Below are 576,716 nucleotides of genomic sequence, written 5' to 3'. Positions count from 1 at the left end.
TTAAGAGTTGAATGGAGGATCATATGGCCTTAAAAGGAACCCCAAGGTTAACAGATATTCTTTATACCTATTCACAAACCTATCCACAGCTTCCTATTTTCTGAGCATTACTGGCCTCTACTTTCTCTAATCACTTCCTTCATGTCCTGGCAGGTTGCATCTGTTTCTCTCTCTAGTAGGATGTCTGGTATTCTTCAAATCTGGTTTCAGCGGCATAAAACTTTGACATTTTCTTGCGCTTTACCCTTTGAGGATAAACTCCCTCACTCGTCCAGACTACATTCCATGTCTCTCGAAATCCCTAAGGGCAAGAAAATTAGGTACTGTGAATTGTGCCTTCTACACAGAGCATTCTCTGTTCTGTGTAAAATGTTGACCTAAAGGTGGGATTTAGCTTCGGCAAAGTAGGTCAGCACCAATTTATAGTCACTTTCTGCCAGCTCTCTCGCAGCGACAGGCCACGTGAGTTGGTGGGTTGGGGCAAGCATTTCAGACATCAGTAGATGCTGGCCTTGTGCAGTCACAGAATTTCGGCAATATATTAAAAAAAAATACAGAGAATTACCCTTCTATCATAATCCCGTAGTGGGAGCTTGGTTTGCTTTCTTGGTATTTCCATCACCGAGAGAAATCCCTTAAAAGCAGAGGCCAGACCTTGGGGAAAACTAAAAACCCAGAGACTTTTTAAGCTGCCCTGGCGGCGACAAACAACTCCAATATTTAATTCTGGAACGTGTGGACAGCGGGCCCACATCAGCGTCCAACGTATTTAGGAACACGTACACAACTTTGTAAGCGCAAGGCTCACGCTGTGCGAGATGCGCAAACGCCGCCTGCCGCCGTAGCGCCGAGTCCGAGCCAGCTCACAGCCTCGGAGATGACTCCGCACTTAAAACTCTGCCCTCCGTCCGAGCGCGCCCGGGCCCGGAAGCTGGGCCACGTGACCAGTAGTCCTGCGCGGCCCTGCCGACCCAGGCAGCCGCCACCGCCCCTTCCACATCCACTCGTTCCTCCACGGCGGGGGGGGGGGGGAGCAGGAACGCCCCACAGGAGGTGGTCCCAGCGGCACTGAACTCGAGTGTCACCAGTATTCACGCTTTTCCCGTGAGCGGTTTGTTTGCAAGCTCCTCAGGGCAAAAGATCTGCCGGAGACTTCCGCCTGGGCGCCGACCACGTGATCACGAGACTTGCGGAGCGAGGATCCCGGCTTCACTCCTCCAGTCCCTGGCTCCGCCCGCCTAGCGCCCTCCACGCGCATGACGACGCGGCTCTCGCGGTGTCTCGCGCTCGGCCCCGCCCCCTGCAGCCCCCGCCCTTTCCGCCCCTCCCTCCCCTCCGCCCTGTCTCTCGGCGGCAGCGGCGGCGGCGGCGGCTCGCGCAGCTCGTTGGCTCACTATATAAAGGGAAGACGCGGGCGGACCGGACGGCTGGAGCTGCAGCCGGTGGCGGCAGCGGCGGCGTGGGGAGCGGCGACCGGTGGTGGTTTCCCTCCTGGGCGCGGGGCGGGCAACGCCCCCCGGACCCCTCGAGGGTCTTGGCTTTTTTTTTTTTTTTTTTTAAAGGGCGATTTTCGAGGTTTTGAGCTTCGGGAGGACTGCCCCCTCCCTCCTCTCACCGCTCCCCTCTACTCCTTCAGGATCCGATTTTGTTTTACCATTTTCCCCCACTCCCCCCGTCTTGCGGTGGCTTGCTTGGGTCACCCTCCGGTGTTTTGGTTTCTTTTTTTTTTTTTTTCCTCCCTCTTTGGTTTTGTTTTTTTTTTTTAGCTTGTTTTCTCGGGGTTGCCCCCCTCTTGTTTGTGTTGTGTGTGGAAATGGCGAACTCGGCAAATACAAACACCGTGGTAAGGACGTGGTTCGGTGGCCGGCGGGGGTTTCGTTCAGGCGGCAGCAACGGCTGGACCGGGCGGGGGTGGGGACGGCGGCGACTGCCGGCCTCGGCTCTTCCCCAGCCGCCCGCGCGGCCGCCGCCGCCGCCGCTTCCCGCCTCCTGCCTCGGGCGGAGCGGGCCGGGGCGCCGGGCGGCGGGCGCGGGGGGGCGCCGAGGGCTCGCGGCGGCGGCGGCGGCGGGAGGGCGGGGGACGCCGGCGGGGCCTGGGGCCGCCGCGGGGCGGTCCCGGCCGGAGGCCGTTGGGCAGGGGCGGACGCGCGGCCCCGGCCCCAGACCCCGGCCGCCGGGAGGGAGGGCGGGAGGGGAGCCGCCGCTTCCCCCCCGAAGTCGGCCGGCCGCGCTGGCGCGAGAAGGGCTCCCCGAGTCGCCTCAAAAACCGGAGCCGCGCCTGGGGAATTGGGCGAGTTCCCGAGCCCACGGCGATCCACTTGAAAGCCGCGGAAGGCTCCTGGCGACTTGGGGCGTTACTTTGGGTGTTTCTGGCGGTCGTGCTTAGGGAGCCTTCACTTGGGGCCATTTTATGTTTTTTTGTGTTTTTTTTTTTTTTTTTTAAAGAAAGGACGAAGGTTGAAAAGCACTTATCTCGGTTCCTTCCGAGTCGGTAAAATGGCGAAGGGGAAGCAAAACCCCCACGGTATCTCCGACTAGCAAAAGCACCAAAAAAAAAGCAAACAAAAACAAAACAAAAACAAAAAAAAAAACCAGCCTACAGTGGTCCAAGTGCCCCCGCTTTCGCCTTGAAATTTGCCTACGTCTCCCCGTTTGTCCCTTTTTGGTTACTTGGCGATCACGTAGGTTTGCAAAAAGCAGTCACATCCATAACCTTTTCAGTCACCAACGCAATGCGATCACTGGTCCACCCCACTCTTTATTTTTATTGTGACAATAAAACACCTTTTCGCCCGGTCCCGAATGCCGCAGACCAGCCCGCGGCCGCCCGACTCCGTACCGTTGGCGACTCGGGTCGATCCATCATGGCTGCGGCCGCTTACCCTGCTTTTCGGTCCCTGAGCCTTGTGGTCCTCCTCCCTTTGGCTGCCCTGTTTATATAGAGCCATTGCCGCTCTCTAATATAGACTCTGCCAGGATGGGAAGGTGCTTTTCAGGCCTACGTCACCGCCTCTCCATTTAAACACCAGATCCGGCTTTAAATAGTGAGAGCTGCTGAGAGCGGGGCTGGGAGGTGCGTGCTCCCTAGGCGAGTGGCAGGCGCGTGCAGAGCTCAGCTCCTTTCTAGCTCCGCTCCTTAGCCTGTCATTTCGCACCCAACGCAGGCCGCTTTCACAGCCCCAAGTTTTTGTTTTAAATGCAGCATCTGGGGTGTGCCGTCTTTGTTAGGAGAAAATAAAGTTGCTGTCCCTTCTTTATATTTTATTAAGAATTTTAGCTCAGATGTCTAATCGCTTTTTTTGTATTAATTAGGGTATATGTGCATATTGTCGGGAATTTTTAAAATTGCTTTTCTTACGTTATCTGTTAGCTGCAGAGGGCTTGCCTTTGTAGTATTTTGTTCATCAAGCAGTCAGGAAATATATTAGAAATATAACTCGTGGTATTGCATTATGTTTTTCTGTAATAAATATAGAAGACATGAAGCTTTCAAAGAAATAGAATTAAGCGCCTAAAGCTTCAAATAAATAGATTAAGTGCTTAAAGGTAGGACTTTATGTCCACAATACATTTATGTCTGGGGAAATTGTGAGTAATGAGAGTGAGGCAGCTTTGTGCAAACTGGATTTAAAAAAATTAAAATTCTAAGTAGATGGTGTTTTATTGCACTGGATATTGATATATGCAATACAGAAATTAATTTATTTTCTAATATTACACTAGTGGACTAACACTTTTGAAACGAATCTTCTTATTAATCATTAGATAATGCACTATGGCCCTTTAAGCTTGGAATATCTGTGTATTGAAAAACAGGACAAACATCCTAAATTACTTTGGATTTCATAAAATGCAGAAACTTTGGCTCAAGTAAAGTTTAGCATTTTGAATAATAATTTGGAAATTACTTATTTCAAATAGTGCCTATGTACTCACATACTTTTATAAATGTAAGTATTTTGAGGGCAATTCTACTGAATTATTCTTTATGCAAATGCTTCATGAAGACTACACATTCCCCTTCAACTATAGTGCTAATGAATCCATTATGTTAAGTTGTGGGTAGCTACTTATGGGTAATCTCTTGAGTAACTACTTTGTAAATGTATTTTGTAATTTTGTAGTTAAATTGTTATGCTTAAGATGCTACTCATAGGCAGGTATGCTTTCCTTTTATATAGAATTAGATGATTAAATAAGGAGGCACTGTAGAGGTGCACAGTTTATACGTGAATAATTTAAAGTTCACAGAGGCATATTTAGCAAAATAAAGAAGCAAGTTAGTGAGTGGAGTAACAAAGACGAGAATCCAGATAAATGAATTGTTTCTTTGGTTGTAATGAAAAGGAAAAAATAGTTCTTAATGGTTGAGGCAAGTTGGATGGGGGAACTCATTATTTGTATTTTTGCTAGGCAGGGGCACATATTCTTAGAGGATTCTCTGTGATTATGGTATTGTTCATAGTGATGATAATGAAACATTTCTGTTTCAGGTTTGCTTACCAGAACAAACCATTGGTTTTATTGAATAGCCAGCAACTTTTCCCTTAAGCAAGATACAGAACACAAATAAAGAGGCCTATTATTGCTGGTATACAAACAGTTTAATGGGATAATCTTAAAAGTACAGACTATGTAAAAAAAACACAACAACCCGGAAGTTAGGTGATTTTAAAATTTGAATAGTCGTTAGGTTCCGATTATATCCAGGCAATAACTATGGTACATAAGGTTCTCAAAAGTCTAAGACTTAGTGACAAAATTATGATATATAATAGGGATCAAACTAAGTAAGGAATAATAGGAACCAGACATTGCAACCCATAAAGCATTGGATCACAATAGTTGTTTTGACTACAACATTGGAAATTGTATGGCCTTGTATGTGTAAGGACCTTTTCTGTATATGAATTGCAGTAAATAGTCTTGAACCTTTTTTTAAATATGCATTCATCAAATAATTCCGTTTAAGGTAAATGACATTTTCTAGGATGGCCATGTCTTTTAACATATCTTCTAAAATAAGTTGGAGATAGTTGAAAAAATTACTATTGTATTACCTTGAATTTGTGACAGTGTGTTACACATTTTAATATGTGAAAAGTTGATAGTTTTATTTTTATTTAAAAAAATTTTTTTTTAATTTAAAGCCTAAATTATACAGATCCGTGATCGAAGATGTTATTAATGATGTGAGAGACATCTTTTTGGATGATGGAGTCGATGAACAAGTTCTGATGGAACTAAAAACCGTGAGTTTGTACTTCCCCCCATTTTAAAAAATTCTCTTCAACCAGAGACTAATCCATAATTTTTCCATAGGATGGACATTTGACTTTGTTGTCAGATGAGAATAAGTGAAGGGTGCTGGTTTTAAATCCCAACTCTACTACCATCATTCTTCCTGTCACCTTAGGCCAGTGGTGGGCAAACAGTGGCTCGCGAGCCACATGCGGCTCTTTGGCCCCTTGAGTGTGGCTCTTCCACAAAATACCACGTGCGGGCGCGCACTACAGTGCGATTGAAACTTCGTGGCCCATGCACAGCAGAAGTCGGTTTTCGGCTCTCAAAAGAAATTTGAATCGTTGTACTGTTGATAATTGGCTCTGTTGACTAATGAGTTTGCTGACCACTGCCTTAGGCAAACTACTTATATTTTAGTGTCCTTATGTGTGAGATCGGAGTTAGTAGTACTTACCCTACAGTTTTGTTTTGAGGATTAAATGTAATAACCATATAAAGCTTAGCACAGTGCCTGGCAAAAGCATTAGCTATTATTAACGGGCAGTTAATCAACATTTATGGTCTAATTATTTGGCATATCTATAAGTTTTTTTTATGGCCTTAATGTACTGTATTCTAAAATGTGTTTATGTTGTGGAGATTGAATAAGTGCTTGAAAAAGAATTTCATGTTCTTGAGTTTGATTCTTTATATTGGCCAAATATGGGCTTATCATATATTTTACTTTGGGAGCTGGTTTTCTGTCTTTTGGATTTCCTTGAATTTAAGCAGAAATATTTAGATATTTTTATTTAGCATTTGTGTTTCCTTGATGGTGTAATGACTCATGAAATTGTGTAATATTTTGCCTTATTGCTCAGGAGAGTGGTTCTCAAAGTATGGTGTCTGGACTCCTTTGGTTTTCCCACAGGCTCTTTCAGGAGTCCAAATATTCGTTTGTCACATTGTGTCACATTGTGTGTAAAAGTTGTGTTCTGTGAAAAGTGATCAGTTCCACTCTCAAGTCAAATGCACATGTTCTTTTCCTTGAGATAATAATTCTATGTGCAACAAAATTTATGCATATTCCCCATATGATGCATTAAAATTAAAAAGGTGTTTGGCCTTTACCAGTTTGGCTCAGTGGATAGAGCGTTGGCCCGTGGACTGAAGGGTCCCGGGTTTGATTCCAGTTAAGGACAGGTATCTTGGTTGCTGGCTCCATCCCCATTAGGAGGCATGCAGGAGGCAGTTGATTGACGATTCTCTGTCATAAATGTTTCTATCTCTATTCCTCTCCCTTCCTCTCTCTAAAAAATCAATAAAAATGTTTTTTTAAAAAGGTGTTTGCTTAAGGTCAAGATGAGATCAGCGTTGATATTAAGAAATGCAAGTATTTGATATTCTATAATGAAATGGGTTAATATTTGGAGTATCTGCTTAATTCACTGAACTCATATTTCCAAATGACCAATGCATGATGTCGCAGAACCAGTTCAAAGTGAAAGATAGCCCTAGCTGGTTTAGCTCAGTGGATAGAGCGTTGGCCTGTGGACCAAAGGGTCCTGGATTTGATTCTGGTCAAGGGCACATACCTTGGTTGCAGGCTCCTCCCTGGCCTGGGACCTGGTCGGGGTTCCTGCAGGAGGCAACTAATTGGTGTGATTCTCTCACATCGATGTTTCTCTCTCTGTCTTTCCCTCTCTCTTCCACTCTCCCTTAAAAAAAAAAAAAAAATCAATGAAAAAATATCCTTGGATGAGGATTAACAAAAAAAACCAAAAAAGTGAAAAAGTAATGGATCTTAATTTAAGAGTATGTCAGGTTCATTGGTATATGTTTTCAGATTCTACATTGCAGCTAATTTTAAAGAAATCATCACTTAAAATACTTTTTCCTTTCCCAAATACCCACCTGTGGGAAGGCAGATTTTATTCATTTACTCAAACCAAAATGACAAAGTGAATGCAGAAGCAGATATGAGACTCCAGCTATTTTTCTTTAAGCCATTTCTCACTAACTTTATTTGGCACAGAATTATTTTCATTAAAAATATGTAATTTATGTTAACGTGTAATGGCTACATTACTTTTAAATGAGTAAACATTAAAAATAATATTTTAAAATTATCACCTGAGGATATGTTTATTGATTTAGAGAGAGAGAGAGAGAGAGAGAGAGAGAGAAGAGGAGGGAAGAGGAGAGTGAAACATCGATGTGAGAAAAATTGATCATTACCTCCCATACAGGCCCTGACCTGGGATGGAACCTGCAGCCTATGTATGTGCTCTGACCAGAAATCAAACCTGCAATCTTTTTGGTGTACAAGGATTATATCCCAACCAATAGAGTTACCTGACCAGGGCTAAGATTTTTTTTAAAAAAAATCTTAGTTATATTTCATAAAAGTTCTTTGAGTTCCTCAGTAATTTTTGAAAGTGGTAATGGATCCTGAGACCAGAACATTTTAAAACTGCTGGCTTAGAAATTGGGCATTGAGCTCATTTAGAGCTATGTACAAATAAGTTAATGAATGCTAAGGAACATTTGTTGTAGTCTTATTTATCTATTCAATGGAAGTGTAGAGGCTATAATTTAGAAACTTATAAGTAGATCTCACCTTTATTATGGCGATGAAATATATCTTAGAGTGTTTAGACAATATATTCTGGGCATGTAGAGTTTTCAATAAGAACCTGCCCATGTGGGGAAGGAAAAATAGATAGGTTTGAGTGAGATGAGATATTTATCTTGAGAGAAATGTAATGGTTACAAAAACTGAAGAGTAGGGATCTAAAAATATAAGTGAAAGAATGCCAACTTTGAGACATGAGTTGGAAGAAGAGCAGTATAAACTGCTCAAACTGCTTAAAGTATCTTGGGGAAATGAATAAGAAAATAAGTGTAAAAACAAAGGAGAGAAGAATAAGTTTAATTTGATACATGGAGTGAATATTTCACAATTTATGTTACACTTATCATTTTTTTCAGTTGTCATTTTCTTGTGACCTACGGTAGAAGATATGACACTTTTAGGTGTAGAAAAACAATCCCAAAGACTTTAATTTACCCCAATCCAGCCTCTAGTGGTCAATCCAGATTGTTTGTTATCTCTTATTGCTTTTCACAAAGTCTGGAGAATTGATTTTAGAATCAAGGCATTCTTTTCAAAGAGAATGAGCTGTCTTTGAGACCAAATAGCTCCACCTGCATTTTTATCACATTTGGCTTTTTAAAATATATATGCATGTTTGTGTGAGTGTATACATATGCACACATACACACATATAAATATATATGTATGTATAATATATTGTATAGAATATATAAATAATACATTTATATATGTTTTATAGGTTATGCACTGATTTTTTGTTTAATAGTTAGTGTTTGTTGTTGTTTTTTAATTGATTTCAGAGAGGAAGGTAGAGGGAGAGAGATCTAGAAACATCAATGATGTGAGAATCATTGATTGGCTGCCTCCTGCATGCGCCCCACTAGGGCTCGAGCCCACAACAGGGGCATGTGCCCTGACCATGAACCAAACTATGACCTAATTCATAGGTCAGCACTTAACCATTGAGCCATGCTGGTCGGGCTAATGGTTGGTTTTTAATATCACAAATTGTGACATCTTCAACTTCGAATCCCCAGCTTCAGTCACAATGCCTGGCATAGGTGATTGGCATTCAGTAAATATTTAATTTAACTGGTTAATAACAAATGTGACTCTAGTATCTAACTGAATAAAGTAGTTTAATTTTTTTTTTAATAGAACACACTTTCCTATTCTGGGTTGTACTAGTAAGTGGGTTAAAAATAAAACTTAGATTAAAATGAGTTTGTTATTTTAATTCTCTGCACTAATTTCTTCATCTCATTAGAATTTCTAGAATGTGTCCTAGTTTTAATAGTTTGACAGCCGCACTGTCTAATAGAACTTTTTGTGGTGATAGAAATGTTCTATATTTGTGCTCTGCATTATGGCAGCTATTAGCCACATGTGACTATTTAAGTACCTGGAATGTGGTTAGTGGAATTGAAATGAATTTTTATTTAATTATAATTAACTAGAGGCCCGGTGCACAAAATTCGTGCACTTAGGGGTGGGATCCCTCAGCCTGGCCTGCGCCCTCTCGCAGTCCAGGAGCCCTTATGGTTCTAGGGGGCCTCATCTACAGCATATATCCTATATAATAAAAGGCTAATATGCAAATGACTGAATGGTGGAATCACCGATCACTATGATGTGCACTGACCACCAGGGGGCAATCACTCAATGCAGGAGCTGCCCCCTGGTGCTCAGTGTGCTCCTACAGGGGGAGTGCCACTCAGCCAGAAGTCGGGCTCATGGCTGGCGAGCACAGCGGCAGTGGTGGGAGCCTCTCCCGCCTGCGTGGCAATGCTAAGTATGTCCGACTGACAGCTTAGTGGGCAGCACGCCCCCTGTGGGAGCACACTGACCACCAGGGGGCAGCTCCTGCGTTGAGTGTCTGCCCCCTGGTGGTCAGTGCACATCATAGTGATCAGTGATTCCACCATTCGGTCATTTGCATATTGAGGCTGCTGGGGAACCCTGCTGCGTGTGGCATGGTCCTGGGGCAGGGGGTCGGGGTGTGGGGAGCAGCTCCAGTAAAGTTTAGTAAACCCTGGGTCTGCGTCGGGATTCAGCTGTGGGGCCACGGGGGAGTCTGGCTGGGTGGGACAAAATCGCGTGAGACCCAGAGTCCTGCCCCGCGGCCCCACAGCCCCGCCCACCCTGCTGAACGGTTGTTATGTGATGGTGTCCCAGCTAATTTGCATATTCCTCTATTAGTATAGATTTTCATTTAAATTGCCATGTGTGGCTACTGTTCTGATCCTGTAGTTTTAAACATTTTTGCTAATAAAAATTAAAATTAATTTTGTATTTTATGGTGTATAAGGGACTTTGTCATTAGCCCTAGCCCCTTCCTCCTTTTTGGCCATTTCACAAACTTGCATTAAAAGCTTCCATATGGCTTTGAAGGATTCAGCGATTAATTAGATTATGAATTAAAATGAATAATGAGTGTGCATATAATTTGAAATTGATCTAGATAATGCAGGAAGGGAGGTGTTTAAAAAATTTCAACTTTATTCTTGAGGTTAACTCTTAAAACACTGTGAGCCTACTTTAGTGTGTTATGTATGGGAGATCGGAAAGACATAAAACATAGTCTTAATTTTCAGTAAATGTATATATATTTGAGTGTAAACTGTGTTTTGGATTGGTGAGTGACTGGGTGGGAATGATAGTCTAGAAATCCTCTTTTTAAAAGTGAATGATAAAGTCATCTTGATTTCTAGATTGAGAGCTACCCATATCCAAACAGCAAGCACTATAGGAGATAGAAAATATATCCTTTCTTCTTAGTAAAACAGAGAAGACTTTCCTGAATTTGGAGACAAATCTGAAACTCAGTTTATCTTCTGCTAGATCAGGTTTCTCAACCTTGGTACTACTGACATTTTGGACCTGTTAATTCTTTGTTGGAGAGGGCTATCCTATCATCGTAGGATGTTAGCAGCATAACTGGCCTCTGCCCACTAGATGCCAGTAGTACCCCTCCGTTCTCACAACCAAAAATGTCTCCAGACATTGCTCAGTGACTCTGGGGGGCAAAACCACCCCTGATTCAGAAACATTATTGTAAATATACTCTAATTTATAAATAAGTACTTGGATCATAGGTTGAATAATCTATTATTCCACTTCATTTGCCTTCAGGGAAAGCTCTATTCTCAAACATCATTTCTTATGTTTTATCCAAGAGCTAGATGTTTTGTGAATTAGGAGAATCCTTCAGAATTTCTAGCTCAGCATACTGCCAGGAAGCAGATCTAATCATTTTAATAGGTCAGAAAATAGACTTTCAGAGGGAATATGTTTTTATAAGGTCATTTAGCAAGCGATAGAGACTTGAACTTAGGCCTTTTGTTACCAGATGACATATATAATACTTACGAGTAAAAAGGAAGGTACCAGAGTTGTGACTAGACCTGTTCTGATAGCAGCAGTACAATTTAGAGATCATAGACATGGATCAGAGTTGGGATTACGGGGAGGCCAGTGAGATGCCTAGGATACAGTATTTGAAGGACCTTCATTCTTTACTCTTAAGGTCCATCCCTGACTGTGAACACTGGAGTCAGACTGCCTGGATTGTATCCTAGTTTTGCGTGCTATTAGTTGGTGATGTTGTATAAGTTACATAACTTTGTGTTCCTTGAGTTGTTTTTTCTGTAAAAAGATCAGAATAATGCCTATCTTATGGGGTTTTTTGTGTGAAAAATGAGTCTGTACATAAAAGTACTTACAAAGGAAGAATTTGGTATTAGTCTGGTTACTATGGTATACAGATGCACATCTGAATCATTTGGGAAACAGAAAATGAATTTTCTCCATGTCTGATTTCCGAGAACTGACAAAGATTGCTGAAGTCGGGCTGCCCAAAATAGTAGTAACTGTGTTGCGGAAAAGAGTACTATAAAAATGAGGAGGAAAAGGGTTTTTTCCTATTTTCTAAGCAAAATAAATAAATAATAATTGAGCATTCTTGGTGGTCTTAAGTGGTTTTAATATAATTACTGTTGCCCAAACAGTATTGCATTGTTTATTTTCAAACAACTAATATTTAAAAGTAGAATGTTTTGATAAATAAAATTATATAAAAAATGAAATTGAACATTTAACTAATTTGAACTTTACATTATTTGATATTACAAGCTAAATGCTAAATATTTGTGTGGTACTACTTTTGTATTTTTTTACATTACCATATTTTCCGGCGAATAAGATGACTGGGCGTATAGAAGATTTTCCTGGGTTAAAAAGTCATATTATATGCCGGAAAATAACGGTACTTAGAAAAGTATTTGGTACTTAGTAAATGTCGATTCTCAATAGACTGCTCCAACACCCCTTTCTCAAAACAGTTGAAAATGTTTGGGGCCATGCTTGATTGTCATGGTGACTCGTGGACACCTTTGGCATTTAGTAGGTTAGAGCCAGGAATGTTGCATTTTCTGTACACTTCCTATTTTCTACCTTGTACAATAAAGAATTGTCCTGTCCCATGGCTGAGGAGGAGCAGCTGCGCGAGCGGCCCGTACCCCTACCAAGGAGTAGCAGCCTTGTGCATATCCCACCCCCGTCTGAGGAGCAGCAGCCCTGCAAGCAACCTGCCCCCGTCTGAAGAGCAGCAGCCATGGGAGCAGCCCACCCCTGTCCGAGGAGCAGCAGCTGCACAGAGTCCATCCCCATCCGAGGAGCAGCAGCTGCGTGAGCAGCCCACCCCGGTCCGAGAAGCTGCAGCTGCGCAAGCAGTCTGCCCCCGCCAGCCAGAGGAGCCACCACTGCTGCGAGCAGCGCCCACCAGAGGAGCCGCCACCAACTTAGGAGCAGCTACTGCCGTGACCGCCCAAGGAGCAGCCACAGCCTGAGGAGCCACTGCCGCACAGCTCGACACCTAGATCCTTCGGAGACAGCAAAAATAGGGAGACAAACGCGCAAAGGAAAAAAAGAAGGAATCACCAGAAAAGCAGCTAAATGAAACGGAGGCATACAGTATGTCAGAATAAGAATTCAGCATAAGGATGAAAAAATCAAGAACTTACATAAGAATCAAGACATGAAGAGCAATATAGCTGCAATAAAAAACACTGTGGGAAATTTCAACAATAGACTAGAAGAAGCGGAGGACCGAATTAGCGAATTAGAAGATAGGGAAGCAAAACACATCCAAACTGAACTATAATTGGAGAAAAAAATTAAGACAGGAGGAGAGCCTAAGGGAGCTTTGGGACAACATGAAACGAAGCAACATATAAATAATAGGGGTGCCAGAACGACAGAAAGAGAAACGGGTTAGAAAACCTATTTGAAGAAATAATGTCAGAAAACTCTGATGTGGGGAAGAAAAAAGTCACACAAGCACAGAGAGTCCCAAACAAGATGAACCAAAAAAGACCAAACCAAGACACAATGTAATTATGATGACAAATGTTCAGGACAAAGAGAATTTTAAGGCTGCAAGAGACAGAAAGTTACGTACAAGGGATCTCCCATTAGATTATCAAATGATTTCTGAAGAGAGACACATCAGGCCAGAAAGGAATGGAAGGAAATTTACAAAGTGATGCAAAGGAAGGGACTGAATTCAAGAATACTCTATCCAGCAAGGCTATCATTCAAAATTGAAGGGGAAATAAGGAGTTTCACAGACAAAAAAAGGCTAAGGGAGTTTCACTACCAAGGCAGCAATGCAAGAAATGCTAAAGGGACTGGTGTAAAAGGAAGAAATAAAAAGGTAAGAAGGAACACAGGCACAAAAAATAAAAACGGCTACAAACGAGCACCTATCAATAATAACTTTAAATGTAAATGGATTAAATGCTCCAATCAAAAGACATCGAGTGGCTGAATGGATAAAAACATATGATCCATATATATGCTGTCTACAAGAGAACCACCTCAGAACAAGGGAATCACAGACTGAAAGTAAAGGGATGGAAAATACCTTTTAGGCAAATGGAAATGAAAAAAAAGCTGGGGTAGCAATACTTATATTTGACAAAATAGACCTCAAAGTGAAGGCCATAATAAGAGATTAGGAAGGCCACTTCATAATATTAAACCTTTGCACTTGCTTGCTTTTTTCTTTTTTCTTTTTTTTTAATGTATTTTATTGATTTTTTACAGAGAAAAAGAGAGAGGGATAGAGAGTTAGAAACATTGATGAGAAAGAAACATCGATCAGCTGCCTCCTGCACACCCCCTACTGGGGATGTGCCCGCAACCAAGGTACATGCCCTTGACTGGAATCGAACCTGAGACCCTTGAGTCCGCAGGCCTACGCTCTATCCACTGAGCCAAACCGGTTTCGGCTCGCTTGCTTTTTTCGATTCCTTTATTCTACTGCTAACCGTGTCGAGTCACATTCGACATCCGAGTGCAAAGGGTTAAAGGGATCGATACAACAAGAGGATATATCCCTGATAAACATATGCACCCAATGCAGGAGCACCCAAATACATAAAAAAACTCCTGGAAGATATCAAGGGAAAGATCGGCAATAATACAATCACAGTAGGGAACTTGAATACCCCACTGACATCACTGAATAAATCCTCTAGAGTCTAGACAAAAACATCAGCAAAGAAACAGCAATCCTAACTGACTCATTAGATCAGATGGACTTAATTGATATCGTCAAAACATTTCACACCAAAGCCATGGAATATACGTTCTTCTCAATTGCACATGGGACATTTTCAAAGATAGACCACATATTGGGTCACAGACAATGTCTCTCCAAATTCAAGAAGATTGAAATCATATCAAGCATCTTCTAAGACCACAATGGCATAATATTAGAAATAAACTACAATAAAAACATTGATACAATTGGAAGCTGAATAGCATGCTATTAACAATGATTGGGTTACCAAAGAGATCAAAGAAGAAATTAAAAACATCCTGGAAGTGAATGACAATGAAAACACAACAATCCAAAAATCTATGGGACACAGTGAAAGCAGTCCTGAGAGGGAAGTTTATAGGTCTACAGGCCTACCTCAAAAAACACGAAAAAATGGTAATAAATCAACTAACTCTACAACTTAAATAATTAGATAGAGAGCAACAAGAAAAGCCCAGAATGAGCAGAAGGAAGGAGATAATAAAGATCAGAATAGAAATAGATGACATAGAGACCAAAAAAAAAAAAAAAAAAAAAAAGATCAATGAAACAAGAGCTGGTTCTTTGAAAGGATAAACAAGATTGATGAACCTCTAGCCAGGCTCACCAAGAAGCAAAGAGAGAGGACCCAAATGAAATCAGAAAAGAGGTGAAATAACAACAGACCTCACAGAAATACAAAGGATTGTTAACCTTTTGCACTCGGATGTCGAGTCTGACTTGACACGGTTAGCATCGATAGCAGCTCGAGAAAAAAGCAAGCGAGTGCAAAGGGTTTAAAAAAAAATACTATGACCAACTGTATTCCAACAAACTAGACAACCTAGAGGAAATGGACATATTCCTAGAAAAATACAATCTTCCAAAACTCAGAAAGAATCTCAAAATCTCAATAGGCCGTTAACTATGGAGGAAATTGAAGCAATCATCAAAAAGCTTCCAGGAAACAAAAGCCCGGGGCAGGACAGCTTCATGGGGAATTTTACCAAACATTCAAAGAACTAAAACCTATCCTCCTCAGACTATTCCAAAAATTCAAGAGGAAGGCACATTTCCAAGCTCATTCTATGAATCCAGCATTACCCTAATACCAAAACCAGATAAAGATAACACAATGAAAGAGAATTACTGGCCAGTATCCCTCATGAGCATAGATGGCAAAATCCTCAACAAAATTCTAGCAAATCGGATCCAACGTTACATCAGAAAGATCATACACCATGACCAAGTAGGATTTATTCCGGCGATGCAGGATGGTAGAATATCTACAAATCAATAAATGTGATACATCACATAAACAAATTGAGAGACAAAAATCACATAGTCATATCAATTGATGCAGAAAAAGCATTTGACAAAATACAACACCCTTTCTTGATAAAAACCCTCAGCAAAATGGGAACAGGGATCATAACATAATAAAAGCCGTATATGACAAACCTACAGCCAACATTATACTCAATGGGCAAAAACTAAAACCATTTTCCTAAGAACAGGAACGAGACAGGGATGCCCACTTTCACCAATCCTGTTCAACATAGTACTGGAAGTGCTAGCCATAGCAATTAGACAAGAAGAAGAAATAAAAGGTATCCAAATTGGAAAAGAAGATATAAAACTGTCATTATTCACAGATGACATGATACTGTACATAGGAAACACTAAAGACTCCATCAAAAAATTATTAGACTTAATAAATGAATTCGGCAATGTAGCAGGATAGAAAACTAACACCAAGAAATCTATGGCATTTTTATACACCAATAGTGAACTTACAGAAAGAGAGATTAAAAAAACAGTCCCATTTACCATTGCACCAAAAAAATTAAGACACCTAGGAATAAACTTAACTAAGGAGGTAAAAGACCTGTACTCAGAAAAGTATAGGATACTTACAAAAGAGATAGAGGAAGACATAAACAGATGGAGGAACATACTGTGTTCATGGATTGGTAGAACCAACATCATTAAAATGTCCATACTACCCAAAGCAATATATAGATTCAGTGCACTCCCTATTAAAATATCAATAGCATATTTCACAGACCTAGAACAAACTCTTCAGAAATTCATCTGGAATAAAAAAAAGACCCCGAATAGCTGCAGCAATACTGAGAAAGAAGAACAAAGTAGGAGTGATCTCAATATCAGATATCAAGCTGTATTACAAAGCCACTGTTCTCAAAACTGCCCTGTACTGGCACAAGGACAGACAGACCAATAGAATAGAATAGAGAACCCAGAAATTGACCCAAACCACTATGCTCAATTAATATTTGACAAAGGAGACAAGAACATACAATGGAGTCAAGATAGTCTTTTCAATAAATCAGTGGTTCTCAACCTTTTTAATGATGTGACCCTTTAATACAGTTCCTCATGTTGTAGTGACCCCCAACCATAAAATTATTTTTGTTGCTACTTCATAACTGTAATTTTGCTACTGTTAATGAATCGTAATGTAAATATCTGTGTTTTCCGATGGTCTTAGGCGACCCTGCTAGCGGTTCTCAACCTGTGGGTCGCGACCCACAGGTTGAGAACTGCTGCTGTGGAGCCTAAGACCATCGGAAAACACAGATATTTACATTATGATTTGTTTATTTTCTCTTTAGTTCCCATACTAAACTCCCATAGCTCCCCTCCACCTGGTACCCACCCCACCCTCTGCCCTTACCTCCCCCCACTGTCCTCATCCATAGGTGTACGATTTTTGTCCAGTCTCTTCCTGCACCCCCATACCCCTTTCACCCCCGAGAATTATCAGTCCACTCCCTTTCTATGCCCCTGATTCTATTATATTCACCAGTTTATTCTGTTCCTCATATTTTTAATTCACTTGTTTATTTTTGTGTGCTAGGTGTTCTATCTGGCCCAGTGGGTCGGCCTCCCCAGTTACCTGAGGTGAACACTCTTGGTGCACCCCTTTGTGGAATGTGTGTACAGCCTTGTTGTAGTTAAGTCTTGATTGTTGTTGGTATCACTGGGAGGAATTGACCTCCAGGCCAATTGGTTTTGAGTATCAGCTGTGTCTACACCGGGAGACCTTCTGTGCTGGAGACAGCCTTATGGGACCAGACTTGCAAAATTGCAAAAGCCTCTGTGCTCACCTTAGATGGGGCGGAGTCTCAGGGCTGAGGAGACAGTCTTGGCTTCCCATCAGCCCTGCCCGAGGCCCCTGGGTCTCAGTGTCCCTCGGTAATCGCTGCAAGCACCTCTGAGAGAAAGCTGCCCTTGAGTTTCGCCCGCTGCCAGACAGTCCAGTTTCTCCCCCAATGAATCTGGATTCCCAGATTCTAGCCTGGCACTGGAGTTCCGAGCAGTCAAGAGCTTCTGGTTCCCTCCAGCCAGCGGCGCAGTCAGCAGTCAGTCCTCTCTGTGCGCACTTGTGCGCGTGCCTCCAGACCTTTGCCTTTCGCAGCTCCCCTGAGTTTCCACCTGATAGTCCAGATTCCCCTCATAAGAGCATAGGTCTCCAGGGCTCACCCGGAACTGGGGTTCAGTGCATTCGGAACGGGTTCAGTGTAGTCAGGTGCTTCCGACTCCCTTCCGCTAGGGAAAGCCAGCGGCAACCTCCGCAGTCAGTCCTCTCTGCGCGCACTCGCACATGCGCGCTTCCAGACCCCTGCCCGCTGCGGCTCCCCCAAGTCTCCGTGTGCCTTTCTCTCTACCTGACAGTCCAGACTCCCCCCGTATGAGCCTGGGTCCATGGGGTTTTGCCCAGAAATGGGGTTCACTGCAGTCCGAACTGGGGTTCAATGTAGTCGGGAGCTTCCTTCTCCCTCCCGCCAGAGAAAGCCAGCCAGGCACTCAGCCGCCCTTCTTCTCTGCGCGCGTGACTCCATACCTCAGCCCTTTGCAGCTCCTCTGATTCTCCGTGAGCTTTTCTCTTTCCTTCTAGTTGTAGAATTTCAACTCAGCCAGCTTTCCTGTGGTTCTGGATGATGTCCGTTCTGTCTGTTAGTTGTAGTTTTGAAATTGTTGTGCGAGGCAGCAGTTTAAGTGCTTACCTATGCCGCCATCTTGGTTTCTCTCTTGGTTGATTCTTATAATATTGCTGACCAGGGATCAACCTACGACCTTGGGGTGTTGGGAAAGTGTTCTAACCAATTGAATTATCCAGCCAGGGCTTGAAAAGTATAACAATATTTTTGAAAATGAGAAACATCTCTTACGGTATAGAGGCAGTGAGAGATTTCTTTGAGGCTATATAGTTTGGACATTTGCATTGTTTTGGGAATGATGAGGGAAGACTGCCCATCATGAGGCTCAGATAGGAGATGTGTATACTGTATTCAGGGAACTGCAAGTAGTTTGGCACCATTAGGAACTGTAAGTTATAGTAGCAGTTGGAGAGGTGGTATATACCATGTGAAGCTTGGTCTTTAGAGTGAGAAGGATTATCTGGGGTGCTAGTTAATATTCAGATTTTTGGACTACTGTTCCAGAGGGTCTGACTTGACAAGGGTACAGTCTGATATTTTCTTTTTATTTGATTGCATTTGCAAAAAAAATAAATCCAAATTGACTTTTAATAATCCATTAAAGGTTGTGATCTGCAGTTTGAAAATATCGATTTAGACTTTAAAGCAGTGGTTCTCACTTTAGCACGCATCAGAATAACCTGCACAGGTTATTAAAAGATATTTGTGGCTCCACCCCCAGAGGTACTGATTCAGTAGGTCAGGGGTGGCGCCTGAGAATTAGTATGTCTAACAAGTTCTTAAGTGATGTTGATGCTGTTGGCCCCAGGATTACATTTTGGGGACCACTGATTTACAGAAGACCGGCTGGAAGGAGAAATTTCCACTAGAATGTACTCTGTGAGGTCAAGGATTTTTGTTAGACTTGTTCACTGTCTGTTCTCAATGCCACTAACAGTGTCTAGCATAATTATATTTAGGATGTATGACTTGATGTGGGAAGCTCAGTGAGCTCAGTAATTACTTTGCAGTAGTGCTGGTGGGGAGTAAAGAACTTGAACCAGGGCCATAATAGCAGGGGTAGATTGGAACAATGCTTTGGAAAGGAAATTGACAGTAATGATGGGGATTTGGGGTGGATTCTGACTCATAGGTCATTGACTTGGAAGGTTAGGTGAGTGGTGGTACCCAGCAATTAGCAACACATAATATGTTTTGTTTTGTTTTCTACACATAATATGTATTCACTTAGAATTTGCCATTACCATGGATGCTTCATGAGATGGCGTCATATTGCAGTGGGTAGACCAATTGGAGGTGATAAAATTGAAGCATTAAATTTAAAAATTATGGTTTAAATTTAATGCTTAGTACAGTTTTTTCACTTTGACTTTTAGCTCACAGAAGCTGTTTTTGTTTGTTTGTTTGTTTTGTTTTTATCCTTATCCAAGGACATGCTTAGGGAGAGGAAGGCAGAGAGAGAGAGAGAGAGAGAGAGAGAGAAACATTCATCGGTTGTATTCTTTATGTGCCCCGACCAGGGATCAAACCTGCAACCCAGGCTTGTGACCTCAACGAGAATTGAACCAGCAACCTTGTGGAACACCAAATGACACTCAACCAGCTTAGCCACTCTGGCCGGACAGAAACTACTTTTTATGGAATGCATTATGTGCCTATTTGCTACTGTGTTCTGTGTTAGGTGGCCACTTTACAGAGATGAATGGCCACTTTACAGAGATGAATCAGGCACAACATGGGCTCCCAAAAAGTAGTCCTTTGTAACTTGGGAAGAACCCTAGCTGTTTTCAGTCTGGGATTTACAGAGACTTAGATTTATTAGCTGGAAGTGAGTTTAGTTTACAGAGACTTTTAGATTTATTAGCTGGAAGTGAGTTTAGAAGTATAATCTAATTCAACTTGTTCTCTTTTAGATGAGGAAAATGCTCAAGAAAGAAAAATTATTTGTCAAAGTCAATTAGTGGCCAAACCCAAACTAACTGGGTTCCTGACTTCTGGTGTAATACTCTAATATTACCATAATTGTAATTTTAATAATTAACATTTACTGAGCACTGACTATGCTAGACTGTGATAAATGTTTTACATAGATATCTTATTTAGGCCTCACAACAACCCATGAGATAGATATTGTCTCTTTAAGAACAGACTTCAGGCAAGGCTGAATACTGAACCTGATAGGGGAATGGTTGCTCTGGGAAATTGACCTTTAGTTTACTTTTTTATTAAGTCATTAGAGATGTGCTGGAATTGCTAGTAGCATGTAGATACAAATCTAGAACAGGTGGAGGTGTCAGGAGATTATAAAAATTCCTGTAAGTATGGCAAAGGGAGCTTCTTGAAGGATTTGATAGAAGCCTCTCAGGTGACTTAGGCAATATCCCAAGATTAGAGTCTGGGGGAGAAAACAAAGTGTGTGTGTGTGTGTGTGTGTGTGTGTGTGTGTGTGTGTGTGTGTATTTATATGTATATACAAAATGACTGAATTAATTTTCATATGTTTAAGGGACAGTGTGACTTTTTTATTCATTAAAAAATTTTTTTAATTGATTTGAGAGAGAGTGAAAAAAACACACATTGATTTGTTGTTCTACTTTTTTATGCATTTCATTGGTTGATTTTTGTATGTGCCCTGACCAGAGTTCTAACCCACAACCTTGGCATATCAGGATGATGCTCTAACTAACCGAGCTACCTGGCCAGGACTAGTTTGTAACTTTCTTTGCCAATTTCTTATAAGGGTTGAGGCTCTCTAGATTGAACACTACCTGATAGAGAAGAAATGTGTTTGGGAGAAGGATGGAATAGTTGTAAATATTTTCTTTTTCTTCTTTCTTTTGCTCACTTCTAATTTTTTTACTTGGTCACAGAAATTCTCTTAGGGAGCGATGAGAAAAATAGAAGTGGCTAAGCAGAAAAAGATTGTCAATCCTGTCATAATGGAAGAGGGGAGGGGAAGTTGAAGAAAGGTGGAGGGTTGAGAATACCACTAAAAGCATTAGGCATTTTGTTTTGTTTTTTCTCTCGTTACGTAGAATTGGAGAGATGGAAAGTTGGGCTTCTCTAACTTGAGGATTGCCTCAGTAATGTTTCTCATTGTTCAGATCAGATAAAGTGTATTTATGTTTTGTATGCTATTTAAGAGTTAGAAAACATTGTATTAAGGAAAGATTTCCATGGAAATAGGTAACAATAGATTTAGTTATAGAAAAGGATTTTCTTTGATTACTGAAAATTTGCTTATATGAAAATATGCCTAATAACTAATGAATTACCATAGAAAGTTTGTTGAAATATAAAAAGAAAAAAGAATTTTTTAGTACTCTAAGATAGCAAAAATGAGGTTAGATACTTAGAAAATTAGTTTTTATTGATGCATACACTTGGGTAAGAGAGATTGGTTGATTTTTGTAGTTGTATCAGTTTTGAAAATAGAAGGATTTTATAAACAGACTAATAAATAAACAAAATATGGTATGTCCATATGTCTGGAGTTATCTTCCCTGACTTTTACTTAGACATTTTTAATGTTCTTTGTCTTAGCTATGGGAGAATAAACTAATGCAGTCTAGGGCAGTAGATGGATTTCATTCAGAAGAGCAGCAGCTTTTATTGCAAGTTCAACAGCAGCATCAAACCCAGCAACAGCAACATCACCATCATCACCACCACCAGCAAGCTCAACCACAGCCTACAGTACCTCAGCAAGCGCAGACTCAGCAGGTCCTTATTCCTGCATCACAGCAAGGTGAGGAGACTAGATATGTTTTCCTACTTACAACTTGGAGATGAAATTTGTCATTTTCAAAGAAGAGAGAGACTCTGGGTTTCTCATTTCTATTGGTTGAGGAGGGTATATGTATTTGTATTAACATAAATTTATATAAAATGTGGATCCTGTTTGTATAATAATGATAAATAAGTAATTCACTAATTGAAAGCCTAACATCTACACTAATAAAAGAGAAAGATGCAAATTGACCATACCGCTGCAACACCTACCAGCCAACCAGGAGTGGGTATGCAAATTAACCCAACAAAGATGGCAGGTTAATTTGCATACGCAGGCCTGGAATCTTTGCTCTGGCCCGAGTGAAGACTGAAGACTGACGACTCAAGACGACTGAAGACTGAAGAGGCTTGGCTTCTCCGTTGCGGCCGGAGCGGAGAAGCCTAGCATCGAGGCTGGGCTTCTCCACTGGGGCCAGAGCAGAGAAGCCTTGAGGCTTGGCTTCTCCATTGCGGCTGGATCGGAGAAGCCTAGCCTTGAGGCTTGGCTTCTCCGCTGTGGCCGGAGCGAAGGCCTTGGTCCCGGGTGCCGGAGGAAAACTGGTGCTGGCAGCCAGGGGAAGGAAGGCCCATTCTTGCACGAATCTTCGTGCAACAGGCCTCTGGTATTCAGATAAGTCTATTGATACTTTCTTCTGAAAAGGCTACATAATGGTGGATTTCCTAAAATAAGTCAGATCTTTAAAGGTTTATTTACTGTTTCATTGTTTTATGTAGTTAAAATCATGGTCTGCTTTCTTTATGAAACTGACTTGTTCCTTCAAAGACATTTGAGTTTAAATTTTGTAAATAAAAGCAAATATTAGAAGGACTTAATTAAACAGTGGAGGATTTTTATAGCTATACTTGGGCAATATGAAATTTCAATTACTTAGTAATTTATGTAAGTCTAAATAGAATTAGATTTCTTTTCAGTGAAGAGTGGATATATAACATTTTAATGTTAAAAAAAATAAGTATTTACAGATTGTGTTCATACTACTTTGTACTCTGCAAGTCATTTTATAGATTTTGTTTCATTGAAGTCTTACAAAGGCTTTGTGAAATAGCTCTTACAACATTTCAAAGTTGAGGAATATCTGACCCTTGAAAAAGCTAAGAAGCTTGATTGCTACATATAGTAAGTACTAGAGGCCCAGTGCACGAAATTTGTGCACAGGGAAGGGGGTAGTGTCCCTCAGCCCAGCCTGTACCCTCTCCGATATGGGACATCCCTCTCACAATCCAGGACTGGTGGCTCCCAACCGCTCACCTGCCTGCGTGATTGCCCCTAACCGCTTCTGCCTGCCAGCCTGATCACCCCCAACCACTCCCCTGCCAGCCTGATCAATGCCTAACTGCTCCCCTGCCGGCCCGATTGCCCCTAACTGCCCTCCCCTGCCGGCCTGGTCCCCCCCAACTGCCCTCCCCTGCAGGCCTGGTCCCCCTCAACTACCCTCCCCTGAGGGCCTGGTTCCCCCCAACTGCCCTCCCTTGCAAGGATGGTCCCTCCAACTGCCCTCCCCTGCAGGCCTGGGTCCCCCCCAAGTATCCTCTCCTCCAGGCCTGGTCACCCCCAACTTCCCTCCTCTGCCGGCCCGGTCACCCCTAACTGCCCTTCTCTGCAGGCATGATAGTCCCTAACTGCCCTCCCTTTCAGGCCTGGTCCCTCCCAACTGCTCTCCCCTGCCGGCCATCTTGTGGCGGCCATCTTTGACCACATGGGGGTGGCCATCTTGTGTGTTGGAGTGATGTTCAATTTGCATATTACCTCTTTATTATATAGGATTTTTATCATGACAAATTGTAGATTTGTCCTCCCTTATAAGCAGTGTTGCTTTTTGCAGTTTAAGTTACCTGTGGTCAACTATGGTTTGAAAACATTAAGTGGAAAATTCCAGAAATAAATAATTCACAAGTCTTAAATTGTGTGCCGCTCTGAGTAGCATGATGAAATCTCGAGCTGTCCTGCTTCGTACTGTCTGGGATGTGAATCATTCCTTTGTCCAGTGATCTATGCTGTATAGGCTGCATATGTAGTAGCTCTCTCAGTTATCAGATCAGACCCCCCTCAGATGAGGGCAGATTACCATATTCATTTATAAAACAACCTGGGCATTTGAGTTTTGTAAATCTTGTTATTGGAGAGGGGAATGAAGGTAAATGAAAATATTATTTTACGGTAACTGTTTAGTTACCTATTTACCTCATTTGAGAATATATATATGGTGATGCAAAGCAGAAATGTCTGTTTGGGTTATTTTACGGATTATATCAAATAAGACTTCTAATATTTGCTTTTATTCTGTACTGTGCTTCAAATAATTTTATCCTTTCAATGTGTTTTGATGACTGTTCCTCCTATTGCCTTCAGCCCTGGCACTAGGATTTTAGGTCATCATAAATTAAAATTTGATTTTCTTCACTCAGAGAATATTAGGATGATGGGATTATCTGTTTATTCTCTGAAATTTGCGGAATCAAACACTTAATTCCTTTTACACTTAAATAATGTTGCCATTATTTTTTATTTGTATTTTTCAGAAGTTGATGGAAGTAACTAAGATTCTTGCCACTGTCAAATTGGGAGGAAAAGGGCTGTGTAAATTTAAAAAAAACACACACACACCTAATTCTTTAACTTTTTGAACTCACTCTTAAAGGGTTAATAACTCATTCCAACACTTATGTCAATAAAATGGTTAATGCTAAGTTAGCAAGACTAATTTAAGTTTAAGAATGCAAGAAATGTATATGTTTAGGTGTTCCCAGGTTTCTTGAGTCCTTAGGTATAGTTACGTAAGTCTTTTCTTTTTGTTAATTGCTGTCTTCCAGTAGAAGGTATTAACACAGCTGTTTTTTTAACATAGAAATTTATGACATTCTGAGATATCAGACGGTTGAGTGCAATTGAATGAAGAAAATGTGGAAAGCATTAAAAATGTTTTCAACATTGTTTAGCATTCTTATGATTATGAAATAGCCTCATAGTTCCTTGTTCACATGTATGCTTGTGTTTTTAATAGCTGCAGCGCCACAAGTTATTGTTCCTGATTCTAAGCTGATACAGCATATGAATGCATCAAACATGGTAAGATTCAGAACATAGCACTATGTTTGGCTCAACTTATTCTAACTGAAATTGTGATTATGCCTAGGTAGATTGTGTATTAGCAAAGTTTATTCAAGGCTTTAGTAAAAATGGCCATTTTATTTGGTTTTCTAAATATTGGATTTAGAAGTAAACCTGAAGTTCAGCTTGATACTTGGACCTTGAGGATCATAAAATCACGAGAGAGGAATATCAAAAGAGTGATGCTTTGTGGGAGCTATTTCCGTCCCTGCTATTTTTGGAAAAGAGGTTTAGGGGACCTACCAAACATATGCCAATTATAGTTCATTTGCAAAAGATCCATTGTTAAGATCCATTAATTGCAAGATGTCAGGAATGCTACGAATTAAAAACTTAAAAATGTTAAGGTACTTCAAAATGCTGTTTTTAAGAGCAAGCATTTTAAAAATGTTTCAAGATTTAACAGTAGCATAGCCTAATACATTTTATTATAATATATAAATTGCTACTTTAAAATGCATTTTAACCAGTTGCAGTTATTATACATTAGACTTTAGATACTTCTAATGGATATCCACAGAACTTCAAAGGTAGTCAAGTATTCAAATTTTATTTAGGGCAGATAGTATTTTCCATCAAAAGTAGTATAGTATAGCAGTAAAATTGAAAGACCCTCCCCCTTCAGATCCTTGTAAAGTATTTATATCCTTAAAAATTAAAAAAAAAACACAGTAGAGTAGTTGTTCTAGCACTTTCTCATAAATAGCTTTTCTTTGTTTTATTTAAAATATATAGACCGTCAGTGGTATCTCAGCTCTGGCATTTTATTCTTCAACTTAGCCAAATCTTTTATTTAAAGATAAGAATCATTATTTTTTTAAAAATATCTCTTAACCTAGTGCTAGCAATGATATATTTTTTCAGATCCAGTTTTTTGTTTTATTTTTTTTAAAAGAAAAAGCAATATTTTAAAAAATCATTTAGATTTGGTAAGTGATGAATAGTGACCCTCAAAGCTCAGTTGTGATTTATAGGCCAGATAGGAAGCATATACAAATGACTTCTTTATGTATACAAGCCTTACAAATTCATAACTTGGCAGAATTGCAAATTGTACATGGAAGTAGAAATTGTAATTTTAAAGTTCTCGAAAAATCAGGGATTCCTATTTGTGTTTTCAGTTTAACTTGTTGGCATCAGTTCTTCTGTATGAAAATCACAAAATCCCATGCCTAGTATTTCTCACAGTAATTTTTATTCTAAAAATATTTACTTTGAATTCAAGGCCCCAAGTTAACCTTCACCCTTAAAAATAAAAGTCTCACTGTAGGATTCATACTGCAGGTAGTACTATTGGGACTGTTTCCTAGAGAATAATTTATGTCATTTTATTTTTATTTATTTTTATTTTTTATTATATTTTATTGATTTTTTACAGAGAGGAAGGGAGAGGGATAGAGAGTTAGAAACATCAATCAGCTGCCTTCTGCACACCCCCTACTGGGGATGTGCCCGCAACCAAGGTACATGCCCTTGACCGGAATCGAACCTGGGACCCTTGAGTCCGCAGACAAACGCTCTATCCACTGAGCCAAACCGATTAGGGCAATTTATGTCATTTTAAAACAAGTTTGGTAAAATCACTTGTAGTAGTAGGCTCATCTAATTTTGAAGATTTTGTTTTGTTTTGTTACTCCTCACCCGAGGATATTTTCCATCCATTTTTAGAGAGAGTAGAAGAGAAAGGGAAAGACAGAGAGAAACATCGATGTGAGAGAAATACATCGATTGGTTGCCTCCGGCATGAGCCCTGACCAGGGCCCAGGCCTGGGAGGAGCCTGCAACCAACGTATGTGCCCTTGACCAGATTCAAACCTGGGACCCTTTGGTCTGCAGGCCAACGCTCTATCCACTGAGCCAAACCAGCTAGAGCTAATTTTGAAGATTTTTAAATTTTGTGGGAGAGAATGTGTTTAAAGAGACCTGGGCAAAGTCAGTGTCCTCTCTTACTGATTTGTTACGCCTCCTTGATTCTAAAGAGCATGCCTATTTTTAGATCAGAGTTCAGAAACTTCCATCAATAAAATGTATTAGGATTTATGTTGTATAGTTCAGCATTTTACTTGATGTTTTCATTGTTTGCTCCATATATTTGGCATGTTCTGAAGCATAATCAGTATAAACTCTTTACAGTAAAAGTTTTTTGAGTTTTTATTTCCATTATTATTTCTGATTTAAAGATATCCACTAAAACACTTTTGATTCTTTAAAATATATTTTTTATTATTGATTTTAGGGAGGAAGGGAAAGAAAGAGAGAGAGATAGAACCATCATCAATGATGAGAGAGAATCATTGATTGGCCGCCTCCTGCACGCCCCACATTGGGGATCGCGCCCACAACCCGGGCATGTGCCCTGACTGGGAATCAAACCATGACCACTAAGCCATGCTGGCCACACCCAGTTTTGATTTTTTAAATGACTGTATGCTTTGGAAATGAACATAAAATAAAAATCATGTAATTTTGTAAATATATGGGATAGTGATATTAGGTAGAGCACTATTTCAGGGAACTTAGAAAACAGTACTTTATATCAAACCAGTTTTGCAAGTTATTTTTTATGAAATGATTGCTGTAATGCATTATTTATGGTAGGGCTACTTCATAAAATACAAAAAAATTTTCAGTAGACATTGATAAAAGATGGTTTCTATATGGTACATCACTCAACAGATATTTATTAATATCAACTTGAATGTGCAGAGATGTGTGCAAGTGGCAATGCTGTCATGTGCTGCATAGAAACGATTGTTAGTTTGCCTGTGAAAGGAGATACATTAATCTTTTATGAATTATAGGCAATTAATATTTCTTAATAATAAGTGGTTGTTAATACATTCCTAAAATGTAAATTACCTTTCATTTGCTTATACAGACTAGATTTATTTGAAATTGGGTAATTGGATATCCTGCATTTGATAAAGAGAGCTTGGAGGGCTACAGCTGGATTCTAGGAACTAGTGGGAATTTCAGACCTAAGATGTCAAAATTACGTAGGCCTGTCAAGTGGCAACAACAAGCATATTTTCTTGGAGAGCTATACCTAGAGCCTAGACTAGATAGTAGTTGTATCATTAACCTACTTGAGAATAATTTTCCAAGTTTTGTTGACTTCTGTGTTAGCATCTCCTAGCCACAGTTCTATTGTTTCTTGAAGCTTATTCAAATAGAGGTGTTTCTAAAAAATGTGTAGATTAGATTGAGTTATATGAAGGCTTGGTATCTTAAAAAATTTGAAGGGGGTAGGGAAAATCTACCTATATATATTATAGTGAGGTACATGGAAATGCTTTGAGCACAGAATTGAAAAGCAGACTATTGTGTGATTCTTTTGGAGGAAGGGGAAAAGTCTCTAGGAGCAGTAAAACAAGAATTTTTCCTGAATTTAAAGAAATTCAGAGTATACTTCCATATATAATTTTTAATCCTCACCCAAGGATATGTTTTTATTGAGTTTGTTTTTTTTAAGAGAGGAAGGACGAGAGAAAGAGAAACATTGACGTGAGAGAGACACATAGATTGAGAGAGAGAGAGAGAGAGAGAGAGAGAGAGAGAAACATTGATTTGAGGGAGACACATAGGTTGGTTGCCTCCCACACATGCCCCAACCAGGTCGGGCATCAAACCTGCACTTGACCAGAGAATCAAACCTTTAACTCCTTGATGTGCAGGCTGATGCTGTAACCACTGTGCACAGTAGCCAGGGCTCAAGTATGTTAATTTGCAATAAGATTTTGGGAATATGGAACCAGAGTAGGAGAGGAAATATTAGAATGGATATTTGATATGTTATACAGCATTATTAGTGTGGGTGAGATTTATTTAGATCACATTGTCCAGGGAAAAACAAATCATTCTACTTAATTTAAGCTTGAAATAATTAAGTAGGGCATTTAGGCTAGGTGGTCTTTATTGTACCACTAGAGGCCCGGTGCACGAAATTCGTGCACGGGGGTGTGTCTCTCTCATCCCAGCCTGCACCCTCTCCAATATGAGACCCCTTGAGGGATGTCTGACTGCCCGTTTAGGCCCGATCCAGGTAGGATTGCGCCTAAACGGGCAGTCAGACATCCCTCTCACAATCCAGGACTGCTGGCTCCCAACTGCTTGCCTGCCTGCCTTCCTGATTGCCCCTAACTGCTTCTGCTTGCCAGCCTGATCACTCCATAACCACTCCCCTGCCAGCCTGGTCAGCCTTAACTGCCCTCCCCTGCAGTCCTGGTCACCCCTAACTGCCCTCCCCTGCAGATCTGGTTCCCCTCAACTGCTCTCCCCTGCAGGCCTGGTCGCCCCCAACTTCCCTCCTCTGCTGGCCTGGTCACCCCCAACTGCCCTCCCCTGCAGACCTGGTTCCCCCCAACTGCTCTCCCCTGCAGGCCTGGGTCCCCTCCCACTGTTCTTCCCTGCAAGCTCGGTCGCCCCCAACTTCCCTCCTCTGCCGGCCTGGTCACCCCTAACTGCCCTCCCCTGCAGGCCTGGTCCCTCCCAACTGCCCTCCCCTGCTGGCCATCTTGTGGTGGCCATCTTGTGTCCACATGGGGCAGTCATCTTTGACCACATGGGGACAGCCATCTTGTGTGTTGGAGTGATGGTCAATTTGCATATTATCCTTTTATTAGATAGGATTGTTAGAACTTTTCATTTTAGTAAATATTAAATAATAAACTTCAAATACTGTTAAAATATGCCAGAAATAAACTGAGTTCCTGGTTTTGATTTTTTTTTCCTTATTTTTTCAGAGTGCTGCTGCTACAGCTGCCACCTTAGCACTCCCTGCAGGTGTGACTCCTGTTCAACAGATATTAACAAATTCAGGTAATTAGAAATAGTGGAACCATTACATATGTATTACAGAAAATCTTAATATTTCTTTTACCATTTGGCTTATATTATTAAAATAAGATTATTCAAGGGCTATAGCACATATACCATAATTATTGCTGAGAGTTCAGTACAGAAGATGAGAACTGTACTTGTGATTTTGATCCTTGAATGAGAATTCTATGATTGAATGAAGTATGATTGTACAGAAATGCTTATTTACTTAGTTTTTTGATAAACTCATTTAACCTGCCAAATAAGTTAAATTTGAGTCATTAGAACGAATTTGTGATATCAAACTAAACACTTAATCCTTATGGTATCTTAAGAGCAAGTTTATTGCATTCTATTTTACAAAGTATCTCTGTGTAGACTGACAAAATTTACTGGGATTTTTGGAATATTAATGTTTGAAGAACTTACATGGACTTTAAATATTTTTCTCTATAAACTTAATTATGTAATTTCTCATTATTTTGTTAATTTCTAAATTTGTGAAAAACAAACTAGGGGCTTATCTTGCTATATCTATATTTATAAAAGCCTAAGTGACCGTTATGACCAAATGATCGGTTGATCTGTAGCTATGATGTGCACTGACCACCAGGGGCAGACGCTTAATGCAGGAGCTGTCCCCTGGTGGTCAGTGCGCTCCCACAGCCAACCTCCCACAGCTGGCCAACCTCCTGTAGTCCCTCCCCGATTGCCCCAATCCTCGGCCAGGCCGAGGGACCCCACCCATGCACCAATTCGTGCACTGGGCCTCTAGTATTTTAATAAAATATAATTGTTCATTTTTTAATTAATTCAAGATTCTGAGTCATTTAAAAGATCATATAAGAAAGATTCAGTTTTGTATGTATACGCCAGTCATGCTATTAATGTTTTGTGACAATGATAATTGGTTCAGCAAACTTTTACTATTTTTAAACATTTTTGAAGCTAAATAATGTGCTTTGGTTCAAAATATTAACTAACTAATATACTTTTATTTCTTTAAAGCTTTAAAAATGAAAAGCCTTGAAATGTCTGATCTGACATATTACTCTCATGATTCCTAACATGTTAGCAAAGATAATGTAAGCTTTTAATCAACTCTCATAATCTGCTGTTAGAATTTTGTTGGAAGACAGCTTTGTAAGAGTGATAAATAAGGAAAATAAAAACATTTTAAGCAATGTATTTGAACGTGGATGTAAGTCAGAGTAGTTAAGGATTATAGTTTACTGTGTTTGAATGACAGCCTTTAAAACTTAGTCTTTTGACTTGATAATTTCTAGAGCCTTTGGTGGTTAGACATTCACTGTGAATTCATTTATTTGAGATGATAACTTGGAATATATATTTTTTGCTTTAGGCCAGCTTCTTCAAGTGGTCAGAGCAGCCAACGGTGCTCAGTATATCTTTCAGCCTCAGCAGTCTGTGGTTCTACAACAACAGGTTATACCACAAATGCAGCCTGGTGGAGTACAGGCTCCTGTTATACAACAGGTAAAAGAATGATCAGCATGGGTTCTTTTTTCTTCTTCTGTATGAATTAGAAAAAGTCCACACTCATCAGCATGGTTTATAAAATCTTTTTTTGGATCTTGTTTTCTTTGATCTCTTCAGGTTTATTTTTTGTCATACTTACAGTTGTTATCTGCTTTAGCTGCTGTTTAGATCAAAGTTAACAAATCAACTATTTATTTGCTGGTATTACTGTGAGGACAAAGATGAAAGAGAAGTGGTTATTTTCTTGAGGAATTTAGGTACTTTAAAAAAGAAGATGATAAAGACACAATGCTCCTATATAATAAAAGTGTAATATGCAAATTGTCCCCTCAGCCGGGAGTTCAACCAGGGGGCGGGGCCAGCCTGCCAACTGCCCACGGCCCCTCCCCCCCTGACCGGCCCTGCCCGATTGGCCCCGATTGGGGTGGGCCGGCAGACCCCATCCGTGCAGGAATTCGTGCACCAGGCCTTTAGTGTCAATATCTACACTAATAAAAGAGAAACATGCAAATTAACCATCACTCTGCTACGCCCACCAGCCAATCAGAGCGAGCATGCAAATTAACCCAACAAATATGGCGACTCCCATAGCGGCCAGGCGGTGCTGGGGCTGCTGGGGGCTGGATCGCAGACACGAAACTGCAGGGAGGCTGGCACCCAGCAGCCCCAAGCCCCTCCACCACGGTGCTGGGGGGTTGGGGGGGGCACCGGAGACACAAACCCGCAAGAAACCTGTGGAAAGGGAGATAAACTATCATAACTTTATCTCCCTTTCCACAAGATGAGAAAACTGCCCCTGGTTTATTTAGTGATGTGGCCCACACCTTCTACAAGCACAGGGTATGTTATGACCACTTCCAGGAAGGTCTGGTCAGAATACTGTCTCCAGGGAATAACGCTGCTGTGGCAAATCATCTAAGAGAGGAAACAAGCTTTTGTTGGGTTTATTCTGAAGGTCAGAGAACATGCCACCCCAACATATGCTGTGTTGTTATATTGATGATCTTGAGCTGCAGATGCTTGAAAAACAGCAAATGCATGCAGAGGCTTTCCCTGAAGTCTCCTGATCTGCCTGAAATCAGACCCCCCAAAAGGAGCTTAAATGTCATAGGTCCTCTTGATGGGAGAAGTGTCATCAGACATAGAAGACTGACTCCTGTCACAGGACAGGAGAGTAGAAGTTGACATCACACCCAAACTTGGTTACTATTTCCCCCCCACCCCCATTCATCTTTCCTAAAAATCATTTACTTTCCTCTAAGGGGCCTACATCTCCCGTCCCCTTTCCCTAGGAAGAAGGTATTTAAATCTGCATTCTAAGCCACCTCAGGGAGTTACTCATTTTTCCCTGGGATCTCCCACATATACACGAGGTACACATGTTAATGAACTTTTGTTTTTCTCTTGGTGATCTGTCTTTCATTACAAGGGCCTCCACTAAGAACTCAGAAAGGTAGAGGAAAACTACTTTTCCTCCTCCATAAGTCTATCTTGGGAAATCAAGTCCCTAGCTGAACAATGAGGTTGGCTCAAGTACCAAGCAGTCTTGGCTGATGGGAGGGAAGCTTCTAGAGAGAAATCAATGATATTGGCATCAAAGTGGGACAGAGAGCACACGCATGGTTGCTGGTGGGAGTATAAAATGGTTCAACATTTTTGAAGGATGATTTGGCAAATTCGATAGAAATGCTCAAGGTACATCCAAGAGTCTTCTACTAGGAATCGCATCTGCTGAGATAAAGCACAAGTGCATAAGCCCTGGTCAGAACCCAGGATGCTACTGTGGGCTCCTCTTCCATGATAGGAAAACCTGGGAACAACCTGCATTTTTAGGACAAGGTGGCATCTATACTAATAAAAGGGTAATATGCTAATTAGACTGAACATCTTCGGATGACCTTCCGGATGACAAAGCCATGTAGGCGGGGTCAAGGCAGAGGAGGTTAGAGGCGATCAGGCAGGTAGGGGAGAGCAGTTAGGGGGATCAGGCCAGCAGGGGAGAGCAGTTAGGGCGAACAGGCTGTCAGGAGAGAGCAGTTAGGGTGATCAGGTCAGCAGGGGAGAGCAGTTAGGGGGATCAGGCCAGCAGGGGAGAGCAGTTAGGGGGGTCAGGCTGGCAGGCAGGTGAGTGGTTAGGAGCCAGAGGTCCTGACGGGTCCCAGATTGGAGAGAGTGCAGGCCGAGCTGAGGGGACCCCTTTCCCGTGCACGAATTTCGTGCACCGGGCCTCTAGTAATAGTATGATGATAGAGGTAAGATCAGAGGAGGAGCATTAATCCATCCTATTTATAGCTTTCCAAATTTTGTCCAGCTATTACTTCTGGGTTTCACTTTATGTCATTCTTCTATTTAGAATGCTGCGTTTGGCCTTCCATCTAGCAATACCCTCTGCTCCCACCAAACAAACAAACAGAAAAGCCTGGCTAATCTCCAAAAGCACAAATAGACACTTAAGTATTACCTAGTAAGAAGACTTCCCTGACCATGCCTTGATCTCCAAGCAGAATTTAGTCATCTGTCTGGTGTTCTCATAACATCATCTCATCCTTCTGTTACATCTTCTATCTTTTTGAGTTATTTCTTTGTCTATTGCATCACTAATCTGTAAACTTCTTAAGTGAAATACTATCTCATTATTTTTGCATTCCTTGAACCTAATGGCAAGTAGTTGCCATTCAGTGCTTTTTATTTATCACTGGACATTATCTGCTTATTGTTTATTAACTTTAGTTATAAAAATGTTAATTGTAACATACAATTAATATTTGTTAATATTTTCTTTTTTAAAAATATTTTTATTTATTTCAGAGAGGAAGGGAGAGGGAGAGGGGGAGAAAGAGAGATACTTTGATGATGAGAGTCATTGACCGGCTGCCTTCTGCACACACCACACTGGGGACTGAGCCCACAACCCAGGCATGTGCCCTTGACCAGAATCGAATCTGGGACCCTTCAGTCTGCAGGCTGACGCTCTATCCACTCAGCAAAACCTGTTAGGGCTATTAACCTTTTGCACTTGGATGTTGAGTGTGACTCGACACGGTTAGCATTGGTAGCAGCTTGTATGTTGAATTGTACTGAATGTATCAATAATTTGAAATATAAAAAAATTCAAATAAAGAAACTCCAGTTTTTTATTCTACTGCCGCGCTTTGTAAAATCTGGGGTATTTCAAAAATTAAATCCCAAGTAGAATAAAGGAATCGAGAAAAAAGCAAGCGAGTGCAAAGGGTTAATATGTTCTTTTAAAGTTGTGGTTTACTTTAGAATCTTAGAATGCAGAAGTTGGAAGGAACTTTAGACATCATCTGATCTGGTAGTTCTCAGCTGTGGATACATGATTAGGAACTTTAAGATGAAAAGATTTTATCTCACTCTATCCTATCTAATAAAGAGGGAATTTGCAAAATGACAGTCACACCGTCACAAATATAGCAGCACCCATAGCCACAAGATGGGGGTGGCAGGCGCGTGGCACCACTTGCCTACTGCCAGAGTCCCCCAGTCCTTTCAGCCCTGCCAGGGGTGCGGCAGGCATGTGGTGCAGCCAGACCCACCCTCAGGTGGGTCCGGCTGCTCCGGTCGCCTGCTGCCATTGTCCCCCAGTCCTTTCACAGAAAATGGGTTGCCTCAAAGTTGGTTAAGCTTCTGAGGACCAAAAGCATTCAAAATCTTTGAAAAGAGAATTCCAATATTTATAAAAGTTTGGACTAGACCCGTGGTCGGCAAACTGTGGCTCACGAGCCACATGCAGCTCTTTGGCCCCTTAAGTGTGTCTCTTCCACAAAATACCACGGCCTGGGCGAGTCTATTTTGAAGAAGTGGCGTTAGAAGAAGTTTAAGTTTAAAAAATTTGGCTCTCAAAAGAAATTTCAATCATTGTACTGTTGATATTTGGCTCTGTTGACTAATGAGTTTGCCGACCACTGGACTAGACAATTCAAGGTTATTTCCACTACACCTTCTGTGATTTTGTGATATTAACATTCTGAATTCACATAGTATCAGCTGTATTATATGTAAGCAGATATTATTTAAAGGAATGGCCATTATTATTAAAACAACTCATAAAACCACACTGTTTGTATGTCAAGGACATTCTGTGTGATTTTCCTAATGGCTGGAGTTAATGCCCCTAAACCAGCAGTCGGACTTCCCCGAGGGGTCCCAGATTGGAGAGGGTGCAGGCCAGGCTTAGGGACACCCCCCATGCATGAATTTCATGCCCTGGGCCTCTAGTCTTATATAATAAAACCCTAATATGCAAAGTGACCAAACGGAGGAACAACCCATTGCTATGACGCGCACTGACCACCAGCGGGGGCAGATGCTTAATGCAGGAGCTGCCCCCTGGTGGTCAGTGCATTCCTACATGGGGAGTGCCGCTCAGCCAGAAGCTGGGCTTGCGGCTGGCAAGCACAGTGGCGGTGGTGGGAACCTCTTCCGCTTCTGCGGCAGCGCTAAGGACCCCTCAGGGAATGTCTGCCTGCTGGGTTAGGCCCGCTCCCCCGGGACATCCCATGAGGGGTCCAGACTGTGAGAGGGTGCAGGCTGAGCTGAGGGTCCCCCCACCCCCAGTGCACAAGTGTCATGCACCAGGCCTCTAGTTAAATCAGAATATTAGGCATGGAGCCTATGTATCAGTATTTTTTAAGCTACCAGGTGTTTATAATTTGTAGCCAGGGTTACACTGATCCTAGTCTAACAGAAAGGTGACTAAAGCCAAGAGAAGTTAAATAGTTTGCCTCTGCTACATCTTATGTCTGTGATCTTATATAAAACTTGAACTCAGAAGTTCAGATATTCAGTGCAGCGTTCTTCATAGAGAGGCAGTGTAGCATCATAATAAGAGAAAAGAGTAGAAGCCTAGGTTCACATTTTGTCTTTTGGTGACTACAAGCTTAGAAAGTTATTAAACCTCTCCCTACATCAAGAAAATAAAACTACTAACTTGTGTAACTCTTGGCCTGGAATCCGTCATCCTATCTCACTCCTATCCTATCTAATAAAGAGGGAATAAATGCTTGACAAGTGAAATAGTTATCTGCAGAAAATCTTTTTTCCTAAGAAATTTGAATTGTAAAATGGAAAATTAGTGGATTGGTACACTAAACATTTTTTTGTGCTTTCTAGTTTTAACTGTGTACGAGATATGGCCATTTTTGCTGTTTCTTCAGCATTTGTATACCAAGTAATGAAATTGAGCTCCTTGATCCTTGTAATTAGTTCCTAACATTTGGTTTTCTTTTCCTTAGGTATTGGCCCCTCTTCCTGGAGGGATTTCACCACAGACAGGTGTCATCATCCAGCCTCAGCAAATCTTATTTACAGGAAATAAGACTCAAGTTATACCTACAACAGTGGCTGCACCTACACCAGCACAAGCACAGATAACTGCAGCTGGCCAACAGCAACCACAGGCCCAACCTGCTCAACAGCAGGCTCCATTGGTATTACAAGTTGATGGAACTGGGGATACATCATCTGAAGAAGATGAAGATGAGGAAGAAGACTATGATGACGATGAGGAGGAAGACAAAGAGAAAGATGGAGCTGAAGATGGGCAGGTAGAAGAGGTAAGTTTCTAGTAAAAGACTTGAAATTAGAAGCTATGCAACCATTTCTTCTTTTACGTGGTGCCAAACTTGAATTATATCCTATTTTTTCAGAGGCTGTTAGGCTGCCATACAACATAGGATTTTAAATATATAGTTAGATTGTTCTAACTTAGTAAGGTTTTATATTGTTCTGGTTGCATTTATCTTTATAAAATACTAGAGGCCCAGTGCACGAAAATTCGTAAACTGGGAGGAGGGTCCCTCAGCACAGCCTGCCCCCTCTCACAGTCTGGGAGCCCTCAGGGGATGTTCTTCTGACAGCTTAGGCAGGAGGCGACTGGGCTGATCAGGGAAAGGCGTTGCCCCCATCACTCTGTTGCTGCCACTGCTGGCTGAGGCAGCTGCGAGGCCTGAGCCCTGGGTCTCGAAGCTGCTGGGGCTCACGGCTGCCAGTCCTGAGCCCAAGGCTACCATGAGCCCTGGGCCTTGTAGCCGCCAGGGCTCATGGTTGCTGTGAGCCCCAGGGGCCTCACAGCCGCCGGGGCTCAAGGCTGCCTAAACCCACAGCTGCCTGAGCCCCGGGCCTCGCAGCTGATGTGGCTTTGTCCGGATGGATGTCTGCCCTAATTAGCATATTACCCTTATTAGTCTAGATTGTTCATAAAGCTGTTAATAAAAATGAATGTATACTAAAGTAAGTTTTATTTATAATGGTGATGGAGACTTCAAGTAATTCTAATCCTTTGATTTATGTATTCATGATTAGTCTTACACATAAGACATTGGTAGAACAGATATGTGTGGTTAATCTCTTGTTTCAGTAATTAAAAGGACGGCAACTTTTAGGAAAAAAGGAAACTTGAGAAAAAAGCTAAATGTGGCAGGTATTTTTCAGAACCTCCTTTTGGTCCACATTCCATAACATTTCCTTCGATAACCTCCTCATCTATTCTTAGTGTCTATCCTTAGTTGAACATCCTTTCTTATTTATCTTTTAGTTATGCATTAGAAGCATATAAATCCTTCTTTTTCTCAGTGTTGTAGCTTAGTTTTGTTCAAGAAGTTTGTCTTACCACAATTTTAATTGTTAATTACCCTCTGCAGCCTCAGATGTAATCCTCTTGCTTATCTCAGTACAGATTTCTTCTAAACTAAGTAATACTCTTTTAAATACTATTTTTATTAAATATTGAATATATGCCGAAACCGGTTTGGCTCAGTGGATAGAGCGTCAGTCTGCGGACTGAAAGGTCCCAGGTTCGATTCCGGTCTAAGGGCATGTACATTGGTTGCGGGCACATCCCCAGTAGGGGGTGTGCAGGAGGCAGCTGGTCGATGTTTCTCTCTCATCGATGTTTCTAGCTCTCTATCCCTCTCCCTTCCTCTCTGTAAAAAATCAATAAAAAAAATTATATATATATAAATATTGAATATATACAAATGAATTAAAAACATTTTAAAATATAAATATCATAGTGTCTACATTCAGTTAAAAAAAATCCCATTACTTACTTAAAATCCCCAATCCTCTTCCTTTTGCTATTAGAGTAACAATGCTCATGAATTTTGTGTTTACCTCTAACTTTCCTTATATTTTACCATATGCATTTATATTCCTAAAGAGCATATTGTTTAGTTTTGCATACCCATTTATACTTATAACTAGAGGCCCGGTGCACGAAATTCGTGCACGGTGGGGGGGGGCGTTGTCCCTCAGCCCAGCCTGCACCCTCTAAAATCTGGGACCCCTTGAGGGATGACCAACCGCCCTTTTAGGCCCGATCCACAAGGATCGGGCCTAAAAGGGCGGTTGGACATCACTCTCACAATCCAGGACTGCTGGCTCCCAACTGCTCACCTGCCTCTGCCTGATTGCCCCTAACCACTTCTGCCTGCCAGCCTGATCACCCCCTAACCAATCCCCTGCCAGGCTGATCGATGCCTAACTGCTCCCCGGCCGGCTGGATTGCCCCTAACTGCCCTCCCCTGCCAGTCTGGTCACCCCTAACTGTCCTCCCCTGCAGGCCTGGTTGTCTCCAACTGCCCTCCCCTGCTGGCCTGGTCCCCCCTAACTGCCCTCCCCTGCAGGTCTGGTCCCCCCCAACTGTCCTTCATTGCTAGCCTGGTCTGCCCCAACTGCCCTCCTCTCCTGGCCTGGTCACCCCCAACTGCCCTCCTCTGCTGGCCTGGTTACCCCTAACTGCCCACAACTGCCCTCCCCTGCCGGCCATCTTGTGGCGGCCATCTTATGTCCACATGAGGTCAGCCATCATACCACATGGGGGACAGCCATCTTGTGTCTTGCAGTGATGGTCAATTTGCATATTACTCTTTTATTAGATAGGATTATTTTCACTGCTGAGTATACCATAAGTTATCTTTTTTCTTTTAATGTGATGAGTTGTTTCTACTTGTTTACTGTTGTAAAATACTCTAGTATGTGTCATCTGGGGACACATATGCAAGAGTTTTTCTGAATTGCTGAATCCTAAGGCATGCACATCTTCAACTTTACAATAAAATGCCAACTGTTGTACTAAGAATACTCCTGCCATTCATTATATGACTTGAGGCCCAGTGCACGAAATTCGTGCATGGGGTTGTGTGTCCCTCAGCCCAGCCTGCACCCTCTCCAATCTGGGACCCCTCGAGGGATGTCCGACTGCCCGTTTAGGGATCAGGCCTCTCACAATCCAGGACTGCTGGCTCCCAACTGCTCGCCTGCCTGCCTTCCTGATTGCCCCTAACCACTTCTGCCTGCCAGCCTGATCACCCCCTAACCACTCCCCTGCCAGCCTGTTTGCCCCTAACTGCCCTTCCCTGCAGGCCTGGTCCCCCCCAACTGCTCTCCCCTGCAGGCCTGGGTCCCCCCAACTGCCCTTCCCTGCAGGCCCAGTCGCCCCAACTTCCTTCTGCCGGCCTGTTCACCCCTAACTGGCCTCCCCTGCAGGCTTGATCGCCCCCAACTGCCCTCCCTTGCAGGCCTGGTCCCTCCCAACTGCCCTCCCCTGCTGGCCTGATCGCCCACAACTGCACTCCCTTGCAGGCCTGGTTCCTCCCAACTGTGCCCTCCCCTGCTGGCCATCTTGTGGCGGCCATCTTGTGTCCACATGGGGGCAGCCATCTTGTGTGTTGGAGTGATGATCAATTTGCATATTACTCTTTCATTAGATAGGATAGAGGCCTGGTGCATGGGTGGGGGCCAGCTGGTTTGCCCTGTAGGGTGTCCCGGATCAGGGTGGGGGTACCCTTGGGGCGTGGGGCGGCCTGGGCGAGGGGCCTGTGGTGGTTTTCAGGCCGGCCCCGCCCCGCGGCGACCCAAGCAGAGGCCCTGGTATCTGGGATTTATTTATCTTCTATAATTGAAACTTTGTAGCTTTGAGCAGAGGCCAAGGCAGGCCAGGGTTGTAGAAGCTTGGCTTTGTCCATCGCCGGGGGCAACTCAAGCCTCCTGCTCTCTCCAGCTCCGTGGCTACCTCCATTTTTGTTGGGATTTATTTACCTTCTATAACTTTGTAGCCTTGAGTAGAGGGCAGGGCAGGCCAGGGCAGGCGGAAAGCTTGGCTTCCTCCATTGCTGGGGAAACCCAAGCCTCATGCTCGCTCCGTGGCCGCAGCCATCTTGGTTGGGTTAATTTGCATACTCGCTCCTGATTGGCTGGTGGGGTAGCGGAGGTATGGTCAATTTGCATATTACTCTTTTATTAGATAGGATGGTGCCTATGTCTACACATCTCCACCATACTTACTATTGTCAGACTTCTTTTGCTAGTCTGGTAGGTAGAAAATGGTGTTTCATTTTGGTTTTAACCTTTTGCACTCGCATGTCGAGTGTGACTGACACGGTTAGCATCGGTAGCCCATCCCTTCCCTCCCTCCAACCCTCCTCCTTTATTTGGGCTTTTCTTACGTTAAATAAATAAGTTTGTATGAAAAGAAACTCCAGTTTTTTATTCTACTGCCGCGCTTTGTAAAATCTGGGGTATTTCAAAAATTAAATCCCGAGTAGAATAAAGGAATCGAGAAAAAAGCAAGCGAGTGCAAAGGGTTAATTTGCATTATCTTGATTTCTGATGAGGTTTAGCCTTTTCAAATCATCATGTGTTCTTTGTATACAATCAAATCAAATATGAAAAATGACAGTTTTTCTTGCCTTGTTGGCTAAGCCCTCCAGAATGATACTTGTTACAAATAGTGATGGCAGGCACCCTTATCTTAATCTTAAAAGGAATCCTTTTTATAGTTCACTATTAAGTATATTTACCTCTAGAGTCCTGGTGCACAAAATTGGTGCATGGCCGGGAGTCCCTCAGCTCAGCCTGCACCCTCTCGTAATCCAGGACATCCCTCTCCCAATCTGGGACTGCTGGCTCCTAACCACTTGCCTGCCTGCCTGCCTGATCACCCCTAACCAATCTGCCTGCCTGCCTGATCACCCCTAACTGCTCGCCTGCCTGCCTGATTGCTCCTAACTGCCTCTGCCTCGGCCCCCGCTGCTGCAGCTTCGTCTGGAAGGACATCCGGAATGACATCCGGAAGGTCATTTAGCTGTCTGGTCTAATTAGCATATTATGCTTTTATTATTATGATAGCCTTTTTGTGGATATCCTTTATTAGGTTAAGGAAGTTCCCTTCTGTTTCAGATTAACTAAGAGCTTTGCTTTGTTTTCTAAACTATAATGATTGTTAAATTTTATTAAACACTAGAAGCCCGGTGCACGAAATTCGTGCACAGCTGGGGGTTGTCCCTCAGCCCAGCCTGTACCCTCTCCAATCTGGGACTCCTGGAGGGATGTCCGACTGCCCGTTTAGGCCCAATCCTGGTGGGATCGGGCCTAAACGGGCAGTCGGACATCCCTCTCACAATCCAGGACTGCTGGCTCCCAACTGCTTGCCTGCCTGCCTTCCTGATTGCCCCTAACCGCTTCTGCCTGCCAGCCTGATCACCCCCTAACCACTCCGCTGCCAGCCTGGTTGATGCTTAACTGCTCCCCTGCCAGCCTGTTTGCCCCCAACTTCCCTCCTCTGCCAGCCTGGTCACCCCTAACTGCCCTCCCTTGCAAGCCTGGTCCCTCTCAACTGCCCTCCCTTGCAAGCCTGGTCCCTCTCAACTGCCCTCCCTTGCAGGCCTGGTCCCTCACAACTGCCCTCCCTTGCAGGCCGGGTGCCTCCCAACTGCCCTCTCCTGCTGGCCATCTTGTGGTGGCCATCTTGTGTCCACATGGGGGCAGGATCTTTGACCACATGGGGGCAGCTATATTGTGTGTTGCAGTGATGATCAATCTGTATATTACTCTTTTATTAGATAGGATAGAGGCCTGGCACAGGGGTGGGGGCCAGCTGGTTTGCCCTGAAGGGTGTCCCAGATCAGGGTGGGGGTTCCCTTGGGGCGTGGGGCGGCCTGAGCGAGGGGCCTGTGGTGGTTTGCAGGCCGGCCACGCCCCCTGGCAACCCAAGCGGAGGCCCGGGTACCTGGAATTTATTTTCCTTCTACAATTGAAACTTTGTAGCCTGGAGCGGAGCCAAGCCTGCTGCTCCCTCCAGGGTGGCAGCCATTTCTGTGGCAGTTAATTCACCTTCTACAATTGAAACTTTGTTGCCTTAAGCGGATGAGCCCGGCCAGGGTGTGCGGAAAGCTTTGCTTCCCCTGTTGCCGGCGGCAACCCTGGCCTGCTCTCTCAAGCTCCATTCTGCCGCCATTTGTTTGAATTTGTTTACCTTCTATAATTGAAACTTTGTAGCTTGAGTGGAGGCTTAGGCCTGCAACGGCTATGGAAAGCTTGGCTTGCTCTGTTACCTGGGAAACCTTGCTCTCTGTGGCTGTAGCCATCTTGGATTGGGGTTAATTTGCATACTCGCCCTGATTGGCTGGTGGGCGTGGCTTGGCTGGTGGGCGTGGCTTATGTAGCGGAGTGATGGTTAATTTGCATATTACCAGTTTATTAGAGAGGACTAGGTAGTCATATGACTTCTTATTCGTAATTTGTTATTTTTGATGAATTGTATTCATTAATTGTTTTTCTATTTTGTATTCCTGGGATAACACAACTTGGATCATTACATATGACCCTTTATGAATTGCTGAATTCCCTTTGTTCAGGACTTTTGCAAGTATATTTATGAATGACACAATCTGTGATTTTCTATTCTCATAAAATCTGAGTTGTATCTTTTATCTTCTGCCACAACTAAGGTCAAGTTTAACATCGTTGGTCATTGTATTTATGATCTTCTTGGTCTTTAATTCTTTTTGTTTGAGTCTAGACTCCCCCCCATCCCCCAAACACACACACTCACTCTAAATTTAATGGCTTAATTAATTACACTCTAAGCCTTTGTGGTCACAATGGTAGATATGCTAATTTGTGTTTAGAATATTAATCCCTAATGTTAAGACAAACCAGACTGCTAGCCTATTTTATAGTACTTTTCCCCTGCAATTTCACCATTGTTTTTTTGTAAACCTAAGAAAGAAGATCCATGTCTAGACATATTTTAAAAATATATATATTTTTATTTATTTCTGGGAGGGAGAAATAGAAACATCAATGATGAGAGAGAATCATTGGTCGGCTGCTTCCTGCATGCCCCACACTGGGGATCGAGCCTGCAACCTGGCATATGCCCTGACTGGGGAATTGAACCGTGACCTCCTGGTTCATAGGTTGATGCTTAACCACTGAATAAACGCATCCAGGCCATGTCTAGACATATTAAACAGCTATTGCAGAGAATTATCTTCTTGTATTATCTTGGAAGAATAAAGAAAATAAAATTAAACATTATTTTAGACTTATAGCTTAACTATTTTAATTATTGTATTTAATTTCTTGCTGGAATTTTAGTAGCATTGGTTAAGTCAACACAGCCGATTAACAATATGTTAGTGCTATACATACAACTGAGTGGCCAGATTATTATGATCTCTGAATGCATAATAATCTGGCCACTCAGTGTGTGTGTGTGTGTGTGCGCGTGTGTGTGTGTGTGTGTACTGTGTTATTCATTGGTGAGTCAAAGATGAACAAGCTCTCTGATCACACTGAACTTATATTCTGGTGGGGTCAACTTGAAGGGAGAAATATCAAGGGTCAAAGCACATTAAGGAGAAATGTACCCAGATCCAGATATGCATTTCAGATGGAAAATATCTGAACACTGAATGTACAATAGCATTGCATCCTTGCTTGGAGATAGACACCGAGTGGCCAGATTATTATGATCTCTGAATGCATAATAATCTGGCCACTCTGTGTGTGTGTGTGTGTGTGTGTGTGTGTGTGTGTATACACTCAGTGTATATATACATATATACATTGAGTGGCCAGATTATTATGCGTTCAGAGATCATCATAATCTGGCCACTCAGTGTATATATTAGAGGCCCGGTGCATGAATTCGTGCATGGGTGGGGTCTGGCCAGCCTGGCCGGGGGGGAGGGGACATGGGCGGTTGGCCGGCCTGCCTGCTGGTTGGACTCCTGGTCGAGTGGACAATTTGCATATTAGCCTTTTATTGTATAGGATATACACTGAGTGGCCAGATTATTATGTGTTCAGAGATCATAATAATCTGGCCACTCAGTGTATGTGTCTGTTAGGCCCTTAGTTCTCAAAGAACATCAAGGTCATTGTGTTTAATTTTCATTGAATATTAGAGTTCTCAAAGCACATCAAGGCTATTGTGTTTATTTTTATTGAAGATAAAGGGCCCTTTGCTAATAATGCATGAAGTATGAAAAAATAAACTCTCTTTATTTGTAGGAGCCCCTCAATAGTGAAGATGATGTGAGCGATGAGGAAGGACAGGAACTCTTTGATACTGAAAATGTGGTTGTATGCCAATATGATAAGGTAAGGATTTTATCATCAGATTTCTGACATTTTTTCTGTTCTAATTACTTCGCTAAACCATCCTTTCTGCCTTGTTCAAATATTTGGGCAGCTGATTGATGCCTTTTATTTTCAGTATAAACAGTGAATGAGTGAAAACATTGTTATAGTTTAGTAGATAATCCTAACATATAAAAACCTTGGGCTGTAATGACCAGTAACGACCGAGGCTCGACCAACCAGAAGTCAGTCCTGCAGTCAGCGCTGGGTTGCCGGGGCAACCCAACGCTGACTGCTTCCGCTGCAGGCATGGTGCCCCAGCACTGACTGCTGAGGGAGCTACGAATCAGGGCCAGAGAGAGGCCTGAAGAGAGAAGCAGGGACTTATCCATTGCCTCTGAGGCAGCTTTTGATCAGCACTTGCCTCTCTCTTTCTCTCCCAGTCTGGCCAGCAGCTGCACCTCCATTTCTCTCCAGGCCTTCACCGGGGCTGCTGATCAGCCCCGCCTTTCTGATCAGGCCCCGTTGATAGGTCCAGAGATGTTGACTGGCATAGAAACCAACCAATCAGAACCAAATCTGGGTGCTGTGGGAAGCCAATGGCTGCCTAGAAGGCAGAGCTTTTGACGCTGACTGGCATAGAAACCGACCAATCAGAGCCAAGTTGGCCAGCAAAGGAGGGCAGTTGGGGGCGAGATCAGGCCAGCAGGCGAGGGCCTTTGGGGTTGAGATCAGGCCAGCAGGGGAGGACAGTTGGGGGCAACCAGGCCAGGAGGGGAATGCAGTGGGGGCAAGATCAGGCCGGCAGGGGAGGGCCATTGGTGGCGAGATCAGGCCTGCAGGGGAGGGCAGTTGGGGGTGATCAGGCTGGCAGGCAGAGGCAGTTAGGGGCGATTGGGCAGGCAGGCAGGTGAGCAGTTGGGAGCCAGCGGTTCTAGGTTGAGAGTGGGATAACCGGCAGTCGGACATCCCCCAAGGGGTCCCCAATTAGAGAGGGTGCAGGCTGGGCTGAGGGAACCCCCCACTCTGTGCACGAATTTCGTGCACTGGCCCTCTAGTAGACTGATAAATTAATACATGGAGAAATTAATTTGTATAGCTTTATATTTTAAAAATAAGGTATTAATGAAATCTTGGAGAGAGTTGTTAAGTCCCAACTTGTTAACAAAGTAAACAGAACTACTTTTGAATTGTCTTTTAACATGAACAGTAGCTCAGTGGGATAATTCTATTTTTTTATTTAGCCTAAATTACCTCAAAACTAAAAGGTTTTAATTAAATCTCTGCAACATTTTTTTATTTCTAAGGAAAGAACTAGAGTAATAAGACTGATAACTAACAAACATATACATTGTTACTGAAAATTATTTTAAAAGTTATTTAGCTCTACTGTATTTTGGTATCATTAAGGAATTTTTAAACTAGGTTCTGTGAGAATTGGCTCTTGACTCCTTGTTTACTTAATTCTTAAAAAGGGTGCTACTTTCCAAGTATTTTTATTATAGTTATTGGCATTATTGTTGAGATTTTTTGTTATTTATTAAACATTTAATTTGGATTTAAATTTCTTTTCTGGCTACAGTAATTAAATTTATAATAAATCTATAAATTATATTGCATTTATAATTAATTTATTAAAATATCCATACTACCAATCTACAGATTCCCAGTACATTCCCTATCAAAATCCAATGACATTTTCCACAGATACAGAACAGACAAACCTAAAATTTGTATGAACCACAAAAGACCCTTCAACGAAAGTAAATTTGAGAAAGAACAACAAAGCTTCAGTCATCATGCTCCCTAAATTCAAACTGTATTACACAGCTATAGTAATCAAAACAGTATGGTATTGGCATAAAAACAGACACATAGATAAATGGAATAGAAAAGAGAGACCAGAAATAAACCCATGCATATTTGTTAGGACAAAATAGCCAAGAATACACAATGGGTAAAGGACAATTTCTTTAATAAATGGTATTGGGAAAACCTATCACACATACACAAAGCCAACTTTAAATGCATGAAAGACTTAAGACTTGAAACTGCTAAAAATTCCTAGTTGGTAAGCTCCTTAACATCAGTCTGGTTTTTTATTTGACAACAAAAGCAAAACTAATCAAGTGGGACTACATCAAACTAAAAAGCTTCTGCACAACAAAGGAAATAATCAATAAAATGAAAAGGCAGCCTACTGAATGGGAGGAAATATTTGCAAATCACATATCTGATAAGGAGTTAATATCCAAAATACATAAAGGACTCATACAACTCAATAGCAAAAATACAGTCTGGTTTAAAAATGGGGAGATCTGAATGGACAGTTTTCCAAAGAAGATATACGAATGGCCAATCCGTACCTGAATAGGTCCTTATTAACATGACTAATCATCAGGGAAATACAAATCAAAACCACAGTGAGCTATTACCTCATTAACATTACCTATTAGAATGGCTGTTATAAGAAGAAAAAAGAAAGTAACGTGTTGGCAAGGATGTGGAGAAAAGGGAACCTTTGTGCACTGTTGGTGGAAATGTAAATTGGTACAGCCACTATAGTAAACAGTATGTATGTTCTTAAAAAAATTAAAAATAGAACTACCATATAATCCCACAAATACACTTCTGGGTATTTTTTCAAAGGAAACAAAAACACTAACTGGAAAAGATGTATGACACCCATGTTCATTGCAACATTTTTTTTTTTTTTAAATAACATTTTTTAAATTGATTTCAGAGAAGAAGGGATAGGGATAGAGAGATAGAAACATCAATGATGCGAGAGAATCATTGATCAGCTGCCTCCTGCACGCTCCCACACTGGAAATCAAGCCTGCAACTGGGGCATGTGCCCTGACAGGAATCAAACCGTGACCTTGTGGTTCATAGGTCAGTGCTCAACCACTGAGCCATGCGGGGCTGGGCTCATTGCAACATTTTAGCCAAGCCATGGAAACAACATAAGTGTCCATCAGTGGATGAATGGGTAAAGAAATAATGAGATATATACAGTATATAATAGCAATACATATAATGGAATAATATTCAGTCATAATAAAGAATGAAATCTTGCCCTAGCCTGCAGACCAAAGGGTCATGGGTTCGATTGTGGTGAAGGGCACATACCTCGGTTGCAGATTAAATCCCCAGCCCTAATAGGGGTGCGTGTGGGAGGCAACCAATCCATGTGTCTCTCACACATCAATGTTTCTCTATCTCTCCCCCTCCCTTTCACTCTCTCTAATGATCTCATTTATATGTTTAATCTTTTAAAACAAACTGAACTCATAGTTACAGAGGATAGAATGATGATTGCCAGAAGTGAGGGGTGGGGGATGGGTGAAGGTGGTCAAAAGGTACAAACTTCCAGTTATAAAATAAATTGGTCAAGGGATATAATGTACAGCATGGTGACTATAGCTAATATTACTGTGAAGTATATTTGAAAGTTGCTAAGAGAGTAGATTTTAAAAATTCTCATCACAAGAAAAAGTTGTGACTGTGGGTGATGAATGTTAAATAGACTTAATTGTGATTATTTCTCAATATATAAAAATATCAGATTATTATGTCTGTTGTACACCTGAAACTAATAGAATGGTACATGTCAATTATATCTCAATTAAAAAAATAATTTGCAAATGCAGTAATGTACAAGACAAAGGTTTTTTGGTGTGTGAATGGGCTTTTTTGTTGGTTCCTCTGTTGATCGTATCTCTTACATTCTTTCTTTGTTTATTTAGATACACAGAAGTAAAAACAAATGGAAATTTCATCTCAAGGATGGCATTATGAATCTTAATGGAAGAGATTATATATTTTCCAAAGCCATTGGAGATGCAGAATGGTGAAGAGTTGGTTCTTTTCTTTTATAAATAAAATGAAAGAAACTTTAAAAAAATTTAAAGTGACAGTTTGAAACTTGGGACATACTTCAACCAAAACTTAACTTCTGCATGTCAGAAAAAGTGCAGTGGAAGCAAAGCTACTGGAACAAAGAGACCTTGACAACATAGACACTACTTCTAACTGGCAAGCCATGGAACTGTAGCACCTGGGGTTGTTGGGGAAGGGGGCATTGGGGTTTTGTGTAGGAAAACCCTAATTGTCAATTTTAAATACAGGTACCTGCCACTGGTAATTAGCATGTAAAGCTTTGTCTATATTCCTTCCTCCACCTTGGGTTCAATCAGAAAATACTTGTTAGAATGAACTAAAGAAACTTCCCTTTTGATAGATTGAAATGAAACTGCTTATTGTATGTGGTTATATTTGGTAAAAATTGCGTGTGCGCTTTTTACAAGAGGGCAAGAATTATGGTGTTGAATTTTAATTGACTTGTGTAAGGAAACAATTTAGAACTCTTATAATAGGTCTTAAATATTTTTACTTGCTATTCTCCCTCAGTGATATATACCTCTTACTTCCCTGCTTTATGAAACATCTGTTTAAGAGTTAAAGGAAGTAATCAATGACCACAGTTTGGAGACAAAATTTGACCCAGGAATGGCTACTTATTTTAATTAGGTTTTCATACTCATTAAACTAGAGTCTCATCTAAGCAGAATTAAAATGCCAACTTCAGTTTCCTTACAAAAAAGTGTAATTGTTTCTTTTAGCCCCATACCTTAAAAAGAAACCGTAAAGTGGCTCCTTAGAAATATGGTTTTATTTCACAAAGGTACCATTTAGCTGAAATATACACAAGACTAGATACAGATTTTTTTCCAGTTGGGCCGAAGTGCATGCTTATATGGGTTGTTTAGTCTTTAAGCTAAACATACATTCAGATAACATTCAGTGCATTGACTGAAGTGTTGGGCAGGTGGTGAGGACCTGGGTTTTTATTAAACAATTTAATAATTATAAAAGTTTCTTGTCTTTACTAGTAAAGAATTATAAAACTATTATTTTAATTGAACAGATTTTTAAAAATTTAACTTTGTAATTTGAGGGGCAATTTTGGGGTAGGAGGAGGTGGGCCACTAAGTACATATTTACCTCTTTCATTTGGTGGCCCTTCCAGGCCATCGATAATATTAAATACATGGGCTTTAGTTTGCACATCGGGAAGAAAGCATATAAATTTGACTTTTATTGAAAATAATAGAAACTTAGTATGTATATTAAGAATACATAGCTCTAATTCTGTAAGGGGCTCTAAAATACAATATGGCAGTGCTGTGCTCAGTGTGCACGAGTTGCCTGGGAGAACTGTAGGAACACCTTGTTTCTTACAGCTAATTCTTTTCATGGTTTATTTGGACAGAATTCACATGTGTTTAACTTTTGTATATTGATTTTTTAAAAGTCTTCCATTTTTATCTTTTATTTGCCTTTGTGTTTCCAGAAGTAAAATAGAAACACTTTAAAGTACATTGCAAAGAAAAACTGTGAGCTTATTATATATTTCTTTTTCTTTTTTTAACACAAATCTTTAAAATTCTCAAAAAGGCTAATCTTTTTTTTTTTTTTTTCCACCTACTTCCTACCCCACATTACCAACTTGGTCCCTTTAACTTATATTCTGAACTTTGATATAAATGGTGGTTTCTGGCATGCTACTAGTTAGGTTTTATTAGATGCCATAACTGGTAATACGGTTTTTATTTTTGCTATGTTAATTTAGTTTTTTGGAGGGGAGATTTGTTTGTTTGCCCCATTACTCTGAAAGCACACATACGTTTGTTGGTTTGTTTTATTGAGATTGGGAGAAGAGAAGGGAGGGGGTGGAATCACAGAAGTCCTCTTGTTCAGTTGTCCTTCAGTATAGATGATAGTAGGTTGATATTTACCCAATGAAGAGTCATTGACCTGAACTACCTATAAAAGTTTAGCAGTGCTGCAGTGTTGAACGAAACCTTTTGGCTATCTAGTAGTTATTATGCTACTGAACCTTGTATTATTATATGATACTCAGCTCATGTTTTGGGCCCTCTATGTAGGCAAGCATTCGATATTCATAGTAGAATTGGATACTGGCCTGTTTTTATAATGTTTTTTCAAACATGAAAAACCACTGCTTTCAGAGTGATTCACTCGGGTTATTTTGAAGCAGGAATTAACTATTTGTAGTTGCACCTGTGTATTGCATATTAATTATGGCACACTTGGCAAATGCTTTTCTTTTACCTGTGAAAATCCTGAGAGCCAGATCAACAACACTGCATACCAAATTGTGCTCTTATGTATCACTGCATTGTGTTCCTTTTTAATCAAATAGCATGTTTTAGTTTTATTATGGTGGCTTGCTATAAGAATGCCACTTGCTTATCTTTTATTGTACTTGAATTCTTAATCATGCTTTTAACATTGTATTTAACAAATCATTTCATTAAGTTCTATAAAAATGTCATTCCTTTGAAAAGGCAAGGATTCCCACTTCAGAATTTTAAAATGAAAATGTTTATTCAAAGAGGGAAAATTGTTCAGACTTGGTTTTATGAAAACAGGTAAAGTTTTCAGAAGAGAAATTGTTTAGATTTGCACAGAAGGTGATGGCACCTTTTGTTAAAAAAAGATTAACATTAATCAACAGTGTGAAGGGAAATTTACACAAAATTACTTGATAAAGTGTGGAAATGTGTGCCTTTCAGTATATGTACTCTTTTTTTTTTTTTTTTTTTTTTGGTGGTCATTGGGATAATCAGACCACATGCATGCCTGAGAGCACAGTTAATTTCTGTGGAGAGCCACATTTTGCTAAAACAACTCTTTAATGTGCAATTAGTTTCTATAATAAAGTGTCTGTTATATAAGGGGGATCTTTATATTGGGCTTTTATATTTTTTTAAATGTTCACATTTCTTTCTGTTAATTAAATGCCATCATAATACCACATTTATATTGCCTCTCTTAAAATCAAAGCCACCTTGATGTTATTCTAGGAATACATCAAGATTTGAGCAGTGTGTATAGTAATTTTGAAGAGCATATTCTAATAGATTCTGGTTTTAGACATCAAGAACATAAAAATATAATAGCTTTTGTATAAAGATTTTCTTTTGCTATAGTGAAAATCAAGGATTTGGTTTTCTTATTTTTTCTGCTTTTTATGGAGGAATAAAAAGGGTTGTCTCCTCTAAGACTAATTTTTGATTATCTTATAGCAATAATGTCACCATTCTTTTCAGAAGGTAAATATGCCTTGTGCAGGAAAACAGACATAATTTCCTGTTGGGAGTTCCCTTTATAACTTAACATTTTCTTCCACTTAGAAGATTTCTATTTTTTTCAGATTATTTCATCTTGAACTTTTTTGAGATTTTGTGCAATGTAGTATTTTATTGAATCCATCTTTGTACATTTTCATTTTATTTCATTTGTCTGTCTTCCACCTGTCTGAATCAGCTATTCAGATTTTGAATTCATTGGTTAAAAAATAGTTGCTTTTATATAGTTCCTCATGAGTTTATGTTAAATAGTTTTGCATTTTAATCTATTATGCTATGGAAATTATTCTGAAGTTTATATTCCCCCTTTAAGCCTGCTTTAGTCTATTTTTTGTCATTTTTTATGGTTTAAGGAAGAACACACAAACTTAATATTTTTGTTTATTTTGTGGAACAAAAGAAACTTTTCCTTTTTTAAAGGAAGAACTCATTGAGTTATTAGTAACTACTAACTATTAGTAAGTTACTATTTACCTAGTTAATAACTATTTCTGTCAAGGTTCCTTAAATCAGTCCAGTATGCGTCAGGGCTACAATTTGGGGGAGGGACTAATCCTTTTTGCTGTTCTGAGCTACTGTTGTCAACTGCTGTTGTACATACTGTTATGTGTAAGGGCGTAAATATATTTATTATGTTTGTATAATTCATCTGTACAATTGCAGATCAAGGTTGCTCTTCTGTGATATACGGGATATTATGTTTTAAAGAACATCTTGGAATACAATTAGAGAACTTAGTATTTTGATGTACTAAGACCTATTTTAAGTTTAATATTTTACCTTTGCAAAACTTTAATTAAAGATGTTATTTAAAGTAATGTTGCTTGCTTTGCTTACTAGTGTATAACGTTATATAGATAACTGAATAAAAATTATACAGTTTAGAAAGGAAAATGCTTTACATTGTTAATGAAAGTAAGTTCCATTTATCTAAAAAAGGGGTATCATTATGTCCTATACCTTAAAATTAAGTAGGATGGGATATCATTCTGAGCTATTAAACTGAACTACAAATTCTAATAGCTTTAAAAAAGAATAGTTGTATTTCCCAGCACACAGGAATTTAAATTGGACTAAATCCACACCAACAAATTGTTACTAAAACTGATGTAATTAATATATTGTATTAAATGAGTATTTCTACTCTAAAGAATAGATACTTAGGATACAATTATTTCAGAATATACTTGTTTTTTAATTCATATGTTTAGCTAACTCTTTTAATTCAGTTTGTAAATAATTGCATAATAGGAGAATCAGATTTCTGAGGTCTATATTATATATTGAATATATTTTGTGTTATATTTGAAGCTATTAAATCATTAGCAGGCATTTTAATTCTATAGTTAATTCAAGTGAAACATTAAGAAGCTTGTCTTTTTGTAATTTTTTATCCTGTTACAGACTACTTTATCTAGGAAACATGCAAATTTTAACCATTAAAAACAATCATAATAAAGATTTTATTGCCAGAAAAATCTTGTAATTTTGCAGTTTAATACAGGCTCCTACGTTGATGATCAACCTTTTTGGCCTCAGTTTTTCTGTCTATAATGTATATGGTTTTGAGGATTAAGTGAGGTAATACATGTATAGCTCTTAGAATGGATTTTGACATACTTAAGTATTCAGATGACAATTCAGTTATTTACTTAATTTCATAATTATATTTGCATAATATAAAATGACTAGTAGAGTTGAAAAAAGCATTTAAGTGGTCAAAAATAGCAAAAGAGAATGTGGTCTGATTAATAAGGGACAGTGAAAGATTTGGTTACAACCCAACTAAGCCTGGGAGGTTGAGTTAAGTTAGGAAAGCAGCTCATCTGGCTGCAGCAGTACAGGAGAGGGGTCATGAAACAGTGAGAAGACTCTAGGCTTTTTCCTCCCCAAAGTAAACATTTCATACATTATGTCTAAAATTTCCCCAAAGTTCAAATTATAGTTGAACTAGAACATTTTGCTAATTACTTGATATTTCCTAATATCAATGGATTCTGCCCAGTTTGTTTATGGAGAAAAACAAAAATACTGAAATATGTATTGTTATTCAAAGAGATTGAAGCTTTGGTTACCTCACTGACACTGACCTGAATCCCTCTCCTAGCTGATTACTCGCAATCCTATTTCTGGAGGCAAATGACTTTTGTGTCAACCCTCCTACCACTAGCCAAGGAGGAAAGGCAAATAGAAGTAGTTGCACACCTTTGTTTCTGTTTTGAAATACAGTTTTTCTAGTTAAATGGGAAATTGAGCATACTAGTAGAGTATATATTAACTAATTCAACTTACTCTAGTGATCTCCCATGGACCAGGAATTGTGATCAGTATTATTGGAGGATCCAGAGATGAATAACACAGTTGCCACCTTTAAAAAGTAGTTAGGCCCTGGCTGGGTGGCTCAGATGGTTGGAGCATCATCCCTTGCACCAAAAGGTTGTGGGTTCAACTCCCAGTCAGGACACAAACCTAGGTTGCATGTTACCAAACCTGACTTCCTCATAGGGTTGTGAAGATCCTATCTAATAAAAGAGTAATATGCAAATTGACCGTCACTCCAACACAAGATGGCTGCCCTCATGTGGACACAAGATGGCCGCCACAAGATGGCTGGCAGGGGAGGGCAGTTGTGGGCGATCAGACCAACATGGGAGGGCAGTTGGGAGGGACCAGGCCTGCAAGGAAGGGCAGTTGGGGGGGGACCCAGGCCTGCAGGCGAGAGCAGTTGGGGGCAATCAAGCCTGCAGGGGAGGGCAGTTTGGGGTGACCAGGCCGGCAGAGGAAGGAAGTTGGGGGCGACTGGGCCTGCAGGGAAGGGCAGTTGGGGGGAACCCAGGCCTGCAGGGGAGGGCAGTTGGGGGTGACCAGGCCTGCAGGGGAGGGCAGTTAGGTGCAATCAGGCTGTCAGGGGAGCAGTTAGGCATCAATCAGGCTGGCAGAGGAATGATTAGGGGGTGATCAGGCTGGCAGTTAGAAGCAGTTAGGGGCAATCAGGAAGGCAGGCAGGAGAGCAGTTGGGAGCCAGCAGTCCTGGATTGTGAGAGGGATGTCCAACTGCCCGTTTAGGCCTGATCCCGGTAGGATTGGGCCTAAACGGGCAGTTGAACATCCCTCAAGGGGTCCCAGGTTGGAGAGGGTGCAGGCTGGGCTGAGGGACACCACCCCCCACCCTGTGCACGAATTTCGTGCACCGGGCCTCTAGTAGTAAGATAAAATGCATAGAAAAGGTGGATGGTGTGTACAAGGTGCCAAAGTTTACCCAAGAGGCTTGAGTGTACTGAGCATGGAAGAGGACAGGTATTTTGGGGACAAATTAAAAAGATCTATATTTGATATATTAAGTTTGTGGTACCCATTAGATATCCTAGTTGAGGTATTAAGATGACAAGAAGAGTTATGAGTGGATGGAGCTCTGTGGGAAATGTCTGAGCTGAAAAGTATCTTCAGGGTTTATTATCATAGGGAGAGCATTTAAAGCCATAGAAGTGACTCACCTAAGCAAGAACATAGATAAGAGAGAAAGAAGAGGATCCAGGACCCACTCTAACAGGACTGGCTACATAATTTGCAGAACCTAACGCAAAATGAAAATATGGGGCCCAGTGTTCAACACTTATTAAGAATTTCAAGATGGTGACAGCAGGGCATTAAACAGTAGAGCCTGTGTGACTGTACTTGTCATACACCCTTGAAGCTGCTCTTGGGACTCATTAAGGGAGAATGAGGAAGCAAGGCCAGTGAGTATTTGTTTGTTAATCCTCACCTGAGGATATTATTAACATTGATTTTTTTTTTTTTTAAGAGAGAGAAGGGAGAGGAGAGACACAGAGAAAAAGACATTGATGTGAGACACATTGATTGGTTGCCTCCTGCACGCACCCCAACTAGCCAGGGATTGAGCCTGCAATCCAGGTATGTGCCCTTGATGGGAATCAAATCCGCAACCCATCAGTCTGTGGGCTGATGCTCTAACCACTGAGAAAACCAGCCAGGGCAAAGAGGACTACAAGGATCAGGTCCTGGTTGGCTTAAGCCACTTACTTCCCTGGCTATAGTCACTGATTCAGGGGAGGGAGTGTGACCTAAGAAGTCTTATTTGGTGAATTTCAGGACTCTTGTTTGAAATGCTCAGACAAAAGATCTCTTTCTCAGATTTAAATAAGGAAGTATTGAAGCATAGTAATCTCCATCTTGTGTAAAAACTGCTGTTTGAAATTCTAATCCTGCTATTTCGGCTTCTGTAAACGCTTGCTTGCTTAAATAATAGGGAAAAATAAGACTACTCCCATTCCAGAGAGGCCATAAACTATGCCCCAGACAGAGTTGTCAGTGCTGGTGCCAGGCCAGGCCTTGAGATATAGTCTCACAGCCCTGTCCCAGCACACAGGACTTTTTCTCAGAAGGTCTGGAAGTCTTGTTCCAAATTTGGAAGACAAAGAGCTGAAAAAAGTATAAATAGAGAAGACTTCCACCATGTTGGGGCCCAGAATTTGACAGAGACATTCTACTCTGAGCACGCTAGTGCTAGCATAATAAAAAAAGACTCCAAATTAATCTGGCTTATTGATTAAGGCATCTTCTGATTTACAATATAACAGTATGTACCTCCTATGGCCTCAGCAGCTGTCCTCTGACCTTGAGGAGCATCAAACTTACAATAAACACAGGGAGGCAGAGCAGGTGATGGAAAGATAATAGGTCCTTAATGACATTCTATCTAATAAAAGAGTAATATGCAAATTGACCATCACTCCAACACACAAGATGGCTGCCACAAGATGGCCAGCAGGGGAGGGCAGTTGTGGGTGATCAGGCCTGCAGGGGAGGGCAGTTAGGGGCGACCAGGCCAGCGGAGGAGGGCAGTTGGGGGGGACCAGGCCTGTAGGGGAGGGCAGTTGGGGGTGATCAGGCCTGCAGGAGAGGGCAGTTGGGGGGACCAGGCCTGCAGGGGAGGGCAGTTGGGGGTGACCAGGCCACCATGGGAGAGCAGTTAGGGGTGACCAGGCCTGCAGGGGAGGGCAGTTGGGGGTGACCAGGCCTGCAGGGGAGGGCAGTTAGGGGTGACCAGGCTGGCAGGGGAGGGCAGTTAGGGGCAATCGGGCTGGCAGGGGAGCAGTTAGGTGTCAATTAGGCTCTCAGGGGAGTGGTTAGGGGGTGATCAGGCTGGCAGGCAGAAGCAGTTAGGGGCAATCAGGCAGGCAGGCAGGCAAGTGGTTGGGAGCCAGCAGTCCTGGATTGTGAGAGGGCAGTTGGACATCCTTCGAGGGGTCCCAGATTGGAGAGGTTGCAGGCTGGGCTGAGGGACATTCCCCACCCCATGCATGAATTTCGTGCACCAGGCCTCTAGTCCTATATAATAAAGAGGTAATATGCAAATTGAGCATTACTCCAACACACAAGATGGCCTTCACAAGATGGCCAGCAGGGGAGGGCAGTTGTGGGTGATCAGGCCATCAGGGGAGGGCAGTTGGGAGGGACCAGGCCAGCAGGGGAGGGCAGTTGTGGGTGATCAGGCCTTCAGGGGAGAGCAGTTAGGGGCGACCGGGCCAGCGAAGGAGGGCAGTTTGGGGTGACCAGACCTGCAGGGGAGAAGTTAGGAGTCAATCAGGCTGGCAGGGGAGTGGTTAGGGGGTGATCAGGCTGGCAGGCAGAAGCAGTCAGGGGCAATCAGGCAGGCAGGCAGGCAAGTGGTTGGGAGCCAGCAGTCCTGGATTTTGAGAAAGATGTCCGACTTCCCGTTTAGGCCCAATTTCACCGAGGGGTCCCATATTGGAGAGGTGCAGGCTGGGCTGAGGGACACACACATACCCCAATGCACGAATTTCATGCACTGGGCCTCTAGTCTTATAAATAAGCTTGTTAGTAGGTAATTTGTTCTATTTACCATAGATACCGTTCCAAATATCGTAGTTATTTTCTGTTTACCGTTATTTTTCTTTATCCTGTTATCCCCCCACCCCCTGCTTGCCTTCATTTATAGTTGCATATAATTTTCTGCATTTTCCCCTGCTGATTTGGTGGCTTGGTTTAAGCCCAGGTTATGAGACTTGTCTTTAAGCTCTTGCTTCCCTAGAGCTAGAGCTGCAGGGGCCAATAGGCATAGCCCTTAGACACATAGTGAAGAATACTATAGTGTGAAATAGCCCAGGCTTTGAAAACAGACTGATCCAGGGTCGAGCATCAGGGGTACCCACTCTCTCTGAGCCTCAAATTCCTCATCTATGAAACTGATATAATAATGGTTATCTTGCATCTTTGCTGTAAGGTATAGTGTATATAAAGTGTACGGCACATATTAGACTCTGAAAATATTATATTAGCAAAATAGGCTTTATGGTTCTACTGGTTTGATCTTCATAGTCTACAGTGGAGGACTTTAGGACCTGAAGAAGTGATGCAAATTGGCCAACCTTGTGCAACTAATAAAAGGTATAGCTAGAAGGTCTCCTGATTCCTAGATGAATTCCCTCTCCGTGTCCTGAGGCTGGCAGCCTACAGGCAGTGATGGGCCCTGGCCATGTTTTGTTGAACTTGTGTTAATGTGTATGATGGTTGTTTCTTATGCTTAGTTACAAAACAAGGGTAGCGCCTCTCCTTTCCCAACACCAGCCTGCATATTCATGCTAACTGCGTGAGTTTTCTGGCACTGAGTTGGTGCTCCCATGTGGCAGCCTGCCAACCCCTCCTCTTGGTTTTAAGAACAAATGCAAAATGATTTATAAAAAGATTCCATTCCATTCAAAGTCCAGAAGTTACCCTGTAGGCATTTCTGTTTCCTGGGGGCTTCTCAGTGAGAAGCTGCTGAAAGCCTTGTTGCCTTTTCAAAATAGAAGTAAATTGTATTCTGGAACCAGGAAGGCTGTTTGCTTAGTTCTGTACCTCCTTGTGTGGAAATACTCCTAACAGTAATGAGAGAAGCAGCACAGCTGGCTGCTTTGCTGTTTAAAATCTCAGGGAGGTCAGTTTAAAGGAGTAATTTCCATTCCTTAATAATCACCTGTTTCTCAGAGTTCTAAAATGTGAAAAAGCTCAAAATGCCAACACCTTACACATACCATGGGAGAGGAAAACTTGAGAGGTCATCAGGGTTTGTGTGTGTGTGTGTGTGTGTGTTTGAATAGCTGTTCAGAGAGACCATAACATTAATCAGAAGTTAGGCAATTATTAAAAGCCCCAAGAAAAGAATATGTTGTACTGCTCCTTAGGGGGGTCACTAGACTACAAATTCCATTAGGGCTGTGCTGTCTTTTACATTCACAACAATGTTTCCAGGACTGAACTCTGTGCAGGGCATATAGAAGTACAGATTCGTAAAATGAAGAAGTGAGTGAGTAATTAAAAGTGGTATGCTGGTTAATTTGAAGAAAGTCAGGGATCTGTCTCCTTCATTTTGAAAGGAGCCCACTGACTTTTCTGGGGCTGACAGAACTTCCGTACTCAGGATGCCACAGGTTAGGGTGGCAAAGCAGGGCAGGGCAAGGAGGGCCAGGAAAACTAAGAATTCCACCCAGAGGTGATGAAACAAACTTCAACAGGATGAATGAGGGACATTTGTTGTTTAGACTTCTCAGTATACCCTTCCTATTTTCCTTCATGCTAAGCAAGATGGAGGGAGGGCTATGCCTTTTTTTCTGGAAGTGGAATGGGGTAGGTGATTCCTCACCTTGTTGCAGAAGACCAGAGAAAACCAAGCAATGCTTAGAGAAATGGAGTTACACTTGATGATGATGATGATGATGATGATGATGATGATGATGATGCATGGCCCCAGAGAAAAATGTCTTTCAAATTCTGGGCCGCAACATGGAGGAAGTTGTCCCTTTTTATATATTTTTTTCAGTCCTTTGTCTCCCAAATATGGGGTTTTCCGGTCCCCTTTGCAAGTTCTTAAAGAGCCCTATGTGCTGGGGCTTTGAGACCTTAATCAAAGGCCTGGCCTGGCGCCAGCACTGATAACTTCGTCTGGGGAAGGTTTATGGCCTCTCTGGAATGGGAGTAGTCTTATTTTCCTTATTACTTAAGCAAGCAAGCGTTTACAGAAGCCAAAATAGCAGGGTTAAAATTTCAAACAGCAGTTTGTATATAAGATGGATGCTTCAACCTGCTTCTGCACCCAGAAACAGGGGCCCAAATCTCAAGGTAAAATAGACAAAATTTATCATCTTAACCAGTCTTAACTGTAGAGTTTATGGCATTAAGTTAATTCATAATATGCTACCCTTACCACCATCCATCTTCAGAACTCTTTCTATCTTATAGAACTGAATCTCTGTAACTTCCAGTTCTTTCACCCAGCCCCTGACAGTCACCATTCTATTTTTCTCTCTCTCTGATTTTGACTAAGTGGAGTTATGCAATATTTGTCCTTTTGTGACTAGCTTATTTCACTTAGTCTAATGCCCCAGGTTCATCTATTCTGTAGCATGTGTCAGAATTTCCTTCATTTTATTGATTTTTTACAGAGAGGAAGAGAGAGGGATAGAGAGTTAGAAACATCGATGAGAGAGAAACATCGATCAGCTGCCTCCTGCACACCCCCTACTGGGGATGTGCCCGCAACCAAGGTACATGCCTTTGACCGGAATCGAACCTGGGACCCTTGAGTCCGCAGACCGACGCTCTATCCACTGAGCCAAACCGGTTTCGGCAGAATTTCCTTCATTTTAAAGGCTGACTAATATTCCTTTGGGTGTGTATACCACAATTTGCTTACCATTTACCCATTGATGGATACTTGGGTTGCTTCCACATTTTAGCTATTGTGAATAATGCTTTTTACTAGTAAGACCCTGCTTCCAATTCTTTTGGGTAGATACCCAGAAATAGAATTGCTGCATCATATAATAATTATGTTTAATTTTTTCAGGAATTGCCATACTGTTTTCCACAGTGGTTGTACCATTTTACATTCCTACCAACAGTGCAAAAGGGTTCCAATTTCTCCACAACCTTGCCAACACTTATTTTCCAGATTTTTTTATAGTAGCCATCTTAGTGGTTGTGAAGTGGTATCCTATTGTAGTTTTTATGTGCATTCCCCTAATGATTAGTGATGTTGAACACTTTTTATGTGCTTATTAGCTATCTGTGTATCTTCTTTAGAGAAATGTCGATTCAAGTCCTTTGCCCATGTCTGAGCCAGGTTACTTTTCTGTTGTTGAATTTTAGGAGTTCACTATACATTCTGGAAATTAATCCCTTTTCAGATATATGATTTGTAAATATTTTCTCCCATTCTGTGAGATGCCTTTTTATTCTGTTGATATTTGTCTTTTGATGCATACATTTAAAAAATTTTATAAAGTCCAATTTGTCTATTTTTTCTTTTGTTGCCTGTGTCTTTGGTGTCATATCCAAGAAATAATTGTCAAATTTAATGTTGTAAAGCTTTTGCCCTGTGTTATCTTCTAAGAGTTTCATAGTTTTAGGTATTATATTGAGTTAATTGATTCATTTTCATTTGTTTTTGTATATGGAGTTGGGTAAAGGACAGTCTTTTCAACAAATGGTGCTAAGAAAACTTGATATCAACATGCAAAAGAATTCTTTTGCATGTTGATATCAAGTTTTCTTAGCACCATTTGTTGAAAAGACTGTCCTTTCTCCATTGAATAGTCTTGTGACCGCTGTCAAAAATAATTTGACCATGTATGTGAGGGTTTATTTCTGGTCTGTCCATTCCATTGGTCTACATTTTGTCTTTATTCCAGTGCCACACTGTTTTAATTACTGTAGCTTTGTAGTTAGTTTTCAAATCAGAGGACTTTGAGTTTGAGGGCATGAAATGAAGTTGCAATATCAGTCAGAGGTTTTATATACACATCAAGGCCCAGTGATATGACAGTGACTGCCTGGGCAAGGGTAACAGTGGCAGCCTTTTGCTGGGACAGGGCCTCCCCTTGCCCAATTCCTGCCTGAGCCTGGTTTTCTAGGCTTTCATTTCAATGGCAAACTACTCTACTCTTCAAATCTGCTTACATTAACCAGAGTCTGTTTTTGTTGCTTGCAATCAAGAATCCTGATAGTACAGCTCAGTTCATATGGGAATGAGCCACTTTGAACATGGAGCAATAAAAATAAAAGTCTTTACTAATCATGCAATCAGTCTGTTGCATGGCTCAATAGCAAGGTTCATGCTTAGTTGCACATCTATGCAATATTCAAATTCCTCTACATTTATCTGTTGGTAAGAGAGGGTAAACAAGGTTTGATTCAGCAAAACTGTGGAAACAATGGGGCATATCTTAAGAATCACCTTTTTTTTCTGGGAGTCTTCTACCTTCATATTAATCCCTTCTTCCTATTAGGCATTCAATATCCTGTAATCTTCACACTAAATACACAAAATAGCAGTGTATTTACATGATTAATATTATTGTTTATCAGTATCGGTTACAGTTGTGCTTGGATGACTAATTATCCTTGAGCATAAGAGTTTCAGTTTGATTATTTATTGTGGCATTCATGTATTGAGTACCCATATGAGTACCATGACAGCTAGACCCAAAATCCAACCGGATCCAGTCTTGGTGGAGTGACTGGTTGGGAGGCTGGCAGAGTCAAGTCAAGCTGCCTCCTCCCTAGCATAGCTGCTCTCTGTTGGCCAAATTGGGGTTTGCTTGGATGAGGCCACTCGAGGCCCATCTGTAGGAGCTGGAGGATGGTGGTTCCACAGCCTATTGATATCTCCTTTAGTCTGTTCTAGCACAAGTCTGCCTGCGCTGGGCCCCTCAACTCCAAAACTTCTCTTTTCTTAGTGTAAACATGTATCAGGACCCTGTGCCCTCTCCTGAGGCGGCACTTAGTTTGTAGGTTCCACATGATAAGTACTGTGTGTGTGTGATGTGGACTGAAGTTATTTTCATGCTCTCCAAACTCACTCTTTGACATGTTCCATATATTCTGGAGCCTCCCCATAGAATTCTGCTTCCCATGATCAACAGATCTCGTGTGGGGAGTTCTTGTTCTCAAACAAGTAGGCCATTTAAGATGGACGGAGGAGATATGTGGCCACTTTTATAGACAAAGCTCTTAGTGGGGCAGAAGAAAGTTTTGGAAATACAGGTTTTGTGGAAGGGAAAGAGACTAGGAGTGGATGTTTCTTGAGTGCCAAATACTTTGCCTGATCTTTTTAAATTCTCACACTAGCCTGGAGAGCATTTATTTTTAGCTTCCTTTTACAGATGGTTGACTGGGCTTTATGGAGGTCAAGTAATTTGCCTAAGATCATCTAAGCGAAACAATAGTGAAGCTTGGGCTGGTTGGTAGAGTGAGGCCAAGACTGTAGTTAGGATGAGCTAGGTCTCCCCATCTCCTCGGATTGCAGGAACAAATGGTTTCCACCTTAGTTACACCTGTGGACAGGCGCATGGTCCCTGCAGCAGCCTGGTCTTCTGTTTCCTTCACAAGAGGCATTCTGGGAACACTTCTGACTCTTCACTGCCTATACTCAGCACTCTGAAAAGACACTCTGACAGGGAGACAAACAAATACAGCGCTGAGTCACGATGGTAAGATCACCCTGGAGAATGGTTCTGTGCTGACTTGGGGATCAGCAAAATGATCCCCAAGTCAGCACAGACTATTCCCTCCACCAATAGTGTGAAGTTAAATGAGTTAAAGGAAAAGAGTGTTTTCAGAAAGAAAATATCTATATTTGTTTGCCTGAGGGAGAGCTGTCTACCCTCAGTTCACACCACTTCTCTGCATGTTTATTCCTGAGAGAGAGAAAGCTCCCTAATGCAATCCGAGTGGCCTGGCTTTTGAGCATTTCAGGGTGCAGCAAGGAAGTAGAAACCCAGAGGCTGATGGCCTGGGATCATTGAAAAACCCTACTTTCATTTTTCAATTTAGGTGCATGGGCATAATGGCCCTGACTCCAGGTAGTGCAGGCAGCCCTCCTTGGCATATTATGCAGCAGAGACATGCCCAGGGCGGGCTCAGTCTGGAGAGCAGGATGAAGGGGAGGACTGTTGGCAGCGAATGTAAACACCGTAATAAAGCTGATTGAATGCGGTGTGTTTTTATTCTTACCATGGACCAGTAATCCCAAACAATGTCAATGATAAAACACTTCCTACAAGAAATATTTTTTGGTGTAAATCCTAATTGATGCAAGTACCACAATTAGTGTTGAATTTTAATAATAATATATTTGTTAGCTTCACTCATATTGCATATCTTTTTTAAAAAACATTTTTACACTTTCTACGTTTCACATGAGTGAAATAAGACAACCACAAAAATATAAAGATTGCATGATTCCACTAATAGAAGGTCTCAAAAGTAGTCCAGTTCAGCCCGGCCAGAGTGGCTCCATGGTTGAGCATCAACCTATGAACCAGGAGGTCATGGGTTCAATTTCTAGTCAGGGCACATACCCAGATTGTGGGCTAGATCCCCTGGAGTGTGTGTGCAGAAGGCAGCCAATTAATGATTCTCTCTCATCATTGATGTTTCTATCACTCTCACTCGCCCTTCCTCTCTGAAATCAATTTAAACAAAAAATTTTAAATTAAAAAAAATGTAGTCCAGTTCATAGCAACAGAAAATAGAATGGTGGTTGCCAGAGGCTGGGGGAGGGGAAATGGGGAGTTATTGTTTAATTGGTAGAGAGTTGCATTTTTCCAAGATGAAAAAGATCTGGAGCTTAGTTACACATCAACATGAATCTACTTAAGTAACACTACTGAAATGTGTGCTTAAAATGGTTGTAATGGTAAATTTTATGTTGTGTGTTTTTATCATAACAAAACAAAGCATACATATCTTTAATAAACATTGTATTCAGTTTGGAAGTTAATTTGGACAACTCTCAGTTACACAGTTAGACCCTAACACTTGGGTCATAGCCATACTCATTCGTTTCAAGAGTAAACCCCCACGGGTTCAGAATTGTTCATACTCATGTAGAGCTCAGCTTATGCATCCAGCTCTTGTGATATATTTCTGTGTTTTTTTATTTTTTAAAAAAATACATTTTTTATTGATTTCAGAGAGGGAAGGACAGGGAGAGAAAGATAGAAACATCAATGATGAGAGAGTCATTGAGCGCTGCTTCCTGCACGTCCCTTACTGGGGATAAAGCCGGCAACCCAGGTATGTGCCCTGACCGGGAATCCAACTGTAACCTCCTGGTTCATAGATGGATGCTCAACCACTGAGCCATGCCAGTTGGGCTATTTCTGTGTTTAAACAGGAGATTAGAAAGGAACAGTTGGAGTACAATTGTAAGGAAAGAAATAGAATTTAGTTATTTAATCACTAGAGGCCTGGTGCATGAATTTGTGCACAGGTGGGGTCCCTTGGCCTGGCCGATGATGGGGGTGATCAGAGCGGGCCCGCCCAGGGGGTGAGGGGGACAGCGGGAGGTTGGCGGGCTACGGGAGATTGGCTGTGGGAGTGCACTGACCACCAGGGGGCAGCTCCTGCATTGAGCGTCTGCCCCCTGGTGGTCAGTGTGTGTCATAGCGACCGTTCAGTTGTAACAGTCACTTAGGCTTTTACATATATAGATATCCTTCAATGTGACCATTGGGGATTTTTATTTGTGCTTGAATATAAAACAGTGAAACAGTGCAAATTGTGAAGTGTGATCATTTTGTTTGGTTCTTCAGGGGTGATAGCAGGAGGAGGTGGCATAATTCATAAAGTGGGAAGAGTGAGTCTTTATACTGCTGCCTTCTCCTTAAAGATGTTGAGGAGTGAGGGAGCCACTTTCAGGAATGTGATCCTAGGAAGACGGATGTCACAGCTTCTGTTGTGTTGGGGCTGTAACTAGGCAGTAGGAAAAAATCAATGGCCCTTTATTTCTGAAGCACCTTAATGAGTTTCAGATGTCAAAAAGCAGGCTTCATTCAGAAGGTAAAGAACAGAACCTAATTTCGGGCCCACACCTTGTTTGGCTGTGTTTTTGTTTCCCTGGCCTGTGAAGCAGCGCAGAGCAATTAGTCAGTATCATAATATGCTGGTTGAGAGAATGACCTCTAAGGGTGAGGGGCATGGGACCCCTGTCAGTCCCACTTGGGGACAGCTGAGGAGGGGTGCCTTCCTTGCTTCAGCCGTGCAGCCTTCAGACGGAGAGAGTGCTGTCCTGGTGGGAATTTGGGGTCTGACACCAGTCACCTGTGAGTGCTTTGAGATGCCCCGATTCTTCTTCTTTTCTTTCTTTCTTTGAACTGACAATTATAGTAAATTTCAAAATCTGAGCAGCAACGTGCATTGTGTTTCGTGAAAAAACTACAGAGAACAGGGTGGGTGCTCCGCCCACGGCTACGGCTCAGCTGTATTCTGGCCCGGGCCCCAGGGCTCCCCAGCGTCCAAACAGGGACCACAGTCCACCACGGACTGCACGTGGAGCCCGGGGCTCGCAGGATCCCGCCGGCTTGGCCGACTCGTCACAGACCAGGGAGGCCTCCAAGTCGGGTGGCGCGGGTCCCGGCCCCGCACCCGCGTGGGGCTGGCAGAGGGGGCCATGCGGGAGGTGCCCGGGGGGCCAGGCTGTCAGTCCTACTTCTAGCGGCCGCTGGGTGCAGGCCTCCCCGGATTCTTTGGCAAGAGGGAAGGGGAGCGACATTTTCAAGCAGCTCCAGGTAGGAGACGGTGCCTCGTGTCTCAGCTCAAACCCACTTAAGGCGCCCTAGCCTGTTTGTAAGGCGCCCTAGCCTGTTTGCTCAGGGGATGGAGCTTCCGCCTGCACACCGAAGGGTCCCCAGTTCAATTCTGGCCAGGGCACATGCCCAGGTTGTGGCTCGATCCCCAGCAGGGGGCGTGCAGGAGGCAGCCGATCAATGATTCTCATCATTGATGTTTCTATCTCTCTCTCCCTCTCTGAAATCAATAAAAATATATTTAAAAAACAAAAAGGACAAACAAACAAACAAAAAAAACCTATTTAATGTCCTCCCTTCTATTTTTGTTCCACTGGTTGACAGTGACCCTTCAGCTTGGCAAGTTGTTGACCTTATCTACTGACCTGATTGGCAGCTCTTGCCATGTTTTGACTCTGACGCTGTGCCTGCCAGATCCATTTTGGATTACAATGGAAGAGCCCACCTGTCCAGCGACTGGAGTGACCTAGGACACAGGTGGGAACCTAGCTGAACACAAATACAGCATGTGGCGAGTCCAGGGGCCCTTTGATCCCAGTGTGGAAGCATGTGTATTTGACTCATGGGAGACCCTCTTGTGCTTACTTTATACAAAGGAAAAACTAAAATTCTCCCTCATAAAATCAAGCCGAAATTCAAGTTGGCCAAGGAGTGAAGCCTTCCACAAGAGAGGGTACCTGAACTTTAAAAGCTTCAACTTGTATTCTTTCTTCTCTGTTGCCAGCCTTGGAAGGCAGGGGATTGATTTTGATAAGGGAGTTGATATACATTACGGTTGGTAGATTTCATGGTTGGCTAAATGGGATTAGCCTAGTTACTGGGTGGCCCAGATTCAGAAATAGGAGTAGAAGCTTCCAGAAAGATCATATAACTGGCTCTACTTCCATGAAACCTTAGGTATCATCAAGATAGAGCCTACAGCTCAGTACAACAATATTTGATATGCAAGTACGGCTTTCATAGAAGGCCACGTTACCTACGGAAGAGCCAGTCAGTAGGGCTGAACAGTCTATTTCCTAGCTAAGAGGGACACAAAGACAGAGCAACTGGCAGGAGAGCTAGAAAGGTCCCCAACAAAGTAAGGAAGTTGGCGAGTGCCTTTGGGAGCATAACCAGCGCATTCCTTTCCTTCACCAGCCCTCCAATCCTGTGTGTCAGGCATGCTGGTTCCTCATCTTAATGGTATCATAGTAGCTTTGCTCATGCGTATGCCTCAGTCTGGAATGCCCTTCTCATCACCCTCCTGTATTTTTACTTTGGAAATCCTACTCATCTTTTAAGTCCCTGCTTAATGGTGACCTTCTTAAAGACTTCTCTATCCCCCAAGCAGAATCCTTTAGGCCAGGGGTTCACAGGTCTAGCAAAGCCTAGAATATTTGCTCACTGGCCCTTTGCAGGAAAAGTTGGCAATCTCTGCCCTAAACCTGTGCTGTCCACTAGGGGGGGCCAGGAGCCCCAGGTGACTGTTGCACACATGAAATGTGCCCAGTGCAACTCAAAAATAGAATTTTGAATTTTAACTAATTGAATTTCAAGTTAAAAAAAAAAACAATAGTCATTTAGTTACGGGAAAACTTTTAAATCTGTTTAGAACAACTTGGGTATGCAAACCTATTTTTTTCAACTGTACATTTCATGAACTTGGAATATCCGTCAAGTTTTTCTGAAGAAAACTTAGTTTCCAAATTGCAAAGTGACATAAGTACACACTGACTTTTGAAGACTTAGTAGTAAGAAACAAGAATGTAAAATATCTCAATACTTTTTATATTGATTACATGTCAAAGTGATCATATTTTGTATATGTTGGATTCAATAAAGTATGTTATTAAAATTAATTTTACCTTTAATGTGGCTACTAGAAAATTTACAGTGATGTAGTGACTTGCACTATATTTCTTTTGGGTAGCACTATTCTATACTAACATTCAGAAATTCTTTGTAATAATTTTTATACTGCTTTGAACACATCTGTCTTCCTCTCTAGGTGTTAAGTTTTTTAAAGACTGGGATGTGTGTGTTTTTTAAAAATCTCTGGCCTACATATCTTGCATGTAGTAAGTACTCAATAATTGGATGAGTTGAGCCAGAAAGTTTCTATTCAAATGCTTCTTACTGGCAATGGATGGCCACTTCTCTGGGTTTTTAAAAGGAAAGCTTAGACTGAATCTCAGCGATCTACAGGTGTTTTAGATTTGTAACTACAAGAGCATACTTACTGTAAAATTGATCCCTCAATAAATGAACTTCTTGCAGAGTAAAGGGTGTGTTCTGGAAACTTTTCTCATGGCTATAAAAATATATATATATGGCCATCTATAATTTTTAATGCAGACCATAATTATATTGTAAAGCAGATAATTGCCAAATAGTTAAGCTATGCCAGATATGCTGTTATATTTGAGAAGATGCATTTTTTAGGGCTTAGCTTCATGTCTATGATATAGACATGAGCAATGGTATATCAGAGATGCAATTCAAATCCAAAAAATTTTTATTGAGCCAGGGATTGTTCTAGACTCTTGGAATATCTGTCCTTGTGGAGCTTTTTCTATTATGTTTATTATAATGACTAGAGGCCCATCAGGGCCATGTCCACCACCCTGTGATGCCTTGCACACTCCGCTGATGCTGCCGGCACCCCGCGATGCTCTGTGGATGCTGGTGGTGCCCCATGACACTCTGGGGATGCTGCTGGCACCCTGCAACGCTCCACCCAGCACCCGGGGGGCATGAGGGGAGGGCCCGAGGGGTGCTCCAGCACCTCCTGGTGACCGGTTGTTTGGACGTTCCACCGTTACGGCATCACGACCACAGGCCTTTTATGATATAGATGATAAATAAGTTATATAGTACCAGAGGCCTATTGCATGAAGATTTGTGCAATAGGTCTTCCTTCCCCTGGCTTCCAGCACTGGTTTTTCTCCAGCACCCGGGACCCAGGCCTTCGCTCTGGCCGCCGCCTTCCATCTTCTCCGCTACAACTAGAGCGCCACTCCTGTAGCTCCCTCCATCCCCCATCGTCCCCCTCATCGTAGGCGTCCTGCCCACCCCCCCCAGCCACTCTGTGCCTGCATATGCAAATTAACCCACCATCTTTGTTGGGGTAATTTGCATACTCCTGATTTGCTGGTGGGCATCATGGAGGTATGGTCAATTTGAATATTTTTTTATTAGTGTAGATGTTTGGAGTTGATAAGTACAATATAAAAAAGAAAAATAGAGCAGGATAGGGGGAATCAAGATTCCCACATGAAATAAGCTAGAATTTTAAGTAGGGTAGTCAGTACAGGACTCACTAAAAAGATGTCATTTGGGCAAAGATGTGATATAGGTGAGTGATTTATCTATAGAGCTATTTGGGGGAAAGCAGTCCAGACAGGGATGAGCCAATGCCAAGGTCTGGTTAGGGAGTCTGTTGGTTAGGGAGTCTGTTGATCAACGAACAGCAGGAGGACAGAGCAGTTGGAACAAAGTCACAAAAAGATGAATTATAGGACATGAAAACCGTAAGGCAATCGGGGCCAGATCATATAGGCCTTGTTGGCTACTCTGAGGACTTTGGCTTTTGCTCAGAACTGGAGAGCCACTTAAGAGACTTTGTGCAGAGGAATGACCTGATCTGACTTAAGTTTTAAAAGGGCCATTCTAGCTGATCTGTTGAGAATACACCAGAGGTTGGCAAATTCTTCTGTGAAGGGCTGGAGAGTAAATGTTCCAGGCTCTGTGGGCTGTGCATCTCACAACGATTCAGCTCTGCTGTGGTAGCACAAAAGTAGCTTCAGACAATATGTAAATGAATGACTATGGCTGTGTTCCATTAAAAATTTATTTATGGACATCAACATGTGAATTTTATATAATTTTCATGTGCCTTAAAATGCTCTTCTTCTTTTGATGTCTTTAATCATTTAGCTCTTAGGAGGTACAAAACCTTACAGTGGGCTCAATTTGGCCAGTGGGCAGTAGTTTGTCAACCCTTAAATAGACTGTCAGGGGCCCTGACCAGTTTGGCTCAGTGGATGGAATGTCAGCCTTCAGACTGAAGGGTCCTGGGTTTGATTCTGGTCAAGGGCATGTACCTTGGTTGCGGCTTGATCCCCAGTAGGGGGCGTGCAGGAGGCAGCTGATCCATGTTTCTCTCTCATCAATGTTTCTAACTCTCTATTCCTCTCCCTTTCTCTCTGTAAAATCAATAATATATATTTAAAAATAATAGGCTGCCAGGGGAAAAGAGAGGAATAATGGAGACCATTTAGTAATCCAAGGAAGAGAGCTGATAGTAATCCAGACCAAGATGATAGCAGTAATGGTCTAAGAAGTGGTTATTTTCTAAATATCTTTTGAAAGTGAAGCCAAAAGGACTTGATGATTTGGATGTGGGGTGTTAGAGAAAGAGAAGAATCAAGGAAGACCTCACGATTTTGGTCTGAGCACCTTTAAGTATGCATTGCCATCAACCACTATGGAGAAGGCTGGAGGTGAAATGGGTTTTGGGGTAGAAGGTCAAGAGTCTAGTTTTGGACATGTCAACTTGAAACATCTAAGTGGAGATGGCGAGGAGGTAGATGGATAGACAAGTTTGGAGTTTGGAGAAAGGTCCGTTCTGGACATATGCTTTTGGGAATCATGACAAAGAGATAGTATTCGAAGACTGCACGAGATCACCTAGGGATCAAGTGTTGATAGAAAAGACTGAAGAACCAAGGACTAAACCCCAGGGTATCACACCATTATGAAGTTGATACAAGGAGAGAAAGCAGCAAAGACCACTGAAAAGCAGCAGTCAGTGAGGTAATTGTGGTGTTTCTCTGGAAGCAAAGGGAAGAAGGACATTAATGAGGATGTAGTGAACAATGTACCAGTACTGCTGATAGATCAGGTAAGATGAGGGCAGAAATGTGACTATTGGATTTAGCAACATGGACTCCTGGGTGACCTTAATGAGATCAGTTTCCATGGAGCTGTGGGATGGAAAACCTAGTTAGAGCAAATTTAAACAAGAATGAGGGGGATACAATTTGCAGTAACGATTAAAGGCAACTCTATTTTTCCTAACTTTGTGACAAAGGAGCCAAAGAAATGATGGGGGAGAAGTGGATCAAGAGGAGATTTTTTTTTTTTTAAATATGGGAAAAACAATGCAATGTTTCTACGCAGATCAGGTACCAACAGAGAAGGAGAATCCCAAGTATGGTAACTTTATTATTTTACAATAACTTAAGAAGGAAAGTCTAAACTCCACTTACTAGGAAATTGGCATCCTTGTCTATAATTATCTAAGGTTTATAATATACAGATAACATAAAAACTCTAATTTAGTTAGAATAACTACCTATAAAACTTTCTGATGTTTAATTGAACAATTTTATTTGCCACTTTAGAATTTAGAAGAACTTTTTCTTTTATGATAAATTGACCCAATTCTTTTAAAAAAACTGAGCTGACACCCGGGGGCACATGTAGGAGTTGACCAATGGCTACATAGATGGGTGGAGCAACAGGTTTATGTTTCCCTACCTCTCTCCTAAAACAATCAAACATAATTTTTTTAAAAAAGAAGCTGAGCTGATGCCTAATTTTCCTTTTTATTAAATTTTCTTATAACAGAAGCATTTGATATTATTTCACTGACCATAGAACTATCATCATTAGCCTTATTTACCAGTAATTTTATTATCAACAAAGTGATGATAATTCTTCCCTTGAAAAATGTTTCTATATGTTAAGGCCAATACCAATTTCTTCACTTTGTCCCCTTCTCCCCCTTCTTAGTTACTTCACAGCAAGCACAGTCAGAAGAAATACGATCTATTAGAAAACAAATCAGTTGTCAACTTCCAAGTTTCCACTTAGCACTTAGTTGACAGCTCTCAGAGGGCTTTGTAATTGGAAAGCCAAAGTAACAGAAATAGTTATTGGGTTCTAGCTGAGGTATTTCAAAAGAAGTTTCCAAACATCTCTGTGGAATTAAGACCAACATTTGATAATTGGATTTTCCAGCCTGTTGGTGTCTCCCTAAACTCAGTCTTTGAATAAATGGACAAATTGAGCTTTGTCTTTCAATTAATTATCATTTAAATTAGAACATTTCTTAATACATAAGAGTACTTTGTATAAGACAAAGCTGAGGATTGCCTTAGCATGTTTGAGAAGGTTCATTCAATAAAACCTAAATCCTGGCCGGTATGGCTCAGTTGGAGCATAGTACAGTATACTGAAAGGTCCTGGGTTCAATTCCTGGTCAGAGCACATACCTAGGTTGCAGGTTTGGTTCCTGGTTGGGATGTATACAAGAGGCAACCAGTTGATGTTTCTCTCTCTCTCTCTCTCTCTCTCTCTCTCTCTCTCTCTCTCTCTCTCTCTCTCTCTCCCTCCCTTTCTCTCTTTCCCCTTCCTCTCTCTAAAATTCAATAAACATATCCTCAGGTGAGCATTTAACAAAAATCTTAAAGCAAGTAGGTGGATTAGATACTTCTGGACATTTCCTCGAACCATTGATTTTGTTGTGGTTGTTATTAACATAGCAAAAATTAAGAATCCTTCCCTGTACATGGTGGACAATACTCATTGCTCCAAGAGGCACTCATATAAGTATGAAATTATTAGCCTCTGCATTTCCTTTTCAGCTATCTGGTGTGCTGCGCCAGCATGGCCAAAGATGAACCTGAGTGGGGGCGGTGAAGGATTGAGAAAAGACAGACAAGAGAATGAAAGCTGGGTTTTGGTGGGACGCTGTCCTCTCTGATGGAGAGCTAGCGATAGCGCCATGGACTACAAGCCGTGTCTTTATTTTATAGCCAGATTCCACGAGGCAAAGTAAGGGCGTGGTCAAGATGTTTACAACATTCTTGTGGGTTTTGATCCTACTCAATTACATGCACCTGAACTCTATCAAGCCCACATCACTCAGGCACTTGGGACCATGTGTTCGGACCATAGGTTCAAGCTTACAACTATAGCTATTGGCTATAATTGTGCTGGGAGGGCTCTGCCCTCCAAGCTGGGACTTGCACGTGGCCATGAGAGGACTGTGTCCTCTCATTAGTCCGAGGCTTGAACCTGTCCAAATACTGTAGCCGCTCTCCACAATCTGGGACACATGATAAGATGCACCAGCCATGGTTTATTTCTCATCATATATAATTACCTTCTGTACTCTGAGACATTCATCCATTCCTGCTACTATACTCTGCCCTTCTCACTGTTTCTGTTGCCAGTCTATGAAGGTGATTCTTGAAAAGGTTCTGAATATATCCTAGATGCAGCATCAACCACCACTGACCCCTTTCCCCTTTTTAATGGTGGCACGAGGGGCATAGCCATGTCATTTTTAGGATTCAGAGACTGGTAGAATAGCATGAATGGTTAGAGAGGATATTGGGATTAAGATAGGATGGAATGGTTGGTGTAAGTTGAGGGTCTTCCAGATGGTAGATAGAGTGTGGCTGCAGGGTGATTGGGTTTGGAGGCAACTCACGGGTACCTTGTAGGCTGGGTGGTCAAAGATTTAAAGAAGCAGAAGAAAATACTCTAATTCCTCCAAGTAATGCTCCCACTAGCGGCTCAGCTGCACTAATTAAAATGACATCAAGTAGCTACTTGGATGTCTGGGAGGACCTCTGAGTGCCAGAGGTGTGTGCTCACTTTTTCCCTCTCTCCACAGTGGCCTGCAGATGGTGAAAACAGGTGTGATGTCAGCCATCTCCTCTTCCATCTGGACGGTGGCATCAGTTGGTCAGGGTATCTCATTTCTCCAACATTTGTTGAAGCTATTACTACTTCCCCTCATTCTTCTGTCAGAGTGCTTAAGGAGCATTTTGAGAACTATCTGGGCCTCGATAGTGAAATGGTTCTCTTTGTTATTAATAACAAATCCTAGGAGTCCCATATTCCCACAGATCCACAAATCACTTGCCAGTGGCATCCAGATTGACATTATCTAAGTTTGTCCGCTATCATTCCAGAAGCCTTTCCACTGTCTGGGGAACTTAGGTGGAATGTAATGAAATTTAAGCCTGGGATTTGCTAAAAAGAACAAAAAAGAACACTGATGACACTATACTCGTCTTGTTTTTCTCAAACCTTTACCTCATCTATTTAATATGGCCCTTGCTGAGAAACTTTTGAGTGTAGTTTATTTTCCTCAAATGTCTGGTAATTGTGGTTCATTTATATTTATGAATGAAGATTGAGGATGGTTAAAGTGAACAGATGTTTTCTATCTTCTTCCTCAACACACCTTTCCCTGACAGGGGGCAGTGATGATGTGTCTGTGTCAATGCCCAGGCTTCATTTTGTGATGTGAAAGCAGGAAATGGAAAAGTGGGCTGGGTTTCTTGCCCCTTGTCCTCTGTCCCAGACCAGGAACTTAGCTCTATCTATACCAGTCATTCCCGGTTTTAAAAGATCAGTTTCTTTATTTAAAAAAAAATATTTTTTTTATTGATTTCAGAGAGGAAGGGAGAGGGAGAGAGAAAGAAACATCAATGATGAGAGAGAATCCTTGATCGGCTGCCTCCTGCATGCCCCATACTGGGGATTGAGCCCACAACCCATGCATGTGCCCTGACCAGGAATCGAACTGTGACCTCCTGGTTCATAGGTTGACATTCAACCACTGAGCCATGCCAGCTTTGAGAGTATTTTGAGAAGACACTCTTGAGCAACATACAAACTTTAGGACAAGAACTTGTCTTTTGTCCTCACTGATTTGAGTCTATTTTCAAGTAGTTGAAAGTCACCAGATAAAGTGAACTCTGACCAAGTTTTATAGATTTATTATCCTCATTGTGTGCTATTTATATTCCTAGGGTTAATACTTATCATATTTTTTCCCTTAGCCATCACTGCTGTCAAAGTATCATAATATATTATGAGTTGTTTCACATAAAGACCATTTAAAATCAGGATACAATGTTATACTGGTTATTGATAGTTGATAATTTATTTATTTATATGGATTTATTAGTAAATGTACCAACTGTTTTCCTATTTTTAGTTTTTTTAATTTTTATTTTATTATTATTTTAAAAAATTTTTTTATTGTCTAAAGTTTTACCCCAATTGACCCCCTCCCCCATCCCTTCCCAGCCCAGGCAAGCCCCCACCACTCCAGTGTCTGTGTCCATTGGTTATGCTAATATGCATGCATATAAATCCTTTGGTTGCTCTCTAACCCCCCGCCCCTACCATTTGTCTCTAGAACAAGAATAGATCGATCTAGAGTTTGTTTTTAATCCTCATTTGAGAATATGTTTTTATTGATTTTTAGAGAGAGAGGAAGGAGGGGGGGAGAGAGAAACATCAATGTGAGAGAGAAACATTGATTGGTTGCCTCTCATATGTGCCCCGACTGGGGATCAAACCCACAACCTAGGTATGTGCCTTGACTGGAAATCAAACCCACAAATTTTATTGTTGGGACGATGCTCCAACTAACTGAGCCACCTGGCCAGGGCTTCCTGTTTTTAGTTTTAATACATATAATGGTAACCTTAAAAAGAAGTTCACAAATTACAAAAATCAATACTCTAGGACCCAACATAGTCATTTCCCAGGAAGAAATTTTATTTCCTGTTGTGAATGCAAATTTTAGTAACAATTCTGTTGAAGTTACTTTTCTAGGACTGTTATCAAAGTATTTTTTCAACTACTCAAGATAAAACACATTATTTATTAGAATATGATATCTCAAAATGTCACAAGTGAGAAACCACTCGCCAAAAGGTAACGCATTTGTTTAATTTCACTAGTTACAAGTGAACTGGTGGATAAGTCATGATTTTAGGTGTGTATGATATTTCTATTAAGACATCCAAGTTACAGGGATGATCAGAAATGGGTATGGCTATGGAGAGATTCCAGGTGAATCAGTGTATCACCTCTGGGGGCCCATTGAGCCCACCAACCCTACTCCACAAACTTAAAACAACAAAATCTTTTAATTCATGGTGTGGTTTTAATTCATGGGTGATTCATGAGCACTGAGAACCAAATGCATCTCTTCTTGGGAAGAAATTAAGGGGCTGTGTTGACAGATAACTTGGAGAGTACATCTATAGATGATGATCTTGATTATTTTAAGTAAGGGAGCACTGCTGGGGAATAGCATTTCATGTCCAGTGATCAACAGGGTTGGAAAGAGCTGGTACTTTCTGGGAGAAGAAACTTTTCTTGATAGCTTTGGTATTGTATTGTGAGTTGGAAACAGCTAAGTAAAGAAACCAATCCCTGAAGACAAGTTAAATGTTTTCAAGTGAATTTGCATATGAAATAGTATCTCTCAATAACCAAAATTTGCAAAACTATTTTTTTTTCTATTTTATGAATGCAAGCTATTTTGGCCTGATAATTATAGCTGTAGGTCTAGTAATTAGATGAATGACTCAGATCCACCCCAATATGGTCACTCAATAGAATTATTAGTACAGACCAAAAATGAAACAAACATATTTGTTTCATAACTGAATATGAAATAAACAAAATATTTCCTGGGTTATATGTCTAGGCTCCAAAGAGAAGAGATGGCAGCCCTAAAGATAGGAAAAACAGAATCTTCTTTCTTATATTTTCCTTTCTCTTTGTCATGGAAACATTTTTAAGGGAAAGGGATGTACATAGAGTTTTAAAACTGGAAGAGGCCACCAAGCTCCTTCATTTCTACAGACTTCTGAGACCAAATGATTTGCCTGAGATTCAACAGTAACCTGGTATCCAGCCTGCTTTATTAATCAATGGGTGATTTAGTGTTCTCTGCTCATAATTCCTACTTGTTGCTACTTAGAAATATTTATTGAGTTCACGTCTTTTAGGCTATGAGATTAGCCAAGATGAGCAATTCTTAGTTTGCCTGGCCACATCAGCTAAAATCCTGCCAGTTTTTCTGGGCAACACATAACAGTTGGGTTACATCAGGTAGGTCCTGGTGAAGAGATGATTAATAGTTTCAGAGTCTGAAAAAACAAAGCTAAGCCTTCCCCCTCCTTCATGTCTCATAATAGCCATTTCTTGTGTGATGTCCTGTTTGACTTCTCACTTTCAAGGAACTCAAACTCCCTCTGGCTATATCAGGAAACATGAAGTTGGACTGAGCCAACATGTGGCTGGTTTTATGATTGCCAACCAAGTTCATCCTTTTGCCATTTGTTGAATCTTTAGTATGAAATGCTGTATAAAAGTGGGAAGCTCAGTGTTGAAATGATGAGTTGATGTTTGTGGAGCATCTTACACAATGTTATCTCTGCATTTAGCATCAAACAAGCCTTCCAGAAAGTATATCACTGGGGGTTTGAATATGCTGGTAGCCTCTCCTCCTTCTTGCGGTAGGGTAGAGGGGATGATTAGTTTACTAGTAATGCTAGCTCCCCTTGGGAGATGAACTCTTGCCCCATGAAATGTCACCTGCACAATAGTTAGGTAAGCTGGCTTGTGTGCGTCAAGGGGTTAGAATTCATGTTCAAGAAACTAGCCTTTCATAAGTCTCCTTACCACTGTGAGTAGTATAGGGTTAGCTTACAAAACTGTTTGCTTATACTCTTTTGAGATTTGGCCCTGCTTATTTGCAGTTAGATGGGACTTTTCAAGCAGTTCATAGTCCTCCTGTATGTTGGGGAGACTTTGCCTCGTGTCTTGGGTGATCTTTTGGACCTGAATATCAGTCCTGTTCTTTGGAGAAACCCTCTGGCCCCGGTATGCCTGAGCCTGACGTTTAAAGATGCCACACTTACTGAGTAGGATAAATACGTCCCGCTGGAAGGTCTTGGTGAAAATGGCATAGAGGAATGGATTGGCACAGGAGTTAAGTGGATAAAAGAGAACCAGTAAGATTTTGGAGTTGGTAACAGTGATAAGAGGCTTGTTCATAAGAGCTGACAGAGCATAAAATGAGATGGGGGCCATGCACATAAAGTCAGTGAAGATCAAAACAGCCATCCTTTTGGCAATTTTGGTGTCTTTGTCCCCTGGGTTGTACTGGGGATTTCGGACTGTGATGTAGATCTTCACGTAACAGAAGCAAACGATGATAAAGGCAACTATGTTGAGCAACAGGACAAGGATAATATATGCCAGGGCAAGAGGGGTCTCAGTGTCCATGGGCAGGCAGATGCTAACTTTGGCGTAGCTGCTTATTCCCACCAAAGGGAGCAGGGCGAGCAGGAAGCAGCAAACCCAGCCCCCAACCATGATGGCATATGCATGCCTGAGTCGGATTTTTCGGTCCAGGCGCATGGCGAAGGTGATGGCATACCAGCGCTCCAGGGTGATGACCGTCAGTGTATACACTGACAACTCACTAGCAAAGACGGTGAAGAAACCAGCCGTGTTGCAGCCGGGGCCTGTCTGCCAGTCGATGGCGTGGTTGTAGTACTCAGAATGAGTGTAGAGGTCTACGGAGGCAATGAGGAGTAGGTACATCCCCATGCAGAAATCTGCAAAGGCCAAGTTGCACATGAGAAAGCGCGGGACGGTCAGTTTGTAGTGGCTGGTGAGGAGGATGACCAGGACGAAGACATTGCCCAAGAGAGCCAGCAGACTAACAAACCACACCACAATTCTCAGGAATTTATAGCCCATGATGTCTTCACAGGGGTTGAACTCATCTGACTTGGGGGTACACACCATGTCTTCATTGCCCCCACACACTATGTAGTCATAATGGTTATCAAAGGCCTGTAGTGTCTCTTCCTGTGGGTTTTTGAGCTTCTGGCCAAACCCAATGATCTCATCTTCTTGCTCTTCAAAGAAGACATAATAATGAGAGTGGGTATCCTGGAACTTGTTTTCCCTGTACCCAGCACTGTGATCACCTGGATCCTCTTCATATTCCTGGTAGAAGGGACCATTCAAAGCATTCACAGACCTTCTCTGCCGCAGGCTCCGAATACTGCTGTCATTGCACATTAAGGAGTCAAGGATTCTGCAAGGCAACAGAAATAAGTCAGAGCTTGCTGAAAACCACTAATGGGCCCCACAACATGTAGCAAAAAGATTCTACATGACCTGGTTAGGTCCATCTCTCCTACGTCATTTCCTATTACCCTTCCAAAACTATGCTCCAGTGAGACTGGCCCTTATTTCTCCTCTGCAACCAGTTCAAGACCAGTAGTGAGAGAAAAAGCATGGATGCTGGAGCCAGTCTGCCTAGGTTAGGACCTGGCTTCACTATTTACTAGCTGTTTCACCTTGGGCAGGTCTATGAAACTTGGTTTATCAAATTTTAAAAACAGAATCATGAAATTACCGATTTCACATCTTTTTAAAGCTCTTATACAGCACCTGGAACATGGTTGGTGCTGTATCTGTGTCAGTCATTGTTATTATTCCTATTCAGAGCTTTAGAACACCATGTTCCCTTTGCCTGAAAAACTCATGACTGCTTCTACTCATTCGGTTTTAAACTCAACTGTCCTTTTGTCCCTGATCTCTTTATTTGCATTTATTTATTTATTTTTAAAAATATTTTTTATTGATTTCAGAGAGGAAGGGAGAGGGAGAGAGATAGAAACATCAATGATGAGAGCATGGAACCCTGACCTCCTGGTTCCTAGGTCAATGCTCAACCACTGAGCCACGATGGCCGGGCTGTCCTGATCTTAGATAAATTTTCCTACCCTTGTGTTTATTTCCTTCATAGCATTATCAGATATCTTACTTGTTTGCTTGTTTATTTTCTGACTTCCCCTACTGGAATGTAAATAAAATGTTTTTGTCTGTCCTATTCATTGAACAAATGAATAAATGGACAGTATCATGCAGGCATGCTCGTGGGAGTAAGACTTAGTTTATTGTTAGCCCATCAGACTGACATCAAAAGAGATTCTTTAACTTGCTGAGCAGATATTGACTCACCTATTGGGTTAAAATGCCAATGGGCTGCCTATTCCAACCTGTTTGGAGGTTAACAGGAAAGCTGGACCCTGCCCTTATGCAGTTCATTAGCCTCCCACCCATCCCTGGTCCTTTCCTACTCTGGGCCACATGGCATCAGTATAGCCTGCTATCAGCATCCCCCTACCCCACTCCTAGTTTTCTGTAGATGTTATGCCCGCCATTGACCTTTGCACAGCTGCTCAACTTTCCCATTTGCTTCTGCCCACTACTAGATCCCAAATTATTTCCCAATGCAAGTATGAATGCAGAATGTCAATCAATAGATATTTAGAGACAGAGAACACACTATATTAATAAATGACGGCAGTGTTAGGAAAATGGGATTGCATGAGTTATGAAGGGGGAAATAATGCAGAGTAAAAGTGTAGGTGAGGACAAGATTCAGAGAAAGCATGGAGAGAAAAAGACCATCCCTCTCCCAGCCGGTATTTCTCAGTGGTTAGTGTCAACCTATGAACCAGGTTCGATTACCAATCAGGGCACATGCCTGGGTTGCGGGCTCAATTCCCAGTGGGAGACGTGCAACAAGCAGCTGATCAATGATTGTATCTCATCAGTGATGTTTCTATTTCTATTTCTCTCTCCTTCTCCCTTCTCTGAAATCAATTTTAAAAAAAGACCATCCCTCCTTTGCAGCCTGATCATAAAATAATACACATTGAGAGCTTATAATATTCCAGGTTATTTTGATAGGTGTTTTCTATTAAGTTTCTCATGTAATCTTCTCAAAACCTTTATGAATGATAGCATTATGATCTCCATTCACAGAGGCTCAGGGAGGTTAAGTAAGTAGGCTGAGATAACACAGTTAGGAAGTGGCAGAGATGGGGTACAAACCCAGCTGATTCCAAAGTGCCAAGTGCCCACATATGTAACCAGTAAGCTGTGACCTTTGCAAAGCCCTAATTGACCAGGTAACACAATTGCTTGTGTTTCTAAGTTTGTCCTCAGAATTGTGGCATCTAATGCATGTTGCATCTGGAGGCTGTGCAATATAATCTTGATAAGATTTCTACATGATCTGGTCATTCCTCTCTCTCCTATGTCATCTCCTAGTCCCCTCCCCTCCCCTGCTGTGTTCCATTGACCTTGGCCTTATTTCTCATCTGTAGCCACATTGAGTCTAAGTCATTGTGTCCCATGGATTTCATGTTTTTTTGTGTGGATATTTCCAGTTCTTTCCACATGGTTTTCAAACCACAAAGCTTCTTCCCCGGACCCAGAAATAAATACAACTTTTCCCAAGCCCTTTTGTTGCTTATTCCAGACACCTGCCACTTACCCTCTGATTTTCTTCTGATTCTTAAAAGCACAGCAGTGGCTCGGATAAGAAAGGTCAGCCCGTGTGAGGTGGAGGAAACTCAAGGAAATTGGAAGTTTCTTTAGAGTCCAAGTATTTCTTGCTATCAGTTCCTTGAGGTGCTCCAGGCCTTTGGAAGGCAGGGCAGTAACACTGGTATAAGAGACGTCCCTGGTGGCGGGGGGAGGAGAAAACAGAGTAATACAGAGAGGTGGTGAGCACCCAGAGCCTCTAACTGTTGGCCAGAAAGTCAAAGAAGCCCGAGATTAATGTAGAAATCACAGGCTCCTTTCTGCTACCGAATATACACTCTGAGTTCTTTATATACAGTCACTGGTCTAAGAAAGGATATTAGGTTTCTAAGTGATAGGTGACAAGGTTCTCCCATTTTTATTGCTTGGACCTCTGGTATCCATCAATACAATAGCCGTTTAGCAGACATTTTATTTTATCCATTGCAATACATACAAACTCTTAGAGTCAGAGACAGACATCAATTCTACTCTGGAAATCATACCTATAGCTACTAAAGGGTTTCAAGAGGCAAGAGAAATATATTTGAACAGGCTTAAAGCGGCTGAAATTGCTCTCATTGTCTGTGGGGAATGGGATTTTGGGTTTAATGAACTGCTCAATGATATGGATCAACACCAGTATCATGAAAAACTCCTGAAGATGCAGAACTTGGGAGTCAAACCAGTTGCATGGTGAATTCAGGAGGGGAGAGAGAGAGAGAGAGAGAGAGAGAGAGAGAGAGAGAGAGAGAGAGAGAGAGAAAGAAACATTATGGTTGCCTCCTGTACACACCCCAACTGGGGATCAAACCCACTACCTAGGCATGTGCCCTGACCAGGAATCAAACCTGCCACCTTGGGTGTGTGGGACAATGCTCCAATCAACTGAGCCACTGGCCAGGGCTCTTTTATCATTTTTTTTTTTACAATTACATTGTAAGATATTTAATATAACTGTAGTGTCTGATTAGCAAGTGAATTCCAATATTTACAACTTCTCCCTCCACATCATTGTAACTGGACTTTGCTGGGGTTTACATCCTCAGGGTTCAAGGCTGCAAGAACCTACTGCTCAGTTTTCATAAACACGAAGCTCATGCATTTACCCCATTCTCACCACAACTGTGATTCTCAGAGAAGGGTGCCACATTTGCTATTTTGTTTTGTATTTAATTTAAAAATTCTAGCATTCAGTATTTCCCAAATCTCGCCTGGTAGTAAGAATTACCCATGGTGCTTGTTATTGTCTGATTCCCAGGAAAATTTTTTAACATTAAGGAAGTACATTTGGGAAAAAACTGGCATAATCAAATAACTTTTCAGGTAGTGGGAGAGTTGAGGGATTTGGGAGCCAGCCTTATAAACACAATTGTGAAGTAAATGCAGCTGGACCTTGCTCTCTGGCCTAACTGTCCTTCTGATGCGTGTCTTTCTTTTGGTCATGCTACCTCCAAGGTGTAGCCATCATTCTGCCTCTAGTTTTCTGGAAGCAACTTAGGTGTCTCATTATCCAGTGATGCTTTTTGTCAGTGTTGGATACACGGACTGTGCGTGTTTATTTCCAAAAGTTTATCCTTCCAAGCAATGTGTTTGTATTTTATTAGATTTTTAAAATTTTTCTTTTCTTTTTTATGTTTCAATTACAGTTTACACTCACTATCATTCTGCATTAGTTGCAGATGTACAGCAGAGTAGTTAGAAAATCAATTACTTTACAGAGTGGCCCCCTGATGTTTCAAGCACCCACCTGGCCCCACACACAGTTATCATGATATTATTGGCTATATTCCCAATGCTGTAATCTCTATGACTATTCTGTAACTACCAATTTGTACTTTTTAACCCCTTCGCCTTTTTCACTCAGCCTCCAAACCCCTCTCCCCTCTGACAACTGTCAGTCTGTTCTCTGTATTAATATTTCTTGAGAAAACACTTTCAGAACCACTCCAGTTACTGTGTGACAAAACATCCCCAAAACGAAGTGGCATCAAACAACAATCCTTTTATTCTAAGAGTAGTTTTTGTGGGTCAGGGATTTGAGCAGGGCATGCCAAGATAGATTTGTCTCTGCTCCGTGATGTCTGGTGCTCAGCTGGGAAGACTTGATGGCTGGCGACCCCATGGCTGGGGGTCGCAGGCTCCGTCACCTGCATGCTTGGTGTCAGCACTGGGACGATTCAAAGCTGAGCTCAGCTGGGATGATGCTGTGGCCTCTCCATGTGGCTTGGGTTTCTCACATCATGGTGGCCAGCTTCTGAGAGGGAGCTTCTGGAGAGAGCGTTCTGACAACTGGTAGATTCAAGGGCAGGGGACACAGAGCCCGTCCCTCAATGGGAGGAGTATCAAAGAATTTGATGCCTAATTTTAGAACTGCCATAGTGGTCTAAGTGGCAGGGATGTCACTGAGGCAGATATTTGGTGAAAACTGGTAACTCACCGATCTGCAAATCAGTGTTCCCAGTTCAGCCCCCACCGTGGACCAGTGTCAGAAGCACCCGCAGTATAGACGCCTGAGCTACCCTAGGCCAACGGAACTATAATCTCTGATGGCGTGGCCCAGGGATCTGCATTATTTAAAATGCTCTAGATCATTCGGAGTCTCATCTCGAATTCTCAGCATTTTTATGAAACAGGTGGATACTGAAGTTAAGACAAAGAAACAAGGCATGTTGTGTCCAAAGACTCAGCAAACCAAGGGTAGAGCCATAACTGTCATTTGGGTTTAGAGTCCTAAGATTCCATGTCCTACAAACTTTTCTCTAGCCTTTTTTTCTTTTTCTTTTTCTTTTCCTTTTCCTTTTCCTTTTCCTTTTTCTTTTTCTCTTCTTCTTTTCTCTATCCTTTATCCTGAGGTCTCTGAAGTCTTTGAACACAGATCCAGGCACAGCAACCCTCGAGAGACTCGTTTTGGAATCTGGGAGGGAGGAATTGATTTTGTGGTCTGAGTGTCTGCAATGAGTGTATCCCAGGTGCCTCTAGTTGGGTCCCAGTGAGGATGCCTGGGAAGGCACGGAAAACGCAGGTAATGGAAAATGTGTATAAACCTTATGACAGGAGCAACTGTAATGTACTGGGTCCTTGGCATATAGGAGTGTTCAATGAATGCTAATTCCATCCTTGCCTCAATTTAGTTTGTTGGGCTCAAGGGAGAAACAAGAAACCCGGCAAATATAGCCCTAGCCAAGATATTGACTTGCATATCCAACTGCTTGTCTGACCTGGCTACCTCACAGTCATCTCCAACTTACCAGGTCTATCTCCAACTTTTGATCTCCTCACCCTCATCCCATCCTTCTCCTTCTCTATTTAATTGGCAAAAGACCTGTAGATTTGAACTCCAAAAGACTCTTGAATCCATGTATTTGCATCTCCAATGTAAGCTCGCTAGTTTAAATTAACATCATTTCTTGCTGCAATAGCTTTCTGATCCACCCTTAATCTTTCCCAATCCATTCTCCACACAGCAGCTGGAATAGTCATAACACATCAAGTGAGAAAGTTCACATTCCTGCTCAGAAACTTGCAGTGACTTCCCGTTATACCACAAATAACATCTACTCTTCCTGCGGTGCCCCTTAAGGTCCTGTAGATCTGGCCCTTGCCTTCCTCTCCAACCTCATCTCAGGGGCCTAAGGCCACGTACAGCCCTAATTGGAACCTGACTGAAGCCATGTTCCTCCCCATTGGCATGAGCTACTTGATGTAGCTCTACGTATCCATTACGCCTGTTGCTGCAAAAGTGCTCCTGAGGTGCTGTCCTCTGCTGACCCAGGCTGCTCCGCTCCTGCTGCTTTGGCACTTACAGAGTCAGGTAAAGGGAACGATTGCATTTCCCCTCTTTTTGAATTTAACTTCCCTTGCAGAGATCTGCAGTTTTTTTTAAATATGTTTTTATTGATTTCAGAGAGAGGAATAGAAACATCAATGATGAGAGAGAATCTGATTGGCTTCCTCCTGCATGCCCACACTGGGGATTGAGCCCACAACCCTGGCAAAGGGCCCTGACCTGGAATCAAACCATGACTTTCTGGTTCATGGGTTGATGCTCAACCACTGAGCCAGGCTGGCTGGGTGAGATCTGCAGTTTTAATCAGACAGTCTGGGTTATCAGAAAGGAAGGAAGGAGCTCCTGTATGCTTCCCAACAGACGTAGCACAGCCTTCCACTCAAAGTAGCCCAGTGGAATGATTCTTCCCTCCAAGCCTACTGGTATTTCTTTATTTCCTAAATTCTGTCCACTCTCTTCCAGGGCTTGTATCCTCTTAGAGTCTCTCTTGCCCTTGCCATAAATATTTACAGTAAAATGCAATTGGGCTAACCCCCCTGATCAGATGTCAGCTCAACTGTTTATATGTCTACAGTCTCATGGTTCTCATTACTACCACCTTAGTTTAGGTCTGAATTGCATTTCATCTGAATTTTGCAAAAATTTCTTGACTGGTCTCCCAGAAAGTCTACTAATCCCACTTTCAGACTTGGAACAAAATGTTCTTTCTAAAACTTGGATCTCATTATATTGCTCCCTAGTTTGAAGCCCATGGTTCCTCAGATGTCTACAGAATGAAGTTCAAGCTTCTTAGAAGAGGAACCCTCCTTCCTCCCACATTTGTTTATCTTGGTTTCAGTCTTTCATTAGAAGCAATCATTGGCTAGTGATCGTTGGTGGCACATTCATGCTTAAGAGTGAGCCACCGAAAAGCAGATTGGGAGCTTGTCCATGTGCAGACTTTGCTTTAGGACAATTGTGTAGGGAGCTGGCCATTGTGCTGTTGGACCTAAAATATCAATGCAGAGGTCTTTTTGTTTTAGGGTTATTCAACTAAATAGACCTCAAATCTCAGCCTAGAGGAGATGTACTTGGCTGCTGCAGGCATTTTGTATGACTGGGGTAGATGATTAACATTTCCAGTTATAGACCTTCAATAAATTCTTCTGTTTTAGTCCCATGTCTAACTCTTGCCCCATGCCACACCCATCACCTCTAAACCTCATCCCCCTCAGAGATTCTGCAGAACAAAGCAACTGCCTCTGACTGTATGCTCTTATGAGTACTCCAAATTTCACCTTCCTTGTCCTCTAGCTTTTCTGTAGCTCTCCATACTATTGATGTGCCTCACCTGCCTCTTTGTCCTTGTGGATTTATGTATATTAAAATTTCATTTTCCATCTTTTTAGGGAGATTTCAGGAGGCAGAGGAAATAAAAGGTTATACTGAATGCATTATCTTTGACTTTTTTTTCCTGTAATAATTACCAGTTTTATTACTCTGGCTAAGATATGCAGAGGTGATTTGAGGTTTATATTTTAACTAGAGGCCCAGTGCACAAAATTCGTGCATGGGTAGGGTCCCTAAGCCTGGCTGGCGATCAGGGCCAATCTGTGGGGCCACTGGCGGGGCGATCAGGGGGCCCCTGCTGGTACCTGCCTTGGCTGGCCTGGGGCCTGCAGGCTGGGGGCAGCTCCTGTGTTGAGCGTCTGCCTCCTGGTGGTCCGTGTGCATGATAGCAACGGGTCATACCACCGGTTGTTCTGCCCTTTGGTCGATTTGCATATTAGGCTTTTATTATATAGGATAGTTATCTCATCAAGAGTTTAGGCACCCCCATTGCCCTTATAAGCTGGTTGCAAATTATTTGATTCTCTCACTTATTAAAAAATTTCACTCTGTGCGGTAAAAAAGAAGGAGTTCTTACCATTTGCAACAACATGGATGGAGATGGAGAGCATTATGCTAAGTGAAATAAGCCCGGCAGAGAAAAATAAATATCACATGATCTCACTCATTTGTGAAATATAATGAACAACATAAACTGATGAAAAAAAAAATAGATCCAGAGACAGAGAAACATCAATCAGAACGTCAAACCTCAGGGAAGGTAGGGGACAGTGCGGGTAAGGGGGAGAGATCAACCCAAGGACTTATATGCATGCATATAAGCCTAATCAATGGACACAGACAACAGGAGGGTGGGGGCATGAATGGGAGGTGGGGGGTAATGGGGGAATAAGGACACATATGTAATACCTCAATCAATAAAGAAATTAAAAAATTTCACTCTGTCTATGACATGTGTTCATTAAAAATACATATAAGCAAAAATAAAATGCACATCAATGGGTTTAATGAACTGCTCACTAAGCACAATTAAGTTTTTGATGTGTGTATGTATCCACACATGTATACACACACAAACTTTTACCCTACATATGTGAGCTATTACTAAACATGCCGCTTTGCAACTTGCTATATTTTACTTTACAATATGGAATAAACATTGTATTATTTATTATTATTATTATTTGCTGCAAAAAGCTTTATTGTTTCTATTTGGCCCAATATAAGGGAGAAGGCTCCAGAGTGGTTAAAAGAATGACTAGTGATTTCAGGGAGAGGCAAAAACCAGACACCAGGGAGAAGCAGAGGGGTCCCTCAAAGGCTCTGGGCTCTGAAGGCTCCTAGTCATGCTTGAGGGTGAGCCTTTGAAGAGACTCTCACCCAGCCCAACCTGTGGAGGTGAGTCAGGTGTCGCCCATCTTCTTGATGAGTTTCACTTGCTCATCCAGGAAGTGGTTCTCCAGGAAGCTGCTGAGATGGGCGTCTGCGTGGGCAGAACACAGGGCATGCAGACCCACAGGGGCCTAGTTCAGGTTCTTCTCCATGACCATGGAGTTTCCATGGTGTCCTGGGTTTTACCCTACTCATCCTGGGAAGGCTTGGAAGAGAATGCGGCCACCGAGCTGGTTTTGCATCTTTAAGAGAAGCTGGGCTCCCTCTCGCTTCTGCTCCACCAACCTGTGGAAGAAGTGGCCCAGGCCCTCCAGAGCTGCATCGTCATGGTGGAAATAGAAGCCCAGGGAGAGGTAGGTGCAGGAGGCCTGCAGGTGCTGGGGGACCAGGCTATTGACGGCAGCCTCCACCTTGGGGAATGATTCTGATGAATTTGGGAGCTCATGGTTGTTCAGCAATAAGGAGTTAAGGTAGAAAAACAAAAAACAAAAAATGGTGTTGCCTGGTCTCAGAGGCTGAGGATGGCTGAGGTGGTTCCCAAGGTGGTGACTGGAGAAGAGGTTAGTGGGTGGTTGAAGGCTGGGTTGGCGTCCCTTGGTTTGTTCCATTCAAATACTGTTGAAGCAAGAGACAGATCCGAGGGACCACCAGGGGCACTCTGGAATAGACATATTTTTATGCATTTGGGTGAAATTTCCCAATTGAAAAACAGACCTGGAGAATGAGTCAAAATACAAAATGCTGGCAACAAGGAAACTACCTAAAACCAAATTCCCAGATGATTAAAAGTAAAATGAAGGTAAAAGTTACCTCAGAAAATGTGAACAGAAAGAAAGCAGGGGCTAAATTTTACTATCCTACAAAAAAAAAAAAAAAAAAAGAGAAAGAGAATTCAGGCTTAAAGCACTCAGGATAAGGATCGTTGTGTGAATGTCTGCTTCAAATGCATCACCACCAACTTGTTTCTTACTCTTATTTTTTCCCCTAAGCCTTCTGCCTCCTGTGGTACCTCTTCTGAAGGGTGGTCTTCCTGGGTCGTTGGCATGTTCTGTGCTTCTCCTTCATTTTCTTCACAAGACTTTTGCATGTTGAGTACTTTTCTGTTATTTCCTTTTCGAACAAATTAATCCAGAAAGGATCCGGGGCAGTTCTCTCCTTCTCCAGCCATAGGGAGCTGCTCCGGGAAGCGGGCCCTGGACTACATGCCGTCATCTTCAACTTTTAATTACTTCATTTAACACACAAGACTGCAGAGCTTTGAACAAATACTTGCTGAGAACTGAGCCACTCTACAGAGTCTGCCAACTCTGGAATTGATGGAGGAAGAGCCTCAGCTGTAGAAATCCTACAATTCAATAGGGCAGGATCGTTTTAAATTATCTGAAGCTGAATTTTTTTCTCATTCATCTAAATTTTTGGACCACTTTGAATCTAGGATTTCTTATTAGTGTACCTTCTTTTATGAAATAATATCTTCAAAATGTAGTTAAATTTTGTTTTCAGAATAAAACAAAGGAGAGTAGCTATAAGCAGTTAAGGGATTTTGAATTTGTGAATGTAGCCACGTGGATAGAAACCTACAAGCTGGAGGGCCTCCCTCTCTCTCATTGACTCTGGCACTTTGCACAGAGTTCATTACGTGATGGGCACTAAGCTTCATGAGCATCTGTCTCTAGCAAGTATTGACTCACAAAACAGCATGCAGCGGAGCCTAGCCTGGCAGACACTTTGAAGTCTAATTGTCTAGGTCATGGGAACCATCTCAAGTTAAGTGTCTGATGAAACTAACAGGACCTGAATTTAGAGAGAGGGAGGCCTATAGGGTTACATACAAGGCAAGAAGGTCACCCAATTTTATGATGCTAGAAAATAAAAAAGAGTCAACTGATATTTGATGTCACAGGAAGAACAAATTGCTCCTCAGAAGCAATTATGTACAGTAGCATGTCCAAACGATAGAACAATTTCCATTTTCCCCATTTTTGTCATCATTATTTAACATTAACCTTTGATGAATTTAATTGCAAATGAAATAAGCACCAGTTGGCTTGCCAGTGTTTCTGCCGCAATATAAGTGTCTGTTACGCTTGCTTGTAATGAATGTGGGTTTCTAAAGGTCACTGTGTAGAAGCTGATCATTATGAACATGTAGCCACATCTGTAAATTGGTAGATGAAATGCATCTAAGAGCAGAAAGAAGATTAATTTACTACTTAAAAGGCAGTTTAATAAATTATTAATACTAAATTAAAAATAAGGGTGTAAGACCTGTAAGTTCAAGGCAGTGAGCTTATCTAATTATTTGTTTAAAAGAATTTAAAAACACAATATGCATTCATTCAATAAGTATTCATTGCTTTCTATGTCTTAGGTATAATTCTAGATTCTTGGGCTATAGCAGTAAACTAAAATGCAGATATTCCTATTCTTCTCATGCTTACATTCTACAGAGGAGAGAGAATTTAAAAAAAAAAAAGTAAAACTTGCAGAATGTTAGCCGATATCTATTAGTATCATGGGGAAAAGAATTATAGAGAAGAAGAAAGGAAGAGCGCAGAAGTGTGGTCATAATTAGAGATGATGGAGGCTGTCAAGGAAGGCCTCACTGAGGAGACAGTTAAGCAGAGGTCTGAAGGAGGTGAGCAGGAGAGCCATGCTGATACCTGGGGAAGAGCATTGCAAGCAGAGACACCAGCCAGTGCAAAGGCCCTGAGGTGAGAGTGCACCTTGGTGTGTTTGAGCATGCAAGGAGGCCAGGGTGGCTGGAGCTGAGACAGTGGTATTGGGGGAGGGGGTTTGAGGAGTTTAGGAAATGTGTGAGAAGAAGTTGGAGACGTAATGGGGGGCCATATCATGTGTGTCTTGTAGGTCATCAAAAGTACTTTGTCCTTTCATCAGAGTGAGATCATAAGCCTTCAAAGGAATGGTACAAACTAATTTTAAAAGGATCTATCTGGTTATTGCTTTGAAAGTAAACCAAAGAGAACAAAGAGTGGAAACAAGGATACCAACAATAGAGAGGATGATGCCTTGGACAAGAGTGATAGCAGTGGAGATGCTGAAAATGGTTGGTGTTTGTATAGCTTTAAAAGATAGAGCCAATGGGATTTTCTAATGGCTTAGATATAGGGTATGAAAGAAAGAGAAAAGTTAAGAATGACTCCAGGATTTCAGGTCTGCAACTAAAAGGGTGGAGTTGTCATTTCCTGAGATGGGGAAGGCTGCAGGCAAGGCGGGTTTGGAAGGAATGATCAGGGATTCAGTTTCAGACAGATCAGATTTGAGATGCCTATGAGACATCCAAATGGCATTGTCAAGTAGGCAGTGTATTGAAAAGTCTGGAATTTGGGAGAGCTGTCGGAATTGGAGATTTCTATTTGGGTAGCACAGGCATTAGGCAGTCAAAGGACTGGATGAGATCATGAAGGAAGTGAATGGAGACAGAGATGAAAAGAAGGCCAGTGCTCTGCAGAACTTCTATTTTTGAAAGTAAAATACTTTTGAGGATGATACTAGTTGTACTTTTAGTTAATTGAAGAATTGCAAAGGTTTGTATGACTTTGAGGATCTTTGCAATAGCTCCATTATCTCTCCCACCAAGAGCCAGCCCCCTCGTTGGGAAATGCTATGCAAATTTCTCAGTAGTTATAAAAAGTAACCTTCCTGTTTTTCTCATATTGGTGGCTATGGAAGTAAAAGATGTTGCTGATCAATTAACTTGAGTTGTCGACACAACTTCTCTGGTCTGAAGATTTCTAGGGCTAGACTGACCATCCTCTGGCTCCCAGCAAGAAGCCAGAATGCAGACAATTCTGGAAAGGTAATTGTCTGTTCTTCCTCTTCAAATTCTTCTGTGACCTCCCTCGAAGCTCTCATAGACTCCACAAAATGGTCTCAGGCCCTCTCCTTTGCTGGGCCTCTGAAGACATGTGACCAAGGAAGGACAACCTGCTTCGGTTGCCTCCTCGGCAACTCAGCCCCTTGGCATAGTCTGGCTGGTGCCCAAAGGGGAACTGCCAAAGTCTGTTTATCTCTGTAATTCATTTCACAGCCCATGAGCAGGGCAGCCTTGCAGACAAACCTCCTCTGGTTCCCACCCCAGGAGGTTCCCTTTCTTCCGAGAGAGCTGCTCTGAGGGCTCTGCTCAGCAAACAGAAAGGAAGACAAGGAACTCCAGGTATCAGGTCTTCAGGCTCGATTTTGATCTCCTGTCCCCTGAGGGAGGTCCAATGCCTGCCAAATAGCCGGGAGGCCCAGAGCAGTCCCGAGGCAGTGGCTGGGACAGAGGTATCCAGGACTAATAGAGTCAGGGCTGAGGGAGGGCAGAGGCGAGGGAAAGAAGGCATGGGGGTGAGTTGAAGAGAGCCACACACTGTAACAGGCTATGCAACCGTAAGTAATATATCCATGGTAACCCTTCAGTGGGTCAGCCCACCTGCTGAGCCAGGTCATACTCCTCACAATATGATTTCAGCACAACACACTTCGAGACACTATTCTTCAGCCGAAATTATGTTTTCCTTTTCTTTTTTCTTCTCTTTTTCCCAATTACAGTTTATATTATATTCATTTCAAGTGTACAGCCTAGTGGTTAGATATTAATATAACTTATGAAGTGATTCTCCTGATAAGTCTAATACCCACCTGACATCATTCGTAGTTATTAAAATATTATTGACTATATTCCCTATGCTGTTTATCCCTGTGACTATTTTGGAACTGCCAGTTTCTCTCTCTCTCTCTCTTTCTCTCTGAGTTCTTTGAACACATCCTATGTTTTCCTTAGATTTATTTATTTTTCTTTCTCTTATAATTCTATTAGAGGTTCGGTGCACGAAATTCATGTATGGGGGTGTGTATCCCTCAGCCCAGCCTGCACCCTCTCCAATCTGGGACCCCTCAAGGGATGTCTGACTTCCCTGTGGGATCGGGCCTAAACGGGCAGTTGGAATCCCTCTCACAATCCAGGACTGCTGGCTCCCAACTGCTCGCCTACCTGCCTTCCTGATTGCCCCTAACTGCTTCTGCCTGCCAGCCTGATCACCTCCTAACCACTCCCCTGCTAGCCCGATTGATGCCTAACTGCTCCCCTGCTGGCCTGGTCACCCCTAACTGCCCTCCCCTGTAGGCCTGGTCACCCCCAACTGCTCTCCCCTGCAGGCCTGGGTCCCCCACAACTTCCCTCCTCTGCCAGCCTGGTCACCCCTAACTGCCCTCCCCTGCAGGCCTGGTCCCTCCCAACTGCCCTCACCTGCTGGCCATCTTGTGGTGGCCATCTTGTGTCCACATGGGGACAGGATCTTTGACCACATGGGGGCAGCCATCCTGCTTATTACTCTTTTATTAGATAGGATAGAGGCCTGGTGCATGGGTGGGGGCCAGCTGGTTTGCCCTGAAGGGTGTTCTGAATCAGGGTTGGGGTTCCCTTGGGGTGTGGGGCGGCCTGGGTGAGGGGCCTGTGGTGGTTTGCAGGCTTGCCACGCCCCCTGGCAACCCAAGCGGAGGCCCTGGTATCTGGGATTTATTTAGCTTTTACAATTGAAACTTTGTAGCCTTGAGCGGAGCCAAGCCTTCTGCTTGCTCTGTGGTGGCAGCCATTTCTGTTGGGATTTATTTATCTTCTATAATTGAAACTTTGTAGCCTGGAGTGGAGGCCTGGGCCGGCCAGGGTGTGCGGAAAGCTTGGCTTCCTCCATCGCCAGGGAAACCCAAGCCTCCCTCCTGCTCTCTCCGTGGCTGCAGCCATCTTGGTTGGGTTAATTTGCATACTTGCTCCTGATTGGCTTGTGGGTGTGCCTTGTGGGCGCAATGGAGTGATGGTTAATTTGCATATTACTCTTTTATGAGATAGGATCTCTGTTGTCACTCTACCCCTCATCTGAAGACCATCTCAAATATCACCTCCCTAAATGAGGCCTTTGTTGGTTACCCTAACCAAAAATGATAATCTTGATTCTCTAATGTCTCTTATGGCTCTTTTTACATTAAATTCACAGTGCAGTTATTTATTCCCATTTCTCCAAAATTTGATTGTAACCTATTTAAAAGCAGAGGTTGTGTCTTACCCTTCTAACTTTCCTGGCATTCAGTAGGTGCTCAGTAAAATGCCTGTAGAAAAAGTGAGTAAATGCACATGTTGCACGTGTTTTTTTCAGATTAGCCATTTCTTCTTAGAAAGGGAAGAGAAAAGGGAGAGAGGATGGGGGAGAGCTAGTAGTTATGACTAAAACTGATTTTATTTAGGCCAAAAATTTTACCCAGGATAACAACTTAATAATGAAAAGACAAAACAACACAATTTTTAAAATGGTTAAAATACAGACTGATTCATTTGCCTGTCACCATAACCATTATTGCTTGTCTCATTTTCGGTTCTTATAAGTGTATTTCTAACTCATCTAGGGGAAATAATGAACAACATAGACTGATGAACAAGAACAGACCCAGAAACAAGGAGGCATGGATCAGACTGTTGGGCCTCAGAGGGAGGGTAGGGAAGGGTGGGGGTAAAGGGGAGAGATCAACCAAAGGACTTGTGTGCAAGCATATGAGCCTAACTAGCGGTTAAGGACAACAGGGGGGTGGGGGCATGTGTGGGGAGGGGTATGGGATGGGAATGGGGAGATGAGGACAAATATGTGATACCTTAATCAATAGAGAAATTAAAAAAAATGGTTAAAATATTTGAACAGACATTTGCAAAAGAAAATATACACATGGATAATAAGTACAGGAAATGCTCAACATCATTAATAATCAGGGAACACAAAGTATAACCACAATGAGATACCACTTTATTCCCATTAAATGGCTAGAATAAAAAAGATTGATAATGCAATGGGTTTGCCAACCTGCAACTCTTAGACCTCACCGGTGAGAACAGAAAATGGGACAACCATTCTGGGCAATATACTCAATATTTTGCAGTATTTCCTATAAAGTTAAATATACATGTATCCTGTGACCTAACAATTTTACTTGTAGATTTTTACACTAGAAAAATAATAAGCTATGTAGGTAGGTGTCTATAGGATGGCGGGGCATTAGGGGACTTTCTGGATGAAGAAAATGTTTTAAGCCTTTACTGGGATAGAGTGGCATAGTTTTGCTAAAACTCATTAAACTTTACACTTGAGAAATGTGCATGTTATTGTATATAAATTGTACCTCAATAAAAAATGAGCAACCTAGAAAGTCATGTATTCAACACTCCTGTGCACTTTAGGAATGCCCAAAAGAGCCCTGCTATACTTCTTCAGCCATCTAACAGTATGATCTTGTGATGATCATTGAGTAAGAAAGAAAAACATAAAAAGGATTATTTTTTCTGTACACCAAGGTGGCAGAGCCATGACCCTTAGATTTTTCAAATGATTAGTTTGATCAGCGCAAAGAACAATGGTTAATTTTGAAGTTTATTTTTTATTGATACATGTAATGCAAACTCAAGGATATTATACGAGATTAGAGGCCTGGTGCACAAAATTCGTGCATGGGGGTGTGTGTCCCTCAGCCCAGCCTGCACCCTCTCCAATCTGGGACCCCTCTCACAATCTAGGACTGCTGGCTCCCAACTGCTTGCCTGCCTGCCTGCCTGATTGCCCCTAAACGCTTCTGCCTGCCAGCCTGGTCACCCCATAACCACTCGCCTGCCAGCCTGATTGATGCCTAACTGCTCCCCTGCCAGCCTGATTGCCCCTAACTGTTCTCCCCTGCAGGCCTGGTCCCCCACAACTGCTCTCCCCTTCAGGCCTGGTCCCTCCCAACTGCCCTCCCCTGCTGGCCATCTTGTGTCCACATGTTTATCAGTGATTCTCAACCTTTCTAATGCCATGACCCTTTAATACAGTTCCTCATGGTTGAGAACTGCTAGCAGGGTCGCCTAAGACCATCAGAAAACACAGATATTTACATTACGATTTATTAACAGTAGCAAAATTACAGTTATGAAGTAGCAACGAAAATAATTTTATGGTTGGGGGTCACCACAACATGAGGAACTGTATTAAAGGGTTGTGGCATTAGAAAGGTTGAGAATCACTGCCCTACCTGACACTTGAGGGATAGTGGCCATCCTATATAATAAAACCCTAATATGCAAATCGACCGAATGGAGGAACAACCAGTGGAATGACAGGTGGCTATGACATGCACTGCCCCCCGAGAGGGAGGTGACTGGTGGTGGTGGCGGGAGGGTGGTGGGAAGGGTGGTGGTGGCGGGAGGGTGGTGGGAAGGGTGGGGCCAGCCAGCAGGTGGGTGCCAGTGGGGGCCCCCCAAATTGCCTCGCCTGCTGGTCACCCCACAGATGGCCCTGATTGCCAGCCAGGCCTAGGGACCCTACCCTATGTATTGGGAACAGTCTCTTACATTTAAAAATTAAAACCTGGCGAAGCTACTCTAACACTGAAAAAATACAGGATGATGCAATGATTACATGCATGGACTCCGGCTTGCACATTTTGTGGTCAGCCCTGATTCTGACACTTACAACTGTGTGACAAAGCCAATTACTTAACTTCTCTCTGCTTCATTTTTTTCACCCATAAGATGGGGAAAATGGTACTACTGCCTCAGAAGGATCATGTAATGTACTACTTTTTATAATTAGGGCAAAAAAAAGTAGATGCCCATACAACAGCAAGATGCCTTTCACCTGTATGAAAAGTATGGTCACCGGTGCATGCAGCATCCTGGATTGCGAGAGGGATGTCCAACTACTGGTTTAGGCCCGACATCCCCTGAGGGGTCCTGGATTGCGAGAGGGCGCAGGCTGGGCTGAGGGACGCCGCCCTCCCCCCCCAACCCTCACCCCTGCCCTCGAGCACAAATTTTGTGCACCGGGTCTCTAGTCTGTATATAAAAATATTATTAACACTTAATTTGTTCTTCTTTTTTAAAAGCATAAATATACATAGAGCCTCTACTATTTCCTTTGATCTCTACTGATTGACTGGTGCTTCTCCTGAGGTGCTGTGCTCCATTGGCAGGGACTTGACTAGATACTCAGTGAGTTTCTAAACTAAGGCCAAACCAAGGGGGGTGAAAAGACAGCACTGATGGAGAGGCCAGAGGAAGATGGAATTGACAGAACTTGATCAATGTTGGACATGGAGGTGTACATCAGAGGAAATTTACAAATAGGTACTTTTTCCATGATGTTTCTCCATGACGTTCACATCCCATCTTCCCCAACAATAAGTTCTTCCAGATATGAATACAGCTATCACCTATATTCTTCCTTCTTTGTGCCAGGCATTGTGCACCTAAGTTTTTGTGCAAACTAGAGTGCTTGCCACCTATTTGCAGACCTCATGTCTCAGAATTTTGAAAACAGCAGCTGTTCAAAAATGTCTGTTTTTTTCCCCATGAGAGGGCCTCCCAGGCATATCCACACCAAAGTGGCTGCCTGATTAGGCAGCAGGATGGCACGGTGGAGTGTGGGGCCTTCTGAGTCTCAAAGAACAAGGGTTTTCTTCCAAACAGTAGCCTATACAGCTGGGCAGAAAAGTACTAGCAGAAGTCTTTGTCCAAGTCAACAACATTCCCTACCCACAAACAGCTGCTCCTCCTAATGCCTACCTCTCGTCCAGAAAAAGAAAAGAAAAAATAGACGGATATATTCTTTTGTTCGTCTTACTCACAGCAGGGTTGGTCCACTGTATGCTCCTCCAAATGCATCTTTGTCAATAACTGACAGATATTTATTCTTGTTCAGGTAACTAGAGAAAGAGAGAGAAAATAGATTAGGTGAGATTAAGCAGATTAATCGAAATATCAAAACAAAATGTGAACATGGTCCCCGTAGCTATTAAGAATTGGGAAATTGCCCTAGCTGGTTTGGCTTGGTGGATAGAGCATCAGCCTGCAGACTGAAGGGTTCTGGGTTTGATTCCAGTCAAGGGCACAAGCCCGGGTTGCGGGCTCCATCCCCGGGGGGGAGGTGCAGGAGGCAGCCAATCAATGATTCTCTCTCATCATTGATGTTTCTATCTGTCTGTCCCTCTCCCTTCCTCTCTGAAATCAATAAAAGAATGTTTAGGAAAAAATTGGAAATTTAAGAATTACTTTCTATGGCTTAAGCACTCCAAATATATATATATATAGGTTTCAATTGTGCAAGGTTTATACACATTAATTATGGCATAAGTCTTTGAAAGTGAGCATGTTGTTTAGTATGCATATATAGATTTTACACAAGTTATCTAATTCCCTGTTTTCCCAGCCAGTGGCAACTGTATTTTTCAATCATCTTCAATACCAAGTGATTTATAATTTCTTCTCAGTATTTATCAGTATTCTCATTTACTTAAAAAGCATATTTTTATTTATTTTAGAGAGGAAGGGAGAGGGAGAGAGATATAGAAACATCAGTGATGAGAGAGAATCATTGATTGGCTGCCTCTTGCATGCCCCCTACTGGGGATGGAGCCCGCAACCCAGGCATGTGCCCTGTCTAGGAATTGAACCATGATCTCCAGGTTCACAGGTTGATGCTCAACCACTGAGCACACGACCTGGCTTCCCATTTACTTTTGAAGACTGGGCTTCAATCAGGAATGGAATGAAGGTGGTGAATGTGGTGAGTGGTGATGGGGACTGTGAGGGATTCAGAACTTTTCTTTGGGATAGGGTTTCCAGATTTAGCAAATAAAAACACAGACCAGATAAACAATGAATACTTTTTTAGTATAAGCATCCCCCGTGCAATTTTTGAAACAGTCTTATACTAAAAGTTAAGATTTGTTGTTTATCTGAAATTCAAATTTAATTGAGTAACCTATATTTTCTTTAACAATCCTATTTTGGGGAGTTAGCTTATGCACATGAGATTACAGAGTATATCTTTTGTGGAAGGGTTTGATGGGAACATTGAGCTTTCCAGTTTGAAACACATGGGGCATTTGATGTTAAAATATTTTTGAAAATATATTCAAGTCACAACGTGAGTCTGACACATAAAGTTACTTCCAAATGGAAAGAAGCTTCCAAGCGTTTTAAAACTGGCTTTCCCCGCTAGCCTTTTTAGAGAACAAAATGGTCTAAAAAGAAACAAAGCACATATATATCCTTGTTATGAAGTGATCTAAGTTTATGCCTGTTTAGAATAACTTACCCCATAGCCTAATCAATTGAAGAGTTAGTGAGTGAGCCCCTGTTGGTGCAAAATTAGTACAGTGCAGACCCTTAGGAGGTATGCTTAGATACAGATAATGCTTCTTTCATTCTGTTTATGGTGTTTGCTCTTCATGATGGAAAATTCTCAAGGATGATGGCTAATAATAATAATAGTATGATATGAGGACTCATGGTCAGAAGGATTCCCTTTTCAGAGCCCTCACAGAGAAACCTTCTTGGTTAATTGGCTGTTCCTCTGTTTCTCTGAATCAGGGGTGAGGAGAAGGAGGGTGGCTCCATTGGTGGCTGACTTGAGGGGAGGCAGCCTTGGTTGCTGTTCAGATGGCAAAGGCAGAAGCAGCGTGTCCATGGGGTTCCTGCCCTCAGCCTCTCCTGGTCCAGCAACTCCAGGCTTCTGTCAGGGATGGAACTTATTCTGAATGAGAGATGGAAGCCAGAGCCAGAGATGGGTCCCAACTAGAGCCGTTGGAGGAAGGAGAGTTTTACCAACCCCAATGAAGTCTCCCTTTCTTGGGCAGGATGAGCGATTAACCCAATAACCACGAGGTCTCATACTGACGTTGTAAACTTCCTAAAGTCGCTGCTAGCAGGTTTTCTCATCACACTCTTTTTTTTTTTTTAACTTTTAAAAACCAGTGTTTATTTTGCAAGCAAAATGCTCAAGAAACTTTAAAAAGGTCCAAAGGCCTAGAGATATCCAGGTTCCAGTTAAGATTATAGGCAGATGCTGACCGCTGGTTTCTTCATTGCTAATGCCTAAATTTCAATGTGCTCGATTCTGCACTTCAATATGCATGATTCTTCTATTTGGGGAGCAGTGAATTCCTCCGGCTCTCAGCATACAACAACATTTACCACAATAAAAATGATAAGAAAAACAGTGGCAGTAGCCATCATAGTCATTGCAAAGGGAAATATTTTATGACCCAGGGAGAAATCTGCCACAGCAAATCCAAGAATCAAAATCATTAACCTAGTAGAGAAAACAAAGTATCATTTTCAGAATCTATATGAACATTTTCCTTGGATTATTCTCTGCAACCAGGTCTGTTGACTATAAACTTGAGATGTCAAATTCATGATGAGTCTTATCTTGTATTAATACAACTCTTTCAAAATGAAATTTCATCACACTATTTGCTCATCATCTGTCTCCCCAACCAGAATACAAGCTCTTTGTCTTATTTATTGCTGCGTCATTGGTACCACATTCAATGCCTCTGTAATTATTTGTTGAATGAATATGTAAATGAAAAAAAAATCATTGCATCTGTCCTCCAAAATAGTGAGGTAGGTGTTGCTAAACTCTTAGTGTGACACAATATGATTGCCTTAAGGGAAAAAGAATGGAAAATGAAAGATTAGAAGACTCAGCATATGGCGTGGTGGCCAATTGACCTTCTTTGATGGCTGTGACAAGGCAGATGGTTTACAAATGCCATAGGGATGTGGCTCAGACATGGCCTTTACAGGCAGTGGCTGGACGCCAAGCTTCCCGGGCATTGTTAAATCTGAAATGGAAGGCTCAGCTCATCTCATACATATACAGGGCCCAATTAAGATGCTACAGCAGCCAATATGTGCTTTCTGGATGAACGGCTATCACCTAAGGTTCTCAGTCACAGGCTTCCTCTAATTATTGTCTGACTTCTTCAACTCATGTGTCCGCGGAGTTCCTTTGCTCAGTGATAGAGCAGGCAAAGAGCCAGCTTGGAGAAAACAACTGGAGAGAAGATCTTGAATAGCATGATTTCATAAAAGGCCAATTAAGCTCAGCGTAAGGGCCACGCTGGCTTGTGTCTCTTTTTGTATTCTTTGGACCATGCAGCTCGCAGAGCACATTCTGTCCCCAGACCGCTGAAAGTCAAGTAACGACTGGTGAGCTCATCTCAGTTTTTCCTCATCATCCCCAAGTGCCGCGAGGGAAAATCGGCTTGCTCTCATCATTAGGAATCACTGTAGAACTAAATAATTGCTTGTCCAATTCTGCAGTGTTTTTGTCTGATATTCAATATGCCCCCAAGGAGGCTGGTTGATAAGCGTTGTAGATTACCAGAAATGCTGCAGGAGATTTCAAACTGGGAAAGCCAGCCAGAGTCCAGGAGGGGAGAAGGAGGATGGAGGGAAGGCGCAGCCAACTTGAACGGAGATGAACTGAGTCTTGGGGGAGGCTGTGTTCTCTAAAACCAACATGATTGTTTGGGCACTTTACCTCTTAGAAATAATTGGGTGCTTAGAAATGAAACTGTCCCCCTGCCTTTAGCATGTGGAGGGCTGCCTTATTTAGCTTTTAACCTTGGGTTCAGATGGTTGATATACCTTCCATCTGAATCTAAAGGACTGGATGGGGGAACATCTAGATAAGCTTTAATAGCCAGGAAGAAGTGCTTTCATTGGCCCCATTTATCACATAATATTTCCTGGGAATGTCGGTCTAGTTGGGGAGCGGTGTTGAAGAACTCAGTATGTACTATGGATACAATGTTATGGCCTCACTCTTGGGACACACCAGCCATCCAGTGAAAACGAGGTGGATGAATCAAGAAAGTCCAGTTGCTGGGAAATTCCTAGCTAGAGGCACCCTCTGTATTATGTTTAGATGAGGAAGTGTGTCAGAGGGAGAAGTATGACACTGTGGCAAGGGAAGATGTGGTTGCTGCTGAGCATTGCTCTCTGGGACACATTCAGCTCTAAGATGGAATTTTAGCCTGTGTCTCCATAATTCCGGTAGGGGACACTTGGGCTGGCACCTGTTTGTGTTGTGAGACCCTCATGGGAACACTTCTGTGGGGAACCGTAGTTCCCAGCCATAGTATTTGTCATTTGGAATTAAAGGGAACCTTTGCCCAGCCCTCATTGCTCTGTGGAAATCCTTTGGTAGCAGAAATCAGGATACTTGTCTGTAAACAGTCACAGGTGAGAAAATACACAGGGTTTCAATAGGAAGAGAAAGCCAGCCTTGGAGCATCTCCCACAAGCTGTTCAAACACTTACTGAGAAATAATGGCTTGCTTAATCCTATAATCTTCTCTGTCGTCATCTTTTCCTCAGTGCTCCAATCTGCAGTGTTTTGCTTTTAATCAGCTAATATGCGATGCTAATTAGTACATGAATTGTGTTGACTTCCCTGTTCATAATGATTAGTGTTTCATTCTTAGCACATCAAAATGGTAGTCCCTCCCCCCCCCCCCCAAATGTGTACTGTCAGATAGTAGCTACTTACTGGAGTTTGACAATAGAAAATACAATGCAGAGAATTAGGCCTTTTGAGATAAGCAGCACATTCCCACACCAGATTGGGTGGAAACAGAGGATGGAAAGGAGGTTCCAAAGAATGAACATGTGGCTTTACTTGCAGTTCAACTTCTGTGGAACAGAAGATGCTCTTTTTCTTTATTAATTTCACACCTGAGTGATGACAGAGTGCTTGGTTCCATGTGAAATCACAGGACCACGTGCTCTTCCACGTCTGCCACTATTTTCGTGAACTTTTAACTAATTACCCAACTGTTGCAGAGGCACCAGCGCTCATTCTCAATGTGGAATTTGTCCAACTTGGCTGCAGTCGTGTTCTTCAGTTTTACTAACAAAAATGGGTCACAATGAAGCCAAAGCTGCTAATTTCAGTAAATTGGCATGAAGCGGATGATGGGGAATAAATGTTCTTTGGATGACATATTGTTTAAATTCGAACCTAGAGATATTTGAACACATTTTGGAGAATTTACCAAACTGTTAGCATGCTATGTGTGAGCTTTGAACACTAGGATAATCATGGGATATTGATGTGTGTAGATGAGTTTGAAATCACAATTAGCATTGATAACAGAGGCATCAGTCCTGTGTTAAAATCACAAAGTGAATACTATTTCATTATTGCTATGGAAACTTGACCTCCTTCTACAGGTTAACCCTTATCTTTCTCTAGTCCCAGGTCCTCCTTGTCATGATCATCTTGATTTTGTCTTGGATTTACATGATGCCTTTACTGAAGGGCTAAAGCTAAGAAAAAAATAAATTTCTATCAACTAGGAATCAGAAACTTAGGGTAGAATGATGAAGAGATGGAACATTGTTTTATAACAGGAAGAGAGTTTCAACTTTGGATTCAAAATACTGATTGGTGGGAAAAAAGATCTTTGTTTTTTATTATGATTTGATCTGAACGTTCAAACCCAAAAATATTTTTATCCATATACTTCTTATCCTTATCCCATGCTTGTCCATTAACCTTTATCAGGAATTGGGAGAAATAGACAGTATTTCTCATCACACAATGGCCATTCTCACCAAATATCTTTACCTAGACCAGAGGTTAACAAACTATGCCCATCCAGTCAAATCCTGCTTGCTGACTGTTTTTGTACATAAAGTTTTATTGGAACACAGCCACACCCAGTTTTATGTATTGTCTATGGCTGCTCTCATACTACAATGGCAGAGGTGAGCAGCTGCAACTGAGATCCTATAGCTCAGAAAGCCTGAAATGTTTGCTCTCTGGCCCTTTCCAGAATGAGTTTGCTAGTCTTTGATCTAAACTTTTAAAAATCAAGAAACAAATGATTTTTTATTAAGAAATATTTCCCACATTGGTTGAACTCCTCCAAATAACTTTAACATTTCACATGAAAATGCCAAAAAAGTATGGTGAGATGGTGCACTGCTTTCTGTGTTTCAAGAGATGGTTACAATGGCTAGAACAGACTGTAATTCAGGGCACCAGTGAATTAAAATCCATCATCTCCAATAGAACAACGCTCCGCCATCAGCTAGGCCTCTCCAAGAGCTCATGAGATGGTCTGAGGAGAAAGCTGGTGGGAATGTTGAGTCTCCCTACATAATTTGTTCATAGGTTTAATTTCAGAAGACCACCAGATGATCTGAAACTCTCATGAGCTCTCAGATTCTACACAGGCCACCTCTATAATCAACCTTGTTAAGTTTACCTGCCTTACAACAAGGTGGTATATTAAAAGAATCTTCTTGAGTAACATTACCCCAAAAGACCAGAGCTTCAAGAGTTTCCTAGGAAATTCTACATGCAGTATCCCCATCTTGAATACGAGTAATTCAGTATGCTTTATTAAAAGGACAAGCTAGTCCATCTAGATACTTTAACTTTGTACGGTCATGAATAGCTTATTTTTTATTTACTTATTTATTTTTAGTCCTCACCCAACAGTATGTTTATTGAATTTTTTAGAGTAAGGAAGGGGGGAGGGAGGGAGGGAGAGAGAGAGAAAGAGAGAGAGAGAGAGAGAAACATTGATCAGTTGCCTCCTATACTCATACTAACTGGGAAAATAACCCACAACCTAGGTATGTGCCCTGACCAGGAATCAAACCCACAACCTTTTGGTGTATGAGACGATTCTTTAACTTAGCCACCCAGTCAGGGTGGTCATGAATAGCTTTTAAAAAGAAACACTAATAAATTTACAATGGAAAGAAAGTTCAGTGAACACAGTTTGGGGACACTCCCTCCTACCCCATTTCTTCTCTTACCAACAAAAGAAGAGAATTGGGGACAGAGATTATTGTTTCTTTGTAAATTTTTCTCTTTTCAATAGAAAATGTCTCTAAACTCCTTTGATATTCTGTAGCTGATTTTATGGCCAAAGCCATACACTGAGATCCACTTAGCCCAGCAGAGTGTCCTAATTATAGAAGATACAATTTTGGAAATCTCTTAAAGTCTTTGTGCAGTTCTCTAATCATGACCTAAGGCTAATTATGAATAGGTATAAGATATTTTTAAGAAAATGGTCAATATACGTGGCCCAACTTCAACCCCAATTCTTTGAATTTAATAACTGTTTGTCATGCCAACCTTTCATTCAAGGTTGAAGGACCTTATTTGGAAGCTTGCTGAGTTGGTGTATGGGTAAAGTCAGGTCTTTACTGACTAATGACTGTTTTCTGAAACTTCTGGTTGTGTCTTGTCTTAAGTGGCCTCCTTTTCTCTCACATAAGTCCACTCTTCTTCCCAATTGCAAGATGTTTTAGCTTTCGTATTTCAGGCTGAGTTAAGAAGTATAAACATTCTCCTGGGCTAAGAAACAAGTGGTCAAGGTGGAGTTGGGTGAACAGGCCTTGGTGGTGGTTGGCAAGTCAGCAATGATGAATTATAGCAGGACACAGGGAAGAGTCTTGAACCAGGGGATCCAGGTTTTGGCTTTGGCTTGGCATCTAGACAGTTCTTTAAAATTTAAAAAGCCAGGTTAAACACACACACACACACACACACACACACACACACACACACACACAAAACAACAACAACAAAACAACAACACAAAACAAAACAAAAAAACACACACATTTAAAAAAAGCCACGTGTTCATTTTGGGCTTCATATGTAAAATGTGATGATTAGGCAAGAAGGTTGATATAGGTTTTCCACATTAGCAGTTCTTGGTGTTTGCTTTCCATTGATCACACTGGGGGAGTTTTTAAAATCCCTATGCCCTGCCTACACCTGGACTAATGAAATCAGAATGTCTGGTGGTAAAATCTAGGCACCAGTGTTTCCATATCTCTTCGGGTGATTCAAATTGGCAGCCAGTATTGAAAATCATTGCTCTGTAGACCTTAAAGTCTGAATTTTATGTACCAAATGTCTATCCTTAAAAAATGGTAACTGAAGATGATGGAGGGTGATTCCTTCCAATGACTAAATGTGGAAAATAAAGAAGCAAATAATTTAAAGCATAGATGCTAATCTTGGGCTTAAATTTTTTTTTTTCTGTAGAAGCAAAAGTTTTAGAAATGAATTATGTTATATCCATGGTTAGTTTCTGGTTCTTTTTCTCGTCCATCATTCTGGAAAGTCAGTTTTGGTTCAGACAATAGTCACCTGGACATACTGAATTCAAAAGCCATATTATCAGCTCTGTTTGAAGGTTTCTTCACTGTTCCTGCCCCCTTTCTTGCTAATGAGGTTCTCTGTTGCCTTAATGATAATCTCTTGATGTCCCCAATGTCCAGAACAATGTGACAGTCTTCTGAATCTTTATACCCTAAGTATTTACAAACTGCCTTAATTATTTTAAGAAGTCCCAATACCCTACTTCTGGGATGATCATTTCTCTCAGGGTCAGGCTTTCTAGGAATACTTGAATCAAAGAGGAAAATATTTGGTTAGATCATGTAACATCAAAATCAAATGCTAATAATTTTAAAAATGTAGTAAATCTAGGGGAAGTCATACTTATATCTCCAAGCAAGAAGGCAATGCTATTGTACATTCAGTTTTCAGATATTTTCCATCTGAAATGCATATCTGGATCTGGGTACATTTCTCCTTAATGTGCTTTGACCCTTGATATTTCTCCCTTCAAGTTGACCCCACCAGAATGTAAGTTCAGTGTGATCAGAGAGCTTGTTCATCTTTGACTCACCAATGAATAACACAGCACCTGGCTCATTGTAGGTGCTCAATAAATACGTTGAAAATGAAGGATTGTGTGAGATATGTATCATAAAGTTAAGTTGGAAGCAGAGTCTCTCTAATACTACAAATTTTGATATATAAGCATTCTTAGTACTCTACTGAGTCTTTTAGACTTCACCTATATTTATTTTTAAAATTGACTAAAATCAACCTAAATGAGCCCATAACCAGACAATGTAGAAAAATGTACTCTAACTCTTCATTTGATAAAGACTCTAGGAAACCCCAAAGCCTGGCAAAGATGACACCCCACTTCCAACATAACTGAGAAAGCCATGCAAAGGCAAAGGACTTCAAAACTTAGGAGCATTTGTCCTTGAAAATGGCATTATACCAGAACCCACCACTGAACCCCCAGACCAGAGCAGCACCACGACATGTGCGTTTTATTTGTTTGTTTGCAATGAGGGCCCCTGCGTATGGCTGTGCAGGTTATGGACCTCACCCTGCTACGTTAAGTGTGCTCAGTGGGTGAGGAGCACCAGCATTGCCTGGGAGCTTGTTAGAAATGCTCACCCCAGACCTCCGGTATCAGAATCCATTTGGTTTATACGTTCATTAAAACTTGAGAAGCCCTCTGCCACACAATAGATCTAGAATCATAAGCCTTTGGATTTTGCAAGGATTATTCTGGCAGTACTGATGTTCGCAGCTACACCTAAGGAATGGCACCCTTTGTGAACACTGACCACTTTGGTGGCAGCTCCTGATTTGTTAGGTTGTTTTATTTGCCTGTCTTGAAGGTATGAAATAAAATATTTGTAAGTTTTTTAAAATTTATGATGTAGTTGTTTTGTAGTAGGAGGGCCCTACAAATGAACTCGTCTACTGTACTGTGGGAAGCAGACACTACTAAAGCTATTTTTCATTTGTTAAATATCAGGTTAAAGCACACAGAAGTATGGCCAAACCAGTCTGCAAGCTCTTAGATACAAAATATGCCCTAGCATAGATCCTGGGGGCCACAAAGACCCTACAGAAAAACACAACAAACAGAAACTCATGTCAATCTCTATCTTTTTGCCAACAGACTGTTCTAGGCATTATTAATTTAGGGAGAAGGCAAAAGTTGGATATGTCTTTTCAGCTCTTTCTGAGTGAATCAAATATAAACTGATACTTTCCCCCAAAACATGTCAGAAAAAAGAATCTAAAAGAAAAATCTTACTCTCTGTACAGCTTTGGACTTAAAGATACTCTTTTACTTCTTGCACATAGTAGATAAACATTGAGACACACACACACACACACACACACACACACACACACACACACACTCCTACAAGATATCTGAAGATGACTCCATGGTGCTCCATTTTATTGTGGGTAAGAGCTTTGGGATTTAGAATTGGAGTCCATGTAAGTGTCCACTGAAGCTGGCTCTTGCCAAGTCACCAAGTCTTGGTCACACTAGCTCTGCAGTTAAGGAATGCGCTGGCAGAAACTATCTATCTCTAGAAGAATTCTAACCCATTGGATGGTCCTTCTTGGGGGTGGGAGGATGGGGGACGGTAGAGGTTTCCATAGCTACCCTTGACTTACACAGCATCCAGCTTTGTCCCATTGAAAGCATGTCCTTGGATTGAAGTAAAGCCATTGTTGTATAGTTTCCTGAAACAACAGAGCAAGGAGAAATCAGTGACCTATAGGAGGTGATGCTGGCCATTTTCTGAGGTTGGGCTTCAATACTTCATTCAGTATCAGAAATGTGCATGAAGGTTCTTGGGTCCCGAATCTGAGCCCAGAAGAAAACCCTACAGTATGTCTTGTTGGGGACATAGAATAATATTTCTCACTTTGAATTCCCATTCTCCAGACTTTGCTTCTAGTAACTTGACACTGTTTCTCAGAAGCAGGTTCACTTTGAGGAACAAAGATCTGCCATCATTTAAGACTTTTTTTAAAAAAAGTTGTACACATATTTTAAAAAACAAGGGTTTCAGTTAATAGTTAACCCAAAGTCAATAATGGAGAAATGGCCCAGCTTGTATGGCTCAGTGGATGAGCATCGACCTATGAACCAAGAGCTCACTGGTTCAATTTCTGGTCAGGGCACATGCCCGGGTTGTGGGCTCAATTCCCAGAAAAGGGCATGCAGGAGGCAGCCGATTGATGTTTTTCATCAATGTTTCTGTCTCTATATCCCTCACCCTTCCTCTCTCTCTAAAAATCAATTAAAAATTTTTTTAAAAAATGGATGAATGATTGCAGTTTTTTAAAATAAAAACTTTTAAAGACATTGTTCATTTGAATGCATAAGCTTTATTTTTCTGTTTAAAATGCTATTTCACATTTGTATTTTATCTATATTTTTATTCTCTGGGCTTATCATAGATTAAATCCTTACTTGCTGTGGGCTGAACTAAATTGAACTTCAAAGACAAACTTAAGGAAGTAGATAGGCCCTGCCCTTTTGTGGAAATTTTCATGTTTTAATTTGTTGCTATGTTTCTTTCTTTTTTCTTTTTTTATATATATTTTATTGATTTTTTTACAGAGAGGAAGGGAGAGAGATACAGTTAGGAACATCGATGAGAGAGAAACATTGATCAGCTGCCTCCTGCACAGCTCCTACTGGGGATGTGCCCGCAATCAAGGTACATGCCCTAGCCCAGAATCAAACCCGGGACTCTTCAGTCCGCAGGCCGACGCTCTATCCACTGAGCCAAATTGGTTAGGGCTGTTGCTATGTTTCTTCAACCAATTAATGTATATAATGATTCCAGGGGCTTGATTGAACTGCTATTTCCTAGCTAATGAAACATGGAGGTGACTTGCTGAAACCACATTGCTGCAGAGCTGTTGGGAATCAGGATTCTTAACCTCAAAAGCCATTCTTCCCACTCACCCAAAACACAACGCTTTGTGCAGGCGGAGCCCCAGCTGCAGGAACTCTGGTCTATAATGGGATGCATGGACATTATTGGGGATATTGACTTGAGAAAGAGAAGGCAGCCATGACCATAATCAGGCACAGCTAGTGGCAGTTGAGGGGGCACTTTGATCACTACTGTCGTCCACTATCTGTACACTGTGGTAACACATTAAGAAGCATAAATAGAGACTCCAAATTTGGAATTATACCTGGCTCTGACCCTTCATAGGATGTGATCCTGAGAATTTCGAAACCTCTATTATCCTCACTTTCCTTATCTGTAAAAATATGATAATAACTAGAGGCCCGGTGCATGAAATTCGTGCACGGAGGGGGGGGGTTGTCCCTCAGCCCAGCCTGTACCCTCTCCAATCTGGGACCCCTCCCAGGGATCGGGCCTAAACGGGCAGTCGGACATCCCTCTCACAATCCAGGACTGCTGGCTCCCAACTGCTTGCCTGCCTGCCTTCCTGATTGCCCCTAACCGCCTCTGCCTGCCAGCCTGATCACCCCCTAACCACTCTGCTGCTAGCCTGTTTGCCCCCAACTTCCCTCCTCTGCCGGCCTGGTCACCCCTAACTGCCCTCTCCTGTAGGGTTGATCACCTCCAACTGCCCTCCCTTGCAGGCCTGGTCCCTCTCAACTGCCCTCCCTTGCAGGCCTGGTCCTTCTCAACTGCCCTCCCTTGCAGGCCGGGTGCCTCCCAACTGCCCTCTCCTGCTGGCCATCTTGTGGTGGCCATCTTGTGTCCACATGGGGGCAGGATCTTTGACCACATGGGGGCAGCTATATTGTGTGTTGCAGTGATGATCAATCTGCATATTACTCTTTTATTAGATAGGATAGAGGCCTGGTACAGGGGTGGGGTCCAGCTGGTTTGCCCTGAAGGGCGTCCTGGATCAGGTGGGGGTTCCCTTGGAGTGTGGGGTGGCCTGAGCGAGGGGCCTGTGGTGGTTTGCAGGCGGGCCACGCCCCCTGGCAACCCAAGCAGAGGCCCTGGTATCTGGAATTTATTTTCCTTCTACAATTGAAACTTTGTAGCCTGGATCAGAGCCAAGCCTGGGGCTCCCTCCGAGGCCCGCAGCCATTTGTGTTGGGGTTATAATGGAAACTTTGTTGCCTTAAGCGGGTGGGCCCTGCCAGGGTGTGGGAAAGCTTTGCTTCCCCTGTTGCCGGCGGCAACCCTGGCCTGCTCTCTCAAGCTCCATTCTGCCGCCATTTGTTTGAATTTGTTTACCTTCTATAATTGAAACTTTGTAGCTTGAGTGGAGGCTTAGGCCTGCAACAGCTGGCAGAAAGCTTGGCTTCCTCTGTTACCTAGGAAACCTTGCTCTCTGTGGCTGTAGCCATCTTGGTTTGGGTTAATTTGCATACTCGCTCTGATTGGATGGGGGGCGTGGCTTGTGGGTGTGTCGGAGGTGTGGTCAACTTGCATATTTATCTATTATTAGATAGGATACCCAATCCAAAGGTTGCTGGGCTGACGAAATAGCTATATATTTAACCCAGTGAGAAACACTTAGGAGATGGCCATGTTAAAAGTAGTACCCTGAAGAACTGGATTTATCCCATGTGTAGAACTAAGAGGTAATCTTTGCTTGTTTTAGATAATTACACCATGAGTTTAATTACACAACTAAGGTGTCCTAGGTGAAGACTGCCATGCACAGGGACACTGGGCAGAGGTTGAGAAAGCATTGATAGTTAATTTTTTGTGCGAACTAGAGTTCTTTTATGAAGATGTGAGAATGATACACTTGAAGATACTTGAATACAAAATATTATAAGGCCTCCAGGCCAAATCTGGCCCACTGCCTATTCTTTAAATAAAACTTTATTGGAACATAGCCATGCTCGTTAGTGTGTATAGTGGGCCCTAAAATGGCAGAGGTTAGCAGTTGCTACTAAGGCCATGTGATTTGTAAAACATAAATGGCCCTTTATAGATAAAGTATGCAGGCTATTTCTATAAGGGAATACTGTTGTCTTGTCACCTAGACTATTTTGTCATCTATAGAGTCCCATACCACAGGGCCATATTCTTATTTATGTGAAACCCTTGGTAGATCATAGAGCACTTACTATAAGGGTGTATGGTTCTTAGATGGGCTGTGAAACTATGACAATTTTCATATCAAAATTCAGCTGTTGGCATTTGTAGAATGGAGAAATTATAACACTACTCACAGCGTCAAGGTTTCATTGCACAATCCCTGGAAAGCATTGGCAGGGATGGAAGTCATGTAGGGGTTGTCTGTAATTTCCCTGCAAGAGAGGGACAAAAACACTTGGTGAAAACAATGCTTTTATTTTATTTTATTTTTTTGGAGCTGGGCTCTTGCTGCACATCTGCATTTAAATAAATAGCCTGACACAGTTTAGTTTAACCTAGTTTCTTTTTAAGTTTCATTGACTTAGTCGCTCACTGGTGGCTCTTAGGTTAAGCGAGGTGATGAAAGCTATCCTAGATGGACATGCACTTAGAGCCCCAAATGTATAGTCAGTGAGTGAGTTTTGGATTTGGCTGAGGCCCCTGACTTAATCCTAATCTGCCAGGGGAGCTAGTGGGTCTCAGAGACTTCTTGTGAGTCTATGACAAATACTTTGTCCATAGCAAGTGGAGTGTTCTAAGTATATGGAACACCTAAAAAGAGTTGGAGGAATGGAATCAATGGATTTCATTTCATGAATATTTCTAAAGTGTTCTCCACTTGGAAAACACTGCCAGGAAGTTGCTCCAGGAGAGCATTCCTATGCCAAACTTGTGGCTGGAAGACTGCCTGTATTTTGAACTGAGCTCTTCTGCTGTAAAGGAGTGTAGTCAATTTTTTTTTTCTAGCAAAATCCCAACAGTTTGGATCCCTTCACTCCACGTTTTGCTGATTGTGGTGCAAACTCAACCTGTAACTCTCTCTGCATACGTCCTTTCACTTCTGTACAACTTGACTGTGTGTAACAGGTTTTAGTCAAGAGCACATGGCCAACAAGAAGTCACAGAAAGCAGTTGAAGCATCTCTAGTGACTACTCCTTGGGACTTGCTCAGACAAAATCACTTAGGTTTTCTATTCCTCAGTTTCCTCATTTGTAGAGTGGAATCATCATAACTTCCTTTTATGACTTAATAAAATGGTGGAGAGGAACAACCTTGATCATGAATTAGGAAGTGTTTAAAAATATTAAAAAACTAGATGAAAAATGAAGTGTCATCATCATCATCAAAATGTTCTCCTATTTAATCATTACTACCAGCAAACAAATATGCCATAATCTCTCCCATTAAAAGAGAACCACAACAAACCTTTTCTCCCAATATCCACCAACTACTGAAACATTTTCTGCTCTATTTTAACAGTAAAACTTCTCAAAAGAGTTTGTTATAATCACTCTTTCTAATCCTTCCTCTTGCTCACTCTAACCACTTCTCCATCACTGGAGCTGTCCAGATCAGGATCACCAATGCCCTACATTATTAAACCCAATGGCCATTCCTCAGTTCTTGCCACCTGTCATCTATCAGTACACCTGTCACAGCTGATCACTGCTCCTTTCTTGAAACAATTGCTCTTCTTGGCTTCAACCAACACTAATGGTTGCCTCTATTCCTTGTAAGGGACAAATAAAATATTGCCCAACATTGCATGTGTGCATACTTACAGTATAAAGAATACATCCATGGAATAAACTTTGGTCAGGTCAGGGAATATTTTAAGTCCAGTGTTGAAAATGCCACTAAGTAATGAAAAAGAAAAAGAAAAAACACCCAGAAATTAGCAAAGGAAATTAACACATAGGAAGTAGAATAATGTAAAAGCTTAAAGCATTGGTTCTGAGGTCAGACAGCAGTCAAATCCTAATTCCTCCACTAAATAGCTGAGTGGCCATGGGCAAGTTCTGATCCTTGGATGAGATGATGTTCCCTCCAGTGGAATAACGTATTCTTGTTCACCAGTGTCAAAACATGTTTTCTTTTTAGAAAAATCTTGGGATTATTTGAACCAAGTAAGATTCCTAGGAAAAGGAATTCAGGCTCTTCTCTCTCTCTCTCTCTCTCTCTCTCTCTCTCTCTCTCTCTCATTTCCTTATTTTAATCTCTCTCATTTCCTTATTTTAATTGGAGCACATTGCGGATGTGCCTGTGTGTGTCTGGGGGATAAAATAAATGGAGGATGGGAAAGGAAGACAATACCATTACCAACTCCAAGCAAAGCTTCCTCTTTCCAAATTGACATTATACGTATTGTGTTCATTATTTTGCCAAGAATGCTTTTCCCAAGGCAGTCACTGGGGGCACCATGGAAGCAGTACCATTTAACAAGTGTGTCCAGCCAAGGAAAGCAATCAAACACATCTTCACTTTCCATAATTTGTATCATCAGGGCAAAATGCCAAAATGAAAAGATGTGCATGAACAGCATGAATACAAACACTCTAAGGTTCTGATGCCTCCCAGATTTAGTTGGTTTAACATCTGTTGCAGCTACTAGAATGTAGGTAGTAGAAACAGATGGGGTGAGATCTACACACTATCAGTGAAGCTTTACAGAAAGTCTTCCAGTAGAGAAAACTCTAGTTCCACTGGTGTGTCTTCTCAGGCAAATTCTGACCTGACTTACTCTAGAGCAGTGGTTCTCAACCTTCCTAATGCTGTGACCCTTTAATACAGTTCCTCATGTTGTGGTGACCCCCAACCATAAAATTATTTTCGTTGCTACTTCATAATTGTAATTTTGCTACTGTCATGAATCGTAATGTAAATATCTGTGTTTTCCGATGGTCTTAGGCTCTACAGCAGCGGTTCTCAACCTGTGGGTTGCGACTAGCGGTTTAACTCAGAAATTAAACCACTCAAATGGTCCTGGCCCACATCATCCTAGGGAGAATTCTGGTAGATAATAACATAATCATCTAGAAAAAAATTTTTAAAAATGGGATTGGAATGGAGTTAATACTTACAGGAACTTCAGAAGAGGCAGCTCTTTTAAGGCACCAGGGTCTATGTAAGTTAAGCTTCTCGTATTCCGAATCTCTCTATAAAAGTTACAAGGAGCACATTCACCATAATACACCCATTTCTGTTCTTATCAAAGATAAAACAACGTAAGTCAGCTTTAACATGCGAGGAATACACGCTGACGTGGCACCCCACGGACGGTTCCTGCCGGGAGTCACGGGCAATAAAGGACTGCTGGCTCCTCACAGGGACACAGCAGCTGTTCAACCTCCTCACATCCTTTGCTTAGTTTTGGTTCCTTTGCATTCATGGGCAACTTTTCTCCTAATTGCAGTCTCAGAGCCCTTTCAAACTCTCAGATGTAAATAGGAAAGGAAAGCCTCCTCAGTGGCTTGTGGAAGACAGAAATCTTTATTGTTCACTGTAGCAAGTGTCCTGGCCCTGGGTGGGAGGTTGAGTGGATTAGATGGATGGCCGCAAAGTAATGAGGGTGATGAGAGCTCTCTGTTAATCCCTATTTCAGAAGCAGTAGATGTCGTGTCAACAGTTCCCTTGGGTTTATTTTCCTATGTCAGTCATTTAAGACTCTTCAGCACATGTGGTGTGATATCATGTATTTCTGTAACTTATATGGTGTGATATCACGTATGTCTGTAACTTACGTGGTTGGGTTTATATGCATGCTTATCACAGTTAGCATTAGTGAAATTAGTAGTTGTTAGAAATGGCTATCATTGATAAAATTAAATGTAGTCAACGTACTAGATTGGTTAAGAGTTTCAAGGTGCTCCTTGTGCTTGTATGAAGAGGATGGAGGGTCCCGCACACAGCCTTTCCTTAGGCTTGGTGCCTAAAGGAACCTGCATTTAGTTGTTGGTGGTGACAATTCAAAGACTTAGAATCTGGCCTCTGGGATTTTGTTTTTAATGGTTTTAGTGAAAGAGAGTTTCTGTAAGATTCATGCATTGCAGGTATATACCAGTAATTAGATGATTTCTGGTAAATTTGTGGAATTGTGCAACCATCGTCACAATCCAGTTTTAGGGCCTATCAATGACCGATCACTGGCCCATTTGCAGTTAATTCCCACCCTCTCTGCCATGCGAGAATCCACTAATGTGCTTTCTATCTCTATACATGTGCCTTATCTGGGCATTTCATATCAATGGGATGATAAATATGTAGTCTTCCATGTCTGGCTTCTTTCCTTTAGCATAATGTCTGTGAGGTTCATCCACGAGTAGCATGTGTCAGAAGTTGGCTACTATCTATTGCTGAATAGTAAGTTGGACCTGGGATTGAACCTTGGCTCTGCCACTGCTGGCTGTATAACCTGGGCAGGTTCCTTGACCTTTTTGAGCCACAGTTTCCTCATATGTAAATAGGGACAATAACAGCACCTGTTCCATAGGACTCTTGTTAGGACTAAATAATGCCCATAAGGAATTTGACATGTGACCTAGCACACAGTGAGGGCTCTATAAATGATTATTTTATTACTAGAGGCCTGGTGCATGAATTCGTGCACCAGTGGGGTCCCTCAGCCTGGCTTGCGGGATCAGGCTGAAACCAGCTCTCTGACACCTCCCCCACCCCCGAGGGGTCCCAGATTGCAAGAGGGCACAGGCCAGGCCGAGGGACCCCACTGGTGCATGATTGGGGTCGGGGAGGGACACAGGAGGTTGGCCAGCTAAGGAGGGACTGTGAGAAGGCTTCAGGGCATGTCCGGACTCTCTTGGTCAGTCCTGATTGGCCGGACCCCAGCAGCAAGCTAACCTACTGGTTGGAGCATCTGCCCCCTGGTGGTCAGTGCATGTCATAGCGAGCAGTTGAGTGGCCTTAGCATATCATTAGCATATTATGCTTTGATTGGTGGAACAGTCGACCAGTCACTGGATGACCGGACACTTAGCATATTAGGCTTTTATTATATAGAATATTTTTAAATAAAAACATTTTAAAGGAAAAAAACTGGGACTAGAATTAGGTAAATTAATTTTAAAGTAATATTTTATGATAGGTTTTTATCACATAATAAATCACCCATGTATTTTAACATCAAGTATTAATGATGTTAAATTAATTAATCTCAAGATTAATGCATATTGAAGGAAACTTTAATTTTTAAAATGTTTATTTCAACGGACTATACAGATAATGTATATACATGGTAAAAAGTTTTAAACATCATTCCATGATTCAAAGAAAACCAGCTGTGGTTCTCTCTCTCTATCTCTCTCTCTCTCTGTCTCTCTAGTAATCCTATATAGGATATAATATATCCAATATAATAAAAGTCCAGTGACCGAACAGCAGAATGATCTGAATGACTGGTCGACCAGTCACTATGATGCGCACTCAACGCAGGAGTTTTCCCCTGGTGGTCAGCGCACTACCACAGTGGGAGCCCCACTCGGCTGACTGGGATGAGTGGCTGCTCCCGCTGCAACCGCTCGGCTGATCGGGATGAGTGGTGCTCCCACAGCGGGCTAATCCCCGCAGGCCATGCTCCCCACCAGTGCATGAATCCCATGCACTGGGCCTATATAATAAAAGCCTAATATGTAAGTGTCCAGTTGTCTGGTCATCCGTTCAACCAATCAAAGCATAATATGCTAATGATATGCTAAGGCCACTTAACCGCTTGCTATGACGTGCACTGACCACCAGGGGGTAGACGCTCCAACTGGTAGGTTAGCTTGCTGCTGGGGCCCGGCCAATCGGACTGAGTGAGATGAGCTGGACACACCCTGGAGCCCTCCCGTGGTCTCTAACAAGCTGGCCAACTTCCTGCATCCTACCCCAGCCCTGATCGTGCACCAGTGGGGTCCTTCAGCCTGGCCTGTGCCCTCTCGCAATCTGGGACCCCTTGGGGTATGTCGGAGAGCTGGTTTCAGCCCGATCCCGCAGACCAGGCCGAGGGACCCCACTGGTGCATGAATTCGTGCACTGGGCCTCTAATATATATATTTTGCTAATTAGACCGACGTCCTTCTGGATGTTCTTCTGGACGTCCTTCCAGATGAAGCCAGGGCTGCAAGGGAAGCCCAGGTCCTGGGTGACTGCTGGTGGCTGGAGGGAAGCCCAGATCCTGGGTGCCAGAGGGAAGCCGGTGCCAGCAGCCAGGGGAAGGAAGGACTACTCTTGCATGAATTTCATGCATTGGGCCTCTAGTATATATATGTTAAAGTAGCATTATGTCAAAATCATTTCCTCTGGGATCAAATAGTCTATAAAAATAGAAATCCAATGGTTGCTTAGTGTTTCATATTAAACCATTCTCCTAGCTCAGCATTTGAGTATTTTCCAAATTTTTGCTATTATAGATTAACTTTGAGACAAATGGCTTTTTATGCAAACTTTTCCTCCTCTGTTTATTTTATTAGGGGAATTTATAGATATGAAATTACTGGGTCAAAAAGTATAACATCTGACAAAGTTCTTGGAATATATCCTTAGCTGCTTAAGTCCTGATTTTTAAACTAGCTCTCATTTTTAGTAATAGCCTATAAATTCACAGAATAAGTGATCTCCTACATTATCAAGGCTTTTCAATGAGAGAAATCTTAGTATTCTATTTTGATAATTATCAATGAGGTCTTTTACCACTAACACTCCATTATGTAACTGGGGGAAAATAATCTGTAACCAAAAGGTAATATTTATGATTTTGGTGCATCTTCTAATTTATTGGGGAATTATAAATAATAGACGTTAATTCAAATAGTTTGTAAATGTTCAAATTTTTTAAGCGGATTGAGGAAAATGTAAGTTTATCAGCAGATTTTCTACTAGAAATAGGACTTTATAAAAGTGATTTTTTCAAATGGTCTGGAAGATACATGTTGCTACTCTTATCTATCTAATAATAGAGGAATATGCAAATTGTCTGGGATGCCATCACAGTAACGGTAACGACCAGCAGGCTGCTTGGGGTGACAAGGCAGGCAGGGGGGTTAGTGAGGGACGACCAAAGGACTGAACAGCAGGCTGCGTGGGGCGACCAGGCTGTCAGGGGTGGTTAGTGAGAGATGACCAAATGAATGAACAGCAGGCTGCCTGGGGTGACCAGGCCAGCAGGGTGGTAGGTGAGGGATAACCAAACAACTAAACAGCAGGTTGCGTGGGGCAACCAGACTGGCGGGGGGTGCAGATGGGGATGATCAGGCTGGCAGGCAGAGGCAGTTAGGAATGATCTGGCTGGCGGGGGGGGGGGCAGTTAGGGGCAATCAGGCAGGCAGGCAGGTGAGCAGTTAGGAGCCAGCAGTCCCGGATTGTGAGAGAGATGTCCAACTGTCGGTTTAGGCCCGATCCCTGGGATTGGGCCTAAACCGGCAGTCGGACATCCCCTGAGGAGTACCAGATTGGAGAGGGTGCAGGCTGGGCTGAGGGGACCCCCCCACCCACCTGGGCACGAATTTCGTGCACGGGCCTCTAGTGATTATAAAATACTTCAGACTAAGACCTCCAATAAACCACTTGATTCAATTTAGTGAATCAGCAAAATGAAATCTTATCATACTATCTGCCAAAAACCACACATTTGACCTACCCAGCTGTAGAATTTTTATTTACTTGTGATTTTTAAAAAATTCACATAAAAGTAAAAACATCCTTCTGAAGGCAGTGGTTTCCTTAATTATGTCTGATTTTCATTAAAGAGATATTATGGGCTTGCATTACTTTTGGAGGCAGACACTACTGGTTTCAAATTCTGATTTTGATTTCTTAGCTGAGTAACGTGGGCAAGAGCCCTGTCAGCTGTGTGTTACCATCTTCATTTTACATGGGGGAAACTGAGGCTTAGTGAATTAAATGGGACAGTATATGTGAAGCACTTTCAGCAGAGTGCTTGCCTACAGAAGGCATTCAGTAGTTGGTAGATGGAAGTGACCAGTGTTTCATTTTACAGGTATAAATCTTTATTTATTTATCTACTTATTTATTTAATTAATTTATTTTTATTGCCTAAAGTTTTACATATGTCTTCTTTTTCCCCAATTGACCTCCTCTCCCCAGCCATTCCCCCACCGCCCCAGGGTCTGTGTCCATTGATTATACTAATATGCATGCATACAAGTACAGGTACAAATCTTAATCTGATACACACTTTGGGGTCCAAATAGTATCCCAGCTTAAGTTTAAAACTCAGGAAAAACTTGGTTTGTTTCCACTTAGGACCCTCAATAACTTACAAAGAGACCTGCCAGTCTTGCAGTTTTCTCTTGCCAATCCTCAGTGTCTTTTACCAATTGTTAACTGATATATAATGGCCTGGCTTTCAAATTACCCCAAACAAAGTGGCTAAAATAATAATCATTTTATTACAGCTCAATTCTGTGGATTAGTATTTCAGGCAGTGCTTAACTGGGCTGTTCTTCTGTTCCATGTGCAATCCACTGGGATTACTGGTTGATATTCAGCTGGTGTCTGGATTATTCTGGTGGGTTCAATGCCTGGGGATTGCTAGAAGGCTAGGTTCAGGTGGGCCCTTCTGCATCATCATGTAACCTAAGGATCTCCCCATATGGCCTTCCCATCAGCCATACTTGGACTGTCACTGCCATCTGGAACCCCCAAATTAGCAATCGAGAGGGGCAGTAACTTGGGTCTATGCTCCATTTTTCATTGTACTTACATGTGTGTCATTTTACTCAAATTGTAGAAGGAATGTGATTCCAGCCGCTGCAGAGTTGTATCTATGGATAAGTAGCTGAACATCACAAAAATATAAGACAAAGTAAAAAGTTAGTAGGGTTGTGAACTCCAAGAATACTGTTTTGATGTAATGTCTTTGTCAGGGGCCTCCCAGATCATAAAACATATGTAATCCTTATGGTTTCTTCCTAATTATGTTATAATTAGTTACTACTATTTTTAGATCTGGTGATACCTGAAAGTTTCCCAAATACATGAAGTCCTATTGATCTTTCAGGTTTCATTTAACTGATACTTCCTTTAGAAGCTTTCCCCAAATTTCCTGATTGGGTCAAATTTTCTGTAACATATCCTCATATTACCATGAATTCCTTTCCCTAATTATCACAGAGAAACTTGGCAACTGTTAGGATGATATTTGATTTGTGCTATCTCATTACACTGAAAATTCTCTGAAATGGAGAACCATGTTCGTTTCTGGTAGCCATTGAATCTTGAGTCCCTTTCACAGTGTGTGGCATGTAGTAGACTCCCAATAAATATGTATTAAGTGAATGCATGAATAGGTGAGTTACTCAAAAGAGCAGAACATGAAAGACATGGAAAAAAATGAATAAGAGGCGTTTTTAGTGGTGTACCTAAGAGCATGGAATTCGAGAGGTAGTTTCAAAGAAGATGAAGCAAAATCCACAATGCTCTAGTGGAAAATTCCAGAGGGTGGTGACTACATATTATCTCAATACTTCTATTCTTGATTTTGATGAAGTTGAAAATTCAAGGTTTGTTTTGAACTTTGGGAGCAAAAGATAACTCAAATAAAAGTTTTTAAGTACTAAAATGGGGGAAAGAGAAATGTCTAACTACAAGAACACATAAGGAATGACATTTCAAATAATCTCCTCAAATTCCATCTTGTAATGAGAATGACTAACACAGCCAAATTCAGTGACTGATTTTTATTGAGAGGCATTTCTATGACATTTGGGAAAATTAACAATTGACAGATGATGTCCACATGTAGCCTTAGTGAAGATTCTCAACTCTGGCCATACAATTGAACTATCTGGAAGGTTTTTAAAACATAGAAATGTCTAAAACTTGGTCCAGGACAATTAAGCCAGTGTTTGTGAGGGATGGGACAAACACTTTTATTTTATAAAGCTTTTCAGATGACTCTAATCTGTAGGCATGGTTGAGAATCACTGGCGTATACTGAATCTGTCGGTAAAATATTTTCATTAACACAGTGTTATTAAGAAGACCTCTGACTGATCCATTTGAGTTTTTACCATGGTTATTGTGAATATTCTAAAGGTCCTGTGATTTTTTGTTTTGAATGGTCTATTCTGTAAACAGTTATCCTTTTGATTTATCATGTCTGCCAAGCTATTGCCACTTGTGGATAACGTTACATAAATTATTTTGATCCAAATATCATCTCTAAAACATAGAGAAAGCAATATGTTGAAAATAATTGTGTAGAGATCGTGGGTATTTATAACAGATGAAGCTGAGCAATCTGAAAGACAAGATTAATTTTGAAGGCTGTGAACTTGTTCATCTAACTTAGCATCATATCCATTTGCTCCAAATTTTCTCTTGACTTTGCTAGTTCAGAAGTGCAGAGCTTTCTCAAGGTTTTATTGGGGGAACCAACATGTAGGAACCATTTATCAGGGGGAATGAAAGGAGTGATTCTCTACTTGCGAATCCCATTTTTATAACCAAGAAAAACCAGATCCTACTTCTTCCTCAAATTTTTTCTTACCATTTAAGTCTTATGTAACCACTGGGGCGAACATAACATTTATCATGCAAAATAGGATATTTTTGTGAGTTAAAACAGGGTGCTAATAGTATGTCAGAATAATAGGTGAGAATTTGTACTGTCCCAGGAAAACCTACCTAGGGTCTCTTTGGTGATCTCTCTGTTGCCCCCTAGATATATCACCTCTTTGATGATGATTCATGAATGTGTGTGTGCTTTCATTCAACAAATGACCAAAGAGACATGTTCCCTAGCTTCCAGAAACTCACAGCAATGGGAGGTATAGGCAGGTAAATGGGATTAACATATAGGGTGATAAATGCTTTGATGGGGTTCGGGCTCACTTAACCCAGACTGGAGAATCTAGCACAGTCTCCCTGGAGGAATCTTCAGCAAGACCTTCAAATATCTAAGTCAATCTGCTTTCTTTAATTGCCCATCACATTCATTTCAAACCTTTTCAAATTTCTAACTCTGCCAGCTCTACCCTCAATATTAGTACATACTCTTTTTATTTTTTTTATTTTATTTTATGGTTGAGAGTATGCTCTTTTAATAATTTGTAGAAAAGAAAGAAACCTTGAGATAAGGATTTCTTGAAGTCCCTTCCAATAAGCCTATTAATATACCTGCACCTGCCCCCTCTTACTATTACTTTCTTATTGCATTGTAAAAAGTCACCATCTTCTGTAAAAAGTCAGTCCCGCTCCTTGGTGCTCTTAAAAATTGTTCTTTCTTCACTTTTTTTTAGTCTCTCCCTCTCTACTGACTCCTTTCCCTGTTCAAAGTTACAAATACCTGATTATGACTCTCAAGTCTAGTGTCCACCCAGGTCTTCCCCCTGAGAACCCCAACATACCCACTTCTAGTCCTCCTTACTCTGCTTTTTTTTCTTTTTACCATATCCACAAGTCCCTTCTAAATTAGTATCTACACTAATAAAAGAGAAGCATGCAAACTAACCATCACTTAGCTACACCCACCAGCCAATCAGGAGCAAGTATGCAAATTAACCTACCAATGATGGCGGCGGCCATGGAGCTGGAGTGAGCAGGAGACTTGGGTTGCCCCTGGCGATGGGAGAAGCCAAGCGTCCTGCTTGCCCTGGCCAGCCCTAGCCTCCGCTCAAGGCTACAAAGTTTCAATTATAGAAGATAAATAAATCCCAGATATCTGCTTCCAGCTGGCCCTGGCCTCCGCTCAAGGAGGCGCTGAAAAAAGAAAAGAAAAGAAAAAAAGCCCCTTACCCAGGCTGACCACACTCCCATGGCTGATCCATGTAAACCAGCAGTTGGACATCCTTCGAGGGGTCCCAGATTGGAGAGGGTGCAGGCCGAGCTGAGGGACACGCCCCTCCCAGGCACGAATTTCATGCACCGGGCCTCTAGTATGTATATATATATATATATATATATATATATATATATATATATATATATATATATATATATATATATAATTTGTTACATTTTTTGATTCATTGTCTATTTCCTTCCATTCAAATGCAAGCTCCACAGGGGCATGGATCTTTGTCCATTTGTTCCCTGGTACATGCCTATCTCTTAGAACAACAATTGGCACATAATATGGACTGAATAAATATTTCTTGAATGAATAAGTGAAAAAATTATGTCATAATGTCTACTTTGATGTGCCAAAGGCATCTTAAATGTCATATGCCCCAAATTGAATTCCTAACTTACCCCCTGCATCTCCACAGCAAATGTACAGAAAACATCTCTATCTTGGCAAATATGCTCATCAACCACACAGGTGTCCGAGTCAGAAAATTGAATTAAATTCTTCTCCATCTCCCTCCCCCTCAAAATCAATCAACTTTCTAGTTTATTATGTATTCCTATTTATTTCTCACATCTGGTCACTTTTTCTTTATTCCCACATAACCAACATCATTCAGTTCTCCATCTCCTCTTCCCCAGGACCCTGATTCAACCTCCTCACTGGCTCCCTATCTTCAGTCTTGCTCCACTTCTACTTCTGTCCACAGCATAGTCAAGGGAAGGTTTCTAGAATATCTGATCTGTCACTTTCCTGCTTGTAACCATTCAGTAGCTTGGCCCTTAGGGAAGATTTCAAACTCCTTCCAGTGATTCACAGGCCCTGTACTTGCTTACCTCCTCCCAGTCTTATTTTTCTCTACTGTTCCTTCCCAGCCTCGAGAAATTTATTTTAATTTCACAGACAGCCAAGGCTTTTCTCTTCTGATTGGAACTCTCTTTCTACTTATTTTTTGTTCAATTATTTAGCCAGATAATGCAGATTGCAAAGTAGGTGCCATTTCCTCCAGGAAGCCTTCCCTGACTACCTCCCCCCGCCCCATGATCTAGGTAATACACCTCTCATATGAGTCTCCACAGACAAGTGAAGACACAGAATAGGAAATTGTATAAAGGAGATGAGGGAAAAGGAAGAGCTATAGTGGAATTTAAAGTTTTTAGCTTACAAGCCACTAAATGACAGTGCTGTTAAAAGGAGGAGTAGGGAAGGAGCAGTTTAGGGGAAGATGAAGAGTTTATTTTGGGTTATACTGAGTGTGTACTGCTTGTGGGACATCAAGGTCATGATATTTGGAAGGAAGGTTGTAATGCAGGCCTGAACTTTTAATAACAGGTCAGGACTAGATATGCTCACTTAGGAATTAGTTATATTAGGTAATAGTGAAATCAGACATCATTGGCTACATTTATGGCAAAATGTAAGCATTCATACTAGTGGTAAAAAGTGAATCAAGAATCGGTAATTAGGATAGATCAATTATAGACAGAGAAATCTGTCTATGGGAGAGATTCCCAGCTAAGATTTTGCCACATCCTAAGATATATTAAAATACATTAAGAATTATTAAATGTTCAAGACCAAATGAATTAAAATTTATTTTAGCTTTAAAAAATCACTTGGGAATTAGGGAATGGAGATGTAGCAAAACAAAATAAACATTTTATACATAAAAACTTCATATACATTATATACATAGATTATTTTTCTGGATAGAAGACATTTGGAACATAGCATGTCACAATTGCAAAATTTTTGATATTAAAAAAATGACTTACATCCTGGAAATATTGGGCAGATTTGAAAATGCATGACTGGGAATGGTTTTCAGATGAGTCTCTGTAAACTTCCTATAAAAATAAGTTACACAATTAAAGTTTTAATCATTGGACTTTTCTAATAACTCATCTTAATTATACAGAACACATAGAGGCATGATGGTTCTTACAATATGTATTTCATCATACATAATAAAATAATTAATACACAATGAAAAAACAAAATACATTTTTTTTATCAATAAAACAAGAAAGAAGAGTGAGAATCAAATGCAGAAAGTAAATCTTTCAACTTCATCTCTGAATTAGCAGTAAACTGGTATACTGCGTCTAATATCATATTCAGTTTGTTAACTAAAGGGCAACATCATACATTCATAAGTTTATCAGGACTACAGAATTCATATCATGGACTTGTCAATGGAAATGTCTTGGAATGCTATTAGAATATTAAGAGTAATTAAATGTATTTGAGCCCTGGACTGGTGGCTCAGTTGGTTGGAATGTCATCCCATACACCAAATGGTTTTGGGTTCGATTCCAAGTCAGGGCATATGTTTGATCCCCTGTTGGGACATGTAAGGAAAGCAACCAATTGATGTTTCTCTCTCACATCACTGTTTCTCACTCCTTCTCTCCCGCTCTCTTCTTCTCTCTAAAATCAATAAAAACCATATCCTTGGGTGAATATTAAAAAAAAAAAAGGATTTGCTATATCTTAAGGATTAAAAAATTTTGCCTGAATTAAGGTCTTTTCCACTAGTACCTTATTAAATATCTACTTGCTGCAGGTTGGAAACAGCTGACTGACAAGGGCTATTTTTCCTCAGGATCATGGTATCTTTGTTGCATATGAAATTGAGAGGTTGTGGCTTTTCTTCCAGTTTGCTTTGTTGGATACTTTTCAGAAGTCTGAGACTGTTTTTCTTATAGACACTAAGAGATCTTCATGCCTTCCAGTAAGTCTCTCCAAGAGAGCAAGGAGCCCATTTTTTACTTGCTTTCTTTGCTATAGCAACTGCTTGAATAGAATCCTGAATGAAAAAAAGGTGTACCTACTGTCTAGCTCACATTGCAAAAAGGTAACGACTCACTGTGCGCACCACCTTCCCCATGGATCCATTCTGCTATTTAAAAATTGGCAATAATACATCATTCATTTATTACCTTATTTGAAGATTTAGATGGAAATTATGTATTTTCCTCTCCAGGCTTCAGGGTTGTTTCTCAACAATCAATTCCCTTGATCTATGCATGCTATGAACTACTAATTTCTGCAGTGATTGAAATATACAGGGGTGGGCGAAAGTAGGCTTATAGTTGTTCATTTGGAAAATAATACAATAATTAATAAATAATTCAAGAATAAACTGTCTTACATACTCACAACTGTAAGCCTACTTTTGCCCATGCCTGTGTTTAGTACTTCCAGCTTCTATTCCTGCTTGTCAGGGCGCTGAAAGTCAGCCCTCCATCCTAACAAGGAAAAAGCTGATCAGACTGAAAAAAAAAAAAATCAACAACTCTTCTTGTACACATGAGGGAAGACATAGGGCAAACTGGGGAGACAGCCAGATACAGGGGGTCCCCCTTCCCAGAGCAGAGGCTCATGAGGGAAACGATGAGTGCCCAGTGTACGAAAACCTGAACTGTGATTGACAAATCACTGGAGGCCCAGTGTGGACAATTCTGAGAGTTGAAAACTCCAGAGGGACCCAGTCATAGAGGGACCTCCACAATTTTGTGAGATTTACCTCCATTATCTTGACCAGGTTTTAATAGTAAATATCAGAGAAAACCCCCCCTGTGCTTCTAGCAAAGAGAGGGGAAGAGGAACTGTTTGGAAACACACCAGAGCACTCTGTTCTTAGCAAGGCCTGCCTCAGGGGAACTAGGTAACCACAGCCTAACTGCCCTGGGGAAGGGAAATGCCCAACTCCAGCCCAGTGTAACCATTCTGTCCTACAAAGGGGAGGGGAAAAAACCGAGAAATGCTGTAAAGTTCACAGTCTAGGGACAGGCTCGATAAATGTCTAAGACCTAGTCACAGGGCAATAGAACCCTTCTCCCCCCCCTCACACACACACACATTACTACCACATTACTAGCAGCCCATTTGTAGCAGTTCCTTTTACTTGGTATATCATGTCTGCTTATTGAGCATTATATCTATGACTTTCCAAATCAAAGCCTCAGCAGGGCCAAATCTTATCTAATAAAAGAGTAATATGCAAATTGACTGTCACTCCAACACACAAGATGGCTGCCTCTATGTGGCCAAAGATGGTTGCCCCCATGTGAACACAAGATGGCCACCACAAGATGGCCTACAGGGGAGGGCAGTTGTGGGCGATCAGGCCAGCAGGGGAGGACAGTTAGGGGTGACTGGGCTGGCAGAGGAGGGCAGTTGGGGGAGACCAGGCCTGCAGGGGAAGGCAGCTGGGGGGGACCAGGCTTGCAGGGGAGGGCAGCTGGGGGGAGACCGGGCCAGCAGGGGAGAGTAGTTGGGGGAGACCAGGCCTGCAGGGGAGGGCAGTTAGGGGTGACCGGGCCAGCAGGGGAGGGCAGTTGAGGGGGGACCAGGCCTGCAGGGGAGGGCAGTTGGGGGGGACCAGGCCTACAGGGGAAGGCGGCTTGGGGGGACCAGGACTGCAGGGGAGGGCAGCTGGGGGGGGGACCGGGCCAGCAGGGGAGAGCAATTGGGGGAGACCAGGCCTGCAGGAGGGCAGTTAGGGGTGACCGGGCCAGCAGGGGAGAGCAGTTGGGGGAGACCAGGCCTGCAGGGGAGGGCAGTTGGAGGGGACCAGGCCTGCAGGGGAGGGCAGTTGGGGGAGACCAGGCCTGCAGGGGAGGACAGTTGGGGGGACCCAGGCCTGTAGGGGAGGGCAGTTGAGGGGGACCGCGCTGGCAGAGGAGGGCAGTTGGGGAGACCAGGCCTACAGGGGAAGATAGTTGGGGGGACCCAGGCCTGCAGGGGAGGGCAGTTGGGGGGGGGAGGGACCAGGCCTGCAGGGAGGGCAGTTAGGGGTGACCAGGCCATCAGGGGAAGGCAGTTAGGGGCAATTGGGCCGGCAGGGGAGCAGTTAGGTGTCAATCAGGCTGGCGGGCAGAAGTGGTGAGGGCAATCAGTCAGGCAGGCAGGCGAGCAGTTGGGAGCCAGCAGTCCTGTATTGTGAGAGGGATGTCCAACTGCCCATGGATCGGGCCTAAACTGGCAGTTGGACATCCCTCGAGGGGTCCCAAATTGGAGAGGGTGCAGGCTGGGATGAAGGACACCCTCGCCCGACGCACGAATTTTGTGCACCGGGCCTCTAGTTAGTTAATAAAAGGACCTATTCAATAATATAGCCAATAATATTGTGATAAGTTCGCATGGTGACAGATGATTACTAGAATTAGTGGAGTGATCACATTGTATGGTATAAAAATGCCAAATCACTACATTGTACACCTGAAGCTATTATAACTAATACTAGAGGCCCGATGAAGAAAATTCATGCAAGAGTAGTCCTTCTTTCCCCCGACTGCCGGCACCAGCTTCCCTCTGGCCACTGGCAGGCACCCGGGACCTGGGCTTCGCTCCAGCCCCCCGCTTTGTCTGGAATGATGTCCGGAAGGATGTCTGGTCTAAGCATATTACCTTTTTTATTATTATAGGTCATATTGTATACTAATTATACTTAAATAAAAAGAAATAAAAGAACCTATTAACTTGGAAGGCAGGAAGTGATGTGAATGACAAAAGTGTAGATTAATAGCCCTTTGCAAATCTTGGTATTTCAGCAAGAAGCCCAATGTTGCCTTAATATGATTTCAGAAATTCAGGTCCCATAAATCCCCTTCCCTTCATCACAAGTCTCACTCATGCTTACATTCTCTTAATTGGTTTGATTAAAAGCCAGTTGGTCCAGATCCAAGATTCTGAAGTTACAAAGATATGAGAATAACAAGTCATTTGACTACAATCTCTGAGAAAAATTGGGCCATGACAAAGGAAAACAAAGGATAAGATAAACACCTGTTGGGTATCACCCAAGGAGATTGAGTTTCTTAAACTCGAAGATAGTCTTACTTATAGAGCTTGTCCTGGGGCATGGGTCTTAGGGCATACTCATTGTTAGATCACACACTGCTTGTAGGTAATGTGGAACTAACTTATACCTGACATTCACTAAACATTTTGGGGTTTATTCTGTGTTCAAAAGTAAATAACATTTAATTTAAAATAAAATTCGAGTAATGATTTCTAAGATGGACAGGTACATGCAAAAAAAAAAAAAAAGAAAAAGAAAAGAAACTGTAACACCAACTTACACCACACACAAGAATAAACTTAAAATGGATAAATGACTTAAATATAAGTCATTAAGCCATAAAAATCCTAGAAGAAAACAGGCAGTAAAATTTCAGACATGTCTTGTAGCAATATTTTTGCTGATATATCTCCTATGACAAGGGAAACAGGAAAAAATAAATGAGACTACATCAAAACAAAAAGCTTTTGCACAGCAAAAGAAACCATCAACAAAATGAAAAGGGAACCAACTACATGGGAGAACATATTCATTAATGATACATCTGATAAGGGGTTAATTTCCAAAAATATTTAAGGAACTTATACAACTCAACACCAAGAAGACAAACAATCCAATTAGAAAATGGGCAAAGGACCTGAATACCATAGACACTTCTCCAAAGAGGATATACAGATGGCTAATAGACATATTAAAAAAAATGCTCAATGTTACTAATCATCAAAGAGATACAAATTAAAGCTACAATGAGATATCACCTCCCACCTGCCAGAATGGCTACCATCAATACATCAACAAACAACAAGTGCTGGTGAGGATGTGGAGAAAAGGGAACCCTTCTTCACTGTTGGTGGGAATGCAGACTGGTGCAGCCACTGTGGAAAACAGTAGGGAGTTGCCTCAAAAAATTAAAAATGGAACTGCCTTTTGATCCACCAATCCCACTTCTCAGAATATATTTTAAGAATCCCCAAACACCAATCATAAAGAATATATGTACCCCTATGTTCATAGCAGTGTTATTTTTTTTTCCCATAGCAGCGTTATTTACAACTAGAGTCCTGGCGCACAAAATTCATGCGCAGGTACAGTTTCTAGGCCTGGCCTACGATTGGGACGATCTTCCCCAGCTGCCTGCAGCTGGCCCCGTCCCCTGCCACCACCCATCCCTGGTTCCCCATTCGCCATCAGGTAATCGGAGCCTGACGGAGGGGGGAAGGGACCGAGAGGTCGGCTGTTCCTGTCCACTCACCAGCCCCGCCCCCGCCAAGGGTCACCGTCTGTGTGTGGGGCAACTGGCGGGGTGGGGGCCTTGGCCTGGTGCTGCCCGCATCCCCCGCCACCCACCCCTGGTTTCCCATTTGCCATCTGGTGATCGGAGCCTGCCAGCCAGGGAAAGGGACCAATAGGTGGTCAGTGCGCCTCATAGTGACTGGTTGAGCGGTCGTTCTGGTCATTCTGCCATTAGGATTGATTTGCATATTACCCTTTTATTATAGGATAGCCAAGAAACAGCCAAGTGTCCATTAGTAGATGAGTGGATAAAACAGTTGTGGTACATTTACACTATGTAGCTGTAAAAAGAATATCTTAACCTTTGAGACAGCATGGAGGGACCTGGAGATTATTATACTAAGCAAAATAAGCCAGCCAGAGAAAGACAAATACCATATGATCTCACTTATATGTGGAATCTAATGAACAAAATAAACTGATGAACAAAATAGAACCAGAGGGGAACATGGAACAGACTGACAACTCTAAGAGGGGAAGGTGTGTGGGAGGCTGGATGAAGGAAGGTGTAGAGATTAGCCAAAGCACATATATGCAAAGCCCATCAACCCAGAAAACAGTGTGGTGAAGGCCAGAGGGGGGTGGGTAGGGACTGGGTGGAAGTGGGCAAAGGGGGGTAGGAATGGGGGACATCTGTAATAGTGTTAATAAAAATCCCAAAACCAAAACCAAAAAGGAAATGTTACCGCTATTTACTATTAATGCTTCAGACATCACATATAACTCATCAGAAAAAAACAGTTTACAGCTACAGTTCCATATCCCAAGTGGAGTACGTACATTTAACAGTTAAACAAGTTGGCTTTGGGATATGGGACTTATAAGGGAGAGTAAATATTTAAGCTGATGATGCAATTTAATTTATTTTTTCTGTGACTTATTGAACTAAGCATGATCAGTGAAACTAGGACTTAGAGAATCAAATGTCTCCTTTGAGCCTTGCCGAGGCAAGATTTATATTTCTCAGATGTCTACACTTGGAAGACATGATCAGAAATAGAAATGCCTGTGAAATGCCACCGATTGACTTGCACCATTTGCAGAACAGGATCCAGTTTTAAATGCTGTCTTTCGTGTTCCTGCAGTGGCTGTGGGGGAGGAAACTCTGGTCCATGCAAGGAAAAGGAGCAGATAGCTCCCTGTTCCAACAAGAACAGTTTGTGCGATTAAATTTTTCACAGTCACCTTGCATGATAGATAGTAGGCTCATTTCACTGAACTTTTATCAACGTGTAAATCCCATCAGCATTCCAACATCCTGGTTCTTAGAAGGTTTCTGAAATCATAGCTCCACTGTGTGTGTGTGTGTGTGTGTGTGTGTGTGTGTGTGTGCGCACATGTGGATGTGGGTTGTCATTAATATGCCTGCTTCCCACTGCAGCCCCTGCTTGATAAAGAATGTGAAGTATGAGGGTGGAGCATGACTGAATTTTTCTGAGTTGAGAAGCCCAGTTGGCCTTCCCTGGCATGGCTGAGCTAAGCGTGTGTGGTCCCATTTGCGTGTCAGCTTCGGTCCTTTGGCAATCAGACTGAGAGTATTTTGTGATTCTGCATCAAGTTTATGTGTTTAATATTGTCACCTGCATTTCAAGGGCCTCCTTTTGCATTAAATAGCTGTGTCAAGCAATCAACTGGATTTCATTGAGATGTGCCAAGTGTATAACACTGAACTACCAACATGACCATAGAAATCCAGATACTTGTACATTGTAAAGTTGTGTATTATAATAAACTGGACAATATTGATATAATTTAAATGTGACATTTACCATTTGCCCCATGGTTTTACTTTATTGAGGAGAAATTATTACTGATAAATTTGTTTTACTATTGTGCAATTTGTTGCTGTTAATCCTCACTAGGAGATTTTTTTTCATTGATATTTTTAGAAAGAGTGGCAGGGAGGGTTGAAGGGAGGGAGAGAGAGAAATATCAATGTGAGAGAGGCACATTGATTGGTTGCCTGCCCATTTTGCACCTGTCAGAATGGCTATCATCAACAAATCAACAAAGGACAAGTGCTGATTGCTATGACATATGCCTGATATTTTGCTGCCTATGGATTCTTCTAGTTTCATTTTTTTTTGCATGTGTCTGTTCAGTTTTCCCAGCACCATATATTGAAGAGATCTTGACTCTATTGTATGCTCTTGCCTCCTTTGTCAAATATTAATTGAGCATAATGGCTTGGGTCGATTTCTGGGTTCTCTGTTCTGTGCCATTGGACACTGGGGCAGTGGGGCTTACCCTCGGGGGTGGGAGTGGTGGTGGGGGGAGGGTCAATTGGGGAAAAAGGAGACACACGCACACACACACACAAATTCATTCTCTCTTTATTATAAAGTGACCTAGGCTTACTGGTTATTTCTGCCTCCTTTGCAGATGTTATCCTATCTACCCATTTCTCTGATTTTGTACCATGAAACATACAAGACAATGGCTGACAAAGAGTCTTTCTTGTGGGGAAGGAAGGAGGCACAAGCTAATACATATTGTCTCTGCTGCAAATAATTTTAAAAATAACATCAAGATGCTTCCTGACAACAGTTAACAATCACTTTTTACAAAGCTACAAACACTCAGCTCCCTACATTATGAGACTCTCCAAGAGTAGTGTTTTCTAACAGCCATTTTCTGAAGTCATTTCAGCTAGAGGACACAATGAGTCACCTTAAAATGGCCCAAAACTCCTCCCTACCCCCCCTCCCCGAAATGATTTATTGTTACTTCAACCTTAGGGACAACCTTTCTTAGTATTACTACTGTGTCTGGTATCCAAGTAAGCAATATGGAGTAATGTAGAAAGAATTGCCCTTAAAATGTGTTTATTTTTCTGAATTGAAGCTTAATGTTTTTCCTAAGCAACACATTTGCTATTGTTACCATGACTCAAATTATTATTCAATTAAAAATAAGGTGTTTTTTTTTTTTATAAACAGATTTACCAAAATGTAATGAATGTGCTCAGTCAGAGACTATACCTACTTAGCTTCAATATGTGAGTTTCTCTATAGGACTCTAGGGACACAACTAGATGCTGATCTGATGCCCAGAGCAGAGTGGCAGGGCGGAGGGACATACGTGCTGTGTATGTCACTGACAGGTCAGCTTTCCTCTCCCCTGTCCCGTTGCAAGAGTGTGGACAGGCTTGTAAGGTCCAGAGCACACCTGGATACTCACATCTACAGAAGGAGACCAGAGCTTTCCTATTTGTTTCACTCATCAAGTCAATGAGTCAGAGCTTCCTGGTTCCCTATATACTTCGGCTGTCACTGACTGATCTAAAGTTTCATGGTGCTATAATCTCTATATATAAAGGGCTAATATGCAAAGTGTCCTCTCAGGAGTTTGACTTTGAGACCGTGAGTTCAATCACTCGCTGTGATGTGTGCTGACCACCAGGGGGTGGCATGGAATGAAGGGAGGTCCTGGCTGGCAGCCGACAGCCACCAGGGACCCTACCCGTGCACGAATTTCGTGCATTGGGCCTCTCGTTTTATATGAAAAGGAAACATGGTGTGTACCCCTGAAAAACCTTCGTGTCACAAAGGAAAAATGCCGTGACCAAAAAGGCACATTCGTTCCATGCATGTTGTCTACTGAAATCACTTCCTATTTCCAAGCGTCTTCATTAAAACAAAACAGAGAATAAAGCACTTACACATCTCCTCCCAACAATCCTCTCAATTAAAAAAAGAAATAGAGCCCTGGGTGGTGTTGCTCAATGGTTGGAGCGTCGGCCTGCATGCTGAAGAGTCTCAATCTAGGGCACGTAAGTTCCCTTGGGTTGCAAGTTCAACCAATAGATTGTCTCTCTCACATCCATGTTTCTCTCTGTCTCTCTCTCACCCCCCTCCCTCCCACTATCTCTAAAAATCATTGAGAAAAATATCCTTGGGTGAGGATTAACAACAACAACAACAACAAAAGACAATAAAAATGCAATCACATGATTTTCCATTTTAAGTGAATTAATCTAAGTGGATGGGAAATCCAAATGCATCAGAACCCAGGAGGCCATATTCAGATAGCTCCATTCAAAATGATTAGGAATACTTTTTTAGTAAAGTCGTTTTTTTGTGTGTGTTTGTTTGTTTTTGTTTGTTTGTTGTTGTTTTTTTTTTGAGTAATGCTGTTGGGTATAGAAAAGCTGCTTTCACAAAATGAAAAATCATTGGTAAAAGTAACTGACATTTATCTTCCAGCATGATTTTGAATAGTGTTTCTATATGTCTTAATTTATTGAGAAAAGCATCAATACCAAAATATTTCATTCCATATCATAAAGTAGAATGTCCTTTTAATAAAATTCAGAGTAAAAATTTCAGATGTTTAAAGAAAATGTACTTTGACATGATAATTAGAAGCTCTATCCTTGAGGTGAAAAAGGAATTTTACTAAAAGCACTATAATTTTTTTTTCTGGAAATTAAGCGAAGGATTAGTTTTTTGTGGTCTTTTAGCCAATGGACAGGGGGAAAAAGAAAAGAACTGGTCTATTCTTTTTAGAATCAGAGAGCAGGCAATTGAAAGTTCCCTGTGAAAGTAAATTTTTCCCCCTCAAGGGCTCTTGAGGGTTCACACTGAAATGTCAATGACCTTGTTTGTTCAGAGCTTGTAACAGCCATTTTCAACTGCCCTCTGTGCTTCGATAAGTATGTTCCAGTCATTGTAGGTTCTGTGTCTAAAACCGATCAACATCATTCCTTAAGCATCAAGGGGATGCTTTTTATGACAAAACAGGCTTTATGCAGGACTCTCACTGAACCCATGTGATTCCGAGAACATCCATCCCATGTTGTAGTCCAAAGTACAGCATTAAGAAATTACACAATATAAAATTATTTGGAGGCAGTTCTGGTGAATTATTTTTATAGTCTCAAGGCTTGGAAATTCCAGACAATCTCAACAAACTATGCAACAGACAACTGGCAAAGATGGTATATATTTTTAAGAAAAGCCAACTTATTATTTCACCCTCTTTTCTTAGGAAAGATCCCAAATGTTCTGACTAACTCTAGACCACCAGGTAGCCCAACTTAGAACAGTTTACCAGAAGGGCCATACTTATTTCTGCTACTTAGTACAGAAAATTTTTATTTTAGTGAAGTACGCATAAAGAGACTTTGGTTGATTTGGGATTATCCTCATCAACACATAGTAAAAACTAAAATTAAGTTATATGTATTTTATGGAATTCTTCTCCATCATAATCATAAATGAGAGCTACTATTTATATGAGAGCTACTATTTATGTAATTCTTCTATGTCATAGGCTCTGCAATAATACTGTTTCATGTATTTTATCATTTAATATTTACACTGATGTGTGAGGTGTTCCACAATGATCTTTTCTTATCACTGAGGAAATTGAAAATTAGAGGTTAAGTAATTTATCCAAGAATCTTGCTCAAGAAGTCCAAGACACACACATATACACTCATATCTTAACCACTTCGTCATATTGCTTCTTTGCATATCCTTTATGTTTAACTAGGGGCCCAGTGCACGAATTCATGCACCTTGAAAGGAACTGTGGGCCGCGAGGCTGCGGTGAGCACAGGGATGGGTCTCGGCCCATCCTCTGCACCCCCCCCCCCCAGGCCCTCCCGTCATGCCCCCAGTCTCCTGTCTGTTGGCAGCCCTGCTCCTGCCGCTGCTCCCACGCACTGACAGTGCCAGCCCTGCTCACACACACTGAAGGCGTGGAGTGATTGGGGCTGGCGCCAGCAGCAGCTGCTGCCCTAATCACCCCTCAGGAGCAGGGGGAGGTAGAAAAGCCCTTGGGGGTGATCAGGGCTGGCAGTCGCCACTTGCACCAGCTGATGGCACCGAGTTATTGGGACTGGCACTGGGCACTGGCAGCGGGTGCAAGCAGGGCTGGAGCTGACAGTGGGTGTGAGCAGTGGCTCTGGCACTTGTGGCAGGTGTGAGCAGGGCCGTCGCCGGCCGCAGGTGTGAGAGGCGGTTGCTGGCACTGATCGCCCCTCAGGAGCAGGGGGAGATGGAGAAGCCCTGAGGGGCGATTGGGGTCGGCAGCCACAGCTCGCACCCACTGATGGTGCCGAGCGATCGGGGCCAGCGCTGGGTGCCAGCAGCGGTGCGAGCAGAGCCAGCACTGGCAGCAGGTGCAAGCACGGGGCAGGGCCGCGGCATGCAGGAGCAAAGAATTTTCAGTAACCACCAGAGGCTCGTCCCAATGACAGCGACCAGTGCCCCGCCTTGGTCTGGTGCCCCTGCTCACCTGTTCCATCATCCCGCTGTGGCGACGCCCGCCATGTTTTGCACACGTCCCCTGGTGGTCAGTGCACGTTATAGCAACCGGTTGTTCCGTTGTTCCGGTTGTTCTGCCGTTTATTAAAATTAGCCTTTTATTATATAGGCTACTGTCCCAGTCCTTTTATGACTATTCTATGTCAGAAGGCTAAACATAGGCTGCAGAGGATATGGGTATAGAACTGTAAAAATCAGAAACACAATTCTCTTTTTCCTTCCTTTTCCCAGACCTCCCTTCTTCCTCTCTATTTTTCTTCTATGCCACATGGTCTGCCCTCCTATGGTTTGAAATATAATTGAGAAGCCAGCATATATAATCCTCAAAAGTAAAACATAGAAAAGTTTGATAACATTGAGTAAAGTAAGATTCCAAATAAAGGAATCCCTTCTCAAAAATAGGAAAATAAAGTTTTAAATAGAAAAAGTGAATGGAGTAACTGGGGAAATCACAATGTGCCTTTGTTACAGTTTATAATTCCTTTAAGTTGATTGAATGATTCAGATTTTCTATTTCTTTTTATGTCAGTTTGGGTAAGTTGTATTTTTTCATAGAAACTTGTCCAATTTATCTAAATTTTCAAATTTAGAAACATAAAGTTGTTAATAATAAATATCACTAAATGATTTTATAATAATTAAAAAAATGTCTGTAGGCTCTGTAGTGAGATATCCCTTTTCATTTCTGGTTCATTTTCTTGATGTACAGGACATTGTATATGAAAAAAAAAAGTTACAATTATTTGAGGCCTAGAATTATCTTCCTCCAAGGAGGACTTACATTTGCCTTTGGTAGGTGGTTAGCGCACCAGCAATCTTAGATCACCTTCATCTAATTATAGGGATTGAGCCCAGCTGGCATGACTCAGTGGTTGAGCATCAACCTATGAACCAGGAGGTCACAGTTAGATTCCCCATCAGGGCACATGCCCGGGTTTCAGGCTCCACCCCCAGTAGGGGGCGTGCAGGAGGCAGCCGATCAATGATTCTCTCTCATCATTGATGTTTCTATCTCTCTCCTTTCCTCTCTGAAATCAATAAAAATATTTTTTAATTATAGGGACTGTGATGATTTAAACTTTACTGCAGCCCCAAGTTTTTTCCAGTTACTCCTTACTCTTAGGTGGAGCCCTTTGGGATCCCATCTTGATGTGTTGACATTTACCAGAGATCACGTCTGAACAGAACTTAGATTTTTTGCTAAATTTTATACATTTTTTAATTTGCTTTTAACCATCTAGCCCTATGGGGCTGCCAAAACCTCTGCCCAAATTCTACCTTAATCATCTCTTCCAGAACCATCAACCACTCCTAGGATTCACCTCTCTGGTTTCCTTTTCTTCTTCTTTGTTTCATAATTCTTTACTATCTTGGTGGCTATAAGATTTAAATTATTTTTATCTTGCTTTGTTAATTTGTCTCAGCAGAGGTAGTTTATGTTATGTGAATGTTTTTTGTATTTAAAAAAAATATTCCTGCAAGCAAAGGTCCTTCACACTTTGTTTTTAATATTTTAACCATTGATCTGTGATTTCTTGGGGGTCATTTTGCATGTGTTCATATTTCCCCCCATAATATGGAAGTTCATTAGGGCTATGACAAGTGCTGAGATGGCTGGGATCACCCAATTGGTCCACCAACCAGTATTAGAATCAACAGTAATAATAGGAGCTTCCGAAGGCTTGGTTATCGTTAGTCTGTCTTCTAGACGAAGCTCCCTAATGCTATATGTTTTGGACAGTTCTCTGGCATCTGTAGAGTGCCAGGTGTCCTCAAAGTTTTTAGTAGCATCACCTCCAGCTTGTTCCCTCAGGACTTCTTCCCAACCGGGGTGCTCCTCCAAAAATATGGTCAAATCATGCACCTTGTGGTGCAGGATTGGTCAGGTGCTCCTGCTGTGGCCATGCTTCTGGAGCTCTTCTAGGGTGTATGTGTGACGGTCTTGGGAACGAGGCAAGCCTCTGGCCCTGCAGACACCAGTGAGCCGGGCAGAGCTAATAGCTGCAATTTTAAAGCCCACTTTCAGAGGAATGAACGCAATGTACCAGCTACTGAGTAGCATCACTTTCTGAGAAGTGAGGTTGTAAACTTAGAACAGAATCAAAGATCTACATGGAAAGTGCAGCCATACATTTACTGATATTGTTATCTAGAAAATATCTTCTTGATCATGAGTCAGACTGTACATTTCACATAATTAAAAGTGTGCTAAGTGGTTTCTGTAAGCTACAAAAAATATAGTAAACATAAAAAATTGATTCAAAACATTTTAAAATTGCACATTTCTTCCCAGAGTGGTAGAGCAATTATTGTCATTCAACAATGTTTTTGGAGGTTGCTTTTTGAAAATGTATCTTTATTGTTGAAAGTATTGCAGATGTCCCTGTTTTTCCCCATTGACCTCCCCGTCCCCAGGCCTTCACCACACTATTGCCTGTGCCCATGGGTTATGCATATATGCATACAAGTTCTTTGGTGAATCTCTCCCCACCCACCTACCCACCTCTGCCTTCCCTCTGAGATTTGACAGTCAATTCCATGCTTCTATGTCTCTGGATCTATTTTGTTCATCAGTTTATTTTGTTCATTACATTCTACTTTTTGGCCTACATTTATGTTTGTTAAAAACTGACATACCGTAAGCAACAAAAGCTGTAGAAAAAAATATCCCAAATCACTTATCACTCTGAAGCAGTAATCTTGAGAGACATTATCATCTAGGACCTCCTCTTCCTCTGCCCTGGCCATGTCCTCCTCCTCTTCCCCTACCTGGGCCTCTATCTGTAACAGTTTTGCTTTTCTTAGATTTCACCTTCGGTTTAACATCCACGAATAATGTATCCAGAGCTAAGCTTCCAGGCAGAATAAAATATCGAATGTTATTTCCTTGAATACTGTGTTTCCAGCTGTACGGGTTCTCGGTTCTTCAGGGTCATTGTCAGCTTTAAGATGAGGATTCATGCTGCATCCACACCTTTGATTGTTCCATGGATCTGGGTTCTGTTCTTTAATTCGACGGTTACAGTTTCATGACTTAATTTCATAAAAAATCTCACAAGCTTTGCCCTAGCCCATTTGGCTCAGTGGATAGAGCGTTGGCCTGCAGACTGAAGGGTCCCAGGTTCAATTCTGGTCAAGGGCACATACCCAGGTTGCGGGCTCAATCCCCGGTAGGGAGCGTGCAAGAGGCAGCCAATCAATGAAATCAATAAAAAAATATTTTTAAAAAATCTCACAAGTTTCGCCATCACGCTTTCAATCTGAGAGTAAGCAAAACCCGACAACCGAGGGCTGAGGAACTGGAGTAGGAATGGCCAAAAACCTGGAGGTTTTGATGATCTAAAAATCAGGCTACCTGATCGCTCATTTCCTTAGAGGCAGGAAAACATGATTTATTTCACTTTTCTCTCTTCCTCCCCTCCCTTTCTGTCCTTCTGTCCCTTACTCCTTTTCTTTCTCCTTTCCCCTACATTACTAGATTTAGGGAAAACAAAGATGCAAAAAACCACAAAAACCAACCAACCAACCAACCAACCAACCAAACAAGCAAAAACAAAACCAAACCAGAATCCTTTTGCTCTTATCTTAGTAAAGAAGACAAGCAGGCACAGGTGGGACAACCCGGAAGCTGATGGGGTGAGTTCTTCAGGGCTATAAAGGTTAGTGATGCTGACAGCAGTTTTCGAATCACAGGAGACAGGTAAACGGCCTTGAAGGTTGATCAGAGATGAATCAGCAAAGAGACACATTCTGTGTGACTTTGTGCTATGTTTCTTAACATTTTAAAAATAGGTGTTTATTGATTTTTATTTTTTTTTAGAGAGAGAGGAAGAGAGAGGGATAGAGAGATAAAAACAGCAATGAGAGAGAAACATCATTGATTGGCTGTCTCCTGCATGCCCCCACTGGGGACTGAGCTGGCAACCTGGCATGTGCCCTGACTGGGAATCGAACCTGAACCCGAGACCCCTTAGTTCATGGGTTGACACTCAACCACTGAGCCATAGGGGCAAGACTGTTCCTTAACATTTTTGAGCATCACTCTGAGATCAAGGATGTTGGGTCGATGCAAATTACGATCATCATGGTAAAGCAGTGTAAATTCTTGATTACCCTGCTCATTACATAAACTCACTAAGCGGTTACTTATACTTGTTTAAAATGTTCTGCTGTAGCCCATGTATTTTGGTGATATCAGCTTCAGATTGTTTTGGAATCTTCTTCGGGAAGGTCTACCTTTCTTGTTCTTTTATATCACTGGACCTAAATTTCATGAGTGTACTTGTCTGATTTGGTCTTTGCAAATAAAAGCAGGTTGATCACTTGCACTTACCTGGTATGGAAATCTGGTTTGGCCTTGTGATCTCTAGGTAGGCCTAGGACTATCTTTAACTGTCACCTTTATCTTCATGAAATGGTAATAGGTTTCTGAAAATTGCTCCCAAAGGAATCCTAATTTGATTGCTGGAACACCTGGAGTTGTAGTTGACTTCTCTATGTTAAATAAGAAGGGATTGTGCAAAATAGTGTAACATGAAGAAATTTGAATGCAAATATAATAATTTACTTTGGGGAGTGGTCACGCTTCATCTATTTTTTTTTCTTTAGGAACTGATCATTTTTGTAGTTTCTAGTCCACTGCTTCTGACTTTATATCATAATCTCAGTTCACAAACACATATGGGTGTACCCACCACCACCACCACCACCAGCACCACCCATATACATCCCTTCCCTCCCCTGCTTTGTCTTACTAAAGTGAAGTATGGTAGCTATGGTTGTTGTCTGCCTATCATGTCTTTCTTTAATCCTTGCTTCCTAGAAATAGAAACCCTCTTTCTCATAAATTTATTCCATGTGGTTCAAGTGGAGTTGAACCCCTTCACACAGCTGACAACCCACCACTCTCTGTACAGTCTTCTCAGAATTGTTAGCAATGGGGACAGGAAGCTTAAAGCTACTTGTGCCCATCTTGGCAAGGCTGTCTGACAATAAAGCCTATGCCCAGGTAAGAGAGGGTGGGCTAAAATGAGAGTGATAATGCCTGGGTGATATAGTCTTTTTCAGCTTAATTTTTTTTTTTTTTACTATTTTCGTAAGTACTCAACTATTCATAAAATCATCCTGTGCATATAAACTTTCTTTTTAAAAAAATATTTTTTTTTATTGATTTCAGAGAGAAAGGGAGAGAGAGAAATAAAAACATCAATGATGAGAGAGACTCATTGACTGGCTGCCTCCTGCACACCCCCTACTGGGAACTGAACCGTGACCTTCTGGTTCATAGATCAGCGCTCAACCTCGGAGCCACGACGAGTGGGCTCTTTTGCAGCTTTAAAATGAGGGGTTGGTCCACAGTCATGTCAGTGGCTACCATACACTGAAATTTTACTTTATGCTAAACCAGGGGCCCAGTGCACGAATTTGTGCACCTCGAAAGAAAACTGTGGGCTGTGAGGCTACCATAGGCACAGGGGCAGGTCTCAGCCCATCCTCTGTGCCCCCACATGGTCCCTCCCGCCGTGGCCTCCTGGTCCCCTGTCAGCAGCCCCATTCCTGCCACTGCCACTTCCACCTGCTGACGGCACTGGCGTGCTTGCACCCACTGATGGCATGGAGCAATTGGGGCTGGCGTCAGCAGTGGGTGCGAGTGGCAGCTGCTGCCCCAATCACCCCTCAGGAGCAGGGGAGGTGGAGAAGCCCTCAGGGCGAAAAGGGCTGACAGCTGCCACTTGCAACCGGTGATGGCGATGAGTGATCAGGACCGGCGCGGGGCACTGGCAGTGGGTGCGAGCGGCAGCTCCGGTGCCAGCTGCAGGTGTGAATGGGGCTGGCACTGGCAGTGGGTGCGAACGGTGGTTCCGACGTTGGCAGTGGGTGTGAGCGCCGGGCAGGACTGTGGTGCGTGGGAGCAAAGAATTTTCAGTAACTACCAGAGGCTTGCCCTGATGTCAGCGACTGGCGCCCCATCTTGGTCTGGCACCCCCCAGCCTCACCTGCTCCACCATCCTGCCGTGGCTGACGCTTGCCATGTTCCGTGAATGACCCCTGTTGGTCAGCGCATGTCATAGCGACGGGTTGTTCGGTTGTTTCAGTTGTTCCGCCATTTGGACTATTTGCATATTAACCTTTTATTATATAGGATACATTCCATGCATTAATTTCATTTAATATTAATGACAACTCTATGAGGCATATGTTTTTATCTTTCTCCCACTCCTATAACCAAGAAAACTGAATACCACTGAGAAAAGCAATGTAGTGTAAGCTAGTAAGAGAAGTTACATTCATCATTTTAAGTTTGTTTCTATCAGTGTCTGGCTTAATGGTGAGATATCAAAAAGAATTGGCCAGGTATATAGATAAAGCACGATCTCTTTGACTTCAAAGTCCATGCCCATAACCACCATCAATAACTTAAAACATTATTGACTTGAGCAACTATCTAAACTCACTGAGTGGTTATCTAGTGGGGGGTTCTAGGTCAACAAGTCCATGTTTCTAACAAATTGGAAATGATTAAAGATAGAAGCAAACATGAACTTCCCTCACCATTTCTAAACACAAAACTGAATGTACTCCTAGTTCTACTACAAGAATAGATGAACTAGGCTTTGGGGTTCGACCTGAGATGCTGACCATCCTCTGAAAAAAATGCATTTAAAAGTCTAACCCTCCCCCCCCAACCCCACAGATTTACAAGCAAACTTTTGGAATCTAGCCAACTCAGAAACTGAACACACAGAGAGAAACATCGATGTGAAAGAGACACACCAACTGGTTACTTCCAGCACGCTCCTGACTGGGGGCAGGGAGCGAACCTCAAACCCGGGTACATGCCCTTGACCAGGAATCCAAGGGCTATTATTTAAAAAAGCATTCTAGATGCAGTGCAGAACTTTATGGCAAGAAAACTCAGTGCTTATTTAGTTTCTCAAACAGAGGGATTTAGGTTGTTTGTGAGGTCCAATTTCTATGTTTCAAAAAATAACACGTGACTTAGAGAGGTTTTGAGTTTATTATCAAAACATAGATCATGATCCTAATACTCAGAACCAGACCATTTCTGTATTTATACCACATAAACAGATTCTAAGAACTCTATCCCCAACACTTAAATCACCGGTCTATGGAATTGAAATGAAAATTAGGATCAGGTGAAGGTTTATGTTTAAGGAACATCTGATCCAAAACAAAATGAAACTTAAGGCTTAAATTCTGTTCTTCCTGAGACTCTAGTTTCTCCCTGTCGTTGCAATTGGCCAAAACTCTCTGTGTGAAGAACCAGCTCTTTGGAAAGCTTTTAGGAAATAACTTTCTGAGACTGTGTTCTGCTAACATGCCATGACCAATAGCTGCAGGAACTATGACCAGGTCTCCAAGTAATTTATGCCTTCCACTTGGTGTGGGAATGCTACGATCAAATCCCTTAGCTTCAGTTTGGTTGCCAACCCGGGTCCCTTCCAATGAAATTGTGGCAATCAGAGCATGTTAAAGAGTCCAGTGGCACTAACTGTGTAGTTTGTTCAGTGAAACATTCAGGGCTTGTACTGACAAGTCCAGAGGGGTGTTAAGGATGAGATCAAGAGGACAAGTAGGAACTGGAGAAGGAATCTATTGAAAGCTATTTTTTTTTCCAGCACTTTGGCTGGCTTTTCATATATGTGTGTATACACACACACACACACACACACACACACACACATATATATACACACACTGTATATATACAGAGTGGCCAGATTATTATGATCTCTGAATACATAATAATCTGGCCACTCAGTGTATATCCTATATCATAAAAGGCTAATATGCAAATTGTCCGTTCGACCAGCAGGCAGACCGGCCAACCGCCCATGTCCCCTCCCCCTGGCCAGGCTGGCCGGACCCCACCCATGCATGAATTCATGCACCGGGCCTCTAATATATATACTGAGTGGCCAGATTATTATGCGTTCAGAGATCATAATAATCTGGCCACTCAGTATGTGTGGGGGGTCCCTCAGCCCGGCCTCACCCTCTCGCAGTCCAGGACACCTGGGGGGGTGTCCACCTGCTGGCAATCAGACATCCTTCTGGCAGCCTGGGAGCCCTTGGGGGATTTCCGATTGAGCGGCAGTCGAACATCCTTAGCACTGCTGCGGAGGCGTGAGAGGCTCCTGCCACTGCCGCTGCGCTCGGCTTGTGGCTGAGCGGAGCTCCCCCTGTGGGAACGCACTGACCACCAGGGGGCAGCTCCTGCGTTGAGCATCTGCCCCCTGGTGGTCAGTGCGCATCATAGCGACCAGTCATTCCGCTGTTAGGATCAATTTGCATATTACCCTTTTATTATATAGGATACACACACACACACACACAGAGTCTCATTTATCCTTCCTTTAATCTCCTAGACACAACTACCCTTGTCCCATTCTGGACTCTAACACCCATCAGAAAGATATTTGTGGCCGGCTGGTGTGGCTTGGTAAATGAGCATTGACCCATGAACCAGGAGGTTACAGTTCAATTCCAGGTCAGGGCAGGCTCCATCCCCAGTAGGGGGCATGCAGAAGGCAGCGATCAACGGTTCTCTCTCGTCATTGATGTTTCTTTCTCTCTCCCCATTCCTTCCTCTCTGAAATCAATAAAAACATTTTTAAAAAATAAAAGAGTGTTTTCTGTTTGTTTATTTTTAAAGATACTTGTCATCATGTGACTCGGGAGACTTCTAAGGTCGTGGATTGGCTGCTAATACCCAGCCACTCTCTGGTCTAATCCATAGGTTCAGATCATCTCATTTCCTCCTGGGGACACAAACACTCCATAAAGGCAGCTCTTCTAGGGCTCTGAGCAGGACCATCCTGACATTGTTTTCACTCTTCTTCCAGGCTGCAAGCAAATGAAAAACAGCTCCATCTCACAGGAGGGCTGCGGAACCTTGATATAGAACAGATCTCCAAATTGGCTTTTAGACTTAAATAATTGAACCAGTTAGATATTTTTGAAGGATTTATTTACTGCATTTCTCCAATTAAGATGAATTTTATAGGCCCATCTCCCGTGGGTATATTCATTTTAATCATGAATTAAAGAGTATACCCTGGCCAGTGGCTCAGTTGGATGGAGCATCATCCCAAACACCAAAAGGTTGTGGGTTTGATTCCTGATCAGGGCACATACCCAGGTTGCATGTTCAGTCACCAGTAGGGGTGTGTGTGTGAGGTAACCAATCCATGTTTCCTCTCACATCGATGTTTCTTTCTCTCTCTGTCTCTAAAAAGCAATTAAAAACATACTCTAGGGTGAAGATTGAAAAAAAGATTAGTGCACATTTTCCCCCTGCACAAACATCATGACCCATAAAGTTAACGCATGAAATCCTTTCATCACGAACTAGGATTATACTCTATTCCAAATCAAGCCACGTAAACATAGATGATGCCAGACCACCAAACAGTGTTTTCTCAGACTCTAAAAGGGCAGAGTAACTATCACCCCGTGGGCCATACGTGTGGTCCGGTGGGAAGAGCAAGCTTTGGAGGATGGAATCCGAGCTCACAGGCGGTGAGGTCCAGGTCCATCACTTAAGCTCCCGGGAACCCGGTGCCCAGTGTCAGGAGGACTGGTTAACAAAGCTCTTGACTCACAACAGAGAATAGTAGACAACAAAGAGAGGCCATACATTTTCACTGGCTTGAAAACTCCTAGAAGACAGGGCCTGCATGTTTAGCTTGTAGCAACGATGTTTATCACTATGGCGCTTATCTAATAAGTCCTATATTAACATGTTCATCAGAAAAACACCTAAATGTATCTACAGTCGTGTATACCTGTTAAGATTCTCCTTGCAAAAGCCACATAGGGGGGAAAAAATCTTAATTCACATCTTTCAAGGGGGCTTTATTCAGTGTCATTGAATCAAAGAAACATCTGTTTTCCTAGAAGTTAACTATATATGGCTAAATATTCTAATTAGTATTTCTCTTAGGCCATAAATGTTGTACCATAATTTTTAAAACTTGATAGACTAATATAAAAGATGGTTCTTTGAAAAAAATTAGTAAAACAGACAAACATCACAGCAAGATTAATTAAGAAAAAGACAGGAAAAAACACAATACTAGTGTATAATTGTATTAGAAATGAAAAAGAGGCTACAAATACTGTCCATATTTCTAAAAATAACTTGAGACACCAAATATAGATCTAAAATTTTTCTAAAATATATATCTTTTGTTTTTAAGAAGTGAAGCAAGATAGTGCCATGGTGAAGCTGGTATAGCTCATACTGCGAGGGCAGGTTGTTTACCTCTTTAAGCCTTTGTTCATTTGTAAAATGAAGGTGGTAGTGTCCTCACTACTTATTTACAGGGTTATTATGACATCGGTGGAATTAATACTGTACATGCAAAAGCAATTTAATCTAAGGACTTGCTATTGACCATTTCACCCAAGTCCCATAGTCATTTTAGGCAGAGGAAAAATTGTTTAGAACTCTTATCTGCTGTTCATTTAGTCCTCTTCCTATCATTCCTAACTGACCCCAAACTCAGAAACTTTAGGTGATTTGGCAAAGCACGTAACCAATGAGTGGCAGAGCCTATAGCTTGAAAACATCCTTACAGACAAAAATGAGCTGCTTGGGGGGAAATTAAGTCATGCTTGTTGGTAGTGGTGAAGGACACAGGATGATGGTGATGGTAAACCTAAGTGCTTACTACATGCCAGAAATTACTCTAAGTACTTTACACAGATAAAACTCACTTTAATCTTCGTAACAACACTGTGGTAGGCACTGTTATTATTCCCATTTATCAAAAGGGAAAACTGAGGCACAAAGAGCTTAAACAAAGTGAGCAAGGTCACACACAACTGATATCAGAGACAGGGTTGGAATCCAACCTGGGGCTACTGGGCGAATGCCCCTAACTTCTACACTTCACTAGAAAGATGAAGATGTAGGGAAACAGGGCATAAAGGGCCATATAACTCCTTATCCAGAAATTTTGGGGGCCAGATGTATTTTGGAACTCAGAAATTTTTAGACTTTAGAAAGAGAATATAATATTTTATTTTACCCACACATGATCTGGGGTCATGCCTTAAACACAATCTTACCGGTAATCAATAGTTTCGTAGTAAATGTATGAGCGAATAAAGGCTATCGATAACCTCACATCAATTTGAGCTAAGTTCTACTGCCATGAGTTACCGGAAAATGGTCAGTATTCAGAGTTGTTTGAATGTTAGACTTGCAGGTAAGGAGCTTTGCCCCTGCAATAGCCAAGCAAGTCTCCAAAGGAAGTGGAGAAGGGGGTGGGGATGGCTGTCTGGTCTTGGCCAAGGCCAGGAGCTCCTGTTCCCTTGTGAAAGAGAAGAGGGCAAAAGGAAGACCGACAAGCTTTGGTCCCAACTCCTCACTTGCAACTGCCACAGAAAGCTCTGTTCTGCTTTCCTTTAAGGTCTAGAATGGCCCATGCTGGCTTTTTCTGTATTTTACTTGTGACCAGTAGGGTCAAGGTGATTCTGTCTTTCCCTTCCAGGTGTAAGTGAGGAAGAAAAAGGGGAGTGAGGTTGAGGGATAGAGGATGGTACTAGAGAGACTCTTTATATAGGTCCTGGATCCCTTTTGCAACTGACAATTGTTCATTTATTCGTTTTGCTACCCACTGGGGGAAAAACTTAGAAAACTGTTAAAACCTTGGAGAGTGCTTAAGGGACAAGTGAAGCAAAACTGCAAGACTTTATTGTGAGATGTGGGAGGGAGGGAGGCGCCGGACAGGGTGGGGGAAGAGAGAGAGAGAGAGAGAGAGAGAGAGAGAGAGAGAGAGAGAGAGAGAAGATAGATATTGAGAGTAAATATGAATGAAGAGTCTACGAATCAGGCTGACTTGGAAGGAAAGAATGGAAATCTGAGTAGAACCGATAATGACTGAGAAGTATAGCTGAGCAGTATGCTTTTCCCCAGAAGGTCTATCACTAACCTCACCCTCCCAACCACCAGCAGGCTCATGTCGTAAGGAGCCCAGGTTTCTCAGTTTCCTTGACTGGGGCAGGGAGTCCTTAACTCACTTGGAGAGAAGGGAAGCATGGAAATATTCCTTGTGTTCCCAGTAGTTGCTTGGCATGTTAAACATAGTGCTGGGTGCTAGAATATTTCTGGTGGTGCTTAAGGGACATGTTAAATAAAACCTGAGAGTGAATTCTGGCTTGCAGCTGATTCTAGGATAGTATTAGATGCCTGGCATCTTAGGGGTTAAAAAGTCTTTGGTAGACCAGCCAGAAAGTTTAATAAGCATGTAAAATACATTCCAAACAAATGACTGCTGGAACATAAGCCTGTAAGTTGGGGACTGCCTGTTTTTATAACCTTTGCCAAAGTTACTAAAATTAGCAGCATAATTGAAATAAAAAAATTATATATTCTTATGACCAAACAGCATGACAGTATCTTCAAACCCAGAACTGAATTTTAAAGTCAATATTATTTTTTTGGGAATTTTCTAGAACCAAAGAGAATGGGTTGGCAAGCCACCCCCTCTGGCAATATGAGTGGAGAAATTCTGCTTTTATCTTTACAACTAAAGTAGCTCTGTGCAGTTTCATTCCTAGTGTGAACGGGGACACAGGTGGTATGCTGATTAATCTGCTGATGTTACAAAACAGAGAAATAGGAAATATGTTAGGTAAGAGACACAAACATTCGGTTTCTCTCCCATCTCCTTGATTTCCCAAACCAAAATGGTAACAGTTCAGAGGATCATTTTGTATATGTAATGGAGAAAAGCACTGGAATGTTTAGCTTAGAAAAGACTTCTTCTACTGGGAAGGAGGAAAGGCATTAAATAGAAGTGACATTCTTTCTGATTTGGTCTCTGGGGTCCTAGTGGACACATCTAAGACCAATGGTGGTAGATTTTCTCCAGTGTAGAAAAGGTTAACAGAATTCTTCAACAATGAAATAGTATGAATACATCCTTTAACTATGTATTCAAAGGATGACTATCATGAGTCAAATACACGAGATTCTTATCATACATTGGGTAGAAAGTTAAAGTAGATGGTCTACAAGTCCCTTTTCCAATACTAAAGCTCTGTAAGCTCATGAAAATCATAATAACTAGTCCCTCTTTCTTTCCCAAGCAATATGATATCCTCAAAATTGGATGCTAGTGAGAAAATTCAAGTGGATGCTAAGATCCCAGTTGGCCATACAATTGTACAATCAAGTTTTAAGTGTTCCTGATGGAGCCAGCCAACCTGAGACTGTCCATCTCCTTACTCATGGAGATGTAGTTTTGGAAACCAAAATCTGTAGTAGGCAAAAACTGGTCCAAGCCATGTGGCTTTCCAACAGGGTATGATTATAAAAGAGGCCAGAATTATTGTAGCCCAGAAGGGGAAAAGTCAGCAGAATTTATTATCCTTATAAAATATATTCTTTGATCCTTCCTTCTACCATATTGCACACCCTGTTTCTTGGACTGTCTAGTGGTCAGTGAGGTCAAGATAATGTTGTATAGATCTCATTGCCTTTATTTTGGCTTTAGAGAGATTAAGAGCCAAGATTAGTTTCTTTTTAGAATAATTATTATTTAGGAAATACAAATTTTTCATTGTTGGAAGCCATTTGGAGTGCTCTAATAGGTGGCAGTCGCCTCTGCCTGATCTTTGTAAGTGACAGCACCAGGGCATGGCAGTGTGTTCAGGAATAAAGTCATAATGGAAGTCTATTTGTTGTCTTTACAAACCCACCACACTTGTAATTATTTTTTAAATATATTTTTATTGATTTCAGAGAGGAAGGGAGAGAGAGAGAGAGAGAGAGATAGAAACATCAATGATGAGAGAGAATCATTGATTGGCTGCCTCCTGCACACCCCCTACTGGGGATCGAGCCCACAACCCAGGCATGTGCCCCCAACCGGAATCAAATTCAGGACCCTTCAGTCCACAGGCCGACACTCTATCTATGGAGCCAAACCAGCTAGGGCCACACTTGTAATTTTTTTGATCAACATTGGCCTTCCATCTGGTTTTCAATTCCATGAGAGTAAGGCCAAATTATCTTGTGCAGCATTTCATTTCCATTAGCTAGCATAGTGGCAGCACTCAAAAAATATTCAATTGAAACAATACATCTAGCAAGGAAATGATGACCCGCTTCCTCCAGTGCTCTTTATATCTTCCACATCAATTCCCCTCCCCCCCCCCCACACATGCACACACACACACACACATGCACACATGCACACAGAGTAACTTAAAAGAATAGAATAGAAACTGCCTACTTTTTGTTTCACAAATTGCATACAGAAAGCAGTACATTCTTGTCCCATGTCCTGGATCAGTGGAAAGATTCTGTTTCTTCCTTTCAAACGACTTCATTCATTTTTGTTATCAACTATATCAGTGGGCACTGAGACAGTTCACAGTGGTGTAAGGACACCTCACCTGGCTTTCAAGGTTTCCCTCTAAAGTACAACAATATTGCTTCTAGTCCCAGGCAGAGGCGAAGGAGCTGTGGGTGCCTTCCAAGGAGTTAATACCACCTCATGGGACAGTCGAGACAAGCAGCCTCATCATAAAATGTAGTTAAATATGGAAGATCTCCTGCCTCTTAAATACCTTCAAATGCCATTGCAGGCAACGTTTCTTTCTGAGAGGCAGGACAAAGACAGCAGGAGACCATGTGTGACCTGGGACTAGGGAAGTGGGGAGATGGGTAATGTTAAACACTATCCTGCCCTATCTTGCAGTTTTACCAGAAGCCAGACAATCTAGTTTTTACCCCAGGATAGTCCTAAGAATAAAATTATATTGGTTTTTATATTGTCTACTTATTCCATAAATACCTATGCATAATATTTCATTTGATCTTTGTAATAATACTGCAAGGTAGTCGACATAGGGGTTATTATTATTGCTATTCCCATCTTTTTTTCCATTTACAAAACTGCAGGGTTTAAATGACCATTTGAGGGTTAAAGTGCTAGCTAGAGGCAATGATCTCCAGGAGACAAAGCAGAGTGTGTAGCAATAGCAGGACTAAAGCCTGTGGAATTCCAACTCCATCTGTTATCTATGTAACCTCAGAAAAATCCTTTGCATTTTCTTAGCTTTAGATTTTTAAAAATATGTTGTTTTTTTTAATTGATTTCAGAGAGGAAGGGAGAAGGGAGAGTGATAGAAACATCAATGATAAGAGAGAATCATTGATCAGCTGCTTCCTGCCCCCGACTGGGGATTGATCCCACAGTGCTCAACCACTGAGTAACTATGGCCAGGCAGCTTTAGGTTTATTTAAAATATATATCTATTTTTAAATGGGGCTAAAGAGGTAAAAAGGGAAGGGCAGGGGCAATATTTATCCTGTTCACCTCATGGAATTATTCTGAGATGGGGATAATAAAGGTTATATGGTGTAACTGTGAGATGGTGTCACTCTAAGAAGAGTAATACTTCCCAACAGAGATGAATAGATGGGGCTTTGGAGCCCGAGGGTCCCAGCACCATGCCTTTCTAGCGGTATGACCTCAACTGAGTTCCTGAACCTTTAGTTTCCCCATCTTTAAAATGGGAACAATAAAACCTGCCTCATAGGGCTGACGTGTGGATTAAATGAGATTAAGTACAGAAAATAGAAGTTACTAACTGTATGATAATAGTGGTAGCAGAATAATTTAAATAGTAATAGTAATGTTTTCTCTCCAGTTGAAGAAACTGAGATTTAGCAGCTTACTAGATTTGGTTTCAGGGTACCCAGAGAGCAGAGCAGAGACTCGATAGGCCCGTGTGAAGTCTTGTATTTGCTTTGAAAGAAGAGATCTGGTGAGTGGAAGCTGGACGAGAAGAAACTTTTCTTTTTCTCTCCATCCCACCAGCTCCACCCACCTCAGTGCACAGGGTCTGTTTCTTTAGGATTTGGGAAAAAGGAGCCACTGGAGGGCCAAGGAGAAACTCAGTACAAGAGAGACTTCCCCTCCTTTATTGCTGTAAGTATCCCAAGAAACCGGAGACGAGAGATTGGATGTTTAGTGGCGCCATTGCTTAAAGCCCAGGTTTTCCCCAATTACCGGGACAGCATTTCCTTCCCTGGAGGACCAGGTCTGAATTTCTGGCCCCCTTAGGCAACTAGAAGTAAACCTTTGAGATGAAATCTGCTTGTCTCTTGGTGCTCCCTCTGCTGGTTGGCTGAAAGCTTACTATGACAGAGCAACGTGACTCAGAAAATTCTGCAATAAACAAATAATAGTCATTTCCTAGGTCATAGGAGAAAGTTTCCAAGAATAAAGAAGAATTGTGGTCACATGTGGCATTGTATTGCACAATAATTCATTTAACAATAGTTCGAATCTCCCAGGAAAGGGAGCAGATATTGGGGAAGCAAAGAGCATCTAAATAGTCAAATAGCTGGGCCACTTAACTGCTCTGAGCTTCCAGTTATTCTGTAAGTTGAAGATTCTCCATCAGAATTGTTTTGAGAATTAAATAAGATAAGATAATGTAAGCTATTCATAAATTCTAAACCACTATACAAATAGTAGCAATTATTTAAATATTTTTTCTTCTTTTCATGTTCATTGCCCTTTACCTCTGTTATAGACTTTAACATGTTGCATGAGGGAAAAGTTTATGTCCAGTTTCCTCACATTGACTAGAATGTGAGATACTCAAGAAGAAAGGCTATGACATTTTTTATACAACTCCACAAGCCAAAACACTGATTAGCACATAATGGGCGCTTAATAAGTACCTTTTCCCTTTTCCTTTTTAATTTTTAATTTTTTTAAAACCAGAACTAAGTGATCCTTTCTGGTCTAACATTTATTTCCCAAGATTCCCCAGAAATTCCACATAGTGACTTCTGAGATTTATGAGTTGATTGCTTTATCACTCTCTGAGCTTGTTGGTGTGAATTAATTTAGGGTAGCTTCTTGCTCTGGCCAGGTGGCTCAGTTGGTTGGAGCATCATCCAATGCACCAAAAGGTTGTGGGTTCAATTTGTGGTGAGAGCACATACCTGGGTTTCGGGTTCGATCCCTATTCAGGGTGTGTATTAGAGGTAGCCATTCAGTGTTACTCTCTCTCCCCCTTCCTCTCTTTCTAAAAATTAATAAAAATATGTCCTCGGGTAATAATAATAATAAAAAACCCCATAAAAAAATAAAGTAGCTTCTCCACCAATATGTCAGCTGATCTTGGTCTGCAATGCTCTGTTCAAAGTGTAAAGTTTATGAATAGACCTTCCTTAGGCTCCTGTTTGTCACCTGTTTTCATCTGCTAACTTCACAGTATCCCCTGGCAGTCAGCTGACCCTTCAATTACTCCTTCTCCACTCTGAACACTACTTCAAAAGTTCCCCTGTATGTTGAATTTTATCTTCAATTTCCAGACTTTTTTTTTTTTTTTGCTTCTCCTTCACCACTATCTGACATTGAAATCTGGAAAGAGTGGTAGCGTTAATAATAAAATGAAGCAAAATCCTTGGACCTGTCATCATTAATTGCTTTCAAAGTCTGTCCTGTCTTTATGAGATTTGTTTCTTTATTTCCTCTTTGAAAACAAACCTGGGTTATTGAACATCTGGGCTGGAATTTCTGCTGGGAAAAAAAAACACATTCAGAGGCTCTTGAAGTCTGTCCAAGTTCTTAAGTCTTTTTCGTAAGTGGATACAACCATTTGCTTGAGAAAAGAATCTCCCCGTCCACTCTCCCCGCTGCCCCCATTTCATTGTTTTTTTTTGTTTTTTTTTTTTTTTTTGTCATGTGCGTGGTGAGCAACTTTCATTGTAGGTATGTTACATATGGGGATAGAGAGTGATAGGCTAAAGGATGGACTTTTTTACTGTATTGAGTGATTTAATGGGAAGAGGAATTTATAAGTCTTTTAATTTTGAATCTTAAGGTCAAATGAGAATATATAGTTTTCAAAAAAGTGATGTATGGATTTGCAAATTATTCTTGATTCAGAGAGAAAAATCAGGATTGTTCAATCTGTGTTTTAATCTTCTTATTCATCATGGTCACTGTTTACTTGTATAAAACGTTTAACAATTATTCCTGTTTCAGGCTACTCTTTTAAAGAAAACTGCCACCAGTTTTGTGTTTCTAGCATCAGTGTATTTAGTGTATTTAAAAATCTAACCCAGTAAAAGTCACTACAGGCTGAATTTCAGGAATAGTTTGTTGGCCACATCTTACATGCACCTGTGTCCACTCTGGACTCAAATGAAAGGCCTCCCAATAGAGTATGGAAGCCATCTTTCCAGGGAGCCATGGAAGGGGCCAGATGACACAAAGAAAGTGCAAGGAGTAACTTGGATCAATGAGAAATAGGAGGTGGGTGAGTTCCTTCTTGTGAACTGCCGTAAAGCATGGCCTTCACAGAGTCTGTCCACAGGTACCCTGTGTGGCCGTGCAGAGGCACTTGCCACATTACCTGCTGGGGTTCTCGTGTCTCATTGGGAAGGAAGCACAGCCCTCCCTGCCTTACTTCTCTTGTTCTTCACTCTCACTTTAGCAAGTTAACTCTGCTTTCAGACTCTGTTTTCCAGGGAACCCAGGATAAGATGGCTATTGGTTAAAAATATCTACTTGCCAGCACACTGAAGGTTCATTTCAATCCTGGTTTTGTGAACCTGCTATGTGCAAGGCACTAGGTTAGGTATCATAAGGGAAACAAAGGTGAATACCATTCAATCCCTGACTTTAGGTGCCAATAGTCTAGAAGATAAAACAATTGCAAAGTCAGCATTGCCCTGAAAGAGGAATTCAGGACAGTTAGGCTCTCCTGAGAGCAATAGAAGCCAATGATCTGTTACACAGGGAATTGAGACCCCATCCATAGTACATTTTATAATTATTACTCTGGCTGCTGTGTTTAATAAGGACAGAAGAAACTCCATTTATAGTGGCTCAGGTGGGAAACGATGATGGTGTGAACTTTGATGGCAATAACAAGAATGAAATGGAGACAGATTGAAGACATATTTAGATTGGTAATAATTATGGATTTGATAATGTGTGAATGGAAATAGACAAGGTGGCTGGTGGAAGTGTGTCCTGAAAAGAGAACCTAAGAAACAACATCAAGTTTAACAACCTAAGAAACAACAACAACATTAAGTATTAGGTAGAGGAAAAGAAGCTTGTAAAGAAAAATCCAAGGAAGTGCAAACTGAACAGATTAAAAAAGCAAACAAACAAACAAACAAAAGGATGTGGCAGCTCTGGAGATGTGACACTCTGATCTCCCTCTAAGAAACAGCTTTCTGTTTAGCTGTCAAGAAGACATTTGCTACCAGCCTCTATCTATAGCACATTTGGGATCTGTCACACGTTTGAACCAAGGCCCTAATCTTCCTGGTAAGCCCACAGCTAATGGATGAGCATGGCAGGGGCACTAGAGTCTGGCTGTTATGCCCAATGTGGGGCCCCTCTCACAAGCAGTCTTCACTTAAGAGTTGGCCAAGACTTTGTCAGATTTGCAGAGAATGTGAGGCTGTGCCTACCAAGTCCTGCTTCCTCTCTCTTTATCTTTCACAGATGTTACCTCCTGCAAACCACATGCATTCCCAACTCTGTCTCAGCATTTGCCCAAGAATAACGGAACTGATACAGGTGGTACCAAAAGAGGTCTGAGAAAGTAGGAGGTAAAATGGTTCACTTTCTGTCAGTTGGTAATGAGGATCCCATATTGGGTAGTACGTGGGAAACAGACCCTGCACAAGGTGGCAGCCTAATTCCTAAAACTCTCACCAGTGGTGGCCTGGAAGAATGGCCTGCAGAGGGAACTTCCCTGGCTTGTGCAATGATTCATGCTAAAGAAAGTACACGCGTCCGAGTTGTGTTGGGGTGGGAGTGAGGGAAATGAAGGAAAGCAATGCATCCAAGGAATTAGCTGGCTTTCATTAAATTGCACTAAAGTTACTATTGACAGATAATGAAAAGTGGAGAGTAACAAACAATTGAAAACTAAATGTGAAGGCCCCAATCTAGTCCAGTGGGAAACCAGAAAAAGTTGAAGACCAAACTCAGGACTTATAGTTAAGAGTTATGCTCTCATTCATCCCTTAGTAGGAGAATGGACAAATAAATTGTGATTTATTCATTCAATGGACAACTGTACCAGGACTGCTCTGCCTATATATCAATTGACATGGAAGTTTGCCAGCTTGGAGTAGGAACTGAGCAGGAGTCTGCACACCAGATGGTGGAACTAGAACTTGGGCCATATGATCTGGTGTTGGAGGAGTCAATAGTGGAAAAAGAGGTAGTGTGGTGTGGAGTTGAAGGTAAGCCCTCACAGTAGAATCGCAATGTAGTCCAGTGGAGTTCTGGAGCAAGGCCCATACCACCTGCAGTGCAGAAAAACAGCTCTTAGTCTGCTACTGGGCTCCTGGGTCAAATGAGACTGAACATTTAATCATGGAAACCAAGTGACCATGCCTCCTAAGCTTCCCAAGTTCAGATGAGTTCTGTAGGAATGACTAAGTCATAGTATCAGGCAGACTCAGCAGCAATTAATCAGCAGTAATTATCAGATAGAAAATGGTACATGCCAATCATACCTGAGCAGGACTACAAAGCACGAGTAAACTGTATGAGCAGGAAACCCAGAGTCCTAAGTCACCAAGATTGCAGGACTCTCCCTTCCTTGGCTCACACCTATGGCTGTATGAGGCGTCCCATATATATGAGTAGCCCAAGCCCAAGGAAAAGAAAAAGGCAGAACTTGGTTAATGGGTCATTTGATTTGGTATGTAGATGTTCTTTCAGTATGTCCACCTAACATGGGCATCTGCTGCATGTGGCCTTGAAAGATAGCAGCAAGAGAAAATCTTCCTAATGGGAGGATTTCATGGAAAAGTTGCCTGATATAAGACTCTATATGGAATCATGAGCAAAAGGATTGCTCAGCTGGTCAGGAGCCTGGGAAGAAAAAGATGATAATTTTGCAGAGAAAAAAGGCTGGGCTAGTTGCATGTGGATGAATGGGTATGAAATGTGAAGGTCTTTGTATCATATATTAATGACCACCAGAGAATAGCCACCACAGAAGAAGCATTGAATAGCCAATACAAAATTGATTAGTTGACGGTAGACATCTTTTGTCATTGGCCACAGCAGAATTAGCATGATTGGCACATTAACAGAATAAACATTACATGTCAATAGCATGGACCCCCCCCCCACTTATCAAGGCTGATCTACTACTACTATCATTGAAAGTCCAACCAGTTTGCAAGTGAGATCAATGTAACACTATTACTTGAGGGGACCACATGGCCACTTGGTGGCAAGATGACCACTTTGAGCCCTTTCTTACTGGAAGGGCCAGTGATTTATTGTTATAGTAGTAGGCACTTATTCTTGGCAGCTGTCTACCTTTCCTGCCTCTAGAGCCTCAGCTATCACCACTATCTGGGAGATTTCAAAGTGTCTGATCTAGGCATATAATCTCATATACCATACCATCTGATCATGAGACTTACTTCACAGAGAAGGAGATAGGGAGGTGAGCCCATGGCCATACCAAGTACCACACAATCCAGAAGCAATTGGTTTTATAGAGCAATAAAATCACCTGCCAAAGGCACATGGAAGTGCTAACTTGTAGGTAATACTTCTGTCATGATAGGATGCCATTGTGCAGATCACACAATGATTTACAAACTATTTTGAGGTTGTGTCCTGTTAGCAAGAATAGATAGGTCTAAGAACCAAGGGACAGAAGCAGAAGTGGCCCCAGTTGCCATTATGGCCAATAACCCACCAAGGGATTCTGTGCTTCGCATCCCCACAATTCTAGGCTCTGCAGGGAACTACAAGCTATGACTCCTACCTGGACATTTTGGACTCCTTATGTCCAGGGACATAAGATGGCAGTAACTGATGGGAGTAACTGATTCTGATCAGCAGGAAGAGGTAGACCAGTTGTTATATAATAATTGTAGGGAGAAATATGTGTAGAATTCAGGAATCCACTTGGCCATGTCATAGTACTTGTTCAATTATGACCAAAATAGTCAAGTCTAGCAACCCTAGTGTGAGAAGAGTATGGTTGCCACAGGCTTAGACCTCTGAGGAATGAGATCTTGGATCATATCAGATAAGTCATCAAGGCCAGCAGGGGTGAGAGATGGGGAATTTAGAATGGACAGTGGAGGATAGAGATGGTAAGTACCAACTGTGGTCCTGAGACCAACTTCTGCTATTGAAAATGAAGATACTGTACATACTATAAAAAGAAAGCTGGCATCCCCAAGTCACCCTACTTTTCTTGGTCATGAGAGACATACTTTCTGGAAAGTGCCAAGTTTCTTATGAATAAAGGGAATTCATAAGTATGCTAGAACGTCTATTGTCTCACAGAACTGAATCAGACAGAACCTGAACGGATCCTTTCATGCTTCGTAGAGCACGTTTCAGAGCTTCTGGATTTGTTGTTTTAGATCCTGGGGATGGAGGCTGGTTGTGAAATGGCAACTTGGTTATGCTACCTAAGAAGGCCAGCCAAGCATTAAGTAGGGGCATCTGGAGAGTTTGGAAATACTAACAGGCTTTTCAGCCAAAATCTGACATTGAACAGATTTATGGACCCTATTGGGACAGAAAGGACCAATCAGGTCCAGTCAGAATTTCGGCCACTTTACCCTACAAACAGTAACTCCCCAGGGATAAGTATCTCTGGCAGAAGATAAGAAATCCTGTAAATCTTTAAAATGTCCCTTTTGCATGGAGGACATGCGTTTGCTCTTCTTACTAAGGCTGCACAGCCCTCAAGACTAACAGCTGCTGAATGGTCCCTGCATGAGAGCTTGACCTCTACAAACCGATGTAATGCCCACACTGCCAGCTCTGGGTCTCAGACCCACTACTGCATTAGTGATAATAGTTAACCTGTGATCAAAGCTTTCTTCTGGTTTACCAGGTATTTCATGTACGCGCTGCTAGCATTATCTCACGTGATCCTCGTAACCACTCCGTGACGTAGCTGCAGCCGATCTCATTAGTTTGTTCATCCTGTGAGTTGAGCAAATGGTCTCCCACAGAGCAAGTAGGTGGAGAGCTAGAATTTGAACACACATCTGCCTCGAAGCCCAAGCCCAGAGTGGGTTGGAAAGAAATAGCTGAGAACGGTAAACATAAGGGGAAGTCTACTCTACTTCTCTCATTGAACCTTTTAAAAAAAATTCGTAGCAAATGTTCTTTATTGGCATGTTGGTTAAATTTTTTAATGGAGAAGTAAAATAAGACATAGAAGCCAATATTATTATGAGAAAACCCATTACAAAAAGGATACTGATTGAGTTCTGCAGCTTTCCTAGAACAGAGAAAAGCCCTTTGAATAAGTATTGGCTCTTAAAAGGGTAAAGAGTTAACGGATAATGACTCATACATTGCTACGAAGTCACCTCTTTCTAGAAGTGTTAACTAAGATTGCCATGGGATGCAGAAGGGATAAGTGCTTGCTGTTCCTCAGCCAACTGGCTAGAAACACTTCACAGGCCGGGGACTCTTAAAACCTGTGACATGGCGGAGCAATTTCATGGTTCTAAGCCTCTGAGAAAAAGCATGGACATTCTTGGTGTTCAGATGGTTAGATCTAAGGGGTAAGGCATTTAGACATGGAGTGGGGCTGCTCTCTACACCAGAGCGTCAGAAATGAACCTGCCTGAAACTTCCTGAAAGTACCTAAAGCTTGGCCTCTTGACCTGTGTTTTCCCCTCAGGCCACCTGTCTGACTGCCCACACCCTTTTCATCCCTACAGTGTACATGAAACATGAACACACTGCTAAGTATGTAAAAGAAGCCAGGTACAGAGGTCACATGTGGTATAATTCCATTTATATAAAATGTCCAGAATAGACAAATCCATAGAGACAGAAGCAGATTAGTGGTTGCCTGGGCAACAGGCAGAGGGGGAATGGGAAGTGACTGGAGAGTCAAGTGCAGGGTCTCACCTCCTGCCCTGGAGCTTTTCTGTCACTATCTGGGAACTCTTTCTTCATTTATACACAAGAAACATGGAAGGCTGGTGCAATTAACACCCTGACCGTGGGGACTAGAAGCTGATGGATGTAATTTCCCTTTCCTCCCTCCTAGAGCAAAGGTCCTGAGATGCATAGCATAGGAATTCACAGGGAGTCCCGTGGGATCAGCAACTATTTGCTTCTAAGTAGCAGCCAACTCTCCCTCCCTGCCAACTTCATTCCCCCATCCTACCATTCTGCCCCCCCCCCCAACCCCCAAATCACACACCCCAACAAGAATTGTCACACAGGCTCTGCTTTCTGGAGAACCCAGGCTAAGACATTAACTCTTGATTTCACTCAGACTCCACACAGTCTGTTAGGAAATCCTGTTGGCTTTGCCTTCCTCATAAAATCCAAGATTCAACCATTTTTTACCTCCTTCCCTGCTGTTAAGCTGGTCCAAGCCATTGTCATCACTTACTGATTAACAAACACAGTTACCAGGATGACCCTAGTAAAATGTAAATCAGTTCATGTGATTTTTTTGGACTAAAAATCCTATTAAGTTTCTTATCTCATTTAGAACATATACACATTTAATGTCTTATAGTGTCTACAAAGCACAACATCATCTGTCCTACAACTTCTCTGATCTCATTTCCCACAACCCTCTCTGCTTCAGCCACATTTCTCTCCTTGTTACTTCTTAAATTACTATGCAAGCTCCTCCCATGTACTCCTACCTCGAGGTCTTGGCATTTATTCAGAATTTCTCTCCCAAGATTGATATTCAAATGTCACCTGCTCAGTGAGGCCTTCTCAGACCATTTAAAAGGAAACTTCCAGCATTCCTTCTCCCTCTCCCTTCCTTAATTTTTCTCCATTATACTTACCACCATCTGACATTCTATGTGTTTTATTATTATTATTATTATTATTATTATTATTATTATTATTATTACTAGAGGCCCGGTGCACGAAATTCATGCACGGAGGGGGGAGGGTGTGTTCCTAAGCCCAGCCTGTACCCTCTCCAATCTGGGACCCCACGAGGTATGTCCAACTGCCCACAATCCAGGACTGCTGGCTTCCAACTGCTTGCCTGCCTGCCTTCCTGATTGCCCCTAACCGCTTCTGCCTGCCAGCCTGATTACCCCCTAACCACTCCGCTGCCAGCCTGATTGATGCCTAATTGCTCCTCTGCCAGCCTGTTTTCCCCCAACTTTCCTCCTCTGCTGGCCCGGTCACCCCTAACTGCCCTCCCCTGCAGGGTTGATCACCTCCAACTTCCCTCTTTTGCAGGCCGGGTGCCTCCCAACTGCCCTCCCCTGCTGGCCATCTTGTGGTGGCCATCTTGTATCTACATGGGGGCAGGATCTTTTACCACATGGGGTCAGACATATTGTGTGTTGGAGTGGTGGTCAATCTGCATATTACTCTTTTATTAGATAGGATAGAGGCCTGGTGCAGGAGTGGGGACCAGCTGGTTTGCCCTGAAGGGTGTCCCAGATAAGGGTGGGGGTTCCCTTGGGGCATGGGGCAGCCTGAGCAAGGGGCCTGTGGTGGTTTGCAGGCCAGCCACGCCCCCTGGTGACCCAAGCGGAGGCACTGGTATCTGGAATTTATTTACCTTCTACAATTGAAACTTTGTAGCCTGGAGCGGAGCCAAGCCTCCTGCATGCTCCACCGGCAGCCATTTCTGTTTGAGTTAATTCACCTTCTATAATTGAAACTTTGTAGCCTTAAGCAGAGGCCTGAGCCCGGCCAGGGTGTGCGGAAAGCTTTGCTTTCTCTGTTACCGCGGGCAACCCTGGCCTGGTCTCTCCAGCTCCATGGCTGCCGCCATTCTGTTTGAATTTGTTTAGCTTCTATAATTGAAACTTTGTAGCTTGAGTAGAGGCTTAGGCCTGTCAAGGGCAGGCGGAAAGCTTGTTTCCCTCTGTTGCCTGGGAAACCTTGCTCTCAGTGGCTGTAGCCATCTTGGTTCGGTTTATTTGCATACTCGCCCTGATTGGCTGGTGGGCGTGGTTTTGGGGTAGCGGATGTATGGTCAATTTGCATATTTGTCTATTATTAGATAGGATTATTATTTGGCTATTTCCCCCTGCTAGAATGTCGGATCAATGGGGTCATGTATTAGATATCTTCAATGCCTAGAATAGTACCTGCGTATATAGGTGATCAATAAGTATTTATTGAAAAAAAGAAGAATGGTAGGAAGGAAGAAAAGCTGCAATAAAATGCCACCTGTCTAGAGGTAAGGTTTCTGGTCATCTCAAACCTTTGCATGGCCACGTAGCCAGAAATAACTGAGAAGAGTGTTGAGAAGGAAACAGAATAGTCACAAAGCCCACTAAACACTGATACAGGCGAGCCCCTCAACGGTGCCCTCCCTTTAGGTCCTGTTCATTGTCTTGTATAGATCCTTTCCCAGAGGTTAGGCTTCTCCTTTCCCACTTCACAAAAGATAGAAATAACAAAATACAGAGTGACAGTAGCTGGCAGTAAGAAGAGACGCTTTCAATCCCCTCTCTGGAGTAATTACAATAACACTTGGGTGTGGGTAAAATTAAGCTAATGCCTCCAAGATGTAAGCCAAAGGCTTCACATATCATGTAAATACAGGGATCAGGTTTTTTCAAAGAAAAACTGGGACACAGGGAACTCTTCCCAGGTGCAAGAGGGGTGTGGAAAATTGAGTTAAGATGATGACAAAATATTTGAATTCCTGGACTATCCTGAGAGTAAAATATTTTAAATAGGGCTGGGGCAGAAAAAACCAGGGCATATTTACATGTCACTACATGTAAGAGAACAACATTTATAAGATGGTTTAAAAATCACAACTGCTGCTTTGTCATTTTAAGAAAGAAAATTTGAAACACCCTGAATGTTCTTAAGGATTTAACCAAAATCAAGCAAAGTTAAGTAGAGTCTGATACCTAAATGGAATCCTTTAAAAATCCAATTTGTAGCTTTGAACACATGGGACCATTTTCCCCATATACAGTATTTCCTTCAACTGTGTTTTAATTGCACCAATTTAAGGCAATATGGTAATTAAGCACCCCACCCAGCGTCAGTGACAATGGAAACAGGGCCAGTATGAAGCACTTAATGTCAGATACAAGGCATTAGAAACTGTAAAATCTGTTTGTGAACTACTTTAAAATACATTTAGTGAACTTCTGCATGAAGAGCCTATTCAAGGGCTATGTGTGAGGCATCAGGAGGTAATACAGTGTTTCAGAGAAAAAAATATCACGTTTGAAGGTCAGGCAATTTTTATTTATTTAAAAATTATTTTAGTGTTCTTTATAATAAAATAAAAGGATTGAGTCACATTTAATACCAAATATGCAGTTATTAAACAAAAATGCCCAATTCTCCCAAAACAGAATTTCTTGACGTTTTTTTTTTTTTTGGGGGGGGGGGGAGGGCACCTCTGGAAACCTGAGGAAGGTTATAGATTCAGCAGTGCACTAATGTACTTGTATTCAAAATTTTACTTCATCACAGATTCCCAGGAGGACAGCATGGACCCCCACGAAGCCCATGAACCTCCAGGTAATCAATCTTCATCTGAAGGGTAATAAACATACTTTGTACAACAAGGAAATCCTATCTAATAAAGAGGGAATATGCTAATTGACCCTCATGCTATCGCAAAGATGGTGGCACCCACAGCCAATAAGGAGGGAATATGCTAATTGACTGTCACATCCTCAAAGATGGCGGCACCCACAGCCACAAGATGGTGGTGCCCAGTCCCCTCAGCCCTGCTGGGGCGGCAGGCGTGCGCCTGCCTCCAGAGTCCCCCAGTCCCCTCAGCCCCCGAGCGGCCCAGGGCCGGTCCGAGGCACAGGCAAACCTCACATGTCAGTTGCCCAGCTGCCCAGGGCTAGCCCAATGCGCTGGCAAGCCGCAGATGGTGGCTGCCCAGCCACCCAGGGTCGCCTGAGGCTCAGGTAACCAGGGCCAGCCAAAGCTTGCGCTGCTGGCAGTGGCAGCCCCAGAGGTGTGATGGGGTGTCACCTTCCGCTGGTCACCTTCCGCCCCTGAGGGCTCCCAGACTGTGAGAGGGGGCAGGCCGGGCTGAGGGACCCCCCCCCTCCAGTGCATGAATTTTCATGCACCGGGCCTCTAGTATTAAAATAATCAAATAGATCAATTCAAGTTAACAATTTCTCAGTTCTAGAGGGAAAAAACTTTTTCAATTGGTTGATAATGCCAGATAAAATTCACTCACTTAACAATACATTTTAAGTGTGCTGAGTGTCTCCTATGTGTGCTACTATGTTATCAGAGCTGATATAAGAAAATAGGTGCCATTTTGCTGCCTATGAAGTCTTGTAGAATTTTTATGGTTTCCCGTGTTACATTTAAGTCCTTTAGCCATTTTGAGTTTGTTTTTATGTATGGTGTAAGTTGGTGATCTAGTTTCAATTTTTTGTATGTGTCTGTCCAATTTTCCCAGCACCATTTATTGAAGAGACTGTCTTGACTCCATTGTATGCTCTTGTCTCCTTTGTCAAATATTAATTGAGCATAATGGCTTGGGTCGATTTCTGGGTTCTCTGTTCTGTTCCATTGTCTATATGTGTGTTCTGTGGCAGTTTTGAGAACCATGGCTTGGTAATATAGCTTGATATCTGGTATTGTGACCCATCCAAATTTGTTCTTCTTTCTCAGGATTTCTGTGGCTATTTGGGGGTCTTTTTTTTTTATTACAGATGAATTTTTGAAGAGTTTGTTCTAGATCTTTGAAATGTTTTAATGGGGATTGCATTGAATCTGTAGCAATATCTTTACTGACTCAGCTCCTAGGGCAATGGAGACTAAAGAGAAAATAAACAAATGGGACTACATCAAAATAAAAAGCTTCTGCACAGCAAAAGAAACCATCAACAAAACAACAAGAAAGCCCACTGCATGGGACAACATATTTGCCAATGCTATTTCAGATAAGGGTTTAATCTCCAAAATTTACAGAGAACTCATACAATTTAACAAAAGGAAGATAAACAATCCAATCAAAAAGTGGGCAAAGGACCTAGACACTTTTCAAAAGAGGACATACAGAAGGCCAAGAGACATATGAAAACATGCTCAAAGTCACTAATCATCCGAGACATGCAACTCAAAACAACAATGAGATACCATCTCACACCTGTCAAAATGGCTATCATCAACAAATCAACAAAGGACAAGTGCTGGCAAGGATGTGGAGAAAAAGGAACCCTCATGCACTGCTGGTGGGAATGCAGACTGGTGCAGCCACTGTGGAAAACAGTATGGAGTTTCCTCAAAAAGTGAAAAATGGAACTCCCATTTGACCCAGTAATCTCACTTCTAGGACTACATCCCAAGAAACCAGAAACCAATCAGAAAGGATATATGCACCCCTATGTTCATACAATGGCTAAGACTTGGAAACAGCCTAAATGCTCACCAGCAGATGAGTGGATTAAAAAACTGTGGTACATCCACAATGGAATACTATGCTGCTATAAAAAAGAAGGAACTTTTACCATTTGCAACAGTATGGATGGAACTGGAGAGCATTATGCTAAGTGAAATAAGCCAGTCGGAGAAAGATAAATATCACATGATCTCACTCATATGTGGGATATAATGATCAATATAAACTGATGAGCCAAAATTGACCCAGAGACAAATGGCAGAGGAGGTGGGGGGGGGGGCGGTTAGAGAGCAACCAAAGGACTTGTATGCATGCATATTAACATAGCCAATGGACACAGACACTGGGGCGGTGGGGGCTTACCCGGGGTGGGAATGGCCAGGGAGGGGGTGGGCAATTGAGGAAAAAGGAGACATATGTAAAACTTTAGACAATAAAAAAAAAATAGATGCCAGTCCTGTTCAGCATGGTTTGGTGGTTGAGCTTCGACCTATGAACCAGGAGGTCAGGGCACATGCCTGGGTTGTGGGCTCGATCCCCAGTAGGGGGTGTGCAGGAAGCAGCCAATCAATGATTCTCTCTCATCATCATTTCCAGCTCTCTTTCCCTCTTTCTTCCTCTCTGAAAAAAAATTAAAGAAAATAGACACCAGGATAGCCAGGGTTTGTTCATGCAGGTGAAATAACTAGACATTGTAGACCAAGGGATCTAAGAGCAGGACTGAGGGGGTGTGTGTTAAAAGAGGTTAACCCCTCTAAGTCTTTTTGTGCACAAAGCTGCCTCCACGGATTCACCTTGACGTGCAGTGTGTTATGAAGAAGGTAGTGACCAATTTTGTTGCCTATCAATATCTCCTCCCACCCCACCCCCAATTGTTTTTAAGGTCAGATTCTCCTTGCTCCTGTCTCTATCCAGTTCTTAGCCTCTTGAGCATCACAGACATCAGAAAGCACCTAACTAAACCCTCTGTTTTACCCAGAAGGAAAGTTGGGTTCTCCTACATCCATGATCTCACCTAATTTCACAGTCAGTGAGAGAGGGGTGAAGGGGATGCAGGTTTCTTTTTATTATTATTATTTTTTATTTTATTGATTTATTACAGTGAGGAAGAGAGAGGGATAGAGAGTTAGAAACATTGATGAGAGAGAAACATTGACCAGCTGCCTCTTGCACACCCCCTACTGGGGATGTTCCCGCAACCAAGGCACATGCCCTTGACCGGAATCGAACCTGGGACCCTTCAGTCCACAGGCCGACGCTCTATCCACTGAGCCAAACCGGTTTCGGCGGATGCAGGTTTCTTGACTCCTCCTCCATCACTCTTTCTCTGATGTTACCCTTTCTCCGCATCATTTGGTGGAATTGACAGGATGAATCCAAATTCACATCCACTGTCAGAGCCTCGTTTCTCTTCAATGACTTGAAATTCTGCCACCTTTAAAGAAGTCTCTGAAGAAGTGATCTCTCTGGCCTTCTCTATTCTCACAGCAAATAATGAGACTAGCATATTAATGTTCGGTCATTCACTCACTTAAACTTTTTTTGAACATCAAGGTAGTTCCAGAGTTGAATGACAGAGTTTCTGTGTTAGAGGAGCTCATGTTCTACTTGCGTAGGCATGCAAAGACATAAGTTATAAAAAAGCATGCCATGTTTAAGGGCTAGGATAGAGGTTGTACACAGAATGTTGCAGGGAGGGAGCTCACCCAGCCTAGGGGTCATGGGGTCAAGAGAGGCTTCTGGAAAGAACTGACCCCTAATCTGTATCTTTAAAAAAATATATGTTTATCAGTGGTTCTCAACCTTTCTAATGCCGCGACCCTTTAATACAGTTCCTCATGTTGTGGTGACCCCGAACCATAAAATTATTTTCGTTGCTACTTCATAACTGTAATTTTGCTACTGATAATGAATCGTAAATATCTGTGTTTTCGTGACCTACAGGTTGAGAACCACTAGCAGGGTCGCCCAAGACCATCGGAAAACACAGATATTTACGATTCATAACAGTAGCAAAATTACAGTTATGAAGTAGCAACGAAAATAATTTTATGGTTGGAGGTCACCACAACATGAGGAACTGTATTAAAGGGTCGTGGCATTAGAAAGGTTGAGAACCACTGGTTTATATTGATTTCAGAGAAAGGAAGGGAGAGGGAGAGAGAGATAGAAAGATCAATGATGAGAGAATCATCCATTGGCAGCCTCCTGCACGCCCCCTACTGGGGATTGAGCCCACAACTCCAGCATGTGCCCTGATCAGAAATGAATCATGACCTCGAGATTCATAGGTCAACACTCAACCACTAAACCATAACAGCCAGGCACTATCTGGATCTTGAAGTAGGTATTAGCCAGATGAAGACAGAGCAAAAACTGCTTTAAGCAATAGGGGTCGAATGTAGGAGGGAAGGCAAAGACAGTTAGTTGTGATAGCAAATAACTTGGAGGGATGAGTGGGAAATTCTGATCAGTAGGAGCTGGAATTCTGATGAGAGAGATTAGGAGCCATAAGGTTTGAGAGAAATACTGGACTAGGTCTTAAAGGATCTCAGAGGTTGTACAAAAGAGTTTCATCCTGGAGGCTATGAAGAGTCAATGCAGGTGTTTAATCAAAAGTAAAGAATGTATTTTATTCTGTGTTTGGAGCATGGAGAATAAAGTGGTATTTGGAGTTTACTGCATTAATCAATCCAGAAAGATAAGAAATGGAGGTATCTCAGAGCACAGAACCTGTACTGCAACATTAATCACCAAACAACATTCATCACTGTTTAATGTCCCTATCAGCTACAGTCCTGAGAAAATCCTGAAGCACAACTTCATCATTGCTTTTCATGTATCTACATTAATAACTTGTACTTTCTTACCTGAACTAGGTTTAACCAGCCTAGGTTGTTTTACTATATTTTTTTCTTTGTGCTCCATTTTTAACCACCTAAGAAAGCCTTTCCCCCTGGCTTTTGTCTGTAATTATCCTTTCAATGGTCATTGATTTAAATGTCTCTTAAGGAATAAGCATACCATAGAACTTGTTTACCATTGTTTCTAATTTGGTAACTTTTAAAAATAAATTTTATCAATTACAGTTGACATACATATTACGTGAGGTTCAGGTGTACAGCATAGTGATTAGACATTTATATAACTTACTAGAGGCCCAGTGTGCAAAATGCGTGCATGGATAGGGCCCCTAGGACAGGACATCGATGAGGACCAATCTGTGGGGCGACTGGCGGGCCTATGGGGGGGCGGGGCCCGCTGGCACCCACCTTGGCCAGCCTGGTGCCACTCGCCAGCCGGCCCCGCTCCTGATTGCCCCGCTGCTGCTGCCAGTCACCTCCCTCTGCAGGGTGACTGGCAGGGTGATCAGGAGGGGCCCCCACTGGCACCTGCCTAGGCTGGCCTGGGACCTGCGGGCTGGGGGCATCTACTGCGTTGAACGTCTGCCCCCTGGTGGTCAGTGCACATCATAGCAACCAGTCATCCCGCTGGTCGTTCTGCCTTTTGGTCGATTTGCACATTAGGCTTTTATTATATAGGATGAAGTGGTAACACCCCAATAAGGCTAGTAACCATTGGACAATTTTTGGTATCATTTTAATATGTAATTTATGAAATTTAACCTCTTTATTCTTCCCCCATGCCCATGGCAAAGGAAATTTCTGGATCCACTATGTCAGTGGGCAGTTAACCTTTGAGAAAGTAACTCAGGTACTTCATACAAAGTTACCTTCATGGAAAGTATAAAGGGTATATTTTAAAAAAGAATACCTGACTAAATTTTGTCAACTATTTGATGAACCAGCAGACCAGCTAAGATAATTTCCCATCTAGGAAGACTAAAAGGAGAAACACACTTTTTGCAAATTTTTATTACCCAATATCAGATAGAAAAGTCAGTTCTTGAATTGCTACTAATCTTATTCGTACCTGAGGTAAAAGGAGGATTTAGCCTGGGCGAGGAGCAGGGACTATGCAGAATAGCTCTTTAAAAATAATAACTCTCCTTTTCATCTTGTACCAAAGTTTTGTTACCGTTTCTTGCGTTATTAAATAACTATGAGGTCAGCAATCCCAAGTTTATGGGATTGAGTTTTTATTCATTGCGCACACACACACACACACACACACACACCCTCTGGCCTATTCTCAAGTTCTTTTTGTGCACTTCCGTCCACCTTTCCGGCTGCCCTTGGCCTCTGAGACCTACCCTCTCCTCTCCCAGGTACTCACAGAGTCTGTGTCCCGGGCGGTAGGACTGGGATGCGATGGATATCCTTGCAGGTGACTCTGAAGTCCTCCTCCTGGTGGCACTCGCAGGGCGGAGAAACACACCCTTTCCCCCCCAAGCTCCTGGGCAGGCCGAGAAGCAGCGCCAGCTGCAGTAGGGGCATCGGCCTCATTTTCCACGGGTCCGAGGCCATTTCTTCATCCTCCACTATCGCCTCATTCTCGGCCCTCTGCGCTCCGGGCTCCCCGGCTGAAGGAGAGAGGGAGGGGTGGGAGAAAGAGGACTCCTGGGGGTTGTGACTTCAGCACCAAAGAGGAGGCTGGAGAGGGGAAAGAAGAGGCTCTCAAGTGTTCCGTTTCCCTAGGCAACTCTCCACGCAAACAAGCCTACTGGCTTTACTTTCCTAGCCCGGAGCCCCGCAGCCCGCTCTGTCTGTTCCCTGACACTTAACACCAGTCCCTGCTGTCCCCACCCTGCTTTCCAGCCAGCCCCACGCCTTCCTCCCCTTAGCTCTTTCCAAAGCCTAGTTTAGAAGCCCCCTCCTTTCCTTGTCTTTAAGTCCAGCGGGCCACCTTTTCCCGTGGGTAGACTCCTAAAAGCGCTGCCTGCCAGGACCCCTCTCTCCCGCTTCCCTCCTTCTCCCCTCCCCCCAAGGCGCTCACGCACTCCGGAGAAAACTCCCCGCGGAATGCACCGTCCAGGGCAGACCGGGGTCAAGATCCTTCTGGCCTAAGGCGCCTCTGAGGATGCCAGCCTGAGGTGCGGCCGAAGCCGGGGCGCAATACCTCTGGCGGACCCTCACTGCTCCCCAACTTCAGCGCAAACCCGACCGCTTTGCGCAGAAATTGTGTAGAGGAGTCACCTGGCGGCGTCAGCTCACATTGCAGCAGGCGGACTTGGCGAGCTGGGCCGGGAACTAGGCTCTGGGGCCATCTGCTGGGAAGAACCGGGAATGGCAGGAACAGTTCTGGTGCTCTGAAGCCAGCCTTGAGACCTGGTTTGAAGCCTGAAGGTAAATTCTGGACTTCCTGGAATTTTATTGAGTCATACACCTCCGCTCCCCCCCCCAAGAAAGATGGAAGAAAAATAACACTTAAGTGGAACACCATCATCTACTTATCATTCTTCACACAGTAGCCAAAAATAATAATTTAAAAGATAAATCAATTTCCTTCTTAAAAGCCTTCAATTACTGACTAATTCTTCTTGGGATGAAAAGAGCATCAATTCTTCACGTACTGTGTAATTCAGTTTATGTGACTTTCTGGGAAGAAGGGGAGAACTATAGTGATGGAAATCAGAACACTATTTAGGGGAGTCTGATTCAAAAAAGATAGGAGAGAACTCACCAGGGTTATGGAAATGTTCTGTATCTTAGTTAGACTGGAGGTAAGAGAATGCATACTTGTTTTTTTCTTCAAAATTCATTGGACTGTATGCTTAAAATTTGTATATTTCAATGTTTTCAGGGCTTTATTCATAATTAACCCAAACTGGAAACAACCCAAGTGTTCCTCAACTAGTCAATGGGTAAACAAACAGTGATACATCCATACAGTGGAATACTATCCTGTATAATAAAAGGGTAATATGCAAAATGACCCTAATGGCAAAATGACTGCTGGACCAGTCACTATGAGGTGCACTGACCACCTCTTGGTCCCTCTCCCCAGCCGGCAGGCTCCGATCACCTGATGGCCCCCATGGCTGGGGCAGGGCCGGCGAGCGGGCAGGAACACCCCACCTCTCCATCCCTTCCCCTGGCTGTCAGGCACCGATCACCCGATGGCAAACAGGGAACTGGGGGTGGGTGGTGGCAGGGGGTGGGACCAGCTGTGGGCAGCCGAGGAAGATGGCCTTGATCAAAGGCCAGGCCTAGGGACTGTACCCATGCATGAATTTCATGCGCTGGACCACTAGTTTTTCAATAAAAAACAAAACAAAAAAACAGCCCTGGTCAGTGGCTGAGTTGGTTGGAGCATCATTCAGTATACTGAAAGGTGGATTTGATTCCACGTCAGTATACTGAATGATGCTCCATGGATGCAAATATCCATGTTCTGGGTTCAATCCCTGGTTGGGGCACATGTAGGAGGCAACTGATTGATGTTTCTCTCTCACATCAATGTTCTCTCTCTCTCTCTCTCTCTCTCTCTCTCTCTCTATATATATATATATATATATATATATATATATATATATATATGTATATCGCTCCCCCCTTCCTCTCTCTAAAATCAATTAAAAAAAAGACATAATCTTGCTTTTACTTTGAACACTTTTGTTAACATTTCTTGTGGTACAGATCTGTTGGGTATGCATTATTCCATCTTTTTTTGTGTCTGAACAAGTATTAATTTTGCCTTCATTTTTAAAGGATAACATTACTAGGTACAGAGTTATAGATTGAAAGTATTTTTTCCTTTCAGTACTTTAAAAATATTGTTCCACTATCTTGTTATTTCCAAGGACAAATGTTTTGTCATCATTTTCTTTTGCAACATGCTTTTTTCTCCCTCAGAATGCTTTTAAGACTAGTTATCGCTGGTTGAAAGTACTTTGATTATCACGTGTTTTGATGTACTTTCTTCATATTTCTTGTGCAGTATTTTGAGGTTCTTGATTTTTGCATTTATTGTTGTTTTTTAAAATGTTTTATTGATTTTAGAGAGAGAGGAAGGGAGGTGGAGAGAGAGAGAGAGAAACATTAATGAGAGAGAAACATCCATCAGCTTCGTCCTGCACAACCCCTATTGGGGATTGAATCCACAACCTGAGTATGTGCCCTGACTGGGAATTGAACCCACTATCTTTTGGTGTACTGGATGATGTTCCAACCAACTCAGCTATACTGCTAGGGTGAATTTATGGTTTTCATCAATGTTGGAAAAATTTCAGCCATTATTTCTCCACTTATTTTTTATGTCCCCTTATGTCTCTCTACTCTTTTGGGGGATTCCAATTATTACACTTATATTAGGCTAATTAAAGTTGTTTTACAAAAAAGCTCATTTATGCTTTTTTTTTTTTTGTTTTTTTTTTTTGTTTCACTGATGCTTTTTTAAATTACAAATTAATTTTCTCTCTTTTTCATTTTGCATGGTTTATTTTTTATATCTTCAAATTCAATATTCTTTTTTTTCTGAAATAATTAATCTGCCATTGATTCCATCAATATATTTTTTATGTCAGGTGAAATGTTCTTGTCTAGAAGTTCAATTTGGGCCTTTTTCATATTTCCCCTGTCTCTATGTAACTTTTGACATCTAAAGCACTTTTGATGTTTGTGTTAGACTCCTAGGGCTACTGTAACAAAGTACCACATACTTGATGGCTTAAAGCAGTGGTTCTCAACCTTTCTAATGCCGTGACCCTTTAATACAGTTCCTCATGTTGTGGCGACCCCCAACCATAAAATTATTTTCATTGATACTTCATAACTGTAATTTTGCTACTGTTATGAATCATAATGTAAATATCTGTGTTTTTCAATGGTCTTAGGTGACCCTGCTAGCCATTCTCAACCTGTGGGTTGCGACCCACAGGTTGAGAACCGCTGCTGTAGAGCCTAAGACCATCGGTGGTCATAATGTAGGTAAAATCTTCCATGCTTACTTGTTTCATTTCAGGAAATTGGACCAAGTCTTCAGGATAACCATCTATATACTAGAAGCCCGGTGCACGAAATTCGTGCACGGCAGGGGGTTGTCCCTCAGCCCAGCCTGTACCCTCTCCAATTTGGGACTCCTGGAGGGATGTCCGACTGCCCGTTTAGGCCCAATCCTGGTGGGATCGGGCCTAAACGGGCAGTCGGACATCCCTCTCACAATCCAGGACTGCTGGCTCCCAACTGCTTGCCTGCCTGCCTTCCTGATTGCCCCTAACCGCTTCTGCCTGCCAGCCTGATCACCCCCTAACCACTCCGCTGCCAGCCTGGTTGATGCTTAACTGCTCCCCTGCCAGCCTGTTTGCCCCCAACTTCCCTCCTCTGCCAGCCTGGTCACCCCTAACTGCCCTCTCCTGCAGGGTTGATCACCTCCAACTGCCCTCCCTTGCAAGCCTGGTCCCTCTCAACTGCCCTCCCTTGCAGGCCTGGTCCCTCACAACTTCCCTCCCTTGCAGGCCGGGTGTCTCCCAACTGCCCTCTCCTGCTGGCCATCTTGTAGTGGCCATCTTGTGTCCACATGGGGGCAGGGTCTTTGACCACATGGGGGCAGCTATATTGTGTGTTGCAGTGATGATCAATCTGTATATTACTCTTTTATTAGATAGGATAGAGGCCTGGTGCACAGGTGGGGGCCAGCTGGTTTGCCCTGAAGGGTGTCACAGATAAGGGTAGGGGTTCCCTTGGGGTGTGGGGTGGCCTGAGCGAGGGGCCTGTGGTGGTTTGCAGGCCGATCACGCCCCCTGGCAACCCAAGTGGAGACCCTGGTATCTGGAATTTATTTTCCTTCTACAATTGAAACTTTGTAGGCTGGGGCGGCAGCCATTTCTGTGGCAGTTAATTCACCTTCTACAATTGAAACTTTGTAGCCTTAAGCGGGTGAGCCCGGCCAGGGTGTGTGGAAAGCTTTGCTTCCCCTGTTGCCGCCGGCAACCCTGGCCTGCTCTCTCAAGCTCCATTCTGCCGCCATTTGTTTGAATTTGTTTACCTTCTATAATTGAAACTTTGTAGCTTGAGTGGAGGCTTAGGCCTGCAACGGCTATGGAAAGCTTGGCTTCCTCTGTTACCTGGGAAACCTTGCTCTCTGTGGCTGTAGCCATCTTGGATTGGGGTTAATTTGAATACTCGCCCTGATTGGCTGGTGGGCGTGGCTTATGTAGCGGAGTGATGGTTAATTTGCATATTACCATTTTATTAGAGAGGATATAAAAAGCCAGTGGCCGGAACACTGTAACGACCAGAACGACCGGTTGCTATGACACCCACTGTGGCCAGCGAACTAGCCCGATCTGGGGGTGAGGCCAGCCGGCCAACCTCCTGCAATCCCTCCCCCTGGCTGGCCCCGCCCCTGATGGGCTCCCACGACCCCGATCGGCCTGCAGCCCCTCCTCCTGGTTGGTCCCGCCCCTGATTGCCCCCCCCCCCCCTCCCCAATAAGGCGCAGGGCAGGCTGGCCAACCTCCTGCAGCTTCTCCCCTGACCTGGCCCCACCCCAGATGGCCCCTCACCCCGATCAGGGGCAGGGCTGCTGGCCAACCGCCTGCAACCCCCCTCCCCCTGGCTGGCCCCACCCCTGATGGGCCCCTACTACTCAGATCAGCCCACGGTCCCTCCCCCCAGCCAGCTCCGCCCCTGATAGCCCCCCACACCAATTGGGGGTGGGACTTGCCGGCCAACCTCCCACAGCCCCTTGCCTGGCCACTGACCCCTGATAGGCCCCTCCCACCCCAATTGGGGGCAGGGCCTGCTAGCCAATCACCCACGGCACCTTCCTCCAGCTGGACTGGCCCTGATCGGCCGATCGGGGCAGGCTGGCCGGCCAACCTCCCGCTGTCTCCTCCTCCTGGCAGGCCTGGCCCCAATCCACCCTGATTGGGGCTGGGCTAGCTGGACCCCACTTGTGTACGAATTCATGTACTGGGCCTCTAGTATTATAATAACCTGCTCAGAAAATTGCTATGATAATCAGAAAGGCACTTTTCTTTCCTTAGCCTAACTTTGAAACTGGGGCAAATAAAAACATGGGATGAGAAGATCAATCAGTTTAAGTAAGAGAAAAGTGTTTGCACTCTGATTCATTAAACACAAAAATGCTTTTAAATATAACAGATGAATGAGAATAACTTAAGAACATTACATTTTCCTTCTTGTAGAAGAATTATTAGCATGGTCCAGATATCAGAAAGTGGTATTTAGCATGGCATTACTCTGTGTTTTTATCCTCCCCCTCCCCATCCCTAGGTACCTATTAAAGTGGAACACAGACTATCTTAGTTAGCTATAATAAAAATATTTTATGGTTTTGGATTTGTGCATTAATAGTTGTTCATTTTGACCTAAATGCAAACAAATTGCTGTGTTTTACATTTGTGATGCTCTTGACAGTGACACATACCTATAACTAATAAGTGTGTGGCTGAAAAGAATATTATGGGATCAATGGCACACATGAATAGCTGAAGATGATTCCTTAAGTAGTTGGCAATACAATCTTTGCAACATCTTGTCTTCTATTTTAACTTTCCTAGATTTGTAGTTTGCTTGAAAAGTTGATGCAGGAAGAGTTAACAACCATTTATGATCATTTTGTGCTTTGGTTCAGAGAGTATTTTGGGTAGTTCCAATTAGGATGTTGGAGATTTCTCTTTAACCTTACCCATAGCATCCTGCTTTGGTGCTCTGTCTTCCTTCTTATCACTTACAACTGTCTGGTGACATTACAAGGAGGCTCGGCCATCTAGTGGCTAGATGGAACAATGTGGAATGGAACAGATGGTTATACTTGTGCTGGACAATCACTGTGCAAAATGCAGGCTGTCTTCTCTTCACACCAATGGGAGGACAGCTAGGTGCAGACTATGAATAGTACTCGCTTGAGTAGAAGCTGAGCATTCTATGGACATGGGCTTTCCTCCAACACCTTCAGGTCTGCACTGCACCCCCAGCCCCGAAATCTCCAACTCTCCATTCTGGGACTCTTGTCTCTGTTTCTTATCACATTCCCACTCAGGAATTCCTTTTTTCTTAGGCACTGGTCTTAATATTTTCTTGACTCTGAGCAACATGAGGGCAGAAGCTAGGTTGTTATTCTCCTCATTTTTATTACATTTCAAGTGTCTAATATAATGTCTGGATCCTAGAAAGATTCAGCATACATTTGCTGAATTAAATGAATGAGTACAATTGTTTTGAAAAATTAAAATGTAAACAAAATTACTCTAATGCTTCTGCATGCGCATGGGGCAATTTAATGACTGTTCCTAATTATGTTAACATTTGTGTCCGCTGGAGTGTATTCTTTTCTTTTTCTTTAAAATATGGAACGCTTCACTCATTTATGTGTCATCTTTGAGCAGGGGCCATGCTAATCTTTGTATCATTCCAATTTTAGTATATGTGCTGCCGAAGCAAGCATGAGTATATTCTGGAATACAGCTGTGAGCAAGCTAGTCGAAGACAGATGCAAATACATAGGTATGTCCTTAGAATAATAATTTTATGTTCAAACTGGTTATAAAAATAACATCTACCTCACAGTATTGGCCAGCCAGGAAAAATATTTTAATGCTACTGATATATCAAACCCTATATAATAAAAATGTAATATGCAAATTGACCATCACACCCTCACAAGATGGCTGCCTATGATGAGGCCAGCAGGGGGGTTAGCGAGGGACAACCAAATGACTGAACAAGCAGGCTGTGTGGGGTGACCGGGCTGGCGGGGGGGGGGGGGCAGTTGGGGGTGACCAGGTCAGCCAGGGGGGACAGTTGGGGGCAATTAGGCTGGCGGGGGTGGGGGGGCAGTGAGGGGTGACTAGGCTATCGGGGGGGGGGAGTAGTTAGGGGAAACCAGGCTGGCAAGGAGGGGGCAGTTGGGGGCGACCTGGCTGGCAGTGGAGGGCAGTTAGGGTGACCAGGCTGGCAGAGGGGGGCAGTTGGGGGCGATCAGGTTAGCAGGGGGGGCAGTTAGGGGCAATTAGGCCAGCATGCAGAGGCAGTTAGGGACAATCAGGTCGGCACTCAGAGGCAGTGAGGGGCAATAAGGCCGGTGGGGGGGAGGTGGGTAGTTAGGGGTGACCAGGCAGGCAGGCAGGTGAGTGATTAGGAGACAGCGGTCCAGGATTGTGAGAGGGATGTCCCACTGCTGGTTTAGGCCCGATCGGGCTTAAACTGGCAATCGGACATCCCCCAAGGGGTCCCGGATTGGAATAGGTGCAGGCTGGGCTGAGGGGAAACCCCCCCATGCACGAATTTTGTGCACTGGGCCTCTAGTATGATATAATAGGTCATAATTATTAATGAGAGAGAGAGAGAGAGAGAGAGAGAGAGAGAGAGAGAGAGAGAGAAGGGAGGATGGAAATTTTAAAAGGTTAGGTCCCTGTGTTTGAAAGGCTTAGAATGTAATGTAAGGGACCAACAGGGAAATGGATAATTACAGCACACAGTGATTAGAATAGGGAACCCATGTTGTTTAAATGATCTTGATCTTCTTGAGGTAGCCAGGAAAGTTTCACAGATTAAGTAACACTTGACTTTAGCCTTGAGGAGGAAAGCATCAGTGGCAGAAGGAAGTGACCATCTTCGTGACTAATTTGGATTTTCACTTCTTCTTAACTTTTCCAAAGCTCAGTTCCTTGTTGAGGTTTTTAAAATTTCTTTTTCGTGATTGAAACGGACTTCTCTGAGTGGACTATGTCTCTTTCAGGTTCCAAAATAAGTGGAGAGATGACACCCTAGCAGCAGCTTTGAAGTGACATTCTCAAATTCTACTTTTAATTTGTCATCAGTGAGCTAAATGAGATCTTACTTTTTCCAGGCCTAAAAGGTGTGACTAGATAATCTTCTGTTCCCTTCCGGATCTAAGAATTTGTGAAGCACAAGACACTGGGCTCTGATATTATTATACTAAGGGGATTTTAACATTTCTCTGCTGGAAATTACACCTGCCTATTTCCCAAGAAATAACAAAAAGATAGTCTATGTTTGTCTATGCAACTACTTAGTAAAGGAAATAAATATCTTAGACTGTTCTGATTAAATTACAGTCTGGGCCAAGGCAGCTCTCTCCCTAGCTAATGTTTGTCTTCAATATACGCTTCTGGCCCTTTAAAAAAAAAAAAAAAAACCAGGGAAAGAGGGCGCGTCCTAGAGCCTCAGGTGCCAACGAATCTTGCTTTTTCCGGGAAAGTCACCCGAAGGCAGTCGTTTGGCATCATGGGACTTGCAGTTTCTCTTAGGGCCAAGTCCCTTAGTAACTCCTTGCTTAGAGGATGATGCGGACTACAACTCCCAGAGGGCCAAGCGGCACCAGTAGGGTCCTGTACTCTCGCTGCGGCTGGGCGGCTAGTTCAAGTTGCCATAGCTGCGAGTCTGGGCACAGCTCAGTCGGTTGCGCCGCCGCGTAGGGTCAGTTGCACCTTCTCGATCACAGGTGGCCGTGGGAGCCGGGCGGGACCTCGGCGATGATCCGGCATTAAGGACCTGGGCTCTCAATCTCAGGTACTTGCCCCCCACCTCCCCTGGCCCGTTCGGTGCCACTTCCCTGTCGTGTAGACGTTTTAAGTCCCACTTCTCCTTGTCCCAGGGGTGGGGACGCTGGCCGCGCGGAGATGGAGCTGTGGGGTGGGGCCGCGGCTTGGTAGTGTGAGCGCCAGGGTGGGGAGAGACGGGGTGCACGGCCTGCGACCCCCTCCGCATGGGCATCCACAGCCTGGTCTGCGTCAAGCTATTCTGGGAATTTGAACTTCCTGGTCCTCCTTTTGGGAGCGGCATGTCCTGAGCTGTCAAGGTGATTGGCCTCGTTTGGAGGCGACTTGCCTGGCCTGGGTTATAGCTGGCCATTCTGTTTCTGTTCTCCAGTCACAGATGCTGTATCGCTGTTTTGGTCTCTCCTATGCTACCATGGGAGTTGCCCCAACGTTAGCTGCCTGTGATATGAGTATTTTGTAAGAACATCTGACATTGAATTCCCGCTGCAACTTTGATCGGTTTGTTGGGGCTCAGTGGCTTCTGCCTGCTCCTCCTAGGACCGCACTGTAATGTTGTTCCAAGAATGAAGCACAGTATCTAGCACAGGGCCTGGCACAGTATTTGTTATTTATATTTACTAATTATGCAGAACAGTGCCGTCAAATAGAAATATGTGAGCCACACACACAAGTTTAGATTTTCCAGTATCCACATTGTACCAATAAAAAGGAAACTGGTGATGTTAATTTTAATAATTTATTTAGCACAATATATACACAATGTTTTAATTTCAACATGTAGTCAATATGGAAACTTATTGAGGTATTTTACAGCCTTGAATATATATACATATATATATATTCAAGGCTGTGTGTGTGTGTGTATTATACACACACACACACACACACACACACACACACACACACATATTTAATGTTTCTAAGTCTTCAAAATCTTGCATTGTAGTATATTTACAGCACATGTGAACTCAAACTGGCCAGATTTCAAGAGCTCAGTAGCCACATATGGAGTGAATTACTGTATTGCGCAGTATAGATTCAAGATGAAAACTTTGGCAGCTTCATATTGGCACAGAGAAATTGGGGTGTGTCTGTGACCCAGCTCCTGGGGTAAAGGTTATGGTTTGCTAGAAGAGTGAAGTATGCATAAACCCCGAGTTCTCTCAGCATGTCCTCTCTGCCATTGCAAGACCTGTGTGGTTTGGAGCTCTCCACAGTTTATTTTGAGTAACTTTTCCAGAATAGTTTTTTTTTTCTTTCAAGTGGTTTATAGATGTAGATGTGACAACTACTAGTTCTCTGGATACTTTCTATAGATTCTTACAGGCTGCTTTAAAAGCAGTCACAAAGAATTGAAAATATTTCTGTCTACAGACTTTCTTACAACCAAAGACATTTTATGTTTACTTATTTAATTGCAATACTAAATGTGGGTGGTACTGTGCAGCTTATAAAACATATCCTTTAGGCGTACTGGCATATATAGTTCATTAACTGGCTTAGAAATTCAACTGGGTCATTAAATTCAGAAATATCATGTTAAATTAATTACTTGACTTAGTTTACCCTCTGATAGACATGCTGAGAGAGAGAGAGAGTACTTTTAGGTAGACTTGGGCTACAATTGCATGATCTGGCCAGCTCTAGGGATGACCAGGCATGGGCGGAAGTAACAAGTGAGGAGTATGTTGGTTGGGCACTTGGATGTAAAGAGTTTCTTTGAGTTCAGTGGGGCTTTTGCATGACCCAAGAAGCATTTTCTCTGTTCTCTGATATGCCATAAACTGTACATAGTGAGGGTGAGCTTATTTTCATCTTTTATTTCTTTAAAAAATTTAAGGTTGTAGGTTGTGTTTTAACCCTTGTTTCATTTATCTGTAGGTGGTTTGGGGAAAGTATAGGGGCAACAAAAGATTATCTGCTTGACTAGGCCTCTTGCCCTGAACCTCATGAAGAAATGATAGGAGGCAGACATATGTGCCTAAGAAGAGCACTGAGCTCAGTGGAGAGCAACACGGAGATTTGGGGGTGTGCTTTGTAAGTATGCTTTCTCCCTGTGTTTCTAAACATGTTTTTGCATATTTATAGTGGAAAGAGTATGTCAACAAATAAGCTTTTGAGAGGCAAGAAATCCCTTTCTAACATGTAGTGTAAAAATTAAATAGAATGGTTATGCGTGTTATAAAAATTCAAGGGAACAGACTAGATACCTTAACAAAAACAACAATGATGTAATTGTTTCTATTAGACAGTATTTGAGAACCTATTTTGTCCCAGGCACAGTAATAGAAATCTTTTATGTGATACATATATATATATACATATATATATATATATATATATGTATATATATATATATATAATATTTTTATTATACTATTCTTTTTAAAAAATATATTTTTATTGATTTCAGAGAGGAAGGGAGAAGGAGAGAGAGATAGAAACATCAATGATGAGAGAGAATCATGGATTGGCTACCTCCTGCACACCCCCTACTGGGGATTGAGTCCACAACCCAGGCATGTGCCCTGACCGGGAATTAACTGTGACCTCCTGGTTCATAGGTCGAGGCTCAACTGCTGAGCCATGCTAGTTTGACATTATTATGCTACTAGAGGCCCGATACACGAAATTTGTGCAAGAGTAGGCCTTCCTTCCCCCAGCTGCTGGCACCTGGGATGGGGCTTCCCTAGCAGAGGGAGGCCCTGCCCACCTGCCACAGCCCGCCTGTTGGTGGCCTGGGCCTCCCTCTGTGGGGCGATCATGGGGCAATGGCCGGGCCCGACCAATCACATCGCACCCTCCTTGGCTGGCCTGGCGCCAGTGAGTGTCATAACGTAGTCCCGGATGGTTGTCCGGATGGTAGTTAAGCTGTTCGGCCGTTTGGTTGATTTGCATATTATGCTTTAATTATATAAGATTCTTTGTTTTACAGATGAGACAGTTGAAGCTAAGATAATTCATGCGATTTGCTTGGGATTCTGGAGCCCAAAGAGTGGTTTTCATTCCCAGGTGTTCTTTCTGCAAATCTCAGTCCTGCCCAATATGAAGAGATGCCATTGCTGTCTAAGATTGCCCTCAGTGGGATCTAATTGACAGTCAGCATTTGTAGATTAAGAGTCCCATATAAGCAAAGTTTATTGCTATTTATCTTTTATTTATTTATTTAAAATATATTTTTATTATAGATTTCAGAGAGGAATGGAGATGGGCTATTTATCTCTTTAAATGTTCAAAGGGTTCTATTATCTTTCTTAGTTTTTTCAAGATATAATGGTTCTTACATTATTATTGAGGTAAAAGAGTTATAATTTGTGATTACTATAAAATGAACATTTTCAGCATGACTTGTCATTGATAATGAAGGACGTAGTATTAAAAATTCAAAGTTTTGCAATGTAGAGTTAAAACTCTGGACACTTTTTAGCATTTTCCTGTTGCATTTTGATAAGGGACACTTAAACCTATATAGGAGACCCATTGGGGCCTTGTAAAAACACTGTCCAAGATCTATGCTGCTCAAAGTTCTTAGAATTAAAGAATTTTAGAGCTGGAGGAGCCTGTTAAGGTCATATAATCACAAATTCTCAAATATAATCTTGACATATTTGGGAATAATATAAAAATAAACTAGAGTAGATTCAGTGGTATCCATATAGTATCACTGGGCTGATTCTAATATGAAATGTTTCAATATATTCATGTTATTCTGTAGTGTGTATTTATTTGTTGCAATAATGTAGTATTACATGTCAGTGCATAAAATTCTACAATGTCTCTTTTAACTGCTACATAATATTCCAAATAACTATATTTAATGTATCCCTTATCAGTAGATTTGTAATTCTTACTTTTTTTTTGCTATTTTAATTCTACAATTAAACTCTCTCTCTCTATATATATATATACACATGAAATGTATACATACATCTTAAACATCTCCTTTTGTCTTCCTAGGATATTATATAGGGTGGGGCAAAAGTAGGTTTATAGTTTCTTGTATGGAAAATAATACAATAATTAATAAATAATAATATAAGAATAGACTCTGTTGTGCATACTCACAACCATGAACCTACTTTTGCCCTACCATGTACATAGAAGTAGACTATCTGGGTCAAAACATATGCATATTACTTATTTTTTACTTGTCTTGCCAGATTGTTCTCCAGAAAAGCTATCTATTTCAGTTAATATTCTTACAACAAGGTGTGCCCTTGTCAATCCTGGAGGTGAGAGTTACTTTTTTTTATTTGTACAAAACAGATAAACAAGCATATCATATTATTATTTTAATTTGCAATTTTTTGATTAGGAATATAAAGTACATTCTATACTTGTTAGGGCCATTTGTATTCTGTGAATTGCCTGTTTATATACCCTTTGCATCTTTTGGTACTGGTCTGTTCTTTTAAAATAATTTTTTTAGAGAGATGATGAATCCTTTGGTTTCAATATAATGTGAATATTTTTCTGTTTGTCCTTCCCCCCCACCCCAACTTTGCTTCTGGTATCTTTTTATCAATAATTGTAAATGCTCCTAACAGACTACCAGGTCTTTATCAGATATTCACTCCTCCCTGAAATTCATGTAACCATTAACATCGATCAGTATAATGCTGGCATGTGGGGTGTTTGGGAGATGGAAGTATTTGTGTTTATATGAATCCATTTAGCTGATGAACATCTAGAATCTACACTGTACACAGGGTTTGCCATGACACAGGTGCTCAGGAATGAATGAATGAGTGTTCAGGAACAAATGGTTCATGGATGAATGGATAAGTGAAGAAGAGAGACATTGTGGAAGAAGTGAACGATGATTATTATTTTAAAGAAAGAAGAGATAAGCAGTTATAAAAAATTTGTTTATTTTTAAGTACAGTTTAATTCAGTATTATTTTGTATGAGTTTCAGGTGTACAGCATAGTGACTAGACAATCATATACTTTACAAAGTTCCTCCTAATAATTCCAGTACCTACATGTCACCATACATAATTATTACAATATTTTTTACTATATTTCCTATGCTGTACTTTATATTCCCGTAACTGTTTTGTGTAACTAGCAATCTGTACTTTTCAATCCCTTCACCTTTTTCACCCAGTCTCCTAGGCCCCTCTCCTCTGGCAACCACTAGTCTGTTCTCTGTGTCTATGAGTCTGTTTCTGTTTTGTTTGCTTGTTTGTATTTTTCTTTAGATTGACATACTCTGGTCTTAAATACATTTCTTGGGGGAGATGGGGTGATAAGAAATATGATAGGGATGGACAAAGAAAATATTTCAGTGATTGGGCAATGTATTTAGAATTTACACAGTTCTTCCGCACCTAGAAATGTAGTGGAAAAGCACTGGCTTAGAGACACAAGATATGGGTTCTAGTTCTGTTACTGTAACTTTTTAGCAAAGCAATGGTGGCCAAGTATTTTATTCAATTTTCTTTATTCAAAGCTTTGTTTTTCTTAGCAGTAAAAGTAAAGAATTGTAATTATACCCACTTTGTGGGATTGAATGGAAGTCAAAAGAGAAAGTGCTAAAGAAAATGCTTTGTAAGCTATAAAGCAACATACAAATTTGAGGTATAAATAGCAGTAAGAAATATTTCCCTTTCTTAAAATTTTTAGTGGTGTTTGTTCACTAGGAAAGTCAAGAGGAATTTCTGTTTCTACTTTAAAAAATAGGAGGAAAAAAAACAAGTATTATGCTTTATAATATATTTAAGAAACAGCTTGCTTCTTATGAAAATCTTAATGTTATGGGGAGTAGATTAAATAGCCCCAACTGCTATTTATGATTGCTTAGTGTGTTTTTTCCTCAGTAATTGCTAGCCTGTCACTTGTCATATCAATTGCTTATGCTCATTTTGTGTATCCTAATTTGAATTTGTCCTCCCCACTCCCGCCCCACCACTAGAAGACAGTCTGAAAACAACTTGTTTTCTCAGGGAGAGTAGTCTTGAGAGGAAACTTCAGGAAATTAACTATTTTCTGAACCCAATAAAATAATTTGTTAGTAAACTACATATTGTCAACAGATGATCATTGGTGCCATTTCAACAACAGGAATCCCCAATTTGGGGTATGGTGAAGAAGGAAACTTTATTCAGTGCGAAACAGCTCAATTGTGATATCGCATAGCCATGAAAACAGCAAGCCTATGAGGTGTACCTGGGGCCAGGCCCCTCTCTGCTAGAGATCTCTGTTCCTTGCTGGTCTGTTTAGCTCTGTGCTGGTCTGCTCTGCTCCATTCTGTGTTTGGTGCCTGTCTTCTCTGGCCCATGTTGGTCTGTTCGACTCTGCTCCAGCGAGACAGATATATCTTTGGTGTTTTATCTCCTCCAGGGATCAGTCTTTGGTCGACAGGGAAGGTGTACTCTCAGAGCCAGAGGGGAGCTGGCTTATATAGATAGACGTCCTTGCCTGCATCCTTGATTGGTCTGTCCTCATGCAAACAAGGACTCCAAATCCTTGCAGTTGGATTTGTCCAAAAGGTACTTTACTGATTGGTCAGAAATGAGCTGCTCTGATTGGTCAGTGAAGATGTTGATGGGGATATAGCTAGCAGCTCTGTTTGGATGGGGGAAGCCTCAGTCCCATTGGTTGAAATAGGATTCCAGGAGCTCCTTTATAAGGCCTGGCTCAGCAGACAGAAAAACAGTGCAGGCAGGCAGTTCAGTGCAGGCTTCTGTGTGAAGTGCAGTTGGTGTAGAAATGGTTGCTAGTCTCTGTTTTTAAAATTTGAGCCCAGTTAGCCACCAGGAGACCTTCTTGGTAGGTATCTTCTTTCTCAGTGTTCACAATATATATACCACTTAGCTTTTGCTGCATAACAAATAAAACATACAAGGCATCTAGATATATAAAAGCCTAAGCGACTAATGACCAAACAACTGGAATGACCGGTCGACCAGTTGCTATGATGTGCGCTGACCACCAGGGGGCAGACGCTCAATGCAGGAGCTGCCCCCTGGTGGTCAGTGTGCTCCCATAGCCAACCTCCCGCGGCCAGCCGGCAGCTTCGGCATCCATTCCTTCTGCACCTGGCTTGGCGACTGTCGCCTCCTCTCCTGACCCTGCTGGGGCCTTTGGCCCCGGGCTGAAACAGGTAACCAGGGGTGGGTGGTGGCGGATGTGGCCCCTTTCCCAGGGGGTCTGAGGGCTGGCTCGCTCCTTGGGGCTGGCGGCCAACCTCCCGTGCCCCATCTGTCCCTCGGCTGACAGGCCCTGATTGGCCCACGGTCCCTCCTCTTCTCCCTCTCCCTGGTCATCAGCCCTACCCTGATTGCAGCCAGGCCCAGGGACCCCACCTGTGCACAAATTCATGCACTGGGCTTTTAGTACAACAATAACTGTTTATCGCTTGTACATTCAGTCAGCTAAGCTGTCTGCTTATTATGACTGGACTCACATATTTATCTGGGTTCAGCTGGCTGGTCACCTGGTCTGCCGACTTAAGCCAGAAGCCTCTGGTGCAACTATGTATTCCCACATCTTCCAACAGGATATCCTGGGCATGCCCTCTTGGAGATGGGAGAGGTGCAGGGAAGCAAGTTCCAGTGTGTAATCCCTTTTCCTGACTCCACTTGTGTCATTTTAGCTAGAATCCCTTTGGCCAAAGCAGGTCACATAGCTGAGCCCAGGGGAAGGGGCCTGGGCAGGTAACTCAGCCTCTAGTGGGAGAGCAGTGCACATAGGGAGGGGTGAAGAATTGGAGCCAAATTATGAAAGGTACTACACTTTTAGTTTTTGATATACACAATAGTAGGAAAACATTCTAAGTAGATGGATTAAAATCAAACCCTTTTGTTTGTAGTGGTATTTTTTTCTGGTTTTGGAGTTAGTAGGCATGGCTGATATCAAAGCTGTTACATTAATTCTCAAGCATTTAACCCTGATTAATTCTTCTCAATCAAATTGGTCATTTTTAAGTAGGGAAACTCCTTTAAAAAGGTAAACTCCCTTTGTCTTGGTTCTTTATCCAAAATAGGGTTGCAAACTTTGCTAGTAAGTGGGGCCAATCAGTTAACACACTGGGTGAAGCAGCTGGTAGGAATTTGGCCAACAGGAAGGTACATGCCCAACTCCAAGGCAGTCATGGTTTATGTCCATGTTGCCATGGGAAAATTCATCCCCAGTGTTGCCAGATCTCTGGGTTTTTCAAGAGAAGCTGAAAATTAGAATTTTTATATGAAATTTAGTTGTTTTAAAATTAATGTTTTAGAAGAACATAGTGAGTGTTATTTTCAAATACATGTTAGTCAACTGGGTTTGGTCTATAGTCCTCCAGTTTTCATCCTCTGATTTAAGCAAAGTGGTGTCAGAAACTCGGGATTCTAGCTCCATCTTTGTCCAGGCTGATCTCTTGCTCAGCCTGGGGCAGTTTGGACAATTAGTAGAGGTTGTCTGTACCCCTAGAGGGCTTTATTCATATCTGCTATTTTAGGAATATTGTAGTATATATTTCATTTTCAATCGGTTAGCAAATGCAAAAGTCCAATTCCAGGGTGTAACTACAAGTAATAAATCCATCTCGAGTTTGCTAGCATTCATTTTCCTATAAATTTTCTTTTATTTTCTTGAGTTTTTATTTGTTATTTTTAATCTTGACTTTTTAAAAACTTTTTACTTAATTTTGTAAACTGCCTTGTTTATTTTAGAAGTATGTGTGGGTGTATAAATCTAAAATATCTGTGTCATTCTGCTTGTGAGACAGGGCGGGGGTTATTAAGTAACTTTCTTTTAAAATTGCACTGATCTTTAACAAGTGGCACATATTAATTATCTGAGCAGCAGCTAATTTTTTTCTCCATGACTGAATAAGGAGTCATTTTGTATGCTGCTTGTCCTTTTCCAGAAATGCCCCTGCTCCCTGCTTGGTGGGCACTGGTCCATGTGACTCTGCCCTTGGACTCTGAGGAGCTGCAGCAAGGGGAGCAAAATGCAGCTGGGAACTGAGCCTGATCCACTCCACCCATAGGATAGAGGGTGTGTGTGTGTGTGTGTGTGTGTGTGTGTGTGTAAGGGAGAGAGAGGGAGGAAATGGAGGGCAGCAATAGGAATAAGTGGAACATACAATATAAAATCAAATCTAGTGTATATATATTTAAAAATGTTAATTCTCTAAGTCAGAAGTTTCAAACTGGGATGATTTTACCCAGTCACCCCTTCCCACCCCAAGGACATTTACTAGTAGCAGTACTGGAGATGGGTTTAAATTAAGGTGACCAGATCCTCCCGCTTTTGGAGGGACAGACCCGATTTTTAACAATTTGTCCCGCGTCCCACGGCGTTTTAAAAAAGTCCCTATTTTTGGAAAGAATATAAAAATAAGCAACAGTATTTATGCCTTTAAATATTCTTTCCAAAAATAGGGACTTTTTTAAAACGCCGTGGGACGCGGGACAAATTGTTAAAAATCGGGACTGTCCCACCAAAAGCGGGACGATCTGGTCACCTTAGTTTAAATCCATTCCCTGATGGAAGAATGCAGGCGTTCTCCTTATTTATACCCTCTCTACTTCTTCTGAAAAAGAAGTTTTCTAACTGGATCCCCATCCTTGTCTCATCTATTTGTCAAACTTATGCTCATCCTTCCAGATGGGTGGGAGGATCCTGAACCCACTGCTCTGGCATTTTGTTGTAGTACTTTGCTCCCTGTAGAGAGCACTTTTACAGCTCTTTCTTGCCCATCAAGGACTGTGACTTAATTTACTTTCATCTTTCATTTCTAATGCAGATTTAATTGAGTAAATGAATGCACGAATGTGTTCAAGTTTCTCTTTCTCTTTCCTTTTAATCACCTGAGGATATTTTTTTAATTGATTTTAGAGAGACAGGAGGGGATAGTGGGAGAGAGAGAGAGAGAGAAAGAGAGAGAGAGATCGATTAGTTGCCTCCCAATGGATCCCTGATGATGATGATCAGGGATCAAACCCTCAATCTAGGTATGTGTCCTGACCAGGAATCGAACCCGAAACCTGTAAGAGATGATGCTCCAAACTGAGTCACCCAGCCAGGACTCATGTATCTCTTTGATTTTTCCCCCTATGTCTTACATTATCTGTTGATTTCACAGAGATTTGGCTGTTGACTTTGAACTTGTATTAACTTACCAAAAGGGTTTGAGGCGATTAAGTTACAGAGGAGTGTTGATATCAAGAAGCCAGGCATGACTGAAAATATGTTTGTACATGATAACCTTTCCTGGCTAGTTCACTTTGTCTCTTGAAGGAGGTAAAGCTCTCAAGACCTGCAGCTGTTGAAACAATGAGAAATGCCTTCTAAAATTTGAACTTTGATAATGATTAAGCTTAAACTACACTCCCCACCTCCTGCGATCCCCTTAAATATCAACATCATTACCTTGAACGTGTTCTTTGAGGACAGTTGCCTTGGACAGGGACGGCTGAGGCACTTGGAGGCCACAGAAGTAATCACCTACTTAATATGCACTAGTCAGCTTTTGTGAAATGTCACCCTTGATGCTGGGTGCTTATCTTTTATGGAACAGCTTGCAAATTCTAATTGTTTTAAACTGGCTCTGAGGAAAAGAGACTTGAAAATCTATAAATTACAGCTCTCATACATACAAATATGTATCATTATAATGAAGACAATCTGATGGCTTTTTAGGTCAAATAACAGAAGAGGTGGACTTGAGTTTGTACAGACTCACTGCCAGTCCTCTTATTACAGGGCCAAATACACTTACTCTCTCTGCTCACAGTGTTCAGGTTTGCACATGGGCATTTGTCTTTGATGGACAAATCCTCAGTGAGAGTGAATTGAGGAGCTTCATTGCTCACTCTGGTGGCAGTATGTCATCTTTATAAGGCTCGTTAAGGCAGAAGCAACAGTATTTATGCCTTTAAATACTGATGTGTTGGGAACAGCGAAATAAAGTAGTTTTAGAGTTGTACCATCTGGTTTCAGACCCAGAGCTTTCTCTAAGACTCTGGAGACTTTCACCCAAGGTCACCTGTCCTAGTCCTCTCTAGTCTTGGAGAAAGCTCAATGTCTGAAAAGCAGACAGATCCATGCTATTGCTTCCTGATCAATGAAAAGTTTTGTTGTACCAGTAGGTGGTAGTAAGAGAATATTTTCTGCTTTTTCTCCAGTTGAAGGAAACGCTTTTCTCGTCTTTAACCAGAATTTGGGTGATTCAGTTTTTTAAAATTGTTCTTTGAGTTCTTCAATCATTCTTCAAATTTAGCAACTCTTTCCCCCCCAACAGATGTCATACTGAAACTTCTTGTGATAATGAGAATGAATTTTTAATCCAACTGAACTTTTTCATTTTGAATCTTTAAAAAGAATGATGAAGATTTTCCTTGAACATACATAGATGTTTTTCTACCAGTCTTAATAATTATTCTTTGGGCTTCATATTGTAATTGTGGTTAATATTATCCATGAACCATTTAAATTTGTTTTTCAAAGCAGAATTTGATTGCATACGCTATGTGAGTACACATTGATGTGTTTTCACATAGTCCTTGAACTTTTAAGTTCATTCCAGTATTAAGAATTTTTTTTGAGCCCTGGCCAATGTGGCTCAGTTGGTTGAGCTTTGTCCCATGCAACTAGAGGTCACAGGTTCAATTCCAGTCAGGGCTCAATCCCTTGTAGGGGGCGTGCAGGAGGCAGCTGATTGATGTTTCTCATTGATGTTTCTCTCTCTCTCCTTCTCCCTTACTCTCTCTTTCTAAAAAAACAGCAACAACAACAACAACAACAAAATTCATTTTTTTAAAAAGAATATTTCCTTGAAAAGTCAGTTTTGAATCTAGTTAATCCTATCCTTTGGCAAAATTGCAAAGTGAGAATTATACATAATTTAAAAAAAGTTTTTTTAATTCATAAACTCATGATAAATAGTTCCTTTGGCCAGTTAGGACTCTTCAGTATGAAACAGAGATTGGCATTCTGATCCCATTTCTTTAGCTCATCAATTGGTGAGAACTAGTGACATGACCCTACTTAGGCAGATGTCAGTGGACTAGGAAGTATAGTCAAGAAGTTGTCAGGGAGGAAAAGGAAACAACTGCTAAGAAAAAGGGAGTTCTGATATAAAGCTTTTATTTAAATACATCCTCCAGGTTATCAGCCTTTAATTATTTTATTTTATTTTTAATTGTTTAAAGTATTACATATGTCTCCTTATTCCCCCATTGACCCCTCCTACACCACTCCCACCCCCCAAGACAAGCCCCCAACTCCCCAGTGTCCGTGTCTGTTGGTTATGCTAATATGCATGCATACAAGTCCTATGGTTGATCTCTTACCCCTCCCCCCAAACTCCCCCTCCCCAACTTTCCCTCTTGAGGTTTGATGGTCCGTTTGGTGTTTCTCTGTCTCTGGTTCTATTTTTGTTCATCAGTTTATGTTGTTCATTATATTCCACAAATGAGTGAGATCATGTGATATTTATCTTTCTCTGACTGGCTTATTTCGCTTAGCATGATGCTCTCCAGGTCCATCCATACTGTTGCAAATGGTAAAAGTTTCTTCTTTTTTAGAGCAGCGTAGTATTCCATTGTGTAGATATACCACAGTGTTTTAATCCACTTCTCTGTGGTGGGCACGTAGGCTGTTTCCAAATCTTAGCTATTGTATGAACATAGGGATGCACATATCCTTTCTGATTGGTGTTTCTGATTTCTTGGGATATGTTCCCAGAAGTGGGATTACTGGGTCAAATGGGAGTTCCATTTTTAACTTTTTGAGGAAACTCCATACTGTTTTCCACAGTGGCTGCACCAGGCTGCATTCCCACCAGCAGTGCACAAAGGTTCCTTTTTCTCCACATCCTCACCAGCACTTGTCATTTGTTGATTTGTTGATGATAGCCATTCTGATAGGTGTGAGATGGTATCTCATTGTTATTTTGAGTTGTATGTCTCGGATGATTAGTGACTTTGAGCATGTTTTCATATGTCTCTTGGCCTTCTATATGTTCTCTTTTAAAAGTATTTATTTAGGTCCTTTGCCCATTTTTTTTTATTATCTTCCTTTTGTTAAGTTGTATGAGTTCCCTGTAAATTTTGGAGATTAAACCCTTATCAGAGAGAACCTTGGCAAATATGTCCTCCCAGGTAGTGGGCTTTCTTGTTGTTTTGTTGATGGTTTCTTTTGCTGTGCAGAAGCTTTTTATTTTGATGTAGTCCCATTTGTTTATTTTCTCCTTAGTCTCCATTGCGCTAGGAGCTGTATTGGCAAAGATATTGCTACAACATATGTCTGATATTTTGCTGCCTATAGATTCTTCTAAGATTTTTATGGTTTCCCGTCTTACGTTTAAGTCCTTATCCATTTTAAGTTTATTTTTATGTATGGTGTAAGTTGGTGGTCTAGTTTCATTTTTTTTGCATGTGTCTGACCAATTTTCCCAGCACCATTTATTGAAGAGACTCTCTTGACACCATTGTATGCTCTTGCCTCCTTTGTCAAATATTAATTGAGCATAATGGCTTGGGTCAATTTGTGGGCTCTCTGTTCTGATTCATTAGTCTATATGTCTGTTCTTGTGCCAGTCCCAGGCAGTTTTGAGAACAGTGGCTTTGTAAGATAGCTTGATATCTGGTGTTGTGAATCATCCAACTTTGTTCTTCTTTCTCAGGATTGCTGTGGCTATTCGGGGTCTTTTTTTATTCCAAATGATTATTTGGAAAGTTTGTTCTAGGTCTGTTAAATATGCCTTTGGTATTTTAATGGGGATTGCATTGAATCTGTAAATTGCTTTGGGTAAAATGGACATTTTAATGATGTTGATTCTACCAATCCATGAACATGGTATAGTCTCCCATTTGTTTATGTCTTCCTCTATCTCTTTTTTCAATGTCCTGTACTTTTCCAAGTGCAGGTCTTTTACCCCCTTAGTTAAGTTTATTCCTAGGTATCTTAATTTTTTTTTGGTGTAGTGGCTTCATGGAGCTTGGAAGTGTACCTTCCTCTTGAATTTTTGGAATAGCCTGAGGAGGATAGGTTTTAGTTCTTTGAATCTTTGGCAAAACTCCCCTGTTAAACCGTCCAGACCAGGGCTTTTGTTTGCTGGAAGATTTTTGATTTCTGCTTCAATTTCATTGGTAATTATCAGCCTATTCAGGTTTTTTGATTCTTTCTGATTGAGTTTTGGAAGCTTATATTTTTCTAAGAATATGTCCATTTCGTCTAGGTTGTTTAGTTTGTTGAGAAGAGTTGTTCATAGTATTTTTTTTACAATCCTTTGTATTACTGTGGGGTCTGTTGTTATTTCACCTTTTTCATTTCTGATTTTGTTTATTTGGTTTTCTCTCTTTGTTTCTTGGTGAGCCTGGTTAGAGGTTCCTCAATCTTGTTTATCCTTTCAAAGAACCAGCTCTTGGTTTCATTGATCTTTTGTATTGTTTTTTTTGGTCTCTATGCCGTTTATTTCCGCTCTGATCTTTATTATTTCCTTCCTTCTGCTTACTTGGGGCTTTTCTTGTTGCTCTCTTTATAATTCTTTAAGTTGTAGGGTTAGATAATTTATTACCATTTTTTCTTGTTTTTTGAGGTAGGCCTGTAGAGCTATGAACTTCCCTCTCAGGACTGCTTTCACTGTGTCCCATAGATTTTGGATTGTTCTGTTTTCATTGTCATTTGTTACCAGGATGCTTTTTATTTATTCTTTGATCTCTTTTGTAACCCAATCATTGTTTAATAACATACTATTTAGCCTCCAAGTGTTTGATTTTTTTCATTGTTTTTATTGTAGTTGATTTCTAATTTTCTGCCATTGTGATCTGAGAAGATGCTTGATATGATTTCTATCTTCTTTTTTTAAAAAAATATTTTTATTGATTTCAGAGAGGAAGAGAGAGATAGAAACATCAATGATGAGAGAATCATTGATTGGCTGCCTCCTGCACACCCCCCTCCTGGGGATTGAGCCCACAACCCAGGCATGTGCCCTCAACTGGAATTGAACCCAGGACCCTCATTCCACAGGCCGACGCTCTATCCACCGAGAAAAACAAGCTAGGGCATGATTTCTATCTTCTTGAATTTGAAGAGACTTTGCCTGTGTCCAAATTTGTGGTCTGTCTTTGAAATTGTCTGGTGTGCACTTGAGAAGAAAGTATATTCTGTAGCTTTGGGGTGAAATGTTCTGAAGATGTCAATTAATTCCATTTGATCTAGTGAGTCATTTAGGATTGATGTTTCTTTGCTGATTTTTTTTTTGTATAGAGGATTTATACAGTGGTGTCAATGGGGTATTAAAGTTTCCTGCTATGATTGTATTGCTGTTGATCTCGCCTTTGAGATCTTCCAGAAGTGTTTTAATATATTTGGGTGCTCCTGTATTGGGTGCGTATATGTTCACCAGAGTTATATCCTCTTGTTGAATTGCTCCCTTTAGTATTATGAAGTGGCCCTCCTTATCGCTTGTTATGGCCTTCACTTTGAGGTTTATTTTGTCAGATATAAGTATTGCTACCCCAGCTTTTATTTTTATTTCCATTTGCCTGAAAAATTTCTTTCCATCCCTTCACTATCAGTCTGTGTGAGTTCTTTGTTCTGAGGTGGTTCTCTTGTAGACATCAGAAATATGGGTCATGTTCTTATCCATTCAGCTACCCTATTTCTTTTGATTGGAGCATTTAATGCATTTATGCTTAAGGTTATTATTGACTAGAAGCCCAGTGTGTGAAATTGTGTGAACCCGCCCACCCGCACAGCCTCGCTGTGATCACAGCCCTGCCCACCCTTGCCAGTCTTTGGTCGTTACGGCGTTAGGGCTACTGGGTTTTTATAATATAGATAGATACTTGTTTGTCGCCATTTTTATTCTTTATGCCTTTGTTCCTTCTTCCCTTCCTATTTCTTCTTTTTACAGCAGTTCCTTTAGCATTTCTTGCATTGCTGGCTTGGTGGTAATAAACTCCCTTAGTCCTTCTTTGTCTGTGAAGCTCCTGATTTCACCTGCAATTTTAAATGATTGCCTGGCTGGGTATAGTATTTTTGGATTTAGTCCCTTGCTTTGCACGACTTTGTATATTTCATTCCATTCCCTTCTGGCCTGATGTGTTTCTGTTGAGATACCAGTTAATAGTCTAATGGGAGATCCCTTATAGGTTACTTTCTGCCTCCCTCTGGCAGCCTTTAAGATTCTTACTTTGTTGTTGGTGTTTGCCAATTTAATTATGATGTGTCTTGGTGGTGGTTTTTTTTTTTTTTGGGTTTATCTTGTTTGGGACTCTGTGTGCTTCTTGGACTTGTGTGAGTTTTTCCCTTTCCAATATCAGAGAAGTTTTCTGTCATTATTTCTTCAAACAGGTTTTCTATTCCTTGCTCAGTTTCTTCTCCTTTTAACCCACTCCCCCCCCCCCCCCTAATATGTGGATGCTGTTTCTTTTCATGTTGTCCCAAAGCTCCCTTAGGCTCCCCTCCTGCTTTTAATGTTATTTTTTTCCAGTTGCTGCTCTGCTTGGGTATTTTTTTCTACCTTGTCTTCTGGCTTGCTGATGTGGTCCTCAGCTTCTTCTAGTCTACTTTCCATTGTGCTCTTTATTGCAGCTATGTCTTCATTTCCTCTTGCCAGCCTTTTATTAATCTGCTATCTCTGAAGGTCATCTTTACATTTGTTTTTCTTTTAAGTGAAGTGTGGGGTGGGAAGGTACTAAGACTTCATTTATAAAAAAGCTGTGGTACATATACACAATGGGATACTATACAGCTGTAAAAAAGAAAGAACTCTTAAGAAAGAACTCTTTGCAACAATATGGATGGACCTGGAGAGTATTAGGCTAAGTCTGTGGTCGGCAAACTGCGGCTCGCGAGCCACATGTGGCTCTTTGGCCCCTTGAGTGTGGCTATTCCACAAAATACCACAGCCTGGGTGCGTCTATTTTGAAGAAGTGGCGTTAGAAGAAGTTTAAGTTTAAAAAATTTGGCTCTTAAAAGAAATTTCAATCATTGTACTGTTGATATTTGGCTCTGTTGACTAATGAGTTTGCCGACCACTGGGCTAAGTGAAATAACCCAGTCAGAGAAAGATAAGTATCACATGATCTCACTTATGTGAAATCTAATGAACCAAATAAACCGATGAACAAAATAGATCCAGAAACATGGAAGGATGGAACAGACTGACAAATTTCAGAGGGAAGGCGGAGATGGGTGGGGAGTGATTAACTGGGGAACTTATATGCATATATGGACACAGACAATAGAGTGGTGAAGGCTGGGGAGGGGTGAGTATGGGGTGGAGAGGGTCATTGGGAAAAACCTACCAACCAACCAACCAACAAACAAACAAAGGAGACATCTGGAATACTTTTAACAATAAAGAAAAAATACTTCATTTATAGTATTCTAAATATTTTACTGAAAATATTAGAAGCATGAATGGGGAATAATAAAAATAATAAGAATATGTTCTTATAAAACAACTAGAGGCCCAGTGCATGACATTCGTACACTGGGGGGGCGGGTACCTCAGCTGTTTGGGACCCCTCGGGGGATGTCCGCCTGCCAGCTTAGGCCCTCTCCCCGTGGACATCCCCTGAGGGGTCCTAGTGCTGCCATCACCACTGCTGCGTTCTCCAGCTGTGAGCCTGGCTTCTGACTGAGCAGCACTCCCCCTGTGGGAGTGCACTGACCAACAGGGGGCAGCTCCTGCATTAAGCGTCTGCCCCCTGGTGGTCAGTGCACATCATAGCGACCAGTTGTTCCACCGTTCGGTCAATTTACATATTAGGGTTTTATTATATAGGTTAGAAATAATGGAATAGAATAAGAATAATAGAAATAGGAAAGAATAAGAAAAATTATATTTATTGTAGGTGGTAGATACATACTTGCTTATTATATTTGTCTCTACTATTTTATTTAAAAAATTTCCCTGAATCATTGAAAATGACCATACAATTATTAGTTGTAATTATTTGTAGTCAAGTTGAAATCAAATTGGCTGCTCCTGTTTCCTGAGGCCGGAGGGAGCCACATTATGGGCACTATACCTTTGTACCTGTAGATAGGAGAAGTGAGACAAGAACCAGAGAAGACAGCTGTGGTAGGAAATTGAGGTTCGGGCGGAAGAGAGGACGAGTCGGATAGGGTGTTCTCTAGCCCTGTCTCAGCTAGCATGAAGAAGATAGATCTTCCATTAATCTTTTTCTGGTGCTACAATGTCAGACTGTGTTTCACTTTGAAAAACCTAAATTCACAGCAAGATTCTTTGCTTGTTTATTTAGTTTTATCTAATAATTTAAAAACATGATTACTTTTATGCTTTCATTTAATGCCCTAGGGCAAGCATATCAAACTTGCGGCTGGTGGGCCGCAAGTTTGACATGCTTGCTCTAGTATCTATAGATATTTAGCAAGTTCCCCTTATCTTCCCTTTAGGTCAGGGGTGGGGAACCTTTTTTCTGCTAAGGGCCATTTGGATATTTATAATATCATTCTCGGTCCATACAAAATTTTCAACTTAAAAATTATGTTGCTTTGAAAAAAGCTCCTAGATTTATTGAATTTTGAGTCCCACCAGTGGTTGCCTTGGCAAGGCCAGACCAAATGATACAACCCGCGGGCCGGACGTTCCCCACTCCTGCTTTAGATGTATGGTCATGTACTTCCCAGATGCATACAGAATAATGATCCCAAAAGTCCAGAATATTCTAGATCATTAAAGAAAGATTTCATCACACTGGACTTAACAAGTCAAAAAAAAAATGACCATATAAATTTTAGGAAGAGTATAGCAATTAATGTTAAAAGTTATATTAACCCTTCATTAAGCAGAAAATAGAATTATTAGAATAGTCAATAAACTTACACTTTTGATCAATTGAGTTTTCTCTGATACTTCTTTGTCCCAAATACATTTGTTTCTTCAACTTCTATAAAAGGTTTTCTGAAAGTTTTGAGATTGTCCTTCATGAACTAATTTACTTTTGCACTATATAGAAAATTGAGGTAAAGATTGAAAAAAAAAAGCATATTTAGAAAATTGTTTACTGATTAAATTATACTCCGGATGTTTGACTTTCTAATTTGATGGAGATGTTGATGATGCCATCTTCCCACATATTGTTATAGAATTTTTACCTTTGTTATTGCATTTGTTTAAATCTATGTTGTAAATTTAGGTGCATGACGGTATTCACTGTGCACTGGGGTTCTCTTTAGATAATTCCGTGTGCGTTGTATTTTTGTTTAAAGATACAAATGTTCTTACAGTGCAGTAGAATGAACATCAGACTAATATTGAGACCTGCAGGTCCTAGAGAATCTGTGTTTAGAGAAACCAATCTATCTGTCCTATTTATCTGTTAGTAGGATTAAATAAGATACTGTATGTGAAAGTGCTTTTAAAATGTAGGAACATTGCACAGAACCAAGGGATTTTTATTATCTGGAGCTGTAAATGTAACTAAAATAATATTTGAGGATTGCTCTTTTTTAAAAAAAAATATTTTTATTGATTTCAGAGAGGAAGGGAGAGGGAGAGAGATAAACATCAATGATGAGAGAGAATCATTGGTCAGCTGCCCTTGCACATCTCACATTTGGGATCGAGCCCACAACCTGGGGCATGTGCCCTGACTGAGAATTGAAATGTGACCTCCTGGTTCATAGGTCGATGCTCAACCACTGAATCACACCGGCTGGGCAGGAGTTGGTCTTTTAAAGCAGAAAAAACAAAGGAGGGAGAATTATGTGAGGAAGTGACTTATGTTTTCAAACTGTATGTAACTATTACGATAAGCCAAAGGACTAATGTAATAAATACTTTAAAAGATCAAAAAGTGAATAGCTAAATTAATCTCTTATTTCCGTTCTCTTTACTGTTTGCTTCACCATGGCCTGAATTTATTTTTAAGGATTTGTGTACATCAATGGCAGAATCCTCCAGTGATTCAGACCACTTCCGCTCTCATGACCGGTTGAGTCGATGGGCTGCCAGGTCAATACACAGGGAAATTGGAAATCGTCCTACAGTCGATGTCACCAAGAAGGTCAACACTATAACAAGTACTTTACAGGTTAGTTTAACACTGGATGTTTTAAATTAATATTAAATAGTTAAGCTGAGTAATAGTTTCAGTCACTGTATTAGTTTTTTTGCTACCACAACAAATTACCACAAAATTAATGTCTTAAATAACAGAAATTTATTTTCTTAAAATTCTGTAGGTCAAAATCTGACACTAATCTCACTGGGCAATAATTAGGGTGTTGGTAGGGCTGCATTTCTTTCTGGAGGCCCTAGGGAGTTATCTGTCCTCTTGCCTTTTTCCAGCTTCTAGGCTGCCCACATTTTCTGTCTTGTGGCCCTGTTCATCTCCAAAACCAGCAGGGGTGGGTCGAGTCCTTCTCATAGCGCGTCACTCTGACTACCTCTCCTGCTTCTCTCTTCCACTTTTAAGGACATTTGTGATCACATTGAGTGCACCCAGGAATCCAGGATATTGTTCATCTCAACATCCTTAGTTTAATCACATCTGCACAATCCCTTTTGACGTGTTAAGTTTCAGGAAATAGGCTTTGTACATCTTTGGAAGCCATTATGCTTACCACAGTTAGTAAGGATATTTGAAATATATGATAGGTTGTGGAAAGTGTTATATTTCTAAATAAAATATTATAGGAATGAAACCTTTAGGGATTACCATCCTTTAGCTTCTTGTGGACATGTGCCTTTGGTGAAGTTGCTCATATTTTGGCTAATAATAATCAAAATATGATTATTCATAGATGAATAATAGTGAGAGTCCATTTTGATTTGGAGGCTAACTTTGACAGTGTTTGGAGATTTGAGTGGAGGCAGTTTTCATTCTTCCATAACAGGGGCTTGGGAAATGAGGTGGGGGAAGGTACCACAGTCACAATGGGAAAAAGAAAACTCAGAAATAGAATTTCCACCCCCCCACCTATTACTCCCTTATCTTTGTCTTACCTGGATAAGCATGGATTTTGGCTTTTTATTGCTCTGGGTTAATACAATTAGATAAAAAAAAAGGCTAATTTCTAATGGAGAGGCCATAATTTGATTTGATTTTTCTTTTTAAACTTAATATAACAATGAATTTTGGAGTACAAGTTCTTGTACTTTCCTACCACAGAGACACATTAGTGTGTGTGTGTATATATATACCCATATATATGTGTATGGATATATATATGGATATATATATATATATGTATATATATATATATATATATATATATATATATATATATATACTGTATATGTGTGTGTGTGTATACACACACACACACACACACACACACACACACACACATATATACATTGAGTGGCCAGATTATTATGCGTTCATAGATCATAATAATCTGGCCACTCAGTGTATATATTAGAGGCCTGGTGCATGAATTCGTGCATGGGTGGCGTCCGGCCAGCCTGGCCAGGGGGAGGGGACATGGGCAGTTGACTGGCCTGCCTGCTGGTCGAACTCCTGGTTGAGGGGACAATTTGCATATTAGCCTTTTATTATATAGGATATACACTGAGTGGCCAGATTATTATGCGTTCAGAGATAATAATAATCTGGCCACTCAGTGTGTGTGTGTGTGTGTGTGTGTGTGTGTGTGTGTGTGTGTATATATATATATATATATATATATATTTTTATATATATATATATATATATATATATATATATATATATATATATATTTTAATTATCACCTAAAGAGTCAGGATATTTTTCCCATTGAATTTAGAGAGAGTGGAAGGAAGGTGAGTTGGGGAGAGAGAGAAACATCATTGTGACAGAGACACATCGATTGGTTCATCCCACATTCACCCCGATTGGGGGTGGGAATTGTATCTGCAACTTAGGTACGTGCCCTTGACCTGGAATCGAACTCAAGACCCTCTGGTGGGCAGGCCGGCACTCTAAGCACTGACTCATGCCAGCCAGGGCAGTAAGTATATGTTTTTGAAAGAAATACCTCCATTAATCTCTCAGATGAATCCTAGCATATTTAGGTAGAAACCATTTTTGTTATGATTAGAACTAAATTTGTTGTTTATAGCTAAAGGTTAAAGGATACTTCCCCCCCCCCCCCCAACTGAGTTCTCAAGTAAAGCAATAATTGAAATAACATGGATCCCAATGATTTGCTTCTCTTGGAGATAATCTAGATTAGTTCTTTTAGCATTCTTTTTCATAAAGGGTGTGAATTAGTTGAGGTGCACAGGTTGATTATGAGGGCTTTTTTCAGTTTATGGTTTTGTTGCCAACTTATGGTACCTCAGATAATGATTTAAATTAGGTACTTTAGATTTCACACAAGTAAATTGCAGATGGTTTTTAGTTTCTCTCTCAGTTGTGTTAAGATTTATTTGATATTTATGAAATATATTGATATCTGACTTAACTATGATATAAATTGTACCTTTGCAAATGGTTGACTTAGCTATTTGACATACTACTACGACTGATTGGGAAAAACATTGTTTGGAACAACTAATAAAGTCTATTTTCTTTCTCAAGGACACCAGTCGAAACCTGCGACAAGTAGACCAGATGCTTGGACAGTATCGAGACTATAGTAATGGACAGGCAGGTGCTATAGTACACGTAAGATGTTTGCATGTTTGTATTTTCTCTTACCTTTTTGGGAATGCAGAGGTGAGGATTAGGGATGTGAGCTAAAGGAGATAATAATTGTTAATAGCTTTAACTTTTAGACTGCTTCACTATTTTGTAGTATAAATTTAGGTTAGCTCATCAGATAGATTGCCAACTAGCTTATATCATTTAGCTTCTATTGAATTTGAAAGTGTTAGGTCAGAGGGGGAAGAACTCAGGACATGAATTAAACTGAGAGTTACTAACTTTGGGCTAACTCTCATGGGGAGGTAAGAATTTTAAGGACAGTTTATTTTAAAGTAATACATGCTCATTGTTTAAATAAATAATAAAACTCTGATCTCATAGCTCTTTTGAGTCCCACTCCAAAAAGATAACAGTTTTGATAGTTTCTTGTATATTTTTCCAAACATTTTCTATGCATGCATAAGCTTACATGTGATTGCTTTATAAACTGGAATCATACGTAATGATATGCAAACTTTTTCATTTAGTAATATATGTTTATATTATTTTCCATATGACACATTCTTTTGAAATTACATTATACTTCATAGTATTGGTGTATTAATTTTTTTTGGTATTGTTGTAATAATGCACCAATGAACATTATGGTACTCATGTTTTTCTGTAATCATGTGTAATTCCTGGGAGCAGAGTTGCTGGGTTGAAGTATATGTATACTTACAATTTTCTAGATATTCAAAATTGCACTCTCAAGGATGTGCCAGTTTGTACTTACTTCACATGGGGATGTAAGAAGGAAACATATCCAAGAATTCTGGAGTAAAAGGAATATTTTTTATTAATATTTTGTTAATTTAATTTATATTATTTCCTCTTTTGAAATTTGTTAATTCATCTGCAAACTCTTGGAAATTCAATTAAATTTATTTCTCCATGTTTTCAATATAAATATACAATTTAATAAGACTAGAATTATATTTGTACTATGATTGCCATATATATATATGTATATATATATGTATATATATACACACACATATATGCTGTACTGAATTGTCACATAACTTACAAGTTATAATTGATGATTTGTTATTTTCTTTTTATAAAATAGAAGAATAGTTAGCATTATTTGCTTGTAATTGGAAACTAATTACTTGTACACAGGGAAATGTATCTTCTGTCATAAGGTTTTCCGCTACTATGATTTAGAAAATAAACTTAGATTTTTTTGCAGCTAAAAGATTTTCATGATTTATGATGTATTTGACAGATGGAGCTATAGATTTTGTATATTTGGGTAGCTCCTTAAAAGCTTTAGCTTAAAATACTTTATTAATAATGGGAGTTAATATTCTGCCTTTTAATTTTAGTGAACAATTAAAACCACTAATAGCAGAGAACAATCCTACTTTGTCATGTTGAATAGTAGATGCTTGCTTATAGTAGCAAATTTTCTTTGAATTTGCAATTGGGAAATGAAATTATGAATTAGAGAAACTTCTGTGCAGATAAGCATTTAAAACACAAAGTATGTTCTACTATGGCAGTAAGCCTTTGAGGTAGGCCTTGAGTTGAATAATGCTGAACTCTGGAGGCTTTATATATGGGAAGTAAATACATTCAACAGGTACTTCATTTCCATCTGAGTTGTAAGTATATAGTATGCAAAGCCACTTTATAAAAAATAAGACGCAGGAGAGCAAGAGTCTTTCTTTGGCTTCAGACTTTTTCTTAGTTTGATCTAGAGTCTCCTCCTGAATTTCTCCAAATTCTTGTCCTGTTAAAGCAGTTGGTTCTCAGTGATTTTCCCCTCCAGCAAGCCAGAGGAGTAATGTCACTCATTGCCTGGCATTATACTCACTTGATAGAGCAGTGATCTTCATCGCGCCACCTATAAGTTACCTGGGGAGCATCTGCCATAATCTATTGGAAGATGTGCAACTCAGGAAGAGTATTTCTCGCAACAACTGATTCTGATGGGCTCCTCAATGAAAATTGTTTTCTTAGCATTAAAATATTTACTGTTATGGAATATTTTACACCTAAAAATGAGTATATGTAATGTGCCAAGGATCATGTGATTTATCAGAATCTTTCTATTTATATTCCTTTTTTAAAAATATTTTTTTATTGATTTCAGAGAGGAAGAGAGAGGAAGAGAAAGATAGAAACATCAATGATGAGAGAGAATCATTGATCGGTTGCCTCCTGCACACTCCCTATGGGGATCGAGCCTGCAATCCAGGCATGTGCCCTGACTGGGAACCAAAATGTGACCTCCTGGTTTATTGGCCGACACTCAACCACTGAGCAACACCGGTTGGGCTCTAGCTATATTCTTGAAGTCCTTGAAATACATGGTAGTATTACCCATTTTTTCTTTTCTTTTAATCAATGTGTGCACTGTTTAGGGAGGAACCCTGGAAATTGATGTTTTTATTTTTGAGACTGTGCTGCAACTTATACAAGTCCTCTTGCTGTGAAACTTGTTATATATAAAAAAAATCCTGTCACAGCTTAATCCATTTTAAACAGTGCCCAACTGTTAAAAATTTCCTCCTTTTTAAATATCTATTGCCTCATTGAAATTAGCATTTCTTTTTTAAAATATAAGGAATTTCCTAGAAAATGAGATCAAATCTTTTGCTCTAGGGAAGACAAGAAATTTTATTATTAACTTAGATTTTATAAATGATTCTATTGCTAAGCCTCAGGACATGGATGTTATATATATATTTAACATAGTTATTTGATTGGGCTTTAATTTTGTGAACATAATTTGCCAGTTGGTGAGGGGGAATATAAATAATCGATATGGTGTTTTCCTCCTGAGATGACCCAACAAGAGAATTATGAGAATCATTGCTGTTGGTTTTGTGAGGTCAAGAGAGATGTTGGGTCATTTTTTTGACTACTTTTCCTTGGAATGTACATAATTTCACTGTCGACCCCTTGAATCGTTCTAACATAGATTTAATTCTTTGCTTATGAAATGTGAAGCTGAGCAGTGTTAGAGGGTAGCAGGGCATCTGTGGTGTTTTGTAGAGAAGCAGCACCTGCCTTTTCACCGTCTCTCTGGGAATTTCTCTAAAACTTAGCATATCCCAGGTGCTTTTAAACTATCAACTCACTTAATTCTCTCAACAATCCTGTTGGGTAGATACTATTATTTTCCTCATTTACGAGATAAAAAACTGGGGCACAGAATGGTTGCTAACTTGCCCACAGTCTCCCAGCTAGTCAGTGACAGAGTCAACCATTTTATCCTAAAACCTAGTGTCGGGATTCATTTACCTCATGGTTGCTCACATTTTTTTGATGTTGTGAATCTATATTTCTGAAAATTGGGGGTTTGCATTCAAAGCTTAAAGGGTTATATAATTCACGTTGATAAATTAGATTTTGGAGATTACCTTAACTGATTGAAAAATAGAAGCCCATTGTCACACAAGTCATTATGTTGTAGCTGGTGCTGTGTCAGAAATTAGAGTTAGATGGAACAAATACAGAAACAGAATTGGGAAGAAATCTGGTGCTGAGCTAGGACTGGCATGGACAGATTGTCAAGGTTGGCAGTTTAGCCTGGCACTTAGGCAACGTGGTGGATTCTGCAGCTTCCCTACACCAGCATCAATTTCCCCTTTCCTCCTAAGTAGCAACCATTGATTTTTCATTGGCCTTTCTTCCAGCCATTCCAGCCAATGAGCCATATTTAGTTGGATACAATGACATAGGATCTTTGGGCTCCTTGACTTTCATAACCTTAAAGAAGTGTCATTATTTCTTATTCTGTAAATTTCTTGGGAGGTCTGAGAACATTTGGGTCAAAGATGACCTGTGGGGAAGGTTTTAGTTAAAAGCTTATTTTAAACATTTGTTATATAGTGCAATTGATTATCTTAGTATTTAGAATATATCTAGAACTCTGTGTTCCTATTGATAAGACATCAGGGACTATTTTTGAGTTAATGCTATAAAAATGGAATGCCCTCAAGAAAGAATATTCAACATAAAAAGTTAATGCCTTCTGCAGTGGAAGTGTAGCTGATGATGCTAAAGTAGTTCATATTGGGTATAAAAGCAAAATACAGTTCCCTTGATTCAGATCAGCTGATTTATTCATTTTTAAGGGAAAGATGGGTGAAAATATAGTAATATCAAATTAAGCCTTAGAGGCTTGCACTAATAGGTAATTTTTCTCCTAATTAAGTGTTCTGTTTAAAATTTCCTTTGGGAGTAATATGATGTTACCATCTGGCACATGAACTTTGGAAGAATTTAAATGTTGAATAATAAACTCCAGGTTTTTGTTCTATTCGGTGGGTTTCAGTTGTCAAATGTACTGAATGACACCCTAGGAGGATAATGTTAATGGTTTAGAGCCAGGCACAAGCCACTTGTAATCTCGCATAGCTGAAGGCATGTGCCCCTTTCTCTCTGGCCGAGTTTTACTAGTTGTCCTGAAGTTGAGAACTAGTCATAGTCTTTTAATAACTTTAATGTTAAGTAGTAAGAGTCTACGGGTAAGAAATTGTAATTGAACAATTAAAGTCTGCTGTCTCCTTTATGTAAATACATTTTTCAAATCTTAGAAATTAGGTTCTTAGAATTCTATGTTTAAAATTTTATTACCAAGTCTCTCATGAAAAAGCTGGACAAGAGAATAATTTTTACAGACTTTTGCTTTGAGTCTTGAGGGAAAATGTAGATTTTGGAATCAGACTTCAAATTGAATCTGATTTTTCTGCTAGAAACCATTCAGTTACTTTGGGCAAGCTACTAAACCTTTCTGATCTTGAGCTTCATGAAAAATGAACCTAATCATATAATTCTCTTTATAACATTTATTGAAGTGGTCATACTGTTTTAGACACTTGTTAAACATGTATCTTCTTGTTATTTCTTTAATCCATCCAATAATACTTATACCTTCAAGCATTTGCTATGTTAATAGTGCTTGGTATACAGACATTCAGTAGTTTTCTTTCCTTGAATTCATTGGGTTTAACTTTAGTTTCATGAGGGTATCATTGTGACTATAAATAACAATGTGTTGCACCATTCACAGTGATATGTATATTTGATTATTTTTATATAAAAGCATATGCTAAATTTGATAGCATACATAATATTGCTTTTCCCACCTCTATGTTCATGAGTAAATTGTCTGCCCACCCAAAATACAGTAATGTACTATTAAGGGTACCTTTCATTTTACATAGTAACAATGCTTCAGTTTTTTTTATTATAATATCAAATGAGCAGAGGTAAAAGAACATGTAAATGAAGCATTTATAGCAGATTGTGAAAATGTCATTGCATGTTTTGTGATGTGGGAAAGATAGAAATGGAATCGTCACTTGGTCTGCGGTGATGTTGTCATGCTAGACTCTAAGAATCTGCACTTTTAAAAATACGTGTTGTTTTTTTTTTTATTTCAGAGAGAGAAAAGGAGAGGGAGATAGAGATAGAAACATTGATGAGAGAGAAACATCCATCAACTGCCTCCTGCTTTGCCCCCTGCTGGGGATCGAGCCTGCAAACCGGGCATGTGCTCTAACCAGGAATCGAACCATGACCTTCTGGTTCATACATTGACATTCACCTACTGAGCCACACTGGCTGGGCAAGAATCTGCACCTTTGGAATCAGTACCACAGTCTCATGTGGAGTATTATTTTTGTTTCAGCATAATAGCATACTGAATTAATGTTAAACTGAGCTTTATTAGTGTTGTTTTGTTTTCATTTAACTTCAAGTTTGGTTTGCTTTTGCACCTAGCTAGGGGTTATAATCCTAAAAAATTTGAAGAAACTTTTATTATTTTACATGTTATCTCTTCATCTCTTTGATTTTGTGTTTCAGGAGTGATTAGGTTAGTTTCATGCATCATGCTTAGATTTTGTGCAGTGTCTGTTGTGTTACTGTTACTTTAAGTGTATATTTTAATTCTGTTACATTTTTAGTTTTGTATTTTAGGTGGAGGATGTGTTTTTGCCTTGATATTAAAAAAAAAATCTTTATCCTGATTATTTACTTTTGCATTTCAATTTTTGGTCTTTATCAGCCTATTCATCTGTTCAATGGCTTATGCTATACCTTTTAAAGTTTAAAATGAAGTTGTCAAATAGTTTATCTTATTTCTGAAATGATTAATTTCTCTTGTTCTGCAATATTTTTCCCTGTGTTCCATGGTGACTTTTCCCCATTTTTGTTAACAGGGGTTGTGGGTGTGTGTGCCTGTGTGTGTAAGTTTATTTTATTCATCAGCTTTTAGTTACAGCTCAGGATTTGTTAGCAAAGAAGCCTACATAAAAAGGATGCTGGCATACTCTGCCTCTGGCATCGGTAGATAAGATTATTTTGGATCGACTCGCTTACTCTGAACAACTAGAAAGGCCAAAAAAAAAAAAAAAAAAAGGAAGTAAAAAATAGTATTACTAATGCATCAGAGACCTACCAAAGCAGTGAGGCCTTTTGTAGTAAAAATCTGGCATAAATGGGACTCCTTTCTTCCATCTACACAGTAGCCGATTTCAGAAGAGGCTGGAAGCAGAGAGGCTAAGATCAGAACTATCAATAGACTCAAAAGGCTGGCAGATCAAAACTGGAGTTCAGCAACCCTCCAGCTTTCAACTGGGACTCAGACAGTGAATGAGTAGGAGAAATGGTGAACTGAAAATAAGAGAAGTGATAAACTGAAGATAGACTAGCCCTTATAGAGACGGAAGCCCAGCTTTGGATCATCTTAATTCCTAATTGGATAAGGCGATTTGGGATTCCTAGTGACCCTAGCCTGACTTCCTGCTAGAAGAAAAACCAGATCTCTCCTGAAGGAAGTTGTCATCATCCAGAGCTTTAAATGATCTCTACAATTTTTAATATATAATGTCTATCACCTGATAAAAAAATATCCAGGCATATGAAATTATAAGAGGTGACTGAAAAACCAAGGGAAACAATAAACAATAGACAATAGAAGTATATATGGGACTGTAAAATTATTATGTTTAATCTGTTCAAGAAATTAAAAAGATTGAGAGTTTTGACAAAGAATTGGAACTGTCAAAAAAAACACAAATGATAATTTTGGAAACTGAAAAATATAATTTAAAAAATCAATGAACTAAAACCCTTAACAGGTGGATTAAACATCAGTTTGTTTACAGTTAAAGAGATAATTTTGAATTGAAAGATTGGCCAGCATACATTATCTGAAAAGAATGGAGGAATGAAATGATGAACAATATAGAAGCACATATGAAACATGATAAAAAGCTCTAACAGTCAGTGGTTCTCAACCTTTTTAATGCCACGACCCTTTAATACAGTTCCTCATGTTGTGGTGACCCCCAACCGTAAAATTATTTTCGTTGCTACTTCATAACTGTAATTTTGCTACTGTTATGAATCATAATGTAAATATCTGTGTTTTCCAATGAACCGCTGCTATAGAGCCTAAGACCATCGGAAAACACAGATATTTACATTACGATTCATTAACAGTAGCAAAATTACAGTTATGAAGTAGCAACGAAAATAATTTTATGGTTGGGGGTCACCACAACATGAGGAACTCTATTAAAGGGTCGAGGCATTAAAAAGGTTGAGAACCACTGCATGCAACTGGATTTTCAGGAGAGAGGAGAGTGGGCATCAACAAGGTCTGAAGGGATGATGGTTGAGAATGTACAACATGAAAGATATCAGGCTATAGATTCAAGGATCTCTATCAGTCAAAAATGAGATAACTACAAATAAAAGTGTACATGGTCATATCATAGTAAAACCATTGACAAAGTCAAAGAGAAAAATCTTAAAAATAGCCAGAGCTAAAAAAGGCAGATTACCTTCAAAAGTAGCAATAATAAGAAATGACAGATTTTTCAGGCTTTGGAAAGATGGCGACCGGCAGGAAGGTAGGGAGAGAGTGCGAGTGAGGAACCCATAGAGGAGAGTGTAGACGTGTGGTGTGTGTGTGTGTGTGTGTGTGAGCTAGGGTCAGTTAGATTCTGCACGTCTTCCAAGGGGCTCCCTAACTGGGCAGTCCTAGACGGCGCAGCCCCGCGCACAAAGCGGACACTTCTCAGCGGCTGGTGCGGACACGGAGACCACGCCATCTTGGGAAACAGAGCTGCCTGAGACGCGGATCCTGGCTTCTGACACAAACCAGGACCCTGCAGCCACTGGGCACAGAGAACTGCTATCACAGCTTCAGACCAACAAACAACAAGAATCCAGACTTCTCAGCAGAATTCCGTGAGTCAAAGAGCCTACCCCACTCCCAGCAGGCGCGCGGAGAGCGCCATAGTAACTGATAGACCCGCCCCTCCCCCAAGCTGCTGAGCGCTCACAGGCGCGCGGAGAGCGCCATAGTAACTGATAGACCCGCCCCTCCCCCAAGCTGCCGAGCTTTGCGCAGGGACGCGCTCCCCCCTAGGGAATTTGGCGCGCACAGGACAGAAGCAGCTCCCCGTCGGGGAAATCTGTCAGTGCGCACAGAGGGCTCCCCTTCGGGGAATTTGGCTTGCGGGTCACAGCTCCCCCTTCTGGGAATCTTAGAGCGTGCACAGAAGGGCTTCCCTTCGGGGAAGTTGGCGCGCAGGACGGACTCCGCCCCCCTTCCGGGACTTTGGGAGAGTGCACCACGGAGTCAGCTCACCTTCAGGATTTTAAGAATGTGCGCTCTAGCCGGTTTGGCTTAGTAGAGAGAGCACACACAGGACGCAGCTCCACTTCAGGGAATTTGGCACGCCGGACACAGCTGCCTGGGATCCCTGACTCACAGCACATTCACACTAAGAGCCAGCGACCCCAATTGTTGGTGCATGCACACACAGGGACCCTGATTCTCAACGAGAAACCACACAAGGCAACAGAGACTTTGACACTCGAGTCCTGGTGCAGACACAGGGAAACTCTGACTCCTGGCACATCCTAAGGATCTCATTTTCGGCGCATACCAACAGTGTGGTGCAGACAGGGCCCCTGATTCCAAGTGTGCACACGAGACCACACAGAACACTGGGGACACTGACCCTGGGCAAGTCTGGTTCCCACCAACCAAAGGCAGCCACACGTCCTAGTGTCAGAGCACTCCAGTGAAACTCGGGTGGAGCGAAGTCCCCACAGCACACGGCCCAGGTCCACGCAAACGGAAGCTTGAGCTTTCTGGTAATAGCCAGAATGGGGAAACGAAATATCTCACAGAGGAAAGAAAATGTGGGGTCGCCAAGAAAGGAAATTAGTGAAACTGAAGCTTGCAACATGACCGAAAAGGAGTTCAGAGTAATGGTCGTGGAATTTATACAACGGATGGATGAGAAAATCAACAACTTATGCAAGAATCAGGAAGAAATGAAAAGTGATATAGCTACAATCAAAAACACCATGAAAAGTTTCAACAGTAGACTACAAGAAGCAGAGGACCGAATTAGTGAGTTAGAAGATCAGGTACAGAAACAAGCTCAAGCTGAACAGCAATTGGAGAAAAAAATTAAAAAGCAGGAGGAAAGCCTAAGGGAGCTTCGGGACAACATGAAACGAAGTAACATGCGTATAATAGGGCTGCCAGAAGGACAAGAAGAGCAGCAGGGATTAGAAAATCTATTTGAAGAAATAATGACAGAAAACTTCCTGGATATGGGAAAGATAAAAGTTACGCAAGTACGGAGAGTCCCAAGCAGGATCAACCCCAAAAGACCCACACCAAGACATGTCATAATTTCAATGGCAAATATAAATGATAAAGAGAGAATCCTAAAGGCGGCAAGAGAGAGACAGAGAGTTACCTACAAAGGAACACCCATCAGATTGTCAAATGATTACTCATCAGAAACACAACAAGCTAGAAGTGAATGGAAGGAGGTATACAAAGTGTTGCAAAGCAAAGGACTGAATCCAAGAATACTATATCCAGCAAGACTATCAATCAAAATTGAAGGGGAAATCAGGAGCTTTGCAGACAAAAAAAGCCTCAGGGAGTTTATCACCACCAAACCAGCAATGCAAGAATTGCTAAAGGGAATACTGTAAAAAGAAGAAATAAACAGGTAAGAAGGAATACAGACACAAAAATAGATATGACGGCAAACAAATACCTTTCAGTAATAACTTTAAATGTAAACGGACTAAATGCTCCAATCAAAAGACATCGAGTAGCTGAATGGATAAAAAAACACGACCCATGTATATGCTGTCTACAAGAGACCCACCTCAGAACAAGAGACTCACACAGATTGAAAGTGAAGGGATGGAAAAATATCTTTCAGGCAAATGGAAATGAAAAAAAAGCAGGGGTAGCAATACTTATATCTGACAAAATAGACCTCAAAGTAAATGCCATAACAAGAGATAAGGAAGGCCACTTCATAATACTAAAGGGAGAAATCCAACAAGAAGAAATAATTCTGGTAAACATATACGCTCCCAATATAGGAGCACCCAAATACATAAAAAAACTCCTGGAGGATATCAAGGGAGAGATTAATAGCAATACAATCATAGTAGGAGACTTTAATACCCCACTATCACCACTGGACAAATCCTCTAAACAAAAAATCAGCAAAGAAGCAGCAATCTTAAATGACTCACTAGACTAGATGGAATTAATTGACATCTTCAGAACATTTCACCCCAAAGCCACAGAATATACATTCTTCTCAAGTGCACATGGGTCATTTTAAAAGATAGACCATATGCTGGGTCACAGGCAAAGTCTCTTCAAATTCACAAAGATAGAAATTATATCAAGCATCTTCTCAGATCACAGTGGCATAAAACTGGAAATCAACTACAATAAATACAATCCAAAGAAATCAAACACATGGAAACTAAACAGCATGCTATTAAACAAGGACTGGGTCACCAGAGAGATCAAGGAAGAAATAAAAAACATCATGGCAACAAATGACAATGAAAACACAACAATCCAAAATCTATGGGACACAGCGAAAGCAGTCTTGAGAGGGAAGTTCATAGCTCTACAAGCCTATTGCAAAAAACAAGAAACAATGGTAATAAATTACTTAACCCTACAACTCAAAGAGCTAGAAAAAGCGCAGCAAGAAAAGCCCAGTGTAACCAGAAGGAAGGAAATAACAAAGATCAGAGCGGAGATAAATGACATAGAGACCAAAGAAACAATACATAAGATCAACAAAACCAAGAGCTGGTTCTTTGAAAGGATAAACAAGATTGATGGACCTCTAGCCAGGCTCACCAAGAAGCAAAGAGAGAGGACCCAAATAAACAAAATCAGAAATGAAAGAGGTGAAATAACAACAGACCCTGCTGGGATACAAAGGATTGTTACAAAATACTACGAACAACTCTATTCCAACAAACTGGACAACCTGGAGGAAATGGACATATTCCTAGAAAAATATAACCTTCCAAAAATCAATCAAGAAGAATCTAAACAGCTCAATAGGCCAATAACTATGGACGAAATTGAAGCAGTCATCAAAAAGCTTCCGGCAAACAAAAGCCCGGGGCCTGATGGCTTCACAGGAGAGTTTTACCAAACATTCAAGGAAGAACTAAAACCTATCCTCCTCAGACTATTCCAAAAAATTCAAGTGGAAGGAACACTTCCAAGCTCCTTCTATGAAGCCAGCATCACCCTAATACCAAAACCAGATAAAGACAACACAATGAAAGAGAATTACAGACCAATATCCCTCATGAACATAGATGCCAAAATCCTCAACAAAATTCTAGCAAATCGGCTCCAGCAGTACATCAGAAAGATCATACACCATGACCAAGTAGGATTTATCCCAGGAATGCAAGGATGGTACAATATCCACAAATCAATAAACGTGATACATCACATAAACAAATTGAAAGATAAAAATCACATAGTCATATCAATTGATGCAGAAAAAGCATTTGACAAAATCCAACACCCTTTCTTGATAAAAACTCTCAACAAGATGGGAATAAAAGGCTCATACCTCAACATAATACAAGCTATATATGATAAACCCACAGCAAACATCATACTCAATGGACAAAAACTAAAAACATTTCCCCTAAGAACAGGAACAAGACAGGGATGCCCACTCTCACCACTCCTGTTTGACATAGTACTGGAAGTATTAGCCATTGCAATTAGACAAGAAGAAGAAATAAAAGGCATCCAAATTGGAAAAGAACAAGTAAAGCTGTCTTTATTTGCAGACGACATGATATTGTACATAAAAAATCCAAAAGACTCCGTCAAAAAACAATAGACTTAATAAAGGAATTCGGCAATGTAGCAGGATACAAAATTAACGCCAAGAAATCTATGGCCTTTCTATACACCAATAGTGAACTTACAGACAGAGAGACTAAAAAGGCAATCCCATTTACCATCACGCCAAAAAAATTAAGATACCTAGGAATAAACTTAACTAAGGAGGTAAAAGACCTATACACGGAAAACTACAGGACACTGAAAAAAGAGATAGAGGAAGACGTAAACAGATGGAAGAACATACCATGTTCATGGATTGGTAGAATCAACATCATTAAAATGTCCATACTACCCAAAGCAATCTATAGATTCAATGCACTCCCCATTAAAATACCAACGGCATATTTCACAGACCTTGAAAGAACTCTCCAAAAATTCATCTGGAATAAAAAAAGACCCCGAATAGCCACAGCAATCCTGAGAAAGAAGAATAAAGTAGGAGGGATCTCAATACCAGATTTCAAGCTGTATTACAAAGCCACTGTTCTCAAAACAGCCTGGTACTGGCACAAGAACAGACATATAGATCAATGGAACAGAATAGAGAATCCAGATATTGACCCAAACCACTATGCTCAATTAATATTTGACAAAGGAGGCATGAACATACAATGGAATAAAGACAGTCTCTTCAATAAATGGTGTTGGGAAAATTGGACAGATACATGCAAAAAAATGAAGCTTGATCACCAACTTACGCCATACACAAAAATAAACTCAAAATGGATACAGGACTTAAACATAAGACGGGAAACCATAAAAATACTAGAGCAATCCACAGGCAGCAAAATCTCAGACATATGCCAAAAGAAATTCTTCACTGACACTGCTCCTAGGGCAGTGGAAGCTAAAGAGAAAATTAACAAATGGGACTACATAAAAATAAAAAGCTTTTTCACAGCAAAAGAAACCATCAACAACAAGAAGGCCCACTACATGGGAGAACATATTTGCAAATGGCATCACTGATAAAGGTTTAATCTCCAACATCTACAGGCAGCTTATGCAACTTAATAAAAGGAAGATAAATGATCCAATAAAAAAATGGGCAACAGACCTAAATAGAATCTTTCCAAAGGAGACAGAAGGAAGGCGAAGAGACACATGAAAACATGCTCAACGTCACTAATTATCCGAGAGATGCAAATCAAAACAACAATGCGGTACCATCTTACACCTGTCAGAATGGCTATCATCAACAAATCAACAAACGACAAGTGTTGGCGAGGATGCGGAGAAAAAGGAACCCTCGTGCACTGCTGGTGGGAATGCAGATTGGTGCAGCCACTGTGGAGAACAGTATGGAGTTTCCTCAAAAAACTGAAAATGGAACTCCCATTTGACCCAGTAATCCCACTCCTGGGAATATATCCGAAGAAACTAGAAACACCAATCAGAAAGGATATATGCACCCCTATGTTCATAGCAGCACAATTCACCATAGCTAAGATTTGGAAACAGCCTAGGTGCCCGTCAACAGATGACTGGATCAGAAAACTGTGGTACATCTACACAATGGAATACTATGCTGCCATAAAAAAGAAGGAATTCTCATCATTTGCAGCAACCTGGATGGAATTGGAGAACATTATGTTAAGTGAAATAAGTCAGTCAATGAAAGAAAAATACCACATGATCTCACTCATTTATGGATAATAAAGAACAGTATAAAATTGAACAAAAAGATAGATACAGAGACAGTAAAGCATCAAACAGACTGTCAAATTACAGGGGGAAGGTTAGGGAGAGATGGGGGAGATAAGAGATCAATCAAAGGACTTGTATGCATGCATATAAGCATAACCAATGGACGCAAAACTCTGGGGGGTGAGGGCATATATGGGAGTGGGGTCGGGGGGGGCAATGGTAAGATATGTACACATATAATACCTTAATAAAAAAAATTGGAAAGAAAAAAAAAAAAGAAATGACAGCTGACTTTGCTTCCAAAAGTATAGTGACATCAGGCTTAGCTTGAAAGATGTGAATAATAAAGAAAAAAAAAACACAGGAAAAGTTAATAGAGCTGGTTCTGTCATTGGCTTGTGTGAACTAAAATCATTTTCCATTTCTAATCCTTTTCTGAGGTTACAGATTGGATTTGAGGTTTTTAACTTTAACATTTAATTTTATTCTGAGCCTTTGTCATAGATGATTGATATTCTATTTTGTGTTCATTGTGTAAGACTTCTGATCTAGGTAATATGTTAGATATAGTTCTCTTTTACTTATATGTAAATTACTCTCAAGGTCAATGTTGCTTCTCCCGGGCCTCATCTGTATGTTTTCCTGGATTGATAGGCTGGGTCCTACAGTTGTAAACATGCAGACAGGTTATGGCAATTAGAGAAGCAGGTGACAGAATGTATAGAAATAGTAGCCTTTAGCCTTTTTTTTTTTTTTAATAGAAATGAGAGCAACAATTGAGGTAGATTCCTGAAATTCTAACTGTGCTTCTTTTAATCCAGACTGTTTTAACCTTGGTTTTCTAGAAGAGTTAAATCCAAAATGAAAAAGGATTTGCTCACTTGTGGTTCATGTTGTTTCACTTGTGCTTTCTCTTCAACTGCAGCTTCTTTCTTTCTGAATAGTTCCCCAAGGAAGTCACCTTGTTCTCTCCATAGTGGTTCTGTCTTTTAATTCTGTCTGAGTTTAGGAGACCCTCTCTTTTCAATCAATTGTTTTGTTTCAACATTCTCTCTAACAAGTTACAGATAACTTGTTATGTGGTTCATGCACTATTTTTATTAGCATTATTTCTTATTCATCCTTGGATAAGATATCGTTAGACCTGAAGTTTTTCGGCAATTCAGGGTATGTGGATTTTCCTCAGCTTTACTCTTTGTTCCCTTGGGTTTTGGTTTAATACTCCTTTTGAGTATATACCTGTGTACAAGTATGGGCATTGTTTTAGTATTTAGCGTGTTTTTATTGAATGTAACTCTTTAGGTCTAAAAAGATACCTTCTTTTATAACCTGCTGGTCAATTTCCTAATGATCTGAAGAGAGTATATGAACAACTGTAATTTCTAGTGTGTACTAACACATTGACATCAGGCCATGTAGTTTCCTGGAAATTTAAATCTTTAAAAAAATTTTTTTTTCTTTATTGATTAAGGTATTACATATGTGTCCTTATTGCCCCTTTGCCCCCCCCCCCCATCCTCCCACTCATGCCCTAACCCCCTTGTTGTCTGTGTCCATTGGTTAGCCTTATAGAAATTTAAATCTTTGAATGAATGAAAGATGTTCTGGTATAGAGTTGGGTAGTACACATTGTTTCCAGAGCAGCCGTCACTGTGACAGCTGTTCAGTTTCCTGTTTGTTACAGATCTGGGGTTTCTGAAGGAAGGGAGGAAGGCTTTCGTTTCAGGTGTGTTGGCTTTGTTATGTTTCTAAGCATGGGTGGCAGGTTAGTTAGACATTGGGATCTGGTTTTGTAAGCCTGGACATCTCATTCATTCATTTATTTATTTACTAGAGGCCTGGTGCATGAAATTTGTGCACTTGGGGAGGGGTGGGTCCCTCAGCCCGGATTGCAAGAGGGTGCGGGCCAGGCCAAGGGACCCCAGTGGTGCATGATCAGGGCCAGGGAGGGACGTGGGAGGTTGGCCAGCCAGGGAGGGACCGTGGGAAGGCTTCAGGGCATGTCCCGCCCGTCTCATTCAATCCCAATTGCCTGGACCCCAGCAGCAAGCTAACTTACCAGTCAAAGTGTCTGCCCCCTGGTGGTCAGTGCACGTAATAGCGACTGGTCGACCAGTCAACTGTCTGCCCCCTGGTGCTTAGTGCATGTCATAGTGAGCGATTGAGTGGCTTTAGCATATCATTAGATATTATACTTTGATTGGTTGAATGGACAACTGGATGACCAGACACTTAGCATATTAGGCTCTTATTACATAGGATATGTCTTTATTGTTTTTTTTAGAGAGAGAGAAAAGGAGAGGGATAGAGAGATAGAAACATTGATGAGAGAGAAACATCATCAATTGGCTGCCTTCTGTAGACCCCCTACTGGGGATCGAGCCCGAAACCCAGGAGTGTACCCTGACCAGGAATCGAACCAGTAACCTCTTGGTTCCTGGGTTGACCCTCAACCGCTGAGCCATACCAGCTGGACTAGACATTTCTTTTCCATTCTGGTAATAAAAAGATGGAATAGGTAGTGTCAGATGCTGTTTAAAACCTGATGTTAGAATTGGTTCTTAATATATTTATGTTTACTATTTTTATATTTCCTAACATAACTTAGTTCAAAATTTTATCTGATGTAAATTCTCTTTCAGAACCTAGATATTTGAAAAATAGCTTTTGAAATGTCTAGTCTATTTGTATTTGCAAGTTGTTTAAAGAGAATAAATCTCCATTATATTCTTTAATTTAGTTAAAAGAAAGCTTGGAACAATCAATAGGCCAACTACGGAGTCAACGTTTATTGAGAAACTCAGGAGGGAGAAGTATTTCTGTTACAAGTCTGAGTGCAAGTGACCTTGATGGTGGCACTGTGTCAGGTAAATTCTACAGAAGTTCTGAAAATCCCTTTCATTTAAGAAATATTCCCAAAGTGTATAGTTAATCTATTTAGTCTTTGGATAATTACAACCCATACATAAAATCATACAAATAAGGTATTAAAGAAGCTTTCAGCTATTGTATAGTGAATATTAAAAAGTATGTCTAACAGTACTCTGTTCTTGTGAGTCTACTGCTTTTGTTGTTCTCAGACTCCATAGACCATGCAGAGCTTTAACTGACAACACTAGGATTGAAGCATCTACCATCAATCAAAACAAAAATAGGATCTAGTGATATTGGTAGATTTCTGGGTTAGGAATCCTAGTTTCATAGTTTTTCAAATCTCTCATTATGAAATATCCTATGACACTTGTTAAGAACAGGTGATCTTTATTCTTGGTGTGCAGCTAGAATTCAATGGCTGGATTAAAGGTGAAAACACTTAGTTTGTAATTAATCTTACTTGTACTTTTCTGCAGCACTGAGATATGTTTGAATATACAAGACTTAGGCTAGAAAAGAGTAAAAAAGTCTGCAGTGAGGGGAGGTGATTTAGGTAGAGTGCACATCAGCAGCTCACATTGTTAATACTGCTATCGATCCCGATAATAAGGATTACAAATAGGACACAATCAGCTATTCTTCTTTATGTAGTTAGTTTTTATTGATCTTTAAGTGCCATTTATATGTTAGATTCATTAATTTGTTATTTGAAAAATTCTGTTATAGTAGTATTATAGTAGGGGGATATAAAAGTTATTTTTATTTAGTTATTTTTGTGTAAGAGAAAATATATTACTTCTTTGAAAAGTATAGCAAATTAGAACTTTTGATAGTTTATTTCCAGCTTATTTTTTGTTCATTTTATCAGCTTTAAGAGCAAGATTAGTGCCAATTTTGTGGAATTTTATGGCTATAGTAACATACTTGGGGGAGTAGTCTGGGCTAAGGGCACATGTGTATATTCATATCTGCTATGTACTTACTGATAAAATTTTAGATCATTTCTCCTCATGCAGCATTTTTATCCTTTTCCTTTTCTTTCATTTATAAAGAAAGCCACCGTTTTCCACCTACCTCACCTCTCAAGGACTATGGGGATCAACAGGGTAGTAAACGAATTAGATCCAGAGCTGGTGTCCGATTTGTTCGGGAGACTGAGAACGTGGGCCAGGTACTTTGTACCATTCTGTACTCCGTATTCCTTACCTTTCTATATAAATGTCTGACACTTGAATTCTATGACTACATTTGAACCAGAGTTTCATCACCAGTAACTATGTACTGATTTTTAAAAAATAAGTAAACTATTTTATTTTCAATGTACTAATCATCATCATATATTTATTTAGAATTTTGTTATGGAGGATTATATTTTGTAGAACAATTTAAAAGTGAGTTTACTTGGACATGTTTTGTTTCCTTGTTCAGCTGGGTCACTCTTCTGTAAGCCTTGCTAAGCCAGCTACTTTCTGTTTTGCTAAGTTTGGTTTAGTATGAACAAGTTAGTCCTTGTGTGGTTAACCTGTTGATTTTTCAATTAGTGTTTTTCTGATTGTTGAGTCATCAAGGGAGCCACTTTCTGTTAAGTAAGAAATTCCATACTTTTTCTATGTATGCACTAAAATTTCAGAAGTATTCATTCTATGGACATATTTCTTTTTCTGCTTCTTTAAATTTCTCTGCAAGAGCTGAACAAACATTTTTGTTATTGTTGTCCTGGGTAGCTACATTAATTAGATAGGGGCTAGGGGATTTTGCTGACGTTGACATCTTTGTTTTGGTTGTTTTAGGACTGAGGGTTCCCATTTTGTTAGTATACTCATCTGTAGCTTTCACTTGTTATTGCATAAGATAAAGAGATAACAAAACCAAGTGCATTAGAAGACACCTTGTAGAAACTTTTCCTTCACTATGTTATTTTTTGGTGGTTATAACTTGTTAGCATGAATGATATGTTTAAACCTAGAGCAGAGAATAATATCCTAACATTACTCATTTACTCTTTCATTCTATTTGTTTATGTTCCTCTGTCCTGGGAAAGTTCTTGTGCTTGGAAACAATGATGAGCAAAAACCTTGCATTTTCTTGGAAATTATAACTTAGAGTGGGAGCTAGATATTCATCAAATAAGTGCACAAGTACATCCACAATTATGTGCAGAGATGCATGTTCTAACAGAAAGAGGCATAAAGCTATGGGAATGTATACTAGAGGCACCTGCCCCAGTCAGGGAAGGCTTCTCGAAAAACAAATGGCTTATGAGCTGAGACCCAAAGGTTCTGTAAGAGTCATTTAAGGTAGAACAAATACCTTGACAGGAAGGAGGATAGTGCTTATGAGTAAATTAAAGAAGTCCATGTGGCTAAAGATATATGAAGCACTGAGAACATGTATAGCCTTGTAAGGAAGTGACAACTATTTTGCAAAGATTTCCCTGGCTCCAGTGTTGAAAATGGAGTCAATGTGGTCAAACCAATTAGGAAGATATTGCTGTATTCTGGGTGGAGATGATGGTCACTTGGAATAGGAGAAATGGAGTTGGAAAGAAGAGGGTAGATTTAAAAGCTATTTGCTGGACAAAATGAAAGGTCTTGAAGATCAGATGACCATGTGAGGAGGGTGGGATGAGTGAAATGGGGATGTCAAAGATGAGTCCTAGGATTCTGGTTTCCAAAATGGGAAAATCATGATGGTAAAACCTGTGTATTGTCTGTTGTTCATCCACTGTATTACCTCCATTCCTTTCTCTTTCATTGTTCTTCCTTATTTTAAGTCCATTCTCTTAAGATGACCTTTAGTTCCACATGACTGTGTACATCTTAATGCCCCGTGTGACATTTTTGTGGTTTTGTTTACTTATCTGTCTTCCATGTTAAATTGTGAGCCACTTGTTTCCCAGCACAATTGTTGGCACTGCTTAGTTGCTCAACATTCATTTGTTAAAAACAAATCAAATTGTTGTTTCTGCAAATCTATATATAACTTAAAATTTTTATAAATTATAGCATACACATACGTATATAGATAAATATTGGCAATTAAAAGTACAATAATCCTATCTAATAAAAGAGTAATATGCAAATTGACCATCACTCCAACACACAAGATGGCCACCCCCCATGTGGTCAAAGATGGCTGCCCCCATGTGGACACAAGATGGCTGCCACAAGATGGCTGGCAGGGGAGGAAAGTTGTGGGTGATCAGGCCATCAGGGGAGGGCAGTTGGGAGGGACCAGGCCTGCAAGGGAAGGCAGTTAGGAGTGACTCGGCCTGCAGGGGAGGGCAGTTAGGGGTGACCAGGATGGCAGGGGAGGGCAGTTAGGGGTGACCAGGCCAGCAGGGGAGGGCACTTAGGTGTCGATCAGGCTGGCAGGGGAGTGGTTAGGGGGTGATCAGGCTGGCAGGCAGAAGCAGTTAGGGGCAATCAGGCAGGCAGGCAGGCAGGCAACCAGTTGGGAGCCAGCAGTCCTGGATTGTGAGATGGATGTCTGACTATCCATTTAGGCCCGATCCCAGTGGGCAATCAGACATCCCTCAAGGGGTCCCAGATTGGAGAGGGTGCAGGCTGGGCTGAGGGACACACACACACACACACACACACACACACACACGCACACGCACACCCCGTGCACGAATTTCATGCACCGGGCCTCTAGTATGAATGAAAATCCATGTAACCATCATCCAGGCCAAGAAACAGATTGTTGTTATACCCCCAAAGCCTCTTTTTAATTCCTTCTTTCCCCATGTGCTATCAACTACCTTGATGTTTATGTTAACCATTATCTTGCTTTTTTAAAAGAAATCATTTTTACTACTTACATCATATTTATCTCAATGGAATAATACTGTAGACCATCTTTTGTAACTTGCTTTTTCCATCCAATGTTATGCTTTTGACATTTAGCCTTACTAATATGTAGGTAGGTTTGATCATTTTCATTACCGTAGGATGCATGGCTGGAAGAATATATTGGAATTTATTTGTTCCAATTCTATTTTTAATGGACTTTTGGTTTGTTTTCACTGTTCTCATTAGGAGCAGTGCTGCTCCAAACATTCTTTTACATGGTTCCTGGTGCATGTTGGCACGTTTCTCTATAGCCTGGGTTGGCACGCTGCAGGGTGTGGTCTACTTGAATAAGGTTCTGTTGTAGCACAGTCTTGTTCATTGGTTTGTGGCTACTTCTGTGCTATAACAGAAGAGTTGAGTAATTGTGGCAGAGACCATATAGCTCAAAAACCTGAAATATTTGCTATTGTACCCTTTACAGAAAAAGTTTGCTGATCCCTTTTCTAAGGTATCTATAAGGAGTGGAATTATTGTACTATAAAGATGTGATGGTTAATATTATATATTGCTTTTTAGCAATTGCTTTTCGTTGGAAAGAATATTTTATTTTATTCAGAGTAGACATTAAATTTTATTTAGTCTTAATAACATTATAAAATTTGGGCCTTATTACAAAGAACAAGTTCTTATTCTTTACCCTCAGTGAGTCTTCATGGAAGATTTAACAGAATTCTAAATGGATAACTATGTTCTGCCTTTCCTAGATTCATGCTTTTCATCAGTCCCTCCGAGACCTCAGCAGTGAACAAGTTCGCCTTGGAGATGATTTCAACCGGGAGCTTGCCAGAAGATGCAGGTAAAGGCAGAGTATGGTTTTCACTGGAGGCATGAATTATTTGAAGAATGAAATAGGTTTTAGAATTTACATGTTTACATGAATTTAAAAAACTGAACTGTGTTTTTATACTAAAACAGTTCAAGTCCTTTTGAATTTAGAATGTATCATGATGACTCAATGTTAGACACATTAATTTCATATTTTTAAAAACATTTTAACTTATTACAATGGAATGCTGACACTGCAGAGAGAGACATTGTAGAACCTTATCAAAAAGGTAGATTTACAAATACATTGAGGAGAGAGATGGAGACAGACAGACAGACAGACAGACAGACACAGAGACCACCTGACTGATAATGGAGCTATAAAATAAAAAGCATAAAGTGGAATTTGTCGATCAATGGACATGACCCATTGTAGAATCTGATATTTTAGTTTTCAGTTGAAATCTTCAAAAGCCACTGGTTTATATCTGCCCAGTCTGTACAACTTGTCAATTCTGAGTAGTCCCTAAGAAGTACTGTTTATTTAAAATTTCTTTACTATCTTTTCATTTTCATCATCAGCTGGGACAGTTGGTTTTCATTTGGAGGCCATCTTTTTACAAGAAACAAAGATTTTGTATCCCTTCTCAAGAGTTACAATCTGTGTAACAATGATTAGGGAATAGCAAAGCTGAATTGAAATTTGTTTACCAAGTTCACTTGCTAACTCCCACCCCAGCTAATGAAATCATTCCACACACCAACTTGGTGTTGTGATAGCAAAAAGAGTCAAAACTATAACTGTTAAATCTATGAATATCAACTACTAGAGGCCCGTTGCACAGATTCATGCACCAGTGGGGGTCCCTGGGCCTGGCCTGCGCCCTCTTGCAATCTGGGACCCCTCGGGGGATGTCGGAGAGCCGGTTTCGGCCTGATCCCTGCGTGCCAGGCTGAGGGATCCCACTGGTGCACGAATTTGTGCACCGGGCCTCTAGTCTCTCTATATAAAACCTTAATATGCAAATAGGCCAAACGGCGGAACAACCGAACAACTGGTCGCTATGATGTGCGCTGACCACCAGGGGGTGCGTGCAGAACATGGCGGGCATTGGCCGTAGTGGGATGGCGGAGCAGGTGAGTGGGTGTGCCAGACCAAGGCTGGTTGCTCTCATTGGGGTGAGCCTCTGGTGGTTACTGAAAATTCTTTGCTCCCGCGTGCCACGGTCCCACTGGGCACTCGCACCTGCTGCCAGTGCCGGCCTTGCTGGCACCTGCATCCGGTGCTGGAGCCACTGCTCACACCCGCTTTCGGTACCCAGTGCTAGTCCCAATCGTGTTCCTTTTACACATTTGAAGGAAGGGTATAAATTAAGCATAGGAACATGAGTTTAGGAAGTAGTTGTCCTGTAAGACAGCAGTTGCCAACCTTCCGGACCTCACAGATAACCAGTGGCCTGCAGACAACCGCTTGGCGACCACTGCTCCAAAGGTTTCCTTAAACCAGTGGTCGCCAACCTTTCGGACCTCATGAACCACCAGTGGCCCGCGGACCATGGGTTGGCGACCGCTGCAAGAAGACACAGGGGAAGTTGCAGGGACGACTTTGTTGGTTAGTTTTAATGGACATTTGGATGTCCGGTGGGGACTGAAAATCTGCTGACTCATGGGCTGGTACCATTTAGTAATAGTTTGTGTGACTCCCATTAATTATTTCAAGAGGTATGTGTGAGGAAGTGAAACTTTATTTAATCCAAAATAGGAGTCAAGTTTCTGGTGAAACTTGGTGGCTTAACTTTGTGGATGAGGAAGATTTTAGGATCCAATTCTGCTTTACTTGTACCACAGATTTTTAATTCATATTTATAAAAATACTAGAGGCCTGGTGCACGAAATTCGTGCACGGGGGTGGTGGTGGTGTCCCTCAGCACAGCCTGCACCCTCTCCAATCTGGGACATCCCTCTCACAATCCAGGACTGCTGGCTCCCAACCACTCACCTGCCTGCCTGGCTGATTGCCCCTAACTGCTTCTGCCTGCCAGCCTGAACACCCCCTAACGACTCCCCTGCCAGCCTGATCAACGCCTAACTGCTCCCCTGCTGGCCTGATTGCCCCTAATTGCCCTCCCCTGCTGGCCTGATTGCCCCTAATTGCCCTCCCCTGCTGGCCTGATTGCCCCTAATTGCCCTCCCCTGCTGGCCTGGTAACCCCAAACTACCCTCCCTTGCCAGCCTGGTCGCCCCTAACTGCCCTCCCCTGCTGGCCTGGTCGCCCCCAACTGTTTTCCCCTGCAGGCTTGGTTGCCCCCAACTGCCCTCCTCTGCCGGCCCGGTCACCCCTAACTGCCCTCCCCTGCAGGCCTGATCGCCCCCAACTGCCCTCCCTTGCAGGCCTGGTCCCTCCCAACCTCCCTCCCCTGCAGGCCTGGTTGCCCCTAACTGCCCTCCTCTGCCAGCCCGGTCACTCCTAACTGCCCTCCCCTGCAGGCCTGATTGCCCCCAACTGCCCTCCCCTGCTGGCCTGATCGCCCACAACTGTCCTCCCCTGCTGGCCATCTTGTGGCAGCCATCTTGTGTCCACATGGGGTGGCCATCTTTGACCACATGGGGGTGGCCATCTTGTGTGTTGGAGTGATGGTCAATTTGCATATTACTCTTTTATTAGATAGGATCCTGTGTAGGATGCTAGGTTTAATTTTCTGTCTGATTCAGAAAGGCTGATATGTTCATTTAATTATTCATTTTTATTTTGTCTTGACATTTATTGTAAAAAGAACACTGGAAAGCAAGCTTTTTGAAAGGGTTAAATAAGGTTACATTCAGATGCTATATGGAGAACTGATTTAAGGAGTGTAAGTTAGACTACTTCTGCATTAATATGAGAGATGATGGTGGCTTGACCAGGATTATGGCAGGGGGCAGTTGGACAGGAGTGTGTTTCCACGTATTTATTTATTTATTTTTGCATATTGAAGAGGTAGGATTTAGCAGTGGATTATATGTGAAGGGGATAAAGGAGACTAAATCCAAGATGACTCCCAGATTTCTGACTTGAATAACTGGGTAGATGGTAATGCCACTTTTGAAATATGGAAGACGGGAAGTAGGTGAGGTGTAAAAATTAAGTTTTGACCTTGGATATGTTAGGTTTAAGATGCCTGTAAGACATCCAAATAGAAATATAAAATAATCAGCTAGGTATTTACATTGGAGCTCAAAGGAGAAGTCCCTTTTAGAGGTTTTAAGAGTGGTCAGCATAGAAGTGGCATTTGGAACCATGGAAATGGAGGTTATTTAAGGAGAAACGGTATTGAGAGCATCAAGGACAGGGCTGAATGCGAAGGCATTGCAATCCTGGGAAGTCATGTACACAGAGGAACTGGACTGAGAAGCAACAGCTATGAGACGGGGGAAATCCAGGAGCACATGGAACCACAAAAGCCAAGAAAGAGGTATAAGGAAAGACATTTTCAGAGATATAGACTTAGAAAATTTATCTTTTAAGGTAACTTCCTTCCAACGAAATTACCTAAGGACATATAAGTAAAATAGATGGTAACCAAGAAAGAGTAAGGTATAGGTTATAAAAAATAGTAAAACTAGCTAAGAAATTTAGTGAAAATAATCCCCAGAATGATAGCCACATAGCAGGCTCGGGAACTGTTCACTCTGGATAAGAGCAGAGGAACTGTCCTTGGGAATAATGTAGGTGAGTGGAGTCAATTCTTAATAAATGATTCAGTAACAAGTGGGGGAAAATATCAATGATGTGATAAATAAGGTCCATATAAGGCCAAAAGATGAAAAACTCCAGCAAAAAACAAAAGCACAAGAAAATTAATGATCCAAGTAAGCTGACTAAATGTGAGCATGAAAGAAAGTAACCAAAGAACATCAATTCTCTATGATGGAATATTAATGAGAGGTATATGTACATTATGCAAGTCACACAGATAACCAATAGAAAAACTAAAAATAGCAATACATTCATCCAAATTTGGAGAGAGCAATGTGAGTGAACTAAATATTTCAAAACAAGGAGTCAATTGAAAATGTCTAGAATTGGAAATGATGGAATTAATCAGCAAAAGAATTAAGAATGGAAATGATCAAACATGTTTGCCAGTGGGGCGTGGACTAGAAGTGAGGAAGTGTGAGAGAGGAAGGCCTTTGCTTTCCATTGTAAGTCTTTCTGTACTATTTTATTAATGATCCTGTATTTACGTTATTAATTCGATGAGAAAAAGGTAATGGGAGATAAGTTAATGAGTTTGTACAGCACACTTTTATGTAATTGGATTATAAATTGCTGGAGAGGATGTGAGATTAAGAGTTTTGTTCTCCCTCCCTCCCTCTCTTCCTTTCTTCTTAATTTAAAATGGAAGATATTGCAGCTTAGTTATTGAAGACGATGTTCCAGTATAGCAGTGTTTCTCAAAGTGTACTTCCTAGACCAGCAGCATCGACATCACCTAGGAATTTGTAGAAATGCACATTCTTGGACCCCATCCGAGAACTACTGATTCAGAAATTTTGGGGATTGGGTTCATCACTCTTTGTTTTTAACAAGCCCTCCAGGTGTCTCATATGTTTGCTAACATTTGAGAACCACTGCAGTAGAATATTATGTAATGACATTATTTTATAAATTTTATTAATTGTATATATTTTCTCAATTGTAAATATTTTAAGCCAACTTAAAATATTTTTCTTTGTTGCTTAGGTCAGATGCTGAAACAAAAAGGGCTTTGGAAAGATTGACTGAAAAACTGAGCGAAACCCAAAAACAAGAAGTGGTGAGAACTCTTTGTTTATAAAAAGTTTTATTTCATATGCAGATGGTAGAGAGGGTGGCTGGGTTCATTGTATTCACAATGAAGTTCAGTAAATTTTAACTTTTTTGGTGGTGTATGCCACTTTGTTTAATAATATATTTTATAGCTCTTATAAAATGTTTATGAATTTTCAGTTAATTAAGCAGTTAATTTTTCTCTAGTTGTTAATTGTGTTTACAGTTCCTCAGATAGAGATGTTGTTTATTAAGTTTGAAATATTTACAGTGGTAGTGTAATAGGGATAGAATTATCATTTGTTTTAATTGTTAGTTTTATTATGAATTTTAAATTGTATTGACTCAGTGATGCTTCTATAGCTCTTGTTAAATGATATTTGAGAAACACAGAATTTTGAGTAGTGGCTCTGTAGCACTCCCATTAAGTATTTTAGGTCATCCTTCCTATCTAATAAAAGAGTAATATTCAAATTGACCATCACTCAAGACACAAGATGGCCGCCCCCATGTGGTCAAAGATGGCTGACCCCATTGGACACAATATGGCCGCCGCAAGATAACCTGCAGGGGAGGGCATTTGTGGGCAGTTAGGGGTGACCAGGCCAGAAGAGGAAGGCAGTTGGCGGGGGGGGGGGGGGGGGGCGGGGGGGGCGACCCAGGCCTGCAGGGGCCAGGCCAGAAGAGGAGGGAAGTTAGGGTTGACCAGACCAGAAAAGGAGGGCAGTTGGGGGGGACCCAGGCCTGCAGGGGAGGGCAGTTGTGGGGGGACCAGGCCTGCAGGGGAGGGCAGTTGGGGGACCAGGCCTGCAGGGGAAGGCACTTGTGGGTGATCAGACAAGCAGGGAGGGCAGTTAGGGCTGATTGGGCTGGCAGAGGAGGGCAGTTGGGGGATACCAGGTCAGCAGGGGAGGGCAGTTGGGGGGTACCAGGACTTCAGGGGAGGGCAGTTGGGGGGTACCAGGACTTCAAGGGAAGGCAGTTGGAGGGGGGGGGCAGGCCTGTAGGGGAGAGCAGCTGGGGGGACCAGGCCTGCAGTGGAGGACATTTTGGGGGGACCCAGGCCTGCAGGAGAGGGCAGTTGTGGGGGACCAGGTATGCAGGGGAGGTCAGTTGCGGGGGGACCCAGGCCTTCAGGGGAGGGCAGTTGTGGGCAATCAGGCAAGCAGGGAGGGCAGTTAGTGGTAACTGGGCCAGCAGAGGAGGTCAGTTGGGGGAGACCAGGTCAGCAGGGGAGGGCAATTGGGGGGACCAGGACTGCAGGGGAAGGCAGTTGGGGGGGGGGGCAGGCCTGTAGGGAAGAGCAGTTGGGGGGACCAGGCCTGCAGTGGAGGGCCATTGGGGGGGGGGGGACCAGGCCTGCAGTGGAGGACATTTCGGGGGGACCCAGGCCTGCAGGGGAGGGCAGTTGTGGGGGACCAGGTATGCAGGGGAGGGCAGTTGGGGGGACCAGGCCTGCAGGGGAGGGCAGTTGTGGGCAATTAGTCCAGCAGGGAGGGCAGTTAGGGGTGACTGGGCCACCAGGGGAGGGCAGTTGAGGGGGACCAGGCCAGCAGGGGAGGGCAGTTGGGGGGGACCCAGCCTGCAGGGGAGGGCACTTGGGGGGACCTGGCCTGCAGGGGAGGACAGTTGGGAAGGACCAGGCCTGAAGGGAAGGATAGTTGGGGGTGACCAGGCCTGCAGAGGAGGCAGTTGGGGGGACCAGGACTGCAGTGGAAGGCAGTTGGGGGCAACCAAGCTGCCAGAGGAGGGCAATTAGGGGCGACAGGCTGCCAAGGGAGGGCAGTTAGGGGTGACCAGGCCAGCAGGGGAGGGCAGTTAGGGGTGACAAGACTGGCAGGGGAGGGCAGTTAGGGGTGACCAGGATGGCAGGGTAGGGCACTTAGGGGCAATCGGGCCGGCCAGGGAGCCATTAGGCGTCGATCAGGCTGGCAGGGGAGTGGTTAGGGGGTGATCAGGCTGGCAGGCAGAAGCGGTTAGGGGCAATCAGACGGAGGCAGGCGAGCAGTTGGGAGCCAGCAGTCCTGGATTGTGAGAGGGATGTCCGACCGCCCGTTTAGGCCCAACCTAGGATTGGGCCTAAACGGGTGGTCGGACATCCCTCAAGGGGTCCCAGATTGGAGAGTGTGCAGGCTGGCCTGAGGGACACCCCCCCTGTGCACGAATTTCGTGCACTGGGCCTCTCTAGTCTTACATAAGTGTGTACACAATTGCTACAGAGACCTCCTTGCTCTCTGTTCTTGTTTGAGGTAGTACTGATTGAAAATACCCCTTACTCTCAAGTTTTGTTATCTCAAATTCAGATTGTACATACTCTATGCAGAGATTTCTTTTTATCAAATCACTATTCTCGGTGGAATTAAGGTTAAATTTTAAGAACATACAGTATCCATTTCTTTGCATCATTTCTGTTTGTTTTTTTTTTAGGAGAAAAATAACAATAGAAATTGTCACTAAACTCTTGCAAATTTGTCAACCCCAGGAATAATGTGTATTTATTCATTTCCTACAATACCTTTTGTCTTTCCAAGACAAGAAAAGTTAGCAGAATTTTTTTTTTTCTTAACATATCTGGATGTTTCCCAGTAAAAGCAGTTAATTTTTCTCTAGTTGTTAATTGTGTTTACAGTTCCTCAGATAGAGATGTTGTTTATTTTGGAGTTTGAATTTATTGGCTGCATCTGCTAAGAGATTGATATCCTATATTTTCAGAGAGCAACTCAGTTACTGTCCTTTAAAAAACAAGAATAAGCACCTGATCACATAAAAGCACCTTCTGCCTGAGTGTTTGGTGCTAATTTCTTTGTGAAGTGCCCCAGAGAGGTGAAGATACAATATCGGTCTTCTGTTGCAGTTGACAAATCTTTGCAGCTGTTACATGATGGTGTGGCACTAATGTGTGGTCAGGACATGGGATACTTAATTTTTTACATAAAGCCCTAGATTTTCCCAGGCACACCAAGGGCACCATTTAATTTACACTGTACCTGTCTAAAATAGCAAAAATATCATATACTTAAAAAAATCTGTTTTGAGATTAACAGATTGGTGCCTTTCTTAATTGCAGTGGTTCACACAAAAAGACATTTATGCATTCTCTGGTTTACATTCTCTCTCTCCCTAGGAGCTGAATGCACACTAATAAGAAGGTAGCTCTAAGGTCCTCTATACCTTCTTCAATGGTCTTCTCTCATAAACTCTAGTGTGGGACCTGTCACTTGACAGAGGAAGCTCCTGAAGCTTTGTGTCTTTTTTCTTTTTAAATGTATTTTTATTTATTTCAGAGAGGAAGGAGGAGGGAGAGAGAGATAGAAACATCAATGATGAGACAGAATCATCGATTGGCTGCTTCCTGTACGCCCCATATTGGGGATTGAGCCCGCAAGCCAGGCATGTGGCCCTGACTGGGAATCAAATCATGATTTCCTGGTTTCCATAGGTTGATGCTCAACCACTGAGCCACTGTCCAGGCTACGTTTCTTTTTTCTTCCTTTTAATATTTAAAATTTGGAAGTATAATGCACATACCGAAAAATACATATATCAATGTGTAGCTGGATTATTTCAAGGTGAATATGCCCATGTAACCACCACTCAGATATAGAACTAGACCATCACCAGCACACAAGAGGCTGCCTTATTTCCCCTCCCCATCACTAACTCCTTCCTTTTTAAACATGACTCTTAATTTGACTTTTAACCCTTTAGCTTAATTTTGTCTCTTTTGGACTTCATATAAATGCAGTCATGCAGGATATGCCTTTTTTGTGTGTTTGACTTCTTTTGCTAAACATTATGATTGTGATATTTTTGGGTGTTATGCCATGTACTTGCAGTTAGTTCACTTTTATTGCTCTTTAGTATTCCATTGTGTGAATATACTGTAATATATTATAATATTTTGTGATGGATATTGGAATTATTTTGAATTTTGGGCTGTTATGAATAATGCTGCAGTGACTGATTTTATTATTTTACACAACCTGTGCATGTATTTCTGTTGGAACGTAACATGCAGTGCAGTTGCTAGGTGCCTTCCAATTTAGTAGGTCCTGAAAAACAGGCTTTCAAAGTGGCTGCATTAATTTACACTCTTACCATCAGTGTGTGAGGATTTGTGTTGTTCATCCTTTCCAACACTGATACTACTGAGTCTTTCAGTAATAGCCATTATGTTGAGTGTTTATGGTATCTCATTATGGTTTTAATTTGCATTTTCATGGTTACTAATGATAATGAGTATTTTTATTTATGTTTGTTGGCTATTGGCTGTTTTCTTTTTTGAAATGCCAGTTTGCTTTTTGCCCACTCTTTTATTGAGTTTCTTGCTGTTTTGTTACTGATTTGTGTGAGGCCTTTATATATCTTATATATGAGCACTTTGTCAATTGTATATATTGCTAAGATTGTCTCCCATTCTACAACTGTTTCTTCTCATTTTTAAAACTTTCTTAATGGGATCTTCTGTTGATGACAGAAAATCTATTTCATTCTCTGCAAAGAGAAGTTGCTTAGATAATTTGATAATTATTATGAATGAGAGGACATATTTGCTTTTTGTTATAAATTAGAGACCATGGCAATCATGGATTACCTTATTGTTTGTTGTTGAGATATTTCAAAGTTAAACTTCAGTGCCAGGTTTTAACCATTTCTGGTTCATCCTTACTGTTAGTGTATTGTCCTTCAGGCAGGATTCCAACCCACAGGCTAGGGGCCTGGGGGGAGGGGGGGCTAGAGTTTGACCAGGGACCCCCTTCCTTGGAAAGGCTCTCAACTTCAGTTTTTCACTTTTGACCCCACACATCTGTTAAAAACTGTTCAGCTTCTCAGTGTCTCAGTTGCCTTCTCTGAAATGGGCTGTTCTTTCAGGGAGAAAGTGGCCCTAAAATATGGACCGACCGACCTCTCTGAGTTTCTTTTTTATCTTGCATTTGGTCTCATATGTCTTTGCTTCTTTTAGTTTTCTAGACTTAAATATATATATATTTCAGAGAGGAAGGGAGAGGGAGAGAGAGATAGAAGCATCAATGATGAGAGGGAATCATTGATCAGCTGCCCCATGCTCCCCCCACCTCCCCCCGCAGGGATCGAGCCCAAAACCTAGGCATGTGCCCTGATTGGGAATCTATCTGTGACCTCCTGGTTCATAGGTCGACGCTTAACCATGGAGTCACACCAGCCAGGCTAGTTTTCCAGATTTTTATTTAAAATATTATTTTTAGCTTTTTAAGTTATTTGCATTGGAAGGGGTGGTCTAAATTATTTAGCCTGTCATTTTTGGAAGTGAAACTCCCTCAATCTTTTTGTATATATCAGATTTTATTACAAGGTTTGCTATTTCTAATGCATAAGATTTTAGAGGTTTTCAGATGTTGTATGAGGCTTCTTTTATTTCTATATAGGTATATAACCTGTGAGTATGCTTGTAACAAGGGCTTTGATCCAGATTTGAATATCCTCAGTGTTCTGCTGAGATCCTTGTAGATCTGAGAAACCATAGGCATATCTAGCTGAAGTGTCATGCTGTCTTGACATTGTTAGATATTTGGGATGGTTTTGTTATCGGAGAAATGTGTGGATAGTCTTTCTCTGTTGCAAGTGTGAGTTGGATATCCCTGTACCCACTGAGTGCTGGGGATTGGTTCCTTATGATATCTTGAGAAAAAGAATTTTCTGAGACTCGCACAGGAGGATGAGTGCCGGGGTTCTTATCTCAGCATTAAGAAGGGGTTCAGCAATCTGGAGAAAGGCTGTGCATAGATGATTAAAGAGTCTGGAGAAGAAAGATAGTTTTGAAAGGCATTGGGGGTCAGAGGAGCTTCAGCTAAAGGAGCTAAAGACTCTTCTTGTCCCAGGACCCCTTGCTTTTTATTAACACAATTTGTCCTAAGGCTAGGTGGAGACAATACACTTCAAAGGGTAGGGTTTCAAAGGTAGGGTTTACAGAAGCATTGTCAGATTGGGGAATAGCCTACAGTTGTTCAGGTGTTTGGCCAACAGGAGGCAATAACATGTAGATTAAGATGCCCTGAGCTGTCTAGCAGCAAACGATTATCCTATTCAGGTTTGGGGGAGATGCTTTTTAGCTGTTCCAACAGATGATTACATATGTGGCTCAGCCCCTGTTGAGCCCCCAAGTCTCATCAACCTTTTGATGAAACTCTTGTAATTATGACATGTTGGAATTGGTTTCCGGCAGATGAGTAATTTTTATTTGTGTGGAATTATATCTGTGGTTTTCCCAAGCCCCATTTCCCTTAATCCAATCCTGGAAGAGGTACAGCTGGGGATTCAGCAGAGCTAGAAGCAAAACCAGTGTCCAGAGTTTCCATTCTATGGTGGAGCTGGGTCCAGTAACAGCATCAGGCTAGTTACAGGCCATTACTCCATTGTGTTGGGTCCACATGGCTCTGAGTCATGTGGGCGAATGCAGGAGTACTAGAGTCCCACAGGCCAGGAGTCAAGCTTGAGCAAGCAAGAGAGAGCAAGAGAGAGAACTCCTTTGACTAGGACAGTGGTCGGCAAACTCATTAGTCAACAGAGCCAAATATCAACAGTACAATGATTAAAATTTCTTTTGAGAGCCAAATTTTTTAAACTTAAACTTCTTCTAATGCCACTTCTTCAAAATAGACTCGCCCAGGCCGTGGTATTTTGTGGAAGAGCCACACTCAAGGGTTCAAAGAGCCACATGTGGCTCACAAGCCGGGTTTGCCGACCCCTGGACTAGGAGATTAAATATATTAAATCGTCCTGTGCTTGTAGTGTCCATGCCTTCTCTGGCCCATGACCTGTTCCCAGTTGTGACTGATAGGCAAGCACAGACTTGACTGAGCATGTGTCTCTTCTTCCTCTGTCCAGTCTCTTCCCCTAGGATCTGCAGGGAACAGGCCAGATGGCTTCCTGGCAAAGCTGCACAAATTATCCTATTTAATAAAAGAGTAATATGCAAATTGACTGTCACTCCAACTCACAAGATGGCTGCCCCCATTTGGTCAAAGATGGCTGCCACCATGTAGACACAAGATGGCTGCCACAAGATGGGCAGTTGGGAGGGACCAGGCCTGCAAGCGAGGGCAGTTGGGGGCAATCAAGCCTGCAGGGGAGGGCAGTTAGGGGTGACCGAGCTGGCAGAGGAAGGAAGTTGGAGGTGACTGGGCCTGCAGGGAAGGGCAGTTGGGGGGACCCAGGCCTGCAGGGGAGGGAAGTTGGGGGGGGGCAGGCCTGAAAGAGAGGGAAGTTGGGGGTGACCAGGCCTGCAGGGGAGGGAAGTAGGGGGTGACCGGGCCTGCAGGGAAGGGCAGTTGGGGGGGACCAGGCCTGCAAGGGAGGGCAGTTGGGGGCGATCAAGCCTGCAGGGGAGGGCAGTTAGGGATGACCAGGCTGGCAGAGGAGGGAAGTTGGGGGGGACCAGGCCTGCAGGGGAGGGCAGTTAGGGGGGGACCAGGTCGGCAGGGGAGGGCAGTTAGGGGTGGTCAGGCTGGCAGGGGAGGGCAGTTAGGGGTGACCAGGTCGGCAGAGGAGGGCAGTTAGGTGGGGACTAGGCCTGCAGGGAAGGACAGTTGTTGGAACCAGGCCGGCAGGGGAGGGCAGTTAGGGTTGATCAGGATGGCAGGGGAGGGCAGTTAGGGGTGACCGGGTTGGCAGGGGAGGGCAGTTAGGCGTGACCGGGTTGGCAGGGGAGGGCAGTTAGGGGCAATTGGGCTGGCAAGGGAGCAGTTAGGCATCAATCAGGCTGGCAGGGGAGTGGTTAGGGGGTGATCAGCTGGCAGGCAGAAGTGGTTAGAGGCAATCAGGAAGGCAGGCAGGCGAGCAGTTGGGAGCCAGCAGTCCTGGATTGTGAGAGGGATGTCCAACCAGTCAGACATCCCTTGAGGGGTTCCAGATTGGAGAGGGTGCAGGCTGGGTTGAGGGACTCCCTTACCCCCCCCCCCCCACCCCCCCGTGCATGAAATTTGTGCACTGGGCCTCTAGTATGCCTATAATATTTGGCCTTCCCCTTGTTCCTTTCCTGTTATTAATAACTGGGTGCATTACAATGGTATCATTTTGAATTTTTGAAAATACTGATTTGCATAGTGCACATTGCCTTTGTTAAGTTTCACCTTTCACCATGTTAAAGAGAACCCAAAATGAACAGTTATCACTTCATTTTTTTTCTTGCATAAAGCAAATAAAGCTAGCAAGTACTATTTACATAGTCTGGAGTGTGAATGTGGGTCTAAAGTGTAACCACTGAGCTAAAAGTTAATAGCTAGCTAAATTTAGAGACAGCCTTTCATATCATCATTACCACTGATCGGAATCATTCGACATCAGTCAAAGCTATGATTGCACAACTGCAGGTCACACTTCCCTAGTCACAGCTCATTGGTGTAGTTGGTGTGTACACCTTGCTAATTTCCTCAGCTGCCAGTGTGCTCAGCTCATCAAGACACGTTCTTTTATATTGTCAGAACCTGGAGAATTGGACACACCTAACTAGGCACCCAGTTGAATTGTTCACCTGCCAGTTCCTCACATCAAGTTGTGATGTGACAGCTTGTTTGGCGCTTTCTGTAAATGTGCTCTCAAGTAAGGTTGTTCTTAGCTGTACAGAGGGCATCTGAATCATGTGGGTGCATGTCGTCCTGATTAGGAAACAGCTGTCTAATGCAAAACCTTAAAAGTGATATTATTGAAATTTGGAAGGTCTTCCAAAGGTCACATGATGTTTACTTCCAATTTGTACAAGGCTTAATATAGATTTTGTGAGTCACTTATTCCAACTGAAGTCAACATTTACATTTTATAACTATTTGACGTATTATGTTGCATTTGTGAATTTATGATAGCATATTGTCAGAAAATATGTGGTTTTGTTATTTGAGCGTTAAACTTCTCAGAGACTGCAACTGTTTTCCCCTCCAGATTTAGGTTTAGAATAAAATTTCCAAAATGATGTACGTTCATGGTAGGAAACTTTTAAATATTGTATAAATATACAAAGAAAAATGAAGGACTGCCTCTGTCTCCCACCAATTTCATTTTCTGTTGGTAACCGCTGTTAATCTCATTTATTGTGCATTATTCCGAGGCTACAGTTGTTTCTCGTGCATTTTCTCAGTAACTAAAATATATCTTGAAAGTTTATAGAACACATTTTTCTTTGAGAGGCAAAAGGTACCGGTTTCTATCATACATGCCAAGATCTGATTTGTTAATCCTTTGTGAATCATAGATTTTTGTTTGTTTGTTTTTCAAGCTGCCTGTTGGAAGGGAGTAGTTATTATTCATAGCATGATATTATGGAAAATATTTTATGTTAACACTTAATTGTGGTAATAAACACTTATTATCACATGGACCTTTTACCACAGAGGACATTCGTTATCTAGAATTTACCCAGTTTAGTATGATATGAGTGTATATTAAGTTTGACTATTCATGGAGTAAAAAGTCAATTTTACTTTAGTTTCTATAGGAGGGTCACTATTTTAATTAAAAATGTAAACATGGATCCAGCTGTTTCTGGAAGAGTAGGCCATGAATTGAAATAAGAATTCTCAACCCTGCGTTTAGGGTAACCTGGTTATTGCACAGATTGCAATAGCAGGTTATACAACAAATACTTATTGAAATGCATTTTACAGCAGCATATACTGTGAAAGATCTGAGGAATCAACATATTGAAAAATCGGATACAATCCCATAAACAGAAGGCCTTTGCTTTCATTTCACCTCCGTTCATTAAAGCTAGATTTAAATGCTACTCTAATGTTTATTCTTATTATACTATTTTTATAAGTAAATATGGAGAAGTTGGACTCTTTGTTATCTGTGTAATACATTTAATTGGTTTACATGGATCTCGATAAAAATCTACTTTTTAATATTAGCTATTTAGAATTTTTCCTTTATGTCTCAGAAATAAAAAATGAAAATGAGGAGGCATTGATGAATGCAGTCTTTAAAATAATTCGTATTACTGGGAATTATTTTATCATTCCATAGTAGTAAGTTATGCTGTGTCGTTAGGTACAGAGCCCATGCTCTCCTGTTTAGAGCTGTGTTTACCTGCTCTTCCTCTGGTCTGCTCAGTCTCAGAAAATGGCATTGTAATCCATCCAGTGGTCACCTAAGAGTCACTCTAGATCTTTTCCTGCATAACACACTTCCAATCCATGATAAAATTGTGCCCCTTTAAATTTTGCTCAGTTCTATCCTCTTCTGTCTGATGCTTCTCTTCAGGCACCATCACTTCACTGAGTTCCCTCTCTCTCATTCTCTCTTTCCATCCTTTCCTTTCCCCCTTCCCTCTTTTCTTTTCTCAAATCAATAACATGTCCGAGGGTGAGTATAAAAACATTTGCATTAGTTATCTATGGCTGCATATCAAATTTCTCTGAACTTACTGGCTTAAAATATTTATCATGACAGTTTCTGTAGGTTAGGGGTCCAGGCCTGACTTAGCTGGCTCCTTTGGCTCTGAGTCTCACAGGCTACAGCCATCTCACATCGTGCTTGCAATGGATTTACTTCCTTCCTAGCTCATTCAGTTCCTTGGACTAAAGTATCAGTTTGTCATGACTGGATGGTCACAGGGCTCTTTTGTTTCCTGTACACATGGCCTTCCCACAGAGCATCTCACAACATGGCAACTTGTTTCATCAGACCAAGCAAGCAAGAAGGCAGGAGAGAGGGCCAGCAAGAAGAACATGTTAGTAAGATGGAAGTCATAATTTTTTGTAACCTAAGTATGAAAATGACTTGTTCTGTATTCTGTTTATCGGAAGGAAGTCACTAGAGCCAGTCTAAACTCCAGAGGAGGAAATTACACAAGTGCATGAATACCCGGAAGCAGAGACCATTGAAACCTTGTCAGAATCTGCCTAACACAAACATTATTTAAAAACTGAGAAAGAATCATCAAATGCAGTAACTCTAAATCATCATATGTCCTGGCTATGGTGCTGAAGTAGAAAATGTCTAAGTAATTTTTAGTTGTAATAAATATATGTAACATAAAATTTACCATTTTAGCCATTTTTAAGTATTCAGTTTAGTACATTCATAGTTGTATAACCAAATCCAGAACTCTTTTCATCTTGCAAAATAGAAATGATGCCCATTTAGTAAAAGTCTCCATTCAGAACATCACAACCTTCCTAGGCATGTTGCCTCTGACAACCACCATTCTACTTTATGTATTTGGCTACTCTAGGCACCTCATTTCTTAGCATAATGTCTTCAGAGTTCATCCATGTTATAGTATGTATAAGAATTTTCTTCCATTTTAAGGCTGAACCATATTCTATTGTATGTATAAGCCACATTTGGTTTATCTACTTACCTGCCAATAGACACTTGGGTTGCCTCCGTCTTTTGGCTATTACGAAGAATGCTGCTATGAATATGGGGGTGCAAATATCTGCTTTCAATTCTTTTGGGTATATACCTAGATATGGAATTGTTGGATCATATGATAATTCTATTTTTAATTTTTTAAGGAACACCACACTGTTTTCCATAGTGGTTTATCATTTTGCATCCCACCAGCAGTGCAGGAGTTCCAGTTTCAGCACTCATTTTTTTTTTTTTATAATAGCCATAATAATGATTCTGAAGTTGTTCTGTATTATCTATTTTCTGGTGTGTTGCTATTACTTTTTATATTTACAGTGAACAATAAAGATATTTCCATTTTGTAAAAATTGAATGAATTAATGACTTTTGCTTTTTAGTATTTAGTCAATATGTTTTTCTCTTACAGCAGGTGCTGCATTTATTTCAGATGCAGTAGTAAATTGTTTGTTGGGATATTATGGTTGATTTTCAGGATAAATTAGAAGCTTGATGCTGAGGGGTATTTTGATTTTTTTTTAAAGAACTGCGACTATCAGTGAATATCTGGTTTCTAAGCACTAGAAGTTGGAAACACTAGACTTATCAGTCTTAGTAAATAGTGCTGATTTTTTTGAGAGAATATTTTTGCTCAGATTCATTAACTAATTAAACTTGTATTTACTGATGTGGTTTTTTTTTTAAAAAAAACTTAGTCTGAGGTATAATTTACAGTAAAATTAATCTGCTTTAAGTGTTCAATTTTTAGTAAATGTACTGAGTATAATTCAGTTTAGAACATAGTCATTGTCCTAGTAAGATCCCTAGTGACCAGGACCATTTTTGGCTATAAAATTGACAGAAAAATATTTCTTACAACAGAGCTGTATTTATTGCTTCTCTTAAAGGAAAGCAAATATGTTCTGTTCACCAGCATCAAATTAACACATCATCAAATAGTGTAAATTTTATTTAGGGGACTATTTAGTGGTAACTCACAAAGTGTTTTTGAATTTTCCAAACTTTTAGCAAGGAAAATCTTGCATCAGAGAAGAAAATTCTTTCATGTTTATTTTAGAGAGTCCCAATTAATTATTTTTCAGTTTGACTTTAGTTTTTGATATTTTCAGCTGGTTTATTTTTAGCAGATCACAGTAGACAAGATTGACAAGCTAATGAAAATCCCTTTCAATTATTTGCTGCACATAAACATAAAAACCTCCCGAGGCAGGTCATGCTTATAGATAATTAAAATGATAAAGAACTAAACAGATTAAACAGTTTATCAGAGTAAGAAATGAAGTAGCTTTACAAAATTGCTGTTTTTCTCCTATTTCACCAGAGGTCACTCTTTTCTAGTTTATTGCTTTTAACGCTCACCTATTTAATTACTATTTTATGCTTTGAAAAATGTAAGTTCTTTTTTGGGATTCAGGTTTGGATTATTTAGAGACTAATGATTGCTTTTTAAAATATTTTTTAGTCAGTTTTTATGTGATCTGTTTTATAATTGTGTCATGAAAAAGGGCTCTACAAACATGCCAGTCTTAAGTGCTTTGGGCAGTAGTGTATCTGGCATAAATGAAAAATAGAGGTCATTTAGTCTTTTCTTCTTCTTCACCAAACAGCTCTGTAATGTCAGTACTTCTGTTTGTTCGTGTTAAGGTTTCAGATCGGGTGGAGCGACGGCTGCAGGAAATAGAAAGGGAGATGCGCACAGAAAGAGAACTGGTGGAAAGACGCCAGGACCAATTGGGACTTATTTCTTTGCAGCTACAAGAGGTTTGTGAAAAATACCTTCTCAGAATGTTTGTCTTGAGCTTAGGTAACTGTTAGCTATTGCTAAATTATCACAATCCCTTAGTTCAGTGGTCAGCAAACTCATTAGTCAACAGAGCCAAATATCAACAGTACAATGATTGAAATTTCTTTTGAGAGCCAAATTTTTTAAACTTAAACTTCTAATGCCACTTCTTCAAAAGAGACTTGCCCAGGCCGTGGTATTTTGTGGAAGAGCCACACTCAAGGGTCCAAAGAGCCGCATGTGGCTCGCGAGCCGCAGTTTGCTGACCACTGCCTTAGTTGTTGCCCTATGACAGTGTAGTTCAGTCCACATGAGAAGTATAACATGTTGGTTATAGTTTAGTGAGAGAAGACAGCCCTCTCTGGGTCAAACCCAGAATCTACTGCTTGCTAGCTGTGTCACGTGGGCCAGTTCCTCACCTTCTCTAGGCCTGTGGAAAGTGGAAATAATCGTAATTTTACTGTAATCAGATTGGTGCGAGGATAAATGAGTTAAGCGTAAAACACTTAACATAGTGTCTGGCGTGTGCTCAAAAAATGTTAACTGAAAGTATAATTACACTGATTAATTTTCCTTGACATAACAGGGGTCAGCAAACTGGCCACATGGACTGAATCTGGCCCATTGGCTATTTTTGTAAATAAAATTTTATTGGAGCACAGCCGTTCACATTCATTTCCAATTTGTCTGGGGGTGCTTTTGTGACACAATGGATGTGTTGAGTAGCTGTGAAAGAGACTGTATGGTCCACAAAGCCTTTATTAGATATTGACTGCCTGGCCCTTTATAGAAACATTTGCCAACCCCTGGATTAGACTGTCATCAAATCAAAGAAAAATAGAGGTCACTTATTCTTCAGATACCATTTTATTTTGAAATGTCAGACTTACGAAGAAATTGAAAAATTAGAACAAAGAATTTCTGTATATCCTATATCTAGATTTCCCCAATATTCAGATTTTACCAGACTAACTTTATCATTTTTTCTACATAACACACACACACACACACACACACACACACACACACACACACACTTTTTTGCATTAGTTGCACACAGGATATAAATATTTGATACCTAAACAATATGGTGTGTATGTTCTCTTCCTTAATCACAGGAAATTAACATTGGATCAATACTATGATGTAGACTACATGTTTTATTGAATTTGTGCCACTGATGTCCTCTTCTGGTCCAGGATACAGTTCAGGGTCACAGATAGCATTTGGCTGTCATGTCTGTTTAGTCTCCTTTAATCTGGAATAGTGTTTCAGTCTTTCATTGTCATTCACACCCCAACAACTTTGTAGAATACTGGCCAGTTATTTTGTAGAATGTCTATTTTTGGTTTGTTGATGTTTCCTCACAACCAGATACAATACTTTCAGCAGGAAATCTAGAGTAATGGTATTATGCTCTTCCCAGGATATCATGTCAGGAGGCATGTAATGTCGATTTTTCCCATTACTGAAAATAGAACTGTTGCCTGCCAAGTTTTTCACTAAAATTACTATTATGTGTTTGTAATTATTTATTTTACTAGAGTCCCGGTGCACGAAATCTGTGCACTGTGTGTGTGTGGGGGTGTCCCTCAGCCCAGCCTGCACTCTCTCCAATCTGGGAACCCTCAGGGGATATTCGACTGCCTGTCCACAGGGATCGGGCCTAAACCAGCAGTCAGGCATCCCTCTCACAATCCGGGACTGCTGGCTCCCAACTGCTCACCTGCCTGCCAGCCTGATCACCCCCTAACCACTCTCCTGCCAGCCTGATCGATGCCTAACTGCTCCCCTGCCAGCCCGATTGCCCCCAACTGCCCTCCCCTGCTGGCCCGATCACCCCCAACTGCCTTCCCCTGCTGGCCCGGTAACCCCCAACTACCCTCCCCTGCCAGCCCAGTTGCCCCAATTGCCCTCCCTTGCAGGCCTGGTCACCCCCAACTGCCCTCCCCTGCCGACTTGGTCACACCTAACTGCCTTCCCCTGCAGGCCTGGTCCCCCACAACTGCCCTCCCCTGCTGGCCTGATCGCCCACAACTACCCTTCCCTGCTGGCCATCTTGTGGCGGCCATCTTTGACCACATGGGGATGGCCATCTTGTGCGAGGGTGTGAGGGTTAATTTGCATATTACCTCTTTATTATATAGGATGGGGAGATGCTTTGAGACTTGAAAATAGCCTAATATCACACCCATGAATTTTTGTATCTAATATTGACTCTTGCATGAGAAACTTATTATTAAAAGTGATGCTAAATGGTGAGTTTTTTAAAAGTTCCATCATTGTCCACATTTATTTTTTGGAATTCTATAGTAAGGAAAAGATTTGTCTTTTTCTTTATTCATTCATTTTTATTGGTATAGATTTGTGATTTCTCATCCTATTATATTGGTTATGTTTTATTATTATAGAAAATAAATTTGTCAAAATTCTCTTAAAATGTTTTTTAGATTTATACAAAAGGTATAAAAATTAGAAACAACAAGAAAACAAAAAGATTAAAATCAAAAGGAATTGTTTTCTTTCACCAAATGGTTTTCTCCAAAAGTGATGTTCTACAAACCACTCATGTGTGCATAGAAATCATTACCCTTATTAATTGACAGATTAACAGAATTTTTTTATGTAGATATACTGCTGCTTGAAAATTAGGAACAAAAATTACAACCCTGAAATCATATGTAAATTGATAGAAAAATCTGCTTTTGTTTTCTAAAATTCCACTTTCCTTCATTTCACAAAAGGAGGCATACATTTGTTAGTTGGTAATTACTTTGAAAAGGATACTTTGTTGAATAATTAGATACAGCATGTGGGTAGCCGTTTTTTTTTTAAACATTGATTTTTATACATTTATTCTCAAAGCAAATTGCATCTGGTGAGCATAAGAATAGTACTGAAGAGACAATTGCTCTTAAGAGAAAATTAGAAAAATTTTCCGTACTTATTTTCTTCTCTCTTTGCAGAATGCCCAAAATTACAAAGAAAGAAGGGGAGGAAGATTGCTTCCCACCCCCTTTGAGAAACCAGAGCCTGAATATTTGCATTGTAATTGTCAGTTTGACTAAAAGCTTGAGGTGTGATTTGGAATGCCATTTCTGACAATAGAGGATCACTATTGATAAGAAATGTTTAATTTCATACTTTGTCACTTTAATATACACGATGACCTATGCACTTATAAAAGGTGGTTTTGGATTGAATAGTGCAGGGAGGATTAATTCAGACCGATGCATTTCCTACTCCCAGGTTAAGTGGCTCACACTTTTCTGGAAAGGTCATGTTTAAGGAGAGAAACACTGCTTTCTTTTCAATATTAAAAAATACTTATGGAAATACTTGTACTGTGTGATAATGGTAATCAGTGTGCTTTGTTTTTGGCTATGGAGAGAAACTGAATCTGCACGTTTAGCCATTCTGCCACCCTAAAATGTATAATTCAGTGTTAGTGAAAGTTATGACATTTAAAAGTTGTTAAGAGATTAGGAGCAATTTATTAAAAATGGCAGGATGTCAGAGATTTCTAGGTATAAGGTCGTATTACAGGGAGGCATTCTATGGCTTGGGCTGAAGCCTACTTCTTTTTAGTGATCTAATGAGGCCCTTAGGTCTTCAGAGCTTTATTTGTTTCCATTTAATTATAAAACAATATTTATTAATCTTTGGAAATCAGATGAGGAAGAGCCGTTCTCCTTTTCTTGTATAGAGTTTTTAAGGAATTGTTGACTCTTTTCTGTTTTTTACTTTATTTTATTTTCTCTGTTGGTCTGAGCAAAGGGGCTCTGCATACTCTGGAGTCAGTCCACTTCCTTTTTGAGCCTCTACTGCAGGCGTCCTCAAACTACGGCCCACATGCGGGTGTTTTTGCCGTTTTGTTTTTTTACTTCAAAATAAGATATGTGCAGTGTGCATAGGAATTTGTTCATAGTTTTTTTTTTTTTAAACTATAGTCCGGCCCTCCAACGGTCTGAGGGACAGTGAACTGGCCCCCTGTTTAAAAAGTTTGAGGACCCCTGCTCTACTGCTTATGATGTGACGTGAATGTCAGGTTTTCATAACTCTGTAAGGATTTTCACTGGCCTTCAACCCTCGTATCACAGGTCAAACAACTTTGTTTTGGTATCTCAATAGAGGTCTCTTTAGAGAGAGGAATGTTTTATATTAGTTTTGCAATAATATTCTTTTCATATATCTTTCAATTTTGTGTGGTTGTTCTAGCACTCTGAACTTTTACTAATGAAATTCGAATATTGTTAAGCTAATAACCATCATCAACCTTTCTTTGTTGAACTATTATCCAAACAATAAAGTGTTCGTTTAACATTAAGGTGCATTTATCATATTAAAAGACTCCTTTCCATCACATGCTTAATAGTAAGGTAACCTTGATTAGTTAAATTTAGTGGAGTGAGTAGGGATGGTGGGTACTAGGATCATGAAAGAGGTTTTATTTTTAAATTCTTTTGCAGGTCCAAAGTTCACATAAAATCTTAGATAAAATTTCTAACTTTTGACTGGCATTTTGGAAATTTCTGACTTGGTTTTTACCAGCAGTTTCTTGTAAATGGAATGTTATTTCTTCAACTTCAGTTGAATTACTTAAAATGAAAAACAGGAGATAAATGCTGGGTGTATGTTTGTATATGCTTTTCAGAGCATTTCATAGCATATTGAAATGCTGATTCCCTCATTTACTCCCATCAAGAATATTGCATATGACCTAGGGTGATTGAGATGCCTTAAAGTTCAAAGGTGCTTCATGGAAAAGTCTATGAGGTAGACGAGGCATGGAGTCTTAATAGAAGATGGTGAAGATTAAGTGAGGAATTAAGTGCAGGGTAGGAGCTCAACTCAGTGGTTTTTTTAATCTAGAAAACCAGATTATGGGAGCTTCATCAATAAAATAAGGCCATTTGCAGAAAAGTTAAAGTAATTGATACTGGCTTTTTTCAATATTTTTCTTCATCTTTTGGCATCAGTACCAATTATGAAAAGCCTAATAAAGAAGTGGCTATTCATTCCTTCCCAGAAATGTTACTGTGGCTCGAGACACTGAGTAAAATGGACACTTCATGTAAGAAAAGCCTCGGGTACTATTTATTAATGTATTTAGTTGGGATTCATTAAGGGAGAAGTTTCCCAGGAAGCCAAGAATGTTTTTCTAATGTCCTCTTAAAAGCATTAGCATTTCCCTTGAGACTTCTGTGTCTAATCAGAGGGGATCCTAGTTAGACAAATGTTCTAAAGTGGTCTCATTAACCCCTTCTCCTGAACTTCCTTTGGTCATTACCCTACTTGGTTTGGAGGTGTAGATTTTGTACTCCACTTCACTTACCTTTCCAGGGCTGAATTGGAAAACTTTTGCTTGGCCATTCACTTTACCCTCTTCTTGTTCCCATAGTCAATGCCCTCCTTTTTTTAGTTATCCCCCACATTTTCAGATACTTATTTCATAACACAAGCCTCCCTTTCCCCACTGATATTTTTAGATAACTTTTATTTTCATTTTTTGTTGATCCTTATTTGAGGATACTTTTCCATCAACTTTTACAGAGAGTGGAGCGGGGGAGGGGGAGACAGAGACAGAGAAACATCGATGTGAGAGACACATTGATTGGGGCCAGGGATCAAGCCTGCAACCGAAGTATGTGCCCTTGACCAGAATTAAACCCTGGACCCCTTCAGTCCTTGGGCCGACACTGTGTCTGCTGAGCCAAACCAGTTAAGGCGAGACATCCTACCTAATAAAATGGTAATATGTAAATTACCATCACTCCGCTATGCCTATGATTGGGCCAGAGGGAGGCGCAGGGGGCGGGATTCGGGGTGGCCTGGGTAGCCGATTGGGCCGGCAGGATGCTGAGCTCACGTCGCCAGTGGCAGCATGAGCTCAGCGTCTGCGCCATGGCTGTGCTGCGGAACAGAAGGGGCCTCTGGGGCAGTGAGCTCACGTCCCTCTGCGGACCATCAAAAGCGGGGGAGCTGGGTGCCTGTCTGCTCTGGCACCAGGCCTTTCAGAAGCCTCCGCCGAGCCGGAGGCTTCTGAAAGGCCTGGTGCACCAGCGGACAGGCACCCAGCTCCCCCGCGATCGAAAGGGAAAGCTTGGGAGCTGGGTGCCTGTCTGCTGGTGCACCAGGCCTTTCAGAAGCCTCCGCCGCCCCCGAGGCTTCTGAAAGGCCTGGTGCACCAGCGGACAGGCACCCAGCTCCCACGCTATGTGTGTAGGATAAGTGTGGGCCTTATTTTGAGCTACACTTTTTATTCTTTTAATAGTTTCCAATGCCATCAACTACTTTTTTTCCTTTTGCAAAGATGGCTTTTTTTCCTCCTCATTGTTCAGTTTTTAGAAAGTGATAATTATATGAAGTTTTTTGTCTTAGGTTGTTACTGTTACCATATCTTGATGTGTTGTCTCTTTTAATTGTACTCGTTTTGAGCATTTTGCATTTCTAGCATTTAACACAAATTGTACTTAGTAAATATTTGCTTAATGAATTAAGTAGTAACCATATTAATACATTGTTTTGATCCAATGTAGAAAGTATTTATTCACATATAATTTAATTAAATGCATAACTAAATGTCATCATATCACAAATGATCAGAAAAGCATTCTCTTTTTTAATGTATCTTTATTATTTACTTGGCTCATTTTTCCCTTGTCCCTTCCCCTTTGCTCTCCCATCAACATTCCCCCTACTCCCTAAAAAAGAAAAAAGTGTAAATATCCTGGGATATAACCCTTGATATTTTTTCTTGTGCTCTAAATTATCCTGGACAGCCCTAACTGGTTTGGCTTAGTGGATAGAGCGTCGGCCTGCGGACTGAAGGATCCCAGGTTCGATTCTGGTCAAGGGCATGTACCTTGGTTGCGGGCACATCCCCAGTGGTGCATGTGCAGGAGGCAGCTGATCGATGTTTCTCTCTCATCGATGTTTCTGGCTCTCTATCCCTCTCCCTTCCTCTCTGTAAAAATCAATAAAATATATTAAATTATCCTGGACAGACATATATAGACTATATACCCCTTTGCATACATAGGTGTTTTCTTTCTTTTTTTTTTTTTAAATCCTCACCCAAGAATGTTTTTCTGTTGATTTTAAGAGAGAGTGGAAGAGAGAGTGAAAGATAGAGAGAGAAATATCAATGTGAGAGAAACACATTGATTGGTTGCTTCCTGCACGAGCCCCGATGAGGGCCCAGGCTGGGGAGGAGCCTGCAACCATATATGCCCCTGACCGGAATCAAACCTGGGGCTCTTTGGTCCACAGGCTGAAGCTCTATCCACTGAGCAAAACTGGCTAGGGCTGTGTGGTTTTTTTTTTTGTTTGTTTGTTTGTTTGTTGTTCTACTTATTTATGTATTCATTGGTTGATTCTTATATGTGCCCTGACTGGGATTGAACCTGCAACATGGGCATATGTGGACTATAACCAACTGAGCTACTTGGCAAGGCCATATAGGATTTCTTTCTTTCTTTTTTTTATATGCTTTTATTTTTGATATGATCACATAATATATATGTATATTTATGCATTTTGCTTTTTTATCTGACCAATACTTTCTGGAAATTTCTCCAACTAGTTGATATAGTTCTTACTTAATCTTTTATTACCACAGATGGCTGCTTTATTATCATAGAGATTACCAGGTTATTTTTCCAAAAGTTTCTAACTCTTTACATTTCTGTCGACAAAGTGGTTGAGAATGGCTCTTTCCCCCACATTTCTACCAGTAGTAATCATTATAGTTTTTATTTTTGCTGGAGTGATAGGTATAAAGTGTTAACTTATTTTTATGTTCACTTGTATTTCCCGACTTGAGCGTCTTTTCCCATATTTGTAGCAGTTTTCATTTGTGCCTGTACAGATCACCTGGTTATCTGCTCATTTTAAAATACTGGACTATTTGTGCTTTCCCCAGAATTTTATTTTTTTAATAGTAGGAGGAATAAATCTAAGGTTTATTTTTGTTTGTTTTGTTAATCCTCACTTGAGGGTATTTTTCCATTAATTTTTAGAGAGAGTGGAAAGGAGGGGGAGAGACAGAAAAGCATTGATGTGAGAGAGACACATCTATTGGTTGCCTCCCACAGGTGCCCTGACCAGGGCCAGGCGTTGAGCCTGCCACCAAGGTACGTGCTCTTGACAGGAATCGAACCTGGTCCCTTCAGTCCAAGGGCCAAACTGGCTAGGGCTCTAAGTTGTTTTTTTATATGACAAATCAATTACCTCAGCATCATTTTTGAATAAATTGTTTTTTCTCTCTGATTCTAATGCCACTTCAATTATGCATCTAGTTTCCCGTGATATCTTCTGGGTTCTATGTACATTGTATTGATCTGTTTGTCTATTTCTGAACTGTTATCATTTTGTCTCAATTATTATAGCTTTTATTATATTTTGGTAAATGATAATTAAAATCTCCTTTCATGTTTTATGAAATATTCTGCTGGCATTTTGATTGTAATTGTACTAAATATAGATTAATTGGAAGAGAACATGTTTTCCAATGTTTTATAATTTTCTATATAAAGGTCTTGTACTTCTTTTGTAGGACTTATTCCTAGGTACCTATGGTTTTTCTTTGTTTTGTGAATGGGATATTTTATTGCATCTCTCATTGATTATTTATAGTATATAGGGATGTAACTGGTTTTATATGTGGTTGTCATATATAACAATTTTGTTTGATGATCTGATTAGTTCTGATGATTTGTTAGTAGCTCTACTGACATAGTATCTACTGTGTAGGTAATCATATCAGTTGAAATGAAAGGAAATGTAGTCTCTTTATAATTCTTTTTGTTGTTGTTTTATTGCACTGGCTAGAAATTCAAGTGCAATGTTGAATAAAAGCAAAGATGGCATGAATCCTTGCTTTATTTCAGTATATATAGGTGCTAGAGAGTAGGAATCTTTGAGCACGCTTCCAGAGAGGCCGTGGACTATGCCCCAGATAGAGTTGTCAGTGCTGCCACCAGGCCAGGCCTTGAGATATGGTCTCATGGCCCCTTCCCAGCATGTAGGCCTTCTCTCATAGAACACTGTCAGCTTTCTGGAGAACAGGATGACCCTATGAATAACATGGTCGTCATTGGCATGATCCTGACGTTGCTTGGGAAAAACTGTTTTGTCTTGGGTTACTTGTTCTGCAAAAACCGGATGTGGTTAATGTGCTTAAAAGCGGTCCCACACAAAGGGTCGCTGCTGCTCTCTGGTCTCCCTGCGTGGAGAATGGCAGAGCAGTCGCCAGGTCGCCCAGCCGCCCGGCTAATAAAGGCTCCCTAAATTTTAATTTGGTCTGGGCTCCAGTGGTCATTCACTCGCCTTCACTCCACAACATAGGGATACTTTTAAAGTGTTAACTCTGTTGTATGGTATTTGCTCCTTGTTTTGAGTGCTGTTTTTCAAATCAGATTAACAATGTTTCCTTGTATTTCTTGGTTGCCAAGAGAGGGTTGTTGCTGTTTTTAAAATTATGAATCACTTGTGAAATATATCAAATATTCTTGCTGCTATTTCTCAATATTTAAATGTAGTTGACTCTGTCAATAGATGTTGAGCTCTCTTTGAATTCCTGAGAACTATATTTAGATGTGTTTTTTATATATTGCTAAATTAATTTGCTAGTGTTTTCTTCAGGATTTTTATATTTATGCTTATGGTTGAGGTCAGTGATAATTTTCTTTGCACTGTTCTTTTTGCTTTTGTAAGCAAAGTTACATTAATCTCATAAAATGAATTACGTAGATTCCTTCTTTTTCTATCCTCTAGCTCTATGAGGTAGATTGTCTATTACATGAATGTTAAAACTCATCCATCCAATCATTTGTACCTGTTATCTTTGAGGTGGCTGAGATTTTTAGTTCACTCTTTTTTGGTTACATAGCCTTTTTATTTAGAAATTTAGCTTGACACATACTCATGATTCTATAAGTTAACCATTTTTTCTGTGTTCTGTGTTTTGAAATGAATTTAAAGAGGCAATTGTAGCCCTGCTTTATTATTTTCAATCTTTTTTTCAGTAGCTATATCCTGTTTCTTTAGTATTATGTAATTATTCTTTCCCCCTTTTAAAGTTGTCTTGCTAGACATGATTATTTTATTACTTTTTGTTTTGACTATCTTAGTTTTTTCTTCATCAACTTTTGCTTTTAACTTTATTATTTTTACCCTTTTTTAATTTTTAGAATTACTTTTATTTTTTAAACTTATAAGTTAGAACATTGTTTTTTTCTGTTTTTAAATCTAATACTGTAAATTTATCAGCAAATTACCGTATGTTTTACATGCTGTTCTTTTATGGTAGTTTATTTCTAAATCTTTTAAAATTTCTCTCATAATTTCCTCTATAATTCAAGACTTACGTAGGGTGCCTTTTGTAACTTTCAATTATACGTGTTACTTACTTTTAAATTTTATTATTTATTTTAAATTTAGTTCCTTTGATATTTGTTGAATCTTCCATTTTGACATAGTACCATCATCAATTTTTTTATAAGAATTCTCTGAGTAAAAAAAGTTAAATATGTTTTCTGGTTTTTGGATGCAAAATTTTATGTATGTCTGATACACACACATACACAAGCATAGGTCACTTATGTAAATTTTGTTCATTCTTATTAAATACTAGAGGCCCAGTACATGAAATTCATGCACGGGGGGCGGGGGGGGGGGTAGCCCTCAGCCCAGCCTGCACCCTCTCCAATCTGGACCCCTCAAGGGATGTTGACTGCCCGTTTAGGCCCAGTGGGATCGGGCCTAAATGGGCAGTCGGACACCCCTCTCACAATCCAGACTGCTGGCTCCCAACTGCTCGCCTGCCTGCCTTCCTGATTGCCCCTAACTGCTTCTGCCTGCCAGCCTGATCACCCCCTAACCACTCCCTGCCAGCCTGATTGATGCCTAACTGCTCCCCTGTCAGCCTGTTTGCCCCTAACTCCCCTCTCCTGCAGGTCTGGTCACCCCTAACTGCCCTCCCCTGCAGGCCTGGTCCCTCCCAACTGTCCTCCCCTGCTGGCCATCTTGTGGTGGCCATCTTGTGTCCACATGGGGGCAGGATCTTTGACCACACGGGGGCAGCCATCTTGTGTGTTGGAGTGATGGTCAATCTGCATATTACTCTTTTATTGGATAGGATAGAAGCCTGGTGCATGGGTGGGGGCCAGCTGGTTTGCCCTGAGGGTGTCCCGGTTCAGGGTGGGGGTTCCCTTGGAGTGTGGGGCAGTCTGGGTGAGGGGCCTGTGGTGGTTTGCAGGCCGGCCCCGCCCTGCGGTGACCCAAGCGAGGCCCAGGTATCTGGGATTTATTTATCTTCTACAATTGAAACTTTGTAGCCTGGAGCAGAGCCAAGCCTTCTGCTCGCTCCATGGTGGCAGCCATTTCTGTTGGAATTTATTTATCTTCTATAATTGAAACTTTGTAGCCTGGAGTGGAGGCCTAGGCCGGCCAGGGCTGCAGAAGCTTGGCTTCCTCCATCTCTGGGGGCAACCTTAGCCTCCTGCTCTCTCCAGCTCCATGGCTGCCGCCATTTTTGTTGGGATTTATTTATCTTCTAGCATCGAAACTTTGTAGCATTGAGTGGAGGCCTAGGCTGGCAAGGGTAGGTGGAACGCTTGGCTTCCTTCATTGCTGGGGAAACCCAAGCCTCCCTCCTGCTCTCCGTTGGGTTTATATATATCTTGGTTGGGTTTATATCTTGGTTGGATTTATTTGCATATTCGCTCCTGATTGGCTTGAGGGCATGGCTTGTGGGTGTAGCGGAGGTTCAGTCAATTTGCATATTACTCTTTTATTAGATAGGATGTCAGTCTAAAGCCTCCCATTATGATAAGGTTTGTCAATTTATCCCTGTGATTTTTGTCAGTTTTGCTTTATCTATTTTGTGACTGTGGTTTCATGGATATAATTACTTCTTGGTCAGTTTTTAAATTATTAATTAGTGTTTGCCTGGACATTAGCATTTTTGAATTGCTGTTTTCATGGCAGATGATCTTCCCTCTCTATTTTAATCGTTTCCTCTATAGTTTTAATTTTATGTTCTTTCTATAAAACATCTTATAGCTGGACTTAAAAAAAAAATCTCACCTGATGAATTATCTTTAACTAGAGGCCCGGTGCACGAAATTTGTGCATGTGAGGGGGGGATCCCTTAGTCTGGCATGCACCCTCTCGAAATCTGGGACCCCTCAGGGGATGTCCGACTGCTGGTTTAGGCCCGATCCCGCAGGGATCCTTGCAGATTGGGCCTAAACTGGCAGTTGTACATCCCTCTTGCAATCCAGGACTGCTGGCCCCTAACTGCTCATCTGCCTGCCTAATCGCCCCTAACCACCTCTGCCTGCCGGTCTGATTGCCCCTAACCACTCGCCTGTCTGCCTGATCACCTCTAACCACTCTGCTTGCCTGCCTGCCTTATTGCCCCTAACCACCTCTGTCTGCCTGTCTGATTGCCCCTAACCACTCAGCTGCCCGCCTGATTGCCCCTAACTGCCTCTGCCTGCCTGATCGCTCCTAACCACCTCTGCCTGCCTAATTGCCCCTAACCACCTCTGCCTACTTAATCGCCCCTAAGCACTCTACCTGTCTGATTGCCCCTAACCACCTCTGCCTGCCTGATCACCCCTAAGCACTCTGCCCGCTTGATCGCCCCTAACCGCCTCTGCCTACCTGATCACCCCTAAGCACTCTGCCTGCCTTCCTGATTGCCCATAACTGCCTCTGCCTGCCTGATCACCCCTAACTGCCTCTCCCTGCTTGATCCCCCTAACCGCCTCTGCCTGCTTCCCTGATTGCCCCTAACTGCTCGCCTGCCTGCCTGATCACCCCTAACTGCTCACTGTGGGGCAGCCGGCTGGGATTAGGGGCCGTGTCATTCTGGTCTCTGGTTGTTCTGCCATTTTGGTTGCTGGGCTTTTATTACATAGGATGGCTGCATTAGTGAGTTTACATTTATGATTATTGATATATTTGGAAATGTTTTTATCATTTTAGTATATATTTTAAAATTGATTTTTAGAGAGAGGGGAAGGGAAAATAGAGCTATAGAAATATCAATGAGAGAGGAACATTATCCATCAGTTGCCTCCTGCACCCACCTCCACTTGGGATCCAGCTGCAACCTGGGCATGTTCCCTGACAAGGAATTGAACTGGTGACCTCTTGGTTCTTGGGTTGACACTCAACTGCTGAGCCACACCAGTTGGGCTATTTTTAAAGATCTCTTCTTTAAATTTTTTCCCTCTTCTTTATTACTTGTTTACTATTGGATTGAAATGTGTTATATATTTATTTTTATACTTACTGCTGGTTTTGAAGTTGTAGATTATATTTCCATTCTTTAGATGGCTATTCTGAAATTAAAACATTACATTTTTTTAATAACGTAGGTTTAACCCTTTGCACTCGCTTGCTTTTTTCTCAATTCCTTTATTCTACTCTGGATTTAATTTTTTAAATACCCCAGATTTTACAAAGCGCGGCAGTAGAATAAAAAACTGGAGTTTCTTTTCATACAAACTTATTTATTTGGATTTTTTTATATTTCAAATTATTGATACATTCAAAGAGTATAAAAAGAGCTGCTACCGATGCTAACCGTGTCGAGTCACACTCGACATCCGAGTGCAAAAGGTTAAAAAAATATTTTTATTGATTTCAGAGAGGAAGGGAAAGAGAAGAGAGATAAAAACATAAATGATGAGAGAGAATAATTGATCAGCTGCCTCCTGCATGCCCCCTGCTGGGGATCGAGGCCACACCTGGGCATGTGCCCTGACCGAGAATCAAAACTGTGACCTTCTGGTTCATAGGTTGATGTTCAACCACTGAGCCACACCAGCTGGGCTAACCATTACATATTTAACTACAAATTATTCTAAAAAATCTGTGCTCTAGCCACAGTGATTTTTCTCTCAGTGTCTCATTGGGACATTTTCCTTCTGATTCTCAGCATAACTTTTCCCTTCTCATCCCTCCTCAGCCTTAATTGCCACCTCTTCAGAGAGAACTTCCTTGTCCCCCTCGTTTCTAAAATAGCCCCTTTCAGCCACTCTACTCTCTTTCAGATCATATTAACTTTTTCCATAGCACTTAACACCATCTATACTTGTTGTTTATTTGCTTACTTATGTTATTGTATGTCTTCCCCACTAGAATGTAAACTCCACTGGCAGGAACTTTGTTCAACACGCCTGTTTCTGGGGCATGTAGTGCATTATTTATCACATAGCAGACATTCTGCAAATAGTTGTTGAAGGAATGAGTGTTATTTTCACATATGAATGACCAGTGGCTGCATGTAACATTTTTAGTTAAAAAAATCTCTGTCTTTAAGGTTTGTACACATTATTTTATTATTTTGCTCTTATTCTTGCAGAGAAGAAAGTGATGGTAACTAATTTTAATTTCTTTGAAGTTTGTATGTAGTAATTTAAATGATTTAACTAAAGTTCCACAAACATTTTTCAAGAATTCAGACAGTCACAGTTATATTTTAAATATTTCAACTTTGTAAAAGGAGCATTTTGATATAGTAGGTTAGTTACTGTTTTTTAACATTCTTTATTGTTTAAAATATTAATATGTCTCCTTTTCCCCCCATTGACCTCTCCCTAGCCATTCCCACCCCCAGCACATGCCCTCACCCGCTAGTGTCTGTGTCCATTGATTATGTTTATACGCATGTATACAAGTCCTTTGGTTGATCTCTTACCCCCTACCCCTTCCCTCTGAGGTTGGATGGTCTGTTTGATGCTTCCGTGTCTCTGGATCTATTTTTGTTCATCAGTTTATGTTCATTATATTCCACAAATGAGTGAGATCATGTGATACTTATCTTTCTCTGACTGGCTTATTTCACTTAGCATAATGCTCTCCAGGTCCATCCATGCTGTTGCGAATGGTAAGAGTACCTTTTTTTTTTTTTTTTTTTTTTTTTTTACAGCAGTGTAGTATTCTATTGTGTAGATGTACCACAGTTTTTTAAACCACTCATCTGTTGGTGGCACAAATTTTTTTATAGCAGTGTAGTATTCTATTGTGTAGATGTACCACAGTTTTTAAACCACTCATCTGTTGATAGGCTGTTTCCAAATCTTAGCTATGGTAAATTGTGCTGCTATGAACATAGGGGTGCATATATCCTTTCTGATTGGTGTTTCTGATTTCTTGGGATATATTCCTAGAAGTGGGATCACTGGGTCAAATGGGAGTTCCATTTTTAATTTTTTGAGGAAACGCCATACTGTTTTCCACAGTGGCTGCTACAGTCGGCATTCCCACCAGAGTCCATGAGGGTTCCTTTTTCTCCACATCCTCACCAGCACTTGTCATTTGTTTATTTGTTGATGATAGGCATTCTGACAGGTGTGAGATGATATCTCATTGTTGTTTTGATTTTCATCTCTCAGATGATTAGTGACTTTGAACATGTTTTCATATGTCTCTTGGCCTTCTGTTTGTCCTCTTTCAAAAAGTGTCTATTTAGGTCCTTTGCCCATTTTTTGATTGGATTGTTTATCTTCCTTTTGTTAAGTTGTATGAGTTCCCTATAAATTTTGGAGATTAAACCCTTATTGGAGATGACATTGGCAAATATGTTCTCCCATGCATTGGTTCTCTTGTTATTTTGCTGTGCAGAAGCTTTTTATTTTGATGTAGTCCCATTTGTTTATTTTCTCTTTAGTCTCCATTGCCCTAAGAGATGTATTGGTAAAGATATTGCTACGACATATGTCTGATATTTTGCTGCCTATGGATTCTTCTAAGATTTTTATGTTTTCCCGCCTTATGTTTAAGTCCTTTATCCATTTTAAGTTTATTTTTATGTATGGTGTAACGTGTTTCATTATTTTGCATATATCTGACCAATTTTCCCAGCACCATTTATTGAGGAGACTGTCTTGACTCTATTGTATGCTATTTCCCCCTTTGTCAAATATTAAATGGCTTGGATTGATTTCTGGGTTCTCTGTTCTGTTCTATTGATCTATATATCTGTTTTTTGTACCAGTACCAGGAAGTTTTGAGAATAGTGGATTTGTAATACAGCTTGATAAATGGTATTGTGATCCTTCCTACTTTGTTCTTCTTTCTCAGGATTGCTGTGGCTATTTAGGGTCTTTTTTTATTCCATATGAATTTTTGCAGAGTTTGTTCTAGGTCTGTGAAATATGCTGTTGGTATTTTAATGGGGATTGTATTGACTCTATAGATTGCTTTGGGTAGTATGGACATTTTAATGATGTTGATTCTACCAATCCATGAACACAGTATATTCTTCCACTTGTTTATGTCTTCCTCTATCTCTTTTGTCAACATCCTGTAGTTTTCTGAATACGGGTCTTTTACCTCCTTAGTTAAGTTTATTCCTAGGCATCTTAATTTTTGTTGTTTCAATAATAATAGGTAACTGTTTTTCAAATTATACCAAGAATTTAAGAAAACTGGATTTCTTATATATTAAGGTCTAATAGACAAGTTAGAAAAAGAGAGCAGCCCAGATACATGAATTCTAAAAGTAAGACTCTTCGAAATATTAATTATGATTTTGAAAGAATGGTAATTCGGCCACGTGTATGTTAATAAATGGATTCTCATGGAATTTTACCTTTACTATGGCTCAGTATCAAACACTGATTAACTTTGGTTTGGGGACACTGCAAATAATGGACAGAAAAGACTTTAAAAAGACTGCAGATAAACTTTTTTTTCTATTGTAATTTTCAAAATGTTGGTAAGGGAAGAAGTCTTTTAACTCAGGTTTTTACATAATTTCCATTACCTGTTTCAAATTCAGATGATAAAAATCTTAGGATACTTAATAGGGAATTACTACAGGTTTCTGACCACTAGTCGTCAGTATTGAACCATCTGTTGTGACCCAACAGGCATGTTTTATTAAAGTTGCTAACCTTGGTTGAAAAAATGATTCTTTATAATATATATATACACCTCAATTCTTAGGGCTTTCTGAAAGTATACTTGGCACAAATATTGTAACTGAAAAAATTTAATTAATTATAGCTATTTAAAATTTTAAGTTTAAAACAGTATTGCTCTCCATGGTTGAAAAATAAATGATGACACACTTATACATGGTAAGTCATTTGCTATGTTTAACAGTAAAACTGTCATTTCTATGCTTTTTTGTTAGAGTTTCCTTCATGCTTCCTATTCAGGGTTACAGTTCCTTCCTCCCTCTCTGCCTTCCGCCCTCTGCAGAAGAATCTTCCTTACATATAATGAAATAATTAGATGCTATAATTTGAAATGAGTTTATTTCCCTGGAATTATATTCCATGTCCCTTTCCACATTTTATGTCTCTAAGCCATACAAAAGTGTCCCAAAGATACTTTATCTAAATTTTTATCATATGTAGATCCAAACCTTTCTCTTAATTGTCATTTTTTTCTCCTTAATAATCACTGCCTTCGTACCCTGCTGTCCACCCACCCCACTTACAATCGTTTTCTACTGATATTCCTAATGCTCTGAGTTCTCACTTTGGCTAATTTTGTTTGTTTTCTGTACTTGATAGAAAAGCTGTATTATGACTCATTGCATTTCTAGTTAATTTCCATTTCTATTCTGTACACTGGATCCTTTTCAAAATTTATACTGAATCTTTGGCATTAATTATTTCTCAAGGCATGAAAAACCCAGGTTTTTTACATCTTTTTCCATATTATGGTCAAGTTACAGCTACAACTTCATTATATAACTAGAGGCCTACTGCACGAAATTCATGCACTTGAAGGGTGGGTCCCTCAGCCCAGCCTGCACCCTCTTGCAGTCCCGAAGCCCTTGGGGATGTTCAACTGACTGCTTAGGCCCCTAAATGGCATCCTTACTGCTGCCATGGAGGCGGGAGAGGCTCCTGCCACTGCTGCTGTGCTCACTAGCCGTGCCCGGCTCAGGGCTTCTGGCTGAGTGGCGCTCCCCCTGTGGGAGCACACTGACCACCAGGGGGCAGCTCCTGCGTTGAGCATCTGCCCTCTGGTCATTCCGCTGTTCAGTCGATTTGCATATTTGCCTTTTATTATATAGATTTATTTAATGGGGCTTATAGGGCAGTGAGAAAAAGTTACAGTCTTGTTTATTATTTGAGCTTGAGACCCTTGAAACATTGCTGGCCAGTATCAGTCTTGGGTGGGAATAAGTTAGAGGGATGCTGTGATTCAAAGCCACAATGCCTGGACAGTTTGGTCACTGGGGTTCCAATTCCTGTTCTTTTCCCTTCTGACCTGTGAACTTGTACAGAAGGTGCTAAACCTTGTGTGTGTGTGTGTATATGTGTGTGTGTGTGCATGTGCAGATGTGTGTGGTTCATCCTAATAAGAAGCTCATATGATTTATTTTTCTTAAAATGATGGATACTCATCTTGATAAAATAATTTCAATTTTGTTTTTAAAAACTTATGTCTCCTTTATATCCTTGCCTTCTGCATTTCTCCCATATTTCAATCCAGTCCATCATTAAATCCTGTCAGCTCTATTTTAAAAATATTTTCTGAATTGGTAGCTATTCTTCCCCTTTACCTGACTGCTCTCGTCTATCATCTTGCCACTATTGTTGCCTATCTGGGCTAGTACAGTAGCCTCGTTTCCATTCCTCCCTCCTTACAGATTTCCCCACAGAATTAGATAATGTTTCTTCAAAACTCTTAAAAAATGTGTTGCTTTTAAAAATCACATTCAGAATGAGATCTGAAGTCCTCAGCCTATAAGGCCCCTTTGATCTAGTTCCTATATGCCCCATCACCAAATTTTCTGTGGTTCTTCCTCTTGCCCACTCTAGGCCAAGTGCATGGCCTTCTTGCTTTTTCATGGACATTGTCAGGCACCCTCCTGCTCCTGGACATTTGCACATTCCATTTCCAGAGGCAGGGATTTTCATTTCTGAAAACAATTGCATTGCTTATGTCCTCATGTCTTTTAGAGCTCCACTTCGGAAAGGCCTTGATAACTCTCCTAAGGTACCCCATCTTCATGCCTGACCCCCTTCCACTGCTGTATTTTCTCTTTGTAATGCTGTTCTTTGCCTGTCATTTGCTGTCTTCCTGATGCAGGCTTTGTGAAGGCAGGCACTCAGTCTGTTGTGTTCATTGCTGTGTCGCTAGCACCTAGAGCAGTTGCTGGCCTAGAATAAGGTCCCAGTAGGTGTTTCTTGAAGGAATGAACAAATAAATGTTGCATACTATGTAGCAGCACTATATATAGTAAAATATCATACTATGCACCTACTATGTGCTAGTTACTGTGCTGGGGACTAGGGATGTAAAGATACTTAAATGCTGCCTTGCCCTTTAGAGGCTCCCAGTTGAGTTGAGGAAATAGAAATGTTAACAATCACTGTAATCCAGTAAGGGTGTCATTTCAGCTTTGCAGAGGTCTAGAGTAGGCCCAGGGGGAGAGAGTTACCCTTTCTGGCCCTTTAGGAAAATTTGGGTGGGAGGAGTGCCTTTTTACTGAGACTTTGGGTTTTCAAATCATTTTAGACATTTCTTCTATGAATGTGATTTTCTACACCATTGCTTTTTCTTACATGATAATAAGCACTTTACCAATCTATGGCTGAAATGCTTATTTAAATTCTGACTCACTATACTTTTGATTCACAACATTGCTTTTTGTCTTATCATTTTATACCATACTAATTATTTCCTTCTCTCTTTTATGTTTGTTACCTGTGGACAAGTTGTGTGTGTGTGTGTGTTTTGCAAGGATAAAATAAACACTGTTTTCTCTAAAGTTGTGAAAGAACCATTAATGTCAACATGCGAATGGAAAGGAAATAGATGGAAAAGAATGATTGACTATTATAGGATTTGTCTTTCAAAGCTGGTTGAGCACTATTTGGCACAGCTTGAAATGTGAAGTTCCTGACATATCATGTTCTTTAGTTTTCTCCCTTAGTAATTTTCTTGATTTCCCTTCTTACCTCCTGTACCTACCCCTCACCCCTTATTTAACTTATAGTCTACTTTATTAGGCATTGGGTATTTCAGGGGACACTAAAACCCTTGTAATAATTCTCTATGTGGAAAATACATTTTTCACCAAACTGCCTATGGAAGAGATGTTGGAAGAGATCTTGGATTTTTGTCTCTTTCAACTTTGCACTCAGTCAGTACTTGTATTTCCATTAATCGAGTCAACTCCCTGAATGGTTTTTGCATGGATCTCATAGACACAATATCCATTAGCCATGCTACCTTTCTTGTATTGGGAAACATTGAGACTAATTGCTGGCTGGACTAAAGAATATTCCATTTTCATAATATATTTGAGGATCCTACTATTTAATATTAATAAAACAAAAGTTGAAAATTTAGCCTGGCTCAGTGGTTGAACATTGGCCTATGAACCAGGAAGTCACTACTGGATTCTTGGTCAGGGCACATGCCTGGGTTGTGGTAGATCCCAGGGTATGAGGGGCAGCAGGGAGCGTGCCGGAGGCAGCTGATCAATGATTCTCTCTCATCTTTGATGTTTCTATCTCTCCCTTTTCTTTTCTCTCTGAAATCAATAAAAATATAAAATATTTTTTTTAAAGTTGAAAGTTTAGAAATGTATTCTATATGGTAGAAGTGATATGCCAACTGTTAGTTTGTAAGTTAAGGCCTTTGGATTCCTGTGAAGGGTGCGATCTTATGAGAGATGTGTAGTTGTCCTCAAATTCTTATAATCTAATTTATATATAATTAACACTTATGTCATGTCTTAGGCTTTTGACTTCATTAAGGACATTAATTATTAAATGCTTGTAATGTACTTTCTACTCCATTTACCTCCCCATTTCAACGATCTGTCTCCAAAATTCTCTCATGTATACTGACATATTTTATTATTACTCAAGTGTTTTTGAATATGGTGTGTTTCTCAGAATGTATTCCTGGGTTTATCGTTTTGCCTGTAGCTTTCTTGTTCCAACTCTCATTGAAATTAGTCCTCATGCAATCTTTTTGCCCCCACTCACCACATTTTGTTCTGATTGTTTGCCCTCTAGGTTCTTGAAGAGTCCTTACTTGTCCTCTCTATCAGGACTGTGACTCTTTTTTTTTAATTTCACTTATTCTTAACAATATATATAGGTGTTCGTGTAAAGCATCTCAAATTCTGTTTGAAAATAGTTAAGGTTTACTTTATAAATTAATTACTTTTATTGATCCTGTGCGTTGCATTTAAGTCTGATATATATTTTATGTACATACCTTATGACTAGATCTCAAATTATTGTTTAATCACATTTATTTTGCTGTGTGTACTTATTTGTTCTCGCCAATATTGTCATTGTAAATTATAACTAACAAGGCTAGCATAAATCTGTGTTAGTCCCCTTGTGTGGCACCATATGCAAATAAACATTTAATGTTCTTAATGCTATGATGATGATGAAAAGTGTCTGTGCTCTTGTTGACTGAACAGCTGCCTGGCAATAGGCAGAGATTTTCTGAGTGCAGAACTTGTTTAATTTCTAATTTATGCTTTTCTTAAAGAATGGAATATTTCTATCTACATTTTCAGTGAATCCTAGACCATCTGTTTGTAAAGCCCTTTTCCATCATTATCAATTAATATTTATTGGGCAACTACTGAGTGCATAGTAATATTGTGCAAACAAAGACCACTCTGCTACTGATAGACTTATTCATTGACTTGGTACTGTTTTATTTTGATTAGAAAACAGTAAAAAAACAAAAAACAACCCAAATCCAAAGGCATAAAATAACATCCTCTAACTCTGAACAATGAAAGATGTTGTATATTTACAGGGCATTCTGCTCAAACATATCTAAACCTTGAGAAATTTTAAATTTAATTTCCATAATTATCTATCATCTTCTGTTTGTCAATAATTCTTATTCAGTGGTCCTGTATTTACAAAGTCAAATGAAGTATCATTTTGCTTTGGGATGTGTAATAAAACTATGAGTCTCTTTTTTGAGAGGAAACTACTCAGATAAAAACAGACCCTCCACTAAGAGCATTTGCTTTTTGATTTTGAAGGAAATCCTGGAAAGTGCACTTGTTGGGCTCACATTTAACTTTACTTGCAAGATTTTTATTAAGTAAAAGGTTGCATAAAAATAAAATCCTTTCCAGTAAAAGCAGTGGCATTTTAGGGAATAATACTCATTACCATTGTTGCTTTTGAATTAAACAAGTTAAAGACTTGGATGCCTTATTAGCATACCAACTTTATAGGCAGTAATTAAGGTCTTATTTTGCAGATTAGCAAACTTAATAATATTTGAAGAATGAAATTCTGACTCTAATTTATAGGGGTTTTGCTTTTGAGCTATTCTTATAGTCATGGGTAGTGGGTTTTTGCTGATTCATCCATGATCTCTGGACTACTTAGTCTTCCATGTGGCCTTTGGCTAAGGTTTAGGGTAAAGACTATGGCTATGGAACTGAGCAAAGGGAATTGGCTCTCACGGTGATTGAACCTATGACCTTGGTTGACTTCATTGGCACAGGGTGACTTAACAAATCAACCTCCATAAATACAGACATAGTGAAACCAATAAATTTGCTTATTATTCATTGGGAAAACAGGTCAGTAATGAGTGGTCATGTATCCTACTACCACAACAATTCCTGTGAGAGCTCTTTGGATTACTGAAATAATAAACACCTTATTGTAAGAAGACAAAAATACCAATGTCCTTAATGACTGATAAATCTTAGTTAACTACGTGATATTTGATAATTACCCTAGCCTTTGAAAAACGGGAATGGTTGCATCTTGTGGCTTGACTTACTGTACTTACCACTTGCATCTGGATAATACGCACAGTGCAACTGGCAGCAAGTTTTTAGAATTTCTCCCTTACTTAGATGATCCTGAAAATCTGCATGGTGTCATAATAGTAATGATCACTATTGAATCCTCTTTGGGTCTCTATCATGCATTTCTATTGTCACTTCTTGATTTTTTTTTTTTACATTGTAGATGTTTGTATGAAATTTTTGTTCCTTGGTTATGTTTGAAAAATAAATTTCTTTGAGCAATTTAAGTAAAATCCATTTAGCTATTTTTGAATTAGATATTGGTTAAGGGATTTAGAATATGAATATATTGTTTTCTGCTTTGAAAAGAAACTTTTTTTTGTTTGTTTTGGTTTTCATTGGCACAGATAATTTCCAACTGGATGAACTTAAAGGCTAAAATTTTCCATGACTTTAGCTAGTTCTCATGCGTGAGGAATTTCTAACATGATTTAGGAAAAACAAAATTTGGAAATTTAGAAATAAAAATCTATGTTAATTTAAATGAGCAGTACAGGTTTAAATAAAATTCTGCTGTATTATATATATATATATATATATATATATATATATATATATATATTCCTTTTCAAAATAACTATTCTATTGATATTTGATGGTTTTAGAACTGTGATTTAGGCTTCCAAAATAGGATTTTGTAAATAGACACCAGATTTCCATCTTTTAAAAAAAAATTCCAATTAAATAAGGTTCTCATTATATTGTTTTATACATACTAAGTAATTAATAACATTTTATCTTGATTTAAAATATAACAAATATCTTTAAAGATATCTAAAATTTTTATTATACATAAATACAAACAACTAGTATCTTCTGTTTATAGCTTGTGTGGTCTACTTTGGGTCAAAATATTATATTTTGACACTTCAGATATTTTTTGCTGACTTTTATTTTATTCCTACATGAAGAATTTAGATATAAAAATATAGTCAAATGAGCAATGAAGTCATAAGAAGACATAGGAAAACCTTAAAGGCATATTACTAAGTAAAAGACAATGTGAAAAGACCACATACTGTGTGATTCTGACTATCAATATGACATTATGGAAATGGGAAAAAAAACTATGGAGGTACTAAAAAGATCGGTGGTTGCCAGGAGATGGGGTAGGGAAGAGAGGGATGAGTAGGTGGAGCACAGAAGATTTTTACAGCAGTGAAGATACATTATAGTATCTATATTCTATATATATAAAACCCTAATATGCAAACAACTGAACAACCGGTCACTATGAAGTGTGCTGACCACCAGGGGGCGCACATGAACATAGCGGGCGTCAGCAGCTGGCAGCAGAGCATGGAACATGGCGGGCATTGGCTGTGGTGAGATGGTGGAGCAGGTGAGCGGGGGCACCAGACCACGGCAGGGTGCCAGTAGCTGTCATCGGGGCGAACCTCTGGTGGTTACTGAAAATTCTTTGCTCCCACCTGCCGCAGTCCTGCTGGGTGCTTGCACCCGCTGCTGGCGCTGGAGCCACCGCTCGCACCTGCTGCCAGCGTCCGGCACTGCCCCCGATCGCTCAGTGCCGTCAGTGGGTGTGAGTGGCGGCTGCTGGTCCCGATCGCCCCTGAAGGCTTCTCCACCTCCCCCTGCTCCTGAGGGGTGATCGGGACAGCAGCTGCCTCTCACACCCACTGTCGGTGACAGCCCTGCTTGCACCTGCTGCTGGCACTGGCCCCAATTGCTCTGCGCTATCAGTGCGTGGGAGTGGGGGGAGTGGGGCTGCCGGCAGACAGGAGACTGGAGGCCGCAGTGGGAGGGGCTGGGTGGGGCGCGGAGGATGGGCTGAGACCTATCCCTGTGCCCACCGCAGCCTCGTGGCCCACAGTTCCTTTCAAGGTGCACAAATTTGTGCACTGGGCCCCTAGTGATACTATAATGATGGGTATATGTCATTATTTTTATCCAAACCCATAGAATGTGCAACACCCAGGAAGTGAAGAAAAGGAAACCCTAGTACACTGTTGGTGGGAATGTAGACTGTTGTAGCCACTATGGAAAACAGTATGGAGTCTCCTCAAAAAATTAAAAATGGAACTGCCATTTGACTTGGTGATCCCACTTTTAGGAATATATCCCAAAACAACAATCAGAAAGAATATATGCACCCCTATGTTCATAGCAGTGCTATTTACAATAGCTAAGATCTGGAAACAGCCCAAGTGCCCATCTTAGATGAGTGGGTAAAAAAAGCTGAGGTACATCTACACAATGGGTTACTATGCAGCTGTAAAAAAGAAGGATCTCTTACCCTTTGAAACAGCATGGAGGGACCTGTGGAGTGCTAAATGAAATAAGCCAATCAGAGAAAGATAAGTATCACATAATCTCACTTATATGTGGAATCTAATGAACAAAACAAACTGACCAAAAAAAAAAAAAATAGATCCAGAGACACTGAAGCATGCAATAGACTAACGGATTTCAGAGGGAAGGGGGATGAGTGGGAAGAGATTAACCAAAGAACTTATATGCATATATGCATAACCCATGGACATAGACAATAGGGTGGTAAAGACCTGAGGAGGGGGTGGGAGCAGGGTGGAGGGGATAAATGGGGGCAAAAAAGGGAGACACCTGTAATACTTTCGCCAGTAAAGATAAATAATAAAAAAAGTGAACCCTAATGTGAACTATGGACGCTGGACAATGATGATGTATCAGTGTAGGTTTATCATTTGTAACAAATGTACTATTCCATTGGAGGGTATTGATAATGGATGAGACTGGGGTCAGGGTGTATATGGGAACTCTGTACATTCCTCTCAGTTTTGCTGGGAACCTAAAACTGCTCCCAATCAAAGTCTTTAAAAATATACTATATATAGTAAGAACAACTATTTTTCTAATTATCAGTGACATGCCTTCTTCATTTTTTATTGTTGCTGGAAAAAATATCTGACTTGAAAGTTTATACCTTTAAGTATAACGTTACTGATCTAATGTTGAATATGAGCACAGGCTTGTTTTTTTATAATCTTGTTGGTTTACCAGTGAATCATCTGCACGTTCTCACCCTGTGACCAAAAGCATGCAACTGTAGCATGCTGAGTGATTAGGAAACCTTATGTTCACTTTTTTTTTTTTTTTTTTTTTTTGTAATTTCAGTGGCCTGTGTGGAACTTAAGATGTGACCTTTATTTTATTCCAACTCCATCATTCTTATCCAAGCTTGCTGGTCCACTTAAAGTAAACAAAGGGCTTTTAATTCTCTATTTGTTCTACATTTTTGAGTGTGTTATTTTTTAGAACCTCCTGAGAAACATGCATCTTGTCAAAGTTGTGGGAGTTTTTATGGTCAGATAAGATGTTTACATTTTCCTTTTCTCTTTTCCCCTCCTCTCTAGAAGGAAAAGAAGCATTTAAAAAAATGTAACTAAGAATTCAGAATCATCTACCTCTAAAAAACTGCAGTAGGACAATACTCAATGTTAGTCTTTTTGATGGAAATAGGCACACTTAAGGAAAAGAAGAAAAATTATTGTTATTAGAGATTTAAATGTACCCTAGGGACCCTCCATTAAGGCTCAGTGTTGTTGCTGTGATCTTAAATGTGTAAAAGACAGTCTGAATTCTCGAGCAGGGCACATGATAGCTTTATAGCTAAACTGCTTTTATGAAGGAAAAAAAAAAAAAAAAGCCCAACAAGCTTTAAAGGGCAAAATAACGGTAATAGAAATTCATTGGCATGTGATGTTTTTTCTCTTTTTATAACTGCTTTTACTGGGTCAGTTTTAATATAATTCTAAGCTGCTTGATCTAAGTCAAATGGAAAAGAAATCCACTGCAGGCTTATACATTTTAAAACGGTGGTAAATGTGTCGAAGTTTATTATTAAGGTTTAAAGAAATGGCTTCTAATTTCGATTCAGTTAATTTTTAAAATGTTACTCGTTGAGTATTGTCTGGGTTTTCAGAAGTTTCAAGTGTATTAATATATACTTACTAGGTCTTAAGAGTTAGATTTTCTTTCATCTTTGATTTTAAATTAGATAATGTAAGAAGCAGGGTCAATATTCTGGGCTAGAATTTTGCTTGTGTGTTTCCTTGTTTACTGACTCTTGGTGTAGAAGAAGCAGAAATAATGTTCAGACTTAATGTCATTTCTAGCTGATATGGTGGAAATGCAGTAATTTGCTGTGGGTTGATCCTCAATATCTCAGTTTTTCTCCTCTACTGAAAACAATAGGATTTAAGTTCTCATTGACTGAGTTTTCCAAGACTTACTTATCCTTAGAGTAAAATGAGAAATAAAAAAGCAGAGTATTAAACAACATTTTAGACACCAAGTAGAGCTACAATAGAAAAATATATTATTTTAGAAAAGTGTTATTATAAATAACTGGTCAGATGTTGAAGATGGAAACTGAAGAGAAAAGGAAATTTTATTACAAATTCCTAGATATCCACGGGAATTAGAGGTTCTCTTATTCAACAAGCTCATATATGGAAATTTGGATTTTTTCAAAGAACAGTTGACTTCCAGAAGAATTATGTTTTTATAGGGTATAATTTCATGTACTAGAAATAGAAAACACAGTTTGATTAATTAAAGTTCAGCTTATTGATTTTTATTCCTTTAACAGCAAGTAAAATTAATATTTACACTTATTATAAGAAATGAAGATTCAGTATCTGTTAGTGTGAGAAGAAGAGTCATTATTTCCCATATTGCCCTTTAAGGGGATGTTTCCTGGTAACTGCCAGGTCCTTTCTTTACAGGGTGGGGCAAGTGGGAGTGTTGGACATGGTTATGAGCATTCAAAATTGAGAACTAGAATAGAGGCAAATTGCTCTGCATAACGTAGACAGGGAGATTTAGAAGCATGTGGGGAAGGCCAGAAGCAGCCAACGAAACAAAACAAAACAAAACACAACTAATGAGACTGGGCAGGATGTAGGGGAACAGGAAAGAAGGGTAATTCCTGGTTGGTAGAGTTGCCCAAGAGGATTTAGAGGATACCCAATGTTTGATGGGGCTTTCTGAGTGTGAGTACATCTACGTAGCCTTATGTAAATTTTAGATCACTCAGTGCTTTTGGTGTAAGCAGGTAGCCTTATGTAAATCCTGGATCACTCAATGCTTTTGGTGTAAGCAGGTTATCTTGGGATGAATACAAAGAGGTTTCACATTCTGCTTACTGGTGGGCACTGGCCTGTAAGTTAACTTACTAGGAATCTGGGTTACATTAGATTGTAAGGTTTGATGGGGGAAAATTTGTAGGCCAAAAAGAACTCATAGTGTTATAGTTGGTCTGGCTTTGAGCTAAAATTGGTGGGTGAAACTTTAATGATACTTGCATAGCCTCAAAATAATCTAGTAAAATATTTGTTAGTTACTTTGGTGATTTTAACATATTTCCACACATTCTTTGAAACTCTCCCTCTGGGAGGTGGAGCTTAATTTTTTTTCTTTCTTTGAGTATGGGCTGAGCTTAGTGACTCTTTTAACAAATAGTGTATGGAAAGGAGACTAACTTTATGGTAAGGAAATTTGGCAGATACCACCTTACCTTAACTGAGTGCTCAAGGTTAACATCCCTAGTCCTGAATCATGTTGATACTGTGTACCCTGCAATGTGATGCAATGAGAAGGGCGCTTACCTCTGTTGTATCCTCCACACCCCTTCCAAATTTATGAGCCCTGTCTAATCATGAGAAGACATCAGAAAAACCCAAATTGAGGGAAATTCTATAAAATAACTGACTTGAATTTACCTGGAGTATCGCTTCACAAATGCTGAGATCAAAAAACAAGGAAAGACTGAGAAACTTTCACAGACTGAGATACTTTTGCAGATTGGAAGCTGCTCCATAGTACCCTGAATTGGATTTTGGTACAAAAGAGAACATTTGAAAGTTGGATAAAGGCTGTAGCTTAATGGTTTTGCAACAATGTTAATGTCTTAGTTTTGATAAACATACCATGGTCATATAAGATGTTAATTTTAGGAAACAACTGTGAAGGGTATATGGTAACTTTGAGCTATTTTTACAACTGTTCTGTAAACTTAAATTATTTCAAAAATAAAAAAAATTAAAATAAGCCCATTCATGAGCTTTCTTTACTAAGGAAAAGACTAGCCCTAGCTACTTTGGCTCAGTGGTTGGAGCATTGGCCTGTGAACTGAAGGGTCCTGGGTTCGATTTCAGCCAAGGGCACATACCTCAGTTACAGGCTCCATCCCCACACCTCCTGGGGCACATGCGGAAGGCAACCAATCTGTGTTTCTCTCTCTCTCTCTCTCTCTCTCTCTCTCTCTCTCTCTCTCTCTCTCTCTCTCTTTCTCCCTCTCTCTCTCTCTCTCTCTCTCTCTGTCTCTTCCACTCTGAAGAAAAAAAAAAAAAGAAAGAAAAGAAAAGACTAAAATGATGACTTGTGAAACAGCAAAAGGTTATTAACTTTTTGACTTAAACCCCCAAATAAATATTTATTTTCCAATATTACTCCACCACGATAATTGTTTTCCCAGAAAGAAAAACAACTTGGTGCTTGAGAAAATACGGCAATTAATAAAGGTGGGAGAAATTGGGAACACTTACATGTATGTGATGAACAGCATTGGCCAAGCCAACTGCAAGGTGAAATTGCTATTCAGAGATTATAAAGGAATATTTATTCATCCATTTCAATCACATATGTTTGCCACCTAAAATGTGCCAAGTCTTGTGTTAGAAGTCAAATGTGATCCTGACAGTTGAGGTTTCTGGCCGTCTGAAGCTTACACCGTGGTGACACCAAAGCTTTTGTATTACTCTTTGGAAATGTAAGCCTTTGGATAAACAAGGATCAGTTTGAATGTCTATCTAGTAAGTAAGTAAAATTAAGCATATAAATGTGAGTTAAACATATTCTCAATGCACTTAATCAAAATGAAGTCTGCAAACATATGGGAAATGTTAATATAACTTTCTTGTGTTTTTTTTTTTATGTAAAGTGTTATAGGACTTTAAAAATGTGAGTTTTGGAAATCATAAAAAAGGGACAGAAATGGATTAATTCCAGTTAGTAAAATGGAAAAATTTCTTCCCTGGAGAATTTTCCAACAAGCCAAAATTGAATAGATTATGTATATATAGAATTAAATATTATTACAAATTTTACCCTACAATAAAGAACAAAAAGCAAACATTAAAATCACTTGATAGCTACCTGAAAGTATTATGATTGTAATACTTTATCAATGTTAATAGTTCAGTAATTATTATAGTCTTTTATTGTACCTTTTAATGCTTTATAAGTATCAGATTATTTAGTCTTCATATCCACCTTGTAAGGTTGATATTATTATTTCCTCAGAGAGCCTGAGTCTACATCCTGTTTCTGTCACTAACTAGGTGAATGACCTAGTTAGAATGGGCAAGTTATTCAATGACTTGTACTCCAACTTCCCACTTCATAAAATGGGCTTAGTAATAACACATGGAATTATCATAAAGAGTAAATGTTATATTCAATATATGTAATGTATTTTTAAAAATATATGTGAGGAGAAGCAGAATACCTGGATATGGTAAATGCTATAAAAGTGTTATAATATTACTATACTCAAAGTAGTTTTCATTCTGATGATCTCTTTCTTTTTTTAAAAAAATTATCTTTATTGTTGAAATTTTCCCTATTGACCCCCTCCATTCTACCCCTGTTCCACCCCGCAAACTCCACCCCACCCCCCGCAAGGCCTTCACCACACTATTGTGTCCATGGGTTATGCATATAAGCATATAAGTTCTTTGGTTAATCTGTCTCCCCACCCCCACCCCTGCCTTTTCTCTGAGATTCATCAGTCTGTTCCATGCTTCTGTATCTCTGATGATGTTTCTTTCTTCAGTTACTTTTTATTTGTGGGAGTAGGAGCCATGGCAGAGCCGTAATCTCATGGGTAGGGGGCCATAGTTGTTTTATGTACATGCATATTAGTAGCCCCTAGCACAGTGCATTGCATGTTATAAATGCACATAGAAGTCATTTGTTAGATATGTAAGTGTATGAAATTGAATATGATTGATTACACTTATATTAAGACAGTTTTTAACATGTTTGCTGTTTGCCTAAAAATTGCTTTTCTATAGATCTTGTTGGAAAAGACTTATGACAGTTTGGGTTTTCTCAATTTGGATTGCCTCTACATAGACACCTTCTAAGTCTAAATGCTAAGATTTTCAAAACATTTTTGAACAAATGGAATGCTTTTTCCATGTCATGAAAGATTGTTCCAAGTATAAATTTTCCCTTAAATTTAACATAGAAACAAACCCAAACAAACACTTTTGTGGTTAACTTTTAACATTTGTATTAGTTTTTCCCCCCATTTTATTAATGAGAGAAAAATGTAGAAAATAATGCTTTCCCCCCTCTGTGTAAAGTATGGTTTGAAAAGCCAGTTATATGTTGTGATACAATGTCATATGTGTAATAATGATGCAACAAGCATGTTTCTACTTTGATGAGGTTTTATTCATAATTTGGAAAATTAGTGAGCTAGTTTTTAGTATTATATCTACATAGTTGAGCAGATAATATAACTTTTAAATACCATTATTTTAGCAGGCAGTAAGCTTTGCTTGTTTCCAAGAAAACTGTTAGCTGTCTGCATTTTCTGATTGTGTAACAAAATACCCAAAGATGGGGAAAAAGTGAAACTGAGTGAAAATTGATTAGGAAGATTAGGAATTTGCTTACATTTGATTTTAACTGGAATGTCCTTAGGATTTCAGTGAATGAGCAGGTTGTAATTCCTTTATATATGTTGTACAACTCATATTCATTTTTTTCAGCCTTTTCTTAGTAAGTCCTAGTAGTGTCTTTCAGTTTTATATGTATTTTAGTCTGATACACTTTCCCCATCTCTTCCATTCTAGGCATTGAAGAAACAAGACGCTAAAACAGATGATGAGGGAGTAATGCAAAACAAGCTAAGACAAACTGAAACTGAGAAGAACCAAGTAAGATTTTGAAAGTTATTTTTCAAAGAGTAGTACTGTTTGGGGCCAATGATATTTGTTGAGTGCCTGAGATCCTTTGTTAGAACTCAATGAAGCCTTTATGGATTGATGTGGAGTCACTTGGCTTGAAGGTTCTGCTACTTTGCCACTTGCTCTTAGAAACATGTACAGGTTGTTTGCTACCTTATCTGGCCACTCTACTTTTCTTTTCTTTTTTAAATTAAAAAAAAAAGTTTTTTGTTGATGTGTTAGAGAGAGAGGAAGGGAGAAGGATAGAAAGATAGAAACATTGATGAGAAAAAAAATAAAAGAAACATCGGTAAGAGAGAATAATCAATTGGCTGCCTCCTGTACCTCCTGGGGATCAAACCCACAACCCGGGCACATGCCCTGACTGGGAATTGGACCATGACCTTCTGCTTCAGAGGTCGATGCTCAACCGCTGAGCCACAATGGCCAGGCAGGGATATGTTTTTTATTGATTTTGAGAGAGAGGAAGGGGTGGGGAGAGAGAGAGAGGAAGAGAGAAGCATTGACGTGTGAGAGAAACATCTATCAGTTGCCTCTTGTATGTGCCCCTACTGGGGACTGAACTCAAACCTATGTATGTGCTCTGACAGGGAATTGAACCCACAACCTAAGTATGTGCACTGACTGGGAAGTGAACCTGCAACCTTTGGTGTATGGGACAATGCTCCAATCAACTGAGCCACCCAGCCAGGGCTGAACTTAGATATTTAAAAAAAACTTTAGGAATGTTATGGGATGTTGGAAATATCATCTATAATAAAAGCCTAATATGCTAAGTGTCCGACCATTCGACTGTTCTATGACATGCACTGACCACCAGGGAGCAGAAGCTTCAACCAGTGGGCTAGCTTGCTGCTGGGGTCCGGCCGATGGGGACTGGGCAAGATGGGCCAGACGTGCCCTGGAGCCCTCCTGCGGTCCATCCTCAGCCTGATCATGCACCTGTGGGGTCCCTTGGCCTGACCTGCACCCTCTTGCAATCCGGGATCCCTCAGGGAATGTCAGAGAGCCGGATTTGGCCTGATCCCCGCAGGCCAGGCCAAGAAATCCCTCGTGCACCGGGCCTCTAGTTAGGAATATAAAATATATAAAATCATCAGTTGGAGGAAATATACTTTGAGTCATTGGGTTTCTGAAATTTTTATTTTAATTCAGTTCATATGATACATGTACTAATTTAAAGACAGAATTGCTCTAGAATTTGAATTAAAATGGTTTCAAACTGGAAGGAATTTCAGAAGTTGTTTAATATACAATCCTTATTTTAGAGGCAACAGAAAGGAGGTCTAAGGAAAAGAGATTTAAACAAGGTCATAGCTGGGATGGAACAGATTAGAACCCAGCCCTTTTGAAGTCTGGTCTGGCTCACTTTTTGTTATGTAGTTAACATTATTTTAATAGAAGCATTAACATGTGTTTATAGCAAGGTATTTATTATTCCATATTATCTTCTGAAAACTTTCCCTCTTTTTGCCTTTTAAGCTGTGTCCATATAATTTAGTGAACTTGTGTCCCATTGGACATTTTTCTTTATCCTTTGTTGACACTCTAGCTTGAACAGGAATTGGAGCTGTCTCGAAGGTTACTAAATCAGTCAGAAGGCAGCAGAGAAACACTTTTGCATCAGGTAAGTCTATGCAAGCTATGATAAGCTGCTTTTAAATGAAATCAGGATTGAATTTCCTTCTTTATTAAATGTCATTTGAAAGGAAAAGCCTAGCTCTTGAATAATTTTTTCCTAAGGAATGTATATCAGTATACATAAGTAAAAGATGAAATCCTCAGGAAGATTCTGAGAAAGCTAGTAAAAACACCAGCCCAAGTTTCCACTGTGACCGTGTATTTTGCTGATGGCTTCTCCAACTTTGGTCTTATCTCTCTTAGCATGTGAGACTGGATGTGTAAGATAAAATTTTCCCAGGGGCTTAATTTTCCTCAAGGAGGCATTGGAGAGTGAAGGAAGCAGCAAAATGCATAAAACAGACTTTTGCATGTTCGGGTTACTTTGAATGAATTATTGTCTTGTATTCACATTTTTAAGATGCTACCTGCCCCCTTTGAACCAAACCTAAGGCTTGCTTTTAAAGCATAAGATTTTGCAGCTCATTAGCCCATAGTGGGAGCTTGGCTCCTCTGATATTTAAAGTTCAATAACTTGAAATAGCTATCTTACATACGTTGGATAAGGGCTTATGTTTTCCAACTAACTGCTTCTCTGCCTGTATTTAAGATAAAATGCAATTGTTACTTCCTCTGTTTTGAAATGTGGGTTACATAACTCATTACATAATATGCTAGGTAGGCAAAGATGTCAGAAATCCTATAGATGTTCAGAAGTGGTATTACATTTTGACAATTAGTGCTGAAAATACACTATCGCACCTGTTTTACAAAACCTTTAAAAATGTTCCTTGGCTTTATTCTGCAGCCAGTGGTCCATTGGAATTAATGTTGGCAGAGTTCAGCCTTTCTTTTTTGGAAGTTTATATTTGTATTTAATTCCACTCTGGTTTTATTTTTTTGGAACTCTGACTTGTACTTTATAATGACATCTTTTGAAGTTAAAGATTTCTGTGTTTGGGTTGTCATTGTGACTTTAGCTGACTCTTTTGGTCACTGCTAACTTGTTTAATGCTCATTGAGGACTTACCTGGTATATGCTAGGCAGTTTGCTAGTCTCTAGGAATACAGAGATGAGTAAAATAGTCCTTGACCTCAAGGAGTTTACAGTTTATTCAGTAGCGTTTATTGCTTAATTATTTGGAGCAGTACTTTGATATCAAAATATGCTAACTGTGACCATTTTTCATCAGTTTACCAATCAATAGACCAAGTTCACATGAAATAAATGAAGTGAAAAATATGAAAACATGTAGTATTTAATTGGTGGTGGTTTGGGTTAACAGTAGTAGGTCCAAATAAAGGTTTTATTAAAATGCGGTCAAATTCTTTGTCACAGTAGACACAGAGAAGGGGAAAAGACATTCATTCTTTGTGGAAGGAACGGGAGGAATAAAGAAATGGAGCAAGAGACTATTCCATGGTTTGGCATGACAAAGAAATTAACTTGGCTTCAACTTTTGCTTGCCACAGCCCAGTAGAAGTAAACTTTTTCCATAGGAAAATAATCTGTGAGTTCAATTATTCTTTTTTCTTTACTTTTAAAACTTAATTTTGACTATATGTATTTAGGTGGAAGAACTCCGTACACAACTTATGAAAGCAGAAGGTGATCGAAAGGGTTTACAACATCAAGTATCTCAGATTTCCAACCAACAGTTAAACCATCAGGATGAACAAGGAGATGACCGGAGATTTAGGAGAGGTATAATTATGATTTGTAAATATGTAGGGTTTTTAAAAAATCTTTCTTAAATACTTGCCATTTTCAGAATTGCATTCCACATGCTGTGCTTTTGTCAACTTATCTTTTTTTATTATTATTTTTAATTGATTTGAAAGGTAGAGAGAAAAAGAAACATCGACTTGTTGTTCCACTTATATATGCATTCATTGGTTGCTTCTTATATGTGCCCTGACCACACTCTTGGCATATCAGGATGATGCTCTAACCAACTGAACTGCCCAATCAGGGTATCTTATCTATTTCTTTATCTACCACAAGGTTTTCAAACAAGATAATAATGTAATATCCAATTATTTTTAAAATAAACTTTATTTTTTAGCTTTGTGTTTATAGCAATACTGAGCAAAAGGTACAGAGATTTCCCATATATCCTTTGCTCACACACATGGGTAGCCTCCCCCATTATCAACATCCCCCAAGAGGGATAAGTTTGTTATAACTGATGCACCTACACTGATGCGTCATTGTCATCCAAAGTCCATAGTTTACATTAGGGTTCACTCTTGGAGTTGTGCATTCTGTGAGATTAGACAAATATATGATGATGTCTAACCACCTTTATAGTATTACTAGAAGCCCGGTGCACGAAATTCATGCATGGGTAGGGTCCATAGGCCTGGCCAGCGATCAGGGCCGATCTGTGGGGTGACCAGTGGGGCGATCAGAGGGCCCCTGCTGGCACCCGCCTTGGCCGGCCTGGTGCCACCCACTTGCTGACCCTGCCCCCTGCCGCCACTGCTAGCACCCACCTTGGCCGGCTTAGCACCGCTCACTTGCTGGACCCAAACCCCACCATGGCTGCTGGTTGCCTCCCTCAGTGGGGCAACTGGTGGGGCTATCGGGGGGGTCCCCGCTGGCACCCACCTTGGCCAGCCTGGTGCTGCCTGCTTGCCAGCCCCGCCTCCTGCCAGTCGCCTGGGGCCTGTGGGCTGGGGGCAGCTCCTGTGTTGAGCATCTTCCCCCTGGTGGTTAGTGCGCATCATAGCAACCTGTTGTTCTGCCTGTCATTCTGCTGTTTGGTCGATTTGCATATTAGGCTTTTATTATATAGGATAGAGTAATTTCATTGCCGTGAAAATCCTCGATGTTCCACATATTTATCTCTCTCTCTCCCCCTTAACACATGACAACCACTGATCTTTCTACTTTCTCCATAGTTTTGCCTTTCCAGATTCTTATATAATTGGAATCATGTGGTATATAATTTTTTAAATTGTCTTCTTTCACTTAATAATGTGCCTTTAAGTTTCCTTTATGTATTTTAATGACTTGGTAGCTCTCTCTCTGTCTCTTTTTTAAACATTGTCTGGATGTACCACAGTCTACCATTTAGCTATAAAGGCCATCTGTTTGCTTCCAAGTTTTGGCAGTTATCAGCAAACTAAAAATTTGAGTACAGATTTTGTGTGGACATCTTATCTTCTTTTAGTAAATACCAAAGAATGTGATGGCTGGATCGTATGATAGGAGTATATTTAGAATCTTTCAAACTGTCATTGTGTTGCTTTTGCTTCATTGTCAAAGATCAGTTGACTTTTTATTCTGTCCCATTGATCTGTTTTTTCACCAGTACTGCTCTGTTTGATTTACTGTAGCTTTATAGTAATTCTTGAAGTTGGGTAGTGTCAGTCTTCCAGCTTTGCTCTTCTTTTTCCATATTGTATTGGCTATTTTGGATCCTTTGGTCTCCATATAACTTTAGTCAGTTCATTGTTATACACAAAATAACTTGCTGGGATTTGCATTGAGTCTGTAGATTAGGTTGGGAAGAACTGACATTTTGACAGTATTGAGTCTTCTCATCTATGAACATGGAATATCTCTCCATTTATTTTGTTCATCTTTTATTTCTTTTATGAGTTTTGTAGTTTTCCTCATTTAAATTTTGTTAGATTTATACATACATATTTAACTTTTGGGTGCTAATATAAATGGTATTGTGTTTTTAATTTCAAATTTCACTTGTTTGTTGGCTGTATTTAACATCCAATTTTAATGTCTGCTCTGTTTGATTTTTAAACACATTTCAGTTGTCAAACCTGTTTATGTCATGGAGCTTTCTCTTAGAAAGAGCCAGCAAAGCCAGTGGTGGAATTTTTCCAGTTTCCTACTTCTGTGACTAAATATGTGTGTATGTTTGTGTGTGTGTGTGTGTGTGTGTGTGTGTGTGTGTGTGTGTACTTGTATTTAAATTTAAAATACCTCTATGTTTTTTATTTTGTCTTATCTCAGTTTTCTATATTTACAATTAAATTTAAGATCTACTTTTTTGTTTTCTGGAGATTGGTGACAAAATTAATCACATTGCAGAAGTAATCATGCATCAAATGAATTTTTTTTCCTTTGTGAATTAGGAATAGTTTGTGTTTGAGAAGTGTTAGAATAGCCTTTCAGTTAGTGGAGGTCTTGATCTAGGTGGTGGAGTCTAGTGATTCTAGATATGTTTCTTTTTGAAAGTTCAGGTTAAACAGAAATAGTGACATTGAGATTTTATAATGATTTCTAATACACTAGTCCTGATTGTTTGGCTTGTAAATTACATTAATTATGAGGCTTCCTACTCCAATGCCTAACTTACTGGACGAACTCTTGTAAGCATTTGCTATATATTATCAAAGTCAGGGAAGGTAAATATTTTTTCCCCCTACACATAACTCAGTGTGTTGCCTATGTTAGAATTCACACATTGCCAGAAAATTTTCACTGGATGGCAAATTGTAGCATATCTATCTATCTATCTATCTATCTATCATCTATCTATCTATCTATCTATCTATCTATCTATCTATCTATCTATCATCTATTTTTCTTCCTATCCTCATTTGAGGATATGTTTTTATTGATTTTAGAGAGAGAGGAAGGGAGAGGGAGAGAGAGAAAAACATTGATGTGAGAAGAGAAACATTGATCCATTGCCTCCTGTGTGTGCCCCAACCAGGGATTGAACCTGCAATGTGGGTATGTGCCCTGACTGGGAATTGCACCTGAGACCTTTTGGTGTACTGGATGACTCTCCAACCAACTGAACTACACCGGCCAAGGCTATCTTAATATATTTTCATGCCATTAAGTTCGCTTAAGCTTTATGTGATGTTTCTATATATTTATTATATATATAATGTCAAATATATTAAAATTTGTTTTTGAGTTTATTTTAATATTAGAGTTTTCACCAAATTTTCATAATGATGCACATAGGGACTCTCATTTATTTTTTAGAAAAAAAGACTCTATGGTACATTTGTTGTAAGTTTTATTTCCTCATAATAACTAGTTATTTTTGGTATAAGTCTTTAAGAACTAGAAGAATCTCACTTTTCTGAACTATTTACCAGGGTTTAAAAAATTTTAAAGTTTTTTTTTATTAATGTGATAATGAACTTCTTTACCTTCTTTTAACAATTCTACTGTTTTCATCTTTATAAAATATTTGTATTATTTTTTAAAAATTGTGTATAAGAAATGACACTCATTGTCACACTTTGGCTGCTGTGTGTTCCTTTGCCCACTACAAAGGATTTCCTCCTTTCTTCTAAAATTGACTGCTTAGTTTACTAATGTTCTCCACAGTCAAATTCAAGGAATCTTGCCATTACTTACCTTTTTTGACCCCTGTTTATTTGCTCTTCCTGTTTGGAACTCTTCCACTGACTTCAGAGCTCCTACTCTTTCCTGCCTTGTTTTCATTCCGTCCATTCAAATCTTTCCCCTTTGTTCACAGTTTGTCCTTTAAATGCTGGTTATGTCTAGAATCCTACGTATGGCTTTCCTCCCTTACTACTTCTCTTATGTAGTCTTATGGTTTATTATCACCTATAAATGATCATTACATCGAGCTCCACTCACTTGCCTACCCTTCAGCCCTCCCGATGGGGTTGCTCATTGGACATCTCTATGTGGACATCTCATAGTTACTCAGTCAACAGATTTAAATCTGAATTCATTTTTTCCTCAAAACCCGTTTTGTTTCCTATCTCAATTGATGGCATCATCCTTTATCCAGATATCCAAGCCTAAAAAACAAAGATAATTCAAAATTATTCCTTCTTCCCTCCATCTAATTTGTCCTGATATCTTGTCTATTTATAGGTCCTTATATCTCTTAAATGTTACCTTCCCTCTTTTTCATTTCCACTACCCCAGTGGAGGCATGCTTCATCTCATCTAAATTACCCTCTTTACTTGTCTTATTCTAGTTTCTCTGTAATCTGTCTTCTATACTGCTGCCACAGGGACCCTTCTTACACACAAACCATTCAATTTACTCTCTTGATTAAAACCTCTCACTATAATTTATTGAGCTCTAACTACATACAAGGCATTATACTACTCATTTTACATTGTCTCCTTTAGTTATCACAACTACTCTACGAGAAGAGTACTGTTTTTGTTTCTCTTTTAATGATTAAAAAAGCCCACTGAGGAATAAGTGACCAAGTATCTTGCCTAAGGTCACATTTATGGGATGTAGCAGACCCAAATCTTTTTCTCTCCAAACTTGAGCTCTTAACTGCTATCCTTTACTAACCCATCACTGTTTAAAATGAAGTGTATGAGAAAATCCTCTGGATGTAGGAGGAGTGTTTGTGACATTATTTATGTTTTATTTTTATTTTTTTATTTTTTATTTATTTTTTTAAAATTACTTTATTGATTAAGGTATCACATATTTGTCATCAACCCCCTCCCCCCGTTCCCTTCCCAAACCCCCCCACACGCATGCCCCCCTCCCCCTGTTGTCCGTGATCACTGGTTAGGCTCATATGCAAGCACACAAGTCCTTTGGTTGATCTATCTCCCCTGTCCCCACCCTCCCCTACCTTCCCTCTGAGGTCTGACAGTCTGATCAATGATGTTCTTATTCTTCAGTCTATGTTGTTCATCTTTTCCCCTAGATGAGTGAGCTCATGTGATACTAGGAATACACTTATAGGAACCGAAAATGAGACAAGCAATAATAGTTATTTGTGTTTTATACCTTCTGTTTTAAGTATTTTAATTTTGTTAATGTTTTCTTGTATATTCAGGTATGTGTATATATCTACTATATACTAGTATATATATATAGACATGCTAATATTTATATGTATCTGTTATGAAACATACCAAAATATTATGTCTACACACCAATATATACCTCATAAAATATGCATATACATATATGTATTTATATATGTACTAGAGGCCCGATGCACAAAATTCATGCACAGGGTGGGGGGTGTCCCTCAGCCCAGCATGCACCCTCTCCAATCTGGGACCCCTCGAGGGATGTTTGACTGCCCGTTTACAGGGATCGGGCCATGGGGGTGTGGCCAGCCTGGGTGAGGGCCTGATGGCTATTTGCAGGCTGGCTATACCCCCTTCAGGGTGGGGGTCCCCACTGGGGTGCCTGGCCAGCCTGGGTGAGGGGCTGATGACTGTTTGCAGGCTGGCCAAGCCCCCCAGCGGGGACCCTCACCCCATGGGGGTGTAGCCAGCCTGGGTGAGGGGCTGAGGGCTGTTTTCAGGCTGGCCACACCCCCTTCAGGTTGGGGGTCCCCGCTGGGGTGCCTGGCCAGCCTGGGTGAGGGGCTGAGGGCTGTTTTCAGGCTGGCCACAGCCCCTTCAGGGTGGGGGGTCCCGCTGGGATGCCTGGCCAGCCTGGGTGAGGGGCTGATGGCTGTTTGCAGGCTGGCCACACACCCCCAGTGACCCAAGCTCCCAGCCCCTCCTTTTTTTCTTTTTTTTTTCTTTTTCAGCGCCTCCTTGAGTGGAGGCCAGGGCCGGCTGGAAGCAGGTATCTGGGATTTATTTATCTTCTATAATTGAAACTTTGTAGCCTTGAGTAGAGGCCAGGGCCGGCCAGGGTGGGTGGGAAGCTTGGCTTCCTCCATCACTGGGGGAAACCCAAGCCTCCTGCTAGCTCCAGCTCCATGGCCGCCACCATCTTTGTTGGGTTAATTTGCATACTTGCTCCTGATTGGCTGGTGGGTGTAACAGAATTTGCATGTTTCTCTTTTATTAGTGTAGATTCATATGTATTATCTCCATATTTTATATAAATATATTCATACTAATATTATTGTTCATGTACATATTATATATTATAAAACATATATATATCAATAGATATATATTAGGAGATATAGATGTTATACGTGTACACATGTACATATATATTAATGAGATAAAACATTTATAAAATTAATGAATACATATAGTTATAAAATGAATAAATACATTTACACTTAAACAAATATGCATATTTTTAGATTGTAGACCTAGCAGGGGTGGGTCAAGTATGGTCCATGGGCCAAATCCAGATGTTTGTAAATAAACTTCATTGGAATACAGTTGCTCCCAGTCATTTATGTACTGTATAGGTCATTTTTGCAATACAGAGGTACATCTGAGTAGTTGTGCCAGAGGTCATGGCTAAAATATTTATTATCTGACCTTTTACAGAAAATGTTTGCTAATTCCTGATCTATAGGATAAATTCTAAGCTCTCTAGCAATGCCTAAACTCCCTGCTGACTCCCCCTTCCCCGCCCTCATATGTGTCTGCTACGTAAAGCTACTGTATGTGCAGTTACCTGAATATTAAATATAATTTTGTATCTCAGTGCTTTATGCTCTTTTCTTTCCCTGAAATATCACCCCAACTACATCTCCTTTGCCTGGTGGAATTTTGTATTTATTATTTAAATATAACTTAGTTCCCAATTCTTCCTACTTCAGTTTCTCACTAAGATAGAGTTAATCACTCTGTTCTTTGGACTATTTCTGTATAATAACCATTATGCTATACAGGAATATCTATATAATATTTGTCAGTGTTCTTATCATGCTATTAAATGCCTCTGTACCTTCCATCCAAAGGACATTGGACATTTTAAACACTTTGCTATTTCTGTTTCAAACACTTTGATATTTTAAAAATTTGAATGTGTCTTATAAATGATCTATAAATTTGATTTGGTAGTGTTTCTTTCCATCTTTCCTTTTCTAGAAAGGAAACTATTGGAAAAACAGTAGTTTTAAATGTATATGTTTCAATTTTTGACATCTTAGATTCATGGAAGTTCTTTATGTCTTGATTCTATTCTTATACTGCAAGCTCATTGAGAAAGGGTCTTTGTGTTATTTACCTCTGAAGATGATGGCATTAAAGTGTGCTCTGCATCATAGAACAAGTGTCTCATGTTGAGTTAAATACTAAGTCACTTTTATTGTTCAGTGACATAATTTCAGGTAGTAGTCCTCAGAATTAGTAAGTTAGTGGTCATGCACAATCAGAGAGTCAACGGCATCATGTGTTTATGTTGCAAGAAAAGCATTTTGTTGTGTGAACTTCAGTAACTTCAGTTGGGAGTAGCTAAGTTGAAAATTCTTTCAGAATTTTTGTTAGACTTTGAAGGTAATGTGGGGATGTAAGGAAAGTGAAAGGAAAAGAAAGGTGTAGGATTTTCCTGAAATAAATTGTACTGGAAAGCAGATAACGTTTTAAGTTTTATATTAAAGTGGAATAATATTGTAGAAAACTGCATGAGACTTGAAACAATAGACTGACAAATCATGAAGTCTGTTGAGTGACAGTGTTAATAAGTGGATTATGTTAGCTGGAATATTAAAACATCAAGGCTTTGTACCATTTGAAAGTACATTCTTCTGAGAATAAAGAACAACCATCAAGCTTTACGTTTTCTCTTTGAAGGCGTTGAGCGAGAAAAAGTGGATCTGGAGAAGCAGATGTCAGAGCTGAGAGTCCAGCTGAGCTTCAGCGCCATGGCCTCTGAGCTGGAAGAAGTGAAGCGGTGCATGGAGCGGAAAGACCAGGAGAAAGCACATTTGGCAGCACAAGTGGAGGTGACTGCTAGTTTTAAGCCATATTCAAAGGACTTTAGTTTTGTTTCACAGAATTGCTTAATGCATTTTTAATATGAAGATTGTGATATTTTATGAATGCTAGTTTGGGTATAGATAATGTAAAGTTATATAGAAATTTCTGTGGATTCATTTCTCTTTCATTTGGACCTCAAAGCCAGGAAACTATTAAACTTGAAAATATTTTTGTTCTAGTATCAATGGAGCCCTTCCTACAGATGGAAGGGACCATTCTTCTCTGAAGGAACAGTGAAGTATCATTTATTTTGGGGGTGAAACTGGCAGAAGGCACAGCAAAAAGGTATTACTGACATTTCATCTTTGCAACCATACAGGTTTTCAAATCTCTAGCTGTTCGGCATGAGGTAGAGCTGTGATGCCTGTATTAATTCAGGATTGTATAATAATTGTGAATGATGTAACCATGAGTGAAGTGTAAGTAGGCAGCTACCATTTCCTGCTCACCTTTTTTCTGGCACAGATGGGGTAATTATCAGAAAATATTAAAAATCAAAGGAAAGAACTTCATAAAAAGAAAATGGCTTAATTTCAATTATCATTATGCAAATTAGGTCAAACATGGATGACACACTTGGAAGTAGATCTGTATCAGTCCTCTGTGTGTTTTTATCAGTCCGCTGTGTTTTACCTGTAATAAGTTGCCACATTTGAAGAAGTTCCTAAATTATAATAAAAGTTAGAAAATTGACGTTAAAAGCATCTAACTTTATATCATCCAAAGGAAATATTTAATGTGACTCTAGTCTAGTTTCTCTTTCATCTTGTCAGTGAGTCAATAGAGAATGTATTTTAGATTTGGTTCAAGATTCAAATTGTAAAGATAATGAAATATTGACATACTCTTTGCAAAGCCCTCTACATGTTTGATAATTTCTTATCAGAAATATTCTCAGAGCATTTGTAATTGTAGGGCTTTTAAAGTTTGTTTCATGGATATTATTTTAGCCTTTGATCCTGCAGACAAAAGTGCTAAAATATGATTATTTTGCCAAAATTAAGTGTTTTTAAAAAACTATACTAATGAAGATCAAAGGGAGAAAATATCATTGCTAAGCTGTTTATGACCACATGTTGGTCTGTCCTTCCAATCCCTCCTTCGCTCCCCTTTCTTCTTTCCTTACTTTCCATTGTGTGTGTGTGTGTGTGTGTGTGTGTGTGTGTGTGTGTGTGTGTGTGTGTGTTTCATTTACCACTAATGGAATAAATTGAAAAAAGATCTTTGAATATGAAAAACAACTGGAGAGAGAGGTTGAACATTACTCACAAATCAAAAACTTAATGACTGTCTATTATGTGCCAGGTACTATTCTAAATGCTGGTGACATAGCAGTGAACAAAAACCCAGCAGATTTCCTTGTCCCTATGCAGGTGACATACTAAAATTGATGCAGAAAATTCTTTGAATTTGTCTCAAGTCTAATTCAAAATCCTTTTGGATGATAAAAGAGTTTTTCCCCAGTTGCCATTGAAAAGGTAGGCATAAAATGACATCGTTCATCTTGGAAGAAATAACTATTAACCAGTTTTATTTTTTTTTCTTATTTTCAAAAATAATTAATTAAATTACATCAGTTGTTTCAGATTTAGTGACACTTATGATTATGACTTGTTTGTATTTCATACCTTGTGGAGGCTCATTGAATATCTTTATTCCCAAGCTATTCTTAAAGAGAAATCTAGTGTAGACTTTGTGAGAGATAAATCATGGATCACTCAATTTAACCCCCAACAGTTGGGAATTTTATTGAATTTTAATTCAAAAGCATTTAGTCTCTGCTTTAGTTTTAGAAATTTTTAGGTTATATGGGGTGTTGCCTTATAGATTCTATAAAAAATGGAAATTAATCTTCTTTAGTTGTTTTTTAAGGGCCAAATGTAAATAAGATGCACAGAATGAGATTATTGGTCAGGGCCAAGAACATTTATAATAGTTACATGCCTTTTAGTTTGTTTGATCATTGTCTTTATCCTTTACTTGACTTTCTAACACCTCTCCTACAGAAACTGAAACACAGTCTTGTCAATTCATTTTTTCTTAAACTTCCCTAATCCCATCTGTTTTTCTTTGTTCCAGTTGTCCACTGCTTCTGAAATGTTCTCCTTTTGTGCAAATCCTAAACCTTATTCTTTCTGAAGCATTCTTGGGTTATATCAATTACAAGCCATAACCCTTCCTCCTGAACCATCCTTTTGCCCACATCTCTAGTGTTCTTATGGTATCTTTCTCACACTGTCTTAAAGTCATCTGGGATATTTCTTTAAGATTTCAAAATGGGTTGAAATAAAGGAGAAACGGAGCTGCAGAAGAAAGCTTCCCTGTTATTATGACAGATTTAACTCTGATGTCCTTCCTTACCTTAGTGGACATTGTGCATGAAGGTCTCGTCTTCACATCTGAAAATGAGTTTTCTGTGTCCTAGAATTAATGTGATCTGGGAGTCTGGTTCATATTAACAGTGAAACTTACAAGAGAGCAATATATAAGAGTACCAATTCATTGATGTACCCTGCTGGAGGCCTATACTGATATTTAAATACTGTTCTCCTATGCAGAGCACTAGTCTCTCAATTTTCTATACCTGGGTTTTGGAAAGCTGAATTAGTAACCAAAAAAAAAAAAAAATAAAATTGCTTGATGAACACAGAATCAGAGAATAATGATGTCTAAAGGACAGTTTGTTCATGCCTATGGTAAGGCTTCCCCACCCTCCATCTCTTTTTAGCAGAGTTCTTATAAGCGGAAATCCTATTTACTTCACCAGATTCTGTCTTAATTTCTGGAATTTGTTGAACTGACTTTTTTTTGGGGGGGTCTTTCTAACAATCTTCTCTGCTTTCACTTTGATGCTAAATCTTCTGTTTACATTTTCTTTTGATATGTTGCTGTGCAAGGATTTTGCTCTGGGCCATTTACCAGTATGCATTGATGTTACAATTCAAACTTGTGGCATTCTGGGAGCCACTTATGAATTAAAGACATCTCTTTTCAGATCATTGATGAGTGTGAGTTAAGAACCAGGTCTTACCTCTGAATCCCTTTGTGCTCTCCTTTAGTGTCTTACCCATATTAGGCACTGAATTAATGATTGTTGATGGAAATAAAATACTATAGAGCATTTTTATGGTTATATTTTAAAGCTAACATTGTTGTCCAGTCATTCCTTAAAAGCACGTAATTTCTGGAAGAGTTGTCAGTATTCAAGAGGACCTTTGCTCTTTCTCACTAATTGCATTAGTTTTTGTTGATCCAGAATATATATTTTAAGAAGTTATTTTACACTGGGGGAAAAACAGTGAAAATAGCTTGTAAAAAACCCAAATGAAAGCTATGTTTGAGTTTGCATAATTTACCTTTCAAATTGTACCTAAGATTTTAAATCTGTATGTGCATAGAAAATACTAAGTGCATTTTTTCTTCTCTAAACTTGAGTTGAACCTCATTAACCTTGATAGGCTATTTGTATTCATAAGAATTTCAAGCATCCTTGATCAATGATTCCCCCTGATTTAATCTCAGCCTCCATCTTCTATCAATTTATTCTTCTTGGAAAAAAAATTTGACTTTTAAATTCAATGAACTTAAAAGAAAGAAAAAAACGAAGTGCTGTACATAATTTAGATTAATTGTTGAAAGTGATAATTGAGTGACAACTGACATGATTATGCATTAGCATAAACTTGGGACTTAATGCCAACATTTACTTTTAAAAAGAGAAAGAGTGGTAGAAAACAAATGGTAATCGATAATAACTTTTTAAAAATGATTAGTACAGTAGGAACTGAAGGAAGGGTCCTTTTACCATGTTTATAGGTTAAACTCTTTTGATTCTTGCATTTCTTATATAAAGCTGGCTACTTTACTATGCAATAATGCCCCCTTCAATACTACTTTGAAACCCTTCTTAAAGGCCTATGGTCTTAGTCATCTTAGTTACCCTGTCTGCAATTTCCTATTGTTATCATTGGAAGTGGGGTTCTTGGGGTGCCCCTGGGATAATCATTTCCAGAAACCCCCATGGGAGGATGAGATACAGTAGAAAGCTTGATTTCTATGGAATTGCATCCCTCGGTTTCTAAAATCCCATTTTCCTTAGTCCAGTCAAGAAGAATTGTAGCTGGGGTTTCAATAAAGCTAGAAGCAAAGCCAGTGTCCAGAGTTTCCTTTCAATGTTGGAGTTGGGTCCAATTCAGGATCAGGGTAGTTATAGTCCATTAGTCCATTGTGTGTGGGGTCCCTATGGCCGTGGGCCATATGGGAAAATGCAGGGAAGTAGGTGCAAAAGAATCCCACAAGCCAGGAGTCAAGTGCAATGCACCAAGAGAGCAAAAACTTCTTTGTTTAGGGGTTAAGTATCCCAAATCTTCAAGGGCTTGCAGTGGCCATGCCCATTCTGGCCCACAACCTCTTCCCCAGTTGTGATTGCCTGTCACCCCAACTTTACTGGGCATGCATCTATCTTCCCTTTGTCCAGGCCCCTTTCCCAGTGATTTGCAGGGAACTTGCCTATAATGTCTGGCCTTCCCTTTGCTCCTTTTCTATTATTAATAACTAGCTAATTTCAACGGTATCACTATTGTACTTCTTTTTATCTTAATAATTTCTTCCTTATCTAGGTGCATGTTGTAAAATAAGGTATTATCCGAGTACTAAGTAATTTTTAATCAGACTAGATTATAAAGAAAACAAATATTGGCAGCAAAACTTTACAGACAGGCTAAATTTGTCAAATTTAGTGGAGAAGAGGTCTTCCTGTTAATACAATATAGTGTATTAGGTCTGGACACTGATTCACGCCCCATTTTCTGGAGTCTGTTGTTTGTTTTTTTATTAGTTTAGTGAATTGGCTGGAGTAGTTCAGTGAAACCTATTTTCTCCTATAGTGTGCAGTCACTTCTCAGAGGATGCAGCCTTGGGTATGTGCAGTCTTTTTTTTTCTTTATTGATTAAGGTATTACATATGTGTTCTTATCCCCCCAGTGCCCCCCTCCCCAACCTTCCACTCTTGCCCTTACCCCCCTAGTGCCTCTGTCCATTGGCTAGGCTTATATGCATGCATACAAGTCCTTTGGTTGATCTCTCCCCTGTACCCCCACCCTCCCCTACCTTCCCTCTGAGGTTTGATGGTCTGATTGATGCTTCTCTGTCTCTGGATTAAAAAACTGTGGTACATCTACACAGTGGAATACTGCGCTGCGGTATGTGCAGTCTTTAAGGCTACCAGGGATGATTGTGGCTTTAGCTGGATTCTCTTTAACTGTCTAGTTTCCTGATCTCCCAATTAAGCCCCTGGCTAGTCTGAGTCTGTTGATATCTAGTTTTTAGCCTCTCTGCTAATTGCTAGCTTATTGTTCTATTTTATTTTTACTTTTGATAGTCTGATTCAATTAAACTTGGGTGTTGTTTTTTCCTGGGGTAGGGTGTTACCAGTCTTTGGGGGCATTCTCTGATCCCAAGAGGGTTCTTCTTAGCTGGCTTTTCCCTTGATTTTCTCTATTAAAATTATAGCTAATCTGTCATTTCACTGGTTGCTACTAGTACTGTGGAAATTACCAGCCTCTTAAATGTTCACCCCCAAGATCTCCATTGTTTTTAATATCAGCCTTAGGCATGAATTTCCTTATTCTCTGTTACAAAGAATGTCAGTTCTCAGTTTATAAGATGACCTCTCTTTCTCACCAGAGCCTCTGCATCACTGCAGTGGAGCGGAGTTCAGGGACTGGAGCCTGCTTCCCATTGGAGGACACCACGGCTCTTCAAATGTGGTGCCGGGTGCAGATGGTGGTCTCTGATCTTTTCAACTTGCCATTTCTGTTATGGAACCGTCACTGTAGACTTACTGTGCCTACAAGTGGGGCCGGTTGGAGGAAGGGAACGTCAGTCCGTTGGCTGTGCTTGCTTGAAATAGAGCTTCTGCAACACTGACCAGGGGCTCTGCTGCTCTGAGGGTGAATCTGTAGCCTTAGGTTGGGAGTTGGCATACAGTAAGCCTGTCTTCTTGGCTATACCTGGCTGGAGTGGTTTCAGTCACACTGTGCTGGGAAAGGAGATGTGGGAAAAGGTTGCAGCTCAGATGCCACAGACTCTCATTCTCACCAAGATTTAATAGATTTTCTTAAATAAATGTTTCTCCATTTGTTCTGTGCCCTTAGGATAATTTCCAGATGTGTTAAATGATTTTTATTATTTAAATGATTTTTACCAGTTGAATGGTCATTTTTTTTGGGAATAGGGTCTTTTAAGCTCTTTACACTGCCATTCTGGAATTCTTACTCTCTGGGAGAAATAGTGTATTGGTTAGAAGAAAATATCCAATGTGAATCAGAGAGAACCAAATGATGGAAAATACAGTAAGACCTCACATCACTTAATGGAGTCCATAGGTTCTGTGACTTTAAGTGAAACAACATATAATGAAATCAGTTTTACCATAGGCTAATTGCTATAAGTAGGAATTAAGTTCCCACAGCATCTCATCAGCATTATAACAAAACATGTTGAAAAAAAATGATGGTATTCGAGGGCGTACTGTACAGAAAAGTTTGTAAAAGCTATATGGGACATAGTGAAAAGGTCTGAAGTTCTAATATGTATGTAATTGGAATCCTAAAAGCCAAAGAGAGAGTGGAACAGAAGCAGTATTTGAAGAGAACAGACAGCAATCCACATACTTAAGAAGTTCTGAGAACCCCAAGCAGGACAAATACAGTGAAAATCACAACTAGATATGTCACATTAAAATTAGTAAAACCAAGAGAAAGAGAAAAACCTCGAATGCATTTAGAAGAGGAAGTAGACACATTACCTTAAAAGATCAAAATGGAAATTTTCTGGTATCTTCAAAGCACTAAAAGAAAGTAATTGCCAACCTAGATCCATACGCAGTAAAAATATCCTTAAAGTGAAGGTGAAGTAAAGATATTTCTAGACAACAAAAACTGATGAACTCAGTTTCAATAGAACTGCACTAAGGAAAATACTAAAGGTGATTTTTTTTGAAGGTGAAAGGGAGAACAAAGATCAGCAGGGAATGAAGACAATAATGTAAATGTAAATGTATTTTACTACCAATGAACTATACACTTAAAAATGGTTAAGGTGGTGAATTTTATGCTATGTGCATTTTTCCACAATAACAAAATAAAAAAAAATCTATTAACTCAGTAGACATACAAAGGGATAGCTTTGAGGGATGTTTCTTTAATCAGCCACTCAAGATTCAGACAAAGCAAAACCATGTGCTCTCTAGACCAATGAGAATTCAAGACATGGCTCCAACCAAATTTCACACCTTCCAATCACAATGCCACCTGTTGAGTTCTATGTATATTAAAGTTAAAATTAAGTAAGATTTAAAATTAAAATGAAAAACTCAGTCACGCTGACCTCATTTCAGGTGTTCAATAGGTATATATGGCTAACACTGATATAAAACATCACTGCTGAAAACTGAAAGTGCTACTGGACAATGCTAATCTAGAGCAACCACTAATTAATATCAATATAATGACTTGAGATTCTCTGTAATTTTATTTATTTATTTTTTGTTAATCCTCACCAGAGGATATTTTTTCCATTGATTTTTAGAGAGAGTAGAAGGGAGAGAGGGAGAGGGAGAGAGAGAAACATTGCTGTGAGAGAGACATCTGTTGGTTGCCTCCCGCACGTACCCTGACTGGGGCTGAGATCAAACCTGCAACCCAGGTAGATGCCCTTGACTGAGACTTAGTAGTTTAGTTTATGTGTGCCACGAGAAGTGCTTTATTGGACCTTTAAAGCTAAACTGAAAACAAAGTAACCAATGAATCATATTTAGCCACATTGCTCCTTAAAAATGTATTGTCCTAAGTATTTATTTTTATTGAGAACAAAAAGTGTTTTTGCACTCAAGTAAAATTTATGCAATTTACTTTTAAAATTAAAAGAGAGAGAATATACATAATCAACATTAGGAACAAGAAAGGGCTCTAGCCCTAGCCATCTGGTTTGGCTCAGTGGATAGAGCATTGGCCTGCAGACCAAAGGGTCCCGGGTTTGATTCTGGTCAAGGACATGTACCTTGGTTGCAGGCTTCTCCCCAGCCCAGGCCCTGGTCAGGGCACGTGCAGGAGGCAACCAATCAATGTGTTTCTCTCACATCGATGTTTCTCTCTGCCTTTCCCTCTCCTCTACTCTCTCTAACAATCAATGGAGTCCTAGCTGGTTTGGTTCAGTGGATAGAGCATTGGCCTGTGGACTGAAGGGTCCCAGGTTTGATTCTGGTCAAGGACACATGCCCTTGTGGGCTTGATCCCCAGTGGGGTGTGTGTAGGAGGCAGCCAATCAATGATTCTCTCTCAACATTGATGTTTCTATCTCTCTATTCCTTCTCCCTTCCTCTCTGAAATAAATAAAAATATATTTTAAAAAATCAATGGAAAAATATTCTTGGGTGAGGATTAAAAAACAAAAAAAGAAGGGGCTCTACCTATAGATACAAAGGAGAAGAAAAATTAAAGAATACCACCCTGGAGGCCAGTGTGGGTAAGTGGTTAGAGTGTTGGCCTGCACACTGAAAATTGCTGTTCTGTAATGATGTACAGCCATATTATGTGACATTTAGTTTCTCCTCCTCACTATGTAATTAGAAATAAAATAATGTTTCTTTAGTTGAACCATGTAATTTATCTTAGTCCTGTCAGCTGCCACATCAAAATTGGTAAGACACAGGTGTATATCTTTCATTGATACCTGCTTTGGCCTATCATATGTCAGCAGATATATCCACAGGTTGTTCTACCACCTTGAAAAGCAGTCCTAAATACCATTCTGCTTCAAGTAGAGCAGTTTTGTCCTATTTATATGCAAATGTTCTCCTCTTAAAGTGCCTACTTTAGTTAAACATCAGAGTTGCAGAGTTAAAATTAATAGTCCAATAGAGTGAGAAAAATTAAGAAAACACAAATGTACTTTGGGATTTGTGTGCCAGGGTCAGAATTTCCCTAGTGTGTTGCTGGGGCCTAGATGTTAATTACATGTTCCCTTGTGTTTTAAGTTAAACACTCTGAAGAAATGTGTATTTAAAGTGTTCCTCATAGTGAACATTATGCCTAATGAAACAGAAGTTAATATTTTATTTCTTCACAAAGAGATGAATGTATTTAATTAATTGAACATTATTTTCTGTACTTTGCTTAAGCTTAGTATTATGTTTCATTAAAAAGTACAAGGAAATTGTAGTTGTATGAAGCAGATATGTTCTCATAGGATTTATGGAGAAATAATTATTTTTAATCATTGAGAAGTCTGAGGAACCTATTATTCGAAATTAATATTCTTTGTGTGTCTCTGCTTCATTTGGCAAACAAGTGATAATAGTACATGTGGTCAAAATTGGTTTGATAGAAAAGAAAGAAGGTTATATTTTTAAAGGAAGGATACTTGTGATGTGGTTACTATAATCTTCTAAGTGACTGATCCCTAACTAAGTGTTTGAATCATTTTTTAAAGTTTATTAATGTGAGTTTTTGCATGAGTTAAAAAATAATCAACTCACAGATTTCAGTATATATTCTAGATTTAACCAATAGTGACTTTAAAAAAAAAGTTTTAAATAGGATGATCCCCGTGGCCTAATTTAGCTACATGTAGGAATATTTTGGGACTGTCATACTTGTTTTGATTGATTTAAGTTCTTTTATTTGAAGAGACTTGCCTTAGTTCTCCTGACTGTGGAAAATTGATTAGTTATCCTCTCAGTATCAGTTCATAAAGCACCTAAATTATACCAAAATGAATGAGTTCATCAAAACATGCAAGAATATGTCAAGCTAATTTCCCAATAGAGGTGAGTGGGGCATGTCTTAATTAAGAATCTGAGACTTTCAGGTGAAATCCTATTAAATCTGTTAGTTCTTTTGTTTACTCAGTAAAAGCAAAACTTTATATTTAGCTTTTAGTGTGGGAAATAGAACTACTCTAGGTATTTTATGCAATAGTTGTTAATATTATTGGCAGAGCTGACCCTGCCTATTCTTCCAAGAAAGTAGAGATTCACTACAGAACAAAATAAATTATGTTTCTATGACCTTGCTGGCCAGCAGCAAAAGGCTAAATTAGCAAGTATATGGTCCCTGCCTCACTTCCACATGCTATATCTCTCTACACTGTGTCTAATTTGGCCTCAAAACCTAGCTCAAGGGAATGCTAAGCTTTTGGTTTTGCAGCCTCCATGAAATAGGAGAATATATTAGCAGGAGGTGGGGAGAGGGGCCTGCTATTGGGTCAGACACAACAGTGCCAGTAATCAGGTTTCCTTTAGTTGAGAAATGACCCTGCCTTGTATTTTTCATAGCCCTCGAACCCAGCCTGTGCCTGTAGTTGACACTCAGTGAATGCTGGTTGAATTCATGTTAATCCTAATATCACATTTATAAATACACTAGAGGCCCGGTGCACAAAATTTGTGCATGGTGTGGGGGGGAGGGGGTCCCTCAGCCCAGCCTGCACCCTCTCCAATCTGGGACCCCTTGGGGGATGTCTGACTGCTGGTCTAGACTGGCAGTTGGACATTCCTCTCATAATCCTGGACCGCTGGCTCCTAATTGCTCACCTGGTCGCCCCTAATTGCCCCCCTACCAGCCTGATCGCCCCTCACTGCTTCTGCATGCTGGCCTGATCACCCCTAACTGCCCCCTGCCGTGCGGGCCTGGTCACCCCTAACTACTCCCCTGTGCTGGCCTAGTTGCCCCTAACTGTACCCCCCGCCACCGGTCTGGTTGCCCCAACTGCCCCCCCCCCCCCCCGCCGCTGGCCTAGTCACCCCTCACTGCCCCCCCTGCCAGCCTAATCTCCCCCAACTGCCCCCCCTGCCAGCCTGATAGCCCCCAACTGCCCCCCACACCACCCCCCCCCCCCCCCCGCCGGCCTGGTCACCTCTTACTGTCCCCCTGCCGGCCTGGTCGCCCTCAACTGCCCCCCCACTGCTGGCCTGGTCACCCCCAACAGCCCCTACTGCTGGCCTGGTCACCCCTCATGGTCCCCCCGCCGGCCTGGTCGCCCCATGCAGCCTGCTTGTCCAGTCATTTGGTCGTCCCTCACTAACCCCCCTGCCGGCCTGGTTGCCCCACGCAGCCTGCTTGTTCAGTTTGGTCATCCCTCGGGCCAACCCTGGGCGGCTGAGAAGCCGACATCCGAGGCTTGCCTGCACCTCGGGCCGGCCCTGGGGGGATGGGGGGCTGAGGGGACTGGGCACCACCATCTTGTGGCTGTGGGTACCGCCATCTTTGTGAGGGTGTGATGGTCAATTAGCATATTCCCTCTTTATTAGGTAGGATGTCCATGCATTAGTAACATTATATTCATTCTGTAGTTTTTTTGTTTTATTTTTTGGCTGGGATTTTTTTTTAAGCTTCCTGTCTATTTTAGTTTAGTAAAACTAAATCATCTATAAATTCAATTAACTGGCCACATGGGAATTAAAATGTTCCAACATGCTGTAAAATAGTTTAATTTCAATACCAAAAATGTAAACAAAATGTTACTGTTTTGTCCTGTGCAAGAGTTAGCCACCTTCCTCACTGAGGTATTTGCATCTCATTTTGGATATAATGTCCCTATTCTCTCACTCAGTGTTTTCATCTTGTCCCTGCTTTAAGGACATCATATTTTGGGCTGGAATTAGTCTAATCCTTGTTCACAGAGTTAGTATTAAGGATAATTAATTGAATCATATTTCAAATGGTGTTCTGCTTGAGGCTTGTTTACTATTTACTAGCTTTATTTTAGTTCTTTGCTTTTTTGTTGTTTATGTCCCTGTTTTTGTTCTTGTAAAGAACTGAGCTTTCAAACCTCAGAGGGAAGGTAGGGGAGGGTGGGGGTTAGGGGGAGAGATCAACCAAAGGACTTGTATGAATGCATATAAGCCTAACCAATGAGCACAGACACCAGGGGGCTGAGGGCATGAGCGGGGGGTGGGGGCGTGGGCAATGGGGGGATAAGAACACATATGTAATACCTTAATCTATAAAGAAAGGAAAAAAGAAAAGAACTGAGCTTTATATGCCTATATGCTTTAAGCATCATTTTTGTCTCAGTGTATCATTTTGATACACTCGGACAGTTGCTGCTTTTCACTGTACTGCATTTCTAGAAACTGTACTGTAAAACAGATCATTCTATTTTGTTTTGTATGTTTTTATAGGAGAAATATTGTAATTAAGAATTGGGTTTCCAACTGAGGAATTTTCACCAAAACACTATGCTTAAAATGAACTTGTCACCAAAACACTATGCTTAAAATGAACTTGTCACCAAAGACAAGATATAAAAACTCAATCTCTATAATAATTGAAACTGAAAATTTTTTATTTTCAGTAAAATGAGGATAATACAAACTCACGTAATTTTACAGTGTACATGTTTACTCTAGTGTACTAAAATACATGTGTATGTGTGTATATCTACAACCATTCCATTATATATTCAATGTATCTAAAAATTACAGGCTAGCTATTATAAATACTAGAGGCCCGGTGCATGACATTCATGCACTGGGTGCAGGAGGGTGGGGGGAAGAGTTTCCCTCAGCCGGGCCTGAACCCTTTCGCAGTCTGGGAGCCCTCAGGGGAATGTCAGTCGGAAATCCTTAGCACTCACCAGCCGTCAGCCCAGCTTGTGGCTGAGTGGAGCTCCCCGTGTGGGAGCGCACTGACCACCAGGGGACAGCTCCTGTGTTGAGCATCTGCCCCATGGTGGTCAGTGAGCATCATAGCGACCGGTCATTCCGCCATTTGGTTGATTTGCATATTACCCTTTTATTATATAGGATTATAATAGCTAATATTTCCCCCTAGAATTTAGAAGGGGCGCTTTCTCAGATATTATTAAACTGTTTGGGAAAATTGAACAAGTGACTCCTTCACTAATTTTTCATTAGTAAATAGAGGCTTTACAAATGATTGTATTTCTATTTTGCTTGACCCTAATTTGGGATTATTTTTTTCAAACATTGCATAATCAGATTATTTTGAAATTTTACAAAAGGCTTTATTTGTGAATGTTTGGGAGAGGTGTCTTGTTTATTAAAAAATATTTTCTTGTTAATTTTTTCCCTCTCCCCCATTCTCAACCCCCTTTTCCTACTAACCCCAATATTAAGGGCTCTTTAGTCAAGAAAGAAGGCATTAAAGGGCATCAGAGGGCAGGAGGGTTAGCTACACTCTTGCCTTGGTGGAGGATGGTGTGTTTGAGTTCTGCGATTGGCTGGCATGGGCATTCATTTTCGATCTCTGTTGTTTCTCTTCCCTGTACCTCCTTTTCTTTCTCTTTATTACTTTTAGTAGCAACTGTTGAATTATCTTCTTTTTGTTCCCTTAGCCACCACCTAATGATCTTAGCTCAGGGCTCTTTTATTTTTTGAGAAAAAAATCATTGTTATAAAACATTATATAATCAGATAAAAACACTGGGAAATAGATGTAAGTATAGATTAGGCTGTATAAATTGGGAAGAGAGACAAAATTTGAGATGGAGAAGAAAGAATTGCTCATATATATCATGTTTATTAAAAATAACTTTATGTGCCTGTCTCCCTAACCAGGCTGTGTGGTTCTCTGGAGCAGTAGAATGCAGAACCATGCTGTCTTACTCATCTTTGGGTCTCAGCCCCTTGGATGTTGCTCAGTGCAGTAAATGTGTATTGGACTGAATGGAAACATACCTGTATTTTCTTAAGAATAACTGACAAGGGTTTTTTTCTTCTTTTTCTTTTCGAGTCTCTTAAATGCCATAGTTGGTTCTTATCTGTTATAAGCCAGCTTCATTGAATTTGATTGCTGAAATTGAATTCAGATAAGAGAAGAATTGGTTCTAAAAGTCCATTCCTGCTATAAAAGGATGGTTTTCAATTATTTTTAATGTCGTCATAATATTTTAATATCCTAGTGTTAGCATAATGTCCTTTTATAATTAACCTTTCTCAAACATGGATCTGGTCATGCTATTCTCTTACTGAAAAAACCTCTGAAAGCTTACACTGGATATCAGTATCCCCCAACCCAATTTCTGACCTTATTTTCCAATGTCTTTTTAGCCCTCTTGAACTATGACTCTTTACAAATAGCCACCAATGGCCCACTCTGTGGCTCTCTTTCATGCTATCATGTCTTGCTTTAGTTTTGTGGTGGGATCGAATGAGATAATTATATAAAACATTTACCCAATTCATTGCACTACTCAAGTACCCAATATAGTTCAGTAGTAGCTGTAATTTTTTATTTATTATTATTATTATTATTATTATTATTATTATTATCCCTTTTTCATTTAAATCTCGGCTCATATGTCACCTCCTAAGAGAAGCCCTCCCCAGCCACACTGTAGAATATAGACCTCTTTAGGTAACTGTCTATCACATTTTAGCACCCAGGACTATCCATGTTGTAATTTAGCTGTGAATAGCTCCCATTTAGATTATTAGCTTCTTTGGTGTTGAAGCCAGGTCTTATTAACCTTTCTATATGTGCCTAACTCAGAGCGTTTGTTGGGGGAAAAATGGATATCTCTCATGGTTACTGCTTGTTAATAAAGTTAATTTATAACATAGTGATAAAACTTTTAAGGGCAGAAGGGTAAACCACTATCACGAGGGCTTTCTTATCTCATTTTAGAATTTTTTCACATAAATAAGTGCACAGTTCTCAATTTTACTGTTGTGTTTGCATGGACAAAGGAGTGACTCATCTCTTCCAGGCTGCATTGAATTTAGCAAACTGAGCAAAGCGAACCTGTTGCTAAGAAAATGAAGCTTGTTTTCGAGGCATTATTTTGTATCTTTGCCATAATGTCAAACCATAACATTAATCAAGAGAGAAACTTTATTTAAGCCATAGTTCAGGAATAATGCAATCTGGAACTGAACAATCTGCCATTAGCCTGAGGGAGTTGGTAAATGCTTCCAGTCTCCATTTGTAGGTGCCTTAGTACAATGCAGATGATATTTATTGTTTGTTCAGCTCGCAGCATCATCTTAGCCTCCTGAACCCAATCTTATTTGGACACATGACCTTGTCATGTTAACTTTGTCATCCCAGGTATTTGGAAACTAAGGCGCAAGAAGAGCAGCTTATGGGCCACATTGTAAGCACTTATTTCTAAATTTGTCACTCTGTTCCAAAGCTTTACAATAGTGACTTAATGTTAATGATTACAATATTATTTTATTTGTATGAAATCCTACCTAATAAAAGAAAAACATGCAAATTGACCATACCTTCACTACGCCCACAGCCAATCAGAGCGAACAAGATGGTGGTTAATTTGCATATGCAGGCGCTGAGCGGCCTGCATCCCAGAAACATCCTCCAGGCCCAGGCCTCTCCTAGCCTGTAGGCCCGCACTTAGATCCTGAGCGGCAGGGGTCCCAGAATGCCCCCTGCCCACTCAAAGCCTATGGGTGCAGGCCCCAAGCTGCCTGGCAGGCGGGAACATCCCCGCGTCGCTAGCGACGCGGGGATGTTCCCACCCTGCCCCCAGCAGCTTGCAAAAGCTCGAGAACGAAGGGGCGGTTTGGGGCCACGCTCCCAGCCAGGCGCCCAGGACCGGGAGCTGGCTGCTGGCCTCTGGGGTGTGCCGAGACCCTGGTGGCCACCGCTGCGTGCTGCCCAGGGTCTCTGCATGCCCTGAGCCTGGGGCCCATGGTGGGGCTGGCTGCTGGCCTCAGGGCATTTGGAGACGGGGATGTTCCCGCCCCACCCTAGAGGCTTTCCAAGCTCCAGCACCAAGTGGCGGTTCGTGTCCATGCCCCCAGCCTAGTGCCCTCCACAGGGGGAGGGCTTCTGGCCTCTGGGGTGTGCGGAGACCCCAGCAGCCACCACCAGGTGGCAGGGACACGCCCCTAGCCCAGTGGTCACAACCCAGGGGCTGCATGAGCTGCAGAGGATACACCTTTTTTAAAAAAATATTTTATTGATTTTTTTACAGAGAAGAGGGGAGAGGGATAGACAGTCGGAAATATCAATGAGAGAGAAACATCAATTAGCTGCCTCCTGCACACTCCCCACTGGGGATGTGCCTCCAACCAAGGTACATGCCCCTAACAGGAATCAAACCTGGGACCCTTCAGTCTGCAGGCCCACGGTCTATCCACTGAGCCAAACCAGTTTGAGAGTAAATACCTTTTCTGATAACTCATTGACTAAGCTCCCTGTAGGCCTCCACTTGCAGTGTTCTTGGTAATCCTATCTAATAATAGACAAATATGCAAATTGACCATACCTCCGACACACCCGCAAGCCACGCCCACCGACCAATCAGAGCGAGTATGCAAATTAACCCAAACCAAGATGGCTACAGCCACAGAGAGCAAGGTTTCTTAGGTAACAGAGGAAGCCAAGCTTTCCGCCTGCCCTTGCCAGGCCTAAGCCTCCACTCAAGCTACAAAGTTTCAATTATAGAAGGTAAACAAATTCAAACAAATGGCGGCAGAATGGAGCTTGAGAGAGCAGGCCAGGGTTGCCGCCGGCAACAGGGGAAGCAAAGCTTTCCACACACCCTGGCCGGGCCCACCCGCTTAAGGCAACAAAGTTTCAATTATAACCCCAACACAAATGGCTGCCGGCCTCGGAGGGAGCCCCAGGCTTGGCTCCGCTCCAGGCTACAAAGTTTCAATTGTAGAAGGAAAATAAATTCCAGATACCAGGGCCTCTGCTTGGGTTGCCAGGGGGCGTGGCTGGCCTGCAAACCACCACAGGCCCCTTGCTCAGGCCACCCCACACCCCAAGGGAACCCCCACCTGATCCGGGACGCCCTTCAGGGCAAACCAGCTGCCCCCCACCCCTCTACCAGGCCTCTATCCTATCTAACAAAAGTGTAATATGCAGATTGATCATCACTGCAACACACAATATAGCTGCCCCCATGTGGTCAAAGATCCTGCCCCCATGTGGACACAAGATGGCCACCACAAGATGGCCAGCAGGAGAGGGCAGTTGGGAGGGACCAGGCCTGCAAGGGAGGGCAGTTGTAGGTGATCAACCCTGCAGGAGAGGTCAGTTAGGGGTGACCAGGCTGGCAGAGGAGGTAAGTTGGGGGCAAACAGGCTGGCAGCAGAGTGGTTAGGGGGTGATCAGGCTGGCAGGCAGAAGCGGTTAGGGGCAATCAGGAAGGCAGGCAGGCAAGCAGTTGGGAGCCAGCAGTCCTGGATTGTGAGAGGGATGTCCGACTGCCCAGTGGGATCGGGCCTAAACGGGCAGTCAGACATCCCTCAAGGGGTCCCATATTGGAGAGGGTACAGGCTGGGCTGAGGGACAACCCCCTCCGTGCATGAATTTCGTGCACCGGGTCTCTAGTGTTATATAAAAGCAGTGTCCTCTCATTTTTGAGGTTGAAAGTAGATCTACATGCCCTGGCCAGTATGGCTCAGTTGGTCAGGGCACATACCCAGGTTGCAAGTTTGATTCCTGGTTGGTGGGCCCAGGAGGCAACTCAGAGATATTTCTCTCTCACATTGATGTTTCTCTCTCTCTCTCTCTCTCTCTTTCTCTCTCTCTCTCTCTCTCTAAAAATCAATAAAAATTTTTTAAAAATTAGATCTGCACCTATTCTACTCAAATTAAAACTATGTATTAATCATGATGATTTAGTGAAATTTCTAAATGTATTATTGACCAACTGTGCTTTAGGAAAGCTAGATTTTTAAGAGTTTGGGTTATATTCTGGATTAGATAAATATTTCAAATAAATTTGAGTTTATTTAAAAATCTATCCTACAGTGATTCATGTAAGCTTGAGATAAGTCCATCAACTTACAACATTACTAGAGGCCCGATGCATGAAATTCATGCAAGAGTGGGCCTTCCTTCCTCTGGCTGCCGGCACCGGCTTCCCTCTGGCACCTGGGATCTGGGCTTCCCTCGCAGCCCGGCTTCATCTGGAAGGTTGTCTGGAAGGACATCTGGTCTAATTAGCATATTATACTTTTATCATTATAGATGTTGATTTAGCTTGAAGTCCTTTTATTTAGAGCCTTTTAACTGTACTCTGAAATGTAGTGTTATTTGTACTGTTTGTCATCAGCGCTCATTTTTTTTGTATGAATTTTTATTTTAACAATTTTAGGAAGTGAAATATTACATGACTGTATGATAATCTGAAAACATTGATATTTAGTTGGGCAAAATCCTGTCTTATTAAAATAATGCACATTGTTGTTCTCATCAGCAAGGTTCTATTTTATTGGTGTTCATTTGGAAAATACATATTTTCCTGTTTTGGATAATGAAGTAGTTGGAAAAAGAAAATATTTTTATAAAATATTATTTTCAACTAATGTGATTATAAAATATACAGAAAAGGACTCATAGCCTGGCTGGTGTGGCTCAGTTGATTGAGCTTTATCCCACGCACCTGGATGTCAGCTGTTCGATTCTTAGTTAGGGCACATGCCCAGGTTTTGGGCTCAGTCCCCAATAGGGGGCATGTAGATGGCAACCAGTTTGCATTTTTCTCTCATTGATGTTTCTGTCTCTCTCCCTCTTCCTTCCTCGTTCTGAAATCAATTTAAAAAATATTAAAAAAAAAGAAAAGGACTCTCCTAGATCGGTTGCTAATGAAATTTAATGCAGATGATTCCCATTTCAGTGACATTAGAGACTCTTGTTTGACATATTATGCATCCAATTTTGACAAGAATATGTACCTAATATTTCACATGCTTTATTTCTAGAATTTAACACGTGAATTGGACAACAAGGAAAAGCAGCAAATACAGATGTTGAATCAACTTAAGGAGATCCAGAATCACTTTGAGACATGTGATGCCAAGCGCAAGCAAGCTGACCACCAGATCTCCGAGTTGACGAACCATGCTGAGGATGCAACCAAGCAGGCTGAGCAGTACCTCCTGGAGTTCCAGCAGTCAGAGGCCCTGAGGCAGGAGGCAGAAAAGAGGAGAGAGGAGCTGAAACTGAAAGCTCAGGAGTCCATTAGGCAGTGGAAGCTGAAGCATAAGAAGTTAGAGCGAGCAATGGAGAAACAATCTGAAACTCTGGATCAACTGACAGACAAGAATAATCAGGTATAAACGCCAAATTCCTAAGGAATTATTTTTGCTGTGACCAACCATTCATTCATCTGTCCTGTGAACAAACACTGGTGTGCCATGCTGTGCATATAATCTATCAAGATGTCCTTGATAGAAGAGTGTTTATGTCTTGACTCTTTCAAGGTAAAGGCTTTTTTTAAAGCCTTGTTTTATTCCATGGCTTTTCAGAGTTGGCCCTTAAAATAGATCTAACCCCTCCTCCAGTTTAGTTTTTAGTTCCTTACATTGAAATCATTGCTCAATACTCATGTATAAGAAAATCACAAAATCTTTCTTAACAATTACGTGACTTTTCACCCAAGGCATATATTTTAGAATCTCATTTATTGGTATTCTTCAACTTAAGTATTTGTTAAAAAGAAGCATTTAAAAATGCAGTAGTTACTACTTGACCATTTTGTGGCAGCCACTATAATGGGGTTAGTTAGATGACTGATATTGATAATCTCACTGAATGAACAGTATTATCAGATCACAAGCCTCTTTAAGTCTGCTTTTGTGCCCTTTTGATAGCAACAAAAAGCATTTCACTGATCTATGTATGCACTTCATATCATCTTTTCTCTTGCACAATCAGTTACTTTAAATGGATTTTATGCTTGTATGTTGATTCTCCAGTATATCTTTGGGTTGAATTAAACCCAGTTGTTTATAAGATAATAAGCAGGAAAGTCATGATTTGATTTTTATCTATGTTTAGTCTTGGTTTATCATTTCTTCTTTGTCATTTGTCACTTGTCAAGAACTATGAACATCCTGGAAGAATAATCATTTGAATAAGTTGACTTTCTTTAAAAAGAAAACAAAATGTAGGACAGTTACATTTATGAAATCAATTGTCAGCACATAAGAGTGACAGGTCTTTGTTTCAGATGAGCTGTCATGGAAAAGATGTTTTACCTCTTACATAGGAGTTTCTCAGACCTACAGAGGATGGAGGGTGATTGCTTGGCCCTCACTGTGGATGTTTGCTTTCCAGTTTAACCCATCGGGCTCATACTGGGTGGACCAGTAAACAGCTCTAAAACTTTCAGACTTGAATCTGAACTGATTTGATTCCAGGAAATTGTTCAACCTTGATTATTCTGCTGTCAGCCTGGTCTGACAACTGGTTCAGTGAGCCTGCCTATAAGGGAGGTTGCTATGGGGAACAGTGGTTGGGGGGGATTGATTGATTGAGAACCATCTGGGTATTTTACTTAATTAGAGGAAATTTAGAAGAGTCCATGCCATCAGACAGTATCCTAATCCATGGTGCTGAGAGTTTTCTAGATTGAGCTTTTCAGAATATTAAAGATTATTAAACAATCATTTCCCAGAATACTCTTAATATAATTATTTTTTACCACTTAGCATTGCTAATGATAAGCAAAGAAGTAGTTTTAAAGTGATTGCCATAGTTAGGGTAGTATCACAATTATCACAGCAGGCATTGTAATTTCCACTTTAAAAGCCTTAAAATTAATGCAGCATGTTGCAGTTAGAGCAATGGTTAGTTAATCAAGGAAGAAATGGTAACATATATTTCACTGCAAATGCATGTGTCCAATAAATCTGTGATGTGGAAATACATTGTAAATAATTTTGGGAAAAAGTGTTTTTTTACATCTTTCTGAATAATACCACTAATGAGTATTTAATTCTTCATACAATCTCAAAGCCACCTGAAGGCATTAGTAATACAGCCTACTCTTTTTTGTTTTTTTTTAGGACTAATTATTTTCAAAAAGTGCCTCCAGGGTATATTTGGAAGTGTATATTAAAATAAAAATGATACTGGTTGACAAGTAAAACACATTATGGCTTAAAGAATAAATTAAGTGTTTAATAAGTATCTTTGTTGAGCCATTTTATATGGTCAAAAGATATCATCTTTGGATTTTAAAAATAGTTCTGTGCATACTTCCGTATCTTTTTCCAGAATAATTTATTTTCTGCTTTAATATTTTCCAGTTAAAAATACATTAGAAGGGCCCTGGCCAGATTGCTCAGTTAGTTGGCATGTCGTTCTGTACACCAAAGATTGTGGGTTAGATTCCTGGTCAGGGTACATACCTAGGTTGCAGATTTGATCCCGGTTGGGGCATGCACTGGAGGCAGCTAATCAGTATTTTTCTCTCTCATGGATTTTTTTCTCTCTCTCTTTATCCCTTCCTCTTTCTATCTAAACATATCCTCCGGTTAAGATAAACCCCCCCCCCCCCCCAAAAAAAAAAAAAAACAACCTTAATTAAAAATTATGTTAGAAGGCTAAAAGCTTTTATTTTCCTAAAAATTGCTCTGATTTATTTGTGTGGTTTTTTTTTTTTTTTTTTGCTTTTTACCTTTTTGGAATCTTGGTAGATTAAAAAACTACTTAATTACTGAAGGATATGGAATATCAATCAAATGGCACATGATTGCAGAAACAAACAGAAATCAGATTGTATACTTTCCTTAAAAGACAATGGCATGGATGTATACATCAGGGAATCATGGTGTTCTTTAAGGATATGTAGATGAATGTGTATTGGAAGACCTAAAATTCTATAGATACATATAATCTACTCATAAGTTGTGACCTTTTTGTCCTTATTTCTTAATTAATTAATTAATTAATTTAAAATTATAGTTGACATAAAATATATTAGTTTCAGGCCAAAAATAAGCATGAAACCTTTGTTTTACTTTTAAAGTGCTGTTTGAAGTCATTGGCTTTTATACATGCTTGGAAAATGCTAAAGAAAAGAAACAACTGATTCTGTTCATAACATGCTTTTCTGAATATTCCAAATTCATATATATTTTTAACATGGATAATAGGAATCCTCTTAGGTTATGTGTATGTGTATGTTTTTGTGTGTTTTCTGAATTGGCAGAATACTTGGCTTGCTCATGTGTATTGAGCTTTTTGCTTGATAGTCTTTGACTTCAAGAATCTTATATTGTCATTTTTCCTTCTGTGTATTGCTTTCATGCTGAGGAAAAACAACAGCAATATGTAATAAATACTGTCTTTTAAAGTTTGAATTTGTCATGTCTAAAAAGTGAGAATGATCAATGCTTAAGTGAGTACTTTTAAAATATGTAAGCTGTCCTATCAAATGCTATTAAGGAGAGGCTAGATCACTGATATATATGGTCCAGCAAAAGTAGTTTACAGTTGTTTGTATGGAAAATTATACAATAATTAATACATAATAATATAAGAATAAACTCTGTTTTGCGTACTCACAACTGTAAGCCTACTTTTGCCCCACCCTGAATTAGCATAATTTAGCAATCTGTGTGCATGTTCCCTCACAGGCAAATAAATAACTTATTATTACTATTTTTAATTTCCTTGGCCACCTTTTAGTTAATTCAAAAAAACTATGTGTCCTTTGTCATCAGGCCTTTGAGGAGTTGGCTCCTACTCCTATGTCCATCATGGTTTTAGACAGTCTCATTCTTTTGGCTTTGCCCAGCCATTACAATTCTTTCATAATCTTTACTTACAGCTGATCTTCTTCAGAAGCAGGGTTTTCTTGGTTAGAACATTCTCCCATTGTTCCTGACTGCGATGTGTTTTTCCATTATGCGTCAACATTTCTCATGGATTTTTACACCTGACTTCCCTTCAACCTGCTTCATTACATGCAATTTTTGCCATTATCTTTGGCGACCTCAAAGTTTCAGTCATTAACCTATTTAATTCTGTATCTTCATACATCACTAATTTCCTAATTTACCTTCAAACCACTCAGCAGCTAAGTTCTGTGACTAAAATTTGTTATCATTTGTAATTTCTGTATGTTTGGATCTCTAGTTCCAAAATTTCAGTCTCTGATCTTACACATTTCCTCTTTCCCCCTTTCCTTTTTGAACCATTGGCATTTGATTTTCATCTTCCTGCATTCCTCTGGTTGTTCAACCATTTCCTGGAATCAGTTTTTTCCCATCACACTGGACTTCTTGAAAAGCTACTCTGATGACATGCTCACTGGCATCTTTAATTTCTTCCTTCCACCCACACATTTTACTTATCTTCAATCTATAATCAACCTAGCTTTCTACTTTTTCCATCCCCACGCAAAACTTACATAGAAATGTCAGTGGGCTCCTATAGTGGTCTTGGTTACCTCCTCACCCCAATCCATTCAGAAATTCATGTGGCCCAAGTACTAGGCATGCAAGCCTATTCTGATCAATGAAGAATTCTCTATGAAGTCTGTTGGGGGGCTTTGGGTAAACATTTACTCGCTCTTAAAAATGATGCATGAGATGAGAGCTTTTTCCCTTCTCTTGATGTTGTATTTGGCTGGAATGCCTGGAATGGCCGAAGCTGTCTTGCTATGGCCCTGAGCATGAAGGCCCACACAGAGAGGGTATTGCTGAGAGAAATGCAGAGAGGTGGACCTGAGCTTTGACGTACTGTGTCTGCAGCAGTCCTGTCTGGGGAGATGATAATAAATTACCTGGTGGTTTAAGCCAACTTGGATTATAGTTTTCCCCCTATTCTCAGTAGCTGATGTGAAACATCAATTCTAGGAGCTATTAGTAAAAGAACCTAAATATAGGATTGGCTAAATGGAGAAGTGGGGTGACAACAGGGAGGATCATCCATTTCTAAAGGAAAAGCTGGCACACTTTACTGTGCTATTGGAAGTAGTTGGTTTAAACATCAGAAGGCATTTCTTGGGGCATTGATGCTGCATCTCAGAGTGTGGTATTACTAGTAAGTGACCAGTAAGAAAACTTTAGGATGTTGGGGTATGTTGTGTACTTCTTGCAGCCTTCAGAAAGGTCCTATAAGAGAAAGACAAGTATGGGTTGAAACTGGTCTGTCTAAAAGCAGAGAGCTAAATTTTTGGTGTGGAGAAATTAAAAATCTGCAACCTGTAATCCAAATTTTCTGAGTATGATAATTTGGAGTCTTTTAGGGTTGGAAAAATCAAATTATCTATCCATCCTGAAGTTAGTCCAAGCAAGAGAGGGAGGTCAGACATATAGGAGAAATAAATATGAAGTAAAAACAACCAACCAAAAACAACCAAAAAACAACAAGCCAGATTTCTCGAGCCCCTTTCAAGCACTTCTACTTAAGCATTCCTGGCCACACAAAGGAGCCCCATGTCTGTTGTTTTAAGTTTCCTCAAGGTAAAGGCTCTTCAACTGAGGGCTCCTGGGAATGTCTAGGATATTGAGGTGGGTGGTTAAGACACTGACATTTTCAGACTCAGAGACAATGTCTAGACAATATCTAGAGCTGTGGCTACTAGCCAAGCAATTAATCAAAGACAAATGGATGAACTTACTTAGTTTTTAGTACCTGTGTTGCCAAAGAAATTTCAAACTTGACTGTTACCTTTGTCATGAGTTGATATGTGTGTGTGTGTGTGTGTGTGTGTGTGTGTGTGTGTGTGTGTGTATGTGTGTAAAACCTGCAGAATTGTAGAGTATCAGAGCCTGAGCTTTGAAGGACTCTTCCTGAGCCACCCAATCAATTCCTTCTATGTGGGAAAAAACAAATATCCTTGCTGTTTAAACCAACTTTAGGAAGACATGATAGTATTTTAAATCAAAGCCATTTTATGTGCTTGAGCTTCATCTTGAAAATATGATTTTTATCTTCAGGGCTGCACAGAAATCTCTCAACTCATGGCCAGGGGGCTTTGTTACTTGCTCTAAAAATTAATCACTGTATTTAAGTCTCCTCCCCTTTTTCTCAGGTGGTATTAGTGTCCTTACAGCTATGACTTGGTTCTGTCCCTTTTTGTTTTCTCTAGGTGGTAAGTAGAGTGACTCCCAAAGACATTTCACTCTTTGACTGGACCTGTCAATAGGATGAGATATCAGTCCCATGATTATGTTTTGTTAGATGGCACAGTTGACCTTAAGATAAGGAGATTATCTGGATGAGCCTAATCTAATCACAAGAGCCATTAAAAGCAGATAAAATTTTGTCTGTTGGGCTAAGGGGAAGTTAGAGGGATTTAGAACTATGAGATTTATTGTGGTGTTGCTGGTGTCAGAGACAGAAGAGACCCTGAGCCAAGGAGATCAGATGACTTCTAGAAGTTAGAACAATGCTTGGCCCAAAGTTAGGAAGGAAACAGGAACCCAAGTTCACAGAACTAAATTTTGCCAACAATATGAATGAACTTGGAAGTGGATTTTCCCCCAAAGGCTCCAGACTAGAGCCCAGGTCAGCTGACACCTTGGTTTCAGCCCCAGGAGACTCCTAGCAGAATGCCTTGCCTGGAATTATGACCTATGGACACAGTGAGGTAATAAATGGATATTGTTTCCAGCCACTAAATTTGTTGGAATTTGTTACAGTGCAGTAGAAAAACAATACATCTACCCTTAGGCTTATCTGTATTTCTAGCCATTTTTCCTGCCTTACAATCTTTCCAAAGTGAACTCATTTATCTGTGTTCTGTCTTTGCAATCCAGGGACACCGACTTATCAGTTATCCCTCTTCACAGTTTTGATCACTCTCTTGCATGAATACCAAGGTTTCTCCTTGAACTTAATTTCCAGCCCTGCTTTTTGTATCCCCTTTCCCACTCGTGTTCACAGCTCTATGATGTAACTACTATGCTCTTTATAAAGATAATTTCCTTAAGGCCATAGAACTACTTATGACTGGACTGAGAAGCAAATTCAGTTCTCTGGCCAGAGCTTAACTGCTTAATCACCCGCCCACCTCCTTTATTGTTTCTCATGTCAGCTTCATTCTGTTTCTCCCTGTTTGAACTGAGGGACTTGAAGAAACTTTGCTTTTGAGTGATTCACTAATTTTATCATGGATTGTTTCACACTGATGTATTAAAATACGAAGTGTCAAAATGCCTTGCAAGTATTGAGGCAGGATAGTAAGAGGCTAGAAAATTTCTTGGCAAAAGGAATTGGGAAACCCAGACAGATAGTTAAACAGCAGTTTGCAGCCATCTAGTAAATCCTATCTTCCCTAAACCAAGGACACTCAAGAGTAAATGCTTTGCATTTCTCCCCAACCAGAGGGTAAATAGCTTAAATCACCCTATTCAGGGAGATAGATAGCAGAAATCCAATTAGTGCCATTTGCCAATCACACCCAAGGACAAATGAAGTTAAGGGAATAAATCTCATTTTGGCACATCAGCATAAAACTGATGAATATTCTATTGAGATCCTCCCTGAAGACCTCCCCTAAACGCCCAGCCTTAAAAACCCCTCAAAAGTAAGGTCCCAGCTTGGGCACTTCCTCCGTGGAGCACACCCTCCCCATTCCCCTACATCTCCCTCTTTTGTCCCCACAGGCCTGCATCTCCTAAACTCTAAGAAACCCCAGAGAAGCTTGCAACCAGTGCAGCATGGGCAGTAGCAGTTTATCCTGGGCAAACACCCCCCCCCCCTTTCCCGTCCCTAAGGCCCCCTTTTTCTCTGACTTAGTGACCCAAAGCCACCCAGCCTAGGCTCATTTCCCCACCTAGTACCTCTCCTTTTATTCTAGGCCCTTCTTTGTTCCACTGTCCCCAGTTTTAATAAATGTTCTCTAAAACTCGCCTGGCCAGTCTGGTGTGGCTCTGTGGTTGAGCATCTCAATTCCCTGTCAGGGCACATGCCTGGGTTGCAGGCTCAATCCCCAGTAGGGGGCATGCAGGAGGCAGCCAATCAATGATTCTTATCATTGATGTTTCTATCTCCCTCTCCCTTCCTCTCTGAAATCAATAAAATTGTATTTAAAAAAAAAATTCGCCTGGACTCCTGTTGTGAAAATTTTTCCTGCATGAAATCAAGAACCTGCATAATACTGGCTAGCCCTAGACAGACCCACTAAGGGCCAGGACCTCTTTCCAGTAACAGTATTTGCATTTTAATCCATTATTTCAAATTCTGAAATGGGACTCTTAATTTTTTTCTGGGTTTGAGCTATGGTGGGCATCAGTAAGCAGGTATAGATATTGTCCTTGGTGCCAGTGTTGGAGGTATGTTTGTGGCAATTTCTGCTTCCTTCTCTGCTGGCTCTTTTATTTGCATTGATGATTGGTGAGGATTAGAAGGCCGTTCTTGATCTCTGTCCCTCAATGTATACCCTAACCCCCCTAAGGAGGCTGGCAGAAGGTGATGGCTGTCTGGTCCTTTACCTTTTCTCTTGAGATCCTTCCTAACCGCTCCCAATCTTAAACTAATCTCATTTCTACCTTTATGGGGCCTCAAGACTCCTAGTTATGTACTGTTGTGTTTCTCGTCACTATTGACATTATTTTATTAATAATGGCTGTTTATACCATTACCTCTCTTAGATTGTATCTGTGTGCTTTCTCATATTTTCTATATCGGTTTGAAGTTTTCCCTTTTTAAAAGTATGGCATTGAAATGCAAATCATTGTTATTTTAAATAAACTATACTATATTATTTCAACCTCTGATAAATTATAATAGGAGTCTTTTTCTTTCCTTATTCTTTTGATCAACTTTATCTTACATTTAAATAATTATGTATGAGCAAGGATTGATGTTTTGGTAATGAAAATCTGAAACATATTTCAATGTAGTGCTACTTCAGAATAATTGTATGTTTCCTCTTTTTCTAGGCTAAAATATTTTAAAGGAAAAATAACAAATATTTTTCTTTGTGAATTAAACTTTATTTTGTTTTCTGGCATTGTCTATGCTGACTTTTATTTTTTATTTTCTTATTTTTCTATGGTGAATTTTATAGTCATTTGTTTTTGTTTTGTATTTTTAACTTGGTAGATCCTAAAAGAAAAGGATGAATTGAAAAGCCAGCTTTATGTGGCGTTACAACAAATAGAGAACCTTCGAAAGGAATTGAACGAGGTCCTAACCAAGCGGGCCCTTCAGGAGGAGGAGCTTCATTGTAAGGAGCAGAAGCTAAGTGACGTGAAGGCTCATCAAGCTGACCTTGAACTAGAAGTCAAGGATTCCCTGGACACCATCCATAGGCTAGACTCTGAAATCCAAAAGCAGAATAAGGTTCAGAGCCAACTGAAAGTGGAGAAAGCTCACTTGGAGGAAGAAATTGCAGAACTAAAGAAGAGCCAGGCCAAGGACAAAGCTCAGCTTCTGGAGATGCAAGAGGCCATCAAGAACTTGAGTGCCATCCGGGCAGACCTGGCTAATAAATTGGCTGAGGAACAGAGAGCCAGGAAGGAAGTGCTTAAGAACCTTTCTGACCTCAAGACACAGGCGGAATCTAGAGATGAAGAAACGGCTACAATCATCACCCAGTTAAAGCTGGAACGTGATGTGCACCAGAGGGAGCTGGCAGATCTCACGTCCTCACTGCAGAGTGTGAGAACTAAACACGAACAAAACGTCCAGGAGCTCATGAAGCACTTCAAGAAAGAGAAGAGTGAAGCCGAGAATCATATCAGGACACTTAAGGTACATGTGCTGAATTATCTGTGGTACTGAAGGAATTCTTCTGGTGACTCATGAAGTTAATAGAGCGTAAACTTTTAGAGATCATTCTGTATCCCTAAGCATTGATGGGAAGCTGAAACAATAAAGAGGCTTATCCATGGCTCTTCGGCCAGGTTGAAATGAGTTACAGCAGCCACCTGGGAGCACCTCTTTCAGAGCACTGAAGCCTTTTAAAAGGAACCATTAGCTATTTGGGGAGTTCAGAAAAAGGCAGAGGTGGCAGTAAGTTGTGGGTCTGAAACGTGCCCTCATTCAACATTTATGACCTCCTAAAATATAAAAGGCAAAGACTTACCAAGGCCATAGAAGCTATAACCACAGCCCTTATTAGTATGGTAACTAAAGTGGATAGCTTATGGGCTGTGTAAACCTAAGGCTTTTGAGATTTACCCTTTCTTTTCCACATCAAAGGTGCCTGGGTAAATGCATAGTTGAGTTCTTGCATTTGGGGAAATGTTTCCAAGTCTAATGGTATTAGCATTTCACCATGCAGCGGCTAAATAACTTTATAACATGATTGTCAGGAGTGTGATAACTCTATCCCTTCTTTTTGCTTCATTTTTTCCCCCTCCAAGATGCTTATCATCATATAGATTCCATATTATTAATTTTTTTAAATCAGTCTTTATTGGAATGAACACTGGTCAGAGATATGAAGAAAGCTGATCTTGAAAATAAAAGATGGTTTCTATATTGATTGATTAGCTGTGACAATCATAATAATAGAAGACATTTTTTAGTGCTTAGTTTGTGCCAGTTATTACTATAAGAACTTTACATGTGTTAATTTAATATTCCTGCAGACTGTATGGTATTATTTTCTCTCTGTTTAGGAAATTGAGATATGGGAAGTTAAGTAATTTGCCCAAGGTGGAAAGTAGTTGAGACAGGATTTGAACCCAGGTAAAGTGCCTATTTCTTAACTACATTGCTGTACTGGAAAAGGTTTATTCTTAAGGATGTCTAGGTATAGACTCGGGAGACTAGGTGGATAATGAGGCTATTTGTCAAGATAGGTAATACGGACAGAACAGATTTGGAGAGAACAATATCAAATCCATGTTGAGTTAGGAAGAAGGGAACTTAAGCCTAACCATGAAAGTCTAGGTAGAATAGTCAGTACATAATAGGTTAGATGTTGAGGAGGAACTTGAGATTAAAGTAAAATATTTACAGCCAGTAACCCATTGGTGGTCATTGAAATCATGGGATTTGGATGAGGTGATGGCAAGGAGAAGGAAGAGGATGAAAACCCTAGAACATCAATGTTTAAGGGAAAAATTGAGAAATATGTTTGGCAAATAAAAATAAAGGAACATATGAAAGAGAGGAGGAGAACCAGAAGAGAGTGGAAATTCAGGTACAACAGTTTAAGAAAGGTATAGTCAAGAGTGTCAAATGTGGCACACAGGCTAAAAGAAGAACTAAAAGAGAGTTTATTCTGTTTGTGAGAGATTGGTGGAGAAGGTCCAGGAGGAGATGTGAGGAGGTCAGATAAAAAATAGAGTAGATAGCATTTAACAGGAGACAGGGCACATCTTCCTCTGAAGGTTTTGAAAGAAACCAGTAAGATTGAGTAAGCTCATAGTCTGAGCTTATTGATGTGAATGCTAACCAGTCTCTTTCCCCCCTCTGAAGTACAGCAGAGCAGCAGGGCAGCAGGGCAGTAAGTAATTTATGAGTGGCAAGATGTAAACTGCTGTGAAGACTGATAGAAACTGCATGAGACTAGTCTGGGAGCATGTCATGCACTGATGTAGCTAACATTGGTGAAGAAGTATCATGGGCAAAGGAATGAGAGTGGAAGGATAGGAATCTACAATTGTAGGTTGCTTATTTGGTCAGGAATTTTTATGTTAGAGTTTAGATTTTCAGAGTTAAAGCCCAAGGTGTGATAATACAATTGGTTGCTGTTGTGGGATGTGGATGAAGGTGATTGTACAACAGGTCAGATAACTTTGATGTTAGTTTGTTGGATAGATATTTGGGTATTTATGATGCTATTGTGAAGGCATCAATTGATCACATGCCAGAAAGGATGATTGGTCAATCAGCTGTTGCCAGCAGGGAAGGGAGAGTTGATGAGAAATAGTGTGAATCTCAAAGGAAGGCAGGGTTTTTAATGAGGATAGGTATATAGTGAATTGTTAGGTCATGGCTTGAGAAATGGTTCTTTCCAGGATGGTCCTTTCCTGTAATGCAGCCTAATCCTTCAAGGACCAGTTAATTGTTCATCTCTTCTATGGATTTATTGAAGTTGGGATGAATCTCCAATCCTCTGTGTTTTTATAGCTCTTTGTTGTATAGAATAGCAAGCACATTTAGGCTGCCTTATATATTTGTGTGTGTGTGTGTGTGTGTGTGTGTGTGTGTGTGTGCTCATAAGTCTTATGAGCACATACAGTTAATTTGGTCTTAGCCATTTTTTGTGTCTCTTTACATCAAGCATGTCAAACTCACGGCCCTTGGGCTGCATCTGGCCCACAATGAATATTTTTGCAGCCCAGCCAATATAACGGTGTGAGCAGTTACTTAACAATTATGAAAGGAAATAAGTCTCCGGTCAGATCCAGAATTACTGACATTCACCTTGGGTCAGTTTTGAAAATTATCACTGTGAACAAGATTTTCCCCGAAGTAGGAAAGATAGTAGCAGAGAAGAGATTCCAAGTAGCAGGAAGAAAACATTAATTTTATCATTGCTCGTGTTCTTTTTTATATACTTACTATACTTTTCAAAATAAACCTACGAATCTATGAAAATTGAAGCTTTTGTTTTTTGCGGCCCACATAAACTTAAACCTTGTTTATTTGGCCCATGTTAGCCTTTGAGTTTTACATTATTTAATAATGTTTGAGACAAACCGAAGATATTTAATGGATATTGGGTCAAAAAATATTTTTAATATACTTTTATTGATTTCAGAGAGGAAGGGAGAGGAAGGGAGAGATAGAAACTGAACTGCATCCAGCCCGGCCAGGGGTGAACCTGAGGAGGGGCAGTGAAGGATTAAAGAAGACAGACAAGAGAATACGGTTGGGGCTAGGTAGGTTCACCTGTGCCTGGATGAGGACTCAGTGATGCAGCCTGTAAGCCAAAGCTTTATTTTATAGTAAGAGCACACAAAGCAAAACAAGGGAAGTGGTCAACATGCTTACAATGTTCTTTCGAGTTTCATCTTGTTTTGGCAGCACTTGTTGCACCTCCCTCATCCCATTAGCTATCTAGGAAGGAACAAGGGAGGACTATAAGGTCAAGCTTAATTATGCTGGGAGGGCTCTGCCCTCCAAGCTGGGACTTGTTTGTGGCCCTGCCACAGGTCATTCCAAGGCTTAACCTGATAGCTGCTCCCTACAAGAAACATCAATGATGAGCGAGAATCATTGATTGGCTGCCTCACACTCCCCCCCACCCCCTTACTGGAGTTTGAGCCCTCAACCTGGGCATATATCTGACCAAGGAATCAAACTGTGAACTCCTGGTTCATAAGTCAACGCTCAACCACTGAGCCACGCCAGCTGGGTGGGTCAAATTGTTTAAAAGCTGGAAATCAGAGGACTTGCTCCTGAATTGCTCTGTGATCTTTATGGCTTGGATTTCTCCCTGTAATGGGGGAAAACTAATTTCCTCATCTTTTCTTTAGGAAGTACTTTGTGTTCATGTATAATGAGAAGACAATAAGCTTTGAAAATTAACTGTATGTAGCCGAAACCGGTTTGGCTCAGTGGATAGAGCGTCAGCCTGCGGACTGAAGGGTCCCAGGTTCGATTCCGGTCTAGGGCATGTACCTTGGATGCGGGCACATCCCCAGTGGGGGGTGTGCAGGAGGCAGCTGATCGATGTTTCTCTCTCATCGATGTTTCTGACTCTCTATCCCTCTCTCTTCCTCTCTGTAAAAAATCAATAAAATATATTTAAAAAAAAAAGAAAAAAAAAAGAAAATTAACTGTATGTAAATAATATGTAATTTAGAAGTATTCTGTGTATCCCCTGAAACTGTTAGACTTTTTTTTTTTTTTTGGAAGACTGAGATTTAGGAAGGGTGTTGCAGCTACTCTTTAATGTGGCACAAAAGCAACACAAGAGCTTAAAAGGAGAACCTGAGTTTCTGTGAGCCTCGCACTTTGCTTTTCAACTGAATGAGTTACCCGTAAGGAACAACCCTCACCTCATACTATTTCATTAATATAACCTTATACTTTTGCTTACTTATATTAATTAAAAGGAGTTGATAATATCACAGAATATTTAATAGACTGAATTATGTTCAAGAGTGCTTTGGATAGTAGCTCTATAAATGTTATATTTTGTTATCTTTCAGCTTTAATTTATTACTTTTTCTGAGTCTAATAAGTGCTGGTATTTCACCCCTATTTTTCTACTGCACAAATTATAGTTCTCCATCTAGAAATACTCTTCTCATAACTATTTTAAAAATTAAATGTAAAATATTTTAATGAAACAATGTAGCTGCTGTTAATATTTGAAGGATATTGGGTTACCACTTCATTATGACTTCAACAAAAAAAAATTTTGTAGAGCCTTTTTTTGGGAATTAAAAGACCAAGGATTGGAGTTCTATACTTTTGCCATTTGTTGGCCATATGATCTTGGTCAACATACTTAACCTTTTTGCACTTAATAAAAAAAATGGGAACAGTAATGACTTTATCACAGGATTTTTGTGAGTGTGCCATTGTTTTATAAACTATAATAATAAAACCACAACAAGAAGCTAGTTCTTAGTCAAACTTAGGCATTAGTGTGCTGGTAAATGTTTTAAAATAGGCTCTCTGGAGGGGTGGGGAGAAACCTGATTTGTAGCATTTCCCAAGTTCAGTGGTATAAATACCTCCTTTGGCTGATTTCAAGCTATCAAACAAGACATCACAGGAGAGGGACAGAGTTGGGAAGAGATGAGCACAGTTGGTTCTTGGTAGCCTCTGTGAGCCAGCTCCAGCATCCCTTGGCTTTAGGGGAACCTTCTATACTTCCACTTTTAATAGACATAAAGAAAAGCCAAAGCCTTCTACTGCAACTTCAAGTCATAATTGACCACTTTTCCTGATGAGAGACTTTATTTTGTAAATTTATTTTGGGTTATGAATACACGATTCCTCATAAAAACTCAATTTCATTGTTAATTTCAAGTGGCATCAAATTTTAGGTGAATTTTGTGGGATGAATAAAATACAGATTTTGTCTAAAACTCACAAAACTTGTTTCAGGCAATTGCTTTCAATAATTGTGTTCCTATATAACTGATCAAAAAGATATAATAAATTATAAAAAGAAAAAGTATATTTTAGGCACTAAAGTCTATATAAATAGACTATATGTAGTTGCTTACAGGCTATTAGTAACTGGTGGGTGTGACCAGTTAATACTGCAAGTTGCACCCGCTGGTTTTTGAAACCTTGTGGTGTATGTACCTGTAGAAAAGCAGTGTGGCAGAGTAGTTGAAAGCATGGATATTGGAGAGAATTCTTGGGTTCAAATTCTGGCTCTGCACTTAATCACTGCTACCCTGGGGCAGGTTATTGGTGTCTCTTTGCTTCAATTTCCAACATGGAAATAATAGTACCTCCTGGTCAGGTTGGTGTGAGAATGAAATGAAGCTACACAAAATATCTTAGAATAGTGCATGATATCTAGTGTTTATATTGTTATTTTAAAAGTCTGTAAGTTTACATACATGGCAAATTTTCATTAAATTCCATACATGGAATATATTATTCCTAATTTTTAAAAGCTGATTCTGTTATATTGCAATTAAAGATGAAAAACCAAGTACTTTATTACAGTGTTGATACTGAAATAATCACTGGTAACTTTTTTTTTCTTCATATTAAGTTACTTGTAGTTTCTTGGCTGCTGCAATTTATAATCTTTTTAGTCCTACAGGAGTGGTATTAATAATTACTACAAAAAGTACACAGTTCTGTCACCAAAATCAGGAATCAGGAGGTTTAGGTTGAATAGGAATGTTGTCAAGCTCCATTTACCAGTATAAATGAGAAACCGATCAGTCAGTAATAGTAGCTCATAGTACTTCCCACTTGGGACACTTCTCTAGTAACTCCTTTCCTTCCCAGCAGAGTTAGTGTCCTTTGGGTTGTCACAGTACTCCACCTACACCTTTATTAAGGTTTTCTCATTCATTGTTGTATAAATTGATTTTGGCATCTGTCTCTTTTACTCTTCATATCTGTTATTGTCAGCACCGAGCACAGTACTTTTCACTCAGTAAATGCCCAGTGAGTGCCAAGGAGTGATTGAATAGATGCAAAGAGCATTTCTTTTGTTCTGTTTATGTAGGGACTCTTAGAGATAGCCACAACTGGAAGTGTTTGCCTGGTGATATAATGTGTAATTTGTTTGGTGTACAGTTTGGCTGTGGCCAGTGGACTTTCTCTTTTCTCCTCTTTTTCTCAGGCAGAAAGCTTAGAAGATAAGAATATCGCCAAAGTCCATCTTTGTCAACTAGAGAAGTTAAAATTACAGTGTGACAGGTTGACAGAGGAATTAAACCAGAATGAAAATGAGAACAAAAAACTAAAGCTAAAATATCAGAGTTTGAAGGATAACCTAGAAGAAAAGGTAAGAATGTGATTGAATTCTAACTTAAAAAAGGCTTATCTGAATTTCTTCTAGTATTTCTTCTAGAACATATTTTTTATGTTTTAATAAATCTTAATTGTAGTCCTGCATAGGACAGTTGTATTGGTGCCATAAAAAATTATAGAAGTTTTAATAAACTGTGATTGCTGTCATTTTTATTCTTTGAACAAACCAGTGATCTTCTAATACATTTGATTTTAAATTTCTTCTGGATCTTAAAATGGGAGTAGTTTAGAGGCAAGATAGTAAAGCAAACAACTGATTTAATATGTGTACTTAATTCTCACAACCCTTTGGGTTAGATTTTATCCATCCTCTAACCTATGAAGAAACTGCAGCTCAAAATAAAATAGCTAATTACTCACCATATGCTCAACACTTTTAATACTCATAGTAATTTTAGGAAATCAATACTGTTATGCTCCTTTTTGCACTTGCAGAGGCTGAATGAAGCTGTGGGGTTGGTAACCTTGGAACATCTCCAGCAGGCTCACTGTTTTCCTAGCTGTAGATGTGTTAAGTTGATTTGGAGTGTCTGCTACATCAGACATTGGGTAGAATAGAGTCACTACTTTTGTGGCAAAAAGTCAACTAAGAATTGAAGCCAGAATATTTAAATTTGGTTTCTGTTTCTTACACCAACTTCCTAAAAGGATTTTCATTTGAGTGTGATAGAAGTCAAATGTAAAAAAGACATTGAAGTATGGATAATAGGATAAGGCAGGATAAACGAGTCAGATGTATCCTCTACTTCAGGTGTCCTCAAACTATAGCCCCAGGGCCACATGCGGGTGGTTTTGCCGTTTTGTTTTTTTACTTCAAAATAAGATATGTGCAGTGTGTATAGGAATTTGTTCATAGTTTTTTTTTTAAACTATAGTCTGGCCCTCCAACAGTCTGAGGGACAGTGAACTGGCCCCCTGTTTAAAAAATTTGAGGACCCCTGCTCTACTTTATAAGGGTAACTAGAATCTATGATGGACTGTCACTGGGTGGGTGTCATAAAAATTCATAAACCTCAAGGAAGCAACTTTCTTAATGATTTGCTCACCTTTCCCTTTTTTTGTTGTTTGCAAAATTTCCTATATTATATGTGTGTATGTATGTACTAACTTTCTAGTAATTGTTAAAATCAAGGAAATAAAATATAAATTTGTTTGCAGTTTATGATTAAAGGAGCTAACTCGCTAAATTTAGGCCTACAATCTTGACAACTACTGCAATTTAGTTCTTGAGTCATTCTTTATTTTGATTATGTTTAATGTTCATACATATTTAATGTATCTATTGGCAGGGTGTAGTTGCTGTGGAGATAAGTGAAATTTTCCAACTATTTCATAATTGAAATTTTAGCCAGAAGATGTGTTAATATCTTTTATATTTATTTATTTACATTCAATAAATGGTGAAAATTTTGATATGTTGAAAATGTAAAGCTTACTTGTTCTGGTTAAAATAAATGTTTCTTCACTGATTCCATTTATGTTTCAGGCAGATATGCAATATGACGTATAAATGAAACATTCCCCTCAGAGTCCCAAGAGTTAATGATTGTATTCTATTGCTGGGTATTGAGCATCTAGTATGTGACAGGCATTTTTCTGGATGCTGAGGCTAGGATACAGAGAAGACACAGGGCCTTTGTCTTTGAGAGGTGGTATAGCATTAGTGGCTGTGAAGGGAACTTTGAGTATAAATCATTTTCTAGCTATGTGGCTGTAGGAAAGTTGCTTAAAAATCAGTCTTACTTTTACAAAACATCCTTAAAACAGGTATAATAATACATCTGCTATGGAATCAAAAGTGAAAATGTGTATACTAGTAAAGTGCTTGGCAGATTATCTGATACTAGTAGCCCAGCGCATGAATCCGTCATGCACCAGTAGCTCGCTACCGCCCTCCAGTAGCTCTCTGCCCACTGCCCCGCCCTCCTGTAGCTCCCCCGCGCCCCCTCACACTCCCCCCTTATAGCTTGCTGCCCTGCCCCCTCCTGTAGCTCTCCACCACCCGCTTGTAACTTGCTGCCCCACCCTCCTGCTCATCTGTGATCCGGTCGTTACATGGTCGGTCTTTACGCTTCATGGTGTAACGACCATTTGCATATTACATCTTTATTATATAGGACTAGAGGCCCGGTGCACGAAATTCGTGCACTGGGGAGGGTGTCCCTCAGCCCAGCCTGCACCCTCTCCAATATGGGACCCCTCATGGGATGTCCAACTGCAGGTTTAGGCCCGATCCCTGTGGAATCGGGCCTAAACCTGCAGTTGGACATCCCTCTCACAATCCAGGACCACTGGCTCCTTACCGCTCACCTGCCTGCCTGATTGCCCCCTAACTGCTCCCTTGCTGGCCTGATTGACACCTAACTGCTCCTTTGCAGGCCTGATTGCCCCCAAATACCCTCACCTGCTGGCCTGATCACCCCCAAGGCTTTTATTAGTACAGATATGACCCTGAAAAGAAAATTTTACTAACCCTGCTTTATAATAAGGGCTTGACGATTGAATCATTAGGACCAGACACCAAGATTTCCTTTCTTTGAATAGTGGAGGGAATAATTATCTTGTCTTTAAGTTGCCCGGAAATTAAAATGAGATAATGACTTAGAAAAGTATAAAAGTATAAAAGCACCATATAAAGACAACTGTCTTTTTAATGAAGTGGTAAAATGAAAAACACTATTTTTATTCTCCCCTTCCTTCCTTTACAGCTTTTATTTAAACTTTGAAATTTATAAAAATTTCACTCCAATTTTCATTTCTTTACATTCAATATTATTTTGTATTGGTTTCAGGTTTTATATTAGTTACAGAATAGTGGTTAGACAATCATATACTTTACAAAGTGTTCCCCGATATTTCTAGTACCCACCTGGCATCATACCATCATTACAACACTATTGACTATATTCCCTATTTAAGTGACAATGGGTTTACAGGTTCCTTTCAGTCTTTCTTTTGTGTTGCTCCTCCTTCCTTTTCTTTCTCACTTCTTCCCTCATTTTCTTTATATAGTATCTCAATTGGCCATCAAAGCTCAGTGAAGGCCCTGGGACACGCTTAATCCATTTTACAGACCAGGAAACTGAGGCCAATTCCAGTTGGCCGTGGAACTTGACTCAGCACACAGGAAGCCCTCAGAGCCATGCTCTTTGCGCTTCCTAAGGGGCAGCCGCCGGGCAAACAGAACAAACTTTCCAGCCAGGTTTCCGAGCCTCTTTCTCGAGCACCTCTTCATTGCGGATGCTCCACATTCTTTCCTCTCCCCGTCCCCTGCCCCCCATTCTTTACTGTCCCCGCTTCTCCGGAGCAGGTGGAAGGCTTCACACTCACTGCCTAGGCATGCTCTGCCATGGGGCAGGACACCGCGGGCTTGCTTTTGGGTCAAGGCAGGAGCAGGAGTCACTGCCTCTGAAGTGTGAATGCTGCCTGAGCGAGGCCCGTTAGCACTGGGAGCTTCTCTGAATCACATCAGTCAGTCCAATACCCTGCAGTGCAGCACCCCTCCACTGAGGTGGCACCACCCCTCAACCCCCGCCTCAGGGGTGAGGGGCCTTGCCCCTCTGCCCGGGAGTCCTTCCATGCCCCTTGATCCCTGGCTGGGCCCACCCGCGTCTTGGGGCCACTGCAGAACCTCTGTCTCTCTGCAGATGAGGCAGATCCCTGCCCTCGGTCTCCGCGAAGCTATGAATCTGTGGCCAGAGGCCAGGTCTGGGTCTCAGCAACCCCATGCCTGCAATGTTCCCAGGGACCCCAAGGAGCGGCTAGGCGGGTCTGGCCTCGCCTCCCCGGGGCGGCGATCTTCCCAGGGACCCCCAGGGAGCAGCTTGGTGGGTCTGGCCTCGCCTCCCCGGGGCGGCGATCTTCCCAGGGACCCCCGGGAGCAGCTAGGCAGGTCAGGCCTTGCCTCCACCTCCCTGGGGCGGCGATCTTCCCAGGGACCCTGGGGAGCGGCTAGGCAGTCCGATGCTCCTCCTGGGATCTGTGATGAACCCGGACCCCTCCTGTGCCATCTGGCTCTGCCCACCCCACTGCCTCCCTGGCCATGGACTGGTACCTGTGGGCGGTGTCTGGCGCTGCCTGCCGGGCCTCCTCCACACCCGATGAACCCATACCCCCAGAAGCAGGCCATGGTGCTGCCCGCCCTGCCTTCATATGCAAATTAACTGCCATCATTGGTGGGTTAATTTGCATACTCACTCACTCTGATCGGCTGTGGGCATAGCGGAGGTATGGTCAATTTACATATTTGTCTATTTTAGGTAAGATAAGCTATCAATTATTAGCTGCATTATTTTGTTATTGTTTTCAAATATATGCCAATTAATGGTTTAACCAAGCAATTAGCCAATCAGCAGGCATTGATTGACTGACCATGGTTCCTCTAAGTGTGTGATGTTGTTAAGAACCAGGGAACTGGAATCAGAATTACTGCAGAACTGTGCTTACTGGGAGTTTAGAGTCAGACGTTGTTGAATCACTTGAGACAGATGGTCTACAAAGGATGTACCCATCTGAAGAGTTCTATCAGCAAGTGATATTGAAGCCACGTATGTTAAACAAACCAAACAAGTGGGCAGTTTTCTGTTTGGGACAGGAACCAAATCTTGGTTGTTTATGCATCCTGAGATAAGGTATAGAGCCAGACATGCAGTAGGTAATGTATAAGTAAATTATGGATAAAGAGGTATCTGTGTATGCACATCCATACATAATCATGTATATATGTAGATAAAGAAATACAGATAACCAAGATATACACACACACACACACACACACACACACACACACACACATACACTAGAGGACTAGAGGCCCGGTGAATGAAATTTGTGCACTTGGGGGGGGGGTGTCCCTCAGTCCAGCCTGCACCCTCTCCAATCTGGGACCCCCTCGGGGGATGTCCAACTGCTGGTTTAGGCCTGATCCCTGTGGAATTGGGCCTAAACCGGCAGTCAGACATCCCTCTCACAATCTGGGACTGTTGGTGCCCAACCGCTTGCCTGCCTGCCAGCCTGATCACCCCCTAACCACTCCCTTGCCAGCCTGATCGACGCCTAACTGCTCCCCTGCAGGCTGGATTGCCCCCAACTGCCCTCCCCTGCTGGCCTGGTTGTGCACCTAACTGCCCTCCCCTGCTGGCCTGGTCGCCCCTAACTGCCCTCCCCTGCCAGCCCAGTCGCCCCCAACTGCCCTCCCCTGCCAGCCCAGTCGCCCCCAACTGCCCTCCCCTGCCGGCCCGGTCGCCCCCAACTGCCCTCCCTTGCCAACCCGGTCGCACCTAACTGCCCTCCCCTGCCGGCCCGGTCGCCCTCAACTGCCCTCCCCTGCTAGCCCGGTCGCCCCCAACTGCCCTCCCCTGCAGGCCCGGTTGCCCCAAACTGCCCTCCCCTGCAGGCCTGGTTGCCCCCATGGTCACCCCTAACTGCCCTCCCCTCCTGGCCTGGTCGCCCCCAACTGCCCACCCCTGCAGGCCTGGTTGCCCCTAACTGCCCTCCCCTGCTGGCCTGGTCACCCCTAACTGCCCTCCCATGCCGGCCTGGTTGTTCCTAACTGCCTTCCCCTGCAGGCCCAGTCCCCCGCAACTGCCCTCCCTCTCCTGCCAACCTGGTTGCCCCAACTGCCCTCCCCTGCCGGCCTGGTCACTCCTAACTGCCCTCCTCTGCCAACCTGATTGCCCCTAATTTCCCTCTCCTGCAGGCCCTGTCTTCCCCAACTGCCCTCCCCTGCAGGCCTGGTCATCCCCAACTGCCTCCCCTGCTGGCCTGGTCACCCCTAACTGCCCTCCCCTGCTGGCCTGATTGCTCACAACTGCCCTCCCCTGCTGGCCATCTTGTGGCGGCCATCTTGTGCGAGGGCATGATGGTCAATTTGCATATTACCTCTTTATTATATAGGATACACACACACACACACACACACACACACACACACACACATTCTGTGTGTGTATGTGCATGTGTGTGTGTGTGTGTATGTTGGCCTGACTGGGGGGAATAAAAACAAGAACACAAGATAAAAATACATTTTTAGTGAAAAAAGGCCTTAGGACTTATAGCCCAGAGATTACTATTGGAGCAATGCAATGATCTTGATAAATGGGGCCTTATGGGTTGAAGGGGTTTGTGATGGTCCCCTGCTGTAATCAAAAGGGAAGCCTTTCTTGTTTACTTAACAAAGCCTTATTCTTTCAGGTCCATCCCTAACATAAATATGTGATGCTACTTATGCCACTGACACAGACTTTCCCTTTTTTTTTAAACGTCTTGCTACTAATTTGACTGCATACTTTGGTTTAGGTCTTTGTTTCTTGTCATGTTATTACTTGGTAAACTAAGAAGTGTTAAAACTGAATCAAAATTCATATACAGCTTTAGTACCGGCAGCCTTAATTAGTAGTAAAAGATGCTGTCCATATATATGTACTGAATAACTAACTTTAGCATATTTTCCTCATGTGTTCAGTGGTGATATGTGGTAATAAAATACATTTTTTCCAACATCTGATTTTGCTTTAGCATCAAGTGCTATTTTTCAATTTTACATGACAAAGAGAACAAGTATTGTGCAACCCACAGAATTTTTACATATGCAGTTAAGACTTTATTATGAGCTTCTTACCAGAGAAAAAGCTCTCATGAAAGGGTACAGATAGAATTTTATCCCATTTATAGTATCATTAAAATTTATTATACCTGTCGCTTAAAATTTTAAAGGAAAATTGTTTGGTTTCTTCTTTTGTTCTAAAATGATCTTATTAATATTAAACTTTATATTCTTCTGGCACTTACCTCAAAACTCATAATGTTGTTTATTCTATCAGAAATATATTTTTATTGATTTTACTGGAATCTGTGAATCATTGAAAAAGTGTATAATTAAATCATTTTTGCTCAGCAAGTCATCAAAATTGGCATAGTAAAGGTTTTAAATATCTTATCTATACAGACCCATATCTGGTTTAATTAAAAAGGACTTCATTAATACAGGTGTGAGTTTATTAATGGCACTGGCCATTTTTTTAGAGCTTTCCAGGTAATTCTGTCGTATAAGTATTGAAAGATTGATTTTAATTTTGAACATGTTTACATAATATTTTTGATAAAGCTGGTACCTAAAATTAAGAAAACATTATTTGGTAAAATATTCTGTTTATACTCTGCATATTCTCTCAGTCCTTACTTTTTATAAGTAAGGATGTTTCATGAACAATACATACAGTATTTTGGGCAATTATAAAAGCAATGAGAAAAATGGTATAAAGAAAATGATAGACATTAAATTGTTTTTCTAAGCCCAATGCAAACATAATAAAACATTTATTTTCATTTATTAGTGAAAGAATAATTTTACTGACTGTTCATTTCTATAAATTCTGAAATTATAGGTTTAAAAATAGTTTTGTGTTTAAAAGGGAACACTTAAAAATTATAAAACAATAGAATTTCATTGTGAAAAATGCAGGAAATTTTTTAGGACAGTATAACAACTCACATGTAATCTCACCACCTAGCTTTTTAAAAATGTGTGTTTTGGTGAAATTCTCTTTACGGTTCTTTTCTACACAGACAGACACACAGACACCACTTGGGATCATGCTCTGTGCACAGCCGTGTACTCTGAATTTACATGTCATTGAACATTTTTTAGAAATCAAGTTTATTTGCCACCCAATATTTTATCTGGTAAATGTAGCATTATTTTGTTGTTGATTACATTATTTGCTTTTTTCTCTATTTTAAAATTATAGATCAAGTAATTTTTTTAAATCCTCACCAGAAGATGAGAGGGAGGGAGGGAGGGAAGGAGGGAGGGAGGGAGGAAGGGAGAGAGAGAAAGGGGGGGGGGGAGAGGGAGGGAGGGAGGGAAAGAGAGAGAGAGAGAGAGAGAGAGAGAGAGAGAGAGAGATTGGTCAGTTGCCCTCTGTACACCCTTAAACTCCCTGACTGGTGATCAAACTCACAACCCAGGTATGTGCCCCAACTGGGAATCAAATCAGCAACTCTTTGATGCACAGGATGACACTCAACCAACTGAGCTACTCTGGCTGGGCTCAAGTAATTTTTATCCTCTATGAGTTTTATCCTCTATACTTTCCTTATTTGGAACTCTCATTTGTATTTGTTACTGTTTTCATTCTAAGCCGAATTATGAGAATATGTTTCTTGTCACTAGAGACCCAACCCTGGAGAAAGCCAGAGGCTAGATATCTACTCTCCTCATTTTACTTTTCTCCTTCAATCCACCAATAGTCACAATCATATGTGAAATTTCTCTGTTACAGGAGATGCTAGTACATGGGTACACATACCTTATAGTTATAAGTAGCCATGGCAATGTTGAAAGATTCTTCAGTACTTTCTGTTTTTTGCCCTCCCCCCAAAAAAGTCTATGTGTTAGCTTTTGTTTTTAACAAGCATTGTCTCAAAGTTTACAGGGTTGCTCTGAACTGTTGTACAAAGGTTTTATTTACCAAAACATTTGTCATCGGTGTACTTCTAAAGTGTACAAGGACTTTAAACAATATGTACTCCCAACATATTGGCGAGTTAATTATAGGTGAGTTAATTTTGGCCCCAAGAGTTAATTGACTTACCCAAGTGCTCCCAGTTGTCCATGGGTAGAAATGGGAAAAGGACTCAGGTTTACCAATCTTATTTTTTCCATTGTATCAGAATCTATAAGAACCATTTCTGGCCAATATATAGATTATGAAGGTTATCTGGGACTAGAGGCCCAATGCATGAAATTCATGCATGGGGGGTGGGTGTGTGTGTGTCCCTCAGCCCAGCCTGCACCCTCTTCAATCTGGGACATCATCTCACAATCCAGGACTGCTGGCTCCCAACCGCTCGCCTGCCTGCCTGCTTGCCTGATTGCCCCTAAACACTTCTGCCTGCCAGCCTGATCACCCCTAACCACTCCCCTGCCAGCCTGATCGATGCCTAAATGCTCCCCTGCTGGCCCGATTGCCCTTAACTGCCCTCCCCTGCTGGCCCAGTCACCCCTAACTGCCCTCCCCTGCAGGCCTGATCACCCCTAACTGCCCTCCCTTGTAGGCCTGGTCCCTCCCAACTGCCCTCCCCTGCTGGCCATCTTATGGTGGCCATCTTGTATCCACATTGGGGCAGCCATCTTTGACCACATGGGGGCGGCCATCTTGTGCTTTGTAGTGATGGTCAATTTGCATATTGCCTCTTTATTATATAGGATACTTAGCTATCTCATGTAATACCTGCTTGTTTCCATAGTTATACTTAATTCTCTTTAGAGGACTTTATTGTCTACTAGTAGCCCATTATGCGATATCGTGTGCAGTAGGCTGCCCGCTGCTTCTGCAGGAGCCGGCAGGAACTGTGCAGCACACCGCCGGGAGCCACGCTGCTTCCACGGAAGCCATGCGGCTTCCATGGGAGGCGGAGGCAGGAGGGAGCCATGCTGCTTCCATGGGAGGCGGGCCCGCCATCTCCTCTCTGGGTCTGTGCTCGACCATGGAGGCTGCAGGCCGGCCCCCCTGTTCTCCAGAGGCCCTCCGCGGCCAGGGCATTGCTGCGGCAATGAAGCAAGTGTCCCGCCCTGGCCGCTCCATGTCCGCTGCCCAGAGGCCCTCCATTGCTGTGGTGACGAAGCAAGCATTCTGCCAGGCCGCTCATGCTGCCCGCTCTCAGTGGCAGCCCCCCCAGGACTGGGGGACTCTGGCGAGGCTGAGGGGAATGGGTGCTGCCATGTTTGTGATGGAGTTATGGTTAAGTTGCATATTACCCTTTTATTAGATAGGATTATTAGTGCTTTCAGGATATGACAGTAACTACAATGAAACAATTAGGAGATACCTCAACACCACAAATGGTGACATATCCAAAGCTATGTCAGTTCATAGGAACTTAAGGGTTGAGTACATCAGGATTCATAGAAATGTAACTTGTTTCCTTCCCATGGAATCTTTTGTTTAAATCATTTGAGGAATTGCACCTAGCAACAGATTTTAAGGCTATGGCTATGCTGGATAAAAACACTTAGGAAATAATCTTCGTGTACAAAATGTGGATCTTTGAAAAATGGTAATTGTTATTCTCATTTGCAAGTGTAATGATAACACCCATTTTTACAGATGGTGGAGACTGAGGTTGAGAGTATATTGTGACTTGCACAACATTGCATAGCTTGTGGTGGAAACAGGATGTGGACACAAATTCTTTTTATTTTCCCCCTTTATTTACTGCCAGTAGAATGACTCACATTTGTGTCTTTTCATTGCTCTCTTAATATTGAATTTAAATTATATTCAACAGATTACAATATACTCTTGGATTCTTTTTAGCTTGACACAAACTTTGGAGAAGGAGTCATCAATGATTTTGTTAGAAAAATCTAATTAAAACCTGATATTGCCACATAAAAGAGATCAGGAAAAAATGAATCAGTGTTGTTTAGTTCTGTGTTTCAGTTCTAATTTGACCATCTGTTTAGGATTGCCATTTTTCATGATGTGGATAAATATATATGATTGTCATATGTCTGTTCTGTAAAATGTTTACTACTTTGCAAAATCACAGTTCCACATTTTTTTCTAAAAGCTCTTTGATAGTAGAAGGCAGAATTCTTTGATTTCAAATTCTTTTCTTGAGAACAAGAAAGAATAGAAGCAAATGAGCTGTTGACTTCTAACATTTACTTTAAAGTTTACACTGTAGGCCATTTTTAGACAGACTACCCTTTGGTGCTTCGTCCATTTTAAATTGTGTGAGTAGAACAAAGTTGTAGCTACCACGAATTAATTAGGAGGCAAATTTAAATCAGATACTCTAAATAAACACTAATTAGGATCTTATGAGTAATTTCCTGTCAGATTTCTGTCATCTTAAAAAAAACAACAGTGAAAATAATAAAACGGTCCAATTAAAGGTAAACATAAATTTTGTGTTTGTCATTTACAAAACATTTTCAATTGAACCACTTGCAGTCATTAAGTCCGAAGTAGTCCTTGACTTCTACAGAGAATTGACTGAAACATCAAAGTGCTTACTAGGTATGAAACATTGTGCCAGATACTAAGAAACAAGTTTAGAATGCAAAGGTCAAGTGACTATACAGTGAAGGGTGGGGAGGGGACAGTTATACATACAGCTGTGCAGAGGGAGGGGCAAGAAATAAAAGTGAATCTAAGTACAGTTGGTCTCTACTTTCCATAATGAAGCAGGTGTGGAAAAGCCATTTTCAAACTCTGTTACTTTGGCAGTGACTTCTCTACCAACCATTGACAATCAAAGAGTTTGATTTTAAATGAATTTAAGGAGTGAAGTTCAAGTTTGGGTCTTTATTTCTCCTGATTTGAATTTGATTGAGAGGCCTGCCATTTATCCTTAACTCACCAAGTGGTTGATAACTTACAAGGGCTTGAGAGGAAAGTAGTTCTGTATGGGCACTTAAACAGCCTGAACTATTAGTTTGATTTCATTTAATTTTGAAATTGTGAGTGATACCCCTAGTGTAGGAATTAAACTAAATAATGGTACATAGACTTGGGTGAGGTGTGGAAGAGGCCACATGAAGAGTTCTATATTATATCTCTCAGCACTTTGCTTAAGTTAAGCATTCCTATTTTGCTTTGGTGGACCCTGTAAGGGAACATAAGACGAATGTCCAGGTTTGTTTTCATTGAGGTTTTCACTTGTTACTATTTAAAATGCTAATGGTAAACAAGCAGTATTCTGTAAGTTTTATGGAAAAAAACAGCTAAGAAGTGCTTATTGTATACATGGGTTATATTATTTGGAGATTTGTTTTTAAACTTTTTTAAAGCATATTCTTTTATAAGAATAAATGCATGCTTAAGCATCTTTTAGGTAAAAAACGATGAGGGGAAGAAATTCTGATGGTTTTTTAAAGACGCTGTATGCTTATAAACATTTCTCTGGAGTTGAATGATACATTCCTTTTTCTTTTGAAAATTAAACAATGTTCATTCCAAATGCATAATTTAAAACTTTAGTTGTTTGTTTCAGAAATAGATATGTATCAGAACTGCTTATTTTAAATAATGTTATTTCTGTTTCCAGGCATTTGACTTGATAGAAATACATAATTACAGGATAGTTCTACAACGTGATAAATACCCTTTAGAGATATTTTTGTTTCCAACTTTGAATATTAATTTTTAGAAATGTCTCCAATATATATCCTAACACCTTTTTGATTATGCTGCCAATGATCTTTGTATTGCTCAATATTCTCCTAGAAAATGATCTTGAAAAGCCTGATGTGAAAATAACTTACATGGGGTTAGAATTTAAATTTGAATTTCCATTTTTTGTTTTTGTCTTATGGATAACTTTCCTAAGCCTGCCCAAGACCAAGTAGGTTATAGATTGGAAAGTCTTTCACACGAAAGGTTTAACATGCATCAAATTCATATATCCAGTGTTTTAATATGTCATTATTTTTTCTGTTAGCTCTATGATTTTACCAATGCTCTCAGTTCTTACTCTTCACATACTATTGATCGTAACTTCTTTCTCTTTGAAGGAAAGAGTGTAAAGCATCTACTTTCAGCATCTACTTTCAGAAGACTAAGAGTATATCTAACCCACAAAATAGTAGCATTTTTATTTTAGGAAACCAATCTTCTAGTAGTAATTACAATGCTATTTTGCTTACTAAATACATATAAAGAACCACCTCATTCTTTCATACATGGACCAGTACTTTATTCATCAGCAGCTCTTCTTGGTTTTGTGCTCAGAATTTATTCTGCATCTCATTACTTCTTACCCCTGGCAACTCTCTTACTTTTGTGACATCAGCTTGCCTTGACAGTCACAGTAATCTGCTACTGAAAAAATGATTGCCCTCAATGAGTTTGCTAATTAATTTATTGCAAAAACCAGCTTACTGTAACATGAAAAGTTGAGTTCAGAGATTCTGTTTTCTTTTTGATTGTTGCATAGTTGGGATCTACTATGCTTGGCACATAGAGAATATACTCAAAAAATGCTTGTGGAATGAAAGGAACATAAAAGGATTTATCTGTTCCAGAAAATTTATTGACTGCCTGCTATGTGTAAGACACTCTGCTAGGTGCTGGAATATTTAAATGAAAAAGAGTAAGTTTTTTTTTAACCTTGAGGAAGTCACAGTCTGGTGAGGGGACATATATAAAAGACACACATCGTAGTAAGTGGTATAGCAGAAGCTCATATGAAGTGCCAGCAGAGTACAAAGGGGGCACCTAGCCTTCCTAAGAGCTGAGATGTTCTGTCTTGTTATAACATCCATGTGGGTAAGGAAGGAAGTATTGGGTTTTTATAACAAGGAAAAACATTCAGTCTTATGACCTTTCCTGGTCCTCTTTATTCCTCAGTATTGTTGGGTTCACAGAGGGCAAGGGGTATACGTAGGACAAATCCATGGAGACTTTCAAATTGATCAGAACTGTAGGATTTTAGAATTATGTTACTTTTGTTTTAGTTTCTTTTTGATACTAATTGAAGTGTTAAATAGCCATACTTCAAATTTAAGAAACCTACTGTCTTAGAAGATCTTCTATTTTTAAGAAGTACGTTTGCAAAAAGTAGTTATGGTGTGACCAGCACTTAAGGTGTTATTTATTTATTGGCCGTTTTGCAAGACAGTTTGAACTTCAGTGTGGTAATTTTCCAGATTAAACTCTTTTTAAGTCTCCTGTAACATCCATGGTAGATCCTTCCCGTTGAGTCGTGCTGCTGTTTCTGCTTTCATTGGTGTTTCATATTATATCTCAACTTCCTTACAGCTGAGTCAACTCTGTTGGCATAAGTAATGTGAGCCTTCTTTAGAGAACCAGATAAACGGCTTCCAGACAGATTCAATTTTTGTTCAGGATAGTTTCATTATTTGCCTTGTAATGCTAGTGTCCTGGATTTAAGGCTTAGGCATACAGTTATCTTGTGTTACAGAAATACTCTTTCCCAAAACTTTTTAGGTGATGTGAGCAGGTCTAGAGTTTCAACAAGCCATGCTTCCAATAACTTTGAATTACATTGTGCTAGTTTTTATTTTAGCCTTTAATACAGAGTGGAGCAAAAGAAGGTTTACAGTTGTGATTACGCACAACAGAGCTTATTATATAATTTATTTAGTATTGTATTGTTTTCCATAGGAACCACTGTATACTTTCTTTTGCCCCACCCCGTATTATTTGATCTTTCTCTACCTCTTTTCCCGTCTGCCCCTGCTGATGTATTAAAGATGGCTTTGGGTATCAAATATTGCCACACTTGGTTATTCAAGTTTGTTTTCTGTAAAGGAAAAACATTAACTTTGTAAAGGAATGATTTATTTATTTGGGTGAGTGTGCTTTATGTTTCTGCTAAGGTGTGTGAAGAATTGTTTTCATTTCAAGTAATAACCATATTGGGAATAAAGAAGCTTTTCTGGAAATCTTAAGACATTGAAGGAATCTCATAAGCTTTTACCAAGGAGATAACATTTTGGACATGCTCTAGTTTTATTGAAGTTACTTTATTTGCATTAAGATCATGTCTCTTTTACTCTTACAGCCTTTGGGAAAGTGAATGTTCTGAGTTATGAGGAGTGTGCTGAACCACAAATATAGAATTAGAGGAGTATTTCTTATCCTTTGAATTACAGGCCCCTTGATCAAGCCAGTCAGCAGTGTGTGTGTGTGTGTGTGTGTGTGTGTGTGTGTGTGTGATGAGACTGTGAGCAGTATAGTTCTTCATTTCCTTTAGAAGTAAATATCAATAAATACAAACTTTTCCTGTCCTGAAGTGGAAGCTTCTTAAAACCTTTGCTGTCTGGACAGTGGAACCACACATGCTTAGTGTGTGGTTAGTATACTTACTAATTAAAATTTGCCAAGAGCAGATTTCTTGTGTACACAGGGTATGTCTCTAGAGTGGATGGAGAGCCCCTAAAAGTTTAGGATATTGTGTGTGCTTGATAAGTTTTTTCCTCTTTTTATGGTTTATTTTGAATATGTCATTATATTTTCTAATGATAAGGCTCATTCAGAAATATTTTTTAAGTTATTCTTTCTACTTTAGCACTACATTAGTCTCCACATAACCTGCTGATGACTTTTCTCAGTTTTTCTAAAGTTCTGTTTTACAATTTTGATCTTTCTAGCATTTTAACAGAGAGCACCAGTCAGGGAGTCAGGGGACTCAGGGCATGGGTTGTAGGCTCTTTGAATTTAGTCCAAGTTACTTAGTCTGCCTGAACTTTGGTTTCCTCATTTGTAACATTAAGCGTTGGGTTTGTTCTCTAATTCAACTTCAGCCATGATCTAGATGAACTCTTCTTGGATTATATAAACTGCTTTGGTCAGCTTCTTCTCTATCTATCCCCCACAAAGAAGGCCTTTATAGTCCCAAGACCCAGGTATCTGCGTCCATTTGTGCTGAAAAGACTAACTGTGTCTTCCATATTCTAAACAGTATCTAAAATGCCTTGTCCTACCTCTGGTTCTCTAGAAATATAGTAGCTTTTTGTTGTAGAATTCTTGCTCCCTTTGAATTCATTGGAAGCCCAGGGAATAGCCATGATAGTACCTAAATATTATCATACTAGAGGCCCATTGCAGGAAGATTCCTGCAAGAATAGGGCTTCCTGCAGCCGGAGCGAAGCAGAGAAGGCAGGCTTCACTCCCTTCTCCGCTGCCTCACTCCCTCCCGTCTCTGCTGCCTCGCTCCCTCCCTTCTCTACCGCTTCACTCCCTTCTGCAGCTCTTGGCTTCCTTCTACGCTGTCTTCAGTCTTCGCTCTGCCTTCATATGCAAATTAACCTCCAGCTTTGTTGGGTTAATTTGCATACTCGCTCCTGATTGGCTAATGGGCGTAGTGGAGGGATGGTCAATTTGCATGCTTTTCTTTTATTAGTGAAGATTCCCTTATTAATCTACTAGAGGCCCATTGCATGAATTCATGCATGGGTGGGGTCCCTCCCAGCCTATTGGGGCTGTCTCCCCAGTCTCAATCGGGGTCGCCTGAGGGGAGGGACTGCAGGAGGTTGGCCAGCCTTGGGAGGTTGGCTGTGGGAATGCCTTGACCACCAGGGGGCAGCTCCTGCATTGAACATCTGCCCCTTGATGGTCAGTGTGCATCATAGCTACCAGCTGGTCATCGGGTTATCTGGTCATATTTATAGATAGATATGCCTCCAAATCAACCAGGATGCCTGGATTACTGTCAGCCTGTCACCCTCCTACCGCTTCCATAGAAGTAGCTGTGCCTGCTCCACTGGTAGAGCTATTGCTGAAACATGAAACCGGAGAGAAAGAGTGAATTTATTGGGTGTCACCATTAGTATACAAATTGATATTCTCAAGTCACAAACAAAACAAAACTGATGAAATTTAATGGAGATAGTTGTTGGCTCAGTGAGGGCAAGGGCCTATGTATCTCATTCATTCCGTCCCTAGACCCAGAAGAATGTCTCAGCATAGTAGGCCTTCCATAAAAATTTGTTGAATGAGTGAATAAATGAAACAATTGCATAAGTACAGAATGGAACAGCTTACTTAGCTCCAGATGTAGAGTCCTGGAGCACATGCTGAGGATGGAGAACTGGTGAAGGGCCATATCTACATCCTCCTTAAGTAAAAAAAAACACACATGTATCTTTACCTGGAGTGTTAGAAGACTTAGTAGGGGTGGAGGATTCATTTACTTACTTTAATTCTTGAGTATATAGCACTTAGACTAATGACTATTTTACAGTTTTGTCCTTGAAATTTGAGCTGGTCATGTAGGGGTTGGATCACCTTCTGTCAGATATATAAAAGAAGGGATTTCTGAAAGAACAGGTAGTTGAACCCCCTGATCTCTATGAGTTCATAGTTCTGAGATTTACTTTAAAGGGAGATTAGACAGGACATGCTAATGGTCTCACAGAGGACAGTGAATTGAATAATGAAATTTTCAGTTTTTGCTAAAGAGATTGAATTTATAGGCCTGTTTCTGACATGATCAACATTTTAAGAATATCAAAATATGGAAATAGTTTTGTCTTCTTATTAATAAAAGTCAAATAACAGAAAAGTGACAGTTGGTAAAAGAAAGATGGCTGTGAGAAAAATGAGAACAGAAAGATCAATTAGAACACCATTGTGAATTGCCTGGGTTTAGACTATGAACAGTTGTCCTCTAAATACATCAGTAACCCCAGGTAGAGTATTTTCTTCACTAACATCACACCTGTGTTTGTGCAGAGGCAACCTCCTAGCACACCTGTGTAGCATCTGAGTGTATAGATCTTTATGGTAATTAATGAAATCTTTACAGTGTTTAATTTGAGCTTCAAAAAATGTTTAAATCACTTATGTAGCAAAGTTGGGAAATTTAAAGATAATTACAAATATGTTTTGTGGTCTCTTGAAATAAGCAGTTTATTGAAGAAGACAGATTGATACATTTTTTAAAAAACTGTGATATGAATAATGTGCTGTGGAAACATTTTATATTGGGTGATTAAGAAAGAAAGGCATGTTGAGGATAAACTTTGAAGGATAAGAAGTATAGATGGCAGGTTTACCCACATGTGGCTCCTCCCATACAACTCTTTGAAGTTGTGCTCTTTCAAAAGGAGCTGGTAGCCAAGAGATAGCATTGATCTTGGTGTGTCCTTGTTGTTATGTAGCAACAATACAAAAGCAAGGATCCTCACCTAGAGACTTGACAGTAGGTTGCTTTCAAGTAAGTAAACTACAAAATCATCTAATACTATTCAGAGCCAGGATGCTAATTTTTCAGAAGGGCTCCCAGATGAGATCAAGATATCCATATATATAAAGAAATGCCATATTAATCAGGAGGGAGAGTGTGTCCGGATCTGAATGTGGACAAAGCAGAAAGTTAGGGAGATGTATTTGGGCAGACTCCATCTAAACACTGCCCAGGAGAATGGAACAGTTGTTATCGTGGCTTGTATGTTCCTGATGTGTAGATGGACATGCCAGGCTGCTGTTATTTTTTGTTTATTAAGTAACATTCTGTAGACTATGCCTTTTCCTCTAGACTGCTCTACAGGGAGAAAATGTATTGGTTATGCTGACACGAGTATTCTGATCCACATGGCAGTTATGGTTCTCATTGTAAATTAATGTAGTTAATTAAGTGGCATTCTAGTTTGCACATTAGTCTCTTGTGAATTTAATGTTACTCTACTGCTAAAAGATGACTCAACTTAGAGTACAAAAAAAAAAAAAAAATCCAGTTCCTAAGTTTACAAAGCTGAAGTCCAGACCAGAATGATGTACTCATCAAGACAAATGCTGTCTCTTGGCTACCAGTTCCATTTGAAATAGTGCAACTTGAAGCAGTATTGAACACATCAGATTGATCGGAAGAGAGACGTGTAGGCATATTTGAGAAGCTGCAAGAGGTTAAAGTATGAGAGAATGGAAAGGAGGGTGATGAGGCTGGAGAGAAGGGCAGAAGACAGGTTGTGAAAGGACTGTTTTTTGGGGCAGAGGTTGTTTCATTTATTTTAAAAAGTAAGTTGAATTGCCTGGTGGCCAGTGTGGCTCAATAGGTGACATCGACCTATGAACTAGGAGGTCACAGTTTGATTCCCTGTCAGGGCACATGCCTGGATTGTGGGCTTTATCCCCAGTGTGGGGCATGCAGGAGGCAGCTGATCAATTATTCTCTGTCATCATTAATGTTTCTATTTCTCTCTCCCTCTCTCTTCCTCTCTGAAGTCAATAAAAATATATTAAAAATCAATAAAAATTGAATTTAAAGGAAATATGTGTGATTATTCTGCTAAAATATCATTCTACTTTTCCTGTTTATTTTTCATTGAAAACATCTCTTTGTTATTTTAAATTAAAGCTGGGTTTGCTGACCACATAATCTTCCTGCTTGTGTTGTGTTTGTTAGGGTAGGTAAAGATGATTAGGCTACTATGGAAGATCTGAAGGCAAAACTAGCCAGCATCATGACTTTTTGGTCCACCATTTACACTTAAAATTTTAGTGAATCTATTTTTTTTCCCCCTCTTCCAAGCCTTGTGCATTACAACTTGAATTTCCCTGGTAATGAAATTGTGTAATCATGATTGAAAATTGTTCTGCCTACAGGGGGCCCCCAAGTCCTTGTAATCTGTTAAAGGGCTCCTTAGAAATCCTTTTTATTAAATATACTATTTGCTTACTTGAAAAGTAGCTCCATCTTGCTTTTATCAATATTGTGTGACTCGAAGCAATTATGGAGTATAACTGCATTTGAAAACTTAGACTTTTAAAAAATGATGTTTTGATGACATAATGATTATAACACTTATTTTTTTCTTAAATGAAAAAGCTGACATGATCTTATTTGACATTTTGCATTTTGTAGTGTTTTACTAAATTGTTGGTAGTTCAAAGTCAGTTTATAGTATCAGCTTTTACTCTGATCCATTAATGACATTAAATTATTAATTGATAAGGGATTTTTTTCAACTTTTACTTTTGGTTGCAGATTAACTATACTTTTCTTTGTCAGTTATCCACTACCAGTTCTCTCAATGCCCTACTCATGAATTCTTTATAATCTGACCTCAGTTAATTAGTAAGCCGAAGGTTTTATTCCAGTAAAGGGACTGACAGAGTTAGATCTGTTTTCTAATGCACTGCTTTAAGTTGGTTGTATGGATAGTACATGTGTTTCTTGCCTTCACTTAATAATTGTTTTTATTTATGAATGCTTTAGGAGAAACATATAAGCAATGAAGAAGAGCACTTAAGGAGGATGGAAGAGGCCAGATTGCAGCTCAAGGATCAACTTCTTTGCCTGGAGACTGAACAAGAATCCATTCTTGGTGTGATAGGAAAGGAAATTGATGCAGCTTGTAAAACCTTCTCCAGGGACTCGATGGAGAAATTCAAAGTAATTATGAGTTCTCATTGTGCCTTTCACTTAGTTTCCTTATATCTATAAACGCCTAAGCAACCACTAGCTGATGGGCCGACCAGCTGATTGGCCAACCATTCGGTAGCTATGACATGCACTGACCACCAGGGGGCAGATGCTCAACGCAGGAGTAGAAACCACTGGCATAGAAACATGGAACAGAATGATGAATCGCAGAGGGAAGCGGGGAGTGAGGAGGGTGGGAAGAGATTAACCAAAGATCTTAAATACATGCTAGAGGCCAGTGGGGTCCTTTGGGCTGAAACTGGCCCGGTGCACAGATTTGGGCACTGGTGGGGTCCCTCGGCCTGGCCTTTGGAGATGGGGCTGAAACCAGCTCTCCAACATCCCCTGAGGGATCCCGGATTGTGAGAGGGCACAGAGCAGGCTGAGGGACCCCACCAGTGCACGAATCTGTGCACCGGGCCTCTAGTATAACTATAATAAGATTTTAATGCATGGTTACATGGTATTTACATTTTTGTTTGAGAAAGTTTTATGAAAGAAAATAACATCTTGCATTTTTTGGAATGAGGTACTGTATCTATTGCACAGTCCCGATGAGAGAACATGTGCTGTGATTCCATTGAATTGTCTGTCTCACACTGTAAAAGAAAATGTCTTACAACAGAGGCAGCAGTTCTGGCTAAAATACATTCTTGGAGTCTTGGATTTTGAATTTTTTATTTTCTCAGGCCATTTTTGTTGTTGTTGGTATACTACTGGCCAATATTTATTGAGTACTAGTTATATTACAGGAACCGTGGTATGTTGTATGCAATCTCTCCCTGAACCCCTAAAACCCCCCAGTCCTGTAGGTACTCTGATTAAATCAATTTTTTTTTTTTTTTTTGTCAAGAGAAAGCAAGACTTGGAGGGGTTAAGTAACTTGCCTCTGGCCATATATCTAGTTAAATGCTAAAACTAGGACTAAAAACCTTGGGAGTCTAATCCTGGAGCTTAATCAAGTAACCACTATGCTATTTGCCTTCCCCATTTAAACAAAGTATATTTAATTTAGCTTTTCTATCTTTAAAATGGGATATTGATTGCAATTCAATTTCTAGTCCTAGTGAAATGATCAATAAAAACAGAAGTAATCATGGGTGTTCTTAATTTCTTCAAGGTAAGCACCTCTGTTAACTCTAGGTTCTAGTACTGCTATATTACATACAGAGAGCATTGACGAGCTATCATTTACCACTGTATTTAGTTCATTTGATGATATGATATTACTAAAATTATAGGATCAGGCACTAGGGCTTTTTAAAAATCCTCTTCAGGTGTCTCTTTTGTCATTCATCCTTTTCCTCATATAAAATAACTATTCCATTTTATAGTACTTTCCCCCCCTTTTTTCCCCTGCTTTTCCTTACCATTTTTTTTCTTGGTTTTCTTAAGTGGTGTTTTAAAGAAAATAAAACTATAATTCTACTCATGAAGTGGAAGGTGTTTTAGGATTTGACTAACAAAAATATTTCAACTGATAGAATTTGGTGGAGTTGGTGGAATTTCTACGATATGTATTTATCTGTACTTTTTTGAAACAAATGAGATGTCAGTTTAAGAGGACTGTGAGCCAAATATGAGAAGTAATTGGCTTTAGGGAAAAACTAACTCTTTTAGTCCTGTTATAGGGCCTGCTATAATGCTGGTTTACTTATATTTTATTGTCTAATGCTGCTGTATTTATATAATATTTGTTGTGTTTACATATATTTAAAGGATGTGTGGCCTTGAAATCCTAATTGCATCAAAAAGTGTCATATATTACCAAGGAAATATTTATTCTATATTTAAGTATTTATGTCAGGACAACTTGTTTTTGGTCAAGTAGAGATATAAAAATGGAAACATTTGGATCATGCTATAAGGTATATAAACCTTGTTATGGTTAATTATAGGCTAAAATATAGTTTGCACATAGCAGGTTGCTTAAATTTTCCTTCCATCTAACATATTCTGAAAAGCATCCTATTTTTTAATAGGCTTTCAGTCATGGAATGATGGTAGTAATGGGTCTTTGCACCTTTTCTGTTAGAGAGAGACTAATTCAATCCATGTGATGGGTGGAGATAAATTTAAAAGAATGGACATTTTTTCAGTTTTTTTTAAGACCACATTTTTTTTTTCATTCTGGGTCTCTTTCTGTTTATACCTTCCGTTGTTTCATTTCTGTAAACTTGAAAAAAAGAAAGAATACCCAAGAACATAACATTTGCTTTCACCTCAAAGAAACCACCCTTCGGTGTTTGTTACGATCAGTTCTTTGCTTTATAGTTCAGAGATCTATGGGAGAGTGGCGGTCCTTGTAAAATGTTTTAAAAAATGGATTAATTCCAATTCTTTGTCATTTATTGACTTTTTAAGTATTGCTGATGAAATTTTCAGCCATGTTATGTAGAGGGCGACTATGTTATGGAATGGATTGAATAATAGATATGTAACAAACAAGTCTAGGAAAAGTCCTTGGGGATATTGGTATTATTTCTAATTACAATTTTCTTTTTCCAGTCACTATACCTATTCTACGTTAGTAAATGTCTGTAGTGTTTGAAAACTTAAGGATAGACACTTACTAAACCACCACCATTATAAAACAGTTAGGAAAATGTCTGAATTGAAGATACATAATTTTCCCAGACCAGTCTTTGATAATTCAGGAGCTTTCCCATAACACTTGGTCTGAGTATTCATTTATTTGTAAAGCGTAAAGAGGATAGGCATTGGATCAAGCCAATTTTTTTTTTTTTTTTTTACTATGAACTAGAGTGATTAGGAATAATTTCCTTAAAAATGTAGGGAGAGAGGGCATGAGAGTTGGGTGGGGTTTAGACAGTGAGATAGTAGATGAGAGAAAGGTTGATTATGAAAATACAGCATTCCTGTATATGGCATGTGGTTGGCACTCATTACCATTTTTCGGATGCTGAATGAATTACCTGATGATGTTTCTTAAGGGAGAGATGTGCTCACACATAAGGAAATATGGAAGTATTGGAGAATAGGAATAGATATCTTTTGCAGAGGGATAGGGTAGTTTTAAGAGAACATTTCTAGAAAGAAGTCCTGCAAAAATATCATAGGTTCAACAAAAGTAGGAATTGAGAAAAAATTTGTATTTACAATTGTAAAATCATTGACAACCTTTGAGTACAGTTTTATCAGTAATAATGCAGAAACAGATGGCAGTGAGTTTATAAATGAGTTGGTGTGAAAGGAATCAGGGCAGCTGGCATAGACAACCTACTTATTGTGGGATTTTGTTATCATCATGAGATATAAAGGAATGACTCCATGATTAGTTTCTATCATTTCTACACAATCATTAATGAGACAAAATGGCCCTCATAGTATAAAATTAAAGAAGGATAAATGAGACACAGAATTAACTTTCTGTGTAATTACATCAAACCCACTGTGAAATATATTACTAGGAGCAAGACTGAGGAAAAGAAACAAGCAAAATATGAAGTAAACTGGTTTAATCGAGGCTGCTTGGGAGTCAGCTTCCAGAGATTCTAGCAATGATAGCACTTGAGAGTTAATTCATGTCTCTGTATTTTAGCTAAATATTTACATTGTACATATACATATATAAAAACATTATATATACACACACACACACATATACATATATATTTACATAAATAGAAATGTTAAATCATGTTTTGGAATTTATTGAGTACTTGGTATGAATGTCTCCTTTCTAAACCCTTAAGTTTTAGACACTTAACTTTTATATGTTATGGTGAAAAATTTTCAGTTAGGTAAATTCATTTCAGAGAAAAATCTAATTTTAATAGACTATTCTTTCTCTTTTTTTAGTTTTTTTCATCTGGTCCTGACATTAATTATGACCCACATCGCTGGTTAGCAGAAAGCAAGGTAATTGATCTTTGAATCTTAAAGTTATCATAATGTTTATGAGCTTCAATGTGTCTATTTGGGCTAGCCATATATTTTTGTCACATAATGAACATGTGAAGCTGTAGTACTTTATTGCTGAGAAAGATTATCATAATGCATTTAGGAAGTTTCCATGTTCCTTCGGCTTAACATTGAAAAATTAGCTTAAATGTATAGGGATGGGATGGGACGAAAAAGGAAGGTGAAACTGTTGAAATATTAAAACTAGATCGTCAGAGAGACAAGTTCTTCTGCCTTTCCCTTTGGATAAAGCAATGTCTCTGGAGTGTACAAAGGTCAGGGCAGCTGTAACCACCCTTCATTACACATATATACTTATATTTTATTTCTGAGCGTCTGCTCAAAGCCTGTCAAATCTCTATGGGGCATAAGCAAATCTCTTCACCTCTCTGGGTGTCCTGTTTCCTCATTTACAAAATTGGAGGAATTAACTTTAAGTTCTGAAGATAACTTTCTTGCTTCATGGTTTTTTAGCATTCTGATTCAAGTTTAATGGAAGGTAAGCAAAAATAAATAAAATTGAACAATTTGCTAATATTCTACACTTTGGGTAATTGTCAACTATCTTCATAGATCAGCTTGGAAATTTAAATTATTGAAATTTAGGTATATAGAAATTAAAATATATAGAAAATTATGACCACATGTGATGTAGATATGTTTATTTGAGTATCAATACTTAAGAACTTGCATTTCTTTTTAGACTAGTTTTATTTCAGCTTTAACATAAAGTGCAAAATCTTCCATCCCATTTACATTCTGTAAGAAAACCAACTGTACTATAAACCTGACCAATTGTGGTCCAACTTAGGGTTTTACTAGAAAAAAAGGATCTTTGAGTGTGTACAGTGTCCTTTTTTAAAAATATGAGAAAAATGAAGTTTCCGAGAAGAATGTGACTTTTTCAGAATGGGAAAATGGATCACATGCCATGTGCACTCAGCGTTCTTACCATTATGTGTATTGCCATCTAAAGTCTTCTTTCAGCCAAGATTATTGATTGTGTACTTTTTTGCGTACAGACACTGGGGATATAAGTGTTAGTAAGCCATGGAAGTTAATCGGGGGGGAATGGTGATGTAAACAAATTTGAAGTCTCCTTAAGATGTGTTATATTGTAGAAATATGTCAACATTGACAGAGGAACACAGGAGAAGGAAGAACTAACTCTGATGTTTGTGCTGGGAGGATGGGAGGCTGTGCAGCTGCCAGCATGTCTCAGAGGGCTTCTACAATTGTGTTATATTTAAACTTGGTCAGACAAAAAATTTGTATTAACAAAAAAATTATAGGTATAAAATGCAAATATTTGAGTAAACACAGAATAATGCTCAAGATGGGTGGGTAAGGTACAGGTGGGAGGTGGTGGACAGACAAGGTTTACTTTTGAAGGCCAGGTAGGCATTAGAGAAACTCCCCTCAAAAAAATTCTTAAGCTCTAGCTGGTTTGGCTCAGTGGATAAAGCGCTGAACTGCAGACTGAAGGGTCCCAGTTCGATTCCAGTCAAGCTGCACATGCTCAAGTTGTAGGCTCAATCCTCAGTGTAGAGTGCGCAGGAGGCAGCTGGTTAATGATTCTCTCTCATCATTGATGTTTCTATCTCTCTTTCTCTCTCCCTTCTCTGAAATCAATAAAAAATATAAAAAATACATAAAATTGTTTAAAAAAATTCTTAATAAGAAACTAACAGTATTATGATTAAAAATAAAATTTTATCCAACCTTGTAAAATTTCTATCCTGCTCTAAGAACTGTGATCCTAACTGTTCTAATCATTTTTGATAGAACCAAATGCAAGTCTGCATTTATGCCACCTGCATAGGAAATCTAGACTATGCATATTTTGCTGTCCTAGAATTTTTTGACTAGAAACTTCTGTTGTGCATTAATAAAGCATTTCTCTTTTTTCTTTTTCCCAACTCCACAGTTTTGACAAGAGCAATGTACTTGGAATTTTCTTTCAAGTTAAAATCTTTATCATTTCTGAACAGAACACTTTTACTGCTGTTGTTCAGCTAAGTTATGAGAGCCAGAGATGACTCTTGATCACGGCTCTTTAATTTGGGAGCTAGTGAGCAGTTTTCCCTTATCATTTAATGGGATTGAACTTCTGATCAGGGTTTTAATACTGCATGAGACAACTGTTCCTCTACCACGTAAAAGGGTCCTGATAAGCTCCCCACACTGACCAGCGGACTGGGGAGGAATTGAATCTATTTGTGGAGAGATGGCTTGGGTTATTGATGGGCCACAATACTGTAATTCCCATGAACTATGAGTGAATAGCTCTATAAGTATTGGAGATAAAATCTGAAATCAAAGGACAAAAACTGTATGGAAAGTGGAATTGCTATTCAGCTAGTCCATGCTGACATCTTGCAGTATTAGAAGGACCTCTGAGGGCCTTTGGTAATTGTTTTCATAAATCTGCCACATGAATTTATTCTGTTAGTGTTAATCCTAAAAGAACTAGAGGACTGAGTGGGGATTGTGTCACTATTGCTTTGTTGGCATAGCACACACATGAAGTTCAACTTCGAGTTGGACCAGGCTCACAGATAAAATAACCAATGAATAGTCAGAATAAGGCATTGTGGGTGGAAGAGAATCAAGGTGGTGGTTAAGGAATGCCAGGCAAGGAATTCACAGGGATTAGGTATTTGTTTTGTCATAAATCTTGATAGCAGATGTAGAGACCAAATTTTATTCAGTTTAGCAGAGAATTTACTGAGAAACTACTGTGTCCTAGATGCTATGCTGTATGCTCCAGACATAAAAATGAATTAAGACATTATCCTCTTGAGGAACATGTTTTGTCTAGAGAAGCTGATACTTATGTAAATAATTTTAATATCACATGTACTGGGGCTGACCAGCAGATCCTGAGCAAGAGATGAATGATTACTCTGACACACGTTTGCTGTGAAAGAGAGGCTAGGGGACTGCCTGGCTAGAGAGACTAGACAGTCTCATTTGCCTGCCTCTTCAGGCTTTTTTGTAACAGCAGTTTGAGCTAAAATTGACTTTTAGAACAATCAGTAGGGTAAGCATTCTTGGGAGGACACAGGCGTCAGCAATACCCTTAAGCATAAAGATTCTGAAGGAGGGTCAGTGCGTACACAGACTCGTTTGGAAAGGTCAAGGAACAATTAGGGGCCGTCACCTTCAGCCAACTCCCCTAGAAAATTCTTTCGGAATTTCCTCCTTACAAACTTTCCAACTAAGTCTCCCGTGCCCCTCCATACACATGTAAGAGGTACACAGAAGCTGCTGTGGAGGCTGATGCCTCAGATGGATTTTGAAGCTAGCCAACCATAATTATGGGTTCCAATATTGCTAACTTTATTAGCAATACTCATTTTATTCAAATTTTCTCTTTCCCTTGGCTTTTAGCTTTGACTCCTTCCGTTATGATTTTAGTATATTAATATACTAAATCTCAGTAAGGATATTCTTATAGATTAAAAAGACCATTTTGATTGTTTTACTAGATAATTATAAATATTCCCACCTTATTGCAAGTTGTCAACTATAAATAAGGCAACTATTTCCTTACTGATAAATTCTTTCTCTTTTGGTTTATTTAATAATACTTGTTTATGTAGTTAAATAAATGAGGCTATTATGTAATCTATAAAATGCTCTTGTGAGTGTTTAATAGAATGGTGTTTGCACTGTGATTAATAGCCTTGTCAGCTAATTATTATTTGGTATTGTTAAAGTTATTCCTATAGTGTGTTTCAAGCTGTTTCTTCAAGACACTTAATAAAGACGGTGGGTGTTTCTCTAACAGATACTGATTCTCATAATTGATTATTGGTTGATTAAATTTCCATAACTTAAGTATTTTGTTTTGTAGAATTAAGAATATATTCTGCATACATATTCAGTTCACAAAAAGCATCTAGCTATAATCTGTTTGTAAAATTTTGTCTGGCAATGGAATGAAGGTTTCATATGAATAAATTAAAGCCATAGGTCATATTGTATTAGTCTGCTTGGGCTACCATAACAAAATGCCATAGACTGGTTGGTGGCTTAAACAACAGACATTTATTTTCTCACAGTTATAAAGGTTAGAAGTCCAAGATTAAGGGGTCAGGATTGGTTTTGTTAAGTTCTCATTCTGGCTTGTAGAATTCCCCACCTTTCATGCAAACATGGGTGGGGTGGGATGGGGTGGTTTGGGAAGTTGGGGGCTGGAAATAAGAAAGAGCGGTGAGGGAGTGCAAACTTGCTATAAGCCTTTGTGTCTCTTGAGGGTCCCACCCTTATGACCTCACTTAATCTTAATTACTTCACTAAGAGCCCTATCTCCAAATACAGTCACATGGAGGTTTAGAGCTTCAACACATGAATTTTGAGGGGACGCAATCCTATCTAATAAAAAGGTAATATGCAAATTTACCATCACTCTGTCACAAAGATGGCGGCGCCCATAGCAGCCGGGGCACTGGACGCTGGCGGTGTCACCCTGGCGACAGGCCCCAGCATCCTGTGAGCCCCGGCCCGCAGAGGGAGGGCAGGTGGGCAGGCCCCTGGCCAGAGGCCGGCTAGAGCGTGGAACACTGGCGTCATTGCAGGCTGGGCTGAGGGACCTCTCCCCCGCCCCCCGTGTGTGAATTTTGTGCACCAGGCCTCTAGTTTAGTTCATAATAACACATATCAAACCTGATTACTGCTTTGTTTCAGAAGGTTTTTTGGAAGTTTATTATTATTATTTTTTTTTACCATAATCAATAGGATTATTGCTTTGACAAAACAGATTTGCTGTTTCTCCATTATTATTGTTAGTAATAGTTAACATAGGCCAAAGATTGTGATGTAGTAAGTAGGAAAGGGAAATATGAAGGACAGATGAAATATTAAAGATAGTGAGGTTAGCATCTATGAAAAAGAGAGTTGCTCTGATTACATTTTCTCACCTCTTCAAGGTAGGGGAAGGCTGACTTTATCTCCCTAAGCCTATGGAGAATCTCTCTATCTGATTAGCTAGACCATGGGGATGTGTATTTTTAGGAAGCAAAAATAGAAAAAAAAATAAATCTCTGAAATAAAACCCTCTTTTATCAAATTTCTAGTTCTATTCCAGGGTGATTTTGATTTTTAAATGCTTTACTAAACTGCTTTATATACCTAATTAGGAGGCTAATTGTGTTAAGATTAGAAGTTTAGTAGGCCATATTTTTCTGTAGTACTGCCTTTGCAAAGATGATAGACTATACAGAATTTCCATAAAAATCTAAGAAAGTGGCTTAATTTCACACCAATTTTTAACTGATATGAACCATAGTGTATTTTTCATTTTGCTTAAGTTTGTTAGTTATTGTCTATATTTGCTTATATTATGATATTTTTCCTACTGTTTTGAAATACTACTGTTTTCTAGATTTTTACCTTGCTTTTTTTTTAATTAGTTGTAAATGTCATGTTTTAGACTAAACTTCAATGGCTCTGTGAGGAACTGAAGGAGAGAGAAAACAGGGAGAAAAGTCTGCGGCACGAGCTAATGCTGTGCAAACAGCAGCTGAGGAATATGACTGAGAACAAGGAATCCGAGCTCCAGTGTCTCCTGGAACAGATAGAAAGGCAGGAGCTGCTTCTGGAAGAAATACACCAAGAGAAGAGAGGTATGTTAGCTGCTCTTACTCTCACTGTTCTTTGTGTTCCTGGAATCCAGCAGAGGGAGAAAACCTACTTCTCTCACCTCCAGCTCAGATTATTGCTGTACTAGAGACCCAATGCACAAAATTTGTGCAAGAGTAGGCCTTCCTTCCCCCAGATGCCGGTACCGGCTTCCCTCTGGCACCCGGGACCTGGGGTTCCCTTTGGCTGCCGGCACCTGGGACCCGGTCTTCCCTCTGTCCGCTGGCAGGCACCCGGGACCCGGGCTTCCCTCTGGCCACTGGCAGGCACCCGGGACCCAGGCTTCCCTCGCAGCCCTGGCTTCGTCCAGAAGGTCGTCCGGAAGGATGTCCAGTTTAATTAGCATATTATGCTTTTATTATTATAGATTCTTCTCTTTTCTTTTTTTTTCTCCTGTCTTCATTTCTGGGTGCAGAAGGGAAAACTGTTCCCGCCCTGAGAGTGTTTTCATTAGCTACTATATCCCTCTTGTTTACACATTGGAAAGTGTTAATTTGGTAAGACGTGTTTGTTCTTCCCTGGTAAGATACCAAAATTTATACTTGACTTCAGTAAAATACCTATTAATTCTTTCAACAAATACTTATTTTGTTCATATTTTGTCTTTGGCACTGTTATGGGTGCTGAGGATACATTAGTGAATAAATTAGAAAAAATCCTACTATTGTCTACCTTATATTGAGTGGGGTGACAGAAAATAAATGTAAATAGGTAAATTATATAATAGAAGGCTACAAGCACAATGGTGAAAACAATTGAATAAGGGGAAGAGAGTTTGGGAGAGCAGGGACAGAGTGTAATATGTTTAATATGTAGGCAATACTTAATTCTAAAAGTTAGACAAGGACTTGGGAAACTATTTTTCTCTTTGGTTATACTAGAGAGGCATCATGACAGGAAGAAGAAAAACAGCATTTATATATGGGGATCCTAAGTGTATCCTATGTTGTGCTGGCCATACGCCTTTTCTTTTACTAATGAACTTCATGAATTTAAGATCCATTAAAAAAACAACTTAATATAGTGTCCCATTAAGGAAAACTAAGCATATGACATATGGTTATCTTCTTCAAAATAATTTTTTTCATTTTTCATTTTAGTGATTATGGTTATTCCCTATATACCATTTAAAATTGTTTATTACTCTACTGTAGTGATTCTTAACTTTTCTCATATCAGGACCATTTTATATTCTTAAAAGCTCTTTGAGTTCTTGAAAATTTTATTGTGCATTATATGTGTCAATACATATTAAAATTAAAACTAAGAATTAAAAGATAGTCTTTTAAGGTAATAATTATAAATTCATTCTATGGAACATAAAAATTAATGAAATTTAATTATTTTCCAAGACAAAAATATTGAAAAGTGGCATTGTTTTGCACTTTTGTAAATCTCTTTAATTGTGGTTTTAGAAGACAGCTGCATTTTCATTTTGTTCAATGCCTTATCAATGAACCTGGCACGTAGTTGATATGTCAGATATTCGTGAATGAGTGAATGAATGAGTGAATGGATGACTGCTGCACAATTAATAGGGGAGCCATCATATTTTAGTGAAAAAAGAAATCACAGTGAACTCTGCAGGACCACAAGAAAAATCCATAAATATTTGGCAGAGATTGAGTAATTTAATTGGAGTGTTTATATTTTGTTTATGACACTCTGGGATTATAACAATATTTGTCTTCATAATATTTCAGTTATGTATTACATTTTACAGTAGAAGTATTTAAACCGATTATATTTCTATTCACTTCACAATGATATTCTCGAAGAGCTTCCCGATTTATTTAGGGACACTATAACATCGTTAGTAGTAATTCTAGCACCATTGTGTACTATGATTAGAGTTAGCTCCGTAGCATAACATATAAAAACTATTTAAAAATACCTGAATATCAAAAATGTAAGCAAACAATAAGAAAAATATGTGTATGTCTAAGATAGTTTCAGTTTTTAATAGAATGAATGTAACTTTTAGAGTATTATATTTTAGTTGCTATGGATTGTAGACAAGATTAAGTATGACTATAAATGTTGAACAGAAAGATCTAGGAATTCCAGAGTTTGAACAGGTGAAAGAAAGGTTAACTGGTGTAGCAGGATCCCAAAAGATATGACAGTGGATGAGGTCAAAAGTAAAGGTGGAGAAGTGAATTTTGGAAAGGACAGGGCTAGAGTTAGGCATTTGTTCTCCCATTACCTTTTTAGCACTTTGAATACACTACTATTTTTGGCAGTTTCACATCATCCTATTTTGAATGGTGGTTCTTTATTTTGACTATTAGCTCCTTAACATCTGTGATTTGGTTTAATTGATATTTGCCTTATATATGATTCATACCCTTTGGAGAAAAGGTTGGAATGGGAAATAGCTCCTAGATTTGCTATGTAAAACTGAGAGATATGTTTTAGTAGAAACCTTTTGAGTTTTAATTCACATTTTAGAAAAATTTTCATGACTAAATTTTTTTTGCAAGGTGCTTCAAAAGGATAATACATTCATATGTGGATATCCAAGGCATAGAGCCAGCTTAGTGAAAAATCCGATATACATACACGACTTTTCTGGCCTTACAGAGGGCTCTGAGGATGAGTACTTTTACTAATAACAGAGATATGGTAAAGTTTCTTTTCGGTGCTTTTAAGTTGTGTGCGGTTCAAAGCATTGACTCTAAAACACATTCTTCATTTCAGAAGGTTCTCATGTAGCTGACTTGTCTCTACCAATGGTGATCTCTTTCAAGGGCTTTCCTTTGGTTTCACTGTTCCCAGAGTTCTGAGAAATTCCATTCAGCTGATTTCTCTGTTTTTCCTTGCTTTCTTTGAATCTCTGTTCCACTTCCTCAGTTTGTGGGTGGCGTAACAGATGATACCTTCCTAGGATAGAGACTAGGAAGGGACTTATAAACTGTAGGGATTTTCCCTAGCATGTAGGCTGGACATGGAGTGGCATTGTTTTTTGTGTGCAAAATTGATTGATTTAGTTTTCCTGCCACTCACCCATTCATCTATAACTTCTGAGAACACTTAAAACCTATCCTTACAATTAGATTTGAAGGAAAGTTTACTTTCTCCCAGGCCCTTTGTCTCCTGCAACTACAGTTTTCCTTGGTCACTTCTCCTATATCTACTTCTCCCTCTCCATTACACTATCTCTGTCTTATTTAGCTCTTGATGACCTCATATTTTAAAAGGATTGCAGAAGCTTCTTTATTTTTTAAATCTTTATTGTTGAAAATATTACAGATATCCTTTTTTTTCACATTGACCTCTTTCACCCCACTCCTGCCCCCTCCCCAGCCTTCACTGCACTATTGTCTGTGTCCATGGGTTATGCATATATGCATGTAAGTTCTTTGGATTACAGAAGCTCCCTTATTTGAAGATCTTCTTGACCTCTAGTCTCTACTTTTCACTTGACTGGTCTTTACCTATGAGCCTGCCAGAGGCCTTCAGATAGATTTCCCAAGCAGGTACACTCTGGTTGATATGCCCAAGCTCATACCATTTCCCCTGCCCCAGCTATCCTCTATCCATTTCTCTGCTATTTGATAACACATTTGGTTATGGTGACATCTTTTAGAAATGACCTTGAATATTCTGAGATTAATACAAGAAAGTAAATCATTCTCAAACTTTGCTGTAGTATTTTTTATAATAAACTAGTGGCCTGGAGCACGGATTCATGCACATTGAAAGGAAATTAATTAGAAGAAATATTTTAATATTGCTATTCACCCTTTCTCTATAATAGAAGTGTCAGAGATGAAAGAAAATTAGTAAAATGTATATGAAAAGAATAAATTAATAAATAAACAATAACAACATGATAAAACAACAAGACTTGATATAAAAAAACCCCCAAAATATGATATAAAAACATTGGTAAAAACAATGACTGATAAATTGATTAAACTTATTCTAATATCTCCCTGCATAGCACATTAAGAGTAAAAACACTTTCAGAGTGCTTGACTAATTTCCCTTGTGATGAAGTATTTACAACTTTAACTTTAACATCACACGCTCTTTGAACTCGAGAGAAAGCAACATATAACTGACCATGTCTGAAAATGGGTTCAGGTAGGAATATTTCTACTCGGTCTAGAGTTTGTTCTTGTGATTTATTAATAGCCATTGCAAATGCTGGCATCATAGGAAACTGTCTTTGAATTAATTTAAATGGGAGGCCAGTGTCAGATGGGGATAGTTGTGCCAATAGTTGGTCTTCAGACATATTCTGTCAACGTCGCCGCTTTTTTTCAGCTTCAGAATGTCAACAAAAACAACCAAATTCACGATCGACAATGACAGATTGAAACACTTGCGTGCGATTGGCGCCAGTGAGAGCTTTCTATGTATCGCGCATGCGTGAGTCAACATTTATTTTTAGATAGCCAGTGTGCATCATATGTACCGGCCAGGCGGACGGACGAACAGTCGGTCACCTAGCCTTTTATATATGTAGATTACTTGTAGCACATCCTGCAGTTGACCTCCATCCAATAGCATTTCCTTAGAGAAAACACACATGTGTATGCACAACTGCTATTCTAATCAGTTCCGCGAGATGAATCTTCGTCAGGTACATCTTTGAGCCCTGGTCTACTCAGCTCAGAAACCTTCAATGGCTCTCACACTGCTGAACAGTAATGTCCAGATTCTTACAGGAACCCCACCATTTCCCCCCTCTCTTCTTCTGTGAAAATTCTACCCTTATTATCACCCTTGCTAGTGGAATATTTCTTTTACCACCCCATTGCTACTAAGACTTTCAGATATAATTACATGACATTTGCCATTTACTGCCTTTTCCTCTGGGTATCTGCATATATATCTTTTTGTATTAAGTTTTAATTGCTTGTTTTATAGATTACTAGAAGCCTGGTGCACAAATTCGTGCATGGGTGGGGTCCGGCCGGCCTACCCAATCAGGGCCAATTGGGCCAGGCCAGCCAAAGGGAAGGGCCGCAGGCAGTTGGCCAGAGGTCCTGCCCCCTGGTTGAACTCCCGGTCGAACTCCTGGTCGAAGGGACAATTTGCATATTAGCCTTTTATTATATAGGATTATTTTTCCATTGCATCTGGCCATGTGTTTTATATTTAAACAAGATATAAACTTACTTATTGAATATTTAGATAGATGGACAGATGGGTAGATGGATGGATGGATACATACATGGATAGCACAGATTAGCCTTTGTTCCCTTTAATCCCATCTATTATGGTGTCTTCATCAGAAGCACTATCCCCTTACCATATCCACACTAGACACTTAGGTATGTTCTAGCAATCAAAAAGAAAACGAACATCAGTGTTGATTGATGTATCTTTTTCTGCTTCTTTAAGACACAGGACCAAATATGAAGGATTACACAATTTAGAATTACCTCCCCAAACTATCTGATGATGTCCTTTATTAGCTAAGCTGTTTTCACTGGCAATAAGAGAATCCTTCCCCTATTTATCTTTCCAGAACAAAGGCCTTCAAGTTCTTCTAAGTAGTATTTGGAAAGACACTGATGCACACGTTCTCCTTTCTAGATTAGATGAATCATTTGATCATTCGTCACAGTTGATCATCACATCAACCATGAGAGATTGCAGATTTGCTTTATTTCCAGTTGAGGCTATTGACTTTGTACTCTAGTATTTAAAATTCATTTCTTAATGATGTCACATTTTGAAAAGATTCCTCACCACAGTTCCCCACAGGTTATGTTAGACCTTTATGTTCAACTGTTCACCCTCATTGTCGTTGAGGTGGCTTTATATTTAGGCTTTTATGTGTAATGTCTCATTTAATCCTTAAAATAACCACTTGAGATTATTCATCCCATTTTACAGTCAGGCAGCTGAGTCTGGAGGCAAGTGGAGATTGGTAGTTTCTCATAAGTTTTACACCAGAGGCCGCCAACCTTTCAGACCTCATGGACCACCAGTCGTCTACGGACCACTGGTTGGCGACTGCTGGTTTAGACAGTGAATTACAGATGGGAGAGGACTTGTGAAACTCGTGCTTATATTCTGGCTATCATGTTGCATACCAGAATAAACTAGTATTACTCAGTCAACTGCAATAGACCTTGCAAATTGGAAACAACCTGTCCTTTCTCATTTTCTTAGGATCTGTTCCATGAAGTTGTAAAGCAATCAAGTTTTTTTAAAAAAAAATGTTAGAAAGAAAACTGCTCTGCCACAATCTCAGTCATTTTGGCTACCATAATAACTGAACCACTAGGAATGCTGTCCAGAAAAAAATGGTCAGCTGAGCTGTTTAGATATAAACTCTTTACTCGTGATAGCTGTAATATTTCCAATATTTTCTTTCACATTATTTTAGTACATGATAGCCTATTATTTCATGAATAGCTCACAGGAATTTCAAGCCTCAGGCCCAATTAATGAGGCTAATTCTAATGTTATATACAAACTCTCCTATAAGTAGGACAAAAAAAATCAAACGTTTTCTTTTGTGTGCTTCCACTATGAATGTGATATCTGCCACCTAATCAGTCACCCATGACCACACCTTTTTGTTGTGTTTTTACAACTACGAGTGATTAAAGGAAACTAGTTTTCAGAACAACCAATTAGTTTCAAACCCATCTACATACATCCCATGGAACAACTGTTTCCAAGAACCATTCTGTTTGACTTACTTCTGAGGTCACGAGAAATTTGTTTCTCACAAAGCTTTCAAAGTTCACTGGGGTCAGGACAGGTGAATATCCAATTTATGATCCACAGTTTCTTCCTTCTTTCCCCCCTTGACACAGTCATACCTCCCACTAGAACCACAGCTGAGTCTGGCAATACTATTAACAGTTGCCCTCCAGTTAACATCTCTCTGCCTTCTTCTGCTCCACCTATAGAATGACTCAGCATACCTTAACAAAGAAGCACGTTCCTCTTGTGAAAAGAGATGTAAGATTTAGCTAAGATGTCAGAATACTTGGAAGCTATGAGGTTACCAGAAACTAAAATGCCTGTGGCAGATGGAAGGAGTCCTTTCTTCCAAGGTCCTCTGAAGGGGAGACTCCTTTGTAGTATGATTTAGTTGCAGTGAAATGCTAATGATTATGACCAAATATAGAAGTTAATTTCTGTAGCTGAAATTGTGAACTCACTTAAATAAGGAACTGGTCTTGGATTCCAGGTATTTTTTGTAGCTATGACTATGTAATGTGAACACTCCACAGAGATATGTTTCTAAGTAATACCATCTCGTTCCTCCATGTCAGTGACACCTCTGGTGGGTTCTCTTTAATATTTGTATCTTTCTGGTGGTGAGGTTGAAATGTTATCTAGGACAGTACAGGGAAGAGAAAATGGCTGCTGTGTATGTGATATGACTTCAGAGATACTCTCTAAACACACCAATTCTCACAGTATTTCTCTAAATATGTTTATCACAATGGTATTCATTAAGGGAGGAGTAGGAGAGGCAAATGCAATTTCAGTGAAATACCTTGTTTCCAAGCAAACATTCTTAATGTAAAAGTCATTCTGAAAACATAAACTGTTAAAGGAGGGAAAATATAACTAGTTAATATGTGGTTACATTCCAGTTGGAAATCAAAGTGAATGCAACTCTAGCCTAATACACGTATACTATTCTGCTGTATTCATATCTTCATGTGATGCTCATATTAATTTTCTACCTAAATCTACTTAACTCACTTTTCTGGTCCTTCTCTTTATTTAAGCAGAGAAATAATCTAATTAACTATTAAGAGAGAAGAAAAATGCTTTGATTTAAATACATTAAGAATAAGAGTTAATAAGAATTTGGAATATTTTTCATCTTTTGGGGTTTGAATTCAGTACTTTTTATATAGTTCCCATAAATATGTACTCTCTTTTTCTTTTGGAATCTGTGAAGCAAACTCTTAAAATGCCCTTTCTGGCATAGGGTCTTCTCAGGATTTGCTCTCTGATGTTGTGCAGCTGCCTCTGACATCTGGAATGAGTTTGGATGGAGAGCTGTACTTCCTCCTGAGGCTTCTGCTTGAAAATCTTTTTTATTGATTGATTTTTAAAACTTTACTATAAATGGATCTTGATTGCATCTTAAACTAATGTACCTCAGGTCTTGCTGTAAGGTCCTATTAGATAAGAAATAAGTGTTTGGCCTTGGATGCTTATCTCCATGTAAACCAATCTGAACTCCTTCACAGTGGGACTGTATTGGTCATTCCATCTCCACACCTCTGAACCATGTCCAGGTGACAGAGCATCCTATTACTTTTCCACAGCTCTATTCTACTTTTCATTTGCAATTTTTGTTGCAGTCTTTCTTCAGTTCACTTTCTCTCTAGGAGTACCTTAAAATGTGTCACTCTTAAATTTCTAGTTCTCAAGTATTTTATTCACCTTTCAGCATCTCAACCCCAAAGTTCATTTTGTAAGAAATAGATCTATAGTCATTAACGATGCTCACTTTTTTTTTTTTACCCCCTCTGTTTGAAATATCCATTCCTTCTTATTATCACCTGGGTAGAAACATTAAATGAGATCCATGGCTCGATAATGCACATTTGGATGCCTGGTTTACTTCTTTACTCCTTCAGTTCAATTTGTGCCAATGAAAGTACTGGTCTTGCTCAGGCAAGCCATAAGAAAGCTAAAATTGAGCTATCATCAGTGATTGCCTATTAGCTTCTTTGGAGTTTGTGTTGTTCTATTGGGTTCCATATGTGAAAGAGACATTCTTTTACTTTTTGTAAAAGAATTGGGAAATCTAATTCAGATAAGGTTTTATAGAAAAGTTTACATATAAAGCTATGACAAGGATTAAATAGTTGTGAGTATATTGTACAGAATAAAGTGTTGATGGAGTGGCTCAGGTTGGTTCTAGAGTTCTTTTTCTTTCATGTAGGTTTTTTTTTTTTTTATGTAGGTTTGGTACTCCCAAAGAAGCAGCTACTGAAGGGATATTTATTTATTTATTTATTTATTTTTGTCTTCCATGACTATCAAATGCTCTAAATGCACTGAGGGAATAGAAATTGTAGATAAGGGTAGCACTCATAAAAAGCCATTTTCTTTGAGATTTTTGTTACTAGAAAATTTCCCTACTAGTCAGATGTCAATAGCACCTGTTGTGTTGACTAAATCAAAAACATCAGAGCTGTCATGGTAACAGGAGAGATGTCTGTGGGTTTCTAAACTGCAGGGAATGAAGGAAGCAGGTTGGAGGGATTTAGAGATTGGGGAGGATAAAGGGAGAGGTGCTGATTGTCTACAGAAAGGTTCTTCCAGGGTTCTTATTTATTCTTATGTGCTCCCTTACACTATTTCTTCTCTTTTCTTATCCAGTCTGAAAGAATAGAGTAAGTGAATGGTTAGTCTTACTAGTGAAGGTTTATTGGCGGCGGAGGGAGGCAGTAATTATATTTTAGATCTCATTTACCTCATTTGTAATTTCTAAAGGTCTGCAAATGTAGCTGAAAAATACCAATGCCTTTATTCCATGTAAGTTAATTAATTGGAATAATACCGTATAAAATTTTTAGGTTTTTTTGAATGCTGTATATTTTTTTTTGAAAAAGGTTTTTCTCTTAGTCTTTGATTGTGAATTATAGCATATTCTGATCAGTGTGTGCTTTCTCTTGTATCAAATTCTAGCATATAATAATTCTTGGAATTATAGAACTTTTCTTGCATATATATTCAATTTTCATCAATTGTTGGTCATTCCTGTTGGGAATAATTTGAAAAAGAGGAAACTTGTATTCTGGAATAGATTGAAATAAAGGAAGAGTAAGTTTTCTGCAATAAATGGCCTTGTGCAAATAAGAATGGGGCAGTTTACCTGAACAGAAGAATGGAATTACAGTGGTTGATAGAGAATAAAATCAGGCAGATAAACAAAACAGCTTCCATTTGTAGTAAGGGCAGGTGTAGGTAGAACTTAATGACAACAGGCACCTTGGTTTTTCTTATTCTTCACAGCAACATATAGTAGGTATTCAATAAATAGTTGTTGAATAAACTAACGAATGAATGAACTAAGGAACAAACAATTGGGTCAGATAGTCTAGAGTAAACAATAAGAAAGTATTAATCATATGGGGTACTATCCTAAAAAAATTAAGCCTCTTGTATTTTTTTGTAACATCTAAGTAAAACAAATTTATAAGCATCTTTATTGAAATTTCAGAAGCAGGAGTGTCTGATACTATATAGAAATCATTAGTGCATTCTCACTGTTACCAACCCCAAAAGTGTAAAATATCTTGTGATATTTTTTATTATGTCTTTATTGTTAGTATGAACATAAAATAATTTAAAAGTTTTTTATAGATTAATTCTGGACCTTTAACTTTTCTTTTTCCATATAGTCTTGAATTTCACAAGTAAAAATTATTTCTCTGGTTTTGTTTGCTTTGGGAACCTGTCATCAGTGATTAGAATTGATGATAAAGAAATTACTTTACTTAAAACTATTCCAAATAAGATGTTTTTATAATGTATGTTGATGAATTATTAATTATTATTAGCTAAATAATAATGAACTGCTTCAGGATGAAGATAATTTTATTCAATGTCTTAAGTGTCTCTTATTACATAACAAACAACAAATGTTGGCTGCTGGGTGAATGGATAAATAAATGAATGAGTAACTTACCTTTGCAAGGTAAAAGTAGATGACCAGTCCAGTAGTACCCAGTGAACAAATGTGTTATTAGAAGTAACCCCCTTGAACTGTAAACATATGGTTCCTGGTCTTAGAGGTTGTGAGAAGGTATAACCAAATATTTGATATCAATGATATGCCGCAGAACCAATCACAGTGTCCAACCTCCATAAAGCTTTTCTGGTTTGTTATGAAATGCAATTGTTAAGTGAAGATGATTGTTCCTGGTTTATCGTTCTGTTTCTACAAGCAAAATTCAACCCCTCTGGGTTATGTGTTATGATGGATGATTGTGTTCCATTCTGTGGAAGTTACTATTTGGTAAAACTTCCCAGAACACTGTAAGATTTCAGCAATAGCTTCCAGTTAGCTCTTCATCTGTTCTCAAGTGATCTGGCAATCTTGCCCTTCTCTGTGAAGTGGGCTTTGTATGGTCTCCCATTGCCTCAGCCAATTAAGACCTTAAAATTAAGCTTTGAGGAATCCTGCTCAGGCTTCCAGGAACATAATAGCGCCACTTTTCATTGAAGGAGACAAGAAGTATTTAAGTTTGGCCAAAGAACAAAGCAAGGATAAAAACCAGTGCTAAAATCACAATTAGCCCTGAATATTTTAATGCAAAAAGGGTATCAGTTTTTGGACACTATTCCTCCTTTATGCTAGATTTTCCTCCATAATTTATGCATTCAAAGTTTTTCACTTATAGAGATAATTGAGTTATGTTGTAAGGCATTTTGAACGGGTACTACATCCTTATTTTTGAGGCAAGTAGTTTTGCTATCTGAGATGTAAGCATGGATTAAAACAGTCCTGTTGCCTCAAGCCTGAATAAGATTCTAGAATGTAAGTTCTTCAAAGGATCTTTCTTTAACTTGGGTGGGAGAGATGAGGAGGTTTGACATTAAAGTATGATGTAACATTTTTATGCATTTCATTCATACTTATAAATTATCATTATCAAATAATAAATTCCTTCATATCTATTTATGGTAGTTTGACTCATTGTTTGTTTAAAGATTCTGGCATTTTGTAGAGTAGTGACTATCTTTTTCTCACCATACCATTCTAGAATGGCAGTTTCCTTTGTTATAGAATGGTATACAATTCTATAACAAATGACAGAAGGTTTATTTTTTTCTCTCTTCCTCTCTGCTTCTCAATGAAGAGTCAGAAAAGAATACTAAGATTGGTATTTCTGCTCAGTATCAAAAGTCTTTGTAAATGGGAAATGATTTTTAAAGAAGTTATTGGCTTCAGTATAGAAATTACATTTAAATGCTTCAAATAAGTTATTTCTCTTAGACTGAGAATGGCAAGATGTTATTGACACATACACCATATATATAAGTGAATGTGATATGTTTATATGTGTATTGTATTCATACACCAAAGAACAGAGATGGTTTTGTGTACCAGCTTATGTTGATTGCACTGTTAGATTGGAGTCTCAAAGTATTTGGCTCTGGGATCACCCCAGTGTCCAGGAATCAGCATCAGAGAATAATTACTATGTCTGAGTTGTATTGAGCAGTGGTGATCCTGACCATAGTGTGACATGACAATAGATGTTTCTCAGTAGGAGCACTCTGAATATTTTGAACTGGGCAATTCTGTGTGGTTTAGGATGCTCCCACATATTGATCTGCAAACCCTAAATGCCAATACACACTATCCATTATTTGAAACAATAAAAATGCTCACACACATTTTGTTTAGAGTACTATCTGATGCTTTTCTCACAGCAAGGTAAACAAAAATGTGAATTAATTGTAATAATATATTTTATGTAACCCAATATATCCTAAACATGATGATTTTATTGTATGTACTTGTTTCTTTTTTATATTCCATAAAACTATGAACCTCATGAGAGCATAGACCTTGTCTTAAATATATATATCGGTGTTTCATGACTTATCACAGTGTGTGATCCATAAGTATCTTATACATGTTTATTCATCAGATGAAATATAATGCTTACTTTAGCATTTACCTATTTTTTTGCTTTTTATTGAATTTACTAGAGGCCCGGTGCACGAAATTTGTGCACGGGGTGTGTGTCCCTCAGCCCAGCCTGCACCCTCTCCAATCTGGGACCCCTCGAGGGATGTCCGACTGCCCATTTAGGCCCGATCCCGGTAGGATGGGGCCTAAATGGGCAGTCGAACATCCCTCTCACAATCCAGGACTGCTGGCTCCCAACTGCTCGCCTTCCTGCCTTCCTGATTGCCCCTACCTACTTCTGCCTGCCAGCCTGATTACCCCCTAACCACTCCCCTGCCAGCCTGATTGATGCCTAACTGCTCCCCTGCCTGTCCGATTACCCCTAACTGCTCTCCCCTGCCGGCCTGGTCACCACTAACTGCCCTCCCCTGTTGGCCTGGTCACCCTAAACTTCCCTCTCCTGCAGGGCTGGCCCCCTCCAACTGCCCTCCCTTGCCGACCCGGTCACCCCTAACTGCCCTCCCATGCCAGCCTCATCGCCCCTAACTGCTCTCCCCTGCTGATCTGGTCCCCCCACCAACTGCCCTCCCCTGCAGGCCTGTTCCCCCGCAACTGCTCTCCTCTGCAGGCCTGGGTCTCCCCCCCCCCCCAGCTGCCCTTCTCTGTAGGCCTGGTCAGTCCCAACTTTACTCCTCTGCTGGCCTGGTCACCCCTTAACTGCCCTCCCCTGCAGGCTTGATTGCCCCCAACTGCTCTCCCCTGCAGGCCTGGGTCCCCCCCAACTGCTCTTCCCTGCAGGCCCGGTCGTCCCCAACTTCCCTTCTTTGCAGGCCTGGTCCTCCCCTCCAACTTCCCTCTCCTGAAGGCCTGGTCCTCCCCTCCAACTTCCCTCCCCTGCAGGCCTGTTCCCCCACAACTGCTCTCCCCTGCAGGCCTGGGTCCCCCCCAACTGCCCTTCCCTGCAGGCCCGGTTGCCCCCAACTTCCCTCCTCTGCCGGCCTGGTCACCCCTAACTGTCCTCCCCTGCAGGCTTGATTGTCCACAACTGCCCTCCCTTGCAGGCCTGGTCCCTCCCAACTGCCCTCCCCTGCTGGCCATCTTGTGGCAGCCATCTTGTGTCCAAATGGGGGCAGACATCTTTGATCACATGGGGGCAGCCATCTTGTGGGTTGGAGTGATGGTCAATCTGCATATTACTCTTTTTTTAGATAGGATAGAGGCCTGGTGCACGGGTGGGGTCGGCTGGTTTGCCCTGAAAGGTGTCCCGGTTCATGGTAGGGGTTCCCTTGGGGTGTGGGGTGGCCTGGGTGAGGGGCCTGTGGTGGTTTACAGGCCGGCCACGCACCCCAGCAACCCAAGCGGAGGCCAGGGTCAGCTGGAAGCAGGTATCTGGGATTTATTTATCTTCTATAATTGAAACTTTGTAGCCTTGAGCGGAGGCCAGGGCCGGCTGGTTGCCTGGGTTGCCCCAGACAACCCAAGCTCCCAGACCCTCCTTGAGTGGAGGCCAAGGCAGGCCAGGGCGGTCAGGAAGCTTGGCTTCCTCCATTGCCGGGGGCAACCCAAGCCTCCTGCTTGCTCCAGCTCTGTGGCCATTGCCATCTTTGTTGGAATTTATTTATCTTCTATAATTGAAACTTTGTAGCCTTGAGTGGAGGCCAGGGCCGACCAGGGCAGGCCTGGAAGCTTGGCTTCCACCATTGCCGGGGGCAATCCAAGCCTCCTGCTTATTCCACCTCTGTGGCCCCGCCATCTTAGTTGGGTTAATTTGCATACTCGCTCTGATTGGCTGGTGGGTGTAGCGGAGGTATGGTCAATTTGCATGTTTCTCTTTTATTAGATAGGATTGGGGCAACATTGGTAAATAAAATTATATAGGTGTTAGGTGTACAATTCACCCCAAGTGAAGACATTTTCTATCACCATTTATCCCCCCTTTACCTTCTTCTACCTTCCCCATTTACCTAATTATGTAAACTTAGCATATTCTTCAAACAATTATTAAGCAATATTGTGAAACTATTTAAGCAGAGATATATTATGAACTTTATCTACTTTTTATTTATTCTTTGATTCATTTACTTATATTCTGATTTATATAACAGATTTACACATAATTGATTGAATTAAAGTATACGACATCATAGAGTATTATTGTCCAAATAAATGAGACACAAATGTGAGCTATGTATGTAATTTAAAATTATCTTATAGCCACACTAAGAAAGGCAAATGAAAATGTGAAGTTAATTTTAATATATTTTATATAACCCAATATACCCTAAATATGATTATTTTAACATGTATTTAATATGAACAATTATGAGATATTTTACGTTTGTTTTTTTATATCAAGCTTTTGAAATCTGACATATATTTTACCTGCACAGGCATATTTCAGTTCCAGTCGGCTGCATTTCATATGCTCAGATGCCCATGTGTGGCCCATGGCTAATGTTTCAGACAGCACAGCCCTAGAAGGCCTGTATTGGCCATTGTTCTACCTCATCAATCATTTGCTGAGAGATTCATTTGCAGTAGAATTACCAGATTGTTGAGAAGTCTTTAGGAGGTTCAAGATGATGAATATAAATAGAAGCTCATATACTATATCGTTCTATTTAGAAAAAAATGTAATTTATATCTAAAATATAATTCGAGGCATCTTACAATAAAGACTATAGCATCAATACCAAAATATAAAAAGGGAAATTAAAGACTTACAGGTTAGAGTCTTTGAGTTTTCTAAGTTTTGTACATTTGTTAAAAAAATGATAGAAAATAACATAATTATTTATGTAGTTTGGTAGTGGATAAATAATTTTACCAAATCAGAAGGAAGGCTATTTTAAAAAGATTTATTTGCCTTCTTTACCTAGGTTTTTCCTCCTTGTTGTATAGCTTGCAATAAAAAATTTAGATTGTTATTAAATACAGAATTAATTATTTGGATTACACAATTATATTGTCTTTGGTTTACAGCAGTGATTTTCAAGTGGTGTGTTGTCCTGCCCTGTTGTGCAGCAAGACTTTTAAAAATATGCAATACTTGACTCTTTAATCAGGGACACTGACCTCTTTCCCTTAGATTACCAAATAAAAAATGTCAACAGCCAACACAACTCTAGCTATGTGGTGTGAATGAATCAAATTTATATCTATATTTTGGTCAGATCTTAAACTGCAGAATTTTAGTAATTAGTGTATTGTGCCATGAAATGAAATAAGTTGAAAATCACTGGTTTAGAGTGTAGAGCTTAGAAAAATATTTTGCTCAGACCAAGGTTTTTTTCATTCAGAATATGGAGTCTTAATTACTATTTCGACTGTCCAGACAAAGTTGTTTGGATCTAGCTTTTAATTTTTCAAAATTTAGTACCTTCTAATGAATTGGGAAGAGGTTTTATTAGCTACACAGAATAAATGAAAAGGGACCAAATGTTTTCTGGATACCTGCCACATGCCAAGCTCTGTGGTAGCCATGTTATGTAATTTCTCAGATAGTCTTTTGTTTGAGGTAGGTATTATTATTCCTGATTTATTAACAAGAAAATTGAAACTCATGGAGGGCAAAAGACAAACCTTTGGATCTATAAATAATGCAGAAAAGATTCCTTTGTATCCTGACCAGTTGCAAGAAACAACTTCATCTTATTCACATTAAACTGTGGCCCATCCCTGTCAGTTCCACTCAGCAGACCAGAGTAATTATTTTATGACATAAACTAGAGGCCTGGACTGCTCCCTCTTGCAATTGGGACCCCTTGGAGGATGTCGGAGAGCCAGTTTCAGCCCAATTCCCACAGGCCAGGCCGAGGGACTCCACCAGTGCATGAATCTATGCACTGGGCCTCTAGTATGCATATAAGATCTTTGGTTAATCTCTTCCCTCTCCCCCTTCTCCGCCCTTCCCTCTGAGATTCATCAGTCTGTTCCATGTTTCCATGCCCGTGGTTTCCACTCTTGCGTTGAGTGTCTGCCCCCTGGTGGTCATACTGGCCAGCTGGTTGGTTGGATGGTTGGATGGTTGGACAGTCACTTAGGCTTTTATATATATAGACTAGAGGCCCGGTGCACGAAATTTGTGCACGGGGGCGAGGGGGTGTCCCTCAGCCCACCTTGCACCCTCTCCAATCTGGGACCCCTCGAGGGATGTCCAACTGCCTGTTTAGGCCTGATCCCACCAGACATCCCTCTGACAATCCAGGACTGCTGGCTCCCAACTGCTCACCTGCCTGCCTTCCTGATTTCCCCTAACCGCTTCTGCCTGCCAGCCTGATCACCCCCTAACCACTCCCATGCCAGCCTGATTGATGTCTAACTGCTCCCCTGCCAGCCTGTTTGCCCCCAACTTCCCTCCTCTGCCAGCCTGGTCACCCCTAACTGCCCTCCCCTGCAGGGTCGCCTCCAATGCCCTCCCTTGCAGGCCTGGTCCCTCTCAACTGCCTTCCCTTGCAGGCCTGGTCCCTCCCAACTGCCCTCCCCTGCTGGCCATCTTGTGGCAGCCATCTTGTGTCCACATGGGGGCAGGATCTTTGACCACATAGGGGCAGCTATCTTGATCTTGTATGTTGGAGTGATGGTCAATCTGCATATTACTCTTTTATTAGATAGGATAGAGGCCTGGTGCATGGGTGGGGACCAGCTGGTTTGCCCTGAAGAGTGTCCTGGATCAGGGTGGGGTTCCCTTGGGGTGTGGAGAGGCCTGGCTGAGGAGCCTGTGGTGGTTTGCAGGCCAGCCACGCCCCTGACGACCCAAGCAGAGGCCCTGGTATCTGGAATTTATTTACCTTCTACAATTGAAACTTTGTAGCCTGGAGCGGAGCCAAGCCTCCTGCTCGATCCGTGGCTGCCGCCATTTCAGTTTGGATTTGTTTACCTTCTATAATTGAAACTTTGTATCCTTGAATGGAGGCCTGGGCCCGCCAGAGTGTGTGGAAAGCTTGGCTTCCTCTGTTGCTGGGGAAACCCAAGCCTCCCTTCTGGTAATCATCTTGGTTGGGGTTAATTTGCATACTCACCCTGATTGGCTGGTGGGTGTGGCTTGGCTGGTGGGCGTGGCTTATGCAGCAGAGTGATGGTTAATTTGCATATTACTCTTTTATTAGAGAGGATACCATCTTTTATTACCTCAACTCTTTAATGACTCTTGCACTTAGGGAAAAAAAAATCCAACTTCTTTCTTCACATGAAGAAACAAAGAGCCTAAGAGGAGAAGCAAAATTTCCCAAATTTGAACCCAGGGCTCACAATCTCCAAAGGCCATGCTCTTTACCACCGTGTTTTAGTGCCTCTAAAATAGCCAGCTTGTGCGGCAAGAGAAGGAAATGGAAATCAGCTGGTTCTGTTCCATCAGCTGAGGTCAAAGAGCAGCAGCAGTGGCTAAAGGGACACCGGAGACCAGAATTAGGGTGGCAGGCCACTCTGTGTGAGCACAGTCATCGGGAAGACTCTTTTTATGCCCTCATAACTCATTGTAAGAATATTTTTCACATGTTATTGTAATTACTTTTTAAAGATAAAATAATCCTATGTAGTCGATATATTTTTCCAAATGTCATTGGCCTCCAATTATTTTAGGGTGGAAACTGACCTTTGATAAGATGACATGAGTTATTAGACAGTATTTTTCTTAAAATATTACATTTTTTAAAGGTGTTGATCTGCTAATATGATGTGGTTTTATTATTCTCAAGTGTGAGGTGTGGGTAGAGAATGTCAGGGGAGCAGTTCTGGCTTTGTCCTGCGTGGAGGAAATAAGGGAAGTTCAAGGTTTGCCTGTTAGAGAGCTTGGGCAATTTTCTAGGTCTGTTCTTGTCTGATATTAGTTGATTCTACAGTAGCAGTGGGAAACCCTGCTGTGCGAGTTATGCCTTCCATCGTGTAGTTGGACAAACACACACATATGTGCTCACGTGTGCTTACACAGATGCATACACACAGAAACACACCTTAATGCTCCATTTAAATAATAGTCTTTCAGAAATAGTCTGCTTTCTATTTCCTTTCTCTTGCCTTTCCCAGCTCAGAGTGGTAGTGTTCAGCATCCTGGTGAGAGAAATAGCTTTGAGTGTGTTACTCCTTGAATGGGTGGTGCAACCCAAGTACATCCTGTGGAAGTTTTAAAATTCCGATTGTATACACACTTCCTAAAGAAAACATGGGCTTGTTTAGGGAGAAATATATTGTATAAATAGGTGTCTGAGATTTACATTTTGATATTTTGCAGGCCTCTTCTATGTTGAGAAAGAATAGAATATTCAGTTTATTCCTATAAGTAGCATTATTTTTCAGAATATTAAAATTGGATCCCATGCGCATGAATAATATTCATAGAATTGAATTCTCTAACTTCTTCCTACTCAGCAGAGAGGGAGAGATAAACACTAGGTGCTAAAAAATAGAATAGGAAACTGTAGCAGGAATGGCTAAGCCCCACTTACTTTTCCATAGTTTCTAATAACCAAGATTTTCCATGCAGCTGACTCCTGATTCTCTCTGTAAATAGGCCAGTTGTAGGATGATGAATACAGTCTACATAAAATTAGAAACAAAATCACTATACTTATTGTCAATCTCTTTTATTTAATACTTGTAAGTAATGATAAACAAAAGTTACTGTATTTATAAATATTTTGTGCTTCAAATACATACAAAAATCAACCTACTATGTGCAAGACTGGGGAGATTCGAAGAATAATGAGACCATGTCCCGCCCATAGAGGAAGTTATAGCCCTGTAGTCTAGATATTAACTTCAGTGAACCTTTGTATATGTTGTTATAGATATTAATAAAATAAGATGTACGCACATGACGAAGGCACCAGCTCTGCTTGGATGGGCCTGAAGACTGAGCAATATTTCAGTTGGAATCTGGAAGTAAATCGGAGTTTGCCAGGTGAAGAAGTAGGCAAAGGAAACCCCCTACCCAAGGTCAGAGAATGCTGAAAAGGCCATGCTTGTTCAGGAAATAGGAAGACATTTAGCAAGGCAAGAATAGAAAATGTTTTCTTTAGATGAGAAGCAGAAGAGGAAGAATGAAATAAGATAAACCTGGAAATATGAGTTGATATCAGATTATGAGGAGTGTTTTATGTCAACTACCAGAATGTTTTCTAGAGTGAATGTGATGATTCATTTTACCTGGTTATAGGATGATGCTAGCAGCAATGGGAAAACTGCTTTTTACCTATAATACAAATACATAAAGTGCTTTTCTCAATAGCTATTTTATTGTTAGTAGTAGCAAAGAACCACAATATGGTTCAACTTGGTTATATGCCTGGGTTTATTTTGATTGTCCTATAATAAGATTAAATTTAGCTTTTGTATTGTTTCCAGATAGGTCAGGGCATTACTTGGTGAGAAATGGAGTTGGTTCACCCTTGTATTTTACAGATGAGAGTTTGTAGGTGTGTGGGGTTTGGAAGTAGAATGATACTCCAGCCTGTGCTGGATCTAAGGGCGAGCTCCAGGCTCCAGGGAAGAGCACCCAGGCGACTGACTTGGTCATTTGTCATTTCACAGTGTTAACGATGGAGTCACTGGTGTGTTCCTGACTGATTGATTGGCAGAACTTTATGAAAGCTTCTGGTTGAATACGTATGGGAATCCTTATAATTATTGTGAGCTTCAGCTACTCTTTGGGGGTACATCCCAGTGCCCCTTGAGCCTCATATTTTTGAACACCCATCTATGGGATGAGGAGGATATGGGGCCCTGGATCCATGGCTACCCATTCAGAACCACAGTATCTCCCTTTTCTAGGCCATGTTCTGGGTACTCAAGACCCCAGAATTCCCTGATCAAACTGCCCTTTCGATTTTCTGTCTCTAATCCCTTATTGTGTAGGAGGCAATTTTAATGCTGGTGTTTATATTTTCAAACTTTTCTACTCTCTTATATTCAATTTTTTGAAGAAAGTTTCAAATTAAAAAGTTTATTTCTAAAGAGGATTATTGAAGTATGCTATTATACACAAATTCCCTAGGATGGCCATGTATAGCTATTAGAATTAGACTAGAAGGAACAAACTAATTTTATGTACTTATGTTTGTAGTAGGATAAGGTAATCCAAAGTGAATTGAAATGCAAGTAGTTAAATAAGTAAATACTGTCAGGCTTGTGAAATTATTTTCACTCCATTTTAGGAACAAAATACATTACTTCTGCAATTTCATGTTTTCTTGCTTATATTTGTTTTGAAGGGCAATTGATTGTTTTTATGTGTTACTTGATGCTATGTAAGTATCATATTAGTGTGGTATAAACACACACACACACACACACACACACACACACACACACACACACACACACATTTTTGTATTCTGTCCAGATAAGTCAGGGCTTTATCTGGCAAAAGATAAATTTATGGTGTAGTCTCATACCTCAATCCTAAAACCATACTTTAAAGGGAGTGTACTTTTTTTTTCCATTAGAAAGAAGAACAACAACTAATAAAGGACTGATTTAGAGAAGTTATAGCAAAGTGTCCTAAGTGAATTCTTTGGATTTATGTTGCCTCAGTCTGACATTTAACACAATCTACAGGAACAATCAAAACCATTTCTTGAGATCAGGAAAACAAACAAACAAAATTAGGTAGCTTCTCATGTAAGCCAAAAGAGCTATTTTATTTTTAGCTGCCATACTTTGTTTTCTCAGGAGGATGAATGTTTATTTATTTGGTGAATTATCAAGATTTACTTTAATGCCCTGGAGTGTACAAGTTAATGATTTTAGTCTATCATTTTTTGTATCACTTTAAAGAAAACTATTGGACAATTTGGATATCAGATGGTTTATTTTACAAATCATATTATTGTCTTAAAGTTACCCTTTATAAATATTTTGTTGGAGTTCGTACATTGTCAATTCTGGTTATACTAAATCACTTCTGATTTTTTAAAAATTCTGTTCAAGACAATATCCAATTCAAGTCAATGGGCTGCACATCTTGTAAAATTCCTGACTAGTTATGGGCTGTTTGGGCAGGTTGATGTGTAGATTAACCAAGCAGGGGTTAGATGACCTTTTAAAAAATATGTTTTTATTGATTTCAGAAAGAGGGAGAGGGAGAGAGAGAGAGAGAAACATCAATGATGAGAGAGAATCATTGATCAGCTGCCTCTTGCACACCCCCTACTGGGGATCAGGCCTGCAACCCGGGCAGTGCCCTGACCGGGAATCCAAATGTGACCTCCTGGTTCATAGGTTGATGCTCAACCACTGAGCCACACTGGCCAGGCTAGATGATCATTTTAGGAGACCCTTACTTGACAAGTGACTTGCTTTATTTTATATTCAGTTGTACAGTATGTAAGTATGTAAATAAAATATCTGTTCCTTTAATATTTATAATATTCCAAAATAACTTGTAGAGAAGTCTAAGAAATTGGGTCTTATAATGTAGAGAAGCTATTGTTACATTTTTACAATATTTAAAAAATTGTTCTTATTTTAGTAGGTGCTGCAGAGATATGTATGAATCCAGTCAACTCAGAAGTAGACGAGAATAGATATATCATATTTCTTTTTATTTTTTTAACCACACCAGAGGATATCTTTTATTGTTGTTTTTTAGAGAGGGGGGGAAGGGAGAGGGAGAAGTAGAGGGAGTGAGAGAGAAACATCAATGTGTGAGATAAATAGCCATTGGTTGCCTCCTGTACACACTCCAACCAGGGATCGAACCTGCAACCTAGGTATATGCTCTGACCAGGAATCGAACCCACTACTACCTTCTAGTGCATTGGCTGATGCTCTAACCAACTGAGCCACCTGCTCATTGCTCTAATTACCAATTTATACTAAATACCCAGGAATCATTTCAACCAGCAGAATTCAGACTGTGGGAAACTTTACAGGGCAAAAGGTCTGTTTTCTTCAACAAAAAAATTACAAGATTTAAAAAGCTGCAGAATCTATGGATTAAAAGAGATTTAAGAGGTTTTTCAGTCAATGCAATCATGAACTTGCATTGCAGGATCCCAATTCCATAAACATAAACAAAAATCATGGCCATAAGAAAACTGACTGCACAATTGCATTTGGTGATATGCTATTAAAGAATGACTACATTTTTAGGTGTGGTAAAGGTATTGCAGCTATGTTTAAAAGATAATCATTTTATTATAGCCCAAACAGTCTCTAACTAAATATTTATACAGATGACATGATATTTGCTTCAGAATGATTAGAGTGGGGTGATAAAAGTAGTGTTTTATATATGAAAAAGAGTGGTCATATATTGATAAAAATTGAAACTGGTAATGTATGTGTCAGCTCACTATAATGATCTGTCCTTCTGCCTTTGAATAGGTTTGAAAATTTCCATAGTAAAAAAGGTTAAAAAGGAAGGAAAAAATGAGGCAAGGAAAGGGAGGAAAATATTGAGAAGAAGAAAAGACAGATTAATCTAGATGAAATTTTCTGATTTTCTTCAAATCAATACAGGCTGCCTAAATCTTTAATCTTAGTAAAATCTTCTAATAATCCAGGACTACATATTGATATTATTTCCCAGAGGTACTCACTGCCATTCTAAATTTAATTGTGTGGTAAGGAACAAATAAAGGCATTATTTTTAGTATGTTTTCCCCATTACATCAGCATCTGGATTGGTAATATAGTTTCTTAATTCTAGTAGTTTAAAGTTTTATTTTAAAAGAGCATAGGGAGGGAGAGAGGGTGGTAGCTGTGTCTATAAAAAAGGTAGGGTGAGGGATTCTCTCACACAAACTGTTCTGTGTCTGTTCCTTGTTGGTGTTCACACGAATTAGCACATGTGATTAATTGATAAAATGGAATGGAACTAAACACCCCCCCACCCACCCACCCATGTGCAGGTAAACACTGTTGACATGTGGATAAAGTCTGTGGATTGTAGTTATGTCAACTTTCTGGGTGTGACAGAGTGAATGGCAGTTATGGGAGGTCCCATCAGAGGAAACTGAGTGAAAGGTGTAAGCCATCTCTCTCTCTCTAATTTCTTATGGCTGCATGTGAGTCTATAATTATCTCACACCAAAAAGCTGGAAAATAATAGATTACACTATTTTAATATTTTTGAATAGGAAATTACTAAAAATCAGATATCAAACCTATTTATAATAGTAAACATTTTTTCTAATTTCTTACTTTTTAGCTTTGGAATTTTTTAAATTTTAAATTAGGATAGGACAGAAATAAGTTTTTAAAACTGGTACTGTGTAGCAAAGAGGTTTTTAAATGTACCACAGCAAATGCAAATCTTCAGTGCTTGAGGCACGTTAGCAGGCTGGGCTACTAAAGAGAAGACAGTCTTATGGTAGATGGTAGAGAACTTCTGTACTTCATTTGGACTTGGAGACAGTAATTGTTTTGAGAATGGGAGTGTTCCTTTATACCTTATCCTAATATATGAAAACCCTGGGTCCGTCACATCTACCACTACCAGAGGCTCGACCAACCAGAAGTCCTGCAGTCAGCGTTGGGTTGCCGTGGTGACCCAGCACTGACTGCTGAGGGTGCTGTGAATCAGGCCAGGAGAGAGGCCTGAAGAGAGAAGCAGGGTCTGATCCGTAGCCTCGGTGGCAGCTGTTGATCAGCACTTGCCTCTCTCTTTCGCTCTGGGTCTGGCCAGCACCGCGCCTACATTTCTTTCCAGGCCTCCACCAGGGCTGCTGATCAGCCCCGCCTTTCTGATCAGGCCCCGTTGATAGGCCCAGAGACGCTGACTGGCATAAAAACCAAACAATCAGAACCAAATCTGGGTGAAGTGTGAGGAGCCAATGGCTGTCTAGGAGGCGGGGCGTTTGATGCTGACTGGCATAGAAACTGACCAATTAGAACAAAATTGGCTGGCAGAGGAGGGCAGTTGGGGGTGAGATCAGGCCTGCAGGGGAGGGCAGTAGGGGGCGAGATCAGGCCAGCAGGAGAGGGCAGTTAGGGGTGATCAGGCATGCAGAGGCAGTTAGGGGCAATCAGGCCGGCAAGGAAGGGCAGTTGGGAGCAATCAGGCTGGCAAGGGAGGGCAGTTGGGGGCGAGATCAGGCTGGCAGGGGAGGGCAGTTGTGAGTGATCAGGCCTGCACGGGAGGGCAGTTGGGGCCTTCAGGCCAGCAGGGGAAGGCAGTTGGGGGCGAGGTCAGGCCAGCAGAGGTGGGCAGTTGGGGGTGAGATCAGGCTGGCAGGCGGTGACCAGGCCAGAAGGGGAGAGCAGTTGTCGGTGATCAGGCCACAGGGGAGTAGTTAAGTGTTAGGCCATCAGGGGAGCAGTTAGGGGGTGATCAGGCTGGCAGGCAGAAGCGGTTAGGGGCAATCAGGCAGACAGGCAGGCGAGTGGTTAGGAGCCAGCAGTCCCGGATTATGAGAGGGATCTCAGATTGGAGAGGGTGCAGGGACACCCCTCAGTGCATGAATTTTGTGTACCAGGCCTCTAGTTTGTTTATAACTGTCTCTTTTACAAATGAAAGAATGGATCCCAAAAGGCAGATTTTCCCAAAGTTCTATTTATTGTTTTAATGCAGCAGTGATTGATTTTGCCTACTTTTTATCTCCAGCTTTCTTTTTCCTGCATCATCTATTACTCTGTCAGTTTTCAGTGTATTCTCAGAACTTTTTCTTCAGTTCTCTCCAAGTTACCATAAAAATAGTAAAAACAAACCAATAATCTTTTCAGAGTGTACATTTTTAGGTGGTGGCATTTATATGATTAAAAAACCCTGTTGTCTATGGCTATTTTGGTTAGTTTTTGCTTTATTTGTGTTACTGTACATCTTTAAAAAATTTTTTTGGCTGATTTTACCTAAGTAGCTCTTAATATAGTTCAGTACACAGAATAAGTAGGTAGTTCTGCAAGGCATTCAAACAGTCTGTGGAAATGCAGAAGCTGTTGGGCGAAGTTGTTAAGAGCTTGGCTCTGAAGCCTCACTGCCTATGATCAAATCCTGCTTCTATCATGTTATGACCTTGGGAAACTTCCTCATCCTCTTTGTCCCTAGTTAAGTGGTGGTACAGTTGTTGTATTAATGGGTTTTTTATATATGTGTGTACACACACACACACACACACACACACACACACACACACACACAATGGTTGAAACAATAGCTAGGAATCTCTCTATATAAAAGCCTAAGCGATTGTTACTACTGGATGACAGGCCAGTAGCTATGAAACCCACTGACCACCAGAGGGCAGATGCTCAATGCAGGAGCTGCCCCCTGGTGGTCAGTGCACTCCCACAGCCAACCTCCCGTGGTCCCTCCCCCCGGCTCGCTGGCCCTGATCGGCCCCAATGGGGCCGTCTGGCCAACTCCTGTTGTCCCTCCCCTAAGTCAGCCAACCTCCTGGCTTGATCGGGACTGGGCAAGAGGGGCCCTGATCGGCCCTGATCACTGGCCAGGCTGAGGGACCATACCTATGCATGAATTCGTGCAGCGGGCCTCTAGTTATTCAATAAATGTTAACTGCTATTTTAACACAACTCATAATTTTGGTTTTCATCTCATTCATCATATCTTACCCAGGTGCTGCACTGGGGAATGGACAAGGGTGACAAAATAAATATGGGCAGGAGATTGTACAGACGAATTTAATAAATCATCTTCGAGCACCTGTAATGTCGAGGGCAAATAAATATATCGGGAAATGTGATTTGCTTTATTTGGTGTATAACTAATCTGATTTTACTCCCGAATCTTGAAACTTTGCTTAAATATCCATTCAGCAAATATTTGTCAAGAGTGTCCTATAATACTGGTTCTATTCCTGGAACTAAAGATATAAGAGTGAATACAATACACAAAAATCCCCACAGCTGTGTTGCTTACATTCTATTAGCAAGAGACAGCCAATAAAAACAAAAGTAAATTATAGAGTATTGTAGAAGATAATAATTGCCATGGGGAAATAGCAAAGAAGGAGGCTCAGAGAATTGAGGAATGCCATTAAAGGCAAAGTATAATTTTAAATAAGTTTATGGGAATAGCTTTCACTCCAGTGAAAAAGTGCCATTGGAATAAGGAGTGAAAGGGAATAATTTGTGTGCATTATGTGAGAGAAGAGCATCCTAGGTAGAGAGAAGCACCAGTGCAATGGCCCTGGGGCAGCACTGTGACCAGCATATTTGAGGCACCACATAGAAGCCAGTGTGGCTGGCACAGAGTGAGCAAAGGGGATGTAGTTGTGGAGTTTGAGAAAAGAGAGGAGTCAAAGACCATACTAAAGTTTTTAGGTTGAGTAGCTGAAACAACAGATTCTTTATGACTGAGGTATGAAGACTGATGATGGAACAGGAAAGAAAATCAGTGGGGAAGAGTGAACTAAATGTGAGATCTAGTTTAAAATTTAAACCAGTCCCTTTCAGTCTGTCTTGGTGCAAGAAAGTTTAGTCTCTCAGATAACTTCCTTGACATTCCAGGAGAGGTCAGTTTATGCATCTTCTAGGCCGAAGCCTTGGCTCCCTGGCTCCTCTGGCAGAGTCAAATTCTTATGTTTCAAAAGGAAAAAACCATTTAAAATTCTATAGCTGTAATATTTACATGTAATCTCTGAAATATCATGGTCTTCGTTTTGTTTTGTTTTGGTAAATGCAAGTACACAAGTCCTGTGAAATAGTTCTGGTCATGTTTGATGCCATAATGCTATCTCCCAAAATGTTGAAGTGTGTCTGATTTTCAACCTTTGCCTTAACAACCCTTTGTTCAGTGAATCTTCTTATAATCTTCTGTAAACTCTTATTTAATAAAATAAAATAAAACAAAGCACATTCAAAATCTAATTTTAAGTTAACTTCACATTTTGAGGTAAGCAGATAGAACAGATGTTACAATGTGACTTCCTCTATATTTCTATTTTAAAATGTTAGCCTGTTTTCTATTCAGCATTTTCCAAGTTAGCCGGAGTTATTAAAAATAAAATGCAAGAACAGACAAAACAGAAAATGGCTGTGCCTTCTTATTTTAAGAATAAATTAAATAAGGCTTGTCAAATGTGATTCCAATAGTATTAAATTTAGAGAGAAAAAAATAGACAACTTAGAAAGTATTTCATTAACAATCTCTAATCTCAGATATTTTAAAAGATATGTTTAAAGACTTTCAATTGAATGACTATTAGATACATTTTGGGAAATACAATCATGGTATGAAAATAGAAAATCCATTACCTACTCCATAGTGCCTCTAAATTCCTTTTATTGTATAAGAAAAATGACCATTATACTTCTAGTTCATCGATAAGATAAGTTTTATTGTTAACCTTAAATAAGAGGAAACCTTGTATCTCTGGAAGGTCACATTGATTTAGAGAGTTTCTTCTTTTCAATGTTTAGAAAACTTTCTCATTTTTCAAATTTTAGTTGCTGGCATTTGGTAATTTGATGTGACCTAAATTCAAAGAAACTGCTAGTTCCAAGGAGTCCTGTTTAATGCAGATAATGCACACAGTTCTGCAGACAAGGTTCCACTTAAAACCAACCTTCCAGCTTCCCGAAGCATCATCTCTGATCTCAGCTATCCTCACTTTCTCCTCAGTCTTTACATTCATGCTCCGTGATGCTCCCTTACCTTTAGTATGTTAATGTGCTCCAATCTGTCTTGTCCAAACAAACAACCCTGTTGGAATCCTAGACCCCATCTGGGCACAACTTTAATTCATTCTTACTCAAATGTCTTTGAAGAACCACCCTGTTTTGCTCATTGTTTTTTCAACTCCACCATTCTTTTTTCAACCTGCTAACATCTGATTTGTCATCATACCTCTTTTATGAAACCACTATCACTGTAGTCGGTGTAGATAATTGCAAAATCCAAAGGCCACTTTTCAGTGGACTCACTTCATCTCTCTGTAGCACTTGACAATGATGGCTGCTCTCTTCTCAGTGAACTTTCTTGACAACTCTAGTCCGTGCTTGCTAAGTGTATTTCTAAACGTTTTCCAAGTTTCTCTATCAGCTCCTTTTACATTTTGTAAATTTTGGTGTTTCCTAAATATTGATTCTAGGCCCTCTTATCTTTTCATGCCCCATGTGCTCCCTGGCAGATTTAATCCGATCTCATGATTTAAATATCTAAATGCTTCTAGGAAGTGGTTATAGGGTTAAGCCTCGGACTGACCTGCTGGCAAAGTCACAAACAAGTCCCAAGCTTGGAAGGGCACAGTCCTCTAAGCATAATTAAGCTTGATCCTGTAACTGATTCCTAGATCTTTCCTGGGTAGCTAGTGGGCTGTGGGAGGGGCAGCAAGTGCTGCCAAAACAAGTGAAACTTACAAGAACATTGTCAATTGCCTTGTTTGTCCCTGATTATAAATAAAGCCTCAGCTTTGCAGTCTGGATCGGTTCTGTGGCCTCAGCAAGGCACAGAAAGATCCACCCAGGCTCCCAGCTTCATGAATCTATTTCTGCGTCTTGTTTTCTTTTCTTTTTTTTTATGATAACTTTATTTCTTTTATTTTTTTATTTTTTTAAATTTCTTTATTGATTAAGGTGTCACATATTTGTCCTCATCCCCCCATTCCCATCCCACACCCCTCCCCACGGATGCCCCAACCCCCTGTTGAACTTAACCATTGGTTAGGCTCATATGCATGCACACAAGTCCTTTGGTTGATCTCTCCCCTCTCCCCTCACCCTCCCCTATCCTCCCTCTGAGGCCCGATAGTCCGATCGATGCCTCCTTGTTTCTGGTTCTGTTCTTGTTCATCAGTCTATGTTGTTCATCATTTCCCCTAGATGAGCAAGATCATGTGTCACTAGAGATATACTTATATGAACTGAATGTGAGATGAGCAATAATAGTTATGCTGACAGGCAAATGAATCAGTCTGTAGTGAGTTTCTTTCTGGACCAACAGTTCTTTTGAGACCCAATATCAATGTCCAACAGTTCCTTATGTGTACGTGTCGGCACTGACCCCTCAGCTCTGGATGGTGGACAAATGGTGGTAATGCAGGTTTGATTCCCTCTGGTTTGGTCTCGGCCGGACCCAGGGGCACGGCTTCATCCGGACCCAGGGGCACGTGGCCTCACCCGGACCCAGGCTTGTTTTCTTTATTTCTAATATTTCTCAATCCCTGGCCGCCTCCATTTAGAACCAGTTTGTTCATCTCTCTTTCCGCGCCATGTCTGGCCCCCGCCGCATCAGGCCCCCGCAAATGCTCATGACCTCTAGTCATAACCGCTCCCTTAGGATTCAGATTTGGGTATCTTAGTGTCTCTTAAATATGTTTGCTTAGATGTCCTACAAGTAGCTCAACTGCATTGTGTTTGAGTATTAACCTGAGTGTTACCTGAGTATTAAAGAATTATGTTTTTTCACATACTACTTGTCTTCCTTATTCCCTATTTACCCACTCAACCAAGCTAGAAACCTCCAGGTCTTTCCAGTCTTCTCCCAATACCCTTTCCATCCCAGTAATCAAGCTATCACAAAGTGGTTTTCATTTACCTTCTTCATAGCTTGGAAATCCACTCCCTCTTCACCTCCCTCACCATTACTTTTTGTTTTTTTCCCCAGATACTACTGACCTATGGTTCAGAATTTTCATATTCTCTGCGTGGCACATTTCCAGCACCTAAATCATTGCACTGTCCAATCTATAATACCATAGTGTTTTGATTCATAAAGAAATCTGAAGATGTTTATATTTGCTTAAAACCTTTCCATAATATTTTGTTGCCCAAGGGTTATATTATATGGACATTACATTTTTTTTTATGAATGCTCTGAAGGTCTTTTAATACTCTTACTCTCCCAGGTACTTTGCCTTCCAGCATCACTAACTAGTTGACATTATTTGAGTACATCCTGCCATTTCACATCTTGACCCTTTGGAAATGCTTTCCTATGTTTTAAATTTCATCTTCAACTGCTGGTGAAACAATTATTTCTCAAAGCTCAACATTAGGTGTCATCTGCTTTTTGAAATATTGCCTGGCCTTTTCCAAACTCTCTCTGTACCAATGAAGACATTTCTGACCGAATGTTTTTTAAACCATATCTTCTCCTTTATGAGATCATGTATTTCTATGCTTTCTACTTTGTTTCTTCTGTCTTACATCCCATGTTTTCCTACTGTAGGCAACCTCTCTTTTATTTCTCCTCCTCCTCCTCCTCCTCCTCCTCTTCTATTTCTTCATCTTTTTTTTTTTTTTTGTAAAGATATGTTTATTGATTTGAGTGAGAGAGGAAAGGAGAGAGACAGAGAGAGAAACACTGATGGCTGCTTCCCTTATGCACTCTGACTAGGGAACAAACCCAATCAGGTATGTGCCCTATCAGGAATCAAACCCTCAGCCTTCGTGGTATACAAGGAGATGCTGCAACCAACTGAGCCACTGGGCCAGGGCAGCAACCTTTCTTATAGGCACAAATACAACCCCTGCAACAAATTTTATTCTCTTTTTATTTCAAGTTTTGCCCTCAGAAACATCTCTTCCCCTTTCCTTTTTTTCACTTATCCATTCGCTAACTGTTAATATGATTAGCTTAATAGTTTAAGCAATAAACAATTTAGATATAATTAATGTGCAGAAGTCATATAAATGATTAAGAGAAATCTCCTGTCATAAGGAAAAGTACTTTGAACTGAAGTCATGTATCAGAAAGAATCTAAAGCACCTGTGGGAGAAAACATAGATAGCTCACTGTATCTCTTATTTTCAGATTAAATGTCCCTTCGGGAACACTAGCATCCAATGTAAATTGAAAATGATTTCTTATTCAATTGTGTTAAAATATATTATTAAGAGTTTCAGATTTATATTTATTTTGACCATACAAATACAATATTTCAACCAAATTATTAATTGAGTATTATGCATTATGACCTCTTCTATGGACAAAACCATTTTTAAGTTGGAAATTATGGTTTAAATTTCAAATAACTGACATAGATATAGCTAAACATAGTAAGAATGTAGCTGCCTTTTTGTAATGTTTTTGGTTTTAGATTTCGTAACAGTATTGGATATTTACTTTTTCTCTTATTTTTTTTTAAACAAAGTATGGCTTCTGATATTGTTTTGTAAAACACCTTTAAAATATTTGATGACTTTGTTTTTCTTCCAGACAAATAATATACCAGTTTATTTCTAATAACCAAAAATAAATTTCACATAGAAAAAATTGGATTTCCATTGAGCTTTAAAAGAGTACTGTGTATCTCATTAAAGGATAAAGTCAAATTCTTGTGAATAAATCCCTGATGTCAATACTCTTGCTTCTGAAATAGATCATAGCTGTTTAAAAAGCTGTTCTTTTTTCTGAGAACTACTGCACAAATGACATGTAGATGTGCTTTTCTTTCTGACATAATTAAATTATGGCCCTAACATGAAATTTACTGGTGGGAATGAAATTGTATCTTTGTTACAGGGGACTTGAAAATAAGTTGAAACTGGTAAATGGGCCCAAGATTTCATCTAAAATATGAATATTTCATTGAACTGTTGCTCTACAGAGTCAAGGAATTTAGTTTATACTGCTGCTGCTTTTTCAAAGCTTCTGATACCTCCAGAGTATCTTAGACCTTTACTACTCAAAGTATGGTCCATGTACTGGCAGCATTTGCATCACCCGAGAGCTTGTTTGAAATGTAGGATCCTATGCCCCATCCTAGATCTGAATGAGAATCTGCATTTAACAAGATCTCCATGTGATTTAAATGTACATTAAAGCATGAGAAACCATGACTGAGACCAGTGGGTTCTTATGTTCCCTAATTGGAGAAATATGGAAAGTCGCCTTTTAGAAAGGTTCAGGGCTAGTTTTATAGCCCCACCTGGAGCAGACTTTCCTTATCTCTTGGAAAATCAAGGTATGAGTGAGTTGGGTTGGAGGAAACTGGGGGGTTCCATCCAGAATGTCATTTTAAATTTGCAGTGATCCTTAAAGATTATTTGGTTCAACCCTGTCTTTTTATAATTAGAAATCTATGTCCAAAGGTAAAGTTAAATATTTCTTGAATTTGTTTTACCTGAGATTTGGGACTACCGAGGACATTCTCTTTATCCCAGATACATGCATGATGATTATTCTCACTACACAGAGAATTGACTTATCCTATATTATAAAAGGGTAATAGCAAATTGACCCTAACGGCAGAATGACCTGGAATGACCGGTCGCTATGACGTGCACTGACCATCAGGGGGCATTCGCTCAACACAGGAGCTGCTTCCTAGTGGTCAGTGCACTTTCACAGGGGGAGTGCCACTCAGCCAGAAGCCGGCTCATGGCTGGCCAGTGCAGCAGCAGTGGTGGGAGCCTCTCCTGCCTCCACAGCAGTGCTAGGATGTCTGACTAACGCTGGGAGCAGGCCTAAGACAGCAGGTGGACATCCCCCAAGGGCTCCTGGGCTGCCAGAGGGATGTCTGACTGCTGGCTTAGGCCCGATCCTGTCAGCAGGTGGACATTCCCCAAGGGCTCCTGGACTGCCAGCAGGTGCAGGCCAGGCTGAGGGACCCCCCTAAGTGCACGAGTTTTTATGCACCGGGCCTCTAGTCTGATTAATAACATTTCTCTTGGTTAGAGTGTAAGTTTTAAAGTAAAATTTGTCCCATTAAAGAAGAAAAATAAATCTATTCTTAATGTATTAGGAAGAACAGGAATTTAAGAAGGATTGTATCTAAATTTATCGGTCTGTGTATTTTAATACAAAATTTCTGTGTTAATATTGGTGTACAGGATGACACTCTAACCAACTGAGCCACCTGGCTGGGGCTCAGTTGTTTATTTTCAAGCATGGGTAGGATCTCATATCTGAGGAGAGTTTACTCTTACCTCTTCAGCTTCTAACTAGTTAACCTCATACACACTTAGAGTCCTCTTTTTTATTTCATTTTTTAAATTTAGGGAAGGATTTAGAACATTTTGGATTATGCAATATAAGAGTGTTCTTTATATTTTTGATGGATGATCTTTTATGTGAAAGTAGCATTTGAGTTTATTTTCTTTCACAGCAGGATTACAGATTATCCCCAATGATTGTACCCAAGAAAAAAGTGATGGAAAGTCTGGATCTACTGTATACATGCTGTTCCATTTCATTTTAATTGAATTGGGGCTCTCAGGTCACCTGCGGGAATCCGTGCTCAACGGATGGGCCGTTCTTCATGACTTCAGCTGCTGTGTAATTTCCCCTTGAGCATATATATCTCTTAAAGAGTAGCTGTCCATGTTGAAAATAGAGGGTGCATAGCAATTGACAAATGGCCTTATCTTAAGCCAAGAAAATCTGAAAAATATAGATTAGTTCATTCTAGTCTTCTGTATTAGGGACTTTACTATATAATTCTAAAACATATGAAAGATGTCTCTTAAAAATGTTTTTGATCATCCATTTTTCTCACTAAAGCTTCTAAATTATTTGTTGTTTTATTGTCAATCTAATACTCGATTACAATGCAGGTTTTGTGATTTTAATATAACACAAGATAAATAATATTGCTCTAATTTTCTTTTCATATGTACCTACATCTTTCATTTTATCTTTTTATTGGGCTCAACCACACTGGGGCAAGTTATGCATTTCATCAACTTTTGATTGTTACTTGAGGAAGAATACTTTTATTGTTGTTGTTAAATATACAAAGGGTTCTAGTTCTTTAAAACTAAAGTTGCTTTTGTACATTATTATTTTAGTTTTCCTTAAACTACATAACACTACTTTCTTTTACTATTTCTTTTGTATAATTTTGGTTAAATTTACTTTCTTTGTACTAAAACTACCTGGGTAGAAAAATTGCTTTCTAGCTCTTTTTAAGGCTAATACATCCACAAATAAGGAACTGATTATCTTATATTCAAGAAGCAGAAAGAATTATACCCTCATCAGTACACCACACTCCAAGTTTGAAGAAATGGTGAAATAAACTTTTTTAGGTAAGTTAATGGTAGAACTACTTTATATATAAAGGCCTTATTTTAGAGGTGGTGCTTTTCCTATTTAACTCCCAAAGTTCAAAAATGAGGCCACTATCATCTATATATATAAAAGCCCAGTGATTGGAACGACCAGAATGACCAGAACAACCAGTGGCTATGATGCACACTGCCGGCAGCCAACCAGCCTGATCTGGGCCCCAATCGGCACCCCTCACCCCCCCGGCCAGCCTGGCCCCCGATCAGCCCCCAACACCCTGATTGGAGGCAGGGCCAGCCGGCCAACCTCCCGCGGCCCTTCCCCGCTGCTGGTCTGGCCCGATGGGCCCCCATTGGAGCAGGCCCCCCGAATCCCTCCCGTGCACAATTTCATGCACCGGGCCTCTAGTTTTGAAACTAAAGCCAGAAGAAGAGTATAAGAAGAGAGCATTTTAGACTCATTTTACTTACAAACATAAATGCAAATACTTAACACATTGCGGAGAGATCATGAGAATTCTCATTTCATATTGCACAGTGTTTTACAAAGTATCATACTTTAAAAAGATATTAGCTTGTAAGAACATGTAATAACTTCAAAATACAATGGGTATTTAACTTTAAAGAGTGCCTTTAACATTTATGTAAAATGTTTTTTGTACTCGTTCAATATAAATATCTGGTCACTGGGTAAAGCTAGCAATAAAACTACTGGTCCACAATGTGTTAATAGTGTTTTATATATTATAATAGGGGCCCAGTGCATGAATTCATGCACCTTGAAAGGAACTGTGGGCTGTAAAGCTGTGGTGGGAACAGGGGTGTGTCTTGGTGCATCCTCTGCACCCCCATTCGGCCCCTCTTGCTGTCACCCCCCCTGCCCCTGGTCCCCTGTCTGCCAGCAGCCCCGGTCCCACCGCCACCGCTCCCATTGCTGACGGTGCTGGCCCCGCTCGCACATGCTGACGGTGTGGAGCAACTGGGGCCGGTGCCAGCAGCAGGTGCGAATAGGGCTGGCGCCGTCAGTGGGTGCGAGCGGCGGCTGCTGCCCCAGTAGCCCCTCAGGAGCAGGGGGATGTGGAGAATCCCTGAGGGGGTATTGGGGCTGGTGCCAGGTGCTGGCAGCAAGTGCAAGCTGTGGCTCCAGCACTGGCAGTGGGTGCAAGCGGGGCCAGTGCCAGCAGCAGGTGTGAGTGCCAGGTGGGTCCGCGGCATGTGGGAGCAAAGAATTTTCAATAACCACCAGAGGCTCACCCTGATGACAGTGACCAGTGCCCCATCTTGGTCTGGTGCTCCCCCTCACCTTCTCCACCATCCTGCTACAATCGATGCCCACTATGTTCTGTGCTCTGCCATCTGCTGCCGACACCCGCCATGTTCCGTGCATGCCCCCTGGTGGTCAGTGCACATCATAGCACCAGTTGTTTGGTTGGTTGGTTGTTCGGTTGTTCTGCTGTTTGGTCTATTTGCATATTAGGGTTTTATATATATAGATGGTGGTTAATTGTCTTTGTTCCAGAACTGTGAAGATTTAATTTAATATTTGGAAAGCTATAAATGTCATTTACCACATTAAAATTAGGATTAAATAAGAAAAACCAAGGGTCATATAGATAATCACAGGAAAAAAGTATTTGATTAATTCCTCCACAAATTCATATTACAGAAATTTCTTAGTAAATTAAAGGATATCTACCAAAAATTACCTTAAAGATATCATTTGAAATAGGAACATACCAATTAAAAAAAAACACCCAAGTACAAGGATTGATATTCGTTATCACCACTTTTATTCAACCTTATACTAGTGTGAATTGTTAGCAAATGCAATAAAATTAGAAAAGAAATTATGATATAAGGATAGGAAAATAAATAAAACTGCCATGATTTGTAGGTAATCTGATTATTAAAATAATAATCTATAGACAAATACTTCTGTTCATCAAAAGATATTTAAAAAAAAAAAGACAGAGAAAGAAATAGGTTAAGATATAGATATTAGTTCAAAAACTTAACTTACCAAGGATTAATATCAAGAATAAATGAACTAGAAATCAATAAGAAAAAGCAACAACTCAATCAAAAGTAGGCAGAAGACATGAATAAACATTTAATAAAAGAAAGACATATAGATCCAATAAACATGAAGAAATAATGAGATAATTGCAGGTTACTAATTCAATAAAATCCAATTTTTCACTCGTTTAGTGTACATTAAAATCTAACAACATGAAGTGGTGGAAGGAAAATGGATAACCAAGGTTTTCTTTGTGATGTAGTGTAAATTGGTATAATCTGTCCCGAAAGAAGTTGCATTATCTTATAAAGTTGTATACTCACATGTTTCAGTTATATTACTCCTAAGTATTTAGCCAAGTGAACCTCTTTCATATGTTTAATAAGTGGTATGTTCAAGAATATTCATAGAATCACTGTTTAGCATAGCAAATATCAGGAAAGAACTCAAATGTTCATCAACATGCTTTAAATAGCAAGATATTAAATAAGGCATTATATTATACTCTCTAGTTTTGTGTATTTTGATACTTTCCATATATAAGAAAGAATGAATGAATGATTGAAATACAAAAATTCACCTAAGGGAGTGGGATAGAGTAAAAAGGAGTGGGGTGAGTATAAGATTAAAGCAAAGTGGCTATAATTAATGATTTCATTAAGGATTTTCATTTGAGCCTTACTGTTGTAAGAGCTCTATACTTTAAACAAATGCAATTAATGTGCTACACCAGTAGTATTCTTATGGGTAACAACCGTGTCAGTATATTTCATGCAGTGGAGTAAGGTGATTGGATAACTTTTTAGGGCAGAATGTGAAATTAATTCTCTGGTGGTTAAGCCAGAGTTGTGACACTTTTAACTTACTGTCTTCTCTCCTCTGTAATAGAGGTAGTTCATTGGCAGTATACTAGTATGCGTGGAAGTAAAATAAAGCATGTTAGTATGAAATATAGCCTTTATTCTATCTCATTCACACCCGGATCAGGCCTAAATGGGCAGTCGGACATCCCTCTCACAATCTAGGACTGCTGGCTCCCAACCGCTCACCAGCCTGCCTGCCTAATTACCCCTAACCACTTCTGCCTGCCAGCCTGATCACCCCCTAACCACTCCCCTGCCAGCCTGATCGATGCCTAACTACTCCCCTGCCGGCCCGATTGCCCCTAACTGCCCTGCCCTGCTGGCCTGGTCACCCCTAATTGCCCTCCCTTGCCAGCCTGATCACCGCTAACTGCCCTCCCCTGCCAGCCTGGTCCCCTCCAACTGCCTTCCCTTGCTGGCCCAGTAACCCCTAACTGCCCTCTCTTGCCAGTCTGGTCATCCACAACTGCCCTCCCCTGCAGGCCTAGTCATCCCTAACTGTTCTCCCCTGCTGGCCTGGTCACCCTTAACTGCTCTACCCTGCAGGCCTTGTTCCCCTGAATTGCCCTCCCCTGCTGGCCTGGGTCCCTCCAACTGCCCTCCCCTGCAGGCCTGGGTCCCTCCCAACTGCTTTCCTCTGCTGGCCCGGTCACCCCTAACTGCCCTCCCCTGCAGGCCTGGTTGTCCCCAACTGCCCTCCCTTGCAGGCCTGGTCTCTCCCAACTGCCCTCCCCTGCTGGCCTGATCACCCACAACTGCCCTCCCCTGCAGGCCATCATGTGGTGGCCATCTTGTGTCCACATGGGGGCAGCCATCTTTGACCACATGGGGGCGGACATCTTGTGTGTTGGAGTGATGGTCAATTTGCATATTACTCATTTATTAGATAGGATGAGATATGTCACAGACGTTAAGTACTGTAGGATCACTTGTTGGGGAGGAAAATCTTCATAACGATGTGATCTCTATAAGGATGATAGCAATGATGGTGAATAATTGCAGGAAAAATTATACTCATAGACTGCTTACTGCACACAAAGCATAGTGTTTTTTAAAATAGTTTTTTCAGTTGTCCTTTGATTTAGATATTTTTACCCTCTTAGAGTCAGAGGTGACCAAATTGATGTGTCAAAACTAAGGTTGGAATCCATGTATTCTGATTAAAATCTTATAGCTCCTTATCATTTCTCTAGCTGAAATTTGTACAATTTTCAAAGTGGAAAAGGGAAAGAATGATTATTCAAGAAACATTTAAAAATTAAATGTTTTAATTTAACATTTAACATAATCAAACCCACAACCTAGGTATGTGCCCTGATCAGGAATCAAACCTGCAACCTTTTGATTTATAGGGTGATGCTCCAACCAACTGAGGGGAGTAAAATGGGGGTAAATGAAAAATATCTGTAATACTCTCAACAATAAAATTATATTAAAAAGTGAAAAAAATTATTTTGTCTAAGGGGAAATAAAAGGGAAATCAACCTCTTTTTCATAATCCTATTTATAGAATTATTTTCTTGGCTGAAATACTTAAAAAATTTGCTAATCATTTATTTCCTATAAATACCATGAAAGGAGGATTCAAAATCCTCCCTTTTTTGTTTTTGCTATGAAGATAGCATGTTATTGGATTTATTAATTAATTTCTGGGAGTTACTCAAAGCTTTTCTAGAGTTCTGATGCTTAAAAACATAAAAAGAAAGAAAAGGCATACATATCTCCTTGAGGAAAACCAAAAGTAGGCCAGGATTACAGGTTGTAGGCAGTTTTACATTTCTGAGTGTGATATTCATTTGCTTTAATTTATTTTTAAAATGCTTATCAGCTAATTAATGAAATAATAAATGAAATAATAGTTTGAATGAAGCAAGAAATTATAATATTTTTCTTCTAATGACAATTCTGACTTTAATTGTGCAAATTAATACCTCAAAAGGTTCCTTTATGATTTCAGAATGGATTTTTTCAAATCTTCACCCAAGAGTATGTTTCATTGATTTTTTTTTAGAGACTAGAGACTAGAGAAGAGAGAGAGAGAGAGAGAGAGAGAGAGAGGGGGGGGGGGGGAGAGACAGAGAGAGAGAGACAGGGAGAGACAGAGAGACATTCTTGCCTCTTGTATGCTCCCTGACTGGAGCACAACCTAGAAATGTGCTCTGATCAGGAATCAATCTCCTACTTTTGGTGTATGGGATGATGCTCCAACCAACTGAGCCATCTGATCAGGGCCACATGGAGTTATTTTAAAATGGTTTATAATTATCTAAATCTTCTAGTAAAATGGTAATTTTTAATTTTTGCTACAACTATAAATTTCTGTTATTGTAAATTATGGTCCTAAAATAGGTTTCAGGGGGAGAAATAAACACTGAATACGACAAGGCCATTATATAGGTCTTAGTATACATAAATGTTTTCCTCTCTTTTAAAAAAAATATATTTTTTTATTGATTTCAAAGAGAGGAAGGGAGAGGGAGAGAGAGATAGAAATATCAATGATGAGAGAGAATCATTGATCAGCTGCCTCCCGCACACACCCTACTGCAGACCAGGCTTGCAACCCGGGCATGTGTCCTGACTTGGGACCTCCTGGTTCATAGGTCGATGCTCAACCACTGAGCCACACTGGCTGGGCTACCTCTCTTTTCTTAGAAGATTTCTAACCAGTACATTTTTTAAAATCTGAAATATCTTAGAGACAAAGTTTACAACCCCTCAAAACAAATTATTTTGTGAGGATAAATACAGGAATTAAATTTCCACTAATAATTTTTACTTCATTTCACAAACTTCAATGACATGATTACACAGATGTATTATCTTTCAAATTTAATTAGTTTTCATGTGATATAATATTTTACCCAGATGTTATAGTACTTCTGAATTAAAAAATAAACATTTGAATTAGAGTGCATAGGCTGTTCTTGGGAAATGAAACTAATCACTTGGTTTAGAGGTCAAAGAAATTGCAGAGGAAATGGGAAAATAATCCATACTATATATGTGCCTTTGATGGGCACAAATACCTATCTATAATTGGTAGTGAAAAAAAGGGATCAAGAAAAGTGTTAAAAACATTGGAATTTGGTTCAAAATTCTTATGAACCCCCCACACACTGTAGCTGAATATTTTACCTGGAAAAACTATGTTGGACTTATTTGATTGTTGGTTATTTTTGTAGTTCCTTTTTATAGAAACTAATTTGAACAAGTATTTTAATATACAACTATAGTGTTAGTAATTGTGATCTTAATTGTTTAAGATCAAATTTCCTGTTCATTTCCATTGTATTTTGTTGCTTAATACATATTTCAGAATTTATTTAATGATAATATCAAGTTAATATCAGAGAAGAACAACAGAATTCTGTGCTTCTTATGAAGATTATTTAAAACAGTATTTCTTCTTTGTTTGTATTTCTTTATTTGTAATAAATTGTATAGGCTTTATTATTTTAAAACCAGTATATAGCTTATATGTCCTATTACTAGTGACAGAAAAACAGTCCTAGAAAACTGTAATTTATAATTGGCAGGTCACTGGACTTCAAGGTCAGTTAATATGTGCCATCTCCTTGGTATAAATCTATATTTTTGCTTTTACTAAATTGGAATTGTGAGAGGTGCTTTTAAACTTCAAGGGCCTATCAGTTTTGATATGTGAGGATAATTTTGAAGATGTAAAATTCTCCCAAACCTGTCCCCTCTGCTTTTCCCCTACAAGCAAGGAGAAAACAGATTACTATATGTAGACAGTACAATCAGGAGATCAGTGATTTGTGAACAGTAAACCATAAAGCAGTGTCCCCTATAATCAATCAGTCCTTCTTCATTGCTCATTAAAGTAAAGCATCCAATTTGCCCAGCTTGCAAAAAGAATGGTGAATTTCAGCTCGAACTTTTCACATATAAACTTATTTTGGTCTGTTATCAGTCAGTTGCCTGCTTAGTTGTATCCATTCCCCATAGCTTGGCACAGAAAATAGATTTTATCTTTTAATTATTTATAAGATACAGAAAAGATCTGTGGGCCTTATTTTCATTGCAGAGGCCGTGAATGTTGTCTGCTGGTTGGCATGATATAAGGTTTGAAAATGACCGACCTGATCTGCAGAGTCTGTCTTGTGATATTTTTATGACGGATGAGACATGTAACCAACTGATGGGGAGGTCTGTCAAAGAACTTGCTATTTGTTAAGGATCCTTCAACACCAGCAGCGCCTTCCCTGCAATCCCAGTTCATTTAACTATAGAGCAGTCAGTGGTTGGTTGTTCTCATTCCTTATTTTTAATTCAGAAGGACTTAATCTGTTTAATAGACTACCTTTTATAAATTTCGTTGCTTTTCTTTCCCTCGTGGAACTATTTATACTCATCATATTTGATAATTTACCATCTAAAAAAATGGTGGAAATGGTTGTCTGTGAGAAACTCCTGTACTCTTTCTGGGTCCATGTTTGATCTGATTACCTCTAACATTCTAAAGAGCTACCAAATGTGTTTAGTCATTCCTCTGATGACCCACTGGGTTAAGTAAGAATTCTCTAATTAACTAGAAGTTAAAAGTAAGAAGGTAAAAAGCAATTGAGTGTGATAGTTGTCTTGCTGCTCCAGATAACTATCAGTGAATCAAATTTATATAAAAAGTATAGAATTTTTATTGATAAAAATTTTTAAAATAATAATTTTAAGGTTTGTATTATTATTATTTTTTAAAATGGTGACAGATCTTTATAAAAATTCACTGAAAGTTGGAGGTGAGTGTATGCAACAGTGGCTGATAAATGAGGAGTGACTGCTTCAGGTTTTAGACATATTGATCTGTGTTAATACCACTGCGTAGCTGGGATTTTAGTTTCGTATCACATTTGTAGGTTAGACACACTGAAACATTTAGCCCTGTGCCCTTTCATTAACCTCACAGTGAAAATGGATAATTATCTGCTGTAACCCTGTTCTTCCAAAATTTCTCTGTCTACTTTAAAGTACTTTTTATTGGTAGAAATAAGAGTACCCAGGAGCAATCAAAGCATGGAGAACCTTGGAGAGAGTAGACACCAGTAGTACTTTCCCTACAATTCCAATTCATTTAACTATAGAGCAGTCAGTGGTCGGTAGTTCTCATTCCTTATTTTTAATTCAAAAGGACTTAAACCATTTAAGTTATATTCCTTTATTTAGGACAAGCATCAAGATGATTTTTTTTTCTTACAAAGCAATGCCTTTAACAGTACAATACAGTACAATACAATACAATAAAAATACTGCAGCACAGCATAGCAGGATATAATTTCCAATTTTGCTGGAGTGAAACTTTACATAAATATAATAACATTGACTCATTAATTAGATTTTCATTCATTTTCAGTTTATTATTTCCAAAGTCCTGCCTTTAAAATGTTCCTGAGTTCCACAGACTTTGAACAGATGTCTAGAAAAGGCCTATTTATCTACTCTTAAATTGCCATTGGCCACTCTGAAGATATGTTGTCCCCCTCCCCCTCCCCCAAACTGTATAACTTGGGTTCTTAGAAATAATAATTTGTTTTCATTATATTTAAGATATGATGTGCAACCAGTTTCTTTTTCTGGATTTGTATGTTTTTGTTTTAAAGCTAATGAAACTTTAACTTTTAGATTCATATTATAATAAGGTTGGACCAAAATAAATAATTGAATTGAATTGATCATCTCAGTCTTCCTAAAAGAAGTCCTAAACAAGCACCAGGATTTACATTATCAATAAATGTTATCTCACCAAAGATGTTGGTCAATCCAAGGTTGCAATTTTTTAGGGAAGCAGAGGTTTAAATTAAATTTACATGTGCTTTCTATATTTTCTTCAATTATGAATAAACTAGAGTCCTGGTGCACGAATTCATGCATGGGCAGGGTCCCTTGGGAGGGCCTGTGGGGCTGAAATTGGCAGTCCAATGCTGCCTGCCGCTCCTGCCTGCTGCTCCTGCTCATCCCAGCTCCACTGTGCCTGCCGTGGGTTTGCGCCCAGTCAGTCCCAATTGGGAGAGGCTCATGCCCTTGTAGCAGCGCTCACTAGCCAGGAGCCCTGCATTTGGTGCCTACCTGAGGTGGATGTGGGGGGCCGGGATGCGATTGGCCCTCTGGTGGGCGGTAGGACACCCTTACTGGCCCGGGATCCGGATCCATCCCACTGATGTTTGTGTTGGTTGTCAGGAGCCACCTGGTGGCCACTTTTATATAGTTTCTTCCATATGGAGCTTCTAGGGAGGGGAAGCAGCTGCAGTGCCCAAGGGCAACTTCCAGGAGACCAGTGGCGCTGTCGGGATTGTGATGGCGGTGACCGTCCATCAGTGCCTGGCCCGTTCTCTGGAGATTGGACCTGCAGGACTGCTGAGGGAGTGAGTGGCTGCCACTGGGCTGGTGGACTGCCACGATGGGTCAGTCAGCTGAGCAGTGCTTCCGCTGTGAGAGCACACTCACCACCGGAGGGGCTGCTCCTGTGTTGAGTATCTGTCTCCTGGTGGTCAGTGCTTGTCATGGCAACTGGTCAACCAGTCATTCAGTCGCTTAGGCTTTTATATATATAGAATACTTGAGCCTCTGAGAAAGTTTTTCTAGTACTTTTCTCAAGTACTGTAAATTTTGCAAATAATTTAAAGTGCTCTTGCAGTCAATTCAATACCCTTTCAAGAATTAAAAAAATAGTGAGCCTGGGTCCCGGGTCCGGGTGAGGCCACGCGCCCCTGGATCCGGGTGAGGCCACGCGACCCTGGGTCTGGGAGAGGCCACGCGCCCCTGGGTCCGGGTGAGGCCACGTGCCCCTGGGTCCAGGGGAAGCTAGATCCTGGGTCCGGGCAAGGCCGTGTGCCCCTGGATCCGGGTGAGGCTGGGTCCCGGGCCCGGGAGAGGCCACGCGCCCCTGGGTCCGGGTGAGGCCATGTGCCCCTGGGTCCGGGTGAAGCTGAATCCTGGGTCTGGGCGAGGCCGTGTGCCCCTGGATCCGGGTGAGGCTGGGTCCCGGATCCGGGTGAGGCCGTGGGCCCCTGGATCCGGGTGAAGCCGTGCCCCTGGGTCCGGCCGAGACCAAACCAGAGGGAGTCGGACCTGCATTACCACCATTTGTCCACCATCCAGAGCTGAGGGGTCAGTGCCGACATGTACTCATAAGGAACTGGTGGACATTGATATTGGGTCTCAAAAGAACTGTTGGTCCAGAAAGAAACTCACTACAGACTGATTCATTTGCCTGCCAGCATAACTATTATTGCTCGTCTCACATTCAATTCTTATAAGTATATCTCTAGTGACACATGATTTCGCTCATCTAGGGGAAATGATGAACAACATAGACTGATGAACAAGAACAGAACCAGAAACAAGGAGGCATCGATCGGACTATCGGGCCTCAGAGGGAGGATAGGGGAGGGTGGGAAGAGGGGGGAGAGATCAACCAAAGGTCTTGTGTGCATGCATATGAGCCTAACCAATGGTTAAGTTCAACAGGGGGTTGGGGCATCCATGGGGAGGGGTGTGGGATGGGAATGGGGGGATGAGGACAAATATGTGACACCTTAATCAATAAAGAAATTTAAAAAAAAAAAAAACAAAAAGAGAGAAAAAGAAAAAGAATTAAAAAAATAAAAAAAGATGTGCCAAAATAAAATGAATGAATGTACTAGGACTCATGAGAGTTGCAAAGGGACAGAAAAGCTAAATCATGTGTCTTAATTAATAAGGGGACTTCCTTTGCCCATCTGTATTCATTTGCTGCAATTGGCCCTCTGGTGGGATGCGATTGGCCCTCTGGTGGGCGGTAGGACACCCTTGCTGGCCCGGGATCCAAATATCTGTATAATATTTTTTTACCTTTCAGCATTTCATAACAAAGTACCATAGGCTGGAGGCTTAAACAACAGACATTTATTTTATCAACATTCTGGAGGCTAGAAGTCCAAAGGTAAAATGCCACAGGGTTGGTTACATGCTGAGAGCTCTAGTTTTGGCTAGTACAGGCCATGTTCTCCTTTTGCCCTCATATGCTTTTCACCTCTGTGTCTTGTTCTCTTCTTCTTTTAAAGACACAGTCATATTAGATTAGGGCCAACCTTGTGACCTCATCCTATATAACAAAAGGGTAATATTCAAATTGACCCTAACGGTGGAATGACAGGAATGACCGGTCGCTATGATGTGCACTGACCATGAAGGGGCAGACGCTCAACGCAGGAGCTGCCCCCTGGTGGTCAGTGCGCTTCCACAGGGGGAGTGCCGCTCAGCCAGAAACTGTCTTTATGGCTGGCCAGCGCAGCGGTGGTGGTGGGACCCTCCACCACCTAATGGCTTGGTTGGACATCCCCTGAGGGCTCCTGGGCTGCCAGAGGGATGTCTGACTGCCAGCTTAAGCCCAATACCCCAGGGAGTGGGCCTAAGCCGGCAGGTGGACATCCCCTGAGGGCTTCTAGGCTGCCCTGAGGGGTCCTGGACTGTGAAAGGGCACAGGCCGGGCTAAGGGACCCCTCCCCCCAAGTGTACAAATTTTCATGCACCAGGCCTCTAGTTTTACCATAATTACCTCTTTAAGGACCCTATCTCCAAATACATCCAGTCATATTCTGAGGACTGGCTATTAGGACTTCATCATATGAATTTGGAGAAAACAATACAGCCCTTAACATAAGATATGGGACTTAGGATAATATTTAGGTTGCCTACCTTTTAATGCTGTTAAATTTGTCTCTTTTACTTTTTTCTTAATCAGATTGGATAAATAATTTTTTTATTTTGTTGGTGCTTAAAATAAAAAGCTTTGTGTTTTACTGATTTACTATAATATTGCTCTTAAAGAAGGCAGTTAATTCCTCTTTAACCAAATATTACTCCTTCGAAATTCCATTATTTCTGAGAAGAGACCCAGAAGTAATCACTATTTTAAATTTGGTGTTTGTCATTCCTAAACATAGTATATATTTTTATTACTACATGTAACGTATCAACAATATATGTTATTGACTATTAGTTTTTAAACTTTATACAGATGACATTTTTCAGGTTGTAAACTAATTTAAAATTTTTACTCTGTCAACTGTATAGTGTAGTTTTATTTCATTAATTTTTACTGCAATTATACCCCAACTCATTTTTCCATTGCCTGTTGATGAACATTGAGGTTGCTTCCAGGTTTTTCTTTAAAGCAGTGAAATTCTTGGATCATATCCAAGTCATGGATAATTCAACTTATTGTCAAATTGCTATGCAAAGAAGTTGTTTGGTATATATTTCCATCATTCTCTTGGTTTACGTTTTAATACAGTACTTGGCATTTACAAACCTTTTACTTTTAGGAAATCAGTTGGAGGCAATGGTGTCTAACTGTTACTTTACCTTGCATTTTATTGATCACTAGTGAAATACCATTTTCATGTGTATTGGTCATTTTTCTTTTCTCCTCTCTGAATTTGTGACTTAACTGAATATGTCTTTGCCCATTTTTAAAAATCAATTTATTATTTGACATATTGGAAAACAGACATATATTTAGTTTATTTTTATTTTTGTTATATGTATTACAAATCTCTTCTCTTATTCCATAACTTGTTTTTATATTTTGCTTCAGTTATTTAACAGTAATATTTTTGGTAATTTATTTTGCTCTAGGACCATGATAGTCTTGTATCTTTTCTAATAAAAGTTAATTTTTTTTTGCTTCTCACATTATGTTTATTTCTCCTGGATTTTATGTATGCGTGTTTGGAAGTAAACATTTGCCAAATAATTTTCCATTTTAATTAGCTTTAAAAATCAACAACTGAGTTTTATTGATTATTATAGCAGTATTTTTACAAAAGTCAAAGAAACCTCTGTTATTATCTCACCTTAATTCCATTTTTTTTTCTTTCTCTCTAGAGGTAATCATTATGACTTTGGTATTTCTTAGCTCTTTGCATATTTTAGTATTTTTTGCTACATACCTATGAGCAAACTATATATAATGGGTTACCATTTATTGAATAGATCATCTTTGCTCTATTTATTTGTAATGTCTGCATTAATGAGTCTGTTTCTTAGGTGTTCCATTCTGTTGCTCTTTTTTCTATCCTTTGACAATAGGTCATTCTCATTACATTCACTCAGTTCTATAGTACAATGTGGTATATAACTGCTTTTGTTTTGGACTAAGAAGTTAATTATTTCTAAAATTTCACCATTGAAGGTATTTGCTCTAGTTTGCTTTTTATTTTATATTTATGTATACACACATGTACTTTAGTTTCCTTTTTATTTGATATTTATGATATATATACATATATGTTTTATGAATTTATTAATGTGATAAGGCTCTTTTAGATTATTGTACCATCTGTCATTGATAAATTATCTTTCATATGCTGCTACTAAATTTATTTGCTCATATTTTATTTATGATTCATAAGTAAAATTGGTTTATAATGTTCTTTATCTACTTTTGTAGTTTAGTAGTTTTCATTCTTTGAAATAATTTCTATAAATTAGGGATTACCTATATCTCGAATATTTGGTTATATGTACCTGTGTATTTGTTTGGACCTGGTATATTTTGTTTGGGGAGTGGGGAAGAAAACTTTGATTACTGACTTATTTCTTTCAATGATTATGCATTTATTGAGGCTTTATACTTTTTAAAAATCAATTATCATAACCTTGGTTATAGTATTGTCTTGATAGTTTAAGAACATCAACTGAATTTCTAACAGGAACCCTCAGTTTTTTATAATTCTTTTCTTTATATACTTTTTACCTTTATTAACTTTTATCAATTTGTTTATTATTATTGTTACCTTCCCAAGAGAGCATATTTGCATTCTGCCTCATTGTGTTTCACAATTTCTTGTTCTTCCTGAATGGTTTTACACTGCTTTTTATTCCTTCCTTTGCAAAGACAGTCTGGTATAATTAAATTTATAGGCTGTGGATGTAGATTGCTTGGGTTTGAATTCCAGCTCTTCACATAAAAGCTGTGTTCCTTTAGGCAGGTGACTTAACTTGCCTCAGTTTACTCGTGCATAGAATCAGAATAATTTAAATATTTACCTTACAGATTGTTGTCAGGGTTGTGCATGGAATATGGGAGTTACTTTACGTAACATGTTTAGAACAATATCTAGCATAGGGTAAGTTCTCAATTACTGTTAACTGTCGTTATCAGTAGTGACAGCATCCTCACCACTGCCATCATCCTCTTTATCACAATCAGTGTCATTTCTTTGTGCATGGTAAATATTATTACAGTCTGTCACAGTGCTCTATAAAATCACGTATTGAAGGAAATTATTCTGAGTTTCTATTTTGTTGACTAGTTTTATAGCATTAGATTTTTTTCAAATGTTTTAGAGTTTGGAATTGAAAACTCAGTTTGATTGGTTAATTATTGCTTTTATTTTCTCACTTTCTCCCTCTAGATTCCCCATTCCCTGCCTAACAGTTTTTAGTTACTTCTATTTCATATCCTGCCTGATAATTGATTCTGGGTTGTTGCCCTGGGGAGCCTCCGTTCTAATGCCTGTGGAAGCTGAACTCTGTCTACCATCCAATTCATGATCTGGAGCCAAGCAGGTGTGTGGCTTCAGCCATGCTTATCATTGAGGCTTGTGAGCCTTCATTTTCATGGAGATGGTTGCCTTGTTTTGAGTTCCAAAAATGGCTTTCTGGTTTCTTGTTTCTATTATTAGTTATCACTGGTGTGTTTTTGGAACAAAGGATGTCAGACGGAGACTGAAGTTACTGTGCCATCCTGGTTGGAAATGTGTTAGTGCCTACTTTTAATTTATAGTATTTCTTCTACCTTTTGGGAAGTTAACTTTGTCCTTAGTGACTTATTATTCCCTATCACTCGACTCTACTTTAGTTTCCTCCCGGGACTCATGGCATATAGTATTTATATATTTATTCAGATTTTTTTTTGTCTCTCCCCTTCCCACTAGAATATGTTCTCTGAGGAGAGAACTTTGTTTTGTTCCTACTATATTTCTAATATTCTGAGACATTTCCACTACTTATGCAATAGGTACTACATAAAGATTTGTAAAATCAATGAATGAATGGTGGCGTGTTTTTCATCATTATTGGATTTCTGTTTAATGTGTATTTGTGACACTCTGTTGAATTCTTGGACAATAGTTCTGATTGGAGGAGAGACAGGACATGTGATCAGAGGCCTGTGAGTGTCACTGATTTCATGGGGGAGGTAAATTGCCTAGACCTGCCTTACTTATCCTGCCCCAGAATCAAACATGTGAGCCTCGGGTATCAGCACTCCACTTCCAAGAAGGCAACTCAGTGCCTTGTGCTTGGCCCACAGGTCCCAGTCATGTACTCTTCTTTTGTATCTTCTTCAGCATCAGCAGAACTTGGAAATTTAATCTGTGCTTGCCCTTCTTCTTCCTTGTCATACTATTGTTTTATTTAAAAGAACTACTTGGGGCTTTATCCTGGAGGCACATATCATTCTCTGCTGCTCATTATAAGCCAATGTGGTTGCGCCAGCTTAATGAAGCTGTAAAATTAATCACTCTCCTGACTGTCCCCTTCTGAGTTTTTAATAATTGTTTTACTCTGCTGTTGGAGGCCCTGGAATTGCTTAGGCCCTAAAAGGTGATTTTCTCCTTTTAGATGATATTTGCTCCTCTCATCTTCGTTATTCCAGTTCTATCTACTTTAAATGCTGCAATTTTTTTTTTAATTTATATATATCGTAGTCAGTCTATGCCACGCTTTCTCGGTTTCTAGCACTGGTATAGCTGATGCTTTTAAAATTTATTTTATTTCATATCTGTCATTTCATGATTTGAGGCCAGGACTGGAGAAATGTACTTTCCCAGTCACCAGCTTTATTTAAATCTCCTACCCCCCCCCCCCGACCTTTTTGTTTAAGAAGAGAATCTTTCTATATCTACATAATATTAGGTGCCTGTGTCTGTTACTTTTCTCTGAAGAGAGATTAGGGAACAAAGAGCAGTCATTTAGAAAGCAATTCTGGTCATTTGGAAGATGGATATTGCTTATATCCTATCACATTTTTTTCATGCTTAACTTGTGAGTTACCTCCTTTTTCTTTTTATGGAGTTTGAGATTTTTGCTTTTGCCACTTGCTACATAAGGTTTAAAATGTATATGGTAGCCTAAGTTTGATTTTACCCCTATCATAAGCCATACTACCTGATAATAAAGAGCTGAAGCCAAGAGAGTCAATTAAATCTGACCCAGGGTAATGAATTTATCCTCTCCTGGCCTCAGTTTCCTCATCTATAAAATGAAGATAAATAATGCCTCCATCTTAAAGCTGATGTAAGCAGTAGTTTAGCACATTGTCCAGGGTGATCAGTAATTAATGCAGTATTATTTTCATTGCCCTCATTTTCTTTCTGCTATAACTCTTCATTTAGCCAGAGCATCATCTAGCTTGCTACACCCTCTGAAAGCTGTTTATAGCTTGCTCATTGTTTAATTACCTACCTTGCTAAGCTCTCTGGTACTGTTAATTTCTTGGGGCCATCCCCTCGCCATCCTTCCAGGACATCTAGACTGGACGGCATCTAGATGGAGGGCATCTCCAATTTCCAGTTGTAGGTACTACAAATATTATAGTAGATTGCAGTCCATTTTTGAAGTCAGGCTGAACAGCTAATGAAAGGTAGTTAATAGGCTCTAGAAGTGCACATTTTCTAAGGTGATGAGAAGATTGATTTAGTGTCTTCCTCCCAGGGACAGATATGGTTACGTAATGGTTACCTTGGGGCTGTTTAGAATGTTGGGAGTGTAGAGATAGGGGACAAGGAGTGCAGGGTAAGGGTGACTGGGGAAAATTTGCGCTGGAGGTTCCTCTAAATGCTGACGTTTCAGTTAATAAAGAGCAGCCTTGATGCCAAGCACAGGGGTAACAGGGAATGTAGAACCAGAATGAGATTTGAGGTCAATCCTGTCCAAGCCATCTGCGATGTGATTGAGTGATGCAGTTTCCTAGCCTCCGGCTGCAGGCCTGAGCCTCCATGTTCTCTCTTATCTGGGGGCTCAGGGAAATGACACCAACCTCCTGGAGCTGGTGGGAGAATTGAGGGAAGCCATGTGCATAAAGTACCTAAGGCAGTGCCTGGCACAAGGAGGGGCTCAGTTGGAGCTAGTGTTAGTGCTGCTCTTATTTCTGCTGCTGCTGGGTTTTATTTTTTTTTAAAATGATTTTTATTATTACAATATTATTATGGGAAGGTGGCTGGGAAAGAGATCTTTACAAGATTTAAGACATTTTATATCCTGACTGTCTGGTGAATAGTGTAAAGCATAATGTCCTACAACCTGTATAGTTCACTGACTCCATAACGCAAAATTTTATTCTTGTGCTAGATTTTAATACAGTATTGTTGAAAATGTTTTCCTCTGCTCCCTGGAGGAGGAATATTACCTCATCCCATAGATATCAGCTTGGCCATGTGACATTCTTTTGAAATCAAGGGAGGCCACACTAGTTTTGCCCAAGAAAATGTGGGTGAAGGAACATGAATTATTTTGAAATAGAAATTTTAAAAGCCAGATTACAGTCAACAGTTTCTCTTTTCTTCCTTTCTGTCATGAGGCTGCCAGTGTCCTAGAGAGAGGCTGCCCCTCAGCCTGGAGCATATGATGAAGACAGCATGGCACATGATAAAAAAGTCATCCATAGTCACTTGTGGTGTTGGGATTATTTATTCAACAAAACCTAACATAGTGACAGGATTCCCATACTGTGTATTTCAGATATTCAATAAAGTATGGCAAAAAAAGTATAGAACTCTAATGTTCAATTAAAAGCAACTAGACACATGTGGCTATATGAAATTAAATACAATTAAATGTTCAGTTCTTCAGTGATACTGGCCAAATTTTCAGATTTCTATAGTTCTAAAACATTTCTATCACCACAGAAAGTTCTATTGGACAGTGGTGGTATAAATATTGGTGCAGTCCCTACTACCCATCTGAGATTAGCTAGAGGGATATGTCTAATGTTTTATTTTTCCTCTCTCAATGTTTTTTAAAAAATATCTCATTATCTGCCATCTAATTATTATATACTAGAAGCCCGGTGCACGAAATTCGTGCATGGTGCGGGGGAGGGTCCCTCAGCCCAGCCTGCACCCTCTCCAATCTGGGACCCCTCGGGGGATGTCCAACTGCCTCTCACAATCCTGGACCACTGTCTCCTAACTGCTCGCCTGCCTGCCTGCCTGATTGCCCCTAACCACCTCTGCCTCCCTGATCTCCCCTAACCACCTCTGCCTCCCTGATCTCCCCTAACCACCTCTGCCTGTCTGCTTGATCACCCCTAACTGCTCCCCTTCTGGCCTGATCGCCCCTAACTGCTGCTCCCCTGATGGCCTGATCATCCCTAACCGCCTCTGCCTCACCCCACACCTGGGACCCAGGATTCCCTCTCTCTGGCCAGCCACAGGCACCCAGGAGCCAGGCTGGCTTCACCCAGGCCAGCCGCAACCACAGGGGACCGTGGGTGGATGGCTTTTCCCACAGGCGCTCGGGACCACGGAGCAGGAGGCTTGTCCCTCTCTCGGGCTGCAGCTGCAGCTGCTGGTGTTCGGTACCACAGGGACTGTGGGGCATGTGGATTGTCCCTCTCCCAGGCTGTAGGCACAAGCGCAGCCACTGGTGTCCGGAACCGCGGGGCAGGCAGCTTGTCCCTCTCCCTGGCTGCAGGCGCAGACTCTGGCACCTGGGACCGCAGGGCATGGGGCTTGTCCCTCTCCCAGGCCACAGGTGCAGGCACAGCTGCTGACACCCGGGACCGTGGGGCATGCGGCTTGTCCCTCTCCAGAGCCACAGCCTGGTTAGTCCCCATTTCTCTCATGAGCTCATTTGTGCCTGGCTGGTCCCATTCCTCTCTTATGAGCTCATTTGTGCCTGGCTGGTCCCCATTCCTCTCTTGCAAGCTCATTTGTGCCTGGCTGGTCCCCATTCCTCTCTCCACAGTGTTGAGTGTCTGAGCCTTTACCACGTCATGGTGTGAGGGCATGACAACCATTTGCATATTAGCTCTTTATTATATAGGTTGGGAAAAATAATAGAATATATTACATAGGCTACCCTTTTCCCCCCATTTTTTTGTTCTTTGCAATGTTGCAAATCCTCTACTTAACTGTGTGCTGTCAAATTAAAAATGACATATGGGTTTATATTGTTGAGTGGACAAGGTAGAAGGTGACCTTGATAGTCTATCTTGATCTTAATGAATAATAATTCTTTAATGATAGTTTTGTTGTTGTTGTTATAATAGGTCATTAGTTAAAAGGTAGTAAAAGAACCATCACTATAGACTGCAATGTTACTAACTGTTTAGATATAAATTTAATTTTAGACTTTAAAATTGAATGTTTGTAAGTATGCTTAATATATTTTAATTTAAACATAAACAATCAGAGTTACCACTGTAAAACATATAAATCAGCCACCTTCCATGACATAAACTATTCAGACTAACTTTCCTAAATATTTTAGTGCCCATGAATCATGTGCATACTCAGTTTTCATTAATTAGTTATTGAATGTTTCAACAAACGTTATCCTTTCATATTGGGATCATTCGAAATGTCGTCACTGCTATTTCTCATGCATTCAGCTCAGACAAGTTGCTCATATCCAAACATCTTGTAGTTCTCCCAAATCTGGAAAAAGCCTTTTTCTAAGCAGCCAGAAAGCCTCTATTTCTGCTGATGGGAGATTTGATAGAAACTGAGTGATATTGTTTCAGCTCAATGTATTCTGTATAATTAAGCAATTGATGTTCTTCAGTCCATTAAGCAATTTCATTCACCCTCCCCAACCCTACTCTGAGTTCATGTTTTGTTGGTTATTCTGATCATTTAAAAAATCTCATTAATTGGAATTGAGAGGCAACATTAGTGAAAAATTTGAATAATAAAGCAGTAAGCATTCTGGAGAAATGTACTTATATTGCTTAATACATGTAGTTATTTGAAGTCAAACTGCCCAGGCAAAAATTTCTTTAACAAAATGATAAGAATTATAACTTCACAGTAGCTTTTTAAGGAACAATATTGGCCTGTATTTACAGTTTATTTATGTGTTTCTAGGTAACAAGTACATCTGAAATTCTTGCAAACAGTTTGGTCTTTCAATTATGTAAATATTCCCCTGGGAAGCATTTGTACTATTTTGTTGTTGTTATTCTTAAGAGTTAGATTTTTGTTTAGCTCTTATCACAAGCAGAAATATATCTCCAATTAATAAAAGATGGAAGACCCTGGGCATTTAGGCAGACCAGCTTTCTACTCTCTCTGTGGTTGTCCAAACCTCTCATATCTTTGAAGTAATTTAAGGTGGCTCTGAGAACTCAGAGTGGTCCTGCCAATAACACATATTAGCACCACAAACCAGGAGACTCCTGAGTTTTAAACAGATGGAAATAATGCATTAACACTGTTGAAAATGGAGCAGAAGAGGAAATATGGATGCTATTGCAATATTTGTCTGTCATGGAAGTACTTTTTACTCAACATTTTTTGAAAAAAAAATAGTACTAGTTCTAAACATATATATATTTTTGATTTCCGAAAGGAAGGGAGAGGGAGAGAGACATACTGTAGAAACATCAATGAGAGAATCATTGATTGACTGCCTCCTCCACGCCCCCCACTGGGGATCCAGCCCTAAACCGGAGTATGTGCCCTTTATTGGAATTGAACCCAGGACCCTTCAGTCCGCAGGCTTACTCTCTATCCACTGAGCCAAACCTGCTAGGGCAACCCCATATTTTTATTTCACTGGGTGACTGAACCTGAGTTCAGGCAAATGGGTTTTCATTCAGCAATTAAGCCTCCATTGTACCTTGTTTAGTGTTTAGCACTGTCCTGGCTCTTATGGAATTCCTGGCCATTTCCATATAAAAATGGTTTAAATATGTGGCTTTCCCTCCATAGCTTCATATTTCAAATGAATACCATATCTCTCAGATGTGATATGCAAAATTCAAAACTTGGTAGTTTCTCTACTACCTAATTCTGAATTTGTCATTAGTTTGACCCCAGACTAAATCATTTTTATCGGAGTCAATTTTTAAATTGTTTCTTAAAGGAACTGAATAATGATAACAGTCGTTTCCCATAGTCCCCAAATGGAACTAGAGTGTTCTAGCCTAGTCGGTGTGGCTCAGTGATTGAGCGTCAATCACTCCAGTGGGGCGCATGCAGGAGGCAGCTGATCAATGATTCTCTCTCATCATTGATGCTTCTAACCCTCTCTCCCTCTCTCTGAAATCAAACACACATACACACACACACACACACACACACACACACACACACACACACACAGTGTTCTCCCTCAAACAAAGCAATAGCATTAGTCTTTCCTCCTCTTCTGCTCTATTTTCAACAGCACTATTTTTTTTTTCAAGATGGGTCCAAGAGGTTTATTAGACAGCCCATGGCAGGATACAAAATGATTAATGATGAGATAACCATATTGTGTCAGCCAAGTGCCACTTGACACTATGAAGCTATCCAAGAGACATTCCTGGGCTCATGTTTCCTAAAGGGCAGCCCGAAGAAATGAATCCTCTCAAATCAAGATCCTTACACAAAGGGATTCCAGAGACCACTGGGAAGGCTAGTGGCTTAGGAAGCCCTGCTGCTCTTTTTAATGTGGGGAGGGGGTGGAGGGATTGATGGGATTCCTGGTGCTCATGTTTTCTTTATAGAGACATGGGTATAGTGGATAAGAATATGGATTTTTTTTCCCAAGCCACAAAACAAAAACAAAAAACAAAACAAAACAAAAACTCAGTTACGTATGTTGGGTAGAATTTATTTTTCCAGGTAGAATGGATAATTTAGATAAAACTTCTCTATATGTTTTAGGGTATATGAATAAGGAACATGTACTAGGGACACAGAATAGCCAAATGACTAATAAAGAATGGGCCCAGCTTTACTATTTCCAGTGTGACTTCAGGAATGCTATATACCATTTCTGACCCCCCAGTTTCCTCTTCTACATAAAACATGATAACAATAATACTGTGTACTTCATAAGATTGTTTTAAGGAAAATTACCTGTATTTAATTTGATACCTCAAAATAAAAAAATTCAGCAAATGCTATTATTGAAGGGCTCTAGTTTAACTTGGCAATGCTCTTTAATGCTCTTTAACTGCTATTTAGCGTGTCTATCTGTAACTTCATCTGATGTAGGCCACATTTATGTTAGCAACGGACTGGTCCAGATTTATCACTGCAATCATAGGATCTTATAGAACTAATTTTATGTTCTGTGTAATTGCCAAGTATATCTAATGTAGAAAATGGCACATAATTCACTGGAGATTAACCATTATTATATGGGTGTCAGTTATTGCATTTGTATCTCACAACCAATTGATGTGATACAATAAGCAGAGACTGTTTAACAGATGATAAGTTGACACATTCATTCAGGAAATATGTACAAACTGAAGACTTTTAATTTTACAAAGACAAACTATAGATGAAGTATTTGAAGTGCTGTTATTTAATCGTCTTCGTATCTCAAAGCCAGATTCTGTTCTATCACTGAGGGATTCAGAATATATGGGTAAAGATGGGAAGAAGGGAAAATAAACTACTGAGAGAGAGAAGATGTTATAATCTTGATAATTCATGGTATCTTTAGTGTCCATAAAAGACTTACCCACCCATTTGTAAGTATTTGCCACATACCTCAAATCTGTGATTTCTGATAAACATAATCTTAGTGTACACTGTCTGGCCCTGGGATCATAGAAGTTAAAAAAGCCTGGATTCCAGGAAAGTTTAGGAGTGTACTTCAATGAAGGCCTCTCATAAGGGACCTCGGTAGTCAGAATCCATCAGAATAATTGAGGAATCATACGCACTGCTGATTTGTCATATAATTGTCATAAAATTGTCATAAAATCTGCCTTCGAAAATGGGTGTCATCATTATTCAGAATAGTTTTATAGGAACTTTTAAAAAAGCAAATGTTGCTAATGAAATACATACCTGATTCAGTATTTCCATGTAACCGATGGGTATTGACCTGTTCTGTTAGCAAAAATACAAATGTCACCATATTGTCCCAGTAGTAATACCATAATTATTTAGAACAACAAGTGCTTTTCAAAAATTTAAAGTGGTAGAACTCTCAACTGGGTAAACTGGGGAATTTTTGACTCCACTAAGCTTGAATGAAGGAGAGCCGTGATATTCCACTTGCATACCCATGAATGCATATCTATTTAACAAATATTTAAGGTGTACTTGTTATGTGTCAAGTCTCATGTCCTCAGGAAGTATACAACGCAAAAGAGAAGACAGACCTTTAAGCAGGTAATAATAATAAATTGTAATGCATGTTAAGAAATTACTTTGATGCAGAGAGGTGCATTTTGGAATCAGTGTATTGTTCTTAACTCTTCTGATGTGGGGCTAAATTATTACTGGATCTTGACACTTTTCTCTCTAGAGCAGTGGTTCTCAACCTTTTTAATGCCGCGACCCTTTAATACAGTTCCTCATGTTGTGGTGACCCCCAACCATAAAATTATTTTCACTGCTACTTCATAACTGTAATTTTGCTACTGTTATGAATTGTAATGTCAATATCTGTGTTTTCCGATGGTCTTAGGTGACCCTGCTAGCGGTTCTCAACCTGTGGGTCATGACCCACAGGTTGAGAACTGCTGCTGTAGAGCCTAAACCATCGGAAAACACAGATATTTACATTACAATTCATAACAGTAGCAAAATTACAGTTATGAAATAGCAACGAAAATAATTTTATGGTTGGGGGTCACCACAACATGAGGAACTGTATTGAAGGGTCGCGGCATTAAAAAGGTTGAGAACCACTGCTCTAGAGAGTCTTCTCCAACAAAACGTGACCTATTTATAATTTATGACTTTTGTTTTAATTAGCAAAGCTTATTTTCGGTTTAAAAATCTGCCTTTTCCTTGAAGGGAACAACATTCTTCAATAACTTTGCCCTTTGAAATCATTTTAACACTTGTTGCAAAACTTTGTTTACTGTCTTTTTAAAAATGTCTCAATTCATTTCCTGGGATATTCACAGGCCATGTTAACACGTTATGTTCACATGGGTCAGTTAACATGGAAACATAAGTCTTGTGCAGTCTGGTTGCTCCCTACCCTCTGTCAGCTGTCTCAGTATGTAACTTCAAGCATGACTTCGGGAGCTGAATCCTCATCTTTGTTGGTAGAACATTTTTATAGCTAATATGATTTTACCCATGGTGTTCCCATATCGAAATAGCTCTTGATATACTGTGTGAGCCAGGTTCTGTCAGTTGCTTGTGCCTGTTTTAAATTATTGATCACTCTGCCTCTTTTTTCACAAGGGTACCACATCTGTTGTACATAGTATATGCTTCCAGGGAAGAATCTGCATCATGCTGATTTTAAGGTGTTATAGACAATCTATATCTATAGAGATGTGTAAATAATTACATGACTAGTTGCTTTGAGCCTTCACTTCTCTACAATGATTATCCTACTTTTCCAGTATTGCCTTTGGAATACAGTAATAGTTAATTGAAAAAATAAATAAATATGTAAGCTGACTGGATCCAAGTGACACAATATGAGTCTCTCAAAAGGAGGAAGCTGGCACCTCTTCTAGAAATCAGATCATGTCGCTGGGCCAAGAATTGGCTTTGATATATTCGTTATTCATTGGGGACTGTGGATGAACAGCTGCCTTTTGAATGTAGCCAAGGGAAATTTGCTGACAAGCATAAATGTGAATAGGGCAATAAAGCTTGCAAACAACAATAACAAAAAAATGTTGATGCAAAAAAATAAGAAGACTGAAAACCAATTTCCTCTCTCTATCATTTTCTATATTTCTTGCCATAATTCTTCTATAGTTGCCATGCCCATAAGCAATGACAGATCAAAAATGACAAATTACCTTTCTTAAACTTGTACTAGGTGAATTAAAAACCAATTAACTTTTATTTTTTTTCTCTATGTTCTTAGAAGATCTAAATTATCAATCTGAAGTACTTCACTTTGGTGATAGTTTTTGAAAATTGAAAGTATATAATAACAAGAGACAGGATTTTCAACTTAAACTTGGTTTACTCAAGAGTCCTAGTCTTCAAAAAGGGTTTTTAAAGGTACATTCTATCGTCCCGCCTAACATCAGTACATGTCACCTGTTAGTCTTTTTGGTTACAAAAGATTTCTTGTTCTTGCTCAAAACTGACCCTTGGCTGCCTTACTAAAAATAGTTTCAGACTTCCCTGTTTCCCTCCCTTCCTTCCATAAAGCTTTTATATGTTTGTTTTATAATGTTTATGGGAATTATGTGTATATTTCACATATTAAGTGTAGCTACGTCTTTATGTCATTTCCCTGAAAGAGTCTTAATCTCCATTTAATGGTCACCAGATATAAGGCCAAAATAGATTTTTACCTTTTGAGTAAAACGAGATGCCACCATTAAAAAATAAAATTCAAGTTTTTTAGAGAATGAATGGATTTCTAACTAGTCAAACCTGGCTGGGTGTTCTATTCATATATATGGTTCAGTTCTATTTGCACCACATTAGGGTTAGGCCAGGACAGCTCAGAATAGGAGAGAGCTGTCTGAGCGAGTTGAGGAGGATCCAGGGCCAGTAAAAAGAAATAGGAACCAGGGTATTAGGTGAGGACCAGAGGAGGGGAATTTAGTGACCCACTATAAATGTTAACTCGGGTCTTTTTTTTTTAGTTACCGAAAGTCCAATTTGGATTTGGCTTTCTTTTGATTTTTGTTTTAAAAATGCTTATTACAAGCTTCCCATAAAATTTAGCTATAATAGAACTAAATATTTTTCTAGAGGCACATTTATTTTCTGAATAATTCCATGACTAAGAAGGGTCAGCACTTTTTAGCGTGGGAGGAGAAAAACGGAGTCTCATCTTTTCAGTCCTAATTGTTTTCACCCAGTGCTCTAACATTCTATCCTGGTGGCATGCCCTCGCTTTCCGTGAAGTTGACTAAGTGCCCCCCCTGAAACTCAGCTATAGGAAGAAGAATGTTGAAGGCAGGGGAGCAGTTGTGCTGAGTTTTCCTTTATAAACTTGGATTTTTCAAGAAATACTTGAGGATCCTTCACCTTTATATTGAACCACCCCCCTTAAATCTCAATGGAGACCTTTATTATAGAAAATTAATTTTGGATTTTGCCAAAGCTATAAAATTTCTCCTTAGTTTTTTTTTTTTTGAAAGGCTCCGATGTTTATCTAACTCTACTACCAGATGGGTGATACTTGGAGCAGAGAAACAGTAGTGTGCAACACAGAAGGATGAGGAAAACCAACCAGAGGGTGGCAGAGACTCCTTAAAGTAGGTCCTACCAACTTTTAGTTGAGACAAAAGAAGATAGACTCATACCGGCTTAAACAAAAGAAGGGTGTCCATTGATTCATGTTGCCCAAAAGTCCATCATAGGTCTGTTGTCAGGCATCTCCCTCTGTTTCTTTTCCAATTTCTTCTGTGTTTCTCAGCCAGATTTCTTCCAAGTGGTGGTAGATAAAACCACAATATCTCCCATCCGTCTGTCTACCAGTCAGACAACCCCAGTGGTACATTCTTGAACATTATTACAAAAGTTCCCTGGAGATCCTCCTTATCTCAGCTTTCATCAATGTTTTCCTAGAAGCCAATCACTGTGGTCAGGAGGAAGTTGTTCTTTGAACGGCCAGGCCTGGGTCATGTATTTACCCCTGGAGCCATTAGGCATATACCAGGCAGATAAATAAGGGGGATGAGGAAAGAGAGAATAAGAGAATTACAAAGGCTACCCATGATTGTAGTGAAGGGCATGTGGTGAGTGAGTAGTCTAGGAGTGGAACAGTAGCCACATCATGAACAGTCTTTCATATTAGCTGTGGATTTTGCACATTATTTTAAAAGCTTTAATTGAAAGATGTACAAGGGATATGATATTAGTCACTTTAAGGTCACTCTTGTAGCAATATGAAGAGGCTGGATAGATAGATGGAAGTTATGTTTTATTTCTGAATTCCAAAATATAATTTTGTGTATCCTCCCCCGCCCCTTTGCCTGGATTTGACAATCAGGGTCTAGATGTGAAATATGAAACAACAAGGGCTTAAACGGGTAGAAACAATACAGATTGGTTAAGGGATTGAATGTGAGTGAAAGTGAACAAAGAATCAACAGGAATTGCCAACTCATTTAAGAGGGTGAATGAGGAAAGGAACATTTATTTAGTCCTTGTGACTGAGAAGTGTGTTGACATTTAGAGAAGAAAATGATTATATTTACACAGAGTGCATTCGCAGAACAATTAGAAGTAATGTAAAGTTCAGAAGAGCAGTTGCAGCTTAGAGTGGATGTGTTAAAGCAGTTGGAAATTTAGATCATGCATGTAGAGATTTAGTTCACAATGTAAGAATAGATGAAAGGGATAAAAAAAAAGGCTTACAAAGAGTAAAGAATTAAGAATGAGACCTAGAAAGTACTGACATGCAGGGATGGGAAGTGGAAAGAAGAGCCAAAAGATAGGAAAAGATTGATCTGAGACGTAGGTGAACCAGAGGAGAAACAAAATCCAAAGGAAGTGTTTCAAGAAGGAGAGGATGAAGAATAAGGAAAAGTAAAGGACATTGCATTTGGCTGGTAGGTAACTATTGATATTCAAGAGTGCATTTCAAGCCAAAGTACAATTGAATAAGTGCTAAGAAAGTGGAGACTTCTAGTGCTGTCTACTCTTGGAAGTTTTCTGATGAGAGGAAACCTCCAAAGCTCTGCCATTTACTTCTCCCAGGGGACCTTGGGATTTCAACCACCATAGTGATTTTTCAAATCCTTCACACTAGCCTAGATTTCTCCAAATTCAACCTATTCCCTATCACCACATCAATTTTCTTACAGTTCTTTTAGATCACATCCCTTTCTGGGGAATCCTCAGTGGCTCCCATTAGTAAATATACAAAGGCTAAATGGTGAAGCCTGGATTTAAGTCATCAACCAGAGCCAACCTAACTGTCAAATGTTAATTTCTCACCAGTCCCCTGGGGGAACACTGTGTTCTTCTACAGGCTCCCAGCATTACAGCCAAATTATAATTCATGCTGTTTCCTGGTCATGTCCTCTGTTCTCCCAGTTCAGCTAGAAGACAGTATATCAATGCTCTCATTTTAGAAACTTTCACTCATTTATCTTTTAATTCTTTTAGTTACTTACTCAGCAAATACTTAAATTTTTACTGTACACAATTCAGGGTAAGGAGAAAGGAATAAATGGCTAGCTGGTATATAAATGAAATGAAAAGATAAATGTGACAGTTGCTGAGAAGGCGAGACCTTGTTTTAATACTTGTATTCTTGCCCGGCCTGTGTGGCTCAGTGGTTGAGCACCAACCCATGAACCAAGAGGTCACTGGTTGGATTCCTGGTCAGGGTACCTGCCTGGGTTGCGGGCTGATCCCTGTTAGGGGGAGTGCAGGAGGCAGCTAATACATGTTTCTCATGATTGATGTTTCAATCTCTCTATCCCTCTCTATCCCACCATATTGTTGTCTGTGTGTGTGTGTATACACTGAGTGGCCAGATTATTATGATCTCTGAATGCATAATAATCTGGCCACTCAGTGTATATCTATATCTATATATATAAAAGCCAAGTGACTGGAACGACCAGTCTCTATGATGCGCACTGCGGCGGCCAACCAGCCCGATTAGGGCCCCAATCAACCCCCCAACCTCCTGTGGCCCCTCTCCCTGGCCAGCCTGGCCCCTGATCACTGCCCCCCACTCCGATCAGGGCGAGGCTAGCCGATCAACTTCCCGCGGCTCCATGCGCCAGCCCCACCCCCAATTGACCCCCCCACCACTATCAGGGATGGGGAGAGCCAACCTCCCGCGTCCCCCCCCCCCCCCCACCAGCTCGGCTCTATCGGCCCTCATCGTGGTAGCCAGCCAGACCTCACCCATGGACGAATTCATGCACCGGGCATCTAGTGTGTGTGTGTGTGTGTGTGTGTGTGTGTGTGTGTGTGTGTATATCTATATATCTATATCTATATCTATATCTATATCTATATCTATATCTATATCTATATATATAGATAGATAGATAGATATAGATATACACATATCTATATATATATAGATAGATAGATATATCTATCTATATATATATAGATATGTATACACACACACACACACACACACACACACTAGATGCCAGGTGCACGAATTCGTGCGTGGGTGGGGTCTGGCCAGCAGCCTGGCCAGGGGGAGGGGACATGGGCGGTTGGCCAGCCTGCCTGCTGGTCAAACTCCTGGTCGAGGGGACAATTTGCATATTAGCCTTTTATTATATAGGATATACACTGAGTGCCCAGATTATTATGCGTTCAGAGATCATAATAATCTGGCCACTCATCATATATATATATATATATATATATATATATATATATATATATATATTTAGATATGTGTATTAAAATATATGTTTCCCTTAATCCTGTCACCTTTTGTTCACCCAGAACCCATCCTCCTCCCCTCTGACATTGCAGAGACACAGGTCCTGCTTATAAGGCCTTCGTCTCTTCCTGTCATTCACCTGTGCTTCATTCTTTGAACTGGGCTATTTTCTCCTCTGCATTAGCATCTTTATTCTTTTGAGTTTCATTGTTTAAATTTTGTGTGCTCTTTAGATATGACATCTTTTGTCTTGAGCAAGAAATTAGAAACATGCTCTTTTAGCCTTTTTCTTCCTTTCACTTTTTACCTCTACCAGAGAGATTAGTACCAAGTAGAACAAGTAAGATTATGGGGTGACTTCAGAAGTAACACCTGCCACTTTCTTGAGTATTGGTTGCAGGGGAGAGGGCTGGGGAGGAGGAGGGGAAATTGGGAATTGTAATCTGAACCCCAGTCTTTTATGGTTTGCTTTTGGAACCCACCCTCCTCACCCACCCAGCCCATATCCATCTCCCCACCCCTGTGTATTTTCTGGAAACGACTGCAGCCTCTTACTTGCTTGCCAGGCCTATTCTTCCACAAGCTCATATTAACCTCATAATTAAGCTTTCCTACTTCTTATTTGCTGTTGCTGATGTGCCTTATGTCAGTATTTTATACTTTCTTACATCAGCTAGATTCGTCTCCTGGTCGAACTCCTGGTCAAAGGGACAATTTGTATATTAGCCTTGGTAGCAGGCACATCCCCAGTAGGAGGTATGCAGGAGGCAGCTGATCGATGTTTCTCTCTCATTGATGTTTCTCTCTCTCCCTCTCCCTTCCTCTCTGTAAAAAATCAATAAAATATATTTAAAAAATCATAAGGTCCTAGAGACAAGTAGTATGTTGTCTATTTTAGATTAATTAGTGTATAATACATTTTTATAGTTAAACTAATAATAAATATATTGCTGGCTGAAAGAATGAGTAAGCAGATGAATTCCTACAACTCTGATGTCATTCACTTTTATAAAAGTTTACAAATATGTAGATATTCTTCTATAAACTTTATTAATGAGTATTTTCATTAACATACTTCTATATCCATCTTGTGATCTCTTTTAGGGAAAAGTTGAAGTAGAAGTTAGTTTAATAAAGTAAGTGAAGAATAGCAAAGAAAGATTAGTGATATTCTCTTACTACAGTTCATCAATTATTGTTGGTAACTGAAAAGCATAGTTTAGGCTTTGATTCATAATCATGTATTTGTTGTAGCCTCTATTAAAGACTCTTCCAAAATCCCACCAAAATATCTATCATGCAGCTTACCAAGGCCAAAAATAGCAGTAATGCTAAGAACCAAGAATAATGTGTTACCTAATGCCAAAACCTAGAATTGAACCCCATACACAAGGCAGGTAAACCGAATTGAGGAAAATTGAGTCAGGCAGCGGCAGGAAGACACTTTTGCTTTTTCCATGCATTTCCTTGACTCAGAGACCCAGATTCTATAGCAACCATTAAACCAGTCAACTCACTCCAAAAAGTTGTTGCTGATTTTTGAGGTAGACATATTTCTCTAAATATTTAGAAGCAAAACTTCCAGAACACATTTCATCAAGACATAAGGGGTGGACTGGCTGTGACAACAGGCATATTTTGATTTATATTCTCTATAGTATAGCCTGGAATAATAGTGGCGCTAAAGTAAGGAAATAGGGAAATATAATTTATCATATGCTCTGCTAGTTTAGAGAGCCTGAGAACCAAACAGTAGGATTAGGAGCAATATGCACCTCAGCACAACTGCATTATGTTAATGAATGGCTGTAACATACTGTGAGTTAGACATGTGCAAGTAACTATCATCTGGGCTTTTAACACCAGTTTTCTCAATCTCGGCACCATTGATGCTTTGGACTGTGTAAACATTCTTTGTTTGGGGCTGTGCCGTGCATTTTTGGCTGTGCATTTGGCCATGTCTCTTACCTTCACTAGCAGCCAGTAGTGCAGCTCCTCTCCCCATTGCAACAATCAAAAATGTCTTCAGACATTTCAAGTGTCCCTGTGGGCAAAATTGCAATAGTAGATCTAAGAAGGGGGATGGATGATTGAATCCTGATAGCTACTGCCTCATTTAAGGATCAGTAAAGGAGAAGAAATCAATATAGAGTCTATTTTAAAAATACTATAGTTCAAGGGAAAGAAAATATTACCTGAAGGCTCAGAGGAAAAGCACTGCTTTGAAAGGGATGTACTTCAAGTTCAGGGGGAAAAAAAGTCTTAGACTATTTGATATACTTAACAGAATTCAAGGCCCTCAAATGAAGCAGGTTGGAAAGTGGGAAAAGTAAGACATGCTGAGAGAAAAAAAACGAGCAAAATGGAGTGAAATGATATCAGAAGGAGATAAGCAAATTGCATGGAAAGTTTGGCAGATTTTTTTAAAAGGTAACCGTACATAGTGTTGGTAAGAGATAGTGATATAGCATCTTTAAACATTTCATACAGTCTTTCCAGAATGCTGTGTATGTATATACACATACATACCTACACAGTGGGGCAAAAGTAGGTTTACAGTTGAGAGTACATGAAACAGAGTTTATTCTTATATTATTTATTAATTATTATATTATTTTCCATATGAACAACTGTAAACCCACTTTTGTCCCACCATCCTATATAATAAAAGCCTAATATGCTAAGTGTCCAGTCATCTGGTCGTCTGTTCAACCAATTAAAGTGTAATATGCTAGTGATATGCTAAGGCCCCTCAACCGCTTGCTATGATGTGCACTGACCACCAGGGGGCAGACAGTTGACCGATCGACCAGTCGCTATGACGTGCACTGACCACTAGGGAGCAGACACTCTGACTGGTAGGTTAGCTTGCTGTTGGGGTCCGGCTGATTGGGACTGATCGAGATGGACCAGACATGCCCTGGAGCCCTCCCACGGTTGCTCCCCGGCTAGCCAACCTTCTGCATCCCTCCCTGGCCCCAATTATGCACCGTGGGGTCCCTCGCCTGGCCTGTGTCCTCTCTCAATCCGGGTCCTCTCGGGATATCGGAGAGCTGGTTTTGGCCCGATCCTGCAGGCCAGGCTGAGGGACCCCACTGGTGCGCTAATTCATGCACTGGGCCTATAGTGTGTGTGTGTGTGTGTGTGTGTGTGTGTGTGTAGTCCTATAGTGTGTGTGTGTGTATGTGTATGTGTGTGTGTATGTGTGTGTGTGCGCGCGTGTGTGTGTGTGTGTGTGTGTGTGTGTGTGTGTATTAGAGGCCTGTTGAACGAAGATTTGTGCAATAGGCCTTCCTTCCCCTGGCTGCTGGCACTGGTTTTCCTCCAGCACCCGGGACCCATGCCTTCGCTCTGGCAGCCACCTTCTGTCTTCACTCCTGCTGGAGCCTTTAGTCTTTGCCCCAGCAGGAGTGCCGCTCCTGTAGCTCCCTCTGCCCCCCACCCTCCCCCTCATAGCATGCGTCCCACCCTACCCAGCCACTCTGCGCTGCCTGCATGTGTGCTGCCCAGAGGCCCAGAGCAGCTGGGGGGCGGGGCCGTCACCATCTTTGTCTGGTTAATTTGCATACTCACTCCTGATTGGCTGGTGTGCGTCCTGAAGTGATGGTTTCTCTTTTATTAGTATATCCTATCTAATAATAGACAAATATGCAAATTGACCGCACCTTCGCTATGCTCAAGCCACGCCCACCAGCCAAGCCACGCCCACCAGCCAATCAGGACGAATATCCAAATTACCCCAACAAAGATGTCGGCTAATTTGCATATCAAGACAGCCTAGAAAGAAGCCAAGAGCTGCAGAAGGGAGCAAAGCTGCAGAGAAGCAAGCAAGCCAGGGGGGAGGAGAAGGGAGGAGCGGAGGCGGGGCCGGGGGAGAAGGGAGGAGCGGAGGCGGGGCCTGGGGAGAAGGAAGGAGAGCGGGCTGGCGGAGAAGGCGAGGCGGGGGAGAAGGGAGGGGCAGAGGTGGGGCCAGGGGAGAAGGGAAAAGCAGGCGGGCTGGCGGAGAAGGCGGGGCAGGGGAGAAGGGAGGAGTGGAGGCGGGGCCAGGGGAGAAGGAAGGAGAGCGGGCTGGCGGAGAAGGGAGAAAAGCAGGGGGGCTGGCGGAGAACGCAGGGCAGGGGACAAGGGAGGAGAGCAGGCAGGGTGGGGTAGAGTGCAGCAGGAAACCCTATTGCAGGATTTTTCCTGCAACGGGAACGCTAGTATATATATATATATATATATATATATATATATATATATATATATATATATATACTAATAAAGTACTTTTTGATCTAGCATTCTACTTCTAAGATATTGCTCTTAGAAAAAAAATACATATATGTGAACGATTTATATACATGAGTGTTCATCTCAGTTTTATGATAATAAACAAGTGAATCAATATAATTGGCCAAAATAGTGTTGAGTAAATTCTGATCCATCTAAATAGTGCCTAGATATTATAGATACTTATAATATTTGTTGAATACATTCATGAATGTATTTAGTGAAATATTATACATCCATTTTCAATGTTGACATTTATATATCTGAATATCATCATATATCACATATATGTCATATGCTATATATACATATATACATATCATATATATATATATCAACTGCTTCATTTTTGTTGAGAAATTGGTAAAATATTGTTTTGTTTATATGTGGTTCCTGGAGTCATAGTTTGTGAGAATGAAAATAACATTAACTGATTGATAAGGAATCTGGGAGGCAGAGTGTTTGATAATCTGGCTCATGTCACCTTTTATGGTTTTTCTCAAAACTGTGCTATTGCTTTCCCATTTTTACTGAATCAAATAGGATTAATTTTGTTCCATGCAAATGGATTTTTTTTCCTAGAAAGTGCAAATTGATCATGTAAGAACATGTTGAAAATGTTCTGTTTCATTAAAATAACAATGTGAGCTATGAACGCTACTGTGCCTTTTTTGTATCTTTATTATCTAATTGATTAATTCACATGAGACATTAACTAAAGGCCAGTTGTCATGACTCACATCCTTTCACTTTCTACTGAGCTTAATTTTGTAGAAACACAGAATGGTTAAATTATCTTAAAAGGAAGGTTTCATATGAATACTGTATTGTGTTGTTTCTTTGAATTGAATATTAACAGAAGAGACTATTATTAATAATGGCCATTATTAATCACTTCTTTGATATTTGAGCTTTGATTTCTCATTATTTTGTTTGAGCCAATAGAAACTAGTGGTGGTTGAAAAATGCAGACAAAACTAAGTGGGCTGAATTTCTCTTGACAGCACAACACCCCTGTTTTAATAGCTCTTGTCCTTATTTGCTTTTGTAGGCTCCACGTGCCCCCCGCCCCCCTGCATCAGTAAAGTCTTCTTCCTGCTGCAAGTAGTTTGAGGAGTCCTAAGTGTTGGTCTCTGATGTACACATACCGCTGTCTCATTAGTAACACATGCTCTGTTCATTTCCCCAGGGGGCAGATGCTCAACGCATGCGCTCCCCCCCTGGTGGTCAGTGTGCTCCCATAGTAGGAGCGCCACTCAGCTCACTGATGGGCACCAGACACAGGGCTCATGGCTGGCGAGTGCCACTGTGGCGGCACGAGCCTCTCATGATCTGGACTTACTGGGCAGGCGCAGCCAGGCTGGGATGAGTGGGAGCAGCAGTCAGGAGTGGCAGGCGGCGTTGGACTACCGGTTTTGGCCCGATTCCTGCAGGCCATGCCAAGGGTCCCCACTGGTGCACGAATCCATGCACTGGGCCTCTAGTATATATATAAAAGTCTAAGTGACCAAACAACCAAACGACTGAACGACTGGTTGACTGGTCGCTATGATGTGCACTGACCACCAGGGGGCTGATGCTCAATGCAGGAGCTGCCCCCTGGTGGTCAGTGTGCTCCCACAGTGGGAGCGCAGCTCAGTTGACCGATGGGCGTCAGACACCGGGCTCATAGCTGGTAAGCCCTGCTGCAGTGGCGTGAGTCTCTCCCACCTCTGCAGCAGTGCTACTGAGCGATGTCAGAGGCAGCTGGCTCAGCGGATCCGGGGATGAGCTGGAGTGGAGTGGTGCCCTGCCCGGGATCGGGCTCCTCCTTGGCCACCTGCTGCTTTGCTCACTACTACCTCCCTCAGGGGATGTCGGACTGCTGGTTTCGACCCGAACCCCACAGGCCAGGACCACAAGGGGACCTGGATTGTGAGAGGGTGCAGGCCAGGCTGAGGGACCCCACTGGTGCACGAATCTGTGCACCGGGCCTCTAGTATCTTATAGTTCTGGAGGCTGGAAAAAAAATCAAGGTGTTGGCTGGGCCATGCTCCCTCTGAAGGCTCTAGGGCAGAATCATTCCTTGCCTTTTGCAGCTTTGGGTGGTGACTGGCAGTCTTTGACATGTCTTGGCTTACAGCTCCATCACTCCCATTTCTTCCTCCATCTCATGACTTTCTTCCCTTTTTTTGTGTCCAAACCTCCTTTTCATTGTTATAAAAATCTAGTCATTCGATTTAGGACCTATTCTAAATCCAGGGTAATTTTTTCTTGAAATTCTTAATTGACCGTATTTTGAAATAAGATCACATTCTGGAGTTCTAGGTGGACATGAAATTTTTTTGGGGAAAGGCATCACTATTTAAGCCTCCATACTTGATGTGAGCCAAGCTTCCTTCCTGCCCCCTTTGCTAGGAGTGTGTTTATTGCTGCCACATGCTTCTGCTTCAACCAGACTTTGCTGCCTCTATTAGATACTATTGGTCCTTGGACTGCATATTGCTGTATATTTCATATACCGTTATCATTAAGTTTCATAGTCTAAGCTACGGTGTGCACCACATTGGTGAGGTCTCCCTGCTAGTTGCTCTTGTGCCTGGCAGCCTCAATTACTGATGGGCATGACTGCTCTCTCCCACTGGGACCTGTATTCCCTCACAGCACACCACTGATGCACGGGAAACTGGTGGAACCCAACAGCATTCTTTTGAATTTATATGGTGAAAATAGGTTCATAAAGCAATAAACCTTAGTTACACATCCCATGTTGTGTAATGATTAACTTGTTTTCATTAGTGCTATAACTTTATTACAGGACAAAGCTTGACCCCTCTTTTCTTAGGTTGGATTTTTCCAGGAGACTCTCATTTTTTCAAGCAAACTTGTTCCTGGCAGATCCCCCTCTACTGACTGCTCAAATATCTCTGGGTTGTTATGAATACCAGTAATTTGCAGTTAGAGTTCAAAGTAGGGCTAGCTACCTATTTCTCTGTTATTTCCCTATCCCATACATGTAGCACTAAATTGAATTGAATTATATTGCAAAGTTGTTTTGACATGTCTATTTTCATTATTTACAGAGAGCTTTTATTATTATTATTTTTTTATTTTTTTTTACTGCTGAGATAAATACTGTTGAGTAGAGAGAAAATATTTTTTTGACCTTTTAACAATCATTCACATTAGACCACCCAGAAAGCACTCTCTAACTTGGGAGTTGTTTCCACATGGGCAATTGTCAAAGCCATGTTCATATTTGTTATCATCTAGAAGCCCAGTGTAGAGTGAGAAAAGAAGAAAGCTTTGAATGGAATCCTGGAGAGTATCAACATTTGACAGGATGGTAAAAGAAGCAGAACCAGGGAAGCATACAGAGAAGTGAGGATTCAGAGAAAGAAAAAGAGAGAGAGAATATTGGGGGAGGGGGATTTAGAAAAAAAATAAGGAAATTGTTCATAGCATCCAGTGCAACAGATTGGTCAAGATAGTTAAGTCATTTAACATGTCCACTGAACTCAACATTGGCAGAGAATTGGTAGTGGTTTTAAAAAGGGTTGAAAGCCCTATTATAGTAGCTTGAAGAGATGAGATAGTAAAAATAATATGAATGTCCTGTCCTCCATATGTGAATATAGTGGTTTTCACTTATTACTAACATGTCATGAAAGTCGATTTTTACCAATAATTTGGTGGAATAAAATAAAGTATCTTCCGTCTCTAGTTTGATCCCTCCTATCACTGACGACATACTTTATCATCTAGAACAGAAAGATGAGGTGCCTCCTATACACCTGAATTATACTTGGACTTATTTGAACTGTGTTCTAGCTAGTTGAACTGGCTACCCGCTGAGAGATCTATCACATTTGAAATAAAAATCTGTTACTGTAAATACCCTTCTAAAGTAAAATAACAAACATGTTTCTATATTCCAAAGGACAATAGTTAGAAACACTGCTTTGCTATTGAGGTTACTATGAATTTCAGTAAGCAAATGCTTTCGTTGGTCTCTGTCCATGGAAAGTGACTTTCTAGAAGAAAGAATTTCATTATGTGTTATTTCCTTTTGTAGTTGGATAGACTGAATTAAATTTTGTCGTTCTTTGGTTCTGACAGCATGTGATAATTACTGTCAGCTTCTTACCTGTTTTAGTCTGAGGACACATCCCTCCTTCAAAACAGACTGTGGCTCCATATAACATTACAGTTCCACTCAAAGGGATGGGAAATTTGCATTATCCCTCAATTTCTCTTCTTTTATCCCTCAAGATAAAGACTAATTACTATTGAAAAAATGCTAATCTAATATATTTAAACTAAGACTATTATTTCTAGTAATGTGTTAATTTTAGACAAATTATATTAGAATCATAGATTTGGGTGGTCCACAGATTTTCATTATAAGGGATCTAACATACTATCAACAATAAACATATTTAAGAAAGGCATAGAATACTTAATTGTATTTCATAATGAAAACAATGAGTCTATTTCAGGCACACATTGCTGGAGAGTATTCCAGTTCTCTTAAACTTGTATTTTGCTCTTCCTCTCATTTTTCATTTCAATTTTATGTAAATACCTTTCTTGTCTCAGTGAAACATATTGGTGTTTTTTGCTTCAGCAATTCTCTTTTGGTAACATATCCCATATGTTTGTTAGCTTTTTCATAAAATTGTTTTGTCTCAACTCAGCTTCTGAACCATATCTTGTATGTATCTTCTAGAATGAAGATTGTTTAAATTATTTTTATATAGTTTTGGGGCTCCACAAACTACACCCATCTCAGATGGTGCACTTAATGAATAAGTGTGTGTGTTCTGATTCTCAACTGACCAGCCATTCTCCCTTGTCTTCCCACTCCTCGGGCTTCCCTATTCCCTGATACAACAATATTAAAACTAGGCCAATTAATAACCCTACAATGGCCTAAAAGTGTTCAAGTGAAAGGAAGAGTCACACATCTCTAACTTTATATCAAAAGCTAGAAATGATTAAGTTTAGTGAGGAAGGCATGTTGAAACCCAAAATAGGGGGGAAACTAGGCCTTTTGTGCTAGTGAGCTAAGTTGTGAATGCAAAAGAAAAGTCCTTGAAGGAAATTAAAAGTGCTACTCCAGTAAACACATGAATAATAGGAAAGAGAAATAGTCCTATGACTGATATAGAGAAAATTTTAATGGTCTGGATAGAAGATCAAGCTAGCTACCACATTCCTTTATGGTAGTGATTTTCCATCAGTGTGCCATAAGAATTTTTAAAACATGTAGTACCTGACTATTTAGTCAGGAACACTGACCTCTTTTCCCTTAGATTGTCAAATAAAAAAATGACAACAGCTAGCATAGTAGCCTTCAGGTGTGAATGCCCTGTCTTGAACCATAAGTACATAGGTCATACAATAGAGTTGGTCACGTCATTTTGGTCATGTCACATAATAAGATTGCGTCTGATTGATTAATTCTTATATATGAACTATATTTGTGATATTTTAGATCCTTTGATTAATTCTTATATATGAATTAATCCTTAGTACCAGAAATCCTTATATATAAGTATCGGCAGTTGATTTATTTTAAAAGTCACTTTGGAGCAAAAAGGATAGGTAATTACTAATATTATTATTGTTTTGTAAGTCAACCAAAATGATACCTAATTTTTTTTTGTCAGATTGGCAAAAAATATAACATATTTTTGGGCGTGCACAGAATTTTAGTAGTTTATGTGTGGCATGAGATGAATAAAGTTAAAAATCATTGCTTTAAGCCAAAGCCTTATCCAGAGCAAGGACTTAACTCTCTTCAGTTCTATGAAGGCTGAGAGAGGGGCGGAAGCTGCAGAGGAAATGTTTGAAGCAGAGGTTGGTTCATGAAGCCTGAAGATGTAATTGAATTGCTGCAATCTCAATGTAAAACTTTAATGAAGAGTTGCTTGTTATGGATGAGCAAGGAAAGTGGTTTCTTGAGATGGAATCTATTTCTGGTGAAGATGCTATGAAGATTGTTGAAATGACAACAAAGGATTTAAAATATCACAAATATAGTTCATAAAACAGAGCAGGGTTTGAGAAGACTGACTCCAATTTTAAAAGAAGTTCCGCTATGGAAAAATGCTATCAAACAGCATCAGATGCTATGGAAAAATCAATTATGAAAGGAAGAGTCAGTTAATATAGCAAACTTCATTGTTGTCTTATTTGAAGAAATTTTCACAGCTGCCCCAACTTTCAGCAACCACTCTAATTAGTCAGCAGCCGTCAGCATCAAGGCAAGACTCTCCAGCAGCAAAAGGTTTACGACTCACAGAAGGCTCAGATGATGGTTAGCATTTTCAGCAATAAAGTGTTTTTTAAATTAAGATATATACATTTTCAACATAATGCTATTGCACACTTAATAGACTACAGTGTAGTATAAACATAACTTTTATATGGACTGGTAAACCAAAAAATTCATTTGACTCGTTTTATTACGATATTCACTTTATTGAGGTTATCCAAAACTGAACCCATAAAAATCTCTTCAGGTATGCCTATATGTCTTATCTCCCTCTGCCTTTCTTTTATAAAGACACTGTGATGACATTTAGGGCCCACCTGGATAATACAGGATAACTTCCTCATCTCAAAATTCTTACCTTTATTATATCTGCAGAAATGTTACCATATAAGATAATATTCACAGGTTCCAGAAATCAGATTTTGATATCTTTTGGGGGGACAATATCCAGCCCACTATAGAGAAGATAAGCATATTAAACAACATAGAAACTAATTTGATAAAAATATGAAAGTTCTCATCAGGATTATTTTATTTTTTGTTTAGCAAATATTTATTGATTGTTTTCATGCATTTAGAAAATTTTACTGAATTTCTGAATGGACACTGTGTAGCACACAATGGTAGACACAAAGGCAAACACAAACCTTGACTATATAGAATTTATACATGAGGCGAAAGTGAGGATAAAGTACAGACAAAAAAGCAAAGAGCTTGTAATATAATGATTGGAGATTGTAGAATCATGTATACCTTGCCCAAATCCCTTATCTCCATGAGATTATTGTGATTTAAGAGTGAAGGACCTGAAGCCCATAGGTGTTAACTAAATTGTCTACAGCCATTTAGTGGAATAAAGGGGCATCTCAGTGTACTTCACTAATGTACATCTCTGTAATTGACCTTGATCCATGAACAGAGGACATGGTGCACTCCTAAATTGAGAATTGTGTGTTTGGTAGATCAGGAGATTGTCTAAGATTGGTGTACAGGATGTTAGAGGTGAGAAACGCTGGACCAAGTAGTCCACTAGAGGGCACAGTCCAGGGTTTGGTGGGAATATAAATGCTTGGCTATATTCATTCAACGAATATTTATTTGGCATATTCTCTGCCAGATTCTGGGTTGGGAATTCGTGACAGAATGATGAACAAAAAGGAGACACTGTCTCTAGCTACATGGAATACCATCTATTTAGGGGCATGGTATTATTAATCCAAAGATACACAAATAGGTATAGCTAATACTCTCAGACTTGTGGTGGCAGAAAGCATGGCACCTCTAAGAAAGGAGAGGGGGTAGAAGAGTGTTAGGTGGGCTATTTGTTTGCTATTGATGCTATCCCAAATTACCATAAACTTAGTTGCTTAAACAGTACTAATGTATTTCTGTAAATATCAATATTATAGGCCAGAAGTTTAAAGTGGGCTAAAATCAAGAATGTTGACAGGTCTTCATTATTTTCTGGTGGCTCTAGTGGAGAATGTGTTTGCTTTTTCTGTTTCTGGTTGCTTCCCACATTCCTCTGTTCCTGGCCGCAAGAGAGGATTGTGTCATCTTCATATTATATCACAGTGACAACCTGGTTTCCATCCTCACATCTCCTTCTCTCACTCTTCTACCTCCCTCTTCTATTTTAAGGACTTTTCTGATTATAATAGGTCCATATGGGTAATCTAGGATAATCTCCTTATTTTAAGGTCAGCTGATTGACAACCTTAATTCCCCCTTGTCATATGATATAACATAACACTCTCATAGGTTCCTCAGATTAGGATGTGGGAATCCTGAGGGAGCTACCTGTTCTGCCTAGCACAGGGAGGATGGACCATGTTAAGTGTTTTAGTTTTATTATAACAGCACTGATATTCTATTGCTGGGTTTTAATAAGGCTGGAGCTATATGGTGAGATTTGTGTTTTGAAAGGATAATTCTGTCTAAATTTGGAGAAGAGCTTGGGACAAAAATGGAAGTAGGGAGGCCATTTAAGAGGCTATTCCAGTCCCAAAGAATATATAATATTAGCTTGGAGCAATGGTAGATACTGCTGGAATTGAGAGATAGTTTAAATCAGAGGCACTTTATGATAGATTAGAGATAAGGGGTGCGTGTTTGGCATGCAGAACCAAAAAACTGTGTGTAGTGATGTTTACTGGCAGAGGAAACACTAGAAGAACAGATTTTGGGGAAAGAATAACATGTGTTTCTGTAATGCCTGGAGGCAATAATAGTAGAAGGGAAAAAAAAAGCTTGAAAATAAGAGACATTTTGGAGTAAGAATTGGCACAGGTTGACAACTGCATTGGAGAAATAGGAGGGAGGGACTGTATCTTTATGCTATAAAACATAACCTGGAGAACCCTCTTCCTAGAGAACCATGATGTTGGGGAGCAAGGGTGGAATGGATGTTAAGCTGGGAGGTAGGATTCATAATTATTTGAGTAATAGTAAGTCAATAATCTAATGTTCCATACACTTATCTTGCAAGCAGTTACTGACTACCACACATGCACACAGCCCCATTCTGTGGGAGTAACATGATAAAGGGGGAAGACATAGTCACAGCCATAGAATATTTCAGGAAATAAGAGGAAAGTAGCCATAAGTAGTAGGAACACGAAGGTGCATTTTATTTATTCTGGAGATCCTAGATTTAAGTTCCTTTGCTTACTGATAAATCTGCATTACCTAAAGCTGCCTGACACATAATGAGAACTCAATAAATGGGTAGGTTGATTAATTTATTGAAAATACTAGTATCTGGCATTATTGTTGTATAGCATTGTATTATCTGAATACAATGATAAGACACTGGTCTTGTTTCAAACTCAGGGACTAACAATTTTTTAAAAAGTGTATAATTAAACAGTCATGTTTGGATGTTGTGGGTGATAGTGGAAGAGCCTAAATTTTCTTTTCCTGATAGAGTTGAAATCTGGTAGGGGGGAGGTGAGTGCAAAGAGGGGATGCACAAAAGATTTGATGATATCAAATCTTCCTATAATGTACTAGGCATTGGATTCCACATGTCATATCTATTCTAGATCCAAATCAAGGGGAAATTCAATTAGTACGTGTCTCATCTACAGTAGAGTATGGGCTCCAAGGAGAACATTGTAATGAGTTTTCACTGACAGACTGAGTGATCAGAGTTATATGAAGTAAGGCTAGGAACATTTCTTTTTCTTTTTTTTAATTTTAAATTATCCTTATTTTTGAAAGTATTACAGATCTCTTCCCTTTTTTCCCATTGACCCCTTCCACCCCACACCCACCCCTCCCAGGTCCTCACTACACTATTGTCTGTGTCCATGGGCTATGTATATCTTACATAATAAAAAGGTAATATGCAAATTGCATCACTCCGCTACGCCCATGATTGGGCCGGCTGGAGACGCGGGGGGCGGGACTCAGGGTGGCCGATTGCTGGCGGTAGGAGCAGGGGTGCTGCGGAAGGACCCATGGGGCCGGCAGAAGACGCTGGTGGCGGAACTCAGGGTGGTGGATTGCGTGGCTGCCGGCACCAGTTTTCTGCCAGCAGCAGTTTTCCTCTGGCCATCCGCCGCCGATCGGAGCTCCTGATCAGAGTTCCTCTCGGGGTGGCCGATCATATTGGCTGGAGGTGCTCTGATCCGCGGGTGGCCAGAGGAAAACTACTGCTGGCGGAAAACTGGTGCCTGCAGCCAGGTGAAGGAAAAGTCTACTGCATGAAACTTCGTGCAACGGGCTCCTAGTATGCATATAAGTTCCCCAGTTAATCTCTCCCCACCCACCTCTGCCTTCCCTCTGAGATTCTCTAAGGAGGGATTCTCTAAGGTTCTTGAGGGGTAGGTATTATAGGCAGCCGGGATGAGCAGCCCAATAAAGGGACTGATCAGAGGGAAGCAGCTTCTAGAAAAAGAGGCGATTTAGAAAATATGAAGTTATAAATTTAAAGGGCTAGGGGCTTGGGAACATAGCCATACATTAATGACACACCAAGAATATTAAAGCGTGCCTAGACTGATAAACCAAGCTGTGGGAAACCACTGGTGGGTCTTATCTAAGAGGGAAACATTATGAAAGTGTATAAGGGAGATTATCATGTTGACTGTGTTGGAGATATACTGGAGTAAAGAGAAAATGGAGATAAAGAAGCTGTTTGAAAGCTTTTGTTAAAATCCAAGAATTGGGAGATGGACCAAGGTTGAAGCTGTGAAATGGAAGAAAAAAAAATGTGAGTGACTTTGTAGGAGAAGATGGAAAGGTAAGGATAAAAGAGAGAGGAGTAAAGGTAACTAAGATTATGAGACTGGTTTCTCTGAACTAGACAATAGGAAGAAATGATGGCCAGGATAAATGGAGAATAGCAAGTTAAATTCTATTTTCTAATCTATACAATCTGGGAAAAAGTACCTACCAAGCTCAACTCACCAACTGAGAAAATCTTGTTTGCTTTCCTTTTCTATTTGTGTCTCCATGGAACTTCTGTATTGATGTTAATGCCAATTTCAAATCTTTTAAAATAGTCATAAATGTCCTTGGAGAACATTTTCATTGCTTTAGAAATTCCTACCCAGAAATGTCTTTCAGGAATCTCTGGCATTAAAGTCCAATCGGTGGTTCCAGGAGGAAAACATTAAAGAGTCCCTCATCTATAAGAATGTAATCAATCTGAAATAAAAGTTGGCATCATGGGTTTCCAGCAAGAAACCTTGTTTCTCAACAGTTTTTTTCCCATAAAACATCCTAGGAAGTTTGTCTGAAACACTGTTATAAGTAATCTTGCTTACATTTTGCAGTGGTTGCCATTTCCTGTAGGACAGAATCTGAACTTGGTAATGCATCATACAAGACTCTTAGTGACCCACATTTTTAGCCTTACCTCCTGCCCCCTTCATATGCAGCTCTCCAGCCACAGGAAATTATTAATATTTTAAATATGAAAGAAGACGTGTTGCAAACATGTCCTACTCTAGACATGTATGCCCAGAAAAGACTCCTTGACCCAAGAGGGCTCCATAGGTAGCCTTTGATCTTAATAAATCTCCTTCATCTAGGGTCTGATACTCAGACTTGTGGAACCAGATTATTTTTTTCACACCAAGAATGGATGCCTCTCATAAGGAGTAGATTTATTTTAACTAGGAACACACAATCATCCATTAAGTATTTATTGAGGACTTAATTTTGAATCAGACAGTGAGCTGGGCAAAGAAGATGCAGGTATGAATGAGGTAGAGCTGATCCCCAACTTTGTAAAACCTACAGTTGAGCTGGTGGATGGGCGCATATAGTGGGAAGTCCTGCTTGTTCCCAGGTGAGGGATCGGGGTGCAGGAGGCAGAGAGGCTTGGCTGATTGTTAACCTTGGGAGTTTCATTGGAGGAACTGGAAGAAGTTCAGTCTGTCACCAGCATTTGTGAGAGGGAGAGAGAGAAAGTGGTGATAGAAGAGGCTAGAGGTGCAGGCAGAGTTCTAGTAACAGAGCCTGGAGAACTTGTGAGCCAAGCCAGCAGTCTAGACCTGACCATAGCCCCCTGGGGACACCTTTTATACTTCAAGAGATATGAGTAGATTTGTATCTAATACTGACATAAGACTTTACAATAAAAGTTTTACAATGAAAGGTATTACTGTTAACAAAGCAAACCTCTCATGCCAATATAGATTATCTCTCTGGAGGGAACTCATAAAGGAAGCCAATTTTTTTGTTTGTTTGTTTCGATTAGGAAACATTTTTTACAAAGTTTTTAATGTATATTAACAAATGTGGTGAAGACTAACACAATGGAACTTTTATTCATTCTTAGGGCATATTTATAAACTGGTATAAGAACATTGGAAAACAATTCAGCATTATTTTATAAAGTTGAATATATGCTTGTCACATGACTCAGCAGTTCTATTCCTAGGCATACACCCAAGAGAAACTCTAGTGCACCTAACCACGAGATTATACACATAAATATTCACCATTTGTAATCACACAGAAAATTTGAAACAACTGGCATGCTTACCATAAAAGAATAGAAAAACTGCTAGATTCCTATAACCTGATACTAATAAACAGTTAAAATGAAGGCATTATACATATTAGCTCACCAACATAGTAGTCTCAAAAGTACAAAGTTGAGTAAGAATAGTAAGTCACATAAGAACACATACAGTATAATTATATGTGTGTAATGTTAAAGACAAGAATGAAACTATATTATTTAGAGTTCTGTACTACATGGAAAACTATAAAGGACAATTCTGAATAATAGTGATCATAGTGTCTATTCTGGTTATTTCTCTGACTTTTCTAGGTTCATTATTATGCAATGTGTGTGCTGTTGTGCTTAAGATGTGTAACTATACATTATAGAAGAAGCCAATTTTTAACCTGAAGATTATTGGTAAGGAGAGGTGAATAACATATTGGCTAAGAATGTGGACTGTGGAATCAGAAATCTTAGTTCAAATTTTGCCTCTTTCTTTTAATAATTGTGAGATTGTTGTAGGTACTGGGGATATATCACTAAGTAAAATAATCAAAATTCTCGTTCTCATTCAGATTACATTCTATCTGATAGAAGTAAATTTTTACAAATTCCTCTTAATATGGTAAACTCCCTGGAACACATACTAGTGGCCATATTATTATGATCTGGCCATATTATTATAATACGGCCACTCAGTGTGTGTGTGAGTGACCATATTATTATGATCTCTGAATGCATAGTAATCTGGCCACTCAGTATATATATATTAGAGACCCAGTGCATGATTTAATCATGCACGTGTAGGCTGTCTGTCCACTGGTCGGGACCTGGTGTGGCCGGCAGCTCCGAAGTCCCTGGGCCCCTAGGGCGAGGCGGGGCGGGGGCATGGTCTTTCTGCGGCCGGAGCCCAGGCCAGGGTCTTGCCTTCGCCTCCCACCCAGGAAGGCTGGGGCTGCCGCCGCCTCCTCTGCCTTCGTGGAAACCCGTGTCCTCTGCGGACACCGGGATACCAGGACACCGCCGCGCGCTCCTGCGGCCCAACTACCGCCAGACTCCTCCCCCAGGAGCTGCGCCGCCCGCCCACCCGCACCGCCTCCAAACCTCCAAAACGCCAGCTCGCTGCCCCAGAGGCCCGTCTGTGCTGCAGCACAGCCATGGTGCAGACGCTGAGCTCACGTCGCGAGTCCCGCCCCCTGTGTCTCCCGCTGGCCCAATCGTGGGCGTAGCGGAGTGATGGTAATTTGCATATTACCATTTTATTAGGTATGATGATATTAGAGGGGCCCGGTGCATGGGTGGGGTCCGGCCAGCCTGGCCAGGGGGAGGGGACATGGGCGGTTGGCCGGCCTGCCTGCTGGTTGAACTCCTGGTCGAGGGTACAATTTGCATATTAGCATTTTATTATATAGGATATACACTAAGTGGCCAGAATATTATGTGTTCAGAGATCATAATAATCTGGCCACCCAGTGTGTGTATATATATAAGTCTGGCACATAGTAGGTATGTGTATGAAATAGAATTGATGAGAAGGTTTATGTAATTGCATTGAATTGCATGAAGAAAAGAACATTGGACTTTGTACTTCTTTGGAACAAGAGAAATACAAATTACTCCAGGCTCTTTCAATCACAATTACAACCTCAGATCAAAGACCAGTCTTCTAATGCTTCATTCATTGATATTAGTAGTCACTGAATTGGATATAGAAACTGATGTTAATAGTGTTGAGTTTGAATATGAAGAATAGATATGGGTAAACATTGTTAATAGTATATAAGCATTTTAGTCTTTATTTTTTAATTTGATCTGCTATCTAAGGTTTTGGACAATTTTAATTTTGGTAGTAAGTGTACTGAACTTTGAATTATCTTCTTTCCATAATTCTAAATGTTATTCTATACATTATAAAATTTAATAGTTTTTAAAGCTATATGGCGATGCAGTTTTTTGTCATGTTCAGTTTGTGTATGTGTGTGTGTTAGAGTAGTAAAGCAAACGTATTCTTTTAGAGTGAAGAATCCTTAGTGTTCTTCAGATTCTCAAAGGAAGTGATAATGAATTTATTGGTGGAAATTAGGTTCTTTAGACAATGTGGTTTAGGACTTAGGCTTTACTGAGAAGTCAAAGCCCAATTCTTTCTGGTGTTGCTATATTAAAAAAGAAACATCAAAGTAGTTTGGAAAGGAACTAGTGAATTGTATTAGCTAGGAATCTTGGTTGAAGTGACATTAAACCTGTTAAAAAAAAAAAAGTGGAGGACTGGGGTGTTATAATGTTAATTTAGGAACTAAAATTTCAAATGTCGTTTAACACAAAAAAATTTATTTGTGGCATCCAAAAAAATCTTACTTCATTGACCTATCAGCCTTTTTATATACAAAGTTTCTCTTTATGTTAACTTCATTTTCATCCAGTCCCTAAGTAGTGACAACATGGACTCAGTAGCGTCAAGCTCATAAGGCTTTCTTCGCAGTAACTTTAGTAAAAGCCCTGATGCTCCTTGACCTTCATTTATCTGATCAGGTGCACTTTTCTTAAACCATTCCCACTTGTGGTACTGTCACGGACCAGGTTTCAGTCACTTGTCCAAAGCTAAAACCACATAAGGGGTGAACCCTACTAGAACTTTATAGGATGAGTTTGGGGTAGGGTGGTTGCCAAAGCAAAATTTGGGCATTTTCTTTAGGGGAAGAGGAAATAGATGCTGGATGGGCAAATAGACTTCCATATTTTATGTTGGTAATTGAGCCTGTTACATAATGCCATGCCAGTTCATATTTTGAAATTGGTTTAAATATGTTGAAAGACATTCTCTTTTCTTTAGCTTCTACTGCATGTAATAATTTCTGCCAAGTGTTTTTCCTAATTTGATATTTGATGCAATATCTAAAGACAAGCAATCAAGCTAAAGAAAATGTACATTGTGTTGAAAAAGAAACCTTTATTGTGAGCACTCAGTGTTTAGACTAACAGATGCATTAATCTATGTTTCTAAATAAAACCTGAAGCATATGTCCATATCGTCTACTTACTATTCAAATGGAAAGTTTCCTGTGGAGGTTAGTTTGATCTGTCAAGCCACCATCTGGGTCTAAAACAGTATAGCATTCTCTGATTTTTCTGCCATTGCAATCTAAGCTTTTTCACTAGTCTGCTTACTCCTGAGAACCAAATTGCCCTTATTCGAACTTTGCTGAGGAGATTTTGAACATGGCTTACCCACACACACAGCCTGAGCAAGGTAAATGTGTTAGGTTACTTGAAAAACTCTTAAGGGAAATAGAAGGCAATCTCTGATATGGGACTTTCATTTTATAGCCTGGTGCATTATTGCTCTAGTTCTATTATATCCAACACCAAAAACCTGAGTGAGCAGACACTATTGTTGACTTTATTAAAGCCTTTTTGAAATGGACTTCAAATTATTTTTCTAAGTATTTTTATTCCTCTAATTTTCTTCTTTTTCAAAACTGCTCTGGAATGAGATACTTCCTAAATATTTCTTTTAAATATAATTGAAATAAACATATCATTTATTGCACTTATATCAGGTATCTATAACAAACGATATTCATTTAGGTACTTCCTATTCAATCATGAATTTACCTGTGATTAAAATTATGATTTTTTAATGCATAGATTTTGGGGCATCTATTTTGACTTCACATATCATTCCCCCAGTCCCTCAAACACATGCACATATGTATGGTGGGGAAAAAGTAAAATGGGATGTCTTTGGAGAGAGGGTAGTGCTTTCTTTTCATGACTGCACTCTAGAAGTTGAGACCACTAGATACTTAGACAAGGCACATGGTGTTGTGATAATTTCTAAAATTATTTCATTTTTTAGATGAATATTTTCAGTATAAAAATCAGAGACATAACTTATATGAAAGTTCTCAATAGTGGTTCAGCAAATCCTATCTAATAAAAGAGTAATATGCAAATTGACCATCACTCCAACACACAAGATGGCTGCCACCATGTGGACACAAGATGGCCACCACAAGATGGCCAGCAGGGGAGGGCAGTTGGGGAGGACCAGGCCAGCAGAGGAGGGAAGTTGGGGGTGACCGGGCCTGCAGGGAAGGGCAATTGGGGGGGACCCAGGCCTGCAGGGGAGAGCAGTTGAGGGGGACCAGGCCTGCAGGGGAGGGCAGTTAGGGGCAAACAGGCTGGCAGGGGAGCAGTTAGGCATCAATCAGGCTGTCAGGGGAGTGGTTAGGGGGTGATCAGGCTGGCAGGCAGAAGTGGTGAGGGACAGTCAGAAAGGCAGGCAGGTGAGCAGTTGGGAGTCAGCAGTCCTGGATTGTGAGAGGGATGTCCGACTGCCCGTTTAGGCCTGATCCCTAAACGGGCAGTCGGACATCCCTCGAGGAGTCCCAGATTGGAGAGGGTGCAGGCTGGGCTTACGGACACACACCCCTGTGCACGAATTTCGTGCATCGGGCCTCTAGTACATCTATAGGACTGGCTTTACGGAGAGAATAATTGGCTGGATTTATACTCTTACAACCTGTTATTTATTTTTGTTCGTGTATTGCTCAAGTTGTGAAACACATAAACATAAATGCATATTGTCCAGATCTTTATTTCCCAGAAGCCAGAGATTAAACTCAATAAAATTTAAAGCAAAAGATGCAAGACCCCCACCTACTGAAGAAGTAGGAATAAATAAATAGTTCCTGTATTAGTTTCTTATTGCTGCTAGAACAAGTTACCACAAGTTTGGTAGCTTAAAACACTGCAAATTTGTTCTGTTATGGTTTTAGATGTCAAAGTCCAAAATCAGTTTTGCTGGGTTAATGTTAAGGTATCCATGGGGCTGGTTCCTTTTGGAAGCTCTGAGGGAGAATCCATCCTTGCTTTTTCCAGCTTCTAGTGGTTGTCCTTGTTTCTTGGCTTGTAGTCCTTCCTACATCTTCAAAATGCGTCATTCTAATCTCTGCTTCCATCATCACTTAGCCTTTTCCTCTCCTGTAGTCAAGTCTCCCTCTGCCTCCTTCTTAACAAGGACAATTATGATTACACTTCTGGGCTACCTGGATAATCCAGATAATATCTCCATCTCAAAATCCTTAAAATCTTTTTACTATATAAAGTAACATAGTCACAGAGCTCCCGTGGGCCCTGGTCCTGCCTGGCACTCACACCTGCTGCTGGTGTCGTCCCCTCTTGCACCGGCTGCCAGCACCGGCTGCCAGCACCGGAGCTACCACTTGCACCCGCTGCCGGCACCCAGCTCTGGCCCTGATTGCTCGGTGCTGTCAGGGGGCTGCCGGCCCTGATCACCCCTGAGGGTTTCTCTACCTCCCCCTTCTCCTGAGGGGCAATCGGGGCAGCAGCTGCCACTCACACCCACTGACGGCACTGGCCCCACTCATACCCACTGCCTGCGCTGGCCCCCATCGCTCTGCGCTGTCAGCGGGTGTGAGCAGGGCCAGCACCATCAGCGCATGGGAGCGGTGGCAGCGGGAACGGGGCTGCTGGCAGACAGGGGACTGAGGTCTGTGGCTGGAGGGGCTGGGCGGGGTGTGGAGGATAAGCTGAGACCCGCCCCTGGGCCCACTGCAGCCTGGTGGCCCACAGTTCCTTTCAAGGTGTGTGAATTTGTTCACTGGGCCCCTAGTTTTATTATAAACGAGAGCGCTAATCTGATACAGTAGTCCCTCCCTTATCTGCAGTTTCACTTCCTACATTTTAGGTACCCATGGTCAAATGTGGTCTGAAAATATTATGTAGAAAATTCCAGAAGTAACAATTCATAAGTTTTAAGTTGTACTATTCTGAATAGTATGATGAAATCTTGCACCATCATGCTCTGCTCTGCCCAGCCCAGGACTTGAATCATCCCTTTGTTCAATGTATCCATGCTGTACACACTCCCTGCCTGTCAGTCGCTCACTAGCCATCTCTATATATAAAACCCTAATATGCAAAGAGACTAAACGGCAGAACAACTGAACAACCAAACAACCGGTCGCTATGACGTGCACTGACCACCAGGGAGGCAAGTGTGGAACATGGTGGGCGTCTGCTGCAGTGGGATGGTGGAGCAGGTGAGTTGGGGGCGCCATCGGGGGGGTGAATTCGTGCACTGTGCCCAAAGTTTCTATATAAGATCCACTGTCATAGTATCACCGTACTGTGTAAAAGTGACCCATTTTTAAGTCATTCACATCACTTTTATAAACAAACACACTCCAATACCTATACCTAAGCTCCTCAAAGTCCCTCACAACATCTGTGTGCACATGTTTTTCTTTTACCCCATTGTACCTGTCAGCTTTAATTTTACAAAGCTAGGAAGGCAATTTCATTTCTTTGGCTTCTGCCCTTATGGTACTGCCTTATAAGAAATGAGCAGCTGGAGGGCAGAAAGGTCAAGGCATGTACATACCTGCCCATGAACGAAATGGAAGCCAAAAGGTCTAATTTTAGCCTTCATTCTGCTGGGGATATCATCACAGTCACTAACAGGAATAGTAAACAGCATACTGTCAGGTATGAGTCATTTACAAAAATGAAGCATGATTTTCATATGATATTGAATGAAAAAAGAAACCCCTTACATATACCAGAGAGGTTGAATTATCAGTGAAAGATACTGAGGTTAGAGATCCTCTGAAACCAAAGTAGAAAAAGAAATAAAAAGTGTGTGTGTGTGTGTGTGTGTGTGTGTGTGTATCTGAGTGTGTGTGTGTGTGTGTGTGTGTGTGTGTGTAATCAGTAGATTTGGAGTTTGACATTTAAGAACTATGAAACTAATGAATTTTAAAGACTCATCTAGAATGCATCCCAGTTTTAGTCTTTTCTGATTTTTTTATGTGTATGTTTGAAGCTAGTTAGTATATTACTATCACCCTTCAAATAGTTTCATGAGATTTTTGCTTGGTCTGTAGAACTTGCTTTAAATCCAATATAACATTAAATGTTATTCATTCATCTCCACTCTGACCATTGATGCAACCATCATTAGAATAATAACTCAACTTTTTGATAGAATAAGAACTCAACTTTTTGATACACACACACACACACACACACACACACACACACACACACACACACTAGAGGCCCGATGCATGAAATTCCTGCAAGGAGCTCAGCCCTCACTGCCATGGCGGCTTGCCTGGGCCCTTGCAGCCGTGGCTTTGTCTGGAAGGTCGTCCGGAAGGACATCCGAAAGGTCATTTGGCTGTCCGGTCTAATTAGCATATTATGTTTTTATTATTATAGATATGTGTGTGTGTGTATGTTTCATTATAAGGTCTTCCACAATCAAAGAATCCTAGACAAACCAAATAGATGGGGATTCAAGCAAGATGAAAGAAAATATATTAAATATTTTTAACCTGAATTTTATTAGGTCTGCTGCTTGATTAACTTAACTCATTCTGAATTCTCTTAGCTAATAAATACATTGATTGATAAGTTATTTATTTTTCAGCTAACTAAGCCTTTCTTATTATGTTGGCTTAGCTATAAATTCTTTGCCTTGTTAACTTAAAAAAGTTCATTGTGAAATATTTCAAACCATATTCACAAATCAAAATGATGGGAGTTTTTGTTCCCAGGACCTAGGCTTGGTAGATGGTAACATTTTGCCATATTAGCGTGAAAGCATTGTTGTTGTATATTAGCATCTGAAGCATATCCCTTTCCCTTCTCTCAGTCTTTGGTTATGACCACTATCCTGAACCTGGCATATATCATTCTTGTGTATGTGTTTATACTTTTATTATTTATGTATATATTCATAGCTTGCTTTAATTTTTTAAATATTTTTCATCCATACATGTTTGGAAGTATTATACCCTATTTTATTATTTTAATATGTACATTTGAAACTATAATATGTCTACTTGACTTAAAGTTTACAGTGACTCAGTGTCTCTATCCTCAAACTTTAAAAAACATAATTTCACTTTCTTCACTTCCTTTTCTATATAAGAATTATGTAATTTTAGTTCTATATTGTTTTAAAATTTCCTCAAATTAGTTTGCTGTTAATCACAATGCTATTTAGATTTATCCACATATTTACCATTTAGATTGCTCATCATTTTCCCTATGATCGCAGTCCTTTCTTGTGGTCTGTTTACTTCTTACTGAAAACACACAATTTAGTAGTTCTTTCAATGAGTGGTAAATTCTTGGTCTTAGAAATAACTTTTATAAGCCTTCATTATTAAATTCTTGTTTACCCGAGTAGAGAATTCTAGGCTGACACTTATGTTCTCTCAACACTTGAAAGATATTTATCTTCCAGTCTTTGCTTTGCTGCTGTTACTACCTGTCAGCCCAGGTGTAATTTCTTTACAGATAAATTGTCCTATTTTTTAAAAATCTACCTAAGATATCTTTTGCCCAGGTTATTTTTCAGTTTTATTATTTTATGTATTTTGTATGGATTTAGGTTTATTTATATATTCTGCTTGGTTCTCTCTATGATTCTTTAATTCTCTTTAGTTCTATTAGATTCTTAACCTATTCTATTTTTAGCTACAATAACTCCCATTAGTCACATGTTGGAATTTCTCATTCTATCCTTAATATAACTTCACTGCTATTTAGTATCTTTTATTGCCTGTGCTGTAGATAGCACTTCTAGTTTACTGGTTCTTTCTTCACCAGTGTCTATTTAAAATGTATCTATTGAAATTGCATTAACAATGAATATAGTTTTTTATTCCTAGAAATTCATTTTTGTTTGTTTTTTATTCCTGTCTGTGTTTGTCTTTAAATAAATGAAAACTTATTTTATAGGTTCTTTCAATTATTCTCTTAAGTTTTAGGGGTGCCAATATTCTCGTTTATTATTTTTGTAGACTCATGCTCATGATAAATATGCACTTGTGTGTTTTATAATTATTGGTTGTAAGTCAACTGACTGGGAATTTTACATAATCTGGCTTGTGAAAATTTCCCTACAGAGAACAATTTTTTCATATTCCTCTGAGGAATTTCCAACTCAGGACCAATTTTTAAATGTGAATTCCTGTGTTATATCACTCATATACCAGGCAGGCAGTTTACCTTTTTACTCCAAACCAGTACCTAGCTTAGAAGCCCTGGTCAGAGGCAAGCTTTATTGTCTTGTATGTGAGGTCCTCAATTTTCTTTCTATTATAACTAGAGGCCCGGTGCATGAATTTGTGTATGGGTGGAGTCCAGCCCACCCACCCCAATTGGGGCCATTGGAGCTGGGCTGGCAGTGGGGAGGGGACACAGGAGGTTGGCCAGCTGGCCCTGCCCCAGATCGGGGTTGGGGACCTATCGGGGGCGGGGTCAGCCGGGGGAGGCCGGTTGGCGGCCGCAGTATGTGTCATAGTGACCAGTTAACCTGGACATTCCGTCATTCTGGTCGATTGGTTTTTGTATATATGTAGATAGAGTTTCATAATATCTAATTTAGTGACCTGAAGACCACATTTTCTTTAAATCTTTATAAAAAATTTATATGGGACTAAAAAATGCAAAGGTATATTGACATAGTGTCTTTTACAGAATAAAAACAAGTGGAAGTATTGAATATTATAGCTGTTGCATATTACAGAATGAAATCAACAGAATTCCTCTCTGGAATGCTACTACGTCTTGGGATGTAAACTAAATGCTTTATAAGCATTATCTAATGAAATCCTTAAAAATGGTCCATTCCTACTTTAGATGATAAAGCTAAGGCACAGAGAGGATGAGTATCTTGCTCAAATCACAGGCCTATTAAGTGAAGAGGGATTTGAATCCATGCACCCAACTACAAAGCTAACGTTTTAACCAATACACCACACTTCCTTTTAGGGAAGGAAAACCGCCTTTTGAACAAACATGTTTTGAGTGTCATGCTAGGTGCTTTCACCCATTCCTGCTTAATGTTTACAACAATCCTCTGAGTAGCTACTACCAATCTTCTCACTTTTATATTTTGTAAGAGATGATGCTCACATGGATTAAGTATTTTGCCCCAGTGAATCAGAGTTGAATTTAAACCCAAGTCTGTTTGCTGCCAAACCATCTTTCGTATGATAACTAGGCTGGCTTACTTAGTTTGAAATCTATTCCTCTGTGGTTATAATATAGTTAATTATTTGCAAATTGCCAGCCCAACTATTGGAGGTTTAGGGGACTAATTTCCTCTGGGACTCTGACTAATAGAAAGAATCATTGGAGTGTGGTCTAAGAAGTCTGTAATCTTTGTTCTGTAACTGACCAGAGAGTGAGTAGAGTCATTCCTTATGTTACTGATTCTGCTTGGGTTTCCATTTTATCTTTTTTGTTTTTAAATTACATCATCACTGAATGTTCTTATAGCTCTAATATTCTAACTCAAAATCAGTAGTCATAATAATTTAGTTTCCTGCTATTTTTTTTTCTTGTTAATCCTCACCCGAAGATATTTTTCCATTGATTTTTAGAGAGTGGAAGGGAGAGTGCAAGCACCCTGATCAGGGCCAGGGATCTAGCCTGCATCCAAGGCACGTGCCCTTGATCAGAATTGAATCTGGGACCCGTCAGTCCGAGGGCTGATGCTCTATCTACTGAGCAAAACCAGCTAGGACAGTGGTCGGCAAACCGCGGCTCGCGAGCCACATGCGGCTCTTTGGCCCCTTGAGTGTAGCTCTTCCACAAAATACCACGTGTGGGCGTGCACGTACAGTGCGATTGAACTTCGTGGCCCATACAAAGAAGTCGGTTTTCGGCCTGGGCAAGTCTATTTTGAAGTGGCATTAAGAACACTCAAGGGGCCAAAAAGCCGCATGTGGCTTGCGAGCCGCGATTTGCCGTCCCCTGGGCTAGGACAATAATTTAGTTTTAAAAACTACGGACAGGTCTTCATAATTCAACCATTTTTTCCTCAGTGGAACTCCATATAGTACTTTGTGATGTATAGCAATGTGAATTTGAAATATTCATAACTGATGTTGGGTGAACTAAAGTAAATTTGGACATTTTACTTACATGACCCTCTAGCTATTTGCTTCTTAAGGATCCCATTAGCATCTGTCATCATGACGAGCAATGCGAACACTTGATTTTTAAAATACTTATATCACAGAAAGGAATCATTTGAATTTGGGTGGTATAGCATAACAGAGAAAAACGCAGGTTTTAAATCCATCCTGGATTAGTTGCCCAGCTTTGATAATTCCTAATCACTGAGGTAAGTTTCTCTCTCAGTCTGTTTCCTCCTCTGTAAATTGGGGAAAATGATAGACTCTACAGGAGTAAATGAGAAAATGCATGAACACTTTTAGCATACTGGCTGCAGCACAGTGAGCACTCATAAACTTTAGCTACTATTGTTGTCATTGTCACCATAATGATTCCTATTAAGCATCTCTGCTTAATATTATAGCTCTCACTTGAATGAACCATCAGGGAAGTAAAAATGTAATACTGAAATTGAATGCAAATTTTTAAGTTTGTTAAATAATTATTTGAGTCTGGTAGGGATGCTGTTCCCATCTTCAGGAATGAAACTGAACAGGCCCCAGGAGACCTTCAGCCCTTTCTAAGTGAAGGGCATCTGTAGTTAGTCCTGTTGGTTAGCAGCTGCCGCTATTGCTTCTCTAGCCTTTCTCTGTTTAAGCTTCTGCTGGTTAGCCTCCCAAACTGCAAACTGTTTTTACATAACTTGTGACAATCTGTCTCTCAATTCTGTACCCCAGTGGGCCTGTCTGCTGCTGTCACCTTTAAGCAGTTGACTCTCAGAGTTGTGCCCTCCCTGTCTCTGTAGCATTTCTCCTGGCCACCTTGCTTGCAGTATCAAATATCCATTCACCACAGGGCAGGAGGATAGCTGTTCCCTTCTCATCAATCCTTTTAACGTCTGAAGCCAAGCTGCTTGGCTGCTGGTAAATTGCCCATCTCTGGATTTTACTCTTAGAGATCTTCTATGGCTATCCCATGGGACTGGCTAGCCCAGAAGATCATGTGCTGACAAAAGTAATATTTGATGGTCCCCGATTTTTCCCCTGGGTTTTGATGCCAAACTCTCTATATTTTTGGTTTCCTGGCAAAGTTGTTTAACATCGTAATTGTTGAATTTCACTTCTCTGCTGTCACTAGTTTATATGACTATAGAGGTTCTCCATTATAAATGATAATTGATCTTTGTATCTAAAATCTCATTGTTGGGTCATAGCACTGGGATGATTTCTTGCAGTGATTAATATACTCCAACCTGACTAATGTTATTGTTACTATTTAGTATAGACTAATCACTGAGGATGCAAAATAAAAAAAAATATGATTCTTTATGAGAGTAGTTACACAGGTATATTGTTGGTGATAATTCACGGAACTGTATATTTGATAGCCTTTTTTTTTTATGTGCATTTGATACTTAGTGCAAAAGTTTAAAAAAGATGTGGTATTGTGTAGTAGGAAAGCAGACAGGTGAATCATTATTTTAAAACAGTGATTAACAACTATTACAGGAGCAGATTTCTGCAGAAGCATAAATAAAATTCATGTTATACTAGGAATTTATGAGAAAATTCTTAGAGAAGACAGGACCTGAGTTTTAAAGGTTAAGGTGAAGCTATGCAGGCAAAGAAAGGCATTCAGAAAAGAAAGAACCACATTGTGAGAACAAGACCTCATGAAGCAACCTCCCCAGATGTGACAGGGTCCTGTGTGGTCAGAGGTGGGTCCTGGAGGCTGAAATTAGGCCAGTTATGTTTTGGACAATGATCTGCAGAGACCCTGGTGTTACTTGGAATTGTTTGTGAACAGAACTCATTAGATGGTAATATTTATCCATGGAAAGGGGGATTCTCAAAAGATACTGAGGAGTGACCAAAGGGCAGGAGGGGCCTCTGGAGAGCAGTGGGACCTGAGCCAAGAAGAGAGGAGTCTCTGGTAGAGGAATGTAATCAGCAGTGCCACAGGCTGCCGAGGTCCCAAATAAGAGATGTCTACTGGTTTCAGCGATATGGAGGTTACGTAACAATCCTATATAATAAAGATGTAATGTTCAAATTAACCCTCACGCTGTCACAAGATGGGTGTGCCCCCAGAGGAGGCGGGTTCCCATAACGAGTGATCAGCAGGGACCTGTGGCTGCGTGGCGTCGGGGCGGGGGACCTGAGGCTGTGCCCCCCGCCCAGCGGGGCTTGACTGGGAACCTCAGGCCACGCCCCCTGACCAGGGGGGCTTGACTGGGGACCTCAGGCAATGCCCCCTGTCCAGTGGGGATTGACGGGGGACCTTAGGCCGCACCCCCTGCCTAGTGGGGCTTGACAGGGACCTCAAAGCGCACCCCCTGCCCCTGGACTGGGGGACTTCTGGCTGCGCCCCCTGCCCGGCAGGGCTTGATGGGGGACCTCAGGCCATGCCCCTTGCCCCAGTTCCAGGCCGGGGGACCTCAGGCTGCACCCCTCGCCCAGTGGGACTTGACGGTTGACCTCAGGCTGCGTACCTGCTGCCCCATTGGGGCTGAGGGGACTGGGCACTGCCATCTTGTGGCTGTGGGTGCCGCCATCTTTGAGGGTGTGGCAGTCAATTAGCATATTCAATCTTTATTGGCTGTGGGCACTGCAGTCTTTGAGGGTGGGGCAATCAATTAGCATATTCCCTCCTTATTGGTTGTGGGCGCTGCCATCTTTGTGGGCGGGGCAGTCAATTAGCATATTCCCTCATTGACTGTGGGCACCGCCATATTTGAGGGCAGGGCATTCAATTAGCATATTCCCTCCTTATTGGTAGTGGGCGCTGCCATCTTTGCGATGGCGTGAGTGTCAATTAGCATATCCCCTCTTTATTAGATAGGATATCTCTTTATCTCTGACTCTTTCCTGTCGTTATTATTATTATTGTTATGTTAATCCTCACTTAAGGATATTTTTTCCATTTATTTTTAGGGAGTGGAAAAGAGGGAGAGAAGGGGAGAGAGAGAGGGAAATGTGAGAGAGACACATTGATTGGTTGCCTCCCACTGCAATGCAATTGCTTGCCATTGACTTGGAATCAAACCCTCAACCCTTTGGTGCCTGGGCCAGTGCTCTAACCATTAAGCACACCAGCCAGGACCTGTCTTTAGTTTTTAAAAATATATTTTTATTGATTTCAGAGAGGAAGGGAGAGGGAGAGAGAGAGAGAGCTAGAAACACCAATGATAAGAGACAATCATTGATCAGCTGCCTTGCATGCCTCACCCTGGCGATCAAGCCTACAACCTGGATATGTGCCCTGACCAGGGATCAAACCTTGGCCTCCTGGTTCATAAATTGATTTTTAACCACTGAGCCACTCCAGCTAGGAGATTATTTTAAAACCTTGTCAAATATGAAAGATATGATTTTATTTTAGAAAACAGTGTGTAAAATTTTTCTGTAATCACCTTTTCTTGATTAAATGAGATTGGTTTGTTATGTAAACAATTACGTGGTTTCCTTTGTATTTTCCTTATGATGGTAAAGAGACGTATTTGTATTTGCACACATTTCCACCTCCCCATTATAAGGAGCTCTGTTTCCTGAATGGTCTTACTGCTATCTTCTGCCCAGTGTTCCACTCCAGTTCTCTCGTTGGGTAGCTTGCTATCTCAGTTCATAATGATGTTTAGTCAGATATAATGAAGCCAGTAGAATTTATATTTAGAAATATAAAATATGTTACATGTTTATGTTATGTATTACATATGTAAATATATATATACATATATGGTGGGGCAAAGTAGGTTTACAGGTATGAGTACACAAAACAGTTTATTCTTGTGTTATTATTTATTAATTATTGCATTATTTTCCATATGAACAACGGTAAACCTATTTCACCCTGGAGGAAGAAAAAGAGAGAGAGAGAGAGGTGTGTGAACCAGAGACCATCCTATATAATAAAAGCCTAATATGCTAAGTGTCTGGTTGTCCGTTCAACTAATCAAAGCATAATATGCTAATGATATGCTAAGGTCGCTCAACCGCTTGCTATGATGTGCACTGACCACCAGGGGGCAGACAGTCAACTAGTCAACCAGTCAACCAGTCCCTATGATGTGCACTGACCACCAGGGGGCAGTCGACCGGTCGACCAATCACTATGACATGCACTGACCACCAAGGGTCAGACACTCTGACCAGTAGGTTTAGCTTGCTGCTGGGGTCCGGCTGATCAGGACTGAGTGAGAAAGGCCAGACACGACCTGGAGCCCTCCCGTGGTCCCTCCCCAGCTTGCCAATCTCCTGCATTCCTCCCCGGCCCCAATCGTTCACTGGTGGAGTCCCTTGGCCTGGCCTGCACTCTCTGGCAATCTAGGACCCCTTGGGGGATATTGGAGAGCCAGTTTCTCCCCAGTCCTGTAGGCATAAAAGGCTAATATGCAAATCAACTGAACGGCGGAACGACCGGTTGCTATGACATGCACTGACCACCAGGGGGCAGACGCTCAATGTAGGAGCTGCCCCCTAGTTGCAGTGTGCTCCCACAGGGGGAGCACCGCTCAGCTAGAACCTGGGCTCACGGCTGGCAAGTGCAGCGGCAGTGGCGGGAGCCTCTCCCACCTCTGCAGCAGCGCTAAGGATGTCCCACTGATGTCTTGGACTGCAAGAGGGCACAGGCCGGGCTGCGGGACTACCCCCCCCCCCCAATATTTCGTGCACTGGGCCTCTAGTCTCTCATAAAGATCTTTTGGGTAATGATTTTGGAAAATGCTTTTTTTTTTTAATGCTTTCTATTGTTTCAGAGTAGTTTTGAGGCAGACTGCAATTGTTGTGTATAATTTGTGCTACACAAAACTGTGAGATCTCAGCCATCTCTACCTACCAGATACTTTTATTCCTAAGCTTTTGAGCATAATATTTCTGTTTCTTTGATCTTTAAGGATCTTAGAATTCGCTTTCAAAATGTAATGAGGTCTATTGGAGCATTCCTGGATTCAGTAAAATTCAAGTTTTAACAGTAATTCTGGATATGTTATTTTAATTTTCACTAATATTATAAAGATATCTAAATTATACTGGGTCCATTTTTCTCTTCATATTAGTTTAGATTGCTAGTGTTTTGATATACCAGTGTTTTTTTTTTCAGTTTCCAAGATGTAGTATCATTAAGTAATTGATACACTCTCAAATAATAAGATTATCCTTTGTTATTTTTGAAATTGAAATTCTGGTTAATTTTCAAATGAAAATTTATGGCACTTTTTTAAGTGAATAAGAATTATAATTTGTGATCTAGTGAGATTTAATGTGGTAATCACCAAGGGCACAATACATAACAAGTACACTGATCAAATTATATACTTACTAGAGGCCCGGTGCATGAAATTTGTGCATGGGGGTGGGGGGTGTCCCTCAGCCCAGCCTTCACCCTCTCCATTCTGGGACCTCTCGAGGGATGTCCTACTGCCCGTTTATAGGGATCGGGCCATGGGGATGTGGCCAGCCTGGGTGAGGGGCTAAGGGCTGTTTACAGGCTGGCCACATCCCCTTCAGGGTCGGGGTCCCCCCTGGGGTGTCTGAAGAGCCTGGGTGAGGGGCTGATGGCTGTTTGCAGGCTGGCCACAACCCCTGGCGACCCAAGCTCCCAGCCCCTCCTTTTTTTCTTTTTCTTTTTTCAATGCCTCCTTGAGCAGAGGCCAGGGCCAGCTGGAAGCAGGTATCTGGGATTTATTTATCTTCTATAATTGAAACTTTGTAGCCTTGAGCAGAGGCCAGGGCCGGCCAGGAAGCTTGGCTTCCTCCATCACCGGGGGCAACCCAAGCCTCCTGCTTGCTCCAGCTCCATGGCTGGCACCATCTTTGTTGGGTTAGTTTGCATACTCGCTCCTGATTGGCTGGTGGGTGTAATGGAGTGATGGTAAATTTACATATTTCTCTTTTATTAGTGTAGATTCTTTGTTCATGCTGTTCCTAATCTTTCATTTTATATCCTATATAATAAAGAGGTAATATGCAAATTGACCATTACTCCAACACACAAGATGGCCACCCCCATGCCCATGTGGTCAAAGATGGCCACCCCCATGTTGACACAAGATGGCCACCCCCATGGGGACACAAGATGGCCAGCAGGGGAGAGCGGTTGTGGGCAATCAGGCCAGAAGGGGAGGGCAGTTGGGATGAACGAGGCCTGCAAGGGAGGGCAGTTGGAGGCGACCAGGCCTGCAGGGGAAGGCAGTTGGGGAGGGACCAGGCCTGTAGGGGAGGGCAGTTGGGGATGACCAGGTCAGCAGGGGAGGGCAGTTGGGGGGGAACAGGCCTGCAGGGGAGAGCAGTTGGGGGTGACCAGGCCTACAGGGAGGGCAGTTGGGGGCAATTGGGCCGGCAGGGGAGCAGTTAGGCGTCGATCAGGCTGGCAGCGGAGTGGTTAGGGGGTGATCAGGCTGGCAGGCAGAAGTGGTTGGGAGCCAGTAGTATTGGGATTGTGAGAGGGATGTCCCAGATTAGAGAGGGTGCAGTCTGGGCTGAGGGACACACACACACACACACACACACACACACACACCGTGCACAAATTTCGTGCACTGGGTCTCTAATGTATACATAACTCTCTATATTTTTTCTTTTACCCTTTCACATATTTCACCAAGTCATTTTGAGATTTCCAAGATGATTTTAACATAATTTCATCAGAGAAAATAAAAGATCTCTGAAATCTAGGAAGAATATTGGACAAAAAATGTTTACCATTGTTTTAAAATAGTCACCAGGCAGACTATGCTTTTGTGGCTTGTACCACATAAAACATCAAGATCACAGCCATTATTATGTTACAGTTGCTTTTACATCTAAGTTTTTAAGAACAATATGTACCGATTTCTCTTATATTTAAAATATTTAACATTCTTTTATCATTTAACTTTGAGGAATACTTGAAATTAAGCTCAAATTTTATCAAGATGTTTATACTGTAAAAGAACCATAATCTAATGCTTGGACATTAGTTCTGAATTGAATAATGTATGTATCTCATTGGGGTACTTTTCACTAGATTTCACTGCCAATCTTCTTGGCCTAATTTATAACATGTAATTAATTCTTTCTCATTCTAAACTAAAATTTACTTTATATAAAAGTTAAACACTTCTTTTTTTTTGGTTACTTGATGTTAGTATCTAGCTCGCTTCCTCCTCCTGCCCGCCCGCCCTCCCCGCCCAATAATTCATGACAATGTGAGGTTCTTAATATTTTCTCGTCAGTCTTTTAATGCTTAATAAAGCTGAATTAAATAATTTAATAACAAAAGAGGAAACTTCTTTTCTTATGGTTCTTAGAACATAATAGGTTCTCAATAAATACTTATCTTTGCCACTGATTCCAAGTTTTAAAACTAAAATGATACATTACAGGATTTAATGAAAAACTAGAGGCCCGGTGCACTAAATTAGTGCACGGGGGTGTGTGTCCCTCAGCCCGGCCTGCACCCTCTCCAATCTGGGACCCCTCGGGGGATGTCCAGCAGTCGAACATCCCTCTCACAATCCAGGACTGCTGGCTCCTATCCGCTCACCTGCCTGCCTGCCTGATTGTCCCTAACCGCTTCTGCCTGCCAGCCTGATCGTCCCCTAACTGCTCCCCTGCCAGCCCGATCGCCCCCAACTTCCCTCCCCTGCTGGCCTGATTGCCCCCAAGTGCCCTCCCCTGCCGGCCTGATGGCCTCCAACTGCCCTCCCCTGCTGGCCTGATCACCCCCAACTTCCCTCCCCTCATGGCCTGGTCATCCCTAACTGCCCTCCCCTGCAGTCCCGGTCCTCCCCAACTGCCCTCCCCTGCAGGTCCGGTTGCCCCAACTGCCCTCCATTGCAGGCCTGGTTGCCCCCAACTGCCCTCCCCTGCTGGCCATCTTGTGGCAGTCATCTTGTGGTGGCCATCTTGTAGCGAACATCTTGTGCAGCCATCTTGTGGTGGCCATCTTGTGACAATGTGAGGATGGCCATCTTGTGGCAGCCATCTTATGATGATGTGAGGGCATGAGGACCACCTAGGCTTTTATTGGTATAGATATTGATCACAGTCCTATTCCTTTACAATACATTTGCACACTCCTGTTTTCTTATTGTTGAATATTTTGGATAATAGTTCTTTGTATATTTTGGATAATAGTTCTTTTTCAAATGTGTCTTTTACAAATATTTTCTCCCAGTCTGTAGTTGGTCATCTAATTTTCTTGATATTGTCTATCACAAAACAGTAGTTTTTACTTTTAATAAAGTCCATCTTATCAAGTATTTCTTTCATGAATGTATCTTTGGTGTTGTATCTAAAATGATAAAACCATACCCAAGTTTATCTAGGTTTTCTTCTACGTTATTTTCTAGGAGTCTTATAGTTTTTCATTTTACATATAGATCTGTGATCAGGTTTGAGTTAATTTTTGTTAAGGGTATAATGTCTGTCTAGATTCCCTTTTCCTTCCTTCCTTCCTTCCTTCCTTCCTTCCTTCCTTCCTTCCTTCCTTCCTTCCTTCCTTCCTTCCTTCCTTCTTTCTTTCTTTTCTTCTTTCTCTCTCTCTCTCTTTTTTTTTTTTTGCATGTGGATGTTCAATTGTTCCAACATCATTTGTTGTAGAGTCTATATGTGCTTCATTGTATTGCCTTTTCTCCTTTGTCAAAGATCAGTTGACTATATTTCTGTGGGTCTATTTCTGGGCTCAATGTTGTGTTCCATTGATCTATTCTTGTACCAGTACCACACTGTCTTGAATACTGTTGCTTTATAAGTTCTGAAGTCAGGTAGTGTCAGTCCTCCCACTTTGTTCTTCTCCTTCAATATTGTGTGGGATATCCTGGGTCTCTTGCCTCCACACATAAACTTTAGAATCAGTTTGTCAGTCTACCAAAATAGTTTGCTGGGATTTTGATTGGGATTGCATTGACACAATAGATCAAGTTGGGAAAAACTGATGTCTTTACGGTATTGAGTCTTCCTACCCTTGAACATGGACTCTCTCTCCTTTAGTTTTTCTTTGATTTTATTCATCAGAATTTGTACTTTTCCTCAAATAAATCATATACACATTTTGTTAGATTTATACCTAATAATTTCCATTTTGGAAATTCTACTGTAAATGGTACTTATTCATTGCTGATATACAGGAAAGCAATTGACTTGTATATTAACTTTGTAACCTGCAATCTCACTATAGTCACTTATTAGTTTCAGGAGGTTTTGTTTTGTTGCTGTCAAGTCAGATTTTCTACATAAAAAATCATGTCATCCCTGAATAAAGGCAGTTTTATTACTTTCTTTCCAATCTGTATACCTATTCTCTTTTCTTGCTTTATTGCAAGACTTATTAGCAAGGGCTTCCACTAGCTACAGTGTTGAAAAGGAGTGGAGAGAGGAGACATTCTCAGAGGAAAAACGTCACGTTTCTCATTACTAGTAAGTATGACATTAACTGCAGATTTTTTGAACAATTTTATCATGTTGAAAACGTTTTTCTCTATCCCTAGTTTACTGAAAATTTTTATCATGAGTGGGTATTGGACTTTTTTAGGTCCTTTTTTCTGCATCTCTTTATGTGATCGTGTGATTTTTAAAAATCTGTTGATGTGATGGCATACATGAATTTATTTTCAAATGTTGAACCTACTTTGCACACCTGGTATGAATTCCACTTGGTTGTGGAATATAGTAATTTTTTATACATTGTTAGATTCAGTTTGTGAATATTACTTAGTATGTTCATGAGAGATATTGGTCTGCAGTTTTCTTTTGTTATAACATTTTGCTTATCTTGGTATTGGGATAATTAGGGCCTCATAGAATGAATTAAGAACTCTCACTGCTATTATTCTCTGAAAGAGATTGTAGAGAATGGATGTAATTTCTTCCTTAACCCTTTGCACTCGCTTGCTTTTTTCTCGATTCCTTTATTCTAATGCTAACCGTGTCAAGTCGCACTCGACATCCGAGTGCAAAAGGTTAAATGTTTGTAGTGAACCCATCTAGGCCTGGAGCTTTCTGTTTTGAAACGTTATTACTGACTTAACTTCTTTAATAGATTTAGATCTACTCATATTGAGTTGTGTGAGTTTTAGTAGATTGTGTCATTCAAGGAATTGGTCTGTTTCATATAGTTTATTTGGTGCATATATTGTAATACCTTCCTGGAGAATTGACTCTTCATCTTTATGTAATGCCTTCTTTATCCCCAATAACGTTTCTTGCTTTGAATCTACCCTATCTGAAATAATACCTATTCCAAGTTTCTCCTGATTAGTGTTACCATGTTTTATTTTTCTCTATTCATTTACTTATAATCTATATAAGTCTTTATATTTAAAGAGGATTTCTTATAGACATAAAGCTGGATCGTAGTGTTTTTTAATCCTACTATTTAGATACTTTTACTATCTCTACATGCATTTAGATCACTGACATTCAAAATGACTATTGATATAGTTGGATTAATATCTACCATTTTTGTTACTGTTTTCTATTAGTTCCTCCTGTTCTTTGTTCCTGCTTTGTCTTTCACTCTTTTTCTGCCTTTTTTTATTCTAAATTATTATTTTACATGATTCTATTTTCTCTTTTTCTTAGAATATCAGTTATACTTTTTATAAACTTTATTTTGAGTGGTTACCCCAAAGGTTGCAATATACATTTACAACTAATACAAGTTCACATTTAAATAACAATGCACCACTTCAGTGTTAGTGTGAGTACCTCATAATAACAAAATAACCTAATTTTCCTCCCTCTTATCCCTTATATCATTATTATAATTCTCTTCACTTACATATAAGCATATATAAGCATACACTCACACACACACACACACACACACACACACACACACACAGAAGATATGTACATAAAAACATATACAATCAAAATAATCATTGCTAATGTTACTTTGAACAAATGTTAGGTCATTTAAGAATAAGAAAAATAAAAGTGTTTATTTTACCTTCACTTATTTCTTTCTGGACACATTTCCTTTTTTTGTGTAGATTCATGAAGCTTACTTTTCACTGTAAACTTCTTTTCAACAAACATCTTTTACTTTTTTTAACCCACCTACATGTATAATTTTTAAAAATTAATACTTGTGTTCTCTTTTGGTCCAGAAAAATATGAGCCCAGGTGTTTTCTTCTTATTGCATTCTTTCCAAAGGGACTGATTTCTCCAAAAGACGGAGTGTTGTGCTATTTTTGCCCGCTATTGACATTGAGGTTAGCTCTGTTGGTTAGAGTGTGCTGGTAATGACACCAAAGACATGGGTTTTATTTCCATGTGGTTCAGTTAACTTGGTTTTCCACTGCCACAGGCTGCTCCCATAATTATGTCTCAAATGTGTTTTTGGCCCAAGGGAGACCTGATGAAGCAAAGTGCAAATCCATCAGCTTGTGGAAAAATGGACACCCAAATGCCCACCCAGCTGACGTGGGGCAAGGGGACTATCATAATGCAATCTCTAAATTCATACCTTGAATGAATTTTATATTATTTATGCTGCAAAATTCAATATATGTGACTTAATGTTTTGGTTTTAAATGGTTCAAAGTTCGTTACAGGCAAGGAGGTTCATTTTATAGGCAAATCTTAAAATATTAACCAAGGTTACTTTAAAAAAATGAGTCATGCCTAGCCCTTTTCAATTACATAATATTTATTTATCCAAATCCTTTACCAATTTTAAAATATCTCAGTCATATATTTGAAATTATATATAACAAATATTTGATTATGTAATTTATTGAAAATGAAGACTTTCTTGTAGAAATGTGTGATCTTAGTCTTAGCAGTATCATAGTTATGTATGCAGTATTCTCCATCATGGTTCAGAAATCTCTCAAATCTCAAAAACCAGAATACATCTGTTTTTAATGTAACTTTATAATTTACAGTCATTTAGTCAAGTGTTTACTGGATTCCAGGTACTGTGTTGAATAAATGTAAAGAGACTCTTTGTAGTCTCCAAGGAACTCTCATATAATGAGGAAGGCAGCACAGATAAATAAGGATATGTTTCTAAACATTTATTATTTTTAAAAAATAGTGTGAAAGTGCTGTGTTAAAGCAAAATAAGGGGTAGTGACTGTAAGAGCCATTATTAAAAGTATTTAACCCCAAGTGAAAGCTTTGGTGGTTCCTGAAGGACAAGTAAGAGTTAACCTGAGTTGATGGGGCACCCCAGGCAAAAGAAATAGACTTTAGAGGTGAGGGAGCATGGTACATTTAAGAACTGCAAATAGATTAGAATACACAGAATTTAGAATATGGAAAGGGATGATGAAAGATAAGGTTGGGAAGTTAAGCAGAGTCCAATCTGTAAAGGGAATGTGAATTATATTCTAAAAGCAGTGGGAAGTGACTAAGGTATTTTAAGCGAGGTTGGTATTCAAGAAAATGAAGATGTGAAATGAGATTTAATTTATGTTGTATAATGTTCAATGCTACATTAGTAGGAAGGCTAGAATTAGATTCATTTATTCAACAAGTATTTATTGAGCACCTGCTACAGGCCTGGCCACTGCTCTAGGTGCCTGAGATACTGAGAGACCTGAACAAACAGAATCAGCGTTTTCATGCTGCTTGCATTCTGGTGGAGTGGAGAAGACAATAAACAGTAAAACAAATGTACGGGTAATGTTTCATATGTCAAAAAGTTCTATGAAAAATATCATAGCAGGGTAAGTTCAAATGGACGGAAGTATATACTGTTTTAAATCTTGGGTCAGGTTGGTTCTTTCTTCTATGGTAACATTTGAGAAGAAATCTAAATGAAGTGAAGGGATGAATGGAATGTTTGTTCTAGGCAGTAGACTCAGTCATGGCAGAGCCCCTGAGGGCATGCTAATGGCAGATTCCTGCAGGAGCCTGTAGGAGGCCCACTAGGAGACAAGTTGTCACAGATAAGAGCAGAGAGAACCAATGGGGGTGTTGAAAGGATAAGAGCATAGAACTTATAAACAGGAGAAGAGGGAAAGCTATTGGAATAGTAGTCTACCCCTGTGGGTTTTGCACTCTACCTAGGGTTCCTCTTTCTCTAATTATGTGTTATTTTGGTTTCCCTGTAATTGGTCATATTTATTATGCATCTTTAACCCTTTGCACTCGCTTGCTTTTTTATCGATTCCTTTATTCTAATGCTAACCATGTCGAGTCACACTTGACATCCGAGGGCAAAAGGTTAATCTTTTGTCACTATATACTTATTTTCTTTAGAATACTTATTTGTTTTGAAAATGAACTACATGTGTTCACCTTCAGATATAATCTTTGATATTATTGATAAATCTATATATATAGAGGCCCAGTGCACAGATTCGTGCACCGGTGGGGTCCCTCAGCCTGGCCTGCAGGGATTGGGCTGAAACTGGCTCTCTGACATCCCCCGAGGGGTCCAGGATTGCGAGAGAGGGTTCTCGGGTGACGCACCCCAGAATCGGGCTCCCTCCTCTCTGGTCCTGGGTGCGTCACCCGAGAACTACAGCTGCCAAGTCACCACAGCTCAGCAGCTCCTGTGTTGAGCATCTGCCCCCTGGTGGTAGTCAGTGCGCATCATAGCTACTGGTTGGAGTGTCTGCCCCCTGGTGGTCATTGCACATCATAGCTACCGGCTGGTTGGCCAGTTGGCTGGTCAGCCAGTTACTTAGGCTTTTATATATATAGACTAGAGGCCTGGTGCATGAAATTTGTGCATGGGGGGCGGGGGGGGGGATGGGGTCCTTCAGCCCGGCCTGCACCCTCTCGCAATCCGGGACCCCTCGGGGGATGTCTGACTGCCTGTTTAGGCCCGATCCCTGCTGGGTGTCAGTGTTCCTAACCCCAGTGTTATTGCAGAGTCAACTATATAGGAAAGTGCTGGGATAGAGGTCATTTTTTTAGATTATAACCCTTGAAGTCCATTATAAATGTACAGACCTGCCTAAACCTTAGAGATTAGACTGCAAATAGAGTGCATTCTGTTTCCCAAACAAAGACTGCACTTTCTGCTTAGGGAATCTAAACTATGAGCATTTTTCTTTCTTCCCTTGTTTTCTAAGCCTAAACTCTCACTAGCCTGTCAGTTAGGATTAGAGGCCCAGTGCACGAATTCATGCATGGGTGGGGTCCAGCGAGCCTGGCCCCAATCGGCAGATCGGAGCTGGGCCTGTCAGGAGGAGGAGATGGCGGGAGGTTGGCCAGCCATCCCGCCCGAATCAGGGCCCTATCAGGGCCGGGCCAGCTGTGGGAGAGGCTGCAGGTGATTGGCCTGCAGGCCCCGCCCCCAATTGGGGTGGGGGAGGCGATTTGGGGCAGGGCTGGCAGTGGGGAAGGTTGTGGGTGGTGGGCCGGCCAGCCCACCCCCGAATGGGGTGTGGAGGGCCTATCAGGGGCAGAACTGGCTGGGGGGAGGGGCCGTGGGCCTATCGGGGTGGTGGGGGCCCATTGGGGATGGTGGGGGGCCCATCGGGAGTGGGGCCTGCCAGGGGGAGGGGCTGCAGGAGGTTGGCCAGCTGCCCCTACCCCCTATTGGGGTGGGGGGTGGTCAGGGGTGGGGCCAGCTGACCATGGGTGGGGCCTGCCGGGAGGAGGGGCTGCGGGAGGTTGGCCGCAGGCCCCATCCCCTGATCAGGCCGGTTCGCTGTCCGCAGTGGGCATCATAGTTCAGGTTGTTATGGCGTTCTGGTCACTGGCTTTTTATATATATAGATATACTGTTTCCAGCTAATTTGAGTAAGAGAAGCTGCTGATGGAAAGAGGAATTTTAGAGACTTCCAGAACTACTGTGACAACATGAAATTGATTCAATCAGTGTGCCAGTGGAGTAAGGCCTGGCTTTTTAAAAGGAATATATCTACAAGTCACCACCACTATCTAATTTGTGATCCACATTTTTTTGTTGTTGTTGCATTTTCTGGACCCCTTTTCAGTCGAGAAATTCTGTAGATCTAGACACAAAAAAAGGCAAGAGGGCTCTGTTGCTGTTTAAAGATCAGTCTAGTGGGAAAGGAAAAGTTAATTAAAATCCATGAAAATGAAATGAGTAACCTTTAAAGATAGGCAGTGCAATGTGGCCAGTGTTAATATGACAATTTGTTAATGGACTAGGCAGTTGTAATCACTATTAAAAATTATTTGAGGCTTTTTTATGTTTAGCAAAAGTTACTAATTAAAGGAAGCAATGACCTGTGAGATTATCCATGAAAACCATTTGCTATCTGAATATAACACCAAAGAAAACACTCATTTAAATTTTTTCTTTTCATGCTATAATCTTACATAGGGTTTGGTTTACGGTTATTTTTCTATTACCAGTTAATTGGGTAATTTTTGAATCCCTTCTGTTTAAGTGAGACACATTTTTAATTCTCATTAATAGTAAGAGACTACAACCACTAAAATCCCAATCTTACCTATTCATGAGCAGCCCTTTCTGTCTGATGCCTGGTTTTGGGGAAAGCTGTCTTTTAAAGCCAATCTTGGTTTTTTTGTTTTTGTTTTGTTTGTGTGTGTGCGTGTGTGTGTGTGTTGCCTTTACACTGACAAGAAAAGAAACTGATCTGACAAATGAGAATATTTGTGCAAAAATCTATTTGTGCTGTTTTTCTACATCCAGATGAAACAGTTGATTTGTTTATTGGATTTTAAAAAGGACTCTGGATAAGAAGAAATAGAAGAATTATTGTAATTGTGAGGATTTGAAAGACAAAAAGGGAAGATCTATAATTATCTGAAGTGTATTTACTCTGGGTATAAAAGAAAACAGATAGACTTTAAAGGTGAATGAGAATGAATTTCTCACATGTCTTTATTATCTATAAACAATCCTAACAATAAGAATAATTACTTAAACTAAGTGAGAATCTGTTTGGGTTTCTAAAGTGTTTTGGGGGGATAATTGTCATCCATGTTAATTCTGAATAATGTTACTAGTACAGATTGAGCCAGGCAATTAACACACTATAACTAACATTTAGAAGCCATGCAGCAAGAAACCTACCATAGAACAGTGCTTAAAATATCAGTACTGGAAGGATCTTCACAGTAATCTATTCACTCCCATTATTTTTACTGATTGGATCACTATGGTCAAGAATGATTAAGTGTCCTGGACAGATGACTCAGTTGGTTAGAGCATCATCCATACACAAAAGGTTGTATGCCTGGTGAGGGCATATACCTAGGTTGCAGGTTCAATCCTTGGTCTGAGTGTGTACGGATGGCAACCAATCGATGCTTCTCTCTCACATCGTTGTTTCTCTCTCTCTCTCTCCCTTTCTCTCTCTCTAAGAATCAATAAAAATAAAAAAGAATGATTGACTGTTTTTACAAATGTAATTTGATAACTAATAGCAGAGTAAGAACTAGAACCTGGGTCTCCTGACTCCCATTCTTATATTTTCCCACCATTCTGAATACATGTGCTTTACTAGAAAATTGGCCATTGACCTGAGCATTACTAATTGGCCTGTAGTATTATAGGTTTTGCCATTATTGTCCTAATTATCAGTTTTCAAATCTGACCAGATTCTTCTGACTTTGGCCAGAGGACAACTGCTTTTGGAATAGGAAGTCCCAATCATTTCAGGAAGATTAGAAAGAATAAAATATAGAAGGCATAATATGAAGTATAATAAAATAAACTGTAGTTATAACTCAGAATAATCATTTTGAAATGCTTATAGTGTTTACCTATTTTTTATCATATGTTTTGTCATCTACTGTTGTTATCTTGAAGTCTGTGTTGTTTCTACATCAGCTCAGACCTTTCCTGAGGCAGGGATAGATGTAGACACCAGAGTAGAGCAGAGGGAGCAAGCACTTCCCCTTCTTACTTCTCCATATGCTGTATGAACATTAGTAACATATGTAGCTTTTATTGTTTTATTAAAAATGTATTTACTCAGTAAATGTTTCTTTAACATGTACAGTACTCTGTACTAAAGCTCCTGAAATTGGTACATTTTGAAGAGTTTGAATCTAGTAACAGATCCAAATATGTAACAATTAACTATAGAATGAGAACTGTAATAAAAGTACAAACAAAGAACTGTGAGAATCAGAAGCAGACGCAATATCTCCAGGAATGAGTGGTACTGGGCATGGCATGATTTGTGAATATCAACAGAGGATATTTGCTTTAAGCTGGGATTTGAAGAATGGTTGGATATTTTCTAGTTAGTGAAGTCCAGGAAGGATGTTACAGACAGTGTGAGGACATAGTGCAGTGATGATAGAAGTAATGGTGTGAGAAGTAAATCTATGGACAAATTTGGTATAAATGACATACCAAGGAGTTTAAATGTTATCTATCTCACCATGGGAAGTTCTAGACACACATCACTATTTCCTCCTGGCTCTATGTTCATGGAGGACATAAAAAATGAATTTAAGAACTTCTTTCCACGTAGGTCAGGCATATCCCTGGAATACTGACCACTCACACTCCAGGAAGCTGTCATCAGACAGTCACTATGGCAGCATGGATGAAATCAAGTCTGTAAGCAGTTTAAAGCAAAGAATGGCATGAGCATATCTGTTTTAGATTCATAATTCTGGGCTGTGCAGGGGGATGGTTGAGTGATAAGATGGATGGGAAGGAACACAGGCAGAATGCTACTGTAGTAATACAGGTGAAAAATTCAGGACACCTTTTTATAATCAAGTGTATAGAACTCAAAGCTGTCATTGTTTTTATAAAAGTTTTAGTAAACATTCACTCATAATATCCATTTTGGATTGAATAAAAATTGTACCTAATGAGTCTAGACTCAAAACAAAGTTCATGATAAGCTGCCTTCCAACCTAAGGAATTTAAATAAAAGCCAAACTTTCTATTAAATGAGCGCAATTTAGAGATAGTGTAGGTGGGAAGGAACATAATTTTATGCCTGCATTTGAGCATTTGAAACTTATTCTTGATGTGGTGTTTACAATAGATTATAAATATCTCTTATTCATTTAGCTAATTGTTACATGTAGTAGTTTGACCAAGACAGCCCTTAGGCCAATTTAGGACAGTGACGTGTTTCCTAATGAATCTCTTCTGACTTTCTCTGTTGTTGTCACCAATAGAAATGACAAAACTCTTCATAGTTAACAGAGCCAAGAATGAGGTGGAGTGGGGTAGATTGTTGTGTTGTTTTCTGTAGTATAGCAGTTTTGTGGAGATGGAGGTTTTAAATCTCTTTAGTTGTCAAGATGGAAAGTTTCACCAGAAATGAATTGACATCAAATAAAATACGAGTACCTGTATTTGGATATTTTACCACATACCCAAGAGACAGACAGTGGATTTCAAACCTCTCATTTATTGGGCCATTTGGGCTCCATCTGCAGACCAGTATGTTGTTTCAGCGTCTGAGACAAACCACAGAGGATAGCCGTATTTTTTTAATGTTGATCTTCATTTTAACCTGTGTGTTTTCTGTGGTCAGGCCTGATGGGAAAACTCTTAACTCACTGTGGTATGTCCATATATGTACCAGTGGGTGGCAGTAGATATAGCAGAGTTCTAAAAATGTAGCTACCAATCACACATGGAGCTTAAAAGAAGTATACTTAAGGGCTTTTTTTGTTTATTTGTTTTAAAATACACCTAATTATTTTTCACACATGTTCCTGATTTTAGTAATCATACTGAAGGGTAATTTTTGAAAAATAATAATAAGCCAATATATATAATTCTTATTATGTATTAGACACTGTTTTAAGTGTTTTACATATATTAACTTAAATCAAGTATTTTTTATTTCTTTTGAGGTATTTTGGCTAATGTAAAATCATATTGTTATTCATTTATCCTATTTACTTTTACTAATGTAATAGAATGGGAAGAACATTTACTGACAAATGTTATATTAAGGAGTGGAACTTTTCAACTGTCACTCATTCAACGTAAACAAAGTTTACGTTGTTTTATTTTGTGAGATATTCTGTATGTTGTGTGTTTACACACCTCGCCAAAAATTACTGCCTTTTCAAGTGTCTAGATATTTGCTTTTCATCAAAGTCACATTTTTTACATTTTTATCCTCACCTTAGGATATGTTTATTGATTTTAGAGGGTGAGGAAGCAGAGGGGAGAGAGAGAGAAACATCAATCAGTTGCCTCCATTACACGGCCTGACTAGGGATCAAACCCACAACATAGGTATGTGCCCTGACTAGGAATCGAACTTGCAATCTTTGCGTGTGTGGGATAGCACTCCAACCAACTGAGCCACCCGGCCAGGGCAAAGCCTCATTTTTTTTTTAAATGTTATCTCCCAGAGTTTAGGAATTTTATTACAAGGTCTCACAGGTTGTTGATGTTACACAAGTGCTTCAGCAAGGTTTTTTTTAGGTTTGCGGAGGCATCCAAATGTATAGACATTTATGGTAGAGGTTGGAATACTATGGCATTTAAATACAAATCTTGAAAGGTAAAGGAAGGTGGTCACTGCTTTGTAAAAAAGTACTGGCACCTGTCGGGTTCAGAAGCCCTGGGCTCAGGGTCATGAGCTTCTGTTGACTGGCTGTGTGACATTGGATGGTGGCTTTGGATCTGTCAGAACTCAGTCCTCATCTAGGAACTGTGAGGAGGTTGGATTAGATTATTGGTGTTCAATCAGCATAATTGGGAACCTGCAGTTCCACCATGGCACCACAGGGTTGACCCAGGATAGGAGGGAAGTCCATTGGGTGGGGCCCCATGTCCTCCCATTTTGTTTCCACCAAAGCATTCTAAATTATGTGTTTATAATATACACTTGAAAGTGTGTATGGTTCTTTCATAAGACAAAATTCTACTTAAAAAAAAAAAACACAAAAAACCCTGGTCCCAACATACCTTCTGTTCCTAAAATGTCAAAGTTTCTAACAACTGGGGAGCCAAGGAGGAAAAGGAGAAATTGCCCATTGTATTCCCTGTGTGGCTTGTTTCTTGAGTATCTAGTCTACAATTGTGGGAGGCTGAGCCTGTCATTCATGATCTCTTAAGGGTTGTGGAACACTATTTAATTTAGTCAATCTCATTATACTGTGGCTGTCATCCCTGGAAGAATGGCTCACATTTACTTTTTTTAAAGTATTGAATTCTTCTCAGAATTTACATTATCTATTGTTTTAGGTAAATGTCAGGACACACAAAGTAACACTGAACAGGAGTACTGAATTCTTAAGTGAGGTACTGGAGCCAGAGACTAAAATGCTTTTCCCTAAATTGTAATCATTAATTCGCCATATTCCGCTGCTAGCACTACTCTGTCCAGTGCCATTGTGGTGAGCATTGTTGTGTTTGAAGCCCTGTTTCAATAAATTTTTCTCTGCTACCAGATGGGCCAACTTGTAGTATGGATGAGATGCTCTATAATAAAGGTCAGAGATCTCCGACCTTTCTGTAAAGGGTCAGATTACTAGATGGGCATGTTGCTCATGCACACCTGGGCATGCTTCTCATTTCAAAAGCAAATAAACTAACCAACAACCTATCTGCTTCTTTGGCTACCAGGAACCAGAATCAACATAAAAAAGTGTCAAACCTCCTTTGAACAGCCATACCACCTGTTGTAAAGATTGGAAAGAATGCGAAAAAGTGGCACAGACTGAGCAAAAAACAAGGTCATGATCTATCACCCCAAGTGTTTCAATGAAATACAAAGTGGAAAAAAACAAAACAAATTGATTTTAAAACAAATTGATTCTCCAGTTCCCATTCATGGTGTCCTTTTTTGTGTTTTTGTTTTTTTTAAACCCTCACCCAAAGATATTTTTCCATTGATTTTTAGAGAGAGTGCACAGGAGAGGGAGAGACAGAGAGAAACATTGATGTGATGGAGACACATGGATTGGCTGCCTCCTGCACAGCGCCATGATCAGGGCCTGCCGGGGATTGAGCCTGCAACCCAAGTACATGCCCTTGACCAGATTCAGACCTGTAACCCTTCTGTCCGAGCCAACATCCTAACCACTGAGCAAAACTGGCCAGGGCTTTGTGTCTTTTTCAAATGGATTTACTCCCATATCTCAAAGACCATATAGTTAGTATCAGCTCTTTAAAGAGTTGGAACCAGTCCAAGGAAAATACACAGGACTGCAGCCCTTTTCACTGAAAAAAATCTTTCATTAACTGATGTTGATGGAAGCACATTTAGCCACAGCAATCTGCATGGCAGTTGAATTGCTGTTTGTGTTGAACAGGAAACCAGAGAATAATAAAGCAAAACACGAACATGCCAGTGGTGACCAAGGGAGCAGAGCGGCCCTTTAGCTTTTCCTTGCTGATCATTTGTTCTAAAGTTGGTCAAGAACAAGCAACAAGACTGTTCATTATAGTGAGGTGTGCTGATCACATTCAGGTGTCGAGGTGTTCCGTCACTTCAGTTGTCTGGAGCTGTCATCTGTGTTCTCTCATCTGGTATTTGCAGTAGGGCAGCCACTTCTCAGCAATGCCCTGCAGCCTATTTAATCAGCGCAGGTTAACAACACTGTTCATCGTTCCAAATGCATGTGCTTAAGCACTGCACCTGACCAGTGAGCAATTGCACTGAGCAGTGATATAGACAGCCGGGGCACTTTGGGGAATGTAAGTTAAGTAGCAAAGGTGGAGAAATCATAGTTAAGGAGGGCGTGGATATAAATACCTAGGAGCTCTGATTGTTGACATCAGAGAACTCCAAAAGAAAGGGAGAAGAATACACATGTGTGCATTCTTTGTAGAACAACAGTATGGAAAAGGGTGCAATGAAGTACTGAGTGGTGCAAATGAGAGCACGGTATGCTAGATGAGCAGGAAGGTAGAGGAGCAGTGTTCTAGCTGTGGCCTGGCATTAACTAGGTAATCTCAGGCAAACAATGGCTTTCTTTGAGCCTCGTCTTTATCACCTTATTATAGAATGAAACATTTCACTGTAGAAGAGAATGTTCTTGCCCACTCTAAGTTCTCCAAGTTTCGGAATAGAGATAAAAAGGTACAATAATACTTCATTCGCAGACACTTTTAAATATGACAGCAATCCAACTAGCGCTAATTTAAGTAAAAGAAAATAAAGTCCAGGAGTTAGGCGTACTTCAGGCAGGAGTGATCTTGTCCTCAACCAGCTCTCTCTGTCTCTGGGCTCTGCTTTCTTCTTTGCCAGCTTCGTTATTGTACAGGTTTCCTTTACAATGATAGGAAATACAAGCTAATATAAGCTTGCAGCTTCCAAAGGAGAGAATCCCAGTATCCATATTAGTGCCTGAAAAAAGATTCCTGCTGGCGTGGCTTAGTTTATATGCTATGGGGCGGGTCAGGAGGTTCTCACAGGGAAGGGATATGGCATAGAGAAAAAATAAAAACAGACGTCCACTTCTACTCTTGATATAAGTTAGGATGATGGTTGGTGGGGGTGAACAGAGAGGGCTCTATATTTTAAATACCAATTGTAAAAATTCTTTTGTAATCATTTTTGTTCAGCCATCAAAACCAAGCACTGCTTTTGGCGTCAGCTTTGTTGGAAGAGCAACATGAACTTTTATCTATTTGGAGAAAATTGGGAACATAGTTTTTTAAACGTATTTTTATTGACTTCAGAGAGGAAGGGGGATGGAGAGAGAGATAGAAACATAAATGATGAGAGAGAATCATTGATTAGCTGCCTCCTGCATGCCTCCTACTAGGGATCAAGCCCACAACCCGGGCATATGCCATGACCAGGAATTGAACCATGACCTCCTGGTTCATAGGTTGACGCTCAACCACTGAGTCACACCAGCTGGGTAAAGGAACATAATTTTTTAATTGCAGTTATCATACTATGAAGTTCTGAGGGTAAACTGAACTTATGTCTATATTTTATCAACTGTGTGAGTTGAGTTTGGCTATATGAGTGATTCAATATCCTTATTTGCCCAGTAAGTTTTAGGTAAGGTGTGTGATGTTTGCTGTACTAAGTTGGCTATGGGGAACAAGATCATTTTCCTTTAATGGTTGATGGACCCCACTATCCATCACTACAGTTCCACTCTACTATTAAACAACACAATTCATTACAAGGGGCCCACCTCTGTGAACCACCTAATATCCATAAGTAGTGTAACAAAATGGCTACATCACATGGGAACAGAATAGTGATCTCACATCTCACAGGTATTGAAGAGTTGCACTGAAGACATAATTTACTAAAACTAGTTGGAGTAAGCATCTGTTTTTGGCCTGTCCACCTGCCTTCTTCTGTTAACAGTACTCTGACTTTGCTTTAGGAAACTGCTCTTTATTTTCTTTGTCCAATCCTTTTGGGATTATCAGTGAACTCACTCCATGCTTTCCCCTAGTCAAGAAGAAGGCAAGAGATCTAAGTTAGGCTAGTTAACTCTTCTCTTTATGGAATTTCATCTTGATGGAGTGACACAAAGATTAGAGGCATCCAGCCTGGCTGTTGTGGCTCAGTGGTTGAGCGTCAACCTATGAACCTATGAACCAGGAGGTCACGTTTCAATTCCGGGACAGGGCATATGCCAGGTTTCAGGCTCAACCCCCACTGGGGGGCATGCAGGAAGCAGCTGATCAATGATTCTTTCTCATCCTTGATGTTTCTACCTCTTTCTCCCCTCCCTTCCTCTCTGAAATCAATATATATATATATATATATATATATATATATATATATATATATATATTTAAAAAAAAGATAGAGGCACCCAGGATAAAATGCCCATTGGTTCATGCTCCCTGCATTCCTACCCACCCAGACCAGTGCTTATTTTTTCCAGAGTCTAGATCCCTTTCCCCCACATCTCTATTAGTTATTCCTACAGCCTTCTAATAAATTCTAAATGATTGTTGTCCAGTTAACAACTGATTGCTATCACTTAGCATGCACTAGGCACCAAACCATCTCGAAATTCCATTTATTTAGGTAAAAATTCTGTGAGTTGACGTTGCACTGGGTTCACGTGGGCTTCTACCTACGTCATCTGTGGTCATCTTTAGTTCAGCTGGGCAGCTCTGCTCTGGACATTCCCTGACTGCCAGTGGAGGCAACCTGCATGGTGTTAGGGGTGGGAAGAGTTCTGGACCATGTGTCTCTCGTCATCTCAGCAAGCTGGACTGTGCTTGTTCAGATGATGATGACAGAGTTTCAAGTGGAAAAGTGAAAATGTGTGAGGCCTCTTGCACCTTCAAAGCAGATTGGCGCAAAGTTGGATTTGCTATATTCTATTCACCAAATCAAGTCAGGAGGCAGCCTCTATGCAAGAAGAGATGAGCGATGCTTATGACCGCTTGATGGAAGTAGCTACAGTGTCACAATGCAAATGAGTCAGGACACAAGAAGAGGAATGACCGAGGCTACTTAATCTACCACACCTCAAGTTGATTTCTGCTAAAGAACCTGATATGCCAACCAAAAATCTCTTTAAAAATCCAATGTAATACATTCCCATGCTCCTTTAACTTATTGATGTAACTCTGATTATGAGAGGTCTGGGAGCTAAAGTCAGCTCCACTATGGACACAGAGCAAAAACTACCTCTTATCCTTAATCCAAGTGCATTGTGTCTTGAGAGGGTTGCTTGCTGTTCCTATATCTCTTAACCATCCAGTCTCAAAGGGCCATCACTATCAATCATAATCTACCAGGTTTTCTGGAGTTTCAGTGTATTGCCCACCCAGCTATGACATATATCATTGTGGCTTGGCTTTCCACGATACTGTTGTTTCCTGCTGCATCTGGTATTGCACTTGCTAAAAACATTTGCCTTTCTGGGATATATATTGAATTTGTGGAGGTTATATATTCCTTTTATGCAGCACAGACTCTTGGTAAGCTATATCAATCACAGCGTAAGGCAAATGCTAATATTAATGTGCGCTGCTGTAGGTGTTTATTGCCAGTTTCCATCCAAGTTCTGACTCAGCCCAGCCCTCTCTAGGTTTGTGAGATCTAATAAGATCACAGCACAGGGTGGTATAGCTGCAGGCAGAAAATTCTACTTGCCAAATATATGCATATATATTTTTACAGCGGGTTCATAAATTAATGTCAGGCACTGAGGCACCGTGGCTGTGCGCAGGCATTTAGACAGAACTCTGTTCAGCGACTACCTCGCTTTCCAGCCACTGGTTTCTCTGAGATGGTGCCAACCTCTTGGTCAGATGTAGCTTCAATGCTTCCCACCCTTTCGGTGTGAAATGATAATTAATGTGACTGTATTGTTAAGCTGATGTTCTACTTCCATTAATAACACCCATTATTCAGGGTATTTTAATTTGGTTATAAAATTTTCTCTGGAGGTGTTGGCTAGGGAGTTTAAGAGCAAATGGTTTGCTTCTCATTTTTCTTTCAAAAGAAAAAAATGTGGGTGTGTGTATGTGTGTGGGTTTTTTGTTTTTTTTTTAAGGAAAATTTTGTGTTACTTTTGAGTTATGTAAACTGGACCAAATTTCTAAAATGCTGGTATGATTTTGGATTTTAATTGAGTTGGTCTCATTCTCCAGTATCTCCACCAGCACTAGGACCTCCCAGGGTTCTCAGCCAGCTTCGGTTTGGCAGGATCCAGAGATCTGCTCATCTCCACTGTGGGCATGAGAACATCAAATTCTATTCCAGACAACAGTTTATACAAGCCCCTGACTGAATTGTGTTTGATAATAAGAGGCTACCCATTTTTGCACTGCATTTTGATGGGTATTTTACTTTCTCATTGTAGATCTGCTGGAGGAGTCCCACAGAAAAGATGAAGAAATGGAATCTCTACAGGTAAAGTAAATTGTCCAATTGGGCAGGTATCCTGGCGATAAAAACATTTTTTGTTGTTGTTATTTTTTGCCCGGTTAGCCTTTACTATTGTCCCATTTACACCACGATGACAAGTGGAGTAAAAAAAGAAAAAAGTCAGAACTTTAAAGCCCAAGTTGGAATTTGCTTTCTTTAGAAGTGTTTGAGAGCATTTGCAATCTCCTAAAGCAAGAAGCCCACGCAGGCCCTGCCTTGGTGGCGCAGCTGGCTGGTGTGTCATCCCGTATACCAAAAGGTAGTGGCTTTGATTGCTGGTCGGGGTGGTGTGGGAGGCAACCGATGAATGTTTCTCTCTCACATAGATGCCTTTCTCTCTCTCTCTTTCTCAATCTCTCTCTCTCTCTCTCTCTCTCTCTCTCTTCTCTTCCCTTTCTCTCTCAAATCAATTAAAAATAAGAAGTCAACTCGGCCTTCATGCTGCTCTTGCAAGGAACTTTTATTCCTTGGGTTAGCTTACTAGCAGCATTAAGAAAAGAAAGCAATATCTTTGCAAAATCATTTCCCTCCAGATAGGACTGATGAATAAGGATGAATTTATGGAATCTGCATATTCAAGTGAAAGTCAAAAGTATTCTGACTCCTTGAATGTCATCTACCAATGACCAACCAAGAATATAAACACATATATGGCCCTTAAGACTTACCTTGTATGCCTCTCAGTTCACTATGGATTTATGCACATTTCTTGAATTAGAAAATTGTGCTTGAAAGGTTACACTAGAATTTTAATTGACATTTCCATGGAACGGGCAATTGATGTTAACTCGGCATCTGACAGAAGTTCTCTTTCTTTTGCATTGGGCTAACTTACAAATGGGTAACTCAAGTGTCTATCTTTATTAGGGGAAATATAATCACTTATATTCGCATGACAGAACCAATTCATTTAATGTCAACATTGTGGATTAAGAACAGTAAATACTTTGGACATTTAAAGTTCTCCTTGGGCTTGGAGATGCAAGTAGGACTGGAGAGTGATGCAATGAGCTGGCTTGAAAGCTGTAGGGGTAAAGATGTTTGCTTTTGGCCAGTGAAAGATGGATTAAACAAAGCTCAAAGAGCAAGAGGAATATTCTATAATTGGGGACTCTTCTATCTAATGCTCTATCTGTTAGTATAATTGATCTGAAAATTATGAAGAAGAGTACAGCTCTGTATATGTAATAAAAGTGGCTTGTGTTAACCACAGTTTTGTACAGATTAAATTTTTTAACATCTTGAGCTACATTTAGGTTATAAAAAGAAAGAGCCCTGGTTTATCTAGTCTGGGCTGGGAAAAATCTCAACTGTGTACTCACCCTCTATATTGTTGAGAAATTACTATCAGCAATGCTGTTGTTATGAACAGCAAAGCATCCTTGTGCACTAAATATATCTATATCTATATATATATATAGATATTTCTATATATCAGGAAGGTAATGAAGGCTTTTTGAGGCGTTTTGGTTATGCACCGTATTTGCCATTGGCCCCAGAATACCACATATAAACATATGTATTGAGTACGTAATAAATGTCTGGCCTTTTGAAATGGCAGCACAAACCTTTTTGAGTTTATTTCTCTCACAATATGAATGTTGGAACCTGTAATCCTGTTAAAGTTAATAGCCAATGCTGCTTCTCAAATATTTATTAAGTGCTGGCAGCATTTTCTACCAAAATGTCTATCCAGTGCAATAGAATGTCCCAGCCAACTAACTATGGGATTTTTAAAAGTAGGGCATCATCCAGTATGATGTCCGATAGCAGAAAAGTTCACTGTTGGCACTTTGTAGAGGCAACTAGTGTCTAACTAATACTCTATTGAGATCTACGAAGGAACTGGCACTTGCAGAGAGCACAAGAGTTCAGAGACACATCCCAGACAGCCTTTCATGTTCCAGACTAGAGGAAGACCTATCAAAGGTACCTACATCCCCGAGTCTTCAAATATCAGTATCACGGGTGATAGTTTGAGAAGACTATCTATTAAAGTATGCTGGTTGAAGTCCTACAATCACACAATAGAATTTGGGGAGAAAAAGACAAAGGAATTTTTAAATATGATAGTACCAAGGACTGGAGGTTGACAATTTTTGAGTTTTAAGTGCTGTCTCTGCGTCTGATTCTCTGGGTAACCTTGAGTAACTCAATTAACTTTGCTGTGCCTATTTTATGATCTGTAATGTAAAATCATCAAACTGTCTTTCAGAAGTCTTTAGTGTGGATTATATTATCCCAGAAGGGAGAGCTAAATATTTAATTCCAATTTACAGTGTTAGCAAATCCCCACATATCCAAATTGGAGTCAATTTTATTTACTCATTATCATCATGTAATTGTGTATAACAGATATTCTGCATTTCATGTTATCCTCCTTAAGGGTAGTGGGTGTTTATCTCTAAGCCCTTCCCAGTTCCCTATAAATAAAAGATGCTCAATCTACTCATTGAACAAATCTTTATTGTGCAAGGCCCAATACTAGTTTCTAGGGATACAAAGGCAAGCTGCTTATACTGGATAGCTTCTTGCCCTTTACACAATAATTAGTGAAAAATAATATTAAATAGGCAATTATAATAAAAATATTTTAAAATGCTACTAGGTGAGATAACTCACTGTGGGAGCATATAGCAAGAACATCTGTCTTTGTTTGGTGGAGATAATGGTAGGTTGGGTGTAAGTGTAGGGGGTCGAAGGTGAAAAGAATGAGCTGGGATGGAGTGGCAATCCAAGTTGGCTTCCCAAAGGAAGTCAGTATTTAAAGGATAACCAGGAGTTAGTATTGGCAAGTTTGGAGTGAAGATAAGAAAAGTTTTAGGTAATGTGAAGGATATGGGAAGGCCTGAGGTAAAGAGAGCATCGGTGTCATATTTAAGGAACTGAAAGAAGTTGTGTATGGTGGAATGTAGTGACTGAGAGAGCAGAGGCAAGATGGGAATTTGTAAGGTAAATAGAGGTTTAAGGGATCTCCTAAAGGAGTTGGGATTTTATCTCTAGTGTATGGAAAAACTGTAAAGAGAACAATATTATCAAATTTGCATCTTTACTATAAACTGGCTATAAAAGCATTGGGGGCAGGCAAGATTGAAATCAGTGAGACCAATTAAGCATATATTTGTGAGAATGTTGGCAAAGAACAATGGTTGCTTGTATTGGGTAGTAGCAGAGAGCATTTCGCTAAGGGGTCTAGGTTTTAAAGTTAAAATTTACCATACGATGAATTGTAATTTCCTATCATGCCTATGAAGCAACTCTCATGTCTTTTATTTTCCCAAATGTGCACTACTTAGTAGCTCAGTGCCTAACCTTAGTAGGTACTCAGTAAATTTCTGTTGAGTAAATAAATAAATAAATACATGCCACCATGCCAGGGTCTTATGTATATGACACCTATTCCTGGTTCTCTTGAAGAAGAGAGAACAACCTATTAGAAAACAACCATCTCTGTTCCAGAGTTCATTTGTTGTTTAAAAAATTCTATTCCCCCTGCCCCCGCACCTGTGCAAGCACACACACACACACACACACACACACACACACACACATTTCACTCCCCCGCTTCTCTCTGTCCTGCTCTCCTCTCCCTCCCTCTCTGAATGTAGCATTGAAAAGAAAGGTCAAGGAGTGAGTGCTAGAGGTTAGTAGAAAAGGAAGAGGGTAAAATGGTGAGGGGGATGGGATAGCAGAGAAAGTGTTTTCAATATTCAGAGAATGACAAACAATGGAATCAAACATATTAGACAGTGATTTTTACAATACAGCTGGTAATTCCCAAAATTCTTTGTTGGAGCTTAGCATTGTCTGGCTATGGTTTTTGTGTGTGTGCTGTGTGACATTTGCAGTTGGTTACACTGTGGGCACTGCTCTTCTTAAAAACAAAGTATTGTCTTTGACTATAAATGTGTGGTGCTGTATGAATATCATTTGTATATGGGTTTGAGGTACACTGAACAAGCAAAGCCCTTCTTTAATTCCCTGGAGATCAGCTGACACATTTTAAATAGACATAAAAGGCAACCCATTTTTCCTTAATTTAATTGAAACGTATTCAGTGACTGACATTTTACCAGAGATGGCTGGTAGTGGTAGGTGCTGTTGTTGCTTTTGTTTTCATTTTTAAATTACCAAACTACCTCTCATTGATTTCCTGCTTTTCCCAGTGTTGTCTTGTGATTCTCAGAATCACATGAAAATCACATGAAAAGCATATCATGGTTAGTGAGGAAAGCTTTAAAGTACTACTTAAGACAGTTACTGAACAGAGTAGATACCTGGAAAATGCATATGGTCCTTCTCTCATGTACACTTACAGTCATCTCACTCTTCATTTTATTTCAAATGAAAGAAAACTAGATGATTATGGGTGTGCTTTTTCTTATTCATTTTCCTCTTTTACTACAAGCAATGTCCATACCTATAAATTGGGGACAGTAATGATACTGACTCCATAGAAGAGGATTAGCTTGGATAAGAAGTAGGAAACCTTGGTGCCTGGCAGGGCCTCCATATATTCAGATTCCCCACACTGACTATTCGAACCTACTGTGTGCCAGACATGGTGCTACCCACTGGGGAGAGCTCAGGAAATGCTCCTGCCCTTTTGGAGCCCCCTCCTTCCTTGCCCCTTTCTCTCTTTCACCCTCTTCTTCTGTCTTACCACCCCCACCCTCTTTCATGGGCAGCTATTGTTTTAAATTCAGATTTGGATCAGATTATGCTAAAGGAATTGTTATATCTTTTTCAAATGTAGTGAAAAACTCACAATGTGGCAATAATAAAAGATTATATGGGCTACATATGAGTATCAATCACTTATTTTAAGAGGAACAAGGAAACGTTTTAGCTGTAGGATCTATCATCTAAATGTCACAAATATGTATTCAGTATCAGTATTTTCACTAGAAATGAATTAAATTCTTGTTTAATTAAGAAATAGTTTTATGGTTTAAGAAAAAAGTAATATATGTTTCCCTAAGACATTCCAGAAGCTATGCCCATGAAGGATATTAAATGGCATTATAGACATGTTGTTTTTCAGATGATCCATAATTCTATTTAATTTCTCTCCCAGATAGCTTTAGAAATAGTCTGGAACCTTCCATTAGAAGGATTTCACTATTTTGGGCAAATGTTTTCGGAGTGGAGGGGCAGGAGTTTGATTTTGTTTCTGTCGCCCAAGCAGTGCTAAGGCAAAAGCAGGAGGGAGAAGATAACCTTTTTCTCAACCATCGCGTCACACCAGCTACTTATGGAGTTGCCAGCATATGGCAGCATGGTGTTTTTAAGAAAAAAATAGAACTCGAATTTCTTAGTTCTCTTGGAACAAGTCTAATAAATATTAATATAGGGGCATTATAATATGGAAAATAATTCTAGTGGAGAGTTGGCAGACACATCTGTGGAGATTAACTGGGCAAGAAAAACCACCAAAGACAAAAAACTGACATGGGCAAAGAAATTGTCCTGGCAGAGCCTGACAGCATAGGGCATTAACATCTCAATAGTCCCAGCGGATGGCACATCCTCCTGGTAACCAACCATGTGATAAATTGGACCAGTGACAGACCAAATGGGTAATTTCCGTGGTTTTGCTGTCAATCATATCTGCCTGACTGGAATGACCATAACCTGTACTTTCAAACCGCACAGTGGTTTGGAGATTATAGAGATTGTGGGGAGAAATGCATAGACGGGGCAGCTAAGAGTCCCTGAGTGAGAGTGAAGGGAAAGTGAGGGTGAAAGGGGTGCTGTGTTCTAACACTGGGCCTCCAGAAGAATGGAAGAATTGGTTAAAGCAGTTCTTAAATTTCAACCAAAATTCTGATTTGCTTTGGAGATCCTAAAGTACTTGTACTGAAGTCCCAATTTAAATAAATTGGTTGTTTAAAATTTTCTGTTTAAGGCTTTGTTAAACTAAAAGGTAAATTCAGTATCCTGTTCATTCCTAAGATGACGCACAGGAGTTATAGTAGAATTTATATAATCCTAGAAACCGAAATGTAATGCAGACTTACTTATTCTCCCCAAAATGCTTTACTTGGAACATAGGCAAATCACTACGTATCTATTTCTTTTTCTAATAAAAGCTATTCTAAACAATGTCACAAATTAAACAAAATGGGTTATTATGGGCTATGGGAGGGTTGGGCAACACTTTGCCACTTTCAGGGAGAGGTGGCTTAATGGCTCATTAAAATCTCTATTTTCTCAAAAGGTGAGGAGGCTTACCCAGACTTAACTTTAGCATGAGGTCTCAATAGAGATGGAACTTTAGATGTTTGTATCAGGGTCAAGCAGGGTCTCCGCTGATTAGATCTGTACATTTTAATTTACTACGTCAAGAGTCCTCACGAGAGTGGGGAACCAAGTTCAGTAAAATAGATTCCATTTGAAATGTTAGTGGTCATTAAATTTTATCACCCTATTTTACCTGAAATTTGCAACTTAATTTTAATTCCAAATTTATGACAGAATTAAAGTGGAAAGTAGAAAGCCCTGGGAGGGAAGAACTATTCTGTCTGAATGTACTGAAATTGATTGACTAGATAATTTTCTTTCCAGGATAAAAAATATAAAAACGTGGCTGGTTCTGTTTACTCAGAGGGATGGAAAACATAAGTCTTCAGGATTCAGCAGTCTCCTTGAGTCAAGGTTATTAAAAAGCCTCTAAAAAAAATGCCATTTGGAAACATTTAAAAATACAAAGTGTATTTTGAACACAAAAGCCCAAATTTTACTCAATGACAGAAAGTTTAAAAAACTTGGTAGTTAAAAATGAATCAAATTTGTGTTACAGATTTTGTAAATTGTTCCCATAAAGTGGGAAATTATTTTATCTGTCTCCATACACATCCCCTTTGCAGTTGGCTCCATGAAAAGCAACATTTCCATAAAGGATCTCTCGGTGCCTTTGTGGAGTCTGAGTTCTGGGCACCCTGGGCTCTGGGGCTGATAGAAAGAACAGCTTGCACGTTCTTGTGACAAATGACAATACTCTAAGCTCATTATGATGTTTTGTAGTGTTGAGCTTCTCTGAGAGTTGGGCCATGTCTCCAGAGTTCACTGTGGGCAATTTCAGTTGGGTTGCAGATTAACTGATTACTTCTAGACTGTTCATAATATGTTTCTTCTTGTTGTTCTCATGTCACCTTCCCAGACTGGCCTTAAACTTTGTACAGATAACTGTGAGTCTGAAATCCTTCAGGCCATTATAACAAAAAATACGTTAGACTGGTAGCTTAAACTAGAAACAGTTATTTATCACAGTTCCAGAGGTTGAGAAGTCCCAGGTCAAGGCAGATGCATTGTCTGTATTCATAGTGTTCACAGAGGTAGATTTAGTAGGTGGTGAGGGCCACTCTCCTCATTCATAGATAGCCATCACCTTGCCCTGTCCTCACCTGGCAGAGAGCAGAGAAGACTCTGAGTCTCTTTATGAGGGGTCCATCCTCATGACCTAATCACCTCAAGTTCCTACCTCCTGATATCATCACATTAGGATTTCAACCTATGAATTTTGGGGGTATACAAACATTTGACCATAACACCATGTTCTCCCTTTCCTCTTCCATCTCCTGATAACATTGGCAGTTGTGAAAAGCAATTTTTGAAGTGATGAAACAGTAGTGTTCAACATATTTGGAAACAAATGCTCATCAACAATATACTTCTGGTTGAAACATTTTCCATAGACTCCTAAGACAAATCTTGACATTTGAAGCATTAATAGGACATCGTTGAAAGAAAGTATAGTTCTCATTCCAGGGCTATCACCCAGCCCCATCTGTGGCTGATTTTCCAGCACATAAAGAAATGCTCAGAGGATTTCCCCAAGATGAAGTCCTCAAAACTCACTAAGATTATGTTTCACTCTATTAACAAATATTACTTAGCACTCCTTAATTCCTTTCAAGGTTACGCTAAATCCACCTCAAAGGGTGATGTCTGTGCATCATAGCAGAAGAAAATAAACACCCTTTGACTTGTTAATGCATAATATTAGTAGCTAATGAGAAATTCTTTTGTGTCTTGCACTGTGCTCAAAGTTCTAAATATAGGTCATGTATTCCTTATGACAATTCTATCAGGTAGATACTGTTATTCTCATTGTGCAGATGGAGAAGCTACTGAGCCTCATAGCTTGCACAGCCAGTAAGTGGCTCTGGCTAGGATTTGTATTTGAATCTGCCTGGCTTCCACACCACTGTGCTTAATGCCTCACGAGCTTATGGAGAACTGAATTTCTGCCCTTATTTGTTTAGGTTCCTGGCCTTTCTTTTAATTTCTTTCTCTCCCCCCTCCGACCCCCCCCCCCAGGAATAATTTGTTAGCAAACATATTATGCATTTAGTGTGGCAAAATACTAACTGACCCCCTACCTTTTCAAAAAAGATATATAAGAAACTAAATAATTTTAAGAAAGTGCCTTACATAAGGCAATATGGGGGACTTAAAATTAGTGAAACTTCTCACTGCCTTTCTGAAACTCTAAAACTACTTATAATCCCTTCAGCTCCAAGCTTACATACACATGGCAACTGGAACAGTGTCATATAAATACATATTTTTGGCCCTTGGCATGTGAGGAAGATTTTAATTCCTGGTGTAAGATTAGGAACCATCCAGTAATCTCAGGCACTTCTAGGAAGGAGAAGGGATCAGTTTTCTTTTTCCATTCTGCACCTTTTCTTTTTGCTTATTCATCATGTTTTAAATAAACAGTCTGAAGAAAGTTGTTATTAAAGCCCTCCTCGGGCTTCTTCAATTTCAGTTTCAAACCAGGTTCAAAATATGCTGGCAAAAATTAAAGGCAAGACTGAAAATGTTTGCATAAATTTTAAATTGTGCAAAAAGTGATAAAACTAAAATGAACGGAAAGAATGACTAATAAGCATCTCCTGTTGTGTCTTTGTCTTTATCAGTGATTATTTTGGTTTTGAAAAATTGATTCTGAAGTGCATTCCTTTCCCTGAGCATCTGTGTTCCGCTCACTACTTGAAATTTAATTTGTTCAAATTTTAATGTTTGCTGATGGAAGTGCGAAGGCTTATTAGCACACTAATAAATAACATTTTATGTCTGCTAACAATATTTCTGGATTTGCTCATGAAATAGAAAAATATTACCTACAAGAGACTCTGTGTCTTTCCCACGTTCTGGTTGTAATTGAAATCCCAAGTTCTCATTTCGCTGTTCAAAAAGAACTAACACATTTGTCACGAATGCAACAGGTGTGGGGGGAGAGGCCCTTTCTGAGCCCAGCGATGAATTTAAGTTCCTGTAGCCCAGACCTGAAAGAGCTGGGAGAGCAGAACAATAGGGCTGCCATCCACCTGTACAACAGCACAGCTAATTAGGGGGAGGCCTTTGCTGCCTTTGTTGTTCTGATAGCTCCCCAGCAGTGTTGGCCGTGTGCCTCAGCTGGCCCACCAGCAGACCCAGCGGCAGAAGGGGTTGCAGCCCCCTTAAGGAAGGCATATGGCAAACATATAATCCCTTTTACGGTATAGTAAATGAATATAAAAATGTGCACCAATAATGGTTTTCATTTGAACATTAAATTTTATGGTGTGTTGTTACACTGACCCCCGACATCTGTTTAGAGTAAGGTTCTGGAATGCTGTGCTGGCATGTGTGATTTTGAGAAGGAGGCTCCAGAACAGTTTCCCAAGGTTTCCGCTAACCTCCTCCACACACACACCATAGTCCCAATGGTCATAAAAATGCATTTATTGTCTGTTTGTTCATAAAACTGCACTGTTAGTATATGGTATTTCCATTAGCTTCATTTCGTAGAGCTTTTCAATATATATATTTAAATGTGACCTTTCATTTGTTTTTGAGAGTTAGTATAGACTCCTTTGAGTCAGGTGGACCTGGATTATGGTCTCAGCTCCAACCTTAAATCACAGTGTGGAATGTGATACATTTAATATCTTTGAGTCTGTTTCTTTGACTTTAAATGAATAAAATTTAATAATGTTACCTACTGAAAGTTTTTGTGAGGACTAAATGAGAACATATGCGAAAGCACCCGATACAAATTTGGCAAATAATAAGCTTTTAATAAATAATGTTGCTTTTTATGATGCTGGTAATTTACAGCCACGATACACATGCCAGTGTCCCTTTTGTTCCTGAAATTAAACAGTCCCTTTTGTGTCCCAGAAACTTTGCATGTGCCACTCCCTCTCTCTCTCATCCTCTTCCCTTAAGTCTTTCAAATAATGCTCATCCTTTGTTTCAGCTCAAATGTCATCTTTCTGTGGGAGCCTAACCTGTCTAAGGTGAACTTCTGCCCCCACTCCCATCACAGTTGCTGAGTATCTTCTTTATTTATGTCTTCATCTTCTCTTTTGCAGTGTAAGCTCTGTGATGGCAGAGACCATATCTTCCTTGTCCCTTGTTGATAACTATGTACCCAATCTCCAGAGTAGTGTGTGCATGGATGAATGGATGGATTATTTAAATGAATGAGTAGAAGAGAGGGAGGGAGAAAGGGAGCAAGAAAGGAAGGGAGGAAAGACATTGGAATGAAAGAAAAAATGATGGAGAAAAGGAAGAAACTTATGTGGCCCGAGGAATGGTTTATATTCTGGGGATATGTTTCTTCCTTTCTCTTTTCTTACCCCTGATCAGTGTGTTTCGCCTTATCCTCTCCTTTCCGAGTTGTATAGGATTGCCACAGGTGAGACAGGTCGTATTTCCTAGGGGATACCAACACCTTAGAACAGAGGGTCATCGTACTTCCTGTAAAGGACAAAATATTTTCCATTTTACAGGTTATGTGCCATCTCACAGCCACTCAACTCTGCCATTATAGAGTGAAAGCAACCATAGACCATTTAGAGGGAGATGAATAAGGCTACGTTCCAATAAACTTTATTTATGGAAAATGAAATTTGAATTATATGTAATTTTCACATGTCATGAAATAGCATTCTTTGATGTTTTTTTTAGCCAAATAAAAATGTAAAAATACTTCTTCTCTTCTGGACCTATGAAAACAGTCAGTTGGCTAGATTTGACTCACTGTGACCCTGCCTTTGAATGAGCTAGTTTAATGGTTATCTGTCTCAAGGATGTTTGCTTTTTAAAAGGTTAATGGGAATGGGGAGCAAAGAATAAATTTTTGAGTTCTTCAAAGAATAAATTTCCAGCCTGGCCAGTGTTGCTCAGTGGTAGAGTGTCAGCCTTCGAACCGAAGAGTCTTAAGACTTCATTTCTGGTCAAGGGCAGGTACCTAGGTTGCAGGTTCACTTCCCGCCCCAGTTCGGGGTGCATGCAGGAGGCAACCAATTGATGTATCTCTCTCACGTTGGTTTAAAATTGATATTTCTCTCTCTCTCTTTCTCTCTCTCTCCCTCCTTCCCTTCCACTCTTTCTCAATGGAAAAAATATCCTCCAGTGAGGATTAAAAACAAACAAACAGAAAACAAAAAAACAAAAAAGAAGGAATAAAGTTCCATTGGCAGAATTTTAAATAATTTTGCAAATGGAAAGAAAGGATAATTTTGAGTAATTTAGAACTCCTAAAATCCCAGGCATCAGTGCTTCCTTATCCACAGGTAAAGTTGTAAGTGTTGAAAGTGGTTCTCATTACCCACTAAAACTGCCTGGGTGTGTCTAACAAGCTCTCATCTCATTTACTCTTTCATGATATATAGACTTTGGAATTAAGGATCAATTCCTTCAAGAAATGATTTTGAAAGCAAAACAATTGAACTCAGACACTACTCTTTATTTATAATCCTAAGGAGTAAAATGTTTTAAATTTCAACTAATGATTTCCTAAAATGTGTGACTTTCAGGTGGGTAAGGAATTATTTTGGGGAACATTTGAAAAGTACAACATGATATTTTATCCAAATGCAGATACTAAAAACTTATTTGAAATTATTATGGTCCTATTAGCATTATTTTTATAGCTGTTACTATGTATAGTACTTTCAATGATTTTAAGACCGTAGAGCTTTCCAACTCTTTTTCTTTGCTCACGTCTCTCTCAAACAGCCAAAGCTACAGTTTAAAATTCCACCTTGGGAAGATGCTAGTCAGACTGCAATGAGAAATCACAAGGAAGCTCAATTGGAAGAAAAAGCAGTTAAGTATTTCATAGGTAGAAATATTTAGGATATTTAAAACTAAATAGTCCAAATAAATTTACTGTATTTTAGGATATACAGGATAAGTCTGCCTTCGGGAATGCTTTCCGGAAGTGCCACTAAAAACTAAGTTTGTTGTTATTTTTCCTAATTTTCTTAGATACTAAGAATAATGCACTGTTGATTTTTGGAGTATAGATAATTTAAGGTTAGTTTTAAATCCCTTAACCACCTTTCCTTCCTACCTGGGCTTGTATATTAGGAAATGGAAATTGATAATAGGTTTTAATCATGGTCAAACTGAATTAGGAAGCAAGAAAAACCTAACTCATGTCAGCCAAATATATTATTTAAAACTATTTGCTTGTGTTGTGATTATACTTATCAATAGCCTCTCTGGAATAGAACGGTGAGAGGGACCTGTACACAGCATCCCACAGAAGGAATATGGGAATGGGAGTGAGAGAGAGTCTCTAATATAATCTTCCTTGTGCTTTAATTCCTGAAAAGAATTGAGTAAATGACTCTGCATGTAAATTAAGATGTGAATTATTGGAATTGCTCAAAGGTAAGCCATTTAATTCTCCAGGTGGACTGACTGCCTACACCATTTAATGACTCAGCTGTGTGACATGCATGATAGTCAACCATCAGGTGCTATGATCCAAATATTCAGGAGGAAGGAGCTTGGGACAAAGGGTTCTATGGTTATGTGGGTTTCCTTGTGAACATTCTTCACTTAGAACCCCAGGAGGCATTTGCCCTTGAGGGAAACAAAGGAGATGTCAGCCTCAGGGAGTCTCATTAGGCGAGCTATATTTGGTGGCAGTCAAATACACACCCTGAAAAAATGGCACACCCTATTGTTTCCCCAAGTTGTGCCTGACACAAAGCTACTCATAAATTATGCCATAATCACTGCTGCACTGTGATTTGCATAAGAGTTCAGAGCATGTTCAGCTAATATATGACTCACCTCACAACTGGAGACATGCACTTTATTTCTTAAAATGTAAAGCCTTGAAAAAATAATATGATGTGTTGGCTTCTGGGCTATTGGCATTCTCCCCCTACTACTCTACTCCGGTCCCTACATCTCTCCTGGGGGACAGTTAATCTTTGAAATTACGTTGGTTGTCATTTGCATTGCCCCTAACCACCATCATAGCCTTTATATTACCTGCAAATAATGTTTAGTTGTTCCCCAGTCCAAATGTCGCTCACTGAACTCCTGTTACCTGGTACCTGCAGTTTCATTGTGGAATTGAGCAGTTTCAAGAGTAAGGTAATCCTGTCTTTTGCCCTTCATTTGGTTTGTAGTCTTATCCCATAGATCCACGCCTATGCATCACCTTACACTTGTGCTTTAAAAAAGAATCTTAAAGGATTCTTCATTTTCCAGGGAAAAAACAAATCTCATTGCATTGCTTTGTGGTCTGAAATACAAAGGGTAAATCTGAGATTTTTATTAGTTTCATACAGTTGACTGGAAGTGTTTACAGGGACTTTAAGCAAAACCCATACCTAACTTCTGGTTGCATTTCCCAGCAGGAAATCTGTTGAAACAAACCCACAGAGCCACATTTGCTTGTCTTTCTTTTCATCTTTCTCCTCCAACCAGGAAACCATACACACATCCCTCTTCAGTGTAAGTGCAAACTCAGCCTTTCTCGAATGGTGTCAAACTGAGGTAAAATGGTCAGTAATGGCCTCATAGCAAACAAGTGGACCTGGAAATAGGGCAGAAGGAAGCTAGCCAATAGCTGGGTGCCTCTGGTCTCTGTTATGGCAATAGCAGTGGATGAGAGAACAGATCAGAGACGTGGAACACACACTTTGACTCTGTTCTTAAATCTGGTGATAGTTTCTGCTTCTGATTTTCTACTTCCTGGGTGAAAAGTAGATAATAAAAACATTACTGGGTACTCCTTCCATGCAAGGAAATGATGCATCTTTTTAAACTGGCTTTTTTTGATAAATCAAAATGTTGAAGGGTTCATATTGACAATTATTTCGACAAAATCTTGATGCCTTACTGTGGATTTCTTTTCATATTTGTTTTGTCATTTTGGACCTTGGAGTAGTTTATTTAAAGGCCCCATAAGCAACTAGTTAAATGAGTTTATAAGAATTGACCACAATTATTTAATGACTAGAGGCCCACTGCATGAAATTCATGTACGGGTGGGGTCCCTAGGCCTGGCCTGCAATCAGGGCTGATCAGGGCCAGGTCAATCAGGACCAGGACAGAGAGGAGGTGATGGTCGTCGGGCCGGGTGCAGAAGGAACGGATGTCGGATGCTGACGCTGTCATCGTCAGTGCTCTGCGAGGTTCCCTGCCTCCCCCCTCCTTCTTCTCTCTCGGCAGCACTGCCCCTGGGTAGGCAGGTGGCAGACCAGTAAGGGCCTGCCAGCTAGGAGGAGGGAAGGGGCACAGGAGGTTGGCCGCCGGCCCCAAGGAGGGAGCCGGCCCTCGAACCCCCTGGGAATGGAGCCGCATCCGCCGCCACCCTCTCTGGTTCCCATCCCAGCCCAGGGCCCAGCCCTGATTGGGCGATCAGGGCCTGCTGGCCAGGTGGAGGGACTGCGGGAGGTTTGCCAGCAGCGGGAGGTTGGCCGTGGGAGCATACTGACCACCAGGGAACAACTCCTGTTTTGAGTGTCTGCCCCCTGGTGTTCAGTGCACATCATAGCAACCAGTCCTTCTGGTCATTCCGGTCACTTAGACTTTTATATATATAGATGGCTAAATCAAACCCTGGGTGAGGGGGAAACCACTGCGAGCTGTTTAATGCCACCCATCCTAAAGCTTTTCACAAGTCTAGAGTAACTTAGACTTTTACCAGATAAAATAAAATTTTATGTGTAGAGTGCCGATTCATTTGGTATATTCAAAGCCAACTTGTGCTATATTCTATAGCTCTTTTGGTTTGCAGTCTTGAGGTAATTTGTGATCTTTATCTCTTTATTTGGTTTTCATTTATTTTAAATCACCAAACACTGATCCTTTTTTTTTTTTTTTTTGTGGTGGTGGTTAATAAAAACCTTTGCTTTCATTTAATATCATGAAGCTTGGAAAGGAATACATTTGAAATGATTGCCAGTTTGTCAAATGTAATGGATTGCCATGTGGAAATGCATGGAGGAGAAAGGGACATATTTGCATTTCATTTTATAGCAGACATGGAGGAAGTAGCGGTGAAGTGTGAGTGTGGATGAGACAGTTAGCATTGACAGGAAGAATGCCGAGCAGTGATTGCTCTGGGTGAAGCCAGGTGGGTTTTTCTTCCAGAAGAGAGGCTTTGTGCTTTTACAGCAGTGATGGCAGGGAGTCCCCTTTGTGGGTTTTTCTTTTTTTTAAATTATGTGTCTGTCATCGACCTGCAGTCCCAGAGAAGTTTACACAATTATTCTATACTCATAAAGTTTCTTAGACTTGGAAGGGATAGAAACTCTTGTTATATTTTTATGCCAGTATTGTGCTTTTTAAATATGCTAATGGATATATGTAAAGCATTCTTGTAAATGCTGCATTATTGTGATAAAATGAAGTCACTAGACCTGTTCAACTCTACTTACCAAAGGCAGAAGAGCTCTGATTATTTAGGCCTATGAGGCCTCTAGTTCATTGATTAAATGGAATTTATAAATCAATGTGTCTAATTGATTGGCTCAGCGGAATCAAATAAACTATTTAGTGCTTATTTCCTAACTTAGCCTCCAAATTTTTGCCCATCTCCAATGATGCTAATGAATTTGTCTTGGTTCATTAATAAAGTAGCAAAGGAATATATACAGCTCAAGGCAAGTTACTAACTTTATCATGAAAAGTTAGAATACATATTTATTAAAACTTAAAAAAACTCTGTTGCAATTTATATACAATATTATATTAAGTGTACAGCATAGTGTTTAGACATTTATATACCTTACAAGGTGAACTGCCATAAATCTAGTCCCCATCTGATACCATGTATACATATTACAATGTAATTGACTATATTCCCTGTGCTTTCCTTTATATTCCTATTTTTTAATAAAATACATATTTTATAGTACATATGCTATATACCTCTCCCAGAATAGAACTGTCTACTTGATCTGTCAACTAGACATAAAATGTTATGTCTAGCAGTATTATTTTTCCTTAAAAATTCGAGTATATGTAATATGATGAGAATAGCTAGCATTGTCCATTGTAACTCAAAAACTGTGCAGTGACTACATGTATAATCTTTAAAAGTACACATTAAAATAATGGTTGCCACTTTAGGTGTCTCTTAGACTTTCCCTCCTTAGAACTAAAGAACAGTGGAAAATAAACTATCCATAAACACACAAAAAAGAAACAACAGCAACAAACAGTTTATTTTCCCTAAGAACTCCTTTTTCCCCCCAAAGTATTTGAAGAACATTTTTTCTTTGATTGTTGTTTGACCTTTCACTCCCAATTGCCACCCCCCGCCCTTGTTTTTGGTGTTACTTACCTAAAAATATTTTATACAGGAGAAATAAATAGATTTGGCTTAATAAGATAATTTATTTACATGTTTTTATTTAAAGTAAAAGGACTTGAGGACCATGGCTTGGCTTCAGAGGGTCTGCAAGTCTCCTAAACGTATATGTAGAATTATGTGTGTGTTGTGGGTAACACAGTCCGGGGGAGGAGATCAACTTTCATCAGATTCTCACTCAAAGTCCATAGCTTCAAAAGTAAGAACCATTGACTTATTGAAACCACCTGAAATGGCATGATTATAGTGAGAGTGTTTCATTACTTTCAGAGTCTGTCTACTCCTCCCACCTCCTAACCCCCTTTCAATGCCCTGACAGTACTTTTTTGGATCCAAGTGTGGGCTGGCGGGTGTTTGTTGTCAGGTTGTTGGGAGAGTGTTGAACCTGAAGGTTGAATTGAGCTTGAAGGTAAAATCTATTGAAATGGAGATTTAAACTACAATCTAGTAGTTTAAGTAGAGTGGTTATAGTAAGAGTAGGAGAGGTTAAGAAGAATATAATTTATTTTGGTATAATTACATGTTCATTCTAGGACATATATTAGAATTTTTGTATAGATTGTATTAATGCCACAATATTGGCTTAAGTTATCGCTATTTTAATAAGAAGAACATGAGAGGAAGGATGCAGGTATTTTTGTTTGAGAATAAGAATGTGCAATAGCCTAATTCTTTTACATATCTATAGTAATCTTATCTGCCAAAAAAGAAGTCAACCACAGCTACTTAAAATTTCAAAAAACATTTCTTAAAATTTAAAAGCAAGTTAATACGTTTATAAAGACTAAGAGTGGTTTCTTTTTACTTATAGTCTTAAAAACATTAAGACCAAAAAAACTAGAATTTAGATAAAGCTCACTAATTGGCTGTAATGGCTGTTATCCTATTAGTTGTCATTGATTGGCAAATTGAATTATTTAAACTTACGTTCATAAACTGAATTTTTCTATTTCTTGAATTTTCTTTTTCTGAACATGTACATTTTTTCATGGAAAGCTGTCTTAGTACCATGTTGGGATGAAGTATGTTATAGACATAAGTAAATTGCATCAAAATAATTATTTATTGATTTAGAATTAAGTTGATTATAGTAGACAAATGGACATAAGTAAATTGCATCAAAATAGATCATTTATTGATCCTTATACTTTAACAAAATGGAGTTTTCTTGACCATTTGTGATTACAGTCTTATAGACTAGATCAGTGGTTGGCAAACTGCGGCTCACGAGCCACATGCGGCTCTTTGGCCCCTTGAGTGTGGCTCTTCCACAAAATACCATGGCCTGGGCGAATCTATTTTGAAGAAGTGGCATTAGAAGTTTAAGTTTAAAATATTTGGCTCTCAGCCGAAACCGGGTTGGCTCAGTGGATAGAGCATCGGCCTGCGGACTCAAGGGTCCCAGGTTCGATTCCGGTCAAGGGCATGTACCTTGGTTGTGGGCACATCCCCAGTAGGAGGTGTGCAGGAGGCAGCTGATCGATGTTTCTAACTCTCTATCTCTCTCCCTTCCTCTCTGTAAAAAAATCAATAAAATATATTTTAGAAAAAAAAAATTTGGCTCTCAAAAGAAATTTCAATCATTGTACTGTTGATATTTGACTCTGTTGACTAATGAGTTTGCTGACCACTGGACTAGATACATGTCTTTCCAGTCAGCTGGGATTTCTATAACAGATTACTGTAGCCTGGGAGGCTTAAACAACAAACATTTACTTCTTACAGTTCTGGAGGCTGGAAAGGTGTTAGCAGACTTAGTTCTTGGAGAAGGTCATCTTTTCATTATGTCCTTACATAGCAAAGAGCAGAAAGAGAAGCAAGCATTCTTGTCTCTTTTTTTAAGGGCACTAGTCCCATCAGGAGGGCTCCTTCCTCTTAACATAATTACCTCCAAAAGTTCCACCTGTCCCTATGCCATCACACTGGGGTGTTCAGCACGTGAATTTTGCTACGATAACATGTGGTCCATGACAGTACATATTTCTTCTAAAATCCTGTAACAAATATTTAAGTGAAATGAAGATTACTACATACTAGCTTTTCCATTGCAGGAAAAATCCTGCAATAGGGTTTTCTGCTGCACTCTACCTGGCCCCGCCTGCTCTCCTCCCTTCTCCCCCGGCCCCACCTGCGCTCCTCCCTTCTCCCCCACCCCGCCTTCTCCGCAAGCTCACCTGCTCTCCTTCCTTCTCCCCCGGCCCCACCTGCTCTCCTCCCTTCTCCCCCGGCCCCGCCTCCACTCCTCCCTTCTCCTCTCCCTGGCTTGCTTGCTTCTCCGCAGCTTTGCTCCCTTCTGCAGCTCTTGGCTGTCTTGATATGCAAATTAGCCACCATCTTGGTTGGGATAATTTGCATACTTGTCCTGATTGGTTGGTGGGCATGGCTTGGCTGGTGGGTGTGGTTTGGGCATAGCGAAGGTGCAGTCAATTTGCATATTTGTCTATTATTAAGTAGGATATTTTATCAGTTAATCTTTGTCACACACTGAGATATGAATTAAGATAGGCATATTTAATTCAATTCTACTGCTTTGGCATCATATGAAATTACTGATTTCAAACTAGCTGTATGTATGCTTTTAAAATATAGTAATCCTAAATAATGTGTGCCCATAAATATATGGCCTGGGGAAAACTTAAGGCCCAAACAATGGCTGTGAATATTTTGCGCCTTCTGAGATGGTTCACAGAAATATGCTGTGGTACAGAGTCTGTTTCTGTCTCTATAAGGCATCTAATGAGGTTCTGTTCTTTTTGCAAGGATGATAAAGCATTGCTCAATGGTTTTGTCCAGATACACTGTGAATAGATGCCTGGCAACAACAGATCAAAGCCCACTTGAGGCATTGTATGCATTTATTATGAAGCACTCAAATGTGACAGTGCATAAGTCACCAACAAAATAACAGTTAACTTCATGACTCTTTGGGTTCAAGGGTGAAGTTCTCTCAAGTGTGCCAGCAAAATGTGACAAATCATCTGCTTTGGGCTGATTTTGCATAATTGATTCATTTAACCCCTGCCCATGTAGCCAAATGTTTAAAGGGTAGAAATGTATAGCCCAGTCTCCCAGTTTGAGGCTTGGAGGTTGGGTTGCAGAAGCCCTTAGAGCAAGGCTGTGTTAGGGGAGGCTGGGAGAAAGGAGGTGAGGGCTGGGTTCTTTTTGCTCCTTGGTGTCGTGGGTCCATGGTGGTCCCGGCAGAGTCACAGGGGACCTGAGCCAAGTGGCTCTCTGTACCATACCTGCCCCTTTCCCTCTTAGGACTAAAGGATTAATTTGATTACACAAACATACAAACAAATCCAGATTTCACATGTCTCTTCCAACTGCTTAGAATGAAAGAAAGGAAAGGAAAACGGCCTTGACCCTCCTAGAAAGGATGGCTTTCCACTTTCTTAAATCTTCAGACTCTCCTCCTTGTCAAATTCAGCTTCTGTCTTTAGTAAAAACTCCCTGTCTATAGCCGTCAGCTCTGAGAAGGTTGAGAATACAACCATTGGATTGAAAATGCAGTCATTTCCCTGATACTTTAACTTTTTAAGTATTATTATCAATAACCCTTTTTAAAACTGCTATTTCTGTGAAACCTTCTAAGATACCATAAGTGATGAAGACCCATCTAGGTTCAGGATTGGTTATATGTGACATATATTTCTCATTTATTTTTCCTGCCTTGTTTTAATGAACAATTTGCTTATTAATTTCATTTGATGAAGCATTCTTATGTCTGAACTTTACCTTCCTGTGAGATCAAACTTTGTGCTATATACCTAATTGAGAGCTGATATATTACTAAATTCCTTTTTTATATCTCTACTCTTGTCTAGTCATGGTTCATATATTCAAATGTATCTAATATTATATATCCTTAAGTAGATAAATAATTTTACCAATGCAAAAGAGGTAAAATCTATTCCACTTAGCAATTATATGTGAATATATGGTATTTACTGCTAAATTAAACGCTGGAGTCTTAACTCCTGCAGAGATGAGGAAAAGCACAGTGATCCTTTTGTGATTGATTCTATTGCAGAGGTCACCCTGAGTTTTCAGTTTTTACATTTTAAAAACAAATTATTAGTAATAGAGAATAAAAATAAAATCTGAAAATTTAGTAAACTTGAAATGATTTTAGTAGCTTTGCTTTTATAATGATATATTATGCTTTATTTGCAGGACCGTGTAAATGTGTTAGAAACGGTAAGTTGGGGCATTTTTTTTTTCCTTCTATCAGAATTCCTGCAGGGTCCTGATGTGGATGTCAGAGCACTACCCAAAGGAAGCAGCTCCAGAAAACATTTTTAACACTACATCTAAGACTCAAAGGGGAAAATAAGCTAAACTATATGTGAAAGGTATGTGGATACAGACTTTTAAAATTTTTAAAAATTAGTAAAAACAAAAAACGTGCATATTTAAGTGGCCACTGCTCTCTTTAGTCTGATGATGCTAAGATTTGCTAAGGAAAACATAATTAGTCTATATAATCAGTGCCCTGTATGTTTCTGTATTTTTCAATCACTAAAAGGACTGGTGGATAAAAAATTGACATCAGGATGCCATTTATGCTTTGAAGTTCAGATAAGATAATCAGCTTTAATATTTTTTACATTATTTTCACTAATATCCAAATAGTGATAAAAGCTGGTCAATCTTTTTCTCAATAATTTTGCTTGCAGGAATCTAGTATTAAGAAATATTTTTAAGTGCCTGAATGTAAAGACCACATGCTTGCAATATTTATTGCAAAATGATTTATTTTAAATGATTTTAGGATAAAAAGGGGACCAACTTATTTTTTGACAATATAATGGTTAGATTTAATGTGGAATTTCCATCCACTGTGCCATAGTGGTTATGGAAAAAGCTTATAATACAATGTTAAATGGAAACAAGTTCAAGATACAAAATCATATGCACTTTAATGATAACATATAATGATAGGCAGATGAAAAAGTAATATAATTGAGTGAGCAAAACTCAGAAAAGTGACTTGTTAGACAAGAATTAGGGCTTTGATTTCATTTCTTCTGTTTTTAAAGTGTTATAAAATATGGTTATATTACTTTTTAACATTTTTATAATAAAAACCACGTGAATTAGAAATATAGTAAAATAAATTAATGGTACCACTTTATGATGAAATATTATTCAGCCATAGAAAGTTATATTTTAAAAAGTAAATATTGCCAAGCCATTATGTGGGGGGAAATAGTGGTATCTGAAGGTATAATGGGGAGTATGATGCAAGTGTCAAATATACATATTTTGTTTTAAGAAAAAGACTTTAAGGAAACACACAAAATATTAAGAGTGGCTTGGGACTAGTTGTGATTTTTATTTTATCTTTTTGTGTTTTTAATGAAGAAAAAATAAGAAAACTTTAAACAATAAGGCTAATGAAGAATAAAATAGTTATTTTGTGAGTATGAGGAATGGAAAGATGCTAATGGAGCACACTTTAGTCCTGTGTAAACAAGATATTTTGATTGACAGTGTCCAGACCCTAGTGGGTAAATAATCTATTCCTTAGATTTAACTGGGCCATTTGGAAAGTACACTGACCTTCTCAGTTTCAGTATGATGACATTGTAGGTGAATAAAATGTTTAGTGTTCCTCCACATATATTTTACTTAACCTTAGGGGGGTGTCTTGCCAACAGGATTTGGCTTATGAACTAAATGCTCTTTTTAAAAGTATGAACAAAAACAGAAATTTTGAGTTTGAGGACTTGAGGTCAGCATACAAAATGCCACTCATACAACATTCAGCAAGTCACTTGTTCCTTGATTCCTTCATCTGTAAATATGGTTGTAAGTAAACTTGTTATATCAGATTGTGAGAATTAAGACAGAAGGTACATGTGAAAATATTTAGGACCAAACATATGTCAGGTTATCGCTGTCATCATGGGATTACTGTTGTTTCTTATTTAAACATTTTAATTATACCAGTATACCACACAAAACTGAAAATTATATCAATAATAACACTTGGCCTATAACTTTTATTAGAATTTGTTAGTCTTAAAACTTTAGACAATAAAAAAAGAATTTGTTAGTCTTTTTTATTTATATAATCTCTTTGCTAAAAATACTATGGAGTAAAATTATAAATGCCTTATTTTAAGGATTCCTTTAGGAATCAGGTAAAAATAAAAAGTCAGCATGAGAAAAATAAAATTAATTAAATGGAGTAGGTTTTTTTACAATGGCAGTTTTTCTCAAGATGGATTTAATTTGAAGTAATTAAGTAAAACCATAAAAATGAAAATGCTCAGTATTAATGTTAATGCTCAAATATTATGAGGCCCTTTGACTTCACATGGCGTTATAAGGAGCAGATTTAATGCACTGGGTAGACTGCTCAACTGGGAAAGTATTTTATAGTTCATAAAATCAGCTGCTGAAAACTATCTCAGGATCATTTATTATTCTCTTGCTACTCAGCACTTAAACCATAGAACAGTGCTGGTGGTCTACATTGGTCTGGTCTGGTCTAAAGGGTATATAATCCATTGAATGTAAAAATCTGGATTTCCATCATCCCATTAGGAATATGCATAGAAGACTGATTTTACAAGTTCAGTAATTATAATACCTTATAAAGGATAAGATGGTCTTTTTATCATAATGAGCAACTTGATTTGTCTTGTCACCAATTATCTCTGTGCTTAGGTCCTAACCATATGTGCATTTTCCCTCCTCTTCCTCAACTTGTCCCTTTCCTCTTTCACTAGCAGGTCAGCTTCTTGGGTTAGAAATGACATTTTACTTGCAAATGCATCCCCAGGGTCTGACAAAAATTCCTGATATGTATTGGACAACCAATGAACATTTGTAGAATGAAATAACAAATATTTAACTGAATGTTTGATAAAAACCAGTATGTGAAAGCCCATTTTACTTCTCACTCCTGCATTAGCACTGAGAAAATGTAATTAAAAGTATAAGAATACAAAGTGACAAAAAATGCAAAGCTCAGAGGGAAAAAGTCTCACAACAAGACAAATATGCAAGTCCTTTATAGAGGAAACTAGAGGCCCGGTACACGAAATTCATGCACAGGCGGGGGGTATCCCTCAGCCCGGCCTGCACCCACTCCAATCTGGGACCTCTTGGGGTATGTCTGACTGCTGGCAGTTGGACATCCCTCTCACAATCCGGGACTGCTGGCTCCTAACTGCTTGCCTGCCTGATTACTCCTAACTGCTTCTGCCTGCCAGCCTGATCACCCCTTAACCACTCCGCTGCCAGCTCAATCGCCCCCAACTGCCCTCCCCTGCCAGCCTGATCACCCCCAATTGCCCTCCCATGCCGGCCCAATTGCCCTCAATTGCCCTCCCCTGCCAGCCCAATCACCCCCAACTGCCCTCTCCTGCAGGCCTGGTTGCCCCCAACTGCCCTCCCCTGCTAGCCCGATCACCCACAACTGCCCTCCCCTGCTGGCCTGTTCACTCCCAACTGCCCTCCACTGCTGGCCATCTTGTGGTGGCCATATTGTGATAACATCATGGAGGCCATCTTGTGATGATGTGGTGCGATGCCACCTAGGCTTTTATTGTATAGGATACTCTAGAATAGCGAAGACACTTCTGGGTGCCAAGCAAGAGGCAATTTAAGATTTTGCCCATCTCAAGTCAGCCCCCCGTGGACTATGCATACATATTCTTATGAAATACATCTAGGTGAAAGAACAGTTTTAGTTATTTGACAGGTCTTGGTAAATAAAGTCTTTTTGATATACTTTCCAGAAACAGAAAGTTAATGATTTTAATAACTACGTTACAATCCTTTGACAGGTCAAGTGGGTTCTAATTCTTTGCTTTCAACCAAATTTAAGGGAGGACTTATTTGAGCTAATAGAGCATTAAAATTAATTTTTGATGACAGATCACTATGTAATATTTGCATAAAACTAGGAAGGCATTCAAGAAATTAAGTGTCATTGTTACAGCAAAACTTTTCATTCTCGTACTTTTTTTTATGTGAATAAGATTTTTCAGTGATTAAATTTGTGGAAACAAAAAATATATATGATATTGAACCCTGTCTTCTTTATTTTATATTTTTAATATTTATTGTTGAAAGTATTACATATGTTCCCCCTTATCCCCTTTTAAACACTCCCGCCCCAGGCCTTCACCAATCTATTATCTGTGTCCATGGGTTATGCATATATGCATACATGTTCTTTGGTTGATCTCTTCCCACCCCCACATTCCCTTTGATATTCGACAATTTTTTCCATGCTTCTTTGCCTCTGGATCTGTTTTGTTCACCAGTTTATTCTGTTCATTAGATTCCACATATGAGTGAGATCATGTGATACTTGTCTTTCTCTGACTGCCTTATTTCATTTAGCATAATACTCTCCAGGTCCCTCCATACTGTCTCAAAGGGAACCCTGTCATCTTTAAACAAAAATTAGCATTTACACCTGGATACATGGGCTAATTCAGTGCAAGAGAACAAATGGGAAACTATACCCATCACATTAAGACATAATTTTGGGAGGTTTATGTTTGTTTTTTTAATTTAATATTTTTTTCTCAAAATTTAATACTTAATGTTAATTTTAATAATAAATTAATCCACAAAAATCATATAACCCTTAGAGCATTATTGCCACAGAATGCTTAAAAAATCAGTTTTTCTCTGTATATGTACTTTTTTCTTTTACAGAGAAGGATGTGTGTGGTATGATAAGATAGCCATTAAAAAGTCTTACAAGCATAAACGTATTTTATCCTACATAATAAAATGGTAATATGTAAATTACCATCACTCCGCTACGCCCACGATTGGGCCAGCAGGAGGCGCAGGGGGCGGGACTCAGGGTGGCCCGGGTAGCTGATTGGGCCAGCAGGACGCTGAGCTCGCGGCGAAGCGTCTGTACCATGGCTGCCGGAGGCTTTCAGAAGGCCTGGGGCACCAGCGGACAGCCGGACAGGTCCCCCGCGATCAAAGGCCAAAGCGGGGGACCTGGCCGCCTGTCTGCGGAGGCTTTCGGAAGGCCTGGGTCGCCGGCGGACAGCCGGACAGGTCCCCCGCGATCAAAGGCCAAAGCGGGGGACCTGGCCGCCTGTCTGCTCCGGCGCAAGGCCTTTCGAAAGCCTCCGCAGCGCCGGAGGCTTTCGGAAGGCCTGGGTCGCCGACGGACAGCCAGCCGGACAGGTCCCCCGCGATCAAAGGCCAAAGCGGGGGACCTGGCCGCCTGTCTGCTCCGGCGCAAGGCCTTTCGAAAGCCTCCGCAGCGCCGGAGGCTTTAGGAAGGCCTGGGTCGCCGGCGGACAGCCAGCCGGACAGGTCCCCCGCGATCAAAGGCCAAAGCGGGGGACCTGGCCGCCTGTCTGCTCTGGTGCAAGGCCTTTCGAAAGCCTCCGCAGCGCCGGAGGCTTTCGGAAGGCCTGGGGCACCGGCGGACAGCCAGCCAGACAGGACCCCGCGATCAAAGGCCAAAGCGGGGGACCTGGCCGGCTCTCTGCTCCGGCGCAAGGCCTTTCGAAAGCCTCCGCAGCGCCGGAGGCTTTCGGAAGGCCTGGGGCACCGGCGGACAGCCCGCTGGTGCACCAGGTGCATGATTAAATCATGCACTGGGCCTCTAGTATTAGAATAACAGTCTGTAAGAAAAAAAAGACTGGAAATAAATTCAAAGGGAAAAGGAACAATATAGAATGTCCATCTTTTAGAGAGGATCTTAGTTATTTTCTAAGTGGATAAATGGTGGTAACAAATTATTGAACTATTTTAAATTCACTGAGTAAGATTATAGGAGTAATATGAGTTTTATTGTAAAATATTTATAGTATTACAGAAATTTTATTCTTTGCAACTACCTAAACTTATGATGAAAACATTTAGACAACTTAAAAATGGGGGCAGGGGATACAAGGTAGATACAAAGTTTAAAAAATTATTTAGGGAATATCTACTGGAATATTTGAAAACCATTGACTTAGAGCAAATGTGTAATTATATATTTGCAATTTGTCAGTGCTTCATCAGCTTCTCAAAATAAAGTTACTTAAAACAATCTAATCTTCCTTATTTTCAGTCTATACTTACAGAGAAAAAACTACTTACAGGATAAATGCTAACCTGTGGCTATAGGGAGAAAAGCATACATAAATGTGCCTGTGTTAAGAAAAATTACAAAACACTGGAAAACTTTTAGAAATATGATTTTTATTTTTTAAAGCCTGTTAGAGTCTTTCCTATATCTCTATAGGATTCCTTCAGCTAATATTAGTGGTGACAGGTTTGAACTGTGCATGCCAGTTATATTCAAGATCTCGGTGCCCCAAGGACAGGAGTATGCCAATATGTCTCTATGGAAATTACTAAGTAACACTATATACTCTTATTTCACATGTTTGCCAATAGAATAGACAATGGTTGTTGGAGTTTTTATTTATTTATTTTAAAATATATTTTTATTGATTTCAGAGAGGAAGGGAGAGGGAGGGAGAAAGAGAAACATCAATGATGAGATAGAATCATTGATTGGCTTCCTCCTATAGGACCCCCACTGGGTATCTAGCCTGCAACAGGGCATGTGCCCTGACCCAGAATTGAACCTCGACCTCCTGGTTCATAGGTTGGTGCTCAACCACTGAACCATGCCGGCTGGGTTGGAGTTTTTATTTTGCCTGCCCTGGATCTGGCTATTAATTGTGCTTATCCTGCTACATGTGCAGTTTACTCTACAGGGAGAGTTACTGAAGAAGGGCTGTTATTGTTTGTTAGGGCACTAAATACTGCTCTGGGACACTTAGGAGTGCATGGGCCCAATAGAGTTAATGTACTTACTATGGTGTCCCCATTAAGCTCAGGAAATAACTGACTTGAGTATGTAAATCTGGCCAAGTAACCATAAATTATTTGCAATGCCCCTTCTAAGTATTTGTAAGAATCTTGAAGCTAAGTAAAACTTGCCTTTATCTCTTTATAAAGCCAGAATCTACTGTTTCAAAACCAAAGATCAAGTTAGGTTCATTTTGGGTTTTGCCAAGGCTACTTGCCTCTCATTGAGGTTGCCTGAAAAGTTCAGTCAGATTGGCTTCCCACCAAATAAAACGCAGTGTGCTCTGTACAGTTTTGACCCAGAATCAGGTGAATCTCAGCAGTCTTGGCTGAGCTACATTGTAAAATTTTGGATTTGTTCGAACTTGACACTTCCTGGGAACCCATTCAAACTGAAACCGGAAAAGGGTTTTGCACAAACCCTGTCCTGCCCGTTCTGCCAAGTTTCCCACTGCTCCAATGTTAGCCTACCTTCTGTATATTCACATCGAGGGCAAACGGAATATCCTCATGAATCTCTCATGAGGGATCTTGCTTGCCACAATCTAGACATTCTCCTTTCACCACCTGGCCCCAAAACACAGAGCTTGTATTCTGTGTTAGTCAGTATTAAAATAGTATGTTTTCCAATAATGGGGCCATCTTCAAAGGGTTAAATTTCTACAGCATGATGGTGCGTATGGTCCTATGAAGAAAATGCTACTTAAAACAAGTAGGCTCTTTATTCAGAGTTGCAACCTTGTGGCAAAGGGTGATGACCAATGAAAAAAATGTAAGAATCCAGCCTGCAAAACTGGTTTCTTACAGCCTTGTCCATTTTTCATAAACGCTGTGACTCAGGGAAGATATCATTGAGAAGTTACATAATGCATGTGGCTTCCCCAGCAGATGAATTTAGTATTATTGAATTGCTCAGTGTTTGGAGGTCAGACTGGCAGTTTCATATTTGATGCTGATAAGTAGTCACACTGCCCGTCTAACTGCCTTGCTTGGTAATGCATTTTAATAGTTCTGTTCTAAACACTATCAGTGACATAACACATTCTCCGGGTAAAAAGCTCATGCTTTATATTGTGAAGATAATATGAGTGTATTTTGTAAAACACAATGGGTATCTTTCTGAAAAATAGTCTATATAGGAACTGCTTTCTGTTCTATTCAAGAGAGAATATCTGGGTGAAATCCCAGAGTAATTGTGTATTAAGTTGTTTTTTAAGATCCTAACTTAACAATAAAACAAAGTATCAGTATTACACCCTCAATATACATATAATTGGTGGGAATAGTGTTATGTTGCACACATTTTTGAAGTAGCCTTCAAATGAGAAGCTGATTTGGGGAATTTTCATTTTGTGCATCTAATTTTAATCCATTACATATAAGTTTCAGTTGAAATTATATGCCTAGTTTAAATAGTATCTGATTGAGAGTCAGAGAAGTTAGGTTTGGTCATATCTCTGTCAAAGTCAGGCCCAGGACCCTAGGCAAGTTGCTTAAACTCTCTACCCTTTAATTTCCTTATTTATTTATTTTTAATGATTGGACTTGACTAGGTAATTTTAAAAGGTCCTCTCCCTAATAAGCTATTTTCTAGTCTAGGAGGACTTAAACATCCAAACTTCACAACATTTCCACTCTGCCAATAGTTGCTATCAACTATTTTAACCATATAATATTAGTATATTACAGATACTTGTTGAATCCCTACCCTGTCTCAATAGTGTCCTAGGGCATATGGCAGCTTAGGTCCATGCTGCCATGGATCTCATGTTTTAGGTAATGTTACAATTTGAAGGATTCTTAGAGATTCATGTGAAAACCCCTCACCCGATAGGTGAGAATAATGGAGTAGTTTTTTAATTGTCAAGTGTGATTTGCAATTAGAAATAGTGTTCTTTTTATTAGTGGCACAGTGTTCTTTTCATTCCACATATTCCACTTGTGACTGGTGAGAGTAATGAAGACATAAGCCAGGAACGCTTTATAAGTGTCTAATGAATTACAGAAAGTGAAGAGGAAGATAATTAGCAACCAGATTCCATATTTACCTCTAGCAGGACAAGAAGTAGACTCATAAATAGGATACTGACATTCTTGGACCCTATTCAGAATTGTCAGAACATGCCCTCAACTCAATGGTAAATGGAGTTTCATAAAGCCACTTTGATCTGGTTTTCTTCATTTTGAATGTTGGAGAGTTGGCATGTCCCTAGGTTGCCTTACCAGTTCTGTCTTGAGCTTGCTCAGTGATATTAAAAGCTTCAGTCTATGTTTTTTATCATGCATCTGTATACCAGCTCTAATTCCATTCACACAGTGTTTATAAAGTTTAAGGGCTTTTAATAAACTTTGATCTCAGATGAAAGGCTAGGGAGCATATAAATTTTCACTATTAGCACTGTTAATATAAATATCCAAAGTTGTCTTATGTTAATTATTTAACATTAGTAAATGATTTCAACCTATCATTGCCCCAATTACATTGTATTTAAACATCAAAGAGTAAAAGGCTAAACCATCAAAATAGCCCTTCCCTTCCCATTATTCTCTTTAGGCTCTGTTCTTAATTATTTTGCATAGCTGGTGTTCCATAAATGATTTTCTAGAGCTTCTTCAATGTGTTTCTCTATTAACATCTTACTCTCTCCCTGTATCCACAGCAAAGGCCAGTGGGACATCTTTGACTTGCTTGTTTTATTGTCCTCAGATGTTAACCATAGAAGCATATTAAAGATAACTCACTGACTTAAAACACTTGGATTCTATAAAGTACTCCCTTTACATCTTTTCAGAGAACTTCCTGTTTTCATCTTACTCTTTATTTCTCAGAATTTGTTTTGCTTGGTAATACCTCAGAGCTCCTCATTAGACACTAGTTTTTCCTTGAAGAAGAATGTATTTGTTCCAAGACATGTTGGAATTGAGTGAGAGGGTAAGGAAAAAGCCAGGTGAACTCCAGATTTCTTAGAGAATAATCTGGATGTGGTGGACCGGGAGTTAGCAGACCTGGTCGTGAGTCCTGGCACTTTGACATGGGCGACTCACTGAATCTCTCTGAGCCCAATTTCTGTTATCTCTAAAATGGGTCCAACGCTTGTCTTGTTTATCTCACAGGTTGCTGAGAAGACCAAACGAGATAGTGGTTCAAAAAGTCCTTTCCTAATTTTTAAAAATATTCTCCCTTTATGTATGCATTACCTTCACCAGTCTCAAGAGCAGGATATAGACTGGAAAGTTTTGGCTCATTACTCAGGACATTTGAATTTTCATCCTAGTTGTGCGATGCTGGTTATGTATCTTGGCACTCTATGTTATACAGATTTTACCTCCAAAATTCAATTCCGTTTTTTCAAAGTTCAACTATGAGAAATTTAGATTTACAGTCCTTACTTAATAATCCTAATAATTTTCATTCAACACACTCCCACCCCCAGATTCAGTTGACCTGGGGTAAATCCCAGTATTTTTTAAAGCTTCTCAGATAATGCTAATGAGAAGGCAAGGTTGAGAATCACTGCATCCGGCCATCTTCTATGTGCCCTTTAAGAATGTCCACCCTGTAGAGCCTGGTATTACTCTGCCTTCATGTCTATTGAATTTGGTGCTGTTTATTTCCACTGAATTAATTTCTTGTCTTTTCGGCTGATACCACTGTGTATTCTATTCCCAGTATTTTTTTCCTAATCTACCAAAACAACAGTAGCAAGATTCTTTCTCAAACATTTTCCTTAAATTCCAAGAATCTAGGGTACTTAATTTTAGCATTTATTAAAACTTAAGATTTATTGTATACCTTACTTTGAAGGCAAATTTGCCCAGTCATGAATTCGCCACTTCACTAATTCTCTTATTTTAACAAAGTTACCAATTTGTAAAAACTTTCTTTGGAAACTATATGAACAGTGACAAAAACAAGTTATTTTGTAAATAAGTTCTTTATTGGATAAACTGGCAATTTTGTCAATTTGCTTTTGGCATGTCGACTAAGATTATGTAAACTACCCAACTCCCTCATCTCTCCTTTCTCATTTCTGCTCTTATTACCTTTTTGTTAATCCCCTCACACGTACCTTTTTATTCATTTCTCCATTCAACATGCGACAACCAACTACTCCATGCAAAGGACAAATTGTGGAGCATAGTTCCTCTTGCAAGGCTGTGTAGGGCAAGTACTTCATGAACTCTCAGACTTCATATCACACTCACAAAAGTGGTTTTCCTAGGCTCAGAGAGAGGAGAAATTCGTCACTACAACGATGAAGAGGGTTCTGAGAAGCGAAGATAAGAGTCAAAGAAAGAGCTTTTCAGGGTGGTTTAACTTTTGGTATACCACTAGCATCAATTATACCCAGTCTTGATTTTTATTTCTTTTGGTAAGAATTGATTTTTTTTTACTTTTATTTCTTTCAATTTTTTTTAAATTTCTGAAAGAACAAAGAGAAATTTTCCTTTTTTAAAATAGGAAAAAACTCATCTGCCTTGAAAAATCCATATTGGTCTGTTGAACCCTGTTATAAACCTAAGATGCATAATGGATCTTGATGTTGAAACATTTTCTTATTTTATAATTCTAGAAATTATTTTATTTTATCCATAAATTGTTTTGAATTTTGCTAGAAAAGACTAAAATAATATGGAAATGAAGGAATAATAGAACCACAAAGAAGGATTTATAATAAGTGAACTATGGTATAATATTTCAGTTTACTTATTGTGCTGTCCAGTGTATATCAGGAACCAAGAATCTGAGGTTTTACATTGTTTGCAAGCTACCACCTTAGCTGACCACACTTTCATGGATGCTGGAGAAGACACCAGACAAAGACTTTATTGTTCATAGTACAACAGGCCCCATGAGCTACATGTTTGCATTGGTTCCTTTTGCTCCCCAAGTCCTGTAGGCACAATGTGGAAGTGGGTCCAGGTGGTGGTGCACACTCAGTGAATTTGTGTCATATGTGATGAGCCCTGGGTTTATGCAACCCCCGATTTTATAAAGGCAGCTGTAGAAAACCCTATCGAACTCTTGCCCTAGACGGAGACACTGTCTCTAGTTTCCAAGTCTATTTGCTGTACAAACATCCTTGAGCAGATATTCTGGGACAAAAGCTATCACAAGACATCTAGCAATGCCATGGAGAAGTACCTTCCAACAAAATATTATATTCTTTTTCAAGAAGAAGTCTTTAAATCTTTTCCATTATTATTATTACTTTTATTGAACTCATATTGAAATTCAGAATTTCTCATTTTCTCACATAATGACAAAGAAAAGAAAACTGACAGAGAAAGACATTTCACAGTTATTAGATGAATCAAAAGATGAATATAAAGAGACAGACAGTGATACCCTAGATACTAATGATGGTGAAAGTGATTATATAAGTAAAAAGTCAGCTTATGAGTCTTCAAATGATAATATCCTAGATGAATTTTTGCAAACTCAAGAAACAATGATGAACACTATATTTCTAAAGACAAAAAGGAAATTGGAAACTCTCATCCAGTTAGCTATTCAACAAGAAGGACTTCATCATGCAGTATTTTGCAACAAGAGCCTGAACCAGCCCATTTTGCTAAAAGAATGTGTGACAGTACTCGTTCATCTTTTGTTATGTTTGTGCACCAAGATTAACTTCATATGGTTTCTAAGTGGGCAAATATTAAAATCAAATTTATAACAATGTGATTGGAAAGAAAAGATGATATAGCGATGAAAGTTTTCATTTGGTCACTCATGCTTAGAAATCTGAAAATGAAAAATAATTAAATTATTCAGTAAAGAAGATGGCCTTATCAATTTAAAAATATTAGGAGCTGTCACAGTTTTAGAAATACTATGTTTTGAAGATGCAAGTGCAGGAAGAACGAACCAGAAGTGAAGTGATAATAAACTGGAACTCATTAGAAACATGTTTGAAATCTGGAATCAGGATTTGGAAAATGGTGTTTTCCAGGATTGTGAATGACAGTTATTCAGTGGTCCATACTTTCAAACCAGGAGAATGTGTAATATGCTTCAATTCTCATTAAAATGTACAATAAAGTTATTTTTTACTCTATTTTCTCCAAATTATTTATCAGCAGCTAAATTATTTAAAAACTTGGAACGGAATAATACTAGTAAATGTTGACTACTAATTTTCCCGATATACTAAAAATTAAGCAAAAGTACATTGTTGTTGTCCAGGATCTGGGAGCAAACTGCCATTCTGAATTCCCACCTTTTTGTTTTAAGTTGTTTATTTGTTTTTGTTACCAATGAATCTCCTGTGGTCCTCACAGTGTGCAAGTTACAATGAACTTCAAGTGATATTACGGTACATTTGATAGGCCCAGTTTTCACTATCAATAACCATCTTGTTTGCATCTCCAGGAAGTTCTTTAAAGCACTGGATTTCCTCTAAGTTTGAGAGGGAGAGAGCGTATATGCTTCAAGTAGGGCTCTGAATGACTTTGAGATATATACCTATGTTTACACCTTCTTAGAAATAATATAGAGCAGAGCTCTCCCCTCTGGTCTCCAACTGAAGTTTGGTGGCGGGGGCTGGGGAAGGAGATGGCAGGGAAAGCAATATAAAATACTTCAAATTTAGTCTTTCTCATTGATACTTCTTATGGGTGTTTTGTCCTAGAATATTCTACGAAAATGTGGGGAGCAGGAGTCCTCACATAATTTAATCTTATTATTGCAATGTCATTATTTCATTTACAGTGTATCCCAGAATTTACACACCCAGATTCACTTAACAGCATATGGGATTATTCTTAAATCAAATGCAAATTATCCGATCTTTCACATTAGCAAATTTTTAAAATAGCATTTCATGTATAGAACTACTAGATGACCGTGAAGCAATTATAGCACCAAATATAATAAATATTTATTTATTTATTATGTATTAACACCATAGATACAAAGAACAGCAAGGCATAATCGCCATACTTAAAATTTTCCAATTTAGTGTGTTGAGAAAACAGTTAATGAAAAATTGGAATATAATATACACATCTCTTGCTGTTGCCCTAATAATTTATTCCCATTCAGGAAGCAAAAAAATATGTTTGATTTCAATCTGGTCAGCTTGAGCAGAATGAAGTCTGATATAATGATATTATAGTTTGATTTGTACATAGCAGGTGCTTACTAAGTGCTTGTTGGATAAAGGAAAGACTGAATATCTATCCAGTTTCTGTATAATAAGTGCCGTGTAGTCCTGACTAATTTCCAGAGCAGTGCATATTTTCTAGTTCTCATAACGTATTTTAAATGTCCAAAGTCATATGCTTTTGGCTACTTATTTTTTAAAATGCGTCTAGTAAAGGCTACAGAACTGTTTGTTTTAGTTGAGTATGTTAAAATGAAGTGAGGCAGGGAGCAGGGGAGCCTCAGTGCAAAATTTCAAATTGTTTTGGCAAGACCAACTCCTTTTTATACTAACCACCAGGGCACAAAGCGCCATTGTTATCCAACTGAATGAATGCATGGCTTTCATTTAGAAAAAAAGAAGACGGAAACTTTCTAGCAATCAAAGTTTCAGGAAAACAGTCAGTTGTGGCAAATGTCAGGTGAATTTGCTCACCAAATAATACTGTGAGCTGGATTTTGCCCATTGCTTTCCTGCTCCATCTTTCACAGCCAATGGCTAAGCAGTCAGAAACTGGCGCACACACACACACACACACACACACACACACACACACACACTAGTATATATGCATTTGCTCTTATTTAAATATATATAAGTATATATTTAAATTATCTATCTATCTATCTATCTGTCTGTCTGTCGTCTGTCTGTCTGTCTGTCTGTCTGTCTGTCTGTCTATCTATCTATCTATACATTTGCACATGTCCCCTCTTGCCCTTCTGTTCAGCCATCAGGACATCCCTTAGCAGAACATCTCCACGTACTTAGAGTTCACCTTTAGTGAGCTGTATACCAAAATGCATTGCTGTAACTTCAAATTATTGGTTCTTGGGATTTCTTAAGAGATAGTAGAGTTGAATTTTTGATGGCTTTAAACTATTCGGGACAGTCACTACTTTGGCAGCAGTTGGCCAGGAAAATTCTTTGTACAAGATCCAAAAGAGTGTTTCTAAGTGTTCAAAAAAGGATTAATTTATGAAAGCAAACTTTAAAAGTATAGGCAGAGTTGATCTCAGTTATTTTTGAATTAAGTCTCAAAGCCAAAATGATAAAAATAAAATCCCTCACCTGACTTCTATTTAGATCTGATCTGTCTGTCACCAGAAACTCATCCATGTGGGGGGATTAACTGTTCACATGTGCTTCCAGCATCCAAGTGCTGTGTGTGGAGCAATGGAAAATGATCACTTTGTTCTGTCATTCTCCTCGAGAACACAGGGCATCTCTGAAAAAGAAAACAACCCTTTATTTTGAGAACAGAGAAGATTAATTATGGCCACCTCACCAAGATAGATGCTTTTAAGTAAATTAGCCTGGATACCACCTCACCTGAACAATTACTCCTTTTCAGAGTTCCGTATCGGGGCCCCTCGGTTCCATGTTAAATATGGAAGATGCAAATGGAATTGCTTACTTGAATGTGTCTTGACACCTTGGGGCCAGGGCTTTGCAGTATCTGGCAAATGATTAGCATTTCCAGTGTCTGCCCTCTGTCCTGTCCCCGTCATGGCCTAGCCTGGCTAAGCCCCTGTCATCTCATCTGCAGGAAGCAAATTGCTCTTCAAATCACATTCTGCTGCTTTATCAAATTAGGTCCACAAAAAGGTTTTGTTCGTGTCTTTGTCTCTTTAACTGTAGACCATTTGATGCAATTTTACTGTCTCTTCCAGTTTTTTTAATATTATTTCTTTAATTTTGAGTCTATTTAGAAGCATTCTCGGTCCTCAAAAACAGTTTTTAAATTCTATCTTTAAAAAATAATCTGTGCTATACAGTAAACCCTTGATTTTGCAGACCTCAATTTAACAGACTTTTGATTTAACAGACAAAATTCCCGGTCTATATGTCATATTGAAAATTAATATCCTGTTAATTTTAAAATGCTTTTAACCAAGATTTGCTTATAACTAAATTAACAGGTTATTTTTTTCATTATTAACTCACTGTTATTTTTAACAAATGTTAGCAAATAGGCCATATGTTGGGAAAAGTGCTGTCATAACTTCGCCGACATAAGTATTACATAACTACAACCATAGTCTACATATTTATATTCAAGGGTCACCCCTGGTAAGTAATGTTCCTCAAATGATTAGCACGTGATCACAATGTGTCGCTCCCAGTAATTGGTTCTATTGTTGCCTGGTGTGACTTTCTCCAGCAGTTTTAACTTGTGTCAGCAATGTTCCCACATGCACTAAGCCACGCCCCCGCTGTGTGCATTTGTCTTACTCGTGGTGGCTGGTAAATGCACACATTTACTAGACCTTCAGTATAAATGAAAAATTACTATAATACATATAAAAAAACTTTCTATGAAATTAAACTTTTCATACATAATTTTATTTACACAAATGTGTCTACATAAGTTTGAACAAACTAATTTGTCAATTTTTAAACATATGTATTCAGAAAACCCACTTTATTAAATACCAGACACCCCATCACCCAAATTAGTCCATTATATTGAGGTTTTACTGTATTTTTCTTCTCATATTTCTAACGTCTGTGTCTTTATTGACCTTTATGTTAAGAAGGTTCCATTCATAAAATTAAAATCTACGTATAATACGAAGTACTCAGCACTGGAAATATAGGGGAAAAGATAGTCCTACTTCTAAGAAATTCACTATATACTGAAAGGACAAGTAAACATACAGTTGGGAATTGATTACACATGTGATGGGAGATATGCATGTACATAGCAAGCATTGGGGATGGGCTCCTAACCCAGACATAGGTGAGAAGTTTACAAAACAATAACTAGTGTTCTCATTGTAGTCATAGCTAGTGTTCATCGTTTACTGGTGCCCCACCCTGCTCTAAGTACTTTACATGTATTAGTATATGTGATCCTTGCAATAATTCTGCACTATGGGTTTTATTATAATTTTTACTTACAGATGAGGAAACTGAGTCCCACTGCAGAGGTGTCCAGGAATTTCTTTAGGGACACATAACCAGTAGGTGACTCAACTCATGCCTACTGGCTCAGGAGCCCATGCATTTAACTGTCCTGTTAGAGGAGGTGGTTACCAAGCCAGGTCTTGCACAGGGAACATCAGTGAGCTGAACTACACAGTGTATAGAGAACATTCTAGATATATGGATCTTCATGTGCAAGGTAACAATGGCACAGAAGCTTTGAGGAGAGCAGCAAAAGTATGGAATAACATTTATGGTAATAGAACTGAAGCTAATTAGCAAGCAGTATTTAGGGAAAAACTGTAAAATCTTAATTATTTTTAGGACAGTTATAAAGTGTGGGGAGGGGGAGAAAAAGCACGTTCTCTGCTTTTGGAAGTGTGTGTTCTCAAAATACAAAATGACAAATATTATTTGGAGTTGGTAATTTGATGGGCAAATACCTAAGAAAACAAGAATGTCTTCCTTCCTGGTTTCCTTATGCAATCATTTGTTTTGCTTTCTGCCACTGAAGGGTGAAGGTTTCCCACCCGACTGATGTTCTTGGGTAAATATTAATCTCTAGAACCCCATATATGGTTTCCTCGTTATTTTATTTCCTCTCTATAAAATAATTTTTTGCCCTCTTTCCAAATTTTTAAGCTTAAAAACCAGATCCGATCTGATTTGGAAAGAAAGTAAAGCTACAGTGGACTAAAGCTAGACTAGAAGGAGTCTTAGAGATCTTTAGATCCCGCTTTTCCCTTCTCCTGATTTGGAAACCAAAGACCATGGGTTAAATGATATCCCCAGGTTCATACTGGTTATGGGAAAGCTGAGCGGTATAACGTGGTAACTCCTGATTTCTAACCACTGATCTTTTTCACTATATCTTGCTGCCTGTCCTTAAAAAGAAGACTTTCTATTACAAATAAAAATATTATTTGATTAATTTAAATAATCTAATGTTATGCATGTTCTTGAGATGTAAGAGGATTTGGGGTAAATCGAGAGGTTTTGGTAATGCACCATTGGCCTTCTGGAGGTTCAGTACATTCTCCCAATAAATTTCTCCTGGAGCTCTACCCAAAGGCATTCTGAGGTGGGTCTTAGTTTCTCCTGCTCAACAGCTCCCCAGCCTGTCTGGAACTAAATACAAAATCTTTCATGTGGCCTAAAAGGCTCTCTAGGATCTTGCCCATGCATCTTTGTCCTCAGCTCACTTCTAGAACAGTGCCATGTATAGAGTAGGCATTAGTAAATGTTTGCAGATTGCACAAAGGAATGAAACTCTTTCCTTTATTGAGTAAGACACATCCATTCGTCAAGAAGCAATACCTCTTTATGGAGGAACTGTGTAAAGTGCTGGGGATACACTGGTGAGCGAGACAGACATGTCCCACCCCCATGATACTCACCACCCAGTGTCAATGCAAACAGTAGTCAAATAGTCACACAAAGAAGTGTAATATTAGCACTCTGTTCAAGGTCACACAGGAAAGGCTCATGATGCAATGGGCAAGCACATTTGACTTTTGCCTTCACTGAAGTGTTGAAAGATAGTAAAGTTAACCAGTCACTTAAGATTTGATACGTTTCAGTATATGTAATATTTACATTTAAAAAGAAATATTCAAGTGGGGTTAATGATATGCATGCTGAAGTATTTAGGGAAAAGTGTGCTAATGTATCAAAAAATAGGTTGTGTTAATGTATTGGTGTGGGGATAGATAGATGGATTAATGTGTGATGAAGCAAATATAACAAAATGTTAATAGTAGGCTCTAGGTGGTAGACATACAGGTCAACTCTGAAATTTCTTTCAGATTTCCTGTATGCTTGAAAATGCTCATAATATTGCGGGGGGGGGGGGTAGTTTTCACCAGATAAGGAGACTTGGAGAGGGAAGAGTCTCCACTAAGGGCACAGAATCTACAAAAGCAATTTATGTGCCATTACACTTGTTACTTTTATGTTTTGGATGATGTCTGTAAAACAGTGAATATGTTTCTAAATATCAGATATAGTATTAATTAAGTTTGCCCTGTTTCTGCTTTATACTCTGTTAACTAATCTTTATTAGCTATAATTTTAGATTATCACTGACCTGCCTTCTGTATTTGAGTTACTAGAGTTGATGGTACCTCACAGACTCAGTGCACTTTTAATACCTGTTATTTGGAAATTACTTGCCAGTTTTCAAAGCACTTTCACATTCATGTGCTTATCTGATATAACAGCTATCCTGTGGGTGTGGAATCGTGACTTATCCTCATTTTGTGAATGAATAAATGAATGGATGAATGAGGCTGAAGCTTAGAAAGGAAGGGAAAAGTGATATTTCCCAAACGAAAAAAGTCAAGTGAGGGACGTTACTGGAACTGCAAGTTCATAACGTTACTTTCAATTTGTGTAATTAAAAGATTGTGCATATCCACGAGCAGGTATGCTTATTTACAGCTCAGCATACTTTCCACTCACCACTGTTCCTTGGCCAGCTTGGAACACATGTCTGGGACCAGTAAATCCAGAAGCTTAGTTTCTTTAACCTGCCACCTTAGTAGGCATTGCTAAACTCACTCTCTTCCAGGAAATCCTGCTTATACTGTTTGCCTATTATTAACAAACTAGAGGCCCGGTGCATGAAATTCATGCATGGGCAGGGGTTGTCCCTCAGCCCGACCTGCACCCTCTCCAATCTGGGACCCTTTGGGGGATATCCAGCAGTCGGACATCCCTCTCACAATTCAGGACCACTGACTTCTAACTGCTTGCCTGCCTGCCTGCCTGATTGCCCCTAACCGTCTCTGCCTGCTGGCCTGATCACTCCCAATTGCCCTGCCCCGCTGGCCTGATCACCCCCAACTGCCCTCCCCCGCCAGTCTGATCGCTCCCCAACTGCTCTCCCCGCCAGCCTGATCATCCCCAACTGCCCTCCCCTGCCGGCCTAATCACCCCCAACTGCCCTCCCCTGCCGGCTTGATCACCCCCTAACTGCCCTCCCCTGCTGGCCTGATCACCCCCTAACTGCTCTCCTCTGTCTGCCTGATCTCCCCCTAACTGCTTGCTCCCCCACACCGGACTGATCTTGCCCCTAACTGCTTGCTCCCCCGAGCCAGCCTGATCTCGCCCCTAACTGCTTGCTCCCCTGCCAGCTTGATTGCCCCTAACCGCCTCTGCCTTGGCCCCTGCCACCATGGCTTTGTCTGGAAGGAAGTCAGACGTCCAGAAGATGTCCAGTCTAATTAGCACATTACCCTTTTATTAGTATAGATAATTACATTTTGAGGGCAAATGTTCTTAATTTTTTTTCAGTATATTTTCAGTATATTTTATTTTCAGTTTTAAGACATTCATGTGATGGCTTTAACAGAAATTAGATTGTGGATCTCAAGACGCTCCTCTGGGTAGACTAGTTGTAAGGGTCTAATTCATTGTTCAGCATGTGGAGAACACTAAGCTAGTCCCCATTTTTCTTGGTATGTTATTTTTCTCTTATGTCAGGGGGTGGCAAGAAAAATGTTTAAAGAGGGAATCTCAAGTATTTCATGGAGAAGAGATATGATTCTTTATTCCCTCTGTGCTCCTTTCTCCTTCAACTTATTCCTTTCAAAAAAAATCCCCAAATTAAGCTAACAATAAGGTCATGGGTTGAATATAACATAACTTGGTTATATCTAAAAAAATAAGAAAGCAATAACTGGAATGACAGATTCTGTAGATTTCATGTAGTTAATAACTTAAAAAAATTATTTTGGCCCTAGCCAGTTTGGCTCAGTGGCTAGAATGTCAGCCTCCATACCAAAGGGTCCCGGGTTTGATTCTGGTCAAGGGCCTTGGTTGCAGGATCCTCCCCAGCCCGGACCCTGGTCTGGGCATGTCCAATCAATGTGTTTCTCTCACATCGATGTTTCTCTCTGTCTTTTCCTCTCTCTTCCAGTCTCTCTAAAAGATCGATAGAAAAATATCCTCAAGTGAGGATTACAGAAATAAAGAGATTATTTTGAATGAGAGAAAATACCCTAAAAGCCTTCTTTACCAAATTTTCCAATGAAGATATGCTCTTCTCAAATTTTATAAATTTTTGCTTTTTAAAGAAGGTCTGGAATCGTGTTGCAAAACAACAAAATATAATTTGTTGACAAAACTTCTTCTGTAATTTAGCTCACATATAGGCACTGATGTCATATTGCCACATTAGGTGGTATTTTAATTTAATAAGCCTTATGCACCTCTTACCCCAAGATGCACATAAGCACTTCTAAGTGGGTGTCTGATCTTTAGCCCTCTCTTATAGAGTTCCATCTAGAAATAGAAGGTTTTTCTGGTAGTCCAAGAAATCTACACACCTTTGAGCATTGGGCCTCTTTGAAGAATATACATCAACAAAATGGCTTTGCCATCCTGTTCTTTGCTACCGTTGAGCTTGGTCCCAGTGAGTGTCTTACGCAGCTTGGATGAGAAGAAGGCCCTATGAAGCCAGTGCAGCTGTGCTGGACACAGTCACCGCAGCAAAAAGTCAGACAGTCTCTCCTTTTTATGATCTCACCCTTCCTCTCCTTGAAACTTGTTTACTCAGGTCCTCTTACCATCTTTCAGCCATTTGTCAAGAAAATTTTGCAGTGGATCTCTTTCCAAATGAAATAGAATTGCATTTTTGAACCCAAATAAACTGCTCCATAGCCTTGTTTATTTAATATCTGTGTAGTGCCAAAAAATGCACACGCTTACTTTAAAATAAAAATATAGACAACATCTTCTTTCTTTGTCATCTAAACCTCAAAACACTTTATTCCAACAGCACTATAAGAAAATGGCAGTTATTATACATTCATAAGAAAATACACATGTACATTTTTACAAAAAGAAGTGTATTTACTAAAATGTTCCTATGGTTAAATCTGTTTCTTGAGCTTTGTCTACAAGAAATAAGAACCTAAGAATAGCAGTGAAAACCCATTCTTATTCCTAATTGCTGCTATTTGTGTTGTTATGCTATATTATTTAATTTCCCAGTAATCTGAAACAAAGGGAGGACTACAGAAAAATGTGCTATGGACCATTCTAAACTGCTCAACTCCACAGAGTTTGGTGCAAGAGCCACAGGGTCTAATAGACAGGATTTCTGAACTTCACTGTTGTTTCTATCACCTGATCTTGTCCTTGTACTAGAGAAAAGAAATGCAATAGCAAACTTTTGCTTTTGGATTTTTAATAAAGAGGCCAAGGCTCAGTGGTTTGTATAGAACATAATAACTCTGCCTTTGTCTTTATTCAGCCAAAATGTATTAAAGCCACTCTGTGGACAGGTAGTGTGCTGTACTAGTGCTAAATGTTACAAAAAAGAAAAGAGGGTGTTAGTATCATCATTTTTGTGTGGATGCAATAACTTGGTTGACTGAAATTTTTAAGCAAAACTATATGCATAACATGTTTGATTTTACAGTAAGGAAAAAGATCATTTCCTTATTTTAATAACAAAATGAGTTTAACATTTTATCCAGATTCAGAGGCTCATTTCTGAATGTGAAAAATTATGGGATTAAAAAAAGGGAAATAAAATTTTAAAACCATAAGTCTATTGGAATAATTGTTTATGAAAATTTTATTCAAGGCCTAAAATTTTGCTTTAAATGACATGGCATTGATTTATATTATATTGTTCAAGGGCCAAGATACTTCTTGAGGAAATTTATAGTTTTACTATTTATATGCATATAGCATTGATGGTGGCTAAGACTCCTTGCTCTCCTAAACCTCTGTGTTGGGGCTTGTGTTAAGAAACATGCTATTTGATGAATCTTTCCTACACATGAAGAAGTGAATATAATGTTGAGTAGGAGGAGCAAAATCTTGAATACTTTAAGTGGAACTTGAAAAGGAAAATATTCGGAACTTAAAGAAACAGCACATGACCTCCAATTTCAAAGTGGTAAAGTACCAGTGTTTGTGCCTTTCTCTCAAAGAATAACATTAGAAAAATAAGAATATGAAGAAATAGAAACTTTGATTTACACACGGATAACGAGAAGACATTGGTAACTCAAAGTTGAAGAACATGGAAAGAAAAATGGTCAAGTGACTCAGAACACAGAAGTTGAAACTCAAGTGACTATGAAGGGGACAGCATTGGAAAGCCAATATCATCACCAGGCAGAATTCCACAAAGGCTTTTGAATTGGAGGTACAAGAGGAGAGGTGGAAAGGAGTACATTGGAAGTATCTGCAAGGAGGAGTTTGATCTTTAACTCTCTGTCTCCCTCCTGGCCCCACCACAAACCCTGCAGAGACATAGGAGTATTCTCTGGAGAAACTTTGGGTTGAAGATGAAGCCAGAGAATAGCATTGGAGAGCAATAGGAGATTTAAAATAGGAATATTAAGTGAATGTGGGTATGCAAAGTAATGAGAACACCAGTTTCAAATCTTCTCTAGTTTCAGAAAAACTGAACTTCCCCTGAGGGAGAAAACTTTCATATACTCATAATTTGGAGCCTCCACTCTTCTCCCCACCCCCCAAAGCCAGTGACTACCTGATTAGTCTACAATTGAATTATGAAATTATAGGTGTGATTTGCAATAATTGATGCTGTGCTATGCATTGGTGTCTAACAGTCCCTGACATCTCATGGCTTAATACAATAAAGGTTGACATCTCACTCCAATGAAGTCCAGTATGGCTGAGAGCTCTCCTCTATCTTGTAGCTATGCCATCTGGAGCATGAGGCCTCCGAGGATCTCATGGCAAAGACTAGGATGGAAGAGCCCAGCACACAGGCTCTTAATTGTCTCATCCCAGAGGTGACACATGTCATAGTGCAGTGTTCAGAAGTATTCACATGGGAAATGTGGGAGGGCACATGGAATATAGGTGGCTACTAACTTCTCAACAACACTATGCAAACTCATGTCTAGGTCCTCGTAAGACCCTCTACTTATCGTGCACCAGCCATGGGACTTGTCGTTGATTTAATTTTAAATTTGAAAGCTAGTATCTATTGCTTACCTATTATGTGCTGGCCCTGTGACAGGGCTACAAATATAGATATGTACCCTGACTGGTATGGCTCAGTGGTAGAGTGTCAGTCCACACAACCAAGAGTCACAGATTTGATTCCCAGTCAAGGGCATGAATGTGGGTTGCAAGTTCATTCTGGGCCCCAGTCCGGGCACATGCAGGAGGCAACCAATCAATGTGTCTCTCTCACATAGATGTTTCTCTCTCCCCTCCCTTCCATTCTCTCTAAAAAAAAAAAAAATATATCCCCAGGTGAGGATTAACAAAATAAAAATAGAGAAATGTATATGATACAGTCTCTAGTCTCAGGATTATTCTATGATTTAAGCTCTTAGTTTACATTGGCTTCAAAATAACTTTTAGATAATTTCCTCTAAGTGTTTATATTGGTAGGTGAAGTTAGTGACTAGCTAATCAAAAGACTGTGTAAGTAATTGATTAATAATAGTATCTTTTGTTCCTGTCACAAATATTAATTTCAGATATTTCTCCCATGTCTTGAAAACCATCCCCTTTTCCTTTTAACTAAAATAATCATTGAGAACTCTTTTCTTCTTTATAATGGCAACATGTGAGGATCTCTAATGTGCTTCCTAGATAAGTAACTGCAAATTTATCTATTTCTTGGTATTACCTTGTGGTTTATTTCTGATATTCACTGAAGCGGGTTTGCAAATTAATATTAATATGAAATGTTCCATAGAAAGTCTCATAGAATATCAGTTGAAAGCAATTGTCCAGGAAGAGTTTTCATTTCTGAGTCAGTCTTGCAAATGAATCTCATATAATTTTTAAAAGGAAGTCACTATTCTGATTTAAAAAGATATATTTATCCCAGAAATACCATTCTATCTGTTCTTATTTTATTTTCTAAGCCTACAGCTTGAACTACTTACACCAGTGGTACAACTGAATTTTAGTTGTTGGGTTCTGAGAGTATTAATAAATTTTTTATAATGTTTGGTTTCCATATGTTTTCTTTTCCAGAGTACCCGCGTGGCCTTAGACCATCTGGAGTCTGTGCCTGAGAAACTGAGCCTACTAGAAGGTTTCAAGGACTTCAGAGTAAGAAAGAGTTGGCTTGTCTCTTTCAGTATTTTTATTTGAGTGAGAACACTTGACATCTTTCTGATGTGCAAAGAAAATTGTAAGGAGGGAGGAAAGACCAAAAAAACATTGGGACTTTTCACACTCCATCTTATCAGAGATTATTGACATTTGTGACGTCCGGATGAAAATAATGGGGCATATATTAGCACAATATAGGAAAAAAGAGACTCTTACTCTAATCCTAGAAGCTCATTTGGCCCTCGGAAGCTTTAACTATGATTTAGAAATACCTGCGAATTAAAAAAGGTTACACATTACATTGACAATAGATAACTTTTGTGAGAAACAATATTAATTTACAAATTATCTTCTTTGAGTTTCAATTTTTCAGAATACTGTTTGTTTAAGAGAGATGATGGTGCACAGGTTATCCCTGTACTGTGACATGTGAATTGAAATCTGCATAGAGTTTTAGATTTTATATCCCATGCCATTTATTGATAGAACTCTAACCACAAAGCTTTTCATTAAAAATCCAATTAATTACATGTGTAGATTTACCTACTATAGTTTTTTAAAGTTCCTCGCAGAGCCCTGGCTAGTTCAGTTGGTTGGAGCATTTTGAAAGAAGTGGTTCACCTCTATAATCCCACATTTAAGTATTACATATTTGTAATGGTGAAAGGGAGTAGCATTGAGTTCCAAGCCCCCATCCACCACAAATTGCCTAGCCTTGGGCAACTCATTCTTAGCTTTACAGGGGCTATAGCTTTTTTTACATAAAAATGAGAAATTTGGAATTTTAATACTCCTTCTAATTTGGCACTATTTGGGGAACTAAGTCCCATAGATGATTTTTCTTACATACAAAAATCAGTTGCCCTCATTGTAATTTTCTAATTTCTCTCTAATTCATAACGTTATTGTCTAAATAAATGGCTATAGTGACTATTTGCTGTATTTTATCCTCTTTCCCCAAAATGAAGGAAAAGTAGGAAGGAAGGAAGGAAGGAAGGAAGGAAGGAAGGAAGGAAGGAAGGAAGGAAGGAAGGAAGGAAGGAAGGGAGAGAGGGAGAGAGAGAGAGAAAGAGAGAGAGAGAGAGAGAAAGAGAGAGAGAGAGAGACACCAGCTGAGGAAATTTTGTGTTTTTTTTTATTTTTATTTCTTTATTACCTGAATCTTTTACCTTTTTGCTTTTGAGGTGAGATGAGATATCCTTAAATTTAAAAATCTATGTGCTATAATAGTTAAACTAATTAAAAAGTAAAATTTTATTTAAGAATTAGTGAAAAATAGGGTGCTAGTTTTAAAGGTAACATTTTTTTTTGATGCCAGGTACAACTAGGGAAGTGGCATGATGTCATTAATGATCATCTTCAGAAAACTTCCTGTTACTTGAACTTATTCCTTTCAACTAAACAGTGTCAGTCATTTCAGATTGGCACCAGGACTAGTTGTAAATAAAATGCAAATAACCAATGTGGGACCCTGGTTTATTTTTATCGTGTCATCCAAAGTGACCATTTTCTTCTTCATCAACGTATGGTTCCCCTAAGTATCTCTCTAAACTTTAATTGTTTATTTTCTACATACCAGTACTTTTTTAAAAATTTAAATTATTTATTGTTTAAAGTATTACATAAGTCTCCTTTTCCCCCCATTGACCTCTCCCCAGCTGCCCCATCCCCCAGCACATGCTCTCACCCCACTACTGTCTGTGTCCATTGGTTATGCTCATATGCATGCATACCATACCAATACTTTTATTCTAATTTCAAGTGCTGATTTTTCTTTCATCCACCAGTTTAGATGTGTTGTTGTTTTTCCAGAATTCCCACAGTTTATCCGAGAGAACCGATGGGAGGTACTCCAAATACAGAGTTCCCCGAGAGTCTCTTCAGCAGCACCGAGACGAGCCCAAGTACAGAATCAGAAGCTTCAAAGTAAAGTCCTTTATATACATGTTCAACCTTAGAGTATTTTCCATGTTCCTGGCTACTGCCCTCACAGCAGCTCCTGCAGGGTTCCTGTAAGAGAAGATATTCTTTGATGCATGGAATAGATTTTCAGTTTTGTGGGAGGAGAGAATAAAAAGATAGTACCTATAACTTTTACCTGGGAACTAATGTGTACGTTTATGCTACTGTGGAGTAATATGTTGTTTGTCCATGGGAATTGATGTTGCTTAGAAATCCTGAGCCAGGACGCTGGTGTCTTGGTTGGTTAAAGGCTAAGTGTGGATGGTTAGTTGCACTCCTTTGTGCGTAAGCCCAGCAACTCTCAGTGCTGAAGTCCCCAGTAGGTAAAGTAACATATAGAGAACTTTGTAAACTATAATCTTGGCACATATAGTATCTGTCACTCATCATTCTTTCCATGAGGATATGAACTCCATACTACTAATTAATGGGGATGCTTATAGATGAACTGGGGAACTTAAAATTTGGGGTGAGACCAATATAGGACACTAGGAAGATTTGGCCATATTGACAAAAAAAGCCCACCATTCCCTTGATCTCCTCAAGATCCACCTGGGCTGTGGGTGATTTCAAACCCATTGGATTCTTAATAGGTATTAGCTAGAGCAAGCTTTCTCAACCTTGGCATTATTTGCATTTGGGTCCGATGACTGTTGTAGAGATGGCCCCATGCATTGTAGGATATTTAGCAGCATCCCTACTAAGCAGATGCCAGTAGGCTCCTCCATCCCAAGTTGTGGCATCCAGAAATGTCTCCGGACACTGCCAGATGCCCCTTCAAGGGCAAAATTGACCCCCATTGAGAACACTGACCGAAAGGGAATCCATCAATATTCAAATGTACATGCCAAGTCAATTTAGAAAAAAAAAGCTAAAGGCTCTTTGGGCTCTTTTATATTCTTACAAACTTCAGTATGTACGAATGAATATTCATTACACTGTATCTATTTACTCATTATAGCCAAATAAAATATTTCTAAGAAGCTGCTGCCTCCTGAATGAAATTGGATAGAACACTCAGTGGATATAATGACTGTTCATTTCTATAGTCCTCCCTAGCATGCTTAAAATGAGCACCCCACTTTCTCAATCCCCAGAAAATTGAACACTATTATGCCATATTATTCATACCCTTACTGTGAAGAGGGAATCCTGTGGCTTTATAGCATCTTACCTTTGTTTTTATAGATTGTTGTTAGGGACTCTAGTAGGGACCTTGTTGTGTCATATAACAAAATTTAAGTTTGCTGAATCATCTCCCAGCATTCCTAGTAGTCTCCCACACACTCCAGCATCTCTCCACCACTTACAGGGGTGCTGCCAACTTAAACAGAAATACGGGGTTTGGACAATAGTGAATAATAATAACTACTCATTATTGAGCCAATCACATGAAATTGCTCTTTTTGTAGGTGTTGCACACTTCATATGCATTATCTTATATAATCTTCACAGCAACCCTATTGGGTTGGTACCATCTCCCCCCACCCCTTTTACCATTGAAGAAAGCAGGGTTTTAGAACAATTAAATGATTGAATCAGAATTAAAACCTCAATATGACTGGCTTACATTTGCAGCTGGCGTGGACATCAAGCCTGATTTGTAAGTGAGGCCAAAACTTACCAAAATGAGAAATAAGTTTTGCAGATAGGTAGTGCAAGTATAGGAAAGGGCCATAAAGTGTATTATATGATGACAGTGTTCCACATTAGTACTATCTAAACATTGTAAAACATTGATTCATTTCAGTGATGAATATGTAGACTGTCACCATATGTAACACGTGCCTGAAATAGTGCAGCAATCTAATAAAACTAATGTAAATATCACATTTTTTGTAGTCATTACAGATGGAAATGTGGGAGAACAGTTTTGCCAGTTGCAGATACCAGTGATCATTTTTTTACATGCTTCTTATGAAAACAATTTATTTAAAAAGACTGGGAGGGGAGGCAGTTTCAAAAGAAGCATGAACTCCTATGAGCAGTGAGAAAGTTGTTAATCATTTCTGGGCTTCATGGCTAATCAGAAGAGCTACCTCAGGTTAGTCACAGGCATCCTGAAGAAACAACTTCATTTATAAGAGGCATTGGGATTCTTTCTATCAAGAGAGAATGTGCCCATAAGTTATTATTTCAGCAGCTATTAACTTCCTACATGTTTTGCTAGGACAGAGTTCAAAGAAAAGGCACATTGCAGGGACTGAATTTGTTGGTTCTACTGAAAATTGGATCTAGGAAGTCAGTTACTGGAAGATTTAGTGTAATTCAAAAAACATATACTGTACAGCTACCATAACACAAAGCACTGTGCTACCTGTTATAGGTGGTGATGCAGGATGTATAAAGATGCAGAAGGCATGGTCTTCTTGGAGAGAATAGTTATCAATTTGTCTTAATCCTAACAGATTTGGGCAGGAGCCAGCAAACTATCGCCTAGGGGCCAAATCTTGCCTGCTGACTGCTTTTGTAAATAAAGTTTTATTGAAATACAGCCACACTTATTTATTCATGTATTGTCTTTCACACTCAACAGTAGAGTTGAGTAGTTGCAATAGAAACTGTATGGCTCAAAAAGTCCAATATATTTACTCTCTGGCCCTCTATAGAAAACGCTTGCCAACTCTTTGTCTAGAGAAAGGGGAAATTGCCAACCTGGTCTTTCTTCCTTTGCACATATATAAAACATTTCCTTTCTTTTATTTACCAATCAAATAAATACTGCTCATGTTTTTTGGAAAATCACAATATTTATCCATTCATTCAACAAATATTCGCTGTTAGCTGTGTGCCAGGAACTTACTAGATGCCTGGGCCTCACATCATTAAACAAAATAGACAAAGATCACTGCCTTCTTGAAGCTTCCATTCTAAATGAAGAATATTCATGTTTGTTGTTATTGTTGTTTTTTTTAAATACAACATTCAAGAAACATTTATTGAATTTCTACTGTATACAGGCACTCTGCAAGGGCTAAAGAGAATGGTATAATAAGAAAAATCATTACCAATCCTTAGGAATCCAAAGCCTCCACACACACAACTATTGTGCAAAGGAGAAAGGCATAAATGCTGTTATGGAGACCTCAATAGACTGAAATGGGAGTTCAGAGAAAAAAGAAAGATACCCATAGTCTTTTGAAAAAATGGTTTGTGATGACAAAGTACAGGAAAGTATTTGATCCCCTTCTCTTTGAAAGAGAGTGGCTATTAGCATTACAGTTGTACACCTCTGACTGTATTACTATTGACAGTCAAATAACTGTTGGAATAGGAGAACCATGTTGGCAACTGGCTTCTCGTATTGTTAATGTAGGAGGGCAGCGAGACGTCCACTATGACCACACTACTAGTGGAGGGAAGGGTTAGCAGGAAGTAACTCAGGTTCTTTTACAATCCGGGCTAGAGCCATCTCCTGCGATTTGCTCTCATGGCAATCACCAGAACAAAAACTATCAGATTTCTAGAAACCCATCGAGATTTTCAGCAGGAGCGACGTGCACAGTTGCTGAGAGCATAATGTAATATTGTACTAAGTTGACCAAGTAACTGGACCAAGTCTGTTCTAAAAGTTTATATTTAGAATTTAATTCAAAGCTGAATCTGACATTTTTTCTTTGTCTTTGTAGAGACAGCAGAGGCATTTCATGGCCTCTCTTTCATCAGGCCTAATTGGGTTTCTGTCGGACAGTTTTCTTCCTTGCTGTCCCAGCTGTTTCAGATAGAACAGAATGTTCAAAAGTCAGCCAATAGTATAGCATTGCTAATCTGAATTCACAGAGGAGCATGGTTTTATTCAAGAAATCCCCATGTACTACCTTCATTTTTTGCTCTCTACACATACTAAATATATGGTTTTAATTAGCAGTGGGTTTTTTAGGAAAATCACAGAAGGCATGTATTGTTCCCATCCTTCCTCCTCCTAAAAGGAAATTCATGTTTTTCAATTTTTAGTGGAAGGGTCAGTATGTAACTTCTTTTTAAGGAAGCAGATGTTTTATAGGATAAGATGAGGTGGGGGAGGAAGTGATGATGATGTCTTTCAGCACAGTTTATGAAAGCAGAGCTGGCTGAAGCCCTGTGTCATATTTGTTCGGTGTAAGTGTGCGTATGGTATTCAGTACGGTTTTGCTCCTGGGAGCCGGTTCTCCTTCCTTGAGTCACTTCCTGATTTGTTTATACTTTGCTTATAGCAATTAATTGCTCTTAGGTCAGCTATTTCTGTACATACTTGAAATCTTTTACAATAGTAGCTTCTAAAGCATGCTATGTGTTAACTCCTGATGCAAATCAAGATTGTAGGTGATTTTTATTGAATGACTATTAAAATATATCACTAGTGTATTTTTAAGGTAATTTTATAAAAATTGCTTGGTAATAATAGTGCCAACTATGGGGGAATTTGAGGGAGAGTTAACCACATCATGCCCCAATGATCTCATTTATAACCTTCTCTCTCCATGCTTCAACAAGAAATCATATATAAACTGCTGTGCAAATATAGCTCTATGCTTCCCCCAATCTTAACCAGTTTGCCATTCTTTAAGCCCCTCTTATATAGAGATTTAAGGTGCAAGGCTAATTAATCTGTAAGTTAACATAAAAGAAAATAGTAAGTATAACTATAGTTGAATACTGAAATTTTGGAAATTCTGTTCTGCTAGATTGTAGGACTTTTGAGGGCAGATACTGTCTGTCTCATCTTTGACTCCAGAATACACAGCAAACACATACATGTTAAATTGTGAATAAACATTTTTTTTCTAGCTTCAGCCTTTCTAGAATTCTAACAGAAATTTAATTTCACACATATGAAACCTGGCAGGCAATCAAATCATGCTGAAGTCCGAAGAGATTTTTATTCTTTTGAAGTGATCAAGGCTAACTTGCCAGCTATAATATTTAAATAGTTGATTTCATTTTGCTCTTTTAGAAGTTAAACAAAAGGTTGCCAAAAGGATTGGGATTTTTCTTTATAGTAAAATTTGAAAATAGCGATGGATCAAAAGTGTTTATTTAGGAATCAATATGGGTACTTAGATGAGCACATTAATTTTTTAACCTGCTTGAGCCCCACTCTACCAAACCTAGTTCCCTTAACAAGCTTTCAGCCATCGCAGTGATTTACTCAAGAGCGATAGAAAGGAAAGAATGTGAAGAAATTCATCTATAAAGATACCATTTTAAATAATCTCAAATTCAAAATTCTAGATACTAAAACCATAAAGAATACCAAGTAAATATCTTGGTAGTTTTTATTAAATGTGCTTGAATAACGTTCATGCAAACAGTCATTATTTTCTTTAAAATAGTCACTTTAAGAGAATGAATACTAAGGCCAACGAGGCACCATCATTAAAACATCTTTGCCTTTGTTAGTTAAGTCAGTGGCACATTCTTTTGAGTGTCATTGTTTATGGCAAATTTGTATCCACTGTGAGTAGATTAGATTTGGCCTCTGAAAATGGACTAAAGTAACGCAGAGCCAAATCTGAAGTAGGTTAAAAAAAAAAAAGCAACAACAACACTGAATAGATCCTTTTCATTAGTGAATGGTTGGGAATATTAAATTTTATGCAATAAAATGTCAGCTGGACAAAGGTAAATTTATCACATGGTCTAATCTAGCACAGTATAGTCATAAGTCTGTTCACCTGTGGATGAGTGTGGCTTTGGGTTGATAGTTCTGTGCTGTGCAGTGGGATTTCCTGTGGTAAAGATCATGTACATGGTTAGAAGTGCTGGCTGTTTAGTGGTTCTGTTCAGATAGGCTGGAATCATAAAGTGTTAGTGCCGAGAGGACTTAGAGATGATCTGGCCCAGCACCCTCATTTTTTTACATGCAGAATATGAGAGTAGCAGTCTCCTATGTCCCAACTTCCACCATGGCAAACTTTCATTTCTGTACTTTGGACAAGAAATGACCCTATGTGACCATTTTTTTTAGTTCCTTAATGCAAATAGCACTGTGCTAAAGTGTGGACTATTGGGATGGGTGAATGAATAGATAGAGACAATAACAGCCTCACCCTCATGGAGTTTAACAGCTAAAATAGGAGCCATGCGGACTGAGATGTGGAGGACAGGCTTTACATAATCTGTCCGCTCGGGTTTACCTTTCAAACAGGAATAAAACCTACTGAGGAAGAGGTTAAGCATTTTTAAGCACCCATGGAGGATTGGGAATAAAGAATGGGGGCGAGGTAGAAGGATAGTGCATTGTCAGTGTGGAGACGAGTTCTGGAAAACATTCCTGCCCCAGGCTCAGAAACATGTAAGTGTTTTTTCCTTCTCTCCAGGGGAAGGGTTGGATAAATTAAAATTAAAAAAAATTAAATGTATCATTTGTCTTATAAACTTTGAACTTATAATATTCCTGAGAGAAAAATACTTGGTGGGCGTCATTAAATATTAATCATTACAGATCAGTTTAGCAAAGACATTTTAGTCAGGTTGGAACAGCTTTTAAGAAACCAATTACAATGTGGGTTATGAAATAGAAGTGGAAGAAACCCAGGGAAAATATTAGAAAATGCAAGTCCCTGCACCCAGTGGAATTTTTACAGGGAATTCTGGCTAACTAACTTGTTGAGGCTTAAGACAGCAATAAAAATAAGTCCTTGTGCTAAGGATATAAGAATTGGTAAAAAGCAAAAGCTAAGATTACTAAAATTGCAAAAACATCTTCCCTTTTAACAAATACTTTCTTTTTAATATTTAAGTATTTGATTAAAGAGTAGGTAGGAATTATAAAAAAAATAATCTTATGGTCACCTTGTAAAATTTACTTATATAGAAATTCCACAAATTAAACATCAGTATATAATTGGATGACATGAAGGTATTTTTTTCATCTTCTAGTATGTTGATTATTGAGAGGATTATGAAATATTTTTCTTTTAGGGTGTTCTTTTAGTTTTCATTTCTTTAGTTGTATTTCATGGTAATATGGGGGATTCTGACAGTCTTTTAAAGACTTATAAAATGTTGGAACTTAAAGATACTAGTATGTCAGAGGTAAGCTTCCTCATTTTCTACAAGTGAAAAAAATGTAGGTGGTTGAATAAGTCAACAATTTTAAAAGGAAGGGACAACAGTCCTCAATTTTGAGTACTTATTAACAGAGTGCCAAAATATATGAAGCAAAAACTGATAGAACTCTAAGGAAAAATTCATAATTATAGTTGGAGATTTCAATATTCTTCTTTCACTCATTGATAAAACAGTAGGCAGAAAATCAGTAAAGATTATAGAAGACTTGAACAACACTATCAGCCAACAAGACCTAATGACATTTATAGAATACTCCACCCAGCAACAGCTGACTACACATACTCAAGTGCACATCAGACGTTCTCCAAAACAGACTATGTTCTGGGCGATAAAACAAGTCTCAATAAATTGAAGATGATTGAAATTATACAAACTGTTGTCTAACCACAATGGAATGAAACTAGAAATCAATAACAGAAAGATATCTGGAAAATCTTCAAATATTTAGAAACTAAATAACATATTTCTAAATAACCCATGGTAGAACTCAAAAGAAAAATTAGAAAAAAATTTTAACTATATGAAAATAAAAGTATAGTTTGCTAAAATTTGTGAGAGTGTGATAAACAGTGCTCAGAGGGAAATTTATCACATTAAATGTGAATATTTTAAAAGAAGGAAAGTCTCAAATAGGTAATACAAGTTTCTGCCCTAAGAAACTAGAAAATGAAGACAAATCAAACCTAAATTAAGTAAAAGGAAGAAAATAATAAAGAGAAGAGATCAATGAAATTATAAAAACAGGGAAAGAAATGAAAACCCAGGATTTTTGACAAAAGCAATAAAATTTAAAAACCTCTATCCAGATTGATTAGGAAAAAAAGAGAAGATAAAGTTTTCAATATTAGAGATGAAAGGCTATTACTAGAATTTCTATAGACATTAAAAGAATACTTAGGAAATACATAGGAATAACTCTGCCAATAAATTTGGTAACTTACACTAAATAGATATAAATAAACAGCCTAAAAATACTCTGAGTGGCCAGATTATTATGATCTCTGAACACATAATAATCTGGCCACTCAGTGTATACCCTATATAATAAAAGGCTAATATGCAAATTGTCCCCTCAACCAGGAGTTCGATCAGCAGGTAGGCCGGCCAACCACCCATGTCCCCTCCCCATGTCCAGGCTGGTTGGACCCCACCCATGCACGAGTTCATGCACTGGGCATCTAATTAAATACACACACACACACACACACACACACACACACACACACACACACTGAGTGGCCAGATTATTATGCGTTCAGAGATCATAATAATCTGGCCACTCAGTGTATGTCGCCCAGTAATTCTACTCCTATGCCAAGTTAATACACTTAAAATTTGGACAAAGCTTTATGTACCAATATGTTTATCAAATGGTTATTTATAATAGAAGGAAGCTGAAACCAACCTTAAATTTCCAACAATAGGTTAGTAAAATAAACAATGATTTACCATAATGATAATGATGACAGAGAAAATTCCCATATATAATATTACATGAAAAAGTAGAGAAAAAATTGTCAACAAATGGTGATCTCAATTATAAAGATATTTATAAATGAGAACTGGAAAAAATTCACCCTTACATTAGGCTACTAGGTTTATTTTTAACTTGCTGGATTATTTATTTTCTTCATTTTTTTCTGCATTTTCCAAGTGTTCTAAATATGAAATATCAGTTTTAACTGTCATATGCCACAAAACTGGTTTTATAATTTAAAATAGAAAGTATTCTATTTCTGTGAACAGAAAAGATATAACCTGTGCTTTGAATCCAGTTGATTTTGCTTTAGAAACTTAAGTCCATGCCTTTTGGGAAGAATGAGCAGGGATTGAATATCTTTGTGTGCCTCATCCTTCCTCTGGTAGGCACACTGCGAGGCTGTCTTTGCACCGACTGTTTCATTCAGCCCCAACCTTCATCTCCACTTCATTCCTCTCACTGTCTTTTTCAGTCCAGGTGTCTGTGTTTCCGTAAGTTTTCCTTTCTCTTATTGGCTCACAGTCATTAAAGCATCTTTTTACCAGGAAACCATTTCTTACGCTTTTCTCTTTCATGCCTCATATAAACATCATGACTGACTGGAGATTTCTAGCATTGGTTGAGAACTAACTCTCCTTTCCGTTTGTGCATCTTCCAGATCCTCCCAGGCCTTTAGTAGTTCACATCCGACTGTAAGAGCCAGGTCCATTGCCCGGCCTCTAGTCGCCCACTGTCAGCTCATTCTATAGTAGCTGTTGAAATACATTTGGGACACAATGTATGTCCTTTCCTTTCCAAAAATCCTGTAGTGAATGACTTCCAGTTTCTTATGAAATCCCTATAACTAGTCAGAACTATAAATCATTTGGTTGAAAACCTAAGGGCCTGCATCTTAAATAGACCTGAACTCCCTTTTGGTACATGAAGGCTAATGTACTTGAACCATCTGAGGATTATGTCCATCGTTTTAGCTCCGAGTAAATGGGCCTTTTACAAATGTATATGAACATTTTCTTTGTGGCCTTTCATTTTCATTTGCGTAATACATATGTGACAAAGACATAACATATAAACTTGGTACTTAGTATAGAGAATAATAACTAATTCATCGGATTGTTATGTTACATGAGGCTCTGCAGTTTGTGGTGACTATGTTTTGAGGAATCTGTTTGGGGCCTCATCTAGAATATTTGGCAACATCCTTGATCCCTTCCTCTCCCTTGACCCCACAGTTATCCTCAGTCACAGTCTTTTAGCTGGTTTTCTCAGACCAAAACCTGTGCCACTCCAATCTGTTCTTCATAAAGAGACCAGAGTAATCTTTGTGAAATATAAATTAAAGCATGCCATTCCTCTCCTGAAAACCCTGGACTGACTTTCTGATTTATGTAAGAAAAACCTCCCAAATCCAAACCCCACCTCTTGATCTCATTGTAACCACTTTCTTCAGCTTCAGTGTTCCTAAGCCATAGGGCCTTCCTTCGGTTCTTCAGACACAACAAACTCTCACCTCAGCATCTTCACACGTGTCTGGAACATCATTCCCTGACCTCTATCTTCTGCTCCCCTTACCTCCAACTCTCCCACCACCCACCCATAAGTTTTCACCTGGCTGATTTATCCTCAGCATTCAAATATTGCTTTAAATATCACTGCCCAGAGGAGCTTTCAAATGTAAATTTAGTTCTTAGTATTATTTCCTATTCTTCTTCTTATAACACAATTTTTCATTTTATTGTTATTTATTTAGTTTATTTGTTTAATGCCTTTTTCTTCTGCAAGCTGAAAAATTGCATGACCGCATACCTTATTTTGTTCATTATTTGACCAGTACATAGTAGGTGTTCATTATTGTTGAATGAATGAATGAATGAGTGAGTGAAAGAAAGAAAAAAAATGAATTGTATAAATAATTAAAAAACATTCAAGAGAACAAAGTTGCAACTTTACTATCAGAGAAAAGTATGAAAGCATCTATTTTAAATCTATTAGTAAAATTATTTGAGTTATCATTCCCATTTTTAGTGAAGGTTTGGGGGAAGGATACATTTATATATTCCATGAGAGAGGGACCTCTTCTGTGTTCATTTTTGTTTATGTATTAAATATTTATTGAATGAGTAAGAGGCTTAATATAGTCATTATGGAAAGGAGTCTAGCTCAATGTATTTAAAGCATCAAATTGTTTTTATTGACCCTGATTTCCACCTAAAAATTTGTCATAAGGAATATCACAAATATGGAAAAGGTCATATATTTAAAGATGTTTCTCACCGTGTTATTTATAGGAGGAAAAATTTGGAAGCCACCTAAATGCCCAGTAAAGCATGCTGTGCTAGCTAAGTATAGTGTATCCACTAGATAGTATCCGAGTAACCTACATGCTAAAGGTTAGGATAATAGAATGACTTCAGAAATGTTTACAGTATGAAGGTAAATAAATGATCACAGTTTTATAACAATGTTTACAAATCCTACCCACAGGGAAAAAAGACTGGTAAGAAATATGTCATGCTGTGAATGGCTCGGGTCATTTCTCTCTCTCTCTCTCTCTCTCTCTCTCTCTCTCTCTCTCTCTCTCTCTCTTTGTACATGCACAGGTTTTATTTTTTACATTGGTTATAATTATATGTATAACATAGCTTGTATATTGAGGTTCAGTTTCACATTTAGAACATTTAAATGAATCCCTATTCTTGTATTTTGTAACCAGTGAACTGAAATATGCTGTGCTGTCTTTTCTAGGATGACCGAACCTTCGCCGAAAGTGCCCATGCTCATGGGCTAGATCACTCATCTTCTTGGCAGGACCACAGTCGCTTCCTGTCTGCTCCACGGTTCTCACACTCGGCCTGTAAGTAATGAAGTCCTGTACTGCTTTTAAATTGGATTTAAGAAAATGCAACTCATGGGAAGATTAAAATGTAAGGCCAATACATGATAGTAATATTCATGTTCTGTGTTTGAAAAAACTTTCATTATGAATCATACAAATAATGCTCCTCGAGTACACTTATTACCCAATTTACTACAAATATATATGGGATCCCTCTTTTGTAGACCTTACCCTTATCAGAAAAACTTAAAATAAATCATCCAAGGTAATAATCTTAATTAAGCAAATTTTGCGTGTGTGGAGATCATTGGTAACTGTGGATGAATGGGTAAAGGAAGTTAGAGGGTATTACAATACAATCCAAATCATCAAAGAGTGGAAAATCTTTGCATAGAACTATTCAGAAATATATAATCTTTTGCAAAGAATAAGGTTCTTAATGTGATTACAGGCTAGATTTCATTCTGTGAATACACTGTAAATGTTGATAGTACATCATCCACACCAAGAAGGTATAGAATCTCTTGACTCAGGATACCATCTCCCACCACCCACCCCTCCTCTTCTTCAAGTTTCAGCTTATATGTAATGTCCTTAAAGAAGCCTTCAGAAGTTACAGTTTTAAGTATGGTTTCTGTTATGAGTGCCCACAATGCATTCCAATTTTTCTTTAAAACCCTTCTCAGAATAATTATGAAGTTATTTGTTGTTTGAGTGACTTATTTTTTATTTATTTATTCCTCTGCTTACTGAAGATTGAACACATGAAGATAGATACGATGTGTGTTCTGTTCATCACTGCTTCTTCAGCATCCTGCATAGTACTGGGCACATAGTAAATACTCAATTAATATTAAATAAATGAATATAGGAATTGTTGTTTTTTTAAAATCTACTTTTATCCAAACCACTAGGACTCAAATGTTATTTAATGGATTCTTATTTAAATAATCATTTAGCTTTTCAGTTTACCATGGGCATAGAGTATGTACATAAAATCTTGAAAACCCTCTTATTTTAAAAAATCTAGGTTACTATAAAATAAAATACCAAAATAAACCACAAGGAAGTAGGTCAAATCCAAAAGTGATAATTCTAATTTTTGCTGATTTATATTTATGGATTCATTGAATAAATATTTATTAGTTTCTGATAATGTTTTGGTTTTCATTATATCACGATTATTTTATTCCAAGAGCTAAGCATTTTCTCTCTCCTGTCTTAACCATTTACCAAGTGACTTTATATACCCGCATAAACCCTCTGCTATTCTAATCTGGCAGCCACTCTTTAATATGGATTGTTATCTCAAGTTGGTTATAATACCTCAGGATCTGATATACATAGGCCAGATTTCTTATTTTTCATATTAAGAAATGGAAAAATTTCCTCAGGGCTGTGTGATGTATATGAACATGGAAGAGGAGAGTGGGCAAAGCACCATCAAACATTCCATCCCATCCATCAAGGCATTCACATGCCTGGCCTGGAGATAAACAGCACCATGACCGGAGCCCAAGTCATTGCTCCACGGCTGTTTAATTCTGCCATTGTGACCTTCATAAGGCGCCCCACAAAGGCACCTAGAAGGAAGTGGTTAGAAGGGGGAGGAAAGCATCACGACTTTTAGCATTTTGTTTAATATTATGACAGGCAGTGAGAGAAACTATTTTTAGCTTTCTACTCAGTAGCATTTCATTACCAGCTGTGGTCATTTCTCTAAGATATATTATACTCCTCATAGGCAGCCATTCATTTCCATATAAATTATCTCACTTACATGGAAATACAGTAAATAAAGTAGGAAGAAAATATCACTGAGAACATAATTAGTGTTAAAAATTCATATTATTGCCTATTCTGTAAAATCCGACTGAAAATTTACCTTGAAAAGTAAACCCGTTGTCCTGGTCATTGTGGTTCAGTTTGTTGGGCATCATCCTGTGCACCAAAAGGTTGCCAGTTCAGTTCTTATTCAGGGCACATGCCTGGGTTTCCAGCATGATCCCTAGTTGGGGGCGTACAGGAGGCAGCCAATAGATGTTTCTCTCATCTCTCTCGCTCTCTCTCTCTTTCTCTCTCTCTCTCTCTCTCCTTCCCTCCCTCCCTACCTCCCTCACCCTTCCTCTCTCTCTAAAAGGCAATAAGAAATCTTTTGAAAAATGTAGTAAACTTCTTTATTAATTTAATTAATTGATAAATGATATAAGTATTTTATTGAAACACTAGAGGCTCGATGCACAAAAATTCGTGCAAGAGTAGGCCTTCCTTCCCCAGCTGCCGGCACCAGCTTCCTTCCAGCACCTGAGACCCGGGCTGGCTTTCCTTGGGCTGCCCGCTGGCACCCGGGACCAGCTGGCTTCCCTCCGCCCCACCTTCATCAGGAAAGATGTCTGAATGATGCCCGGAAGACATCTGGTCTAATTAGCATATTACCCTTTTATTATTATAGATAGGCTTATGTTTTACTCTTATTTTTGACAAATTTTATTTTATGGTTTTTCTCACATATCTACCTAAATATTTTGAAGGATACTTTAGAAAATTTATTTATAGGCACCTTATTGTTAAACATTTTATGTTATTGAATTAAACTTATTCCTAGAAATCACATTTATTCTTATTTGATTTTCTAATGAATCTTGAGGTTTCTATGTTTTTTCATAATGTGGTATCTTAGAAGTAGATTAAGATCACCCTGAATACTTCATTTTTGTAGCACAAACCATTTCATCTTATTCATAAAAATTGTTCTGTAATTTTTCTTTAACCTCCATTTAAACTTCTAAAATTACAAAGGAGAGATATCAACACCAACAAAGAGAAAAACAGCACCTACTGTAAATTCATAATCCAGGGAACGAAGGTGTCTTTAAAAGTATTAATGCCCTCAGATATGAGAGGAAATATTATATCCATTAAAAACAAGAGCAAGATGCAAAGAAAAAGGAACACAGAATAAAAGGTCTCAGAAATTTAAAATATGTTAAATTAGAAAGGTGAAAAATGAAGTTGAGAAAATCACAAAGAGTAGAAGGAAAAAAATATGGCACAATAGGAAGGAAAAGATATGATATTTAGAAATTCAGTTCAAGAGGGAAGACACTGATTAGCGAGAGTGTTGGGAGGAGAGAACAAGGAAAACAGAAGAAAGGCCAGAAGTGGGTGGGTTAAAAGGCCTGCCCACAAGTACCTGGTGCACTGCTGTCATCCTGAGACTCCCCTCACTCTCTTTCTATGTTGATGCTCATGGGCCTCAGATCCCAGGCCTTTCTCTGCTCATTGCAGAAAGGGAGGTGAATGTTTTGCTTTTGTGTTTCTGAAAATGGATTTTTTCCCCCTCATTCTGGCGAAACTTTGGCTGGCTATAAAATTTTATGTTGAAAACCACTCCTTCTGAAGTCATGGCACAATTATCTTCCAAAATCCAGTGTTGCTGTTGAAAACTTTATGTCTTTACTATTTTGACTCCTACTCCTTGGAAGTGATCTTCTCTATCACCACTAATTCCCCATGCGGCCCTGGGAACTTTTAGGACCTTTAACCCCACCAGGTTTCATGATGATAAGCCTCCCTGTGGGTCTTGTCTTACTCCCTTTACAAGCTACTTGCTGGGTGAGCCCTCTTAATCTGGACACTCATGTTCTTCGGTTCTCTCATATCAAAGGAAGAAAAGAAAAAGTCCTTCAGGAAAATCTTTAGGAAATAAAAGAATTGATACATTATTTGCTTCACTTGAGCACCTTAGAAAAAACTACTCATAGAAATATGGCAAATCTAATTGAGTTATTAGAAACAATTATGGGTGGTCATAGAGAAAGAGCAAATAAAAAACAAAAACATGGGTTAATTAATAATTCCAGAGGAAAAAGAATGAGCAAGAAAAGAAACATTTACATAGCATACCTATTAGGTTGCGTGAGCCATATTTACATAGTCATAGTATAATATAAATACTCACTATTGACATAACTCGAAGTTCAGATGTAACTATATAGGGAGGATGGGATGAAGAGAAGTGGATGGGTGTGGATAAGTCTAAAAATGATAAATAAATAAAATAGCAATATAAGCTTCTTTTATTTACAAGAATTGAAGTAAATACAGAAAATAAAGCTAAAAGAGTTGATTGTGGTTGACCCTGGGGAGCAGGATTGTGGGATTGGGAGGGATGGGGCAAGAGACTGCAGTCTTTGTATGTAGCCCTTTGGTGCTCTTTGATATGTGTATGTGCGCTTGGGCTAAAAAGGAATCTTATACTAGCAAGTGTTTGATTACCTTCTGAATGAACCATGAAGGCTAGAGGTTGGAGTTTAGAGATGTTGAGACTAGTGTGGGGACATTAGGAGTAAATAACAGTAGGGGCTGAGATGGACATGAATTTATGAGCCCACAGAACAGGTTCCTTCCTCCTCGAGTTGGGATTTGTACTGGATGAGGCCCTTCTGTCTGTGCTGTAGATGCTAAGGCATTCATTCTGCTGACTTAGGTGCCCTGTCAAACTGTGACCGAACTACAGCAAAGAATCACTGACCGTGGAAAAAACAAAGGAAATGGGAAAATACTGCATAATTTGTGGTCTCTGAAATGATCCAGCATTAATGAAAGTTTGTTTTCAGTAGTAATTTATGTCAGCTTTGTATAGTTCAGGTCAATTCAAGAAAAGGTAGATTCCTTCTGCCAGGAAGAAGGGGAGAAATGTATAAATTGTAAGTTTATATTACCATTGGAAATGGGAACACAGAAATCCATTCTTTAGAGCCATGATTACGACCAAATTTATCCTGGCTGGCTGGAAGTTATGGCCGAGATTCAGGACACTCTTTTAGAAGACTTGGATTCCATTACCTTCAGCTGTAGACAGTGGGGGCTTAGTAAGTAAGAGAGACTCATAATGCCAGCTTTTGAAACTGTCACTTTTACTTTTTATAAGTAGTGACTGACCACTAGTCTCCATGTATAGCTCCTTTTAGGCTAAAGGGACACACTCCAGGACTGACCTACAGTCCTGAGGCCGGGACCAGACCAGATGTGAGTGAGGCTCGTGTCATAGTGATGACTTCTCGAGTCTCCAGTCCTTTGAGACTAAATGCTTGATATTTGTGGAGTTGGTATCTCTAAGTTTTAAAAATATATGGGGATTGCAAATTTTCTTGTAATTCTAAAACGGTTTTAAATAATATTTATTTAAATAAATGCATGATCCCAAAAGGAAAGGACTGATTTTTCATAGGAAAAAAATGTTATCTGAGGATTATTATAGGTCTTGGAAATGAATCATGCATATTAATTTAACTTGATAGTCTTAGAAAAGCAAATCAGTGTAAGTTGCTAAAAAGGACCCTATTTTACTTCCTTACCTCAGCTTACGTTGCTATAAAAGGGAAAGAAAAGTTAAGTATTCTCAATTTACCTTAGAACGTGCCTGTAGTGGGAATTTAGTCCCTCGGGTGAAACAATTTCTCCGCAACCAGAATAGCACACACTTTTCACTTCTACGCTGAGTGTCAGGATCCACCCGCCTAACTCTGAATAGACACTTCCTATGTGGTCCTCCACTTTGCACATAAAATGCCAAGGATTTATGGCCGTAAAAATATTGCAGTACTGATGAGGTAGAAAAATGTTTTTTGTTTTTGAAAGGATATTTTTTAATTTCATGAAAGCACTAGCCTTTCTTTTTTTTAAAAAATATATTTTATTGATTTTTTACAGAGAGGAAGAGAGAGGGATAGTGAGTTAGAAACATCGATGAGAGAGAAACATTGATCAGCTGCCTCTTGCACACCCCCCACCGGGGATGTGCCCGCAACCAAGATACATGCCCTTGACCGGAATTGAACCTGGGACCCTTTAGTCCGCAGGCCTACACTCAACCCACTGAGCCAAACTGGTTTCGGCAGCACTAGCCTTTCTGTTTCTCCATTTTTATAGGTTCATTTTACATGATAAGGATTGTGTGTGTGTGTGTGTGTGTGTGTGTGTATCTTTTCACTGACCATTTAGGTGCCAAATATTTTCTGATTATTGTAATTTGACAAGGTACACTCTAGATGCTTTCTATTTTTTAAAAAATATTTTATTGATTTTTTACAGAGAAGAAGAGAGAGGGATAGAGAGTTAGAAACATCAATGAGAGAGAAACATCGATTCAGCTGCCTCCTACACACCCCCCACTGGGGATGTGCCCGCAACCAAGGTACATGCCCTTGACCGGAATCGAACCTGGGACCCTTCAGTCCGCAGGCTGACGCTCTATACACTGAGCCAAACCGGTTTCGGCTAGATGCTTTCTAGAAAGCAACTGGAAAATCCCTAACTGGCTATCTCTTAAAAATTCCTTAAGTACATTCAGTTGTTCAAGCAACATTTGCTAAGAGGCTGTGCAGGAGGCTCTCTGACTCTGGGGGATACTGTAGTGAACAAGACAGGAGAGAGCACCTCATCTCATGGAGGAATAGGTAGTAAACAAGTAAACAATTTGAAATGGTGATTGTGGTTTAAAGGTAAAATGATGGAAGGCACCTGGAACAGGGCTGCTCCCTTAAATGAGTAATCAGGAGATGGCTTTCTGAGGAGGTTACAACTGAGCTGAAGCCTGGATGGTAAGAAGAAGCTACTGAGTTAAAATTGAGTGGAAAGTTTTCCTTCAAGAGGGAGCAATAAAAGTGCAAAGGACCCAGAGAAGAAAGGGACATGGTCTTCTAGAGAGATGGAACACTGAATGAGCAAGTGAGAGTCAGTGAGAGAGTGAGGGATGGAGAGAGAGAGAGAGAAGCGGGGAAGGGAGAGGAAGGAGAGAGAGAGAGAGAGAAAGAGAGAGAGAGAGAGAGAGAGAGAGAGAGAGAGAGAGAGAGAGAGAGAGAGAGAATGAAGTCCTCAGGGAACTAAAGTCAGATGTTTGGGTTTGGATTTTATTCCAAGTTCACTGGGAGGCCATTGGTGGTGGTGGTGCGTGCGTGTGGTGGGGGGTTATGCAGGAGAATGACCTACTCTGATTTACCTTTTAAATAATAACTCTGGTTGATGGCCAGTTATGTATGGGTGGAGCATCATCCCATACACTAAAATGTCACGGATTCAATCCCTGGTTGGAGCTTGTATGGGAGGTAACCTATCTCTCTATCTCTCTCTCTCTCCCTCTGTCTCCCCCAAATCAATAAAAATATACCCTCAGGTGAGGATTTTTTTTTTTAAAAAAAGGTAGCTCTGGTTGTGGTGTGGAGAAAGGGGCAAGATGAAAACAGGAAAAGAGGAAATGGAAGCTTGGGCTAGTGTGATGATAATAGAAATAGTGTAAAGTAGAAGAACTTGGAGGCATAACCATCAGAACTCAGTCTTAAATTGGATGGTGCAGGAGGCAGGACAAAGGAAGTAAGGAACCAAGGTCTGAGAAACTAGGTGATTGGGTGTTTCATTTTTGAAGGTGGAGAAGAGAAAAGGATGGGCAGGCATCTGAGATTAGAAATCAGGCAGGAAGATTTCACATAGTTGGATATAGATGGCTGGAGCTCACAGGAAATGTTAAGAGGTAGTAAAAAAAATAACAACAGAATACCTTACATTCTAAATATAGTCTCAATTTCCTTTCAAGAAACAAAGAATATTCTGTATAAAGGAGACCCTTAAAATTTCTCTCTCAAAACTTCTGTGTACTTTACATCATTATATACTGGCCACAGACACATCTTCCACTCTCAGATACTTCATATTCCCCTCCCCCAAATTAAATCACATGGATGTTTTTTGAAAATATAGTAAACTGACTAAATTTATTCCTACATTGAGGGTCTGTTAGGTCATGTGAAATTGACAGAAAACTAGATGAAATACGATTATTTACAATTTTTTGGTCTAGGGATTATATTCACTTAGGTTGATTTTTCTCTTTTCTTTTACCTTGCCAGCATTTACCAAAAGAACTTTTGCTCCCGATTCAACTTCAACCAAGGAAGATGCCACAGGTTTACCAATGGATGGAACAAGTCCACAATCCAAAAAGCAGGAATATGAAAGCAAAAACAGCAAAATGTAATTAGTTGCTTTCCATGAGTGTTTTACAAACAATAGCATATCTACCCTTGCTGCAACTTGGCCTACATTCTCTAGCAGACATAGCTGAAGTCTGTACTCTTCAGCATTGCCAAACACCGACTACTATGACAATACAGTTGGTCCTTGTGAATGATATATGTTAAACCACTCCAAACACTATCAGCTCGTGAATACTTACAACTAACTTATTAACAACTTATACCAGCAAAAAAAGTGATATTTTTCACTTTGCATTTTCTTTTTCAGGTGCCGCCAGTCTCATTTTTCCAACCAAAATTTGAGTTTATAATTGAGGTCTTTCAACAATGACTAGCTAAAAAGGAGGGAAATGAGTTCCCCTGGAGGCAGAAGTTGCCAGCACTTCAGATTCAGGGAGCAGTTATATACAACTGATTTTTTAAAAAGTGCTTTCTCCCTAATAAATTATCATGTGTTATAACATGTCATGGAGATATGCAAATATAATAGTAGTTCACTTTATAAATGCTCAGGATTGTTAAATTCATCAACTCAGCAGTCTGTTGCTACATGCAGTACATTAACATTATTTCCAATTATCCCTATTAAATAGCAATAAAGAATTTACAATACTATCTGAATTGCAGAGCCCTGTAAAGAATTCAATGCACAATTTATTTATTTGTCTTTTTGTGGCCAAATATCCCACTGCGATCACTTCAGTTATATCCTGGACCATCTTTGGTTTACTCTGATCAAAATCACAGTACCAAACTCCTATGTCCATGAGATTTTCTCTGCAGGAGTTCTCATATAACTTGATACTATCTGTCTACTTTCAGCCTCTCAGCTTTTCCCACATCAAAGTGTTTTTAAGAACTTGTCTTCTTTACATGCTGATCTACCAGTGGAGAAAGATTTCTATTAAATGCTAAATATGGTGAACATTGGGTCATGGTGGGAGAATCTGCACAGAGACAAGAACAATAAAGCAATACCTTCCTAATGTGCATCACCTCTGTGTTTGTTAGATTTCCCATCTATACTAATAAAAGGGTAATATGCTAATTAGACTGGATAACCAGATGTCTTCTGGATGTCATTCCTGACGTCCATCCTAACAAAGCCGGGGGCGTGGCTGGCCTGCAAACCACCTGCGGCCCCTCTCCCAGGCTGGCCCCACCTCCTATTGGGGACCCCCACCCTGATCGGGGGTGTGGCCAGCCTGCAAACTGCCCATGGCCCCTCGCCAAGGCCAGCCCCACCCTCAGTGGGGACCCCCACCCCAATCTGGGGCCCCCTTCAAGGCAGGCCCCATGCACCAGGCCAGTGGTTGGCAAACTGCAGCTCACGAGCCGTGGTTTGCCGCTCTGTTGACTAATGGGTTTGCCGACCACTGACCTAGACTCTCGATTCCAATAATTACAGACTGTTGTTGTTCCTTGTGATTAAGCCCCTATCCCAGTGGTCCACAAACTCATTAGTCAACAGAGCGGCAAACTGCGGCTCGCAAGCCTCAAGTGGCTCACAAGCCGCAGTTTGCCAACCACTGCACCAGGCCTCTATCTTATATAATAACAGGGTAATATGCAAATTGACCCTAACGGCAGAAAGACTGCTGAACCAGTCACTATGAGGCACACTGACCACCTCTTGTTCTCTTTCCCCGACTGGCAGGCTCTGATTGCCTGATGGCCATCTGCGGCGGGGTGGGGCTGGTGAGAGGACGGGAGGAGCCGACCTCTCAGTCCCTTCCCCTGCTGTCAGGCACCGGTCACCCGATAGCGAACGGGGAACCAGGGGTGGGTAGTGGCGGGGGGCGGGCCAGCGGCGGGCAACTGAGGAAGATGGCCCTGATCTCAGGCCAGGCCTAGGGACCGTACTCACGCACAAATTTCGTGTGTTGGGCCTCTAGTATTTCATAAAGATGCTCTGTTCCCACTCAAGATATGTTTTCCTAACGGACCATATTGGAATGTGCAGAAGACATGAACATAAATGCTATGGTTACTGCAGAAGATGAAGATGTTTCATATCCCTAAATTACATAATACAATCTTCATAGCCTCCAAGAGTACAGGCACACATTTTTATCACTTAGTCATTTTCTAAACTTTTTGCTGAATTCCTTCTATAGGCCAGTTGTTGTGCTAGGAAGGAAAACAGAAACATAAAAGCAGGTGTTCCTGTCCCCAAGTTTGTATGGCATTAGGAATTACAAGAAAAGGGGGTGATGTGTTCAGGCTAGCTAGAGAGATCCTGGATTGGACATTAAACAGGTTTGGTTTGGTTTTGTCTAACCTCAGGCCATCAAACCATTAATGTGCTGAGGAGCACTGTGAGGTTTTAGTGGGAACAGCCCTTTATGAAGGAGCAGCTCGCAGTCCTGGTGCTTTGCATAACCCATAGCAACTCTATAGTAATATTGGGGGTATTAAGAAATTATGTCAATATTTTCATTGCTGTCTTGACCAATACCGTAATATCTTAACTCCTTGGATCTGAAGTTTATCTCCTTGGATCTGGAGAGAAAATTAACAGGTTTTATTTAAATCCTGTAGATTAAGGTTAAATAGCTTTACCCTGAATATATTAGTAAGAACTTTGTGCAGTCTAATATGTTTAATAGGAACTGATCTAAACCATTATTGGCACATCTGTGGTCATTAAAAAGAATTACATCAGGACAGTTAGACCTGTAAGTTTAAGGTAACTTGGAGTATTTACTTGGCAAATCCTTGAAAACATTAGCTGATGGTTTTAAAATGGAGTGGAGAGAGATCTTATGAAAAACCTTTTTAAATCTGAAATAAGTATATAAAGCCACTATGTCATATTATTGAAGGCCCTAGGCTACTGTTGAATGAATGGAGGTATCTGACTTTAAATATTGAACACACAAGAACTTCAAAGGCAAAGTCAACTTTTTGTGAGCAACAGTTTTGTCAAAATTCCTTGACCCTCTGTTCATATGGAATTAAATCTAAGGACCTGCCTATCTCTTGCAGTCACCATAAGCTGGAGTTGGGAATCAAAAGAAATGTTAAGAAAACACTAATAGCTTCATTTGTACATTTCAAAGCCAGCAACTGTAGCTCCTTTATGCACCCCTTTGGCAAGGAGAGTGTGTGATATCAGCCCCCATAGAATTGTGGCTGCTCGGCTATGTTGCTTGTAGCACTGGGACATTGAGAGGGACAAACCTTATTCTTGCAATGAGCCTGGTCCAAGACTTCACTTGAAGATTGACTTCTTTTTTGATTTAATAGTTTTGAGTCTTCTGGCCATCTTTCTCCCTAAACACACTAAGCTTCCATTGAACTTACTGAAGCCACAGAGGCAAGAAACAGCTGGGAGAAACCTGGCTTGATGTGTTTCCCATTGGCTAAGGTCATTATTATTTCCTTGATTAGTCATGTCTGATTTAAAGATTGGAAACCAGTTGGTTATATAACATCTTATGCATCCAGGTTCCCAGAACCAATGATTTTTCTTATTGTTAGAGTTTACATATTTTTACTAATAAAGAGATAAAATCTATAGCTTCACAAAATAGTGTGCATAAGTCACATAGATTTAAAGGTTACATGGATAAAAAATGCCTAGCTACTTAGCTAAGAAAACAAGGCTATTTTTCCTCATTTTTCTACTTTGAACTACGATAAACGCATTTTCCATTTTGAAGCTCTGTTCAGTGATATGTAAAGTGTATTTAGAGTCACAGTGGTTGTTATATTTTCTCTAAAATGTATTGAATCTTATATTTAACAAATACCCATGTATGTGGGACCAAATTCTTACATAAATAATTAGATGGTATATTTAATTAGCAAGCAAACCCGTTTTTTAGGAAGGGGCAAATATCTCAAATTGTTTTAGTCAAAATTTGTACTATAATCCCAGTTGCACATGATATGGTAGCCAAGAACATGAATGGTCATTGAGTAGGTGACTCCTTTTCCAAGATTCTGACACTCTTCCTCAAACAAACTGTCCCAGTATTTTCTCTCCATTCAAAACAAAACAAAATTTGTGATTTTCATGGGCTTAAAATGAGGAAGCTGTCCTCAGGAAAGCATCTGGTTTTCTTGGATCAAAACTAAACCATGAACCTTAAGCTGGAAAGTAAATTTGGGAAAGTTTGTATATAAAGACATTTCACGCACTAAAGTTCAATATAAAAATAGTTACATCTTTCAACTTTTACGTTCTCAAATATTTAGCAAGAAAAACATACCAGCTTATCCTTATTTGAGAAAAGAAATTTAAGCCATGAAAGATTCCATTTAGTTTCACTTCTGTACAAAGCACGACACATCAAATTTAAAGGCCAGGAAAAATGCCTACGTCTAGAAGCAGAACATTAGATCCCAAGCCCCCAAACAAATTTCAGAGAAGTCTCCCTTGACTCTGATTAGTAACAGAGTAAACGAATCTGCGCTGCTCAGGTGAAACCAGCCGTCCTTCAAATTCTAACCTCATCTGCCCCATCTTAGTCTCTCCAGCTCTGTCCATGCCTATGCTCACCTCCTAGATCAAAACCCAACCCAGTTCAGTCACTGTTCTGCCAGGTTAGCCCCACTGTTGACCTCTGAAGTCTAGTTACTCTACAACCCACAAGAAAGGGGCAGGCTAGGGTTTGTAGCATCTGCATATCTTTCAGGACCAGCCAATTAGGAAAGGATTGGAATGTCACATGTCTTTGCTCTCATGATTGAAACTCTAAGCATTGCTTCTGTAGCTGGGTATCTCTTCTTCCATAACAGAGCTTGACTCCGATATGGCACAAAGCCATGTGACACCTGTGACTGTGGTGAGCTTGCTGCCTTGCTCTCTCAATGAACACACTGCATTTCTAAACATAGTGTCTTGTTCGTTCCCTTTCAGGAGGATAGTTTACACTATATAATCCGATGACCTCTACCTTTCAAAATGTGGAATCTTATGCCCTTGAGCATGTCAGTGAGGCCATGGGGAAAAAAGCCTCTATAGTTAAAATAAAGCCACACAACATTGATCACAATAGAATAGCAATACTAACAATGTGTTGTGTTTTAAAAAGTTGACATTGCATGGTTGCTGTTCCCTGTATTTCTCAAGCTGGCAGATGCAGGGCTTCCATGCCCAGGCTGTCTTCTGTCGTCTCTCAGAAGATTCCCACAACTCAACACCCTCTCATTTTCCATTCTTTAGTATAGCATTTTGACTGACAGTATTTCAATAAAAACGCAAGTTACAATTTAGTCTTAAATATTGATGCTCCGTGTCATCTCAGCTATATACTTCACTGGAAATAAAAGATCAGAAAACTGGCTGGAAGCAATATTTTTAAAATGAAATTAGTGGTTGTTAAACTAGCAACAGATTAGATGTTATAATTTAAAAGTCAGAAAGTACCTTATTCTGAGGGAAAGGAGGATAATATATGCTCATCAGTTAGTCACTAATTGACAGTGTCTTTTTAATTCTCATTTGGTATTTTCTTGAAATGTTTTCTATAAAAGGACAAGTCTAATTTTTCCCATTAAGTTATCTTTTCCTTAAAATTTTTTTCAATTTAGAGTCAGGTGTATTTTTGAGTCATTGAAGCCACCAACAGTTCAAATGGCTTTTATTTATTTATTTATTTACTTATTTATTTATTTTTGGAATCCTCATCCGAGGATATTTTTCCATTGACTTTTAGGGAAAGTGAAAGAGAGAGGGAAAGACAGAAACATTGATGTGAGAGAACCACATCGATTGGTTGCCTCCTGCATGAGCCCCGATCAGGGCCCAGGCCGGGGAGGAGCCTGAACCAAGGTATGTGCCCTTGGCTGGAATCGAGCCTGGGACCCTTTGGTCCGCAGGCTGGCGCTCTACCTACTGAGCCAAACCAGCAAGGGCCAAATGGCTTTTAAAAGCCCAAAACACTCGGCCAACAATGTGAAAGCTTGTACTTTGATATGGTACAACTCTGTCCTTGAAATACTGTTTTTCAACTGGAAATATTTCCTCCCTCCAAGTATCTTTCATTTCTTTCTCTGGGGTCCACAGTCATTGGCTCAAGGATCTTTGGAAGCAACTTGGTGTCCCCTTGTTTGGGCCACCCCGTGGACGAGTCATGCTTGTCCTGTGCGTGCATTTGAGACATCTGGGGAATGGCAACCACAGAGGGTTAGTGAGATGAGGACATGAAACACATTTTTCTCATGGTGTGGGCTGGTCTGTTACCCAGGTGAGACAGGCTTCTCTTGCTAAAGCAAGATGGTTTCTCTTCATCCCCGTGTGCTGAGTCAGAGCTGTTTCTTAGAGCAGTATTGATATGTACTTCATATACCAGCAGGACCTATTTAATCACCTCTCTACCTTATTCTGAAAATGTGTGTCATGCACATAGGATTTAAAATCTAAGTTTCTAACATCCTCTTTACAAGCTTTTTTTTTTTCCCTTCCAGGTCTGGAAGGTAGCTATTATCAGATCATACACCATAGCTCTCATTCTGGGTTACCCCTAGGGTAGTGGTAATGCTAGTTTAGATTTTGTTTGTTCATTGTTGCTGAGCACTTAGCTGGAGTTCTGTAAAATGATACAGACACAGAGGAAGCTGGGCTGCCTTCAACAACACACATTTTAAACTGTTTACTTGAAAGAGAAACCTGCGGTGGCGCCCCCTCCTTTATGGGGCGCAGAGGCCTGGAAAGCAGCGCTGGGAGGCTTCCCGTTGAACTTGCTGCGCGCTGCGAAGTCGTCTCTCTGATGAAAGTCGCACTAAACCACGTGTTCTTTATGGGCTGCTGCTGACAGCAAGGATCCGGGTGCAACGCGGCCCCCTTTCAGGCAGTTACAGTCTGAGAGCCCTCTCTCTACTTGTTTGTCGTTTTGGATTTTCATTTCACGTATGTGACCATTAAGCCCGCTGCGAGTGCAGATACGGGCTTGATTGATGGTTTAGCATGTTGCAAACTTCCTGTCACATTGATCCTCAAACTGTCCGTTTCCAGAAGCCAAGCAGCCAAGGCAGCAGAGCCGTCTACCGTGGTGGCTTTGGGGAGGTCGGGCAGTTAAAAGAAGTTTGGAGGAACCTAGGGATGTGTGCCCCCCGATGCTCCCCTCCCCTCTCTGAGCTGAATAAAATAGATGCATCCGTTCTAACAAGGCACTTCCTGCCCGGAGTCGCTGGCAGAGCAGCCTCCTCCCAACAGCTGCAAGCTGGAGAGACCTCGCCTGCTGGCCAAGGTTCGCTCTGTGCTTTGACCAAGACCACAGCCAATAAAGGCAACATGTCCCGGGGAAAGACTTTCCCATTTTTTCCATTGGAGAAGTCTTTTGTGAGGTTAGTTTGACTGTTCCAAAAGCTCAATTTTTAATTTTAACTGCATGTAACCCCACTGATTAGAGTCCACTGAGAGCAAATCCTAGTTTTCTGTGAGGAAGACACATAGCCTTTTGTCCCGTTATTCTTTAAAGCACTGGTTGTCATAAGTGCGCCCCCAAACCACCACCAGCAGCAGCAGCACCTGGGAGCTGGTTAACTTACACATTCTCTGGCCATCTTCAGACCTGGCGATTCAGAAACCCTGGGGTGGGGCCAGCAATATGTGTTGTAATGATGAAGGAGAATCATCCATGGGCTGCCTCCTGCACACCCCACACTGGGGATCAAGCCCGCAACCCAGGCATGTGCCCTGATGGGGAACTGAACCATGACCTCCTGGTTCTCAGGTCGTTGCACTGAGCCACACCAGCTGGGCTCTCTGGGTGGTTTTGATCAATGCTCAAGTTCAAGGGTGATGCCTTGATTTGATTATAATCTTCTCTGAGTTTTGGTCTATCACAAAACAAAACCAAGAACTTGGTTACTTTTCCAGGTGATGTACAAGTAATACCCTTTTAAAACTTGGTTTCCAATGTCATGACTCCAGTCTCAAGGGTGACTCAGGTAAAGAACTTAAAGCAGCTTCAGAAGATGGTTGATGTACTTCCTTCCAGAGGTCACTTCCCACCTGCTCTGCCTAGCTGACTATTAGCCAGAACTCTCCACCAGGATTATCATCAAGGCACCCAACTAAATCAGGACCTGTAGGTATACCTTCTCTCTGGTTTCAAGTGAACTTCTTTAGGGCTGAGTTCTTATCCTGCTTTTTCTCCCTCTCAGGTAATTGAGGGCAACCTGTTTTAGGGCCTCAGTTCTGTGTTACCATTCCACATGCAATTTTGTTTTTTCCAGTCTGTACCAGACACTCACAATCACCCACCATAATAACATTTCCAGACTCTGACTTTGTCATCTAAAGAAAGATTTTGATTTGATGACTGCTGAACATTTAAATATCACCCAGCTTTTCCTCACTGTCTACATCTGAGATTGGGAATTTATTGTATCATCCCATCTCTTTGTCCTTGAAAAACTGAGTGTTCATTGTCTTAGCCTTTTATCTTACTTTTTGTACCCATGGCCCCAATTTTATATAATCAATCATTTGATATTTGTTTCAAATCAAATTGCTTCCTTTTACTCTTATTTTCTTAGGAATGGACTAAATCAAAATCTATACAGAATTCTCCAATCCTAAAGTTTCTTACCTAAATCTTTTCAAGAACTCTCTATTTCTGAACACTTGATTTAAATATTATACAATCTTTTATACATTAAAGAAAGTGTGTTTTTTTCTGAAAGAGTGCTTATTTATTGAGCAACTATCATGTGATAGGTCCCATTCAAAGTCTTTGCTAAGGACACCTCTTTCCCCCAGCCAATTCCAGCAATAAAAGTACAGGTCTTACATAAGTTACAATATCAAAGGAATCTAGCAAACAGCATAGCCTCTCAAACTGTGTTTAAAATGTCTTCAGTTATTTTATGGTTTGGAATTTATACCAAGTGGTTATATAGATAATTTTAAAAAAAACATAGCCTACATGATAGGTTTTATTACACATGCTATTATCTGGTTTGGAAAAATTTCCCACTGCTGAACAGGGACTCTGTCAACAATATACTTACATTCATAAGTTACTTAACAGTAGTGGCCAATCCACCCAAGAAAGCATTATCTCCATTAATTCAGTCCTAGCCGGTATTGCCCAGTGGATAGAGCATAGGCCTTCGGACTGAAGGGTCTCAAATTCAATTCTAGTCAAGGGCACATGCCCAGATTGCAGGCTCAATCCCCAGTAGGGGATGTGCAGGAGGCAGCCAATCAATGATTCTCTCTCATCATTGATGTTTCTATCTCTCCCTTCCTCTCTGTAAATATATTTTTAAAAAGGTTCAGTTATCCATTTGTTCATCAATCAATTAATGTAAGCCTATTATGTCTTGCTTAATTGACTAAAAAGTCTCTGTATATAGTACCAACCTCAGCCTTGTAATTTTTAAGAACTAAAATATAATTTCTTCATTTGGTGCATGATGAAGTTGATTAGATGGATATATATATATATTTAAATATGTATATACTTCAAAATTCCTAGTTATAAATAATAACTATATAATACACCATTAGAAATTGATACAACTAGAATTGCATATGCTAAACTTTCATTAGCCATCAACAGCTTGCTACTTATTGCTCTTCTGAGAAAAGGGATTGAAATTGAGCTTTTAAAAAGTAGATAAAAGTTATATACATTTTGATAATATCAAATAATATGGGAAGACAGCCAAGACCCTTACATAATCTTAATCTCTTTTATGTATAAGCACTAAAGGTGAAGGATCAGTTTGAACATAGTCATATGAGCCCAAAATGATTCTTCTCTTGTTTTAATATTTTGCTTTGGGGAACTCCTTACTTTCCAGAAATAAGGGTCTCGTGTATATGTGAAAATGTATCACTTGTTGGGCACTACATGAAGATTGCATTCAAATGCTCAGAACCATTACTGAAGATGGGCTGAGCTTCTCATAGACAGATCTCATGTGAGAACAATCCAGTTCTGGAGCCACAGAGATCCAGATGTCTCACTGAACAGCTGCCATCCTCCGCAGTAACCCCAAGATCACTGCTTCTGAGTTGTGACCATGTGTTATGCATTTCTTATCCTGACGCCCACGATTGAGGTCAGATGTTCTCTACCCTAAATGTTGCTTGCCCTTTGGGACTCTATGCAATTCTCAGTGTGATGTGCAGTTGCAGACACTGGTACCAGCGAGCAGCTGAAGAAAACTTTCCCATGCAATGTTCATGCAAGTAGATGTTCAGGCTACATTTCATTTCCCTTTAACGCTTAGTATTTATGGCTTCTCTCAGAGTGATAACAAGTGAACTGGAAACAAAATAGGCATGGGAAAGAGATTAAGTTAGCATTTTCTGGGGTCTGTAACCCAGGTGTTTGAGACATGTGGAAAGCATGAACGTGAAAGGAATCCTGTCCGTCCACAAGAGCAGACAACACATTTGAAACCTACCAACCTTCCTTATGTAGCAACCGATGCTCATCAAAGTGGCAAGCACAGAGTGAGACCCAGGCTTACTGATTTCAACTTTATACAAATGTCTGGTTACTTTTACAAAACCAACACCGTCCTTTACCAACCAGATTAATTACTTACCTTTTGCTGGTAACATCATGGGAGCTAATTTCCAAGTTACCCATACCTTGTGTGAAGAGCCATTTGGTAATGTGTGGAATCCAGGAAGGACTTGGAAAGTCAGACCAAAATAAATCATGACCACTTTAATTTTCACAGTGCATTTTTCTAATTATTAGCCAAAATTCCAAATATAGAAAAATGTGTGTAATAGGAATGAAGATTTAGTTTTTTAAATTATTTTGATGTCATCATAGGTTGAAAATCTTAATTTTTTGAATCATATTGGATCCAGAATCAGAAACTTTGAACACTATATAGAAAATTGGTGATTGCAGCCAATTGTATCTAGAAAGCATCTTTATTTGATGCATTATGTATAGATTCGCTAAATGTAAATACCATATTCCCAAATTGCAAGATACTTTACTAGACAGTAAGCTCTTTGAAGAAAGGCACTGAGTTTTGCCCAGCACAGTGGCTGGAATATTTTAAGTGTTCAAAATGCATTTGCTAACTAAACTAACCACACCTACACTCAGCCATTTGTCCTACTATAGTGAGCAAAAGGTGTTTATTAACTGATCTTGATAGCCAAATTTGCAATGTCTTTTATCACTAGACAGAACAGTTGCCTGATTGTATTCATGAAAATTCAAATAATAGTGTTGTTCTTGGAATTCCTGCCTTAGTGTTTAAACCATGCCTTCAGTGTCATGAACATGCAAGATGGCTGCCCCTATGTGGTCAAAGATCCTGCCCCCATGTGGACACAAGATGGCCACCACAAGATGGCCAGCAGGGGAGGGCAGTTGGGAAGGACCAGGCCTGCAAGGGAGGGCAGTTGGGGGCGATCAAGCCTGCAGGGGAGGGCAGTTAAGGGTGACCACGCCGGCAGAGGAGGGAAGTTGGGGGCGACCGGGCCTGCAGGGAAGGGCAGTTGGGGGGGACACAGATCACATAACCCCTATGTCACCAATATTAATGGCTAATTTGTTGAACATGAAATGTGCTGATTTTCCCACAATGGATATCAGTAAAGTACCTGTGGCATCAGTGCATGCACTATCTCCTTGTGTTTGTGTAAGTGTGCAGTTGAGGCCTGAGTGTGTGTGGGCCATCAGATTTGTTGATTTTTATAGATTCCTGTCATACCCACATAGTTCTCCAGGAGTTTGCACTAGATGGTTAATGTAGAACAAAACACCTGAAATTGTAATGATGGTCTCTCAAATCCCAAGCTGGTTTTGCAGTATGGTATTTTAAGGAAAATGAAGAGACCCATATAATGAAGTAACAATTGCCTCATCATTGTTGACTTTTCATTATCACCTTCAGAAAGTTGTGCTTTGCCCCCTTTATAATATGGCAGGTAAATCTTTGCTGAGCCTTATGGGACTGCCAATACCCTGCTAATTTGTGGTGGATTGTGGTTTCCTTGCCTATTCATTCCACTAGCATCCCTTTATTTCAGGATGTTTGGCTTGAGAAACTTGCTTAGCTCATATGCCAATTTTCTGTCAGTAGCAATTTATTGGGCTAAGTGACTGCTATAAAAATCACTTAGAACTGTGTACTTCCATCCTTCGTTGTCTTCACCTTTAGTATGTCTTTCCATGTTGTTATTTGCAACCCCAAATCCTTCCTACCAAAGTGATGTTTGGCGCATTTTGAAGTTTAAAGTCGAAAAGTTTGAACTTCCCAAGGTGTGGCACTTTGGACTATTTTGCTGTTTGTAATAATGCAGTGTGCTGAAGCAGAGGGTAATGTGCTATCCATTATAACTGCCTTTTATAACTCACATTAGCCAACCTTCCTGGGCCCTGTGATATAGTTGTGGACTATGATGTAGCTAGATGGTCCAGTATTTTTATGTGTGGGTATCATCATGCTTGGTGCTGTTGATGCTAAACTTCTGGTGCATGCACAATGAAAGAAACTGTAAGCCTTTACACTTAACCTTACTCATCCTATCTGATAAAGAAGGAATATGCTAATTGACCATCATGCCCTCACAAAGATGGCGGCGCCCACAGCCACAAGATGGTGGCACCCATTCCCCTCAGCCCCACCTCATCCAGCCAGAGTCCCCCAGTCCCCTCAGCCCTGCCTCAAACAGCCTCAGTCCCCCAGTCCCCTCAGCCTTGCCTCATCCAGCCTCAGTCCCCCAGTCCCCACAGCCCCACCTCATCCAGTTGGAGTCCTCCATTCCCCTCAGCCCCACCTCATCCAGCCTCAGTCCCCCAGTCCCCACAGCCCCACCTCATCCAGCTGGAGTCCTCCATTCCCCTCAGCCCCACCTCATCCAGCCTCAGTCTCCCAGTCCCCTCAGCCCCGCCTCATTCAGCTGGAGTCCCCCAGTCCCCTCAGCCCCACAGGGGAAGGCAGTTAGGGGTGATTGGGCTGGCAGGGGAGGGCAGTTGGGGCAATCATACCAGCAGGATAACAGTGAGACATCAATCAGGCTGGCAGGGGAGCAGTTAGGTGGCTATCAGGCTGGCAGGCAGAGTGGTTAGGGGCAATCAGGCAGGCAGGCAGGTGAGTGGTTAAGGAGCCAGCAGTCCCGGATTGTGAGAGGGATGTCCGACTGCCGGTTTAGGCCCCCAAAGGGATCGGGTCTAAACTGGCAGTTGGACATCCCCCAAGGGGTCCCAGATTGGAGAGGGTGCAGGCTAGGCTGAGAGAGACCCCCCCCCCCCCCGTGCACGAATTTCATGCACCAGGCCTCTAGTGATATTATAACTAAGCAAGTGCCAAAACAAACATTGGAATAGTCAAGAGCCATCTTCAGCCTTCCCAGGAGGACATCAGTAGTAGCGGACATAACCTCAGGGACTCCTGTCCTGAAGTCATCTAATATACTGAACTAGGAAGAGGCACCACCAATCAATCAATGACTCTCCAGAACCCAGCACTCATGAGTGCTATGAAAGATGCAAAGTAGGGTTCCTGCTGTTATTGCTGTTTGGTCCTCTGTAAATATTGGTTGAATGAGTGTAATCTAGCAAAAACAGTTAAAGTTCATTGAATTCCTCTCTGCATGAAGAAAAGCAGCACTTTCTCTTTAAAATGGCTATTCTCCCACACAGATAATACTTAATTTCTGTTCTCACTTGGCAGGGTATGTATCAGAATTTTGGTCAGATTTTGAAAATAGAGGATCCTGAATATAAACTCTACCTGCTTTCCCCCAAAGAATATTCTTATTATTTATTATATTTTTCCCAAAGAATTTTAAGAAATCTTAAAAATCACCTTAAAATTCTTCTTAGGTTTAGATGCTAAGATAGGATGCCTTAGGGCATTTAAAATGAACTCAAATTCACTTGCATCTAAATTCATTTAAAACCATGGTATCTCAGTTGGCTCTCCTGCATACTGAAAGGGAAGGTGTTGGGTCCAAAGGAATCCCGGCTGCTTCTGTTGTTAACTGCCTGTATGACCTTGAGCCTGCTACTTCACCTCTGATGCCTCGCTGTTAACTGAGGCAGTTGGACTATATGGTCTTCTGGGTGGCTTTCCATCTGTGATCATCTGTGAGTCTACTATTGAAATGTACAATGGCATACTTCCCTGGATTAAAAGTGGACAGTATGTAGTCTAAATTTCTACCTCAAAGCTAATTCTAAAAAATACCAAACCATCTTTGAATAATAAACCTCATTTGTCAATGTTCTTTTCAATAATGACCCTTTTGTAAAACCACTTAAGTTATATAACCCACCTTTGTCCTCTTTCTATGTTATGTTTTGCTTTAAAAAAAATGGTGTAGGCTTAGAATTCTACCTCCACCACTGGTTTCTAGCTGCCCAGAATTTACTTAACATTACTGAGCTCAATATCACATCTGCACTATGAAAGTTATTGTGTCTGCTTTAAAAGAGCTGTCAGGAGACTTGCTTATAATGGCATGTGAAAAGTGCTAAACTCAAAACATGGCACCTGGTGGTTCTCCATAAATGCTTCTTACTTTTCTCTACCATCTCGGCCTGATCCACTTCATAAAAATCTTCATAAACTATGAGATTCTTGTCTTCATTTACTAAACAGCAACAAAATATGCAACTATCAGTGACAGAGCTAAGTATACTCTAGAATTAACCTATTTATTCTGTTAGATTGTATTAATTCACCAAATATTCACCGAGTCCAAGTTCATTAGATGGATAGATGGATAGATAGATAGATAGATGATAGATAGATAGATAGATAGATAGATAGATAGATAGATGATAGATAGATAGATAGATAGATAGATAGATAGACAGATAGACACTATGTTGCTACAAATATTTTATATCTTCAAATGTTATCTTCAAGTCATCATATGTGTCTGGGAAAAAGATGTAGATACTTCATTCCTAAGACAGACTGTGTACTATGTGCCAACACTATTTTGAAGTACTTTGAGTATTTTAACTCAGTTCATTCTCACAACAAACCTCTGAGGTTGGTATTATTTATCATTTTCATTCGAGAATATATTTCAAATGAGGAAATTGAGGCACAGAGAGACTAAGTTAAGATGACATTAGTGAGTATGGAGCCAAGAGTTGCCTGCAGAGAATGGATTCAGAATTCATGTGCTTTGTCATTTGGCCATATGTGCAAAGAGCCCTTTAAAAATCATTTTCAAGAATCATTGGCATGAAGGACTTTCTTTCCTTTCAGCAAGTCCTTTAAACAGGAAAGGAAAGCGAGGCAACTGTTGTCAACTCCACTATGCTGCTAAAATTTTCCTGAGGCTAGATGATGCCCAGGTTTTGATAGACCCATGCTTTAACCCCTTGGCGGGGAGGGGAACAGCCAGGGGGTGTTAGAACCTAGAGGACTTTACTCTCTAGTCTAGCCAGTGACAAGTAAGTTTTTCTTTTTGAACTTTTCTACCCTAATAAATACAACGTATACTCTCCTTGAAGAAGAGCCTCTGCTAGTAAAAGTGACTTATGGTTCAGCAGGAAAAAGAAAGAAAGAAAGAAAGAAAGAAAGAAAGAAAGAAAGAAAGAAAGAAAGAAAGAAAGAAAGAAAGAGAAAGAAAGAAAGAAAGAAAGAAAGAAAGAAAGAAAGAAAGAAAGAAAGAAAGAAAGAAAGGAAGGAAGGAAAAAAGGAAGGAAGGAAGGAAGGAAGGAAGGAAGGAAGGAAGGAAGGAAGGAAGAAAGAAAGAAAGAAAGAAAGAAAGAAAGAAAGAAAGAAAGAAAGAAAGAAAGAAAGAAAGAAAGAAGAATGAGGAAAGAAAGAAACTGGAGTGGGTGTTAGGAGAAGCTGAGGGAAAACGTGAAGAAAGAACAGTTGGGTTGGGAAGCTATTTTTTTGACCATCCTATTAAAATGTGTGAGTGGAAGTTGGGGACGGATTTCATAAGTAAATATGGAATTTTGCCACCAAATTCTTTCCTCTAGAGCTAATATTCTCATGGGATATTAATATTAATACAAGGAAAAAGGCCCTGGGTGAAAAAAAACTATTTTCCCCTTCAGGGGCAGAGTTCTCTCAGGACACTAGTGAAGTTGCAGGGTTTTAGAAAGTGCTAGAAGAATATTAAACATTTTATCATTACCAAACCTGAAAATGGCTACAAGCTATAGCATTATCTTTGGAAAGAGGTAAAAAGGAACCTGGGAACATTAGCCTCCTCAAGGATCCTTTTCTCCACTTCAAACCTTCTAAACTCTTCATGGTGTGGGGGTCTTTTGATCCTAGTCATTATTCTGGACATCAAAATAGAAATCTGTGTATTTGAGTGATGTGGCTGCATTATGCCTTAGCCACATAGATAACACACTATTTTGGGAGTGCATCTACATTTTATCAATTTCATCATTATGAATTAACTAGAGGCCCAGTGCACAAAATTTGTGCACTGGGGGAGGGGGTCCCTCAGCTTGGCCTATGCCCACTCCCTGAGGGGATTGGGCCTAAGCCGGCAGTCAGACAGCCCTCTCACAGTCCGGGACCCCTCGCTCCTTACTGCCTGCCTGCTCACTGCTCCTTAGCGCTCTTGCAGAGGCTTCTAGCTGAGCGGTGCTTCCCCTGTGGGAGCGCACTGACCACCAGGGTGCAGCTCCTGCATTGAGCGTCTGCTCCCTGGTGGTCAGTGTGCATCATAGCAACCGGTCGTTCTGGTTGTTTCGCCATAACGGTCACTTAGGCTTTTATTATATAGATTCTTTTATGACTTTTTTGTTGAATCATTCTTTTGGAGCAATCTAAAGAAGCCAGAAAAAAAAAATTAAAGCTTTCCTCAGGCAACTGACTTAATGGATAGCTAAATGTCCAGTTTTAAAAGCTGTTACTTATAAAAGGCCAATAAAATGTTAATATGGGCCACAAAGCTGTAACAATTTTTCCAAGGTGGGAAAAGCAATAAATTACAAAATACCGTACTAATGGAACATATGGTTTTTAATAAGAGCAGCTGTTATTTCATGAAGGTGTACAATATTTTAAGTCTTGGTTTTCTGTTTTGGAAGTGTTAATTAGCTTACTCGTTTCATTTGATTTATTTGCATTCTCTGTGTGTTTGTGTTTCTTAATCGTATGCTGTGGTTTATATTCACTGCTTTTACATGATAGAAATGCCACAATGTGCCTTTGGACTTCTTATGCTTAAAAATAAAAACTAAACATTAAAATGTGAAGCCATGAGGGATACAACCACAGTCGTATGTTGTTGACTAGATTTTTTAGCCAGGTGTGTTCATAATGGTTTGCACGTGGGCAGTTATCTGATTACTTACTGGAGGATAATTTGCTAAACTGAACTTGAATTTCAGTTACACTAGATGCCAATTAGCAATATGAAAAATATAAACATGTCCAAAAATGTAGACCTTCCTTTGGGAAATTTTAAGCCAGGAGCATATAATCAATTAAAAATCAGTTTAGTTGTATACTAAGACTTGCCATATATTGGGAAATAAACACCAGAAAGCAGGTACCTTCAGTGTATTTTAGGAAAACCCTGTAACTCTTCTGGCAATAAAGTAAATCCTTAGATACTGTGAATATTTGGGACTTGAGGGATTGTACCTTATTGCATTTTGGGGTAAATTAACATGAATGAAAAATGCTTTCTGGCCTCAACTCTCCTAGTTAGAAATTTTTAAAATTATATGAGTAGATTTTCTTAACCAGCAAGACAATGAATTATGTCAATCTATCTTTAAAATGGTTTAGACCTAGCAAGTCTCAGGAACATAATTCTCAATATCAATCATTGTACAATATGATAAGTAGGTAGAAAATGAAGGCGATGTGACCATCTGTATTATTGCACTTAGAAAAGTAGGTAGTCAGTCACCACAGGACTCTTATTATAGACCAGTCCTGTGCAAATTGCTGGAAGGGGTATTAAAAACATAATTCTTTGTTGTAGGGGTTTGTCTTATGTATTTGAGGATGTTTAGCAGCATTTCTGGCTTTTTTTGTGAAGGGATAGAAATAACAGACATGGTTCCTGTGAGTGTCACAGGAAATTCAGAAAAGGTTAAGGGAGATTTTGTAGAGGAAGGAGGCCAGCAGTGTCTTGGAGGATATTTAGTGTTGGCACATCAGGTCAAAGAGCTTTATGACTAAGTGATTTCTGTGTTGTTATTTTTTTTTTTTTACCAGAAGATCATTGGTAACCTTGACAAGAAAAATTCAGTAAACTACATTATAGTCACTGGATGAATCCTGAAGATATAGACAGGGAATATCTGGCCTGCGGGCTGTAAAAGGCCTGATAAATCATTTGGTCTGGCCCTGCCAAGGCATTAGGGGTAGTTAATTAAGTGTTTGACTAAATATAACAGGCTAATTTTTAAGTTGATAATTTTGTATGGCCCTCGAATGATATAAATATTCAAATGGTGCTTGGCAGAAAAAAGGTTCCCCATCCCTGCTGTAGAAATAAGTCAAATTTAAAGGCTATGTGTACTTCTCCCCAGTATGGTTAGCATGTGACCTACACGGAAAGTAATTCAGTGAATTCGCTGAATTATTTTCCTCTACTTTCCCCTTATTCTCCTTTCTTCACTTCCTCCTCTTCTTCAGTCTTCTTTTATCCCTTGCTTGCCTTCTGCATCTTCTTTCTTTTCCTTCACTTTCTCTTTCCTTCTTAGATTAGACTAATCAAATCTGCAAAGATTCTTTTTCCAAATACAGTAACATTTACAACTTCCAGGGATTAGGACTAGATATATCTGGGCACTATTATTCAGCTCACTGCTGTCTGAAAAATACAGAATATTTCCTTGACACATAGCAGGCAACACTGAGTCCATCCTAAACACAAATGAGTCTCTATGGTGGATCTCCCTGGCAAGCATGAAAATTTCATGGGTCTTAAGTTCATTGGAACAATGTTCTGTGTTTGAGCAATACTTCTCTATCAAGTGTTGCAGAAGGAAAGAGGACCTCATTTTAACTTCCCAGTTCCCTGAGTACCAACCATCTAGTCCCAAATAATGAAGGTCAGGACCAAGAGTGTGTTCCTCATGGAGAGCTCCCTATTTTCCTCCTCAGACTTTGAAGCTTATTTTTAAGTTAGAAAGAGCTATCCCCTGGGCTTTTAAGTTCTAGTTTAAATTGAAAACATACCCTCTTCTACTCAAGATAGAGGAGATGTAGAGAAGCTCAAAGAGAGGATTGATAAGAAATCCTCCCAGCTAGAGATCTTGCTAAATTCACCCAAGACATTGAGACTTCGAGGAAAGAGATGCTTTGAGCCCTTCCCATGTAGCTTTCTTTAAACAATCCTATCACCCACAAAGTATCCAGGCAAGGATCAGAAGAGTGAAAATACAAAAGAACCTGAAAATTCATGCCACTTTTTCCTACCCAGTATTGATTATAGGCAGACAACTTTAGCTTGCTAGGTTCTTTGGGGAAAGGAATCCAGGTAAATTTGCAAGCATAATTTTTATGGGACCTGCATTCTTTGAAGCCCTTTTGCATCCTTGCATCATCTAATCTCAGAATTCTTATTCAGTGAATTTTAGAATAGTGATTCTAATGATAAATAAATATTACTTTTTTAAATGAGAATTTTAAACTTATTCTAAGACTTACTCGGTTATTATGACCCCATACATCCAATAACCACTTTGACTTTTTCCACATTATCTTACTTGACATTAAATAGGATATTTGGTTTTCTAGCAATACTGTGTTAGTAGCCACTTATACCCCATGGGGAAATTATTTTAGAATCTCTGTTAACCAGGAGTGGCTTTTCTCAGCTCAGTATTTCTTAATCTTGGCACTATTGACGTTTTGAGTAGATAATTCTGTTTTAGGTTGTCTTGTGTATATTAGAATGTTTAGCAGCATTTCTGTTCTCATTCCTCTAGATGCCATCCCTTTGCCAAATTTTAATAACCAAAAATGTCTCCAGACTTTGCAAAATGTCCCCTGAGAGGGCAAGATCATCCCTGATTGAGAATTACTGTCTAGCTCTATTATTTTCTTAGTTAATAATAGTAGCTGGCATTTACGGAACACTTACTAAGTGTCAGTCACTAAGTGGGCAAAAACTAAGCAATTTACTTGTATTAATAAATTTGAATCTTACAAAATCTCACAAGGTAAATGCCATTATTATCCCTATTTTACAGGTAAGAAAACAGAGGCACAGAAGTGTTGAACCAATGTGCTAAGATTATACAACTTTTAAATAATAGAGCCAGGATTTGAACCAGCAGTTAGGATTTAGAATTCATGCTTTTAGTCATGATGGTGTAGCTGTTGTCCAGTGCCCATTTAAGAATATGTTGTTAGACTTGAAAAGTGTCTTCCTTTGCAGCTATTTAAAGGTTGAAAACAAACTGTAACAATGGGTGAAAGGATTAGGAAGAGCCTTTGATTGAAATCAGACCATGAGTGGGGTACATTCAATTTTTGTATGGGAGTGCTTGGCTCCAAATTTTTATCCAATGTAAAAGCCAGTATAATAACTGGCAGAAACAGAATTTGACCCAATGCTTTATAACTTCTAAGTCCATATTCTCTTTATCTTACTCATATACCTTCTTTGGATTTTAAAATGATGGCAATTTTAGGTTCTTCATAAACTAGTATACCTTCTGCTCCAACCTCCTTTCCTCCATAAATTCCAAGTTACTTGGAACTGATACTTTGGAGCTCTCATGTATCCTTCCCTGGAGTCTTCTGACCAAGTTTAGTAAATTGTGCATGGACAGGTGGGTGGGCATAGGGGTCCATAGACCTGTTTTGGATCCTGGCTCTGCCACTTTGCTGCTCTCTGATCCTGGGCAAATCACATAACAACTTGGAGCTTCAGCTTCCTCATTTATAAGCATGGGGCTAATAATAATGCCCACTATGTAAAGATTAAAAATAATGTATGAAAATACTGTTATTTGTTGGTACAAGTTTGGTAGTTAGTTGGTACAAAAGCTATGTATTTTGCCATTTTTCTTTTTGCTTGTTTTCTTTGAAATTGCTGACAATGTTTCCACTCCAATTCTTCATATCCCCATCAAGGATATCTGGAAACCTGCCATTTATAAACTCACTCAGGTTCATTATTGATTATAATGAAGATATTTTGGGAGTAGACAGAACATTTGAAGACTTTGTTAGCTAAACACACTTCTGAAGACTCATGCGGGCACCTGGAGAGAGGAGGTGAAGACATGGAAACAAATACTTCAGAAGATTTTTTTAGACAGACCATGTGAAAAATATTATTGTGAAAGACAACATCCCCGATTTGTATTTACAGAGAGCAATAATGAATTATCTATCTATCTATCTATCTATCTATCTATCTATCTATCTATCTATCATCTATCTATTATTTTTCTTTTCTTTTTTTATTGTCTAAAATTTTACATGTCTCCTTTTTCCCCAATTGACATCCCCCCCCCCTCGCCCCCAGCCATTCCCACCCGGGGCAAGCCTCCACCGCCCCAGTGTCTGTGTCCATTGGTTGTCCCCTACCATTTGTCTCTGGATCTATTCTTGTTCATCAAATTCTATTGATCATTATATCCCACATATGAGTGAGATCATGTGGTATTTATCTTTCTCCAACTGGCTTATTTTGCTTAGCATAATGCTCTCCAGTTCCATCCATACTGTTGCAAATGGTAAAGGTTCCTTCTTTTTATAGTATTCCATTGTGTAGATGTACCACAGTTTTCTAATCCACTTATCTGCTGATGGGCACATAGGCTGTTTCCAAATCTTAGCTATTGTATGAACATAGGGGTGCACATATCCTTTCTGATTGGTGTTTCTGATTTCTTGGGATATATTCCCAGAAGTGGGATTACTGGGTCAAATGGGAGTTCCATTTTTAACTTTTTGAGGAAACTCCATACTGTCTTCCAGAGTGGCTGCACCAGTCTGCATTCCTACCAGCAGTGCTCGAGGGTTCCTTTTTTCCATATCCTCCCCTGCATTTGTCGTTTGTTAATTTGTTGATGATAGCCATTCTTTCAGGTGTGAGATGGTATCTCATTGTTGTTTTGATTAGCATCTCTCGGATGATTATGACTTTGAGCATGTTTTCATATGTCTCTGGGCCTTCTGTATGTCCTCTTTCGAAAAGTATCTATTTAATTCCTTTGCCCATTTTTTGATTGGATCATTTATCTTCCTTTTGTTAAGTTGTATGAGTTCTCTGTACATTTTGGAGATTAAATCCTTATCGGAAATATCATTGGCAAATATGTTTCCCCAGGAAGTGGGCTTTCTTGTTGTTTTGTTGATGGTTTCTTTTCCTGTGCAGAAGTTTTTTATTTTGATGTAATCCCATTTGTTTATTTTCTCCTTAGTCTCCATTGTTCTAGGAGCTGTGTCGGTAAAGATACTGCTACGACATATGTCTGCTATTTTGCTGACTATGGAGTCTTGTAGGATTTTTATGATTTCCCATCTTACATTCAAGTCCTTTAGCCATTTTGAGTTTTGTTTTTGTGTATGGTGTACGTTGGTGATCTAGTTTAATTTTTTTGCATCTATCTGTCCAAATTTCCCAGCACCATTTATTGAAGAGACTGTTTTGACTCCATTGTATGCTCTTGCCTCCTTTGTCAAATATTAATTGAGCATAATGTCTTGGGTCAATTTCTGGATTCTCTGTTCTGTTCCATTGGTCTATATGTCTGTTCTTGTGCCAGTACCAGGCAGTTTTGAGAACCGTGGCTTGGTAATATAGCTTGATATCTGGTAATGTGATCCCTCCAACTTTGTTCTTCTTTCTCAGGATTGCTGTGGCTATTCATGGTCTTTTTTTATTCCAGGTGAATTTTTGGAGAGTTTGTTCTAGATCTTTGAAATATGCCATTGGTATTTTGATGGGGATTACATTGAATCTGTAGATTGCTTTGGGTAGTATGGACATTTTAATGATGTTGATTCTACCAATTCATGAACATGGTATGTTCTTCAATTTGTTTATGTCTTCCTCTCTCTCTTTTCTCAATGTCCTGTAGTTTTCTGAGTACAGGTGTTTTATGTCCTTAGTTAAGTTTATTCCTAGATATCTTAATGTTTTTGGTGCAATGGTAAATGGGATTGTTTTTTTTGTTTCTCTTTCTGTGAGTTCATTATCTATACTAATGAAAGGATAATATGCTAATTAGACTGGACAAAGCCATGGCTGCAAGAGCCAAGACAAGCCGCCAAGGCAGGGAGGGCCCATCGCAGAGCCCAGCCAGGTTGGTAGGGCCTTCCTCTGCCCAGCATTGATCACAAAGCCCTGGCAGGGTGGGCAGGGCAGACATGGCCACCCTGTAGGTGGCAATGGGACCCATCCAGAGGCCCGGCCGGATCGGCAGGGCTAGTCTCTCTGCTGTGGCATTGATCCCAGAGCCCTAGAAGGGGATAAATGGCAGTGCCCAGGCCCTGTGGGCAGTGATTAATGGCGGAGCCTAGGCCGGGTAGGAAGGGCCTCCCTATGGGCCTGTATGAATGGCCGAGCCCAGGCGGAGTGGGAAGAGCCATTGATCGCAGAGCCCCAGAAGGGTGGGCAGGGCCTCCTTGTGGGTGGGGATGAATGGCAGAGCCCAGGATGGGTGGAATGGGCCTCACTCTGCTTCGCCATTCATCCCACCCACAGGGAGGCCCTGCCCACCAAGCCTGGGCTCTGGGATCAGGCCTAAACCAGTAGTCGGATATCCCCAAAGGGGTCCCTGAATGGAGAGGTACAGGCTGGGCTGAGGGAGGCCCCCCAGTGCATGAATTTTGTGCACTGGGCCACTAGTTGGTGTATAAAAAGACCATAGCTTTCTGGGTGTTAACTTTGTATCCTGTTACATTGCCAAATTCATTTATTAGGTCTAGTAGTTTTTTTGTTGCAGTCTTTGGGGTTTTCTATGTATAGTATCATGTCATCTGTGAATAAGGACAGTTTTACTTCTTCTTTTCCAATTTGGATGCCTTTTATTTCTTCTTCTTGTCTTATCGCTATGGCTAGCACTTCCAGTACTATATCAAACAGGAGTGGTGAAAGTGGGTATCCCTGTCTTGTTCCTGTTATTAGGGGAAATGAGTTTAATTTTTGCCCATTGAGTATGATGTTGGCTGTAGGTCTGTCATTTAAGGCTTTTATTACATTGAGGTATGATCCCTCTATTCCCACTTCACTGAGAGTTTTTATCAAGAAAGGGTGTTGGATTTTATCAAATGCTTTTTCTGCATCAATTGATATGATTATGTGATTTTTGTCTCTCAGTTTGTTTATGTGATGTATCACATTTATTGATTTGCGGATATTATGCCATCCTTGCATCACTGGAATAAATCCCACTTGGTCATGGTATATGATCTTTCTAATGTAATGCTGAATCCGATTTGCTAGAATTTTGTTGAGGATTTTAGCATCTATGTTCATCAAGGATATTGGCCTGTAGTTCTCTTTTTTTGTGGTGTCTTTATCTAATTTTGGGGTTAAGGTAATTCTGGCTTCATAAAAAGAGCTTGGAAGTGTGCCTTCCTCTTGAAATTTTTGGGATAGTCTGAAGAGGATAGGTTTTAGTTCTTCTTTGGATGCTTGTTAGTACTCCCCTGTAAAGCCGTCCAGACCAAGGCTTTTGTTTGCTGGGAGATTTTTGATCGCTGCTTCAATTTATTCAGTAGTTATTGGCCTATTCAGGTTTTTTGATTCTTCTTGATTGAGTTTTGGGAGCTTGTATTTTTTTAAGATTATGTCCATTTCATCTAGGTTGTCCATTTTTTTGGAATAGAGTTGTTCATAATATTTTTTTTTCATAATTGTTTCTATTTCTGTGGGATCGGTTGTTATTTCACTTCTTTCATTTCTGATTTTGTTTATTTGGTCCTCTCTCTTTGCTTCTTGGTGAGCCTGGCTAGAGGTTCATCAATTTTGTTTATCCTTTCAAAGAACCAGCTCTTGGTTTTGTTGATTTTTGGTGTTTTTGTTTTTTGTTTTTTTGGTCTCTATGTCATTTATCTCTGCTCTGATCTTTATTACTTCCTTCCTTCTGCTTATGCTGGGCTTTTCTTGTTGCTCCCTTTCTAACTCTTTGAGTTGTAGGGTTAGATAATTTATTACCATTTTTCTTGTGTGTGTTTTTTTTTAGATAGGCCTGTAGAGCTATGAACTTCCCTCTCAAGACTGCTTTCACTGTGTCCCATAGTTTGGATTGTTGTGTTTTCATTGTCATTTGTTGCCATGATGCTTTTTATTTCTTCTTTGATCTCTTTGGTCACCCAATCATTGTTTAATAGCATGCTATTTAGCCTCCAGGTGTTTGGGGTTTTTTTTATTGTAGTTGATTTCTAGTTTTATGCCATTGTTATCTGAGATGCTTAATATGATTTCTATCTTCTTGAATTTGAAGAGACTTTGCCTGTTTCCCAAATATGTGGTCTATCTTTGAAAATGACCTATGTGCACTTGAGAAGAATGTGTATTCTGTGGCTTTGGAGTGAAATGTTCTGAAGATGTCAATTAATTCTATCTGATCTTGTGAGTCATTTAGCATTGATGTTTCTTTGCTGATTTTTTGTTTAGAGGATTTGTCCAGTGGTGTTAGTGGGGTATTAAAGTCCCCTACTATGACTGTATTCTGTATTGCTGTCAATCTCTCCCTTGATATCCTCCAGAAGATTTTTTATGTATTTAGGTACTCCTGTATTGGGAGCATATATGTTTACCAGAGTTATATCTTCTTGTTGAATTGCTCCCTTTAGTATTATGAAGTGGCCTTCCTTATCTCTTGTTATGGCCTTCACTTTGAGGTCTAATTTGTCAGATATAAGTATTGCTACCCCAGCTTTTTTTTTTTTTTCATTTCCATTTGCTTGAAAAACCTTTTTCCATCCCTTCACCATCAGTCTGTGTGAGTCCTTTGTTCTGAGTTGGGTTTCCTGTAGACAGCAGATATATGAGTCATGTTTTCTTATCCACTCAGCTACCGTATGTCTTTTGATTGGGGCATTTAATCTATTTACACTTAAAGTTATTATTGATAGGTACTTGTTTATCACCATTTTTATTCTTTACAACTGTGTTCCTTCTTCCCTTCCTATTTCTTCTTTTTATAGCAGACCCTTTGGCATTTCTTGCATTGCTGGTTTGGTGGTAATAAACTCCCTTAATCCTTTTTTGTCTTTGAAGCTCCTGATTTCACCCTCAATTTTGATTGATAGCCATGCTGGGTACAGTATTCTTGGATTCAGACCCTTCCTTTGCATGACTTTGTATATTTCATTCCCTTCCCTTCTGGCCTGATGTGTTACTGTTGAGAAATCAGTCACTAGTCTGATGCAGGATCCTTTATAGGCAACTTTCTGTCTCTCTCTGGCAGCCTTTAAGATTCTTACTTTGTCGTTGGTGTTTGCCAATTTAACTAAAAAGGGTAATATGCTAATTAGACCGGATGTATTCTGGACGTCCTTCCTGACAAAGTCAGGGCTAGAGGGAAGCCAGCCTGGGTCCCAGGTGCCTGGGAGTGGCCCGAAGGAAGCCAGCCTGGGTCCTGGGTGCCTGCAGGTGGCCCAAGGGAAGCCAGCCTGGGTCCTGGGTACCTGCGGGTGGCCCGAGGGAAGTCATCCCAGGTCCTGGGTGCCTGCTGGTGGCTGGAGGAGGGAAGCAGCCCAAGTCCCGGGTGCCTGCTGGTGGCTGGAGGAGGGAAGCAGCCTGGGTCCCGGCTGCCTGCTGGCTGCCAGAGGAGGGAAGCCCGGGTTCCGGGTGTCAGAAAGAAGCTGGTGTTGGCAGCCAGGGGAAGGAAGGCCTACTCTTGCACAAATTTTCGTGCATTGGGCCTCTAGTTTAATTATAATCTGTCTTGGTGTTGGTCTTTTGGGGTTCATCTTGTTTGAGACTCTGTGAGCTTCTTGGTCTTGTGAGATTTTTTTCTTCCCTATATCAGGGAAGTTTACTATCATTATTTCTTCAAACAGGTTTTCTATTCCTTGCTCAGTTTCCTCTCCTTCTGGAACCTGTATTATGCAGATGTTGTTTCGTTTTGTGTTGCCCCAAAATTCCCTTAGGCTCTCCTCCTGTTTTTTAAGTTTTTTTTTCTAGATACTGCTCTGCTTGGGTATTTTTTCCTACCTTGTCTTCTAGCTCACTGATGTGGTCCCTTGCTTCTTCTAGTCTAGTGGTCGGCAAACTTGTTAGTCAACAGAGCCAAATATCAACAGTACAATGATTGAAATTTCTTTTGAGAGCCAAATTTTTTAAACTTAAACTTCTTCTAATGCCACTTCTTCAAAATAGACTCACCCAGGCCATGGTATTTTGTGGAAGAGCCACACTCAAGGGGCCAAAGAGTCGCATGTGGCTCGTGAGCTGCAGTTTGCCAACCACGGTTCTAGTCTACTGCTGATGCTTTCTATTGAGTTCTTTTTTGCAGCAATGTCATTTTTCATTTCTTCTTGGTTCTTCTTCATTTCCTCTTGGTTCTTACACATATTGTTGAATTTGTCTTCCATCCTTTTCAGCGACCTTATGACCATTGCTCTGAATTCTTTCTCTGACATATTGCTTGCCGCCATTTCGTTTACTTTCTTTTCTGGTGATTCCTCCATTTCTTTCATATGCGAGCTGTTTCTTTGTCTCCCCATGATTGCTCCTCTCTGGGTGTCTGGTTATGTAGCTCTCTCTTTCCTGCGTTGACTTTCTCTAGGCCAGTGATCGACAAACTCATTAGTCAACAGAGCCAAATATCAACAATACAATGATTGAAATTTCTTTTGAGAGCTTTTTTAACTATTATAACTATTAGTTTTTTTATGAACACCGACTTCTGAGTATGGGCCACGAAGTTTCAATTGCACTGTATGTGTGTGCCCGCACGTGGTATTTTGTGGAAGCGTCACACTCAAGGGGCTATAGAGCCGCATGTGGCTCATGAGCTGCAGTTTGCTGACCACTGCTCTAGGCGATATCTGACCTTGCTATCCATGGATTGCCTCACCAGCTGTATTTAATTTGTCATTTCTGGGTGGATGTTATTCGATTCAGCTTTTCCTTCTATCTGCTCTGTGAGAAGGCGCCGGGTTCATGCCGCTTTGTTTTCCCTTGGACAGACTTTTTAGGTGCCTGTGGTCTGGGCAGCTGGAGTCCTGGTGTTCCTGGGTTTGCAGCTGAGGCAGCTGGTCCCTGGGATTATGGTTGTAGGGTCCCAGGAGGTATCCAAGGTCTCTCTGGTTGAAGGTAAGGCTGGGCTTCAGATCACAGCCACTCTCCCCTTCAAGATGGCACAGTTTCTGTGGCAGAGCCGGCTGCTCTGGGAGATGGATTTCAGCAGAATTAGATGCTGCCCGGCCAGGGAAGCCCAGTCTGCCAGTCCCCAACAGTCCCTTGGAATATAGCTTTCCCTCACTCACAAATACAGACACTCCCCGCACGTCCACGCACTCTCCTTTTGTTCTCTCACTCACACACTGTCTTGCAGCCTGCCATCCTGTTGGCAGCCATATTGGATCTCCAATAATAAATATTAAGAGCAAAATAATTTTTTTCTTTTTTGGATTGGAAAACAATTTTTTTATTGAGGCATAATTGACATATAACATTATTATTGGTTTCAGGTGTACAATATAATGATTCAATATTTGTACATATTGTGAAATGATCACCATAATAAGTCTAGTTTAACATTTGTTCCCATATGCAGTTACAAACTTTTTCCTTGTGATGAGGTCTTTTAAGATCTATTCTCTTAGCAACTTTCAAATACACAATGTAATATTATTAACTCTAGTCACCACACTGTATGTTACATTCCCATGACTTATTTATTTTATAACTGGAAGTTTGCATCTTTTGACCCTCTTACATGTTTTTTTTTCTTTTATCCAAATCTGAATTGTGACTTAAATAGGTGGGACTTAACCTAAAACTTTTAAAAACTATAGTTGTATGAGCATGCACTTGCACAAACACACACATGTATAATTAAAGTATAGGATAGAAAGAAAGTACAAGAAATATTGAGAAGTGTAATTCTCTAGGACAATATAAAGTTCACAACTCAAATATGTGGGAAGTTATTAATAAAGTTCTTGGTACTTCTAAATTAAGAAAAAAAAGGCTACAATTCATAGGAATATGTAGCATGTGTACTCAACTCAATGGATTGGGACCTTGCAAGGTGACCAGTTACTCAAGGGAGATGCCATTTAAAAAAAAAAGTCAGTGGAGAAGGTGTTCATATCTAGTTGCCTTGCTGAGAATGTAGGTCACAGTTTAAACAAATTCCAAAGGTAATGTGATAATATGCCATGTCTACTCAAGGGCAACCAGTGGAAATGTTCTGAATCAAAAATAACTCAACGTTTGAGAATTCTGAGAGGACATTCAGTACATTTTCACCCAGAGAAATTGGGAAGGGGGGTTTTGTTAGTTTGTTTCAAGATTTCAAGAGGTTATGTTTAGTATTTTATCAATTATTTGTTGAAATTTTAAATTTCATTATTAATTAGATTTCACAGAAATAAAGACTTCAGGCAACACTGATATTCATCTATTTGGTAAAAAAAAAGTTAAATGTAATTAAGCATGATTTTTAAAATATGTTTTTGCAGTCTCTGTGTAGACCAAGGCTATGCAATGCAATTGCATTTAGACAATCATGCTGTCACATTCTGGTTGTCAGAAATGGTCATGGTGAAAGTCAGCAGTGGTGTATTAGCTATCTGCCATCTCAGCAAAAAACATTATAATAGCAAAGTCTACACATAGCTGAATGATTCCTTAGCTTCTCTTTTGTTTTCCCTCAACAATGGGTACAATAAAATGTGATACCCCAAAAGGAACTTGAAAACAATGTCCTTGTCCTATTATGAAAGTTGGAGCTGATTACTAATTTGTGCCAGTCAAGAAATGAAGATGTAATGACAAATAAAATTCTTCTAGTTGTTCCTCCTTGGAAGTCACATATGTTCATTCTATAATAACGTGTGAGAAACTAGGGATAAAGAATTTTTTTCTTTTTCCAGACAAACAACCCATAGCTTCAACTGTGTCAGAAGAAACTTTATAAAGAAAACTTTATAAAAAAGAAAACAGGAAAAAATAAGATTAAGAGTGAAAAAATATTGCTAATCTGGGTAGGAAAATGACAAAAAGAAAGGCAATAATGGGCTCATTATTTTTTGGAGGCACTTGATTTAGAAGGTAAGGTAGGGGGTCAAATATGGAAGCTGAGTTTGCCTTCTGGCAGTGATATGCCAGTCATACAGACCATCCTTTGAAAACAGAATCACATTGTGGCTTATAACTTTCAGGTGAAGAGAATAGATAACCTCCCTTAGCCTTTTGGAAAAGCCAAGACAAGCCAATCAGGTGAGAGACAAGTCTCCAGGAAAAGTTACAAGAAGCTACCTCCCACTGCCTGTCACTTTAGGTCACTGGAATACACATACATGCCCAGGACGTGCGTAAATGCTTTGGGGAAGTTGGAGACATTACTCTGAGTGTTGCTGAGTGGAAAACATTTCAAAGGCAAGGTCACTGAGAGAACCAAAAGCCAATCAGAGTGAAGAGGATGTTTGAACAGAGAGAGAGAGGGGTTGGCATATAAAGACTAAGGGTTTGGGGCTTGTCTCTGTCTCTATCGCTCTCTCCTGTCTTTGTTCTAGCCATCTTCTGGGGCAGGTATTTACCATTCCAAGAGGACAAGAGGGATCAGGTGAGTCCGGGGTGAACTAGACCACGTTTATTTGTATACATTTTACAGTTGCTCTGTGAGACTGGCTAAACTCTAGTCAAAGGCACCAGTGTTCCCAATGTATCCTTGTGTACTCTGCACCTGCTTTAGGAGTTTGCCATTGACATGTGAGCTCACAAATGCACATTCAAGAAATGAGTGGAATATGTGACTGTCATTGCTTCCTCTCATTCTCTCTGCTTGGGAGAGGCTGGGATGACACTCAGGCCTCCATTTGTAAAATGGGGCTGTGCTCTCTGCAGCCTACTTGGCAAGTACACTGTGATACTAAATGAGTCTCTGCTTTTGGAAGATCTCCTTTGGAAGAGAGGAATCAAACTTTGAATACATTGCTGCAGAATTTTTCTCTAGGAACTGTTTTTTATGAATATCAGAAAATAGAAATATTAGTCTAGAGAAGAAATTCCAACTTCTGGAAGACTATGTCTCAGTTGTGAGCATTTTTTTTTTTAATACCTGGAGATGCTCCTAGAGTAATGCTTTGGTTAAGTGATGAGGCCAACCACAGCAGCTGAACAAAGTACAGCAATGGTATCCAATGGTTAGCTCTAAGTCTTTGTTTCCATGTCATCTGTGTAGAGGTGTCTAACATATTTTACATGTTATAATTATTTTAAAGGTGGGTGTGGAGGGAGAATCTCAAATGCCATTCTTTGCTAGTTTCAATGTTAATCTAGTGATTATTCTGCAAGTTTCAGTTTGAGATAGATGACCCTCAACATGAATCTTTGCAATAAAAATACAACCTAATATAATTGTTGTTCGTGTTGAGGACTGAGACCATTTAATGTAATGCTTTGCTTTGGGTTGTTTTAAAATAAAGATCAGCCGAAACCGGTTTGGCTCAGTGGATAGAGCGTCGGCCTGCGGACTCAAGGGTCCTGGGTTCGATTCCGGTCAAGGGCATGTACCTTGGTTGCGGGCACATCCCCAGTAGGGGGTGTGCAGGAGGCAGCTGATCGATGTTTCTCTCTCATCGATGTTTCTAACTCTCTATCCCTCTCTCTTCCTCTCTGTGAAAAATCAATAAAATATATTTAAAAAAAAATAAAGATCAAAATGCTATGATGGATGGTTTCAAAATACAATGGTATTGTCTGAGCTGATGATCAAAGGTGTTTGTATTACCCTTCACTTCATGATAAAATGAACACCTAATTTATTTACAAGTAGATTGAACCTAGCTCACTTAAAATTATTTTAGTAGAGAAGATTATTGGGGCCTCAGTAACTATTAGATAGTATGGAACTAGGTAAAGGAAAGATTTGTTATTTTCATAATTGTCATCTTGTTCCTTCATCTTATGACTAAAGGTGATTCCTAAGAAAAAAAATTCAAAAGAATGGTACAATAACAGTCCTGATGTTAGGGTGCAAGCCTATGTGTGCCTTGTATTCCATTGTGGGAACTTGACACTAACCAGATGTTACTTCCTGAAAACTCTGGCAGAGCTGAGGCCTGTTAACTTCACACCCAGGGCTGGGAAGACTGGGGATGGGGTAGGGGTGAAACCCTATAGTTGTATGTACGTCATTGTCAAGATTCTAACTCTGATTTAGAGGAGGTTAGTTCACACATGTTCAATAAATTATTAGTAACTCGTTATTTTTACTACAAACAGCTTCTTGTCTGTTTTGCATTCAGCCATCAATGAAGAGCAGGAGGACTCCACCAAAAATATTTCTTATATGTCAACTACATGGACTTTTATTGGTTTCAAAGCTTCTCATTGCACCATCCCATTGTGTGTTAATCTATAACTGCCTTGACTCATTTTAGAAGCAGCAAGGACATAAACTGTAAATAGTAGAAGTTTTTAATTTAGCAGATTGTGTGTGTGTGTGTTCATATGTATATGTGAACACATGCATGAATAGGTGGCTTTATATTATGAATTAGAGGCCCGGTGCACGAGAATTGTGCACTTGGGAGGGGGAGGCGGGTCCCTCAGCCCGACCTGTTCCCTCTCGTAGTCCAGGAGCCCATGGGGATGTCAGACTGATGGCTTAGGCTCGCTCCCCATGGAGAGCGAGCCTAAGCCATCAGTCAGACATCCTTTGTGCTGCTACAGAGGTGGGAGAGGCTCCCGCCATGGCTGCTGCGCTCAGCAGCTGTCAGCCTGGCTTCTGGCTAAGCGGTGCTCCCCCTGTGGGAGCACACTGACCACCAGGGGGCAGCTCCTGTGTTGAGCATCTGCCCCCTGGTGGTCAGTGTGCATCATAGTGACTGGTCGTTCTGCTGTTCAGTCAATTTGCATATTAGCTCTTTATTATATAGGATAATATTAGTTTTTCCTGCATAACACACACACACACACACACACACACACACACACACATACTGTTGTATATTTGTATAAAGCTTTCTATTTTCTAAAATATTTCTCATAGATGATCTTATTCTGAGCTTTATAATTGCCCTGTAGGAAGGTTAAATGACCTGCCCAGATTCACACTTAGTAAGTGGGAAAGCCAGCCCTGGCAATGAAGTTTCCTGATTCCTAGCCAAGAGTTCTTTCCACTACAACAGCTGTCACTGGTCACTGGGAAGGCGAGGGGAAGAAGCTGATTTAGCTTCTCTAAGTCGAGAATTATTGATAGTGATGGAAAGATCAGCAGTGCTGTTATTTTCCAAGTCAGTTGATCAAAGACAGTCATGTGTGATTGAGTTAAGTTGTATAAGTGGCCATGGATGATAACTTTGATATGTTCTGTCTATATTATGCTATACTCCCCCATCACCTTGTTCTTTAATTCTTTTGTTACCTGTCTTTTTAATTGCCTTTTTTTTTTTGGACAACTAAACTATCTAATAGATATTGATTATACTAATAATAAAAATACTGATGCCAGATATCCTATTACTGAAAATATGCAAAACTGGAATCTTAAATCATATTTTACCCCAATTGCCCAAAGAGTGGCAATATAATAAAGCTCTATTTCCCATACTTCACTTTAGTCAAAAAATTTTAATGGGACTTGGTATACAAATTTACACTGTTATTTCAATGTTAAAATATGGTGAACAATTTCTTTTAGACATTCCCTTTTGAGATCCCCATTTATCTAATTTATGGTTAAGTCTAATAGAGATAAGCAAATCGAAAGGTCTTTAGTTTATTCAACCAGCACTCACTGGCAGGGTTAGTAAAAGAAATGGAAAACTGCTACTTCACTACAAACAGCAGTATAATCATAATCAAAACCAACCACGTTGACAAGTATTCTCCATTTGAACTCAAAATACCATCACCAAATCAGGATTAATGGAAAAGCCCTTGGTAATACTCTTGGTGTGACAATAAGTATTCAGAATGTTCAGCCTGACACATTAGACTTTTGTCATTAGAAATCTGTTTGACCCATAAGGTCCTAAAGGCAATTTTCACAATTGAAATAATATTTTTTTCTTGAAAAACAAAGTAAAAATCCTAGAATAGAGATTAAGCTATTATAAGAACAACAACAACAAAACAGAAACAAATGTAACAGCTTATATAGAAATGTATTTCTCACTTTACATTTTCGTTGGTCCAGTTGGCACTGTAGATTGCCTCCTTTAGGTCATTAAAGGATGAGGTTTCTTCCTTTCTGCTGCATTACCATTCCCCGGTGCTGTGCTCAGTGTTTCCAAAGCTGGATCTCTATCACATTTGTGCTGCAGCCCATGGAAGAAGAGATAGAAAAGAGTTCAAGTATCTTTAGGAGATGACTCAGAAATGACAGCTATTTTGTCTGGGAAGCTCTTTATAAGTCCTTTGATTCTAAATGATAGCTTTGCTGGGTAGAGTAATCTTGGTTGTAGGTCCTTGCTTTCCATCCTTTTTAATATTTCTTGCCAATCCCTTCTGGCCTGTAAAGGTTCTGTTGAAAAATTAGCTGACAATCTTTTGGGAGCTTTCTTATAGGTAACTGACTGCTTTTCTCTGGGATGTACACCTGAAAATAATATAATATTGTATGTCAACTATAATTGAAAAATAAAAAAATGAGGAGGAATGTTGGAGAGTGAAGGGGAGGGTTCAATTATTAACAGAAAGTGGAGAAGAAGGGATACTGGAGAATATCTAGCAGTATCTGCCACAGCCACAGAATACAAAGTAAAATGCATTTATTCAAGCAGGAATAATGCATCATCAAAGGCATTCAAACAATTAAAGATGACTTAATGCTGGTAGTATTTGAGTTGTTTGAAAATAGTTGTTCTCAAGTTTTCTCAGTCTATGTACCATGTCTTTGGAGTAAAAGTTGTGCAGGTCACCTATACTCTGCACAAAGATTGAGCTGTGTGCCTGGCTTTGTTTCTAATGAGAAGATATGAAAGTACTTTCTAGTTTTTATATAACTACTAGAGGCCCAGTGCACGAAAATTCGTGCACTCAGGGGGGGTGTCCCTCAACCCGGCCTGCACCTTCTTGCAGTCCAGGACCCCTTGGGGGATGTCCACCTGCCAGCTTAGGCCTGCTCCCTGGGGGATCAGGCCTAAGTTGACAGTCAGACATCCCTCTGGCAGCCTGAGAGCCCTTGGGAGATGTCCACCTGCCAGCTTAGGCCTGCTCCTCGCCTAAGCCGTTAGTTGGACATATTTAGTGCTGCTGTGGAGGCAGGAAAGGCTCCCACTACCACCGCTGCACTGGCCAGCCATGAGCCAGCTTCTGGCTGAGTGGTGCTCCCCCTGTGTAAGCACACTGACCACCAGGGGACAGCTCCTGCATTGAGCATCTACCCTCTGGTGGTCAGTGCACATCACAGTGACCGGTTGTTCCGGTCATTCTGCCATTAGGGTCAATTTGCGTATTACCCTTTTATTATATAGGACTAGAGGCCTGATGCACGAAATTCATGCAAGGCACTCGGCCCTCGCAGCCATGGTGTCTGCCTCCGCCCTCGCAGTCCTGGCTTCATCCAGAAGATGGTCTGGACGGTCGTTCGGCTGTCCGGTTTAATTAGCATATTATGCTTTTATTATTATAGATGAGCAGATTAGATAGGTATGCCCTTTGGTCTCCTAACTTAAACACAGTGCAGACTTGGTTTACCTCCCTTGTCTCTAAATTTCTCATCTACTGACTCTACTGACTCTGCATTGTCAACTCTATTGCAGAAACATCTCTCTAATACACTCTCTAGCCTAGCTGGGTCTTTATCATTTTAGGCCTGGAACTGTTTCCTAACAGGTCTTTTCATAATCAGGTTATTCTTACTTATCAAAATCTCCACATTGTCAACAGGTGGTCACCCCCAAATAAATAAAAACATCTAATCATAATTCTTCCATCCTTAAAACATTCCACTTATTCTTTGATCTCTATAGAATAATATCTCAGTTCACTACTTTGGCATACAAAGCTCTTCTCAGTTCAGCTGTGGCTTCATCTCTCATCACTCAGCTCCCACCCAACCTAAATTCTATCCATACTTCATGCTTTGCTAATCTCCAAACCCAACTGCTTTTTCATGCCTCTGTACTTTTGTACATGATGTTATTGTGACCTAGAGTAGCCTTTACCATTTCTTTCTGCTTGAAGAACTTCTATACTTTGAAGATCCACTTATAATTATGAAGTTGGTCACCCTTCTTTGCTCCCATAGTCCTCTCAGGTATATTAACTGCTATCATTGTTGTGTGTTTGCATGCCTATCTCACCCAGACTATGCTCTCATTGACAGCCAGGACCACCTGGGGCTTGCACAATGCCTGGCACATAATAGTCACTCAGCAAATATTTGGTTGGGAACAATGAACTAAAACTCATTTGCCAGATGTCACACTAAAGCAGTTGAGGTGCAGTGGACATTTAATAACAAAGCAGTCAACTGTTTATTGAACACTTACTCTAAAAAATTTCTGTTGCTTGGTACTATAAGGGGATCAAGGAACAGTAAAATAATCCTTGCCCTTAGCCCTTTGCCCTAGCTTAAAATTTAATTAAACATCTAAGATTGATATTTTGGATTTTAGAGCGTTAAGACTACAAAGTCTGTTTTCATCATCATCTCCACAGCTCCTGTCATTGTTCAGATACTAGGTGTTCAAAAATCTTTGTTGAAAATGAATGCATAAAAAGTTTTCAAAAATGCACAGAGTAACTATTTAAAGTTAGTGGTATAACCCCTACAGATATTTCTGGAGATGAGATAAAGATACATGTACTGAAAGAAGATTTGGGACAAACTGAAATATCTTCTTAGGATCTAAGTTTGGGTGATAAATGCACAATGCAATATACAGAAAATGTATCATAGAATTGAAACCTATATAATTTTATTAACAAATATCATCCCTTTTAATTTAAAAGTTTAAAAATAAAATAAAAAGTACAATAAGATGGAGAAAATGTAGAAGTCATGTCAAAGATACAGGAAAAATATATAAGAAAATGCATTATATGAATCAGCTAGTTTATTAGGTAAATGCTACCTAATAAACCACCTTAAAACTCAATGTCTTATGATTATAAATATTTATTTCTACACATGTAGGTGTGCTGGTTTAGGCTGACTTAGCCAGGGAGCTCTGTGTCAGGCTGCAGGTCACTTGAGTTTGGATTGGCCCCAGGCTGTGGTTGGGTTCCACTGTCTCCATGCTTGTGTTGTCTTAGAGAGGGGATAAGTGTAACTTGGGTGTGAGAGGATATGAATAATTGAGATGGGCTTTTGTTTGTTGATTTAATCATTGTTCACAATTATCCATGTTAGAATTATACATGCATACCATGATTTTACAATACCTTCCACGAGAGTAAATGAAGTATATTTCTCAACCTCATTGATGTTGGGATTGGCCGTGTGGTTTGCTTGGGCTAATGGAATGTGGGCAGAAGTCACAGAGTGCCAGTTTTAGGCTAAGACCTCATGAGACATTGTGAGTTTCTGTTTACCCTCTTGTATTTCTGCCCTTTGCCATAAAAGAACTTGCCCCCAAATACATGGTAATGGAAGGAGACTAGGCTTTGGGTGTTGGGCATATGACACAGAATACATATTATAAGGCTGTATACCTGAAATGTATATGTAAAGAAATTTATAATAGAGAAATATATATAGAGATAAATATCTATACATATATAATGTTATTAAACAACATTAGTCCAAAAAACAAAATTAAAAATTAAAAAAATTTTAAAAGAATTTTCCCCCAAATAGCCGCTGGTCCAAAAGGATGAGAGATAAGGGATATCACTTATTCCTGACTGAAAACCCTCAAATCAGTGAGCAAGAAAAATAGGCCCTATTGTTGTAAGACCCTGAGTGTATGGTAATAGTTGATAAATACATGTGTGAAGATAGTCAAAGACAAGGAGTATTCAGAAGTTATGCTGGAGAAGAGACTGGGGAGCTGTGGAATGGAGGTAGGATAGGATAAAGAAGCAATAAGGAAGAAGGGGTCAAAGCTGACTGAGTGGTCAAGTCCAGGTTGGATGCTGGCACCATGGACTAAAATAGAGAAGTCAAGATGGACTAGTTTAGTAGCCATAGAATGTCAAAGCTAAATGAGATTTTGAAATTATTTTGGAGATTGCAATCTCCAAGGCATAATTGGTCTGCAGAATAGTTTTGTTTGGCCAGGATAGATTTTTAAAAATTTGAATTTGAATGTATTAGGTAAGTCATATACTTCAAGTTCTTTATCTTCCTGACCTTTCCTTTTTCACACTCCATACCTTTGAATGAATTGAGTTCCTGTCTCTTAGTAATGCCATCCCTACTTATTCCCAGGTACATTGATTGTAAGATGAATATGAAATGTATGAGTTATAATGATGGTAGCTGGTATGAATTGAACATTTATTATAGGTTCAGAGATTATTCTAAGTGTCTGATTTGTCTTATCTTATGAATCACCATTTTGTAGATAAGGCAAAGTTAAGTTGAGTAACTTGCCAAAGGTCAACAGCTGCAAGTGGAAGAGCCATGATTTGACAACTGCAGTTTATTGAACAGTTTCCACTAGGTCAGCTCAAATAGGAGACAGGGATTATTTTTGTGTAAACATTTTCCCCAGCTGTCCTATCTCGACTCCTCCTTCCTTTCCTGGTAGCAAATCCCTTTGCCACATCTTAGCCATATTTATAACTTCCCAGTCACTTTTAGGTATTAAAAGATGATCCATTTTAAAACTTCAATCTCAACTCCAACCTCAAATCTTTCCCTTTTGATCAACAGCTTGATTTAGGGTTTAAGGGAACTGAAGGAGAAGAGTGGTAGTTTTCTCTCACTCCTCTCCCACTCTTGCAACTGGCAATGTAGGTGTATTTGGAGTGGGGATTGGGGCCATGATCTGTTCTTTTACTCTCTTTTCAAGGTCTTTGACCTCTGCTGTTGAGGGATGGTTGGGGGAAATAAGAGAGGAATGGCAGATGTCTCTTGATTCAATTGCCCAGGTGTGGTTCTCTTTCTGTAGATTGTCTTTGCTTCTCTGGCCAACACAAACTGGCCTGCTGTGCTGTCTGTGTAACAAGTGTCCAAATGCTGATTCTATAGAATGTCACATGTATATTAAGTTCTTTGTAAATAACCTGGGATTATGGCTCTCCGCCCCATCTTATACTTGAGTTAGAAGTTCCAGCTCTGGCTCTACCTTACCCAGCTAGCCCCCACCCTATACATGATACATTATAGCTTCTTGATCCTGGGCCCCCTTGGCTGGGGTACCAGCAAGAAAAGCTTTAGCTCGAGTTAATACCTCCAAGAATAGCTCCAGCCCAGCTAGACGCCCCAGAGGAAACTCAGCATCCTTGCCACACCATAAAGTAGGGTTCCAGGAGCTCCTCTGCCACCTACTTTCTCCAATATAACCGCTCTCACCAATCCTTGTATTTAAGAAAGCATAATATAGACCAATAAGTCAGCTGCCTAGGCAGCCATCCAAACAGGGAATAAGAACACTACCCTCCTCTTTCTACAGGCCCCCTCCAATCACCAAGAGTAGGTCTTTTCTCACTTGGCTGTGGTATGGTTGTGGTAGGGTGGCTACAGTTTTCCTCAGGCCAGCAACAAAGAGCCAGCACTCTAGACTCCCTACGCATTGTGCCAGAAGAGAGAGAGGTAAGGTCTGTGACATGGATCTGCTTAGAGCTGATAGCTGAAGCTGTAAGGATGGGTGTGCTCTCAGAGAGAAAAAGTGTAGGGAGAAGGGTCGAGTGCCAGAGACTAACACATTTGAAGAATGGACGAATGGGTGGAGGCAGAGAAAGGGTCTGAGAAAGAGGATTTTATACCAAAAACTTCATTTTTTCCTTAATTATAGTTTTATTGATTTCAGAGAGAAAGGGAGATGGAGAGAGAGATAGAAACATCAATGATAAGAGATAATCATTGAATGGCTGCCTCCTGGATATCCCTTACTGGGGATCGAGCCCACAACCTAAGCATGTGCCCTGACCGGGAATAGAACTGTGACCTCCTGGTTTATAAGTCGATACTCAAACACTGAGCCATGCTGGCTGGGCAAAACAAAACAAAACAAAGAAAAAAAACACACACAAAAAAACCCCACCTCATTTTCTATATCAGAAAGAAGGAAAAAGAGGCTGTAGATTTGCTTAAGGTCACACAGCTGATCTCTAGCCTTAACCAGTTTCTCCTGGTTGCTGGTGTTACAGGTGAACATTCAGAGAAGTAGGAGGAGCTCTGGATTTCCCCCAGTTGGGAAGTCAGATAACTGAACTTATAGAGTGAATCAAGTCCATTTTATCTAGAATTGCAGGCCCCCACTTTGCCCTAAGGATGTGCCTACAGAGATCAAAGTAGCCTGTTTGAGAACAGCTGTTCACTGGGAGCATGTGCCACGTTCAGGTTGGATGGCCGGGCCAGCAGCAGTCTGGTTACCAGGTGGGTGAAAATCGGTTGGAGTCTGGCTCCTTGGAGATTCACTGGCTTAAAGAATTACAGCAATGGCTGATGGAAAGAAAGGATTCTCATGAAACAAAAATTATTCCAGGGGAAAACTTGGAGTGTGTAAGTCTTTAAAACCATAGTTAGAACTGTCTATTACATTCTTTGTCTATTACAAGTAAAACTGCTATAAAACAATTTTTCAGGACTTTAAAAACAACAACCTACTCTGATTTATTTTGTCTCAAATAGCTGAAGTGCACAGCAATTCTTTGGTAATACACTGCAGGACAGGCTGCATATTTTTAAAAATATGTTTTAAAGCTGTGTGAATATATTTACTATTAAGATATTTAAAAATGAAGTAATCACTTTTAGGTACCTTCATTTTTTCATTCAATTATTAGATAATTACTAATTTGTTTGTGGATTACTGGTTAAAATTATTGGTGTTTGGAGAACAGTGTTAGACATAAACACCAGGTGTTTTGAATCCCGGTCCATCAATTACTAATTGTATGGTCTCAGATCAGTTTCTGCTCTTTGGAATTCAGTTTTCTCATTAGTAAAATTACTTAAGCCACATAGTTTCTCTTCTTCTAGTTCCGAGCCACTTTTTTCTTTCCTCAATCAAATGATTATGGAATACAAAATCATCCTGACATTTCCCTGTTACATTTTGACATTAGGATTCCTTGGTTGTAAGCAAGTGAAGACCTGGTTAGCTTAGGTACAGAGTAGCTCACAGTCGAGGAAGAGCTGGAGAAAAACAAAGAATCAATGAGTAGATATTCCTTCCAGAGTACATCTATTGGATTACTCCTTTCAACTTGCTTATGTGACTGTGTTTCTGATCAAGGTTCAAATTCCCAGAAGAAAAAATATCTATCTGCAGTATAGGGAGCAAGGTCCTGCCATTGCAGCCACTCTAGAATCTCATATAATGAGGGATATGTGATTCTCCAATGAAGGGATACTGGGAAAACCAAAACAGTGTCTGTTCAGGAAAGTGTTCTTCTTAATAGTGCTGCTTTCCAACCATGTAGTTGATTAAGGCTGATGGGCTCCATCTCAAGTCTCTTCCCATACTCAAGGCCAATATCATAGTTTGTTTGGAAACAGCTAAAACTAGGATTGACGGTATTATTGCTCTAAGAAGAAATTGTATCTTAAGTCACTATGTCATTGTTGTAACCTAACATTGAAGGAAAACTATTCCAAAGGTTAGAGGATAATTAAATTTGGCAAAAACCTAAAATTCACGGGCACGCAAAATAATGGTCGTTGTGTTTATCTCATAATAATTTATATATTTCTGAAATTCATCACTGGTCACTTTTGCAAAGGGACTACCATGCAACAAGGAGATTTTTATATCAAAGTTGTCCATTTTTACAGCAGTTGACTTTTTTCCACTGGAACTTGCCCTGTTGGCTGCTTCATGTTCTTTCTTGCAGTAGTTACTGTTCCAGTTCTCACCAGAGGCCCCTATAGAATTGCTTTTTGAATTGGAAGCAATCTCTCTGGTCAGTCAATATAATTCCTGCCTCGTACAGATAAGAAAACTGAATCATAGACAGGTGATATAAGTTGCACAGGGTCACACAACCAGTTGTTCACAGAAATGGTACAATACAACAGACATTTTTAATGTGAGATGATCTTTTTTCACTACCCCATGTCAGACAGTCCAGTTCTAATTTTAGGTGGATCAAGCCTGGGCACGGAGAGGTGGTCATCACTTGTGTCATTCTGACAACCTTTTGGGGTACTTCATAGTCTTTGTGCTATTCTAAATATTTTCTTTCATCATAGTTTTAGAAACTGGTCTTTTCAACACATTATCAAGTTCTCAGAGGTGTGAACTTCCGGTCTCTCCCTGGCTACCCCTCTGTACCCTTTTAGCAGTTTGGAAGCTTATGTTGCCCTTTACTATCATTCTGCACACCACTTTCCCAGTACTTGCAATGCAGAGCTACTTTAACAGATCAAAATCCTGATAAGAATGGTGGTCCTTTCTTCCAAAACAAACATTAATAAAATAGGCTATCTTTCTTGTTAACTCCCATACAAATCTTTGTAGTAGAGAAAAGCATGCTTCAGTGTGTTTAGTTTTACCTTTATTTTTGGCACTTCCTTCAGAGTACAGTAGCCAGGTCTCAGTAGTCCATATAAATATAATGATGTTAACTTTTATTCTTTCCTTCCTTCCTTTTTTCCTTCCTTCCTTCTTCCCTTTTTCTATCCCTCACTCCATTTCTTTCCCCTTCTCTCTCTTTTTCTTTTGTATTTTATTCACCTTGAAAGAAAGAATTCCATCTCCTCTGGTAGACTGAATTACTTCTCTTGTTTGTCTAAGCTATGCTTATACTTGTGTGTTTTTACATCCTGTCTGGCATGTAAGACATTGTTACAGCCACTTGAGATTTCTGGTGCATTTTATGCAATTATTCCTGTTGTCATTTTGTTGTTTTTCTGAAAGGTCCTCATGAGATCCTCAGACCTTCCTCTCCCTCTTCTGTTTGTGGTCTTTTGTTTAATCTTTGTCATTACCAATTATTCCAGAATCATCTCTCCCTTCTTCTCCCTCTCTCTTCCTTTCTTCCCTCTCTATCTTTTTAAAAAAATATATATTTTTATTGATTTCAGAGAGGAAGGGAGACGGAGAGAGATAGAAATATCAATGATGAGAGATTCATTGATCAGCTGCCTCCAGCACACCCCCTAATGGGGAATGAGCCCAGGCCTGTGCCCTTACTCCAGGGTTTGTTGTTTCATCAAACCCTTAATGATGTCAGTGAGTGACCTCTGCCATCCCTGGATTTTGTCTCATTTTCTTGCTAGTTGCAAGGTAGCGGCCATAGCTTTGAGCAATCCAGAGGTGGGAGAGAAATTATTACCTCACATGGCAGTCCATTAGCAAGTGTCTTCTCTTCTAATGTTCCCCATACCTCTTTAACAAGAATTGGTTACTTTTGAATGCATCACTGATAGAAGATATGGAATTATCAGTAGTTCCTTGGGCCAATGAATGGAGTCAGACCAACTGCTATAGTCCAGTGGGAAATAAATACACAATGCCTTGCATAATGTGTGGTGTACAAACACAACTAAACCAAAAAAACAAAGC

The 576,716-nt window shown here is 40.1% G+C and overlaps 3 protein-coding genes and 2 pseudogenes across 12 annotated transcripts in view; 2 read left to right on the top strand and 3 right to left on the bottom strand.

The window, feature by feature from the left end:
* The window catches only part of LOC307097500 (small ribosomal subunit protein eS27-like), a 1,761-nt pseudogene extending 598 nt beyond the window's left edge, over nt 1-1,163 (bottom strand). The window contains exon 1 of the transcript in view: nt 1-1,163. This exon is cut by the window's left edge and continues 598 nt beyond it. The product of the transcript in view is annotated as a small ribosomal subunit protein eS27-like (transcript).
* Nucleotides 1,164-1,372: 209 nt separating this feature from the next.
* On the top strand, nt 1,373-53,609 carry GTF2A1 (general transcription factor IIA subunit 1). Its single transcript, XM_079768178.1, has 9 exons — nt 1,373-1,843; nt 5,151-5,252; nt 21,932-22,136; nt 25,183-25,247; nt 30,032-30,107; nt 31,471-31,604; nt 36,863-37,183; nt 44,928-45,017; nt 48,746-53,609. Exons 1-9 carry the CDS (start codon nt 1,814-1,816, stop codon nt 48,851-48,853), a joined length of 1,131 nt encoding a protein of 376 aa, XP_079624304.1. The 5' UTR covers nt 1,373-1,813; the 3' UTR covers nt 48,854-53,609.
* Nucleotides 53,610-78,297: 24,688 nt separating this feature from the next.
* TSHR (thyroid stimulating hormone receptor) lies at nt 78,298-170,802 on the bottom strand (the record flags this gene model as incomplete). Its single annotated transcript, XM_079767712.1, has 10 exons — nt 78,298-79,702; nt 81,959-82,147; nt 98,141-98,218; nt 108,631-108,699; nt 112,151-112,228; nt 113,619-113,693; nt 114,918-114,992; nt 120,554-120,628; nt 125,416-125,487; nt 170,633-170,802. The coding sequence occupies 10 exons, from the start codon at nt 170,800-170,802 to the stop codon at nt 78,298-78,300; spliced, it is 2,286 nt and encodes a 761-aa protein (XP_079623838.1).
* Nucleotides 139,728-140,262, bottom strand: LOC307097569 (small nuclear ribonucleoprotein Sm D1-like; annotated as a pseudogene). The gene is made up of 2 exons: nt 140,251-140,262; nt 139,728-140,073 (listed from the first exon to the last, which is right to left on the bottom strand). The product of its transcript is annotated as a small nuclear ribonucleoprotein Sm D1-like (transcript).
* Nucleotides 170,803-179,655: 8,853 nt separating the features above from the next.
* On the top strand, nt 179,656-534,353 carry CEP128 (centrosomal protein 128). Of its 8 annotated transcripts, XM_079768172.1 has the most exons (29): nt 179,656-179,796; nt 180,157-180,242; nt 181,668-181,823; nt 183,947-184,018; nt 199,636-199,797; nt 202,273-202,359; nt 218,967-219,093; nt 220,153-220,271; nt 223,659-223,750; nt 228,443-228,515; nt 241,499-241,615; nt 273,303-273,386; nt 274,969-275,043; nt 276,609-276,741; nt 284,479-284,630; nt 303,371-303,721; nt 312,456-313,106; nt 319,582-319,746; nt 339,465-339,641; nt 343,494-343,553; nt 349,033-349,225; nt 466,098-466,147; nt 478,181-478,270; nt 486,963-486,986; nt 511,652-511,729; nt 513,545-513,658; nt 524,973-525,081; nt 532,971-533,094; nt 533,365-534,353. In XM_079768172.1, exons 5-29 carry the CDS (start codon nt 199,651-199,653, stop codon nt 533,405-533,407), a joined length of 3,435 nt encoding a protein of 1,144 aa, XP_079624298.1. In that variant the 5' UTR covers nt 179,656-179,796; nt 180,157-180,242; nt 181,668-181,823; nt 183,947-184,018; nt 199,636-199,650; the 3' UTR covers nt 533,408-534,353. The 8 variants fall into 8 exon arrangements, with proteins under 8 accessions (XP_079624298.1, XP_079624296.1, XP_079624297.1 ...); XM_079768170.1 differs by lacking the exon at nt 180,157-180,242; XM_079768171.1 differs by having other exon boundaries at nt 179,656-180,242.
* Nucleotides 534,354-576,716: the final 42,363 nt, after the last annotated feature.

This window comes from Cnephaeus nilssonii (genome assembly GCF_951640355.1).
Source record: "Cnephaeus nilssonii genome assembly, chromosome: 4".
Taxonomy (NCBI): domain Eukaryota; kingdom Metazoa; phylum Chordata; class Mammalia; order Chiroptera; family Vespertilionidae; genus Cnephaeus; species Cnephaeus nilssonii.
The sequence above is the reverse complement of the archived record's forward strand: the minus strand, read 5'-3'. Positions and strand labels throughout refer to the sequence as shown.

Bases quoted from the DNA above. Each gene is read 5' to 3' on its own strand.
- GTF2A1 (XM_079768178.1), top strand. From the start codon at position 1,814: ATGGCGAACTCGGCAAATACAAACACCGTG. The intron at 37,184-44,927 runs GTAAGTTTCTAG...CTTTATTTGTAG, and splicing joins AAGATGGGCAGGTAGAAGAG to GAGCCCCTCAATAGTGAAGA. The intron at 45,018-48,745 runs GTAAGGATTTTA...TTGTTTATTTAG, and splicing joins TTGTATGCCAATATGATAAG to ATACACAGAAGTAAAAACAA.
- CEP128 (XM_079768173.1), top strand. From the start codon at position 199,651: ATGGCAGAATCCTCCAGTGATTCAGACCACTTCCGCTCTCATGACCGG. The intron at 199,798-202,272 runs GTTAGTTTAACA...TTCTTTCTCAAG, and splicing joins CTATAACAAGTACTTTACAG to GACACCAGTCGAAACCTGCG. The intron at 273,387-274,968 runs GTAAGATTTTGA...TTGACACTCTAG, and splicing joins CTGAAACTGAGAAGAACCAA to CTTGAACAGGAATTGGAGCT.